The 576716-nt window shown below is 49.0% G+C and overlaps 1 protein-coding gene across 1 annotated transcript; it reads right to left on the reverse strand.

Annotated features, from left to right (window-relative positions):
- Window positions 1-8212: 8212 nt before the first annotated feature.
- On the reverse strand, window positions 8213-479722 carry LOC137377992 (zinc finger protein 40-like). The gene is made up of 7 exons (XM_068048017.1): window positions 479359-479722; window positions 244522-249583; window positions 107217-107347; window positions 106675-106844; window positions 105388-105486; window positions 24774-25501; window positions 8213-9876 (listed from the first exon to the last, which is right to left on the reverse strand). The coding sequence occupies exons 2-7, from the start codon at window positions 249256-249258 to the stop codon at window positions 8458-8460; spliced, it is 7284 nt and encodes a 2427-aa protein (XP_067904118.1). The 5' UTR covers window positions 249259-249583; window positions 479359-479722; the 3' UTR covers window positions 8213-8457.
- Window positions 479723-576716: the final 96994 nt, after the last annotated feature.

The following is a 576716-nucleotide window of genomic DNA, read 5'->3' on the forward strand; positions in this document are numbered from 1 at the left end:
GAAATGTAAACTCTTTATACTGGAATAATGTAAACTCTTTATTCTGGAGAAATGTAAACTCTTTATACTGGAGAAATGTAAACTCTTCATAATGGAGAAACGTAAACTCTTTATAATGGAGGAATGTAAACTCTTCATAATGGAGAAACGTAAACTCTTTATTCTGGAGAAATGTAAACTCTTTATACTGGAGATATGTAAACTCTTTATCCTGGATAAATGTAAACCCTTCATAATGGAGAAATGTAAACTCTTTATTCTGGAGAAACGTAAACTCTTTATACTGGAGATATGTAAACTCTTTATACTGGAGATATTTAAATTCTTTATACTGGGGAAATGTAAACTCTTCATACTGGAGAAATGTAAACTCTTGATACTGGAGAAATATGAACTCTTTATACTGGAGAAATGTAAACTCTTCATACTGAAGAAATGTGAATTCTTTATACTGGGGAAATGTAAACTCTTCATACTGGAGAAATGTAAACTCTTTATCCTGGAGAAATATGAACTCTTTATACTGGAGAAATGTAAACTCTTTATACTGGAGAAATATGAACTCTTTATACTGGAGAAATGTAAACTCTTCATACTGGAGAAATGTAAACTCTTTATCCTGGAGAAATGTAAACTCTTTATAATGGAGAAATATAAACTCTTCATAATGGAGAAACGTAAACTCTTTATTCTGGAGAAATGTAAACTCTTTAAACTGGAGATATGTAAACTCTTTATCCTGGATAAATGTAAACCCTTCATAATGGAGAAACGTAAACTCTTTATACTGGAGATATGTAAACTCTTTATACTGGAGATATTTAAATTCTTTATACTGGGGAAATGTAAACTCTTCATACTGGAGAAATGTAAACTCTTGATACTGGAGAAATATGAACTCTTTATACTGGAGAAATGTAAACTCTTCATACTGGAGAAATGTGAATTCTTTATGCTGGGGAAATGTAAACTCTTCAAACTGGAGAAATGTAAACTCTTTATCCTGGAGAAATATGAACTCTTTATACTGGAGAAATGTAAACTCTTCATACTGGAGAAATGTGAATTCTTTATACTGGGGAAATGTAAACTCTTCATACTGGAGAAATGTAAACTCTTTATCCTGGAGAAATATGAACTCTTTATACTGGAGAAATGTAAACTCTTTATACTGGAGAAATATGAACTCTTGAAACTGGAGAAATATGAACTCTTTATACTGGAGAAATGTGAATTCTTTATACTGGGGAAATGTAAACTCTTTATAATGGAGAAATGTAAACTCATTATACTGGAGAAATGTAAACACTTTATAATGGAGAAATGTAAACTCTTTATACTGGAGAAATGTAAACACTTTATAATGGAGAAATGTAAACTGTTTATACTGGAGAAATGTAAACTCTTCATACTGGAGAAATGTAAACTCTTTATACTGGAGAAATGTAAACTCTTTATACTGGAGAAATGTAAACACTTTATAATTGAGAAATGTAAACTGTTTATACTGGAGAAATGTAAACTCTTTATACTGGAGAAATGTAAACACTTTATACTGGAGAAATGTAAACTCTTTATACTGGAGAAATGTAAACTCTTCATACTGGAGAAATGTGAATTCTTTATACTGGGGAAATGTAAACTCTTCATACTGGAGAAATGTAAACTCTTTATCCTGGAGAAATATGAACTCTTTATACTGGAGAAATGTAAACTCTTTATACTGGAGAAATATGAACTCTTTATACTGGAGAAATGTAAACTCTTCATACTGGAGAAATGTAAACTCTTTATCCTGGAGAAATGTAAACTCTTTATAATGGAGAAATATAAACTCTTCATAATGGAGAAACGTAAACTCTTTATTCTGGAGAAATGTAAACTCTTTAAACTGGAGATATGTAAACTCTTTATCCTGGATAAATGTAAACCCTTCATAATGGAGAAACGTAAACTCTTTATACTGGAGATATGTAAACTCTTTATACTGGAGATATTTAAATTCTTTATACTGGGGAAATGTAAACTCTTTATACTGGAGAAATGTAAACTCTTGATACTGGAGAAATATGAACTCTTTATACTGGAGAAATGTAAACTCTTCATACTGGAGAAATGTGAATTCTTTATACTGGGGAAATGTAAACTCTTCAAACTGGAGAAATGTAAACTCTTTATCCTGGAGAAATATGAACTCTTTATACTGGAGAAATGTAAACTCTTCATACTGGAGAAATGTGAATTCTTTATACTGGGGAAATGTAAACTCTTCATACTGGAGAAATGTAAACTCTTTATCCTGGAGAAATATGAACTCTTTATACTGGAGAAATGTAAACTCTTTATACTGGAGAAATATGAACTCTTGAAACTGGAGAAATGTAAACCCTTCATAATGGAGAAATATAAACTCTTTATATTGGAGAAATGTAAACCCTTCATAATGGAGAAATGTAAACTCTTTATACTGGTGAAATGTAAACTCTTTATACTAGAGAAATGTCAACTCTTTATATTGGAGAAATGTAAACTTTTTATACTGGAGAAATGTAAACTATTTATACTGGAGAAATGTAAACTCTTTATACTGGAGAAATGTAAACTCTTTATACTGGAGAACTGTAAACTCTTTCTTCTGAAGAAATGTAAACTCTTTATAATGGAGAAATGTAAACTCTTCATACTGGAGAAATGTAAACTATTTATCCTGGAGAAATGTAAACTCTTTATACTGGAGAAATGTAAACTCTTTATACTGGAGAAATGTAAACTCTTTATACTGGAGAAATGTAAACTCTTTATAATGGTGAAATGTAAACTCTTTATACTGGAGAAATGTAAACTCTTTATAATGGTGAAATGTAAACTCTTTATACTGGAGAAATGTAAACTCTTTATAATGGAGAAATGTAAACTCTTTATACTGGAGAAATGTAAACTCTTTATAATGGTGAAATGTCAACTCTTTATACTGGAGAAATATGAACTCTTCATACTGGAGAAATGTAAACTCTTTATACTGGAGAAATGTAAACTCTTTATGCTGGAGAAATGTGAATTCTTTATACTGGGGAAATGTAAACTCTTCATACTGGAGAAATGTAAACTCTTTATGCTGGAGAAATATGAACTCTTTATACTGGAGAAATGTAAACTCTTCATACTGGAGCAATGTGAATTCTTTATACTGGGGAAATGTAAACTCTTCATACTGGAGAAATGTAAACTCTTTATCCTGGAGAAATATGAACTCTTTATACTGGGGAAATGTAAACTCTTTATGCTGGAGAAATATGAACTCTTCATACTGGAGAAATGTAAACTCTTTATAATGGAGAAATGTAAACTCTTTATAATGGAGAAATGTAAACTCTTCATAATGGAGAAATGTAAACTCTTTATACTGGAGAAATGTAAACTTTTTATACTGGAGAAATGTAAACTCTTCATGATGGAGAAATGTAAACTCTTTATACTGGAGAAATGTAAACTCTTTATACTGGAGAAATGTAAACCCTTCATAATGGAGAAATATAAACTCTTTATATTGGAGAAATGTAAACCCTTCATAATGGAGAAATGTAAACTCTTTATACTGGTGAAATGTAAACTCTTTATACTAGAGAAATGTCAACTCTTTATACTGGAGAAATGTAAACTTTTTATACTGGAGAAATGTAAACTATTTATACTGGAGAAATGTAAACTCTTTATACTGGAGAAATGTAAACTCTTTATACTGGAGAACTGTAAACTCTTTCTTCTGAAGAAATGTAAACTCTTTATAATGGAGAAATGTAAACTCTTCATACTGGAGAAATGTAAACTATTTATCCTGGAGAAATGTAAACTCTTTATACTGGAGAAATGTAAACTCTTTATAATGGTGAAATGTAAACTCTTTATACTGGAGAAATGTAAACTCTTTATAATGGTGAAATGTAAACTCTTTATACTGGAGAAATGTAAACTCTTTATAATGGAGAAATGTAAACTCTTTATACTGGAGAAATGTAAACTCTTTATAATGGTGAAATGTCAACTCTTTATACTGGAGAAATGTAAACTCTTTATACTGGAGAAATGTAAACTCTTTATAATGGAGAAATGTAAACTCTTTATAATGGTGAAATGTCAACTCTTTATAATGGAGAAATGTAAACTCTTTATACTGGAGAAATGTAAACTCTTTATACTGGAGAAATGTAAACTCTTTATGCTGGAGAAATGTGAATTCTTTATACTGGGGAAATGTAAACTCTTCATACTGGAGAAATGTAAACTCTTTATGCTGGAGAAATATGAACTCTTTATACTGGAGAAATGTAAACTCTTCATACTGGAGCAATGTGAATTCTTTATACTGGGGAAATGTAAACTCTTCATACTGGAGAAATGTAAACTCTTTATCCTGGAGAAATATGAACTCTTTATACTGGGGAAATGTGAACTCTTTATGCTGGAGAAATATGAACTCTTCATACTGGAGAAATGTAAACTCTTTATAATGGAGAAATGTAAACTCTTTATAATGGAGAAATGTAAACTCTTCATAATGGAGAAATGTAAACTCTTTATACTGGAGAAATGTAAACTTTTTATACTGGAGAAATGTAAACTCTTCATGATGGAGAAATGTAAACTCTTTATACTGGAGAAATGTAAACTCTTTATACTGGAGAAATGTAAACCCTTCATAATGGAGAAATATAAACTCTTTATATTGGAGAAATGTAAACCCTTCATAATGGAGAAATGTAAACTCTTTATACTGGTGAAATGTAAACTCTTTATACTAGAGAAATGTCAACTCTTTATACTGGAGAAATGTAAACTTTTTATACTGGAGAAATGTAAACTATTTATACTGGAGAAATGTAAACTCTTTATACTGGAGAAATGTAAACTCTTTATACTGGAGAACTGTAAACTCTTTCTTCTGAAGAAATGTAAACTCTTTATAATGGAGAAATGTAAACTCTTCATACTGGAGAAATGTAAACTATTTATCCTGGAGAAATGTAAACTCTTTATACTGGAGAAATGTAAACTCTTTATACTGGAGAAATGTAAACTCTTTATACTGGAGAAATGTAAACTCTTTATAATGGTGAAATGTAAACTCTTTATACTGGAGAAATGTAAACTCTTTATAATGGTGAAATGTAAACTCTTTATACTGGAGAAATGTAAACTCTTTATAATGGAGAAATGTAAACTCTTTATACTGGAGAAATGTAAACTCTTTATAATGGTGAAATGTCAACTCTTTATACTGGAGAAATGTAAACTCTTTACACTGGAGAAATGTAAACTCTTTATAATGGAGAAATGTAAACTCTTTATAATGGTGAAATGTAAACTCTTTATAATGGAGAAATGTAAACTCTTTATACTGGAGAAATGTAAACTCTTTATACTGGAGAAATGTAAACTCTTTATAATGGAGAAATGTAAACTCTTTATAATGGTGAAATGTCAACTCTTTATACTGGAGAAATGTAAACTCTTTACACTGGAGAAATGTAAACTCTTTATAATGGAGAAATGTAAACTCTTTATAATGGTGAAATGTAAACTCTTTATAATGGAGAAATGTAAACTCTTTATAATGGTGAAATGTCAACTCTTTATACTGGAGAAATGTAAACTCTTTACACTGGAGAAATGTAAACTCTTTATAATGGAGAAATGTAAACTCTTTATAATGGTGAAATGTAAACTCTTTATAATGGAGAAATGTAAACTCTTTATACTGGAGAAATGTAAACTCTTTATAATGGAGAAATGTAAACTCTTTATAATGGAGAAATGTAAACTCTTTATAATGGAGAAATGTAAACTCTTTATACTGAAGAAATGTAAACTCTTTATACTGGAGAAATGTAAACTCTTTATACTGGAGAAATGTAAACTCTTTATAATGGAGAAATGTAAACTCTTTATACTGGAGAAATGTAAACTCTTTATAATGGAGAAATGTAAACTCTTTATCATGGAGAAATGTAAACTCTTTATAATGGAGAAATGTAAACTCTTTATAATGGAGAAACGTAAATTCTTTATACTGGAGAAATGTAAACTCTTTATAATGGAGAAATGTAAACTCTTTATAATGGAGAAATGTAAACTCTTTATACTGAAGAAATGTAAGCTCTTTATACTGGAGAAATGTAAACTCTTTATACTGAAGAAATGTAAACTCTTTATACTGGAGAAATGTAAACTCTTTATACTGGAGAAATGTAAACTCTTTATACTGGAGAAATGTAAACTCTTTATAATGGAGAAATGTAAACTCTTTATAATGGTGAAATGTAAACTCTTTATAATGGAGAAATGTAAACTCTTTATACTGGAGAAATGTAAACTCTTTATAATGGAGAAATGTAAACTCTTTATAATGGAGAAATGTAAACTCTTTATAATGGAGAAATGTAAACTCTTTATACTGAAGAAATGTAAACTCTTTATACTGAAGAAATGTAAACTCTTTATAATGGAGAAATGTAAACTCTTTATACTGGAGAAATGTAAACTCTTTATAATGGTGAAATGTAAACTCGTTATAATGGAGAAATGTAAACTCTTTATACTGAAGAAATGTAAACTCTTTATAATGGTGAAATGTAAACTCTTTATTATGGAGAAATGTAAACTCTTTATACTGAAGAAATGTAAACTCTTTATACTGAAGAAATGTAAACTCTTTATACTGGAGAAATGTAAACTCTTTATACTGAAGAAATGTAAACTCTTTATAATGGAGAAATGTAAACTCTTTATACTGGAGAAATGTAAACTCTTTATAATGGTGAAATGTAAACTCTTTATAATGGAGAAATGTAAACTCTTTATAATGGAGAAATGTAAACTCTTTATACTGAAGAAATGTAAACTCTTTATAATGGTGAAATGTAAACTCTTTATAATGGAGAAATGTAAACTCTTTATACTGAAGAAATGTAAACTCTTTATACTGAAGAAATGTAAGCTCTTTATACTGGAGAAATGTAAACTCTTTATACTGAAGAAATGTAAACTCTTTATACTGGAGAAATGTAAACTCTTTATACTGGAGAAATGTAAACTCTTTATACTGGAGAAATGTAAACTCTTTATAATGGAGAAATGTAAACTCTTTATAATGGTGAAATGTAAACTCTTTATAATGGAGAAATGTAAACTCTTTATACTGGAGAAATGTAAACTCTTTATAATGGAGAAATGTAAACTCTTTATAATGGAGAAATGTAAACTCTTTATAATGGAGAAATGTAAACTCTTTATACTGAAGAAATGTAAACTCTTTATACTGAAGAAATGTAAACTCTTTATAATGGAGAAATGTAAACTCTTTATACTGGAGAAATGTAAACTCTTTATAATGGTGAAATGTAAACTCTTTATAATGGAGAAATGTAAACTCTTTATACTGAAGAAATGTAAACTCTTTATAATGGTGAAATGTAAACTCTTTATTATGGAGAAATGTAAACTCTTTATACTGAAGAAATGTAAACTCTTTATACTGAAGAAATGTAAACTCTTTATACTGGAGAAATGTAAACTCTTTATACTGAAGAAATGTAAACTCTTTATAATGGAGAAATGTAAACTCTTTATACTGGAGAAATGTAAACTCTTTATAATGGTGAAATGTAAACTCTTTATAATGGAGAAATGTAAACTCTTTATAATGGAGAAATGTAAACTCTTTATACTGAAGAAATGTAAACTCTTTATAATGGTGAAATGTAAACTCTTTATAATGGAGAAATGTAAACTCTTTATACTGAAGAAATGTAAACTCTTTATACTGAAGAAATGTAAACTCTTTATACTGGAGAAATGTAAACTCTTTATACTGAAGAAATGTAAACTCTTTATACTGGAGAAATGTAAACTCTTTATACTGGATAAATGTAAACTCTTTATAATGGTGAAATGTGAACTCTTTATAATGGAGAAATGTAAACTCTTTATACTGGAGAAATGTAAACTCTTTATAATGGTGAAATGTAAACTCTTTATAATGGAGAAATGTAAACTCTTTATACTGAAGAAATGTAAACTCTTTATAATGGTGAAATGTAAACTCTTTATAATGGAGAAATGTAAACTCTTTATACTGGAGAAATGTAAACTCTTTATAATGGAGAAATGTAAACTCTTTATACTGAAGAAATGTAAACTCTTTATACTGGAGAAATGTAAACTCTTTATACAGCCATAGCAAGTGTGAAAACACTGACATTGTCCATTGTCATTCCCTCTACTCCACAATTACTGGTAAAAAGTTTCAATCACAAAGTGGCTACATAGAATGATCACATGCAATAGCTTAGTTATACATCGAGTTTACACACGTTTACCATCAGTGTAGCGAAATATTCCTTCTGTTACAAGCTGTCGTCTCTCTATGGAACTAGTTTGACTACTCATTCCTCCTAGTGTCTATTCAGTCTCAATGATGAGTCTGTCTTCATCACTGCTGCTCTCCTCATTCTCCACTTGCTGCTGTCTAATTGTCATTTCCAGAGACTTGCCCCTCCTCTGCATCTGTGTCAGTGCAGCATTGGGTAGTTCCTGGGCTTCACAAGTTCCCTCATTCTTCTTCCCATCAATGCACTGGGACTCCTTGTACCAAAACCAGGCCCCAGCCTCCGAGATTGATGACCTACTGGCAGATGGATCCAGGAGACCAGACAGACTGGGGGGAGGAGTCATTGTGTTCATTTGCTGAAGGAATTTCTGCATGTCAATCGCCAAGGACTCTGAATGTTTAAATTCTGCAGCAGTTACTGTGACAGGAGGCTCAGTGCTGTCTAGGCCAGTGTTTTCCAGCTTTGTCAGACCAGGTCTGATACACTTCACACTCTGAGTATTCTGCACAGAAACCGTCTGTCTAAATGTCCAACCCTGGCCATCATCAACACCTAATCCACTTAAAGACTCCTGAAAACTAATGTTCACTGTGGGTTCAGTGGGAACTCTGGGGTCAGAGGACATTGTGGGGTCACTGGGGTCAGTGGGAGCTGTGGGGTCGCTGGGGCCAGTGGGAGCTGCAGGGTCGCTATGGCTAGTGGGAGCTGTGGGGTCGCTGAGGTCAATGGGAGCTGCGGGGTCTGTTGGGACAGTGGGAGCTGCAGGGTCTGTGGGGCCAGTGGGAGCTGCAGGGTCTGCTGGGCCAGTGGGAGTTGCAGGATCTGTGGGGCCAGTGGGAGCTACAGGGTCTGTTGGGACAGTGGGAGCTGCAGGGTCTGTGGGGCCTGTGGGAGCTGCAGGGTCTGTGGGGACAGTGGGAGCTGCAGGATTGCTGGGGCCAGTGGGAACTGCAGGGTCTGTGGGGCCAGCGGGAGCTGCAAGATCTGTGGGGCCAGTGGGAGCTGCAGGATCTGTGGGGCCAGTGGGAGCTGCAGGGTCTGTGGGGCCAGTGGGAGCTGCAGGGTCTGTGGGGCCAGTGGGAGCTGCAGGATCTGTGGGGCCAGTGGGAGCTGCAGGGTCTGTGGGGCCAGTGGGAGCTGCAGGGTCTGTGGGGCCAGTGGGAGCTGCAGGATCTGTGGGGCCAGTGGGAGCTGCAGGGTCTGTGGGGCCAGTGGGAGCTGCAGGGTCTGTGGGGACAGTGGGAATCGTGGACACTGCAAGCAGCCAGTGAAGAATTCTGGCGGGCAGCCCAGCAGGCAGGAGGAGAATGCTAGGTTGTGCAGCCTCTGAGCTTGTCATCCTTGCATCCTTTAGTGCACAGATCTGCAGATGACAGCTGCAAGCCGGAGAAGAACTCTGGGAATGACATTCCGGTGCCTGTAGTAATTGGATCGTTCCAGAGCCCACTCCTGGGTGCACCTTTCCTGAACACGTTGACAGAAGAACTGGCTGGGAATGAAAAATACAACAGAAATTCAAAGAACCTTATCACAGCTCAGAGTTACACAGTTGACAATGTATATTAATCCAATATTACACGCTGTATGTTAGAGTTTTCTAACATATATTACACATTGTGTATTTGAGGGATACTTCCCATTTTTGGGCAAGGCCTCGAGTATAAGAGCAGGAAGGTTATGCTAGAAGTATATAAAACTAGTTATACCACAGCGAGAGGACTGTGTACAGATCTCGTTACTGCATTAGAGGAAGGATGTGATTGCACGAGAGAGGAAATTTAAAAGGCTGTTGCCAGGAATGGAGAATGTTAGCTATTAGGAAAGATTCGACAGACTGGCTTTTTTTGTAACAGGGGAGATTTAATTGAGGTGCATAAAATGATGAAGGCCTGGATAGAGTGGATAGGAAGGACCAACTTCCCAGGGCAGAGATTTAAAGTAATTGGCAGAAGGATTAGAGAGGAGTTGAGGAGTATTTTAATTTCACATTGAGCATCTTGGGGGTCTGGAACTCACTGCATGAAAGCGTGGTTGAGTGAGAAGCCATCATCATATTTACAAAGCATTTGGATATCCACTCAAGGTTCCATAAGCTACGGGACACAGACCAAGAGCTGGAAAGTGGGATCAGGCTGGATGGCTCTTTTTAGGCCATCACAGACCTGTTGGGCCGAATGGCCTGCTTCTGTGCTGCAAATTTACAGATTGTGATGTCACTTAGGGTGTTGGTTGGCATCCTTCCATCTATGAAAGATAATGGACACACAGCAAACAGTCCATTTAGGTGGGGCATCTTCTCTTGCTAATGGCTGTGAAGGCCAATCCTGGACAGACAGGTTCTGCACAACTGCTGTACGTGAAGCTGCCAAGTGATGCTGTGAGTTTTTGTTTTTGACATTGGTGCCCTGTTGCCAATCTGCTGTAGCAACTGGTCTTTGTGGCAGTGTACTCCAGTCCACAGGATGTGTCGCCATTTCCCTCTTTTGCCAGCTAGTGACTCCCAAGTGTGACAGTCGACATTTAGGGCCTTCATGTCATACTTGCAAACATCCTTGAAGTGGAGTTTTTGGGCGCCCCACTGGTCGTCTGGCCCCGGCTACCTCATCATACAGAAGGTCCTTGGGTATGCGACTGTCTTCCACCCTGCGGACATGTCCAATCCACTGAATACGCCTCTGTTTGATTAACGCCAACACACTTGGGAGCTCTGCCTTTAAGAGGATGGCTACATTTGTGCCGCAGTTAGGATTTAAGGCGATTTGATGTCAACAGTGCCATTTTGAGCTGAACACTCCATTTAATGCTATCTCTTAACATCACACACTTGAACATGCATTCAGCAGCAGGAGCGACACCCTGCTCCCCCCACCCCCCAGTGCTATTTAAAGGGATCACTAACTACTTTAAGGTTAGTTGCTGATTTATTTCTCCTGGCTGGCTGTTGCTGAGTTAGTAGAAGTGTTTGGTGGTTTGTACTGTTACTTAAAGTTGCTGAAGTTACAGGGAGTGGTGTGGCATGGTCTTGGTTCTGATTGCAAACGGTTCTGCTCACACCACTTGCTACTGGACATGGGTGTAGTATTCCCTGTCCTTCTTGGCCTGCAGCACGACAGGGAGGATGAGCAGAGGTGACACAGAGGGAGGAGGCGGATGGGGAGAATGGCTCTCAGCAGGAGGTCATATTCACCCAGGATCTTCAGGGAGCAATTCTCTTATCACAGCCTCAGCAAGGAACAGTGTGTGTGATATCTCTGCTTCCCCAAGGAGATGCTCACTGAAATCTGCCACCATTTGCAGGCAGACCTGTAGGCTCAGAGTAGGGCAAGGATGAGATCAGTGTGGTTGTGAAGGTGTTGGGCTCTTTCCAGGCAGCAGCAGGGGATATTTCCAATATCTCACAGTTCACTGTCCACTCATGTATAATGGAGGTGACTGACGTGTGGAGAGGAGTGTACATGTCATTCTCTCTTGCCAGAGAGAAGCAGACAGAGTGTGTACATGACTTCGCCAGGGTAGTGGGTTTCCCCATGACGCAGGGTGGCACTGACTACACACACGTCACTTTGCAGCACTGCATGTAAAGCGGAAAGGATTCCACTCTCTCAATGTTCAGCTGGTGTGCGACCGCACTCAGCACATCAATGCTCAGTATCCTGGCAGCAGTCCTGATGCTTTCATTCTGCACCAGTTCACTGTACCATCTGCATTTGAGCCACCACAAGAAGCTAGAGGGTGGCTACTGGGCAACCAGGGCTAGCCACTGCCCACCTGGCTCATGACTCCGATGCACAGCCCACACAGACACGCAAGTGGGCACCATACATATATACATATAACAAGTGGCACGCTGCCACATGGAATGGTACCAAGCACATCACTGTGCTGCTTACGCCATTCTTCCACTGCCTGACCACTCTGGAGGAGCCCTGCAGTACACGCCAGAGTGTGGCTCACCATTTCTCATGGTCTTCTGCGGCCTCCCCGTCATGTGGGCACAGCCCTTGCCACAGTATACGGCAAGCAGCTGAGGAGAACGCGGAAGTGGTGGCAGAGGACGGAGGAGGAGAGGAGGCAATCAACACAGCTCCTTTCTGGTTGGAACATCTGTGATCGCCTCATCCAACTGCAGTATCAGTAAACGCAACCCCAAATCCCCGTTCACCTACAATCCCACACTTTAGGCTGGATTTTGTTGTGCGACGGGGCTCCCGGCACCAGGCCAAAAAGGCAGGGGAAACCATGCCTTGGCCTTTTTGAGCTCCTACCCCCCCCACCCCACCCCCCAACTCAGCACGATCCTACCTTGTTCTGGAACCTAAGTGCCTAACGCTGGGAACCCCGTCCCTTTAAAGACAGGGCTGGCAGCTCAGAAGTATCGCCAGCGCCACCAGGAGTGGTGGCCACTGCCAGTACTGCAGAGGCCTTGGACCCAGGCCCAGCGCTGGAGACCCGAGGTTCAGATAAGTGAGGCAGGGTCGCCAGGGTCAGTCCAGGAGGCCCCGATGAGGTGATTGGGAGGGAGGGCGTGAAGTCCGGGAGAGGGGGTTCCATTGAGGTGGAGATTTTGTCAGTGAAGGTCCTCTGTGGGCCAAAGATTGTCCATGGAAGAGGTACCGCCCCCATCACCCCCTCAAGCCTGCATGGAGGGCGCCTTGTAAAGTGCGTGGTGGAAAGAGGCCCAGTGGCTGTTAATAGGGTTAATAGGTTAATAAAGACCTCAGTTAGCCTTTGGGTGGGAAGGCCGTCATTGGCCGATCTCATCCTCGACAAAAGTGCTTGGCAACAGGGTGGCAAAGGCCCTCTGCCCCACCCCACCCCACCCCCACCACCTCCTGTCACAATTCGATGGCCCCCTCACCTCCAACACTACCTCAGGGGGGCCCATAAAATCCAGCCCTTTACCTTTCCTCTCTTACTGACAGTGTTCTCTTGGCCACAATGCTAAAATAAAAACTACCACAAAGTAAACATTCCAAACAAAATTTCTAAATCAAACCATGCCATATTACATACAAAAAACAACTAGTGATCTTTGTGTATTCCCGCAGTGCCTCCTCAATTGAGAGAGTGGCAACCCCCATGGAGAGCCGCATGCAGCAAACCACCGAGTGGATGAGAGGCATGGAAACCAAGTATGGGCTCATCCATGTGCTGTACTGAGTCATGGGTTGGTGAGATGGCCCCGAGAGGCCTGGACACTTGACCAAGTAAGCAGAGAAGGGCAGGTGGGCCTTGAAAGGGCGGAGCAGAAGCTGTCTGAAGCATTGTCGGCAGATCCTCGGCCCCTTTGACGGTGACACCAACGCTGAATGCAGCCCAATGACAGAGGTGGCCCCTGCACAGATACACGTGCCCCTCCACCCACCCCCCCCCCCCCCCCCCCCCCACATCATATGCCAGGCTTCTGTACAGCTCAGGCACACAGAGGCCATTTACCGTGGCCATCTCATGTAGGGAAGTAGAAAAAGCAGCAGCCTGCCTCCACATCGACGGCAGGCACAATGAAGGGACACCCGGAAGTGGTTGTGCAAATCCACCGAGTAGCAATTGGGGTCTCACTGGCTGATAGCTATTTGCTGATTGCCAAGGCATGAGATCCAAGTGTGAAATTAAAGGTCTTGTAATGCATTCAAAATGGGTCATCTGTTCATTTCTACACCAGTGGGCCAGATGGTGAGTGTTTGAGAGGGAGGGTATAAAAAGATGTGCACAGAATAAAGGCAATGGTGAATATAGCCCTTGGAATGATGTAATGACAGGGCCAGGGAGAGGGTAAGGGTGGTTAATGAAAGGCCACCAAGGCTGCTTCTGTGGGGCTTGATGAACACAGGAAGTCTCAGGAGAACCAAAACAAGAAATGCTGGAATCACTCAGCAGGTCTGGCAGCATCTGTGGAAAGAGAAGCAGAGTTAACGTTTCGGGTCAGTGACCCTTCTTCGTCATTGACCCGAAACGTTAACTCTGCTTCTCTTTCCACAGATGCTGCCAGACCTGCTGAGTGATTCCAGCATTTCTTGTTTTTGTTTCAGATTTCCAGCATCCGCAGTATTTTGCTTTTTAGTCTCAGGAGAAGACTGATTCATCTGCAGGGCATTTCATGGTTTCTCAGGAGAGATGTGTGCTTATGGGTTTATGTCTCCTGGTACGCAGATCAATGCCTGTTGACAGCGGACCCACGGGTACATTTCCATAGGCCGCCTGGTCTTGAACCTCCCCCTACTCATCCTCTTCCAACTCATTCCCCTCCTCAGAGGAGGTGGCATGCTCAATATGGCCACCATTTTTGAATGCTACTCCCTGTTGTGCAGAGTGTGGCACACCACTATGAGACCCTTGATGTGGGTGTATGGCAGGGCTCCCCCAGATTCTGCATATATCTCAACCTCGTTTGCAGAAGGTGTCCTTTTGCCACCCAGTATCCATCCACAAAGGCATTCGGCTCTGGCTCAGGATGTATGGGTCATTGCAGCTTCCTGGGAACTGTGCACACACCTGCAGGATCCTTTTGCAGTGGTCGCAGACTATCTGAATATTCAGCGAGTGGAACCCCTTCCTGTTCACAAAGACTCCTGGCTGCTCGGTAGGAGCTTTGATGGCCACATGCATGCAGTCCATGGAGCTGAACCTGAGGGAATCCAGCAATGTCCCTGAATCCTATCACCCTGTCAGCCTGACTGGCCTGGCCAGTGCGGCCACAGGGCCCGTAAAATTCCACAGCATCTGAGCTGCTGACTGAGCTTGAGAGTGAGTGACAGTGTTTCTTCATCATCACTGTCTTCCTACACTTCCATCTCGTTTTCTTCAGCCACAACCTGGCCAGGTTACAGCTCTTGTGTACGAATATCTGAAAGGAGAAAGATACAAGAGTAGGGTTGTGGTGAGGAGGGGTGGGGAGGGGAGGGGGGGGAAAGCCAGAGGTACTTGCATACCATCTGCAGTTTGTAAATCAGAAGAGATTGTGGGATGAGCGGGAAGTGGATGTGAGAAGGAGCATTAGATATGAACATACTGTCATCCTGTATGGTTTCAGCCCCACTGCTGGCCATGGGCTCAGTCATGGTTGCTCCAATGATGACTAGTATCACCTTCTCCATCAGGATAAGGACATGCAGCCCGCCTGTCCCTGCCTCTTAGCACCTGCTGCCTCTGGTTGTGAACCACCTTGAGTGTCAGTGAATGTGGTACAATGTGTTTGGGTGATATGGCTGTCATGGTTGACGAGCTGGCAGTGTGTGAGAGATGTGGGTGTGAGGGTTGCAGCAGTGCTAAGTGCCTGTGGATGAGTTGAAGCAATGGATGTGAGGTATGAGTCATGATTGGTAGAGGTTATTGGTAAGTGAGTGATGGGGGTGTGGTACATTGAGCAGTGTGTGAGACTAGTGGTGCAGTTGGTGGGTTGTGACATTTGAAGATGCATTCACTGACCTTGACCACTCATGTGAGGTCATTGAACTTCTTGCGGCACTGCATCCAGGTCCTGAGGGATAGACTGCTGAATCAATCAAGGTGGGTTACCTGCACACTTTGCACTGTGTTATAATCATCTTTCTTGGTTTTTATTAATATTTTTAGAGGTTACTTTCAGTTTTGCGGAAATTAAATTTGTAAATGTGAGGTAATTGAAACTCTGGAATTCAAAAAGTTGCCAGATCACCCAAGGTATTTACATTTCAAAATTTTCCAATGTTTATTTTCAGAGGTCAGAATTAGAAGTGTGACAACAATAAATAATGGGTGGCCATCTTGTAGCTTCTTAATAAAGTCAAAAAGCCTGTGGAGATTGCAGATGTCCCCATCAGAGGTAAAAATTATTCATATGATTTCCCAGAATAAAGAGACGATTTGGAGTGCGAATTAATTAGTTTAAATTGCTATCTGGGACATCTCACGTGTATCACATTGCTATGGAGATAGATGATGCAGTGGGTTTCAGTTTTTAAATCTGTGTGCTTGCATCCAGTCAGTTGGCTTTTAGAAAGCTGTTGGCTTTGGGAGCAGCTGGACTCAGGAGCTGAAAGACCATCAGGAATCAATGGTGTTTCAGTTTTGAGGCAGGCCCGTGCTCAAGCTGGGAAATCCAGATTCATGAGATGTTGAAGGTGAACTGGAAGATTTGCCTAGCCGAAGATAGAGGGGGAATTCCCAGCAAAACTCAGATCTTGGAACACAGCTGAGAAATTAAGGAAATCAAAGTGAATTCCTAAGAGCTGTGGTACAATTTAGATTGATCCTAGGAGAAGTGAACAAACCACCAAGGTCCTGTAATGTAGCAGGAATTTTTTGGTGGTGGAAGTAAGTCAAACAAGAGTGTTCTTTTTTCCTTTTAGAGATACAGCACTGAAACAGGCCCTTCGGCCCACCGAGTCTGTGCCAACCAACAACCACCCATTTATACTAATCCTACATTAATCCCATTACCCTCTCATATCTCCACCTTCCCTCAATTCCCCTACCACCTACATATACTAGGGGCAATTTACAATGGCCAATTTACCTATCAACCTGTAAGTCTTTGGCTGTGGGAGGAAACCGGAGCACCCAGCAAAAACCCACACGGTTACAGGGAGAACTTGCAAACTCCGCACAGGCAGTACCCAGAACCGAACGCAGGTTGCTGGAGCTGTGAGGCTGCGGTGCTAACCACTGCGCCACTGTGCTGCCCTGTTCTGTTGAGATTTAGAGTTTAAAGTATTCATCTTCATGTTCCGTTAAGATTTTAAGTTTAAAATATGAGATCCCAAATTGTAGTGTTACGTTAGTAGTGTTTTGTTTTGTTTAACTCTTGTACAGTAAAGTTTTTGTTTAAAATGTAAAAGCTTATGGCATAGTTCTTTCAGTAAGAACTGGGAATTCGATGTTTCCTTTTTAAAAGTTAACAGTCCCTAATGGGATCCTAACAAGTGTCTGTCTGGGGGGCCTCCTCTGGATAGAGGACCTCACTCCTCTCCACCTCCTGCACCAAGGCCTCCAGTGCTGCATTACAGAATTTTGGAGCCCACTCTCTGCTATTTTGTGCCATTCTGCATTTTTCCAGATCGAAATCAGTGGTCGAAGGACATCCAGCACCTGCTCCAGTCAAAATACACCTCCCTTTAAAAGGTGCAAGCTGGTTTTAAGTAGTGTAGTTTAGCTTGAACTCCTGTTAATCTCTCACAACTTTGCACACCCTGCTGAGACATGCAGCCATTCGACAGCACACTGACCATTGTCTGCACTCTACAATCACTTAAATTAGCAGGTATCCCGAAGATTGTGGGCTGCTAGCTTCAGAAGGAATGGGCATGGGTTTATCACACATTGCGAATCTTATGTCTTTTTTTGAGGGCAGAGGCTATTGAATTTTTCCCCCTTAAAGTTTTGTAGCATATATTGCAGACAGCAATTTAGAGTTTTGTCAGATACCGACCTCAATACCATAGAAAAACTAGAGGAGTATAGAAAATGCAAAGCGGAAATTAAAAAGGAAATTAGGAAAGAAGAGAGCATGGAAAAATATTGGCAAGGAAAATCAAAAAAATCCCTAAGATCTTTTATAAATACATAAAGTGAAAGAGGATAACGAAGGAAAGAGTGGGGCCAATTAGAGACTAAAAAGGTAATGTGTGTGTGGAGATGGAAGACATGGGCATGGTTCTTAATGAATATTTTGAGTCTATTTCACAAAAGAGAGGGACAAAGCAGACATTATAGTTAAGGAGGAGTGTAAAATATTGCATGTGATAAACATAGTGAGAGAGGAAATATTAAGGAGTTTATTATCTTTGAAAGTGGATAAATCCCCAGGCCCAGATGAAATGTATCCCAAGCTGCTAAGAGAAGCAAAAGAGGAAATTGCAGAGGCTCTGACCATCATTTTCTACTTCTCTCTGGCTACAGGCATACTGCCAGCAGACTGGAGGATATCTAATTTTTATTTAGAGATACAGCACTGAAACAGGCCCTTTGGCCCACCGAGTCTGTGCTGACCAAGAACCACCCATTTATACGAACCCTACAGTAATCCCATATTCCCTACCACCTACCTACACTAGGGGCAATTCACAATGGCCAATTTACCTATCACCTGCAAGTCTTTGGCGGTGGGAGGAAACCGGAGCACCCGGCAAAAACTCACGCAGTCACAGAGAGAACTTGCAAACTCCGCACAGGCAGTACCCAGAATTGAACCTGGGTCCTTGGAACTGTGAGGCTGCGGTGCTAACCACTGCGCCACTGTGCCACAGTTTAAAAGGAAGGAATGGATAGACTGAGTAATTACAGGCCAGTCAGCCCAACCCACTGGTGAGAAAAGTATTGGAACAAATTCTGAGCAACTGTGTAAATTGTCATTTAGAAAGGCACGGATTAATGAGAGACAGTCACCATGGATTTGTTAAGGCATCTAGGAACATAGGAGCAGGAGTAGGCCATTCAGCCCGTCGAGCTTGCCCTGCCATTCAATATGATCATGGCTGATCATCCATTTCAATGCCTTTTTCCCACACTATCCTCATATCCCCTTACGCCAGTTGTATATTTAGAAATCTGTCATTCTCTGCTTTAAACATGATCAATAACTAAGTTTCCACAACATCAAAAACACCACATAGGCCCAGTTTCCCCAATGTCTCTTCATAGGACATTCCTGCCACCCTGGGAGAAGTCTGGTGAACCTTTGTTATACTCCCTCTATGGCAATAATATCCTTCCTAAGGTAAGGGGACCAAAACTGCACACAGTACTCCAAGTGGTTAGACCTGTATTCTCTAGAGTTTCGAAGAATGAGAGGTGATCTCATTGAAACCTACAAAATACTTAAAGGGATACACAGGGTAGATGCAGCTAAGATGTTTCCCCTGATTGGGGAGTCTAGAACCAGGGGAGACAATTTCAAAATAAGGGGGAAGCCACTTAGGACAGAGATGAGGAGAAATTTCTGTACTCAGAGAGTTGTGGATCTTTGGAATTCTCTACCCCAGAGGGCTGTGGAAGCTCAGTCATTGAGTATGTTTAAAGCAGAGATTGATAGATTTCTAAATACAAATGACATTAGGAGATTTGAGAATTTGTGGATTTGTGTGCGAAAAAGGCATTGAAGTGGATGATCAGCCATGATCATATTGAATGGGGGGGGGGGGGCGGGCTCGATGGGCTGAATGGCCTACTCCTGTTCCTATGTTCCTATCACATATAAGAAGTACTTGGATATGTACTTGAAGTGCCATAACCTACAAGCTACAGACCAAGAGCTGGATAGTAGGATTAGGCTGGATGACTATTTTTCGGCCAGCATATACATGATGGGCTGAATGGCCTCCTTCTGTGCTGTACATTTCTATGATTCTATGATTCAACTCCTTCCCCCTTTGCACCAAATTCCCACTCTCACCAAATTCATGACTTTTGCACTCTGTTCTCGCTGCACTCTTTTCATGACAACTCTGTGCATTAGTTCTATGATCTAGCTCCACCTTTCCTCTCCAAAAGAATATGCATAGTTTGTGCCTGAACTATCTCTTCCCTCAATGTCCTCCATTGCTTTGTTGTTGCTTTACTCTCCAATCGCCATTTCCAATCTACCTCTACTGGGTCCCTTCTTAAAGCACTGAAATTAGTGTCATCAAGTCATAATGGCACAGAAGGAGGCCATTTAGCCCATCAGATCCATGCTGCCTCTCTGTAGAGCAATCCAGTCAGTCCCATTTCCCTGGCTCTATCCTCGTAGTTCTATAGGTTTATTTCCCTCAAGAGCCCATCCAATTTCCTTTTGAAATCAGTCATCGTCTCTGCTTCCACCAACCTCGTAGGCAGTGAGTTCCAGGTCATTACCACTCGCTGAGTAAAAAAAGTTCTTCCTCACATTTCCTCTGTATTTCTTGCCCAAAACATTTAATCTGTGTCCCCTAGTCCTTTTACCATCAGCTAATGGGAACAGTTTTTCTTTGTCTATCTTAGCTAAACCTGTCATAATCTTGTACTCCTCTATCAAATCTCCCCTCAATCTCCTTTGCTCCAAGGAGAACAATCTCAGCTTCTCCAACCCAACCTTGTAGCTAAAATCCCTCATCCCTGGAACCATTCTGGTAAATCTCCTTTGCATCCTCTCAAGGACCCTCACATCCTTCCTAAACTGGATGCAATCCTCTGGCTGGGGCCTAACCAGAACTTTATAAAGCCTCAGCATAACTTAAAAGCAAAATACTGCGGATGCTGGAAATCTGAAACAAAAACAAGAAATGCTGGATTCACTCAGCAGGTCTGGCAGCATCTGTGGAAAGAGAAGCAGAGTTAACGTTTCGGGTCAGTTCCGAAGAAGGGTCACTGACCCGAAACGTTAACTCTGCTTCTCTTTCCACAGATGCTGCCAGACCTGCTCAGCATAACTTCCCTGTTTTTGTACTTAATGCCTCTATTTATGAAGTCCAAGATCCCACATGCTTTGTTAACTACTCTCTCAATATGTTCTGCCACCTTTAAAGATCGATGCACATGCACCCTCAGGTCCCTGTGTCCCTGAACACTCCTTAGAACTGTGCCATTAAATCTATATTACCTTTCCTTATCCCTTTTGCCAAAAAGCATCACCTCTCATTTCTCTGTATTCAATTCCATTGGCCATTTGCCTGCGCATTCTGCCAGCCTCTCTATGTCCTGTTGCAGTTGATTGGTGTTACCCTCACAGTTTGCCACTCCTCAAAGTTTGGTATCATCGGCAAATTTTGAAATTTTGCTGCATTCCAAGTTATTTATGTATATCAAAAAAAAAGCAGTGGTCCTCGCATTGATCCTTGGGGAACACCACCGTCTACCATTCTCCAGTCTGAAAAACAACCATTTACTGTGACTCATTGTTTTCTGTCTTTAAGCCAACTTTTTATCCAATTGGACACTGACCCTCCTATTCTATGAGCCTCAATTTTGTTGAGCAACCTTTTAAGTGGTACTTTGTCAAAGGGTTTCTTAAAATCTATTTAGACAACTAGCTCTTTCCCAGTTGAGCTATTTTACCGTTGATAGTTTCTGATCTCTTTCCATAATTACTTTGAAACAAATTTTGTTGTAATTACTGTTAGCTTGATCATCTCCGACTGCAACATACTCTGCTTGCTCTCATTTATTTCCCAGAATTGTTTGCTTTCTTGTTGGATTCGAGACTTATTGGGATGGATTTTAAGAAGCCCTTGATGTCGGGATCCATGGCGGGGGGGGCCTGAAGATGGCCCTGGATGAGGCCCATCACAGACCTCGACGCCGGCAGGGCCTGAACCCGATCCTCTCAGTGGCGGCAGTGTATCGTGGTGCATGCTGCTCGGCGAAGGGGGGAAATTACCATTTGCAAATAAAAAAATAAACAGATTTGCACGTATTTACCATTAATCTTGATGGCCCACTGCGATCTTCAGCCTGGCAGGCAGCACTCCTGTGCCTTCGGATCCCTGTCCGGGCATACGAGGTGCAACACTGGTGGGGTTTGGGGAGGAGGTAATTTTCTCAGTGCGGGGGATGGGGGTGGGGAATGGGGTCAATTTATGGGTTTTGGGGATGGTGGGAAGGGTCAAAGTTTAAAGTTTGTGCAGTTTGGTGGGGGAAGCTCAGACGGTAAAGGTAAGTGTTTTGGGGGGGTGGTAAAGGGCAAATAATTAACTTAATTGTTATTGAAGAGCTGGGAGAGGGGAATATTTAAATATACCGGTAGGGCTAGCAGCATGATTGGGCGGGGGGGTGGGGAGGGGCTTATAAAATTCTGCCCATTGATTGAGAAAGTTCTCCTGTACATATATTGGAAACCCCTCTCCTTCCCTATCCTTTAACACGATATCTTTCCGAGTTTATATTAGGGTAATGAAAATCTAATAATACCACTCTATTTTTGTTATACGCCTTTGAAATTTGCCCACAAATTTGCCCATCTATCTCCTTCCCATTGTTTGGAGCTCTGTAAAATGAAACCCAACAATGTCATATCTTCCCCTCTGCTCCTCAACTCAAACCTAATCGATTCAGTTGTAGAACCATCTAGTTAGACCTTTCCATTTAGAATTGGAACATCAATACTGCCATGCCTGTTTCTCATTTTACTTCTCTATCATTCCTGAAACTTGCTAACCTGGAACAGTAAAAACCCATTTCTGGCCTTGTTGGAGCCATGTCCCTGTTAATGCAACCATGTCATAATCCCAATTTGCACCTGCAGCTTACCAACCTTACTATTTAAACGATGGGCATTGACACACATACAATTTACCACCTTCTACATCATTTTTGCTATTTTCCTCACTTTAGTCTCTGCATTTCTGTGAATATTTCTAAGTTTACCTCTCTTTATATCTCTCTGTCCTCTGATCTCATTTCTGCTCATTTCTGGTTCCCCTCCCCCCTGCCAGATTAGTTCAAACCCTTCATGACAAATTTTGCATTCAGTGATATGCAAATGAGTTTGAATGGAAAATTAGGGAAAAGAACACTTCACAAAATGGGGCAATTTGCGCCGGAATCACCAACTCAAGGTAGAAACTCCACCCCTGTATGTTGATGCGATTTGTGAGGTTAATAGAGTTACAGTCAGTAACACAGGGCATAACAGGAGGTGGGGACTGTTACTGAGGGAAATCACTGCACATTAGCCAAGATAGCCACTCTGGATGACACCCACATGATTATTAATGGTTGGTTAGGGATCTGACATAGAATCAGAGAATGATACAGCAAGAAGGAGGCCATTCAGCCCAACATGCTTGTGCTAACTCTGTGAAAGATGTTTCTGTCACACTTCATCCCCTTCCCTTCAACCATTTATTTAACCTGCTCTGAAATGTAGCCATCATCTCTGCTTCAATCACTGACTCTGGGAATACATTCCACAGCTTCATAATCTACTGGGGAAAATGTTTCTCCTGCTCTCTATCCGTAAACTCAAATTTAATCATGTCCCTCGTCCCACGCCCCTCATCGCTGAAAGCTCTCTGTTTCTATTTATTTTGTCCCATCCCTTAATCATTTTATCAAATGACCCCACAATCTTCTCTGCTCAAATGAAAACAAGCTCCACATCCTTAAGTTATCCTGATAACTCCTGTCGCTGATACCCATCTAAAGGAGCTTCACTGGTGGAGACTTCCAGTAAATGGAGAGAAATTCCAAGACTAATGAGCATAGAAGCAGAAAAACTTCCTGGGTTCGATTCAAAGTCAGCTCTCAACAGTGGCAGGACAGTTAATTCCCTGCACACAGGAACTGGTTAGTTGTCCAAGTTGTTGAATGAATGCAGATTCAAATACAGAACAGGGGGAGGTGCAAGGGAGGGACTGGGGCAGGAGCTGGTTGAGGGGCTGTGGATGCTGGGAGTGAGGCAGGGGGAGGGGCCGGGAGGGATTGGGCTGGGGCTAAGGAGGGACTGGAGCATGGCAGGGGGAGGGCTGGAGAGGACAAAAGGAGGGACTGTGCAGGGGCTGGTGGCCAGTGAGGGACTGGGGGAGGGACTGGAGAAATGGCAAAAGAGGGGTTTGGCGCAGAGCTGTTGGAGGGGCTGGGGGAGCTGGGAGTGAAGTGCTGGGAGTGAGGCTGAGGGAGGGACTGGATTTGGGCTACTGAGGAGCTGGGGGAGGGGAAGGGGCTGAGGGAGAGGCTGGGGAGGGGCTGGGCAGGGTAAGGGCTGAGGGAGGGGCTTTGTGAGGGGCTGGGAGAGGGGCTAGGCAGCAGTTGGGGGAAAGCCTGGGTGAAGGACATCCCTAAGTGCTTTACACTCAATGCATTGCCTTTGGAGTGTCATCACTGCTGCAGAATGCAGGAAACACAGCAGCCAATTTGGGCACAGCAAGCTGCCACAAATAGCAATGAGATAATGACCAGATAATCTGTTTTAATGATGTTGGTTTAAGGTAATTAGCAAAAGAAGTAGGAGGCAGATGAGGACAAACCTTTTACACAACAACCTGACACCTTGTGATCTGGAATTCACAGCCTGAACTTTCAGAAGGTGATTAGAAATACACTTGAAGGGAAATAAATGACAGGGCTATGAGAACAGAGCAGAGGAGTGGGACTAATTGGACAGCTCTTTCAAAATGCCAGCACAGGTTTGATGGGCTGAATGGCCTCTTTGTGCTGTAAGCTTCTATGATTCTATAATTCAGAAATAAATATTTACCAGGGTTACTGGCGAAAACTGCCAGGTTCATCTTCAAAGTCACGCCACGGGATCTTTTATGCTCATCTGAGAGGACAGCATGGCCTCAATTTAACATCTCATCCAAAAGATGGCACTTCTAACAGTGCAGCACTCCCTCAATACTGCACTGGAGTGTTAGCCTAGAATATGTCAAATCTCTGAGTTAAACCCACAATCTCTCACTCAGAGGTGATGTGTGATCACTGAGTCACTGGTGTTGACTTCACGTATGGACTCACCTGCTTCTCATATGAAGTCTGACTCTGAAGAGCTTCTGTTGACTGGAGGACCTGGTCTTTGATTGACTCACTGGGCCTTCTCCGTCTTTCCATAGGTAGTGACAATACTTTGCCAGCAGTTTGAAATATTCCACTACCGGATGATAGGCCGACGGTACTTGTCTTATTTACTGAGTGTGAAGTTTCGGGTGCTTTGGAGTTTGCAATATTGGAGGCAGACAAGGTTTGAAAATATGGCAAGGCCTCATTGTTTGATTGTTCTGGGATTGCAGCCCAAGAAACAACTGGCAACACAGAAACAGTGGAGTTGTGTGAGCTGGTTAGCTCGTGCACAACATTCTTGGCTGTCGAGAGGTTCTGGAGTTGAGACATGGCTGAGATTTGAGGAAGTGACCACACAGGGATCGGAGAGCAGAGTGAGACAACAGAACACTCAGAGACTGGCGATGTCCTGGCAACTGTGGAGCATTCAGGAAGCAATGGGCTTTGTAATGGAACCAGAGCTGAAACAATCATTGACATTGAACTGCTGGGAACAGCTGATGTAACCAAAGCCTCTCCTGATTGATGAAGAGAAAAATCAACATTTGACAGAGGGGTGGATTCAATGAGGACCTTGGACTGTAGCTCGGTGGGTTGTAGTACAACTGCACTTGAAGCCAACATATGTGCCTGCGAATTGGGGCTCTTTAAGACTTGCTGTTTTCCATTTAAAATCTGTGCTTGATCTAAAAAAAAATTATGAAAATCACAGGCAGTGATTAGCAGTCAGAAATGTTCCTTGAGCAAGGCAAACAAAAACTATTAAACCACAACAATTATAGTGTATTAGTATGAGCATAAACAAAAACACACATTCACAGATCACATTCTGTCCCAGTCCCTCCATCTGTCCCAGTCCCTCACCGTCTGTCCCAGTCCTTCACCGTCTGTCCCAGTCCTTCACTGTCTGTCCCAGTCCCTCACCGTCAGTCCCAGTCCTTCACAGTCTGTCCCAGTCCGTCACCATCAGTCCCAGTCCTTCACAGTCTGTCCCAGTCCTTCACCGTCAGTCCCAGTCCCTCACCGTCTGTCCCAGTCCGTCACCATCAGTCCCAGTCCTTCACAGTCTGTCCCAGTCCCTCACCGTCTGTCCCAGTCCCTCACCATCTGTCACATGCCCTCACAGTCTGTCCCATTCCTTCCGTCTGTCCCAGTCCCTCACCGTCTGTCCCAGTCCCTCCATCTGTCCCAGTCCCTCACCGTCTGTCCCAGTCCTTCACAGTCTGTCCCAGTCCTTCACCGTCAGTCCCAGTCCGTCACCGTCAGTCCCAGTCCTTCACAGTCTGTCCCAGTCCCTCACCGTCTGTCCCAGTCCCTCACCATCTGTCACATGCCCTCACAGTCTGTCCCATTCCTTCCGTCTGTCCCAGTCCCTCACCGTCTGTCCCAGGCCCTCACACTCTGTCCCAGTCCCTCACCGTCTGTCCCAGTCCCTCCGTCTGTCCCAGTCCATCACCGTCTGTCCCAGTCCTTCACAGTCTGTCCCAGTCCCTCACCGTCTGACCCAATCCCTCCGTCTGTCCCAGTCCCTCACCGTCTGTCCCAGTCCTTCACAGTCTGTCCCAGTCCCTCACCGTCTGTCCCAGTCCCTCACCGTCTGTCACATGCCCTCACAGTCTGCCCCATTCCCTCAGTCTGTCCCAGTCCTTCACAGTCCCTCACCGTCAATCCCGGGCCCTCACAGTCTGCCCCATTCCCTCAGTCTGTCCCAGGCCCTCACAGTCTGTCACAGTCCCTCAGTCTGTCCTAGGCCTTCATTGTCTGTCCCAGTCCCTCACCATCTGTCCCAGGCTCTCACAGTCTGTCACAGTCCCTCAGTCTGTCCCATTCCCTCAGAGTCTGCCCCATTCCCTGAGTCTGTCCCAGTCCCTCACCTTCTGTCCCAGGCCCTCACAGTCTGTCACAGACCGTCCCACACCCTCACAGTCTGCCCCATTCCCTCAGTATGTCTCAGTCCCTCACCGTCTGTCCCAGTCCCTCACCATCTGTCCCAGTCCCTCACATTCTGTCCCAGTCTGTCCCAGTCACTCACCGTCTGTCCCAGTCCTTCAACGTCTGTCCCAGTCCTTCACAGTCTGTCCCAGTCCCTTACCGTCTGTCCCAGGCCCTCACCGTCTGTCACAGTCCCTCAGTCTGTCCCATTCCCTCAGACTGTCCCAGTCCCTCACCTGCTGTCCCTGTCCTTCACAGTCTGTCCCAGTCCCTTGCAGTCTGTCCCAGTCCTTCACAGTCGGTCCCAGTCTGTCCCAGTTCCTCACAGTCTGTCCCAGTCCCTTGCAGTCTGTCCCAGTCCTTCACAGTCGGTCCCAGTCTGTCCCAGTCCCTCACCGTCTGTCCCAGGCCCTCACCGTCTGTCACAGTCCCTCAGTCTGTCCCATTCCCTCAGAATGTCTCAGTCCCTCACCATCTGTCCCAGTCCCTCACAGACTGTCTCAGTCCCTCACCGTCTGTCTCAGTCCCTCACCATCTGTCCCAGTCCCTCACCGTCTGTCCCAGTCCCTCACCATCTGTCCCAGTCCCTCACCGTCTGTCCCAGTCTCTCACCGTCTGCCCCAGTCTCTCACTGTCTGTCCCAGTCCTTCACAGTCCCTCACAGCCATCCCAGTCCCTCACCATCTGTCCCAGTCCATCACAGTCTGTCCCAGTCCCTCACAGTCTGTCCCAGTCCCTCATAGTCTGTCCCAGTCCCTCGCAGTCTGTCCCTGTCCTTCACAGTCTGTTCCAGTCCCTCGCAGTCTGTCCCTGTCCTTAACAGTTTGTCCCAGTCCTTCACAGTCGGTCCCAGTCTGTCCCAGTTCCTCACAGTCTGTCCCAGTTCTTTACCGTCTGTCCCAGTCCCTCACCGTCCGTCCCAGTCCCTCCGTCTGTCCCAGTCCCTCACCGTCTGTCCCAGTCCTTCACAGTCTGTCCCAGTCCCTCACCGTCTGTCCCAGTCCCTCACCATCTGTCACATGCCCTCACAGCCTGTCCCATTCCTTCCGTCTGTCCCAGTCCCTCACCGTCTGTCCCAGGCCCTCACACTCTGTCCCAGTCCCTCACCGTCTGTCCCAGTCCCTCCGTCTGTCCCAGTCCATCACCGTCTGTCCCAGTCCTTCACAGTCTGTCCCAGTCCCTCACCGTCTGACCCAGTCCCTCCGTCTGTCCCAGTCCCTCACCGTCTGTCCCAGTCCTTCACAGTCTGTCCCAGTCCCTCACCGTCTGTCCCAGTCCCTCACCGTCTGTCACATGTCCTCACAGTCTGCCCCATTCCCTCAGTCTGTCCCAGTCCTTCACAGTCCCTCACCGTCATTCCCGGGCCCTCACAGTCTGCCCCATTCCCTCAGTCTGTCCCAGGCCCTCACAGTCTGTCACAGTCCCTCAGTCTGTCCTAGGCCTTCATTGTCTGTCCCAGTCCCTCACCATCTGTCCCAGGCTCTCACAGTCTGTCACAGTCCCTCAGTCTGTCCCATTCCCTCAGAGTCTGCCCCATTCCCTGAGTCTGTCCCAGTCCCTCACCTTCTGTCCCAGGCCCTCACAGTCTGTCACAGACCGTCCCACACCCTCACAGTCTGCCCCATTCCCTCAGTATGTCTCAGTCCCTCACCGTCTGTCCCAGTCCCTCACCATCTGTCCCAGTCCCTCACATTCTGTCCCAGTCTGTCCCAGTCACTCACCGTCTGTCCCAGTCCTTCAACGTCTGTCCCAGTCCTTCACAGTCTGTCCCAGTCCCTTACCGTCTGTCCCAGGCCCTCACCGTCTGTCACAGTCCCTCAGTCTGTCCCATTCCCTCAGACTGTCCCAGTCCCTCACATGCTGTCCCTGTCCTTCACAGTCTGTCCCAGTCCCTTGCAGTCTGTCCCAGTCCTTCACAGTCGGTCCCAGTCTGTCCCAGTCCCTCACCGTCTGTCCCAGGCCCTCACCGTCTGTCACAGTCCCTCAGTCTGTCCCATTCCCTCAGAATGTCTCAGTCCCTCACCATCTGTCCCAGTCCCTCACAGACTGTCTCAGTCCCTCACCGTCTGTCTCAGTCCCTCACCATCTGTCCCAGTCCCTCACCGTCTGTCCCAGTCCCTCACCATCTGTCCCAGTCCCTCACCGTCTGTCCCAGTCTCTCACCGTCTGCCCCAGTCTCTCGCTGTCTGTCCCAGTCCTTCACAGTCCCTCACAGCCATCCCAGTCCCTCACCATCTGTCCCAGTCCTTCACAGTCTGTCCCAGTCCCTCATAGTCTGTCCCAGTCCCTCGCAGTCTGTCCCTGTCCTTCACAGTCTGTTCCAGTCCCTTGCAGTCTGTCCCAGTCCTTCACAGTCGGTCCCAGTCTGTCCCAGTTCCTCACAGTCTGTCCCAGTTCTTCACCGTCTGTCCCAGTCCCTCACCGTCTGTCCCAGTCCCTCCGTCTGTCCCAGTCCCTCACCGTCTGTCCCAGTCCTTCACAGTCTGTCCCAGTCCCTCACCGACTGTCCCAGTCCCTCACCTCTGTCCCAGGCCCTCACAGTCTGTCCCAGTCCCTCACCGTCTGTCACATGCCCTCGCAGTCTGTCCCAGTCCTTCCGTCTGTCCCAGTCCCTCATAGTCTGCCACATTCCCTAAGTCTGTCCCAGTCCCTGACAGTCTGTCCCAGTCCTTCACAGTCCCTCACCATCTGTCCCGGGCCCTCACAGTCTGGCCCATTCCCTCAGCCTGTCCCAGTCCCTCACAGTCTGTCACAGTCCCTCAGTCTGTCTCAGTCCCTCATTGTCTGTCCCAGTCCCTCACCATCTGTCCCAGTCACCCACCGTCTGTCCCAGTCCTTCAACGTCTGTCCCAGTCCTTCACAGTCTGTCCCAGTCCCTCACCGTCTGTCCCAGGCCCTCACCGTCTGTCACAGTCCCTCACCGTCTGTCCCAGGCCCTCACCGTCTGTCACAGTCCCTCAGTCTTTCCCTTTCCCTCATAGTCTGCCCCATTACCTCAGACTGTCCCAGTCCTTCACCTTCTGTCCCAGGCCCTCACAGACTGTCTCAGTCCCTCACCGTCTGTCCCAGTCCCTCACCGTCTGCCCCAGTCCCTCACCGTCTGTCCCAGTCTGTCCCAGTTCATCACAGTCTGCCCCAGTTCCTCACCGTCTGCCCCAGTTCCTCACCGTCTGTCCCAGTCCCTCACCATCTGTCCAAATCCCTCGCCGTCTGTCCAAGTCCCTCGCCGTCTGTCCCAGTCCTTCGCTGTCTGTACCAGTCCCTCATCGTCTGTCCAAGTCCTTGACTGTCTGTCCCAGTCCTTCACAGTCTGTACCAGTCCTTCACAGTCGGTCCCAGTCCCTCGCAGTCTGTCCCTGTCCTTCACAGTCTGTCCCAGTCCTTCACAGTCGGTCCCAGTCCCTCAACGTCTGTCCCAGTCCCTCACAGTCTGTCCCAGTCTGTCCCAGTTCCTCACAGACTGCCCCAGTTCCTCACCATCTGTCCCAGTCCCTCGCTGTCTGTCCCAGTTCCTCACCATCTGTCCCAGTCCCTCGCTGTCTGTCCCAGTCCCTCACCGTCTGTCCCAGTCCCTCACCTTCTGTCCCAGTCCCTCGCCTTCTGTCCCAGTCCTTCACAGTCTGTCCCAGTCCCTCACCGTCTGTCCCAGTCCTTCACAGTGGGTCCCAGTCCCTCGCAGCCTGTCGCAGTCCTTCACATTCTGTCCCTATCCTTCACAGTCTGTCCCAGTCCCTCACCTTCTGTCCCAGGCCCTCACAGTCCGTTGCAGTCCGTCCCACAAAGTCACAGTCTGCCCCATTCCCTCAGTCTGTCTCAGTCCCTCACCGTCTGTCCCAGTCCCTCAAGGTCTGTCCCAGTTCCTCACAGTCTGTCCCAGTTCCTCACCGTCTGTCCCAGTCCCTCACCAACTGTCCAAATCCCTCGCCGTCTGTGCAAGTCCCTCACCGTCTGTCGCAGTCTGTCCCAGTTCCTCACAGTCTGCCCCAGTTCCTCACCGTCTGTCCCAGTCCTTAGCTGTCTGTCCCAATCCCTCACCGTCTGTCCAAGTCCTTGACTGTCTGTCCCAGTCCTTCACAGTCTGTCCCAGTCCTTCACAGTCGGTCCCAGTCCCTCAACGTCTGTCCCAGTCTCTCACAGTCTGTCCCAGTCTGTCCCAGTTCCTCACAGTCTGCCCCAGTTCCTCACAGTCTGCCCCAGTTCCTCACCGTCTGTCCCAGTCCTTCGCAGTCTGTCGCAGTCCTTCACAGTCTGTCCCAGTCCTTCACAGTCTGTCCCTGTCCCTCGCAGTCTGTCCAAGTCCTTAACCTTCTGTCCAAGTCCTTAACAGTCTGTCCCAGTCCCTCACCTTCTGTCCCAGTCCCTGACCGTCTGTCCCAGTCCTTCACAGTCTGTCCCTGTCCCTCGCAGTCTGTCCAAGTCCTTAACCTTCTGTCCAAGTCCTTAACAGTCTGTCCCAGTCCCTCACCTTCTGTCCCAGTCCCTGACCGTCTGTCCCAGTACTTCACAGTCGGTCCCAGTCCCTCGTAGTCTGTCCCTGTCCTTAACCTTCTGTCCAAGTCCTTAACAGTCTGTCCCTGTCCTTCACAGTCTGTACCAGTACTTCACAGTCGGTCCCATTCCCTCACATTTTGTCCCAGTCCCTGACCGTCTGTCCCAGTCCCTCACCATCTGTCCCAGTCCTTCACCTTCTGTCCCTGTCCTTCACAGTACGTCCCAGTCCTTCACAGTTGGTTCCAGTCCCTCGCAGTCTGTCCCTGTCCTTCACAGTCTGTACCAGTCATTCACAGTCGGTCCCAGTCCCTCACAGTCTGTCCCTGTCCTTAACCTTCTGTCCAAGTCATTAACAGTCTGTCCCAGTTCCTCACCATCTGTCCCAGTCCCTCAAAATCTGTCCAAATCCTTCGCCGTCTGTCCCACTCCCTCACCGTCTGTCCAAGTCCCTCATTGTCTGTCCCAGTCACTCACCGTCTGTCCCAGTCCTTCACCGTCTGTCCCAGTCCTTCACAGTCTGTCCCAGTCCTTCACAGTCGGTCCCAGTCCCTCGCAGTCTGTCCCAGTCCTTCACAGTCTGTCCCAGTCCTTCACAGTCGGTCCCAGACCCTCGCAGTCTGTCCCAGTCCTTCACAGTCTGTCCCAGTCCTTCACAGTCGGTCCCAGTCCCTCACCGTCTGTCCCAGTCCTTCACCGTCTGTCCCAGTCCTTCACAGTCTGTCCCAGTCCTTCACAGTCGGTCCCAGTCCCTCGCAGTCTGTCCCAGTCCTTCACAGTCTGTCCCAGTCCTTCACAGTCGGTCCCAGTCCCTCGCAGTCTGTCCCAGTCCTTCACAGTCTGTCCCAGTCCTTCACAGTCGGTCCCAGTCCCTCACCGTCTGTCCCATGCCCTCACCGTCTGTCACAGTCCATCAATCTGTCCCATAGCCTCATAGCCTGCCCCATTCCCTCAGACTGTCTCAGTCCCTCACCGTCTGTTCCAGTCCCTCACCGTCTGTCCCAGTCCCTCACAGTCTGTCTCAGACTGTCCCAGTTCCTCACAGTCTATCCCAGTTCCTCACCGTCTGACCCAGTCCCTCACCATCTGTCCAAATCCCTCGCCGTCTGTCCCACTCCCTCACCGTCTGACCAAGTCCCTCACTGCTGTCCCAGTCCCTCACAGTCTGTCCAAGTTCCTCACAGTCTGTCCCAGTTCCTCACCGTCTGTCCCAGTCCCTCGCAGTCTGTCCCTGTCCTTCACAGTCTGTCCCAGTCCTTCACAGTCGGTCCCTGTCCTTAACCTTCTGTCCAAGTCCTTACCAGTCTGTCCCAGTCCTTCACCATCTGTCCCAGTCCCTCACCTTCTGTCCCAGTCCTTCACTGTCTGTCCCAGTCCTTCACAGTCTGTCCCAGTCCCTCACCATCTGTCCCAGTCCCTCACCTTCTGTCCCAGTCCTTCACTGTCTGTCCCAGTCCTTCACCTTCTGTCCCAGTCCCTGACTGTCTGTCCCAGTCCCTCACCTTCTGTCCCAGTCCCTGACTGTCTGTCCCAGTCCTTCACCTTCTGTCCAAGTCCTTGATCGTCTGTCCCAGTCCTTCACATTCTGTCCCAGTCCTTAACAGACTGTCCCAGTCCCTGACCGTCTGTCCCAGTCCTTCACCTTCTGTCCCAGTCCCTGACCGTCTGTCCCAGTCCTTCACCTTCTGTCCCAGTCCCTGACCGTCTGTCCCAGTCCTTCACCTTCTGTCCCAGTCCCTGACCGTCTGTCCCAGTCCTTCACCTTCTGTCCCAGTCCCTGACTGTCTGTCCCAGTCCTTCACCTTCTGTCCCAGTCCCTGACCGTCTGTCCCAGTCCTTCACCTTCTGTCCCAGTCCCTGACCGTCTGTCCCAGTCCTTCACCTTCTGTCCCAGTCCCTGACTGTCTGTCCCAGTCCTTCACCTTCTGTCCAAGTCCTTGATCGTCTGTCCCAGTCCTTCACATTCTGTCCCAGTCCTTAACAGACTGTCCCAGTCCCTCACAGTCTGTCCCTATCCTTCACAGTCGGTCCCAGTCCTCCACCACCATACACCACTCCAGCGCCCGACACCACTCTGCCTCCCTACACCACTCCACCTCCCTACACCTCTCCACCTCGCTACACCACTCCACCTCCCTACACCACAACACATCCCTGCACCTCTCCACCTCCTGACACCTCTCCACAACCCTAGATCTCTCCTCCACCCTCCACCACTGCAGCGCCCGACACCACTCCGCCTCCCTACGCCTCTCCATCTCCCTACTCCTCTCCACCTCCCGACTCCTCTCCACCACCCTACACTTCCACCATATCCCTACACCTCTCCACCACACTGCAGATCTCGACCTCCCTACACCTCTCCACCACCCTCCACCACTCCACCTCCCTACACCTCTCCACCACACTACAGCGCTCCACCACCCTACACCACTACGCCTCCCGACACCTCTCCATCCCCCTACACCTCTCCACCATTCTACAGCTCTCCTCCGCCCTACACCTCCACACCACCCTACACCACTCCGCCTCCCAACACCTCTCCACCTCCCTACACCATTCCACCACCCGACATCCCTCCACCTCCCTAAACCACACCACCTCACTGCACATCACCACCTCCCTACAACTCTCCGCCACCCTAAACCTCTCCGCCAAACTTCACCACTCCACCTCCCTACACCACTCAGCCTCAATACACCACTCCATGAGCCTACACATCTCCACCTCCCTGCACCTCACCACCTCCCTACACCTCTGCACTTCCCTACAACACACTACCTCCCCGCGCCTCTCCAACGCCCTACACCACTCCGCCTCCCTACACCTCTCCATCTCCCTACACTTCTCCACCTCCATCCACCTCTCCACCACCCTACACGTCCGCCACCTCCCTACACCACTCCGCCTCCCTACACCTCTCCACCACCCGACACCTCTCCACCTCCCTACACCACTCCACCTCCCTACACCTCTCCACCTCCCTACACCTCTCCACCTCCCTACACCACTCCACCTCCCTACACCTCTCCACCTCCCTACACCACTCCGCCTCCCTACACCACTACGCCTCCCTACACCTCTCCACCTCCCTACACCTCTCCACCACCCGACACCACTCCACCTCCCTACACCTCTCCACCTCCCTACACCTCTCCACCTCCCTACACCACTCCGCCTCCCTACACCACTCCGCCTCCCTACACCACTCCGCCTCCCTACACCTCTCCACCACCCGACAGCACTCCACCTCCCTACACCTCTCCACCTCCCTACAACTCTCCAACACCCTACATCTCTCCACCTCCCTACACCACACCACCTCCCTACACCACACCACCTCCCTACACCTCTCCACCTCCCTACACCTCTCCACCTCCCTACACCTCTCCACCACCCTACACCTCTCCACCTCCCTACACCACAACACCTCCCTACACCACACCACCTCCCTACACCTCTCCACCTCCCTACACCTCTCCACCACCCTACACGTCCGCCACCTCCCTACACCACACCACCTCCCTACACCTCTCCACCTCCCTACACCTCTCCACCTCCCTACACCACACCACCTCCCTACACCTCTCCAACTCCCTACACCTCTCCACCACCCTACACCTCTCCACCTCCCTACACCACACCACCTCCCTACACCTCTCCACCGCCCTACACCTCTCCACCACCCTACACCTCTCCACCTCCCTACACCACACCACCTCCCTACACCTCTCCACCACCCTACACCTCTCCACCTCCCTACACCACACCACCTCCCTACACCTCTCCACCTCCCTACACCTCTCCACCACCCTACACCTCTCCACCTCCCTACACCTCTCCACCTCCCTACACCTCTCCACCTCCCTACACCTCTCCACCTCCCTACACCTCTCCACCACCCTACACCTCTCCACCTCCCTACACCACACCACCTCCCTACACCTCTCCACCTCCCTACACCACACCACCTCCCTACACCTCTCCACCACCCTACACCTCTCCACCTCCCTACACCTCTCCACCACCCTACACCTCTCCACCTCCCTACACCTCTCCACCTCCCTACACCTCTCCAACTCCCTACACCTCTCCAACACCCTACACCTCTCCAACACCCTACACCACTCCACCTCCCTGCACCTCTCCACCTCCCTACACCTCTCCAACTCCCTACACCTCTCCAACACCCTACACCTCTCCACCTCCCTACACCTCTCCACCTCCCTACACCTCTCCAACACCATACACCACTCCACCTCCCTACACCTCTCCACCTCCCTACACCTCTCCACCTCCCTACACCTCTCCACCTCCCTACACCTCTCCAACTCCCTAAACCTCTCCAACTCCCTACACCTCTCCACCTCCCTACACCTCTCCAACTCCCGACACCTCTCCACCTCCCTACACCTCTCCAACACCCTACACCTCTCCAACACCCTACACCTCTCCACCTCCCTACACCTCTCCAACTCCCGACACCTCTCCACCTCCCTACGCCTCTCCACCACCCTACACCTCTCCACCACCCTGCAGAGCTCGACCTCCCTACACCTCTCCACCACCCTCCACCACTCCACCTCCCTGCACCACTCCACCTCCCTACACCTCTCCACCACCCTGCAGAGCTCGACCTCCCTACACCTCTCCACCACCCGACACCTCTCCACCTCCCTGCACCACTCCACCTCCCTACACCTCTCCACCTCCCTGCACCACTCCACCTCCCTACACCTCTCCACCTCCCTACACCTCTCCACCACCCTACACCTCTCCACCACCCTGCAGATCTCGACCTCCCTACACCTCTCCACCTCCCTGCACCTCTCCACCTCCCTACACCTCTCCACCTCCCTACACCTCTCCACCACCCTACACCTCTCCACCTCCCTACACCACTCCACCTCCCTACACCACTCCACCTCCCTACACCTCTCCACCACCCTACACCTCTCCACCTCCCTACACCTCTCCACCTCCCTACACCTCTCCAACACCCTACACCACTCCACCTCCCTACACCTCTCCACCTCCCTACACCACTCCACCTCCCTACACCTCTCCACCACCCGACACCTCTCCAACTCCCTACACCTCTCCACCTCCCTACACCTCTCCCACTCCCTACACCTCTCCAACTCCCTACACCTCTCCACCTCCCTACACCTCTCCAACTCCCGACACCTCTCCAACTCCCTACACCTCTCCACCTCCCTACACCTCTCCAACTCCCGACACCTCTCCAACTCCCTACACCTCTCCAACTCCCTACACCTCTCCACCACCCTACACCTCTCCACCACCCTGCAGATCTCGACCTCCCTACACCTCTCCACCTCCCTGCACCACTCCACCTCCCTACACCTCTCCACCTCCCTACACCTCTCCAACTCCCGACACCTCTCCAACTCCCTACACCTCTCCACCTCCCTACACCTCTCCAACTCCCGACACCTCTCCAACTCCCTACACCTCTCCACCTCCCTACACCTCTCCAACTCCCGACACCTCTCCAACTCCCGACACCTCTCCACCTCCCTACACCTCTCCAACTCCCGACACCTCTCCAACTCCCGACACCTCTCCAACTCCCTACACCTCTCCACCTCCCTACACCTCTCCACCTCCCTACACCTCTCCAACTCCCGACACCTCTCCAACTCCCTACACCTCTCCACCTCCCTACACCTCTCCACCACCCTCCACCACTCCACCTCCCTACACCTCTCCACCTCGCTACACCACTCCACCTCCCGACTCCTCTCCACCACCCTACACCTCCACCATATCCCTACACCTCTCCACCACCCTGCAGATCTCGACCTCCCTACACCTCTCCACCACCCTCCACCACTCCACCTCCCGACATCTCTCCACCACACTACAGCTCTCCACCTCCCGACACCTTTCCACCTCCCGACACCTCTCCACCACCCTCCACCTCTCCACCTCACTACACCTCTCCACCTCCCTGCACATCTCCACCTCCCGACACCACAACACCTCCCTCCACCTATCCACTACCCTACACCTCTCCACCTCCCTACACCACGCCCCCTCCCTGCACCACTCCGCCTCACTACACCTCTCCATCTCCCGACACCTCTCCACATCCCTACACCTCTCCACCACCCTACCCCACTCTGCCTCCCGACACCTCTCCACCTCCCTGCATCTCTCCACCTCCCTACACCTCTCCACCTCCCTACACCACTCCACCTCCCTACACCTCTCCATCACCCTGCAGCTCTCCACCTCCCTACAACTCTCCACCACCCCACACCACTCCGCCTCCCGACACTACTCCACCTCGCTACACATCTCCACCTCCCTACACCACACCACCACCCTACACCTCTCCACCTCCCTACACCTCTCCACCACCCTACACATCTCCACCTCCCTACACCTCTCCACCACCCTACACCTCTCCACCTCCCTACACCTCTCCACCACCCTACACCTCTCCACCTCCCTACACCTCTCCACCTCCCTACACCACTCCTCCTCCCTACACCACTCTACCTCCCTACACCACTCCACCTCCCTACACCTCTCCACCTCCCTACACCACTCCACCTCCCTACACCACTCCACCTCCCTACACCACTCCACCTCCCTACACCACACCACCACCCTACACCTCTCCACCTCCCTACACCTCTCCACCTCCCTACACCACTCCACCTCCCTACACCACTCTACCTCCCTACACCACTCCACCTCCCTACACCTCTCCACCTCCCTACACCACTCCGCCTCCCTACACCTCTCCACCTCCCTACACCTCTCCACCTCCCTACACCACACCACCTCCCGACACCTCTCCGCCTCCCTACACCTCTCCACCTCCCTACACCTCTCCACCTCCCTACACCTCTCCACCTCCCTACACCACACCACCTCCCGACACCTCTCCACCTCCCTACACCTCTCCACCTCCCTACACCTCTCCACCTCCCTACACCTCTCCGCCTCCCTACACCACACCACCTCCCTACACCACACCACCACCCTACACCACTCCACCTCCCTACACCTCTCCACCTCCCTACACCTCTCCACCTCCCTACACCACTCCGCCTCCCTACACCTCTCCACCACCCTACACGTCCGCCACCTCCCTACACCTCTCCACCTCCCTACACCACTCCGCCTCCCTACACCTCTCCACCTCCCTACACCTCTCCACCTCCCTATACCACTCCGCCTCCCTACACCTCTCCACCTCCCTACACCTCTCCACCACCCTACACGTCCGCCACCTCCCTACACCTCTCCACCACCCGACACCACTCCGCCTCCCTACACCTCTCCACCTCCCTACACCACTCCACCTCCCTACACCACTCCACCACCCTACACCACTCCACCACCCTACACGACCGCCACCTCCCTACACCTCTCCACCTCCCTACACCACACCACCACCCTACACCTCTCCACCTCCCTACACCACACCACCTCCCTACACCACTCCACCACCCTACACGTCCGCCACCTCCCTACACCTCTCCACCTCCCTACACCTCTCCACCTCCCTACACCTCTCCACCTCCCTACACCACACCACCTCCCTACACCACTCCACCTCCCTACACCTCTCCACCTCCCTACACCTCTCCACCTCCCTACACCTCTCCACCTCCCTACACCACTCCACCTCCCTACACCTCTCCACCTCCCTACACCACTCCACCACCCTACACGTCCGCCACCTCCCTACACCTCTCCAACTCCCTACACCTCTCCACCTCCCGACACCTCTCCACCTCCCTACACCTCTCCACCACCCTACACCTCTCCACCTCCCTACACCTCTCCACCACCCTACACCTCTCCACCTCCCGACACCTCTCCACCACCCTACACCTCCACCATATCCCTACACCTCTCCACCACCCTGCAGATCTCGACCTCCCTACACCTCTCCACCACCCTCCACCACTCCACCTCCCGACACCTCTCCACCTCCCTACACCTCCACCATATCCCTACACCTCTCCACCACCCTGCAGATCTCGACCTCCCTACACCTCTCCACCACCCTGCACCACTCCACCACCCTACACCTCTCCAACACCTGACACCACTACGCCTCCCGACACCTCTCCACCTCCCTGCACCACTCCACCTCCCTACACCTCTCCAACACCTGACACCACTCCGCCTCCCTACACCTCTCCATCTCCCGACACCTCTCCAACACCCTACACCTCCACCATATCCCTACACCTCTCCACCACCCTGCAGATCTCGACCTCCCTACACCTCTCCACCTCCCTACACCTCTCCACCACCCTCCACCACTCCACCTCCCTACACCTCTCCACCTCGCTACACCACTCCACCTCCCGACTCCTCTCCACCACCCTACACCTCCACCATATCCCTACACCTCTCCACCACCCTGCAGATCTCGACCTCCCTACACCTCTCCACCACCCTCCACCACTCCACCTCCCGACACCTCTCCACCACACTACAGCTCTCCACCTCCCGACACCTCTCCACCTCCCGACACCTCTCCACCACCCTCCACCTCTCCACCTCACTACACCTCTCCACCTCCCTGCACATCTCCACCTCCCGACACCTCTCCAGCACACTACAGCTCTCCACCTCCCGACACCACTCCACCTCCCGACACCTCTCCACCACGCTACAGCTCTCCACCTCCCGACACCTCTCCACCACACTACAGCTCTCCACCACGCTACACCCCTCCACCTCCCTACACCACTCCGCCTCCCTACACCTCTCCACCTCCCGACACCACTCCACCTCCCGACACCTCTCCACCACACTACAGCTCTCCACCTCGCAACACCTCTCCACCTCCCTGCACCTCTCCACCACCCTACACCACTCCACCTCCCTGCACCTCTCCAACTCCCTACACCTCTCCACCACCCTACATCTCTCCTCCTCCCTGCACCTCTCCACCACCCTACTCCACTCCACCTCCCTACAACTCTCCTCCTCCCTGCACCTCTCCACCACCCTACTCCACTCCACCTCCCTACAACTCTCCACCTCCCTGCACCTCTCTACCTCCCTGCAACTCTCCACCACCCTACACCTCTCCACCTCCCTGCACCTCTCCACCACCCTACACCTCTCCACCACCCTACACCTCTCCACCACCCTACACCTCTCCACCACCCTACACCTCTCCACCTCCCTGCACCTCTCCACCTCCCTGCAACTCTCCACCACCCTACACCTCTCCACCACCCTACACCTCTCCACCACCCTTCATCACGCCACCTCCCTACACCTCTCCACCTCCCTACACCACTCCGCCTCCCTACACCTCTCCACCTCCCTACACCTCTCCACCTCCCTATACCACTCCGCCTCCCTACACCTCTCCACCTCCCTACACCTCTCCACCACCCTACACGTCCGCCACCTCCCTACACCTCTCCACCACCCGACACCACTCCGCCTCCCTACACCTCTCCACCTCCCTACACCACTCCACCTCCCTACACCACTCCACCACCCTACACCACTCCACCACCCTACACGACCGCCACCTCCCTACACCTCTCCACCTCCCTACACCACACCACCACCCTACACCTCTCCACCTCCCTACACCACACCACCTCCCTACACCACTCCACCACCCTACACGTCCGCCACCTCCCTACACCTCTCCACCTCCCTACACCTCTCCACCTCCCTACACCTCTCCACCTCCCTACACCACACCACCTCCCTACACCACTCCACCTCCCTACACCTCTCCACCTCCCTACACCTCTCCACCTCCCTACACCTCTCCACCTCCCTACACCTCTCCACCTCCCTACACCACTCCACCTCCCTACACCTCTCCACCTCCCTACACCACTCCACCACCCTACACGTCCGCCACCTCCCTACACCTCTCCAACTCCCTACACCTCTCCACCTCCCGACACCTCTCCACCTCCCTACACCTCTCCACCACCCTACACCTCTCCACCTCCCTACACCTCTCCACCACCCTACACCTCTCCACCTCCCGACACCTCTCCACCACCCTACACCTCCACCATATCCCTACACCTCTCCACCACCCTGCAGATCTCGACCTCCCTACACCTCTCCACCACCCTCCACCACTCCACCTCCCGACACCTCTCCACCTCCCTACACCTCCACCATATCCCTACACCTCTCCACCACCCTGCAGATCTCGACCTCCCTACACCTCTCCACCACCCTGCACCACTCCACCACCCTACACCTCTCCAACACCTGACACCACTACGCCTCCCGACACCTCTCCACCTCCCTGCACCACTCCACCTCCCTACACCTCTCCAACACCTGACACCACTCCGCCTCCCTACACCTCTCCATCTCCCGACACCTCTCCAACACCCTACATCTCCACCATATCCCTACACCTCTCCACCACCCTGCAGATCTCGACCTCCCTACACCTCTCCACCTCCCTACACCTCTCCACCACCCTCCACCACTCCACCTCCCTACACCTCTCCACCTCGCTACACCACTCCACCTCCCGACTCCTCTCCACCACCCTACACCTCCACCATATCCCTACACCTCTCCACCACCCTGCAGATCTCGACCTCCCTACACCTCTCCACCACCCTCCACCACTCCACCTCCCGACACCTCTCCACCACACTACAGCTCTCCACCTCCCGACACCTCTCCACCTCCCGACACCTCTCCACCACCCTCCACCTCTCCACCTCACTACACCTCTCCACCTCCCTGCACATCTCCACCTCCCGACACCTCTCCAGCACACTACAGCTCTCCACCTCCCGACACCACTCCACCTCCCGACACCTCTCCACCACGCTACAGCTCTCCACCTCCCGACACCTCTCCACCACACTACAGCTCTCCACCACGCTACACCCCTCCACCTCCCTACACCACTCCGCCTCCCTACACCTCTCCACCTCCCGACACCACTCCACCTCCCGACACCTCTCCACCACACTACAGCTCTCCACCTCGCAACACCTCTCCACCTCCCTGCACCTCTCCACCACCCTACACCACTCCACCTCCCTGCACCTCTCCAACTCCCTACACCTCTCCACCACCCTACATCTCTCCTCCTCCCTGCACCTCTCCACCACCCTACTCCACTCCACCTCCCTACAACTCTCCTCCTCCCTGCACCTCTCCACCACCCTACTCCACTCCACCTCCCTACAACTCTCCACCTCCCTGCACCTCTCTACCTCCCTGCAACTCTCCACCACCCTACACCTCTCCACCTCCCTGCACCTCTCCACCACCCTACACCTCTCCACCACCCTACACCTCTCCACCACCCTACACCTCTCCACCACCCTACACCTCTCCACCTCCCTGCACCTCTCCACCTCCCTGCAACTCTCCACCACCCTACACCTCTCCACCACCCTACACCTCTCCACCACCCTTCCACATCTCCACCTCCCTACACCTCTCCACCTCCCTACACCGCTCCACCTCCCTACACCACTCCGCCTCCCGACACCTCTCCACCTCCCTACACCACTCCGCCTACCTGCACCTCTCCACCACCCTACAGCTCTCCACCTCCCTACACCACTCCACCTCCCTACACCTCTCCACCTCCCTACACCACTCCACCTCCCTACACCTCTCCACCTCCCTACACCTCTCCACCTCCCTACACCTCTCCACCACCCTACACCTCTCCACAACCCTGAACCTCTCCACCTCCCTTCACCTCTCCACCTCCCTAAACTACTCCACCTACCTACACCACACCACCTCCCTACACCTCTCCACCTCCGCACACCTCTCCACCAGCCTACAACCCTCCAGCTCCCTACAACACACCACCTCCCTGCACCTCTCAACCACCCTACTACTCTCCTCCACCCTGCACCTCTCCACCTCCCTGCAGCACTCCACCTCCCTGCACCTCTCCACCACCCTACACAACTCTACCTCCCTACACCTCTCCACCTCCCTGCAGCACACCACCTCCCTGCACCTCTCCACCACCCTACACAACTCTACCTCCCTACACCTCTCCACCTCCCTACACCTCTCCACCACCCGACACCACTCCGCCTCCCTACACCTCTCCATCTCCCTACAATTCTCCTCCTCCCTACACCTATCCACCACCCTAAACCCCTCCACCTCCCCACACCACTCCACCTCCCTACGCTACACCACCTCCCTACACCTCTCCACCTCCGTACACCTCTCCACCAAGCTGCACCACTCCACCTCCCTACACCTCTCCACTTACCTCCACATCTCCACCACCATACACCAATCTACCTCCCCACACCTCTCCACCTCCCTGCAGCACTCCACCTCCCTACACCTCTCCATCTCCCTACAATTCTCCTCCTCCCTACACCTATCCACCACCCTAAACCCCTCCACCTCCCCACACCACTCCACCTCCCTACGCTACACCACCTCCCTACACCTCTCCACCTCCGTACACCTCTCCACCAAGCTGCACCACTCCACCTCCCTACACCTCTCCACTTACCTCCACATCTCCACCTCCCTACACCACTCCACCTCCCTACACCACACCACCTCCCTACACCACTCCACCTCCCTACACCTCTCCACCACCCTACACCACTCCACCTCCCTACACCACACCACCTCCCTACACCACTCCACCTCCCTACACCTCTCCACCTCCCTACACCACACCACCTCCCTACACCACAACACCTCCCTCCACCTATCCACTACCCTACACCTCTCCACCTCCCTACACCACTCCACCTCCCTACACCACTCCACCTCCCTACACCTCTCCACCACCCGACACCACCCCGCCTCCCTACACCTCTCCATCTCCCTACAATTCTCCTCCTCCCTACACCTATCCACCACCCTAAACCCCTCCACCTCCCCACACCACTCCACCTCCCTACGCTACACCACCTCCCTACACCTCTCCACCTCCCTACACCACACCACCTCCCTACACCACACCACCTCCCTACACCTCTCCACCACCCTACACAACTCTACCTCCCTACACCTCACCACCTCCCTACACCTCTCCACCACCCTACACCTCTCCACCTCCATACACCTCTCCACCTCCATACACCACTCCACCTCCCTACACCACACCACCTCCCTACACCTCTCCACCACCCTACACCTCTCCACCTCCATACACCTCTCCACCTCCCTACACCTCTCCACCTCCCTACACCACTCCACCACCCTACACCTCTCCACCTCCATACACCTTTCCACCTCCCTACACCTCTCCACCACCCGACACCACTCCGCCTCCCTACACCTGTCCATCTCCCTACAATTCTCCTCCTCCCTACACCTATCCACCACCCTAAACCCCTCCACCTCCCCACACCACTCCACCTCCCTACGCTACACCACCTCCCTACACCTCTCCACCTCTCTACACCACTCCACCTCCCGACACCACACCACCTCCCTGCACCTCTCCACCTCCGTACACCTCTCCACCAACCTGCACCACTCCACCTCTCTACACCTCTCCACTTACCTCCACATCTCCACCACCCTACACCACACCACCTCCCTACACCACACCACCTCCCTACAACTCTCCACCACCCTACACCTCTCCACCACCCTACCCCACTCCACCTCCCTACACCACTCCACCACCCTACACATCTCCACCTCCCTACACCTCTCCACCTCCCTACACCTCTCCACCACCCTACACATCTCCACCACCCTACACCACACCACCTCCCTACAGCTCCCCACCACCCTACACCTCTCCACCACCCTACACCACTCCACCTCCCTACACCTTTCCACATCCCTACGCCACTCCGCCACCCTACACCACTCCACCACTCTACACCTGTCCACCTCCCTACACCTCTCCACCTCCCTACACCTTTCCACATCCCTACGCCACTCCGCCACCCTACACCACTCCACCACTCTACACCTGTCCACCTCCCTACACCTCTCCACCTACCCACACCACAACACCTCCCTACAGCTCTCCACCACCCTACACATCTCCACCACCCTACACATCTCCACCACCCTACACATCTCCACCACCCTACACCTCTCCACCTCCTTACACCGCTCCACATCCCTGCACCTCTCCACCTCCCTACACCTCTCCACCACCCTACACCTCTCCACCTCTCTACACCTCTCCACCTCCTTACACCGCTCCACATCCCTGCACCTCTCCACCTCCCTACACCTCTCCACCACCCTACACCTCTCCACCTCTCTACACCTCTCCACCTCCCTCCAGCACAACACCTCCCTGCACCTCGCCACCTCCCTACACCACTCCAGCACCCGACACCTCTCCACGTCCCGACACCACACCACCTCCCTGCACCTCTCCACCTCCCTACACCACAACACCTCCCTACAGCTCTCCACCACCCTACACATCTCCACCACCCTACACCACTCCACCTCCCTACACCTCTCCACCTCTCTACACCTCTCCACCTCCCTCCAGCACAACACCTCCCTGCACCTCGCCACCTCCCTACACCACTCCAGCACCCGACACCTCTCCACGTCCCGACACCACACCACCTCCCTACACCTCTCCACCTACCCACACCACAACACCTCCCTACAGCTCTCCACCACCCTACACATCTCCACCTCCCTACACCGCTCCGCCTCCCTCCACCTCTCCATCTCCCTACACCTCTCCACCACCCTACACCTCTCCACCTCTCGACACCACTCCACCTCCCTCCACCACACCACCTCCCTGCACCAGTCCACCACCCGACACCTCTCCACACACCCTACACCTCTGCATGTCCCTACACCACACCAGCTCCCTGCACCTCTCCACCTCCCTGCACCTCTCCACCACCCTACACCTCTCCACCTCCCTACACCACTCCACCTCCCTACACCTCTCCACCAAGCTGCACCACTCCACCTCCCTACACCTCTCCACTTACCTCCACATCTCCACCACCATACACCAATCTACCTCCCCACACCTCTCCACCTCCCTGCAGCACTCCACCTCCCTACACCTCTCCATCTCCCTACAATTCTCCTCCTCCCTACACCTATCCACCACCCTAAACCCCTCCACCTCCCCACACCACTCCACCTCCCTACGCTACACCACCTCCCTACACCTCTCCACCTCCGTACACCTCTCCACCAAGCTGCACCACTCCACCTCCCTACACCTCTCCACTTACCTCCACATCTCCACCTCCCTACACCACTCCACCTCCCTACACCACACCACCTCCCTACACCACTCCACCTCCCTACACCTCTCCACCACCCTACACCACTCCACCTCCCTACACCACACCACCTCCCTACACCACTCCACCTCCCTACACCTCTCCACCTCCCTACACCACACCACCTCCCTACACCACAACACCTCCCTCCACCTATCCACTACCCTACACCTCTCCACCTCCCTACACCACTCCACCTCCCTACACCACTCCACCTCCCTACACCTCTCCACCACCCGACACCACCCCGCCTCCCTACACCTCTCCATCTCCCTACAATTCTCCTCCTCCCTACACCTATCCACCACCCTAAACCCCTCCACCTCCCCACACCACTCCACCTCCCTACGCTACACCACCTCCCTACACCTCTCCACCTCCCTACACCACACCACCTCCCTACACCACACCACCTCCCTACACCTCTCCACCACCCTACACAACTCTACCTCCCTACACCTCACCACCTCCCTACACCTCTCCACCACCCTACACCTCTCCACCTCCATACACCTCTCCACCTCCATACACCACTCCACCTCCCTACACCACACCACCTCCCTACACCTCTCCACCACCCTACACCTCTCCACCTCCATACACCTCTCCACCTCCCTACACCTCTCCACCTCCCTACACCACTCCACCACCCTACACCTCTCCACCTCCATACACCTTTCCACCTCCCTACACCTCTCCACCACCCGACACCACTCCGCCTCCCTACACCTGTCCATCTCCCTACAATTCTCCTCCTCCCTACACCTATCCACCACCCTAAACCCCTCCACCTCCCCACACCACTCCACCTCCCTACGCTACACCACCTCCCTACACCTCTCCACCTCTCTACACCACTCCACCTCCCGACACCACACCACCTCCCTGCACCTCTCCACCTCCGTACACCTCTCCACCAACCTGCACCACTCCACCTCTCTACACCTCTCCACTTACCTCCACATCTCCACCACCCTACACCACACCACCTCCCTACACCACACCACCTCCCTACAACTCTCCACCACCCTACACCTCTCCACCACCCTACCCCACTCCACCTCCCTACACCACTCCACCACCCTACACATCTCCACCTCCCTACACCTCTCCACCTCCCTACACCTCTCCACCACCCTACACATCTCCACCACCCTACACCACACCACCTCCCTACAGCTCCCCACCACCCTACACCTCTCCACCACCCTACACCACTCCACCTCCCTACACCTTTCCACATCCCTACGCCACTCCGCCACCCTACACCACTCCACCACTCTACACCTGTCCACCTCCCTACACCTCTCCACCTCCCTACACCTTTCCACATCCCTACGCCACTCCGCCACCCTACACCACTCCACCACTCTACACCTGTCCACCTCCCTACACCTCTCCACCTACCCACACCACAACACCTCCCTACAGCTCTCCACCACCCTACACATCTCCACCACCCTACACATCTCCACCACCCTACACATCTCCACCACCCTACACCTCTCCACCTCCTTACACCGCTCCACATCCCTGCACCTCTCCACCTCCCTACACCTCTCCACCACCCTACACCTCTCCACCTCTCTACACCTCTCCACCTCCTTACACCGCTCCACATCCCTGCACCTCTCCACCTCCCTACACCTCTCCACCACCCTACACCTCTCCACCTCTCTACACCTCTCCACCTCCCTCCAGCACAACACCTCCCTGCACCTCGCCACCTCCCTACACCACTCCAGCACCCGACACCTCTCCACGTCCCGACACCACACCACCTCCCTGCACCTCTCCACCTCCCTACACCACAACACCTCCCTACAGCTCTCCACCACCCTACACATCTCCACCACCCTACACCACTCCACCTCCCTACACCTCTCCACCTCTCTACACCTCTCCACCTCCCTCCAGCACAACACCTCCCTGCACCTCGCCACCTCCCTACACCACTCCAGCACCCGACACCTCTCCACGTCCCGACACCACACCACCTCCCTACACCTCTCCACCTACCCACACCACAACACCTCCCTACAGCTCTCCACCACCCTACACATCTCCACCTCCCTACACCGCTCCGCCTCCCTCCACCTCTCCATCTCCCTACACCTCTCCACCACCCTACACCTCTCCACCTCTCGACACCACTCCACCTCCCTCCACCACACCACCTCCCTGCACCAGTCCACCACCCGACACCTCTCCACACACCCTACACCTCTGCATGTCCCTACACCACACCAGCTCCCTGCACCTCTCCACCTCCCTGCACCTCTCCACCACCCTACACCTCTCCACCTCCCTACACCACTCCACCTCCCTACACCTCTCCACCACCCTACACCTCTCCACCTCCCTGCACCTCTCCACCACCCTACACCACTCCACCTCCCTACACCTCTCCACCACCCTACACCTCTCCACCTCCCTGCACCTCTCCACCTCTCGACACCACTCCACCTCCCTCCACCACACCACCTCCCTGCACCTCTCCACCACCCTACACCTCTCCACCTCTCGACACCACTCCACCTCCCTCCACCACTCCACCTCCCTACACCTCTCCACCACCCTACACCACTCCACCACCCTACACCACTCCACCTCCCTACACCACTCCACCTCCCTACACCTCTCCACCACCCTACACCTCTCCACCTCCCTACACCACTCCACCTCCCTACACCTCTCCACCTCCCTACACCTCTCCACCACCCTACACCTCTCCACCTCCCTACACCACTCCACCTCCCTACACCTCTCCACCTCCCTACACCTCTCCACCACCCTACACCTCTCCACCTCCCTACACCACTCCACCTCCCTACACCTCTCCACCTCCCTGCACCTCTCCACCACCCTACACCTCTCCACCTCCCTACACCACTCCACCTCCCTACACCTCTCCACCTCCCTGCACCTCTCCACCACCCTACACCTCTCCACCTCCCTACACCACTCCACCTCCCTACACCTCTCCACCACCCTACACCTCTCCACCTCCCTACACCACTCCACCTCCCTACACCTCTCCACCTCCCTACACCTCTCCACCTCCCTACACCACTCCACCTCCCTACACCTCTCCACCTCCCTACACCTCTCCACCACCCTACACCTCTCCACCACCCTACACCACTCCACATCCCTGCACCACACCTCCTCCCTACACCTCTCCACCTCCCTACACCACTCCACCTCCCTACACCTCTCCTCCTCCCTACACCTCTCCACCACCCTACACCTCTCCACCTCCCTACACCACTCCACCTCCCTACACCTCTCCACCTCCCTACACCTCTCCACCTCCCTACACCACTCCACCTCCCTACACCTCTCCACCACCCTACACCTCTCCACCTCCCTGCACCTCTCCACCTCCCTACACCACTCCACCTCCCTACACCTCTCCACCACCCTACACCTCTCCACCTCCCTGCACCACTCCACCTCCCTACACCTCTCCACCACCCTACACCTCTCCACCACCCTACACCTCTCCACCACCCTACACCTCTCCACCACCCTACACCACTCCACCTCCCTACACCACACCTCCTCCCTACACCTCTCCACCTCCCTACACCACTCCACCTCCCTACACCTCTCTACCACCCTACACCTCTCCACCTCCCTGCACCACTCCACCTCCCTACACCACACCTCCTCCCTACACCTCTCCACCTCCCTACACCACTCCACCACCCTACACCACTCCACCACCCTACACCTCTCCACCACCCTACCCCACTCCACCTCCCTACACCTCTCCACCTCCCTACACCACTCCACCTCCCTACACCTCTCCACCACCCTACACCTCTCCACCTCCCTGCACCACTCCACCTCCCTACACCACACCTCCTCCCTACACCTCTCCACCTCCCTACACCACTCCACCACCCTACACCTCTCCACCACCCTACACCTCTCCACCACCCTACACCTCTCCACCTCCCTACACCACTCCACCTCCCTACACCACTCCACCTCCCTACACCACTCCACCTCCCTACACCTCTCCACCACCCTACACCTCTCCACCACCCTACACCTCTCCACCTCCCTACACCACTCCACCTCCCTACACCTCTCCTCCTCCCTACACCTCTCCACCACCCTACACCTCTCCACCACCCTACACCTCTCCACCTCCCTACACCTCTCCACCACCCTACACCTCTCCACCTCCCTACACCACTCCACCTCCCTACACCACTCCACCTCCCTACACCTCTCCATCACCCTACACCTCTCCACCTCCCTACCCCACTCCACCACCCTACACCTCTCCACCTCCCTACCCCACTCCACCTCCCTACACCTCTCCTCCTCCCTACACCACTGAACCACCCTACACTTCTCCACGTCTCTTTCCACCTTTAAGACACTCCTGAAAACCTTCTTGTTTGGCAAGCTTTTGGTCATCTGCTCCAATATCACATTAATGTGCATCAATGTCAAATTCTGTTTTATATTGCTGCTGTGAAGTGCCGTGGGATGCTTTATTACATTAATGATGCTATATAAATATAAACTGTTCTTGAGAAATCAGTTGGCAGAGACAGAGATATCGAGGGGGCAGATGAAGTGATAAAGTGCAGAGAGAATGTTGCAGGGTTTGATACAGGGATTGAGGGGTTAGATACAGGGAGATCGAAGGGCAGATACAGAGAGATGGAGCAGCAGATACAGAGAAATCAAGGGGGTCGGCAGAGATCGAGGGGCAGATACCGAGAAATGGGAGGTAGATTGAAGGGATAGGAGGAGGGATTGAGGGACAGACTGAGGGATCAAGGGGTCTTTAAAGATGCGATATGATAGAAAAGGCGATAGAAGTCCAGTTTGATGCTGCTTAATTAATATAGGTTTGCGAGTCAGTACAAGGCATTAGTTTGGCACCAGTTGTTGCACTTTGTGTAGATCTGCGCTCTTAGTACAGGAAGGGGCAGTGAGATTCACTAGAATGGGAGGGTCGAGTATCAAGAGAAGCTCAAAAATGGGGGACATTTTCCCTCTGGAGCAGAGGTTGAGGAGATCTGAGCAGAGGCAAAAGTGGTTTACACAGAGGTTATGGATGTTTGGACAGACGTTTAAGAAGGTTTGAGTGGTGGTTAAGCTGGTTTCGACAGAGATTAAGATTGTTTAGAGAGTAATAAAGAGGTGGGTTGAGCACTACCTAGAACTGTACTCCAGGGAAAATGTTGTCACTGAGACCGCCCTCAATGCAGCCCAGTCTCTGCCAGTCATGGATGAGCTGGACAAACAGCCAACAAAATCGGAACTCAGTGATGTCATTGATTCTCTAGCCAGTGGAAAAGCCCCTGGAAAGGACGGCATTACCCCTGAAATAATCAAGAGTGCCAAGCCTGCTATACTCTCAGCACTCCATGAACTGCTATGCCTGTGCTGAGACGAGGGAGCAGTACCACAGGACATGCGCGATGCCAATATTATCACCCTCTATAAGCACAAGGGTGACCGCGGTGACTGCAACAACTACCGTGGAATCTCCCTGCTCAGCTTGGTGGGGAAAGTCTTCGCTCAAGTCGCTTTAAACAGACTTCAGAAGCTGGCTGATCGTGTCTACCCTGAGGCACAATGTGGCTTTCGAGCAGAGAAATTCACCATTGACATGCTGTTCTCCCTTCACCAGCTACAGGAGAAATGCCGTGAACAACAGATGCCCCTCTACGTTGCTTTCATTGATCTCACCAAAGCCTCTGACCTCGTCAGCAGACGTGGTCTCTTCAAACTACTAGAAAAGATTGGATGTCCACCAAAGCTACTAAGTATCATCACCTCATTCCATGACAATATGAAAGGCACAATTCAGCATATCGGCACCTCATCAGACCCCTTTCCTGTCCTGAGTGGCGTGAAACAGGGCTATGTTCTCGCACCCACACTGTTTGGGATCTTCTTCTCCCTGCTGCTCTCACATGCGTTCAAGTCTTCAGAAGAAGGAATTTTCCTCCACACAAGATCAAGGGGCAGGTTGTTCAACCTTGCCCATCTCAGAGCGAAGACCAAAGTACGGAAGGTCCTCATCAGGGAACTCCTTTTTGCTGATGATGCTGCATTAACATCTCACACTGAAGAGTGTCTGCAGAGACTCATCGACAGGATTGCGACTGCCTGCAATGAATTTGGCCTAACCATCAGCCTCAAGAAAACGAACATCATGGGACAGGACATCAGAAATGTTCCATCCATCAATATCGGTGACCCCGCTCTGGAAGTGGTTCAAGAGTTCACCTACCTCGGCTCAACTATCACCAGTAACCTGTCTCGCGATGCAGAAATCAACAAGCACATGGGAAAGGCTTCCACTGCTATGTCCAGACTGGCCAAGAGAGTGTGGGAAAATGGCGCACTGACACGGAACACAAAGGTCCAGGTGTATCAAGCCTGTGTCCTCAGTACCTTGCTCAACGGCAGCGAGGCCTGGACAACGTAAGTCAGCCAAGAGCGACGTCTCAACTCATTCCATCTTCGCTGCCTCCAGAGAATCCTTGGCATCAGGTGGCAGGACCGTATCTCCAACACAGAAGTCCTCGAGGCGACCAACATCCCCAGCATATACACCCTACTGAGCCAGCGGCGCTTGAGATGGCTTGGCCATGTGAACTGCATGGAAGATGGCAGGATCTCCAAAGACACATTGTACAGCGAGCTCGCCACTGGTATCAGACCCACTAGCCGTCCATGTCTCCGCTTTAAAGACATCTGCAAACGCGACATGAAGTCCTGTGACATTGACCACAAGTCGTGGGAGTCAGTTGCCAGCGATCACCAGAGCTGGCGGGCAGCCATAAAGACGGGGCTAAAGTGTGGCGAGTCGAAGAGACTTAGTAGTTGGCAGGAAAAAGACGGAAGCGCAAGGAGAGAGCCAACTGTGTAACAGCCCCGACAACCAATTTTATCTGCAGCACCTGTGGAAGAGTCTGTCACTCTAGAATTGGGATGGCACAATGGCGCAGTGGTTAGCACCGCAGCCTCACAGCTCCAGGGACCCGGTTTCGATTCCAGGTACTGCCTGTGCGGAGTTTGCAAGTTCTCCCTGTGACCGCGTGGGTTTTCGCCGGGTGCTCCGGTTTCCTCCCACAGCCAAAGACTTGCAGGTGATAGGTAAATTGATCATTGTCAATTGCCACTAGTGTAGGTAAATGATAGGGAATATGGGATTGCTGTAGGGTTAGTATAAATGGGTGGTTGTTGGGCGGCACAGACTCGGTGGGCCGAAGGGTCTGTTTCAGTGCTGTATCTCTAAATAAAAAATAAATAAATAAATAAATAAATAAATAAAAATAAAAAAAGAATTGGCCTTTATAGCCATTCCAGGCGCTGCTTCACAAAGCACTGACCACCTCTAGGCGCTTACCCATTGTCTCTCGAAACAAGGAGGACAAAGAAGAAAGAAGAAGAAAGAGGTTTCAACAGAGGTTAAGGAAGTCTGAGCATAGGTTAAGCAGTCAAAGAAAGAATCTATTTGGTTCGAGTTAAGAAACAGTAGAGGTGCCATTACACTATATAGTCCACCAACTCGTGGGAAAGATATAGAGAAGCAAATTTGCAGGGAAATTACAAAAACAATAGTTATAATGGGGCACTTTAATTGTACTAATATAGACTGGGATAGTAACAGTGTCTCACAAGGAAGGAAACATTACTGGATCTGGATGTGGGGAATGAGGTTATCAAGTGGATCAAGTGTTTATAGGGGACTATTTAGAAGACACGATCATAGCATTATAATGCTTAGGTTCGCTATGGAAAAGGACAAAGAGAGATTCAGAGTAAAAATAATTAATTGGGGGAGGGCAGTTTCTGTGGGGTGAGAATGGATCTGTCCCAGGGATCAAATTAGGCAAAAGTGTAATGGGACAATGGGCTGCCTTTAAAAAAACGGTAGTTTGTGGACATTGGAGGTGGTTCCCATGAGGGGGAAAGGTAGGGCAACCAAAGTCAGAGTTCACTAGATGACGAAAGAGATTGAGAGTAAGATGAAGCAGGCAAAGCATGACACATGCCAGGTTGATAATACACGAAGAACCAGGCTGAATATAGAAAGTTCAGAGGGAAAGTGATAAAGGAAATAAGAGAGGCAAAAGAGAGAGTATGAGAAGAGACTGGCAGTTAACATAAAAGGGAATGCAATATGCATATAAATAGTAAAAGGGTGGTAAAAGGAGGGGTGGGGCTAATTAAGGACCAAAAAGGGGATTTAAAGGCATGGTTGAGATATTAAATGAACACTTTTCATCTCTTTACCAAGGAAGTAGATGCTGCCAAAGTTACAGTGAAAAAGTGTGTAGTTGATTCATTGGATGGACTAAAAATTGATAAGGAGATATTTGATAGGCTGATTATACTTAAAGTTGAAGTCACCAGGACTGGATCAGGTGCATCTGAGGATAGTAAGGGTAGAAATTGCAAAGGTACTGGCCATAATTTTCCAATCGTCCTTAGATACAGGGGTGATGCCAGAGGATTGGAGAATTTAAAATGTTACATCCTTGTTCAAAAAAGGGTGTAAGGATAAACTCAGTAGCTACAGGCCAGTCAGTTTAGCCTCGGTGGTAATGATGAGGGTAATGCTGTTGATATGGTGTATATGGACTTCCAAAAGACATTTGATAGAATACCACATAATAGGCTTGCCAGTAAAGTTGAAACCCATGGAATAAAAGGGACAGTGGCAGCATGGAAACGAAGTTGGCTGAGTGAAAGGAAACATGAATGTTTATTTTTGGACTGGAGGCAGGTATACAGTGGAGTTCCCCCAGGGTCAGTATTAGGACCATTGCTTTTTTAAATATATATTAATGACCTAGATTTGGGGGTGTAGGGCAGAATTTCAAAATTTGCAGATGACACAAAACTTGGAAATATTGTGAACTGTGAGGAGGATAGTGATAGACTTGAAGAGGATATAGACAGGCTGGTGGAATGGGCAAACACATAGCTGATGAAATATAGAAATGTGAAGTGATTCATTTTGGTAGGAAGAATGAGGAGATGCAATATAAATTATAGGGTACAATTCTAAAGTGGGTGCAGGAGCAGAGAGACCCAGGAGTATATTTGGACAAATCATTGAAGGCGGTAGGGCAGGTTCAGAAAGTAGTTAAAAAGGCAGATGGGAACCTAGGCTTTATAAATAGAGACATAGAGTACAAGGGCAAGGAGGTTATGGTGAACTTTTATAAAACACTGAGTCATTGGATGGACTAAAAATTGATAAGGAGATATTTGATAGGCTGATTGTACTTAAAGACACTTTTATAAAGCCCTTTCCTATCCTGAGTGGTATGAAACAGGGCTGTGTTCTCGCACCCACACTTTTTGGGATTTTCTTCTCCCTGCTGCTTTCACATGTGTTCAAGTCCTCTGAAGAAGGAATTTTCCTCCACACAAGATCAGGGGGCAGGTTGTTCAACCTTGCCCGTCTAAGAACGAAGTCCAAAGTACGGAAAGTCCTCATCAGAGAACTCCTCTTTGCTGACGATGCTGCTTTAACATCTCACACTGAAGAGTGCCTGCAGAGTCTCATCGACAGGTTTGCGACTGCCTGCAATGAATTAGGCCTAACCATCAGCCTCAAGAAAACGAACATCATGGGACAAAATGTCAGAAATGTTCCATCCATCAATATTGGCGACCATGCTCTGGAAGTGGTTCAAGAGTTCACCTACCTAGGCTCAACTATCACCAGTAACCTGTCTCTAGATGCAGAAATCAACAAACGCGTGGGAAAGGCTTCCACTAATCCAGTTAACAGCTACAAATATGCGACGCGATCACGTTAGCATGCACACGCAATAAACACACACGCAGATAGAGACAGAAAAAGTAGAAAGAATAAAAGGGAAAAGTTTGAGGCAATATCTGGGATTTATTTACAATCCTTTGAGGTCAATGTGGAGTCTTTGGTTGCCAGTAAGTCTTGCTGTTCGTTGGGGCCCAGTGCACGCTTTAACTTGTTTCAATGTAGGAGTCTTTTCTCTCTTGAGGTTTAAGCAACTTGAGTGGGTCCAGAGGTTTGTGAGAAAACGAGAGAGGGCCAGCCAGGAGAGAGGCTCTCTTGTTCCAGGTTCAGTTGCAATCTGCAGTCTGTTCCCAAACTGTCCTGTGAGCACAATTCAAAACTCCAAGTTGACCAGCAGGTTAGTCAAGTGACCAACTGTTTAAACAAACTCCTGCATTTGTGGATTTCAAAGCTCTCGGTGTGGGGGTGTAGTGCTGTCTCTTACCCTGGCAAGATGTTGATCACCGTTGCCGAGCCCAATCTCTGTTCATTGAATCAGTGAGCAATTCATTTGTCTCTCCATGCACTCTCTCTTAGTATGCAAATGTCCTCAAATGTCACAGGGGAGTGCAAATGTATGCAAATATAATTTCTTCACTCCAGCAACAGTTTAAAATTAATGTTCAAATAACAAAATTAATATGCCTCATTCTTGGCAGGTGGGGGTCTTCATGACACCTCCACACCCAGCGGATTGAAATGCAATTTTTTTTAAAGGAGCATTTTATTAAAAGGGACCAGAGAGAAGATAGGTACAGGAAAACACACATGCATCTCTCTCATTCATTCAGAAATCCTAACAATTGTTCCAGTCTGTCTTTTACAGGCTGTCTTTTCTTGGGAGCAGTGCTGCTTTAATCTGCCCTTTTTGGCATCTCAATAAACATGTGTTTTTGGGGGAAGTTTTACACATTTTGCACATTTCCATGACTGTGTAGGGTGTCTTTGTTCTTGTTGAGGTCTGCAGGGGGAGGGTTAGATTTAATTAACCCTAATGGGCGTCAGCAGTGCTCATGGGCGTCAGCAGTGGGTGGTTCTACTCTGAACTCTCTTTCAGTGCTTTGAAGAGACATGCAAGGGCTTTTCACCTTAGGGGATGGCTGGTTCCCTTTTTTCCTGACTGTGTGGGGGATAATTTGCTAATCTTCCCTTTGTCCTCTGGGAGACTCCTGCTTGCACAAATCTGCCCAGATTCTACTGCACTCCCCTGTGGCACTTCGACTAGGTGAGGCATCACCCTCACAGTTTCTCTGCCCTCTTGAAGACTTTCTTTGTCTCTGCAGTTTCCTGTTAGCCATTCTGGTGGGGTGCTTCTAGTGTCTCCATTTACATAGGAGGATATGGGGTCTAACCTTTCAAATATTTCAGGGTTGGCTGACCGGACAATAGGGGTTTTCATTTGGGATTTCTCCTGCATTTCTTTTAACCTGCCCTCTTAATCCTTTTTTCCCCTTTCTTTTCTAACCTTTTGTCAGCCTTGTGCCTGCCTGTCCCCTTTTGTTCTCAGCAGCGGTCCCTTACAGTTCACCAGCCCTCTGCTGGAAGGTCCTCCAAACACCGATACAGGACTTAGGGGTGCAGATTTGACTGTATGTTGGGGTTTCCCCTCAACCTGGCACATGCAACTCCTACAGTACTTCACCACAACTTTGTAGAGTTTTGGCCAGTCAAACTGCTGTCTTATGCGGGCTTTGCTTTTTTGTATACCGACATGTACAACCACTATAGCCTCATCGGCCATTCTTACTATTTCTCTCCGGTACCTCTGCAGCACTGCTAACTGGTGAACTACTGTCCACTCCTTGCTCTCAGGTCTGTGAGGAGAACTCCATTTTTGATCAGTACCTCATACTTTAAATAGCAGCAGTCAGGGACTCCCTCTGCTTCACTTTCAGACTGAGAAGCCTGTGCTAACTCTCGCAATACTGGATCATCTCGCTGAGCCTCAGCTGGGGAAGATCCGTTTAACTCATTCCCTGGATCTTCCAACTTTCCAAAGAAAGTCTCGGACAGACAGACCTGGCCATCTGCCTACAGTGACAATTCAGTCTCCTCTGGGGGAGCTGGTTTGATCATGGCCTGATCCACTACACATTCAGGGACTCTGCAGGGGTCCGTCTCCCACCACTGCCCTGTCTCTCTGACCTCCTGCGGTATTGCTTTCACTACTGGGGGGGTGGGGGGCTACCACCTTCACCCTTGTCAAATCATTACCGAGGAGCAGGTCAACACCGTCCATAGGTAAACTAGGGACAAATTAGATACAAAATTGGTTTGGTGATAGGAGGCAGAGGGTGGTAGTGGAGGGTTGTTTTTCACATTGGAGGCCGGTGACCTGTGGTGTGCCGTAGGGATCAGTGCTGGGCCCTTTGTTGTTTGTCATATATATTAATGACTTTGATGTAAATGTAGGGGGCATGATTAGTAAGTTTGCAGATGACACCAAAATTGGTGGTTTAGTGGACAGTGAAGAAGGTTGTCTAAGGTTACAACAGGATATAGATCAACTGGGAAAGTGGGCAAGGGAGTGGCAAATGGAATTTAATGCAGACAAGTGTGAAGTGATACATTTTGGGAAGTTAAACCAGGGCAGGACATATACAGTGAATGGCAGGGCCCTGGGGAGTGTTGTTGAGCAGAGAGACCTTGGAGTGCAGGTACATAGTTCCCTGAAAGTGGCAACACAGGTAGACAGGGTGGTGAAGAAGGTGTATGGCATGCTTGCCTTCATCGGCCGAGGCATTGAGTACAAGAGTTGGGGCGTCATGTTACAGTTGTACATAACGTTGGTTAGGCCGCATTTGGAGTACTGTGTGCAGTTCTGGTCACCGCACTACAGGAAAGATGTGATTAAGCTAGAGAGGGTGCAGAAAAGATTCACAAGCATGTTGTCTGGTTTGGAGGGCTTGAGTTATAAAGAGAGATTGGATAGGCTGGGTCTGTTTTCCCTGGAGCGAAGGAGGCTGAGAGGGGACATGATAGAGGTATATAAAATTATGAGAGGCATAGATAGGGTAGATAGCCAGAGTCTGTTTCCCATGGTAGGGGTGACTAAAACTAGAGGGCATAGATTTAAGGTGAGAGGGAGGAGGTTTAAAGGGGATCAAAGGGGTAAATTTTTCACACGAAGAATAGTGGGTATCTGGAATGAGCTGCCAGAGGAGGTGGTGGAGGCAGGAACAGTAGCGACATTTAAGAGGCATCTGGACAGGTACTTGAATGAGCAAGGCATAGAGGGATATGGAATTAATGCAGGCAGGTGGGATTAGTTATAGATAGGCATTATGGTTGGCATGGACGTGGTGGGCCGAAGGGTCTGTTTCTATGCTGTATGACTCTATGACTCTAATCCCTACAGTCACCGAGTGCTAAGTCCCAAGTGCACCCAGTGTAAAGGACTGCCTGGGCTTCTATCACCTTCCCACCCTTTGTCCTTTTTGGATTTGTGAAGTGATTAGGAAAGGTTTCCCCTGGGAAACTAAGTTATAAATGAGAGCAAGCTCATCAGCCAGAACTGTGGCTTGCTGGGCTCTAAGAGCTTCTGTTCCTCTACATGTGTCTTTATGAGTGGGAGAGAGTTTTTAAATTCCTCGAGCCAAATCATCTCTCTGAGATTTTCATAGCTGAGCTGTACTTTAAAAGCCCTCAGCCACTGTTCAAAAGCCAGCTGCTTATTTCTCTCAAACTCCAGGTAAGTTTGATCAGCTTGCTTCCTGAGAGTTCGAAACTTTTGGCGATAGGCTTCTGGCACTCACTCAAATGCCCTGAGGATAGCATTTTTTGTCAGTTCATAATTTGATGAACTCTCATCTGGCAACATGGACTAAACCTCATAGACCTTTTTGGTTAGCTTACTTTGTAACAGGAGAGGCCAAACCTCAGCTGGCCACTCTAACTGCCTTGCCAGATTCTCAAAAGACACAAAAAACACTTCCACGTCTCCCTCTTTGAATTTTGGCCATGTTGGCCATGCTTTCACTGGGGTTACTCTGCTGCCCCCTAGTTAACTCAAGTCGCTTCAGCTCTCTCTCTTCGCATTCTTGCTGGAAGGTTCTTTCTCCTTCTCTCTCCTTTCTTACTTTCTCTCTCTCTCTCCTCTCTTTTCCTTCACATTCCTTGTGGAAGACTCTTTCTTTCTCTTTCTCCTATCTCTCTCTTTCTTTTTCTGTTTCCTCAAATTCAAGTTTCCTTTGTTCCAATTGTATCCTTGCTAACAATACCCTGTCAGGGTCTACTTCTAACTCAGTTTCTGCTTCTTCAGATTCAAAGGAACACTGGTTGGCCACCAGTCTTAGGAGTTCAGACTTCCTAGCCTTGCCACGTATTGTGATTCCACACTGCTCAGCCATTTTCCTCAACTCCTCCATAGACAGTGCTTTTAACTTATCCCAAGTTACTTCACCCTGACTTGGGGAGTTACTAGCTTCAGTCACAGACATGTTAGTATTCAATCACACACAACCACAAGAAAACCTGCATTGAAATCTTTTCTCTTTTGTTTGGGATCAATTTGGTTTCCCACTTCCAATTTCCTCATTTGTCTGTGGGTCAAATCTCAGACGCTCGCCCCCAAATTTCTGTTATGACCAAATGAGAAGGGGTCTAGGGGTGCCCGCTCAGCCTCTGCCTGGTTTAACCATACCAGGGTTTAATTTTAGAAACACCATGTTTTTCGCTCCCCCCTCAGTGAATCCTTGTTCACTGTTCCAATTGTAAGGCAAAGAAATCAGACAGATTTACTTAAATTTAAAGAAGAAAGGTGGAAGTTTATGAAACTTATGCTCTAATTCAGTTAACAACCATGAATACGTGAGACGATAAACACACACGCAGATAGAGACAGAAAAAGTAGAAAGAGTAAAGGGGAAACGTTTGAGGCAATAACTGGGATTTATTTACAATCCTTTGAGGTCAATGTAGAGTCTTTGGTTGCCAGTAAATCTTGCTATTCATTGGGGCCCAGTGCACGCTTTAACTTGTTTCGATGTAGGAATCTTTTCTCTCATGAGGTTTATGTGTCTTCAGTGGGTCCAGAGGTTTGTGAGAAAACGAGAGAGGGCCAAACAGGAGAGAGGCTCTCTTGTTCCAGGTTCAGTTGCAATCTGCAGTCTGTTCCCAAACTGTCCTGTGAGCACAATTCAAAACTCCAAGTTGCCCAGCAGGTTAGTCACGTGACCAACTGTTTAAACAAACTCCTGCATTTGTGGATTCCAAAGATCTCGGTGTGGTGGGCATGGGGGGAGGTGTAGTGATGTCTCCCACCCTGACAAGATGTGGAGTTCTGGTGAAGGCTCAGTGCCCTGAAATGTTAACTCTGCTTCTCTCTCCACAAATGCTGCCAGACCTGCTGTGTATTTCCAGCATTTCTTGTTTTTATTTCAGATTTCCAGCATACGTAGTATTTTGCTTTTATGAGAGAAGATGTGCATCGCCATTGCCCAGCCCAATCTCTGTAAATTGAATCAGTGAGCAATTCTTCTGTCTCTCCAAGCACTGTCTATTAGTATGCAAATGTCCTCTGGCCAAGTGTCTGGTGATCCCTTTCTAAACAAGTCATTTCTTCACTCCAGCAACAGTTTAAAATTAATATTCAAACAACGAAATAAATATGCCTCATTCTTAACAGGTGGGGTTCTTCATGACAGCAGTTTAGAGAGTAATTAAGGAGGTTTGAGCGAAGCATCGGGAGGTTAAAACTGAGGTTAAGGAGCTGTAGACACAGTGAGAGGAGAGACCCAGGATAAAACCAGGCCCGAAGGTAGACCTGGGGGAAGTGAGAGAAGAGACTCAGGATGAAACCAGGCCTGAGAGAAGACCCAATGGAAGTGAGAGGAGAGAGCCAGGATAAAGCCAGGCCCGAGAGTGGACCGGGGTGGACTGAGAGGAGAGACTTAGAATAAAACCAGGCCTGAGAGTGGACCCGGGGGGAGTGAGAGGAGAGACTCAGGATAAAACCAAGCCTGAGAATGGACACGGGGGGCAGTGAGAGGAGAGACTCAGGACAAAACCAGGCCTGAGAGTGGACCTGGAAGGGAGTGAGAGGAGAGACTCAGGTTACAACCAGGCCCGAGAGAGGACCTGGAGGGGAGTGAGAGGAGAGACTCAGAATAAAACCAGGCTTGAGAGTGGACCTGGAAAGGAGTGAGAGGAGAGACTCAGATTACAACCAGGCCCGAGAGAGAACCTGGAGGGGAGTGAGAGGAGAGACTCAGGATAAAACCAGGCCGGAGAGTGGACCTGGAGGGGAGTGAGAGGAGAGACTCAGGTTAAAACCAGGCCCGAGAGTGGACCTGGAAGGGAGTGAGAGGAGAGACTCAGGATTAAACCAGGCCCGAGAGTGGACCCGGGGGGAAGTGGGAGGAGAGACTCAGGATAAAACCAAGCCTGAGAATGGACACGGGGGGCAGTGAGAGGAGAGACTCAGGACAAAACCAGGCCTGAGAGTGGACCCGGGGTGAGAGAGAGGAGAGATTCAGGAAAAAACTAGGCCCGAGAGTGGACCCGTGGGGAGTGAGAGGAGAGACTCAGGGTAAAACCAGGCCTGAGAGTGGATCCGGGGGATGTGAGAGGAGAGACTCAGGGTAAAACTAGGCCCGAGAGTGGACCCAGGGGAGTGAGAGGAGAGACTCAGGATAAAACCAGGCCCGAGTGTGGACCCGGGGGGAGTGAGAGGGGACACTCTGGATAAAACCAGGCTGATAGTGGACCCGGGGGGAGTGAGAGGAGAGACCCAGGAGAAAACCAGTCCTGCGACCACAGGGAGTGAGAGGAGAGACCCAGGATAAAACCAAGGCTGAGAGTGGACCCGGGGTGGTGTGAGAGGAGAGACTCAGGAATAAACCAGGCCCAAGCGTGGACCCAGGGAGGAGTGATAGGAGAGACCCAGGATAAAACCAGGCCTGAGAGTGGACCTGGGGGGGAGTGAGAGGAGAGACTCAGGATAAAACCAGGCCTGAGAGTGGACCCAGGGGGAGTGAGAGGAGGGACCCAGGTTAAAACCAGGCTCGTCACCACGGGGAGTGGGAGAAGAGACCCAGGATAAATCCAGGCCCGCGACCACGGGGAGTGAGAGGAGAGACCCAGGATAAATCCAGGACACGACCACGGGGAGTGAGAGGAGAGACCCAGGATAAATCCAGGACACGACCACGGGGAGTGAGAGGAGAGTCCCAGGATAAAACCAGGCCCGCGACCACAGGGAGTGAGAGGAGAACCCAGGATAAAACAAGGCCCGCGACCAGGGAGAACGAGAGGAGAGACCCAGGATAAAACCAGGGCTGAGAGTGGACCCGGAGGGGAGTGAGAGGAGAGACTCAGGAATAAACCAGGCCTGAGAGTGGACCCGGCGGGGTGTGAGAGGAGAGATTCAGGATAATACTAGGCCTGAGAGTGGACCCGGGGGGGGGAGTGAGAGGAGAGACACAGGAAAAAACAAAGCCCGAGAGTGGACCCGGGGGGAGTGAGAGGAGAGACCCCGGATAAAACCAGGCCTCAGAGTGCAACTGGGTGAGAGTGAAAAGAGAGACCCAGGATAAAAGAAGGCCCGAGAGTGGACCCAGGGAGATGTGAGAGGAGAGAGCCAGGATAAAACAAGGCCTGAGAGTGAACCTGGGGGAGAGTGAGAGGCGAGACTCAGGATAAAACCAGGCCTGAGAGTGGACCCGGGGGGAATTGAGAGGGGAGACTCAGGATAAAACCAGGCTCGAGTGTGGACTCGGGGGGAGTGAGAGGAGAGACTCAGGATAATACCAGGCCTGAGAGTGGACCCAGGGGGAGTGAGAGGAGGGACCCAGGTTAAAACCAGGCTCGTGACCACGGGGAGTGGGAGAAGAGACCCAGGATAAATCCAGGCCCGCGACCACGGGGAGTGAGAGGAGAGACCCAGGATAAATCCAGGCCCACGACCACGGGGAGTGAGAGGAGAGACCCAGGATAAAACCAGGCCCGCGACCACAGGGAGTGAGAGGAGAACCCAGGATAAAACAAGGCCTGCGACCAGGGAGAACGAGAGGAGAGACCTAGGATAAAACCAGGCCTGAGAGTGGACCCGGGGGGGAGTGAGAGGAGAGACTCAGGATAATACCAGGCCTGAGAGTGGACCCGGCAGGGTGTGAGAGGAGTGATTCAGGATAATACTAGGCCTGAGAGTGGACACGGGGGGGGAGTGAGAGGAGAGACACAGGAAAAAACAAAGCCCGAGAGTGGACCCGGGGGGAGTGAGAGGAGAGACCCAGGATAAAGCCAGGCCTGAGAGTGAACCTGGGTGAGAGTGAGAGGCGAGACTCAGGATAAAAGCAGGCCTGAGAGTGGACCCGGGGGGAATTGAGAGGGGAGACTCAGGATAAAACCAGGCTCGAGTGTGGACCCGGGGGGAGTGAGAGGCGAGACTCAGGATAATACCAGGCCTGAGAGTGGACCTGGAAGGGAATGAGAGGAGAGACTCAGGATAAAACCAGGCCCGAGAGTGGACCCGGGGGGGGAGTGAGAGGAGAGACTCAGGATAAAACCAAGCCTGAGAATGGACACGGGGGGCAGTGAGAGGAGAGACTCAGGACAAAACCAGGCCTGAGAGTGGACCCGGGGTGAGAGAGAGGAGAGATTCAGGATAAAACTAGGCCCGAGAGTGGACCTGGGGGAGAGTGAGAGGTGAGACTCAGGATAAAAGCAGGCCTGAGAGTGGACCCGGGGTGAGTGAGAGGAGAGACCCAGGATAAAGCCAGGCCTGAGAGTGAACCTGGGGGAGAGTGAGAGGCGAGACTCAGGATAAAAGCAGGCCTGAGAGTGGACCCGGGGGATGTGAGAGGAGAGACTCAGGGTAAAACTAGGTCCGAGTGTGGACCCGGGGGAGTGAGAGGAGAGACTCAGGATAAAACCAGGCCCGAGTGTGGACCCGGGGGGAGTGAGAGGGGACACTCTGGATAAAAACAGGCTGATAGTGGACCCGGGGGGAGTGAGAGGAGAGACCCAGGAGAAAACCAGTCCTGCGACCACAGGGAGTGAGAGGAGAGACCCAGGATAAAACCAAGGCTGAGAGTGGACCCGGGGTGGTGTGAGAGGAGAGACTCAGGAATAAACCAGGCCCAAGCGTGGACCCAGGGAGGAGTGATAGGAGGGACCCAGGTTAAAACCAGGCTCGTCACCACGGGGAGTGGGAGAAGAGACCCAGGATAAATCCAGGCCCGCGACCACGGGGAGTGAGAGGAGAGACCCAGGATAAATCCAGGCCCACGACCACGGTGAGTGAGAGGAGAGACCCAGGATAAAACCAGGCCCGCGACCACAGGGAGTGAGAGGAGAACCCAGGATAAAACAAGGCCCGCGACCAGGGAGAACGAGAGGAGAGACCCAGGATAAAACCAGGCCTGAGAGTGGACCCGGAGGGGAGTGAGAGGAGAGACTCAGGAATAAACCAGGCCCGACAGTGGAACCGCGGGGGAGTGAGAGGAGAGACTCAGGATAATACCAGGCCTGAGAGTGGACCCGGCGGGGTGTGAGAGGAGAGATTCAGGATAATACTAGGCCTGAGAGTGGACCCGGGGGGGGGAGTGAGAGGAGAGACGCAGGAAAAAACAAAGCCCGAGAGTGGACCCGGGGGGAGTGAGAGGAGAGACCCAGGATAAAACCAGGCCTGAGAGTGCAACTGGGTGAGAGTGAAAAGAGAGACCCAGGATAAAAGAAGGCCCGAGAGTGGACGCAGGGGGATGTGAGAGGAGAGACCCAGGATAAAACAAGGCCTGAGAGTGAACCTGGGGGAGAGTGAGAGGCGAGACTCAGGATAAAACCAGGCCTGAGAGTGGACCCGGGGGGAATTGAGAGGGGAGACTCAGGATAAAACCAGGCCTGAGAGTGGACCCGGGGTGAGAGAGAGGAGAGATTCAGGATAAAACTAGGCCCGAGAGTGGACCCGTGGGGAGTGAGAGGAGAGACTCAGGGTAAAACTAGGCCCGAGAGTGGACCCGGGGGAGTGAGAGGAGAGACTCAGGATAAAACCAGGCCCGCGTGTGGACCCGTGGGGAGTGATAGGGGACACTCTGGATAAAACCAGACTGAGAGTGGATCCGGGGGGAGTGAGAGGAGAGACCCAGGAGAAAACCAGTCCTGCGACCACGGGGAGTGAGAGGAGAGACCCAGGATAAAACCAAGGCTGAGAGTGGACCCGGGGTGGTGTGAGAGGAGAGACTCTGGAATAAACCAGGCCCAAGCGTGGACCCAGGGAGGAGTGATGGGAGAGACCCAGGATAAAACCAGGCCTGAGAGTGGACCTGGGGGGCAGTGAGAGGAGAGACTCAGGATAAAACCAGGCCTGAGAGTGGACCCAGGGGGAGTGAGAGGAGGGACCCAGGTTAAAACCAGGCTCGTGACCACGGGGAGTGGGAGAAGAGACCCAGGATAAATCCAGGCCCGCGACCACGGGGAGTGAGAGGAGAGACCCAGGATAAATCCAGGCCCATGACCACGGGGAGTGAGAGGAGAGACCCAGGATAAAACCAGGCCCGCGACCAGGGAGTGAGAGGAGAGACCCAGGATAAAACCAGGCCTGAGAGTGGACCCGGGAGGAAGTGAGAGGAGAGACTCAGGATAAAACCAGGCCTGAGAGTGGACCCAGGGGGGAGTGAGAGGAGAGACTCAGGATAAAACCAGGCCTGAGAGTGGACCCGGAGGGGAGAGATAAAATGACTCAGGAATAAAACAAGCCTTAGTGTGGACGGGGGGAGTGATAGGAGAGAATCAGGAATATGCCAGGCCTGAGATTAGACCCGGGGGGAGTGAGAGCAGAGACCCAGGATAAAACCAGGACCCCGACTACGGGGTGTGGGAGGAGAGACCCAGGATAAAAGCAGGCCTGAGAGTGGTCCCGGGGGGAAGTGAGAGGAGAGAATCAGGATAAAACCAGGCCTGAGAGCGGGCCCGGGGGGAGAGAGTGGAGAGACTCAGGATAAAACCAGGCCCGAGAGTGGACACGGAGGGAAGTGAGAGGAGAGACTCAGGAAAAAACCAGGCCTGATGGTGGACCCAGGTGTGAGTGAGAGGACAAACTCAGGATAAAACCAGGTTTGAGAGTGGATACGGGGGGGAGTGTAAAGAGAGACCCAGGAGAAAATCAGGATTTCAACCACGGGGCGTTAGAGGAGAGACCCAGGATAAAACCAGGACTCAGAGTGGACCCGGAGGGGAGTGAGAGGAGAGACTCAGGAATAAACCAGGCCTGAGAGTGGACCCGGGGGAATGAAAGGATAGACTCAGGAAAAAACCAGGCCTGAGAGTGGACCTGGGTGTAGTGAGACGAGAGACTCAGGAAAAAACCAGGCCCGAGTGTGGACCCAGGGGGAGTGAGAGGAGAGATTCAGGATAAAACCAGGCCTGAGAGTGGACCTGAGTGCAGTGAGACAAGAGACTCAGGAAAAAACCAGTCCAGAGTGTGGACCCAGGGGGAGTGAGACGAGAGACTCAAGAAAAAACCAGGCCTGATGGTGGACCCGGGTGTGAGTGAGAGGACAGACTCAGGATAAAACCAGGCCTGTGAGTGGACCCGGGGGGAGTGAGAGTTGAGACTCAGGATAAAACCAGGCCCGCGACAACGGGAAGTAAGCGGAGAGACTCAGGATAAAACCAGGTCTGAGAATGGACCCGGGTGGGAGTAAGAGGAGAGACTCAGGATAAAACCAGGCCTGAGAGTAGACCCGGGTGGGTGTGAGAGGAGAGACTCAGGATAAAACTAGGCCTGAGAGTGAACCGGGTGGGAGTGAGAGGAGAGAGTCAGGATAAAACCAGGCCTGAGAGTGGACTCGGGTGGGAGCGAAAGTAGAGTCTCAGGATAAAACCAGGCCCGAGAGTGGACCCAGGGGGATTTAGAGGTGAGAATCAGGATAAAACTAGGCCCGCGACCACGGGAAGTGATAGGAGAGACCGAGGATAACACTAGGCCTGAGAGTGGACCCGGGGGGAAGTGAGAGGAGAGACCCAGGATAAAACCAGGCCTGACGGTGGATCTTGGTGTGAGTGAGAGGACAGACTCAGGATAAAACCAGGCTTGAGAGAGGATACAGGGGGGAGTGTGAGGAGAGACCCAGGAGAAAATCAGTCCTTTAACCATGGGTAGTGAGAGGAGAGACCCAGGATAAAACCAGGATTTCAACCACGGGGAGTGAGAGGAGAGACCGAGGAATAAACCAGGCCCAAGCGTGGACCCAGGGAGGAGTGATAGGAGGGACCCAGGTTAAAACCAGGCTCGTCACCACGGGGAGTGGGAGAAGAGACCCAGGATAAATCCAGGCCCGCGACCACGGGGAGTGAGAGGAGAGACCCAGGATAAATCCAGGCCCACGACCACGGTGAGTGAGAGGAGAGACCCAGGATAAAACCAGGCCCGCGACCACAGGGAGTGAGAGGAGAACCCAGGATAAAACAAGGCCCGCGACCAGGGAGAACGAGAGGAGAGACCCAGAATAAAACCAGGCCTGAGAGTGGACCCGGAGGGGAGTGAGAGGAGAGACTCAGGAATAAACCAGGCCCGACAGTGGAACCGCGGGGGAGTGAGAGGAGAGACTCAGGATAATACCAGGCCTGAGAGTGGACCCGGCGGGGTGTGAGAGGAGAGATTCAGGATAATACTAGGCCTGAGAGTGGACCCGGGGGGGGGAGTGAGAGGAGAGACGCAGGAAAAAACAAAGCCCGAGAGTGGACCCGGGGGGAGTGAGAGGAGAGACCCAGGATAAAACCAGGCCTGAGAGTGCAACTGGGTGAGAGTGAAAAGAGAGACCCAGGATAAAAGAAGGCCCGAGAGTGGACGCAGGGGGATGTGAGAGGAGAGACCCAGGATAAAACAAGGCCTGAGAGTGAACCTGGGGGAGAGTGAGAGGCGAGACTCAGGATAAAACCAGGCCTGAGAGTGGACCCGGGGGGAATTGAGAGGGGAGACTCAGGATAAAACCAGGCCTGAGAGTGGACCCGGGTGGGAGTGAGAGGAGAGATTCAGGATAAAACTAGGCCCGAGAGTGGACCCGTGGGGAGTGAGAGGAGAGACTCAGGGTAAAACTAGGCCCGAGAGTGGACCCGGGGGAGTGAGAGGAGAGACTCAGGATAAAACCAGGCCCGCGTGTGGACCCGTGGGGAGTGATAGGGGACACTCTGGATAAAACCAGACTGAGAGTGGATCCGGGGGGAGTGAGAGGAGAGACCCAGGAGAAAACCAGTCCTGCGACCACGGGGAGTGAGAGGAGAGACCCAGGATAAAACCAAGGCTGAGAGTGGACCCGGGGTGGTGTGAGAGGAGAGACTCTGGAATAAACCAGGCCCAAGCGTGGACCCAGGGAGGAGTGATGGGAGAGACCCAGGATAAAACCAGGCCTGAGAGTGGACCTGGGGGGCAGTGAGAGGAGAGACTCAGGATAAAACCAGGCCTGAGAGTGGACCCAGGGGGAGTGAGAGGAGGGACCCAGGTTAAAACCAGGCTCGTGACCACGGGGAGTGGGAGAAGAGACCCAGGATAAATCCAGGCCCGCGACCACGGGGAGTGAGAGGAGAGACCCAGGATAAATCCAGGCCCATGACCACGGGGAGTGAGAGGAGAGACCCAGGATAAAACCAGGCCCGCGACCAGGGAGTGAGAGGAGAGACCCAGGATAAAACCAGGCCTGAGAGTGGACCCAGGGGGGAGTGAGAGGAGAGACTCAGGATAAAACCAGGCCTGAGAGTGGACCCAGGGGGGAGTGAGAGGAGAGACTCAGGATAAAACCAGGCCTGAGAGTGGACCCGGAGGGGAGAGATAAAATGACTCAGGAATAAAACAAGCCTTAGTGTGGACGGGGGGAGTGATAGGAGAGAATCAGGAATATGCCAGGCCTGAGATTAGACCCGGGGGGAGTGAGAGCAGAGACCCAGGATAAAACCAGGACCCCGACTACGGGGTGTGGGAGGAGAGACCCAGGATAAAAGCAGGCCTGAGAGTGGTCCCGGGGGGAAGTGAGAGGAGAGAATCAGGATAAAACCAGGCCTGAGAGCGGGCCCGGGGGGAGAGAGTGGAGAGACTCAGGATAAAACCAGGCCCGAGAGTGGACACGGAGGGAAGTGAGAGGAGAGACTCAGGAAAAAACCAGGCCTGATGGTGGACCCAGGTGTGAGTGAGAGGACAAACTCAGGATAAAACCAGGTTTGAGAGTGGATACGGGGGGGAGTGTAAAGAGAGACCCAGGAGAAAATCAGGATTTCAACCACGGGGCGTTAGAGGAGAGACCCAGGATAAAACCAGGACTCAGAGTGGACCCGGAGGGGAGTGAGAGGAGAGACTCAGGAATAAACCAGGCCTGAGAGTGGACCCGGGGGAATGAAAGGATAGACTCAGGAAAAAACCAGGCCTGAGAGTGGACCTGGGTGTAGTGAGACGAGAGACTCAGGAAAAAACCAGGCCCGAGTGTGGACCCAGGGGGAGTGAGAGGAGAGATTCAGGATAAAACCAGGCCTGAGAGTGGACCTGAGTGCAGTGAGACAAGAGACTCAGGAAAAAACCAGTCCAGAGTGTGGACCCAGGGGGAGTGAGACGAGAGACTCAAGAAAAAACCAGGCCTGATGGTGGACCCGGGTGTGAGTGAGAGGACAGACTCAGGATAAAACCAGGCCTGTGAGTGGACCCGGGGGGAGTGAGAGTTGAGACTCAGGATAAAACCAGGCCCGCGACAACGGGAAGTAAGCGGAGAGACTCAGGATAAAACCAGGTCTGAGAATGGACCCGGGTGGGAGTAAGAGGAGAGACTCAGGATAAAACCAGGCCTGAGAGTAGACCCGGGTGGGTGTGAGAGGAGAGACTCAGGATAAAACTAGGCCTGAGAGTGAACCGGGTGGGAGAGAGAGGAGAGAGTCAGGATAAAACCAGGCCTGAGAGTGGACTCGGGTGGGAGCGAAAGTAGAGTCTCAGGATAAAACCAGGCCCGAGAGTGGACCCAGGGGGATTTAGAGGTGAGAATCAGGATAAAACTAGGCCCGCGACCACGGGAAGTGATAGGAGAGACCGAGGATAACACTAGGCCTGAGAGTGGACCCGGGGGGAAGTGAGAGGAGAGACCCAGGATAAAACCAGGCCTGACGGTGGATCTTGGTGTGAGTGAGAGGACAGACTCAGGATAAAACCAGGCTTGAGAGAGGATACAGGGGGGAGTGTGAGGAGAGACCCAGGAGAAAATCAGTCCTTTAACCATGGGTAGTGAGAGGAGAGACCCAGGATAAAACCAGGATTTCAACCACGGGGAGTGAGAGGAGAGACCCAGGAATAAACCAGGCCAGAGAGTGGACCCGGGGGGAGTGAGAGTAGAGACTCAGGAAAAAACCAGGCCCTAGAGTGGACCCGGGGGTAGTGAGAGGAGAGACGAAGGATAAAACCAGGCCTGAGAGTGGATCTGGGGGGAGTGAGAGGAGAGAATCAGGATAAAACCAGGCCTGAGAGTGGACCCGGGGTGAGTGAGAGCAGAGACTCAGGATAAAACCAGGCCTGAGTGTGGACCCGGGGGTGTGAAAGGAGAGTCTCAGGATAAAACCAGGCTCGAGAGTGGACCCGGGGGAAATTGAGAGGAGAGACTCAGGATAAAACCAGGCTCGAGTGTGAACCCGGGGGGAAGTGAGAGGAGAGACTCAGGATAAAACCTGGACTGAGAGTGGACCCGGGAGGAAGTGAGAGGAGAGACTCAGGATAAAACCAGGCCTGAGAGTGGACCCAGGGGGGAGTGAGAGGAGAGACTTAGGATAAAACCATGCCTGAGAGTGGACCCGGGGGGGGAGTGAGAGGAGAGACCCAGGATGAAATCAGGCCTGGGAGTGGACCCAGGGGGGAAGTGAGCGGAGAGACTCAGGAAAAAACCAGGCCTGAGAGTGAACCCGGGGGGGAGTGAGAGGAGAGACCAGGATGAAATCAGGCCCGAGAGTGGACCTAGGCGGGAGTGAGAGGTGAGACTCAGGATAAAACCAGGCACGCGACCACGGGAAGTGATAGGAGAGACCGAGGATAACACTAGGCCTGAGAGTGGACCCGGGGGGAAGTGAGAGGAGAGACCCAGGATAAAACCAGGCCTGACGGTGGATCTTGGTGTGAGTGAGAGGACAGACTCAGGATAAAACCAGGCTTGAGAGAGGATACAGGGGGGAGTGTGAGGAGAGACCCAGGAGAAAATCAGTCCTTTAACCATGGGTAGTGAGAGGAGAGACCCAGGATAAAACCAGGATTTCAACCACGGGGAGTGAGAGGAGAGACCCAGGAATAAACCAGGCCAGAGAGTGGACCCGGGGGGAGTGAGAGTAGAGACTCAGGAAAAAACCAGGCCCTAGAGTGGACCCGGGGGTAGTGAGAGGAGAGACGAAGGATAAAACCAGGCCTGAGAGTGGATCTGGGGGGAGTGAGAGGAGAGAATCAGGATAAAACCAGGCCTGAGAGTGGACCCGGGGTGAGTGAGAGCAGAGACTCAGGATAAAACCAGGCCTGAGTGTGGACCCGGGGGTGTGAAAGGAGAGTCTCAGGATAAAACCAGGCTCGAGAGTGGACCCGGGGGAAATTGAGAGGAGAGACTCAGGATAAAACCAGGCTCGAGTGTGAACCCGGGGGGAAGTGAGAGGAGAGACTCAGGATAAAACCTGGACTGAGAGTGGACCCGGGAGGAAGTGAGAGGAGAGACTCAGGATAAAACCAGGCCTGAGAGTGGACCCAGGGGGGAGTGAGAGGAGAGACTTAGGATAAAACCATGCCTGAGAGTGGACCCGGGGGGGGAGTGAGAGGAGAGACCCAGGATGAAATCAGGCCTGGGAGTGGACCCAGGGGGGAAGTGAGCGGAGAGACTCAGGAAAAAACCAGGCCTGAGAGTGAACCCGGGGGGGAGTGAGAGGAGAGACCAGGATGAAATCAGGCCCGAGAGTGGACCTAGGCGGGAGTGAGAGGTGAGACTCAGGATAAAACCAGGCACGCGACCACGGGAAGTGAGAGGAGAGACCCAGGATAAAACCAGGCCCGCGACCACGGGAAGTGTGAGGAGAGACCCAGGATAAAACCAGGCCTGAGAGTTGACCCGGGTGGGAGTGAGAGGAGAGACCCAGGATGAAATCAGGCCCGAGAGTGGACCCAGTGCGTAGTGAGAGGAGAGACCAAGGATATAACCAGGCCTGAGAGTGGACCCGGCAGGGAGTGAGAGGAGAGACCCAGGAGAAAATCAGGCCCGAGAGTGGACCCAGGGAGAAGTGAGAGGAGAGACCAAGGATAAAACCAGGCCTGAGAGCGGACCCTGGGGCTAGTGAGAGGAGAGACCCGGGAGAAAATCAGGCCCGTGACCACAGGGAGTGAGAGGAGAGACCCAGGATAAAACTAGGCCTCAGAGTCGACCTGGGGGGTAGTGAGAAGAGAGTCCCAGGATAAAACCAGGCTTGAGAGTGGACCCGGAGGGGAGTGAGAGGAGAGACCCAGGAGAAAATCAGGCCCGAGAGTGGACCCGGTGGGGAGTGAGAGGAGAGACCCAGGAGAAAATCAGGCCCGAGAGTGGATCCAGGGGGCAGTGAGAGGAGAGACCCAGGAGAAAATCAGGTCCGTGACCACGGGGAGTGAGAGGAGAGACCCAGGATAAATACAGGCCTGAGAGTGGACCCGGGGGGCGTGTGAGAGGAGGGACTCAGGTAAAAACCAGGCCCGACAGTGGAAACAGGGGAAGTGAGAGGAGAGACTCAGGATAAAACCAGGGCCAAGAGTGGACCCGGGCGTAAGTAAGAGGAGAGACTCAGGAATAAACCAGGCCTGAGTGTGGACCCTGGGGGAGTGAGAGGAGAGATTCAGGATAAAACCGGGCCTGAGAATAGACCCGGAGGGGACTGATAAAGAGACTCAGGAATAAACCAGGCCTTAGTGTGGACGGGGGGGGGGCAGTGAGAGGAGGGACTCAGGAATATACCAGGCCTGAGATTGGATCCGGGGGCAGTGAGAGGAGAGACCCAGGATAAAACAAGGACCCCGACCACGGGGTGTGGGAGGAGAGACCCAGGATAAAACCAGGCCTGAGAGTGGACCCGGGGGGAGTGAGAGGAGAGGCCCAGGAGAAAACCAGGCTCGTGACCATGGGGAGTGAGAGGAGAGGCCCAGGATAAAACCAGACCTGATCGTGGACCTGACGGGGTGTGAGAGGAGAGACTCAGGAATAAATCAGGCCTGAGAGTGGACCCGGGGGGAGTGAGAGTAGACACTCAGGAAAAAACCAGGCCTGAGAGTGGAGCCAGGGAGAGTGAGAGGAGAGATTCAGGATAAAACCAGGCCGCGACAACGGGAAGTAAGAGGAGAGACTCAGGATAAAAGCAGGCCTGAGAGTGGACCCGGGGGGGAGTAAGAGCAGAGACTCAGGAAAAACCCAGGCCTGAGAGTGGACCCGGGGTGAGTGAGAGGAGAGCCTCAGGATAAAACCAGGCCTGAGAGTGGACCCGGGGTGGAGTGACAGCAGAGACTCAGGAAAAAACCAGGCCTGAGAGTGGACCCGGAGGGGAGTGATAAAGAGACTCAGGAAAAAACCAGGCCTGAGAGTGGACCCAGGGTGAGTGAGAGGAGAGAGTCAGGATAAAACCAGGCCTGAAAGTGGACCCGGGTGTGAATGAGAGGAGAGACTCAGGATAAAACCAGGCCCGAGAGTGGATCCGGAGAGGAGTGAGAGGAGAGACACAGAATAAAACCAAGCCAGTGAGTGGACCCGGGTGGGAGTGAGAGGAGAGACCCAGGAGAAAACCAGGTTAGCAACCGCGGGGAGTGATAGGAGAGACCCAGGAGAAAATCAGGCCCGAGAGTGGACCCGGGGGGGAGTGAGAGGTGAGACTCAGGAATAAACCAGGCCTGAGAGTGGACCCGGGGGAAGTGAGAGGAGAGACCGAGGATAAAACCAGGCCTGCGACCACGGGGAGTGAGAGGAGAGACCCAGAAGAAAATCAGGCCCGAGAGTGGATCCGGAGGGGAGTGAGAGGAGAGACACAGGATAAAACCAGGCCTGTGAGTAGACCCGGGTGGGAGTGAGAGGTGAGACTCAGGAATAAACAAGGCCTGAGAATGGACCCGGGGGGAGTGAGAGGAGAGACCCAGGATAAAACCAGGCTAGCAACCGCGTGGAGCGAGAGGAGAGACACAGGATAAAACCAGGCCTATGAGTAGACCCGGGTGGGAGTGAGAGGAGAGACTCAGGAATAAACAAGGCCTGAGAATGGACCCGGGGGAGGTGAGAGGAGAGACCCAGGATAAAACCAGGCTAGCAACCGCGTGGAGTGAGAGGAGAGACACAGGATAAAACCAGGCCTGTGAGTAGACCCAGGTGGGAGTGAGAGGAGAGACTCAGGAATAAACAAGCCTGAGAATGGACCCGGGGGGAGTGAGAGGAGAGACCCAGGATAAAACCAGGCTAGCAACCGCGGGGAGTGAGAGGAGAGACCCAGGAGAAAATCAGGCCCGAGAGTGGATCCTGAGGGGAGCGAGAGGAGAGACCCAGGAGAAAATCAGGCCCAAGAGTGGACCCGGTGGGGAGTGAGAGGTGAGACTCAGGAATAAACCAGGCCTGAGAGTGGACCCGGGGGAAGTGAGAGGAGAGACCGAGGATAAAACCAGGCCTGCAAATGGAACCGAGGGGGAGTTAGAGGAGAGACTCAGGATAAAACTAGGCCCGTGACCACGGGGAGTGAGAGGAGAGACCCAGGCTAAAACCAGGCCCGAGAGTGGACCCAGGGGGGAGTGAGAGGAGAGACTCAGGAATAAACCAGGCCCGACAGTGGAACCGGGGGAAGTGAGAGGAGAGACTCAGGAATAAACCAGGCCCGACAGTGGAACCGCGGGAAGTGAGATGAGAGACCGAGGATAAAACCAGGCCCGCGACCACGGGGAGTGAGAGGAGAGACACAGGATAAAACCAAGCCAGTGAGTGGACCCGGTTGGGAGTGAGAGGAGAAACTCAGGAATAAACCAGGTCCACGCCCAGGGGGAGTGAGAGGAGAGACCCAGGATAAAACCAGGCCCATGAGTGCACCCGGGGGGAGTGAGAGGAGAGACTCAGGAATAAACCACGCACGAGAGTGAACGCGGGGGGGAGTGAGAGGAGAGACTCAGGAAAAAACCAGGCCCAAGAGTGGACCCAGGTGGGAGTGAGAGGAGAGACTCAGGAATAAACCAGGCCCGCGCCCACGGGGAGTGAGAGGAGAGACCCAGGATAAAACCAGGCCCAAGAGTGCACCCGGGGGGAGTGAGTGGAGAGACACAGGAATAAACCAGGCACGAGAGTGGACCCGGGAGGAGTGAGAGGAGAGACTCAGGAAAAAACCAGGCCCAAAAGTGCACCCGGGGGAAGTGAGAGGAGAGACTCAGGAAAAAACAAGGCCTGAGAGAGAACCTGGAGGGAGTAAGAGGAGAGACTCAGGAATAAACCAGTCCTGAGAGTGGACCCGGGGAAAGTGAGAGGAGAGACCGAGGATAAAACCAGGCCCGCGACCACAGGGAGTGAGAGGAGAGACCCAGGATAAAACCAGGCCTGTGAGTAGACCCGGGTGGGAGTGAGAGGAGAGACTCAGGAATAAACAAGGCCTGAGAATGGACCCGGGGGCAGTGAGAGGAGAGACACAGGATAAAACCAGGCCTGTGAGTAGACCCGGGTGGGAGTGAGAGGAGAGACTCAGGAAAAAACAAGGCCTGAGAGTGGACCTGGAGGGAGTGAGAGGAGAGACTCAGGATAAAACCAGGCCCGCGACGACGGGAAGTAAGAGGAGAGACTCAGGATAAAACCAGGTCTGAGAGTTGACCCGGGTGGGAGTGAGAGGAGAGACTCAGGATAAAACCAGGCCTGAGAGTGGACACGGGGTTAGTGAGAGGAGAGCCTCAGGATAAAACGAGGCCTGAGAGTGGACCTGGAGGGGAGTGATAAAGAGACTCAGGATAAAACCAGGCCCGAGAGTGAACCCGGGGGGAAGTGAGAGGAGAGACCCAGGATAAAACCAGGCTTGAGAGTGGATTCGGCGGGGAGTGAGACGAGAGACCCCGGAGAAAATCAGGCCCGTGACCATGGGGAGTGAGAGGAGAGACCCAGTATAAAACCAAGCCTGAGAGTGGACCCGGGGGGGACTGAGAGGAGAGACCCAGGAGAAAATCATGCCCATGACAACGGGGAGTGAGCGGAGAGACCCAGGATAAAACCAGGCCTGAGAGTGGACCCGGGGAGGAGTGAGAGGAGAGACCAAGGATAAAACGAGGCCTGAGAGTGGACCCGGGGGGGAGTGAGAGGAGAGACCCAGGATGAAATCAGGCCCGAGAGTGGACCCAGGGGGGAGTGAGCGGAGAGACCAAGGATAAAACCAGGCCTGAGAGTGGACCCGGGGGGGAGTGAGAGGAGAGACCGAGGATGAAATCAGGCCCGAGAGTGGACCCAGTGGGGAGTGAGAGGAGAGACCAAGGATAAAACCAGGCCAGAGAGTGGAACCGGGGGGAAGTGAGCGGAGAGACTCAGGAAAAAACCAGGCCTGAGAGTGAACCCGGGGGGGAGTGAGAGGAGAGACCAGGATGAAATCAGGCCCGAGAGTGGACCCAGGCGGGAGTGAGAGGTGAGACTCAGGATAAAACCAGGCACGCGACCACGGGAAGTGAGAGGAGAGACCCAGGATAAAAACCAGGCCCGACAGTGGAACCAGGGGGTAGCGAGAGGAGAGACTCAGGAATAAACCAGGCCCGAGAGTGGACCCAGTGCGTAGTGAGAGGAGAGACCAAGGATATAACCAGGCCTGAGAGTGGACCCAGGGAGAAGTGAGAGGAGAGACCAAGGATAAAACCAGGCCTGACGGTGGATCTTGGTGTGAGTGAGAGGACAGACTCAGGATAAACCAGGCCTGAGTGTGGACCCGGGGGTGTGAAAGGAGAGACTCAGGATAAAACCAGGCCCGAGAGTGGATACAGGGGGGAGTGTGAGGAGAGACCCAGGAGAAAATCAGTCCTTTAACCATGGGTAGTGAGAGGAGAGACCCAGGATAAAACCAGGATTTCAACCACGGGGAGTGAGAGGAGAGACCCAGGAATAAACCAGGCCAGAGAGTGGTCTCGGCTAGGAGTGAAAGGAGAGACTCAGGATAAAACCAGGCCCGAGAGTGGACCCGGGGGGGAGTGAGGGGAGAGACTCAGGATAAAACCAGGCCCGAGAGTGGACCCAGGGGGATTTAGAGGTGAGAATCAGGATAAAACTAGGCCCGCGACCACGGGAAGTGATAGGAGAGACCGAGGATAACACTAGGCCTGAGAGTGGACCCGGGGGGAAGTGAGAGGAGAGACTCAGGAATAAACCACGCACGAGAGTGAACGCGGGGGGGAGTGAGAGGAGAGACTCAGGAAAAAACCAGGCCCAAGAGTGCACCCGGGGGGAGTGAGTGGAGAGACACAGGAATAAACCAGGCACGAGAGTGGACCCGGGAGGAGTGAGAGGAGAGACTCAGGAAAAAACCAGGCCCAAAAGTGCACCCGGGGGAAGTGAGAGGAGAGACTCAGGAAAAAACAAGGCCTGAGAGAGAACCTGGAGGGAGTGAGAGGAGAGACCCAGGAGAAAATCAGTCCTTTAACCATGGGTAGTGAGAGGAGAGACCCAGGATAAAACCAGGATTTCAACCACGGGGAGTGAAAGGAGAGACCCAGGAATAAACCAGGCCAGAGAGTGGTCTCGGCTAGGAGTGAAAGGAGAGACTCAGGATAAAACCAGGCCCGAGAGTGGACCCGGGGGGATTTAGAGGTGAGAATCAGGATAAAACTAGGCCCGCGACCACGGGAAGTGATAGGAGAGACCGAGGATAACACTAGGCCTGAGAGTGGACCCGGGCGGAAGTGAGAGGAGAGACCCAGGATAAAACCAGGCCTGACGGTGGATCTTGGTGTGAGTGAGAGGACAGACTCAGGATAAAACCAGGCTTGAGAGAGGATACAGGGGGGAGTGTGAGGAGAGACCCAGGAGAAAATCAGTCCTTTAACCATGGGTAGTGAGAGGAGAGACCCAGGATAAAACCAGGATTTCAACCACGGGGAGTGAGAGGAGAGACCCAGGAATAAACCAGGCCAGAGAGTGGACCCGGGGGGAGTGAGAGTAGAGACTCAGGAAAAAACCAGGCCCTAGAGTGGACCCGGGGGTAGTGAGAGGAGAGACTAAGGATAAAACCAGGCCTGAGAGTGGATCTGGGGGGAGTGAGAGGAGAGAATCAGGATAAAACCAGGCCTGAGAGTGGACCCGGGGTGAGTGAGAGCAGAGACTCAGGATAAAACCAGGCCTGAGTGTGGACCCGGGGGTGTGAAAGGAGAGACTCAGGATAAAACCAGGCTCGAGAGTAGACCCGGGGGAAATTGAGAGGAGAGACTCAGGATAAAACCAGGCTCGAGAGTGAACCCGGGGGGAAGTGAGAGGAGAGACTCAGGATAAAACCTGGACTGAGAGTGGACCCGGGAGGAAGTGAGAGGAGAGACTCAGGATAAAACCAGGCCTGAGAGTGGACCCAGGGGGGAGTGAGAGGAGAGACTTAGGATAAAACCATGCCTGAGAGTGGACCCGGGGGGGAGTGAGAGGAGAGACCCAGGCTGAAAACAGGCCCGGGAGTGGACCCAGGCGGGAGTGAGAGGAGAGACCAAGGATAAAACCAGGCCTGAGAGTGGACCCGGGGGGGAGTGAGAGGAGAGACCGAGGATGAAATCAGGCCCGAGAGTGGACCCAGGGGGCAGTGAGTGGAGAGACCAAGGATAAAACCAGGCCTGAGAGTGGAACCGGGGGGAAGTGAGCGGAGAGACTCAGGAAAAAACCAGGCCTGAAAGTGAACCCGGGGGGTAGTGAGAGGAGAGACCAGGATGAAATCAGGCCCGAGAGTGGACCTAGGCGGGAGTGAGAGGTGAGACTCAGGATAAAACCAGGCACGCGAACACAGGAAGTGAGAGGAGAGACCCAGGATAAAACCAGGCTTGAGAGTGGACCCGGTGGGGAGTGAGAGGAGAGACCCAAGAGAAAATCTGGCCCGTGACCACGGGGAGTGAGAGGAGAGACCCAGGATAAAACTAGGCCTCAGAGTCGACGTGGGGGGTAGTGAGAGGAGAGACCCAGGCTAAAACCAGGCTTGAGAGTAGACCCGGAGGGGAGTGAGGGGAGAGACCCAGGATAAAACCAGGCTTGAGAGTGGACCCGGTGGGGAGTGAGAGGAGAGACCCAGGAGAAAATCAGGCCCGAGAGTGGATCCAGGGGGGAGTGAGAGGAGAGACCCAGGAGAAAATCAGGTCCGTGACCACGGGGAGTGAGAGGAGAGACCCAGGATAAATACAGGCCTGAGAGTGGACCCGGGGGGCGTGTGAGAAGAGGGACTCAGGTAAAAACCAGGCCCGACAGTGGAACCAGGGGGTAGCGAGAGGAGAGACTCAGGAATAAACCAGGCTCGACAGTGGAACCGGGGGAAGTGAGAGGAGAGACTCAGGATAAAACCAGGGCCAAGAGTGGACCCGGGCGTAAGTGAGAGGAGAGACTCAGGAATAAACCAGGCTCGAGAGTGGACCCGGGACAAGTGAGAGGAGAGACTCAGGATGAAATTATGCCCGAGAGTGGACACAGCGGGGAGTGAGAGGAGAGACCAAGGATAAAATCAGGCCCGTGACCACGGGGAGTGAGAGGAGAGAGCCAGGATAAAACCAGGCCTGAGAGTGGACCCGGGCGGGAGTGAGAGGATAGACCCAGGAGAAAATCAGGCCCGTGACCACGGGGAGTGAGAGGAGAGAACCAGGAGAAAATCAGGCCCGTGACCATGGGGAGTGAGAGGAGAGACCCAGGATAAAACTAGGCCTGAGAGTGGACCCGGGGGGAAGAGAGACGAGAGACCCAGGATAAAACCAGGCCTGAGAGTGGACCCGGGGGGTGTGAGAGGAGAGACTCAGGAAAAAACCAGGCCTGAGAGTGGACCTGGGTGTAGTGAGACGAGAGACTCAGGAAAAAGCCATGCCTGAGTGTGGACCCTGGGGGAGTGAGAGGAGAGATTCAGGATAAAACCAGGCCTGAGAATAGACCCGGAGGGGACTGATAAAGAGACTCAGGAATAAACCAGGCCTTAGTGTGGACGGGGGGGGGGGGGCAGTGAGAGGAGGGACTCAGGAATATACCAGGCCTGAGATTGGATCCGGGGGCAGTGAGAGGAGAGACCCAGGATAAAACAAGGACCCCGAACACGGGGTGTGGGAGGAGAGACCCAGGATAAAACCAGGCCTGAGAGTGGACCCGGGGGGAGTGAGAGGAGAGGCCCAGGAGAAAACCAGGCCCGTGACCACGGGGTGTGAGAGGAGAGTCCCAGGCTAAAACCAGGCTTGAGAGTGGACCCGGAGGGGAGTGAGAGGAGAGGCCCAGGATAAAACCAGGCCTGATCGTGGACCTGACGGGGTGTGAGAGGAGAGACTCAGGAATAAATCAGGCCTGAGAGTGGACCCGGGGGGAGTGAGAGTAGACGCTCAGGAAAAAACCAGGCCTGAGAGTGGAGCCAGGGGGAGTGAGAGGAGAGATTCAGGATAAAACCAGGCCCGCGACAACGGGAAGTAAGAGGAGAGACTCAGGATAAAAGCAGGCCTGAGAGTGGACCAGGGGAGGAGTAAGAGCAGAGACTCAGGAAAAACCCAGGCCTGAGAGTGGACCCGGGGTGAGTGAGAGGAGAGCCTCAGGATAAAACCAGGCCTGAGAGTGGACCCGGGGTGGAGTGACAGCAGAGACTCAGGAAAAAACCAGGCCTGAGAGTGGACCCGGAGGGGAGTGATAAAGAGACTCAGGAAAAAACCAGGCCTGAGAGTGGACCCGGGGTGAGTGAGAGGAGAGTCAGGATAAAACCAGGCCTGAAAGTGGACCCGGGTGTGAATGAGAGGAGAGACTCAGGATAAAACCAGGCCCGAGAGTGGATCCGGAGAGAAGTGAGAGGAGAGACCAAGGATAAAACCAGGCCTGAGAGCGGACCCTGGGGCTAGTGAGAGGAGAGACCTGGGAGAAAATCAGGCCCGTGACCACAGGGAGTGAGAGGAGAGACCCAGGATAAAACTAGGCCTCAGAGTCGACCTGGAGGGTAGTGAGAGGAGAGACCCAGGATAAAACCAGGCTTGAGAGTGGACCCGGTGGGGAGTGAGAGGAGAGACCCAAGAGAAAATCAGGCCCGTGACCACGGGGAGTGAGAGGAGAGTCCCAGGCTAAAACCAGGCTTGAGAGTGGACCCGGAGGGGAGTGAGGGGAGAGACCCAGGATAAAACCAGGCTTGAGAGTGGACCCGGTGGGGAGTGAGAGGAGAGACCCAGGAGAAAATCAGGCTCGAGAGTGGATCCAGGGGCGAGTGAGAGGAGAGACCCAGGAGAAAATCAGGTCCGTGACCACGGGGAGTGAGAGGAGAGAACCAGGATAAATACAGGCCTGTGAGTGGACCCGGGGGGCGTGTGAGAGGAGGGACTCAGGTAAAAACCAGGCCCGACAGTGGAACCAGGGGGTAGCGAGAGGAGAGACTCAGGAATAAACCAGGCTCGACAGTGGAACCGGGGGAAGTGAGAGGAGAGACTCAGGATAAAACCAGGGCCAAGAGTGGACCCGGGCGTAAGTGAGAGGAGAGACTCAGGAATAAACCAGGCTCGAGAGTGGACCCGGGGGAAGTGAGAGGAGAGACTCAGGATGAAATTATGCCCGAGAGTGGACACAGCGGGGAGTGAGAGGAGAGACCAAGGATAAAATCAGGCCCGTGACCACGGGGAGTGAGAGGAGAGAGCCAGGATAAAACCAGGCCTGAGAGTGGACCCGGGCGGGAGTGAGAGGAGAGACACAGGAGAAAATCAGGCCCGTGACCACGGGGAGTGAGAGGAGAGAACCAGGAGAAAATCAGGCCCGTGACCATGGGGAGTGAGAGGAGAGACCCAGGATAAAACTAGGCCTGAGAGTGGACCCGGGGGGAAGAGAGACGAGAGACCCAGGATAAAACCAGGCCTGAGAGTGGACCCGGGGGGTGTGAGAGGAGAGACTCAGGAAAAAACCAGGCCTGAGAGTGGACCTGGGTGTAGTGAGACGAGAGACTCAGGAAAAAGCCATGCCTGAGTGTGGACCCTGGGGGAGTGAGAGGAGAGATTCAGGATAAAACCAGGCCTGAGAATAGACCCGGAGGGGACTGATAAAGAGACTCAGGAATAAACCAGGCCTTAGTGTGGACGGGGGGGGGGGGGCAGTGAGAGGAGGGACTCAGGAATATACCAGGCCTGAGATTGGATCCGGGGGCAGTGAGAGGAGAGACCCAGGATAAAACAAGGACCCCGAACACGGGGTGTGGGAGGAGAGACCCAGGATAAAACCAGGCCTGAGAGTGGACCCGGGGGGAGTGAGAGGAGAGGCCCAGGAGAAAACCAGGCCCGTGACCACGGGGTGTGAGAGGAGAGTCCCAGGCTAAAACCAGGCTTGAGAGTGGACCCGGAGGGGAGTGAGAGGAGAGGCCCAGGATAAAACCAGGCCTGATCGTGGACCTGACGGGGTGTGAGAGGAGAGACTCAGGAATAAATCAGGCCTGAGAGTGGACCCGGGGGGAGTGAGAGTAGATGCTCAGGAAAAAACCAGGCCTGAGAGTGGAGCCAGGGGGAGTGAGAGGAGAGATTCAGGATAAAACCAGGCCCGCGACAACGGGAAGTAAGAGGAGAGACTCAGGATAAAAGCAGGCCTGAGAGTGGACCAGGGGAGGAGTAAGAGCAGAGACTCAGGAAAAACCCAGGCCTGAGAGTGGACCCGGGGTGAGTGAGAGGAGAGCCTCAGGATAAAACCAGGCCTGAGAGTGGACCCGGGGTGGAGTGACAGCAGAGACTCAGGAAAAAACCAGGCCTGAGAGTGGACCCGGAGGGGAGTGATAAAGAGACTCAGGAAAAAACCAGGCCTGAGAGTGGACCCGGGGTGAGTGAGAGGAGAGTCAGGATAAAACCAGGCCTGAAAGTGGACCCGGGTGTGAATGAGAGGAGAGACTCAGGATAAAACCAGGCCCGAGAGTGGATCCGGAGAGAAGTGAGAGGAGAGACCAAGGATAAAACCAGGCCTGAGAGCGGACCCTGGGGCTAGTGAGAGGAGAGACCTGGGAGAAAATCAGGCCCGTGACCACAGGGAGTGAGAGGAGAGACCCAGGATAAAACTAGGCCTCAGAGTCGACCTGGAGGGTAGTGAGAGGAGAGACCCAGGATAAAACCAGGCTTGAGAGTGGACCCGGTGGGGAGTGAGAGGAGAGACCCAAGAGAAAATCAGGCCCGTGACCACGGGGAGTGAGAGGAGAGTCCCAGGCTAAAACCAGGCTTGAGAGTGGACCCGGAGGGGAGTGAGGGGAGAGACCCAGGATAAAACCAGGCTTGAGAGTGGACCCGGTGGGGAGTGAGAGGAGAGACCCAGGAGAAAATCAGGCTCGAGAGTGGATCCAGGGGCGAGTGAGAGGAGAGACCCAGGAGAAAATCAGGTCCGTGACCACGGGGAGTGAGAGGAGAGAACCAGGATAAATACAGGCCTGTGAGTGGACCCGGGGGGCGTGTGAGAGGAGGGACTCAGGTAAAAACCAGGCCCGACAGTGGAACCAGGGGGTAGCGAGAGGAGAGACTCAGGAATAAACCAGGCTCGACAGTGGAACCGGGGGAAGTGAGAGGAGAGACTCAGGATAAAACCAGGGCCAAGAGTGGACCCGGGCGTAAGTGAGAGGAGAGACTCAGGAATAAACCAGGCTCGAGAGTGGACCCGGGGGAAGTGAGAGGAGAGACTCAGGATGAAATTATGCCCGAGAGTGGACACAGCGGGGAGTGAGAGGAGAGACCAAGGATAAAATCAGGCCCGTGACCACGGGGAGTGAGAGGAGAGAGCCAGGATAAAACCAGGCCTGAGAGTGGACCCGGGCGGGAGTGAGAGGAGAGACACAGGAGAAAATCAGGCCCGTGACCACGGGGAGTGAGAGGAGAGAACCAGGAGAAAATCAGGCCCGTGACCATGGGGAGTGAGAGGAGAGACCCAGGATAAAACTAGGCCTGAGAGTGGACCCGGGGGGAAGAGAGACGAGAGACCCAGGATAAAACCAGGCCTGAGAGTGGACCCGGGGGGTGTGAGAGGAGAGACTCAGGAAAAAACCAGGCCTGAGAGTGGACCTGGGTGTAGTGAGACGAGAGACTCAGGAAAAAACCAGGCCTTAGTGTCGACGGGGGGGGAAGTGAGAGGAGAGACTCAGGATAAAACCAAGCCTGAGAATAGACCCGGAGGGGACTGATAAAGAGACTCAGGAATAAACCAGGCCTTAGTGTGGACGGGGGGGGAAGTGAGAGGAGAGACTCAGGATGAAATTATGCCCGAGAGTGGACACAGCGGGGATTGAGAGGAGAGACCAAGGATAAAATCAGGCCCGTGACCACGGGGAGTGAGAGGAGAGAGCCAGGATAAAACCAGGCCTGAGATTGGACCCGGGCGGGTGTGAGAGGAGAGACCCAGGAGAAAATCAGGCCCGTGACCACGGGGAGTGAGAGGAGAGAACCAGGAGAAAATCAGGCCCGTGACCATGGGGAGTGAGAGGAGAGACCCAGGATAAAACTAGGCCTGAGAGTGGACCCGGGGGGAAGAGAGATGAGAGACCCAGGATAAAACCAGGCCTGAGAGTGGACCCGGGGGGTGTGAGAGGAGAGACTCAGGAAAAAACCAGGCCTGAGAGTGGACCTGGGTGTAGTGAGACGAGAGACTCAGGAAAAAGCCAGGCCTGAGTGTGGACCCTGGGGGAGTGAGAGGAGAGATTCAGGATAAAACCAGGCCTGAGAATAGACCCGGAGGGGACTGATAAAGAGACTCAGGAATAAACCAGGCCTTAGTGTGGACGGCGGGGGGGGGGGGGCAGTGAGAGGAGGGACTCAGGAATATACCAGGCCTGAGATTGGATCCGGGGGCAGTGAGAGGAGAGACCCAGGATAAGACAAGGATCCCGACCACGGGGTGTGGGAGGAGAGACCCAGGATAAAACCAGGCCAGAGAGTGGACCCGGGGGGAGTGAGAGGAGAGGCCCAGGAGAAAACCAGGCCCGTGACCACGGGGAGTGAGAGGAGAGTCCCAGGCTAAAACCAGGCTTGAGAGTGGACCCGGAGGGGAGTGAGAGGAGAGGCCCAGGATAAAACCAGGCCTGATCGTGGACCTGACGGGGTGTGAAAGGAGAGACTCAGGAATAAATCAGGCCTGAGAGCGGACCCGGGGGGAGTGAGAGTAGACACTCAGGAAAAAACCAGGCCTGAGAGTGGAGCCAGGGGGAGTGAGAGGAGAGATTCAGGATAAAACCAGGCCCGCGACAACGGGAAGTAAGAGGAGAGACTCAGGATAAAAGCAGGCCTGAGAGTGGACCCGGGGGGGAGTAAGAGCAGAGACTCAGGAAAAACCCAGGCCTGAGAGTGGACCCGGGGTGAGTGAGAGGAGAGCCTCAGGATAAAACCAGGCCTGAGAGTGGACCCGGGGTGGAGTGACAGCAGAGACTCAGGAATAAACCAGGCCTGAGAGTGGACCCGGAGGGGAGTGATAAAGAGACTCAGGAAAAAACCAGGCCTGAGAGTGGACCCGGGGTGAGTGAGAGGAGAGCCTCAGGATAAAACCAGGCCTGAGAGTGGACCCGGGGTGGAGTGACAGCAGAGACTCAGGAAAAAACCAGGCCTGAGAGTGGACCCGGAGGGGAGTGATAAAGAGACTCAGGAAAAAACCAGGCCTGAGAGTGGACCCGGGGTGAGTGAGAGGAGAGAGTCAGGATAAAACCAGGCCTGAAAGTGGACCCGGGTGTGAATGAGAGGAGAGACTCAGGATAAAACCAGGCCCGAGAGTGGATCCGGAGAGAAGTGAGAGGAGAGACCAAGGATAAAACCAGGCCTGAGAGCGGACCCTGGGGCTAGTGAGAGGAGAGACCTGGGAGAAAATCAGGCCCGTGACCACAGGGAGTGAGAGGAGAGACCCAGGATAAAACTAGGCCTCAGAGTCGACCTGGGGGGTAGTGAGAGGAGAGACCCAGGATAAAACCAGGCTTGAGAGTGGACCCGGTGGGGAGTGAGAGGAGAGACCCAAGAGAAAATCAGGCCCGTGACCACGGGGTGTGAGAGGAGAGTCCCAGGCTAAAACCAGGCTTGAGAGTGGACCCGGAGGGGAGTGAGGGGAGAGACCCAGGATAAAACCAGGCTTGAGAGTGGACCCGGTGGGGAGTGAGAGGAGAGACCCAGGAGAAAATCAGGCTCGAGAGTGGATCCAGGGGGGAGTGAGAGGAGAGACCCAGGAGAAAATCAGGTCCGTGACCACGGGGAGTGAGAGGAGAGACCCAGGATAAATACAGGCCTGTGAGTGGACCCGGGGGGCGTGTGAGAGGAGGGACTCAGGTAAAAACCAGGCCCGACAGTGGAACCAGGGGGTATCGAGAGGAGAGACTCAGGAATAAACCAGGCTCGACAGTGGAACCGGGGGAAGTGAGAGGAGAGACTCAGGATAAAACCAGGGCCAAGAGTGGACCCGGGCGTAAGTGAGAGGAGAGACTCAGGAATAAACCAGGCTCGAGAGTGGACCCGGGGGAAGTGAGAGGAGAGACTCAGGATGAAATTATGCCCGAGAGTGGACACAGCGGGGAGTGAGAGGAGAGACCAAGGATAAAATCAGGCCCGTGACCACGGGGAGTGAGAGGAGAGAGCCAGGATAAAACCAGGCCTGAGAGTGGACCCGGGCGGGAGTGAGAGGAGAGACCCAGGAGAAAATCAGGCCCGTGACCAAGGGGAGTGAGAGGAGAGAACCAGGAGAAAATCAGGCCCGTGACCATGGGGAGTGAGAGGAGAGACCCAGGATAAAACTAGGCCTGAGAGTGGACCCGGGGGGAAGAGAGACGAGAGACCCAGGATAAAACCAGGCCTGAGAGTGGACCCGGGGGGTGTGAGAGGAGAGACTCAGGAAAAAACCAGGCCTGAGAGTGGACCTGGGTGTAGTGAGACGAGAGACTCAGGAAAAAGCCATGCCTGAGTGTGGACCCTGGGGGAGTGAGAGGAGAGATTCAGGATAAAACCAGGCCTGAGAATAGACCCGGAGGGGACTGATAAAGAGACTCAGGAATAAACCAGGCCTTAGTGTGGACGGGGGTGGGGGGGCAGTGAGAGGAGGGACTCAGGAATATACCAGGCCTGAGATTGGATCCGGGGGCAGTGAGAGGAGAGACCCAGGATAAAACAAGGACCCCGACCACGGGGTGTGGGAGGAGAGACCCAGGATAAAACCAGGCCTGAGAGTGGACCCGGGGGGAGTGAGAGGAGAGGCCCAGGAGAAAACCAGGCTCGTGACCATGGGGAGTGAGAGGAGAGTCCCAGGCTAAAACCAGGCTTGAGAGTGGACCCGGAGGGGAGTGAGAGGAGAGGCCCAGGATAAAACCAGGCCTGATCGTGGACCTGACGGGGTGTGAGAGGAGAGACTCAGGAATAAATCAGGCCTGAGAGTGGACCCGGGGGGAGTGAGAGTAGACACTCAGGAAAAAACCAGGCCTGAGAGTGGAGCCAGGGGGAGTGAGAGGAGAGATTCAGGATAAAACCAGGCCCGCGACAACGGGAAGTAAGAGGAGAGACTCAGGATAAAAGCAGGCCTGAGAGTGGACCCGGGGGGGAGTAAGAGCAGAGACTCAGGAAAAACCCAGGCCTGAGAGTGGACCCGGGGTGAGTGAGAAGAGAGCCTCAGGATAAAACCAGGCCTGAGAGTGGACCCGGAGGGGAGTGATAAAGAGACTCAGGAAAAAACCAGGCCTGAGAGTGGACCCGGGGTGAGTGAGAGGAGAGAGTCAGGATAAAACCAGGCCTGAAAGTGGACCCGGGTGTGAATGAGAGGAGAGACTCAGGATAAAACCAGGCCCGAGAGTGGATCCGGAGAGAAGTGAGAGGAGAGACCAAGGATAAAACCAGGCTTGAGAGTGGACCCGGTGGGGAGTGAGAGGAGAGACCCAAGAGAAAATCAGGCCCGTGACCACGGGGAGTGAGAGGAGAGTCCCAGGCTAAAACCAGGCTTGAGAGTGGACCCGGAGGGGAGTGAGGGGAGAGACCCAGGATAAAACCAGGCTTGAGAGTGGACCCGGTGGGGAGTGAGAGGAGAGACCCAGGAGAAAATCAGGCCCGAGAGTGGATCCAGGGGCGAGTGAGAGGAGAGACCCAGGAGAAAATCAGGCCCGTGACCACGGGGAGTGAGAGGAGAGACCCAGGATAAATACAGGCCTGTGAGTGGACCCGGGGGGCGTGTGAGAGGAGGGACTCAGGTAAAAACCAGGCCCGACAGTGGAACCAGGGGGTAGCGAGAGGAGAGACTCAGGAATAAACCAGGCTCGACAGTGGAACCGGGGGAAGTGAGAGGAGAGACTCAGGATAAAACCAGGGCCAAGAGTGGACCCGGGCGTAAGTGAGAGGAGAGACTCAGGAATAAACCAGGCTCGAGAGTGGACCCGGGGGAAGTGAGAGGAGAGACTCAGGATGAAATTATGCCCGAGAGTGGACACAGCGGGGAGTGAGAGGAGAGACCAAGGATAAAATCAGGCCCGTGACCACGGGGAGTGAGAGGAGAGAGCCAGGATAAAACCAGGCCTGAGAGTGGACCCGGGCGGGAGTGAGAGGAGAGACACAGGAGAAAATCAGGCCCGTGACCACGGGGAGTGAGAGGAGAGAACCAGGAGAAAATCAGGCCCGTGACCATGGGGAGTGAGAGGAGAGACCCAGGATAAAACTAGGCCTGAGAGTGGACCCGGGGGGAAGAGAGACGAGAGACCCAGGATAAAACCAAGCCTGAGAGTGGACCCGGGGGGTGTGAGAGGAGAGACTCAGGAAAAAACCAGGCCTGAGAGTGGACCTGGGTGTAGTGAGACGAGAGACTCAGGAAAAAACCAGGCCTTAGTGTGGACGGGGGGGGAAGTGAGAGGAGAGACTCAGGATAAAAGCAAGCCTGAGAGTAGACCCGGAGGGGACTGATAAAGAGACTCAGGAATAAACCAGGCCTTAGTGTGGACGGGGGGGGAAGTGAGAGGAGAGACTCAGGATGAAATTATGCCCGAGAGTGGACACAGCGGGGATTGAGAGGAGAGACCAAGGATAAAATCAGGCCCGTGACCACGGGGAGTGAGAGGAGAGAGCCAGGATAAAACCAGGCCTGAGAGTGGACCCGGGCGGGTGTGAGAGGAGAGACCCAGGAGAAAATCAGGCCCGTGACCACGGGGAGTGAGAGGAGAGAACCAGGAGAAAATCAGGCCCGTGACCATGGGGAGTGAGAGGAGAGACCCAGGATAAAACTAGGCCTGAGAGTGGACCCGGGGGGAAGAGAGACGAGAGACCCAGGATAAAACCAGGCCTGAGAGTGGACCCGGGGGGTGTGAGAGGAGAGACTCAGGAAAAAACCAGGCCTGAGAGTGGACCTGGGTGTAGTGAGACGAGAGACTCAGGAAAAAGCCAGGCCTGAGTGTGGACCCTGGGGGAGTGAGAGGAGAGATTCAGGATAAAACCAGGCCTGAGAATAGACCCGGAGGGGACTGATAAAGAGACTCAGGAATAAACCAGGCCTTAGTGTGGAGGGGGGGGGGGGGGTGGCAGTGAGAGGAGGGACTCAGGAATATACCAGGCCTGAGATTGGATCCGGGGGCAGTGAGAGGAGAGACCCAGGATAAAACAAGGACCCCGACCACGGGGTGTGGGAGGAGAGACCCAGGATAAAACCAGGCCAGAGAGTGGACCCGGGGGGAGTGAGAGGAGAGGCCCAGGAGAAAACCAGGCCCGTGACCACGGGGAGTGAGAGGAGAGTCCCAGGCTAAAACCAGGCTTGAGAGTGGACCCGGAGGGGAGTGAGAGGAGAGGCCCAGGATAAAACCAGGCCTGATCGTGGACCTGACGGGGTGTGAAAGGAGAGACTCAGGAATAAATCAGGCCTGAGAGTGGACCCGGGGGGAGTGAGAGTAGACACTCAGTAAAAAACCAGGCCTGAGAGTGGAGCCAGGGGGAGTGAGAGGAGAGATTCAGGATAAAACCAGGCCCGCGACAACGGGAAGTAAGAGGAGAGACTCAGGATAAAAGCAGGCCTGAGAGTGGACCCGGGGGGGAGTAAGAGCAGAGACTCAGGAAAAACCCAGGCCTGAGAGTGGACCCGGGGTGAGTGAGAGGAGAGCCTCAGGATAAAACCAGGCCTGAGAGTGGACCCGGGGTGGAGTGACAGCAGAGACTCAGGAATAAACCAGGCCTGAGAGTGGACCCGGAGGGGAGTGATAAAGAGACTCAGGAAAAAACCAGGCCTGAGAGTGGACCCGGGGTGAGTGAGAGGAGAGCCTCAGGATAAAACCAGGCCTGAGAGTGGACCCGGGGTGGAGTGACAGCAGAGACTCAGGAAAAAACCAGGCCTGAGAGTGGACCCGGAGGGGAGTGATAAAGAGACTCAGGAAAAAACCAGGCCTGAGAGTGGACCCGGGGTGAGTGAGAGGAGAGAGTCAGGATAAAACCAGGCCTGAAAGTGGACCCGGGTGTGAATGAGAGGAGAGACTCAGGATAAAACCAGGCCCGAGAGTGGATCCGGAGAGAAGTGAGAGGAGAGACCAAGGATAAAACCAGGCCTGAGAGCGGACCCTGGGGCTAGTGAGAGGAGAGACCTGGGAGAAAATCAGGCCCGTGACCACAGGGAGTGAGAGGAGAGACCCAGGATAAAACTAGGCCTCAGAGTCGACCTGGGGGGTAGTGAGAGGAGAGACCCAGGATAAAACCAGGCTTGAGAGTGGACCCGGTGGGGAGTGAGAGGAGAGACCCAAGAGAAAATCAGGCCCGTGACCACGGGGTGTGAGAGGAGAGTCCCAGGCTAAAACCAGGCTTGAGAGTGGACCCGGAGGGGAGTGAGGGGAGAGACCCAGGATAAAACCAGGCTTGAGAGTGGACCCGGTGGGGAGTGAGAGGAGAGACCCAGGAGAAAATCAGGCTCGAGAGTGGATCCAGGGGGGAGTGAGAGGAGAGACCCAGGATAAATACAGGCCCGTGAGTGGATCCAGGGGCGAGTGAGAGGAGAGACCCAGGAGAAAATCAGGTCCGTGACCACGGGGAGTGAGAGGAGAGACCCAGGATAAATACAGGCCTGTGAGTGGACCCGGGGGGCGTGTGAGAGGAGGGACTCAGGTAAAAACCAGGCCCGACAGTGGAACCAGGGGGTATCGAGAGGAGAGACTCAGGAATAAACCAGGCTCGACAGTGGAACCGGGGGAAGTGAGAGGAGAGACTCAGGATAAAACCAGGGCCAAGAGTGGACCCGGGCGTAAGTGAGAGGAGAGACTCAGGAATAAACCAGGCTCGAGAGTGGGCCCGGGGGAAGTGAGAGGAGAGACTCAGGATGAAATTATGCCCGAGAGTGGACACAGCGGGGAGTGAGAGGAGAGACCAAGGATAAAATCAGGCCCGTGACCACGGGGAGTGAGAGGAGAGAGCCAGGATAAAACCAGGCTTGAGAGTGGACCCGGGCGGGAGTGAGAGGAGAGACCCAGGAGAAAATCAGGCCCGTGACCAAGGGGAGTGAGAGGAGAGAACCAGGAGAAAATCAGGCCCGTGACCATGGGGAGTGAGAGGAGAGACCCAGGATAAAACTAGGCCTGAGAGTGGACCCGGGGGGAAGAGAGACGAGAGACCCAGGATAAAACCAGGCCTGAGAGTGGACCCGGGGGGTGTGAGAGGAGAGACTCAGGAAAAAACCAGGCCTGAGAGTGGACCTGGGTGTAGTGAGACGAGAGACTCAGGAAAAAGCCAGGCCTGAGTGTGGACCCTGGGGGAGTGAAAGGAGAGATTCAGGATAAAACCAGGCCTGAGAATAGACCCGGAGGGGACTGATAAAGAGACTCAGGAATAAACCAGGCCTTAGTGTGGACGGCGGGGGGGGGGCAGTGAGAGGAGGGACTCAGGAATATACCAGGCCTGAGATTGGATCCGGGGGCAGTGAGAGGAGAGACCCAGGATAAAACAAGGACCCCGACCACGGGGTGTGGGAGGAGAGACCCAGGATAAAACCAGGCCTGAGAGTGGACCCGGGGGGAGTGAGAGGAGAGGCCCAGGAGAAAACCAGGCCCGTGACCACGGGGAGTGAGAGGAGAGTCCCAGGCTAAAACCAGGCTTGAGAGTGGACCCGGAGGGGAGTGAGAGGAGAGGCCCAGGATAAAACCAGGCCTGATCGTGGACCTGACGGGGTGTGAGAGGAGAGACTCAGGAATAAATCAGGCCTGAGAGTGGACCCGGGGGGAGTGAGAGTAGACACTCAGGAAAAAACCATGCCTGAGAGTGGAGCCAGGGGGAGTGAGAGGAGAGATTCAGGATAAAACCAGGCCCGCGACAACGGGAAGTAAGAGGAGAGACTCAGGATAAAAGCAGGCCTGAGAGTGGACCCGGGGGGGAGTAAGAGCAGAGACTCAGGAAAAACCCAGGCCTGAGAGTGGACCCGGGGTGAGTGAGAGGAGAGACCCAGGATGAAAACAGGCCCGGGAGTGGACCCAGGCGGGAGTGAGAGGAGAGACCAAGGATAAAACCAGGCCTGAGAGTGGACCCGGGGGGTAGTGAGAGGAGAGACCGAGGATGAAATCAGGCCCGCGAGTGGACCCAGGGGGCAGTGAGAGGAGAGACCAAGGATAAAACCAGGCCTGAGAGTGGAACCGGGGGGAAGTGAGCGGAGAGACTCAGGAGAAAACCAGGCCTGAGAGTGAACCCGGGGGGTAGTGAGAGGAGAGACCAGGATGAAATCAGGCCCGAGAGTGGACCCAGGCGGGAGTGAGAGGTGAGACTCAGGATAAAACCAGGCACGCGACCACAGGAAGTGAGAGGAGAGACCCAGGATAAAACCAGGCCCGCGACCACGGGAAGTGTGAGGAGAGACCCAGGATAAAACCAGGCCTGAGAGTTGACCCGGGTGGGAGTGAGAGGAGAGACCCAGGATGAAATCAGGCCCGAGAGTGGACCCAGTGCGGAGTGAGAGGAGAGACCAAGGATATAACCAGGCCTGAGAGTGGACCCGGCGGGGAGTGAGAGGAGAGACCCAGGAGAAAATCAGTCCTTTAACCATGGGTAGTGAGAGGAGAGACCCAGGATAAAACCAGGATTTCAACCACGGGGAGTGAAAGGAGAGACCCAGGAATAAACCAGGCCAGAGAGTGGTCTCGGCTAGGAGTGAAAGGAGAGACTCAGGATAAAACCAGGCCCGAGAGTGGACCCGGGGGGGAGTGAGGGGAGAGACTCAGGAATAAACCAGTCCTGAGAGTGATCTCGGCTAGGAGTGAAAGGAGAGACTCAAGATAAAACCAGGCCCGAGAGTGGACCCAGAGGGATTTAGAGGTGAGAATCAGGATAAAACTAGGCCCGCGACCACGGGAAGTGATAGGAGAGACCGAGGATAACACTAGGCCTGAGAGTGGACCCGGGGGGAAGTGAGAGGAGAGACCCAGGATAAAACCAGGCCTGACGGTGGATCTTGGTGTGAGTGAGAGGACAGACTCAGGATAAAACCAGGCTTGAGAGAGGATACAGGGGGGAGTGTGAGGAGAGACCCAGGAGAAAATCAGTCCTTTAACCATGGGTAGTGAGAGGAGAGACCCAGGATAAAACCAGGATTTCAACCACGGGGAGTGAGAGGAGAGACCCAGGAATAAACCAGGCCAGAGAGTGGACCCGGGGGGAGTGAGAGTAGAGACTCAGGAAAAAAACAGGCCCTAGAGTGGACCCGGGGGTAGTGAGAGGAGAGACTAAGGATAAAACCAGGCCTGAGAGTGGATCTGGGGGGAGTGAGAGGAGAGAATCAGGATAAAACCAGGCCTGAGAGTGGACCCGGGGTGAGTGAGAGCAGAGACTCAGGATAAAACCAGGCCTGAGTGTGGACCCGGGGGTGTGAAAGGAGAGACTCAGGATAAAACCAGGCTCGAGAGTGGACCCGGGGGAAATTGAGAGGAGAGACTCAGGATAAAACCAGGCTCGAGAGTGAACCCGGGGGGAAGTGAGAGGAGAGACTCAGGATAAAACCTGGACTGAGAGTGGACCCGGGAGGAAGTGAGAGGAGAGACTCAGGATAAAACCAGGCCTGAGAGTGGACCCAGTGGGGAGTGAGAGGAGAGACTTAGGATACACCCGGCCTGAGAGTGGACCCGGTGGGGGAGTGAGAGGAGAGACCCAGGATGAAAACAGGCCCGGGAGTGGACCCAGGCGGGAGTGAGAGGAGAGACCAAGGATAAAACCAGGCCTGAGAGTGGACCCGGGGGGGAGTGAGAGGAGAGACCGAGGATGAAATCAGGCCCGAGAGTGGACCCAGGGGGCAGTGAGAGGAGAGACCAAGGATAAAACCAGGCCTGAGAGTGGAACCGGGGGGAAGTGAGCGGAGAGACTCAGGAAAAAACCAGGCCTGAGAGTGAACCCGGGGGGTAGTGAGAGGAGAGACCAGGATGAAATCAGGCCCGAGAGTGGACCCAGGCGGGAGTGAGAGGTGAGACTCAGGATAAAACCAGGCACGCGACCACAGGAAGTGAGAGGAGAGAGCCAGGATAAAACCAGGCCTGAGAGTTGACCCGGGTGGGAGTGAGAGGAGAGACCCAGGATGAAATCAGGCCCGAGAGTGGACCCAGTGCGGAGTGAGAGGAGAGACCAAGGATATAACCAGGCCTGAGAGTGGACCCGGCGGGGAGTGAGAGGAGAGACCCAGGAGAAAATCAGGCCCGAGAGTGGACCAAGGGAGAAGTGAGAGGAGAGACCAAGGATAAAACCAGGCCTGAGAGCGGACCCTGGGGCTAGTGAGAGGAGAGACCTGGGAGAAAATCAGGCCCGTGACCACAGGGAGTGAGAGGAGAGACCCAGGATAAAACTAGGCCTCAGAGTCGACCTGGAGGGTAGTGAGAGGAGAGACCCAGGATAAAACCAGGCTTGAGAGTGGACCCGGTGGGGAGTGAGAGGAGCGACCCAAGAGAAAATCAGGACCGTGACCACGGGGAGTGAGAGGAGAGTCCCAGGCTAAAACCAGGCTTGAGAGTGGACCCGGAGGGGAGTGAGGGGAGAGACCCAGGATAAAACCAGGCTTGAGAGTGGACACGGTGGGGAGTGAGAGGAGAGACCCAGGAGAAAATCAGGCCCGAGAGTGGATCCAGGGGGGAGTGAGAGGAGAGACCCAGGATAAATACAGGCCTGAGAGTGGACCCGGGGGGCGTGTGAGAGGAGGGACTCAGGTAAAAACCAGGCCCGACAGTGGAACCAGGGGGTAGCGAGAGGAGAGACTCAGGAATAAACCAGGCTCGACAGTGGAACCGGGGGAAGTGAGAGGAGAGACTCAGGATAAAACCAGGGCCAAGAGTGGACCCGGGCGTAAGTGAGAGGAGAGACTCAGGAATAAACCAGGCTCGAGAGTGGACCCGGGGGAAGTGAGAGGAGAGACTCAGGATCAAATTATGCCCGAGAGTGGACACAGCGGGGAGTGAGAGGAGAGAACAAGGATAAAATCAGGCCCGTAACCACGGGGAGTGAGAGGAGAGAGCCAGGATAAAACCAGGCCTGAGAGTGGACCCGGGCGGGAGTGAGAGGAGAGACCCAGGAGAAAATCAGGCCCGTGACCACGGGGAGTGAGAGGAGAGAACCAGGAGAAAATCAGGCCCGTGACCATGGGGAGTGAGAGGAGAGACCCAGGATAAAACTAGGCCTGAGAGTGGACCCGGGGGGAAGAGAGACGAGAGACCCAGGATAAAACCAGGCCTGAGAGTGGACCCGGGGGGTGTGAGAGGAGAGACTCAGGAAAAAACCAGGCCTGAGAGTGGACCTGGGTGTAGTGAGACAAGAGACTCAGGAAAAAACCAGGCCTGAGTGTGGACCCTGGGGGAGTGAGAGGAGAGATTCAGGATAAAACCAGGCCTGAGAGTAGCCCCGGCGGGGACTGATAAAGAGACTCAGGAATAAACCAGGCCTTAGTGTGGACGGGGGGGCGCAGTGAGAGGAGGGACTCAGGAATATACCAGGCCTGAGATTGGATCCGGGGGCAGTGAGAGGAGAGACCCAGGATGAAACAAGGACCCCGACCACGGGGTGTGGGAGGAGAGACCCAGGATAAAACCAGGCCTGAGAGTGGACCCGGGGGGAGTGAGAGGAGAGGCCCAGGAGAAAACCAGGCTCGTGACCATGGGGAGTGAGAGGAGAGGCCCAGGATAAAACCAGGCCTGATCGTGGACCTGACGGGGTGTGAGAGGTGAGACTCAGGAATAAATCAGGCCTGAGAGTGGACCCGGGGGGAGTGAGAGTAGACACTCAGGAAAAAACCAGGCCTGAGAGTGGAGCCAGGGGGAGTGAGAGGAGAGATTCAGGATAAAACCAGGCCCGCGACAACGGGAAGTAAGAGGAGAGACTCAGGATAAAAGCAGGCCTGAGAGTGGACCCGGGGTGGAGTGACAGCAGAGACTCAGGAAAAAACCAGGCCTGAGAGTGGACCCGGAGGGGAGTGATAAAGAGACTCAGGAAAAAACCAGGCCTGAGAGTGGACCCGGGGTGAGTGAGAGGAGAGCCTCAGGATAAAACCAGGCCTGAGAGTGGACCCGGGGTGGAGTGACAGCAGAGACTCAGGAAAAAACCAGGCCTGAGAGTGGACCCGGAGGGGAGTGATAAAGAGACTCAGGAAAAAACCAGGCCTGAGAGTGGACCCGGGGTGAGTGAGAGGAGAGAGTCAGGATAAAACCAGGCCTGAAAGTGGACCCGGGTGTGAATGAGAGGAGAGACTCAGGATAAAACCAGGCCCGAGAGTGGATCCGGAGGGGAGTGAGAGGAGAGAACCAGGAGACAATCCGGCCCGAGAGTGGTTCCGGAGAGGAGTGAGAGGAGAGACACAGAATAAAACCAAGACAGTGAGTGGACCCGGGTGGGTGTGAGGGGAGAGACCCAGGAGAAAATCAGGCCCGTGACCACAGGGAGTGAGAGGAGAGACCCAGGATAAAACCAGGTTAGCAACCGCGGGGAGTGATAGGAGAGACCCAGGAGAAAATCAGGCCCGAGAGTGGACCCGGGGGGGAGTGAGAGGTGAGACTCAGGAATAAACCAGGCCTGAGAGTGGACCCGGGGGAAGTGAGAGGAGAGACCCAGGATAAAACCAGGCCTGCGAGTGGAACCGAGGGGGAGTTAGAGGAGAGATCCAGGTGAAAATCAGACCCGTGACCACGGGGAGTGAGAGGAGAGACCCAGGATAAAACCAGGCCCGAAAGTGGACCCGGTGGGTAGTGAGAGGAGAGACTCAGGAATAAACCAGGCCTGAGAGTGGACCCGGGGAAAGTGAGAGGAGAGACCGAGGATAAAACCAGGCCCGCGACCACGGGGAGTGAGAGGAGAGACCAGGAGAAAATCAGGCCTGAGAGTGGATCCTGAGCGGAGCGAGAGGAGAGACCCAGAAGAAAATCAGGCCCGAGAGTGGATCCGGAGGGGAGTGAGAGGAGAGACACAGGATAAAACCAGGTCTGTGAGTAGACCCGGGTGGGAGTGAGAGGAGAGACTCAGGAATAAACAAGGCCTGAGAATGGACCCGTGGGAAGTGAGAGGAGAGACCCAGGATAAAACCAGGCTAGCAACCGCGTGGAGCGAGAGGAGAGACACAGGATAAAACCAGGCCTATGAGTAGACCCGGGTCGGAGTGAGAGGAGAGACCCAGCAATAAACAAGGCCTGAGAATGGACCCGGGGGGAGTGAGAGGAGAGACCCAGGATAAAACCAGGCCTGTGAGTAGACCCGGGTGGGAGTGAGAGGAGAGACTCAGGAATAAACAAGGCCTGAGAATGGACCCGGGGGAGGTGAGAGGAGAGACCCAGGATAAAACCAGGCTAGCAACCGCGTGGAGTGAGAGGAGAGACACAGGATAAAACCAGGCCTGTGAGTAGACCCGGGTGGGAGTGAGAGGAGAGACACAGGAATAAACAAGGCCTGAGAATGGACCCGGGGGGAGTGAGAGGAGAGACCCAGGATAAAACCAGGCTAGCAACCGCGGGGAGTGAGAGGAGAGACCCAGGAGAAAATCAGGCCCGAGAGTGGATCCTGAGGGGAGCGAGAGGAGAGACCCAGAAGAAAATCAGGCCCGAGAGTGGATCCGGAGGGGAGTGAGAGGAGAGACACAGGATAAAACCAGGTCTGTGAGTAGACCCGGGTGGGAGTGAGAGGAGAGACTCAGGAATAAACAAGGCCTGAGAATGGACCCGGGGGAAGTTAGAGGAGAGACCCAGGATACAACCAGGCTAGCAACCGCGTGGAGCGAGAGGAGAGACACAGGATAAAACCAGGCCTATGAGTAGACCCGGGTGGGAGTGAGAGGAGAGACTCAGGAATAAACAAGGCCTGAGAATGGACCCGGGGGAGGTGAGAGGAGAGACCCAGGATAAAACCAGGCTAGCAACCGCGTGGAGTGAGAGGAGAGACACAGGATAAAACCAGGCCTGTGAGTAGACCCGGGTGGGAGTGAGAGGAGAGACCCAGGAGAAAATCAGGCCCGTGACCACGGGGAGTGAGAGGAGAGACCCAGGATAAAACCAGGCTAGCAACCGCGTGGAGTGAGAGGAGAGACACAGGATAAAACCAGGCCTGTGAGTAGACCCGGGTGGGAGTGAGAGGAGAGACCCAGGAGAAAATCAGGCCCGTGACCACGGGGAGTGAGAGGAGAGACCCAGGATAAAACCAGGCTAGCAACCGCGTGGAGTGAGAGGAGAGACACAGGATAAAACTAGGCCTGTGAGTAGACCCGGGTGGGAGTGAGAGGAGAGACTCAGGAATAAACAAGGCCTGAGAATGGACCCGGGGGGAGTGAGAGGAGAGACCCAGGATAAAACCAGGCTAGCAACCGCGGGGAGTGAGAGGAGAGACCCAGGAGAAAATCAGGCCCGAGAGTGGATCCTGAGGGGAGCGAGAGGAGAGACCCAGGAGAAAATCAGGCCCAAGAGTGGACCCGGGGGCGAGTGAGAGGTGAGACTCAGGAATAAACCAGGCCTGAGAGTGGACCCGGGGGAAGTGAGAGGAGAGACCGAGGATAAAACCAGGCCTGCGAATGGAACCGTAGGGGAGTTAGAGGAGAGACTCAGGATAAAACTAGGCCCGTGACCACGGGGAGTGAGAGGAGAGACCCAGGCTAAAACCAGGCCCGAGAGTGGACCCAGGGGGTAGTGAGAGGAGAGACTCAGGAATAAACCAGGCCCGACAGTGGAACCGGGGGAAGTGAGAGGAGAGACTCAGGAATAAACCAGGCCCGACAGTGGAACCGCGGGAAGTGAGATGAGAGACCGAGGATAAAACCAGGCCCGCGACCACGGGGAGTGAGAGGAGAGACACAGGATAAAACCATGCCAGTGAGTGGACCCGGGTGGGAGTGAGAGGAGAGACTCAGGAATAAACCAGGTCCACGCCCAGGGGGAGTGAGAGGAGAGACCCAGGATAAAACCAGGCACATGAGTGCACCCGGGGGGAGTGAGAGGAGAGACTCAGGAATAAACCAGGCACGAGAGTGAACCCGGGGGGAGTGAGAGGAGAGACTCAGGAAAAAACCAGGCCCAAGAGTGGACCCGGGTGGGAGTGAGAGAAGAGACTCAGGAATAAACCATGCCCGCGCCCACGGGGAGTGAGAGGAGAGACCCAGGATAAAACCAGGCCCAAGAGTGCACCCGGGGGGAGTGAGTGGAGAGACACAGGAATAAACCAGGCACGAGAGTGGACCCGGGGGGAGTGAGAGGAGAGACTCAGGAAAAAACAAGGCCTGAGAGAGAACCTGGAGGGAGTGAGAGCAGAGATTCAGGATTAAACCAGTCCTGAGAGTGGACCCGGGGAAAGTGAGAGGAGAGACCGAGGATAAAACCAGGCCCACGACCACGGGGAGTGAGAGGAGAGACCCAGGATAAAACCAGGCCTGTGAGTAGACCCGGGTGGGAGTGAGAGGAGAGACTCAGGAATAAACAAGGCCTGAGAATGGCCCCGGGTCAGTGAGAGGAGAGACACAGGATAAAACCAGGCCTGTGAGTAGACCCGGGTGGGAGTGAGAGGAGAGACTCAGGAAAAATCCAGTCCCAAATGTGCACCCGGGGGGAGTGAGAGGAGAGACTCAGGAAAAAACAAGGCCTGAGAGTGGACCTGGAGGGAGTGAGAGGAGAGACTCAGGAAAAAACCAGGCCCGCGACGACGGGAAGTAAGAGGAGAGACTCAGGATAAAACCAGGTCTGAGAGTTGACCCGGGTGGGAGTGAGAGGAGAGACTCAGGATAAAACCAGGCCTGAGAGTGGACCCGGGTGGGAGTGAGAGGAGAGACTCAGGATAAAACCAGGCCTGAGAGTGGACCCGGGTGGGAGTGACAGCAGAGACTCAGGATAAAACCAGGCCTGAGAGTGGACCCGGAGGGGAGTGATAAAGAGACTCAGGATAAAACCAGGCCTGAGAGTGGACCCGGGTGGGAGTGAGAGGAGAGACTCAGGATAAAACCAGGCCTGAGAGTGGACCCGGGTGGGAGTGACAGCAGAGACTCAGGATAAAACCAGGCCTGAGAGTGGACCCGGAGGGGAGTGATAAAGAGACTCAGGATAAAACCAGGCCTGAGAGTGGACCCGGGGTGAGTGAGAGGAGAGCCTCAGGATAAAACGAGGCCCGAGAGTGGACCCGGGGGGAAGTGAGAGGAGAGACACAGGAATAAACCAGGCACGAGAGTGGACCCGGGGGGAGTGAGAGGAGAGACCCAGGATAAAACCAGGCTTGAGAGTGGATTCGGCGGGGAGTGAGACGAGAGTCCCCGGAGAAAATCAGGCCCGTGACCATGGGGAGTGAGAGGAGAGAACCAGTATAAAACAAAGCCTGAGAGTGGACCCGGGGGGTACTGAGAGGAGCGACCCAGGAGAAAATCAGGCCCTTGACCACGGGGAGTAGGAGGAGAGACCCAGGATAAAGCCAGGCTTGAGAGTGGACCCGGGAGTGAGTGAGAGGAGAGACTCAGGAATAAACCAGGCCTGAGAGTGGACCCGTGGGAACTGAGAGGAGAGACCCAGGATAAAACCAGGCCTGAGAGTGGACCCGGGGGGAGTGAGAGGAGAGACCAAGGATAAAACCAGGCCTGTGAGTGGACCCGGGTGGGAGAGAGAGGAGAGAGTCAGGAAATAACCAGGCCTGAGAGTGGACCCGGGGGGATTGAGAGGAGAGACTCAGGATAAAACCAGGCAGGCGACCACGGGGAGTGAGAGGCGAGACTCAGGATAAAACCAGGCCTTCGAGTGGACCCGGGGGGGAGTGAGAGGAGAGACTCAGGATAAAACCAGGCCCGAGAGTGGACCCAGGTGGGAGTGAGAGGAGAGACTCAGGAATAAACCATTCCTGAGAGCGTACCCGGGGGAAGTGAGAGGAGAGACCGAGGATAAAACCAGGCCGGCGACCACGGGGAGTGAGAGGAGAGACCCAGGATAAAACCAGGCCTGAGAGTGGACCCAGGGGGAGTGAGAGGAGAGACTCAGGATAAAACCCGGCCCGCGACCACGGGAAGTAAGAGGAGAGACCCAGGATAAAACCAGGCCTGAGAGAGGACCCAGGGGGGAGTGAGAGGTGACTCTCAGGATAAAACCAGGCCTGAGAGTGGACCCAGGGGGGAGTGAGAGGTGAGACACAGTATAAAACCAGGCCCGCGACCACAGGAAGTGAGAGGAGAGACCCAGGATAAAACCAGGCCTGAGAGTGGACCCAGGGGGGAGTGAGAGGAGAGACACAGGAATAAACCAGGCCCGAGAGAGGACCCGGGGGGAGTGAGAGGAGGGACTCAGGATAAAAGCAGGCCCGAGAGTGGACCAGGAGGGAGTAAGAGGAGAGACTTAGGATAAAACGAGACCTGAGAGTTGACCCGGCGGGAAGTCAGAGGAGAGACTCAGGATAAAACCAGGCCTGAGAGTGGTCCCATTAAGGATCTTTTGACAGTGGTTCAGGAGGTATAAACAGAGGTTAAGAAGCTTTCGATAAAAGTTAAGGAGTTTAGACACAGGTTAACGAGGTTTGAGCCGAGGTTGCGGATGTTGTCAGGAAAAACCTTACATGCCAAATGAGAATTATTTAATTTCATCGGTTGGAAACTTATAGACTTTTAATGAAGCAAAATCCCTACAGTAACTTCTCAAAATTAGCAGCCAAGATGACCACTTACATGCCATTTACATTTGAAATACCAGGAGTTTGAACTAGAGACAACAAGTCTATTAAGAATCCCAGCCAGAACAATGCTTTGGTTGACTGAGTAGGTTAGCCAGATCGCCCTTGTTTGCAGGACATTCCAAACCGTCTTGAGGTATTCAGACGTGGAGATGTACCTCCACGGGGTAAACACTGCCAACCCCACTTGACAGAGGTTTTGGGTTTTAGGCTTTGGACCTCATGAAAAATAAAGGGGATTGAGAGAACCATGTGACTGCCTATTCATCCCTGAAGAAACAACGAGTTTCGTTACACAGACAGGCAGTAACTGAATGGACAGCAGCACAGAAGGCTGCTGCTCCACTGTCTCTCTCTCTCACTTCTCTCTCTCTCTCCCCAGAAAATATCAAGTTTGAAAATCATCTGCAACTGAGGGACCCTCCAAGCCTACAGACTGCTACAGCCAGCAACTTGGGGAAGAGCACCAACTATAGATTCTGCCTTCAGAAATACCCTGAGCAAAGCAAGCCCCCCAAAATACACTTTGACTAAACAAGAACTTCAAGAATACAGCTTCAGCTGAGGACAACTGGATCATTCACTTTACAGACTGTATTTAAATTCTAATTATTCTGGACTTTAATCCAACCTCCAAATCCACTTTCCTTCCTGTAGTGTGTGTGTGTGTGTGTGTGTGTGTGTGTGTGTGTGTGTGTGTGTGTGTGTGTGTGTGTGTGTGTGTGTGTGTGTGTGTGTGTGTGTGTGTGTGTGTGTGTGTGTGTGTGTGTGTGTGTGTGTGTGTGTGTGTGTGTGTGTGTGTGTTTTTCTTGTGCAAATGTGTGCGTGAATGTGCAGTATATTTTTAGTATTTTTAAATCAGGTTAGAGTGTTAAATATAATAAACTTACCTCTTGCTTGTTTAAACTCAAGAAAACCTGTCCAATTGTTTTTTTCACAATTACAGTAAAGGAAAAAGGTAAAACATTCATGGAGGTGGTAGACACAACCACTGTTTAAAAGGAATAAACCTGTTATGGTCAAATAAGAGGAGGGGAAGAGGGTAGTCTGAGATCCCGAGATCCCCTCCTCAACTGGCCGTAACAATGTTTTGACAGATGTTAAGGAGATTGAGACAGAAGTTAAGCTGATTTAGACAGACGTATTCTGAAAACATATGAGAGTGCTAATATTGTGAGATTGTTTGCAGTGGTTGGTGAATGGGTAATGAAGGGTCAGAGACTGAGATGTACCACTGGAAGATGAATGGGTTGTTAGAAGGAATGTATTCACGTCACACGGAGGGTTATTAGAGCAGAAAATGTTTACCATAGGGTGCTATTGAGGCAGAGACTGGAAGATTGTTTACAAAGGAGTTGGACAAGGATTAGAAAGGAAGGTTATAAAAGGATATGGGGAAAGAGCAGGGAACAGGAGCAGAGTTAGGGAGCTCCAGTTGGGGATGGGCACTTAGAAAGCACTGATGGCCTGGGAATGTTTTATGAGCATGTCCCATAGTAATCTTGCTGGAAGAGGCTGGCTTTAACCTCGTGTGTATCCCCCACTTCCCTTTGCCCCACAAATGGTGACTGTGCATTCAGACACCAAGAGGTCACACTCTGGAATTCGCTACCCGAAACGATGCTGTGAGTTCTCTCATCCCAATTACTATAATCCTGGTTTGATTTCCCAGTGAACATAACTGTGTGACTCAAGCATTTCATTGCACTTACTCTCAGTTTGCACCATTTTGACAAAGTCACTATGCAGTCAGAATTGAGTCTGTAGCTCATGTTGAGGAAGGAGCTGTACTAAGGGGAAGGCAGTGCTCTGTATCTAACCCATGCCAATTCAACATGTTGACACATGGATCTCTCCACCCAAACAGCACAAACTAACCCTTGCAATCAATAATTATTTTGCACTTTGATCATCTCTTGTGGAATCTGTCAGCACACACTGTACCTTCTTCAGCAGGTTCCTGCCCCTCTGAACTTGTGAAGACCTGTGCTTTTGCAGGCTTTTTACTATGTATCTTGGACTTGACATGCTTTGTGAGGTTCCCTGAGAGAATAACATAGATATTATTAGGTTAACATTTTGCTTGGATGCAAAGACATTACTTACCCCGACACAAGTTCACTGCTCAGTTACATCACATTCATTCAGACTGCACTCAGTGCTCACACTTTCCTTAATGCTGTTCATTTTCAGAAAAAACAACAAGAGCGAAATGATCATAACAAACTTCATAAAAGTTCCTTATAACATGGTGAATTCTAGACCAGGAAGTTCCTATCAGCCCCTTCCACCCGTAATCTTGCCGGAAAGGACTGACTTTGGTCTCTAGTGTATCCACCATTGACCTTCAGACATCAGGGGCCCAGGCTCTGAAAATCACCTCTAAACCTTTCCATCTCTCCACCTCTCTCACCTCTTATCAGACTAAGTGTTCCACCCATTCTAATATCCCTGCTTTTGTTCAGTGTCGACTTCTGTCTGATTGCCATCTGTAAAGCTCTTTGCGGCTTTTTCCAGAAAAAAAGGTTCTCTATAAACATGTTCGTATTGTCCTATTAGGTGCTGGAAGATTTCGGCCACTGCTTGTCACTGAACTTCCTAGTTATTCTCATTTATTATACAATTAACTCCTGAGCAAGTAAGGAACAACAACTGAATCCTCATAGAAATAGCTGACCTCACCCAGGAGATATAAAGACAGGTAGGTCTGTCTCCCCCATGGAAACAGTATCTCTCTCACTCTGTCTTTGAGGCCAAAACATTGTATGTTTTCAAGAAGGTGTTAGATATTGCTCTTGGGTTTAAAGGGATCAAAGGATATGGGGAGAAAGCAGGAACAGGTTACTGAGTTGGATGATCAGCCATGATCATAATGAATGGCGGAGCAGGCTCGAAGGGCCGAATGGCCTACTCCTGCTTCTATTTTCTATGTTGTTATGTTCCTACGTCTCTCTCTCTCTCTTTGTTTCTGTCTTTGTCTCTATCTCTGTCTCTGTCTCTCTCTTTCTGTCTCCCTCTCTGTCTCTGTCTCTATGTCTTTTTCTCTGTCTCTGTCACTCTGTCTTGGCCTCTGCCTCTGTCTCTCTCTTTCCCATATCCGCCACCCCACGCCCGTCCCCCTCCCCCACCCCACTCAGGCTCAGAGCCTAAATCACCTCTGCCAATATGTATAATGGAGAAGTTCTCCTTTCTGTTGCTTGCTGCCATCTACCTCTCAGTGTTTGTACTCACCTTTAGTTTTGAAGGACCGATCACAGAGTTTGCAGTGATAAGGGCGTACATTGGTGTGAGTCTGTAGGTGGGTCTTCAGGGTACTGGGTTTCTTACAGCAGATTCCACATTCCTTGCACATGTGTTTCCCTCGGTCATGACCTGTCTCATACAGCTCACCCACCTTGTGTCTAGAAAGAGAATCGGAAGGGTTGAGCTTTGCAGAAATAGTGAGGAAAAAAGTTGGCAAATGAACATCATGCACTCCAATCACAGTCCAAAGTGATCTTTGATTATTGTAATGTGAATCCCTGACTGAACTCTATAGTTTAATCTAGTCAATTGGTACAGTTCCACTGACTCGCTTGGCTGTATTGCAGGAAGTCCTACCAGGTCTGGAAGGTGTTCAGTGTCTGTCTGTGTGTGGTCATAGTCCCACAGTGCAGTAAAACCCAGAACTGCAGCATGAAACAATTCAGCAGTCACTCTATACATCAGGTCCTTTCACTACAGTCAGTAAGCTCAGAGTCACAGATATCAAACACACAGATCTGTCCACTCACCCTCGACCTGAGCTGCTTGAACATTTGTACTTGCTCCCTCTGCATCTCCTTCTTCCCTGAGCGTTAACCAGTGATTGGGGGACCAGCCTCTGTCTGGAGTGAGGGTGCACTGCAGTCTGCAGCTTGTCAATCTGTTAACAAAAGGAAGGGACATTAATCTGCATGCTGAGCATGCACTGCACTGGAAAAATCTGCAAAACTGAGTGGCAATGGGAATTTGGTGAGAGTGGGAATTCAGTGTAGAGGGGAGGGAGGTGCTAAGAGGAAGTAAGCAGCGCGAAGTCCAGTACGACCAAGTCCTGCTTCAACAAAGTGCTTAAGTTGAGAATTTTGAGTGTGGGAATTCAGCGCAGTGAGGGAAGTGGTGCTGTTTTAGTCTTTTATAAAACTAGGAGTAGTCAGAGAGAGAGAGTGAGATCCAGCGAGACCTGAGAGCTGAAGTCCAGAGGCATTAATTAGGTGAGCAGGTAGGTGATTGCTTGGTGAGTCTGAATTTTTCTTTTCTTTTCTCTAAATTTGGGCAGTAGTTTGAACGAGTCATGGGAACATATAAAAATTGTATTAAATTTATAGCTTAACTAGTTAAAACTACTTAATATAACTACAAATTATCATTGAGTGATATTTCTAAACTTGAAACCCAATTAGTAAAATAAAACACAATAGAGAAGACAGCGCAGGTGATGTGTTGCAGTTGCAGTATGTGCGAGCTCACGGACACCAGTGTGATTCACAGCAACTACATCTGCAGTAAGTGTCTGCGGCTCGAAGAGCTTCGGCTCAGAGTTGATGAGCTGGTGTCTGAGATTCAGACACAACGATGCATCAGGGAGGGAGAAAGTTACCTGGCCACTTTGTTCCAGGAGGCAGTCACACCCCTTAGGCCAGGTACTTCTGATTTGATCACTGCACAGGAACAGGAGGGTGTTACTATGAGTGAGGCAGGTATGGGGATACAAAAGGTAGCAATGGAGGAGCCTCAGCACTTTCACTTGTCCAACAGGTTGGATGTTCTTGCAGCCTGTGTGGATGAGAGCAGGGACTACAGGGATGATGAGCAAACTGACCACAGCATCATGGTACAGAGGGTCATTCAAGTACTTATGAACATACGAACATATGAATTAGGAGCAGGAGTAGGCCACTCAGCCCCTCGAGCCTGCTCCGCCATTCAATACGATCATGGCTGATCTGATTGTAACCTCAACTCCACATTCCCGTCTATCCCCAGTAACCTTCCACCCCCTTGCTCATCAAGAATGTTTGCAGCATTCATAACAAGGTAGTTGAATTGATGGCACAAATAGAAATAAATGAGTATGATATGATAGTCATTACAGAGATGTGGTTGCAAGGTGACCCAGCTTGGGATAGAATATCCAAGGTGTTTGACATTTCAGAAGGTCAGGAAGAAAATAAAAGGAGGTGGGGTAGCTCTGTTAATAATGGAAAAGATCAGTGCAGTAGTGAGAAATGATCTTGGCTCAGAGGATACGATGTAAAATTAGTTTGAGTGGAGATAAGAAATAGCAAAGGAAGGAAGCCACTGGTGAGAGTAGTTTATAGGCCCCCTAACAGTAGCCACACTGTAGGACAGAGTATAATTCAAGAAATAATGGGGGCTTATAAGAAAGATACTGTAATAATCATGGGTAATTTTAATCTTCACAAAGATTGGCCAAAAACAAAATTGGCAAAGGTAGCCTTGAGGATGAGTTCATAGAGTGTATTCAGGACAGTTTCTTAGAACAATATGTTCTGGAACCAACCAGGGAACAGGTTATTTTAGACCTGGTAATTTTTTATTTATTTAGAGATACAGCACTGAAACAGGCCCTTTGGCCCACCGAGTCTGTGCCAACCATCAACCACCCATCTATACTAATCCTACACTAATCCCATATTCCTACCATTTCCCCACCTGTTCCTATATTCTCCTACCACCTACCTATACTAGGGGCAATTTATAATGGCCAATTTACCTATCAACCTGCAAGTCTTTTTGGTGGTGGGAGGAAACCGGAGTACCCGGCGAAAACCCATGCAGACACAGGGAGAACTTGCAAACTCCACACAGGCAGTACCCAGAATTGAACCTGCGGTGCTAACCACTGCGCCACTGTGCTGGTAATGTGTAATGAGACAGGATAAATTAATGATTTCATAGTAAAGGATCCTCTGGGCATGAGTGATCATAACATGATAGAATTTCGCATTCAGTTTGAGGCGAGAAACTTGCATCTGAGCCCAGTGACTTAAACTTAAAGGCAATTACAAAGGTATGAAGACAGAATTGGCTAAAGTAGACTATGATAATAGGTTAAAGGGTAAGATGGTTGATAAGCAGTAGCAGACATTTAAGGAGCTATTTCATAACTCTCAACCAAGATAGTCCATTGAGAAGGAAAGGCTCTATGGCTGCAATTTTATGCCACCTGCAGGAGTGGGCTGGAGGCTGGGGGGTGGTGGGGGGGTTTGTAAGATTGAGGGGGCGGTGGAGGGGATGTTCCCATCACCTTCCTGACCCCGCTGCCACTTTACATGGGGCAGCAGCAGCGAGAAACAGCCCACCCGCCCCTGGCCAATCAAGGCCTTTAAAGTGGGAAATTAATTGCCATTTAAGGGCCTCCTTCTGCCACTGCTGGTATTTTACCAGTGGCGGGTGGGCAGCTCAGGCCCCCCCAACAGGTCACCCAGTAAAACCTGGTTGAGGGGGACCCTCCTAATCGGGCACCCTGTGCCCCATGGAGGGCCCAAATGCCCCACTGAAATACATTCCCCCTCACACCTTAACCCCCCCACCCTTGTCTCGCCGGGGCCTGGTCGATTGTCCCCAGCAAAGCCCAACAAACTTACTTTTTTTGCTGGGCTGGTATCACTCCTGCTCCACTCCCTGGCTGCAGTCCCAGCAGTGGCCACCACTCCTGGTGGGGCTGCTGGCACTGAGAGCTGCTGGCCCGCTGATTGGCGGAATTCCTGCCCGAGACCAATTATGAGCCTGGGCCACATAAAATCATAGCGTGGTACCAGGTGTGGCGGAGGCAGACTCCCCCTGACGTTTTGCCCAGTGGGCAGGGCCTCCTGCCCAATGTAAAATTCCAGCCTATGAGAAGAATGAACCATTCATGAGTAACTAAGGAGGTTAAGGATGGTATCAAATTGAAAGAAAAGGTGTACAATCCTGTGAATTAGTGGTAGGACTGAAGATTGGAAAAATTTTAGAGGCTAGCAAAAGATGACCAAAGAAATGAAAAGGGAGAAATTAGAATATGAGAGTAAACTAGCAAGAAATACAAAAACAGATGGTAAGAGATCTTACAAGTATATAAAAAGGAAGAGAGTAGCTAAAGTAGAGGATGAGAATTAGGGAATTAATAATGGGAAACAAGGAAATGGCAGTGAATTGAACAAATATTTTGTCTGTGTCTTCACAGTAGAAGACAATAAAAGCATCTCAATAATGGGGAAATAATGTGGGGCAAAAGGGAGGGACAAACTTAAAGCAATCAGTATCACTGGAGAAAAAGTAATAGGAAAACTAATGGCACTGAAGGCTGACATGTCCTCTGGACCTGATCGCCTGCATCCTAGGGTCTTTAAAGAAGTGGCTGCAGAGATAGTGGATGCATCATTGTAAACTTCCAAATTTCCCTTAGATTCTGGAAAGGTCCCAGCAGATTGAAAAACTACAAATGTAACACTCCTATTCAAGAAAGGAGGGAGGTTGAAAGCAGGAAATGAGAAGCCAGTTAACCTAACATCTGTCATTGGGAAAATTCTGGAATCCACGATTAAGGAAGTAGTAGGAGGACATTTAGAAAATCACGATGCAATCAAGCAGAGTCAACATGGTTTTGTGAAAGGGAAATCGTGTTCGACAAATTTATTAGAGTTCTTTGAGGATGTAACAAGCAGGGTGGATAAAGGGGAACCAGTAGATGTCGTGTATTTGAATTTCCAAAAGACATTCAATAAGATGCCACATAAAAGGTTACTACACAAGATATGAGCTCATGATGTTGTGGGTAATATAGCAGCATGGATAGAGGATTGGCTAACTAACAGGAAACAGAGAGGCAGGATAAATGGGTCATTTTCAGGTTGGCAAATGTAACTAGTGGAGTGCCACAGGGATCAGTGCTGTGGCCTCAACTATTTACAATCTGTATCAATGACTTGGGTGAAGGGACTGAGTGTATTGTAGCCAAATTTGCAGGCAATACAAAGATAGGTGGGAAAGCAAGTGTAATATTATAGCTTCCAACCTCATAGTCCCGAAATCCCGCACAGCCCGCTTCTACTACCTTCCTAAAATCCACAAACAGGACTGTCCTGGTAGACCCATCCTGCCTGTTCCTGCCCCAGCTGAACCTATTTATTCCTATCTTGACTCTATCTTTTCTCTCCTGGTCCAGTCTCTTCCCACCTACATCCATGAGTCTTCTGACGCCCTATGTCATTTTGACAATTTCCAGTTTCCTGGCCCTAGCCGCCTCCTTTTCACTATGGACGTCCGATCTCTCTACACCTCCATCCCCCACCAGGATGGTTTGAGGGCTCTCCGCTTCTTCCTTGAACAGAGGCCCAACCCGTCCCCATCCACCTCAACCCTCCTCCGCCTGGCTGAACTTGTTCTCACATTGAACAACTTCTCCTTCAACTCCACTCACTTCCTTCAAGTAAAAGGTGTTGCTATGGGTACCCGCATGAGTCCTAGTTATGCTTGTCTTTTTGTGGGATATGTCGAGCATTCTTTGTTCCAGTCCTACTCAGGCCCCCTCCCCCAACTCTTTTTCCGGTACATTGATGACTGTATCGGTGCCATTTCCTGCTCCCTCCCCGAACTGGAAAACTTTATTAACTTTGCTTCCAATTTCTACCCTTTACATGTTCTATCTTCGACACTTCCCTTCCCTTCCTCGACTTCTCTGTCTCTGTCTCTGGGGATAGGTTTTCCACTAATATTTATTATAAGCCCACCGACTCCCACAGCTACCTTGACTACACTTCTTCACACCCCGCCTCCTGTAAGGACTCAATTCCATTCTCCCAGTTTCTCCGTCTCTGATGCATCTGCTCTGATGATGTAACCTTCCATGACGGTGCTTCTGATATGTCTTCCTTTTTCCTCAACCTAGGATTCCCCCCCACTGTGGTTGACAGGGCCCTCAGCCATGTCCGGCCCATTTCTCGCACCCCTACCCTCACCCTTCCTCCCAGAACCGTGACAGGGCTCCCCCTGTCCTCATTTTCCACGCCACCAGCCTCCACATCCAGGTACGATAGCAACGTTTAAGAGGCATCTTGACAAATACATGAATAGGATGGGAATAGAGGGATACGGTCCCTGGAAGTGCAGAAGGTTTTAGTTTAGACAGGCATCAAGATCGGTGCAGGCTTGGAGGGCCGAATGGCCTGTTCCTATGCTGTACTGTTCTTTGTTCCTTTTGTTCTTTGATCACCTGCCGCCATTTCCGCCACCTCCAGCGTGATGCCCCTCCCCTGTCAGCATTCCAAAGGGATCGTTCATTGATCGTGGTCTGAGGGATTGGGACAAAAGTGTAGTGCTTTTGCCCGTATCGGGAGGCAGTGGCGTAATGGTAATGTCACTGGACTAGTAATCCAGAGCCCGGGCTAATGCTCTGAGGACATGTGTTCGAATCCCATCATGGCAGATGGTTAAATTTGAATTCAATTAATAAAATTAATAAATCTGGAATTAAAAGTTAGTCTAATGGTGACCATGAAACCATTGTCGATTGTTGTAAAAACCCATCTGGTTCACTAATGTCCTTTAGGGAAGGAAATCTGCTGTCCTTACCTGGTCTGGCCAACATGTGACTCCAGACCCACAGAAATGTGGTTGACTCTTAAATGCCCTCTGAAATGGCCCAGCAAGCCACTCAGTTCAAGGGCAATTAGGGATGGGCAATAAATTCCGGCCTAGCCAGTGATGCCCACATCCCATGAATGAATTTTAAAAAAGCCCTGGTCCACTCCTCCATTACCCCTGACACCTCGGCACCTTCCCCTGTAATCGCAGGAGGTGTAATACCTGCCCATTTACCTCCTCTTTCCTCACTATCCAAGGCCCCAAACACTCCTTTCAGGTGAAGCTGTGATTTATTTGTACTTCTTTCAATGTAGTATACTGTATTCACTGATCACAATGTGGTCTCCCCTACAATGGGGAGAGCAGACGCAGACTGGGTGACTGCTTTGCGGAACATCTCCGCTCAGTCTGAAAGCATGACCCCGAGCTTCCGGTTGCTTGCCAATTCAACACTCCCCCCTGCTCTCATGCCCACAGATCTGGCCTGCTCCAGTGTTCCAGTTAACATCAACACAAGCTCGAGGAACAGCACCTGATCTTTTGATTAGGGATCCTCCAGCCTTGCAGACTGAACATGAAGTTCAATAACTTCAGAACATGACTGGACTTTTTTTAATGTTTTATTTTTTAACCATGTGCTGCTTTTCATGTAGTCAGAGCTGCTCATTATTCCGCTATTAACAGTCTCTCTGGACTAATGCTTTGTCTTTCACCACAAGCTTTAACACACACTTTGTCCCAGGACAGCTTTGTTATTTAATCTCTCCTGCCCTATCAAACACCTTCCCCTTTGTTCCCTCCCCCATCCCCCTCCCCTTCACTTGCTTAAAACCTAATTCTTTTCCAACCTTTGCCAGTTCTGATGAAAGATCACAGACCTGAAACATTAACTTTGCTTCTCTCTCCACAGATGCTGCCAGACCTGCTGAGTATTTCCAGCACTTTTTGTTTTGTGTCATATTATGTGATCCTTTTGATGTGTGATCTATTGTAAGACTCACAGGACTACGACCGGGTAACCATTCCACTATATAAGAAAGCTCATAGAGGTATAGAGTCATTACTGCACAGATTGGCCCATTTGGCCCATCAAGTTCATGTTGGCTCTCTGTAGAGCAACCCAATCAACCCCATTCCCCACTCTATTCCTACAGCCCAACAAGTTTATTTCCCTTCAGTGTCCATCCAATTTCCTTTTGAAATCATCAATCAACTTCACTTCCACCACCCTTGTAGGCAGTGAGTCATTACTACTCACTGCATCCACCCTGCATCTTTTGTCCAATACCTTAAATCTATGTACCCTAGTACCATCAGCTAATGGGAGCAGCTTTTCTTTGTTGACCTTATCTAAACCTGTTATAATCTTCAACACCTCTGTCGTCTCCCCTCAATCTCCTTTGCTCCAAGAACAACCCCAACTTCTCCAGCCTAACCTTGTAGCTAATGTTCCTCATCCCTGGAACCATTCTGGTAAATCTCCTCTGCACCCTCTCAAGGACCCTCACATCCTTTCTAAAGTGTGGTGACTAGAACAGGATGCAATACTCTAGTTGTGGCCTGAACAGAGCTTTATAAAGGTTCAGCACAACTTCCCTGCTCAATGCCTCTGACAGAGGTGACAGAGGGAAACCAGGGAATTATAGACCAGTTAGTCTAACATCTGCTGTCTGGAAATTGCTAGAGTCTGGAATTAAGGATTGGGTGCTTGAACACCTGGAAAATTTTCAGCTGATCAGAGAGAGCCAGCATGGGTTTGGAAAGGGTAGGTCATACCTGATGAAACTTATAGAATTTTTTGAGGAGGTGACTAAAGTAGTGGACACAGGCATGTCTATAGATACTATTTATATGGACTTCCAGAAAGTATTTGATAAAATCCCTCACAAGAGACTGTTAGCTAAATGAATGCCCATGGAATTGATGGGAAACTATTGACCTGGTTAGGAAACACTAGTTGATCTGAAGGACAGCAGGGGTAAAGGACAGGTACTCGAATTAGCAGGGTGTGACTAATGGATTTGTGTTGAGGCCTCATCATATTTATTAACTACTTAGATGATGGGATAGAAAGCGCATACATTTTTCTATAATTTTCTATAATTTTTCTATGGTTCTACACAAATTTACTGATGACACAAGCTTAGGCAGCATTGTAAGCAGTGTAGAGGGAAGTGTAAAATTACAAAGAGATATTGATAGAGTAAGTGAATGGGCAAAGCTGTAGCAAATGGATTTCCAAGTAAACAAATGTGAGGTCACAAGATAGAACAGGATAATTTCTAAAGGATGAAAATCGAGATACAGCAGAGGTCCAAAGAAACTTGAGGCTCCAGGTACACAGGCCATTAAAATGTCATGGACAGGAACAGAAAATAATCAAAATGGCTAATTGAACGCTGGCCTTTCTTTGTAGAAAACTAGAATACAAGAGCGTCGAAGTCATGCTTCATCTAACCAAAGGCCTATTTAGCCGACTGCTGGAGTACTGAGAGCAGTTCTGGGCAGCACACCTTAGGAAGGATATACTGACCTTGGAGGGAGTGGATTTAACAGAATGATGCCTGGACATCAAGGGTTAAATTCTGAGGAGTGGTTACACAAACTATGGTTGTAACCACTGGAATTTAGAAGGTTATGAAGTGATTTGAAGTTTTCAAGATATTAGGGATAAAAGATAGGAGAGATAGAGAGAAATTATTTCCACTGGACGAGCATACATAGTCTAAAAATTAGAGTGAGACATTTCAGCAGTGAAACTAGGAAACACTTTTACAAACAAAGGATGGTAGAAGTTTGGAACGCTCTTCCACAAATGGTAAATGATGCTGTGTCAGTTGTTAATTTTAATCAGAGATTGATAGATTTTTGTTATGCAAAAGAATGAAGGGATATGGGGCAAAGGTGGGTGCCATAATCCCATTGGATGGTGGAACAGGCTCGAGGAGTTAAGGCCTATTCATGCTCTATGTGCCTATCTTCCTATGTTGCTAAAGGGGAATGAAAGCAGATTCAGTACTAAGATTCAAAAGGGAAAAAACTACTGGACGAAGAGGAAAGGGCAGGAGGTGTGATGAATTAACTCTAAAAAGATCCAACACAAGCATGATGGATCAAAGTGGCCTCCTGCTGTGCGATGTCGAAGTACGATTTGATGAAGATTCATATCCGAACAACTGAGGGAAGGGCCAGTTATGAATCTCAAACATGATTGGAGCAGGGGGGCAGGAACTCGAATGCTCCTCACGATATCTCTGAGCTGAAAAAGATTGCAAGGACAAATGGAAGTTTCAATGACGTCAAAGTAAATTGCAATAACGCTTAAATACTGCGATACTGAAACATTGTAAGACTCACTGGGGAAGATTTCCACATACACAGACCTTCACTGGGGTACAGTTGCAAACACACTGACTCTCACTGGCATACAGTTTCACAGACACTGATTCTCACTGGGACAGAATTTCACACAAACTGACTCTCACTGGAGTACAGTTCCACACATGCTGACTCTCACTGGGTACAGTTCCACACATACTGACTCTTACTGGGGTACAGTTCCACACATACTGACTCTCACTGGGGTACAGTTCCACACATACTGACTCTCACTGGAGTACAGTTCCACACATACTGACTCTCACTGGAGTACAGTACCACACATACTGACTCTTACTGGGGTACAGTTCCACACATGCTGACTCTCACTGGGTACAGTTCCACACATACTGACTCTTACTGGGGTACAGTTCCACACATACTGACTCTCACTGGAGTACAGTTCCACACATACTGACTCTCACTGGAGTACAGTTCCACACATACTGACTCTCACTGGGGTACAGTTCCACACATGCTGACTCTCACTGGGGTGCTGTTCCACAGACACTGACTCTCACTGGGGTGCAGTTCCACACATGCTGACTCTCACTGCAGCACAGTTCCACACATGCTGACTCTCACTGGGATGCTGTTCCACAGACACTGACTCTCACTGGGGTGCAGTTCCACACATGCTGACTCTCACTGCAGTACAGTTCCACACAAGCGGATTCTCACTGGGGTACAGTTCCACACACACTGACTCGCACTGGGTACAGTTCCACACATGCTGACTCTCACTGGGTATAGTTCCACAGACACTGACTCTCACTGCGGTTCAGTTCTACAAGCTCTGACACTCACTGGGGTACAGTTCCACAGACACTGACTCTCACTGGGTACAGTTCCACAGACAATGACTCTCACTGGGGTTCAGTTCCACAAACACTGACACTCACTGGGGTACAGTTCCACACATGCTGGCTATCACTGGAGTACAGTTCTACACATGCTGACTATCATTGCGGTGATGTTCCACAAACACTGACTATCACTGGGTACAGTTCCACACACACTGACTATCACTGGAGTACAGTTCCACACATGCTGACTATCACTGCGGTGCTGTTCCACAAACACTGACTATCACTGGGTACAGTTCCAAACACACTGACTATCACTGGGTACAATTCCACACATGCTGACTCTCACTGGGGTGCAGTTCCACACACACTGACTCTCACTGGGTACAGTTCCACACATACTGACTCTCACTGGGGTGCACTTCCACACACACTGACTCTCACTGGGTACATTCCACACACACTGTCTATCACTGGGGACATTTCCACACATGCTGACTCTCACTGGTGTGCAGTTCCACACACACTGACTATCACTGGGTACAATTCCACACATGCTGAGTCTCACTGGGGTGCAGTTCCACACACACTGACTCTCACTGGGTACAGTTCCACACACACTGTCTATCACTGGGTACAGTTCCCCACATGCTGACTCTCACTGGGGTACAGTTCCACACACACTGACTCTCTCTGGCTACAGTTCCATACACACTGACTCTCACTGGGTACAGTTCCACAAAGGCTGACTCTCACTGGGTACAGTTCCACAAATGCTGACTCTCACTGGGGTACAGTTCCACATATGCTGACTCTCACTGGAGTACAGTTCCACACATGCTGACTCTCAGTGGGGTACAGTTCCACACGTACTGACTCTCACTGGGGTACAGTTCCACACATGCTGACGCTCACTGGAGTGCAGTTCCACACATGCTGACTCTCACTGGGTAAAGTTCCACACATGCTGACTCTCACTGGGGTACAGTTCCACACATGCTGACTCTCACTGGGGTGCAGTTTCACACACACTGACTCTCAGTGGGTACAGTTACACACATGCTGACCCTCACTGGGGTTCAGTTCCACAAACACTGACTCACAATATCACAAAGTTCAAGAGACACTGACTCTCACTGCGGTGCAATTGCAAACACACTGACTCTCACTGGGGTACAGTTTCACAGACACTGACTGTCACTGGGGTAAAGTTGCACAGACACTGATTCTCACAGGGGTGCAGTTCCACACATACTGACTCTCACTGGGGTACAGTTCCACACATTCTGACCACTGGGCTATAGTTCCACACACACTGACTCTCACTGGGTACAGTTCCACACATGCTGACTCTCACTGGGGTACAGTTCCACACGTGCTGACTCTCACTGGGTACAGTTCCACAGACACTGACTCTCACTGGGGTACAGTTCCACAGACACTGACTATCACTGGGTACAGTTCCACACATGCTGACTCTCACTGGGCTATAGTTCCACACACACTGACTCTCACTGGGTACAGTTCCACACATGCTGACTCTCACTGGGGTACAGTTCCACACGTGCTGACTCTCACTGGGTACAGTTCCACAGACACTGACTCTCACTGGGGTACAGTTCCACAGACACTGACTATCACTGGGTACAGTTCCACACATGCTGACTCTCACTGGGCTATAGTTCCACACACACTGACTCTCACTGGGTACAGTTCCACACATGCTGACTCTCACTGGGGTACAGTTCCACACATGCAGACTCTCACTGGGCTATAGTTCCACACACGCACTGACAATCACTGGGGCACAGTTCCACACATGCTGACTCTCATTGGGCTATAGTTCCACACATGCTGACTCTCACTGGGGTACAGTTCCACACATGCTGACTCTCACTGGGGTACAGTTCCACACATGATGACTCTCACTGGGCTATAGTTCCACACATGCTGACTCTCACTGGAGTACAGTTCCACACATGCTGACTCTCACTGGAGTACAGTTCCACACAAGCTGACTCTCACTGGGCTATAGTTCCACACAAACTGACTCTCACTGGGGTACAGTTCCACACATGCTGATTCTCACTGGGCTATAGTTCCACACATGCTGACTCTCACTGGAGTACCGTTCCACACATGCTGACTCTCACTGGAGTACAGTTCCACACATGCTGACTCTCACTGGGGTACAGTTCCACACATGCTGACTCTCACTGGGTACAGTTCCACAGACACTGACTCTCACTGGAGTACAGTTCCACACTCACTGACTCTCACTGGAGGACAGTTCCACACACACTGACTCTCACTGGGTACTGTTCCACACATGCTGACTCTCACTGGGGTACAGTTCCACACATGCTGACTCTCACTGGAGTACAGTTCCACACATGCTGACTCTCACTGGGGGACAGTTCCACACATGCTGACTCTCACTGGAGTACAGTTCCACACATGCTGACTCTCACTGGGGGACAGTTCCACACACACTGACTCTCTCTGGCTACAGTTCCATACACACTGACTCTCACTGGGTACAGTTCCACAAAGGCTGACTCTCACTGGGTACAGTTCCACAAATGCTGACTCTCACTGGGTACAGTTCCACAAAGGCTGTCTCTCACTGGAGTACAGTTCCACACATGCTGACTCTCACTGGAGTACAGTTCCACACATGCTGACTCTCACTGGGGGACAGTTCCACACACACTGACTCTCTCTGGCTACAGTTCCATACACACTGACTCTCACTGGGTACAGTTCCACAAAGGCTGACTCTCACTGGGTACAGTTCCACAAATGCTGACTCTCACTGGAGTACAGTTCCACACATGCTGACTCTCAGTGGGGTACAGTTCCACACGTACTGACTCTCACTGGGGTACAGTTCCACACATGCTGACGCTCACTGGAGTGCAGTTCCACACATGCTGACTCTCACTGGATAAAGTTCCACACATGCTGACTCTCACTGGGGTACAGTTCCACACATGCTGACTCTCACTGGGGTGCAGTTTCACACACACTGACTCTCAGTGGGTACAGTTACACACATGCTGACCCTCACTGGGGTTCAGTTCCACAAACACTGACTCGCAATATCACAAAGTTCAAGAGACACTGACTCTCACTGCGGTGCAATTGCAAACACACTGACTCTCACTGCGGTACAGTTTCACAGACACTGACTGTCACTGGGGTAAAGTTGCACAGACACTGATTCTCACAGGGGTGCAGTTCCACACACACTGACTCTCACTGGGGTACAGTTCCACACATGCTGACTCTCACTGGGCTATAGTTCCACACACACTGACTCTCACTGGGTACAGTTCCACACATGCTGACTCTCACTGGGGTACAGTTCCACACGTGCTGACTCTCACTGGGTACAGTTCCACAGACACTGACTCTCACTGGGGTACAGTTCCACAGACACTGACTATCACTGGGTACAGTACCACACATGCTGACTCTCACTGGGCTATAGTTCCACACACACTGACTCTCACTGGGTACAGTTCCACACATGCAGACTCTCACTGGGCTATAGTTCCACACACGCACTGACACTCACTGGGGCACAGTTCCACACATGCTGACTCTCATTGGGCTCATGTTCCACACATGCTGACTCTCACTGGGGTACAGTTCCACACATGCTGACTCTCACTGGGGTACAGTTCCACACATGATGACTCTCACTGGGCTATAGTTCCACACATGCTGACTCTCACTGGAGTACAGTTCCACACATGCTGACTCTCACTGGAGTACAGTTCCACACATGCTGACTCTCACTGGGCTATAGTTCCACACAAACTGACTCTCACTGGGGTACAGTTTCACACACACTGACTCTCACTGGGGTACAGTTCCACACATGCTGACCCTCACTGGGGTTCAGTTCCACAAACACTGACTCGCAATATCACAAAGTTCAAGAGACACTGACTCTCACTGCGGTGCAATTGCAAACACACTGACTCTCACTGGGGTACAGTTTCACAGACACTGACTGTCACTGGGGTAAAGTTGCACAGACACTGATTCTCACAGGGGTGCAGTTCCACACACACTGACTATCACTGGGGTTCAGTTCCACACATGCTGACTCTCACTGGGCTATAGTTCCACACACACTGACTCTCACAGGGTACAGTTCCACACATGCTGACTCTCACTGGGGTACAGTTCCACACGTGCTGACTCTCACTGGGTACAGTTCCACAGACACTGACTCTCACTGGGGTACAGTTCCACAGACACTGACTATCACTGGGTACAGGTCCACAAATGCTGACTCTCACTGGGCTATAGTTCCACACACACTGACTCTCACTGGGTACAGTTCCACACATGCTGACTCTCACTGGGGTACAGTTCCACACATGCAGACTCACACTGGGCTATAGTTCCACACACGCACTGACACTCACTGGGGTACAGTTCCACACATGCTGACTCTCATTGGGCTATAGTTCCACACATGCTGACTCTCACTGGGGTACAGTTCCACACATTCTGACTCTCACTGGGGTACAGTTCCACACATGATGACTCTCACTGGGCTATAGTTCCACACATGCTGACTCTCACTGGAGTACAGTTCCACACATGCTGACTCTCACTGGGCTATAGTTCGACACAAACTGAGTCTCACTGGGGTACAGTTCCACACATGCTGATTCTCACTGGGCTATAGTTCCACACATGCTGACTCTCACTGGAGTACGGTTCCACACATGCTGACTCTCACTGGAGTACGGTTCCACACATGCTGACTCTCACTGGGGTACAGTTCCACACATGCTGACTCTCACTGGAGTACAGTTCCACACATGCTGACTCTCACTGGAGTACGGTTCCACACTCACTGACTCTCACTGGAGTACTGTTCCACACATGCTGACTCTCACTGGGGTACAGTTCCACACATGCTGACTCTCACTGGAGTACAGTTCCACACATGCTGACTCTCACTGGAGTACGGTTCCACACTCACTGACTCTCACTGGAGGACAGTTCCAAACACACTGACTCTCACTGGGTACTGTTCCACACATGCTGACTCTCACTGGGGTACAGATCCACGCACACTGACTCTCACTGGAGTACAGTTCCACACATGCTGACTCTCACTGGGTACAGTTCCACACATGCTGACTCTCACTGGGGTACAGTTCCACACATGCTGACTCTCACTGAGGTACTGTTCCACACACACTGACTCGCACTGGGGTACAGTTCCACACATGCTGACTCTCACTGGAGTACAGTTCCACACATGCTGACTCTCACTGGAGTACAGTTCCACACATGCTGACTCTCACTGGGGTACAGATCCACGCACACTGACTCTCACTGGGGTATAGTACCACGCAGACTGACTCTCACTGGGGTACAATTCCATACATGCTGACGCTCACTGGAGTACAGTTCCACAAATGCTGACTCTCACTGGGTAAAGTTCTACACATGCTGACACTCACTGATGTGCAGTTCCACACACACTGACTCTCACTGGGTACAGTTACACACACACTGTGTATCACTGGGTGCAGTTCCACACATGCTGATTCTCACTGGCGTACAGTTCCACACATACTGACTCTCTCTGAGTGCAGTTCCACAGACACTGACTATCACTGGGTACAGTTCCACACATGCTGACTCTCACTGGGGTACAGTCCCACACACACTGACTCTCACTGGGGTATAGTTCCAGACATGCTGACTCTCACTGGGGTACAGTTACACACATGCTGACTCTCACTGGGGTACAGTTCCACACACACTGACTCTCACTGAGGTACAGTTCCACACATACCGACTCTCACTGAAGTACAGTTCCACACATGCTGACTCCCACTGGAGTACAGTTCCACACATGCTGACTCTCACTGGGTACAGTTCCACACACACTGACTCGCACTGGGGTACACTTCCACAGTTACGGACTCTCACTGGAGTGCAGTTCCACACATGCTGACTCTCACAGGGCTATAGTTCCACACACACTGACTCTCACTGGGTACAGTTCCACACATGCTGACTCTCACTGGAGTACAGTTCCACACATGCTGACTCTCACTGGGTACAGTTCCACACATGCTGACTCTCACTGGGGTACAGTTCCACACATGCTGACTCTCACTGGGCTATAGTTCCACACACACACTGACTCTCACTGGGGTACAGTTCCACACATGCTGACTCTCACTGGGGTACAGTTCCACACGTGCTGACTCTCACTGGGTACAGTTCCACAGACACTGACTCTCACTGGGGTACAGTTCCACAGACACTGACTATCACTGGGTACAGTTCCACAAATGCTGACTCTCACTGGGCTATAGTTCCACACACACTGACTCTCACTGGGTACAGTTCCACACATGCTGACTCTCACTGGAGTACAGTTCCACACATGCTGACTCTCACTGGGTACGGTTCCACACTCACTGACTCTCACTGGAGGACAGTTCCAAACACACTGACTCTCACTGGGTACTGTTCCACACATGCTGACTCTCACTGGGGTACAGTTCCACAAATGCTGACTCTCACTGGGGTACAGTTCAACACATGCTGTCTCGCACTGGAGTACAGTTCCACACGTGCTGACTCTCACTGGAGTACAGTTCCACACATGCTGACTCTCACTGAGGTACAGTTCCACACATGCTGTCTCTCACTGGAGTACAGTTCCACACATGCTGATTCTCACTGGGGTACAGTTCCACACTTGCTGACTCTCACTGGGGTACAGTTCCACACACAATGACTCGCACTGGGGTACAGTTCCACACATGCTGACTCTCACTGGGGTACAGTTCCACACTTGCTGACTCTCACTGGGGTACAGTTCCACACACAATGACTCGCACTGGGGTACAGTTCCACACATACTGACTCTCACTGGAGTACAGTTCGACACATTCTGACTCTCACTGGGGTACAGTTCCACACACAATGACTCGCACTGGGGTACAGTTCCACACATACTGACTCTCACTGGAGTACAGTTCGACACATTCTGACTCTCACTGGGGTACAGTTCGACACATACTGACTCTCACTGGGGTACAGTACCACACATACTGTCTATCACTGGGTGCAGTTCCACACACGCTGACTCTCACTGGAGTACTGTTCCACACATGCTGACTCTCACTGGAGTACAGTTCCACACATGCTGACTCTCACTGGGGTACAGATCCACGCACACTGACTCTCACTGGGGTACAGTACCACACATACTGTCTATCACTGGGTGCAGTTCCACACATGCTGACTCTCACTGGGGTAAAGTTCCACACATGCTGACTCTCACTGGGGTACAGTTCCACACATGCTGTCTCTCACTGGAGTACAGTTCCGAACATGCTGACTCTCACTGGGTACAGTTCCACACATGCTGACTCTCACTGGGTCCAGTTCCACACATGCTGACTCTCACTGAGGTACAGTTCCACACATGCTGTCTCTCACTGGAGTGCAGTTCCACACATGCTGACTCTCACTGGGGTACAGTTCCACACTTGCTGACTCTCACTGGGGTACAGTTCCACACACAATGACTCGCACTGGGGTACAGTTCCACACATGCTGACTCTCACTGGGGTACAGTTCCACACTTGCTGACTCTCACTGGGGTACAGTTCCACACACAATGACTCGCACTGGGGTACAGTTCCACACATACTGACTCTCACTGGAGTACAGTTCGACACATTCTGACTCTCACTGGGGTACAGTTCCACACACAATGACTCGCACTGGGGTACAGTTCCACACATACTGACTCTCACTGGAGTACAGTTCGACACATTCTGACTCTCACTGGGGTACAGTTCGACACATACTGACTCTCACTGGGGTACAGTACCACACATACTGTCCATCACTGGGTGCAGTTCCACACACGCTGACTCTCACTGGAGTACTGTTCCACACATGCTGATTCTCACTGGAGTACAGTTCCACACATGCTGACTCTCACTGGGGTACAGATTCACGCACACTGACTCTCACTGGGGTACAGTACCACACATACTGTCTATCACTGGGTGCAGTTCCACACATGCTGACTCTCACTGGGGTAAAGTTCCACACATGCTGACTCTCACTGGGGTACAGTTCCACACATGCTGTCTCTCACTGGAGTACAGTTCCACACATGCTGACTCTCACTGGGTACAGTTCCACACATGCTGACTCTCACTGGGTACAGTTCCACACATGCTGACTCTCACTGAGGTTCAGTTCCACACACACTGACTCGCACTGGGGTACAGTTCCACACATGCTGACTTTCACTGGAGTACAGTTCCAAACATGCTGACTCTCACTGGAGTACAGTTCCACACATGCTGACTCTCACTGGGGTACAGATCCACGCACACTGACTCTCACTGGGGTACAGTACCACGCATACTGACTCTCACTGGGGTACAATTCCATACATGCTGACGCTCACTGGAGTACAGTTCCACACCTGCTGACTCTCACTGGGTAAAGTTCTACACATGCTGACACTCACTGGTGTGCAGTTCCACACACACTGACTCTCACCGGGTACAGTTACACACACACTGTGTATCACTGGGTGCAGTTCCACACATGCTGATTCTCACTGGCGTACAGTTCCACACATACTGACTCTCTCTGAGTGCAGTTCCACAGACACTGACTATCACTGGGTACAGTTCCACACATGCTGACTCTCACTGGGGTACAGTTCCACACATGCTGAATCTCACTGGAGTACAGTTCCACACACACTGACTCTCACTGAGGTACAGTTCCACACATACCGTCTCTCACTGGAGTAAAGTTCCACACTTGCTGACTCTCACTGGAGTACAGTTCCACACATGCTGACTCTCACTGAGGTACAGTTCCACACATACCGACTCTCACTGGAGTACAGTTCCACACATGCTGACTCTCACTGGAGTACAGTTCCACACATGCTGACTCTCACAGGGTACAGTTCCACACACACTGAATCGCACTGGGGTACACTTCCACAGTTACGGACTCTCACTGGAGTGCAGTTCCACACATGCTGACTCTCACTGGGCTATAGTTCCACACACACTGACTCTCACTGGGTACAGTTCCACACATGCTGACTCTCACTGGGGTACAGTTCCACACGTGCTGACTCTCACTGGGTACAGTTCCACAGACACTGACTCTCACTGGGGTACAGTTCCACAGACACTGACTATCACTGGGTACAGTTCCACAAATGCTGACTCTCACTGGGGTACAGTTCCACACACACTGACTCTCACTGGGTACAGTTCCACACATGCTGACTCTCACTGGGGTACAGTTCCACACACACTGACTCTCACTGAGGTACAGTTCCACACATACCGACTATCACTGGAGTGCAGTTCCACACATGCTGACTCTCACTGGGGTACAGTTCGACACACACTGACGCTCACTGGAGTACAGTTCCACACATGCTGACTCTCACTGGAGTACAGTTCCACACATGCTGACTCTCACTGGGTACAGTTCCAAACACACTGACTCGCACTGGGGTACACTTCTACAGTTACGGACTCTCACTGGAGTGCAGTTCCACACATGCTGACTCTCATTGGGTAAAGTTCCACACATGCTGACTCTCACTGGAGTACAGTTCCACACATGCTGACTCTCACTGGAGTACAGTTCCACACATGCTGACTCTCACTGGGTACAGTTCCACACATGCTGACTCTCACTGGGTACAGTTCCACACATGCTGACTCTCACTGAGGTTCAGTTCCACACACACTGACTCGCACTGGGGTACAGTTCCACACATGCTGACTTTCACTGGAGTACAGTTCCAAACATGCTGAATCTCACTGGAGTACAGTTCCACACATGCTGACTCTCACTGGGGTACAGATCCACGCACACTGACTCTCACTGGGGTACAGTACCACGCATACTGACTCTCACTGGGGTACAATTCCATACATGCTGACGCTCACTGGAGTACAGTTCCACACCTGCTGACTCTCACTGGGTAAAGTTCTACACATGCTGACACTCACTGGTGTGCTGTTCCACACACACTGACTCTCACCGGGTACAGTTACACACACACTGTGTATCACTGGGTGCAGTTCCACACATGCTGATTCTCACTGGCGTACAATTCCACACATACTGACTCTCTCTGAGTGCAGTTCCACAGACACTGACTATCACTGGGTACAGTTCCACACATGCTGACTCTCACTGGGGTACAGTTCCACACATGCTGAATCTCACTGGAGTACAGTTCCACACACACTGACTCTCACTGAGGTACAGTTCCACACATACCGTCTCTCACTGGAGTAAAGTTCCACACTTGCTGACTCTCACTGGAGTACAGTTCCACACATTCTGACTCTCACTGGGTACAGTTCCACACATGCTGAATCTCACTGGAGTACAGTTCCACACACACTGACTCTCACTGAGGTACAGTTCCACACATACCGACTCTCACTGGAGTACAGTTCCACACATGCTGACTCTCACTGGAGTACAGTTCCACACATGCTGACTCTCACTGGGTACAGTTCCACACACACTGATTCGCACTGGGGTACACTTCCACAGTTACGGACTCTCACTGGAGTGCAGTTCCACACATGCTGACTCTCACTGGGCTATAGTTCCACACACACTGACTCTCACTGGGTACAGTTCCACACATGCTGACTCTCACTGGGGTACAGTTCCACACGTGCTGACTCTCACTGGGTACAGTTCCACAGACACTGACTCTCACTGGGGTACAGTTCCACAGACACTGACTATCACTGGGTACAGTTCCACAAATGCTGACTCTCACTGGGGTACAGTTCCGCACACACTGACTCTCACTGGGTACAGTTCCACACATGCTGACTCTCACTGGGGTACAGTTCCACACACACTGACTCTCACTGGGGTACAGTTCCATACATGCTGACGCTCACTGGGGTGCAGTTCCACACATGCTGACTATCACTGGGGTACAGTTGCACACATGCTGACTCTCACTGAGTAAAGTTCCACACATGCTAACTCTCACTGGGTACAGTTCCACACATGCTGACTCTCAGAGGGGTAAGGTTCCATATATGCTGACTCTCACTGGGTAAAGTTCCACACATGCTGACTCTCAGTGGGGTAAAGTTCCACACATGCTGACACTCACTGGTGTGCAGTTCCACACACACTGACTCTCACTGGGTACAGTTACACACACACTATATATCACTGGGTGCAGTTCCACACATGCTGATTCTCACTGGCGTCCAGTTCCACACATACTGACTCTCTCTGAGTGCAGTTCCACAGACACTGACTATCACTGGGTACAGTCCACACATGCCGACTCTCACTGGGGTACAGTTCCACACACACTGACTCTCACTGGGTATAGTTCCAGACATGCTGACTCTCACTGGGGTACAGTTCCACACATGCTGTCTCTTACTGGAGTACAGTTGCACACTTGCTGACTCTCACTGGAGTACAGTTCCACACATTCTGACTCTCACTGGGTACAGTTCCACACATGCTGAATCTCACTGGAGTACAGTTCCACACACACTGACTCTCACTGGGGTTCAGTTCCACAAAAACTGACTTTCACTGGAGTACAGTTCCACACATGCTGACAATCACTGCGGTGCTGTTCCACAAACACTGACTATCACTGGGTACAGTTCCACAGACACTGACTCTCACTGGGTACAGTTCCACAGACAATGACTCTCACTGGGGTTCAGTTCCACAAACACTGACTTTCACTGGAGTACAGTTCCACACATGCTGACAATCACTGCGGTGCTGTTCCACAAACACTGACTATCACTGGGTACAGTTCCACACATGCAGACTCTCACTGGGGTATAGTCCCACACATGCTGACTCTCACTGGGGTGCAGTTCCACACAAACTGACTGTCACTGGGGTACAGTTCCACACATGCTGACTCTCACTGGGGTATAGTCCCACACATGCTGACTCTCACTGGGGTGCAGTTCCACACACACTGACTGTCACTGGGGTACAGTTCCACAAATGCTGACTCTCACTGGGGTACAGTCCCACACATGCTGACTTTCACTGGAGTACAGTTCCACCCATGCTGACTCACACTGGGGTACAGTTCCACTCATACTGACTCTCACTGGAGTCCAGTTCCACACATTCTGACTCTCACTGGGGTACAGTTCGACACATACTGACTCTCACTGGAGAACAATTCCACACATGCTGACTCTCACTGGGGTACAGTTCCACACATGCTGACTCTCACTGGGGTACTGTTCCACACATGCAGACTCTCACTGGAGTACAGTTCCACACATGCTGACTCTCACTGGGGTATAGTCCCACACATGCTGACTCTCACTGGGGTGCAGTTCCACACACACTGACTGTCACTGGGGTACAGTTCCACACATGCTGACTCTCACTGGGGTATAGTCCCACACATGCTGACTCTCACTGGGGTGCAGTTCCACACACACTGACTGTCACTGGGGTACAGTTCCACAAATGCTGACTCTCACTGGGGTACAGTCCCACACATGCTGACTTTCACTGGAGTACAGTTCCACCCATGCTGACTCACACTGGGGTACAGTTCCACTCATACTGACTCTCACTGGAGTCCAGTTCCACACATTCTGACTCTCACTGGGGTACAGTTCGACACATACTGACTCTCACTGGAGAACAATTCCACACATGCTGACTCTCACTGGGGTACAGTTCCACACATGCTGACTCTCACTGGGGTACTGTTCCACACATGCAGACTCTCACTGGAGTACAGTTCCACACATGCTGACTCTCACTGGAGTACTGTTCCACACATGCTGACTCTCACTGGAGTACAGTTCCACACATGCTGACTCTCACTGGGGTACAGATCCACGCACACTAACTCTCACTGGGGTACAGTACCACACATACTGACTCTCACTGGGGTACAGTTCCATACATGCTGACGCTCACTGGAGTACAGTTCCACACATGCTGACTCTCACTAGGTAAAGATCTACACATGCTGACTCTACTGGGGTGCAGTTCCACACACACTGACTCTCACTGGGTACGGTTGCACACACACTGTATATCACTGGGTGCAGTTCCACACATGCTGATTCTCACTGGGGTACAGTTCCACACACACTGAATCTCTCTGAGTGCAGTTCCACACACACTGAGTATCACTGGGTTCAGTTCCACACATGCTGACTCTCACTGGGTACAGTTCCACACATACTGACTCGCACTGGGGTACAGTTCCACACTTACGGACTCTCACTGGAGTGCAGTTCCACACATGCTGACTCTCACTGGGTAAAGTTCCACACATGCTGACTCTCACTAGGTTACTGTTACACACATGCAGAATCTCACTGGAGTACAGTTCCACACATGCAGAAACGCACTGGAGTACAGTTCCACACATGCTGACTCTCACTGGGGTACAGATCCACGCACACTGACTCTCACTGGGGTACAGTACCACACATACTGACTCTCATGGGGTCCAGTTCCATACATGCTGACGCTCACTGGAGTACAGTTCCACACATGCTGACTCTCACTGGGTAAAGTTCTACACATGCTGACACTCACTGGTGTGCAGTTCCACACACACTGACTCTCACTGGGTACAGTTACACACACACTGTATATCACTGGGTGCAGTTCCACACATGCTGATTCTCACTGGCGTACAGTTCCACACATACTGACTCTCTCTGAGTGCACTTCCACAGACACTGACCATCACTGGGTACAGTTCCACACATGCTGACTCTCACTGGGGTACAGTTCCACACACACTGACTCTCACTGGGTACAGTTCCAGACATGCTGACTCTCACTGGGGTACAGTTCCACACATGCTGACTCTCACTGGGGTACAGTTCCACACATGCTGTCTCTCACTGGAGTACAGTTCCACACTTGCTGACTCTCACTGGAGTACAGTTCCACACATTCGGACTCTCACTGGGTACAGTTCCACACATGCTGACTCTCACTGGAGTACAGTTCCACACACACTGACTCGCACTGAGGTACAGTTCCACACATACCGACTCTCACTGGAGTGCAGTTCCACACATGCTGTCTCTCACTGGGGTACAGTTCGACACACACTGACGCTCACAGGAGTACAGTTCCACACACACTGACTCTCACTGGAGAACAGTTCCACACATGCTGACTCTCACTGGGGTACAGTTCCACACATGCTAACTCTCAGAGGGGTAAGGTTCCACACATGCTGACTCTCACTGGGTAAAGTTCCACACATGCTGACTCTCAGAGGGGTAAAGTTCCACACATGCTGACACTCACTGGTGTGCAGTTCCACACACACTGACTCTCACTGGGTACAGTTACACACACACTATATATCACTGGGTGCAGTTCCACACATGCTGATTCTCACTGGCGTACAGTTCCACACATACTGACTCTCTCTGAATGCAGTTCCACAGACACTGACTATCACTGGGTACAGTTCCACACATGCTGACTCTCACTGGGGGACAGTTCCACACACACTGACTCTCACTGGGTTAAGTTCCAGACATGCTGACTCTCACTGGGGTACAGTTCCACACACACTGACTCTCACTGGGGTACAGTTCCACACATGCTGACTCTCACTGGGTACAGTTCCACACATGCTGAATCTCACTGGTGTACAGTTCCACACACACTGACTCGCACTGAGGTACAGTTCCACACATACCGACTCTCACTGGAGTACAGTTCCACACATGCTGACTCTCACTGGGGTACAGTTCCACACATGCTGACTCTCACTGGGGTACAGTTCGGCACAAACTGACTCTCACTGGAGAACAGTTCCACACATGCTGACTCTCACTGAGTAAAGTTCCACACATGCTGACTCTCAGTGGGGTAAAGTTCCACACATGCTGACTCTCACTGGGGTACAGTTCCACACATGCTGACTCTCACTGGGGTACAGTTCGGCACATACTGACTCTCACTGGAGAACAGTTCCACACATGCTGACTCTCACTGAGTAAAGTTCCACACATGCTGACATCAGTGGGGTAAAGTTCCACACATACTGACTCTCACTGGAGAACAGTTCCACACATGCTGACTCTCAGTGGGGTAAAGTTCCACACATGCTGACTCTCAGTGGGGTAAAGTTCCACACATGCTGACTCTCACTGGAGTACAGTTCCACACATGCTAACTCTCACTGGGGTGCTATTCCACACACACTGACTCTCACTGGAGAACAGTTCCACACATGCTGACTCTCACTGAGTAAAGTTCCACAAATGCTGACTCTCACTGGGTAAAGGTCCAAACATGCTGACTCTCACTGGGTACAGTTCCACACATGCTGCATCTCACTGGAGTACAGTTCCACACACACTGACTCTCACTGAGGTACAGGTCCACACATACCGACTCTCACTGGAGTACAGTTCCACAGATGCTGACTCTCACTGGGGTACAGTTCGACACACACTGACGTTCACTGGAGTACAGTTCCACACATGCTGACTCTCACTGGAGTACAGTTCCACACATGCTGACTCTCACTGGGTACAGTTCCACACACACTGACTCGCACTGGGGTACACTTCCACAGTTACGGACTCTCACTGGAGTGCAGTTCCACACATGCTGCCTCTCACTGGGCTATAGTTCCACACACACTGACTCTCACTGGGTACAGTTCCACACATGCTGACTCTCACTGGGGTACAGTTCCACACGTGCTTACTCTCACTGGGTACAGTTCCACAGACACTGACTCTCACTGGGGTACAGTTCCACAGACACTGACTATCACTGGGTACAGTTCCACAAATGCTGACTCTCACTGGGCTATAGTTCCACACACACTGACTCTCACTGGGTACAGTTCCACACATGCTGACTCTCACTGGGGTACAGTTCCACACATGCAGACTCTCACTGGGCTATAGTTCCACACACGCACTGACACTCACTGGGGTACAGTTCCACACATGCTGACTCTCATTGGGCTACAGTTCCACACATGCTGAATCTCACTGGAGTACAGTTCCACACACACTGACTCTCACTGAGGTACAGTTTCACACATACCGACTATCACTGGAGTACAGTTCCACACATGCTGACTCTCACTGGGGTACAGTTCGACACACACTGATGCTCACTGGAGTACAGTTCCACACATGCTGACTCTCACTGGAGTACAGTTCCACACATGCTGACTCTCACTGGAGTGCAGTTCCACACATGCTGACTCTCATTGGGTAAAGTTCCACACATGCTGACTCTCACTAGGGTACTGTTCCACACATGCAGAATCTCACTGGAGTACAGTTCCACACATGCTGACTCTCACTGGGGTACAGATCCACGCACACTGACTCTCACTGGGGTACAGTACCACACATACTGACTCTCACTGGGGTACAGTTCCATACATGCTGACGCTCACTGGGGTGCAGTTCCACACACACTGACTATCATTGGGGTACAGTTGAACACATGCTGACTCTCACTGAGTAAAGTTCCACACATGCTAACTCTCACTGGGTTAAGGTTCCACACATGCTGACTCTCACTGGGTAAAGTTCCACACATGCTGACTCTCACTGGGTAAAGTTCCACACATGCTGACACTCACTGGTGTGCAGTTCCACACACACTGACTCTCACTGGGTACAGTTACAGACACACTATATATCACTGGGTGCAGTTCCACACATGCTGATTCTCACTGGCGTACAGTTCCACACATACTGACTCTCTCTGAGTGCAGTTCCACAGACACTGACTATCACTGGGTACAGTCCACACATGCCGACTCTCACTGGGGTACAGTTCCACACACACTGACTCTCACTGGGTTTAGTTCCAGACATGCTGACTCTCACTGGGGTACAGTTCCACACATGCTGTCTCTCACTGGAGTACAGTTCCACACTTGCTGACTCTCACTGGAGTACAGTTCCACACATTCTGACTCTCACTGGGTACAGTTCCACACACGCTGACTCTCACTGGGGTTCAGTTCCACAAACACTGACTTTCACTGGAGTACAGTTCCACACATGCTGACAATCACTGCGGTGCTGTTCCACAAACACTGACTATCACTGGGTACAGTTCCACAGACACTGACTCTCACTGGGTATAGTTCCACAGACAATGACTCTCACTGGGGTTCAGTTCCACAAACACTGACTATCACTGGGTACAGTTCCACACATGCAGACTCTCACTGGGGTATAGTCCCACACATGCTGACTCTCACTGGGGTGCAGTTCCACACAAACTTACTATCACTGGGTACCGTTCCAAACACTCTGACTCTCACTGGGTACAGTTCCACACATGCTGACTCTCACTGGGGTGCAGTTCCACACACACTGACTGTCACTGGGGTACAGTTCCACACATGCTGACTCTCACTGGGGTATAGTCCCACACATGCTGACTCTCACTGGGGTGCAGTTCCACACACACTGACAGTCACTGGGGTACAGTTCCACACATGCTGACTCTCACAGGGGTACAGTCCCACACATGCTGATTTTCACTGGAGTACAGTTCCACCCATGCTGACTCTCACTGGGGTACAGTTCCACACACACTGACTCACACTGGAGTACAGTTCGACACATACTGACTCTCACTGGAGAACAATTCCACACATGCTGACTCTCACTGGGGTACTGTTCCACACATGCAGACTCTCACTGGATACAGTTCCACACATGCTGACTCTCACTGGGGTACAGATCCACGCACACTAACTCTCACTGGGGTACAGTACCACACATGCTGACTCTCACTGGGGTACAGTTCCATACATGCTGACGCTCACTGGAGTACAGTTCCACACATGCTGACTCTCACTAGGTAAAGATCTACAAATGCTGACTCTACTGGGGTGCAGTTCCACACACACTGACTCTCACTGGGTACGGTTGCACACACACTGTATATCACTGGGTGCAGTTCCACACATGCTGATTCTCACTGGGGTACATTTCCACACACACTGACTCTCTCTGAGTGCAGTTCCACACACACTGAGTATCACTGGGTTCAGTTCCACACATGCTGACTCTCACTGGGTACAGTTCCACACACACTGACTCGCACTGGGGTACAGTTCCACACTTACGGACTCTCACTGGAGTGCAGTTCCACACATGCTGACTCTCACTGGGTAAAGTTCCACACATGCTGACTCTCACTAGGTTACTGTTACACACATGCAGAATCTCACTGGAGTACAGTTCCACACATGCAGAATCTCACTGGAGTACAGTTCCACACATGCTGACTCTCACTGGGGTACAGATCCACGCACACTGACTCTCACTGGGGTGCAGTACCACACAGACTGACTCTCACTGGGGTACAGTTCCATACATGCTGACGCTCACTGGAGTACAGTTCCACACATGCTGACTCTCACTGGGTAAAGTTCTACACATGCTGACACTCACTGGTGTGCAGTTCCACACACACTGACTCTCACTGGGTACAGTTACACACACACTGTATATCACTGGGTGCAGTTCCACACATGCTGATTCTCACTGGCGTACAGTTCCACACATACTGACTCTCTCTGAGTGCACTTCCACAGACACTGACCATAACTGGGTACAGTTCCACACATGCTGACTCTCACTGGGGTACAGTTCCACACACACTGACTCTCACTGGGTACAGTTCCAGACATGCTGACTCTGACTGTGGTACAGTTCCACACATGCTGACTCTCACTGGGGTACAGTTCGGCACAAACTGACTCTCACTGGAGAACAGTTCCACACATGCTGACTCTCACTGAGTAAAGTTCCACACATGCTGACTCTCAGTGGGGTAAAGTTCCACACATGCTGACTCTCACTGGGGTACAGTTCCACACATGCTGACTCTCACTGGGGTACAGTTCCACACATGCTGACTCTCACTGAGTAAAGTTCCACACATGCTGACATCAGTGGGGTAAAGTTCCACACATACTGACTCTCACTGGAGAACAGTTCCACACATGCTGACTCTCAGTGGGGTAAAGTTCCACACATGCTGACTCTCAGTGGGGTAAAGTTCCACACATGCTGACTCTCACTGGAGTACAGTTCCACACATGCTAACTCTCACTGGGGTGCTATTCCACACACACTGACTCTCACTGGAGAACAGTTCCACACATGCTGACTCTCACTGAGTAAAGTTCCACAAATGCTGACTCTCACTGGGTAAAGGTCCAAACATGCTGACTCTCACTGGGTACAGTTCCACACATGCTGCATCTCACTGGAGTACAGTTCCACACACACTGACTCTCACTGAGGTACAGGTCCACACATACCGACTCTCACTGGAGTACAGTTCCACAGATGCTGACTCTCACTGGGGTACAGTTCGACACACACTGACGTTCACTGGAGTACAGTTCCACACATGCTGACTCTCACTGGAGTACAGTTCCACACATGCTGACTCTCACTGGGTACAGTTCCACACACACTGACTCGCACTGGGGTACACTTCCACAGTTACGGACTCTCACTGGAGTGCAGTGCCACACATGCTGCCTCTCACTGGGCTATAGTTCCACACACACTGACTCTCACTGGGTACAGTTCCACACATGCTGACTCTCACTGGGGTACAGTTCCACACGTGCTGACTCTCACTGGGTACAGTTCCACAGACACTGACTCTCACTGGGGTACAGTTCCACAGACACTGACTATCACTGGGTACAGTTCCACAAATGCTGACTCTCAATGGGCTATAGTTCCACACACACTGACTATCATTGGGGTACAGTTGAACACATGCTGACTCTCACTGAGTAAAGTTCCACACATGCTAACTCTCACTGGGTTAAGGTTCCACACATGCTGACTCTCACTGGGTAAAGTTCCACACATGCTGACTCTCAGTGGGGTAAAGTTCCACACATGCTGACACTCACTGGTGTGCAGTTCCACACACACTGACTCTCACTGGGTACAGTTACACACACACTATATATCACTGGGTGCAGTTCCACACATGCTGATTCTCACTGGCGTACAGTTCCACACATACTGACTCTCTCTGAGTGCAGTTCCACAGACACTGACTATCACTGGGTACAGTCCACACATGCCGACTCTCACTGGGGTACAGTTCCACACACACTGACTCTCACTGGGTTTAGTTCCAGACATGCTGACTCTCACTGGGGTACAGTTCCACACATGCTGTCTCTCACTGGAGTACAGTTCCACACTTGCTGACTCTCACTGGAGTACAGTTCCACACATTCTGACTCTCACTGGGTACAGTTCCACACACGCTGACTCTCACTGGGGTTCAGTTCCACAAACACTGACTTTCACTGGAGTACAGTTCCACACATGCTGACAATCACTGCGGTGCTGTTCCACAAACACTGACTATCACTGGGTACAGTTCCACAGACACTGACTCTCACTGGGTATAGTTCCACAGACAATGACTCTCACTGGGGTTCAGTTCCACAAACACTAACTATCACTGGGTACAGTTCCACACATGCAGACTCTCACTGGGGTATAGTCCCACACATGCTGACTCTCACTGGGGTGCAGTTCCACACAAACGTACTATCACTGGGTACCGTTCCAAACACTCTGACTCTCACTGGGTACAGTTCCACACATGCTGACTCTCACTGGGGTGCAGTTCCACACATGCTGACTCTCACTGGGGTATAGTTCCACACATGCTGACTCTCACTGGGGTGCAGTTCCACACACACTGACAGTCACTGGGGTACAGTTCCACACATGCTGACTCTCACAGGGGTACAGTCCCACACATGCTGATTTTCACTGGAGTACAGTTCCACCCATGCTGACTCTCACTGGGGTACAGTTCCACACACACTGACTCACACTGGAGTACAGTTCGACACATACTGACTCTCACTGGAGAACAATTCCACACATGCTGACTCTCACTGGGGTACTGTTCCACACATGCAGACTCTCACTGGATACAGTTCCACACATGCTGACTCTCACTGGGGTACAGATCCACGCACACTAACTCTCACTGGGGTACAGTACCACAAATACTGACTCTCACTGGGGTACAGTTCCATACATGCTGACGCTCACTGGAGTACAGTTCCACACATGCTGACTCTCACTAGGTAAAGATCTACAAATGCTGACTCTACTGGGGTGCAGTTCCACACACACTGACTCTCACTGGGTACGGTTGCACACACACTGTATATCACTGGGTGCAGTTCCACACATGCTGATTCTCACTGGGGTACATTTCCACACACACTGACTCTCTCTGAGTGCAGTTCCACACACACTGAGTATCACTGGGTTCAGTTCCACACATGCTGACTCTCACTGGGTACAGTTCCACACACACTGACTCGCACTGGGGTACAGTTCCACACTTACGGACTCTCACTGGAGTGCAGTTCCACACATGCTGACTCTCACTGGGTAAAGTTCCACACATGCTGACTCTCACTAGGTTACTGTTACACACATGCAGAATCTCACTGGAGTACAGTTCCACACATGCAGAATCTCACTGGAGTACAGTTCCACACATGCTGACTCTCACTGGGGTACAGATCCACGCACACTGACTCTCACTGGGGTGCAGTACCACACAGACTGACTCTCACTGGGGTACAGTTCCATACATGCTGACGCTCACTGGAGTACAGTTCCACACATGCTGACTCTCACTGGGTAAAGTTCTACACATGCTGACACTCACTGGTGTGCAGTTCCACACACACTGACTCTCACTGGGTACAGTTACACACACACTGTATATCACTGGGTGCAGTTCCACACATGCTGATTCTCACTGGCGTACAGTTCAACACATACTGACTCTCTCTGAGTGCACTTCCACAGACACTGACCATAACTGGGTACAGTTCCACACATGCTGACTCTCACTGGGGTACAGTTCCACACACACTGACTCTCACTGGGTACAGTTCCAGACATGCTGACTCTGACTGTGGTACAGTTCCACACATGCTGACTCTCACTGGGGTACAGTTCCACACATGCTGTCTCTCACTGGAGTACAGTTCCACACTTGCTGACTCTCACTGGAGTACAGTTCCACACAGTCTGACTCTCACTGGGTACAGTTCCACACATGCTGACTCTCACTGGAGTACAGTTCCACACACACTGACTCGCACTGAGGTACAGTTCCACACATACCGACTCTCACTGGAGTGCAGTTCCACACATGCTGTCTCTCACTGGGGTACAGTTCGACACACACTGACGCACACAGGAGTACAGTTCCACACACTCTGACTCTCACTGGAGAACAGTTCCACACATGCTGACTCTCACTGGGGTACAGTTCGACACACACTGACGCTCACAGGAGTACAGTTCCACACATGCTGACTCTCAGAGAGTTAAGGTTCCACACATGCTGACTCTCACTGGGTAAAGTTCCACACATGCTGACTCTCAGATGGGTAAAGTTCCACACATGCTGACACTCAATGGTGTGCAGTTCCACACACACTGACTCTCACTGGGTACAGTTACACACACACTGTATATCACTGGGTGCAGTTCCACACATGCTGATTCTCACTGGCGTACAGTTCCACACATACTCACTCTCTCTGAGTGCAGTTCCACAGACACTGACTATCACTGGGTACAGTTCCACACATGCTGACTCTCACTGGGGGACAGTTCCACACACACTGACTCTCACTGGGTAGAGTTCCAGACATGCTGACTCTCACTGGGGTACAGTTCCACACATGCTGACTGTCACTGGGTACATTTCCACACATGCTGAATCTCACTGGAGTACAGTTCCACACACACTGACTCGCAATGAGGTACAGTTCCACACATACCGACTCTCACTGGAGTACAGTTCCACACATGCTGACTCTCACTGGTGTACAGTTCCACACATGCTGACTCTCACTGGGGTACAGTTCGGCACATACTGACTCTCACTGGAGAACAGTTCACACATGCTGACTCTCACTGAGCAAAGTTCCATACATGCTGACTCTCACTGGGGTACAGTTCCACACATGCTGACTCTCACTGGGGTACAGTTCGGCACATACTGACTCTCACTGGAGAACAGTTCCACACATGCTGACTCTCACTGAGTAAAGTTCCACACATGCTGACTCTCAGTGGGGTAAAGTTCCACACATACTGATTCTCACTGGAGAACAGTTCCATCACATGCTGACTCTCAGTGGGGTAAAGTTCCACACATGCTGACTCTCAGTGGGGTAAAGTTCCACACATGCTGACTCTCACTGGAGTACAGTTCCACACATGCTGACTCTCACTGGAGTACAGTTCCACACATGCTAACTCTCACTGGGGTGCTATTCCACACACACTGACTCTCACTGGAGAACAGTTCCACACATGCTGACTCTCACTGAGTAAAGTTCCACACATGCTGACTCTCACTGGGTAAAGGTCCAAACATGCTGACTCTCACTGGAGTACAGTTCCACACATGCTGACTCTCAGAGGGGTAAGGTTCCACACATGCTGACACTCACTGGTGTGCAATTCCACACACACTGACTCTCACTGGGTACAGTTACACACACACTGTATATCACTGGGTAAAGTTACACACATGCTGATTCTCACTGGCGTACAGTTCCACACAAACTGACTCTCTCTGAGTGCAGTTCCACAGACACTGACTATCACTGGGTACAGTTCCACACATGCTGACTCTCACTGGGGTACAGTTCCACACACACTGACTCTCACTGGGTATAGTTCCAGACATGCTGACTCTCACTGGGGTACAGTTCCACACATGCTGACTCTCACTGGGTTACAGTTCCACACATGCTGTCTCTCACTGGAGTACAGTTCCACACTTGCTGACTCTCACTGGAGTACAGTTCCACACATTCTGACTCTCACAGGGTACAGTTCCACACATGCTGAATCTCACTGGAGTACAGTTCCACACACACTGACACGCACTGAGGTACAGTTCCACACATACCGACTCTCACTGGAGTACAGTTCCACGCATGCTGACTCTCACTGGGGTACAGTTCCACACACACTGACGCTCACTGGAGTACAGTTCCACACATGCTGACTCTCAGTGGAGTACAGTTCCACACATGCTGACTCTCACTGGGTACAGTTCCACACACACTGACTCGCACTGGGGTACAGTTCCACACTTACGGACTCTCACTGGAGTACAGTTCCACACATTCTGACTCTCACTGGGTACAGTTCCACACATGCTGAATCTCACTGGAGTACAGTTCCACACACACTGACACGCACTGAGGTACAGTTCCACACATACCGACTCTCACTGGAGTACAGTTCCACACATGCTGACTCTCACTGGGGTACAGTTCCACACACACTGATGCTCACTGGAGTACAGTTCCACACATGCTGACTCTCAGTGGAGTACAGTTCCACACATGCTGACTCTCACTGGGTACAGTTCCACACACACTGACACGCACTGGGGTACAGTTCCACACTTACGGACTCTCACTGGAGTGCAGTTCCACACATGCTGACTCTCACTGGGTAAAGTTCCACACATGCAGAATCTCACTGGAGTACAGTTCCACACGTGCAGAATCTCACTGGAGTACAGTTCCACACATGCTGACTCTCACTGGGGTACAGATCCACACAAACTGACTCTCACTGGGGTACAGTACCACACATACTGACTCTCACTGGGGTACAGTTCCACACATGCTGACTCTCACTGGGTAAAGTTCTACACATGCTGACACTCACTGGTGTGCAGTTCCACACACACTGACTCTCACTGGGTACAGTTACACACACACTGTATATCACTGGGTGCAGTTCCACACATGCTGATTCTCACTGGTGTACAGTTCCACACATACTGACTCTCACTGGGTACAGTTCCAGACATGCTGACTCTCACTGGGGTACAGTTCCACACATGCTGACTCTCACTGGAGTACAGTTCCACACATTCTGACTCTCACTGGGTGCAGTTCCACACATGCTGATTCTCACTGGCGTACAGTTCCACGCATACTGACTCTCACTGGGGTACAGTTCCATACATGCTGACTCTCACTGGAGTACAGTTCCACACATTCTCACTCTCACTGGGTACAATTCCACACATGCTGAATCTCACTGGAGTACAGTTCCACACATGCTGACTCTCACTGGGGTACAGTTCCACACATGCTGTCTCTCACTGGGTAAAGTTCCACACATGCTGACTCTCACTAGGTTACTGTTACACACATGCAGAATCTCACTGGAGTACAGTTCCACACATGCAGAATCTCACTGGAGTACAGTTCCACACATGCTGACTCTCACTGGGGTACAGATCCACACACACTGACTCTCACTGGGGTACAGTACCACACATACTGACTCTCACTGGGGTACAGTTCCATACATGCTGAATCTCACTGGAGTACAGTTCCACACATACTGACTCTCACCTGGGTACAGTTCCATACATGCTGAATCTCACTGGAGTACAGTTCCACACATTCTCACTCTCACTGGGTTCAGTTCTACACATGCTGAATCTCACTGGAGTACAGTTCCACACACACTGACTCGCACTGAGGTACAGTTCCACACATACCGACTCTCACTGGAGTACAGTTCCACACATGCTGACTCTCACTGGGGTACAGTTCCACACATGCTGTCTCTCACTGGAGTACAGTTCCACACTTGCTGACTCTCACTGGAGTACAGTTCCACACATTCTGACTCTCACTGGGGTACAGTTCCATACATGCTGACTCTCACTGGAGTACAGTTCCACACATTCTCACTCTCACTGGGTACAGTTCCACACATGCTGAATCTCACTGGAGTACAGTTCCACACATGCTGACTCTCACTGGGGTACAGTTCCACACATGCTGTCTCTCACTGGAGTACAGTTCCACACATTCTGACTCTCACTGGGTACAGTTCCACACATGCTGACTCTCACTGGAGTACAGTTCTACACACACTGACACGCATTGAGGTACAGTTCCACACATACCGACTCTCACTGGAGTACAGTTCCACAGATGCTGACTCTCACTGGAGTACAGTTCTACACACACTGACACGCATTGAGGTACAGTTCCACACACACTGACTCTCACTGGGTATAGTTCCAGACATGCTGACTCTCACTGGGGTACAGTTCCACACATGCTGACTCTCACTGGGTTACAGTTCCACACATGCTGTCTCTCACTGGAGTACAGTTCCACACTTGCTGACTCTCACTGGAGTACAGTTCCACACATTCTGACTCTCACAGGGTACAGTTCCACACATGCTGAATCTCACTGGAGTACAGTTCCACACACACTGACACGCACTGAGGTACAGTTCCACACATACCGACTCTCACTGGAGTACAGTTCCACGCATGCTGACTCTCACTGGGGTACAGTTCCACACACACTGACGCTCACTGGAGTACAGTTCCACACATGCTGACTCTCAGTGGAGTACAGTTCCACACATGCTGACTCTCACTGGGTACAGTTCCACACACACTGACTCGCACTGGGGTACAGTTCCACACTTACGGACTCTCACTGGAGTACAGTTCCACACATTCTGACTCTCACTGGGTACAGTTCCACACATGCTGAATCTCACTGGAGTACAGTTCCACACACACTGACACGCACTGAGGTACAGTTCCACACATACCGACTCTCACTGGAGTACAGTTCCACACATGCTGACTCTCACTGGGGTACAGTTCCACACACACTGACGCTCACTGGAGTACAGTTCCACACATGCTGACTCTCAGTGGAGTACAGTTCCACACATGCTGACTCTCACTGGGTACAGTTCCACACACACTGACTCGCACTGGGGTACAGTTCCACACTTACGGACTCTCACTGGAGTGCAGTTCCACACTTGCTGACTCTCACTGGGTAAAGTTCCACACATGCAGAATCTCACTGGAGGACAGTTCCACACGTGCAGAATCTCACTGGAGTACAGTTCCACACATGCTGACTCTCACTGGGGTACAGATCCACACAAACTGACTCTCACTGGGGTACAGTACCACACATACTGACTCTCACTGGGGTACAGTTCCACACATGCTGACTCTCACTGAGTAAAGTTCTACACATGCTGACACTCACTGGTGTGCAGTTCCACACACACTGACTCTCACTGGGTACAGTTACACACACACTGTATATCACTGGGTGCAGTTCCACACATGCTGATTCTCACTGGCGTACAGTTCCACACATACTGACTCTCACTGGGTACAGTTCCAGACATGCTGACTCTCACTGGGGTACAGTTCCACACATGCTGACTCTCACTGGAGTACAGTTCCACACATTCTGACTCTCACTGGGTGCAGTTCCACACATGCTGATTCTCACTGGCGTACAGTTCCACGCATACTGACTCTCACTGGGGTACAGTTCCATACATGCTGACTCTCACTGGAGTACAGTTCCACACATTCTCACTCTCACTGGGTACAATTCCACACATGCTGAATCTCACTGGAGTACAGTTCCACACATGCTGACTCTCACTGGGGTACAGTTCCACTCATGCTGTCTCTCACTGGGTAAAGTTCCACACATGCTGACTCTCACTAGGTTACTGTTACACACATGCAGAATCTCACTGGAGTACAGTTCCACACATGCAGAATCTCACTGGAGTACAGTTCCACACATGCTGACTCTCACTGGGGTACAGATCCACACACACTGACTCTCACTGGGGTACAGTACCACACATACTGACTCTCACTGGGGTACAGTTCCATACATGCTGAATCTCACTGGAGTACAGTTCCACACATACTGACTCTCACCTGGGTACAGTTCCATACATGCTGAATCTCACTGGAGTACAGTTCCACACATTCTCACTCTCACTGGGTACAGTTCCACACATGCTGAATCTCACTGGAGTACAGTTCCACACACACTGACTCGCACTGAGGTACAGTTCCACACAGACCGACTCTCACTGGAGTACAGTTCCACACATGCTGACTCTCACTGGGGTACAGTTCCACACATGCTGTCTCTCACTGGAGTACAGTTCCACACTTGCTGACTCTCACTGGAGCACAGTTCCACACATTCTGACTCTCACTGGGGTACAGTTCCATACATGCTGACTCTCACTGGTGTACAGTTCCACACATTCTCACTCTCACTGGGTACAGTTCCACACATGCTGAATCTCACTGGAGTACAGTTCCACACATGCTGACTCTCACTGGGGTACAGTTCCACACATGCTGTCTCTCACTGGAGTACAGTTCCACACTTGCTGATTCTCACTGGAGTACAGTTCCACACATTCTGACTCTCACTGGGTACAGTTCCACACATGCTGACTCTCACTGGAGTACAGTTCTACACACACTGACACGCAATGAGGTACAGTTCCACACATACCGACTCTCACTGGAGTACAGTTCCACACATGCTGACTCTCACTGGGGTACAGTTCGACACACACTGACGCTCACTGGAGTACAGTTCCACACATGCTGACACTCACTGGTGTGCAGTTCCACACACACTGACTCTCACTGGAGTACAGTTCCACACATGCTGACTCTCACTGGGGTACAGTTCGACACACACTGACGCTCACAGGAGTACAGTTCCACACACACTGACTCTCACTGGAGAACAGTTCCACACATGCTGACACTCACTGGTGTGCAGTTCCACACACACTGACTCTCACTGAGTACAGTTACACACACACTATATATCACTGGGTGCAGTTCCACACATGCTGATTCTCACTGGCGTACAGTTCCACACATACTGACTCTCTCTGAGTGCAGTTCCACAGACACTGACTATCACTGGGTACAGTTCCACACATGCTGACTCTCACTGGGGGACAGTTCCACACACACTGACTCTCACTGGGTATAGTTCCAGACATGCTGACTCTCACTGGAGTACAGTTCCACACATGCTGACTCTCACTGGGGTACAGTTCAACACATGCTGTCTCTCACTGGAGCACAGTTCCACACTTGCTGACTCTCACTGGAGTACAGTTCCACACATTATGACTCTCACTGGGTACAGTTCCACACATGCTGAATCTCACTGGAGTACAGTTCCACACACACTGACACGCACTGAGGTACAGTTCCACACATACCGACTCTCACTGGAGTACAGTTCCACACATGCTGACTCTCACTGGGGTACAGTTCGACACACACTGACGCTCACTGGAGTACAGTTCCACACATGCTGACTCTCAGTGGAGTACAGTTCCACACATGCTGACTCTCACTGGGTACAGTTCCACACACACTGACTCGCACTGGGGTACAGTTCCACACTTACGGACTCTCACTGGAGTGCAGTTCCACACATGCTGACTCTCACTGGGTAAAGTTCCACACATGCTGACTCTCACTGGAGTACAGTTCCACACATGCTGACTCTCACTGGGGTACAGATCCACACACACTGACTCTCACTGGGGTACAGTACCACACATACTGACTCTCACTGGGGTACAGTTCCATACATGCTGTAGCTCACTGGAGTACAGTTCCACACATGCTGACTCTCACTGGGTAAAGTTCTACACATGCTGACACTCACTGGTGTGCAGTTCCACACACACTGACTCTCACTGGGTACAGTTACACACACACTGTATATCACTGGGTGCAGTTCCACACATGCTGATTCTCACTGGCGTACAGTTCCACACATACTGACTCTCACCTGGGTACAGTTCCATACATGCTGAATCTCACTGGAGTACAGTTCCACACATTCTCACTCTGACTGGGTACAGTTCCACACATGCTGAATCTCACTGGAGTACAGTTCCACACACACTGACTCGCACTGAGGTACAGTTCCACACATACCGACTCTCACTGGAGTACAGTTCCACACATGCTGACTCTCACTGGGGTACAGTTCCACACATGCTGTCTCTCACTGGAGTACAGTTCCACACTTGCTGACTCTCACTGGAGTACAGTTCCACACATTCTGACTCTCACTGGGTACAGTTCCACACATGCTGAATCTCACTGGAGTACAGTTCCACACACACTGACACGCACTGAGGTACAGTTCCACACATACCGACTCTCACTGGAGTACAGTTCCACGCATGCTGACTCTCACTGGGGTACAGTTCGACACACACTGACGCTCACTGGAGTACAGTTCCACACATGCTGACTCTCACTGGAGTACAGTTCCACACATGCTGACTCTCACTGGGTACAGTTCCACACACACTGACTCGCACTGGGGTACAGTTCCACACTTACGGACTCTCACTGGAGTGCAGTTCCACACATGCTGACTCTCACTGGGGAAAGTTCCACACATGCTGACTCTCACTAGGTTACTGTTACACACATGCAGAATCTCACTGGAGTACAGTTCCACACATGCAGAATCTCACTGGAGTACAGTTCCACACATGCTAACTCTCACTGGGGTGCTATTCCACACACACTGACTCTCACTGGAGAACAGTTCCACACATGCTGACTCTCACTGAGTAAAGTTCCACACATGCTGACTCTCACTGGGTAAAGGTCCAAACATGCTGACTCTCACTGGGGTACAGTTCCACACATGCTGACTCTCAGAGGGGTAAGGTTCCACACATGCTGACTCTCACTGGGTAAAGTTCCACACATGCTGACTCTCAGTGGGGTAAAGTTCCACACATGCTGACACTCACTGGTGTGCAGTTCCACACACACTGACTCGCACTGGGGTACAGTTCCACACTTACGGACTCTCACTGGAGTGCAGTTCCACACATGCTGACTCTCACTGGGTAAAGTTCCACACATGCAGACTCTCACTGGAGTACAGTTCCACACGTGCAGAATCTCACTGGAGTGCAGTTCCACACATGCTGACTCTCACTGGGGTACAGATCCACACACACTGACTCTCACTGGGGTACAGTACCACACATACTGACTCTCACTGGGGTACAGTTCCATACATGCTGAAGCTCACTAGAGTACAGTTCCACACATGCTGACTCTCACTGGGTAAAGTTCTACACATGCTGACACTCACTGGTGTGCAGTTCCACACACACTGACTCTCACTGGGTACAGTTACACACACACTGTATGTCATTGGGTGCAGTTCCACACATGCTGATTCTCACTGGCGTACAGTTCCACACATACTGACTCTCTCTGAGTGCACTTCCACAGACACTGACCATCACTGGGTACAGTTCCACACATGCTGACTCTCACTGGGGTGCAGTTCCACACACACTGACTCTCACTGAGTACAGTTCCAGACATGCTGACTCTCACTGGAGTACAGTTCCACACATTCTCACTCTCACTGGGTGCAGTTCCACACATGCTGATTCTCACTGGCGTACAGTTCCACACATACTGACTCTCACTGGGGTACAGTTCCATACATGCTGACTCTCACTGGAGTACAGTTCCACACATTCTCACTCTCACTGGGTACAGTTCCACACATGCTGAATCTCACTGGAGTACAGTTCCACACATGCTGACTCTCACTGTGGTACAGTTCCACACATGCTGTCTCTCACTGGAGTACAGTTCCACACTTGCTGACTCTCACTGGAGTACAGTTCCACACATTCTGACTCTCACTGGGTACAGTTCCACACATGCTGACTCTCACTGGAGAACAGTTCCACACACACTGACACGCACTGAGGTACAGTTCCACACATACCGACTCTCACTGGAGTACAGTTCCACACATGCTGACTCTCACTGGGGTACAGTTCGACACACACTGACGCTCACTGGAGTACAGTTCCACACACACTGACTCTCACTGGGTACAGTTCCACACATGCTGACACTCACTGGTGTGCAGTTCCACACATACTGACTCTCAATGGAGTACAGTTCCACACATGCTGAGTCTCACTGGGGTACAGTTCCACACTTGCTGACTCTCACTGGAGTACAGTTCCACACATTCTGACTCTCACTGGGTACAGTTCCACACATGCTGACTCTCACTGGAGTACAGTTCCACACGCACTGACTCTCACTGGAGTACAGTTCCACACATGCTGACACTCACTGGTGTGCAGTTCCACACACACTGACTCTCACTGGGTACAGTTCCACACATGCTGACACTCACTGGTGTGCAGTTCCACACACACTGACTCTCACTGGAGTACAGTTCCACACATGCTGACTCTCACTGGGGTACAGTTCCACACACACTGACTCTCACTGGAGAACAGTTCCACACATGCTGACACTCACTGGTGTGCAGTTCCACACACACTGACTCTCACTGGGTACAGTTACACACAGACTATATATCACTGGGTGCAGTTCCACACATGCTGATTCTCACTGGCGTACTGTTCCACACATACTGACTCTCTCTGAGTGCAGTTCCACAGACACTGACTATCACTGGGTACAGTTCCACACATGCTGACTCTCACTGGGGTACAGTTCCACACACACTGACTCTCACTGGGTATAGTTCCAGACATGCTGACTCTCACTGGGGTACAGTTCCACACATGCTGACTCTCACTGGGGTACAGTTCCACACATGCTGTCTCTCACTGGAGTACAGTTCCACACTTGCTGACTCTCACTGGAGTACAGTTCCACACATTCTGACTCTCACTGGGTACAGTTCCACACATTCTGACTCTCACTGGGTACAGTTCCACACATGCTGAATCTCACTGGAGTACAGTTCAACACACACTGACACGCACTGAGGTACAGTTCCACACATACCGACTCTCACTGGAGTACAGTTCCACACATGCTGACTCTCACTGGGGTACAGTTCGACACACACTGACGCTCACTGGAGTAAAGTTCCACACATGCTGACTCTCAGTGGAGTACAGTTCCACAAATGCTGACTCTCACTGGGTACAGTTCCACACACACTGACTCGCACTGGGGTACAGTTCCACACTTACGGACTCTCACTGGAGTGCAGTTCCACACATGTTGACTCTCACTGGGTAAAGTTCCACACATGCTGACTCTCACTAGGTTACTGTTACACTCATGCAGAATCTCACTGGAGTACAGTTCCACACATGCAGAATCTCACTGGAGTACAGTTCCACACATGCTGACTCTCACTGGGGTACAGATCCACACACACTGACTCTCACTGGGGTACAGTACCAATCATACTGACTCTCACTGGGGTACAGTTCCATACATGCTGAAGCTCACTGGAGTACAGTTCCACACATGCTGACTCTCACTGGGTAAAGTTCTACACATGCTGACACTCACTGGTGTGCAGTTCCACACACACTGACTCTCACTGGGTACAGTTACACACACACTGTATATCACTGGGTGCAGTTCCACACATGCTGATTCTCACTGGCGTACAGTTCCACACATACTGACTCTCACCTGGGTACAGTTCCATACATGCTGAATCTCACTGGAGTACAGTTCCACACATTCTCACTCTCACTGGGTACAGTTCCACACATGCTGAATCTCACTGGAGTACAGTTCCACACACACTGACTCGCACTGAGGTACAGTTCCACACATACCGACTCTCACTGGAGTACAGTTCCACACATGCTGACTCTCACTGGGGTACAGTTCCACACATGCTGTCTCTCGCTGGAGTACAGTTCCACACTTGCTGACTCTCACTGGAGCACAGTTCCACACATTCTGACTCTCACTGGGTACAGTTCCACACAAGCTGAATCTCACTGGAGTACAGTTCCACACACACTGACACGCACTGAGGTACAGTTCCACACATACCGACTCTCACTGGAGTACAGTTCCACACATGCTGACTCTCACTGGGGTACAGTTCGACACACACTGACGCTCACTGGAGTACAGTTCCACACATGCTGACTCTCACTGGAGTACAGTTCCACACATGCTGACTCTCACTGGGTACAGTTCCACACACACTGACTCGCACTGGGGTACAGTTCCACACTTACGGACTCTCACTGGAGTGCAGTTCCACACATGCTGACTCTCACTGGGTAAAGTTCCACACATGCTGACTCTCACTAGGTTACTGTTACACACATGCAGAATCTCACTGGAGTACAGTTCCACACATGCAGAATCTCACTGGAGTACAGTTCCACACATGCAGAATCTCACTGGAGTACAGTACCACACATACTGACTCTCACTGGGGTACAGTTCCATACATGCTGAAGCTCACTGGAGTACAGTTCCACACATGCTGACTCTCACTGGGTAAAGTTCTACACATGCTGACACTCACTGGTGCGCAGTTCCACACACACTGACTCTCACTGGGTACAGTTACACACACACTGTATATCACTGGGTGCAGTTCCACACATGCTGATTCTCACTGGCGTACAGTTCCACACATACTGACTCTCTCTGAGTGCAGTTCCACAGACACTGACCATCACTGGGTACAGTTCCACACATGCTGACTCTCACTGGGGTACAGTTCCACAAACACTGACTCTCACTGGGTACAGTTCCAGACATGCTGACTCTCACTGGGGTACAGTTCCACACATGCTGACTCTCACTGGAGTACAGTTCCACACACACTGACTCGCACTGAGGTACAGTTCCACACATACCGACTCTCACTGGAGTACAGTTCCACACATGCTGACTCTCACTGGGGTACAGTTCCACACATGCTGACTCTCAGAGGGTTAAGGTTCCACACATGCTGACTCTCACTGGGTAAAGTTCCACACATGCTGACTCTCACTGGGTAAAGTTCCACACATGCTGACACTCACTGGTGTGCAGTTCCACACACACTGACTCTCACTGGGTACAGTTACACACACACTATATATCACTGGGTGCAGTTCCACACATGCTGATTCTCACTGGCGTACAGTTCCACACATACTGACTCTCTCTGAGTGCAGTTCCACAGACACTGACTCTCACTGGGTATAGTTCCAGACATGCTGACTCACACTGGGGTACAGTTCCACACATGCTGACTCTCACTGGGGTACAGTTCCACACATGCTGTCTCTCACTGGAGTACAGTTCCACACTTGCTGACTCTCACTGGAGGACAGTTCCACACATTCTCACTCTCACTGGGTACAGTTCCACACATGCTGAATCTCACTGAAGTACAGTTCCACACACACTGACTCGCACTGAGGTACAGTTCCACACATACCGACTCTCACTGGAGTACAGTTCCACACATGCTGACTCTCACTGGGGTACATTTCCACACATGCTGACTCTCACAGGAGTACAGTTCGGCACATACTGACTCTCACTTGAGAACAGTTCCACATATGCTGACTCTCACTGAGTAAAGTTCCACACATGCTGACTCTCAGTGGGGTAAAGTACCACACATGCTGACGCTCACTGGAGTACAGTTCCACACATGCTAACTCTCACTGGGGTGCTATTCCACACACACTGACTCTCACTGGGGTACAGTTCGACACACACTGACGCTCACTGGAGTACAGTTCCACACATGCTGACTCTCACTGGAGTACAGTTCCACACATGCTGACTCTCACTGGGTACAGTTCCACACACACTGACTCGCACTGGGGTACAGTTCCACACTTACGGACTCTCACTGGAGTGCAGTTCCACACATGCTGACTCTCACTGGGTAAAGTTCCACACATGCTGACTCTCACTAGGGTACTGTTGCACACATGCAGAATCTCACTGGGTACAGTTCCACACATGCTGACTGTCACTGGGGTACAGATCCACGCACACTGACTCTCACTGGGGTACAGTACCACGCATACTGACTCTCACTGGGGTACAGTTCCATACATGCTGACGCTCACTGGAGTACAGTTCCACACATGCTGACTCTTACTGGGTAAAGTTCTACACATGCTGACACTCACTGGTGTGCAGTTCCACACACACTGATTCTCACTGGGTACAGTTACACAAACACTGTATATCACTGGGTGCAGTTCCACACATGCTGATTCTCACTGGCGTACAGTTCCACACATACTGACTCTCTCTGAGTGCACTTCCACAGACACTGACCATCACTGGGTACAGTTCCACACATGCTGACTCTCACTGGGGTACAGTTCCACACACACTGACTCTCACTGGGTGCAGTTCCAGACATGCTGACTCTCACTGGAGTACAGTTCCACAGTTGCTGACTCTCACTGGAGTACAGTTCCACACATTCTGACTCTCACTGGCGTACAGTTCCACACATACTGACTCTCTCTGAGTGCACTTCCACAGACACTGACCATCACTGGGTACAGTTCCACACATGCTGACTTTCACTGGGGTACAGTTCCACACACACTGACTCTCACTGGGGTACAGTTCCACACATGCTGTCTCTCACTGCAGTACAGTTCCACACTTGCTGACTCTCACTGGAGTACAGTTCCACACATTCTGACTCTCACTGGGTACAGTTCCACACATGCTGACTCTCACTGGAGTACAGTTCCACACACACTGACACGCACTGAGGTACAGTTCCACACATACCGACTCTCACTGGAGTACAGTTCCACACATGCTGACTCTCACTGGGGTACAGTTCGACACACACTGACGCTCACTGGAGTACAGTTCCACACATGCTGACTCTCACTGGAGTACAGTTCCACACATGCTGACTCTCACTGTGTACAGTTCCACACACACTGACTCGCACTGGGGTACAGTTCCACACTTACGGACTCTCACTGGAGTGCAGTTCCACACATGCTGACTCTCACTGGGTAAAGTTCCACACATGCAGAATCTCACTGGAGTACAGTTCCTCACATGCCGACTCTCACTGGAGTACAGTTCCACACATGCTGACCCTCACTGCGGTACAGTTCCACGCACACTGACTCTCACTGGGGTACAGTTCCACACATGCTGACTCTCACTGGGATGCATTTCCACACACACTGACTCTCACTGGGTACAGTTCACACATGCTGACCCTCACTGGGGTACAGTTCCACAAAGACTGACTCACAATATCATAAAGTTCCAGAGACAATGACTCTCACTGCGGTGCAGTTCCAAACACACTGACTTTCACTGGGATACAGTTTCACAGACACTGACTCTCACTGGGGTAAAGTTCCACAGACACTGATTCTCACTGGGGTGCAGTTCCACACACACTGACTCTCAATGGGATACAGTTTCACAGACACTGACTCTCACAGGGGTAAAGTTCCACAGACACTGATTCTCACTGGGGTACATTTCCAAAGACACTGACACTCACAGGGGTACAGTTCCACAGACACTGCCTCTCACTGGGGGACGGCTCCACAGACACTGACTCGCACTGCGGTTCAGTTCTACAAACACCGACTCTCACTGGGGTACAGTTCCACACATGCTGACTCTCACTAGAGTACAGTTCCACACATGCTGACCCTCAATGGGGTACAGTTTCACGCACACTGACTCTCACTGGGATACAGTCCCACACATACTGACTCTCACTGGAGTACAGTTCCACAAATGCTGACCCTCACTGCGGTGCAGTTCCAAACACACTGACTCTCACTGGGCTACATTTCCACAGACACTGACTCTCACTGGGGTAAAGTTCCACAGACACTGATTCTCACTGGGGTGCAGTTCCACACATAGTGACTATCACTGGGTACAGTTGGAAACACACTGACTATCACTGGGTACAGTTCCAAACAGTCTGACTCTCACTGGGTACAGTTCCACACACACTGACTATCACTGGGGTACAGTTCCACACATGCTGACTCTCACTGGGCTACAGTCCCACACATGCTGACTCTCACTGGGGTGCAGTTCCACACACACTGACTCTCACTGGGGCACAGTTCCACACATGCTGACCCTCACTGGGGTACAGTCCCGCTCATACTGACTCTCACTGGAGTGCAGTTCCACACACACTGACTCTCACTGGGCTACAGTCCCACACATGCTGACTCTCACTGGGGTACAGTCCCGCTCATACTGACTCTCACTGGAGAACAATTCCACACATGCTGACTCTCACTGGGGTACAGTTCCACACATGCTGACTCTCACTGGGGTACTGTTCCACACATGCAGACTCTCACTGGAGTACAGTTCCACACATGCTGACTCTCACTGGAGTACAGTTCCACACATGCTGACTCTCACTGGAGTACAGTTCCACACATACTGACTCTCACTGGGGTACAGTTCCATACATGCTGACGCTCACTGGAGTACAGTTCCACACATGCTGACTCTCACTGGGTAAAGTTCTACACATGCTGACTCTACTGGGGTGCAGTTCCACACACACTGACTCTCACTGGGTACGGTTACACACACACTGTATGTCACTGGCTGCAGTTCCACACATGCTGATTCTCACTGGGGTACAGTTCCACACACGCTGACTATCTCTGAGTGCAGTTCCACAAATGCTGACTCTCAATGGGTAAAGTTCCACACATGCTGACTCTCACTGGGGTACAGTTCCACACATGCTGACTCTCAGAGGGTTAAGGTTCCACACATGCTGACTCTCACTGGGTAAAGTTCCACACATGCTGACGCTCACTGGAGTACAGTTCCACATATGCTGACTCTCACTGGAGTACAGTTCCACACATGCTGACTCTCACTGGAGTACAGTTCCACACATGCTGACTCTCACTGGGGTACAGTTCCACATTTGCTGACTCTCACTGGAGTACAGTTCCACACATGCTGACTCCACTGGAGTACAGTTCCACACATGCTGACTCTCACTGGAGTACAGTTCGACACACACTGACTCTCACTGGGGTGCAGTTCCACAGACACTGACTATCCCTGGGTACAGTTCCACACATGCTGACTCTCACTGGGGTACAGTTCCACACACACTGACTCTCACTGGGTACAGTTCCACACATGCTGACTCTCACTGGGGTACAGTTCCACACATGCTGACTCTCACTGGGTACAGTTCCAGACACACTGACTCTCACTGGGGTACAGTTCCACACATGCTGACTCTCACTGGGGTACAGTCCCACACATACTGACTCTCACTGGAGTACAGTCTCACATATGCTGACTCTCACTGGGGTGCAGTTCCACACATACTGACTCTCACAGGAGCACAGTTCCACACATGCTGATTCTCACTGGGGTACAGTTCGGCACATACTGACTCTCACTGGGGTACAGTTCGGCACATACTGACTCTCACTGGAGAACAGTTCCACACATGCTGACTCTCAGAGGGGTAAGGTTCCACACATGCTGACTCACACTGGGTAAAGTTCCACACATGCTGACTCACAGTGGGGTACAGTTCCACACATGCTAACTCTCACTGGGGTGCTATTCCACACATGCTGACGCTCACTGGAGTACAGTTCCACACATGCTGACTCTCACTGGATTACAGTTCCACACATGATGACTCTCACTTTAGTACAGTTCCACTCATGCTGACTCTCACTGGAGTACAGATCCACACATGCTGACTCTCACTGGAGTACAGTTCCACACATGCTGACTCTCACTGGCGTACAGTTCCACACATGCTGACTCCACTGGAGTACAGTTCCACACATGCAGACTCTCACTGTGGTACAGTTCCACACACACTGACTCTCACTGGGTACAGTTCCACACATGCTGACTCTCACTGGGTTACAGTTCCACACATGCTGACTCTCACTGGGTACAGTTCCACAGACACTGACTCTCACTGGAGTACAGTTCCACACACACTGACTCTCACTGGGGCACAGTTCCACACATGCTGACTCTCACTGGGGTACAGTCCCACACATGCTGACTCTCACTGGGGTGCAGTTCCACACACACTGACTCTCACTGGGGTACAGTTCCACACATGCTGACTCTCACTGGGGTACAGTCCCACACACACTGACTCTCACTGGGGTGCAGTTCCACACATACTGACTCTCGCTGGAGTACAGTTCCACACATGCTGACTCTCACTGGGGTACAGTTTGGCACATACTGACTCTCACTGGAGAACAGTTCCACACATGCTGACTCTCACTGGGTAAAGTTCCACACATGCTGACTCTCACTGGGTAAAGTTCCACACATGCTGACTCTCACTGTGGTACAGTTCCACACATGCTGACTCTCAGAGGGGTAAAGTTCCACACATGCGGACTCTCACTGGGTAAAGTTCCACACATGCTGACTCTCAGTGGGGTAAAGTTCCACACATGCTGACGCTCACTGGAGTACAGTTCCACACATGCTGACTCTCACTGGGGTGCAATTCCACACACACTGACTCTCACTGGGTACAGTTCCACACATGCTGACTCTCAGTGGGGTAAAGTTCCACACATGCTGACTCTCACTGGAGTACACTTCCACAAATGCTGACTCTCACTGGAGTACAGTTCCACACATGCTGACTCTCACTGGAGTACAGTTCCACACATACTGACTCTCACTGGAGTACAGTTCCACACATGCTGACTCTCACTGGGGTACAGTTCCACATTTGCTGTCTCTCACTGGAGTACAGTTCCACACACACTGACTCTCACTGGGGTACAGTTCCACACACACTGACTCTCACTGCGGTTCAGTTCCACACACACTGACTCTCACAGCGGTGCAGTTCCAAACACACTGACTCTCACTGGGGTACAGTTCCACAGACACTGTCTCTCACTGGGGTACAGTTCCACACACACTGACTCTCACTGCGGTTCAGTTCCACACACACTGACTCTCACAGCGGTGCAGTTTCAAACACACTGACTCTCACTGGGTACAGTTCCACACATGCTGACTCTCAGTGGGGTAAAGTTCCACACATGCTGACGCTCACTGGAGTCCACTTCCACACATGCTGACTCTCACTGGAGTACAGTTCCACACATGCTGACTCTCACTGGAGTACAGTTCCACTCATGCAGACTCTCACTGGAGTACAGTTCCACACATACTGACTCTCACTGGAGTACAGTCTCACACATGCTGACTCTCACTGGGGTACAGTTCCAGATTTGCTGACTCTCACTGGAGTACAGTTCCACACATGCTGACTCCACTGGAGTACAGTTCCACACATGCTGACTCTCACTGGGGTACAGTTCCGCAGACACTGACTATCCCCGGGTACAGTTCCACACATACTGACTCTCACTGGGGTACATTTCCACACACACTGACTCTCACTGGGTACAGTTCCACACATGCTGTTTCTCACTGGGTACAGTTCCACACACACTGACCCGCACTGGGGTACATTTCCACACATGCTGACGCTCTCCGGAATACAGTTCCACACATGCTGACACTCACTGGGTAAAGTTCCACACATGCAGACTCTCACTGGGGTACAGTTCCACACATGTTGACTCTCACTGGGTAAAGTTCCACACATGCTGACTCTCACTGGAGTACTGTTCCACACATGCTGACGCTCTCTGGAGTACAGTTCCACACATGCTGACTCTCACTGTGTAAAGTTCCACACATGCTGACTCTCACTGTGGTACAGTTCCACACATGCTGACCCTCACTGGGGTACAATACCACACATACTGACTCTCACTGGAGTACAGTTCCACACATGCTGACTCTCACTGGAGAACAGTTCCACACACACTGACTCTCACTGCGGTACAGTGCCACACATACTGACTCTCACTGGAGTACAGTTCTGCACATGCTGACTCTCACTGGGAACAGTTCCACACATGCTGACCCTCACTGGGGTACAGTTCAACGCACACTGACTCTCACTGTGGTACAGTACCCCACATACTGACTCTCACTGGAGGACACTTCCACACATGCTGACTCTCACTGGAGTACAGTTCCACACATGCTGACTCTCACTGGAGTACAGTTCCACTCATGCTGACTCTCACTGGAGTACAGTACCACACATGCTGACTCTCACTGGAGTACAGTTCCACACATGCTGACTCTCACTGGGGTACAGTTCCACATTTGCTGTCTCTCACTGGAGTACAGTTCCACATATGCTGACTCCACTGGAGTACAGTTCCACACATGCTGACTCTCACTGGAGTACAGTTCCACACACACTGACTCTCACTGGGGTACAGTTCCGCAGACACTGACTATCCCCGGGTACAGTTCCACACATACTGACTCTCACTGGGGTACATTTCCACACACACTGACTCTCACTGGGTACAGTTCCACACATGCTGACTCTCACTGGGGTACATTTCCACACATGCTGACTCTCACTGGGTACAGTTCCACAGACACTGACTCGCACTGGAGTACAGTTCCACACACACTGACCCGCACTGGGGTACATTTCCACACATGCTGACGCTCTCTGGAATACAGTTCCACACATGCTGACTCTCACTGGGTAAAGTTCCACACATGCAGACTCTCACTGGAGTACAGTTCCACACATGTTGACTCTCACTGGAGTACTGTTCCACACATGCTGACGCTCTCTGGAGTACAGTTCCACACATGCTAACTCTCACTGTGTAAAGTTCCACACATGCTGACTCTCACTGGGGTACAGTTCCACACATGCTGACCCTCACTGGGGTACAATACCACACTTACTGACTCTCACTGGAGTACAGTTCCACACATGCTGACTCTCACTGGAGAACAGTTCCTCACACACTGACTCTCACTGTGGTACAGTACCCCACATACTGACTCTCACTGGAGTAGAGTTCCACACATGCTGACTCTCACTGGAGTACAGTTCCACACATGCTGACCCTCACTGGGGTACTGTTCCACGCACAGTGACTCTCATTGTGGTACAGTACCACACATACTGTATCTCACTGGTGTACAGTTCCACACATGCTGACTCTCTCTGGCGTGCAGTTCCACATACACTGACTCTCACTCGGTACAGTTCCACACATGCTGACCCTCACTGGGGTGCAGTTCCACAGACACTGACTCTCACTGGGGTACAGTTCCACACACACTGACTCTCACTGCGGTTCAGTTCCACACACACTGACTCTCACAGCGGTGCAGTTCCAAACACACTGACTCTCCCTGGGGTACAGTTCCACAGACACTGACTCTCACTGGGGTACAGTTCCACACACACTGACTCTCACTGCGGTTCAGTTCCACACACACTGACTCTCACAGCGGTGCAGTTCCAAACACACTGACTCTCACTGGGTACAGTTCCACACATGCTGACTCTCAGTGGGGTAAAGTTCCACACATGCTGACGCTCACTGGAGTACACTTCCACACATGCTGACTCTCACTGGAGTACAGTTCCACACATGCTGACTCTCACTGGAGTACAGTTCCACTCATGCTGACTCTCACTGGAGTACAGTTCCACACATGCTGACTCTCACTGGAGTACAGTTCCACACATGCTGACTCTCACTGGGGTACAGTTCCACATTTGCTGACTCTCACTGGAGTACAGATCCACATTTGCTGACTCTCACTGGAGTACAGTTCCACACATGCTGACTGAACTGGAGTACAGTTCCACACATGCTGACTCTCACTGGGGTACAGTTCCGCAGACACTGACTATCCCCGGGTACAGTTCCACACATACTGACTCTCACTGGGGTACATTTCCACACACACTGACACTCACTGGGTACAGTTCCACACATGCTGACTCTCACTGGGTACAGTTCCACAGACACTGACTCTCACTGGAGTACAGTTCCACACACACTGACCCGCACTGGGGTACATTTCCACACATGCTGACGCTCTCTGGAATACAGTTCCACACATGCTGACACTCACTGGGTAAAGTTCCACACATGCAGACTCTCACTGGAGTACAGTTCCACACATGTTGACTCTCACTGGGTAAAGTTCCACACATGCTGACTCTCACTGGAGTACTGTTCCACACATGCTGACGCTCTCTGGAGTACAGTTCCACACATGCTGACTCTCACTGTGTAAAGTTCCACACATGCTGATTCTCACTGGGGTACAGTTCCACACATGCTGACCTTCACTGGGGTACAATACCACACACACTGACTCTCACTGGGGTACAGTGCCACACAAACTGACTCTCACTGGAGTACAATTCCGCACATGCTGACTCTCACTGGGAACAGTTCCACACATGCTGACCCTCACTGGGGTACAGTTCAACGCACACTGACTCTCACTGTGGTACAGGACCCCACATACTGACTCTCACTGGAGTACAGTTCCACACATGCTGACTCTCACTGGGTACAGTTCCACACATGCTGAACCTCACTGGGGTACAGTTCCAAGCACAGTGACTCTCACTGTTGTACAGTACCACACATACTGAATCTCACTGGTGTACAGTTCCACACATGCTGACTCTCACTGTGTAAAGTTCCACACATGCTGATTCTCACTGGGGTACAGTTCCACACATGCTGACCCTCACTGGGGTACAATACCACACATACTGACTCTCACTGGAGTACAGTTCCACACATGCTGACTCTCACTGGAGATCAGTTCCACACACACTGACTCTCACTGGGGTACAGTGCCACACATACTGACTCTCACTGGAGTACAATTCCGCACATGCTGACTCTCACTGGGAACAGTTCCACACATGCTGACCCTCACTGGGGTACAGTTCAACGCACACTGACTCTCACTGTGGTACAGTACCCCACATACTGACTCTCACTGGGGTACATTTCCACACATGCTGACTCTCACTGGGTACAGTTCCACAGACACTGACTCTCACTGGAGTACAGTTCCACACACACTGACCCGCACTGGGGTACATTTCCACACATGCTGACGCTCTCTGGAATACAGTTCCACACATGCTGTCTCTCACTGGGTAAAGTTCCACACATGCAGACTCTCACTGGAGTACAGTTCCACACATGTTGACTCTCACTGGAGTACTGTTCCACACATGCTGACGCTCTCTGGAGTACAGTTCCACACATGCTGACTCTCACTGTGTAAAGTTCCACACATGCTGACTCTCACTGGGGTACAGTTCCACACATGCTGACCCTCACTGGGGTACAATACCACACTTACTGACTCTCACTGGAGTACAGTTCCACACATGCTGACTCTCACTGGAGAACAGTTCCTCACACACTGACTCTCACTGTGGTACAGTACCCCACATACTGACTCTCACTGGAGTAGAGTTCCACACATGCTGACTCTCACTGGAGTACAGTTCCACACATGCTGACCCTCACTGGGGTACTGTTCCACGCACAGTGACTCTCATTGTGGTACAGTACCACACATACTGCATCTCACTGGTGTACAGTTCCACACATGCTGACTCTCACTGGCGTGCAGTTCCACATACACTGACTCTCACTCGGTACAGTTCCACACATGCTGAGCCTCACTGGGGTGCAGTTCCACAGACACTGACTCTCACTGGGGTACAGTTCCACACACACTGACTCTCACAGCGGTTCAGTTCCACACACACTGACTCTCACAGCGGTGCAGTTCCAAACACACTGACTCTCCCTGGGGTACAGTTCCAAAGACACTGACTCTCACTGGGGTACAGTTCCACACACACTGACTCTCACTGCGGTTCAGTTCCACACACACTGACTCTCACAGCGGTGCAGTTCCAAACACACTGACTCTCACTGGGTACAGTTCCACACATGCTGACTCTCAGTGGGGTAAAGTTCCACACATGCTGACGCTCACTGGAGTACACTTCCACACATGCTGACTCTCACTGGAGTACAGTTCCACACATGCTGACTCTCACTGGAGTACAGTTCCACTCATGCTGACTCTCACTGGAGTACAGTTCCACACATGCTGACTCTCACTGGAGTACAGTTCCACACATGCTGACTCTCACTGGGGTACAGTTCCGCAGACACTGACTATCCCCGGGTACAGTTCCACACATACTGACTCTCACTGGGGTACATTTCCACACACACTGACACTCACTGGAGTACAGTTCCACACACACTGACCCGCACTGGGGTACATTTCCACACATGCTGACGCTCTCTGGAATACAGTTCCACACATGCTGACACTCACTGGGTAAAGTTCCACACATGCAGACTCTCACTGGAGTACAGTTCCACACATGTTGACTCTCACTGGGTAAAGTTCCACACATGCTGACTCTCACTGGAGTACTGTTCCACACATGCTGACGCTCTCTGGAGTACAGTTCCACACATGCTGACTCTCACTGTGTAAAGTTCCACACATGCTGATTCTCACTGGGGTACAGTTCCACACATGCTGACCTTCACTGGGGTACAATACCACACACACTGACTCTCACTGGGGTACAGTGCCACACATACTGACTCTCACTGGAGTACAATTCCGCACATGCTGACTCTCACTGGGAACAGTTCCACACATGCTGACCCTCACTGGGGTACAGTTCAACGCACACTGACTCTCACTGTGGTACAGGACCCCACATACTGACTCTCACTGGAGTACAGTTCCACACATGCTGACTCTCACTGGGTACAGTTCCACACATGCTGAACCTCACTGGGGTACAGTTCCAAGCACAGTGACTCTCACTGTTGTACAGTACCACACATACTGAATCTCACTGGTGTACAGTTCCACACATGCTGACTCTCACTGTGTAAAGTTCCACACATGCTGATTCTCACTGGGGTACAGTTCCAAACAAGCTGACCCTCACTGGGGTACAATACCACACATACTGACTCTCACTGGAGTACAGTTCCACACATGCTGACTCTCACTGCGGTTCAGTTCCACACACACTGACTCTCACAGCGGTGCAGTTCCAAACACACTGACTCTCACTGGGGTACAGTTCCACAGACACTGTCTCTCACTGGGGTACAGTTCCACACACACTGACTCTCACTGCGGTTCAGTTCCACACACACTGACTCTCACAGCGGTGCAGTTTCAAACACACTGACTCTCACTGGGTACAGTTCCACACATGCTGACTCTCAGTGGGGTAAAGTTCCACACATGCTGACGCTCACTGGAGTCCACTTCCACACATGCTGACTCTCACTGGAGTACAGTTCCACACATGCTGACTCTCACTGGAGTACAGTTCCACTCATGCAGACTCTCACTGGAGTACAGTTCCACACATACTGACTCTCACTGGAGTACAGTCTCACACATGCTGACTCTCACTGGGGTACAGTTCCAGATTTGCTGACTCTCACTGGAGTACAGTTCCACACATGCTGACTCCACTGGAGTACAGTTCCACACATGCTGACTCTCACTGGGGTACAGTTCCGCAGACACTGACTATCCCCGGGTACAGTTCCACACATACTGACTCTCACTGGGGTACATTTCCACACACACTGACTCTCACTGGGTACAGTTCCACACATGCTGACTCTCACTGGGTACAGTTCCACACACACTGACCCGCACTGGGGTACATTTCCACACATGCTGACGCTCTCCGGAATACAGTTCCACACATGCTGACACTCACTGGGTAAAGTTCCACACATGCAGACTCTCACTGGGGTACAGTTCCACACATGTTGACTCTCACTGGGTAAAGTTCCACACATGCTGACTCTCACTGGAGTACTGTTCCACACATGCTGACGCTCTCTGGAGTACAGTTCCACACATGCTGACTCTCACTGTGTAAAGTTCCACACATGCTGACTCTCACTGTGGTACAGTTCCACACATGCTGACCCTCACTGGGGTACAATACCACACATACTGACTCTCACTGGAGTACAGTTCCACACATGCTGACTCTCACTGGAGAACAGTTCCACACACACTGACTCTCACTGCGGTACAGTGCCACACATACTGACTCTCACTGGAGTACAGTTCTGCACATGCTGACTCTCACTGGGAACAGTTCCACACATGCTGACCCTCACTGGGGTACAGTTCAACGCACACTGACTCTCACTGTGGTACAGTACCCCACATACTGACTCTCACTGGAGGACACTTCCACACATGCTGACTCTCACTGGAGTACAGTTCCACACATGCTGACTCTCACTGGAGTACAGTTCCACTCATGCTGACTCTCACTGGAGTACAGTACCACACATGCTGACTCTCACTGGAGTACAGTTCCACACATGCTGACTCTCACTGGGGTACAGTTCCACATTTGCTGTCTCTCACTGGAGTACAGTTCCACATATGCTGACTCCACTGGAGTACAGTTCCACACATGCTGACTCTCACTGGAGTACAGTTCCACACACACTGACTCTCACTGGGGTACAGTTCCGCAGACACTGACTATCCCCGGGTACAGTTCCACACATACTGACTCTCACTGGGGTACATTTCCACACACACTGACTCTCACTGGGTACAGTTCCACACATGCTGACTCTCACTGGGGTACATTTCCACACATGCTGACTCTCACTGGGTACAGTTCCACAGACACTGACTCGCACTGGAGTACAGTTCCACACACACTGACCCGCACTGGGGTACATTTCCACACATGCTGACGCTCTCTGGAATACAGTTCCACACATGCTGACTCTCACTGGGTAAAGTTCCACACATGCAGACTCTCACTGGAGTACAGTTCCACACATGTTGACTCTCACTGGAGTACTGTTCCACACATGCTGACGCTCTCTGGAGTACAGTTCCACACATGCTAACTCTCACTGTGTAAAGTTCCACACATGCTGACTCTCACTGGGGTACAGTTCCACACATGCTGACCCTCACTGGGGTACAATACCACACTTACTGACTCTCACTGGAGTACAGTTCCACACATGCTGACTCTCACTGGAGAACAGTTCCTCACACACTGACTCTCACTGTGGTACAGTACCCCACATACTGACTCTCACTGGAGTAGAGTTCCACACATGCTGACCCTCACTGGGGTACTGTTCCACGCACAGTGACTCTCATTGTGGTACAGTACCACACATACTGTATCTCACTGGTGTACAGTTCCACACATGCTGACTCTCTCTGGCGTGCAGTTCCACATACACTGACTCTCACTCGGTACAGTTCCACACATGCTGACCCTCACTGGGGTGCAGTTCCACAGACACTGACTCTCACTGGGGTACAGTTCCACACACACTGACTCTCACTGCGGTTCAGTTCCACACACACTGACTCTCACAGCGGTGCAGTTCCAAACACACTGACTCTCCCTGGGGTACAGTTCCACAGACACTGACTCTCACTGGGGTACAGTTCCACACACACTGACTCTCACTGCGGTTCAGTTCCACACACACTGACTCTCACAGCGGTGCAGTTCCAAACACACTGACTCTCACTGGGTACAGTTCCACACATGCTGACTCTCAGTGGGGTAAAGTTCCACACATGCTGACGCTCACTGGAGTACACTTCCACACATGCTGACTCTCACTGGAGTACAGTTCCACACATGCTGACTCTCACTGGAGTACAGTTCCACTCATGCTGACTCTCACTGGAGTACAGTTCCACACATGCTGACTCTCACTGGAGTACAGTTCCACACATGCTGACTCTCACTGGGGTACAGTTCCACATTTGCTGACTCTCACTGGAGTACAGATCCACATTTGCTGACTCTCACTGGAGTACAGTTCCACACATGCTGACTGAACTGGAGTACAGTTCCACACATGCTGACTCTCACTGGGGTACAGTTCCGCAGACACTGACTATCCCCGGGTACAGTTCCACACATACTGACTCTCACTGGGGTACATTTCCACACACACTGACACTCACTGGGTACAGTTCCACACATGCTGACTCTCACTGGGTACAGTTCCACAGACACTGACTCTCACTGGAGTACAGTTCCACACACACTGACCCGCACTGGGGTACATTTCCACACATGCTGACGCTCTCTGGAATACAGTTCCACACATGCTGACACTCACTGGGTAAAGTTCCACACATGCAGACTCTCACTGGAGTACAGTTCCACACATGTTGACTCTCACTGGGTAAAGTTCCACACATGCTGACTCTCACTGGAGTACTGTTCCACACATGCTGACGCTCTCTGGAGTACAGTTCCACACATGCTGACTCTCACTGTGTAAAGTTCCACACATGCTGATTCTCACTGGGGTACAGTTCCACACATGCTGACCTTCACTGGGGTACAATACCACACACACTGACTCTCACTGGGGTACAGTGCCACACAAACTGACTCTCACTGGAGTACAATTCCGCACATGCTGACTCTCACTGGGAACAGTTCCACACATGCTGACCCTCACTGGGGTACAGTTCAACGCACACTGACTCTCACTGTGGTACAGGACCCCACATACTGACTCTCACTGGAGTACAGTTCCACACATGCTGACTCTCACTGGGTACAGTTCCACACATGCTGAACCTCACTGGGGTACAGTTCCAAGCACAGTGACTCTCACTGTTGTACAGTACCACACATACTGAATCTCACTGGTGTACAGTTCCACACATGCTGACTCTCACTGTGTAAAGTTCCACACATGCTGATTCTCACTGGGGTACAGTTCCACACATGCTGACCCTCACTGGGGTACAATACCACACATACTGACTCTCACTGGAGTACAGTTCCACACATGCTGACTCTCACTGGAGATCAGTTCCACACACACTGACTCTCACTGGGGTACAGTGCCACACATACTGACTCTCACTGGAGTACAATTCCGCACATGCTGACTCTCACTGGGAACAGTTCCACACATGCTGACCCTCACTGGGGTACAGTTCAACGCACACTGACTCTCACTGTGGTACAGTACCCCACATACTGACTCTCACTGGGGTACATTTCCACACATGCTGACTCTCACTGGGTACAGTTCCACAGACACTGACTCTCACTGGAGTACAGTTCCACACACACTGACCCGCACTGGGGTACATTTCCACACATGCTGACGCTCTCTGGAATACAGTTCCACACATGCTGTCTCTCACTGGGTAAAGTTCCACACATGCAGACTCTCACTGGAGTACAGTTCCACACATGTTGACTCTCACTGGAGTACTGTTCCACACATGCTGACGCTCTCTGGAGTACAGTTCCACACATGCTGACTCTCACTGTGTAAAGTTCCACACATGCTGACTCTCACTGGGGTACAGTTCCACACATGCTGACCCTCACTGGGGTACAATACCACACTTACTGACTCTCACTGGAGTACAGTTCCACACATGCTGACTCTCACTGGAGAACAGTTCCTCACACACTGACTCTCACTGTGGTACAGTACCCCACATACTGACTCTCACTGGAGTAGAGTTCCACACATGCTGACTCTCACTGGAGTACAGTTCCACACATGCTGACCCTCACTGGGGTACTGTTCCACGCACAGTGACTCTCATTGTGGTACAGTACCACACATACTGCATCTCACTGGTGTACAGTTCCACACATGCTGACTCTCACTGGCGTGCAGTTCCACATACACTGACTCTCACTGGGTACAGTTCCAGACATGCTGACTCTCACTGGGGTACAGTTCCACACATGCTGACTCTCACTGGAGTACAGTTCCACACACACTGACTCGCACTGAGGTACAGTTCCACACATACCGACTCTCACTGGAGTACAGTTCCACACATGCTGACTCTCACTGGGGTACAGTTCCACACATGCTGACTCTCAGAGGGTTAAGGTTCCACACATGCTGACTCTCACTGGGTAAAGTTCCACACATGCTGACTCTCACTGGGTAAAGTTCCACACATGCTGACACTCACTGGTGTGCAGTTCCACACACACTGACTCTCACTGGGTACAGTTACACACACACTATATATCACTGGGTGCAGTTCCACACATGCTGATTCTCACTGGCGTACAGTTCCACACATACTGACTCTCTCTGAGTGCAGTTCCACAGACACTGACTCTCACTGGGTATAGTTCCAGACATGCTGACTCACACTGGGGTACAGTTCCACACATGCTGACTCTCACTGGGGTACAGTTCCACACATGCTGTCTCTCACTGGAGTACAGTTCCACACTTGCTGACTCTCACTGGAGGACAGTTCCACACATTCTCACTCTCACTGGGTACAGTTCCACACATGCTGAATCTCACTGAAGTACAGTTCCACACACACTGACTCGCACTGAGGTACAGTTCCACACATACCGACTCTCACTGGAGTACAGTTCCACACATGCTGACTCTCACTGGGGTACATTTCCACACATGCTGACTCTCACAGGAGTACAGTTCGGCACATACTGACTCTCACTTGAGAACAGTTCCACATATGCTGACTCTCACTGAGTAAAGTTCCACACATGCTGACTCTCAGTGGGGTAAAGTACCACACATGCTGACGCTCACTGGAGTACAGTTCCACACATGCTAACTCTCACTGGGGTGCTATTCCACACACACTGACTCTCACTGGGGTACAGTTCGACACACACTGACGCTCACTGGAGTACAGTTCCACACATGCTGACTCTCACTGGAGTACAGTTCCACACATGCTGACTCTCACTGGGTACAGTTCCACACACACTGACTCGCACTGGGGTACAGTTCCACACTTACGGACTCTCACTGGAGTGCAGTTCCACACATGCTGACTCTCACTGGGTAAAGTTCCACACATGCTGACTCTCACTAGGGTACTGTTGCACACATGCAGAATCTCACTGGGTACAGTTCCACACATGCTGACTGTCACTGGGGTACAGATCCACGCACACTGACTCTCACTGGGGTACAGTACCACGCATACTGACTCTCACTGGGGTACAGTTCCATACATGCTGACGCTCACTGGAGTACAGTTCCACACATGCTGACTCTTACTGGGTAAAGTTCTACACATGCTGACACTCACTGGTGTGCAGTTCCACACACACTGATTCTCACTGGGTACAGTTACACAAACACTGTATATCACTGGGTGCAGTTCCACACATGCTGATTCTCACTGGCGTACAGTTCCACACATACTGACTCTCTCTGAGTGCACTTCCACAGACACTGACCATCACTGGGTACAGTTCCACACATGCTGACTCTCACTGGGGTACAGTTCCACACACACTGACTCTCACTGGGTGCAGTTCCAGACATGCTGACTCTCACTGGAGTACAGTTCCACAGTTGCTGACTCTCACTGGAGTACAGTTCCACACATTCTGACTCTCACTGGCGTACAGTTCCACACATACTGACTCTCTCTGAGTGCACTTCCACAGACACTGACCATCACTGGGTACAGTTCCACACATGCTGACTTTCACTGGGGTACAGTTCCACACACACTGACTCTCACTGGGGTACAGTTCCACACATGCTGTCTCTCACTGCAGTACAGTTCCACACTTGCTGACTCTCACTGGAGTACAGTTCCACACATTCTGACTCTCACTGGGTACAGTTCCACACATGCTGACTCTCACTGGAGTACAGTTCCACACACACTGACACGCACTGAGGTACAGTTCCACACATACCGACTCTCACTGGAGTACAGTTCCACACATGCTGACTCTCACTGGGGTACAGTTCGACACACACTGACGCTCACTGGAGTACAGTTCCACACATGCTGACTCTCACTGGAGTACAGTTCCACACATGCTGACTCTCACTGTGTACAGTTCCACACACACTGACTCGCACTGGGGTACAGTTCCACACTTACGGACTCTCACTGGAGTGCAGTTCCACACATGCTGACTCTCACTGGGTAAAGTTCCACACATGCAGAATCTCACTGGAGTACAGTTCCTCACATGCCGACTCTCACTGGAGTACAGTTCCACACATGCTGACCCTCACTGCGGTACAGTTCCACGCACACTGACTCTCACTGGGGTACAGTTCCACACATGCTGACTCTCACTGGGATGCATTTCCACACACACTGACTCTCACTGGGTACAGTTCACACATGCTGACCCTCACTGGGGTACAGTTCCACAAAGACTGACTCACAATATCATAAAGTTCCAGAGACAATGACTCTCACTGCGGTGCAGTTCCAAACACACTGACTTTCACTGGGATACAGTTTCACAGACACTGACTCTCACTGGGGTAAAGTTCCACAGACACTGATTCTCACTGGGGTGCAGTTCCACACACACTGACTCTCAATGGGATACAGTTTCACAGACACTGACTCTCACAGGGGTAAAGTTCCACAGACACTGATTCTCACTGGGGTACATTTCCAAAGACACTGACACTCACAGGGGTACAGTTCCACAGACACTGCCTCTCACTGGGGGACGGCTCCACAGACACTGACTCGCACTGCGGTTCAGTTCTACAAACACCGACTCTCACTGGGGTACAGTTCCACACATGCTGACTCTCACTAGAGTACAGTTCCACACATGCTGACCCTCAATGGGGTACAGTTTCACGCACACTGACTCTCACTGGGATACAGTCCCACACATACTGACTCTCACTGGAGTACAGTTCCACAAATGCTGACCCTCACTGCGGTGCAGTTCCAAACACACTGACTCTCACTGGGCTACATTTCCACAGACACTGACTCTCACTGGGGTAAAGTTCCACAGACACTGATTCTCACTGGGGTGCAGTTCCACACATAGTGACTATCACTGGGTACAGTTGGAAACACACTGACTATCACTGGGTACAGTTCCAAACAGTCTGACTCTCACTGGGTACAGTTCCACACACACTGACTATCACTGGGGTACAGTTCCACACATGCTGACTCTCACTGGGCTACAGTCCCACACATGCTGACTCTCACTGGGGTGCAGTTCCACACACACTGACTCTCACTGGGGCACAGTTCCACACATGCTGACCCTCACTGGGGTACAGTCCCGCTCATACTGACTCTCACTGGAGTGCAGTTCCACACACACTGACTCTCACTGGGCTACAGTCCCACACATGCTGACTCTCACTGGGGTACAGTCCCGCTCATACTGACTCTCACTGGAGAACAATTCCACACATGCTGACTCTCACTGGGGTACAGTTCCACACATGCTGACTCTCACTGGGGTACTGTTCCACACATGCAGACTCTCACTGGAGTACAGTTCCACACATGCTGACTCTCACTGGAGTACAGTTCCACACATGCTGACTCTCACTGGAGTACAGTTCCACACATACTGACTCTCACTGGGGTACAGTTCCATACATGCTGACGCTCACTGGAGTACAGTTCCACACATGCTGACTCTCACTGGGTAAAGTTCTACACATGCTGACTCTACTGGGGTGCAGTTCCACACACACTGACTCTCACTGGGTACGGTTACACACACACTGTATGTCACTGGCTGCAGTTCCACACATGCTGATTCTCACTGGGGTACAGTTCCACACACGCTGACTATCTCTGAGTGCAGTTCCACAAATGCTGACTCTCAATGGGTAAAGTTCCACACATGCTGACTCTCACTGGGGTACAGTTCCACACATGCTGACTCTCAGAGGGTTAAGGTTCCACACATGCTGACTCTCACTGGGTAAAGTTCCACACATGCTGACGCTCACTGGAGTACAGTTCCACATATGCTGACTCTCACTGGAGTACAGTTCCACACATGCTGACTCTCACTGGAGTACAGTTCCACACATGCTGACTCTCACTGGGGTACAGTTCCACATTTGCTGACTCTCACTGGAGTACAGTTCCACACATGCTGACTCCACTGGAGTACAGTTCCACACATGCTGACTCTCACTGGAGTACAGTTCGACACACACTGACTCTCACTGGGGTGCAGTTCCACAGACACTGACTATCCCTGGGTACAGTTCCACACATGCTGACTCTCACTGGGGTACAGTTCCACACACACTGACTCTCACTGGGTACAGTTCCACACATGCTGACTCTCACTGGGGTACAGTTCCACACATGCTGACTCTCACTGGGTACAGTTCCAGACACACTGACTCTCACTGGGGTACAGTTCCACACATGCTGACTCTCACTGGGGTACAGTCCCACACATACTGACTCTCACTGGAGTACAGTCTCACATATGCTGACTCTCACTGGGGTGCAGTTCCACACATACTGACTCTCACAGGAGCACAGTTCCACACATGCTGATTCTCACTGGGGTACAGTTCGGCACATACTGACTCTCACTGGGGTACAGTTCGGCACATACTGACTCTCACTGGAGAACAGTTCCACACATGCTGACTCTCAGTGGGGTAAGGTTCCACACATGCTGACTCACACTGGGTAAAGTTCCACACATGCTGACTCACAGTGGGGTACAGTTCCACACATGCTAACTCTCACTGGGGTGCTATTCCACACATGCTGACGCTCACTGGAGTACAGTTCCACACATGCTGACTCTCACTGGATTACAGTTCCACACATGATGACTCTCACTTTAGTACAGTTCCACTCATGCTGACTCTCACTGGAGTACAGATCCACACATGCTGACTCTCACTGGAGTACAGTTCCACACATGCTGACTCTCACTGGCGTACAGTTCCACACATGCTGACTCCACTGGAGTACAGTTCCACACATGCAGACTCTCACTGTGGTACAGTTCCACACACACTGACTCTCACTGGGTACAGTTCCACACATGCTGACTCTCACTGGGTTACAGTTCCACACATGCTGACTCTCACTGGGTACAGTTCCACAGACACTGACTCTCACTGGAGTACAGTTCCACACACACTGACTCTCACTGGGGCACAGTTCCACACATGCTGACTCTCACTGGGGTACAGTCCCACACATGCTGACTCTCACTGGGGTGCAGTTCCACACACACTGACTCTCACTGGGGTACAGTTCCACACATGCTGACTCTCACTGGGGTACAGTCCCACACACACTGACTCTCACTGGGGTGCAGTTCCACACATACTGACTCTCGCTGGAGTACAGTTCCACACATGCTGACTCTCACTGGGGTACAGTTTGGCACATACTGACTCTCACTGGAGAACAGTTCCACACATGCTGACTCTCACTGGGTAAAGTTCCACACATGCTGACTCTCACTGGGTAAAGTTCCACACATGCTGACTCTCACTGTGGTACAGTTCCACACATGCTGACTCTCAGAGGGGTAAAGTTCCACACATGCGGACTCTCACTGGGTAAAGTTCCACACATGCTGACTCTCAGTGGGGTAAAGTTCCACACATGCTGACGCTCACTGGAGTACAGTTCCACACATGCTGACTCTCACTGGGGTGCAATTCCACACACACTGACTCTCACTGGGTACAGTTCCACACATGCTGACTCTCAGTGGGGTAAAGTTCCACACATGCTGACTCTCACTGGAGTACACTTCCACAAATGCTGACTCTCACTGGAGTACAGTTCCACACATGCTGACTCTCACTGGAGTACAGTTCCACACATACTGACTCTCACTGGAGTACAGTTCCACACATGCTGACTCTCACTGGGGTACAGTTCCACATTTGCTGTCTCTCACTGGAGTACAGTTCCACACACACTGACTCTCACTGGGGTACAGTTCCACACACACTGACTCTCACTGCGGTTCAGTTCCACACACACTGACTCTCACAGCGGTGCAGTTCCAAACACACTGACTCTCACTGGGGTACAGTTCCACAGACACTGTCTCTCACTGGGGTACAGTTCCACACACACTGACTCTCACTGCGGTTCAGTTCCACACACACTGACTCTCACAGCGGTGCAGTTTCAAACACACTGACTCTCACTGGGTACAGTTCCACACATGCTGACTCTCAGTGGGGTAAAGTTCCACACATGCTGACGCTCACTGGAGTCCACTTCCACACATGCTGACTCTCACTGGAGTACAGTTCCACACATGCTGACTCTCACTGGAGTACAGTTCCACTCATGCAGACTCTCACTGGAGTACAGTTCCACACATACTGACTCTCACTGGAGTACAGTCTCACACATGCTGACTCTCACTGGGGTACAGTTCCAGATTTGCTGACTCTCACTGGAGTACAGTTCCACACATGCTGACTCCACTGGAGTACAGTTCCACACATGCTGACTCTCACTGGGGTACAGTTCCGCAGACACTGACTATCCCCGGGTACAGTTCCACACATACTGACTCTCACTGGGGTACATTTCCACACACACTGACTCTCACTGGGTACAGTTCCACACATGCTGACTCTCACTGGGTACAGTTCCACACACACTGACCCGCACTGGGGTACATTTCCACACATGCTGACGCTCTCCGGAATACAGTTCCACACATGCTGACACTCACTGGGTAAAGTTCCACACATGCAGACTCTCACTGGGGTACAGTTCCACACATGTTGACTCTCACTGGGTAAAGTTCCACACATGCTGACTCTCACTGGAGTACTGTTCCACACATGCTGACGCTCTCTGGAGTACAGTTCCACACATGCTGACTCTCACTGTGTAAAGTTCCACACATGCTGACTCTCACTGTGGTACAGTTCCACACATGCTGACCCTCACTGGGGTACAATACCACACATACTGACTCTCACTGGAGTACAGTTCCACACATGCTGACTCTCACTGGAGAACAGTTCCACACACACTGACTCTCACTGCGGTACAGTGCCACACATACTGACTCTCACTGGAGTACAGTTCTGCACATGCTGACTCTCACTGGGAACAGTTCCACACATGCTGACCCTCACTGGGGTACAGTTCAACGCACACTGACTCTCACTGTGGTACAGTACCCCACATACTGACTCTCACTGGAGGACACTTCCACACATGCTGACTCTCACTGGAGTACAGTTCCACACATGCTGACTCTCACTGGAGTACAGTTCCACTCATGCTGACTCTCACTGGAGTACAGTACCACACATGCTGACTCTCACTGGAGTACAGTTCCACACATGCTGACTCTCACTGGGGTACAGTTCCACATTTGCTGTCTCTCACTGGAGTACAGTTCCACATATGCTGACTCCACTGGAGTACAGTTCCACACATGCTGACTCTCACTGGAGTACAGTTCCACACACACTGACTCTCACTGGGGTACAGTTCCGCAGACACTGACTATCCCCGGGTACAGTTCCACACATACTGACTCTCACTGGGGTACATTTCCACACACACTGACTCTCACTGGGTACAGTTCCACACATGCTGACTCTCACTGGGGTACATTTCCACACATGCTGACTCTCACTGGGTACAGTTCCACAGACACTGACTCGCACTGGAGTACAGTTCCACACACACTGACCCGCACTGGGGTACATTTCCACACATGCTGACGCTCTCTGGAATACAGTTCCACACATGCTGACTCTCACTGGGTAAAGTTCCACACATGCAGACTCTCACTGGAGTACAGTTCCACACATGTTGACTCTCACTGGAGTACTGTTCCACACATGCTGACGCTCTCTGGAGTACAGTTCCACACATGCTAACTCTCACTGTGTAAAGTTCCACACATGCTGACTCTCACTGGGGTACAGTTCCACACATGCTGACCCTCACTGGGGTACAATACCACACTTACTGACTCTCACTGGAGTACAGTTCCACACATGCTGACTCTCACTGGAGAACAGTTCCTCACACACTGACTCTCACTGTGGTACAGTACCCCACATACTGACTCTCACTGGAGTAGAGTTCCACACATGCTGACTCTCACTGGAGTACAGTTCCACACATGCTGACCCTCACTGGGGTACTGTTCCACGCACAGTGACTCTCATTGTGGTACAGTACCACACATACTGTATCTCACTGGTGTACAGTTCCACACATGCTGACTCTCTCTGGCGTGCAGTTCCACATACACTGACTCTCACTCGGTACAGTTCCACACATGCTGACCCTCACTGGGGTGCAGTTCCACAGACACTGACTCTCACTGGGGTACAGTTCCACACACACTGACTCTCACTGCGGTTCAGTTCCACACACACTGACTCTCACAGCGGTGCAGTTCCAAACACACTGACTCTCCCTGGGGTACAGTTCCACAGACACTGACTCTCACTGGGGTACAGTTCCACACACACTGACTCTCACTGCGGTTCAGTTCCACACACACTGACTCTCACAGCGGTGCAGTTCCAAACACACTGACTCTCACTGGGTACAGTTCCACACATGCTGACTCTCAGTGGGGTAAAGTTCCACACATGCTGACGCTCACTGGAGTACACTTCCACACATGCTGACTCTCACTGGAGTACAGTTCCACACATGCTGACTCTCACTGGAGTACAGTTCCACTCATGCTGACTCTCACTGGAGTACAGTTCCACACATGCTGACTCTCACTGGAGTACAGTTCCACACATGCTGACTCTCACTGGGGTACAGTTCCACATTTGCTGACTCTCACTGGAGTACAGATCCACATTTGCTGACTCTCACTGGAGTACAGTTCCACACATGCTGACTGAACTGGAGTACAGTTCCACACATGCTGACTCTCACTGGGGTACAGTTCCGCAGACACTGACTATCCCCGGGTACAGTTCCACACATACTGACTCTCACTGGGGTACATTTCCACACACACTGACACTCACTGGGTACAGTTCCACACATGCTGACTCTCACTGGGTACAGTTCCACAGACACTGACTCTCACTGGAGTACAGTTCCACACACACTGACCCGCACTGGGGTACATTTCCACACATGCTGACGCTCTCTGGAATACAGTTCCACACATGCTGACACTCACTGGGTAAAGTTCCACACATGCAGACTCTCACTGGAGTACAGTTCCACACATGTTGACTCTCACTGGGTAAAGTTCCACACATGCTGACTCTCACTGGAGTACTGTTCCACACATGCTGACGCTCTCTGGAGTACAGTTCCACACATGCTGACTCTCACTGTGTAAAGTTCCACACATGCTGATTCTCACTGGGGTACAGTTCCACACATGCTGACCTTCACTGGGGTACAATACCACACACACTGACTCTCACTGGGGTACAGTGCCACACAAACTGACTCTCACTGGAGTACAATTCCGCACATGCTGACTCTCACTGGGAACAGTTCCACACATGCTGACCCTCACTGGGGTACAGTTCAACGCACACTGACTCTCACTGTGGTACAGGACCCCACATACTGACTCTCACTGGAGTACAGTTCCACACATGCTGACTCTCACTGGGTACAGTTCCACACATGCTGAACCTCACTGGGGTACAGTTCCAAGCACAGTGACTCTCACTGTTGTACAGTACCACACATACTGAATCTCACTGGTGTACAGTTCCACACATGCTGACTCTCACTGTGTAAAGTTCCACACATGCTGATTCTCACTGGGGTACAGTTCCACACATGCTGACCCTCACTGGGGTACAATACCACACATACTGACTCTCACTGGAGTACAGTTCCACACATGCTGACTCTCACTGGAGATCAGTTCCACACACACTGACTCTCACTGGGGTACAGTGCCACACATACTGACTCTCACTGGAGTACAATTCCGCACATGCTGACTCTCACTGGGAACAGTTCCACACATGCTGACCCTCACTGGGGTACAGTTCAACGCACACTGACTCTCACTGTGGTACAGTACCCCACATACTGACTCTCACTGGGGTACATTTCCACACATGCTGACTCTCACTGGGTACAGTTCCACAGACACTGACTCTCACTGGAGTACAGTTCCACACACACTGACCCGCACTGGGGTACATTTCCACACATGCTGACGCTCTCTGGAATACAGTTCCACACATGCTGTCTCTCACTGGGTAAAGTTCCACACATGCAGACTCTCACTGGAGTACAGTTCCACACATGTTGACTCTCACTGGAGTACTGTTCCACACATGCTGACGCTCTCTGGAGTACAGTTCCACACATGCTGACTCTCACTGTGTAAAGTTCCACACATGCTGACTCTCACTGGGGTACAGTTCCACACATGCTGACCCTCACTGGGGTACAATACCACACTTACTGACTCTCACTGGAGTACAGTTCCACACATGCTGACTCTCACTGGAGAACAGTTCCTCACACACTGACTCTCACTGTGGTACAGTACCCCACATACTGACTCTCACTGGAGTAGAGTTCCACACATGCTGACTCTCACTGGAGTACAGTTCCACACATGCTGACCCTCACTGGGGTACTGTTCCACGCACAGTGACTCTCATTGTGGTACAGTACCACACATACTGCATCTCACTGGTGTACAGTTCCACACATGCTGACTCTCACTGGCGTGCAGTTCCACATACACTGACTCTCACTCGGTACAGTTCCACACATGCTGAGCCTCACTGGGGTGCAGTTCCACAGACACTGACTCTCACTGGGGTACAGTTCCACACACACTGACTCTCACAGCGGTTCAGTTCCACACACACTGACTCTCACTGCGGTTCAGTTCCACACACACTGACTCTCACAGCGGTGCAGTTCCAAACACACTGACTCTCCCTGGGGTACAGTTCCAAAGACACTGACTCTCACTGGGGTACAGTTCCACACACACTGACTCTCACTGCGGTTCAGTTCCACACACACTGACTCTCACAGCGGTGCAGTTCCAAACACACTGACTCTCACTGGGTACAGTTCCACACATGCTGACTCTCAGTGGGGTAAAGTTCCACACATGCTGACGCTCACTGGAGTACACTTCCACACATGCTGACTCTCACTGGAGTACAGTTCCACACATGCTGACTCTCACTGGAGTACAGTTCCACTCATGCTGACTCTCACTGGAGTACAGTTCCACACATGCTGACTCTCACTGGAGTACAGTTCCACACATGCTGACTCTCACTGGGGTACAGTTCCGCAGACACTGACTATCCCCGGGTACAGTTCCACACATACTGACTCTCACTGGGGTACATTTCCACACACACTGACACTCACTGGAGTACAGTTCCACACACACTGACCCGCACTGGGGTACATTTCCACACATGCTGACGCTCTCTGGAATACAGTTCCACACATGCTGACACTCACTGGGTAAAGTTCCACACATGCAGACTCTCACTGGAGTACAGTTCCACACATGTTGACTCTCACTGGGTAAAGTTCCACACATGCTGACTCTCACTGGAGTACTGTTCCACACATGCTGACGCTCTCTGGAGTACAGTTCCACACATGCTGACTCTCACTGTGTAAAGTTCCACACATGCTGATTCTCACTGGGGTACAGTTCCACACATGCTGACCTTCACTGGGGTACAATACCACACACACTGACTCTCACTGGGGTACAGTGCCACACATACTGACTCTCACTGGAGTACAATTCCGCACATGCTGACTCTCACTGGGAACAGTTCCACACATGCTGACCCTCACTGGGGTACAGTTCAACGCACACTGACTCTCACTGTGGTACAGGACCCCACATACTGACTCTCACTGGAGTACAGTTCCACACATGCTGACTCTCACTGGGTACAGTTCCACACATGCTGAACCTCACTGGGGTACAGTTCCAAGCACAGTGACTCTCACTGTTGTACAGTACCACACATACTGAATCTCACTGGTGTACAGTTCCACACATGCTGACTCTCACTGTGTAAAGTTCCACACATGCTGATTCTCACTGGGGTACAGTTCCACACAAGCTGACCCTCACTGGGGTACAATACCACACATACTGACTCTCACTGGAGTACAGTTCCACACATGCTGACTCTCACTGCGGTTCAGTTCCACACACACTGACTCTCACAGCGGTGCAGTTCCAAACACACTGACTCTCACTGGGGTACAGTTCCACAGACACTGTCTCTCACTGGGGTACAGTTCCACACACACTGACTCTCACTGCGGTTCAGTTCCACACACACTGACTCTCACAGCGGTGCAGTTTCAAACACACTGACTCTCACTGGGTACAGTTCCACACATGCTGACTCTCAGTGGGGTAAAGTTCCACACATGCTGACGCTCACTGGAGTCCACTTCCACACATGCTGACTCTCACTGGAGTACAGTTCCACACATGCTGACTCTCACTGGAGTACAGTTCCACTCATGCAGACTCTCACTGGAGTACAGTTCCACACATACTGACTCTCACTGGAGTACAGTCTCACACATGCTGACTCTCACTGGGGTACAGTTCCAGATTTGCTGACTCTCACTGGAGTACAGTTCCACACATGCTGACTCCACTGGAGTACAGTTCCACACATGCTGACTCTCACTGGGGTACAGTTCCGCAGACACTGACTATCCCCGGGTACAGTTCCACACATACTGACTCTCACTGGGGTACATTTCCACACACACTGACTCTCACTGGGTACAGTTCCACACATGCTGACTCTCACTGGGTACAGTTCCACACACACTGACCCGCACTGGGGTACATTTCCACACATGCTGACGCTCTCCGGAATACAGTTCCACACATGCTGACACTCACTGGGTAAAGTTCCACACATGCAGACTCTCACTGGGGTACAGTTCCACACATGTTGACTCTCACTGGGTAAAGTTCCACACATGCTGACTCTCACTGGAGTACTGTTCCACACATGCTGACGCTCTCTGGAGTACAGTTCCACACATGCTGACTCTCACTGTGTAAAGTTCCACACATGCTGACTCTCACTGTGGTACAGTTCCACACATGCTGACCCTCACTGGGGTACAATACCACACATACTGACTCTCACTGGAGTACAGTTCCACACATGCTGACTCTCACTGGAGAACAGTTCCACACACACTGACTCTCACTGCGGTACAGTGCCACACATACTGACTCTCACTGGAGTACAGTTCTGCACATGCTGACTCTCACTGGGAACAGTTCCACACATGCTGACCCTCACTGGGGTACAGTTCAACGCACACTGACTCTCACTGTGGTACAGTACCCCACATACTGACTCTCACTGGAGGACACTTCCACACATGCTGACTCTCACTGGAGTACAGTTCCACACATGCTGACTCTCACTGGAGTACAGTTCCACTCATGCTGACTCTCACTGGAGTACAGTACCACACATGCTGACTCTCACTGGAGTACAGTTCCACACATGCTGACTCTCACTGGGGTACAGTTCCACATTTGCTGTCTCTCACTGGAGTACAGTTCCACATATGCTGACTCCACTGGAGTACAGTTCCACACATGCTGACTCTCACTGGAGTACAGTTCCACACACACTGACTCTCACTGGGGTACAGTTCCGCAGACACTGACTATCCCCGGGTACAGTTCCACACATACTGACTCTCACTGGGGTACATTTCCACACACACTGACTCTCACTGGGTACAGTTCCACACATGCTGACTCTCACTGGGGTACATTTCCACACATGCTGACTCTCACTGGGTACAGTTCCACAGACACTGACTCGCACTGGAGTACAGTTCCACACACACTGACCCGCACTGGGGTACATTTCCACACATGCTGACGCTCTCTGGAATACAGTTCCACACATGCTGACTCTCACTGGGTAAAGTTCCACACATGCAGACTCTCACTGGAGTACAGTTCCACACATGTTGACTCTCACTGGAGTACTGTTCCACACATGCTGACGCTCTCTGGAGTACAGTTCCACACATGCTAACTCTCACTGTGTAAAGTTCCACACATGCTGACTCTCACTGGGGTACAGTTCCACACATGCTGACCCTCACTGGGGTACAATACCACACTTACTGACTCTCACTGGAGTACAGTTCCACACATGCTGACTCTCACTGGAGAACAGTTCCTCACACACTGACTCTCACTGTGGTACAGTGCCACACACACTGACACTCACTGGAGTACAGTTCCACACACACTGACCCGCACTGGGGTACATTTCCACACATGCTGACGCTCTCTGGAATACAGTTCCACACATGCTGACACTCACTGGGTAAAGTTCCACACATGCAGACTCTCACTGGAGTACAGTTCCACACATGTTGACTCTCACTGGGTAAAGTTCCACACATGCTGACTCTCACTGGAGTACTGTTCCACACATGCTGACGCTCTCTGGAGTACAGTTCCACACATGCTGACTCTCACTGTGTAAAGTTCCACACATGCTGATTCTCACTGGGGTACAGTTCCACACATGCTGACCTTCACTGGGGTACAATACCACACACACTGACTCTCACTGGGGTACAGTGCCACACAAACTGACTCTCACTGGAGTACAATTCCGCACATGCTGACTCTCACTGGGAACAGTTCCACACATGCTGACCCTCACTGGGGTACAGTTCAACGCACACTGACTCTCACTGTGGTACAGGACCCCACATACTGACTCTCACTGGAGTACAGTTCCACACATGCTGACTCTCACTGGGTACAGTTCCACACATGCTGAACCTCACTGGGGTACAGTTCCAAGCACAGTGACTCTCACTGTTGTACAGTACCACACATACTGAATCTCACTGGTGTACAGTTCCACACATGCTGACTCTCACTGTGTAAAGTTCCACACATGCTGATTCTCACTGGGGTACAGTTCCACACATGCTGACCCTCACTGGGGTACAATACCACACATACTGACTCTCACTGGAGTACAGTTCCACACATGCTGACTCTCACTGGAGATCAGTTCCACACACACTGACTCTCACTGGGGTACAGTGCCACACATACTGACTCTCACTGGAGTACAATTCCGCACATGCTGACTCTCACTGGGAACAGTTCCACACATGCTGACCCTCACTGGGGTACAGTTCAACGCACACTGACTCTCACTGTGGTACAGTACCCCACATACTGACTCTCACTGGGGTACATTTCCACACATGCTGACTCTCACTGGGTACAGTTCCACAGACACTGACTCTCACTGGAGTACAGTTCCACACACACTGACCCGCACTGGGGTACATTTCCACACATGCTGACGCTCTCTGGAATACAGTTCCACACATGCTGTCTCTCACTGGGTAAAGTTCCACACATGCAGACTCTCACTGGAGTACAGTTCCACACATGTTGACTCTCACTGGAGTACTGTTCCACACATGCTGACGCTCTCTGGAGTACAGTTCCACACATGCTGACTCTCACTGTGTAAAGTTCCACACATGCTGACTCTCACTGGGGTACAGTTCCACACATGCTGACCCTCACTGGGGTACAATACCACACTTACTGACTCTCACTGGAGTACAGTTCCACACATGCTGACTCTCACTGGAGAACAGTTCCTCACACACTGACTCTCACTGTGGTACAGTACCCCACATACTGACTCTCACTGGAGTAGAGTTCCACACATGCTGACTCTCACTGGAGTACAGTTCCACACATGCTGACCCTCACTGGGGTACTGTTCCACGCACAGTGACTCTCATTGTGGTACAGTACCACACATACTGCATCTCACTGGTGTACAGTTCCACACATGCTGACTCTCACTGGCGTGCAGTTCCACATACACTGACTCTCACTCGGTACAGTTCCACACATGCTGAGCCTCACTGGGGTGCAGTTCCACAGACACTGACTCTCACTGGGGTACAGTTCCACACACACTGACTCTCACAGCGGTTCAGTTCCACACACACTGACTCTCACAGCGGTGCAGTTCCAAACACACTGACTCTCCCTGGGGTACAGTTCCAAAGACACTGACTCTCACTGGGGTACAGTTCCACACACACTGACTCTCACTGCGGTTCAGTTCCACACACACTGACTCTCACAGCGGTGCAGTTCCAAACACACTGACTCTCACTGGGTACAGTTCCACACATGCTGACTCTCAGTGGGGTAAAGTTCCACACATGCTGACGCTCACTGGAGTACACTTCCACACATGCTGACTCTCACTGGAGTACAGTTCCACACATGCTGACTCTCACTGGAGTACAGTTCCACTCATGCTGACTCTCACTGGAGTACAGTTCCACACATGCTGACTCTCACTGGAGTACAGTTCCACACATGCTGACTCTCACTGGGGTACAGTTCCGCAGACACTGACTATCCCCGGGTACAGTTCCACACATACTGACTCTCACTGGGGTACATTTCCACACACACTGACACTCACTGGAGTACAGTTCCACACACACTGACCCGCACTGGGGTACATTTCCACACATGCTGACGCTCTCTGGAATACAGTTCCACACATGCTGACACTCACTGGGTAAAGTTCCACACATGCAGACTCTCACTGGAGTACAGTTCCACACATGTTGACTCTCACTGGGTAAAGTTCCACACATGCTGACTCTCACTGGAGTACTGTTCCACACATGCTGACGCTCTCTGGAGTACAGTTCCACACATGCTGACTCTCACTGTGTAAAGTTCCACACATGCTGATTCTCACTGGGGTACAGTTCCACACATGCTGACCTTCACTGGGGTACAATACCACACACACTGACTCTCACTGGGGTACAGTGCCACACATACTGACTCTCACTGGAGTACAATTCCGCACATGCTGACTCTCACTGGGAACAGTTCCACACATGCTGACCCTCACTGGGGTACAGTTCAACGCACACTGACTCTCACTGTGGTACAGGACCCCACATACTGACTCTCACTGGAGTACAGTTCCACACATGCTGACTCTCACTGGGTACAGTTCCACACATGCTGAACCTCACTGGGGTACAGTTCCAAGCACAGTGACTCTCACTGTTGTACAGTACCACACATACTGAATCTCACTGGTGTACAGTTCCACACATGCTGACTCTCACTGTGTAAAGTTCCACACATGCTGATTCTCACTGGGGTACAGTTCCACACAAGCTGACCCTCACTGGGGTACAATACCACACATACTGACTCTCACTGGAGTACAGTTCCACACATGCTGACTCTCACTGGAGATCAGTTCCACACACACTGACTCTCACTGGGGTACAGTGCCACACATACTGACTCTCACTGGAGTACAATTCCGCACATGCTGACTCTCACTGGGAACAGTTCCACACATGCTGACCCTCACTGGGGTACAGTTCAACGCACACTGACTCTCACTGTGGTACAGTACCCCACATACTGACTCTCACTGGAGTACAGTTCCACACATGCTGACTCTCACTGGGTACAGTTCCACACATGCTGAACCTCGCTGGGGTACAGTTCCAAGCACAGTGACTCTCACTGTTGTACAGTACCACACATACTGAATCTCACTGGTGTACAGTTCCACACATGCTGACTCTCTCTGGAGTGCAGTTCCACACACATTGACTCTCACTCGGTACAGTTCCACACATGCTGACCCTCACTGGGGTGCAGTTCCACAGACACTGACTCTCACTGGGGTACAGTGCCACACACACTGACTCTCCCTGCGGTTCAGTTCCACACACACTGACTCTCACAGCGGTGCAGTTCCAAACACACTGCCTCTCACTGGGGTACAGTTTCACAGACACTGACTCTCACTGGGGTAAAGTTCCACAGACACTGATTCTCGCTGGGGTGCAGTTCCACACATGCTGACTCTCACTGGGGTACAGTTCAACAGACACTGGCTCTCACAGGGGTACAGTTCCACAGACACTGACTCTCACTGGGGTACAGTTCCACACACACTGACTCTCACTGCGGTTCAGTTCCACACACACTGACTCTCACTGCGGTTCAGTTCCACACACACTGACTCTCACTGGGGTTCAGTTCCACAAACACTGACTCTCACTGGGGTACAGTTCCACAGACACTGACACTCACTGGGGTACAGCTCCACAGACACTGAATCTCACTGGGGTTCAGTTCAACAAAAACTGACTCTCACTGGGGTACAGTTCCACACATGCTGACAATCACTGCGGTGCTGTTCCAAAGACACTGACTCTCACTGGGGTGCTGTTCTACAAACACTGACTATCACTGGGGACAGTTCCACACACACTGACTATCACTGGGTGCAGTTCCACACATGCTGACTCTCACTGGGGTACAGTTGCACATATGCTGAATCTCACTGGTGTACAGTTCCACACATGCTGACTTCACTGGAGTATAGTTCCACATATGCTGACTCTCACTGGAGTACAGTTCCACACATGCTGACTCTCACTGGAGTACAGTTCCACACATGCTGACTCTCACTGGAGTACAGTTCCACACACACTGACTCTCACTGGGTACAGTTCCACACATGCTGACTCTCACTGGGTTACAGTTCCACACATGCTGACTCTCACTGGGTACAGTTCCACAGACACTGACTCTCACTGGAGTACAGTTCCACACACACTGACTCTCACTGGGGTACAGTTCCACACATGCTGACTCTCACTGGGGTACAGTCCCACACATGCTGACTCTCACTGGGGTGCAGTTCCACACACACTGACTCTCACTGGGGTACAGTTCCACACATGCTGACTCTCACTGGGGTACAGTCCCACACACACTGACTCTCACTGGGGTGCATTTCCACACATACTGACTCTCGCTGGAGTACAGTTCCACACATGCTGACTCTCACTGGGGTACAGTTTAGCACATACTGACTCTCACTGGAGAACAGTTCCACAAATGCTGACTCTCACTGGGGTACAGTTCGGCACATACTGACTCTCACAGGAGCACAGTTCCACACATGCTGACTCTCACTGGGTAAAGTTCCACACATGCTGACTCTCACTGGGTAAAGTTCCACACATGCTGACTCTCACTGTGGTACAGTTCCACACATGCTGACTCTCAGTGGGGTAAAGTTCCACACATGCTGACGCTCACTGGAGTACACTTCCACACATGCTGACTCTCACTGGAGTACAGTTCCACACATGCTGACTCTCACTGGAGTACAGTTCCACTCATACTGACTCTCACTGGAGTACAGTTCCATACATGCTGACTCTCACTGGAGTACAGTTCCACACATGCTGACTCTCAATGGGTACAGTTCCACATTTGCTGTCTCTCACTGGAGTACAGTTCCACACACACTGACTCTCACTGCGGTTCAGTTCCACGCACACTGACTCTCACAGCGGTGCAGTTCCAAACACACTGACTCTCACTGGGGTACAGTTCCACAGACACTGACTCTCACTGGGGTACAGTTCCACACACACTGACTCTCACTGCGGTTCAGTTCCACACACACTGACTCTCACAGCGGTGCAGTTCCAAACACACTGACTCTCACTGGGTACAGTTCCACACATGCTGACTCTCAGTGGGGTAAAGTTCCACACATGCTGACGCTCACTGGAGTACACTTCCACACATGCTGACTCTCACTGGAGTACAGTTCCACACATGCTGACTCTCACTGGAGTACAGTTCCACTCATGCTGACTCTCACTGGAGTACAGTTCCACACATGCTGACTCTCAATGGAGTACAGTTCCACACATGCTGACTCTCACTGGGGTACAGTTCCAGATTTGCTGACTCTCACTGGAGTACAGTTCCACACATGCTGACTCCACTGGAGTACAGTTCCACACATGCTGACTCTCACTGGGGTACATTTCCGCAGACACTGACTATCCCCGGGTACAGTTCCACACATACTGACTCTCACTGGGGTACATTTCCACACACACTGACTCTCACTGGGTACATTTCCACACATGCTGACTCTCACTGGGTACAGTTCCACACACACTGACCCGCACTGGGGTACATTTCCACACATGCTGACGCTCTCTGGAATACAGTTCCACACATGCTGACACTCATTGGGTAAAGTTCCACACATGCAGACTCTCACTGGAGTACAGTTCCACACATGTTGACTCTCACTGGGTAAAGTTCCACACATGCTGACTCTCACTGGAGTACTGTTCCACACATGCTGACGCTCTCTGGAGTACAGTTCCACACATGCTGACTCTCACTGTGTAAAGTTCCACACATGCTGACTCTCACTGGGGTACAGTTCCACACATGCTGACCATCACTGGGGTACAATACCACACATACTGACTCTCACTGGAGTACAGTTCCACACATGCTGACTCTCACTGGAGAACAGTTCCACACACACTGACTCTCACTGCGGTACAGTGCCACACATACTGACTCTCACTGGAGTACAGTTCTGCACATGCTGACTCTCACTGGGAACAGTTCCACACATGCTGACCCTCACTGGGGTACAGTTCAACACACACTGACTCTCACTGTGGTACAGTACCCCACATACTGACTCTCACTGGAGTACACTTCCACACATGCTGACTCTCACTGGAGTACAGTTCCACACATGCTGACTCTCACTGGAGTACAGTTCCACTCATGCTGACTCTCACTGGAGTACAGTTCCACACATGCTGACTCTCACTGGAGTACAGTTCCACACATGCTGACTCTCACTGGGGTACAGTTCCACATTTGCTGTCTCTCACTGGAGTACAGTTCCACACATGCTGACTCCACTGGAGTACAGTTCCACACATGCTGACTCTCACTGGAGTACAGTTCCACACACACTGACTCTCACTGGGGTACAGTTCCGCAGACACTGACTATCCCCGGGTATAGTTCCACACATACTGACTCTCACTGTGGTACATTTCCACACACACTGACTCTCACTGGGTACAGTTCCACAGACACTGACTCTCACTGGAGTACAGTTCCTCACACACTGACCCGCACTGGGGTACATTTCCACACATGCTGACGCTCTCTGGAGTACAGTTCCACACATGCTGACTCTCACTGTGTAAAGTTCCACACATGCTGACTCTCACTGGGGTACAGTTCCACACATGCTGACCCTCACTGGGGTAAAATACCACACATAATGACTCTCACTGGAGTACAGTTCCACACATGCTGACTCTCACTGGAGAACAGTTCCACACACACTGACTCTCACTGCGGTACAGTGCCACACATACTGACTCTCACTGGAGTACAGTTCTGCACATGCTGACTCTCAGTGGGAACAGTTCCACACATGCTGACCCTCACTGGGGTACAGTTCAACGCTCACTGACTCTCACTGTGGTACAGTACCCCACATACTGACTCTCACTGGAGTACACTTCCACACATGCTGACTCTCACTGGAGTACAGTTCCACACATGCTGACTCTCACTGGAGTACAGTTCCACTCATGCTGACTCTCACTGGAGTACAGTTCCACACATGCTGACTCTCACTGGGGTACAGTTCCACATTTGCTGACTCTCACTGGAGTACAGTTCCACACATGCTGACTCCACTGGAGTACAGTTCCACACATGCTGACTCTCACTGGGGTACAGTTCCGCAGACACTGAGTCTCACTGGGGTACAGTTCCACAGACACTGACTATCCCCGGGTACAGTTCCACACATACTGACTCTCACTGGGGTACATTTCCACACACACTGACTCTCACTGGGTACAGTTCCACAGACACTGACTCTCACTGGAGTACAGTTCCACACACACTGACCCGCACTGGGGTACATTTCCACACATCCTGACGCTCTCTGGAATACAGTTCCACACATGCTGACTCTCTCTGGGTAAAGTTCCACACATGCAGACTCTCACTGGAGTACAGTTCCACACATGTTGACTCTCACTGGAGTACTGTTCCACACATGCTGACTCTCACTGGAGAACAGTTCCTCACACACTGACTCTCACTGTGGTACAGTACCCCACATACTGACTCTCACTGGAGTAGAGTTCCACACATGCTGACTCTCACTGGGTACAGTTCCACACTTGCTGACCCTCACTGGGGTACTGTTCCACGCACAGTGACTCTCATTGTGGTACAGTACCACACATACTGTATCTCACTGGTGTACAGTTCCACACATGCTGACTCTCTCTGGAGTGCAGTTCCACATACACTGACTCTCACTCGGTACAGTTCCACACATGCTGATCCTCACTGGGGTGCAGTTCCACAGACACTGACTCTCACTGGGGTACAGTTCCACACACACTGACTCTCACTGCGGTTCAGTTCCACACACACTGACTCTCACAGCGGTGCAGTTCCAAACACACTGACTCTCACTGGGGTACAGTTCCACAGACACTGACTCTCACTGGGGTACAGTTCCACACACACTGACTCTCACTGCGGTTCAGTTCCACACACACAGACTCTCACAGCGGTGCAGATCCAAACATACTGACTCTCACTGGGGACAGTTCCACACATGCTGACTCTCAGTGGGGTAAAGTTCCACACATGCTGACGCTCACTGGAGTACACTTCCACACATGCTGACTCTCACTGGAGTACAGTTCCACACATGCTGACTCTCACTGGAGTACAGTTCCACTCATGCTGACTCTCACTGGAGTACAGTTCCACACATGCTGACTCTCACTGGAGTACAGTTCCACACATGCTGACTCTCACTGGGGTACAGTTCCACATTTGCTGACTCTCACTGGAGTACAGTTCCACATTTGCTGACTCTCACTGGAGTACAGTTCCACACATGCTGACTCCACTGGAGTACAGTTCCACACATGCTGACTCTCACTGGGGTACAGTTCCGCAGACACTGACTATCCCCGGGTACAGTTCCACACATACTGACTCTCACTGGGGTACATTTCCACACACACTGACGCTCACTGGGTACAGTTCCACACATGCTGACTCTCACTGGGTACAGTTCCACAGACACTGACTTTCACTGGAGTACAGTTCCACACACACTGACCCGCACTGGGGTACATTTCCACACATGCAGACTCTCACTGGAGTACAGTTCCACACACACTGACCCGCACTGGGGTACATTTCCACACATCCTGACGCTCTCTGGAATACAGTTCCACACATGCTGACTCTCACTGGGTAAAGTTCCACACATGCAGACTCTCACTGGAGTACAGTTCCACACATGTTGACTCTCACTGGAGTACTGTTCCACACATGCTGACGCTCTCTGGAGTACAGTTCCACACATGCTGACTCTCACTGTGTAAAGTTCCACACATGCTGACTCTCACTGGGGTACAGTTCCACACATGCTGACCCTCACTGGGGTACAATACCACACTTACTGAATCTCACTGGAGTACAGTTCCACACATGCTGACTCTCACTGGAGAACAGTTCCTCACACACTGACTCTCTTTGTGGTACAGTACCACACATACTGTATCTCACTGGTGTACAGTTCCACACATGCTGACTCTCACTGGGGTACAGTTCCACACACACTGACTCTCACTGCGGTTCAGTTCCACACACACTGACTCTCACAGCGGTGCAGTTCCAAACATACTGACTCTCACTGGGGACAGTTCCACACATGCTGACTCTCAGTGGGGTAAAGTTCCACACATGCTGACGCTCACTGGAGTACACTTCCACACATGCTGACTCTCACTGGAGTACAGTTCCACACATGCTGACTCTCACTGGAGTACAGTTCCACTCATGCTGACTCTCACTGGAGTACAGTTCCACTCATGCTGACTCTCACTGGAGTACAGTTCCACACATGCTGACTCTCACTGGAGTACAGTTCCACTCATGCTGACTCTCACTGGAGTACAGTTCCACACATGCTGACTCTCACTGGAGTACAGTTCCACACATGCTGACTCTCACTGGGGTACAGTTCCACACAAGCTGACTCTCACTGGGGTACAGTTCCACATTTGCTGACTCTCACTGGAGTACAGTTCCACATTTGCTGACTCTCACTGGAGTACAGTTCCACACATGCTGACTCCACTGGAGTACAGTTCCACACATGCTGATTCTCACTGGGGTACAGTTCCGCAGACACTGACTATCCCCGGGTACAGTTCCACACACACTGACGCTCAATGGGTACAGTTCCACACATGCTGACCCTCACTGGGGTGCAGTTCCACAGACACTGACTTTCACTGGAGTACAGTTCCACACACACTGACCCGCACTGGGGTACATTTCCACACATGCAGACTCTCACTGGAGTACAGTTCCACACATGTTGACTCTCACTGGGTAAAGTTCCACACATGCTGACTCTCACTGGAGTACTGTTCCACACATGCTGACGCTCTCTGGAGTACAGTTCCTCACATGCTGACTCTCACTGTGTAAAGTTCCACACATGCTGACTCTCACTGGGGTACAGTTCCACACATGCTGACCCTCACTGGGGTACAATACCACACATACTGACTCTCACTGGAGTACAGTTCCACACATGCTGACTCTCACTGGAGATCAGTTCCACACACACTGACTCTCACTGGGGTACAGTGCCACACATACTGACTCTCACTGGAGTACAATTCCGCACATGCTGACTCTCACTGGGAACAGTTCCACACATGCTGACCCTCACTGGGGTACAGTTCAACGCACACTGACTCTCACTGTGGTACAGTACCGCACATACTGACTCTCACTGGAGTACAGTTCCACACATGCTGACTCTCACTGGGTACAGTTCCACACATGCTGAACCTTGCTGGGGTACAGTTCCAAGCACAGTGACTCTCACTGTTGTACAGTACCACACATACTGAATCTCACTGGTGTACAGTTCCACACATGCTGACTCTCTCTGGAGTGCAGTTCCACACACATTAACTCTCACTCGGTACAGTTCCACACATGCTGACCCTCACTGGGGTGCAGTTCCACAGACACTGACTCTCACTGGGGTACAGTGCCACACACACTGACTCTCCCTGCGGTTCAGTTCCACACACACTGACTCTCACAGCGGTGCAGTTCCAAACACACTGCCTCTCACTGGGGTACAGTTTCACAGACACTGACTCTCACTGGGGTAAAGTTCCACAGACACTGATTCTCACTGGGGTGCAGTTCCACACATGCTGACTCTCACTGGGGTACAGTTCAACAGACACTGGCTCTCACAGGGGTACAGTTCCACAGACACTGACTCTCACTGGGGTTCAGTTCCACACACACTGACTCTCACTGCGGTTCAGTTCCACACACACTGACTCTCACTGCGGTTCAGGTCCACACACACTGACTCTCACTGGGGTTCAGTTCCACAAACACTGACTCTCACTGGGGTACAGTTCCACAGACACTGACACTCACTGGGGTACAGCTCCACAGACACTGACTCTCACTGGGGTTCAGTTCAACAAAAACTGACTCTCACTGGGGTACAGTTCCACACATGCTGACAATCACTGCGGTGCTGTTCCAAAGACACTGACTCTCACTGGGGTGCTGTTCCACAAACACTGACTATCACTGGGGACAGTTCCACACACACTGACTATCACTGGGTGCAGTTCCACACATGCTGACTCTCACTGGGGTACAGTTGCACATATGCTGACTCTCACTGGTGTACAGTTCCACACATGCTGACTTCACTGGAGTATAGTTCCACATATGCTGACTCTCACTGGAGTACAGTTCCACACATGCTGACTCTCACTGGAGTACAGTTCCACACATGCTGACTCTCACTGGAGTACAGTTCCACACACACTGACTCTCACTGGGTACAGTTCCACACATGCTGACTCTCACTGGGTTACAGTTCCACACATGCTGACTCTCACTGGGTACAGTTCCACAGACACTGACTCTCACTGGAGTACAGTTCCACACACACTGACTCTCAATGGGGTACAGTTCCACACATGCTGACTCTCACTGGGGTACAGTCCCACACATGCTGACTCTCACTGGGGTGCAGTTCCACACACACTGACTCTCACTGGGGTACAGTTCCACACATGCTGACTCTCACTGGGGTACAGTCCCACACACACTGACTCTCACTGGGGTGCAGTTCCACACATACTGACTCTCGCTGGAGTACAGTTCCACACATGCTGACTCTCACTGGGGTACAGTTTGGCACATACTGACTCTCACTGGAGAACAGTTCCACAAATGCTGACTCTCACTGGGGTACAGTTCGGCACATACTGACTCTCACTGGAGCACAGTTCCACACATGCTGACTCTCACTGGGTAAAGTTCCACACATGCTGACTCTCACTGGGTAAAGTTCCACACATGCTGACTCTCACTGTGGTACAGTTCCACACATGCTGACTCTCAGAGGGGTAAAGTTCCACACATGCGGACTCTCACTGGGTAAAGTTCCACACATGCAGACTCTCAGTGGGGTAAAGTTCCACACATGCTGACGCTCACTGGAGTACAGTTCCACACATGCTGACTCTCACTGGGGTGCAATTCCACACACACTGACTCTCACAGGGTACAGTTCCACACATGCTGACTCTCAGTGGGGTAAAGTTCCACACATGCTGACGCTCACTGGAGTACACTTCCACACATGCTGACTCTCACTGGAGTACAGTTCCACACATGCTGACTCTCACTGGAGTACAGTTCCACTCATGCTGACTCTCACTGGAGTACAGTTCCACACATGCTGACTCTCACTGGAGTACAGTTCCACACATGCTGACTCTCACTGGGTACAGTTCCACATTTGCTGTCTCTCACTGGAGTACAGTTCCACACACACTGACTCTCACTGGGGTACAGTTCCACACACACTGACTCTCACTGCGGTTCAGTTCCACGCACACTGACTCTCACAGCGGTGCAGTTCCAAACACACTGACTCTCACTGGGGTACAGTTCCACAGACACTGACTCTCACTGGGGTACAGTTCCACACACACTGACTCTCACTGCGGTTCAGTTCCACACACACTGACTCTCACAGCGGTGCAGTTCCAAACACACTGACTCTCACTGGGTACAGTTCCACACATGCTGACTCTCAGTGGGGTAAAGTTCCACACACACTGACTCTCACTGCGGTTCAGTTCCACACACACTGACTCTCACAGCGGTGCAGTTCCAAACACACTGACTCTCAGTGGGGTACAGTTCCACAGACACTGACTCTCACTGGGGTACAGTTCCACACACACTGACTCTCACTGCGGTTCAGTTCCACACACACTGACTCTCACAGCGGTGCAGTTCCAAACACACTGACTCTCACTGGGTACAGTTCCACACATGCTGACTCTCAGTGGGGTAAAGTTCCACACATGCTGACGCTCACTGGAGTACACTTCCACACATGCTGACTCTCACTGGAGTACAGTTCCACACATGCTGACTCTCACTGGAGTACAGTTCCACTCATGCTGACTCTCACTGGAGTACAGTTCCACACATGCTGACTCTCAATGGAGTACAGTTCCACACATGCTGACTCTCACTGGGGTACAGTTCCAGATTTGCTGACTCTCACTGGAGTACAGTTCCACACATGCTGACTCCACTGGAGTACAGTTCCACACATGCTGACTCTCACTGGGGTACAGTTCCGCAGACACTGACTATCCCCGGGTACAGTTCCACACATACTGACTCTCACTGGGGTACATTTCCACACACACTGACTCTCACTGGGTACAGTTCCACACATGCTGACTCTCACTGGGTACAGTTCCACACACACTGACCCGCACTGGGGTACATTTCCACACATGCTGACGCTCTCTGGAATACAGTTCCACACATGCTGACACTCACTGGGTTAAGTTCCACACATGCAGGCTCTCACTGGAGTACAGTTCCACACATGTTGACTCTCACTGGGTAAAGTTCCACACATGCTGACTCTCACTGGAGTACTGTTCCACACATGCTGACGCTCTCTGGAGTACAGTTCCACACATGCTGACTCTCACTGTGTAAAGTTCCACACATGCTGACTCTCACTGGGGTACAGTTCCACACATGCTGACCATCACTGGGGTACAATACCACACATACTGACTCTCACTGGAGTACAGTTCCACACATGCTGACTCTCACTGGAGAACAGTTCCACACACACTGACTCTCACTGCGGTACAGTGCCACACATACTGACTCTCACTGGAGTACAGTTCTGCACATGCTGACTCTCACTGGGAACAGTTCCACACATGCTGACCCTCACTGGGGTACAGTTCAACGCACACTGACTCTCACTGTGGTACAGTACCCCACATACTGACTCTCACTGGAGTACACTTCCACACATGCTGACTCTCACTGGAGTACAGTTCCACACATGCTGACTCTCACTGGAGTACAGTTCCACTCATGCTGACTCTCACTGGAGTACAGTTCCCCACATGCTGACTCTCACTGGAGTACAGTTCCACACATGCTGACTCTCACTGGGGTACAGTTCCACATTTGCTGTCTCTCACTGGAGTACAGTTCCACACATGCTGACTCCACTGGAGTACAGTTCCACACATGCTGACTCTCACTGGAGTACAGTTCCACACACACTGACTCTCACTGGGGTACAGTTCCGCAGACACTGACTATCCCCGGGTACAGTTCCACACATACTGACTCTCACTGTGGTACATTTCCACACACACTGACTCTCACTGGGTACAGTTCCACAGACACTGACTCTCACTGGAGTACAGTTCCACACACACTGACCCGCACTGGGGTACATTTCCACACATGCTGACGCTCTCTGGAGTACAGTTCCACACATGCTGACTGTCACTGTGTAAAGTTCCACACATGCTGACTCTCACTGGGGTACAGTTCCACACATGCTTACCCTCACTGGGGTACAATACCACACATACTGACTCTCACTGGAGTACAGTTCCACACATGCTGACTCTCACTGGAGAACAGTTCCACACACACTGACTCTCACTGGGGTACAGTTCCACACACACTGACTCTCACTGCGGTTCAGTTCCACGCACACTGACTCTCACAGCGGTGCAGTTCCAAACACACTGACTCTCACTGGGGTACAGTTCCACAGACACTGACTCTCACTGGGGTACAGTTCCACACACACTGACTCTCACTGCGGTTCAGTTCCACACACACTGACTCTCACAGCGGTGCAGTTCCAAACACACTGACTCTCACTGGGTACAGTTCCACACATGCTGACTCTCAGTGGGGTAAAGTTCCACACACACTGACTCTCACTGCGGTTCAGTTCCACACACACTGACTCTCACAGCGGTGCAGTTCCAAACACACTGACTCTCAGTGGGGTACAGTTCCACAGACACTGACTCTCACTGGGGTACAGTTCCACACACACTGACTCTCACTGCGGTTCAGTTCCACACACACTGACTCTCACAGCGGTGCAGTTCCAAACACACTGACTCTCACTGGGTACAGTTCCACACATGCTGACTCTCAGTGGGGTAAAGTTCCACACATGCTGACGCTCACTGGAGTACACTTCCACACATGCTGACTCTCACTGGAGTACAGTTCCACACATGCTGACTCTCACTGGAGTACAGTTCCACTCATGCTGACTCTCACTGGAGTACAGTTCCACACATGCTGACTCTCAATGGAGTACAGTTCCACACATGCTGACTCTCACTGGGGTACAGTTCCAGATTTGCTGACTCTCACTGGAGTACAGTTCCACACATGCTGACTCCACTGGAGTACAGTTCCACACATGCTGACTCTCACTGGGGTACAGTTCCGCAGACACTGACTATCCCCGGGTACAGTTCCACACATACTGACTCTCACTGGGGTACATTTCCACACACACTGACTCTCACTGGGTACAGTTCCACACATGCTGACTCTCACTGGGTACAGTTCCACACACACTGACCCGCACTGGGGTACATTTCCACACATGCTGACGCTCTCTGGAATACAGTTCCACACATGCTGACACTCACTGGGTTAAGTTCCACACATGCAGACTCTCACTGGAGTACAGTTCCACACATGTTGACTCTCACTGGGTAAAGTTCCACACATGCTGACTCTCACTGGAGTACTGTTCCACACATGCTGACGCTCTCTGGAGTACAGTTCCACACATGCTGACTCTCACTGTGTAAAGTTCCACACATGCTGACTCTCACTGGGGTACAGTTCCACACATGCTGACCATCACTGGGGTACAATACCACACATACTGACTCTCACTGGAGTACAGTTCCACACATGCTGACTCTCACTGGAGAACAGTTCCACACACACTGACTCTCACTGCGGTACAGTGCCACACATACTGACTCTCACTGGAGTACAGTTCTGCACATGCTGACTCTCACTGGGAACAGTTCCACACATGCTGACCCTCACTGGGGTACAGTTCAACGCACACTGACTCTCACTGTGGTACAGTACCCCACATACTGACTCTCACTGGAGTACACTTCCACACATGCTGACTCTCACTGGAGTACAGTTCCACACATGCTGACTCTCACTGGTGTACAGTTCCACTCATGCTGACTCTCACTGGAGTACAGTTCCCCACATGCTGACTCTCACTGGAGTACAGTTCCACACATGCTGACTCTCACTGGGGTACAGTTCCACATTTGCTGTCTCTCACTGGAGTACAGTTCCACACATGCTGACTCCACTGGAGTACAGTTCCACACATGCTGACTCTCACTGGAGTACAGTTCCACACACACTGACTCTCACTGGGGTACAGTTCCGCAGACACTGACTATCCCCGGGTACAGTTCCACACATACTGACTCTCACTGTGGTACATTTCCACACACACTGACTCTCACTGGGTACAGTTCCACAGACACTGACTCTCACTGGAGTACAGTTCCACACACACTGACCCGCACTGGGGTACATTTCCACACATGCTGACGCTCTCTGGAGTACAGTTCCACACATGTTGACTGTCACTGTGTAAAGTTCCACACATGCTGACTCTCACTGGGGTACAGTTCCACACATGCTGACCCTCACTGGGGTACAATACCACACATACTGACTCTCACTGGAGTACAGTTCCACACATGCTGACTCTCACTGGAGAACAGTTCCACACACACTGACTCTCACTGCGGTACAGTGCCACACATACTGACTCTCACTGGAGTACAGTTCTGCACATGCTGACTCTCACTGGGAACAGTTCCACACATGCTGACCCTCACTGGGGTACAGTTCAACGCACACTGACTCTCACTGTGGTACAGTACCCCACATACTGACTCTCACTGGAGTACACTTCCACACATGCTGACTCTCACTGGAGTACAGTTCCACACATGCTGACTCTCACTGGAGTACAGTTCCACTCATGCTGACTCTCACTGGAGTACAGTTCCACACATGCTGACTCTCACTGGAGTACAGTTCCACACATGCTGACTCTCACTGGGGTACAGTTCCACATTTGCTGACTCTCACTGGAGTACAGTTCCACACATGCTGACTCCACTGGAGTACAGTTCCACACATGCTGACTCTCACTGGGGTACAGTTCCGCAGACACTGAGTCTCACTGGGGTACAGTTCCACAGACACTGACTATCCCCGGGTACAGTTCCACACATACTGACTCTCACTGGGGTACATTTCCACACACACTGACTCTCACTGGGTACAGTTCCACAGACACTGACTCTCACTGGAGTACAGTTCCACACACACTGACCCGCACTGGGGTACATTTCCACAAATCCTGACACTCTCTGGAATACAGTTCCACACATGCTGACTCTCACTGGGTAAAGTTCCACACATGCAGACTCTCACTGGAGTACAGTTCCACACATGTTGACTCTCACTGGAGTACTGTTCCACACATGCTGACGCTCTCTGGAGTACAGTTCCACACATGCTGACTCTCACTGTGTAAAGTTCCACACATGCTGACTCTCACTGGGGTACAGTTCCACACATGCTGACCCTCACTGGGGTACAATACCACACTTACTGAATCTCACTGGAGTACAGTTCCACACATGCTGACTCTCACTGGAGAACAGTTCCTCACACACTGACTCTCACTGTGGTACAGTACCCCACATACTGACTCTCACTGGAGTAGAGTTCCACACATGCTGACTCTCACTGGGTACAGTTCCACACTTGCTGACCCTCACTGGGGTACTGTTCCACGCACAGTGACTCTCATTGTGGTACAGTACCACACATACTGACTCTCTCTGGAGTGCAGTTCCACATACACTGACTCTCACTCGGTACAGTTCCACACATGCTGACCCTCACTGGGGTGCAGTTCCACAGACAATGACTCTCACTGCGGTACAGTTCCACACACACTGACTCTCACTGCGGTTCAGTTCCACACACACTGACTCTCACAGCGGTGCAGTTCCAAACACACTGACTCTCACTGGGGTACAGTTCCACAGACACTGACTCTCACTGGGGTACAGTTCCACACACACTGACTCTCACTGCGGTTCAGTTCCACACACACTGACTCTCACAGCGGTGCAGTTCCAAACACACTGACTCTCACTGGGGACAGTTCCACACATGCTGACTCTCAGTGGGGTAAAGTTCCACACATGCTGACGCTCACTGGAGTACACTTCCACACATGCTGACTCTCACTGGAGTACAGTTCCACACATGCTGACTCTCACTGGAGTACAGTTCCACTCATGCTGACTCTCACTGGAGTACAGTTCCACACATGCTGACTCTCACTGGAGTACAGTTCCACACATGCTGACTCTCACTGGGGTACAGTTCCACATTTGCTGACTCTCACTGGAGTACAGTTCCACATTTGCTGACTCTCACTGGAGTACAGTTCCACACATGCTGACTCCACTGGAGTACAGTTCCACACATGCTGACTCTCACTGGGGTACAGTTCCGCAGACACTGACTATCCCCGGGTACAGTTCCACACATACTGACTCTCACTGGGGTACATTTCCACACACACTACCGCTCACTGGGTACAGTTCCACACATGCTGACTCTCACTGGGTACAGTTCCACAGACACTGACTTTCACTGGAGTACAGTTCCACACACACTGACCCGCACTGGGGTACATTTCCACACATGCTGACGCTCTCTGGAATACAGTTCCACACATGCTGACACTCACTGGGTTAAGTTCCACACATGCAGACTCTCACTGGAGTACAGTTCCACACATGTTGACTCTCACTGGGTAAAGTTCCACACATGCTGACTCTCACTGGAGTACTGTTCCACACATGCTGACGCTCTCTGGAGTACAGTTCCACACATGCTGACTCTCACTGTGTAAAGTTCCACACATGCTGACTCTCACTGGGGTACAGTTCCGCACATGCTGACCCTCACTGGGGTACAATACCACACATACTGACTCTCACTGGAGTACAGTTCCACACATGCTGACTCTCACTGGAGATCAGTTCCACACACACTGACTCTCACTGGGGTACAGTGCCACACATACTGACTCTCACTGGAGTACAATTCCGCACATGCTGACTCTCACTGGGAACAGTTCCACACATGCTGACCCTCACTGGGGTACAGTTCAACGCACACTGACTCTCACTGTGGTACAGTACCGCACATACTGACTCTCACTGGAGTACAGTTCCACACATACTGACTCTCACTGGGTACAGTTCCACACATGCTGAACCTCACTGGGGTACAGTTCCAAGCACAGTGACTCTCACTGGGGTACAGTTCCACACACATTGACTCTCACTGGAGTACAGTTCCACACATGCTGACCCTCACTGGGGTGCAGTTCCACAGACACTGACTCTCACTGGGGTACAGTGCCACACACACTGACTCTCCCTGCGGTTCAGTTCCACACACACTGACTCTCACAGCGGTGCAGTTCCAAACACACTGCCTCTCACTGGGGTACAGTTTCACAGACACTGACTCTCACTGGGGTAAAGTTCCACAGACACTGATTCTCACTGGGGTGCAGTTCCACACATGCTGACTCTCACTGGGGTACAGTTCAACATACACTGGCTCTCACAGGGGTACAGTTCCACAGACACTGACTCTCACTGGGGTACAGTTCCACACACACTGACTCTCACTGCGGTTCAGTTCCACACACACTGACTCTCACTGCGGTTCAGTTCCACACACACTGACTCTCACTGGGGTTCAGTTCCACAAACAATGACTCTCACTGGGGTTCAGTTCAACAAAAACTGACTATCACTGGGGACAGTTCCACACACACTGACTATCACTGGGTGCAGTTCCACACATGCTGACTCTCACTGGGGTACAGTTCCACACATGCTGACTCTCACTGAAGTACAGTTCCACACATGCTGACTCCACTGGAGTACAGTTCCACACATGCTGTCTCTCACTGGAGTACAGTTCCACACACACTGACTCTCACTGGTGTACAGTTCCACAGACACTGACTATCCCTGTGTACAGTTCCACACATGCTGACTCTCACAGGGGTACATTTCCACACACACTGACTGTCACTGCGGTTCAGTTCCACACACACTGACTCTCAGTGCGGTTCAGTTCCACACACACTGACTCTCACTGCGTTTCAGTTCCACACACACTGACTCTCACTGGGGTACAGTTTCACAGACACTGACTCTCACTGGGGTAAAGTTCCACAGACACTGATTCTCACTGGGGTGCAGTTCCACACATGCTGACTCTCACTGGGGTACAGTTCCACACATGCTGACTCCACTGGAGTACAGTTCCACATATGCTGACTCTCACTGGAGTACAGTTCCACACATGCTGACTCTCACTGGAGTACAGTTCCACACATGCTGACTCTCACTGGAGTACAGTTCCACACACACTGACTCTCACTGGGGTACAGTTCCACAGACACTGACTATCCCTGGGTACATTTCCACACATGCTGACTCTCACTGGGTAAAGTTCCACACATGCAGACTCTCACTGGAGTACAGTTCCACACATGCTGACTCTCACTGGGTAAAGTTCCACACATGCTGACTCTCACTGGAGAACAGTTCCACACACACTGACTCTCACTGGGGTACAGTACCACACATACTGACTCTCACTGGAGTACAGTTCCACACATGCTGACTCTCACTGGAGTACAGTTCCACACAAGCTGACTCTCACTGGAGAACAGTTCCACACACACTGACTCTCACTGGTGTACATTTCCACACATGCTGACTCTCACTGGTGTACATTTCTACACATGCTGACCCTCACTGGAGTACAGTTCCACACATACTGACTCTCACTGGGGTGCAGTTCCTCACATGCTGACTCTCACTGGAGTACAGTTCCACACATGCTGACTCTCACTGGAGTACAGTTCCACACATGCTGACCCTCACTGGAGTACAGTTCCACACATGCTGACTCTCACAGGAGTACAGTTCCACACATGCTGACTCTCACTGGGGTACTTTTCCACATATGCTGACTCTCACTGGAGTAAAGTTCCACACATGCTGACTCTCACTGGAGTACAGTTCCACACATGCTGACCCTCACTGGAGTTCAGTTCCACACATGCTGACACTCACTGGAGTACAGTTCCACACATGCTGACTCTCACTGGGGTACATTTCCACATATGCTGACTCTCACTGGAGTACAATTCCACAGACACTGACTGTCAGTGGGGAACAATTCCACAGAAACTGTCTCTCACAGGGGTACAGTTCCACACATGCTGACCCTCACTGGAGTACAGTTCCACACATGCTGACTCTCACTGGAGTACAGTTCCACATATGCTGACTCTCACTGGAGTGCAGTTCCACACATGCTGACTCTCACTGGGGTACAGTTCCACATCTGCAGACTCTCACTGGAGTACAGTTCCACATATGCTGTCTCTCACTGGAGTACAGTTCCACACATGCTGACTCTCACTGGAGTACAGTTCCACACATGCTGTCTCTCACTGGAGTACAGTTCCACACACACTGACTCTCACTGGTGTACAGTTCCACAGACACTGACTATCCCTGTGTACAGTTCCACACATGCTGACTCTCACAGGGGTACATTTCCACACACACTGACTGTCACTGCGGTTCAGTTCCACACACACTGACTCTCAGTGCGGTTCAGTTCCACACACTCTGACTCTCACTGCGTTTCAGTTCCACACACACTGACTCTCACTGGGGTACAGTTTCACAGACACTGACTCTCACTGGGGTAAAGTTCCACAGACACTGATTCTCACTGGGGTGCAGTTCCACACATGCTGACTCTCACTGGGGTACAGTTCCACACATGCTGACTCTCACTGGGTAAAGTTCCACACATGCTGACTCTCACTGGAGTACAGTTCCACACTTGCTGACTCTCACTGGGTAAAGTACCACACATACCGACTCTCACTGGAGTACAGTTCCACACATGCTGACTCTCACTGGAGAACAGTTCCACACACACTGACTCTCACTGGGGTACAGTACCACACATAATGACTCTCACTGGAGTACAGTTCCACACATGCTGACTCTCACTGGAGTACAGTTCCACACATGCTGACTATCACTGCGGTGTTGTTCCAAAGACACTGACTCTCACTGGGGTGCTGTTCCACACTCACTGACTATCACTGGGTGCAGTTCCACACATGCTGACTCTCACTTGGGTGCAGTTCCACACATGCTGACTTTCACTGGGGTACAGTTCCACACACACTGACTCTCACTGGTGTACAGTTCCACACATGCTGACTCCACTGGAGTACAGTTCCACATATGCTGACTCTCACTGGAGTACAGTTCCACACATGCTGACTCTCACTGGAGTACAGTTCCACACATGCTGACTCTCACTGGAGTACAGTTCCACACACACTGACTCTCACTGGGGTACAGTTCCACAGACACTGACTATCCCTGGGTACATTTCCACACATGCTGACTCTCACTGGGTAAAGTTCCACACATGCAGACTCTCACTGGAGTACAGTTCCACACATGCTGACTCTCACTGGGTAAAGTTCCACACATGCTGACTCTCACTGGAGAACAGTTCCACACACACTGACTCTCACTGGGGTACAGTACCACACATACTGACTCTCACTGGAGTACAGTTCCACACATGCTGACTCTCACTGGAGTACAGTTCCACACAAGCTGACTCTCACTGGAGAACAGTTCCACACACACTGACTCTCACTGGTGTACATTTCCACACATGCTGACTCTCACTGGTGTACATTTCTACACATGCTGACCCTCACTGGAGTACAGTTCCACACATACTGACTCTCACTGGAGTACAGTTCCACACATGCTGACTCTCACTGGAGTACAGTTCCACACATGCTGACCCTCACTGGAGTACAGTTCCACACATGCTGACTCTCACAGGAGTACAGTTCCACACATGCTGACTCTCACTGGGGTACTTTTCCACATATGCTGACTCTCACTGGAGTAAAGTTCCACACATGCTGACTGTCACTGGAGTACAGTTCCACACATGCTGACCCTCACTGGAGTTCAGTTCCACACATGCTGACACTCACTGGAGTACAGTTCCACACATGCTGACTCTCACTGGGGTACATTTCCACATATGCTGACTCTCACTGGAGTACAATTCCACAGACACTGACTGTCAGTGGGGAACAATTCCACAGAAACTGTCTCTCACAGGGGTACAGTTCCACACATGCTGACCCTCACTGGAGTACAGTTCCACACATGCTGACTCTCACTGGAGTACAGTTCCACATATGCTGACTCTCACTGGAGTGCAGTTCCACACATGCTGACTCTCACTGGGGTACAGTTCCACATCTGCAGACTCTCACTGGAGTACAGTTCCACATATGCTGTCTCTCACTGGAGTACAGTTCCACACATGCTGACTCTCACTGGAGTACAGTTCCACACATGCTGTCTCTCACTGGAGTACAGTTCCACACACACTGACTCTCACTGGTGTACAGTTCCACAGACACTGACTATCCCTGTGTACAGTTCCACACATGCTGACTCTCACAGGGGTACATTTCCACACACACTGACTGTCACTGCGGTTCAGTTCCACACACACTGACTCTCAGTGCGGTTCAGTTCCACACACTCTGACTCTCACTGCGTTTCAGTTCCACACACACTGACTCTCACTGGGGTACAGTTTCACAGACACTGACTCTCACTGGGGTAAAGTTCCACAGACACTGATTCTCACTGGGGTGCAGTTCCACACATGCTGACTCTCACTGGGGTACAGTTCCACACATGCTGACTCTCACTGGGTAAAGTTCCACACATGCTGACTCTCACTGGAGTACAGTTCCACACTTGCTGACTCTCACTGGGTAAAGTACCACACATACCGACTCTCACTGGAGTACAGTTCCACACATGCTGACTCTCACTGGAGAACAGTTCCACACACACTGACTCTCACTGGGGTACAGTACCACACATAATGACTCTCACTGGAGTACAGTTCCACACATGCTGACTCTCACTGGAGTACAGTTCCACACATGCTGACTATCACTGCGGTGTTGTTCCAAAGACACTGACTCTCACTGGGGTGCTGTTCCACACTCACTGACTATCACTGGGTGCAGTTCCACACATGCTGACTCTCACTTGGGTGCAGTTCCACACATGCTGACTTTCACTGGGGTACAGTTCCAGACACACTGACTCTCACTGGTGTACAGTTCCACACATGCTGACTCCACTGGAGTACAGTTCCACATATGCTGACTCTCACTGGAGTACAGTTCCACACATGCTGACTCTCACTGGAGTACAGTTCCACACACACTGACTCTCACTGGGGTACAGTTCCACAGACACTGACTATCCCTGGGTACATTTCCACACATGCTGACTCTCACTGGGTAAAGTTCCACACATGCAGACTCTCACTGGAGTACAGTTCCACACATGCTGACTCTCACTGGGTAAAGTTCCACACATGCTGACTCTCACTGGAGAACAGTTCCACACACACTGACTCTCACTGGGGTACAGTACCACACATACTGACTCTCACTGGAGTACAGTTCCACACATGCTGACTCTCACTGGAGTACAGTTCCACACAAGCTGACTCTCACTGGAGAACAGTTCCACACACACTGACTCTCACTGGTGTACATTTCCACACATGCTGACTCTCACTGGTGTACATTTCTACACATGCTGACCCTCACTGGAGTACAGTTCCACACATACTGACTCTCACTGGGGTGCAGTTCCACACATGCTGACTCTCACTGGGGTACATTTCCACACATGCTGACTCTCACTGGAGTACAGTTCCACACATGCTGACTCTCACTGGAGTACAGTTCCACACATGCTGACCCTCACTGGAGTACAGTTCCACACATGCTGACTCTCACAGGAGTACAGTTCCACACATGCTGACTCTCACTGGGGTACTTTTCCAGATATGCTGACTCTCACTGGAGTAAAGTTCCACACATGCTGACTCTCACTGGAGTACATTTCCACACATGCTGACCCTCACTGGAGTACAGTTCCACACATGCTGACACTCACTGGAGTACAGTTCCACACATGATGACTCTCACTGGGGTACATTTCCACATTTGCTGACTCTCACTGGAGTACAATTCCACAGACACTGACTGTCAGTGGGGAACAATTCCACAGAAACTGTCTCTCACAGGGGTACAGTTCCACACATGCTGACCCTCACTGGAGTACAGTTCCACACATGCTGGCTCTCACTGGAGTACAGTTCCACATATGCTGACTCTCACTGGAGTGCAGTTCCACACATGCTGACTCTCACTGGGGTACAGTTCCACATCTGCAGACTCTCACTGGAGTACAGTTCCACATATGCTGTCTCTCACTGGAGTACAGTTCCACACATGCTGACTCTCACTGGTGTACAGTTCCACAGACACTGACTATCCCTGTGTACAGTTCCACACATGCTGACTCTCACAGGGGTACATTTCCACACACACTGACTGTCACTGCGGTTCAGTTCCACACACACTGACTCTCAGTGCGGTTCAGTTCCACACACACTGACTCTCACTGCGTTTCAGTTCCACACACACTGACTCTCACTGGGGTACAGTTTCACAGACACTGACTCTCACTGGGGTAAAGTTCCACAGACACTGATTCTCACTGGGGTGCAGTTCCACACATGCTGACTCTCACTGGGGTACAGTTCCACAGACACTGGCTCTCACAGGGGTACAGTTCCACAGAAACTGACTCTCACTGGGGTACAGATCCACACACACTGACTCTCACTGCGGTTCAGTTCTACAAACACTGACTCTCACTGGAGTACAGTTCCACAGACACTGACTCTCACTGGGGTTCATTTCCATAAACACTGACTCACACTGGGTACAGTTCCACAGACACTGACTCTCACTGGGTATAGTTCCACAGACACTGACTCTCACTGGGGTACAGCTCCACAGACACTGACTCTCACTGGGGTTCAGTTCCACAAACACTGACTCTCACTGGGGTACAGTTCCACACATGCTGACTCTCACTGGAGTACAGTTCCACAGACACTGACTCTCACTGGGGTACAGTTCCACACACACTGACTCTCACTGCGGTTCATTTCTACAAACACTGACTCTCACTGGAGTACAGTTCCACAGACACTGACTCTCACTGGGGTTCATTTCCATAAACACTGACTCTCACCGGGTACAGTTCCACAGACACTGACTCTCACTGGGTATAGTTCCACAGACACTGACTCTCACAGGGGTACAGTTCCACAGACACTGACTCTCACTGGGGTACAGTTCCACACACACTGACTCTCACTGCGGTTTAGTTCCACACACACTGACTCTCACTGCGGTTCAGTTCCACACACACTGACTCTCACTGGGGTACAGTTTCACAGACACTGACTCTCACTGGGGTTCAGTTCCACAAACACTGACTCTCACTGGGGTACAGTTCCACACATGCTGGCTCTCACTGGAGTACAGTTCCACAGACACTGACTCTAACTGGGGTACAGTTCCACACACACTGACTCTCACTGCGGTTCATTTCTACAAACACTGACTCTCACTGGAGTACAGTTCCACAGACACTGACTCTCACTTGGGTTCATTTCCATAAACACTGACTCTCACCGGGTACAGTTCCACAGACACTGACTCTCACTGGGTATAGTTCCACAGACACTGACTCTCACAGGGGTACAGTTCCACAGACACTGACTCTCACTGGGTATAGTTCCACAGACACTGACTCTCACAGGTGTACAGTTCCACAGACACTGACTCTCACTGGGGTACAGTTCCACACACACTGACTCTCACTGCGGTTTAGTTCCACACACACTGACTCTCACTGCGGTTCAGTTCCACACACACTGACTCTCACTGGGGTACAGTTTCACAGACACTGACTCTCACTGGGGTAAAGTTCCACAGACACGGATTCTCACTGGGGTGCAGTTCCACACATGCTGACTCTCACTGGGGTACAGTTCCACAGACACTGGCTCTCACAGGGGTACAGTTCCACAGACACTGACTCTCACTGGGGTACAGTTCCACACACACTGACTCTCACTGCGGTTCAGTTCCACACACACTGACTCTCACTGCGGTTCAGTTCCACAGACACTGACTCTCACAGGGGTACAGTTCCACAGACACTGACTCTCACAGGGGTACAGTTCCACAGACACTGATTCTGACTGGGTACAGTTCCACAGACACTGACTCTCACAGGGGTACAGTTCCACAGACACTGACTCTCACTGGGGTAAGGTTCCACAGACACGGATTCTCACTGGGGTGCAGTTCCACACATGCTGACTCTCACTGGGGTACAGTTCCACAGACACTGGCTCTCACAGGGGTACAGTTCCACAGACACTGACTCTCACTGGGGTACAGTTCCACACACACTGACTCTCACTGCGGTTCAGTTCCACACACACTGACTCTCACTGGGGTACAGTTCCACAGACACTGGCTCTCACTGGGGTACAGTTCCACACACACTGACTCTCACTGCGGTTCAGTTCCACAGACACTGACTCTCACTGGGGTAAGGTTCCACAGACACTGATTCTCACTGGGGTGCAGTTCCACACATGCTGACTCTCACAGGGGTACAGTTCCACAGACACTGACTCTCACAGGGGTACAGTTCCACAGACACTGACTCTCACTGGGGTACAGTTCCACAGACACTGACTCTCACTGGGGTAAGGTTCCACAGACACGGATTCTCACTGGGGTGCAGTTCCACACATGCTGACTCTCACAGGGGTACAGTTCCACAGACACTGACTCTCACTGGGGTACAGTTCCACACACACTGACTCTCACTGCGGTTCAGTTCTACAAACACTGACTCTCACTGGAGTGCAGTTCCACAGACACAGACTCTCACTGGGGTTCAGTTCCATAAACACTGACTCTCACTGGGGTACAGTTCCACATATGCTGTCTCTCACTGGAGTACAGTTCCACACATGCTGACTCTCACTGGAGTACAGTTCCACACATGCTGACTCCACTGGAGTACACTTCCACACATGCTGTCTCTCACTGGAGTACAGTTCCACACACACTGACTCTCACTGGTGTACAGTTCCACAGACACTGACTATCCCTGTGTACAGTTCCACACATGCTGACTCTCACAGGGGTACATTTCCACACACACTGACTGTCACTGCGGTTCAGTTCCACACACACTGACTCTCAGTGCGGTTCAGTTCCACACACACTGACTCTCACTGCGTTTCAGTTCCACACACACTGACTCTCACTGGGGTACAGTTTCACAGACACTGACTCTCACTGGGGTAAAGTTCCACAGACACTGATTCTCACTGGGGTGCAGTTCCACACATGCTGACTCTCACTGGGGTACAGTTCCACAGACACTGGCTCTCACAGGGGTACAGTTCCACAGAAACTGACTCTCACTGGGGTACAGATCCACACACACTGACTCTCACTGCGGTTCAGTTCTACAAACACTGACTCTCACTGGAGTACAGTTCCACAGACACTGACTCTCACTGGGGTTCATTTCCATAAACACTGACTCTCACTGGGTACAGTTCCACAGACACTGACTCTCACTGGGTATAGTTCCACAGACACTGACTCTCACTGGGGTACAGCTCCACAGACACTGACTCTCACTGGGGTTCAGTTCCACAAACACTGACTCTCACTGGGGTACAGTTCCACACATGCTGACTCTCACTGGAGTACAGTTCCACAGAAACTGACTCTCACTGGGGTACAGTTCCACACACACTGACTCTCACTGGAGTACAGTTCCACAGACACTGACTCTCACTGGGGTTCATTTCCATAAACACTGACTCTCACCGGGTACAGTTCCACAGACACTGACTCTCACTGGGTATAGTTCCACAGACACTGACTCTCACAGGGGTACAGTTCCACAGACACTGACTCTCACTGGGGTACAGTTCCACACACACTGACTCTCACTGCGGTTTAGTTCCACACACACTGACTCTCACTGCGGTTCAGTTCCACACACACTGACTCTCACTGGGGTACAGTTTCACAGACACTGACTCTCACTGGGGTAAAGTTCCACAGACACGGATTCTCACTGGGGTGCAGTTCCACACATGCTGACTCTCACTGGGGTACAGTTCCACAGACACTGGCTCTCACAGGGGTACAGTTCCACAGACACTGACTCTCACTGGGGTAAAGTTCCACACACACTGACTCTCACTGCGGTTCAGTTCCACACACACTGACTCTCACTGCGGTTCAGTTCCACACACACTGACTCTCACTGGGGTACAATTTCACAGACACTGACTCTCACTGGGGTAAGGTTCCACAGACACTGATTCTCACTGGGGTGCAGTTCCACACATGCTGACTCTCACAGGGGTACAGTTCCACAGACACTGACTCTCACTGGGGTACAGTTCCACACACACTGACTCTCACTGCGGTTCAGTTCTACAAACACTGACTCTCACTGGAGTGCAGTTCCACAGACACAGACTCTCACTGGGGTTCATTTCCATAAACACTGACTCTCACTGGGGTACAGTTCCACAGACACTGACTCTGACTGGGTACAGTTCCACAGACACTGACTCTCACTGGGGGACATTTCCACACATGCTGACTCTCTCTGGAGTACAGTTCCACACATGCTGACTATCACTGCGGTGCTGTTCCAAAGACACTGACTCTCACTGGGGTGCTGTTCCGCAAACACTGACTATCACTGGGGAAAGTTCCACACACACTGACTATCACTGGGTACAGTTCCACACATGCTGACTCTCACTGGGGTGCAGTTCCACACATGCTGACTCTCACTGGGGTACAGTTCCACACACACTGACTCGCACTGGGGTACAGAGCCACACATGCTGAATCTCACTGGAGTACAGTTCCACACATGCTGACTCCACTGGAGTACAGTTCCACATATGCTGACTCTCACTGGAGTACAGTTCCACACATGATGACTCTCACTGGAGTACAGTTCCACACATACTGACTCTCACTGGGGTACAGTTCCACAGACACTGACTATCCCTGGAGTACAGTTCCACACACACTGACTCTCACTGGGGTACAGATCCACACATGCTGAATCTCACTGGAGTACAGTTCCGCACATGCTGACTCCACTGGAGTACAGTTCCACAAATGCTGACTCTCACTGGAGTACAGTTCCACACATGCTGACTCTCACTGGAGTACAGTTCCACACATGCTGACTCTCACTGGAGTAAAGTTCCACACATGCTGACTCTCACTGGAGTACAGTTCCACACACATTGACCCGCACTGGGGTACAGTTCCACACATGCTGACGCTCTCTGGAATACAGTTCCACAGACACAGACTCTCACTGCGTTTCAGTTCCACACACACTGACTCTCACTGGGGTACAGTTTCACAGACACTGACTCTCACTGGGGTAAAGTTCCACAGACACTGATTCTCACTGGGGTGCAGTTCCACACATGCTGACTCTCACTGGGGTACAGTTCCACAGACACTGGCTCTCACAGGGGTACAGTTCCACAGAAACTGACTCTCACTGGGGTACAGATCCACACACACTGACTCTCACTGCGGTTCAGTTCTACAAACACTGACTCTCACTGGAGTACAGTTCCACAGACACTGACTCTCACTGGGGTTCATTTCCATAAACACTGACTCTCACTGGGTACAGTTCCACAGACACTGACTCTCACTGGGTATAGTTCCACAGACACTGACTCTCACTGGGGTACAGCTCCACAGACACTGACTCTCACTGGGGTTCAGTTCCACAAACACTGACTCTCACTGGGGTACAGTTCCACACATGCTGACTCTCACTGGAGTACAGTTCCACAGACACTGACTCTCACTGGGGTACAGTTCCACACACACTGACTCTCACTGCGGTTCAGTTCTACAAACACTGACTCTCACTGGAGTGCAGTTCCACAGACACTGACTCTCACTGGGTATAGTTCCACAGACACTGACTCTCACAGGGGTACAGTTCCACAGACACTGACTCTCACTGGGGTACAGTTCCACAGACACTGGCTCTCACTGGGGTGCAGTTCCACACATGCTGACTCTCACTGCGGTTCAGTTCCACACATGCTGACTCTCACTGGGGTTCAGTTCCACAGACACTGATTCTCACAGGGGTACAGTTCCACAGACACTGACTCTCACTGGGGTACAGTTCCACAGACACTGACTCTCACTGGGGTAAGGTTCCACAGACACGGATTCTCACTGGGGTGCAGTTCCACACACACTGACTCTCACTGCGGTTCAGTTCCACAGACACTGACTCTCACTGGGGTAAGGTTCCACAGACACTGATTCTCACTGGGGTGCAGTTCCACACATGCTGACTCTCACAGGGGTACAGTTCCACAGACACTGATTCTCACTGGGGTACAGTTCCACACACACTGACTCTCACTGCGGTTCAGTTCTACAAACACTGACTCTCACTGGAGTGCAGTTCCACAGACACAGACTCTCACTGGGGTTCAGTTCCATAAACACTGACTCTCACTGGGGTACAGTTCCACACATGCTGACTCTCACTGGAGTACAGTTCCACACATGCTGTCTCTCACTGGAGTACAGTTCCACACATGCTGACTCTCACTGGAGTACAGTTCCACACATGCTGACTCCACTGGAGTACAGTTCCACACATGCTGTCTCTCACTGGAGTACAGTTCCACACACACTGACTCTCACTGGTGTGCAGTTCCACAGACACTGACTATCCCTGTGTACAGTTCCACACATGCTGACTCTCACAGGGGTACATTTCCACGCACACTGACTGTCACTGCGGTTCAGTTCCACACACACTGACTCTCAGTGCGGTTCAGTTCCACACACACTGACTCTCACTGCGTTTCAGTTCCACACACACTGACTCTCACTGGGGTACAGTTTCACAGACACTGACTCTCACTGGGGTAAAGTTCCACAGACACTGATTCTCACTGGGGTGCAGTTCCACACATGCTGACTCTCACTGGGGTACAGTTCCACAGACACTGGCTCTCACAGGGGTACAGTTCCACAGAAACTGACTCTCACTGGGGTACAGATCCACACACACTGACTCTCACTGCGGTTCAGTTCTACAAACACTGACTCTCACTGGAGTACAGTTCCACAGACACTGACTCTCACTGGGGTTCATTTCCATAAACACTGACTCTCACTGGGGTACAGTTCCACAGACACTGACTCTCACTGGGTATAGTTCCACAGACACTGACTCTCACTGGGGTACAGCTCCACAGACACTGACTCTCACTGGGGTTCAGTTCCACAAACACTGACTCTCACTGGGGTACAGTTCCACACATGCTGACTCTCACTGGAGTACAGTTCCACAGACACTGACTCTCACTGGGGTACAGTTCCACACACACTGACTCTCACTGCGGTTCATTTCTACAAACACTGACTCTCACTGGAGTACAGTTCCACAGACACTGACTCTCACTGGGGTTCATTTCCATAAACACTGACTCTCACCGGGTACAGTTCCACAGACACTGACTCTCACTGGGTATAGTTCCACAGACACTGACTCTCACAGGGGTACAGTTCCACAGACACTGACTCTCACTGGGGTACAGTTCCACAGACACTGACTCTCACTGCGGTTTAGTTCCACACACACTGACTCTCACTGCGGTTCAGTTCCACACACACTGACTCTCACTGGGGTACAGTTTCACAGACACTGACTCTCACTGGGGTAAAGTTCCACAGACACGGATTCTCACTGGGGTGCAGTTCCACACCTGCTGACTCTCACTGGGGTACAGTTCCACAGACACTGGCTCTCACAGGGGTACAGTTCCACAGACACTGACTCTCACTGGGGTACAGTTCCACACACACTGACTCTCACTGCGGTTCAGTTCCACACACACTGACTCTCACTGCGGTTCAGTTCCACACACACTGACTCTCACTGGGGTACAATTTCACAGACACTGACTCTCACTGGGGTAAGGTTCCACAGACACTGATTCTCACTGGGGTGCAGTTCCACACATGCTGACTCTCACAGGGGTACAGTTCCACAGACACTGACTCTCACTGGGGTACAGTTCCACACACACTGACTCTCACTGCGGTTCAGTTCTACAAACACTGACTCTCACTGGAGTGCAGTTCCACAGACACAGACTCTCACTGGGGTTCAGTTCCATAAACACTGACTCTCACTGGGGTACAGTTCCACAGACACTGACTCTGACTGGGTACAGTTCCACAGACACTGACTCTCACTGGGGGACATTTCCACACATGCTGACTCTCACTGGAGTACAGTTCCACACATGCTGACTATCACTGCGGTGCTGTTCCAAAGACACTGACTCTCACTGGGGTGCTGTTCCGCAAACACTGACTATCACTGGGGAAAGTTCCACACACACTGACTATCACTGGGTACAGTTCCACACATGCTGACTCTCACTGGGGTGCAGTTCCACACATGCTGACTCTCACTGGGGTACAGTTCCACACACACTGACTCGCACTGGGGTACAGAGCCACACATGCTGAATCTCACTGGAGTACAGTTCCACACATGCTGACTCCACTGGAGTACAGTTCCACATATGCTGACTCTCACTGGAGTACAGTTCCACTCATGCTGACTCTCACTGGAGTACAGTTCCACACATGATGACTCTCACTGGAGTACAGTTCCACACATACTGACTCTCACTGGGGTACAGTTCCACAGACACTGACTATCCCTGGAGTACAGTTCCACACACACTGACTCTCACTGGGATACAGATCCACACATGCTGAATCTCACTGGAGTACAGTTCCATACATGCTGACTCCACTGGAGTACAGTTCCACAAATGCTGACTCTCACTGGAGTACAGTTCCACACATGCTGACTCTCACTGGAGTACAGTTCCACACATGCTGACTCTCACTGGAGTAAAGTTCCACACATGCTGACTCTCACTGGGGTACAGTTCCACACATGCTGACTCTCACTGGAGTACAGTTCCACAGATGCTGACTCTCAAAGGGACCAGTTCCACAGACACTAACTCTCACTGGAGTACAGTTCCACACACATTGACCCGCACTGGGGTACAGTTCCACACATGCTGACGCTCTCTGGAATACAGTTCCACAGACACAGACTCTCACTGGGGTTCAGTTCCATAAACACTGACTCTCACTGGGGTACAGTTCCACAGACACTGACTCTGACTGGGTACAGTTCCACAGACACTGACTCTCACTGGGGTACAGCTCCACAGACACTGAATCTCACTGGGGTTCAGTTTCACAAACACTGACTCTCACTGGGGGACATTTCCACACATGCTGACTATCACTGCGGTGCTGTTCCAAAGACACTGACTCTCACTGGGGTGCTGTTCCACAAACACTGACTATCACTGGGGAAAGTTCCACACACACTGACTATCACTGGGGTGCAGTTCCACACATGCTGACACTCACTGGGGTACAGTTCCACACACACTGACTCGCACTGGGGTACAGTTCCACACATGCTGACTCCACTGGAGTACAGTTCCACATATGCTGACTCTCACTGGTGTACAGTTCCACACATGCTGACTCTCACTGGAGTACAGTTCCACACATGCTGACTCTCACTGGAGTACAGTTCCACACATACTGACTCTCACTGGGGTACAGTTCCACAGACACTGACTATCCCTGGGTACAGTTCCACACACACTGACTCGCACTGGGTTACAGATCCACACATGCAGACTCTCACTGGAGTACAGTTCCACACATGCTGACTCCACTGGAGTGCAGTTCCACATATGCTGACTCTCACTGGAGTAAAGTTCCACACATGCTGACTCTCACTGGAGTACAGTTCCACACATGCTGACTCTCACTGGAGTACAGTTCCACACATGCTGACTCTCACTGGGGTACAGTTCCACACATGCTGACTCTCAAAGGGTACAGTTCCACAGACACTAACTCTCACTGGAGTACAGTTCCACACACATTGACCCGCACTGGGGTACAGTTCCACACATGCTGACGCTCTCTGGAACACAGTTCCACTCATGCTGACTCTCACTGGGTAAAGTTCCACACATGCAGACTCTCACTGGAGTACAGTTCCACATATGCTGACTCTCACTGGGTAAAGTTCCACACATGCTGACTCTCACTGGAGTAGTGTTCCACACATGCTGACGCTCTCTGGAGTACAGTTCCACACATGCTGACTCTCACTGGATTACAGTTCCACACATGCTGACAATCACTGCGGTGCTGTTCCAAAGACACTGACTCTCACAGGGGTGCTGTTAGACAAACACTGACCATCACTGGGGACAGTTCCACACACACTGACTATCACTGGGTACAGTTCCACACATGCAGACTCTCACTGGAGCACAGTTCCACATATGCTGACTCTCACTGGGTAAAGTTCCACACATGCTGACTCTCACTGGAGTAGTGTTCCACACATGCTGACGCTCTCTGGAGTACAGTTCCACACATGCTGACTCTCACTGGATTACAGTTCCACACATGCTGACAATCACTGCGGTGCTGTTCCCAAGACACTGACTCTCACTGGGGTGCTGTTCCACAAACACTGACCATCACTGGGGACAGTTCCACACATGCTGACTCTCACTGGGGTGCAGCTCCACACATGCTGACTCTCACTGGGGTACAGTTCCACACATGCTGACTCTCACTGGAGTACAGTTCCACAGATGCTGACTCTCAAAGGGACCAGTTCCACAGACACTAACTCTCACTGGAGTACAGTTCCACACACATTGACCCGCACTGGGGTACAGTTCCACACATGCTGACGCTCTCTGGAATACAGTTCCACAGACACAGACTCTCACTGGGGTTCAGTTCCATAAACACTGACTCTCACTGGGGTACAGTTCCACAGACACTGACTCTGACTGGGTACAGTTCCACAGACACTGACTCTCACTGGGGTACAGCTCCACAGACACTGACTCTCACTGGGGTTCAGTTTCACAAACAGTGACTCTCACTGGGGGACATTTCCACACATGCTGACTATCACTGCGGTGCTGTTCCAAAGACACTGACTCTCACTGGGGTGCTGTTCCACAAACACTGACTATCACTGGGGAAAGTTCCACACACACTGACTATCACTGGGGTGCAGTTCCACACATGCTGACACTCACTGGGGTACAGTTCCACACACACTGACTCGCACTGGGGTACAGTTCCACACATGCTGACTCCACTGGAGTACAGTTCCACATATGCTGACTCTCACTGGTGTACAGTTCCACACATGCTGACTCTCACTGGAGTACAGTTCCACACATGCTGACTCTCACTGGAGTACAGTTCCACACATACTGACTCTCACTGGGGTACAGTTCCACAGACACTGACTATCCCTGGGTACAGTTCCACACACACTGACTCGCACTGGGTTACAGATCCACACATGCAGACTCTCACTGGAGTACAGTTCCACACATGCTGACTCCACTGGAGTGCAGTTCCACATATGCTGACTCTCACTGGAGTAAAGTTCCACACATGCTGACTCTCACTGGAGTACAGTTCCACACATGCTGACTCTCACTGGAGTACAGTTCCACACATGCTGACTCTCACTGGGGTACAGTTCCACACATGCTGACTCTCAAAGGGTACAGTTCCACAGACACTAACTCTCACTGGAGTACAGTTCCACACACATTGACCCGCACTGGGGTACAGTTCCACACATGCTGACGCTCTCTGGAACACAGTTCCACTCATGCTGACTCTCACTGGGTAAAGTTCCACACATGCAGACTCTCACTGGAGTACAGTTCCACATATGCTGACTCTCACTGGGTAAAGTTCCACACATGCTGACTCTCACTGGAGTAGTGTTCCACACATGCTGACGCTCTCTGGAGTACAGTTCCACACATGCTGACTCTCACTGGATTACAGTTCCACACATGCTGACAATCACTGCGGTGCTGTTCCAAAGACACTGACTCTCACAGGGGTGCTGTTAGACAAACACTGACCATCACTGGGGACAGTTCCACACACACTGACTATCACTGGGTACAGTTCCACACATGCAGACTCTCACTGGAGCACAGTTCCACATATGCTGACTCTCACTGGGTAAAGTTCCACACATGCTGACTCTCACTGGAGTAGTGTTCCACACATGCTGACGCTCTCTGGAGTACAGTTCCACACATGCTGACTCTCACTGGATTACAGTTCCACACATGCTGACAATCACTGCGGTGCTGTTCCCAAGACACTGACTCTCACTGGGGTGCTGTTCCACAAACACTGACCATCACTGGGGACAGTTCCACACATGCTGACTCTCACTGGGGTGCAGCTCCACACATGCTGACACTCACTGGGGTACAGTTCCACACACACTGACTCGCACTGTGGTACAGTTCCACAGACACTGACTCGCACTGGGGTACAGTTCCACACATGCTGACTCTCACTGGGTAAGGTTCCACACATGCAGACTCTCACTGGAGTGCAGTTCCACACATGCTGACTCTCATTGGGTAAAGTTCCACACATGCTGACTCTCACTGGAATACTGTTCCACACATGCTGACGCTCTCTGGACTAAAGTTCCACACATGCTGACTCTCACTGGGTAAAGTTCCACACATGCTGACTCTCACTGGGGTACAGTTCCACATATGCTGACCCTCACTGGAGAACAGTTCCACACACACTGACTCTCACTGGGGTACAGTACCACACATACTGACTTTCACTGGAGTACAGTTCCGCACATGCTGACTCTCAAAGAGTACAGTTCCACACATGCTGACCCTCACTGGGATACAGTTCCACGCACACTGACTCTCCCTGTGGTACAGTTCCACACATGCTGACTCTCACTGGATTACAGTTCCACACATGCTGACAATCACTGCGGTGCTGTTCCAAAGACACTGACTCTCACAGGGGTGCTGTTAGACAAACACTGACCATCACTGGGGACAGTTCCACACACACTGACTATCACTGGGTACAGTTCCACACATGCAGACTCTCACTGGAGCACAGTTCCACATATGCTGACTCTCACTGGGTAAAGTTCCACACATGCTGACTCTCACTGGAGTAGTGTTCCACACATGCTGACGCTCTCTGGAGTACAGTTCCACACATGCTGACTCTCACTGGATTACAGTTCCACACATGCTGACAATCACTGCGGTGCTGTTCCCAAGACACTGACTCTCACTGGGGTGCTGTTCCACAAACACTGACCATCACTGGGGACAGTTCCACACATGCTGACTCTCACTGGGGTGCAGCTCCACACATGCTGACACTCACTGGGGTACAGTTCCACACACACTGACTCGCACTGTGGTACAGTTCCACAGACACTGACTCGCACTGGGGTACAGTTCCACACATGCTGACTCTCACTGGGTAAAGTTCCACACATGCAGACTCTCACTGGAGTGCAGTTCCACACATGCTGACTCTCATTGGGTAAAGTTCCACACATGCTGACTCTCACTGGAATACTGTTCCACACATGCTGACGCTCTCTGGACTAAAGTTCCACACATGCTGACTCTCACTGGGTAAAGTTCCACACATGCTGACTCTCACTGGGGTACAGTTCCACATATGCTGACCCTCACTGGAGAACAGTTCCACACACACTGACTCTCACTGGGGTACAGTACCACACATACTGACTTTCACTGGAGTACAGTTCCGCACATGCTGACTCTCAAAGAGTACAGTTCCACACATGCTGACCCTCACTGGGATACAGTTCCACGCACACTGACTCTCCCTGTGGTACAGTGCCACACATACTGACTCTCACTGGAGTACAGTTCCACACATGCTGAGTCTCACTGGGGTACAGTTCCACGCACAGTGACTCTCACTGTGGTACAGTACCACACATACTGAATCTCAATGCTGCACAGTTCCACACATGCTGACTCTCTCTGGAGTGCAGTTCCACACACACTGACTCTCACTGGGAACAGTTCCACACATGCTGACCCCCACTGGGGTGCAGTTTAACAAACACTTTCTCACAATATCATGAAGTTCCAGAGACATTGACTCTCACAGCGGTGCAGTTCCAAACACACTGACTCTCACAAGGGTACAGTTCCACACACACTGACTCTCACTGCGGTTCAGTTCCAGACACACTGACTCTCACTGGGGTACAGTTCCACAGACAGTGGCTCTCACAGGGGTACAGTTCCACAGACACTGAGTTTCACTGGGGTACAGGTCCACACACACTGACTCTCACTGCGGTTCAGTTCCACAAACACTGACTCTCACTGGAGTACAGTTCCACAGACACAGACTCTCACTGGGGTTCAGTTCCATAAACACTGACTCTCACTGGGGTACAGTTCCACAGACACTGACTCTCACTGGGTACAGTTCCACAGACACTGACTCTCACTGGGGTACAGCTCCACAGACACTGACTCTCACTGGGGTTCAGTTCCACAAACACTGACTCTCACTGGGGTACATTTCCACACATGCTGACTCTCACAGGAGTACAGTTCCACACATGCTGACTATCACTGCGGTGCTGTTCCAAAGACACTGACTCTCACTGGGGTGCTGTTCCACAAACACTGACTATCACTGGGGACAGTTCCCCACACACTGACTTTCACTGGGGACAGTTCCACACATGCTGACTCTCACTGGGGTGCAGTTCCACACATGCTGACACTCACTGGTGTACAGTTCCACACACACTGACTCGCACTGTGGTACAGATCCACACATGCTGAATCTCACTGGAGTACAGTTCCACACATGCTGACTCTCACTGGGGTGCAGTTCCACACATGCTGACACTCACTGGGGTACAGTTCCACACACACTGACTCGCACTGGGGTACAGATCCACACATGCTGCATCTCACTGGAGTACAGTTCCACACATGCTGACTCTCACTGGGGTACAGTTCCACATATGCAGACTCTCACTGGAGTACAGTTCCACACATGCTGACTCCGCCGGAGTACAGTTCCACATATGCTGACTCTCACTGGAGTACAGTTCCACACATGCAGACTCTCACTGGAGTACAGTTCCACACATGCCGACTCTCACTGGAGTACAGTTCCACACACACTGACTCTCACTGGGGTACAGTTCCACAGACACTGACTATCCCTGGGTACAGTTCCACACATGCTGACTCTCACTGGGGTACAGTTCCACACACACTGACTCTCACTGGGTACAGTTCCACACATGCTGTCTCTCACTGGGGTACAGTTCCACACATGCTGACTCTCACTGGGTACAGTTCCACAGACACTGACTCTCACTGGAGTACAGTTCCACACACACTGACCCGCACTGGGGTACAGTTCCACACATGCTGACGCTCTCTGGAGTACAGTTCCACACATACTGACTCTCACTGGAGTACAATTCCACACATGCTGACTCTCACTGGGTAAAGTTCCACACATGCTGACTCTCACTGGAGTACTGTTCCACACATGCTGACGCTCTCTGGAGTACAGTTCCACACATGCTGACTCTCACTGGAGTACTGTTCCACACATGCTGACGCTCTCTGGAGTACAGTTCCACACATGCTGACTCTCACTGGGTAAAGTTCCACATATGCTGACTCTCACTGGGGTACAGTTCCACACATGCTGACCCTCACTGGGGTACAGTACCACACATACTGACTCTCACTGGAGAACAGTTCCACACACACTGACTCTCACTGGGGTACAGTACGACACATACTGACTCTCACTGGAGTACAGTTCCACACATGCTGACTCTCACTGGGTAAAGTTCCACACATGCTGACCCTCACTGGGGTACAGTTCCACGCACACTGACTCTCACTGTGGTACAGTACCACACATGCTGACTCTCTCTGGAGTGCAGTTCCACACACACTGACTCTCACTGGTGTTCAGTTCCATAAACACTGACTCTCACTGCGGTGCAGTTCCACAGACTCTGACTCTCACTGGGTACAGTTCCACAGACACTGACTCTCACTGGGGTACAGCTCCAGTGACACAGACTCTCACTGGGGTTCACTTCCACAAACACTGACCATCACTGGGGTACAGTTCCACACATGCTGACTCTCACTGGAGTACAGTTCCACACATGCTGACTATCACTGCGGTGCTGTTCCAAAGACACTGACTCTCACTGGGGTGCTGTTCCACAAACACTGACTATCACTGGGTACAGTTCCACACACACTGACTATCACTGGGTACAGTTCCACACATGCTGACTCTCACTGGGGTGCAGTTCCACACACACTGACTCTCACTGGGTAACAGTTCCACAGACACTGCCTCTCACTGGGATACAGTTCCACACACACTGACTCTCACTGGGGTTCAGTTCCATAAGCACTGACTCTCACTGGGGTACAGTTCCACAGACACTGACTATCACTGGGTACAGTTCCACAGACACTGCCTCTCACTGGGGTACAGTTCCACACACACTGACTCTCACTGGTGTTCAGTTCCATAAACACTGACTCTCACTGGGGTGCAGTTCCACACACACTGACTCTCACTGGGTAACAGTTCCACAGACACTGCCTCTCACTGGGATACAGTTCCACACACACTGACTCTCACTGGGGTTCAGTTCCATAAGCACTGACTCTCACTGGGGTACAGTTCCACAGACACTGACTCTCACAGGGGTACAGTTCCACAGACACTGCCTCTCACTGGGGTACAGTTCCACACACACTGACTCTCACTGGTGTTCAGTTCCATAAACACTGACTCTCACTGCTGTACAGTTCCACACACACTGACTCTGACTGGGTACAGTTCCACAGATACTGACTCTCACAGGGGTACAGTTCCACACATGCTGACTGTCACTGGGGTGCAGTTCCACACACACTGTCTATCACTGGGTAGAATTCCACACATGCTGACCCTCACTGGAGTACAGTTCCACACATGCGGACTCTCACTGAGGTACATTTCCACACATACTGACTCTCACTGGAGTACAGTTCCACAGACACTGCCACTCACTGGGATACAGTTCCACAGACACTGAATCTCACTGGGTACAGTTCCACAGACACTGACTCTCACTGGGTGCAGCTCCACAGACACTGACTCTCACTGGGGTTCAGTTCCAAAGACACTGACTCTCACTGGGGTTCAGTTCCACACATGCTGACCCTCACTGGGGTACAATACCACACATGCTGACTCTCACTGGAGGACAGTTCCACACATGCTGACTCTCACTGGAGAACAGTTCCACACACACTGTCTCTCACTGGGGTACAGTACCACACATACTGACTCTCACTGGAGTACAGTTCCGCACATGCTGAGTCTCAAAGGGTACAGTTCCAGACATGCTGACCCTCACTGGGGTACAGTTCCACGCACAGTGACTCTCACTGTGGTGCACTACCACACATACTTAATCTCACTGGTGTACAGTTCCACACATGTTGACCCTCACTGGGGTGCAGTTCCACAAACACTTTCTCACAATATCATAAGGTTCCAGAGACATTGACTCTAACAGCGGTGCAGAAACAAACACACTGACTCTCACTGGGGTACAGTTTCACAGACACTGACTCTCACTGGGGTAAAGTTCCACAGACACTGATTCTCACTGGGGTGCAGTTTCACACATGCTGACTCTCACTGGGGTACAGTTCCACAGACACTGGCTCTCACAGGGGTACAGTTCCACAGAAACTGACTCTCACTGGGGTACAGATCCACACACACTGACTCGCACTGCGGTTCAGTTCTACAAACACTGACTCTCACTGGAGTACAGTTCCATAAACACTGACTCTCACTGGGTACAGTTCCACACATGCTGACTCTCACTGGGGTACAGTTCCACACATGCTGACCCTCAATGGATTCCATTCCACACATGCTGTCTCTCACTGGAGTACAGTTCCACACATGCTGACTCTCACTGGAGTACAGTTCCACACATGCTGACTCTCACTGGAGTACAGTTCCACACATGCTGACTCTCACTGGAGTACAGTTCCACACATGCTGACTCTCACTGGGGTACAGTTCCAAACACACTGACTCTCACTGGGTACAGTTCCACACATGCTGACCCTCAATGGATTCCATTCCACACATGCTGTCTCTCACTGGAGTACAGTTCCACACATGCTGACTCTCACTGGAGTACAGTTCCACACATACTGACTCTCACCGGGGTACAGTAACACACATGCTGACCCTCACTGGAGTACAGTTCCACACATGCTGACACTTACTGGGGTACAGTTCCACACACACTGACTCGCACTGGGGTACATTTCCACACATGCTGACATTCACTGGGGTACAGTTGCACACACACTGACTCGCACTGGGGTATAGTTCCACAGACACTGATTCTCACTGGGGTGCAGTTCCACACTTGCTGTCTCTCACTGGGGTACTGTTCCACAGACACTGGCTCTCACAGGGGTACAGTTCCACAGACACTGACTCTCACTGGGGTACAGTTCCACACACACTGACTCTCACTGCGGTTCAGTTCCACACACACTGACTCTCACTGCGGTTCAGTTCCACACACACTGACTCTCACTGGGGTACAGTTTCACAGACACTGACTCTCACTTGGGTAGAGTTCCACAGACACTGATTCTCACTGGGCTGCAGTTCCACACATGCTGACTCTCACTGGGGTACAGTTCCACAGACACTGGCTCTCACAGGGGTACAGTTCCACAGGCACTGACTCTCACTGGGGTACAGTTCCACACACACTGACTCGCACTGCGGTTCAGTTCTACAAACACTGACTCTCACTGGAGTACAGTTCCATAAACACTGACTCTCACTGGGGTACAGTTCCACAGACACTGACGCTCACTGGGTACAGTTCCAAAGACACTGACTCTCACTGGGGTACAGCTCCACAGACACTGACTCTCACTGGGGTTCAGTTCCACAAACACTGACTCTCACTGGGGTACAGTTCCACACATGCTGATTCTCACTGGAGTACAGTTCCACACATGCTGACTATCACTGCGGTGCTGTTCCAAAGACACTGACTCTCACTGGGGTTCAGTTCCAAAGACACTGACTCTCACTGGGGTACAGTTCCACACACACTGACTCGCACTGGGGTACAGTTCCACACACACTGACTCTCACTGGGTACAGCTCCACAGACACTGACTCTCACTGGGGTTCTGTTCCACACATGCTGACACTCACTGGGGCACAGTTCCACACGCACTGACTCTCACTGGGTACATTTCCAAAGACACTGACTCTCACTGGGGTTCAGTTCCACACACACTGACTCTCACTTGTGTACAGTTCCACACACACTGACTCTCACTGGGTACATTTCCAAAGACAATGACTCTCACTGGGGTTCAGTTCTACACATGCTGACACTCACTGGGCTGCAGTTCCACACACACTGACTAACACTGGGGTACAGTATACTCAGACACTGCCTCTCACTGGGGTGCAGTTACACACACACTGACTCTCACTGGGGTTCAGTTCCATCAGCACTGACTCTCACTGGGGTACAGTTCCACAGACACTGACTCTCACTGGGTACAGTTCAACAGACACTGACTCTCACTGGTGTACAGTTCCACAGACACTGACTCTCACTGCGTTCAGTTCTACAAACACTGACTCTCACTGGGTTACAGTTCCACAGACACTGACTCTCACTGGGGTACAGTTCCACACATGCTGACTATCAGTGCGGTGCTGTTCCAAAGACACTGACTCTCACTGGGGTGCTGTTCCACAAACACTGACTATCACTGCGTACAGCTCCACCCACACTGACTATCACTGGGTACAGTTTCACACATGCTGATTCTCACTGGGGTGCAGTTCCACACACACTGACTCTGTCTGGGTACAGTTCCACACATACTGACTCTCACTGGGTACAGTTCCACACACACTGACTCTCTCTGGGTACAGTCCCACACACACTGACTATCACTGGGTACAGTTCCACACATGCTGACTCTCACTGGGGTGCAGTTCCACACATGTGACTCGCACTGGGGTACAGTTCCACAGACACTGACACTCAATGGGGTACAGTTCCACACACACTGACTCTCACTGGGTACAGCTCCACACACACTGACTCTCACTGGGTACAGCTCCACAGACACTGACTCTCACTGGGGTTCAGTTCCACACATGCTGACACTCACTGGGGTACAGTTCCGCACACACTGACTCTCACTGGGTACATTTCCAAAGACACTGACTCTCACTGGGTACAGCTCCACAGACACTGACTCTCACTGGCGTTCAGTTCCACACACACTGACTCTCACTGGGGTACAGTTCCACAGACACTGACTCTCACTGGGGTACAGTTCCACACACACTGACTCTCACTGTGGTTCAGTTCCAGAAGCACTGACTCTCACTGGGGTACAGTTCCACACACACTGACTCGCACTGGGGTACAGTTCCACACACACTGACTCTCACTGGGTACATTTCCAAAGACACTGACTCTCACTGGGGTTCAGTTCCACACACACTGACACTCACTTGTGTACAGTTCCATACACACTGACTCACACTGGGTACATTTCCAAACACACTGACTCTCACTGGGGTTCTGTTCCACACATGCTGACACTCACTGCGGTACAGTTCCACACACACTGACTCTCACTGGGGTTCAGTTCCACACATGCTAACACTCACTGGGCTGCAGTTCCACACACACTGCCTCTCACTGGGGTACAGTTCCACACACCCTGACTCTCACTGGGGTTCAGTTCCATCAGCACTGACTCTCACTGGGGTACAGTTCCACAGACACTGACTCTCACTGGGTACAGTTCCACAGACACTGACTCTCACTGGTGTACAGCTCCACAGACACTGACTCTCACTGGGGTTCAGTTCCACAAACACTGACTCTCACTGGGGTACAGTTCCACACATGCTGACTATCAGTGCGGTGCTGTTCCAAAGACACTGACTCTCACTGGGGTGCTGTTCCACAAACACTGACTATCACTGGGTACAGCTCCACCCACACTGACTATCACTGGGTACAGTTCCACACACACTGACTCTCACTGGGGTGCAGTTCCACACACACTGACTCTGTCTGGGTACAGTTCCACACACACTGACTCTCACTGGGTACAGTTCCACACACACTGACTCTGTCTGGGTACAGTTCCTCACACACTGACTCTCACTGGGTACAGTTCCACACACACTGACTCTCTCTGGGTACAGTCCCAGACACACTGACTATCACTGGGTAGAGTTCCACACATGCTGACTCTCACTGGGGTACAGTTCCACACACACTGACTCTCACTGGGTACAGTTCCACACACACTGACTCGCTCTGGGTACAGTTCCACACACACTGACTCTCTCTGGGTACAGTTCCACACACACTGTCTGTCACTGGGTCCAGTTCCACACTTGCTGACTCTCACTGGCATACAGTTCCTCACACACTGACTCTCTCTGGGCACAGTTCCACACACACTGACTATCACTGGGTACAGTTCCACACATGCTGACTCTCACTGGGTACAGTTCCACACACACTTACTCTCACTGGGTACAGTTCCACACACACTGACTATCACTGGGTACAGTTCCACACATGCTGACTCTCACTTGGGTACAGTTCCACACATGCTGACTCTCACTGGAGTACAGTTCCACACATACTGACTCTCACTGGGGTACAGTAACACACATGCTGACCCTCACTGGAGTACAGTTCCACACATGCTGACACTTACTGGGGTACAGTTCCACACACACTGACTCGCACTGGGGTACATTTCCACACATGCTGACATTCACTGGGGTACAGTTGCACACACACTGACTCGCACTGGGGTATAGTTCCACACACACTGACTCTCACTGGGGTAAAGTTCCACAGACACTGATTCTCACTGGGGTGCAGTTCCACACTTGCTGTCTCTCACTGGGGTACTGTTCCACAGACACTGGCTCTCACAGGGGTACAGTTCCACAGACACTGACTCTCACTGGGGTACAGTTCCACACACACTGACTCTCACTGCGGTTCAGTTCCACACACACTGACTCTCACTGCGGTTCAGTTCCACACACACTGACTCTCACTGGGGTACAGTTTCACAGACACTGACTCTCACTTGGGTAGAGTTCCACAGACACTGATTCTCACTGGGCTGCAGTTCCACACATGCTGACTCTCACTGGGGTACAGTTCCACAGACACTGGCTCTCACAGGGGTACAGTTCCACAGGCACTGACTCTCACTGGGGTACAGTTCCACACACACTGACTCGCACTGCGGTTCAGTTCTACAAACACTGACTCTCACTGGAGTACAGTTCCATAAACACTGACTCTCACTGGGGTACAGTTCCACAGACACTGACGCTCACTGGGTACAGTTCCAAAGACACTGACTCTCACTGGGGTACAGCTCCACAGACACTGACTCTCACTGGGGTTCAGTTCCACAAACACTGACTCTCACTGGGGTACAGTTCCACACATGCTGATTCTCACTGGAGTACAGTTCCACACATGCTGACTATCACTGCGGTGCTGTTCCAAAGACACTGACTCTCACTGGGGTTCAGTTCCACACACACTGACTCTCACTGGGGTACAGTTCCACACACACTGACTCTCACTGGGTACATTTCCAAAGACACTGACTCTCACTGGGTACAGCTCCACAGACCCTGATTCTCACTGGGGTTCAGTTGGAAAGACACTGACTCTCGCTGGGGTTCAGTTCCAAAGACACTGACTCTCACTGGGGTACAGTTCCACACACACTGACTCGCACTGGGGTACAGTTCCACACACACTGACTCTCACTGGGTACAGCTCCACAGACACTGACTCTCACTGGGGTTCTGTTCCACACATGCTGACACTCACTGGGGCACAGTTCCACACGCACTGACTCTCACTGGGTACATTTCCAAAGACACTGACTCTCACTGGGGTTCAGTTCCACACACACTGACTCTCACTTGTGTACAGTTCCACACACACTGACTCTCACTGGGTACATTTCCAAAGACAATGACTCTCACTGGGGTTCAGTTCTACACATGCTGACACTCACTGGGCTGCAGTTCCACACACACTGACTAACACTGGGGTACAGTATACTCAGACACTGCCTCTCACTGGGGTGCAGTTACACACACACTGACTCTCACTGGGGTTCAGTTCCATCAGCACTGACTCTCACTGGGGTACAGTTCCACAGACACTGACTCTCACTGGGTACAGTTCAACAGACACTGACTCTCACTGGTGTACAGTTCCACAGACACTGACTCTCACTGCGTTCAGTTCTACAAACACTGACTCTCACTGGGTTACAGTTCCACAGACACTGACTCTCACTGGGGTACAGTTCCACACATGCTGACTATCAGTGCGGTGCTGTTCCAAAGACACTGACTCTCACTGGGGTGCTGTTCCACAAACACTGACTATCACTGCGTACAGCTCCACCCACACTGACTATCACTGGGTACAGTTTCACACATGCTGATTCTCACTGGGGTGCAGTTCCACACACACTGACTCTGTCTGGGTACAGTTCCACACATACTGACTCTCACTGGGTACAGTTCCACACACACTGACTCTCTCTGGGTACAGTCCCACACACACTGACTATCACTGGGTACAGTTCCACACATGCTGACTCTCACTGGGGTGCAGTTCCACACATGTGACTCGCACTGGGGTACAGTTCCACAGACACTGACACTCAATGGGGTACAGTTCCACACACACTGACTCTCACTGGGTACAGCTCCACACACACTGACTCTCACTGGGTACAGCTCCACAGACACTGACTCTCACTGGGGTTCAGTTCCACACATGCTGACACTCACTGGGGTACAGTTCCGCACACACTGACTCTCACTGGGTACATTTCCAAAGACACTGACTCTCACTGGGTACAGCTCCACAGACACTGACTCTCACTGGCGTTCAGTTCCACACACACTGACTCTCACTGGGGTACAGTTCCACAGACACTGACTCTCACTGGGGTACAGTTCCACACACACTGACTCTCACTGTGGTTCAGTTCCAGAAGCACTGACTCTCACTGGGGTACAGTTCCACACACACTGACTCGCACTGGGGTACAGTTCCACACACACTGACTCTCACTGGGTACATTTCCAAAGACACTGACTCTCACTGGGGTTCAGTTCCACACACACTGACACTCACTTGTGTACAGTTCCATACACACTGACTCACACTGGGTACATTTCCAAAGACACTGACTCTCACTGGGGTTCTGTTCCACACATGCTGACACTCACTGCGGTACAGTTCCACACACACTGACTCTCACTGGGGTTCAGTTCCACACATGCTAACACTCACTGGGCTGCAGTTCCACACACACTGCCTCTCACTGGGGTACATTTCCAAAGACACTGACTCTCACTGGGTACAGCTCCACAGACACTGACTCTCACTGGCGTTCAGTTCCACACACACTGACTCTCACTGGGGTACAGTTCCACAGACACTGACTCTCACTGGGGTACAGTTCCACACACACTGACTCTCACTGTGGTTCAGTTCCAGAAGCACTGACTCTCACTGGGGTACAGTTCCACAGACACTGACACTCACTGGGGTACAGTTCCACACACACTGACTCGCACTGGGGTACAGTTCCACACACACTGACTCTCACTGGGTACATTTCCAAAGACACTGACTCTCACTGGGGTTCAGTTCCACACACACTGACACTCACTTGTGTACAGTTCCATACACACTGACTCACACTGGGTACATTTCCAAAGACACTGACTCTCACTGGGGTTCTGTTCCACACATGCTGACACTCACTGCGGTACAGTTCCACACACACTGACTCTCACTGGGGTTCAGTTCCACACATGCTAACACTCACTGGGCTGCAGTTCCACACACACTGCCTCTCACTGGGGTACAGTTCCACACACCCTGACTCTCACTGGGGTTCAGTTCCATCAGCACTGACTCTCACTGGGTACAGTCCCACAGACACTGACTCTCACTGGGTACAGTTCCACAGACACTGACTCTCACTGGTGTACAGCTCCACAGACACTGACTCTCACTGGGGTTCAGTTCCACAAACACTGACTCTCACTGGGGTACAGTTCCACACATGCTGACTATCAGTGCGGTGCTGTTCCAAAGACACTGACTCTCACTGGGGTGCTGTTCCACAAACACTGACTATCACTGGGTACAGCTCCACCCACACTGACTATCACTGGGTACAGTTCCACACATGCTGACTCTCACTGGGGTGCAGTTCCACACACACTGACTCTGTCTGGGTACAGTTCCACACACACTGACTCTCACTGGGTACAGTTCCACACACACTGACTCTGTCTGGGTACAGTTCCTCACACACTGACTCTCACTGGGTACAGTTCCACACACACTGACTCTCTCTGGGTACAGTCCCAGACACACTGACTATCACTGGGTAGAGTTCCACACATGCTGACTCTCACTGGGGTACAGTTCCACACACACTGACTCTCACTGGGTACAGTTCCACACACACTGACTCGCTCTGGGTACAGTTCCACACACACTGACTCTCTCTGGGTACAGTTCCACACACACTGTCTGTCACTGGGTCCAGTTCCACACTTGCTGACTCTCACTGGCATACAGTTCCTCACACACTGACTCTCTCTGGGCACAGTTCCACACACACTGACTATCACTGGGTACAGTTCCACACATGCTGACTCTCACTGGGTACAGTTCCACACACACTTACTCTCACTGGGTACAGTTCCACACACACTGACTATCACTGGGTACAGTTCCACACATGCTGACTCTCACTTGGGTACAGTTCCACACATGCTGACTCTCACTGGGGTACAGTTCCACACATGCTGACCCTCACTGGAGTACAGTTCCACACATGCTGACTCTCACTGGAGTCCAATTCGACACATGCTGACTCTCACTGAGGTACAGTTCCACACACACTGACTTTCACTGGGTACATTTCCAAAGACACTGACTCTCACTGGGAACAGCCCAACAGACACTGTCTCTCACTGGGGTTCAGTTCCACAGTCACTGACTCTCACTGGGTACATTTCCAAAGACACTGACTCTCACTGGTAGCCCAACAGACACTGACTCTCACTGGGGTTCAGTTCCACAGACACTGACTCTCACTGGGGTTCAGTTCCACAGACACTGACTCTCACTGGGTACATTTCCAAAGACACTGACTCTCACTGGGTTCAGCCCAACAGACACTGACTCTCACTGGGGTTCAGTTCCACAGACACTGACTCTCACTGGGGTTCAGCTCCACAGACACTGACTCTCACTGGGGTTCTGTTCCACAGACACTGACTCTCACTGGGTACATTTCCAAAGACACTGACTTTCACTGGGGACAGCCCAACAGACACGGACTCTAACTGGGGTTCAGTTCCACAAATGCTGACACTCACTGGGGTACAGTTCCACACACACTGACTCTCACTGGGGACAGCTCCACAGACACTGACTCTCACTGGGGTTCTGTTCCACACATGCTGACACTCACTGCGGTACAGTTCCACACACACTGACTCTCGCTGGGGTTCAGTTCCACAATGCTGACAGTCACTGGGGTACAGTGCCACACACACTGACTCTCACTGGGTACAATTCCAAAGACACTGACTCTCACTGGGTGCAGCCCAACAGACACTGACTCTCACTGGGGTACAGTTCCACACATGCTGACACTCACTGGCATACAGTTTCACAGACACAGATTCTCACTGGGACAGTTTCACACAAACTGACACTCACTGGGGGACAGTTCCACAGAAAAAGTCGCTCACTGCGGCACGGCTCCACACATCCTGACTCTCACGGGTTACACTTGCCCACACACTGACTCACACTGCGGTACAGTTCCACACATGCTGACTCTCACTGGAGTACAGTTCCACACATGCTGACTCTCACTACGGTGCTGTTCCACAGACACTGACTCTCACTGGGGTGCAGTTCCACACACACTGACTCTCACTGGGTGCAGTTCTACACACACTGACTCTCACTGGGTACAGTTCCACACATGCTGACTGTCACTGGAGTACAGTTCCACACATGCTGACTCTCACTGCGGTGCTGTTCCACAGACACTGACTCTCACTGGGTACAGTTCCACACACACTGACTCTCACTGGGGTACAGTTCCACACATGCTGACTCTCACTGGGTACAGTTCCACACACACTGACTCTCACTGGGGTACAGTTACACACATGCTGACTCTCACTGGGGTACAGTTCCACACAAGCTGACTCTCACTGGAGTACAGTTCCACATATGCTAACTATCACTGCGGTGCTGTTCCAAAGAAACTGACTCTCACTGAGGTGTTGTTCCACAAACACTAACTCTCACGGGGTACAGTTCCACACACACTGACTATCACTGGGTACAATTCCACACATGCTGACCCTCACTGGGGTACAGTTCCACACACACTGACTATCTCTGGGTACAGTTCCACACACACTGACTATCACTGGGTACAATTCCACACATGCTGAGTCTCACTGGGGTGCAGTTCCACACACACTAACTCTCACGGGGTACAGTTCCACACACACTGACTATCACTGGGTACAATTCCACACATGCTGACCCTCACTGGGGTACAGTTCCACACACACTGACTATCTCTGGGTACAGTTCCACACATGCTGACCCTCACTGGGGTACAGTTCCACACACACTGACTATCACTGGGTACAGTTCCACATATGCTGACTCTCACTGGGGTACAGTTCCACACACACTGACTCTCACTGTGGTACAGATTCACAGAGACTGCCTCCACTGGAGTACAGTTCCACACACACTGGCTCTCACTGGGGTACAATTCCACACACACTGACTATCACTGGGTACAGTTCCACACATGCTGACCCTCACTGGGGTACAGTTCCACACACACTGACTCTCTCTGGGTACAGTTCCACACACACTGACTATCACTGGGGTACACTTCCACTTACACTGTCTCTCACTGGGGTACAGTTCCACAGACACTGAACTCACTGGGGTACAGTTTCACACACGGTGATTCTCACTGGGGTACAGTTCCACACACGCTGACTCTCACTGGGGTACAGTTCCACAGACACTGTCTCTCACTGGGGTACAGTTCCACAGAAACTGACTCTCACTGTGTTACAGTTCCACAGACACTGACTCTCACTGGGGTACTGTTCCACCGACACTGACTCTCACTGGGGTTCAGTTCCACACATGCTGACACTCACTGGGGTGCAGTTCCACATTCACTGACTCTCATTGGGGTACAGTTCCACAGACACTGACTCTCACAGGGGTACAGTTCCACAGGCATTGACTCTCACTGGGGTTCAGTTCCACACATGCTGACACTCACTGGGGTGCAGTTCCACACACACTGACTCTCATTGGGGTACAGTTCCACAGATACTGACTCTCACAGGGGTACATTTCCACATGCATTGACCCTCACTGGGGTACAGTTCCAGTGACACTGACTCACTGGGATAAAGTTCCTCAGGCACTGACCCTCACTGGGTTACCGTTCCACAAACACTGACTCTCACTGGGGTACAGTTCCACAGACAATGACGCTCACTGGGGTACAGTTCCATAGACAATGACTCTCACTGGGGTACAGTTCCACAGACATTAACTCTCACTGGGGTACAGTTCCACAGACACTGACTCTCACTGGGGTTCAGTTCCACACATGCTGACACTCACTGGGGTGCAGTTCCACACACACTGACTCTCATTGGGGTACAGTTCCATAGACATTAACTCTCATTGGGGTACAGTTCCACAGACATTAACTCTCACTGGGGTACAGTTCCATAGACAATGACTCTCACTGGGGTACAGTTCCACAGACATTAACTCTCACTGGGGTACAGTTCCATAGACATTAACTCTCACTGGGGTACAGTTCCATAGACAATGACTCTCACTGGGGTACAGTTCCATAGACAATGACTCTCACTGGGGTACAGTTGCATAGACATTAACTCTCACTGGGGTACAGTTCAATAGACAATGACTCTCACTGGGGTACAGTTCCATAGACAATGACTCTCACTGGGGTACAGTTCCATAGACAATGACTCTCACTGGGGTACAGTTGCATAGACATTAACTCTCACTGGGGTACAGTTCCATAGACATTTACTCTCACTGGGGTTCAGTTCCATAGACAATGACTCTCACTGGGGTACAGTTCCATAGACATTAACTCTCACTGGGGTACAGTTCCTTAGACATTAACTCTCACTGGGGTACAGTTCCATAGACATTAACTCTCACTGGGGTACAGTTCCACAGACACTGACTCTCACTGGGGTACAGTTCCATAGACATTAACTCTCACTGGGGTACAGTTCCATAGACAATGACTCTCACTGGGGTACAGTTCCATAGACATTAACTCTCACTGGGGTACAGTTCCATCGACATTAACTCTCACTGGGGTACAGTTCCACAGACACTGACTCTCACTGGGGTTCAGTTCCACACACACTGACTCTCACTGGTGATAGTTGCACAGGCATTGACTCTCACTGGGGTACAGTTCCACAGACAATGACTTTCACTCGGGTACAGTTCCACAGACACTGACTCCACTGGGGTGCTGTTCCACATGGACTGACTCTCACTGGGGTACAGTTCCACAGACTGTTTAATTTGTTTAATTCGGAAAAGAAGGCACAGTGGCGCAGTGGTTAGCACCAAAGCCTCACAGCTCCAGGGACCAGGGTTCAATTCCGGGTACTGCCTGTGTGGAGTTTGCAAGTTCTCCCTGTGTCTGCGTGGGTTTTCTCCGGGTGCTCCAGTTTCCTCCCACAAGCCAAAAGACTTGCAGGTTGATAGGTAAATTGGCCATTATAAATTGTCACTAGTGTAGGTAGGTGTTAGGGAAATATAGGGACAAGTGGGGATGTTTGGTAGGAATATGGGATTAGTGTAGGATTAGTATAAATGGGTGGTTGATGGTCGGCACAGACTCGTTGGGCCGAAGGGCCTGTTTCAGTGCTGTATCTCTAAAAAAAGAAAAAAAAAAATTCCCGAGAGAGTTCCCGTGCAGGTGGTGGCGTTGCCAGTCAGGCATTCCTGAGTGGAATGGAGGAGGATGCATTGAAAATCGCAGGGCAGGAAAGCGGACGAGCCGTTTCCGATGGCGAAGCCGGTAGACATGGCCATGTGAGTGAGTGACCCAGTATGTGGTGTCAGAGTGTATGTTGGGGGTGAGGGATATTGGGGGAGTTCTGTGGGCCAATGGTGTGGTGATTGTATAATGCACTGAATTTTGCCATCAAATGTGACATCACACAGATGTGACGATAATGGAGTCAAAAACATGTGCTTAGGTCTGGATTGCTGATCAAACTGATCAATATGATTTGCCCTACTGGTGAAACACAGCATGGGACAGGAAGCATCTCCGTTGCCCTCCCATCCACCTCTGAGGTGGAGGAGGGGACCTCAGAGGATGCACCGTCACATCCTAGTGAAGCACCGAGTACCAGCACTGATACTTACACATCGGTAGGGATTAGCGTGTACGGGGAGTTGCTTTCACATACAGGTGTGAGCACAGCACAGTTGCCAGGCCAGCCACCAAAGGCAGAATCGGCCGATGCCGCACACACTCGGAGGAGAGTGGGATGCCAGGCCAGTGCAGAGCCGCAAGCTGATGATGTGCCTCTGAGATCATCCTTTCGTCAGGCGATGTTTCAGGAGCAACAAGCGGTGCATGGAAGTCTGACAGAGTTGCCTGAGATGCTGCACGCTATGACTCATACTCTGGAGACATCCATGTGTGTATGAGTTCAGCAAACTCAGGCATTTGAACATCCGGCTTCCTCCATTGACAGACTGGCAGTTGCAGCAGAGGGGCCAGTACTGGATGCAATTCGTGACCTCAGAGCGAGTGTGGCCTCCCTGGACCAGAGCAACAGAGAGCAGAATCTGATGTGCTGGTGACAGGTTGAGGTGGCTCATCCCTCTGAGGTTACCACTGAGGACCAGCCGAGCCTCAGGAGGGCACAGGGGCAGCAGATCGCATATGGGAGCTCCTCTCAGGTTGCATCCTGCAGCTCCCTCTGCCAGGGACATGTGCACCGCTAAATCCCAGGGTGTTAGAGGGTGCTCATGATATTTATCAGGAGAGCCCTGAGATGCCGCGGCCCTCACGGCCTCGAGCATGCAGTGGACCTCCACCAAAGCCATCACAAACAGGGTGGCAACTAGATCATCCACCTGCCTATGGTGAGTCTGGTGGCGAGGGATCATCCACCCGAATGAGCACTGGCAAACGATCTAAGAAATCACTTTAACATCACTACAAGTTCACTGGGTGACATGTAAGTTATATATTTGATTTGATGCCCTACGACCCGATTTGAGGCCGTAAAATCAGACAGCATGCGTAAAATTACTGTCAATTGCTTTTTCAAGTACCTTAATCAGCTTTCAATTGATTGTAGTCGGGCGGTGAGCAGACTCGATCTCGCCTGACTTCCTACACTGGTTAAATTGCGTCTGTGCGTGATGACGCTGGGGACCCGGACCCGATTCCTAACGGTAAAATTCTGGCCACTGACTCTCACTGGGGTGCAGTTACACAGACACTGACTCTCACTGGGGCACAGCTCCACACACAGTGAATGTCACTGGGGCACAGCTCCACACACAGTGAATGTCACTGGGGCAAAGTTCCACAGACACTGGCTCTCACTGGGGTAAAGTTCCACAGACACTGACTCTCACTGGGGTAAAGTTCCACAGACACTGACTCTCACTGCGGTACAGTTCCCCCACACACAGACTCTCACTGGGGTAAAGTTCCACAGACACTGACTCTCACTGCGGTACAGTTCCCCCGGCACTGACTCTCACTGGGGTACAGTTCCACACACACAGACTCTCACTGGGGTACACTTCCATGCTGAATCTCACTTTGGTACAGTTCCCCAGGCACCGACTGTCACTGGGGTACAGTTCAACAGAGACTGACTTTCACCTGGGTATATTTCCACAGACACTGACTCTCACTGGGGTAGATTTCCATACGCACTGACTCTCACTGGGGTACAGTTCCACAGACATTGACTCTCACTGGGGTTCAGTTCCACGGACACTGACTATTAATGAGGTACAATTAATGAGGCACAGTGGCGCAGTGGTTAGCACCAAAGCCTCACAGCTCCAGCGACCCGGGTTCAATTCTGGGTACTGCCTGTGCGGAGTTTGCAATTTCTCCCTGTGACCGTGTGGGTTTTCGTCGGGTGCTCCAGTTTCCTCCCACAGCTAAGGACTTGCAGGTTGATAGGTAAATTGGCCATTATAAATTGCCCCTAGTATAGGTAGATGGTCGGAGAATTGAGGGAAGGTGGGGATGTGGTAGGAATATGGGATTGTGTAGGATTAGTATAAATGGGTGGTTGATGGTTGGCACAGACTCGGTGGGCCAAAGGCCCTGTTTCAGTGCTGTATCTCTAAATAAATTCCAGACACGCTGACTCTCATTTTGGTAACGTTCCCCAGGCACTTACTCTCACTGGGGTAAACTCCTACTGAAATTACCTCTCACTGGCACACAGTTCTACACACACTGACACTCACTGTGGTGCAGTTCATCAGGCACTGACTCTCACTGGGTACAGTTCTACACACACTGACTCTCGCTGGGCTACAGTTCCCCAGGCACTGACTCTCACTGGGGTAAACTCCCACTGAAATTACCTCTCACTGGCACACAGTTCTACACACACTGACACCCACTGTGGTGCAGTTCATCAGGCACTGACTCTCACTGGGTACAGTTCTACACACACTGACTCTCACTGGGCTACAGTTCCCCAGGCACTGACTCTTACTGGGGTAAACTCCCACTGAAATTACCTCTCACTGGCACACAGTTCTACACACACTGACACTCACTGTGGTGCAGTTCACCAGGCACTGACTCTCACTGGGCTACAGTTCAACACACACTGACTCTCACTGGGCTACAGTTCCCCAGGCACTGACTCGCACCAGGGAATAGTTCCACAGTCACTGACTCCCAGCGGGGTACAATTTCAGACAAAGTGACTCACACTGGGGTACAGTACGACACACACTGACCAGGCACTGACTCTCACTGGGGTATGGTTCCACAGACACTGACTCTCACTGGGGTACAGTTCCACATATACTGACTCTCGCTGGGATACAGTTCCACATATACTGACTCTCACTGGGATACAGTTCCACACACGCTTCTCTCACTGGCGTTCAGTTCCACACACGCTGACTCTCACTGGGGTAAAGTTCCCCAGCCACTGATTCCCACGGCTACTTTTTTATAGGATTTTATTAGAGGAAGTAACTGTTTCTAATGTTTGATGTGTTTAGAACCTGAGTTCACTGGGTTAACATGATTGACAACTGAACCGGGTGATATGAAGAAAAATGTTTAATGCAATGGACGGTTAGTTTTTCGAACATTGTGTTGTGACTGTTGATTTGATAGTCGCCTTCAAATGGTATTGGATAAATCCTGGTGAGAGAAAATATTGTCGGGATATGGAGACAGAGCCCAGAGGAATGGAAATGAGAATGTAGGTGAACCAGAGGGGATTCAAGATCAATTTTTAGAAAAACCTGGAGAATGGGAATTGGTTGTGGGAATGTTAGTCAGAAGCCCTGCTGCCTGCTGAGTGAAGTCAGAGTGGGGTCAGCACAGGTTCTGGTTCTAATTCCCCATTCTTCCCTACATATGTAAACTGTGCAATGGGGCTGCCAAGTGTCAGATTCATCCTGCGTGTACAAGGATAAACCTGATAACTATAGGCAGTCAGTCTCAGCTGGGCAAACAGCTACAATTCATGATTTGAGATCTGTTAGTGAGGATTGTGAAGTGTTACAGGTGATAAGGGCAGCTGGCGTGGATTTTTTAAAAAGGCAAGCCAGCTCTGTCAAAGTTACAGTTTTTTTTAAAGAAATGACTGATTGGATGCATAATGGAAATGCAGTTCATGTAATGCACTGGGGTTTTCCCACGGTGCTGTATAACATGTCTCATAGCAGGCTTGTTTGAGAAACTCAGGCATATAGTATAAGAGGAAATGGTGCAGCAAAGATAAAAAGTTTGCTGACAGACAGGAAATACAGAATTTGAGTAAATGGGTGTTATTCAGACTTGAGAGGGGCTGGGTAAGATGCACAGTGCTCGAACTGGCCTGATCACTTTCTGTACAAATGTACCACATCCGCTTCTACTCAATTCCCCCGTTTATAAAAACCCAAACTGCAGTTAGACTTTTCATGGCTTTAGCTACCCACATGGGCACTATCAGGGATGTTGTATATCAACCCCTCAGTCTCTCAGTTGTTCCGCAACCTTCTTTCCATTGAGTGTATTCTCCCATTCCTTGACATTCCTTCCAAAATATATTGCCTGTAGTTCTCCACTTTAAATGATATCTGCTATCTGTCTGTCCTCCCCATTAACCTGGTTTGTCTTCCGGAAGTTTTCACACTACTCCTAGCTGCTAACCAACTCTTCTATTTTTCTGTTATCAGCAGATTTTGAGCTTGTGTTCCTTATGCTTAAGTCCAAACTATTTACATATATCAAAAACAAAAATGTACCCAGCACTGACCCCAGTGTATATCATTCCAATCATTCTACAATGTTAGCAATGCCTGTTCTAGAAAAGAACATTAAAGTCATAGATTGTGAATAGTGTTGATTCATCAGGATGATTCTAGGGATGGTAAACTATAGTTATAAAGATTGAGGACTGTTTCCTCTGGTCGGAGAGTCAATGATGAAGAATCGGTGATGAAGAATAATTCATGTAAAATTATCACTGACACTGAGGAGAGATTCTCTAGAATTTCCCTGGGGTCATTGGCAGGTTTCCCCTTGCTGTTGGAGTCTTGTCGGGAGCCCAACATGAATATATAATAACCCTTGGCCCAGGAAACATGAATATATAATAACCCTTGGCCCAGGAAACATGAATATATAATAACCCTTGGCCCAGGAAACATGAATATATAATAACCCCTGGACCAGGAAACATGAATATATAATAACCCCTGGACCAGGAAACATGAATATATAATAACCCTCGGCCCAGGAAACATGAATATATAATAACCCCTGGACCAGGAAACATGAATATATAATAATCCCTGGACCAGGAAACATGAATATATAATAACCCTTGGCCCAGGAAACATGAATATATAATAACCCTTGGCCCAGGAAACATGAATATATAATAATCCCTGGACCAGGAAACATGAATATATAATAACCCTTGGCCCAGGAAACATGAATATATAATAACCCCTGGACCAGGAAACATGAATATATAATAATCCCTGGCCCAGGAAACATGAATATATAATAACCCCTGGCCCAGGAAACATGAATATATTATAACCCCTGGCCCAGGAAACATGAATATATAATAACCCTTCGCTCAGGAAACTGGGACGGGATTGTGCAGCAAATGGAAGTTCTGACATGCCCTTTTTGGGTCTGGAAGAGAAAATCTTTCACTTCTGTTTCAGCTCTGGAAGCCCTTGAGTTTTATTCATACCTCCATTTGTTTAAGGTACTGTGTGCTGGTGATCTTGGATATCTGCACTGATTGAATATGTCACTGTCTGGTGGGATTTGAGAGAGATCCCATTCTCACCATGTCAATTGCTGTAACCAGGGGAGAGAGTAAGTGAAGGTCAGTGTAGAGCAGCAATGGGAACCCTGAGAGGAGTCTACAGTCTGGATAATACATGGTGCAGAGGAACAGCAGGTAGGAGGGAATCATAACAACATGAACATACAAGAAAAGTTTGGAGGTGTACTTACTGATCGAACATATGTGTCTTGGCCTTTCTGCTGCAGTCTGTGCACGACAAAAGTATCCTTCAGTGCCAGGCTTGGCATTTCAGAGGTTTTTTCACAGATACTCCAAGTGGCATAGACTGAAGTGGCCTTGTCTTTCTGCAGGGCATGCAAGGGCACAGTCTTTCTCAGGTAACACCAGGTAAGGTTGGGTTGAGTGTTCATCTTTTGGAAGGAGGAATGTTCGGAGTCTGCCACAACTAAGCCTTGTATCTCCAACGGGATGGTGCTGCTTTGCTCCCTCACTGGCCTCCATTGGAGACCTTGCTGGGACCTCTGACTACCTGAAATACACATGAGATGCTCACATTCAGATGTAGCTACCTTGGAAGCCAGCTGTCCACTCAGTTTGACATTGCTGGCACCTTGTTGACATTGACCCACCAATGAATGTGTAACATCACAAACAGGAGTCCAGCTGCTTCTCTCCAGACTGCTAACTGCTGTCCAGTGTACATTCTGAAGTTTGCAAACAGACTGACTGCCAATCGGCTGCTGGAATCTCTTGTTCATTAAATGAATAAGATTGGTGACAACAGCTGTTTTCGGTATACCTGATGGGAACTGAACATCATCAGAGATAGTGAAGGGATATTTGGAAGTTTCACATCTATCAGTTTGCTGCACCTCATTGCTTGTTTTGTAAGAAGTGAATAATGGCTGGACTGTTTCCTTTGCTGTGTGCTGAGTATGATGGGATGTCCTGGGTGCAGCCCATTGGCAAGTATGAGCATCACTAACAGCAGTTGTCTCCTTGTCAGCAGCAGCTTGTGCAGTCAATGCAGAGTGCGGTCTGACCAGGTTCTCCTTTGCCCATTTGAGTTGATATTTTGGAAGAAAATGTTGATTTTGAAAGTGTGGATTTTTTACCTGAGGAGGCACTGGTGTAACGCATTGGGGCATGTGTGGTCCTATGTGTATAATCTTATCAGGTTGGTTTGCCTGAACTCTAGCTGTGTCTAATAGTGATGGCAAACCCCTTTGCATAACTGCTTCACTGTCCTCCCTCTGTTGAGTTTTTCCCTCTGAATGTGGAACTAGCTGTAGAGGAGGAGATGGAGAAGAAGTTGCCAGTGACTCAAGACAAGACTTTGATCTGTTGAAGAGTGCTTGCTCAAGGCCAGTGTAGCTGCTGCAAACATTTGGTGATGAGTATCCCTCACTGGTGCTTCCTTTCTCATCCTGCTTTGTGGAGTTGATAACTTGAAGGTGCCCATGACCACTGGCTGAGTCCAAGATACTATCCGACTGAGATGACTGACCAGGAACAGCAGTGACTGGTACATGAATGCCGAACTGTAGCTTCTCAGTTGCGTGACCAATATCGGCTAATTTCAGCTTTTGTTTCTTTTTGGGAGGTTTTTCTGAAGGAAACTCCGAGACACCATCATTACCCTGCTGTAAACTAAATCCTTCAGGCTCGTTCTTTTGTTGCTTTCTCGCTTTGATAGACTCTTGTACTGTTTTACTCTCCGGGAGAAGAATACTGAGTTGCCTCACCAGCTTTGGGTGTGAGTATTGTCTCTGCATCGGTCTTTTGAGACCATTTTCCTTTTGGGTGTTTGATGTAGATGATAGCTGGTGTGGTGAAAGACCCTTCACTCTGTAGCTGCTGGTTTCTCGAGCTGCATGTGGTGAAGTCATGTTGCCCAGTCCTTCACATACATTCAGTACCTCTGCTGAACTGGATGTTTTAGTATCAGTCACTTCCCAAACACAGTCCTGGCTTAGTGGAGTCTTTGTTTCTTGAACATTATGACAAGGAGTTGGATTAGCCTGTTCAAGTGAAAGCTTGTCGACATTTTTTTGTAAAAAGTCAGTCTGAAACATTTGACTGTTGAACATTGTGACCTTTACTGAGCCTAAAATCAGTGGGTCTGAAAAGTGTTTTCGAACAGGAGTTTTGTGTGTTGAAGGAGAGGCCAGTGAACTGATGTGTGGATCCTCAGAGAGGGCAGAGATGTCCCTGTGCAGTACTGTGTCAGGGTTCATTGTACCAATCTGTGTGAATTGGTTGGCACGTTGCAGGATCGGCTCTACTGGACTGATGGTTCTCTTTACCTCTTGGTATTTCTTTCTAAAGGTCTCCTCCCCATAAATGGACCACCTTTCATGAGAAAATTTTGTCAGCTTTTTCTGGCTGTTTTTCTTTTCTAAGGATTTGTGCTTGTTTTTTGATGCTTGCTCAACACAAGGGTTTCCTTCACCAACAGGGTTGGACCCATACACAATAGAACCACTTGCTGGCACAACCTCGAGAGCAGTTTGCCTGACCAGAGTTCGATGGTGTGAGGGATGGAAGTCCAGTGACCTTGACTGTGAACTCTCAGTGTGCAATGCAACAGAGGAATTCCTCTGTAAATTTTGTTTCTCAAAGTACGAAGTTGAACTGTTGGCTATTTTACTGGATGACACACTGCCCTCACCAGGTGGCATGGAATTACTCCTTATAACTGGTAAACAATCAACTGTAGAGGTAACAGGAAAAGGCGATGAGAGGAACATTTGCTGTAATTTGCCAGGGGATGGTGAAATGGACTTTGTTAAATTAGAGGAAAGATTTGTTCTCTTATTGACTTGAATGGACTTCATGTCAAAGTGAAAGGAGTCTTTAAACGTATATGGCATTGGTAAATCAATGCTCCCCTGCTTTGAAATAACTGTCTTCCTTGGCCGTACATTTTCTAGTTGTTTGTCATCAACTACAGCCTTATTATCAGAGATCAGCTTGGAGATCCGTTCCCCCAGCTCCTGCTTCCCGAGCTGCCTCCTGTCCATTCCTCGCACAGATATATCACCAACAACTGACCCTAATGCATTCTGCTCAGCACTAACCAGGTGTTGGCTGGACTGAGAGGCTTTTACTGGTTCAATGTCAGTGCTCTGTTGATGAAAACTCTGCAGTGAGCTTGAGGAGTAGAGCTGGTGGTCAGCAGTGTCTGAATGGGAAAAGTATCCGGAGTCTGTACTTTCATTCGTTTGGACACTAGAACTTGAAGACTTGTGGATCCACTGTTTCGCAAAATAAGTTGCCTGTTGTCTCTGTAAAACCATATGTCTGCTTCCAATTTGATCTTCTTGTGGTTGTACATTTTGTTTCTCTCCATCAATCATGTCATTCTCTCTTTTCTCAGCAGTAGAATTCCTGCTCCAAAACCTGCCCCAATGAACACCACCTGGGAAGCCTTGGTGTCCTGAATGGTCCATGCTAGTGGCATTGGGCACAGGTAGCTCACAGTGACAGTCTCTGCCCCGATTCTGCTCAGAGTCTTGGTGCATACTTGCACGAGGAAACCCATGATCTACATGGCTCAATGACAAGCCATCACTGCTTGGCCCTGACTCAGTGCTTCTCTCCAATTCTGCTAAAAGGCGGCAGTTATTCACATGGGTTTGAGTTCTTTTGTGTTTATACAGATTACTCTGAGTTTTAAAGGAAATCCCACAAGTTGTGCATGGGAATGGGCGTTCACCAGTGTGAGACCGAACATGTTTCTCCAAGACACTGGGCTTCGAGCAGTCTCTCCCACAATGAATACACACGTACTTACCCTGCTTTTTTACTTTGATTTGATTCATATTCACCAGAGTTGGGTACTGTGTCTGTCCTGTCCCATCGGGAGCAAGTTGGAGGCCTGGCCCATGGGGAGAGGGTTCAAGCCATGGCCCATGGGGAGAGGGTTGGAGGCCTGCATTGGTCCCATGGGGAGAGGGTTGGAGGCCTGCATTGGTTCCATGGGGAGAGGGTTGGAGGCCTGCATTGGTTCCATGGGGAGAGGGTTGGATCCCTGGCCCATGGGGAGAGGGTTGGAGGCCTGGCCCATGGGGAGAAGGTTGGAGGCCTGGCCCATGGGGAGAGGGTTGGGGCCCAGGCCCATGGGGAGAAGGTTGGAGGCCTGCATTGGGCCCATGGGGAGAAGGTTGGAGGCGTGGCCCATGGGGAGAGGGTTGGAGGCCTGCATTGGTCCCATGGGGAGAGGGTTGGAGCCCTGGCCCATGGGGAGAGGGTTGGAGGCCTGCATTGGTCCCATGGGGAGAGGGTTGGAGGCCTGCATTGGTCCCATGGGGAGAGGGTTGGAGCCCTGGCCCATGGGGAGAGGGTTGGAGGCCTGCATTGGTCCCATGGGGAGAGGGTTGGAGCCCTGGCCCATGGGGAGAGGGTTGGAGGCCTGCATTGGTCCCATGGGGAGAGGGTTGGAGGCCTGCATTGGTCCCATGGGGAGAGGGTTGGAGCCCTGGCCCATGGGGAGAGGGTTGGAGGCCTGCATTGGTCCCATGGGGAGAGGGTTGGAGGCCTGGCCCATGGGGAGAAGGCTGGAGGCCTGGCCCATGGGGAGAGGGTTGGAGCCCTGGCCCATGGGGAGAGGGTTGGAGGCATGGCCCTTGGGGAGAGGGTTGGAGGCCTGGCTCATGGGGAGAAGGCTGGAGGCCTGGCCCATGGGGAGAGGGTTGGAGGCCTGGCCCATGGGGAGAGGGTTGGAGGCCTGGCCCATGGGGAGAGAGTTGGAGCCCAGGCCCATGGGGAGAAGGTTGGAGGCCTGGCCCATGGGGAGAGGGTTGGAGCCCTGCATTGGGCCCATGGGGAGAGGGTTGAAATGGTTCGTTGCCATTCTGTATTTGAGGCCAGCAGGCTGTCGCGGAATGTGATGCATGGAGGTCCCGCATAGTACAGTCAGGAGGAATATAACAGTTCTTAGCCATTCCTTGTAGGCTTGTTGGTAAGCTCTGATGACGTTGCTGTTGGAGGACCTTGTTGAGCAGATAAAGGATAAGAATTTTCTTGCAGGGCGATCAGTTGAGAAGATGGATAGCCATCAATTAGTTTTGTAGCCTCAGACTGGGGTGCTGTGCCAAATAACCGTGGCTAGAGGACAGGACTGCAGATCTGCAGAAAGACACTCTGAGATGGAATTTCTGACCCTCGGCCTTCCTCCTCATCACACACGCCTTGTTGCCACAAGTTGTACCCATCATCTCTGCTCTCTTGTTCACTGTGCTTCTGAGCTCCAGGATGATTCTGAATTAACTGTGTAAAATACAAACATGTCTGATTACCATATGATCTGTAACTTCAGAATGGGCAGGTGATGAGATTACAAATACATTGCCTCTGGTCTGTATCTCTTGATGTCAGTAAAGTGTGTAATAATTTCACCTCAAATCAGTTGTACAATATATTTCTCAGTGAATTTGCTGCACCACAATCCTGGGTGAATTGCAGTCTCATTGAGACTGTAGCAGGACTGAAGTGAACAGCAGGATGTGCAGTTCCATCACATGTAATCCAGGAGTGTGCTTAAAAATGTCCTTTTCTTTCTCCAGCCTTAATCTTATTTTGTTTTAGAAATGCTGACCAGTTCTTTCACCTTATTCTTGTATCCACTGTGTCCTGGTCAATCTGTAGATTTATACTTGAGAAAAGTTATTTTCCTCCTGCTCCCTTCCTTGTTAGTCTGCTCCTGTCATAGTGGAATCTGCTTCCTTTATATTCTTGACCATATTCCATTTCCCCTCAGGAGTCCTCCCTACTAACAATGTGTTCCTGTACTGAATGAGTAGAAATTTCTTCCAATTAAATAGTGGGAAGATCAAAGCCATTGTTTTCAGTCCCTGCTACTAAACTCCATTCCCTCGTCACTGACTCTATCCCTCTCCCTGATAAATCTTTGAGACTAAATCAGTCGGTTCACAACCTTGGTGTCACATTTGACCGTGAGATGAGGTTCCAACCTCATATTCGCCCCAACACTTAAACTGCCTATTTCCACCTCTGTCTCATTGCCTGACTCGGCCCCTGTCTCAGCTCATCTGCTGCTGAAGCCCTCATTCATGCCTTTGTTACCTCTTGCCTTGACTATTCCAATGCACTCCAGGCCGGCCTCCCATCTTCCACCCTCCATAAATTTAAGCTCATCTAAATCTCAGCTGCTCGTGTCCTAACTAGCATCAAGTCCCATTCACCTATCATCCCTGTGCTCATTGACCTACACTGGCTCCTGCTTAAGAAACACCTTGATTTTAAAATTCTCATCCTTGGGTCTTGTCCATCCGTATCTCTGTAACCTCCTCCAGCCCCACAACCCTCTATGCTCCTGTAATTCTGATCTCTTGTGCATCCCCGATGCGTCATCAGTTGCCTCAGCCCCAAGTTCCAAAATACCCTCCCTACACATCTCCATCTCTCCATCTCTCCAACTCTCATTCCACCTTTAAGATGCCCCTTAAAACCGATCTCTTTGGCCATTTGCTCTAATGTTGCCTTATGTTTTACAGTGTCAAATTTTCTTTGTGGGATGTTTTATTATGTTAAAGGAAGTACATAAATACAAGTTGTTGTTGTTGTCTAAACCTCTCCTAGATCTGGCTTCATCATCGTGGAATCCAACCATTCAAATTACACCTTCAATATGGCCGTACAGCCCCAAAGCACTCCCCTTAGGTGGGATTTCGGAAGGGTTCTATCAGAGGCAGCTGAGGGTGAGGCCATCAAGGTGGGGGTTTTGGTTTGTGAGCTCATCAAATATTTCTCTTAACCCAAAGTAAAAGTCCATGTGATCCTGAGGGTTGCCCCTAATCTCCAGCTGTCCTTTCGGTACAAAACCCAGAGAAATGGTGCATGGATGTTTCTGCCCTTTCTCTGGAGTTTTGAGTAAAATTACAGCGGAAGATTGGGACAATCCCAGAAAAAGTGCCTTCTCTCTGGGTGAAGTAATGTGGAATTGACAAATCACAAGGCTAACAATGCGTGTTGGTACCATGGGCAGTCGGTACTGGGAAGGGCAAAGCATCACATATACCCTCATCATCTCCTCAAGTGACAAAACAAATAACACTGTGAATCTCAGGCCAAAAACTAGATTCAAACAGCATGATTAACAGAAGAAAGAAATTCTAACATGTATATAACACCTTTCATAAACCAAGGACACCGAAGTGCTTGACAGCCAATGAAGTACATTTGAAGTGTAGTCACTGCAATCATGTAAAAGGACAATTAAAAGCTACAGCAGATTTCACCAGATTATAGTACCACAAATAGTGCCCAGGGGTAAGTGTTTTACTCAGATTCAGATTGTGGAGGAGGGAGGTAAACCACTGCTGCTGGATTCACACCAATGTATTTGAAGGTGGTATCAATAACTGAGATCTAACAGCACCATGACTCAGATCTAACTGAACTGTAACTTTGCAGCAGCATTACGTGTTGTAATGCAAATTGGGTGAGACCAAAATTGCTGACATGAGTCACAGTGAAACTCCCTCACAGAGTCATAGAGAGATACAGCACTGAAACAGGCTCTTTGGCCCACTGAGTCTGTGCTGACCATCAACCACCCATTTATACTTTCTTCTTTTCTTTCTTTTGGGCCTCCTTATCTCGAGAGACAATGGATACGCGCCTGGAGGTGGTCAGTGGTTTGTGGAGCAGCGCCTGGAGTGGCTATAAAGGCCAATTCTGGAGTAACAGGCTCTTCCACAGGTGCTGCAGAGAAATTTGTTTGTTGGGGCTGTTGCACAGTTGGCTCTCCCCTTGCGCCTCTGTCTTTTTCCCATTTATACTAATCCTACATTAATCCCACATTCCCTAACCACCTACCTCCACTAGGGGCAATTTACAATGGCCAATTTACCTATCAACCTGCAAGTCTTTGTGGGAGGAAACCGGAGCACCCGGCGAAAACCCACACAGTCACAGGGAGAACTTGCAAACTCCACACAGGCAGTACCCAGAACTGAACCCGGGTCGCTGGAGCTGTGAGGCTGCGGTGCTAACCACTGCGCCACTGTGCCACCCCGCCTCAAAGAGAATCTGACTGCTTTGCTCCAGTATTCGGTGTTGACCCTGAATTTGAATTCACGGTTCTTTGATGCTATAATTAAGCTGTAACTATGTAATAACTGCGATCTAACTGCATTATAACTAAGATCTAAATACGCTATAACTGAGCTGTAACTGGGATCCAACTGGCTCAAAGATGGTGAAAATCAATAGTTTAGCAAAATGAGTCAGCGTCAGTAGATTCATAGAGTCATAGAGTTATTACAACACAGAAGGAGGCCATTCAGCCCATCAAGTCCATCCCGGCTCTCTGTAGAGCAATGCAGTCAGTCCCATTCCCCCGCTCTTTCACTGTAGACCTGCAAGTTTATTACCTTCGAGTGCCCATCCAAATTCCTTTTGAAATCATTGATGTCCTCTGCTTCCACCACCCTCGTGGGTAGCAAGTTCCAGATCATTACAACTTGATGTGTAAAAAAGATCTTCCTCACATAACCCCCTGAATATCCTGCCCAAAACCTTAAATCTGTGTCCCCTAGTCCTTGTACCATCAGCTAATGGGAACAGCTTTTCTTTGTCAGCCTCATCTAAACCTGTCATAATCTTGTACATCTCTATCAAAACTTTCCACAATCTCCTTTGCTCCAAAGAGAACAATCCCAGCTTTTCCAACCTAACTTTGTAGCTAAAATCCCTCATCCCTTGAATCATTCTGGTAAATCTCCTCTGCACCCTCTCAGGGACCCTCACATCCTTCCTAAACTGTGGATGCAATGCTCCAGTTGTGGCCTAACCAGACCTTTATAATGTTTTAGCATAAGTTCCCTGCTCTTGTATTAAATACCTGTATTTATGAAGCCCAAGATCCCATATGCTTTACCAACCACTCTCTCAATATGTCCTGCCAACTTCACAGATCAATGCACATGCACCCCCAGGTCCCTCTGTTCCTGCACACTCTTTAGAACTGTGCCATTAAGTCTATATTGCCTCATCCTATCCCTTCTGGCAAAATGCAACCTTCATGTTTCTCTGTATTGATTTCCATCTGCCATTTGTCTTCCCATTCTGTTGCAGGCGGTTCATATCATCCTCACTGTCTGCCACACCACAAGGTTTGGTAAAATTGGCAAATTTTGAAATACTACTTTGCATTCCAACATCCAAGTCACTTATATGTGTTAGAAAAGCAATGGTCCGAGCACTGACCCTTGGGAAACACCACTGTCTACCATTCTCCAGTCTGAAAAACAAGCATTTATCATGAAATCCTGTTTTATTATCTTTGAGCCAATCTTTTTATCCAAGCTGACATGAGGAGAAAAAATATGAAGAGAAAATGTGCAGAGTGAATCCCGCTTAAAGCACTGAGAGTCATTTTCAGAGCTATGAGCTGACTGGTCAGCACAGCATAACACATTTGCACCTGAGGCAAATCAGACCATGTTGCAGTTAAAACAAGTGAATCCTCGGGATAATACACACTCCTCAACAACTGAAAATAAGGTGCCAGAAGCACAGCTTCAATAGCGGGGACACAATAATCACCTCTCATCAGCAGTCAGGTCAGCATCTCTCCATAAAATACCATCGGGGGGGAGATGGAGAGGGTATTTATTCAGAGAGGGAGATGGAGAGGGTATTTATTCAGAGAGGGAGATGGAGAGGGTATTTATGCAGAGAGGGAGATGGAGAGGGTATTTATTCAGAGAGGGAGATGGAGAGGGTATTTATTCAGAGAGGGAGATGGAGAAGGTGTTTATTCAGATAGGGAGATGGAGAGGGTATTTATTCAGAGAGAGGGGGAGATAGAGAGGGTAATTATTCAGAGAGGGAGGTGGAGAGGGTATTTATTCAGAGAGGGAGATGGAGAAGGTGTTTATTCAGATAGGGAGATGGAGAGGGTATTTATTCAGAGAGAGGGGGAGATAGAGAGGGTATTTATTCAGAGAGGGAGGTGGAGAGGGTATTTATTCAGAGAGGAAGATGGAGAGGGTATTTATTCAATGAGGGAGATGGAGAGGGTATTTATTCAGAGAGGGAGATGGAGAGGGTATTTATTCAGAGAGGGAGATGGAGAGGGTATTTATGCAGAGAGGGAGATGGAGAGGGTATTTATTCAGAGAGGGAGATGGAGAGGGTATTTATTCAGAGAGGGAGATGGAGAGGGTATTTATTCAGAGAGGGGTGGAGATGGAGAGAGTATTTATTCAGAGAGGGAGATAGAGAGGGTGTTTATTCAGAGAGGGAGATGGAGAGGGATATTATTCAGAGAGAGAGGTGGAGAGGGTATTTATGCACAGAGGGAGATGGAGAGGGTATTTATTCAGAGAGGGAGGTGCAGAGGGTATTTATTCAGAGAGGGAGATGGAGAGGGTATTTATTCAGAGAGAGGGGGAGATGGAGAGGGTATTTATTCAGAGAGGGAGGTGGAGAGGGTATTTATTCAGAGAGGGAGGTGGAGAGGGTATTTCTGCAGAGAGGGAGATGGAGAGGGTATTTATTCAGAGAGGGAGATGGAGAGGGCATTTATTCAGAGAGGGAGATGGAGAGGGTATTTATGCAGAGAGGGAGATGGAGAGGGTACTTATTCAGAGAGGGAGATGGAGAGGGTATTTATTCAGAGAGGGAGATGGAGAGGGTATTTATTCAGAGAGGAAGATGGAGAGGTTATTTATGCAGAGAGGGAGATGGAGAGGGTATTTATTCAGAGAGGGAGATGGAGAGGGTATTTATTCAGAGAGGGAGATGGACGGTTATTTATGCAGAGAGGGAGATGGAGAGGGTATTTATGCAGAGAGGCAGATGGAGAGGGTATTTATTCAGAGAGGGAGATGGAGAGGGTATTTATGCAGAGAGGGAGATGGAGAGGGTATTTATTCAGAGAGGGAGATGGAGAGGGTATTTATTCAGAGAGGGAGGTGCAGAGGGTATTTATTCAGAGAGGGAGGTGGAGAGGGTATTTATTCAGAGAGGGAGATGGAGAGGGTATTTATTCAATGAGGGAGATGGAGAGGGTATTTATTCAGAGAGGGAGATGGAGAGGGTATTTATGCAGAGAGGGAGATGGAGAGGGTATTTATTCAGAGAGGGAGATGGAGAGGGTATTTATTCAGAGAGGGAGATGGAGAGGGTATTTATTCAGAGAGGGAGATGGAGAGGGTATTTATTCAGAGAGGGAGATGGAGAGGGTATTTATGCAGAGAGGGAGATGAAGAGGGTATTTATTCAGAGAGGGAGATGGAGAGGGTATTTATTCAGAGAGGGAGATGGAGAGGGTATTTATGCAGAGAGGGAGATGGAGAGTGTATTTATTCAGAGAGGGAGATGGAGAGGGTAATTATGCACAGAGGGAGATGGAGAGGGTATTTATTCAGAGAGAGGGGGAGATAGAGAGGGTATTTATTCAGAGAGGGAGGTGGAGAGGGTATTTATTCAGAGAGGGAGATGGAGAGGGTATTTATTCAATGAGGGAGATGGAGAGGGTATTTATTCAGAGAGGGAGATGGAGAGGGATATTATTCAGAGAGAGAGGTGGAGAGGGTATTTATGCACAGAGGGAGATGGAGAGGGTATTTATTCAGAGAGGGAGGTGCAGAGGGTATTTATTCAGAGAGGGAGATGGAGAGGGTATTTATTCAGAGAGAGGGGGAGATGGAGAGGGTATTTATTCAGAGAGGGAGGTGGAGAGGGTATTTATTCAGAGAGGGAGGCGGAGAGGGTATTTCTGCAGAGAGGGAGATGGAGAGGGTATTTATTCAGAGAGGGAGATGGAGAGGGTATTTATTCAGAGAGGGAGATGGAGAGGGTATTTATTCAGAGAGGGAGATGGAGAGGGTATTTATGCAGAGAGGGAGATGGAGAGGGTATTTATTCAGAGAGGGAGATGATGAGGGTATTTATTCAGAGAGGGAGATGGACAGGGTATTTATGCAGAGAGGGAGATAGAGAGGGTATTTATGCACAGAGGGAGATGGAGAGGGTATTTATGCAGAGAGGGAGGTGCAGAGGGTATTTATGCAGAGAGGGAGATGGAGAGGGTATTTATTCAGAGAGGGAGATGGAGAGGGTATTTATTCAGAGAGGGAGATGGAGAGGGTATTTATTCAGAGAGGGAGATGGAGAGGGTATTTATGCAGAGAGGGAGATGGAGAGGATATTTATGCAGAGAGGGAGATGGAGAGGGTATTTATTTAGAGAGGAAGGTGGAGAGGGTATTTATTCAGAGAGGGAGATGGGGAGGGTATTTATTCAGAGAGGGAGATGGACAGGGTATTTATGCAGAGAGGGAGATGGAGAGGGTACTTATGCACAGAGGGAGATGGAGAGGGTATTTATTCAGAGAGGGAGGTGCAGAGAGTATTTATGCAGAGAGGGAGATGGACAGGGTATTTATGCAGAGAGGGAGATGGAGAGTGTATTTATGCACAGAGGGAGATGGAGAGGGTATTTATGCAGAGAGGGAGGTGCAGAGGGTATTTATGCAGTGAGGGAGATGGAGAGGGTATTTATTCAGAGAGGGAGGTGGTGAGGGTATTTATTCAGAGAGGGAGATGGAGAGGGTATTTATTCAGAGAGGGAGATGGAGAGGGTATTTATGCAGAGAGGGAGATGGAGAGGATATTTATGCAGAGAGGGAGATGGAGAGGGTATTTATTTAGAGAGGAAGGTGGAGAGGGTATTTATTCAGAGAGGGAGATGGGGAGGGTATTTATTCAGAGAGGGAGGTGCAGAGGGTATTTATGCAGAGAGGGAGATGGAGAGGGTATTTATTTAGAGAGGGAGGTGGAGAGGGTATTTATGCAGAGAGGGAGGTGGAGAGGGTATTTATTCAGAGAGGGAGGTGCAGAGGGTATTTATGCAGAGAGGGAGATGGAGAGGGTATTTATGCACAGAGGGAGATGGAGAGGGTATTTATGCAGAGAGGGAGGTGCAGAGGGTATTTATGCAGAGAGGGAGATGGAGAGGGTATTTATTCAGAGAGGGAGGTGGTGAGGGCATTTATTCAGAGAGGGAGATGGAGAGGGCATTTATTCAGAGAGGGAGATGGAGAGGGTATTTATTCAGAGAGGGAGATGGAGAGGGTATTTATGCAGAGAGGGAGATGGAGAGGGTATTTATTCAGAGAGGGAGATGGAGAGGGTATTTATTCAGAGAGGGAGATGGAGAGGGTATTTATTCAGAGAGGGAGATGGAGAGGGTATTTATGCAGAGAGGGAGATGAAGAGGGTATTTATTCAGAGAGGGAGATGGAGAGGGTATTTATTCAGAGAGGGAGATGGAGAGGGTATTTATGCAGAGAGGGAGATGGAGAGTGTATTTATTCAGAGAGGGAGATGGAGAGGGTAATTATGCACAGAGGGAGATGGAGAGGGTATTTATTCAGAGAGAGGGGGAGATAGAGAGGGTATTTATTCAGAGAGGGAGGTGGAGAGGGTATTTATTCAGAGAGGGAGATGGAGAGGGTATTTATTCAATGAGGGAGATGGAGAGGGTATTTATTCAGAGAGGGAGATGGAGAGGGATATTATTCAGAGAGAGAGGTGGAGAGGGTATTTATGCACAGAGGGAGATGGAGAGGGTATTTATTCAGAGAGGGAGGTGCAGAGGGTATTTATTCAGAGAGGGAGATGGAGAGGGTATTTATTCAGAGAGAGGGGGAGATGGAGAGGGTATTTATTCAGAGAGGGAGGTGGAGAGGGTATTTATTCAGAGAGGGAGGCGGAGAGGGTATTTCTGCAGAGAGGGAGATGGAGAGGGTATTTATTCAGAGAGGGAGATGGAGAGGGTATTTATTCAGAGAGGGAGATGGAGAGGGTATTTATTCAGAGAGGGAGATGGAGAGGGTATTTATGCAGAGAGGGAGATGGAGAGGGTATTTATTCAGAGAGGGAGATGGAGAGGGTATTTATTCAGAGAGGGAGATGGACAGGGTATTTATGCAGAGAGGGAGATGGAGAGGGTATTTATGCACAGAGGGAGATGGAGAGGGTATTTATGCAGAGAGGGAGGTGCAGAGGGTATTTATGCAGAGAGGGAGATGGAGAGGGTATTTATTCAGAGAGGGAGATGGAGAGGGTATTTATTCAGAGAGGGAGATGGAGAGGGTATTTATTCAGAGAGGGAGATGGAGAGGGTATTTATGCAGAGAGGGAGATGGAGAGGATATTTATGCAGAGAGGGAGATGGAGAGGGTATTTATTTAGAGAGGAAGGTGGAGAGGGTATTTATTCAGAGAGGGAGATGGGGAGGGTATTTATTCAGAGAGGGAGATGGACAGGGTATTTATGCAGAGAGGGAGATGGAGAGGGTACTTATGCACAGAGGGAGATGGAGAGGGTATTTATTCAGAGAGGGAGGTGCAGAGAGTATTTATGCAGAGAGGGAGATGGAGAGTGTATTTATGCACAGAGGGAGATGGAGAGGGTATTTATGCAGAGAGGGAGGTGCAGAGGGTATTTATGCAGTGAGGGAGATGGAGAGGGTATTTATTCAGAGAGGGAGGTGGTGAGGGTATTTATTCAGAGAGGGAGATGGAGAGGGTATTTATTCAGAGAGGGAGATGGAGAGGGTATTTATGCAGAGAGGGAGATGGAGAGGATATTTATGCAGAGAGGGAGATGGAGAGGGTATTTATTTAGAGAGGAAGGTGGAGAGGGTATTTATTCAGAGAGGGAGATGGGGAGGGTATTTATTCAGAGAGGGAGGTGCAGAGGGTATTTATGCAGAGAGGGAGATGGAGAGGGTATTTATTTAGAGAGGGAGGTGGAGAGGGTATTTATGCAGAGAGGGAGGTGGAGAGGGTATTTATTCAGAGAGGGAGGTGCAGAGGGTATTTATGCAGAGAGGGAGATGGAGAGGGTATTTATGCACAGAGGGAGATGGAGAGGGTATTTATGCAGAGAGGGAGGTGCAGAGGGTATTTATGCAGAGAGGGAGATGGAGAGGGTATTTATTCAGAGAGGGAGGTGGTGAGGGCATTTATTCAGAGAGGGAGATGGAGAGGGCATTTATTCAGAGAGGGAGATGGAGAGGGTATTTATTCAGAGAGGGAGATGGAGAGGGTATTTATGCAGAGAGGGAGATGGAGAGGATATTTATGCAGAGAGGGAGATGGAGAGGGTATTTATTTATAGAGGAAGGTGGAGAGGGTATTTATTCAGAGAGGGAGATGGGGAGGGTATTTATTCAGAGAGGGAGGTGCAGAGGGTATTTATGCAGAGAGGGAGATGGAGAGGGTATTTATTTAGAGAGGGAGGTGGAGAGGGAATTTATTCAGAGAGGGAGGTGCAGAGGGTATTTATGCAGAGAGGGCGATGGAGAGGGTATTTATTCAGAGAGGGAGATGGAGAGGTTATTTATGCAGAGAGGGAGATGGAGAGGGTATTTATGCAGAGAGGGAGATGGAGAGGGTATTTATTCAGAGAGGGAGATGGAGAGGGTACTTATGCAGAGAGGGAGATGGAGAGGGTATTTATTCAGAGAGGGAGATCGAGAGGGTATTTATTCAGAGAGGCAGATGGAGAGGGTATTTATTCACAGAGAGAGGGAGATGGAGAGGGTTTTTATTCAGAGAGAAAGGTGGAGAGGGTATTTATTCAGAGAGGGAGATGGAGAGGGTATTTATTCAGAGAGAGAGGTGGAGAGGGTATTTATGCAGAGAGGGAGATGGAGAGGGTATTAATTCAGAGAGAGAGGTGGAGAGGGTATTTATGCAGAGAGGGAGATGGAGAGGATATTTATTCAGAGAGGGAGGTGGAGAGGGTATTTATTCAGAGAGGGAGGTGGAGAGGGTATGTATGCAGAGAGGGAGATGGAGAGGGTATTTATTCAGAGAGGGAGAGGGGAAGGTATTTATTCAGAGAAGGAGATGGAGAGGGTATTTATTCAGAGAGGAAAATGGAGAGGTTATTTATGCAGAGAGGGAGATGGAGAGGGTATTTATTCAGAGAGGGAGATGGAGAGGGTATTTATTCAGAGAGGGAGATGAAGAGGTTATTTATGCAGAGAGGGAGATGGAGAGGGTATTTATTCAGAGAGGGAGATGGAGAGGGTATTTATGCAGAGAGGGAGATGGAGAGGGTATTTATTCAGAGAGGGAGATGGAGAGGGTATTTATTCAGAGAGGGAGATGGACAGGGTATTTATGCAGAGAGGGAGATGGAGAGGATATTTATTCAGAGAGGGAGAAGGAGAGGGTTATTATTCAGAGAGAGAGGTGGAGAGGGTATTTAAGCACAGAGGGAGATGGAGAGGGTATTTATTCAGAGAGGGTGGTGCAGAGGGTATTTATTCAGAGAGGGAGATGGAGAGGGTATTTATTCAGAGAGAGGGGGAGATGGAGAGGGTATTTATTCAGAGAGGGAGGTGGAGAGGGTATTTATTCAGAGAGGGAGGTGGAGAGGGTATTTCTGCAGAGAGGGAGATGGAGAGGGTATTTATTCAGAGAGGGAGATGGAGAGGGTATTTATTCAGAGAGGGAGATGGAGAGGGTATTTATGCAGAGAGGGAGATGGAGAGGGTACTTATTCAGAGAGGGAGATGGAGAGGGTATTTATTCAGAGAGGGAGATGGAGAGGGTATTTATTCAGAGAGGAAGATGGAGAGGTTATTTATGCAGAGAGGGAGATGGAGAGGGTATTTATTCAGAGAGGGAGATGGAGAGGGTATTTATTCAGAGAGGGAGATGGACAGGGTATTTATGCAGAGAGGGAGATGGAGAGGGTATTTATGCACAGAGGGAGATGGAGAGGGTATTTATTCAGAGAGGGAGGTGCAGAGGGTATTTATGCAGAGAGGGAGATGGAGAGGGTATTTATTCAGAGAGGGAGGTGGAGAGGGTATTTATTCAGAGAGGGAGATGGAGAGGGTATTTATTCAGAGAGGGAGATGGAGAGGGTATTTATTCAGAGAGGGAGATGGAGAGGGTATTTATGCAGAGAGGGAGATGGAGAGGGTATTTATGCAGAGAGGGAGATGGAGAGGGTATTTATTTAGAGAGGGAGGTGGAGAGGGTATTTATTCAGAGAGGGAGATGGAGAGGGTATTTATTCAGAGAGGGAGATGGGGAGGGTATTTATTCAGAGAGGGAGGTGCAGAGGGTATTTATGCAGAAAGGGAGATGGAGAGGGTATTTATTCAGAGAGGGAGGTGGAGAGGGTATTTATTCAGAGAGGGAGATGGAGAGGGTATTTATGCAGAGAGGGAGATGGAGAGGGTATTAATTCAGAGAGAGAGATGGAGAGGGTATTTATTCAGAGAGGGAGATGGAGAGGGTATTTATTCAGAGAGGGAGATGGAGAGGGTATTTATTCAGAGTGGGAGATGGAGAGGTTATTTATGCAGAGAGGGAGATGGAGAGGGTATTTATGCAGAGAGGGAGATGGAGAGGGTATTTATTCAGAGAGGGAGATGGAGAGGGTACTTATGCAGAGAGGGAGATGGAGAGGGTATTTATTCAGAGAGGCAGATGGAGAGGGTATTTATTCACAGAGAGAGGGAGATGGAGAGGGTTTTTATTCAGAGAGAAAGGTGGAGAGGGTATTTATGCACAGAGGGAGATGGAGAGGGTACTTATTCAGTGAGGGAGGTGGAGAGGGTATTTATGCAGAGAGGGAGATGGAGAGGGTATTTATTCAGAGAGGGAGGTGGAGAGGGTATTTATTCAGAGAGGGAGATGGAGAGGGTATTTATTCAGAGAGAGAGGTGGAGAGGGTATTTATGCAGAGAGGGAGATGGAGAGGGTATTAATTCAGAGAGAGAGGTGGAGAGGGTATTTATGCAGAGAGGGAGATGGAGAGGGTATTAATTCAGAGAGAGAGGTGGAGAGGGTATTTATTCAGAGAGGGAGGTGGAGAGGGTATTTATTCAGAGAGGGAGATGGAGAGGGTATTTATTCAGAGAGAGAGGTGGAGAGGGTATTTATGCAGAGAGGGAGATGGAGAGGATATTTATTCAGAGAGGGAGGTGGAGAGGGTATTTATTCAGAGAGGGAGGTGGAGAGGGTATGTATGCAGAGAGGGAGATGGAGAGGGTATTTATTCAGAGAGGGAGATGGAGAGGGTATTTATTCAGAGAGGAAGATGGAGAGGTTATTTATGCAGAGAGGGAGATGGAGAGGGTATTTATTCAGAGAGGGAGATGGAGAGGGTATTTATTCAGAGAGGGAGATGAAGAGGTTATTTATGCAGAGAGGGAGAAGGAGAGGGTATTTATTCAGAGAGGGAGATGGAGAGGGTATTTATGCAGAGAGGGAGATGGAGAGGGTATTTATTCAGAGAGGGAGATGGAGAGGGTATTTATTCAGAGAGGGAGATGGACAGGGTATTTATGCAGAGAGGGAGATGGAGAGGGTATTTATTCAGAGAGGGAGAAGGAGAGGGTTATTATTCAGAGAGAGAGGTGGAGAGGGTATTTAAGCACAGAGGGAGATGGAGAGGGTATTTATTCAGAGAGGGTGGTGCAGAGGGTATTTATTCAGAGAGGGAGATGGAGAGGGTATTTATGCAGAGTGGGAGATGGAGAGGGTACTTATTCAGAGAGGGAGATGGAGAGGGTATTTATTCAGAGAGGGAGATGGAGAGGGTATTTATTCAGAGAGGAAGATGGAGAGGTTATTTATGCAGAGAGGGAGATGGAGAGGGTATTTATTCAGAGAGGGAGATGGAGAGGGTATTTATTCAGAGAGGGAGATGGACAGGGTATTTATGCAGAGAGGGAGATGGAGAGGGTATTTATGCACAGAGGGAGATGGAGAGGGTATTTATTCAGAGAGGGAGGTGCAGAGGGTATTTATGCAGAGAGGGAGATGGAGAGGGTATTTATTCAGAGAGGGAGGTGGAGAGGGTATTTATTCAGAGAGGGAGATGGAGAGGGTATTTATTCAGAGAGGGAGATGGAGAGGGTATTTATTCAGAGAGGGAGATGGAGAGGGTATTTATGCAGAGAGGGAGATGGAGAGGGTATTTATGCAGAGAGGGAGATGGAGAGGGTATTTATTTAGAGAGGGAGGTGGAGAGGGTATTTATTCAGAGAGGGAGATGGAGAGGGTATTTATTCAGAGAGGGAGATGGGGAGGGTATTTATTCAGAGAGGGAGGTGCAGAGGGTATTTATGCAGAAAGGGAGATGGAGAGGGTATTTATTCAGAGAGGGAGGTGGAGAGGGTATTTATTCAGAGAGGGAGATGGAGAGGGTATTTATGCAGAGAGGGAGATGGAGAGGGTATTAATTCAGAGAGAGAGATGGAGAGGGTATTTATTCAGAGAGGGAGATGGAGAGGGTATTTATTCAGAGAGGGAGATGGAGAGGGTATTTATTCAGAGTGGGAGATGGAGAGGTTATTTATGCAGAGAGGGAGATGGAGAGGGTATTTATGCAGAGAGGGAGATGGAGAGGGTATTTATTCAGAGAGGGAGATGGAGAGGGTACTTATGCAGAGAGGGAGATGGAGAGGGTATTTATTCAGAGAGGCAGATGGAGAGGGTATTTATTCACAGAGAGAGGGAGATGGAGAGGGTTTTTATTCAGAGAGAAAGGTGGAGAGGGTATTTATGCACAGAGGGAGATGGAGAGGGTACTTATTCAGTGAGGGAGGTGGAGAGGGTATTTATGCAGAGAGGGAGATGGAGAGGGTATTTATTCAGAGAGGGAGGTGGAGAGGGTATTTATTCAGAGAGGGAGATGGAGAGGGTATTTATTCAGAGAGAGAGGTGGAGAGGGTATTTATGCAGAGAGGGAGATGGAGAGGGTATTAATTCAGAGAGAGAGGTGGAGAGGGTATTTATGCAGAGAGGGAGATGGAGAGGGTATTAATTCAGAGAGAGAGGTGGAGAGGGTATTTATTCAGAGAGGGAGGTGGAGAGGGTATTTATTCAGAGAGGGAGATGGAGAGGGTATTTATTCAGAGAGAGAGGTGGAGAGGGTATTTATGCAGAGAGGGAGATGGAGAGGATATTTATTCAGAGAGGGAGGTGGAGAGGGTATTTATTCAGAGAGGGAGGTGGAGAGGGTATGTATGCAGAGAGGGAGATGGAGAGGGTATTTATTCAGAGAGGGAGAGGGGAAGGTATTTATTCAGAGAAGGAGATGGAGAGGGTATTTATTCAGAGAGGAAGATGGAGAGGTTATTTATGCAGAGAGGGAGATGGAGAGGGTATTTATTCAGAGAGGGAGATGGAGAGGGTATTTATTCAGAGAGGGAGATGAAGAGGTTATTTATGCAGAGAGGGAGATGGAGAGGGTATTTATTCAGAGAGGCAGATGGAGAGGGTATTTATTCACAGAGAGAGGGAGATGGAGAGGGTTTTTATTCAGAGGGAAAGGTGGAGAGGGTATTTATGCACAGAGGGAGATGGAGAGGGTACTTATTCAGTGAGGGAGGTGGAGAGGGTATTTATGCAGAGAGGGAGATGGAGAGGGTATTTATTCAGAGAGGGAGGTGGAGAGGGTATTTATTCAGAGAGGGAGATGGAGAGGGTATTTATTCAGAGAGAGAGGTGGAGAGGGTATTTATGCAGAGAGGGAGATGGAGAGGGTATTAATTCAGAGAGAGAGGTGGAGAGGGTATTTATGCAGAGAGGGAGATGGAGAGGGTATTAATTCAGAGAGAGAGGTGGAGAGGGTATTTATTCAGAGAGGGAGGTGGAGAGGGTATTTATTCAGAGAGGGAGATGGAGAGGGTATTTATTCAGAGAGAGAGGTGGAGAGGGTATTTATGCAGAGAGGGAGATGGAGAGGATATTTATTCAGAGAGGGAGGTGGAGAGGGTATTTATTCAGAGAGGGAGGTGGAGAGGGTATGTATGCAGAGAGGGAGATGGAGAGGGCATTTATTCAGAGAGGGAGAGGGGAAGGTATTTATTCAGAGAAGGAGATGGAGAGGGTATTTATTCAGAGAGGAAGATGGAGAGGTTATTTATGCAGAGAGGGAGATGGAGAGGGTATTTATTCAGAGAGGGAGATGGAGAGGGTATTTATTCAGAGAGGGAGATGAAGAGGTTATTTATGCAGAGAGGGAGATGGAGAGGGTATTTATTCAGAGAGGGAGATGGAGAGGGTATTTATGCAGAGAGGGAGATGGAGAGGGTATTTATTCAGAGAGGGAGATGGAGAGGGTATTTATTCAGAGAGGGAGATGGACAGGGTATTTATGCAGAGAGGGAGATGGAGAGGGTATTTATTCAGAGAGGGAGAAGGAGAGGGTTATTATTCAGAGAGAGAGGTGGAGAGGGTATTTAAGCACAGAGGGAGATGGAGAGGGTATTTATTCAGAGAGGGTGGTGCAGAGGGTATTTATTCAGAGAGGGAGATGGAGAGGGTATTTATTCAGAGAGGGAGGTGGAGAGGGTATTTATTCAGAGAGGGAGATGGAGAGGGTATTTATTCAGAGAGAGAGGTGGAGAGGGTATTTATGCAGAGAGGGAGATGGAGAGGGTATTAATTCAGAGAGAGAGGTGGAGAGGGTATTTATGCAGAGAGGGAGATGGAGAGGGTATTAATTCAGAGAGAGAGGTGGAGAGGGTATTTATTCAGAGAGGGAGGTGGAGAGGGTATTTATTCAGAGAGGGAGATGGAGAGGTTATTTATTCAGAGAGAGAGGTGGAGAGGGTATTTATGCAGAGAGGGAGATGGAGAGGATATTTATTCAGAGAGGGAGGTGGAGAGGGTATTTATTCAGAGAGGGAGGTGGAGAGGGTATGTATGCAGAGAGGGAGATGGAGAGGGTATTTATTCAGAGAGGGAGAGGGGAAGGTATTTATTCAGAGAAGGAGATGGAGAGGGTATTTATTCAGAGAGGAAGATGGAGAGGTTATTTATGCAGAGAGGGAGATGGAGAGGGTATTTATTCAGAGAGGGAGATGGAGAGGGTATTTATTCAGAGAGGGAGATGAAGAGGTTATTTATGCAGAGAGGGAGATGGAGAGGGTATTTATTCAGAGAGGCAGATGGAGAGGGTATTTATTCACAGAGAGAGGGAGATGGAGAGGGTTTTTATTCAGAGGGAAAGGTGGAGAGGGTATTTATGCACAGAGGGAGATGGAGAGGGTACTTATTCAGTGAGGGAGGTGGAGAGGGTATTTATGCAGAGAGGGAGATGGAGAGGGTATTTATTCAGAGAGGGAGGTGGAGAGGGTATTTATTCAGAGAGGGAGATGGAGAGGGTATTTATTCAGAGAGAGAGGTGGAGAGGGTATTTATGCAGAGAGGGAGATGGAGAGGGTATTAATTCAGAGAGAGAGGTGGAGAGGGTATTTATGCAGAGAGGGAGATGGAGAGGGTATTAATTCAGAGAGAGAGGTGGAGAGGGTATTTATTCAGAGAGGGAGGTGGAGAGGGTATTTATTCAGAGAGGGAGATGGAGAGGGTATTTATTCAGAGAGAGAGGTGGAGAGGGTATTTATGCAGAGAGGGAGATGGAGAGGATATTTATTCAGAGAGGGAGGTGGAGAGGGTATTTATTCAGAGAGGGAGGTGGAGAGGGTATGTATGCAGAGAGGGAGATGGAGAGGGCATTTATTCAGAGAGGGAGAGGGGAAGGTATTTATTCAGAGAAGGAGATGGAGAGGGTATTTATTCAGAGAGGAAGATGGAGAGGTTATTTATGCAGAGAGGGAGATGGAGAGGGTATTTATTCAGAGAGGGATATGGAGAGGGTATTTATTCAGAGAGGGAGATGAAGAGGTTATTTATGCAGAGAGGGAGATGGAGAGGGTATTTATTCAGAGAGGGAGATGGAGAGGGTATTTATGCAGAGAGGGAGATGGAGAGGGTATTTATTCAGAGAGGGAGATGGAGAGGGTATTTATTCAGAGAGGGAGATGGACAGGGTATTTATGCAGAGAGGGAGATGGAGAGGGTATTTATTCAGAGAGGGAGAAGGAGAGGGTTATTATTCAGAGAGAGAGGTGGAGAGGGTATTTAAGCACAGAGGGAGATGGAGAGGGTATTTATTCAGAGAGGGTGGTGCAGAGGGTATTTATTCAGAGAGGGAGATGGAGAGGGTATTTATGCAGAGTGGGAGATGGAGAGGGTACTTATTCAGAGAGGGAGATGGAGAGGGTATTTATTCAGAGAGGGAGATGGAGAGGGTATTTATTCAGAGAGGAAGATGGAGAGGTTATTTATGCAGAGAGGGAGATGGAGAGGGTATTTATTCAGAGAGGGAGATGGAGAGGGTATTTATTCAGAGAGGGAGATGGACAGGGTATTTATGCAGAGAGGGAGATGGAGAGGGTATTTATGCACAGAGGGAGATGGAGAGGGTATTTATTCAGAGAGGAAGATGGAGAGGTTATTTATGCAGAGAGGGAGATGGAGAGGGTATTTATTCAGAGAGGGAGATGGAGAGGGTATTTATTCAGAGAGGGAGATGAAGAGGTTATTTATGCAGAGAGGGAGATGGAGAGGGTATTTATTCAGAGAGGCAGATGGAGAGGGTATTTATTCACAGAGAGAGGGAGATGGAGAGGGTTTTTATTCAGAGGGAAAGGTGGAGAGGGTATTTATGCACAGAGGGAGATGGAGAGGGTACTTATTCAGTGAGGGAGGTGGAGAGGGTATTTATGCAGAGAGGGAGATGGAGAGGGTATTTATTCAGAGAGGGAGGTGGAGAGGGTATTTATTCAGAGAGGGAGATGGAGAGGGTATTTATTCAGAGAGAGAGGTGGAGAGGGTATTTATGCAGAGAGGGAGATGGAGAGGGTATTAATTCAGAGAGAGAGGTGGAGAGGGTATTTATGCAGAGAGGGAGATGGAGAGGGTATTAATTCAGAGAGAGAGGTGGAGAGGGTATTTATTCAGAGAGGGAGATGGAGAGGGTATTTATTCAGAGAGAGAGGTGGAGAGGGTATTTATGCAGAGAGGGAGATGGAGAGGATATTTATTCAGAGAGGGAGGTGGAGAGGGTATTTATTCAGAGAGGGAGGTGGAGAGGGTATGTATGCAGAGAGGGAGATGGAGAGGGCATTTATTCAGAGAGGGAGAGGGGAAGGTATTTATTCAGAGAAGGAGATGGAGAGGGTATTTATTCAGAGAGGAAGATGGAGAGGTTATTTATGCAGAGAGGGAGATGGAGAGGGTATTTATTCAGAGAGGGAGATGGAGAGGGTATTTATTCAGAGAGGGAGATGAAGAGGTTATTTATGCAGAGAGGGAGATGGAGAGGGTATTTATTCAGAGAGGGAGATGGAGAGGGTATTTATGCAGAGAGGGAGATGGAGAGGGTATTTATTCAGAGAGGGAGATGGAGATGGTATTTATTCAGAGAGGGAGATGGACAGGGTATTTATGCAGAGAGGGAGATGGAGAGGGTATTTATTCAGAGAGGGAGAAGGAGAGGGTTATTATTCAGAGAGAGAGGTGGAGAGGGTATTTAAGCACAGAGGGAGATGGAGAGGGTATTTATTCAGAGAGGGTGGTGCAGAGGGTATTTATTCAGAGAGGGAGATGGAGAGGGTATTTATGCAGAGTGGGAGATGGAGAGGGTACTTATTCAGAGAGGGAGATGGAGAGGGTATTTATTCAGAGAGGGAGATGGAGAGGGTATTTATTCAGAGAGGAAGATGGAGAGGTTATTTATGCAGAGAGGGAGATGGAGAGGGTATTTATTCAGAGAGGGAGATGGAGAGGGTATTTATTCAGAGAGGGAGATGGACAGGGTATTTATGCAGAGAGGGAGATGGAGAGGGTATTTATGCACAGAGGGAGATGGAGAGGGTATTTATTCAGAGAGGGAGGTGCAGAGGGTATTTATGCAGAGAGGGAGATGGAGAGGGTATTTATTCAGAGAGGGAGGTGGAGAGGGTATTTATTCAGAGAGGGAGATGGAGAGGGTATTTATTCAGAGAGGGAGATGGAGAGGGTATTTATTCAGAGAGGGAGATGGAGAGGGTATTTATGCAGAGAGGGAGATGGAGAGGGTATTTATGCAGAGAGGGAGATGGAGAGGGTATTTATTTAGAGAGGGAGGTGGAGAGGGTATTTATTCAGAGAGGGAGATGGAGAGGGTATTTATTCAGAGAGGGAGATGGGGAGGGTATTTATTCAGAGAGGGAGGTGCAGAGGGTATTTATGCAGAAAGGGAGATGGAGAGGGTATTTATTCAGAGAGGGATGTGGAGAGGGTATTTATTCAGAGAGGGAGATGGAGAGGGTATTTATGCAGAGAGGGAGATGGAGAGGGTATTAATTCAGAGAGAGAGAGGGAGAGGGTATTTATTCAGAGAGGGAGATGGAGAGGGTATTTATTCAGAGAGGGAGATGGAGAGGGTATTTATTCAGAGTGGGAGATGGAGAGGTTATTTATGCAGAGAGGGAGATGGAGAGGGTATTTATGCAGAGAGGGAGATGGAGAGGGTATTTATTCAGAGAGGGAGATGGAGAGGGTACTTATGCAGAGAGGGAGATGGAGAGGGTATTTATTCAGAGAGGCAGATGGAGAGGGTATTTATTCACAGAGAGAGGGAGATGGAGAGGGTTTTTATTCAGAGAGAAAGGTGGAGAGGGTATTTATGCACAGAGGGAGATGGAGAGGGTACTTATTCAGTGAGGGAGGTGGAGAGGGTATTTATGCAGAGAGGGAGATGGAGAGGGTATTTATTCAGAGAGGGAGGTGGAGAGGGTATTTATTCAGAGAGGGAGATGGAGAGGGTATTTATTCAGAGAGAGAGGTGGAGAGGGTATTTATGCAGAGAGGGAGATGGAGAGGGTATTAATTCAGAGAGAGAGGTGGAGAGGGTATTTATGCAGAGAGGGAGATGGAGAGGGTATTAATTCAGAGAGAGAGGTGGAGAGGGTATTTATTCAGAGAGGGAGGTGGAGAGGGTATTTATTCAGAGAGGGAGATGGAGAGGGTATTTATTCAGAGAGAGAGGTGGAGAGGGTATTTATGCAGAGAGGGAGATGGAGAGGATATTTATTCAGAGAGGGAGGTGGAGAGGGTATTTATTCAGAGAGGGAGGTGGAGAGGGTATGTATGCAGAGAGGGAGATGGAGAGGGTATTTATTCAGAGAGGGAGAGGGGAAGGTATTTATTCAGAGAAGGAGATGGAGAGGGTATTTATTCAGAGAGGAAGATGGAGAGGTTATTTATGCAGAGAGGGAGATGGAGAGGGTATTTATTCAGAGAGGGAGATGGAGAGGGTATTTATTCAGAGAGGGAGATGAAGAGGTTATTTATGCAGAGAGGGAGATGGAGAGGGTATTTATTCAGAGAGGGAGATGGAGAGGGTATTTATGCAGAGAGGGAGATGGAGAGGGTATTTATTCAGAGAGGGAGATGGAGAGGGTATTTATTCAGAGAGGGAGATGGACAGGGTATTTATGCAGAGAGGGAGATGGGGAGGGTATTTATTCAGAGAGGGAGAAGGAGAGGGTTATTATTCAGAGAGAGAGGTGGAGAGGGTATTTAAGCACAGAGGGAGATGGAGAGGGTATTTATTCAGAGAGGGTGGTGCAGAGGGTATTTATTCAGAGAGGGAGATGGAGAGGGTATTTATGCAGAGTGGGAGATGGAGAGGGTACTTATTCAGAGAGGGAGATGGAGAGGGTATTTATTCAGAGAGGGAGATGGAGAGGGTATTTATTCAGAGAGGAAGATGGAGAGGTTATTTATGCAGAGAGGGAGATGGAGAGGGTATTTATTCAGAGAGGGAGATGGAGAGGGTATTTATTCAGAGCGGGAGATGGACAGGGTATTTATGCAGAGAGGGAGATGGAGAGGGTATTTATGCACAGAGGGAGATGGAGAGGGTATTTATTCAGAGAGGGAGGTGCAGAGGGTATTTATGCAGAGAGGGAGGTGCAGAGGGTATTTATGCAGAGAGGGAGATGGAGAGGGTATTTATTCAGAGAGGGAGGTGGAGAGGGTATTTATTCAGAGAGGGAGATGGAGAGGGTATTTATTCAGAGAGGGAGATGGAGAGGGTATTTATTCAGAGAGGGAGATTGAGAGGGTATTTATGCAGAGAGGGAGATGGAGAGGGTATTTATGCAGAGAGGGAGATGGAGAGGGTATTTATTTAGAGAGGGAGGTGGAGAGGGTATTTATTCAGAGAGGGAGATGGAGAGGGTATTTATTCAGAGAGGGAGATGGAGAGGGTATTTATTCAGATAGGGAGGTGCAGAGGGTATTTATGCAGAGAGGGAGATGGAGAGGGTATTTATTCAGAGAGGGAGGTGGAGAGGGTATTTATTCAGAGAGGGAGATGGAGAGGGTATTTATGCAGAGAGGGAGATGGAGAGGGTATTAATTCAGAGAGAGAGGTGGAGAGGGTATTTATTCAGAAAGGGAGATGGAGAGGGTATTTATTCAGAGAGGGAGATGGAGAGGGTATTTATTCAGAGTGGGAGATGGAGAGGTTATTTATGCAGAGAGGGAGATGGAGAGGGTATTTATGCAGAGAGGGAGATGGAGAGGGTATTTATTCAGAGAGGGGGATGGAGAGGGTATTTATTCAGAGAGGCAGATGGAGAGGGTATTTATTCACAGAGAGAGGGAGATGGAGAGGGTTTTTATTCAGAGAGAAAGGTGGAGAGGGTATTTATTCAGAGAGGGAGGTGCAGAGGGTATTTATGTAGAGAGGGAGATGGAGAGGGTATTTATTCAGAGAGGGAGGTGGAGAGGGTATTTATTCAGAGAGGGAGATGGAGAGGGTATTTATGCAGAGAGGGAGATGGAGAGGGTATTAATTCAGAGAGAGAGGTGGAGAGGGTATTTATTCAGAGAGGGAGATGGAGAGGGTATTTATTCAGAGAGGGAGATGGAGAGGGTATTTATTCAGCGAGGGAGATGGAGAGGGTATTTATTCAGAGAGGGAGATGGAGAGGTTATTTATGCAGAGAGGGAGATGGAGAGGGTATTTATGCAGAGAGGGAGATGGAGAGGGTATTTATTCATAGAGGGAGATGGAGAGGGTACTTATGCAGAGAGGGAGATGGAGAGGTTATTTATGCAGAGACGGAGATGGAGAGGGTATTTATTCAGAGAGGGAGATGGAGAGGGTATTTATGCAGAGAGGGAGATGGAGAGGGTATTTATTCAGAGAGGGAGATGGAGAAGGTATTTATTCAGAGAGGGAGATGGACATGGTATTTATGCAGAGAGGGAGATGGAGAGGGTATTTATTCAGAGAGGGAGATGGAGAGGGTATATATTCAGAGAGGGAGATGGAGAGGGTATTTATTCAGAGAGGTAGATGGGGAGGTTATTTATGCAGAGAGGGAGATGAAGAGGGTATTTATTCAGAGAGGGAGATGGAGAGGTTATTTATGCAGAGAGGTAGATGGAGAGGGTATTTATTCAGAGAGGGAGATGGAGAGGGTATTTATTCAGAGAGGGAGATGGAGAGGGTATTTATGCAGCGAGGGAGATGGAGAGGGTATTTATTCAGAGAGGGAGATGGAGAGGGTATTTATGCAGAGAGGGAGATGGAGAGGGTATTAATTCAGAGAGAGAGGTGGAGAGGGTATTTATTCAGAGAGGGAGATGGAGAGGGTATTTATTCAGAGAGGGAGATGGAGAGGGTATTTATTCAGAGTGGGAGATGGAGAGGTTATTTATGCAGAGAGGGAGATGGAGAGGGTATTTATGCAGAGAGGGAGATGGAGAGGGTATTTATTCAGAGAGGGAGATGGAGAGGGTACTTATGCAGAGAGGGAGATGGAGAGGGTATTTATTCAGAGAGGGAGATGGAGCTGGTATTTATTCAGAGAGGCAGATGGAGAGGGTATTTATTCACAGAGAGAGGGAGATGGAGAAGGTTTTTATTCAGAGAGAAAGGTGGAGAGGGTATTTATGCACAGAGGGAGATGGAGAGGGTATTTATTCAGTGAGGGAGGTGGAGAGGGTATTTATGCAGAGAGGGAGATGGAGAGGGTATTTATTCAGAGAGGGAGGTGGAGAGGGTATTTATTCAGAGAGGGTGATGGAGAGGGTATTTATTCAGTGAGAGAGGTGGAGAGGGTATTTATGCAGAGAGGGAGATGGAGAGGGTATTAATTCAGAGAGAGAGGTGGAGAGGGTATTTATGCAGAGAGGGAGATGGAGAGGATATTTATTCAGAGAGGGAGGTGGAGAGGGTATTTATTCAGAGAGGGAGGTGGAGAGGGTATTAATTCAGAGAGGGAGAGGGGAAGGTATTTATTCAGAGAAGGAGATGGAGAGGGTATTTATTCAGAGAGGAAGATGGAGAGGTTATTTATGCAGAGAGGGAGATGGAGAGGGTATTTATTCAGATAGGGAGAGGGGAAGGTATTTATTCAGAGAAGGAGATGGAGAGGGTATTTATTCAGAGAGGAAGATGGAGAGGTTATTTATGCAGAGAGGGAGATGGAGAGGGTATTTATTCAGAGAGGGAGATGGAGAGGGTATTTATTCAGAGAGGGAGATGAAGAGGTTATTTATGCAGAGAGGGAGATGGAGAGGGTATTTATTCAGAGAGGGAGATGGAGAGGGTATTTATGCAGAGAGGGAGATGGAGAGGGTATTTGTTCAGAGAGGGAGATGGAGAGGGTATTTATTCAGAGAGGGAGATGGACAGGGTATTTATGCAGAGAGGGAGATGGAGAGGGTATTTATTCAGAGAGGGAGAAGGAGAGGGTTATTATTCAGAGAGAGAGGTGGAGAGGGTATTTAAGCACAGAGGGAGATGGAGAGGGTATTTATTCAGAGAGGGTGGTGCAGAGGGTATTTATTCAGAGAGGGAGATGGAGAGGGTATTTATGCAGAGAGGGAGATGGAGAGGGTACTTATTCAGAGAGGGAGATGGAGAGGGTATTTATTCAGAGAGGGAGATGGAGAGGGTATTTATTCAGAGAGGAAGATGGAGAGGTTATTTATGCAGAGAGGGAGATGGAGAGGGTATTTATTCAGAGAGGGAGATGGAGAGGGTATTTATTCAGAGAGGGAGATGGACAGGGTATTTATGCAGAGAGGGAGATGGAGAGGGTATTTATGCACAGAGGGAGATGGAGAGGGTATTTATTCAGAGAGGGAGGTGCAGAGGGTATTTATGCAGAGAGGGAGGTGCAGAGGGTATTTATGCAGAGAGGGAGATGGAGAGGGTATTTATTCAGAGAGGGAGGTGGAGAGGGTATTTATTCAGAGAGGGAGATGGAGAGGGTATTTATTCAGAGAGGGAGATGGAGAGGGTATTTATTCAGAGAGGGAGATGGAGAGGGTATTTAAGCAGAGAGGGAGATGGAGAGGGTATTTATGCAGAGAGGGAGATGGAGAGGGTATTTATTTAGAGAGGGAGGTGGAGAGGGTATTTATTCAGAGAGGGAGATGGAGAGGGTATTTATTCAGAGAGGGAGATGGAGAGGGTATTTATTCAGAGAGGGAGGTGCAGAGGGTATTTATGCAGAGAGGGAGATGGAGAGGGTATTTATTCAGAGAGGGAGGTGGAGAGGGTATTTATTCAGAGAGGGAGATGGAGAGGGTATTTATGCAGAGAGGGAGATGGAGAGGGTATTAATTCAGAGAGAGAGGTGGAGAGGGTATTTATTCAGAGAGGGAGATGGAGAGGGTATTTATTCAGAGAGGGAGATGGAGAGGGTATTTATTCAGAGTGGGAGATGGAGAGGTTATTTATGCAGAGAGGGAGATGGAGAGGGTATTTATGCAGAGAGGGAGATGGAGAGGGTATTTATTCAGAGAGGGAGATGGAGAGGTTACTTATGCAGAGAGGGAGATGGAGAGGGTATTTATTCAGAGAGGGAGATGGAGAGGGTATTTATTCAGAGAGGCAGATGGAGAGGGTATTTATTCACAGAGAGAGGGAGATGGAGAGGGTTTTTATTCAGAGAGAAAGGTGGAGAGGGTATTTATTTAGAGAGGGAGGTGGAGAGGGTAATTATTCAGAGAGGGAGATGGAGAGGGTATTTATTCAGAGAGGGAGATGGAGAGGGTATTTATTCAGAGAGGGAGGTGCAGAGGGTACTTATGCAGAGAGGGAGATGGAGAGGGTATTTATTCAGAGAGGGAGGTGGAGAGGGTATTTATTCAGAGAGGGAGATGGGGAGGGTATTTATTCAGAGTGGGAGATGGAGAGGGTATTTATTCAGAGAGGCAGATGGAGAGGGTATTTATTCACAGAGAGAGGGAGATGGAGAGGGTTTTTATTCAGAGAGAAAGGTGGAGAGGGTATTTATTTAGAGAGGGAGGTGGAGAGGGTAATTATTCAGAGAGGGAGATGGAGAGGGTATTTATTCAGAGAGGGAGATGGAGAGGGTATTTATTCAGAGAGGGAGGTGCAGAGGGTATTTATGCAGAGAGGGAGATGGAGAGGGTATTTATTCAGAGAGGGAGGTGGAGAGGGTATTTATTCAGAGAGGGAGATGGAGAGGGTATTTATGCAGAGAGGGAGATGGAGAGGGTATTAATTCAGAGAGAGAGGTGGAGAGGGTATTTATTCAGAGAGGGAGATGGAGAGGGTATTTATTCAGAGAGGGAGATGGAGAGGGTATTTATTCAGAGAGGGAGATGGAGAGGGTATTTATTCAGAGAGGGAGATGGAGAGGTTATTTATGCAGAGAGGGAGATGGAGAGGGTATTTATGCAGAGAGGGAGATGGAGAGGGTATTTATTCAGAGAGGGAGATGGAGAGGGTACTTATGCAGAGAGGGAGATGGAGAGGTTATTTATGCAGAGACGGAGATGGAGAGGCTATTTATTCAGAGAGGGAGATGGAGAGGGTATTTATGCAGAGAGGGAGATGGAGAGGGTATTTATTCAGAGAGGGAGATGGAGAACGTATTTATTCAGAGAGGGAGATGGACATGGTATTTATGCAGAGAGGGAGATGGAGAGGGTATTTATTCAGAGAGGGAGATGGAGATGGTTATTATTCAGAGAGAGAGGTGGAGAGGGTATTTATGCACAGAGGGAGATGGAGAGGGTATTTATTCAGAGAGGGAGGTGCAGATGGTATTTATTCAGAGAGGGAGGTGGAGAGGGTATTTATGCAGAGAGGGAGATGGAGAGGGTATTTATTTAGAGAGCGAGGTGGAGAGGGTATATATTCAGAGAGGGAGATGGAGAGGGTATTTATTCAGAGAGGTAGATGGGGAGGGTATTTATGCAGAGAGGGAGATGAAGAGGGTATTTATTCAGAGAGGGAGATGGAGAGGTTATTTATGCAGAGAGGGAGATGGAGAGGGTATTTATTCAGAGCGGGAGATGGAGAGGGTATTTATTCAGAGAGGGAGATGGAGAGGGTATTTATGCAGCGAGGGAGATGGAGAGGGTATTTATTCAGAGAGGGAGATGGAGAGGGTATTTATGCAGAGAGGGAGATGGAGAGGGTATTTATGCAGAGAGGGAGATGGAGAGGTTATTTATGCAGAGAGGGAGATGGAGAGGGTATTTATTCAGAGAGGGAGATGGAGAGGGTATTTATGCAGAGAGGGAGATGGAGAGGGTATTTATTCAGAGAGGGAGATGGAGAGGGTATTTATTCAGAGAGGGAGATGGACAGGGTATTTATGCAGAGAGGGAGATGGAGAGGGTATTTATTCAGAGAGGGTGGTGCAGAGGGTATTTATTCAGAGAGGGAGATGGAGAGGGTATTTATTCAGAGAGAGGGGGAGATGGAGAGGGTATTTATTCAGAGAGGGAGGTGGAGAGGGTATTTATTCAGAGAGGGAGGTAGAGAGGGTATTTCTGCAGAGAGGGAGATGGAGAGGGTATTTATTCAGAGAGGGAGATGGAGAGGCTATTTATGCAGAGAGGGAGATGGAGAGGGTATTTATTCAGAGAGGGAGATGGAGAGGGTACTTATGCAGAGAGGGAGATGGAGAGGTTATTTATGCAGAGACGGAGATGGAGAGGCTATTTATTCAGAGAGGGAGATGGAGAGGGTATTTATGCAGAGAGGGAGATGGAGAGGGTATTTATTCAGAGAGGGAGATGGAGAACGTATTTATTCAGAGAGGGAGATGGACATGGTATTTATGCAGAGAGGGAGATGGAGAGGGTATTTATTCAGAGAGGGAGATGGAGATGGTTATTATTCAGAGAGAGAGGTGGAGAGGGTATTTATGCACAGAGGGAGATGGAGAGGGTATTTATTCAGAGAGGGAGGTGCAGATGGTATTTATTCAGAGAGGGAGGTGGAGAGGGTATTTATGCAGAGAGGGAGATGGAGAGGGTATTTATTTAGAGAGCGAGGTGGAGAGGGTATATATTCAGAGAGGGAGATGGAGAGGGTATTTATTCAGAGAGGTAGATGGGGAGGGTATTTATGCAGAGAGGGAGATGAAGAGGGTATTTATTCAGAGAGGGAGATGGAGAGGTTATTTATGCAGAGAGGGAGATGGAGAGGGTATTTATTCAGAGCGGGAGATGGAGAGGGTATTTATTCAGAGAGGGAGATGGAGAGGGTATTTATGCAGCGAGGGAGATGGAGAGGGTATTTATTCAGAGAGGGAGATGGAGAGGGTATTTATGCAGAGAGGGAGATGGAGAGGGTATTTATGCAGAGAGGGAGATGGAGAGGTTATTTATGCAGAGAGGGAGATGGAGAGGGTATTTATTCAGAGAGGGAGATGGAGAGGGTATTTATGCAGAGAGGGAGATGGAGAGGGTATTTATTCAGAGAGGGAGATGGAGAGGGTATTTATTCAGAGAGGGAGATGGACAGGGTATTTATGCAGAGAGGGAGATGGAGAGGGTATTTATTCAGAGAGGGTGGTGCAGAGGGTATTTATTCAGAGAGGGAGATGAAGAGGGTATTTATTCAGAGAGAGGGGGAGATGGAGAGGGTATTTATTCAGAGAGGGAGGTGGAGAGGGTATTTATTCAGAGAGGGAGGTAGAGAGGGTATTTCTGCAGAGAGGGAGATGGAGAGGGTATTTATTCAGAGAGGGAGATGGAGAGGCTATTTATGCAGAGAGGGAGATGGAGAGGGTACTTATTCAGAGAGGGAGATGGAGAGGGTATTTATTCAGAGAGGGAGATGGAGAGGGTATTCATTCAGAGAGGAAGATGGAGAGGTTATTTATGCAGAGAGGGAGATGGAGAGGGTATTTATTCAGAGAGGGAGATGGAGAGGGCATTTATTCAGAGAGGGAGATGTACAGGGTATTTATGCAGAGAGGGAGATGGAAAGGGTATTTATGCACAGAGGGAGATGGAGAGGCTATTTATTCAGAGTGGGAGGTGCAGAGGGTATTTATGCAGAGAGGGAGGTGCAGAGGGTATTTATGCAGAGAGGGAGATGGAGAGGGTATTTATTCAGAGAGGGAGGTGGAGAGGGTATTTATTCAGAGAGGGAGATGGAGAGGGTATTTATTCAGAGAGGGAGATGGAGAGGGTATTTATTCAGCGAGGGAGATGGAGAGGGTATTTATGCAGAGAGGGAGATGGAGAGGGTATTTATGCAGAGAGGGAGATGGAGAGGGTATTTATTCAGAGAGGGAGATGGAGAGGGTATTTATTCAGAGAGGGAGGTGCAGAGGGTATTTATGCAGAGAGGGAGATGGAGAGGGTATTTATTCAGAGAGGGAGGTGGAGAGGGTATTTATTCAGAAGAGGGAGATGGAGAGGGTATTTATTCAGAGAGGGAGATGGAGAGGTTATTTATTCAGAGAGGGAGATGGGGAGGGTATTTATGCAGAGAGTGAGATGGAGAGGGTATTAATTCAGAGAGAGAGGTGGAGAGGGTATTTATGCGAAGAGGGAGATGGAGAGGGTATTTATTCAGAGAGGGAGTTTGAGAGGGTATTTATTCAGAGAGGGAGATGGAGAGGGTAGTTATGCAGAGAGGGAGGTGGAGAGGGTATTTATAAAGAGAGAGAGATGGAGAGGGTATTTATTCAGAGAGGGAGGTGAAGATGGTATTTATTCAGAGAGGGTGGTGGAGAGGGTATTTATGCAGAGAGGGAGATGAAGAGGGTATTAATTCAGAGAGAGAGGTGGAGAGGGTATTTATGCAGAGAGGGAGATGGAGACGGTATTAATTCAGAGAGAGAGGTGGAGATGGTATTTATGCAGACAGGGAGATGGAGAGGGTATTTATTCAGAGAGGGAGATGGAGAGGGTATTTATTCAGAGAGAGAGGTGGAGAGGGTATTTATTCAGAGAGAGAGGTGGAGAGGGTATTTATGCAGAGAGGGAGATGGAGAGGGTATTAATTCAGAGAGAGAGGTGGAGAGGGTATTTATGCAGAGAGGGAGATGGAGAGGATATTTATTCAGAGAGGGAGATGGAGAGGATATTTATTCAGAGAGGGAGGTGGAGAGGGTATTTATTCAGAGAGAGAGGTGGAGAGGGTATTTATGCAGAGAGGGAGATGGAGAGGGTATTAATTCAGAGAGAGAGGTGGAGAGGGTATTTATGCAGAGAGGGAGATGGAGAGGATATTTATTCAGAGAGGGAGATGGAGAGGGTATTTATACTGAGAGGGAGATGGAGAGGGTATTTATTCAGAGAGGGAGGTGCAGAGGGTATTTATGCAGAGAGGGAGATGGAGAGGGTATTTATTCAGAGAGCGAGGTGGAGAGGGTATTTATTCAGAGAGGGAGATGGAGAGGGTATTTATTCAGAGAGGGAGATGGAGAGGTTATTTATTCAGAGAGGGAGATGGGGAGGGTATTTATGCAGAGAGGGTGATGGAGAGGGTATTAATTCAGAGAGAGAGGTGGAGAGGGTATTTATGCAAAGAGGGAGATAGAGAGGGTATTTATTCAGAGAGGGAGTTGGAGAGGGTATTTATTCAGAGAGGGAGATGGAGAGGGTAGTTATGCAGAGAGGGAGGTGGAGAGGGTATTTATTCAGAGAGAGAGATGGTGAGGGTATTTATTCAGAGAGGGAGGTGAAGATGGTATTTATTCAGAGAGGGAGGTGGAGAGGGTATTTATGCAGAGAGGGAGATGGAGAGGGTATTAATTCAGAGAGAGAGGTGGAGAGGGTATTTATGCAGAGAGGGAGATGGAGAGGGTATTAATTCAGAGAGAGAGGTGGAGATGGTATTTATGCAGACAGGGAGATGGAGAGGGTATTTATTCAGAGAGGGAGATGGAGAGGGTATTTATTCAGAGAGGGAGGTGGAGAGGGTATTTATTCAGAGAGAGAGGTGGAGAGGGTATTTATGCAGAGAGGGAGATGGAGAGGGTATTTATTCAGAGAGGGAGATGGAGATGGTTATTATTCAGAGAGAGAGGTGGAGAGGGTATTTATGCACAGAGGGAGATGGAGAGGGTATTTATTCAGAGAGAGAGGTGGAGAGGGTATTTATTCAGAGAGGGAGATGGAGAAGGTATTTATTCAGAGAGGGAGATGGACATGGTATTTATGCAGAGAGGGAGATGGAGAGGGTATTTATTCAGAGAGGGAGATGGAGATGGTTATTATTCAGAGAGAGAGGTGGAGAGGGTATTTATGCACAGAGGGAGATGGAGAGGGTATTTATTCAGAGAGGGAGGTGCAGATGGTATTTATTCAGAGAGGGAGGTGGAGAGGGTATTTATGCAGAGAGGGAGATGGAGAGGGTATTTATTTAGAGAGGGAGGTGGAGAGGGTATATATTCAGAGAGGGAGATGGAGAGGGTATTTATTCAGAGAGGTAGATGGGGAGGGTATTTATGCAGAGAGGGAGATGAAGAGGGTATTTATTCAGAGAGGGAGATGGAGAGGTTATTTATGCAGAGAGGGAGATGGAGAGGGTATTTATTCAGAGAGGGAGATGGAGAGGGTATTTATTCAGAGAGGGAGATGGAGAGGGTATTTATGCAGCGAGGGAGATGGAGAGGGTATTTATTCAGAGAGGGAGATGGAGAGGCTATTTATGCAGAGAGGGAGATGGAGAGGGTATTTATTCAGAGAGGGAGATGGAGAGGGTATTTATGCAGCGAGGGAGATGGAGAGGGTATTTATTCAGAGAGGGAGATGGTGAGGGTATTTATGCAGAGAGGGAGATGGAGAGGTTATTTATGCAGAGAGGGAGATGGAGAGGGTATTTATTCAGAGAGGGAGATGGAGAGGGTATTTATGCAGAGTGGGAGATGGAGAGGGTATTTATTCAGAGAGGGAGATGGAGAGGGTATTTATTCAGAGAGGGAGATGGACAGGGTATTTATGCAGAGAGGGAGATGGAGAGGGTATTTATTCAGAGCGGGAGATGGAGAGGGTATTTATTCAGAGAGGGAGATGGAGAGGGTATTTATTCAGAGAGGGAGATGGAGAGGGTATTTATGCAGCGAGGGAGATGGAGAGGGTATTTATTCAGAGAGGGAGATGGTGAGGGTATTTATGCAGAGAGGGAGATGGAGAGGTTATTTATGCAGAGAGGGAGATGGAGAGGGTATTTATTCAGAGAGGGAGATGGAGAGGGTATTTATGCAGAGTGGGAGATGGAGAGGGTATTTATTCATAGAGGGAGATGGAGAGGGTATTTATTCAGAGAGGGAGATGGACAGGGTATTTATGCAGAGAGGGAGATGGAGAGGGTATTTATTCAGAGCGGGAGATGGAGAGGGATATTATACAGAGAGAGAGGTGGAGAGGGTATTTAAGCACAGAGGGAGATGGAGAGGGTATTTATTCAGAGAGGGTGGTGCAGAGGGTATTTATTCAGAGAGGGAGATGGAGAGGGTATTTATTCAGAGAGAGGGGGAGATGGAGAGGGTATTTATTCAGAGAGGGAGGTGGAGAGGGTATTTCTTCAGAGAGGGAGGTAGAGAGGGTATTTCTGCAGAGAGGGAGATGGAGAGGGTATTTATTCAGAGAGGGAGATGGAGAGGGTATTTATTCAGAGAGGGAGATGGAGAGGCTATTTATGCAGAGAGGGAGATGGAGAGGGTACTTATTCAGAGAGGGAGATGGAGAGGGTATTTATTCAGAGAGGGAGATGGAGAGGGTATTTATTCAGAGAGGAAGATGGAGACGTTATTTATGCAGAGAGGGAGATGGAGAGGGTATTTATTCAGAGAGGGAGATGGAGAGGGTATTTATTCAGAGAGGGAGATGGACAGGGTATTTATGCAGAGAGGGAGATGGAGAGGGTATTTATGCACAGAGGGAGATGGAGAGGGTATTTATTCAGAGTGGGAGGTGCAGAGGGCATTTATGCAGAGAGGGAGGTGCAGAGGGTATTTATGCAGAGAGGGAGATGGAGAGGGTATTTATTCAGAGAGGGAGGTGGAGAGGGTATTTATTCAGAGAGGGAGATGGAGAGGGTATTTATTCAGAGAGGGAGATGGAGAGGGTATTTATTCAGCGAGGGAGATGGAGAGGGTATTTATGCAGAGAGGGAGATGGAGAGGGTATTTATGCAGAGAGGGAGATGGAGAGGGTATTTATTTAGAGAGGGAGGTGGAGAGGGTATTTATTCAGAGAGGGAGATGGAGAGGGTATTTATTCAGAGAGGGAGATGGAGAGCGTATTTATTCAGAGAGGGAGGTGCAGAGGGTATTTATGCAGAGAGGGAGATGGAGAGGGTATTTATTCAGAGAGGGAGGTGGAGAGGGTATTTATTCAGAGAGGGAGATGGAGAGGGTATTTATTCAGAGAGGGAGATGGAGATGTTATTTATTCAGAGAGGGAGATGGGGAGGGTATTTATGCAGAGAGTGAGATGGAGAGGGTATTAATTCAGAGAGAGAGGTGGAGAGGGTATTTATGCAAAGAGGTAGATGGAGAGGGTATTTATTCAGAGAGGGAGTTTGAGAGGGTATTTATTCAGAGAGGGAGATGGAGAGGGTAGTTATGCAGAGAGGGAGGTGGAGAGGGTATTTATTCAGAGAGAGAGATGGAGAGGGTATTTATTCAGAGAGGGAGGTGAAGATGGTATTTATTCAGAGAGGGTGGTGGAGAGGGTATTTATGCAGAGAGGGAGATGGAGAGGGTATTAATTCAGAGAGAGAGGTGGAGATGGTATTTATGCAGACAGGGAGATGGAGAGGGTATTTATTCAGAGAGGGAGATGGAGAGGGTATTTATTCAGAGAGAGAGGTGGAGAGGGTATTTATTCAGAGGGAGAGGTGGAGAGGGTATTTATGCAGAGAGGGAGATGGAGAGGGTATTAATTCAGAGAGAGAGGTGGAGAGGGTATTTATTCAGAGAGGGAGATGGAGAGGATATTTATTCAGAGAGGGAGGTGGAGAGGGTATTTATTCAGAGAGAGAGGTGGAGAGGGTATTTATGCAGAGAGGGAGATGGAGAGGGTATTAATTCAGAGAGAGAGGTGGAGAGGGTATTTATGCAGAGAGGGAGATGGAGAGGATATTTATTCAGAGAGGGAGATGGAGAGGGTATTTATACAGAGAGGGAGATGGAGAGGGTATTTATTCAGAGAGGGAGGTGCAGAGGGTATTTATGCAGAGAGGGAGATGGAGAGGGTATTTATTCAGAGAGCGAGGTGGAGAGGGTATTTATTCAGAGAGGGAGATGGAGAGGTTATTTATTCAGAGAGGGAGATGGGGAGGGTATTTATGCAGAGAGGGAGATGGAGAGGGTATTAATTCAGAGAGAGAGGTGGAGAGGGTATTTATGCAAAGAGGGAGATAGAGAGGTTATTTATTCAGAGAGGGAGTTGGAGAGGGTATTTATGCAGAGAGGGAGATGGAGAGGGTAGTTATGCAGAGAGGGAGGTGGAGAGGGTATTTATTCAGAGAGAGAGATGGAGAGGGTATTTATTCAGAGAGGGAGGTGAAGATGGTATTTATTCAGAGAGGGAGGTGGAGAGGGTATTTATGCAGAGAGGGAGATGGAGAGGGTATTAATTCAGAGAGAGAGGTGGAGAGGGTATTTATGCAGAGAGGGAGATGGAGAGGGTATTAATTCAGAGAGAGAGGTGGAGATGGTATTTATGCAGACAGGGAAATGGAGAGGGTATTTATTCAGAGAGGGAGATGGAGAGGGTATTTATTCAGAGAGGGAGGTGGAGAGGGTATTTATTCAGAGAGAGAGGTGGAGAGGGTATTTATGCAGAGAGGGAGATGGAGAGGGTATTAATTCAGAGAGAGAGGTGGAGAGGGTATTTATGCAGAGAGGGAGACGGAGAGGATATTTATGCAGAGAGGCAGATGGAGAGGGTATTTATTCAGAGAGGGAGATGGAGAGGGTATTGATTCAGAGAGGGAGATGGAGAGGGTATTTATTCAGAGAGGGAGATGGAGAGGTTATTTATGCAGAGAGGGAGATGGAGAGGGTATTTATTCAGAGAGGGAGATGGAGAGGGTATTTATTCAGAGAGGGAGATGGAGAGGGTATTTATGCAGCGAGGGAGATGGAGAGGGTATTTATTCAGAGAGGTAGATGGAGAGGGTATTTATTCAGAGAGGCAGATGGAGAGGGTATTTATTAACAGAGAGAGGGAGATGGAGAGGGTATTTATGCAGAGAGGGAGATGGAGAGGGTATTTATTCAGAGAGGGAGATGGAGAGGGTTTTTATTCAGAGAGAAAGGTGGAGAGGGTATTTATGCACAGAGGGAGATGGAGAGGGTATTTATTCAGAGAGGGAGATGGAGAGGGTATTTATTCAGAGAGGGAGATGGAGAGGGTATTTATGCAGAGAGGGAGATGGAGAGGGTACTTATTCAGAGAGGGAGATGGAGAGGGTATTTATTCAGAGAGGGAGATGGAGAGGGTATTTATTCAGAGAGGAAGATGGAGAGGTTATTTAAGCAGAGAGGGAGATGGAGAGGGTATTTATTCAGAGAGGGAGATGGAGAGGGTATTTATTCTGAGAGGGAGATGGACAGGGTATTTATGCAGAGAGGGAGATGGAGAGGGTATTTATGCACAGAGGGAGATGGAGAGGGTATTTATGCAGAGAGGGAGATGGAGAGGGTATTTATTCAGAGAGAAAGGTGGAGAGGGTATTTATGCACAGAGGGAGGTGCAGAGGGTATTTATGCAGAGAGGGAGATGGAGAGGGTATTTATTCAGAGAGAAAGGTGGAGAGTGTATTTATGCACTGAGGGAGGTGCAGAGGATATTTATGCACAGAGGGAGATGGAGAGGGTATTTATTCAGTGAGGGAGGTGGAGAGGGTATTTCTGCAGAGAGGGAGATGGAGAGGGTATTAATTCAGAGAGAGAGGTGGAGAGGGTATTTATGCAGACAGGGAGATGGAGAGGGTATTTATTCAGAGAGGGAGATGGAGAGGTTAGTTATGAAGAGACGGAGGTGGAGAGGGTATTTATTCAGAGAGAGAGATGGAGAGGGTATTTATTCAGAGAGAGAGGTGGAGAGGGTATTTATGCAGAGAGGGAGATGGAGAGGATATTTATTCAGAGAGGGAGGTGGAGAGGGTATGTATGCAGAGAGGGAGATGGAGAGGGTATTTATTCAGAGAGGGAGAGGGGAAGGTATTTATTCAGAGAGGGAGATGGAGAGGGTATTTATTCAGAGACGGAGATGGAGAGGGTATTTATTCAGAGAGGAAGATGGAGAGGTTATTTATGCAGAGAGGGAGATGGAGAGGGTATTTATTCAGAGAGGGAGATGGAGAGGGTATTTATTCAGAGAGGGAGATGAAGAGGTTATTTATGCAGAGAGGGAGATGGAGAGGGTAGTTATGCAGAGAGGGAGATGGAGAGGATATTTATGCAGAGAGGGAGTTGGAGAGGGTATTTATTCAGAGAGGGAGATGGAGAGGGTATTTATGCAGAGAGGGAGATGGAGAGGGTATTTATTCAGAGAGGGAGATGGAGAGGGTATTTATTCAGAGAGGGAGATGGACAGGGTATTTATGCAGAGAGGGAGATGGAGAGGGTATTTATTCAGAGAGGGAGATGGAGAGGGTTATTATTCAGAGAGAGAGGTGGAGAGGGTATTTATGCACAGAGGGAGATGGAGAGGGTATTTATTCAGAGAGGGAGGTGCAGATGGTATTTATTCAGAGAGGGAGATGGAGAGGGTATTTATTCAGAGAGGGAGGTGGAGAGGGTATTTATTCAGAGAGGGAGATGGAGAGGGTATTTATGCAGCGAGGGAGATGGAGAGGGTATTTATTCAGAGAGGGAGATGGAGAGGGTATTTATTCAGAGAGGCAGATGGAGAGTGTATTTATTAACAGAGAGAGGGAGATGGAGAGGGTATTTATGTAGAGAGGGAGATGGAGAGGGTATTTATTCAGAGAGGGAGATGGAGAGGGTTTTTATACAGAGAGAAAGGTGGAGAGGGTATTTATGCACAGAGGGAGATGGAGAGGGTATTGATTCAGTTGGGGAGATGGAGAGGTTATTTATTCAGAGAGGGAGATGGAGATGGTATTTATGCAGAGAGGGAGATGGAGAGGGTACTTATTCAGAGAGGGAGATGGAGAGGGTATTTATTCAGAGAGGGAGATGGAGAAGGTATTTATTAAGAGAGGAAAGTGGAGAGGGTATTTATGTAGAGAGGGAGATGGAGAGGGTATTTATTCAGTTGGGGAGATGGAGAGGGTATTTATTCAGAGAGGGAGATGGAGAGGGTATTTATGCAGAGAGGGAGATGGAGAGGGTACTTATTCAGAGAGGGAGATGGAGAGGGTATTTATTCAGAGAGGGAGATGGAGAAGGTATTTATTAAGAGATGAAGATGGAGAGGTTATTTATGCAGAGAGGGAGATGGAGATGGTATTTATTCAGAGAGGGAGATTGAAAGGGTATTTATGCAGAGAAGGAGATGCAGAGGTTATTTATTCAGAGAGGGAGATGGAGAGGGTATTTATTCAGAGAGGGAGATGGAAAGGGTATTTATGCAGAGAGGGAGATGGAGAGGGTATTTATTCTGTTGGGGAGATGGAGAGGGTATTTATTCAGAGAGGGAGATGGAGAGGGTATTTATGCAGAGAGGGAGATGGAGAGGGTACTTATTCAGAGAGGGAGATGGAGAGGGTATTTATTCAGAGAGGGAGATGGAGAGGTTATTTATGCAGAGAGGGAGATGGAGAGGGTATTTATTCAGAGAGGGAGATTGAAAGGGTATTTATGCAGAGAAGGAGATGGAGAGGTTATTTATTCAGAGAGGGAGATGGAGAGGGTATTTATTCAGAGAGGGAGATGGAAAGGGTATTTATGCAGAGAGGGAGATGGAGAGGGTATTTATTCAGAGAGGGAGATGGAGAGGGTATTTATTCAGAGAGGGAGATGGACAGGGTATTTATGCAGAGAGGGAGATGGAGAGGGTATTTATGCACAGAGGGAGGTGCAGAGGGTATTTATGCAGAGAGGGAGATGGAGAGGGTATTTATTCAGAGAGAAAGGTGGAGAGGGTATTTATGCACAGAGGGAGATGGAGAGGGTATTTATTCAGTGAGGGAGGTGGAGAGGGTATTTCTGCAGAGAGGGAGATGGAGAGGGTATTAATTCAGAGAGAGAGGTGGAGAGGGTATTTATGCAGACAGGGAGATGGAGAGGGTATTTATTCAGAGAGGGAGATGGAGAGGTTAGTTATGCAGAGACGGAGGTGGAGAGGGTATTTATTCAGTGAGAGAGATGGAGAGGGTATTTATTCAGAGAGAGAGGTGGAGAGGGTATTTATGCAGAGAGGGAGATGGAGAGGGTATTAATTCAGAGAGAGAGGTGGAGAGGGTATTTATGCAGAGAGGGAGATGGAGAGGATATTTATTCAGAGAGGGAGGTGGAGAGGGTATTTATTCAGAGAGGGAGGTGGAGAGGGTATGTATGCAGAGAGGGAGATGGAGAGGGTATTTATTCAGAGAGGGAGAGGGGAAGGTATTTATTCAGAGAGGGAGATGGAGAGGGTATTTATTCAGAGAGGGAGATGGAGAGGGTATTTATTCAGAGAGGAAGATGGAGAGGTTATTTATGCAGAGAGGGAGATGGAGAGGGTATTTATTCAGAGAGGGAGATGGAGAGGGTATTTATTCAGAGAGGGAGATGAAGAGGTTATTTATGCAGAGAGGGAGATGGAGAGGGTAGTTATGCAGAGAGGGAGATGGAGAGGATATTTATGCAGAGAGGGAGTTGGAGAGGGTATTTATTCAGAGAGGGAGATGGAGAGGGTATTTATGCAGAGAGGGAGATGGAGAGGGTATTTATTCAGAGAGGGAGATGGAGAGGGTATTTATTCAGAGAGGGAGATGGACTGGGTATTTATGCAGAGAGGGAGATGGAGAGGGTATTTATTCAGAGAGGGAGATGGAGAGGGTTATTATTCAGAGAGAGAGGTGGAGAGGGTATTTATGCACAGAGGGAGATGGAGAGGGTATTTATTCAGAGAGGGAGGTGCAGATGGTATTTATTCAGAGAGGGAGATGGAGAGGGTATTTATTCAGAGAGGGAGGTGGAGAGGGTATTTATTCAGAGAGGGAGATGGAGAGGGTATTTATGCAGCGAGGGAGATGGAGAGGGTATTTATTCAGAGAGGGAGATGGAGAGGGTATTTATTCAGAGAGGCAGATGGAGAGTGTATTTATTAACAGAGAGAGGGAGATGGAGAGGGTATTTATGTAGAGAGGGAGATGGAGAGGGTATTTATTCAGAGAGGGAGATGGAGAGGGTATTTATTCACAGAGGGAGATGGAGAAGGTATTTATTAAGAGAGGAAGGTGGAGAGGGTATTTATGTAGAGAGGGAGATGGAGAGGGTATTTATTCAGAGAGGGAGATGGAGAGGGTTTTTATTCAGAGAGAAAGGTGGAGAGGGTATTTCTGCACAGAGGGAGATGAAAGAGGGTATTTATTCAGTTGGGGAGATGGAGAGGGTATTTATTCAGAGAGGGTGATGGAGAGGGTATTTATGCAGAGAGGGAGATGGAGAGGGTACTTATTCAGAGAGGGAGATGGAGAGGGTATTTATTCAGAGAGGGAGATGGAGAAGGTATTTATTAAGAGAGGAAGATGGAGAGGTTATTTATGCAGAGAGGGAGATGGAGAGGGTATTTATTCAGAGAGGGAGATGGAGAGGGTATTTATTCAGAGAGGGAGATTGAAAGGGTATTTATGCAGAGAAGGAGATGGAGAGGGTATTTATTCAGAGAGGGAGATGGAGAGGGTATTTATTCAGAGAGGGAGATGGAAAGGGTATTTATGCAGAGAGGGAGATGGAGAGGGTATTTATTCAGAGAGGGAGATGGAGAGGGTTATTATTCAGAGAGAGAGGTGGAGAGGGTATTTATGCACAGAGGGAGATGGAGAGGGTATTTATTCAGAGAGGGAGGTGCAGATGGTATTTATTCAGAGAGGGAGATGGAGAGGGTATTTAATCAGAGAGGGAGATGGAGAGGGTATTTATTTAGAGAGGGAGGTGGAGAGGGTATTTATTCAGAGAGTCAGATGGAGAGGGTATTTATTCAGAGAGGGAGATGGGGAGGGTATTTATGCAGAGAGGGAGATGGAGAGGGTATTATTTCAGAGAGAGAGGTGGAGAGGGTATTTATGCAGAGAGGGAGATGGAGAGGGTATTTATTCAGAGAGGGAGGTGGAGAGGGTATATATTCAGAGAGGGAGATGGAGAGGGTATTTATTCAGAGATGGAGATGGAGAGGTTGTTTATGCAGAGAGGGAGATGGAGAGGGTATTTATTCAGAGAGGGAGATGGAGAGGGTATTTATTCAGTGAGGGAGATGGAGAGGGTATTTATTCAGAGAGGGAGATGGAGAGGGTATTGATTCAGAGAGGGAGATGGAGAGGGTTATTATTCAGAGAGAGAGGTGGACAGGGTATTTATGCACAGAGGGAGATGGAGAGGGTATTTATTCAGAGAGGGAGGTGCAGATGTTATTTATTCAGAGAGGCAGATGGAGAGGGTATTTATTAACAGAGAGAGGGAGATGGAGAGGGTATTTATGCAGAGAGGGAGATGGAGAGGGTATTTATTCAGAGAGGGAGATGGAGAGGTTTTTTATTCAGAGAGAAAGGTGGAGAGGGTATTTATTCAGAGAGGGAGATGGAGAGGGTATTTATTCAGAGAGGGAGATGGAGAGGGTTTTTATTCAGAGAGGGAGATGGAGAGGGTATTTATGCAGAGAGGGAGATGGAGAGGGTACTTATTCAGAGAGGGAGATGGAGAGGGTATTTATTCAGAGAGGGAGATGGAGAGGGTATTTATTCAGAGAGGAAGATGGAGAGGTTATTTATGCAGAGAGGGAGATGGAGAGGGTATTTATTCAGAGAGGGAGATGGACAGGGTATTTATGCAGAGAGGGAGATGGAGAGGGTATTTATGCACAGAGGGAGGTGCAGAGGGTATTTATGCAGAGAGGGAGATGGAGAGGGTATTTATTCAGAGAGAAATGTGGAGAGGGTATTTATGCACAGAGGGAGATGGAGAGGGTATTTATTCAGTGGGGGAGGTGGAGAGGGTATTTATTCAGAGAGGGAGATGGAGAAGGTATTTATTAAGAGAGGAAGATGGAGAGGTTATTTATGCAGAGAGGGAGATGGAGAGGGTATTTATTCAGAGAGGGAGATGGAGAGGGTATTTATTCAGAGAGGGAGATTGAAAGGGTATTTATGCAGAGAAGGAGATGGAGAGGGTATTTATTCAGAGAGGGAGATGGAGAGGGTATTTATTCAGAGAGGGAGATGGAAAGGGTATTTATGCAGAGAGGGAGATGGAGAGGGTATTTATTCAGAGAGGAAGATGGAGAGGGTTATTATTCAGAGAGAGAGGTGGAGAGGGTATTTATGCACAGAGGGAGATGGAGAGGGTATTTATTCAGAGAGGGAGGTGCAGATGGTATTTATTCAGAGAGGGAGATGGAGAGGGTATTTATTCAGAGAGGGAGATGTAGAGGGTATTTATTTAGAGAGGGAGGTGGAGAGGGTATTTATTCAGAGAGGCAGATGGAGAGGGTATTTATTCAGAGAGGGAGATGGGGAGGGTATTTATGCAGAGAGGGAGATGGAGAGGGTAATATTTCAGAGAGAGAGGTGGAGAGGGTATTTATGCAGAGAGGGAGATGGAGAGGGTATTTATTCAGAGAGGGAGGTGGAGAGGGTATATATTCAGAGAGGGAGATGGAGAGGGTATTTATTCAGAGATGGAGATGGAGAGGGTATTTATTCAGTGAGGGAGATGGAGAGGGTATTTATTCAGAGAGGGAGATGGAGAGGGTATTTATTCAGTGAGGGAGATGGAGAGGGTATTTATTCAGAGAGGGAGATGGAGAGGGTATTTATTCAGAGAGGGAGATGGAGAGGGTTATTATTCAGAGAGAGAGGTGGACAGGGTATTTATGCACAGAGGGAGATGGAGAGGGTATTTATTCAGAGAGGGAGGTGCAGATGGTATTTATTCAGAGAGGCAGATGGAGAGGGTATTTATTAACAGAGAGAGGGAGATGGAGAGGGTATTTATGCAGAGAGGGAGATGGAGAGGGTATTTATTCAGAGAGGGAGATGGAGAGGTTTTTTATTCAGAGAGAAAGGTGGAGAGGGTATTTATGCACAGAGGGAGATGGAGAGGGTATTTATTCAGTGAGGGAGATGGAGAGGGTATTTATTCAGAGAGGGAGATGGAGAGGGTATTTATTCAGAGAGGGAGATGGAGAGGGTTATTATTCAGAGAGAGAGGTAGACAGGGTATTTATGCACAGAGGGAGATGGAGAGGGTATTTATTCAGAGAGGGAGGTGCAGATGGTATTTATTCAGAGAGGCAGATGGAGAGGGTATTTATTAACAGAGAGAGGGAGATGGAGAGGGTATTTATGCAGAGAGGGAGATGGAGAGGGTATTTATTCAGAGAGGGAGATGGAGAGGGTTTTTATTCAGAGAGGGAGATGGAGAGGGTATTTATGCAGAGAGGGAGATGGAGAGGGTACTTATTCAGAGAGGGAGATGGAGAGGGTATTTATTCAGAGAGGGAGATGGAGAGGGTATTTATTCAGAGAGGAAGATGGAGAGGTTATTTATGCAGAGGGGGAGATGGAGAGGGTATTTATTCAGAGAGGGAGATGGACAGGGTATTTATGCAGAGAGGGAGATGGAGAGGGTATTTATGCACAGAGGGAGGTGCAGAGGGTATTTATGCAGAGAGGGAGATGGAGAGGGTATTTATTCAGAGAGAAATGTGGAGAGGGTATTTATGCACAGAGGGAGATGGAGAGGGTATTTATTCAGTGGGGGAGGTGGAGAGGGTATTTCTGCAGAGAGGGAGATGGAGAGGGTATTAATTCAGAGAGAGAGATGGAGAGGGTATTTATGCAGACAGGGAGATGGAGAGGGTATTTATTCAGAGAGGGAGATGGAGAGGGTAGTTATGCAGAGACGGAGGTGGAGAGGGTATTTATTCAGAGAGAGAGATGGAGAGGGTATTTATTCAGAGAGAGAGGTGGAGAGGGTATTTATGCAGAGAGGGAGATGGAGAGGGTATTAATTCAGAGAGAGAGGTGGAGAGGGTATTTATGCAGAGAGGGAGATGGAGAGGATATTTATTCAGAGAGGGAGGTGGAGAGGGTATTTATTCAGAGAGGGAGGTGGAGAGGGTATGTATGCAGAGAGGGAGATGGAGAGGGTATTTATTCAGAGAGGGAGAGGGGAAGGTATTTATTCAGAGAGGGAGATGGAGAGGGTATTTATTCAGAGAGGGAGATGGAGAGGGTATTTATTCAGAGAGGAAGATGGAGAGGTTATTTATGCAGAGAGGGAGATGGAGAGGGTATTTATTCAGAGAGGGAGATGGAGAGGGTATTTATTCAGAGAGGGAGATGTAGAGGTTATTTATGCAGAGAGGGAGATGGAGAGGGTAGTTACGCAGAGAGGGAGATGGAGAGGATATTTATGCAGAGAGGGAGTTGGAGAGGGTATTTATTCAGAGAGGGAGATGGAGAGGGTATTTATGCAGAGAGGGAGATGGAGAGGGTATTTATTCAGAGAGGGAGATGGAGAGGGTATTTATTCAGAGAGGGAGATGGACTGGGTATTTATGCAGAGAGGGAGATGGAGAGGGTATTTATTCAGAGAGGGAGATGGAGAGGGTTATTATTCAGAGAGAGAGGTGGAGAGGGTATTTATGCACAGAGGGAGATGGAGAGGGTATTTATTCAGAGAGGGAGGTGCAGATGGTATTTATTCAGAGAGGGAGATGGAGAGGGTATTTATTCAGAGAGGGAGGTGGAGAGGGTATTTATTCAGAGAGGGAGATGGAGAGGGTATTTATGCAGCGAGGGAGATGGAGACGGTATTTATTCAGAGAGGGAGATGGAGAGGGTATTTATTCAGAGAGGCAGATGGAGAGTATATTTATTAACAGAGAGAGGGAGATGGAGCGGGTATTTATGTAGAGAGGGAGATGGAGAGGGTATTTATTCAGAGAGGGAGATGGAGAAGGTATTTATTCATTGGGGGAGGTGGAGAGGGTATTTCTGCAGAGAGGGAGATGGAGAGGGTATTAATTCAGAGAGAGAGGTGGAGAGGGTATTTATGCAGACAGGGAGATGGAGAGGGTATTTATTCAGAGAGGGAGATGGAGAGGGTAGTTATGCAGAGACGGAGGTGGAGAGGGTACTTATTCAGAGAGAGAGATGGAGAGGGTATTTATTCAGAGAGAGAGGTGGAGAGGGTATTTATGCAGAGAGGGAGATGGAGAGGGTATTAATTCAGAGAGAGAGGTGGAGAGGGTATTTATGCAGAGAGGGAGATGGAGAGGATATTTATTCAGAGAGGGAGGTGGAGAGGGTATTTATTCAGAGAGGGAGGTGGAGAGGGTATGCATGCAGAGAGGGAGATGGAGAGGGTATTTATTCAGAGAGGTAGAGGGGAAGGTATTTATTCAGAGAGGGAGATGGAGAGGGTATTTATTCAGAGAGGGAGATGGAGAGGGTATTTATTCAGAGAGGAAGATGGAGAGGTTATTTATGCAGAGAGGGAGATGGAGAGTGTATTTATTCAGAGAGGGAGATGGAGAGGGTATTTATTCAGAGAGGGAGATGAAGAGGTTATTTATGCAGAGAGGGAGATGGAGAGGGTAGTTATGCAGAGAGGGAGATGGAGAGGATATTTATGCAGAGAGGGAGTTGGAGAGGGTATTTATTCAGAGAGGGAGATGGAGAGGGTATTTATGCAGAGAGGGAGATGGAGAGGGTATTTATTCAGAGAGGGAGATGGAGAGGTTATTTATTCAGAGAGGGAGATGGACAGGGTATTTATGCAGAGAGGGAGATGGAGAGGGTATTTATTCAGAGAGGGAGATGGAGAGGGTTATTATTCAGAGAGAGAGGTGGAGAGGGTATTTATGCACAGAGGGAGATGGAGAGGGTATTTATTCAGAGAGGGAGGTGCAGATGGTATTTATTCAGATAGGGAGATGGAGAGGGTATTTATTCAGAGAGGGAGGTGGAGACGGTATTTATTCAGAGAGGGAGATGGAGAGGGTATTTATGCAGCGAGGGAGATGGAGACGGTATTTATTCAGAGAGGGAGATGGAGAGGGTATTTATTCAGAGAGGCAGATGGAGAGTATATTTATTAACAGAGAGAGGGAGATGGAGAGGGTATTTATGTAGAGAGGGAGATGGAGAGGGTATTTATTCAGAGAGGGAGATGGAGAGGGTTTTTATTCAGAGAGAAAGGTGGAGAGGGTATTTATGCACAGAGGGAGATGGAGAGGGTATTTATTCAGTTGGGGAGATGGAGAGGGTATTTATTCAGAGAGGGAGATGGAGAGGGTATTTATGCAGAGAGGGAGATGGAGAGGGCACTTATTCAGAGAGGGAGATGGAGAGGGTATTTATTCAGAGAGGGAGATTGAAAGGGTATTTATGCAGAGAGGGAGATGGAGTGGGTATTTATTCAGAGAAGGAGATTGAAAGGGTATTTATGCAGAGAGGGAGATGGAGTGGGTATTTATTCAGAGAGGGAGATGGAGAGGGTATTTATTCAGAGAGGGAGATGGAAAGGGTATTTATGCAGAGAGGGAGATGGAGAGGGTATTTATTCAGAGAGGGAGATGGAGAGGGTTATTATTCAGAGAGAGAGGTGGAGAGGGTATTTATGCACAGAGGGAGATGGAGAGGGTATTTATTCAGAGAGGGAGATGGAGAGGGTATTTATTTAGAGAGGGAGGTGGAGAGGGTATTTATTCAGAGAGGGAGATGGAGAGGGTATTTATTCAGAGAGGGAGATGGGGAGGGTATTTATGCAGAGAGGGAGATGGAGAGGGTATTATTTCAGAGAGAGAGGTGGAGAGGGTATTTATGCAGAGAGGGAGATGGAGAGGGTATTTATTCAGAGAGGGAGGTGGAGAGGGTATATATTCAGAGAGGGAGATGGAGAGGGTATTTATTCAGAGAGGGAGATGGAGAGGGTATTTATTCAGAGAGGGAGATGGAGAGGGTATTTATTCAGAGAGGGAGATGGAGAGGGTATTTATTCAGAGAGGGAGATGGAGAGGGTATTTATGCAGCGAGGGAGATGGAGAGGGTATTTATTCAGAGAGGGAGATGGAGAGGGTATTTATTCAGAGAGGCAGATGGAGAGGGTATTTATTAACAGAGAGAGGGAGACGGAGAGGGTATTTATGCAGAGAGGGAGATGGAGAGGGTATTTGTTCAGAGAGGGAGATGGAGAGGGTATTTATTCAGAGAGGGAGATGGAGAGGGTTTTTATTCAGAGAGGGAGATGGAGAGGGTATTTATGCAGAGAGGGAGATGGAGAGGGTACTTATTCAGAGAGGGAGATGGAGAGGGTATTTATTCAGAGAGGGAGATGGAGAGGGTATTTATTCAGAGAGGAAGATGGAGAGGTTATTTATGCAGAGAGGGAGATGGAGAGGGTATTTATTAAGAGAGGGAGATGGAGAGGGTATTTATTCAGAGAGGGAGATGGACAGGGTATTTATGCAGAGAGGGAGATGGAGAGGGTAGTTATGCAGAGAGGGAGGTGGAGAGGGTATTTATTCAGAGAGAGAGATGGAGAGGGTATTTATTCAGAGAGAGAGGTGGAGAGGGTACTTATGCAGAGAGGGAGATGGAGAGGGTATTAATGCAGAGAGAGAGGTGGAGAGGGTATTTATGCAGAGAGGGAGATGGAGAGGATGTTTATTCAGAGAGGGAGGTGGAGAGGGTATTTATACAGAGAGGGAGGTGGAGAGGTTATTTATGCAGAGAGGGAGATGGAGAGGGTATTTATTCAGAGAGGGAGATGGAGAGGTATTTATTCAGAGAGGGAGATGAAGCGGTTATTTATGCAGAGAGGGAGATGGACAGGGTGGTTATGCAGAGAGGGAGATGGAGAGGTTATTTATGCAGAGAGGGAGATGGAGAGGGTATTTATTCAGAGAGGGAGATGGAGAGGGTATTTATGCAGAGAGGGAGATGGAGAGGGTATTTATTCAGAGAGGGAGATGTAGAGGGTATTTATTCAGAGAGGGAGATGGAGAGGGTTATTATACAGAGAGAGAGGAGGAGAGGGTATTTATGCTCATAGGGAGATGGAGAGGGTATTTATTCAGAGAGGGAGGTGCAGATGGTATTTATTCAGAGAGGGAGATGGAGAGGGTATTAATGCAGAGAGAGAGGTGGAGAGGGTATTTATGCAGAGAGAAGGATGGAGAGGATGTTTATTCAGAGAGGCAGGTGGAGAGGGTATTTATACAGAGAGGGAGGTGGAGAGGGTATGTATGCAGAGAGGGAGATGGAGAGGGTATTTATTCAGAGAGGGAGAGGGGAAGGTATTTATTCAGAGAGGGAGATGGAGAGGGTATTTATTCAGAGAGGAAGATGGAGAGGTTATTTATGCAGAGAGGGAGATGGAGAGGGTATTTATTCAGAGAGGGAGATGGAGAGGTATTTATTCAGAGAGGGAGATGAAGCGGTTATTTATGCAGAGAGGGAGATGGAGAGGTTATTTATGCAGAGAGGGAGATGGAGAGGGTATTTATTCAGAGAGGGAGATGGAGAGGGTATTTATGCAGAGAGGGAGATGGAGAGGGTATTGATTCAGAGAGGGAGATGTAGAGGGTATTTATTCAGAGAGGGAGATGGACAGGGTATTTATGAAGAGAGGGAGATGGAGAGGGTATTTATTCAGAGAGGGAGATGGAGAGGGTTATTATTCAGAGAGAGAGGTGGAGAGGGTATTTATGCTCAGAGGGAGATGGAGAGGGTATTTATTCAGAGAGGGAGGTGCAGATGGTATTTATTCAGAGAGGGAGATGGAGAGGGTATTTATTCAGAGAGGGAGGTGGAGAGGGTATTTATTCAGAGAGGGAGATGGAGAGGGTATTTATGCAGCGAGGGAGATGGAGAGGGTATTTATTCCGAGAGGGAGATGGAGAGGGTATTTATTCAGAGAGGCAGATGGAGAGGGTATTTATTAACAGAGAGAGGGAGATGGAGAGGGTATTTATGTAGAGAGGGAGATGGAGAGGGTATTTATTCAGAGAGGGAGATGGAGAGGGTTTTTATTCAGAGAGAAAGGTGGAGAGGGTATTAATGCACAGAGGGAGATGGACAGGGTATTTATTCAGAGAGGGAGATGGAGAGGGTATTTATTCAGAGAGGGAGATGGAGAGAGTATTTATGCAGAGAGGGAGATGGAGAGGGTACTTATTCAGAGAGGGAGATGGAGAGGGTATTTATTCAGAGAGGGAGATGGAGAGGGTATTTATTCAGAGAGGAAGATGGAGAGGTTATTTATGCAGAGAGGGAGATGGAGAGGGTATTTATTCAGAGAGGGAGATGGAGAGGGTATTTATACAGATAGGGAGATTGAAAGGGTATTTATGCAGAGAGGGAGATGGAGAGGGTATTTATGCACAGAGGGAGATGGAGAGGGTATTTATGCAGAGAGGGAGATGGAGAGGGTATTTATTCAGAGAGAAAGGTGGAGAGGGTATTTATGCACAGAGGGAGGTGCAGAGGGTATTTATTCAGAGATCGAGGTGGAGAGGGTATGTATGCAGAGAGGGAGATGGAGAGGGTATTTATTCAGAGAGGGAGAGGGGAAGGTACTTATTCAGAGAGGGAGATGGAGAGGGTATTTATTCAGAGTGGAAGATGGAGAGGTTATTTATGCAGAGAGGGAGGTGGAGAGGGTATTTATTCAGAGAGGGAGATGGAGAGGGTATTTATTCAGAGAGGAAGATGAAGAGGTTATTTATGCAGAGAGGGAGATGGAGAGGGTATTTATTCAGAGAGGGAGATGGAGAGGGTATTTATGCAGAGAGGGAGATGGAGAGGGTATTTATGCAGAGAGGGAGATGGAGAGGGTATTAATTCAGAGATAGAGGTGGAGAGGGTATTTATGCAGAGAGGGAGATGGAGAGGGTATTTATTCAGAGAGGGAGATGGAGAGGGTATATATTCAGAGAGGGAGATGGAGAGGGTATTTATTCAGAGAGGGAGACGGAGAGGTTATTTATGCAGAGAGGGAGATGGCGAGGGTATTTATTCAGAGAGGGAGATGGAGAGGGTATTTATTCAGAGAGGGAGATGGGGAGGGTATTTATTCAGAGTGGGAGATGGAGAGGGTATTTATTCAGAGAGGGAGATGGCGAGGGTATTTATTCAGAGAGGGAGATGGAGAGGGTATTTATTCAGAGAGGGAGATGGAGAGGGTATTTATGCAGCGAGGGAGATGGAGAGGGTATTTATTCAGAGAGGGAGATGGAGAGGGTATTTATGCAGAGTGGCAGATGGAGAGGGTATTTATTAACAGAGAGAGGGAGATGGAGAGGTTATTTATGTAGAGAGGGAGATGGAGAGGGTCTTTATTCAGAGAGGGAGATGGAGAGGGTTTTTATTCAGAGAGAAAGGTGGAGAGGGTATTTATTCAGGGAGGGAGATGGAGAGGGTATTTATTCAGAGAGGGACATGGAGAGGGTATTTATGCAGAGAGGGAGATGGAGAGGGTACTTATTCAGAGAGGGAGATGGAGAGGGTATTTATTCAGAGAGGAAGATGGAGAGGTTATTTATGCAGAGAGGGAGATGGAGAGGGTATTTATTCAGAGAGGGAGGTGGAGAGGGTATTTATTCAGAGAGGGAGATGGAGAGGGTATTTATTCAGAGAGGGAGATGGACAGGGTGTTTATGCAGAGAGGGAGATGGAGAGGGTATTTCTGCACAGAGGGAGATGGAGAGGGTATTTATTCAGAGAGGGAGGTGCAGAGGGTATTTATGCAGAGAGGGAGGTGCAGAGGGTATTTATGCAGAGAGGGAGATGGAGAGGGTATTTATTCAGAGAGGGAGGTGGAGAGGGTATTTATTCAGAGAGGGAGATGGAGAGGGTATTTATTCAGAGAGGGAAATGGAGAGGGTATTTATGCAGAGAGGGAGAGGGAGAGGGTATTTATTTAGAGAGGGAGGTGGAGAGGGTATTTATTCAGAGAGGGAGATAGAGAGGGTATTTATTCCGAGAGGGAGATGGAGAGGGTATTTATTCAGAGAGGGAGGTGCAGAGGGTATTTATGCAGAGAGGGAGATGGATAGGGTATTTATTCAGAGAGGGAGGTGGAGAGGGTATTTATTCAGAGAGGGAGATGGACAGGGTATTTATGCAGAGAGGGAGATGGAGAGGGTATTTATTCAGAGAGGGAGATGGAGAGGGTTATTATTCAGAGAGAGAGGTGGAGAGGGTATTTATGCACAGAGGGAGATGGAGAGGGTATTTATTCAGAGAGGGAGGAGCAGATGGTATTTATTCAGAGAGGGTGATGGAGAGGGTATTTATTCAGAGAGGGAGGTGGAGAGGGTATTTATGCAGAGAGGGAGATGGAGAGGGTATTTATTTAGAGAGGGAGGTGGAGAGGGTATTTATTCAGAGAGGGAGATGGAGAGGGTATTTATTCAGAGAGGGAGATGGGGATGGTATTTATGCAGAGAGGGAGATGGAGAGGGTATTTATTCAGAGAGAGAGGTGGAGAGGGTATTTATGCAGAGAGGGAGATGGAGAGGGTATTTATTCAGAGAGGGAGATGGAGAGGGTATATATTCAGAGAGGGAGATGGAGAGGGTATTTATTCAGAGAGGGAGACGGAGAGGTTATTTATGCAGAGAGGGAGATGGCGAGGGTATTTATTCAGAGAGGGAGATGGAGAGGGTATTTATTCAGAGAGGGAGATGGGGAGGGTATTTATTCAGAGTGGGAGATGGAGAGGGTATTTATTCAGAGAGGGAGATGGCGAGGGTATTTATTCAGAGAGGGAGATGGAGAGGGTATTTATTCAGAGAGGGAGATGGAGAGGGTATTTATGCAGCGAGGGAGATGGAGAGGGTATTTATTCAGAGAGGGAGATGGAGAGGGTATTTATGCAGAGAGGCAGATGGAGAGGGTATTTATTAACAGAGAGAGGGAGATGGAGAGGTTATTTATGTAGAGAGGGAGATGGAGAGGGTCTTTATTCAGAGAGGGAGATGGAGAGGGTTTTTATTCAGAGAGAAAGGTGGAGAGGGTATTTATGCACAGAGGGAGATGGAGAGGGTATTTATTCAGAGAGGGAGATGGAGAGGGTATTTATTCAGAGAGGGACATGGAGAGGGTATTTATGCAGAGAGGGAGATGGAGAGGGTACTTATTCAGAGAGGGAGATGGAGAGGGTATTTATTCAGAGAGGAAGATGGAGAGGTTATTTATGCAGAGAGGGAGATGGAGAGGGTATTTATTCAGAGAGGGAGGTGGAGAGGGTATTTATTCAGAGAGGGAGATGGAGAGGGTATTTATTCAGAGAGGGAGATGGACAGGGTGTTTATGCAGAGAGGGAGATGGAGAGGGTATTTCTGCACAGAGGGAGATGGAGAGGGTATTTATTCAGAGAGGGAGGTGCAGAGGGTATTTATGCAGAGAGGGAGGTGCAGAGGGTATTTATGCAGAGGGGGAGATGGAGAGGGTATTTATTCAGAGAGGGAGGTGGAGAGGGTATTTATTCAGAGAGGGAGATGGAGAGGGTATTTATTCAGAGAGGGAAATGGAGAGGGTATTTATGCAGAGAGGGAGAGGGAGAGGGTATTTATTTAGAGAGGGAGGTGGAGAGGGTATTTATTCAGAGAGAGAGATAGTGAGGGTATTTATTCCGAGAGGGAGATGGAGAGGGTATTTATTCAGAGAGGAAGGTGCAGAGGGTATTTATGCAGAGAGGGAGATGGATAGGGTATTTATTCAGAGAGGGAGGTGGAGAGGGTATTTATTCAGAGAGGGAGATGGACAGGGTATTTATGCAGAGAGGGAGATGGAGAGGGTATTTATTCAGAGAGGGAGATGGAGAGGGTTATTATTCAGAGAGAGAGGTGGAGAGGGTATTTATGCACAGAGGGAGATGGAGAGGGTATTTATTCAGAGAGGGAGGAGCAGATGGTATTTATTCAGAGAGGGTGATGGAGAGGGTATTTATTCAGAGAGGGAGGTGGAGAGGGTATTTATGCAGAGAGGGAGATGGAGAGGGTATTTATTTAGAGAGGGAGGTGGAGAGGGTATTTATTCAGAGAGGGAGATGGAGAGGGTATTTATTCAGAGAGGGAGATGGGGATGGTATTTATGCAGAGAGGGAGATGGAGAGGGTATTTATTCAGAGAGAGAGGTGGAGAGGGTATTTATGCAGAGAGGGAGATGGAGAGGGTATTTATTCAGAGAGGGAGATGGAGAGGGTATAAATTCAGAGAGGGAGATGGAGAGGGTATTTATTCAGAGAGGGAGACGGAGAGGTTATTTATGCAGTGAGGGAGATGGCGAGGGAATTTATTCAGAGAGGGAGATGGAGAGGGTATTTATTCAGAGAGGGAGATGGAGAGGGTATTTATGCAGCGAGGGAGATGGAGAGGGTATTTATTCAGAGAGGGAGATGGAGAGGGTATTTATTCAGAGAGGGAGGTGCAGAGGGTATTTATGCAGAGAGGGAGGTGCAGAGGGTATTTATGCAGAGAGGGAGATGGAGAGGGTATTTATTCAGAGAGGGAGGTGGAGAGGGTATTTATTCAGAGAGGGAGATGGAGAGGGTATTTATTCAGAGAGGGAGATGGAGAGGGTATTTATTCAGAGAGGGAGATGGAGAGGGTATTTATGCAGAGAGGGAGATGGAGAGGGTATTTATTTAGAGAGGGATGTGGAGAGGGTATTTATTCAGAGAGGGAGATGGAGAGGGTATTTATTCAGAGAGGGAGATTGAGAGGGTATTTATTCAGAGAGGGAGGTGCTGAGGGTATTTATGCAGAGAGGGAGATGGAGAGGGTATTTATTCAGAGAGGGTGGTGGAGAGGGTATTTATTCAGAGAGGGAGATGGAGAGGGTATTTATTCAGAGAGGGAGATGGAGAGGTTATTTATTCAGAGAGGGAGATGGGGAGGGTATTTATGCAGAGAGGGAGATGTAGAGGTTATTAATTCAGAGAGAGAGGTGGAGAGGGTATTTATGCAAAGAGGGAGATGGAGAGGGTATTTATTCAGAGAGGGAGATGGAGAGGGTATTTATTCAGAGAGGGAGATGGAGAGGGTAGTTATGCAGAGAGGGAGGTGGAGAGGGTATTTATTCAGAGAGAGAGATGGAGAGGGTATTTATTCAGAGAGGGAGGTGAAGATGGTATTTATTCAGAGAGGGAGGTGGAGAGGGTATTTATGCAGAGAGGGAGATGGAGAGGATATTTATTCAGAGAGGGAGATGGAGAGGGTAGTTATGCAGAGAGGGAGGTGGAGAGGGTATTTATTCAGAGAAAGAGATGGAGAGGGTATTTATTCAGAGAGAGAGGTGGAGAGGGTATTTATGCAGAGAGGGAGATGGAGAGGGTATTAATTCAGAGAGAGAGGTGGAGAGGGTATTTATGCAGAGAGGGAGATGGAGAGGGTATGTATGCAGAGAGGGAGATGGAGAGTGTATTTATTCAGAGAGGGAGAGGGGAAGGTATTTTTTCAGAGAGGTAGATGGAGATGGAATTTATTCAGAGAGGAAGATGGAGAGGGTATTTATGCAGAGAGGGAGATGGAGAGGGTATTTATTCAGAGAGGGAGATGGAGAGGATATTTATTCAGAGAGGGAGATGAAGAGGTTATTTATGCAGAGAGGGAGATGGAGAGGGTAGTTATGCAGAGAGGGAGATGGAGAGGTTCTTTATGCAGAGAGGGAGATGGAGAGGGTATTTATTCAGAGAGGGAGATGGAGAGCGTATTTATGCAGAGAGGGAGATGGAGAGGGTATTTATTCAGAGAGGGAGCTGGAGAGGGTATTTATTCAGAGAGGGAGATGGACAGGGTATTTATGCAGAGAGGGAGATGGAGAGGGTATTTATTCAGAGAGGGAGATGGAGAGGGTTATTATTCAGAGAGAGAGGTGGAGAGGGTATTTATGCACAGAGGGAGATGGAGAGGGTATTTATTCAGAGAGGGAGGTGCAGATGGTATTTATTCAGAGAGGGAGATGGAGAGGGTATTTATTCAGAGAGGGAGGTGGAGAGGGTATTAATGCAGAGAGGGAGATGGAGAGGGTATTTATTTAGAGAGGGAGGTGGAGAGGGTATTTATTCAGAGAGGGAGATGGAGAGGGTAATTATTCAGAGAGGGAGATGGGGAGGGTATTTATGCAGAGAGGGAGATGGAGAGGGTATTAATTCAGAGAGAGAGGTGGAGAGGGTATTTATGCAGAGAGGGAGATGGAGAGGGTATTTATTCAGAGAGGGAGATGGAGAGGGTATATATTCAGAGAGGGAGATGGAGAGGGTATTTATTCAGAGAGGGAGTGGAGAGGTTATTTATGCAGAGAGGGAGATGGAGAGGGTATTTATTCAGAGAGGGAGATGGAGAGGGTATTTATGCAGCGAGGGAGATGGAGAGGGTATTTATTCAGAGAGGGAGATGGAGAGGGTATTTATTCAGAGCGGCAGATGGAGAGGGTATTTATTAACAGAGAGAGGGAGATGGAGAGGGTATTTATGTAGAGAGGGAGATGGAGAGGGTATTTATTCAGAGAGGGAGATGGAGAGGGTTTTTATTCAGAGAGAAAGGTGGAGAGGGTATTTATGCAGAGAGGGAGATGGAGAGGGTACTTATTCAGTGAGGGAGGTGGAGAGGGTATTTCTGCACAGAGGGAGAAGGAGAGGGTATTTATTCAGAGAGGGAGGTGGAGAGGGTATTTATGCAGAGAGGGAGATGGAGAGGGTATTTATTCAGAGAGGGAAGTGGAGAGGGTATTTATTCAGAGAGGGATATGGAGAGGGTATTTATTCAGAGAGGGAGATGGAGAGGTTATTTATTCAGAGAGGGAGATGGAGAGGGTATTTATGCAGCGAGGGAGATGGAGAGGGTATTTATTCAGAGAGTGAGATGGAGAGGGTATTTATTCAGAGAGGCAGATGGAGAGGGTATTTATTAACAGTGAGAGGGAGATGGAGAGGGTATTTATGTAGAGAGGGAGATGGAGAGGGTATTTATTCAGAGAGGGAGATGGAGAGGGTTTTTATTCAGAGAGGGAGATGGAGAGGTTATTTATGCAGAGAGGGAGATGGAGAGGGTATTAATTCAGAGAGAGAGGTGGAGAGGGTATTTATGCAAAGAGGGAAGTGGAGAGGGTATTTATTCAGAGAGGGAGATGGAGAGGGTAGTTATGCAGAGAGGGAGATGGACGGGGTATTTATGCAGAGAGAGAGATGGAGAGGCTATTTATTCAGAGAGGGAGATGGAGAGGGTTATTATTCAGAGAGAGAGGTGGAGAGGTTATTTATGCACAGAGGGAGATGGAGAGGGTATTTATTCAGAGAGGGAGATGGAGAGGGTATTTATTCAGAGAGGGAGGTGCAGAGGGTATTTATGCAGAGAGGGAGATGGAGAGGGTATTTATTCAGAGAGGGAGGTGGAGAGGGTATTTATTCAGAGAGGGAGATGGACAGGGTATTTATGCAGAGAGGGAGATGGAGAGGGTATTTATTCAGAGAGGGAGATGGAGAGGGTTATTATTCAGAGAGAGAGGTGGAGAGGGTATTTATGCACAGAGGGATTTGGAGAGGGTATTTATTCAGAGAGGGAGGTGCAGATGGTATTTATTCAGAGAGGGTGATGGAGAGGGTATTTATTCAGAGAGGGAGGTGGAGAGGGTATTTATGCAGAGAGGGAGATGGAGAGGGTATTTATTTAGAGAGGGAGGTGGAGAGGGTATTTATTCAGAGAGGGAGATGGAGAGGGTATTTGTTCAGAGAGGGAGATGGGGAGGGTATTTATGCAGAGAGGGAGATGGAGAGGGTATTAATTCAGAGTGATAGGTGGAGAGGGTATTTATGCAGAGAGTGAGATGGAGAGGGTATTTATTCAGAGAGGGAGATGGAGAGGGTATAAATTCAGAGAGGGAGATGGAGAGGGTATTTATTCAGAGAGGGAGACGGAAAGGTTATTTATGCAGAGAGGGAGATGGCGAGGGTATTTATTCAGAGAGGGAGATGGAGAGGGTATTTATTCAGAGAGGGAGATGGAGAGGGTATTTATGCAGCGAGGGAGATGGAGAGGGTATTTATTCAGAGAGGGAGATGGAGAGGGTATTTATTCAGAGAGGCAGATGGAGAGGGTATTTATTAACAGAGAGAGGGAGATGGAGAGGGTATTTATGTAGAGAGGGAGATGGAGAGTGTCTTTATTCAGAGAGGGAGATGGAGAGGGTTTTTATTCAGAGAGAAAGGTGGAGAGGGTATTTATGCACAGAGGGAGATGGAGAGGGTATTTATTCAGAGAGGGAGATGGAGAGGGTATTTATTCAGAGAGGGAGATGGAGAGGGTACTGATTCAGAGAGGGAGATGGAGAGGGTATTTATTCAGAGAGGGAGATGGAGAGGGTATTTATTCAGAGAGGGAGATGGACAGGGTGTTTATGCAGAGAGGGAGATGGAGAGGGTATTTATGCGCAGAGGGAGATGGAGAGGGTATTTATTCAGAGAGGGAGGTGCAGAGGGCATTTATGCAGAGAGGGAGATGGAGAGGGTATTTATTCAGAGAGGGAGGTGGAGAGGGTATTTATTCAGAAGGGAGATGGAGAGGGTATTTATTCAGAGAGGGAGATGGAGAGGTTATTTATTCAGAGAGGGAGATGGGGAGGGTATTTATGCAGAGAGGGAGATGTAGAGTTTATTAATTCAGAGAGAGAGGTGGAGAGGGTAGTTATGCACAGAGGGAGGTGGAGAGGGTATTTATTCAGAGAGAGAGATGGAGAGGGTATTTATTCAGAGAGGGAGGTGAAGATGGTATTTATTCAGAGAGGGAGGTGGAGAGGGTATTTATGCAGAGAGGGAGATGGAGAGGGTATTAATTCAGAGAGAGAGGTGGAGAGGGTATTTATGCAGACAAGGAGATGGAGAGGGTATTTATTCAGAGAGGGAGATGGAGAGGGTAGTTATGCAGAGAGGGAGGTGGAGAGGGTATTTATTCAGAGAAAGAGATGGAGAGGGTATTTATTCAGAGAGAGAGGTGGAGAGGGTATTTATGCAGAGAGGCAGATGGAGAGGGTATTAATTCAGAGAGAGTGGTGGAGAGGGTATTTATTCAGAGAGGGAGGTGGAGTGGGTATGTATGCAGAGAGGGAGATGGAGAGGGTATTTATTCAGAGAGGGAGAGGGGAAGTTATTTATTCAGAGAGGGAGATGGAGATGGTATTTATTCAGAGAGGAAGATGGAGAGGTTATTTATGCAGAGAGGGAGATGGAGAGGGTATTTATTCAGAGAGGGAGATGGAGAGGGTATTTATTCAGAGAGGGAGATGAAGAGGTTATTTATGCAGAGAGGGAGATGGAGAGGGTAGTTATGCAGAGAGGGAGATGGAGAGGTTCTTTATGCAGAGAGGGAGGTGGAGAGGGTATTTATTCAGAGAGGGAGTTGGAGAGGGTATTTATGCAGAGAGGGAGATGGAGAGGGTATTTATTCAGAGAGGGAGCTGGAGAGGGTATATATTCAGAGAGGGAGATGGACAGGGTATTTATGCAGAGAGGGAGATGGAGAGGGTATTTATTCAGAGAGGGAGATGGAGAAGGTATTTATTCAGAGAGGGAGGTGCAGATGGTATTTATTCAGAGAGGCAGATGGAGAGGGTATTTATTCAGAGAGGGAGGTGGAGAGGGTATTAATGCAGAGAGGGAGATGGAGAGGGTATTTATTTAGAGAGGGAGATGGAGAGGGTTTTTATTCAGAAAGGTGGAGAGGTTATTTATGCACAGAGGGAGATGGAGAGGGTATTTATTCCGTGAGGGAGGTGGAGAGGGTATTTCTGCAGAGAGGGAGATGGAGAGGGTATTTATTCAGAGAGGGAGGTGGAGAGGGTATTTATGCAGAGAGGGAGATGGAGAGGGTATTAATTCAGAGAGGGAGGTGGAGAGGGTATTTATGCAAAGAGGGAGATTGAGAGGGTATTTATTCAGAGAGGGAGATGGAGAGGGTAGTTATGCAGAGAGGGAGATGGACGGGGTATTTATGCAGAGAGGGAGATGGAGAGGGTATTTATTCAGAGAGGGAGATGGAGAGGGTTATTATTCAGAGACAGAGGTGGAGAGGGTATTTATGCACAGAGGGAGATGGAGAGGGTATTTATTCAGAGAGGGAGGTGCAGATGGTATTTATTCAGAGAGGGAGATGGAGAGGGTATTTATTCAGAGAGGGAGATGGAGAGGGTATTTATTCAGAGAGGGAGATGGGGAGGGTATTTATGCAGAGAGGGAGATGGAGAGGGTATTAATTCAGAGAGAGAGGTGGAGTGGGTATTTATACAGAGAGGGAGATGGAGAGGGTATTTATTCAGAGAGGGAGATGGAGAGTGTATATATTCAGAGAGGGAGATGGAGAGGGTATTTATTCAGAGAGGGAGATGGAGAGGTTATTTATGCAGAGAGGGAGATGGTGAGGGTATTTATTCAGAGAGGGAGATGGGGAGGGTATTTATGCAGAGAGGGAGATGGAAAGGGTATTTATTCAGAGAGAGAGGTGGAGAGGGTATTTATACAGAGAGGGAGATGGAGAGGGTATTTATTCAGAGAGGGAGATGGAGAGGGTATATATTAAGAGAGGGAGATGGAGAGTGTATTTATTCAGAGAGGGAGATGGAGAGGTTATTTATGCAGAGAGGGAGATGGAGAGGGTATTTATTCAGAGAGGGAGATGGAGAGGGTATTTATTCAGAGAGGGAGATGGAGAGGGTATTTATGCAGCGAGGGAGATGGAGAGGGTATTTATTCAGAGAGGGAGGTGGAGAGGGTATTTATTCAGAGAGGGAGATGGAGAGGGTATTTATTCAGAGAGGGAAGTGGAGAGGTTATTTATTCAGAGAGGGAGATGGAGAGGGTAGTTATGCAGAGTGGGAGGTGGAGAGGGTATTAATTCAGAGAGAGAGGTGGAGAGGGTATTTATGCAAAGAGGGAGGCGGGGAGGGTATTTATTCAGAGAGGGAGATGGAGAGGGTATTTATTCAGAGAGGAAGATGGAGAGGGTAGTTATGCAGAGTGGGAGGTGGAGAGGGTATTTATTCAGAGAGAGAGATGGAGAGGGTATTTATTCAGAGAGGGAGGTGAAGATGGTATTTATTCAGAGAGGGAGGTGGAGAGGGTATTTATGCAGAGAGGGCGATGGAGAGGGTATTAATTCAGAGAGAGAGGTGGAGAGGGTATTTATGCAGAGAGGGAGATGGAGAGGGTATTTATTCAGAGAGAGAGGTGGAGAGGGTATTTATGCAGACAGGGAGATGGAGAGGGTATTTATTCAGAGAGGGAGATGGAGAGGGTAGTTATGCAGAGAGGGAGGCGGAGAGGGTATTTATTCAGAGAGAGAGATGGAGAGGGTATTTATTCAGAGAGAGAGGTGGAGAGGGTACTTATGCAGAGAGGGAGATGGAGAGGGTATTAATTCAGAGAGTGAGGTGGAGAGGGTATTTATGCAGAGAGGGAGATGGAGAGGATATTTATTCAGAGTGGGAGGTGGAGAGGGTATTTATTCAGAGAGGGAGATGGAGAGGGTATTTATTCAGAGAGGGAGAGGGGAAGTTATTTATTCAGAGAGGGAGATGGAGAGGGTATTTATTCAGAGAGGAAGATGGAGAGGTTATTTATGCAGAGAGGGAGATGAAGAGGGTATTTATTCAGAGAGGGAGATGGAGAGGGTATTTATTCAGAGAGGGAGATGAAGAGGTTATTTATGCAGAGAGGGAGATGGAGAGGGTAGTTATGCAGAGAGGGAGATGGAGAGGTTATTTATGCACAGAGGGAGATGGAGAGGGTATTTATTCAGAGAGGGAGATGGAGAGGGTATTTATGCAGAGAGGGAGATGGAGAGGGTATTTATTCAGAGAGGGAGATGGAGAGGGTATTTATTCAGAGAGGGAGATGGACAGGGTATTTATGCAGAGAGGGAGATGGAGAGGGTATTTATTCAGAGAGGGAGATGGAGAGGGTTATTATTCAGAGAGAAAGGTGGAGAGGGTATTTATGCACAGAGGGAGATGGAGAGGGTATTTATTCAGAGAGGGAGGTGCAGATGGTATGTATTCAGAGAGGGAGTTGGAGAGGGTATTTAATCAGAGAGGCAGATGGAGAGGGTATTTATTAACAGAGAGAGGGAGATGGAGAGGGTATTTATGTAGAGAGGGAGATGGAGAGGGTATTTATTCAGAGAGGGAGGTGGAGAGGGTATTTTTGCAGAGAGGGAGATGGAGAGGGTATTTATTTAGAGAGGGAGGTGGAGAGGGCATTTATTCAGAGAGGGAGATTGAGAGGGTATTTATTCAGAGAGGGAGATGGGGAGGGTATTTATGCTGAGAGGGAGATGGAGAGGGTATTAATTCAGAGAGAGTGGTGGAGAGGGTATTTATGCAGAGAGGGAGATGGAGAGGGTATTTATTCAGAGAGGGAGATAGAGAGGGTATTTATTCAGAGAGGGAGATGGAGAGGGTATTTATTCAGAGAGGGAGATGGAGAGGTTATTTATGCAGAGAGGGAGATGGAGAGGGTATTTATGTAGAGAGGGAGATGGAGAGGGTATTTATTCAGAGAGGGAGATGGAGAGGGTATTTATGCAGCGAGGGAGATGGAGAGGGTATTTATTCAGAGAGGGAGATGGAGAGGGTATTTATTCAGAGAGGCAGATGGAGAGGGTATTTATTAACAGAGAGAGGGAGATGTAGAGGGTATTTATGTAGAGAGGGAGATGGAGAGGGTATTTATTCAGAGAGGGAGATGGAGAGGGTTTTTATTCAGAGAGAAAGGTGGAGAGGGTATTTATGCAGAGAGGGAGATGGAGAGGGTATTTATTCAGTGAGGGAGGTGGAGAGGGTATTTCTGCAGAGAGGGAGATGGAGAGGGTATTTATTCAGAGAGGGAGGTGGAGAGGGTATTTATGCAGAGAGGGAGATGGAGAGGTTATTTATTCAGAGAGGGAGGTGGAGAGGGTATTTATTCAGAGAGGGAGATGGAGAGGGTATTTATTCAGAGAGGGAGATGGAGAGGTTATTTATTCAGAGAGGCAGATGGAGAGGGTATTTATGCAGAGAGGGAGATGGAGAGGTTATTTATGCACAGAGGGAGATGGAGAGGGTATTTATTCAGAGAGGGAGATGGAGAGGGTATTTATGCAGAGAGGGAGATGGAGAGGGTATTTATTCAGAGAGGGAGATGGAGAGGGTATTTATTCAGAGAGGGAGATGGACAGGGTATTTATGCAGAGAGGGAGATGGAGAGGGTATTTATTCAGAGAGGGAGATGGAGAGGGTTATTATTCAGAGAGAAAGGTGGAGAGGGTATTTATGCACAGAGGGAGATGGAGAGGGTATTTATTCAGAGAGGGAGGTGCAGATGGTATGTATTCAGAGAGGGAGTTGGAGAGGGTATTTAATCAGAGAGGCAGATGGAGAGGGTATTTATTAACAGAGAGAGGGAGATGGAGAGGGTATTTATGTAGAGAGGGAGATGGAGAGGGTATTTATTCAGAGAGGGAGGTGGAGAGGGTATTTTTGCAGAGAGGGAGATGGAGAGGGTATTTATTTAGAGAGGGAGGTGGAGAGGGCATTTATTCAGAGAGGGAGATTGAGAGGGTATTTATTCAGAGAGGGAGATGGGGAGGGTATTTATGCTGAGAGGGAGATGGAGAGGGTATTAATTCAGAGAGAGTGGTGGAGAGGGTATTTATGCAGAGAGGGAGATGGAGAGGGTATTTATTCAGAGAGGGAGATAGAGAGGGTATTTATTCAGAGAGGGAGATGGAGAGGGTATTTATTCAGAGAGGGAGATGGAGAGGTTATTTATGCAGAGAGGGAGATGGAGAGGGTATTTATGTAGAGAGGGAGATGGAGAGGGTATTTATTCAGAGAGGGAGATGGAGAGGGTATTTATGCAGCGAGGGAGATGGAGAGGGTATTTATTCAGAGAGGGAGATGGAGAGGGTATTTATTCAGAGAGGCAGATGGAGAGGGTATTTATTAACAGAGAGAGGGAGATGTAGAGGGTATTTATGTAGAGAGGGAGATGGAGAGGGTATTTATTCAGAGAGGGAGATGGAGAGGGTTTTTATTCAGAGAGAAAGGTGGAGAGGGTATTTATGCAGAGAGGGAGATGGAGAGGGTATTTATTCAGTGAGGGAGGTGGAGAGGGTATTTCTGCAGAGAGGGAGATGGAGAGGGTATTTATTCAGAGAGGGAGGTGGAGAGGGTATTTATGCAGAGAGGGAGATGGAGAGGTTATTTATTCAGAGAGGGAGGTGGAGAGGGTATTTATTCAGAGAGGGAGATGGAGAGGGTATTTATTCAGAGAGGGAGATGGAGAGGTTATTTATTCAGAGAGGGAGATGGGGAGGGTATTTATGCAGAGAGGGAGATGGAGAGGGTATTAATTCAGAGAGAGAGGTGGAGAGGGTATTTATGCAAAGAGGGAGATGGAGAGGGTATTTATTCAGAGAGGGAGATGGAGAGGGTAGTTATGCAGAGAGGGAGATGGACAGGGTATTTATGCAGAGAGGGAGATGGAGAGGGTATTTATTCAGAGAGGGAGATGGAGAGGGTTATTATTCAGAGAGAGAGGTGGAGAGGGTATTTATGCACAGATGGAGATGGAGAGGGTATTTATTCAGAGAGGGATGTGCAGATGGTATTTATTCAGGGAGTGAGATGGAGAGGGTATTTATTCAGAGAGGGAGGTGGAGAGGGTATTTATGCAGAGAGGGAGATGGAGAGGGTATTTATTTAGAGACGGAGGTGGAGAGGGTACTTATTCAGAGAGGGAGATGGAGAGGGTATTTATTCAGAGAGGGAGATGGAGAGGGTATTTATTCTGATAGGGAGATGGGGAGGGTATTTATGCAGAGAGGGAGATTGAGAGGGTATTAATTCAGAGAGAGAGGAGGAGAGGGTATTTATACAGAGAGGGAGATGGAGAGGGTATTTATTCAGAGAGGGAGATGTAGAGGGTATATATTCAGAGAGGGACATGGAGAGGGTCTATATTCAGAGAGGGAGATGGAGAGGTTATTTATGCAGAGAGGGAGATGGAGAGGGTATTTATTCAGAGAGGGAGATGGAGAGGGTATTTATTCAGAGAGGGAGATGGAGAGGGTATTTATGCAGCGAGGGAGATGGAGAGGGTATTTATTCAGAGAGGGAGATGGAGAGGGTATTTATTCAGAGAGGCAGATGGAGAGGGTATTTATTAACAGAGAGAGGGATTTGGAGAGGGTATTTATGTGGAGACGGAGATGGAGAGGGTATTTATTCAGAGAGGGAGATGGAGAGGGTTTTTATTCAGAGAGAAAGGTGGAGAGTGTATTTATGCACAGAGGGAGATGGAGAGGATATTTATTCAGAGAGGGAGGAGGAGAGGGTATTTATTCAGAGAGGGAGATGGAGAGGGTATTTATTCAGAGAGGGAGATGGAGAGGGTATTTATTCAGAGAGGGAGATGGAGAGGGTAGTTATGCAGAGAGGGAGGTGGAGAGGGGATTTATTCAGAGAGGGAGGTGGAGAGGGCATTTATGCGGAGAGGGAGATGGAGAGGGTATTTATGCAGAGAGGGAGATGGAGAGGGTATTTATTCAGAGAGCGAGGTGGAGAGGGTATTTATGCAGAGAGGGAGATGGAGAGGGTATTTATTCAGAGAGGGAGATGGAGAGGGTATTTATTCAGAGAGAGAGGTGGAGAGGGTATTTATGCAGAGAGGGCGATGGAGAGGGTATATATTCAGAGAGGAATGTGGAGAGGGTATTTATGCAGAGAGGGAGGTGGAGAGTGTATTTATTCAGAGAGGGAAATGGAGAGGGTATATATTCAGAGAGACAGGTGGGGAGGGTATTTATTCAGAGAGGCAGATGAAGAGGGTATTTATTCAGAGTGGGACTTGGATAGGGTATTTATTCGGTGAGGCAGATGGAGAGGGTATTTATTCAAGGAGAGAGGTGGAGAGGGTATTTATTCAGAGGGGGAGATGGAGAGGGTATTTATTCAGAGAGAGAGATGGAGAGGGTATTTATTCAGTGAGGGAGGTGGAGAGGGTATTTCTGCAGAGCGGGAGATGGAGAGGGTATTTATTCAGAGAGGGAGGTGGAGAGGGTATTTATGCAGAGAGTGAGATGGAGAGGGTATTTATTCAGAGAGGGAGGTGGAGAGGGTATTTATTCAGAGAGGGAGATGGAGAGGGTATTTATTCAGAGAGGGAGATGGAGAGGTTATTTATTCAGACTGGGAGATGGGGAGGGTATTTATGCAGAGAGGGAGATGGAGAGGGTATTAATTCAGAGAAAGAGGTGGAGAGGGTATTTATGCAAAGAGGGAGATGCAGAGGGTATTTATTCAGAGAGGGAGATGGAGAGGGTAGTTATGCAGAGAGGGAGATGGACAGGGTATTTATGCAGAGAGGGAGATGGAGAGGGTATTTATTCAGAGAGGGAGATGGAGAGGGTTATTATTCAGAGAGAGAGGTGGAGAGGGTATTTATGCACAGAGGGAGATGGAGAGGGTATTTATTCAGAGAGGGATGTGCAGATGGTATTTATTCAGGGAGTGAGATGGAGAGGGTATTTATTCAGAGAGGGAGGTGGAGAGGATATTTATGCAGAGAGGGAGATGGAGAGGGTATTTATTTAGAGAGGGAGATGGAGAGGGTATTTATTCAGATAGGGAGATGGGGAGGGTATTTATGCAGAGAGGGAGATTGAGAGGGTATTAATTCAGAGAGAGAGGTGGAGAGGGCATTTATACAGAGAGGGAGATGGAGAGGGTATTTATTCAGAGAGGGAGATGGAGAGGGTATATATTCAGAGAGGGAGATGGAGAGGGTATATATTCAGAGAGGGAGATGGAGAGGTTATTTATGCAGAGAGGGAGATGGAGAGGGTATTTATTCAGAGAGGGAGATGGAGAGGGTATTTATTCAGAGAGGGAGATGGAGAGGGTATTTATGCAGCGAGGGAGATGGAGAGGGTATTTATTCAGAGAGAGAGATGGAGAGGGTATTTATTCAGAGAGGCAGATGGAGAGGGTATTTATTAACAGAGAGAGGGATTTGGAGAGGGTATTTATGTGGAGAGGGAGATGGAGAGGGTATTTATTCAGAGAGGGAGATGGAGAGGGTTTTTATTCAGAGAGAAAGGTGGAGAGTGTATTTATGCACAGAGGGAGATGGAGAGGGTATTTATTCAGAGAGGGAGGTGGAGAGGGTATTTATTCAGAGAGGGAGATGGAGAGGGTATTTATTCAGAGAGGGAGATGGAGAGGGTATATATTCAGAGAGGGAGATCGGGATGGTATTTATGCAGAGAGGAAGATGGAGAGGTTATTATTTCAGAGAGAGAGGTGGAGAGGGTATTTATGCAAAGAGGGAGATGGAGAGGGTATTTATTCAGAGAGGGAGATGGAGAGGGTAGTTATGCAGAGAGGGAGGTGGAGAGGGGATTTATTCAGAGAGGGAGGTGGAGAGGGCATTTATGCGGAGAGGGAGATGGAGAGGGTATTTATGCAGAGAGGGAGATGGAGAGGGTATTTATTCAGAGAGCGAGGTGGAGAGGGTATTTATGCAGAGAGGGAGATGGAGAGGGTATTTATTCAGAGAGGGAGATGGAGAGGGTATTTATTCAGAGAGAGAGGTGGAGAGGGTATTTATGCAGAGAGGGCGATGGAGAGGGTATATATTCAGAGAGGAATGTGGAGAGGGTATTTATGCAGAGAGGGAGGTGGAGAGTGTATTTATTCAGAGAGGGAAATGGAGAGGGTATATATTCAGAGAGACAGGTGGGGAGGGTATTTATTCAGAGAGGCAGATGAAGAGGGTATTTATTCAGAGTGGGACTTGGATAGGGTATTTATTCGGTGAGGCAGATGGAGAGGGTATTTATTCAAGGAGAGAGGTGGAGAGGGTATTTATTCAGAGGGGGAGATGGAGAGGGTATTTATTCAGAGAGAGAGATGGAGAGGGTATTTATTCAGTGAGGGAGGTGGAGAGGGTATTTCTGCAGAGCGGGAGATGGAGAGGGTATTTATTCAGAGAGGGAGGTGGAGAGGGTATTTAAGCAGAGAGTGAGATGGAGAGGGTATTTATTCAGAGAGGGAGGTGGAGAGGGTATTTATTCAGAGAGGGAGATGGAGAGGGTATTTATTCAGAGAGGGAGATGGAGAGGTTATTTATTCAGACTGGGAGATGGGGAGGGTATTTATGCAGAGAGGGAGATGGAGAGGGTATTAATTCAGAGAAAGAGGTGGAGAGGGTATTTATGCAAAGAGGGAGATGCAGAGGGTATTTATTCAGAGAGGGAGATGGAGAGGGTAGTTATTCAGAGAGGGAGATGGACAGGGTATTTATGCAGAGAGGGAGATGGAGAGGGTATTTATTCAGAGAGGGAGATGGAGAGGGTTATTATTCAGAGAGAGAGGTGGAGAGGGTATTTATGCACAGAGGGAGATGGAGAGGGTATTTATTCAGAGGGGGATGTGCAGATGGTATTTATTCAGGGAGTGAGATGGAGAGGGTATTTATTCAGAGAGAGAGGTGGAGAGGGTATTTATGCAGAGAGGGCGATGGAGAGGGTATATATTCAGAGAGGAATGTGGAGAGGTTATTTATGCAGAGAGGGAGGTGGAGAGTGTATTTATTCAGAGAGGGAAATGGAGAGGGTATATATTCAGAGAGACAGGTGGGGAGGGTATTTATTCAGAGAGGCAGATGAAGAGGGTATTTATTCAGAGTGGGACTTGGATAGGGTATTTATTTGGTGAGGCAGATGGAGAGGGTATTTATTCAAGGAGAGAGGTGGAGAGGGTATTTATTCAGAGGGGGAGATGGAGAGGGTATTTATTCAGAGAGAGAGATGGAGAGGGTATTTATTCAGTGAGGGAGGTGGAGAGGGTATTTCTGCAGAGCGGGAGATGGAGAGGGTATTTATTCAGAGAGGGAGGTGGAGAGGGTATTTATGCAGAGAGGGAGATGGAGAGGGTATGTATTCAGAGAGGAATGTGGAGAGGTTATTTATGCAGAGAGGGAGGTGGAGAGTGTATTTATTCAGAGAGGGAAATGGAGAGGGTATATATTCAGCGAGACAGGTGGGGAGGGTATTTATTCAGAGAGGCAGTTGAAGAGGGTATTTATTCAGAGTGGGACTTGGATAGGGTATTTATTCGGTGAGGCAGATGGAGAGGGTATTTATTCAAGGAGAGAGGTGGAGAGGGTATTTATTCAGAGGGGGAGATGGAGAGGGTATTTATTCAGAGAGAGAGATGGAGAGGGTATTTATTCAGTGAGGGAGGTGGAGAGGGTATTTCTGCAGAGCGGGAGATGGAGAGGGTATTTATTCAGAGAGGGAGGTGGAGAGGGTATTTATGCAGAGAGGGAGATGGAGAGGGTATTTATTCAGAGAGGGAGGTGGAGAGGGTATTTATTCAGAGAGAGAGATGGAGAGGGTATTTATTCAGAGAGGGAGATGGAGAGGTTATTTATTCAGACTGGGAGATGGGGAGGGTATTTATGCAGAGAGGGAGATGGAGAGGGTATTAATTCAGAGAAAGAGGTGGAGAGGGTATTTATGCAAAGAGGGAGATGCAGAGGGTATTTATTCAGAGAGGGAGATGGAGAGGGTAGTTATGCAGAGAGGGAGATGGACAGGGTATTTATGCAGAGAGGGAGATGGAGAGGGTATTTATTCAGAGAGGGAGATGGAGAGGGTTATTATTCAGAGAGAGAGGTGGAGAGGGTATTTATGCACAGAGGGAGATGGAGAGGGTATTTATTCAGAGAGGGAGGTGCAGATGGTATTTATTCAGAGAGGGAGATGGAGAGGGTATTTATTCAGAGAGGGAGGTGGAGAGGGTATTTATACAGAGAGGGAGATGGAGAGGGTATTTATTCAGAGAGGGAGATGGAGAGGGTATTTATGCAGAGAGGGAGATGGAGAGGGTATTTATTCAGAGAGGGAGATGGAGAGGGTATTTATTCAGAGAGGGAGATGGAGAGGGTATTTATTCAGAGAGGCAGATGGAGAGGGTATTTATTAACAGAGAGAGGGATTTGGAGAGGGTATTTATGTGGAGAGGGAGATGGAGAGGGTATTTATTCAGAGAGGGAGATGGAGAGGGTTTTTATTCAGAGAGAAAGGTGGAGAGTGTATTTATGCACAGAGGGAGATGGAGAGGGTATTTATTCAGAGAGGGAGGTGGAGAGGGTATTTATTCAGAGAGGGAGATGGAGAGGGTATTTAATCAGAGAGGGAGATGGAGAGGTTATTTATTCAGAGAGGGAGATGGGGATGGTATTTATGCAGAGAGGGAGATGGAGAGGTTATTATTTCAGAGAGAGAGGTGGAGAGGGTATTTATGCAAAGAGGGAGATGGAGAGGGTATTTATTCAGAGAGGGAGATGGAGAGGGTAGTTATGCAGAGAGGGAGGTGGAGAGGGGATTTATTCAGAGAGGGAGGTGGAGAGGGCATTTATGCGGAGAGGGAGATGGAGAGGGTATTTATGCAGAGAGGGAGATGGAGAGGGTATTTATTCAGAGAGCGAGGTGGAGAGGGTAATTATGCAGAGAGGGAGATGGAGAGGGTATTTATTCAGAGAGGGAGATGGAGAGGGTATTTATTCAGAGAGAGAGGTGGAGAGGGTATTTATGCAGAGAGGGCGATGGAGAGGGTATATATTCAGAGAGGAATGTGGAGAGGTTATTTATGCAGAGAGGGAGGTGGAGAGTGTATTTATTCAGAGAGGGAAATGGAGAGGGTATATATTCAGAGAGACAGGTGGGGAGGGTATTTATTCAGAGAGGCAGATGAAGAGGGTATTTATTCAGAGTGGGACTTGGATAGGGTATTTATTCGGTGAGGCAGATGGAGAGGGTATTTATTCAAGGAGAGAGGTGGAGAGGGTATTTATTCAGAGGGGGAGATGGAGAGGGTATTTATTCAGAGAGAGAGATGGAGAGGGTATTTATTCAGTGAGGGAGGTGGAGAGGGTAATTCTGCAGAGCGGGAGATGGAGAGGGTATTTATTCAGAGAGGGAGGTGGAGAGGGTATTTATGCAGAGAGGGAGATGGAGAGGGTATTTATTCAGAGAGGGAGGTGGAGAGGGTATTTATTCAGAGAGGGAGATGGAGAAGGTATTTATTCAGAGAGGGAGATGGAGAGGTTATTTATTCAGACTGGGAGATGGGGAGGGTATTTATGCAGAGAGGGAGATGGAGAGGGTATTAATTCAGAGAAAGAGGTGGAGAGGGTATTTATGCAAAGAGGGAGATGCAGAGGGTATTTATTCAGAGAGGGAGATGGAGAGGGTAGTTATGCTGAGAGGGAGATGGACAGGGTATTTATGCAGAGAGGGAGATGGAGAGGGTATTTATTCAGAGAGGGAGATGGAGAGGGTTATTATTCAGAGAGAGAGGTGGAGAGGGTATTTATGCACAGAGGGAGATGGAGAGGGTATTTATTCAGAGAGGGAGGTGCAGATGGTATTTATTCAGAGAGGGAGATGGAGAGGGTATTTATTCAGAGAGGGAGGTGGAGAGGGTATTTATGCAGAGAGGGAGATGGAGAGTGTATTTATTTAGAGAGGGAGGTGGAGAGGGTATTTATTCAGAGAGGGAGATGGAGAGGTTATTTATTCAGAGAGGGAGATGGAGAGGGTATTTATTCAGATAGGGAGATGGGGAGGGTATTTATGCAGAGAGGGAGATGGAGAGGGTATTAATTCAGAGAGAGAGGTGGAGAGGGTATTTATACAGAGAGGGAGATGGAGAGGGTATTTATTCAGAGAGGGAGATGGAGAGGGTATATATTCAGAGAGGGAGATGGAGAGGGTATTTATTCAGAGAGGGAGATGGAGAGTGTATTTATTCAGAGAGGGAGATGGAGAGGGTATTTATGCAGCGAGGGAGATGGAGAGGGTATTTATTCAGAGAGGGAGATGGAGAGGGTATTTATTAACAGAGAGAGGGATTTGGAGATGGTATTTATGTAGAGAGGGAGATGGAGAGGGTATTTATTCAGAGAGGGAGATGGAGAGGTTATTTATTCAGAGTGGGAGATGGGGAGGGTATTTGTGCAGAGAGGGAGATGGAGAGGGTATTAATTCAGAGAGAGAGGTGGAGAGGGTATTTATGCAAAGAGGGAAATGGAGAGGGTATTTATTCAGAGAGGGAGATGGAGAGGGTAGATATGCAGAGAGGGAGATGGACAGGGTATTTATGCAGAGAGGGAGATGGAGAGGGTATTTATTCAGAGAGGGAGATGGAGAGGGTTATTATTCAGAGAGAGAGGTGGAGCGGGTATTTATGCACAGAGGGAGATGGAGAGGGTATTTATTCAGAGAGGGAGGTGCAGATGGTATTTATTCAGAGAGGGAGATGGAGGGGGTATTTATTCAGAGAGGGAGCTGGAGAGGGTATTTATGCAGCGAGGTAGATGGAGAGGGTATTTATTCAGAGAGGGAGATGGAGAGGGTATTTATTCAGAGAGGCAGATGGAGAGGGTATTTATTAACAGAGAGAGGGATTTGGAGAGGGTATTTATGTAGAGAGGGAGATGGAGAGGGTATTTATTCAGAGAGGGAGATGGAGAGGGTTTTTATTCAGAGAGAAAGGTGGAGAGTGTATTTATGCACAGAGGGAGATGGAGAGGGTATTTATTCAGTGAGGGAGGTGGAGAGGTTATTTCTGCAGAGAGGGAGATGGAGAGGGTATTTATTCAGAGAGGGAGGTGGAGAGGGTATTTATGCAGAGAGGGAGATGGAGAGGGTATTTATTCAGAGAGGGAGGTGGAGAGGGTATTTATTCAGAGAGGGAGATGGAGAGGGTATTTATTCAGAGAGGGAGATGGAGAGGTTATTTATTCAGAGAGGGAGATGGGGATGGTATTTATGCAGAGAGGGAGATGGAGAGGGTATTAATTCAGAGAGAGAGGTGGAGAGGGTATTTATGCAAAGAGGGAGATGGAGAGGGTATTTATTCAGAGAGGGAGATGGAGTGGGTAGTTATGCAGAGAGGGAGGTGGAGAGGGCATTTATGCGGAGAGGGAGATGGAGAGGGTATTTATGCAGAGAGGGAGATGGAGAGGATATTTATTCAGAGAGGGAGGTGGAGAGGGTATTTATTCAGAGAGCGAGGTGGAGAGGGTATTTATGCAGAGAGGGAGATGGAGAGGGTATTTATGCAGAGAGGGAGATGGAGAGGATATTTATTCAGAGAGGGAGGTGGAGAGGGCATTTATGCGGAGAGGGAGATGGAGAGGGTATTTATGCAGAGAGAGAGGTGGAGAGGGTATTTATTCAGAGAGCGAGGTGGAGAGGGTATTTATGCAGAGAGGGAGATGGAGAGGGTATTTATTCAGAGAGGGAGGTGGAGAGGGTATTTATTCAGAGAGCGAGGTGGAGAGGGTATTTATGCAGAGAGGGAGATGGAGAGGGTATTTATTCAGAGAGGGAGATGGAGAGGGTATTTATTCAGAGAGAGAGGTGGAGAGGGTATTTATGCAGAGAGGGCGATGGAGAGGGTTTATATTCAGAGAGGAATGTGGAGAGGCTATTTATGCAGAGAGGGAGGTGGAGAGGGTATTTATTCAGAGAGGGAAATGGAGAGGGTATATATTCAGAGAGAAAGGTGGAGAGTGTATTTATGCACAGAGGGAGATGGAGAGGGTATTTATTCAGAGAGGGAGGTGGAGAGGGTATTTATTCAGAGAGGGAGATGGAGAGGGTATTTAATCAGAGAGGGAGATGGAGAGGTTATTTATTCAGAGAGGGAGATGGGGATGGTATTTATGCAGAGAGGGAGATGGAGAGGTTATTATTTCAGAGAGAGAGGTGGAGAGGGTATTTATGCAAAGAGGGAGATGGAGAGGGTATTTATTCAGAGAGGGAGATGGAGAGGGTAGTTATGCAGAGAGGGAGGTGGAGAGGGGATTTATTCAGAGAGGGAGGTGGAGAGGGCATTTATGCGGAGAGGGAGATGGAGAGGGTATTTATGCAGAGAGGGAGATGGAGAGGGTATTTATTCAGAGAGCGAGGTGGAGAGGGTAATTATGCAGAGAGGGAGATGGAGAGGGTATTTATTCAGAGAGGGAGATGGAGAGGGTATTTATTCAGAGAGAGAGGTGGAGAGGGTATTTATGCAGAGAGGGCGATGGAGAGGGTATATATTCAGAGAGGAATGTGGAGAGGTTATTTATGCAGAGAGGGAGGTGGAGAGTGTATTTATTCAGAGAGGGAAATGGAGAGGGTATATATTCAGAGAGACAGGTGGGGAGGGTATTTATTCAGAGAGGCAGATGAAGAGGGTATTTATTCAGAGTGGGACTTGGATAGGGTATTTATTCGGTGAGGCAGATGGAGAGGGTATTTATTCAAGGAGAGAGGTGGAGAGGGTATTTATTCAGAGGGGGAGATGGAGAGGGTATTTATTCAGAGAGAGAGATGGAGAGGGTATTTATTCAGTGAGGGAGGTGGAGAGGGTAATTCTGCAGAGCGGGAGATGGAGAGGGTATTTATTCAGAGAGGGAGGTGGAGAGGGTATTTATGCAGAGAGGGAGATGGAGAGGGTATTTATTCAGAGAGGGAGGTGGAGAGGGTATTTATTCAGAGAGGGAGATGGAGAGGGTATTTATTCAGAGAGGGAGATGGAGAGGTTATTTATTCAGACTGGGAGATGGGGAGGGTATTTATGCAGAGAGGGAGATGGAGAGGGTATTAATTCAGAGAAAGAGGTGGAGAGGGTATTTATGCAAAGAGGGAGATGCAGAGGGTATTTATTCAGAGAGGGAGATGGAGAGGGTAGTTATGCTGAGAGGGAGATGGACAGGGTATTTATGCAGAGAGGGAGATGGAGAGGGTATTTATTCAGAGAGGGAGATGGAGAGGGTTATTATTCAGAGAGAGAGGTGGAGAGGGTATTTATGCACAGAGGGAGATGGAGAGGGTATTTATTCAGAGAGGGAGGTGCAGATGGTATTTATTCAGAGAGGGAGATGGAGAGGGTATTTATTCAGAGAGGGAGGTGGAGAGGGTATTTATGCAGAGAGGGAGATGGAGAGGGTATTTATTCAGATAGGGAGATGGGGAGGGTATTTATGCAGAGAGGGAGATGGAGAGGGTATTAATTCAGAGAGAGAGGTGGAGAGGGTATTTATACAGAGAGGGAGATGGAGAGGGTATTTATTCAGAGAGGGAGATGGAGAGGGTATATATTCAGAGAGGGAGATGGAGAGGGTATTTATTCAGAGAGGGAGATGGAGAGTGTATTTATTCAGAGAGGGAGATGGAGAGGGTATTTATGCAGCGAGGGAGATGGAGAGGGTATTTATTCAGAGAGGGAGATGGAGAGGGTATTTATTAACAGAGAGAGGGATTTGGAGATGGTATTTATGTAGAGAGGGAGATGGAGAGGGTATTTATTCAGAGAGGGAGATGGAGAGGTTATTTATTCAGAGTGGGAGATGGGGAGGGTATTTGTGCAGAGAGGGAGATGGAGAGGGTATTAATTCAGAGAGAGAGGTGGAGAGGGTATTTATGCAAAGAGGGAAATGGAGAGGGTATTTATTCAGAGAGGGAGATGGAGAGGGTAGATATGCAGAGAGGGAGATGGACAGGGTATTTATGCAGAGAGGGAGATGGAGAGGGTATTTATTCAGAGAGGGAGATGGAGAGGGTTATTATTCAGAGAGAGAGGTGGAGCGGGTATTTATGCACAGAGGGAGATGGAGAGGGTATTTATTCAGAGAGGGAGGTGCAGATGGTATTTATTCAGAGAGGGAGATGGAGGGGGTATTTATTCAGAGAGGGAGCTGGAGAGGGTATTTATGCAGCGAGGTAGATGGAGAGGGTATTTATTCAGAGAGGGAGATGGAGAGGGTATTTATTCAGAGAGGCAGATGGAGAGGGTATTTATTAACAGAGAGAGGGATTTGGAGAGGGTATTTATGTAGAGAGGGAGATGGAGAGGGTATTTATTCAGAGAGGGAGATGGAGAGGGTTTTTATTCAGAGAGAAAGGTGGAGAGTGTATTTATGCACAGAGGGAGATGGAGAGGGTATTTATTCAGTGAGGGAGGTGGAGAGGTTATTTCTGCAGAGAGGGAGATGGAGAGGGTATTTATTCAGAGAGGGAGGTGGAGAGGGTATTTATGCAGAGAGGGAGATGGAGAGGGTATTTATTCAGAGAGGGAGGTGGAGAGGGTATTTATTCAGAGAGGGAGATGGAGAGGGTATTTATTCAGAGAGGGAGATGGAGAGGTTATTTATTCAGAGAGGGAGATGGGGATGGTATTTATGCAGAGAGGGAGATGGAGAGGGTATTAATTCAGAGAGAGAGGTGGAGAGGGTATTTATGCAAAGAGGGAGATGGAGAGGGTATTTATTCAGAGAGGGAGATGGAGTGGGTAGTTATGCAGAGAGGGAGGTGGAGAGGGCATTTATGCGGAGAGGGAGATGGAGAGGGTATTTATGCAGAGAGGGAGATGGAGAGGATATTTATTCAGAGAGGGAGGTGGAGAGGGTATTTATTCAGAGAGCGAGGTGGAGAGGGTATTTATGCAGAGAGGGAGATGGAGAGGGTATTTATGCAGAGAGGGAGATGGAGAGGATATTTATTCAGAGAGGGAGGTGGAGAGGGCATTTATGCGGAGAGGGAGATGGAGAGGGTATTTATGCAGAGAGAGAGGTGGAGAGGGTATTTATTCAGAGAGCGAGGTGGAGAGGGTATTTATGCAGAGAGGGAGATGGAGAGGGTATTTATTCAGAGAGGGAGGTGGAGAGGGTATTTATTCAGAGAGCGAGGTGGAGAGGGTATTTATGCAGAGAGGGAGATGGAGAGGGTATTTATTCAGAGAGGGAGATGGAGAGGGTATTTATTCAGAGAGAGAGGTGGAGAGGGTATTTATGCAGAGAGGGCGATGGAGAGGGTTTATATTCAGAGAGGAATGTGGAGAGGCTATTTATGCAGAGAGGGAGGTGGAGAGGGTATTTATTCAGAGAGGGAAATGGAGAGGGTATATATTCAGAGAGACAGGTGGGGAGGGTATTTATTCAGAGAGGCAGATGAAGATAGTATTTATTCAGAGTGGGACTTGGATAGGGTATTTATTCGGTGAGGCAGATGGAGAGGGTATTTATTCAGGGAGAGAGGTGGAGAGGGTATTTATTCAGAGGGGGAGATGGAGAGGGTATTTAATCAGAGAGAGAGATGGAGAGGGTATTTATTCAGTGAGGGAGGTGGAGAGGGTATTTCTGCAGAGCGGGAGATGGAGAGGGTATTTATTCAGAGAGGGAGGTGGAGAGGGTATTTATTCAGAGAGGGAGATGGAGAGGGTATTTATTCAGAGAGGGAGATGGAGAGGTTATTTATTCAGACTGGGAGATGGGGAGGGTATTTATGCAGAGAGGGAGATGGAGAGGGTATTAATTCAGAGAAAGAGGTGGAGAGGGTATTTATGCAGAGAGGGAGATGGAGAGGGTATTTATTCAGAGAGGGAGATGGAGAGGGTTATTATTCGAGAGAGAGGTGGAGAGGGTATTTATGCACAGAGGGAGATGGAGAGGGTATTTATTCAGAGAGGGAGGTGCAGATGGTATTTATTCAGAGAGGGAGATGGAGAGGGTATTTATTCAGAGAGTGAGGTGGAGAGGGTATTTATGCAGAGAGGGAGATGGAGAGGGTATTTATTTAGAGAGGGAGGTGGAGAGGGTATTTATTCAGAGAGGGAGATGGAGAGGGTATTTATTCAGAGAGGGTGATGGAGAGGGTATTTATTCAGATAGGGAGATGGGGAGGGTATTTATGCAGAGAGGGAGATGGAGAGGGTATTAATTCAGAGAGAGAGGTGGAGAGGGTATTTATACAGAGAGGGAGATGGAGAGGGTATTTATTCAGAGAGGGAGATGGAGAGAGTATATATTCAGAGAGGGAGATGGAGAGGGTATTTATTCAGAGAGGGAAATGGAGAGGTTATTTATGCAGAGAGGGAGATGGAGATGGTATTTATTCAGAGAGGGAGATGGAGATTGTATTTATTCAGAGAGGGACATGGAGAGGGTATTTATTCAGAGAGGCAGATGGAGAGGGTATTTATGCAGCGAGGGAGATGGAGAGGGTATTTATTCAGAGAGGGAGATGGAGAGGGTATTTATTCAGAGAGGCAGATGGAGAGGGTATTTATTAACAGAGAGAGGGATTTGGAGAGGGTATTTATGTAGAGAGGGAGATGGAGAGGGTATATATTCAGAGAGACAGGTGGGGAGGGTATTTATTCAGAGAGGCAGATGGAGAGGGTATTTATTCAGAGAGGGACTTGGATAGGGTATTTATTAGGTGAGGCAGATGGAGAGGGTATTTATTCAGGGAGAGAGGTGGAGAGGGTATTTATTCAGAGGGGGAGATGGGGAGGGTATTTATTCAGAGAGAGAGGTGGAGAGGGTATTTATGCAGAGAGGGCGATGGAGAGGGTATATATTCAGAGAGACAGGTGGGGAGGGTATTTATTCAGAGAGGCAGATGGAGAGGGTATTTATTCAGAGAGGGACTTGGATAGGATATTTATTAGGTGAGGCAGATGGAGAGGGTATTTATTCAGGGAGAGAGGTGGAGAGGGTATTTATTCTGAGGGGGAGATGGGGAGGGTATTTATTCAGAGAGAGAGATGGAGAGGGCATTTATTCAGTGAGGGAGGTGGAGAGGGTATTTCTGCGGAGAGGGAGATGGAGAGGGTATTTATTCAGAGAGGGAGGTGGAGAGGGTATTTATGCAGAGAGGGAGATGGAGAGGGTATTTATTCAGAGAGGGAGGTGGAGAGGGTATTTATTCAGAGAGGGAGATGGAGAGGGTATTTATTCAGAGAGGGAGATGGAGAGGTTATTTATTCAGAGTGGGAGATGGGGAGGGTATTTATGCAGAGAGGGAGATGGAGAGGGTATTAATTCAGAGAGAGAGGTGGAGAGGGTATTTATGCAAAGAGGGAAATGGAGAGGGTATTTATTCAGAGAGGGAGATGGAGAGGGTAGATATGCAGAGAGGGAGATGGACAGGGTATTTATGCAGAGAGGGAGATGGAGAGGGTATTTATTCAGAGAGGGAGATGGAGAGGGTTATTATTCAGAGAGAGAGGTGGAGAGGGTATTTATGCACAGAGGGAGATGGAGAGGGTATTTATTCAGAGAGGGAGTTGCAGATGGTATTTATTCAGAGAGGGAGATGGAGAGGTTATTTATTCAGAGAGGGAGGTGGAGAGGGTATATATGCAGAGAGGGAGATGGAGAGGGTATTTATTTAGAGAGGGAGATGGAGAGGGTATTTATTCAGAGAGGGAGATGGAGAGGGTATTTCTGCGGAGAGGGAGATGGAGAGGGTATTTATTCAGAGAGGGAGGTGGAGAGGGTATTTATGCAGAGAGGGAGATGGAGAGGGTATTTATTCAGAGAGGGAGGTGGAGAGGGTATTTATTCAGAGAGGGAGATGGAGAGGGTATTTATTCAGAGAGGGAGATGGAGAGGTTATTTATTCAGACTGGGAGATGGGGAGGGTATTTATGCAGAGAGGGAGATGGAGAGGGTATTAATTCAGAGAAAGAGGTGGAGAGGGTATTTATGCAAAGAGGGAGATGCAGAGGGTATTTATTCAGAGAGGGAGATGGAGAGGGTAGTTATGCAGAGAGGGAGATGGACAGGGTATTTATGCAGAGAGGGAGATGGAGAGGGTATTTATTCAGAGAGGGAGATGGAGAGGGTTATTATTCAGAGAGAGAGGTGGAGAGGGTATTTATGCACAGAGGGAGATGGAGAGGGTATTTATTCAGAGAGGGAGGTGCAGATGGTATTTATTCAGAGAGGGAGATGGAGAGGGTATTTATTCAGAGAGTGAGGTGGAGAGGGTATTTATGCAGAGAGGGAGATGGAGAGGGTATTTATTTAGAGAGGGAGGTGGAGAGGGTATTTATTCAGAGAGGGAGATGGAGAGGGTATTTATTCAGAGAGGGAGATGGAGAGGGTATTTATTCAGATAGGGAGATGAGGAGGGTATTTATGCAGAGAGGGAGATGGAGAGGGTATTAATTCAGAGAGAGAGGTGGAGAGGGTATTTATACAGAGAGGGAGATGGAGAGGGTATTTATTCAGAGAGGGAGATGGAGAGAGTATATATTCAGAGAGGGAGATGGAGAGGGTATTTATTCAGAGAGGGAGATGGAGAGGTTATTTATGCAGAGAGGGAGATGGAGATGGTATTTATTCAGAGAGGGAGATGGAGATTGTATTTATTCAGAGAGGGACATGGAGAGGGTATTTATTCAGAGAGGCAGATGGAGAGGGTATTTATGCAGCGAGGGAGATGGAGAGGGTATTTATTCAGAGAGGGAGATGGAGAGGGTATTTATTCAGAGAGGCAGATGGAGAGGGTATTTATTAACAGAGAGAGGGATCTGGAGAGGGTATTTATGTAGAGAGGGAGATGGAGAGGGTATATATTCAGAGAGACAGGTGGGGAGGGTATTTATTCAGAGAGGCAGATGGAGAGGGTATTTATTCAGAGAGGGACTTGGATAGGGTATTTATTAGGTGAGGCAGATGGAGAGGGTATTTATTCAGGGAGAGAGGTGGAGAGGGTATTTATTCAGAGGGGGAGATGGGGAGGGTATTTATTCAGAGAGAGAGGTGGAGAGGGTATTTATGCAGAGAGGGCGATGGAGAGGGTATATATTCAGAGAGACAGGTGGGGAGGGTATTTATTCAGAGAGGCAGATGGAGAGGGTATTTATTCAGAGAGGGACTTGGATAGGATATTTATTAGGTGAGGCAGATGGAGAGGGTATTTATTCAGGGAGAGAGGTGGAGAGGGTATTTATTCTGAGGGGGAGATGGGGAGGGTATTTATTCAGAGAGAGAGATGGAGAGGGCATTTATTCAGTGAGGGAGGTGGAGAGGGTATTTCTGCGGAGAGGGAGATGGAGAGGGTATTTATTCAGAGAGGGAGGTGGAGAGGGTATTTATGCAGAGAGGGAGATGGAGAGGGTATTTATTCAGAGAGGGAGGTGGAGAGGGTATTTATTCAGAGAGGGAGATGGAGAGGGTATTTATTCAGAGAGGGAGATGGAGAGGTTATTTATTCAGAGTGGGAGATGGGGAGGGTATTTATGCAGAGAGGGAGATGGAGAGGGTATTAATTCAGAGAGAGAGGTGGAGAGGGTATTTATGCAAAGAGGGAAATGAAGAGGGTATTTATTCAGAGAGGGAGATGGAGAGGGTAGATATGCAGAGAGGGAGATGGACAGGGTATTTATGCAGAGAGGGAGATGGAGAGGGTATTTATTCAGAGAGGGAGATGGAGAGGTTATTTATGCAGAGAGGGAGATGGAGATGGTATTTATTCAGAGAGGGAGATGGAGATTGTATTTATTCAGAGAGGGACATGGAGAGGGTATTTATTCAGAGAGGCAGATGGAGAGGGTATTTATGCAGCGAGGGAGATGGAGAGGGTATTTATTCAGAGAGGGAGATGGAGAGGGTATTTATTCAGAGAGGCAGATGGAGAGGGTATTTATTAACAGAGAGAGGGATTTGGAGAGGGTATTTATGTAGAGAGGGAGATGGAGAGGGTATATATTCAGAGAGACAGGTGGGGAGGGTATTTATTCAGAGAGGCAGATGGAGAGGGTATTTATTCAGAGAGGGACTTGGATAGGGTATTTATTAGGTGAGGCAGATGGAGAGGGTATTTATTCAGGGAGAGAGGTGGAGAGGGTATTTATTCAGAGGGGGAGATGGGGAGGGTATTTATTCAGAGAGAGAGGTGGAGAGGGTATTTATGCAGAGAGGGCGATGGAGAGGGTATATATTCAGAGAGACAGGTGGGGAGGGTATTTATTCAGAGAGGCAGATGGAGAGGGTATTTATTCAGAGAGGGACTTGGATAGGATATTTATTAGGTGAGGCAGATGGAGAGGGTATTTATTCAGGGAGAGAGGTGGAGAGGGTATTTATTCTGAGGGGGAGATGGGGAGGGTATTTATTCAGAGAGAGAGATGGAGAGGGCATTTATTCAGTGAGGGAGGTGGAGAGGGTATTTCTGCGGAGAGGGAGATGGAGAGGGTATTTATTCAGAGAGGGAGGTGGAGAGGGTATTTATGCAGAGAGGGAGATGGAGAGGGTATTTATTCAGAGAGGGAGGTGGAGAGGGTATTTATTCAGAGAGGGAGATGGAGAGGGTATTTATTCAGAGAGGGAGATGGAGAGGTTATTTATTCAGAGTGGGAGATGGGGAGGGTATTTATGCAGAGAGGGAGATGGAGAGGGTATTAATTCAGAGAGAGAGGTGGAGAGGGTATTTATGCAAAGAGGGAAATGGAGAGGGTATTTATTCAGAGAGGGAGATGGAGAGGGTAGATATGCAGAGAGGGAGATGGACAGGGTATTTATGCAGAGAGGGAGATGGAGAGGGTATTTATTCAGAGAGGGAGATGGAGAGGGTTATTATTCAGAGAGAGAGGTGGAGAGGGTATTTATGCACAGAGGGAGATGGAGAGGGTATTTATTCAGAGAGGGAGTTGCAGATGGTATTTATTCAGAGAGGGAGATGGAGAGGTTATTTATTCAGAGAGGGAGGTGGAGAGGGTATATATGCAGAGAGGGAGATGGAGAGGGTATTTATTTAGAGAGGGAGATGGAGAGGGTATTTATTCAGAGAGGGAGATGGAGAGGGTATTTCTGCGGAGAGGGAGATGGAGAGGGTATTTATTCAGAGAGGGAGGTGGAGAGGGTATTTATGCAGAGAGGGAGATGGAGAGGGTATTTATTCAGAGAGGGAGGTGGAGAGGGTATTTATTCAGAGAGGGAGATGGAGAGGGTATTTATTCAGAGAGGGAGATGGAGAGGTTATTTATTCAGACTGGGAGATGGGGAGGGTATTTATGCAGAGAGGGAGATGGAGAGGGTATTAATTCAGAGAAAGAGGTGGAGAGGGTATTTATGCAAAGAGGGAGATGCAGAGGGTATTTATTCAGAGAGGGAGATGGAGAGGGTAGTTATGCAGAGAGGGAGATGGACAGGGTATTTATGCAGAGAGGGAGATGGAGAGGGTATTTATTCAGAGAGGGAGATGGAGAGGGTTATTATTCAGAGAGAGAGGTGGAGAGGGTATTTATGCACAGAGGGAGATGGAGAGGGTATTTATTCAGAGAGGGAGGTGCAGATGGTATTTATTCAGAGAGGGAGATGGAGAGGGTATTTATTCAGAGAGTGAGGTGGAGAGGGTATTTATGCAGAGAGGGAGATGGAGAGGGTATTTATTTAGAGAGGGAGGTGGAGAGGGTATTTATTCAGAGAGGGAGATGGAGAGGGTATTTATTCAGAGAGGGAGATGGAGAGGGTATTTATTCAGATAGGGAGATGAGGAGGGTATTTATGCAGAGAGGGAGATGGAGAGGGTATTAATTCAGAGAGAGAGGTGGAGAGGGTATTTATACAGAGAGGGAGATGGAGAGGGTATTTATTCAGAGAGGGAGATGGAGAGAGTATATATTCAGAGAGGGAGATGGAGAGGGTATTTATTCAGAGAGGGAGATGGAGAGGTTATTTATGCAGAGAGGGAGATGGAGATGGTATTTATTCAGAGAGGGAGATGGAGATTGTATTTATTCAGAGAGGGACATGGAGAGGGTATTTATTCAGAGAGGCAGATGGAGAGGGTATTTATGCAGCGAGGGAGATGGAGAGGGTATTTATTCAGAGAGGGAGATGGAGAGGGTATTTATTCAGAGAGGCAGATGGAGAGGGTATTTATTAACAGAGAGAGGGATCTGGAGAGGGTATTTATGTAGAGAGGGAGATGGAGAGGGTATATATTCAGAGAGACAGGTGGGGAGGGTATTTATTCAGAGAGGCAGATGGAGAGGGTATTTATTCAGAGAGGGACTTGGATAGGGTATTTATTAGGTGAGGCAGATGGAGAGGGTATTTATTCAGGGAGAGAGGTGGAGAGGGTATTTATTCAGAGGGGGAGATGGGGAGGGTATTTATTCAGAGAGAGAGGTGGAGAGGGTATTTATGCAGAGAGGGCGATGGAGAGGGTATATATTCAGAGAGACAGGTGGGGAGGGTATTTATTCAGAGAGGCAGATGGAGAGGGTATTTATTCAGAGAGGGACTTGGATAGGATATTTATTAGGTGAGGCAGATGGAGAGGGTATTTATTCAGGGAGAGAGGTGGAGAGGGTATTTATTCTGAGGGGGAGATGGGGAGGGTATTTATTCAGAGAGAGAGATGGAGAGGGCATTTATTCAGTGAGGGAGGTGGAGAGGGTATTTCTGCGGAGAGGGAGATGGAGAGGGTATTTATTCAGAGAGGGAGGTGGAGAGGGTATTTATGCAGAGAGGGAGATGGAGAGGGTATTTATTCAGAGAGGGAGGTGGAGAGGGTATTTATTCAGAGAGGGAGATGGAGAGGGTATTTATTCAGAGAGGGAGATGGAGAGGTTATTTATTCAGAGTGGGAGATGGGGAGGGTATTTATGCAGAGAGGGAGATGGAGAGGGTATTAATTCAGAGAGAGAGGTGGAGAGGGTATTTATGCAAAGAGGGAAATGAAGAGGGTATTTATTCAGAGAGGGAGATGGAGAGGGTAGATATGCAGAGAGGGAGATGGACAGGGTATTTATGCAGAGAGGGAGATGGAGAGGGTATTTATTCAGAGAGGGAGATGGAGAGGGTTATTATTCAGAGAGAGAGGTGGAGAGGGTATTTATGCACAGAGGGAGATGGAGAGGGTATTTATTCAGAGAGGGAGTTGCAGATGGTATTTATTCAGAGAGGGAGATGGAGAGGGTATTTATTCAGAGAGGGAGGTGGAGAGGGTATATATGCAGAGAGGGAGATGGAGAGGGTATTTATTTAGAGAGGGAGATGGAGAGGGTATTTATTCAGAGAGCGAGGTGGAGAGGGTATTTATGCAGAGAGGGAGATGGAGAGGGTATTTATGCAGAGAGGGAGATGGAGAGGATATTTATTCAGAGAGGGAGGTGGAGAGGGCATTTATGCGGAGAGGGAGATGGAGAGGGTATTTATGCAGAGAGAGAGGTGGAGAGGGTATTTATTCAGAGAGCGAGGTGGAGAGGGTATTTATGCAGAGAGGGAGATGGAGAGGGTATTTATTCAGAGAGGGAGGTGGAGAGGGTATTTATTCAGAGAGCGAGGTGGAGAGGGTATTTATGCAGAGAGGGAGATGGAGAGGGTATTTATTCAGAGAGGGAGATGGAGAGGGTATTTATTCAGAGAGAGAGGTGGAGAGGGTATTTATGCAGAGAGGGCGATGGAGAGGGTTTATATTCAGAGAGGAATGTGGAGAGGCTATTTATGCAGAGAGGGAGGTGGAGAGGGTATTTATTCAGAGAGGGAAATGGAGAGGGTATATATTCAGAGAGACAGGTGGGGAGGGTATTTATTCAGAGAGGCAGATGAAGATAGTATTTATTCAGAGTGGGACTTGGATAGGGTATTTATTCGGTGAGGCAGATGGAGAGGGTATTTATTCAGGGAGAGAGGTGGAGAGGGTATTTATTCAGAGGGGGAGATGGAGAGGGTATTTAATCAGAGAGAGAGATGGAGAGGGTATTTATTCAGTGAGGGAGGTGGAGAGGGTATTTCTGCAGAGCGGGAGATGGAGAGGGTATTTATTCAGAGAGGGAGGTGGAGAGGGTATTTATTCAGAGAGGGAGATGGAGAGGGTATTTATTCAGAGAGGGAGATGGAGAGGTTATTTATTCAGACTGGGAGATGGGGAGGGTATTTATGCAGAGAGGGAGATGGAGAGGGTATTAATTCAGAGAAAGAGGTGGAGAGGGTATTTATGCAGAGAGGGAGATGGAGAGGGTATTTATTCAGAGAGGGAGATGGAGAGGGTTATTATTCGAGAGAGAGGTGGAGAGGGTATTTATGCACAGAGGGAGATGGAGAGGGTATTTATTCAGAGAGGGAGGTGCAGATGGTATTTATTCAGAGAGGGAGATGGAGAGGGTATTTATTCAGAGAGTGAGGTGGAGAGGGTATTTATGCAGAGAGGGAGATGGAGAGGGTATTTATTTAGAGAGGGAGGTGGAGAGGGTATTTATTCAGAGAGGGAGATGGAGAGGGTATTTATTCAGAGAGGGTGATGGAGAGGGTATTTATTCAGATAGGGAGATGGGGAGGGTATTTATGCAGAGAGGGAGATGGAGAGGGTATTAATTCAGAGAGAGAGGTGGAGAGGGTATTTATACAGAGAGGGAGATGGAGAGGGTATTTATTCAGAGAGGGAGGTGGAGAGGGTATTTATTCAGAGAGGGAGATGGAGAGGGTATTTATTCAGAGAGGGAGATGGAGAGGTTATTTATTCAGAGTGGGAGATGGGGAGGGTATTTATGCAGAGAGGGAGATGGAGAGGGTATTAATTCAGAGAGAGAGGTGGAGAGGGTATTTATGCAAAGAGGGAAATGGAGAGGGTATTTATTCAGAGAGGGAGATGGAGAGGGTAGATATGCAGAGAGGGAGATGGACAGGGTATTTATGCAGAGAGGGAGATGGAGAGGGTATTTATTCAGAGAGGGAGATGGAGAGGGTTATTATTCAGAGAGAGAGGTGGAGAGGGTATTTATGCACAGAGGGAGATGGAGAGGGTATTTATTCAGAGAGGGAGTTGCAGATGGTATTTATTCAGAGAGGGAGATGGAGAGGTTATTTATTCAGAGAGGGAGGTGGAGAGGGTATATATGCAGAGAGGGAGATGGAGAGGGTATTTATTTAGAGAGGGAGATGGAGAGGGTATTTATTCAGAGAGGGAGATGGAGAGGGTATTTCTGCGGAGAGGGAGATGGAGAGGGTATTTATTCAGAGAGGGAGGTGGAGAGGGTATTTATGCAGAGAGGGAGATGGAGAGGGTATTTATTCAGAGAGGGAGGTGGAGAGGGTATTTATTCAGAGAGGGAGATGGAGAGGGTATTTATTCAGAGAGGGAGATGGAGAGGTTATTTATTCAGACTGGGAGATGGGGAGGGTATTTATGCAGAGAGGGAGATGGAGAGGGTATTAATTCAGAGAAAGAGGTGGAGAGGGTATTTATGCAAAGAGGGAGATGCAGAGGGTATTTATTCAGAGAGGGAGATGGAGAGGGTAGTTATGCAGAGAGGGAGATGGACAGGGTATTTATGCAGAGAGGGAGATGGAGAGGGTATTTATTCAGAGAGGGAGATGGAGAGGGTTATTATTCAGAGAGAGAGGTGGAGAGGGTATTTATGCACAGAGGGAGATGGAGAGGGTATTTATTCAGAGAGGGAGGTGCAGATGGTATTTATTCAGAGAGGGAGATGGAGAGGGTATTTATTCAGAGAGTGAGGTGGAGAGGGTATTTATGCAGAGAGGGAGATGGAGAGGGTATTTATTTAGAGAGGGAGGTGGAGAGGGTATTTATTCAGAGAGGGAGATGGAGAGGGTATTTATTCAGAGAGGGAGATGGAGAGGGTATTTATTCAGATAGGGAGATGAGGAGGGTATTTATGCAGAGAGGGAGATGGAGAGGGTATTAATTCAGAGAGAGAGGTGGAGAGGGTATTTATACAGAGAGGGAGATGGAGAGGGTATTTATTCAGAGAGGGAGATGGAGAGAGTATATATTCAGAGAGGGAGATGGAGAGGGTATTTATTCAGAGAGGGAGATGGAGAGGTTATTTATGCAGAGAGGGAGATGGAGATGGTATTTATTCAGAGAGGGAGATGGAGATTGTATTTATTCAGAGAGGGACATGGAGAGGGTATTTATTCAGAGAGGCAGATGGAGAGGGTATTTATGCAGCGAGGGAGATGGAGAGGGTATTTATTCAGAGAGGGAGATGGAGAGGGTATTTATTCAGAGAGGCAGATGGAGAGGGTATTTATTAACAGAGAGAGGGATCTGGAGAGGGTATTTATGTAGAGAGGGAGATGGAGAGGGTATATATTCAGAGAGACAGGTGGGGAGGGTATTTATTCAGAGAGGCAGATGGAGAGGGTATTTATTCAGAGAGGGACTTGGATAGGGTATTTATTAGGTGAGGCAGATGGAGAGGGTATTTATTCAGGGAGAGAGGTGGAGAGGGTATTTATTCAGAGGGGGAGATGGGGAGGGTATTTATTCAGAGAGAGAGGTGGAGAGGGTATTTATGCAGAGAGGGCGATGGAGAGGGTATATATTCAGAGAGACAGGTGGGGAGGGTATTTATTCAGAGAGGCAGATGGAGAGGGTATTTATTCAGAGAGGGACTTGGATAGGATATTTATTAGGTGAGGCAGATGGAGAGGGTATTTATTCAGGGAGAGAGGTGGAGAGGGTATTTATTCTGAGGGGGAGATGGGGAGGGTATTTATTCAGAGAGAGAGATGGAGAGGGCATTTATTCAGTGAGGGAGGTGGAGAGGGTATTTCTGCGGAGAGGGAGATGGAGAGGGTATTTATTCAGAGAGGGAGGTGGAGAGGGTATTTATGCAGAGAGGGAGATGGAGAGGGTATTTATTCAGAGAGGGAGGTGGAGAGGGTATTTATTCAGAGAGGGAGATGGAGAGGGTATTTATTCAGAGAGGGAGATGGAGAGGTTATTTATTCAGAGTGGGAGATGGGGAGGGTATTTATGCAGAGAGGGAGATGGAGAGGGTATTAATTCAGAGAGAGAGGTGGAGAGGGTATTTATGCAAAGAGGGAAATGAAGAGGGTATTTATTCAGAGAGGGAGATGGAGAGGGTAGATATGCAGAGAGGGAGATGGACAGGGTATTTATGCAGAGAGGGAGATGGAGAGGGTATTTATTCAGAGAGGGAGATGGAGAGGGTTATTATTCAGAGAGAGAGGTGGAGAGGGTATTTATGCACAGAGGGAGATGGAGAGGGTATTTATTCAGAGAGGGAGTTGCAGATGGTATTTATTCAGAGAGGGAGATGGAGAGGGTATTTATTCAGAGAGGGAGGTGGAGAGGGTATATATGCAGAGAGGGAGATGGAGAGGGTATTTATTTAGAGAGGGAGATGGAGAGGGTATTTATTCAGAGAGCGAGGTGGAGAGGGTATTTATGCAGAGAGGGAGATGGAGAGGGTATTTATGCAGAGAGGGAGATGGAGAGGATATTTATTCAGAGAGGGAGGTGGAGAGGGCATTTATGCGGAGAGGGAGATGGAGAGGGTATTTATGCAGAGAGAGAGGTGGAGAGGGTATTTATTCAGAGAGCGAGGTGGAGAGGGTATTTATGCAGAGAGGGAGATGGAGAGGGTATTTATTCAGAGAGGGAGGTGGAGAGGGTATTTATTCAGAGAGCGAGGTGGAGAGGGTATTTATGCAGAGAGGGAGATGGAGAGGGTATTTATTCAGAGAGGGAGATGGAGAGGGTATTTATTCAGAGAGAGAGGTGGAGAGGGTATTTATGCAGAGAGGGCGATGGAGAGGGTTTATATTCAGAGAGGAATGTGGAGAGGCTATTTATGCAGAGAGGGAGGTGGAGAGGGTATTTATTCAGAGAGGGAAATGGAGAGGGTATATATTCAGAGAGACAGGTGGGGAGGGTATTTATTCAGAGAGGCAGATGAAGATAGTATTTATTCAGAGTGGGACTTGGATAGGGTATTTATTCGGTGAGGCAGATGGAGAGGGTATTTATTCAGGGAGAGAGGTGGAGAGGGTATTTATTCAGAGGGGGAGATGGAGAGGGTATTTAATCAGAGAGAGAGATGGAGAGGGTATTTATTCAGTGAGGGAGGTGGAGAGGGTATTTCTGCAGAGCGGGAGATGGAGAGGGTATTTATTCAGAGAGGGAGGTGGAGAGGGTATTTATTCAGAGAGGGAGATGGAGAGGGTATTTATTCAGAGAGGGAGATGGAGAGGTTATTTATTCAGACTGGGAGATGGGGAGGGTATTTATGCAGAGAGGGAGATGGAGAGGGTATTAATTCAGAGAAAGAGGTGGAGAGGGTATTTATGCAGAGAGGGAGATGGAGAGGGTATTTATTCAGAGAGGGAGATGGAGAGGGTTATTATTCGAGAGAGAGGTGGAGAGGGTATTTATGCACAGAGGGAGATGGAGAGGGTATTTATTCAGAGAGGGAGGTGCAGATGGTATTTATTCAGAGAGGGAGATGGAGAGGGTATTTATTCAGAGAGTGAGGTGGAGAGGGTATTTATGCAGAGAGGGAGATGGAGAGGGTATTTATTTAGAGAGGGAGGTGGAGAGGGTATTTATTCAGAGAGGGAGATGGAGAGGGTATTTATTCAGAGAGGGTGATGGAGAGGGTATTTATTCAGATAGGGAGATGGGGAGGGTATTTATGCAGAGAGGGAGATGGAGAGGGTATTAATTCAGAGAGAGAGGTGGAGAGGGTATTTATACAGAGAGGGAGATGGAGAGGGTATTTATTCAGAGAGGGAGATGGAGAGAGTATATATTCAGAGAGGGAGATGGAGAGGGTATTTATTCAGAGAGGGAGATGGAGAGGTTATTTATGCAGAGAGGGAGATGGAGATGGTATTTATTCAGAGAGGGAGATGGAGATTGTATTTATTCAGAGAGGGACATGGAGAGGGTATTTATTCAGAGAGGCAGATGGAGAGGGTATTTATGCAGCGAGGGAGATGGAGAGGGTATTTATTCAGAGAGGGAGATGGAGAGGGTATTTATTCAGAGAGGCAGATGGAGAGGGTATTTATTAACAGAGAGAGGGATTTGGAGAGGGTATTTATGTAGAGAGGGAGATGGAGAGGGTATATATTCAGAGAGACAGGTGGGGAGGGTATTTATTCAGAGAGGCAGATGGAGAGGGTATTTATTCAGAGAGGGACTTGGATAGGGTATTTATTAGGTGAGGCAGATGGAGAGGGTATTTATTCAGGGAGAGAGGTGGAGAGGGTATTTATTCAGAGGGGGAGATGGGGAGGGTATTTATTCAGAGAGAGAGGTGGAGAGGGTATTTATGCAGAGAGGGCGATGGAGAGGGTATATATTCAGAGAGACAGGTGGGGAGGGTATTTATTCAGAGAGGCAGATGGAGAGGGTATTTATTCAGAGAGGGACTTGGATAGGATATTTATTAGGTGAGGCAGATGGAGAGGGTATTTATTCAGGGAGAGAGGTGGAGAGGGTATTTATTCTGAGGGGGAGATGGGGAGGGTATTTATTCAGAGAGAGAGATGGAGAGGGCATTTATTCAGTGAGGGAGGTGGAGAGGGTATTTCTGCGGAGAGGGAGATGGAGAGGGTATTTATTCAGAGAGGGAGGTGGAGAGGGTATTTATGCAGAGAGGGAGATGGAGAGGGTATTTATTCAGAGAGGGAGGTGGAGAGGGTATTTATTCAGAGAGGGAGATGGAGAGGGTATTTATTCAGAGAGGGAGATGGAGAGGTTATTTATTCAGAGTGGGAGATGGGGAGGGTATTTATGCAGAGAGGGAGATGGAGAGGGTATTAATTCAGAGAGAGAGGTGGAGAGGGTATTTATGCAAAGAGGGAAATGGAGAGGGTATTTATTCAGAGAGGGAGATGGAGAGGGTAGATATGCAGAGAGGGAGATGGACAGGGTATTTATGCAGAGAGGGAGATGGAGAGGGTATTTATTCAGAGAGGGAGATGGAGAGGGTTATTATTCAGAGAGAGAGGTGGAGAGGGTATTTATGCACAGAGGGAGATGGAGAGGGTATTTATTCAGAGAGGGAGTTGCAGATGGTATTTATTCAGAGAGGGAGATGGAGAGGGTATTTATTCAGAGAGGGAGGTGGAGAGGGTATATATGCAGAGAGGGAGATGGAGAGGGTATTTATTTAGAGAGGGAGATGGAGAGGGTATTTATTCAGAGAGGGAGATGGAGAGGGTATTTCTGCGGAGAGGGAGATGGAGAGGGTATTTATTCAGAGAGGGAGGTGGAGAGGGTATTTATGCAGAGAGGGAGATGGAGAGGGTATTTATTCAGAGAGGGAGGTGGAGAGGGTATTTATTCAGAGAGGGAGATGGAGAGGGTATTTATTCAGAGAGGGAGATGGAGAGGTTATTTATTCAGACTGGGAGATGGGGAGGGTATTTATGCAGAGAGGGAGATGGAGAGGGTATTAATTCAGAGAAAGAGGTGGAGAGGGTATTTATGCAAAGAGGGAGATGCAGAGGGTATTTATTCAGAGAGGGAGATGGAGAGGGTAGTTATGCAGAGAGGGAGATGGACAGGGTATTTATGCAGAGAGGGAGATGGAGAGGGTATTTATTCAGAGAGGGAGATGGAGAGGGTTATTATTCAGAGAGAGAGGTGGAGAGGGTATTTATGCACAGAGGGAGATGGAGAGGGTATTTATTCAGAGAGGGAGGTGCAGATGGTATTTATTCAGAGAGGGAGATGGAGAGGGTATTTATTCAGAGAGTGAGGTGGAGAGGGTATTTATGCAGAGAGGGAGATGGAGAGGGTATTTATTTAGAGAGGGAGGTGGAGAGGGTATTTATTCAGAGAGGGAGATGGAGAGGGTATTTATTCAGAGAGGGAGATGGAGAGGGTATTTATTCAGATAGGGAGATGAGGAGGGTATTTATGCAGAGAGGGAGATGGAGAGGGTATTAATTCAGAGAGAGAGGTGGAGAGGGTATTTATACAGAGAGGGAGATGGAGAGGGTATTTATTCAGAGAGGGAGATGGAGAGAGTATATATTCAGAGAGGGAGATGGAGAGGGTATTTATTCAGAGAGGGAGATGGAGAGGTTATTTATGCAGAGAGGGAGATGGAGATGGTATTTATTCAGAGAGGGAGATGGAGATTGTATTTATTCAGAGAGGGACATGGAGAGGGTATTTATTCAGAGAGGCAGATGGAGAGGGTATTTATGCAGCGAGGGAGATGGAGAGGGTATTTATTCAGAGAGGGAGATGGAGAGGGTATTTATTCAGAGAGGCAGATGGAGAGGGTATTTATTAACAGAGAGAGGGATCTGGAGAGGGTATTTATGTAGAGAGGGAGATGGAGAGGGTATATATTCAGAGAGACAGGTGGGGAGGGTATTTATTCAGAGAGGCAGATGGAGAGGGTATTTATTCAGAGAGGGACTTGGATAGGGTATTTATTAGGTGAGGCAGATGGAGAGGGTATTTATTCAGGGAGAGAGGTGGAGAGGGTATTTATTCAGAGGGGGAGATGGGGAGGGTATTTATTCAGAGAGAGAGGTGGAGAGGGTATTTATGCAGAGAGGGCGATGGAGAGGGTATATATTCAGAGAGACAGGTGGGGAGGGTATTTATTCAGAGAGGCAGATGGAGAGGGTATTTATTCAGAGAGGGACTTGGATAGGATATTTATTAGGTGAGGCAGATGGAGAGGGTATTTATTCAGGGAGAGAGGTGGAGAGGGTATTTATTCTGAGGGGGAGATGGGGAGGGTATTTATTCAGAGAGAGAGATGGAGAGGGCATTTATTCAGTGAGGGAGGTGGAGAGGGTATTTCTGCGGAGAGGGAGATGGAGAGGGTATTTATTCAGAGAGGGAGGTGGAGAGGGTATTTATGCAGAGAGGGAGATGGAGAGGGTATTTATTCAGAGAGGGAGGTGGAGAGGGTATTTATTCAGAGAGGGAGATGGAGAGGGTATTTATTCAGAGAGGGAGATGGAGAGGTTATTTATTCAGAGTGGGAGATGGGGAGGGTATTTATGCAGAGAGGGAGATGGAGAGGGTATTAATTCAGAGAGAGAGGTGGAGAGGGTATTTATGCAAAGAGGGAAATGAAGAGGGTATTTATTCAGAGAGGGAGATGGAGAGGGTAGATATGCAGAGAGGGAGATGGACAGGGTATTTATGCAGAGAGGGAGATGGAGAGGGTATTTATTCAGAGAGGGAGATGGAGAGGGTTATTATTCAGAGAGAGAGGTGGAGAGGGTATTTATGCACAGAGGGAGATGGAGAGGGTATTTATTCAGAGAGGGAGTTGCAGATGGTATTTATTCAGAGAGGGAGATGGAGAGGGTATTTATTCAGAGAGGGAGGTGGAGAGGGTATATATGCAGAGAGGGAGATGGAGAGGGTATTTATTTAGAGAGGGAGATGGAGAGGGTATTTATTCAGAGAGGGAGATGGAGAGGGTATTTATTCAGATAGGGCGATGGGGAGGGTATTTATGCAGAGAGGGAGATGGAGAGGGTAGTTATGCAGAGAGGGAGGTGGAGAGGGTATTTATTCAGAGAGAGAGATGGAGAGGGTATTTATTCAGAGAGGGAGGTGAAGATGGTATTTATTCAGAGAGGGAGGTGAAGATGGTATTTATGCAGACAGGGAGATGGAGAGGGTATTTATGCAGAGAGGGAGATGGAGAGGATATTTATTCAGAGAGTGAGGTGGAGAGGGTATTTATTCAGAGAGGGAGGTGGAGAGGGTATTTATGCAGAGAGGGAGATGGAGAGGGCATTTATGCGGAGAGGGAGATGGAGAGGGTATTTATGCAGAGAGGGAGATGGAGAGGGTATTTATTCAGAGAGAGAGGTGGAGAGGGTATTTATGCAGAGAGGGCGATGGAGAGGGTATATATTCAGAGAGGAATGTGGAGAGGGTATTTATGCAGAGAGGGAGGTGGAGAGGGTATTTATTCAGAGAGGGTGGTGGAGAGGGTATTTATTCAGAGAGCGAGGTGGAGAGGGTATTTATGCAGAGAGGGAGATGGAGAGGGTATTTATTCAGAGAGGAAGATGGAGAGGGTATTTATTCAGAGAGAGAGGTGGAGAGGGTACTTATGCAGAGAGGGCGATGGAGAGGGTATATATTCAGAGAGGAATGTGGAGAGGGTATTTATGCAGAGAGGGAGGTGGAGAGGGTACTTATTCAGAGAGGGAAATGGAGAGGGTATATATTCAGAGAGACAGTTGGGGAGGGTATTTATTCAGAGAGGCAGACGGAGAGGGTATTTATTCAGAGAGGGACTTGGATAGGGTATTTATTCGGTGAGGCAGATGGAGAGGGTATTTATTCAGGGAGAGAGGTGGGGAGGGTATTTATTCAGAGGGGGAGATGGAGACGGTATTTATTCAGAGAGAGAGATGGAGAGAGTATTAATTCAGAGAGAGAGGTGGAGAGGGTATTTATGCAAAGAGGGAGATGGAGAGGGTATTTATTCAGAGAGGGACATGGAGAGGGTAGTTATGCAGAGAGGGAGATGGACAGGGTATTTATGCAGAGAGGGAGATGGAGAGGGTATTTATTCAGAGAGGGAGATGGAGAGGGTTATTATTCAGAGAGAGAGGTGGAGAGGGTATTTATGCACAGAGGGAGATGGAGAGGGTATTTATTCAGAGAGGGAGATGGAGAGGGTATTAATTCAGAGAGAGAGGTGGAGAGGGTATTTATGCAGAGAGGGAGATGGAGAGGGTATTTATTCAGAGAGGGAGATGGAGAGGGTAGTTATGCAGAGAGGGAGGTGGAGAGGGTATTTATTCAGAGAGAGAGATGGAGAGGGTATTTATTCAGAGAGAGAGGTGGAGAGGGTATTTATGCAGAGAGGGAGATGGAGAGGGTATTTATTTAGAGAGGGAGATGGAGAGGGTATTTATTCAGAGAGGGAGATGGAGAGGGTATTTATTCAGATAGGGCGATGGGGAGGGTATTTATGCAGAGAGGGAGATGGAGAGGGTAGTTATGCAGAGAGGGAGGTGGAGAGGGTATTTATTCAGAGAGAGAGATGGAGAGGGTATTTATTCAGAGAGGGAGGTGAAGATGGTATTTATTCAGAGAGGGAGGTGAAGATGGTATTTATGCAGACAGGGAGATGGAGAGGGTATTTATGCAGAGAGGGAGATGGAGAGGATATTTATTCAGAGAGTGAGGTGGAGAGGGTATTTATTCAGAGAGGGAGGTGGAGAGGGTATTTATGCAGAGAGGGAGATGGAGAGGGCATTTATGCGGAGAGGGAGATGGAGAGGGTATTTATGCAGAGAGGGAGATGGAGAGGGTATTTATTCAGAGAGAGAGGTGGAGAGGGTATTTATGCAGAGAGGGCGATGGAGAGGGTATATATTCAGAGAGGAATGTGGAGAGGGTATTTATGCAGAGAGGGAGGTGGAGAGGGTATTTATTCAGAGAGGGTGGTGGAGAGGGTATTTATTCAGAGAGCGAGGTGGAGAGGGTATTTATGCAGAGAGGGAGATGGAGAGGGTATTTATTCAGAGAGGAAGATGGAGAGGGTATTTATTCAGAGAGAGAGGTGGAGAGGGTACTTATGCAGAGAGGGCGATGGAGAGGGTATATATTCAGAGAGGAATGTGGAGAGGGTATTTATGCAGAGAGGGAGGTGGAGAGGGTACTTATTCAGAGAGGGAAATGGAGAGGGTATATATTCAGAGAGACAGTTGGGGAGGGTATTTATTCAGAGAGGCAGACGGAGAGGGTATTTATTCAGAGAGGGACTTGGATAGGGTATTTATTCGGTGAGGCAGATGGAGAGGGTATTTATTCAGGGAGAGAGGTGGGGAGGGTATTTATTCAGAGGGGGAGATGGAGACGGTATTTATTCAGAGAGAGAGATGGAGAGAGTATTAATTCAGAGAGAGAGGTGGAGAGGGTATTTATGCAAAGAGGGAGATGGAGAGGGTATTTATTCAGAGAGGGACATGGAGAGGGTAGTTATGCAGAGAGGGAGATGGACAGGGTATTTATGCAGAGAGGGAGATGGAGAGGGTATTTATTCAGAGAGGGAGATGGAGAGGGTTATTATTCAGAGAGAGAGGTGGAGAGGGTATTTATGCACAGAGGGAGATGGAGAGGGTATTTATTCAGAGAGGGAGATGGAGAGGGTATTAATTCAGAGAGAGAGGTGGAGAGGGTATTTATGCAGAGAGGGAGATGGAGAGGGTATTTATTCAGAGAGGGAGATGGAGAGGGTAGTTATGCAGAGAGGGAGGTGGAGAGGGTATTTATTCAGAGAGAGAGATGGAGAGGGTATTTATTCAGAGAGAGAGGTGGAGAGGGTATTTATGCAGAGAGGGAGATGGAGAGGGTATTAATTCAGAGAGAGAGGTGGAGAGGGTATTTATGCAGAGAGGGAGATGGAGAGGATATTTATTCAGAGAGGGAGGTGGAGAGGGTATTTATTCAGAGAGGGAGATGGAGAGGGTATTTATTCAGAGAGGGAGAGGGGAAGTTATTTATTCAGAGAGGGAGATGGAGAGGGTATTTATTCAGAGAGGAAGATGGAGAGGTTATTTATGCAGAGAGGGAGATGAAGAGGGTATTTATTCAGAGAGGGAGATGGAGAGGGTATTTATTCAGAGAGGGAGATGGGGAGGGTATTTATGCAAAAAGGGAGATGGAGAGGGTATTAATTCAGAGAGAGAGGTGGAGAGGGTATTTATGCAGAGAGGGAGATGGAGAGGGTGTTTATTCAGAGAGGGAGATAGAGAGGGTATATATTCAGAGAGGGAGATGGAGAGGGTATTTATTCAGAGAGGGAGATGGAGAGGTTATTTATGCAGAGAGGGAGATGGAGAGGGTATTTATTCAGAGAGGGAAATGGAGAGGGTATTTATTCAGAGAGGGAGATGGAGAGGGTATTTATGCAGCGAGGGAGATGGAGAGGGTATTTATTCAGAGAGGGAGATGGAGAGGGTATTTATTCAGAGAGGCAGATGGAGAGGGTATTTATTAACAGAGAGAGGGAGATGGAGAAGGTATTTATGTAGAGAGGGAGATGGAGAGGGTATTTATTCAGAGAGGGAGATGGAGAGGGTTTTTATTCAGAGAGAAAGGTGGAGAGGGTATTTATGCAGAGAGGGAGATGGAGAGGGTATTTATTCAGTGAGGGAGGTGGAGAGGATATTTCTGCAGAGAGGGAGATGGTGAGGGTATTTATTCAGAGAGGGAGGTGGAGAGGGTATTTATGCAGAGAGGGAGATGGAGAGGGTATTTATTCAGAGAGGGAGATGGAGAGGTTATTTATTCAGAGAGGGAGATGGGGAGGGTATTTATGCAGAGAGGGAGATGGAGAGGGTATTTATTCAGAGAGGGAGATGGAGAGGGTATTTATTCAGAGAGGGAGATGGAGAGGTTATTTATTCAGAGAGGGAGATGGGGAGGGTATTTATGCAGAGAGGGAGATGGAGAGGGTATTAATTCAGAGAGAGAGAGGTGGAGAGGGTATTTATGCAAAGAGGGAGATGGAGAGGGTATTTATTCAGAGAGGGAGATGGAGAGGGTAGTTATGCAGAGAGGGAGATGGACAGGGTATTTATGCAGAGAGGGAGATGGAGAGGGTATTTATTCAGAGAGGGAGATGGAGAGGGTTTTTATTCAGAGAGAAAGGTGGAGAGGGTATTTATGCAGAGAGGGAGATGGAGAGGGTATTTATTCAGTGAGGGAGGTGGAGAGGGTATTTCTGCAGAGAGGGAGATGGAGAGGGTATTTATTCAGAGAGGGAGGTGGAGAGGGTATTTATGCAGAGAGGGAGATGGAGAGGTTATTTATTCAGAGAGGGAGGTGGAGAGGGTATTTATTCAGAGAGGGAGATGGAGAGGGTATTTATTCAGAGAGGGAGATGGAGAGGTTATTTATTCAGAGAGGGAGATGGGGAGGGTATTTATGCAGAGAGGGAGATGGAGAGGGTATTAATTCAGAGAGAGAGAGGTGGAAAGGGTATTTATGCAAAGAGGGAGATGGAGAGGGTATTTATTCAGAGAGGGAGATGGAGAGGGTAGTTATGCAGAGAGGGAGATGGACAGGGTATTTATGCAGAGAGGGAGATGGAGAGGGTATTTATTCAGAGAGGGAGATGGAGAGGGTTATTATTCAGAGAGAGAGGTGGAGAGGGTATTTATGCACAGAGGGAGATGGAGAGGGTATTTATTCAGAGAGGGATGTGCAGATGGTATTTATTCAGGGAGTGAGATGGAGAGGGTATTTATTCAGAGAGGGAGGTGGAGAGGGTATTTATGCAGAGAGGGAGATGGAGAGGGTATTTATTTAGAGACGGAGGTGGAGAGGGGACTTATTCAGAGAGGGAGATGGAGAGGGTATTTATTCAGAGAGGGAGATGGAGAGGGTATTTATTCAGATAGGGAGATGGGGAGGGTATTTATGCAGAGAGGGAGATTGAGAGGGTATTAATTCAGAGAGAGAGGTGGAGAGGGTATTTATACAGAGAGGGAGATGGAGAGGGTATTTATTCAGAGAGGGAGATGGAGAGGGTATATATTCAGAGAGGGAGATGGAGAGGGTATTTATTCAGAGAGGGAGATGGAGAGGTTATTTATGCAGAGAGGGAGATGGAGAGGGTACTTATTCAGAGAGGGAGATGGAGAGGGTATGTATTCAGAGAGGGAGATGGAGAGGGTATTTATTCAGAGAGGGAGGTGCAGATGGTATGTATTCAGAGAGGGAGATGGAGAGGATATTTATTCAGAGAGGGAGGTGGAGAGGGTATTTATGCCGAGAGGGAGATGGAGAGGGTATTTATTCTGTGAGGGAGGTGGAGAGGGTATTTCTGCAGAGAGGGAGATGGAGAGGGTATTTATTCAGAGAGGGAGGTGGAGAGGGTATTTATGCAGAGAGGGAGATGGAGAGGTTATTTATTCAGAGAGGGAGGTGGAGAGGGTATTTATTCAGAGAGGGAGATGGAGAGGTTATTTATTCAGAGAGGGAGATGGGGAGGGTATTTATGCAGAGAGGGAGATGGAGAGGGTATTTATTCAGAGAGGGAGATGGAGAGGGTATTTATTCAGAGAGGGAGATGGAGAGGTTATTTATTCAGAGAGGGAGATGGGGAGGGTATTTATGCAGAGAGGGAGATGGAGAGGGTATTAATTCAGAGAGAGAGAGGTGGAGAGGGTATTTATGCAAAGAGGGAGATGGAGAGGGTATTTATTCAGAGAGGGAGATGGAGAGGGTAGTTATGCAGAGAGGGAGATGGACAGGGTATTTATGCAGAGAGGGAGATGGAGAGGGTATTTATTCAGAGAGGGAGATGGAGAGGGTTTTTATTCAGAGAGAAAGGTGGAGAGGGTATTTATGCAGAGAGGGAGATGGAGAGGGTATTTATTCAGTGAGGGAGGTGGAGAGGGTATTTCTGCAGAGAGGGAGATGGAGAGGGTATTTATTCAGAGAGGGAGGTGGAGAGGGTATTTATGCAGAGAGGGAGATGGAGAGGTTATTTATTCAGAGAGGGAGGTGGAGAGGGTATTTATTCAGAGAGGGAGATGGAGAGGGTATTTATTCAGAGAGGGAGATGGAGAGGTTATTTATTCAGAGAGGGAGATGGGGAGGGTATTTATGCAGAGAGGGAGATGGAGAGGGTATTAATTCAGAGAGAGAGAGGTGGAAAGGGTATTTATGCAAAGAGGGAGATGGAGAGGGTATTTATTCAGAGAGGGAGATGGAGAGGGTAGTTATGCAGAGAGGGAGATGGACAGGGTATTTATGCAGAGAGGGAGATGGAGAGGGTATTTATTCAGAGAGGGAGATGGAGAGGGTTATTATTCAGAGAGAGAGGTGGAGAGGGTATTTATTTAGAGAGGGATGTGCAGATGGTATTTATTCAGGGAGTGAGATGGAGAGGGTATTTATTCAGAGAGGGAGGTGGAGAGGGTATTTATGCAGAGAGGGAGATGGAGAGGGTATTTATTTAGAGACGGAGGTGGAGAGGGGACTTATTCAGAGAGGGAGATGGAGAAGGTATTTATTCAGAGAGGGAGATGGAGAGGGTATTTATTCAGATAGGGAGATGGGGAGGGTATTTATGCAGAGAGGGAGATTGAGAGGGTATTAATTCAGAGAGAGAGGTGGAGAGGGTATTTATACAGAGAGGGAGATGGAGAGGGTATTTATTCAGAGAGGGAGATGGAGAGGGTATATATTCAGAGAGGGAGATGGAGAGGGTATTTATTCAGAGAGGGAGATGGAGAGGTTATTTATGCAGAGAGGGAGATGGAGAGGGTACTTATTCAGAGAGGGAGATGGAGAGGGTATGTATTCAGAGTGGGAGATGGAGAGGGTATTTATTCAGAGAGGGAGGTGCAGATGGTATGTATTCAGAGAGGGAGATGGAGAGGATATTTATTCAGAGAGGGAGGTGGAGAGGGTATTTATGCCGAGAGGGAGATGGAGAGGGTATTTATTCTGTGAGGGAGGTGGAGAGGGTATTTCTGCAGAGAGGGAGATGGGGAGGGTATTTATTCAGAGAGGGAGGTGGAGAGGGTATTTATGCAGAGAGGGAGATGGAGAGGTTATTTATTCAGAGAGGGAGGTGGAGAGGGTATTTATTCAGAGAGGGAGATGGGGATGGTATTTATTAACAGAGAGAGGGAGATGGAGAGGGTATTTATGTAGAGAGGGAGATGGAGAGGGTATTTATTCAGAGAGGGAGATGGAGAGGGTTTTTATTCAGAGAGAAAGGTGGAGAGGGTATTTATGCAGAGAGGGAGATGGAGAGGGTATTTGTTCAGTGAGGGAGGTGGAGAGGGTATTTCTGCAGAGAGGGAGATGGAGATGGTATTTATTCAGAGAGGAAGATGGAGAGGTTATTTATGCAGAGAGGGAGATGAAGAGGGTATTTATTCAGAGAGGGAGATGGAGAGGGTTTTTATTCAGAGAGAAAGGTGGAGAGGGTATTTATGCAGAGAGGGAGATGGAGAGGGTATTTGTTCAGTGAGGGAGGTGGAGAGGGTATTTCTGCAGAGAGGGAGATGGAGATGGTATTTATTCAGAGAGGAAGATGGAGAGGTTATTTATGCAGAGAGGGAGATGAAGAGGGTATTTATTCAGAGAGGGAGATGGAGAGGGTATTTATTCAGAGAGGGAGATGGGGAGGGTATTTATGCAAAAAGGGAGATGGAGAGGGTATTAATTCAGAGAGAGAGGTGGAGAGGGTATTTATGCAGAGAGGGAGATGGAGAGGGCATTTATTCAGAGACGGAGATAGAGAGGGTATATATTCAGAGAGGGAGATGGAGAGGGTATTTATTCAGAGAGGGAGATGGAGAGGGTTTTTATTCAGAGAGGGAGATGGAGAGGGTTTTTATTCAGAGAGAAAGGTGGAGAGGGTATTTATGCAGAGAAGGAGATGGAGAGGGTATTTATTCAGTGAGGGAGGTGGCGAGGGTATTTCTGCAGAGAGGGAGATGGAGAGGGTATTTATTCAGAGAGGAAGATGGAGAGGTTATTTATGCAGAGAGGGAGATGAAGAGGGTATTTATTCAGAGAGGGAGATGGAGAGGGTATTTATTCAGAGAGGGAGATGGGGAGGGTATTTATGCAAAAAGGGAGATGGAGAGGGTATTAATTCAGAGAGAGAGGTGGAGAGGGTATTTATGCAGAGAGGGAGATGGAGAGGGTATTTATTCAGAGAGGGAGATGGAGAGGTTATTTATGCAGAGAGGGAGATGGAGAGGGTATTTATTCAGAGAGGGAGATGGAGAGGGTATTTATTCAGAGAGGGAGATGGAGAGGGTATTTATGCAGCGAGGGAGATGGAGAGGGTATTTATTCAGAGAGGGAGATGGAGAGGGTATTTATTCAGAGAGGCAGATGGAGAGCGTATTTATTAACAGAGTGAGGGAGATGGAGAGGGTATTTATGTAGAGAGGGAGATGGAGTGGGTATTTATTCAGAGAGGGAGATGGAGAGGGTATTTATTCAGAGAGGGAGATGGAGAGGGTATTTATTCAGAGAGGGAGATGGGGAGGGTATTTATGCAAAAAGGGAGATGGAGAGGGTATTAATTTAGAGAGAGAGGTGGAGAGGGTATTTATGCAGAGAGGGAGATGGAGAGGGTATTTATTCAGAGAGGGAGATAGAGAGGGTATATATTCAGAGAGGGAGATGGAGAGGGTATTTATTCAGAGAGGGAGATGGAGAGGGTTTTTATTCAGAGAGGGAGATGGAGAGGGTTTTTATTCAGAGAGAAAGGTGGAGAGGGTATTTATGCAGAGAGGGAGATGGAGAGGGTATTTATTCAGTGAGGGAGGTGGAGAGGGTATTTCTGCAGAGAGGGAGATGGAGAGGGTATTTATTCAGAGAGGAAGATGGAGAGGTTATTTATGCAGAGAGGGAGATGAAGAGGGTATTTATTCAGAGAGGGAGATGGAGAGGGTATTTATTCAGAGAGGGAGATGGGGAGGGTATTTATGCAAAAAGGGAGATGGAGAGGGTATTAATTCAGAGAGAGAGGTAGAGAGGGTATTTATGCAGAGAGGGAGATGGAGAGGGTATTTATTCAGAGAGGGAGATAGAGAGGGTATATATTCAGAGAGGGAGATGGAGAGGGTATTTATTCAGAGAGGGAGATGGAGAGGTTATTTATGCAGAGAGGGAGATGGAGAGGGTATTTATTCAGAGAGGGAGATGGAGAGGGTATTTATTCAGAGAGGGAGATGGAGAGGGTATTTATGCAGCGAGGGAGATGGAGAGGGTATTTATTCAGAGAGGGAGATGGAGAGGGTATTTATTCCGAGAGGCAGATGGAGAGGGTATTTATTAACAGAGAGAGGGAGATGGAGAGGGTATTTATGTAGAGAGGGAGATGGAGAGGGTATTTATTCAGAGAGGGAGATGGAGAGGGTTTTTATTCAGAGAGAAAGGTGGAGAGGGTATTTATGCAGAGAGGGAGATGGAGAGGGTATTTATTCAGTGAGGGAGGTGGAGAGGATATTTCTGCAGAGAGGGAGATGGAGAGGGTATTTATTCAGAGAGGGAGGTGGAGAGGGTATTTATGCAGAGAGGGAGATGGAGAGGTTATTTATTCAGAGAGGGAGGTGGAGAGGGTATTTATTCAGAGAGGGAGATGGAGAGGGTATTTATTCAGAGAGGGAGATGGAGAGGTTATTTATTCAGAGAGGGAGATGGGGTGGGTATTTATGCAGAGAGGGAGATGGAGAGGGTATTAATTCAGAGAGAGAGAGGTGGAGAGGGTATTTATGCAAAGAGGGAGATGGAGAGGGTATTTATTCAGAGAGGGAGATGGAGAGGGTAGTTATGCAGAGAGGGAGATGGACAGGGTATTTATGCAGAGAGGGAGATGGAGAGGGTATTTATTCAGAGAGGGAATGGAGAGGGTTTTTATTCAGAGAGAAAGGTGGAGAGGGTATTTATGCAGAGAGGGAGATGGAGAGGGTATTTATTCAGTGAGGGAGGTGGAGAGGGTATATCTGCAGAGAGGGAGATGGAGAGGGTATTTATTCAGAGAGGGAGGTGGAGAGGGTATTTATGCAGAGAGGGAAATGGAGAGGTTATTTATTCAGAGAGGGAGGTGGAGAGCGTATTTATTCAGAGAGGGAGATGGAGAGGGTATTTATTCAGAGAGGGAGATGGAGAGGTTATTTATTCAGAGAGGGAGATGGGGAGGGTATTTATGCAGAGAGGGAGATGGAGAGGGTATTAATTCAGAGAGAGAGAGGTGGAGAGGGTATTTATGCAAAGAGGGAGATGGAGAGGGTATTTATTCAGAGAGGGAGATGGAGAGGGTAGTTATGCAGAGAGGGAGATGGACAGGGTATTTATGCAGAGAGGGAGATGGAGAGGGTATTTATTCAGAGAGGGAGATGGAGAGGGTTATTATTCAGAGAGAGAGGTGGAGAGGGTATTTATGCACAGAGGGAGATGGAGAGGGTATTTATTCAGAGAGGGATGTGCAGATGGTATTTATTCAGGGAGTGAGATGGAGAGGGTATTTATTCAGAGAGGGAGGTGGAGAGGGTATTTATGCAGAGAGGGAGATGGAGAGGGTATTTATTTAGAGACGGAGGTGGAGAGGGTACTTATTCAGAGAGGGAGATGGAGAGGGTATTTATTCAGAGAGGGAGATGGAGAGGGTATTTATTCAGATAGGGAGATGGGGAGGGTATTTATGCAGAGAGGGAGATTGAGAGGGTATTAATTCAGAGAGAGAGGTGGAGAGGGTATTTATACAGAGAGGGAGATGGAGAGGGTATTTATTCAGAGAGGGAGATGGAGAGGGTATATATTCAGAGTGGGAGATGGAGAGGGTATTTATTCAGAGAGGGAGATGGAGAGGTTATTTATGCAGAGAGGGAGATGGAGAGGGTATTTATTCAGAGGAGATGGAGAGGGTATGTATTCAGAGAGGGAGAATGAGAGGGTATTTATTCAGAGAGGGAGGTGCAGAGGCTATTTATTCAGTGAGGGAGATGGAGAGGGTTTTTATTCAGAGAGAAAGGTGGAGAGGGTATTTATGCCGAGAGGGAGATGGAGAGGGTATTTATTCTTTGAGGGAGGTGGAGAGGGTATTTCTGCAGAGAGGGAGATGGAGAGGGTATTTATTCAGAGAGGGAGGTGGAGAGGGTATTTATGCAGAGAGGGAGATGGAGAAGTTATTTATTCAGAGAGGGAGGTGGAGAGGGTATTTATTCAGAGAGGGAGATGGGGATGGTATTTATTAACCAAGAGAGGGAGATGGAGAGGGTATTTATTCAGAGAGGGAGATGGAGAAGTTATTTATTCAGAGAGGGAGGTGGAGAGGGTATTTATGCAGAGAGGGAGATGGAGAAGTTATTTATTCAGAGAGGGAGGTGGAGAGGGTATTTCTGCAGAGAGGGAGATGGAGAGGGTATTTATTCAGAGAGGGAGGTGGAGAGGGTATTTATGTAGAGAGGGAGATGGAGAGGGTATTTATTCAGAGAGGGAGATGGAGAGGGTTTTTATTCAGAGAGAAAGGTGGAGAGGGTATTTATGCAGAGAGGGAGATGGAGAGGGTATTTATTCAGTGAGGGAGGTGGAGAGGGTATTTCTGCAGAGAGGGAGATGGAGAGGGTATTTATTCAGAGAGGGAGGTGGAGAGGGTATTTATGCAGAGAGGGAGATGGAGAGGTTATTTATTCAGAGAGGGAGGTGGAGAGGGTATTTATTCAGAGAGGGAGATGGAGAGGGTATTTATTCAGAGAGGGAGATGGAGAGGTTATTTATTCAGAGAGGGAGATGGGGAGGGTATTTATGCAGAGAGGGAGATGGAGAGGGTATTAATTCAGAGAGAGAGGTGGAGAGGGTATTTATGCAAAGGGGGAGATGGAGAGGGTATTTATTCAGAGAGGGAGATGGAGAGGGTAGTTATGCAGAGAGGGAGATGGACAGGGTATTTATGCAGAGAGGGAGATGGAGAGGGTATTTATTCAGAGAGGGAGATGGAGAGGGTTATTATTCAGAGAGAGAGGTGGAGAGGGTATTTATGCACAGAGGGAGATGGAGAGGGTATTTATTCAGAGAGGGATGTGCAGATGGTATTTATTCAGGGAGTGAGATGGAGAGGGTATTTATTCAGAGAGGGAGGTGGAGAGGGTATTTATGCAGAGAGGGAGATGGAGAGGGTATTTATTTAGAGACGGAGGTGGAGAGGGTACTTATTCAGAGAGGGAGATGGAGAGGGTATTTATTCAGAGAGGGAGATGGAGAGGGTATTTATTCAGATAGGGAGATGGGGAGGATATTTATGCAGAGAGGGAGATTGAGAGGGTATTAATTCAGAGAGAGAGGTGGAGAGGGTATTTATACAGATAGGGAGATGGAGAGGGTATTTATTCAGAGAGGGAGATGGAGAGGGTATATATTCAGAGAGGGAGATGGAGAGGGTATTTATTCAGAGAGGGAGATGGAGAGGTTATTTATGCAGAGAGGGAGATGGAGAGGGTATTTATTCAGAGATGGAGATGGAGAGGGTATTTATTCAGAGAGGGAGATGGAGAGGGTATTTATGCAGCGAGGGAGATGGAGAGGGTATTTATTCAGAGAGGGAGATGGAGAGGGTATTTATTCAGAGAGGCAGATGGAGAGGGTATTTATTAACAGAGAGAGGGATTTGGAGAGGGTATTTATGTGGAGAGGGAGATGGAGAGGGTATTTATTCAGAGAGGGAGATGGAGAGGGTTTTTATTCAGAGAGAAAGGTGGAGAGTGTATTTATGCACAGAGGGAGATGGAGAGGGTATTTATTCAGAGCGGGTGGTGGAGAGGGTATTTATTCAGAGAGGGAGATGGAGAGGGTATTTATTCAGAGAGGGAGATGGAGAGGTTATTTATTCAGAGAGGGAGATGGGGATGGTATTTATGCAGAGAGGGAGATGGAGAGGTTATTATTTCAGAGAGAGAGGTGGAGAGGGTATTTATGCAAAGAGGGAGATGGAGAGGGTATTTATTCAGAGAGGGAGATGGAGAGGGTAGTTATGCAGAGAGGGAGGTGGAGAGGGGATTTATTCAGAGAGGGAGGTGGAGAGGGCATTTATGCGGAGAGGGAGATGGAGAGGGTATTTCTGCAGAGAGGGAGATTAAGAGGGTATTTATTCAGAGAGCGAGGTGGAGAGGGTATTTATGCAGAGAGGGAGATGGAGAGGGTATTTATTCAGAGAGGGAGATGGAGAGGGTATTTATTCAGAGAGAGAGGTGGAGAGGGTATTTATGCAGAGAGGGCGATGGAGAGGGTATATATTCAGAGAGGAATGTGGAGAGGGTATTTATGCAGAGAGGGAGGTGGAGAGTGTATTTATTCAGAGAGGGAAATGGAGAGGGTATATATTCAGAGAGACAGGTGGGGAGGGTATTTATTCAGAGAGGCAGATGAAGAGGGTATTTATTCAAGGAGAGAGGTGGAGAGGGTATATATTCTGAGGGGGAGATGGAGAGGGTATTTATTCAGAGAGAGAGATGGAGAGGGTATTTATTCAGTGAGGGAGATGGAGAGGGTATTTCTGCAGAGCGGGAGATTTAGAGGGTATTTATTCAGAGAGGGAGGTGGAGAGGGTATTTATGCAGAGAGGGAGATGGAGAGGGTATTTATTCAGAGAGCGAGGTGGAGAGGGTATTTATTCAGAGAGGGAGATGGAGAGGGTATTTATTCAGAGAGGGAGATGGAGAGGTTATTTATTCAGACTGGGTGATGGGGAGGCTATTTATGCAGAGAGGGAGATGGAGAGGGTATTAATTCAGAGAAAGAGGTGGAGAGGGTATTTATGCAAAGAGGGAGATGCAGAGGGTATTTATTCAGAGAGGGAGATGGAGAGGGTAGTTATGCAGAGAGGGAGATGGGCAGGGTATTTATGCAGAGAGGGAGATGGAGAGGGTATTTATTCAGAGAGGGAGATGGAGAGGGTTATTATTCAGAGAGAGAGGTGGAGAGGGTATTTATGCACAGAGGGAGATGGAGAGGGTATTTATTCAGAGAGGGAGGTGCAGATGATATTTATTCAGAGAGGGAGATGGAGAGGGTATTTATTCAGAGAGGGAGGTGGAGAGGGTATTTATGCAGAGAGGGAGATGGAGAGGGTATTTATTTAGAGAGGGAGGTGGAGAGGGTATTTATTCAGAGAGGGAGATGGAGAGGGTATTTATTCAGAGAGGGAGATGGAGAGGGTATTTATTCAGATAGGGAGATGGGGAGGGTATTTATGCAGAGAGGGAGATGGAGAGGCTATTAATTCAGAGAGAGAAGTGGAGAGGGTATTTATACAGAGAGGGAGATGGAGAGGGTATTTATTCAGAGAGGGAGATGGAGAGGGTGTATATTCAGAGAGTGAGATGGAGAGGGTATTTATTCAGAGAGGGAGATGGAGAGTATTTATTCAGAGAGGGAGATGGAGAGGGTATTTATGCAGCGAGGGAGATGGAGAGGGTATTTATTCAGAGAGGGAGATGGAGAGGGTATTTATTAACAGAGAGAGGGATTTGGAGATGGTATTTATGTAGAGAGGGAGATGGAGAGGGTATTTATTCAGAGAGGGAGATGGAGAGGTTATTTATTCAGAGTGGGAGATGGGGAGGGTATTTATGCAGAGAGGGAGATGGAGAGGGTATTAATTCAGAGAGAGAGGTGGAGAGGGTATTTATGCAAAGAGGGAAATGGAGAGGGTATTTATTCAGAGAGGGAGATGGAGAGGGTAGATATGCAGAGAGGGAGATGGACAGGGTATTTATGCAGAGAGGGAGATGGAGAGGGTATTTATTCAGAGAGGGAGATGGAGAGGGTTATTATTCAGAGAGAGAGGTGGAGAGGGTATTTATGCACAGAGGGAGATGGAGAGGGTATTTATTCAGAGAGGGAGGTGCAGATGGTATTTATTCAGAGAGGGAGATGGAGGGGGTATTTATTCAGAGAGGGAGATGGAGAGGGTATTTATGCAGCGAGGGAGATGGAGAGGGTATTTATTCAGAGAGGGAGATGGAGAGGGTATTTATTCAGAGAGGCAGATGGAGAGGGTATTTATTAACAGAGAGAGGGATTTGGAGAGTGTATTTATGTAGAGAGGGAGATGGAGAGGGTATTTATTCAGAGAGGGAGATGGAGAGGGTTTTTATTCCGAGAGAAAGGTGGAGAGTGTATTTATGCACAGAGGGAGATGGAGAGGGTATTTATTCAGTGAGGGAGGTGGAGAGGTTATTTCTGCAGAGAGGGAGATGGAGAGGGTATTTATTCAGAGAGGGAGGTGGAGAGGGTATTTATGCAGAGAGGGAGATGGAGAGGGTATTTATTCAGAGAGGGAGGTGGAGAGGGTATTTATTCAGAGAGGGAGATGGAGAGGGTATTTATTCAGAGAGGGAGATGGAGAGGGTATTAATTCAGAGAGAGAGGTGGAGAGGGTATTTATGCAAAGAGGGAGATGGAGAGGGTATTTATTCAGAGAGGGAGATGGAGAGGATAGTTATGCAGAGAGTGAGGTGGAGAGGGCATTTATGCGGAGAGGGAGATGGAGAGGGTATTTATGCAGAGAGGGAGATGGAGAGGATATTTATTCAGAGAGGGAGGTGGAGAGGGTATTTATTCAGAGAGCGAGGTGGAGAGGGTATTTATGCAGAGAGGGAGATGGAGAGGGTATTTATGCAGAGAGGGAGATGGAGAGGATATTTATTCAGAGAGGGAGGTGGAGAGGGCATTTATGCGGAGAGGGAGATGGAGAGGGTATTTATGCAGAGAGAGAGGTGGAGAGGGTATTTATTCAGAGAGCGAGGTGGAGAGGGTATTTATGCAGAGAGGGAGATGGAGAGGGTATTAATTCAGAGAAAGAGGTGGAGAGGGTATTTATGCAAAGAGGGAGATGCAGAGGGTATTTATTCAGAGAGGGAGATGGAGAGGGTAGTTATGCAGAGAGGGAGATGGGCAGGGTATTTATGCAGAGAGGGAGATGGAGAGGGTATTTATTCAGAGTGGGAGATGGAGAGGGTTATTATTCAGAGGGAGAGGTGGAGAGGGTATTTATGCACAGAGGGAGATGGAGAGGGTATTTATTCAGAGAGGGAGGTGCAGATGGTATTTATTCAGAGAGGGAGATGGAGAGGGTATTTATTCAGAGAGGGAGGTGGAGAGGGTATTTATGCAGAGAGGGAGATGGAGAGGGTATTTATTTAGAGAGGGAGGTGGAGAGGGTATTTATTCAGAGAGGGAGATGGAGAGGGTATTTATTCAGAGAGGGAGATGGAGAGGGTATTTATTCAGATAGGGAGATGGGGAGGGTATTTATGCAGAGAGGGAGATGGAGAGGGTATTAATTCAGAGAGAGAGGTGGAGAGGGTATTTATACAGAGAGGGAGATGGAGAGGGTATTTATTCAGAGAGGGAGATGGAGAGGGTATATATTCAGAGAGTGAGATGGAGAGGGTATTTATTCAGAGAGGGAGATGGAGAGTGTATTTATTCAGAGAGGGAGATGGAGAGGGTATTTATGCAGCGAGGGAGATGGAGAGGGTATTTATTCAGAGAGGGAGATGGAGAGGGTATTTATTAACAGAGAGAGGGATTTGGAGATGGTATTTATGTAGAGAGGGAGATGGAGAGGGTATTTATTCAGAGAGGGAGATGGAGAGGTTATTTATTCAGAGTGGGAGATGGGGAGGGTATTTATGCAGAGAGGGAGATGGAGAGGGTATTTATTCAGAGAGAGAGGTGGAGAGGGTATTTATGCAAAGAGGGAAATGGAGAGGGTATTTATTCAGAGAGGGAGATGGAGAGGGTAGATATGCAGAGAGGGAGATGGACAGGGTATTTATGCAGAGAGGGAGATGGAGAGGGTATTTATTCAGAGAGGGAGATGGAGAGGTTTCTTATTCAGAGAGAGAGGTGGAGAGGGTATTTATGCACAGAGGGAGATGGAGAGGGTATTTATTCAGAGAGGGAGGTGCAGATGGTATTTATTCAGAGAGGGAGATGGAGGGGGTATTTATTCAGAGAGGGAGATGGAGAGGGTATTTATGCAGCGAGGGAGATGGAGAGGGTATTTATTCAGAGAGGGAGATGGAGAGGGTATTTATACAGAGAGGCAGATGGAGAGGGTATTTATTAACAGAGAGAGGGATTTGGAGAGTGTATTTATGTAGAGAGGGAGATGGAGAGGGTATTTATTCAGAGAGGGAGATGCAGAGGGTTTTTATTCAGAGAGAAAGGTGGAGAGTGTATTTATGCACAGAGGGAGATGGAGAGGGTATTTATTCAGTGAGGGAGGTGGAGAGGTTATTTCTGCAGAGAGGGAGATGGAGAGGGTATTTATTCAGAGAGGGAGGTGGAGAGGGTATTTATGCAGAGAGGGAGATGGAGAGGGTATTTATTCAGAGAGGGAGGTGGAGAGGGTATTTATTCAGAGAGGGAGATGGAGAGGGTATTTATTCAGAGAGGGAGATGGAGAGGTTATTTATTCAGAGAGGGAGATGGGGATGGTATTTATGCAGAGAGGGAGATGGAGAGGGTATTAATTCAGAGAGAGAGGTGGAGAGGGTATTTATGCAAAGAGGGAGATGGAGAGGGTATTTATTCAGAGAGGGAGATGGAGAGGGTAGTTATGCAGAGAGGGAGGTGGAGAGGGCATTTATGCGGAGAGGGAGATGGAGAGGGTATTTATGCAGAGAGGGAGATGGAGAGGATATTTATTCAGAGAGGGAGGTGGAGAGGGTATTTATTCAGAGAGCGAGGTGGAGAGGGTATTTATGCAGAGAGGGAGATGGAGAGGGTATTTATGCAGAGAGGGAGATGGAGAGGATATTTATTCAGAGAGGGAGGTGGAGAGGGCATTTATGCGGAGAGGGAGATGGAGAGGGTATTTATGCAGAGAGAGAGGTGGAGAGGGTATTTATTCAGAGAGCGAGGTGGAGAGGGTATTTATGCAGAGAGGGAGATGGAGTGGGTATTTATTCAGAGAGGGAGATGGAGAGGGTATTTATTCAGAGAGAGAGGTGGAGAGGGTATTTATGCAGAGAGGGCGATGGAGAGGGTTTATATTCAGAGAGGAATGTGGAGAGGGTATTTATGCAGAGAGGGAGGTGGAGAGGGTATTTATTCAGAGAGGGAAATGGAGAGGGTATATATTCAGAGAGACAGGTGGGGAGGGTATTTATTCAGAGAGGCAGATGAAGAGGGCATTTATTCAGAGTGGGACTTGGATAGGGTATTTATTCGGTGAGGCAGATGGAGAGGGTATTTATTCAGGGAGAGAGGTGGAGAGGGTATTTATTCAGAGGGGGAGATGGTGAGGGTATTTAATCAGAGAGAGAGATGGAGAGGGTATTTATTCAGTGAGGGAGGTGGAGAGGGTATTTCTGCAGAGCGGGAGATGGAGAGGGTATTTATTCAGAGAGGGAGGTGGAGAGGGTATTTATTCAGAGAGGGAGATGGAGAGGGTATTTATTCAGAGAGGGAGATGGAGAGGGTATTTATTCAGAGAGGGAGGTGCAGATGGTATTTATTCAGAGAGGGAGATGGAGAGGGTATTTATTCAGAGAGTGAGGTGGAGAGGTTATTTATGCAGAGAGGGAGATGGAGAGGGTATTTATTTAGAGAGGGAGGTGGAGAGGGTATATATTCAGAGAGGGAGATGGAGAGGGTATGTATTCAGAGAGGGAGATGGAGAGGGTATTTATTCAGAGTGGGAGATGGGGAGGGTATTTATGCAGAGAGGGAGATGGAGAGGGTATTAATTCAGAGAAAGAGGTGGAGAGGGTATTTATGCACAGAGGGAGATGGAGAGGGTATTTATTCAGAGAGGGAGGTGCAGATGGTATTTATTCAGAGAGGGAGATGGAGAGGGTATTTATTCAGAGAGTGAGGTGGAGAGGTTATTTATGCAGAGAGGGAGATGGAGAGGGTATTTATTTAGAGAGGGAGGTGGAGAGGGTATATATTCAGAGAGGGAGATGGAGAGGGTATGTATTCAGAGAGGGAGATGGAGAGGGTATTTATTCAGATAGGGAGATGGGGAGGGTATTTATGCAGAGAGGGAGATGGAGAGGGTATTAATTCAGAGAGAGAGGTGGAGAGGGTATTTATACAGAGAGGGAGATGGAGAGGGTATTTATTCAGAGAGGGAGATGGAGAGGGTATTTATTCAGAGAGGGAGATGGAGAGGTTATTTATGCAGAGAGGGAGATGGAGATGGTATTTATTCAGAGAGGGAGATGGAGAGTGTATTTATTCAGAGAGGGACATGGAGAGGGTATTTATTCAGAGAGGCAGATGGAGAGGGTATTTATGCAGCGAGGGAGATGGAGAGGGTATTTATTCAGAGAGGGAGATGGAGAGGGTATTTATTCAGAGAGGCAGATGGAGAGGGTATTTATTAACAGAGAGAGGGATTTGGAGAGGGTATTTATGTAGAGAGGGAGATGGATAGGGTATTTATTCAGAGAGAGAGGTGGAGAGGGTATTTATGCAGAGAGGGCGATGGAGAGGGTATATATTCAGAGAGGAATGTGGAGAGGGTATTTATGCAGAGAGGGAGGTGGAGAGGGTATTTATTCAGAGAGGGAAATGGAGAGGGTATATATTCAGAGAGACAGGTGTGGAGGGTATTTATTCAGAGAGGCAGATGGAGAGGGTATTTATTCAGAGAGGGACTTGGATAGGGTATTTATTCGGTGAGGCAGATGGAGAGGGTATTTATTCAGGGAGAGAGGTGGAGAGGGTATTTATTCAGAGGGGCAGATGGAGAGGGTATTTATTCAGAGAGAGAGATGGAGAGGGCATTTATTCAGTGAGGGAGGTGGAGAGGGTATTTCTGCAGAGAGGGAGATGGAGAGGGTATTTATTCAGAGAGGGAGGTGGAGAGGGTATTTATGCAGAGAGGGAGATGGAGATGGTATTTATTCAGAGAGGGGGGTGGAGAGGGTATTTATTCAGAGAGGGAGATGGAGAGGGTATTTATTCAGAGAGGGAGATGGAGAGGTTATTTATTCAGAATGGGAGATGGGGAGGGTATTTATGCAGAGAGGGAGATGGAGAGGGTATTAATTCAGAGAGAGAGGTGGAGAGGGTATTTATGCAAAGAGGGAAATGGACAGGGTATTTATTCAGAGAGGGAGATGGAGAGGGTAGATATGCAGAGAGGGAGATGGAGAGGGTATTTATGCAGAGAGGGAGATGGAGAGGGTATTTATTCAGAGAGGGAGATGGAGAGGGTTATTATTCAGAGAGAGAGGTGGAGAGGGTATTTATGCACAGAGGGAGATGGAGAGGGTATTTATTCAGAGAGGGAGGTGCAGATGGTATTTATTCAGAGAGGGAGATGGAGAGGGTATTTATTCAGAGAGGGAGGTGGAGAGGGTATATATGCAGAGAGGGAGATGGAGAGGGTATTTATTTAGAGAGGGAGATGGAGAGGGTATTTATTCAGCGAGGGAGATGGAGAGGGTATTTATTCAGATAGGGAGATGGGGAGGGTATTTATGCAGAGAGGGAGATGGAGAGGGTAGTTATGCAGAGAGGAGGTGGAGAGGGTATTTATTCAGAGAGAGAGATGGAGAGGGTATTTATTCAGAGAGGGAGGTGAAGATGGTATTTATTCAGAGAGGGAGGTGAAGATGGTATTTATGCAGACAGGGAGATGGAGAGGGTATTTATGCAGAGAGGGAGATGGAGAGGATATTTATTCAGAGAGGGAGGTGGAGAGGGTATTTATTCAGAGAGCGAGGTGGAGAGGGTATTTATGCAGAGAGGGAGATGGAGAGGGCATTTATGCGGAGAGGGAGATGGAGAGGGTATTTATGCAGATAGGGAGATGGAGAGGGTATTTATTCAGAGAGAGAGGTGGAGAGGGTATTTATGCAGAGAAGGCGATGGAGAGGGTATATATTCAGAGAGGAATGTGGAGAGGGTATTTATGCAGAGAGGGAGGTGGAGAGGGTATTTATTCAGAGAGGGAGGTGGAGAGGGTATATATTCAGAGAGTGAGGTGGAGAGGGTATTTATGCAGAGAGGGAGATGGAGAGGGTATTTATTCAGAGAGGAAGATGGAGAGGGTATTTATTCAGAGAGAGAGGTGGAGAGGCTACTTATGCAGAGAGGGCGATGGAGAGGGTATATATTCAGAGAGGAATGTGGAGAGGGTATTTATGCAGAGAGGGAGGTGGAGAGGGTATTTATTCAGAGAGGGAAATGGAGAGGGTATCTATTCAGAGAGACAGGTGGGGAGGGTATTTATTCAGAGAGGCAGACGGAGAGGGTATTTATTCAGAGAGGGACTTGGATAGGGTATTTATTCGGTGAGGCAGATGGAGAGGGTATTTATTCAGGGAGAGAGGTGGGGAGGGTATTTATTCAGAGGGGGAGATGGAGACGGTATTTATTCAGAGAGAGAGATGGAGAGGGTATTTATTAACAGAGAGAGGGAGATGGAGAGGGTATTTATTCAGAGAGGGAGATGGAGAGGGTATTTATTAACAGAGAGAGGGAGATGGAGAGGGTATTTATTCAGAGAGAGGTGGAGAGCGTATTTATGCAGAGAGGGAGATGGAGAGGGTATTTATTCAGAGAGGGAGTTGGAGAGGGTATTTATTCAGAGAGGGAGATGGAGAGGGTATTTATGCAGAGAGGGAGATGGAGAGGGTAGTAATTCAGAAAGAGAGGTGGAGAGGGTATTTATGCAGAGCGGGAGATGGAGAGGGTATTTATTCAGACAGGGAGATGGAGAGGGTATTTATTCAGAGAGGGAGATGGAGAGGGTATTTATTCAGAGAGGGAGATGGAGAGGGTATTTATTCAGAGAGGGAGATGGAGAGGTTATTTATGCAGAGAGGAAGATTGAGAGGGTATTTATTCAGAGAGGGAGATGGAGTGTGTATTTATTCAGAGAGGGAGATGGAGAGGGTATTTATGCAGAGAGGGAGATGGAGAGGATATTTATTCAGAGAGGGAGATGGAGAGGGTATTTATTCAGAGAGGCAGATGGAGAGGGTATTTATTAACAGAGAGAGGGAGATGGAGAGGGTATTTATTCAGAGAGCGGTGGAGAGGGTATTTATGCAGAGAGGGAGATGGAGAAGGTATTTATTCAGAGAGGGAGTTGGAGAGGGTATTTATTCAGAGAGGGAGATGGAGAGGGTATTTATGCAGAGAGGGAGATGGAGAGGGTATTTATTCAGAGAGAGAGGTGGAGAGGGTATTTATGCAGAGAGGGAGATGGAGAGGGTATTTATTCAGACAGGGAGATGGAGAGGGTATTTATTCAGAGAGGGAGATGGAGAGGGTATTTATTCAGAGAGGGAGATGGAGAGGGTATTTATTCAGAGAGGGAGATGGAGAGGTTATTTATGCAGAGAGGAAGATTGAGAGGGTATTTATTCAGAGAGGGAGGTGGAGAGGGTATTTATGCAGAGAGGGAGATGGAGAGGGTATTTATTCAGAGAGGGAGGTGGAGAGGGTATTTATTCAGAGAGGGAGATGGAGAGGGTATTTATTCAGAGAGGGAGATGGAGAGGTTATTTATTCAGAGTGGGAGATGGGGAGGGTATTTATGCAGAGAGGGATATGGAGAGGGTATTAATTCAGAGAGAGAGGTGGAGAGGGTATTTATGCAAAGAGGGAAATGGAGAGGGTATTTATTCAGAGAGGGAGATGGAGAGGGTAGATATGCATAGAGGGAGATGGACAGGGTATTTATGCAGAGAGGGAGATGGAGAGGGTATTTATTCAGAGAGGGAGATGGAGAGGGTTATGATTCAGAGAGAGAGGTGGAGAGGGTATTTATGCACAGAGGGAGATGGAGAGGGTATTTATTCAGAGAGGGAGGTGCAGTTGGTATTTATTCAGAGAGGGAGATGGAGAGGGTATTTATTCAGAGAGGGAGGTGGAGAGGGTATATATGCAGAGAGGGAGATGGAGAGGGTATTTATTTAGAGAGGGAGATGGAGAGGGTATTTATTCAGAGAGGGAGATGGAGAGGGTATTTATTCAGATAGGGAGATGGGGAGGGTATTTATGCAGAGAGGGAGATGGAGAGGGTAGTTATGCAGAGAGGGAGGTGGAGAGGGTATTTATTCAGAGAGAGAGATGGAGAGGGTATTTATTCAGAGAGGGAGGTGAAGATGGTATTTATTCAGAGAGGGAGGTGAAGATGGTATTTATGCAGACAGGGAGATGGAGAGGGTATTTATGCAGAGAGGGAGATGGAGAGGATATTTATTCTGAGAGGGAGGTGGAGAGGGTATTTATTCAGAGAGCGAGGTGGAGAGGGTATTTATGCAGAGAGGGAGATGGAGAGGGCATTTATGCGGAGAGGGAGATGGAGAGGGTATTTATGCAGAGAGGGAGATGGAGAGGGCATTTATTCAGAGAGAGAGGTGGAGAGGGTATTTATTCAGAGAGGGAGGTGGAGAGGGTATTTATTCAGAGAGCGAGGTGGAGAGGGTATTTATGCAGAGAGGGAGATGGAGAGGGTATTTATTCAGAGAGGGAGATGGAGAGGGTATTTATTCAGAGAGGAATGTGGAGAGGGTATTTATGCAGAGAGGGAGGTGGAGAGGGTATTTATTCAGAGAGGGAGGTGGAGAGGGTATTTATTCAGAGAGCGAGGTGGAGAGGGTATTTATGCAGAGAGGGAGATGGAGAGGGTATTTATTCAGAGAGGGAGATGGAGAGGGTATTTATTCAGAGAGAGAGGTGGAGAGGGTACTTATGCAGAGAGGGCGATGGAGAGGGTATATATTCAGAGAGGAATGTGGAGAGGGTATTTATGCAGAGAGGGAGGTGGAGAGGGTATTTATTCAGAGAGGGAAATGGAGAGGGTATATATTCAGTGAGACAGGTGTGGAGGGTATTTATTCAGAGAGGCAGATGGAGAGGGTATTTATTTAGAGAGGGAGATGGAGAGGGTATTTATTCAGCGAGGGAGATGGAGAGGGTATTTATTCAGATAGGGAGATGGGGAGGGTATTTATGCAGAGAGGGAGATGGAGAGGGTAGTTATGCAGAGAGGAGGTGGAGAGGGTATTTATTCAGAGAGAGAGATGGAGAGGGTATTTATTCAGAGAGGGAGGTGAAGATGGTATTTATTCAGAGAGGGAGGTGAAGATGGTATTTATGCAGACAGGGAGATGGAGAGGGTATTTATGCAGAGAGGGAGATGGAGAGGATATTTATTCAGAGAGGGAGGTGGAGAGGGTATTTATTCAGAGAGCGAGGTGGAGAGGGTATTTATGCAGAGAGGGAGATGGAGAGGGCATTTATGCGGAGAGGGAGATGGAGAGGGTATTTATGCAGATAGGGAGATGGAGAGGGTATTTATTCAGAGAGAGAGGTGGAGAGGGTATTTATGCAGAGAAGGCGATGGAGAGGGTATATATTCAGAGAGGAATGTGCAGAGGGTATTTATGCAGAGAGGGAGGTGGAGAGGGTATTTATTCAGAGAGGGAGGTGGAGAGGGTATATATTCAGAGAGTGAGGTGGAGAGGGTATTTATGCAGAGAGGGAGATGGAGAGGGTATTTATTCAGAGAGGAAGATGGAGAGGGTATTTATTCAGAGAGAGAGGTGGAGAGGGTACTTATGCAGAGAGGGCGATGGAGAGGGTATATATTCAGAGAGGAATGTGGAGAGGGTATTTATGCAGAGAGGGAGGTGGAGAGGGTATTTATTCAGAGAGGGAAATGGAGAGGGTATCTATTCAGAGAGACAGGTGGGGAGGGTATTTATTCAGAGAGGCAGACGGAGAGGGTATTTATTCAGAGAGGGACTTGGATAGGGTATTTATTCGGTGAGGCAGATGGAGAGGGTATTTATTCAGGGAGAGAGGTGGGGAGGGTATTTATTCAGAGGGGGAGATGGAGACGGTATTTATTCAGAGAGAGAGATGGAGAGGGTATTTATTAACAGAGAGAGGGAGATGGAGAGGGTATTTATTCAGAGAGGGAGATGGAGAGGGTATTTATTAACAGAGAGAGGGAGATGGAGAGGGTATTTATTCAGAGAGAGGTGGAGAGCGTATTTATGCAGAGAGGGAGATGGAGAGGGTATTTATTCAGAGAGGGAGTTGGAGAGGGTATTTATTCAGAGAGGGAGATGGAGAGGGTATTTATGCAGAGAGGGAGATGGAGAGGGTAGTAATTCAGAAAGAGAGGTGGAGAGGGTATTTATGCAGAGCGGGAGATGGAGAGGGTATTTATTCAGACAGGGAGATGGAGAGGGTATTTATTCAGAGAGGGAGATGGAGAGGGTATTTATTCAGAGAGGGAGATGGAGAGGGTATTTATTCAGAGAGGGAGATGGAGAGGTTATTTATGCAGAGAGGAAGATTGAGATGGTATTTATTCAGAGAGGGAGATGGAGTGTGTATTTATTCAGAGAGGGAGATGGAGAGGGTATTTATGCAGAGAGGGAGATGGAGAGGATATTTATTCAGAGAGGGAGATGGAGAGGGTATTTATTCAGAGAGGCAGATGGAGAGGGTATTTATTAACAGAGAGAGGGAGATGGAGAGGGTATTTATTCAGAGAGCGGTGGAGAGGGTATTTATGCAGAGAGGGAGATGGAGAAGGTATTTATTCAGAGAGGGAGTTGGAGAGGGTATTTATTCAGAGAGGGAGATGGAGAGGGTATTTATGCAGAGAGGGAGATGGAGAGGGTATTTATTCAGAGAGAGAGGTGGAGAGGGTATTTATGCAGAGAGGGAGATGGAGAGGGTATTTATTCAGACAGGGAGATGGAGAGGGTATTTATTCAGAGAGGGAGATGGAGAGGGTATTTATTCAGAGAGGGAGATGGAGAGGGTATTTATTCAGAGAGGGAGATGGAGAGGTTATTTATGCAGAGAGGAAGATTGAGAGGGTATTTATTCAGAGAGGGAGGTGGAGAGGGTATTTATGCAGAGAGGGAGATGGAGAGGGTATTTATTCAGAGAGGGAGGTGGAGAGGGTATTTATTCAGAGAGGGAGATGGAGAGGGTATTTATTCAGAGAGGGAGATGGAGAGGTTATTTATTCAGAGTGGGAGATGGGGAGGGTATTTATGCAGAGAGGGATATGGAGAGGGTATTAATTCAGAGAGAGAGGTGGAGAGGGTATTTATGCAAAGAGGGAAATGGAGAGGGTATTTATTCAGAGAGGGAGATGGAGAGGGTAGATATGCATAGAGGGAGATGGACAGGGTATTTATGCAGAGAGGGAGATGGAGAGGGTATTTATTCAGAGAGGGAGATGGAGAGGGTTATGATTCAGAGAGAGAGGTGGAGAGGGTATTTATGCACAGAGGGAGATGGAGAGGGTATTTATTCAGAGAGGGAGGTGCAGTTGGTATTTATTCAGAGAGGGAGATGGAGAGGGTATTTATTCAGAGAGGGAGGTGGAGAGGGTATATATGCAGAGAGGGAGATGGAGAGGGTATTTATTTAGAGAGGGAGATGGAGAGGGTATTTATTCAGAGAGGGAGATGGAGAGGGTATTTATTCAGATAGGGAGATGGGGAGGGTATTTATGCAGAGAGGGAGATGGAGAGGGTAGTTATGCAGAGAGGGAGGTGGAGAGGGTATTTATTCAGAGAGAGAGATGGAGAGGGTATTTATTCAGAGAGGGAGGTGAAGATGGTATTTATTCAGAGAGGGAGGTGAAGATGGTATTTATGCAGACAGGGAGATGGAGAGGGTATTTATGCAGAGAGGGAGATGGAGAGGATATTTATTCTGAGAGGGAGGTGGAGAGGGTATTTATTCAGAGAGCGAGGTGGAGAGGGTATTTATGCAGAGAGGGAGATGGAGAGGGCATTTATGCGGAGAGGGAGATGGAGAGGGTATTTATGCAGAGAGGGAGATGGAGAGGGCATTTATTCAGAGAGAGAGGTGGAGAGGGTATTTATTCAGAGAGGGAGGTGGAGAGGGTATTTATTCAGAGAGCGAGGTGGAGAGGGTATTTATGCAGAGAGGGAGATGGAGAGGGTATTTATTCAGAGAGGGAGATGGAGAGGGTATTTATTCAGAGAGGAATGTGGAGAGGGTATTTATGCAGAGAGGGAGGTGGAGAGGGTATTTATTCAGAGAGGGAGGTGGAGAGGGTATTTATTCAGAGAGCGAGGTGGAGAGGGTATTTATGCAGAGAGGGAGATGGAGAGGGTATTTATTCAGAGAGGGAGATGGAGAGGGTATTTATTCAGAGAGAGAGGTGGAGAGGGTACTTATGCAGAGAGGGCGATGGAGAGGGTATATATTCAGAGAGGAATGTGGAGAGGGTATTTATGCAGAGAGGGAGGTGGAGAGGGTATTTATTCAGAGAGGGAAATGGAGAGGGTATATATTCAGTGAGACAGGTGTGGAGGGTATTTATTCAGAGAGGCAGATGGAGAGGGTATTTATTCAGAGAGGGACTTGGATAGGGTATTTATTCAGTGAGGCAGATGGAGAGGGTATTTATTCAGGGAGAGAGGTGGAGAGGGTATTTATTCAGAGGGCGAGATGGAGAGGGTATTTATTCAGAGAGAGAGATGGAGAGGGTATTTATTAACAGAGAGAGGGAGATGGAGAGGGTATTTATTCAGAGAGTTAGATGGAGAGGGTATTTATTAACAGAGAGAGGGAGATGGAGAGGGTATTTATTCAGAGAGAGGTGGAGAGGGTATTTATGCAGAGAGGGAGATGGAGAGGGTATTTATTCAGAGAGGGAGTTGGAGAGGGTATTTATTCAGAGAGGGAGATGGAGAGGGTATTTATGCAGAGAGGGAGATGGAGAGGGTAGTAATTCAGAGAGAGAGGTGGAGAGGGTATTTATGCAGAGAGGGAGATGGAGAGGGTATTTATTCAGACAGGGAGATGGAGAGGGTATTTATTCAGAGAGGGAGATGGAGAGGGTATTTATTCAGAGAGGGAGATGGAGAGGGTATTTATTCAGAGAGGGAGATGGAGAGTGTATTTATTCAGAGATAGAGATGGAGAGGGTATTTATGCAGAGAGGGAGATGGAGAGGATATTTATTCAGAGAGGAAGATGGAGAGGGTATTTATTCAGAGAGGCAGATGGAGAGGGTATTTATTAACAGAGAGAGGGAGTTGGAGAGTGTATTTATGTAGAGAGGGAGATGGAGAGAGTATTTATTCAGAGAGGGAGATGGAGAGGGGTTTTATTCAGAGAGAAAGGTGGAGAGGGTATTTATGCACAGAGGGAGATGGAGAGGGTATTTATTCAGTGAGGGAGATGGAGAGGGTATATATTCAGAGAGGCAGATGGAGAGGGTATTTATTAACAGAGAGAGGGAGTTGGTGAGTGTATTTATGTAGAGACGGAGATGGAGAGGGTATTTATTCAGAGAGGGAGATGGAGAGGGTATATATTCAGAGAGGCAGATGGAGAGGGTATTTATTAACAGAGAGAGGGAGTTGGTGAGTGTATTTATGCACAGAGGGAGATGGAGAGGGTATTTATGCAGAGAGGGAGATGGAGAGGGTATTTATTCAGAGAGGGAGGTGGAGAGGGTATTTATGCAGATAGGGAGATGGAGAGGGTATTTATTCTGAGAGGGAGGTGGAGAGGTTATTTATTCAGAGAGGGAGATGGAGAGGTTATTTATTCAGAGAGGGAGATGGGGTGGGTATTTATGCAGAGAAGGAGATGGAGAGGGTATTAATTCAGAGAGAGGTGGAGAGGGTATTTATGCAAAGAGGGAGATGGAGAGGGTATTTATTCAGAGAGGGAGATGGAGAGGGTAGTTATGCAGAGAGGGAGGTGCAGAGGGTATTTATGCAGAGAGGGAGATGGAGAGGGTATTTATTCAGAGAGGGAGATGGAGAGGGTATTTATTCAGAGAGGCAGATGGAGAGGGAATTTATTAACAGAGAGAGGGAGATGGAGAGGGTATTTATGTAGAGAGGGAGATGGAGATTGTATTTGTTCAGAGAGAGGGAGATGAAGCGGGTTTTTATTCAGAGAGAAAGGTGGAGAGGGTATTTATGCACAGAGGGAGATGGAGAGGGTATTTATTCAGTGAGGGAGGTGGTGAGGGTATTTATGCAGAGAGGGAGATGGAGAGGGTATTTATTCAGAGAGGGAGGTGGAGAGGGTATTTATGCAGAGAGGGAGATGGAGAGGGTATTTATTCAGAGAGGGAGGTGGAGAGGGTATTTATTCAGAGAGGGAGATGGAGAGGGTATTTATTCAGAGAGGGAGATGGAGAGGTTATTTATTCAGAGAGGGACATGGGCAGGGTATTTATGCAGAGAGGGAGATGGAGAGGGTATTAATTCAGAGAGAGAGGTGGAGAGGGTATTTATGCAAAGAGGGAGATGGAGAGGGTATTTATTCAGAGAGGGAGATGGAGAGGGTAGTTATGCAGGGAGGGAGGTGGAGAGGGTATTTATGCAGAGAGGGAGATGGAGAGGGTATTAATTGAGAGAGAGAGGTGGAGAGGGTATTTATGCAGACAGGGAGATGGAGAGGGTATTTATTCAGAGAGGGAGGTGGAGAGGGGATTTATTCAGAGAGGGAGATGGAGAGGGTATTTATGCAGACAGGGAGGTGGAGAGGGTATTTATTCAGAGAGGGAGTTGGAGAGGGTATTTATGCAGAGAGGGAGATGGAGAGGGTATTTATTCAGAGAGGAAGGTGGAGAGGGTATTTATGCAGAGAGGGAGGTGGAGAGGGTATTTTATTCAGAGAGGGAAATGGAGAGGCTATATATTCAGAGAGACAGGTGGGGAGGGTATTTATTCAGAGAGGCAGATTGAGAGGGTATTTATTCAGAGAGGGAGGTGGAGAGGGTATTTATGCAGATAGGGAGATGGAGAGGGTATTTATTCAGAGAGGGAGGTGGAGAGGGTATTTATTCAGAGAGGGAGATGGAGAGGGTATTTATTCAGAGAGGGAGATGGAGAGGTTATTTATTCAGAGAGGGAGATGGGGAGGGTATTTATTCAGAGAGGGAGATGGAGAGGGTAGTTATGCAGAGAGGGAGGTGCAGAGGGTATTTATGCAGAGAGGGAGATGGAGAGGGTATTTATTCAGAGATGGAGATGGAGAGGGTATTTATGCAGAGAGGGAGGTGGAGAGGGTATTTTTTCAGAGTGGCAGGTGGAGAGGGTATTTATTCAGAGAGCGAGGTGGAGAGGGTATTTATGCAGAGAGGGAGATGGAGAGGGTATTTATTCAGAGAGGGAGATGGAGAGGGTATTTATTCAGAGAGAGAGGTGGAGAGGGTATTTATGCATAGAGGGCGATGGAGAGGGTATATATTCAGAGAGGAATGTGGAGAGGGTATTTATGCAGAGAGGGAGGTGGAGAGGGTATTTATTCAGAGAGGGAAATGGAGAGGGTATATATTCAGAGAGACAGGTGGGGAGGGTATTTATTCAGAGAGGCAGATGGAGAGGGTATTTATTCAGAGAGGGACTTGGATAGGGTATTTATTCGGGGCGGCAGATGGAGAGGGTATTTATTCAGGGAGAGAGGTGGAGAGGGTATTTATTCAGAGGGGGAGATGGAGAGGGTATTTATTCAGAGAGAGAGATGGAGAGGGTATTTATTAACAGAGAGAGGGAGATGGAGAGGGTATTTATTCAGAGTGGGAGATGGGGAGGGTATTTATGCAGAGAGGGAGATGGAGAGGGTATTAATTCAGAGAGAGAGGTGGAGAGGGTCTTTATGCAAAGAGGGAAATGGAGAGGGTATTTATTCAGAGAGGGAGATGGAGAGGGTAGATATGCAGAGAGGGAGATGGACAGGGTATTTATGCAGAGAGGGAGATGGAGAGGGTATTTATTCAGAGAGGGAGATGGAGAGGGTTATTATTCAGAGAGAGAGGTGGAGAGGGTATTTATGTACAGATGGAGATGGAGAGGGTATTTATTCAGAGAGGGAGGTGCAGATGGTATTTATTCAGAGAGGGAGATGGAGAGGGTATTTATTCAGAGAGGGAGGTGGAGATGGTATTTATTTAGAGAGGGAGATGGAGAGGGTATTTATTCAGAGAGGGAGATGGAGAGGGTATTTATTCAGAGAGGGAGGTGGAGAGGGTATTTATTTAGAGAGGGAGATGGAGAGGGTATTTATGCAGAGAGGGAGATGGAGAGGGTATTTATTTAGAGAGGGAGATGGAGAGGGTATTTATTCAGAGAGGGAGATGGAGAGGGTATTTATTCAGATAGGGAGATGGGGAGGGTATTTATGCAGAGAGGGAGATGGAGAGGGTATTTATTCAGAGAGGGAGGTGGAGAGGGTATTTATTTAGAGAGGGAGATGGAGAGGGTATTTATTCAGAGAGGGAGGTGGAGAGGGTATTTATTTAGAGAGGGAGATGGAGAGGGTATTTATGCAGAGAGGGAGATGGAGAGGGTATTTATTCAGAGAGGGAGGTGGAGAGGGTATTTATTTAGAGAGGGAGATGGAGAGGGTATTTATGCAGAGAGGGAGATGGAGAGGGTATTTATTTAGAGAGTGAGATGGAGAGGGTATTTATTCAGAGAGGGAGATGGAGAGGGTATTTATTCAGATAGGGAGATGGGGAGGGTATTTATTCAGAGAGGGTGGTGAAGATGGTATTTATGCAGACAGGGAGATGGAGAGGGTATTTATGCAGAGAGGGAGATGGAGAGGGTAGTTATGCAGAGAGGGAGGTGGAGAGGGTATTTATTCAGAGAGAGAGATGGAGAGGGTATTTATTCAGAGAGGGAGGTGAAGATGGTATTTATTCAGAGAGGGTGGTGAAGATGGTATTTATGCAGAGAGGGAGATGGAGGGGGTATTTATTCAGAGAGGGAGATGGAGAGGGTATTTATTCAGAGAGAGACTTGGATAGGGTATTTATTCGGTGAGCGAGATGGAGAGGGTATTTATTCAGAGAGAGAGGTGGAGAGGGTATTTATTAACAGAGTGAGGGAAATGGAGAGGGTATTTATTCAGAGGGGGAGATTGAGAGGGTATTTATTAACAGAGAGGCGGAGATGGAGAGGGTATTTATTCAGAGAGAGAGATGGAGAGGGTATTTATTAACAGAGAGAGGGAAATGGAGAGGGTATTTATTCAGAGAGGGAGATGGAGAGGGTACTTATGCAGAGAGGGAGATGGAGAGGGTATTTATGAAGAGAGGGGGATGGAGAGGTTATTTGTTCAGAGAGGGAGGTGGAGAGGGTATTTATGCAGAGAGGGAGATGGAGAGGGTATATATTCAGAGAGAGGAAGATGGAGAGGGTATTTAATCAGAGAGGGATGTGGAGAGGGTATTTGTTCAGAGAGGGAGGTGGAGAGGGTATTTATGCAGAGAGGGAGATGGAGAGGGTATTTATTCAGAGAGAGGAAGATGGAGAGGGTATTTATTCAGAGAGAGGGGGATGGAGAGGGTTTTTATTCAGAGAGCGGGAGATGGAGAGGGTTTTTATTCAGAGAGAGGGAGATGGAGAGGGTATTTATTCAGAGAGGTAGATGGAGAGGACATTTATTCAGAGAGAGAGGTGGAGAAGGTATATATTCACAGAGACAGGTGGGGAGGGTATTTATTCAGAGAGGGGCTTGGAGAGGGTATTTATTCAGAGAGACAGGTGGGGAGTGTATTTATTCAGAGAGGCAGATGGAGAGGGTATTTATTCAGAGAGAGACTTGGATAGGGTATTTATTCGGTGAGCGAGATGGAGAGGGTATTTATTCAGAGAGAGAGGTGGAGAGGGTATTTATTAACAGAGAGGCTGAGTTGGAGAGGGTATTTATTCACAGAGAGAGGGAAATGGAGAGTGTATTTATTCAGAGAGTGAGATGGAGAGGGTATTTATTCAGAGAGAGAGGTGGAGAGGGTACTTATGCAGAGAGGGAGATGGAGAGGGTATTTATGCAGAGAGGGAGATGGAGAGGGTATTTATTCAGAGAGAGGAAGATGGAGAGGGTATTTATTCAGAGAGAGGGAGATGGAGAGGGTATTAATTTAGAGAGAGGGAGATGGAGAGGGTATTTATGAAGAGAGGGAGATGGAGAGGGTATTTGTTCAGAGAGGGAGGTGGAGAGGGTATTTATGCAGAGAGGGAGGTGGAGAGGATATTTGTTCAGAGAGGGAGGTGGAGAGGGTATTTATGCAGAGAGGGAGATGGAGAGGGTATTTATTCAGAGAGAGGAAGATGGAGAGGGTATTTATTCAGAGAGAGGGAGATGGAGAGGGTATTAATTTAGAGAGAGGGAGATGGAGAGGGTATTTATTCCGAGAGAGGGAGATGGAGAAGGTATTTATTCAGAGAGGGAGATGGAGAGGGTATTTATTCAGAGAGAGAGGTGGGGAGGGTATTTACTCAGAAAGAGGGCGGTAGAGAGGGTATTTCTTCAGAAAGAGGGAGATGGCAAGATTATTTAATGAGAGAGGGGGAAATAGAGAGGCTATTTTTCAGAGATAGGCACGAGACAAGACTCCCAATTCGGAAAGGCCGAGCTGGAGAGGGTATTTATTCAGGGACGGGGAGAAGGAGATGGTATTTACACAGAGGGGACTATTGAGAGGGTAATTATTTTGAGAGGGGCAGGTGGAGACAGCGTTTGATCTGAGCAACTCGAATGGACAAGACATAAATATCCTCTCCATCGCCCCCCCCGAATAAATAGCCTCCGCGTCTTCCTCGCTGAATACATACCCTCTCCAACTCCCCTGCTCTGAATAAATAACCTCTCCATCGCCCTCCCGAAAAAATACCCTCCCCATCTACCTCTCTGAATAAATACCGTCTCCAACTCCCCCGCTCTTAATAAATACCCTCTCCATCGCCCTCCCGAATAAATAGCCTCCGCGTCTCCCTCGCTGAATACATACCCTCTCCAACTCCCCTGCTCTGAATAAATACCCTCTCCATCGCCCTCCCGAAAAAATACCCTCCCCATCTATCTCTCTGAATAAATACCCTCTCCAACTCCCCTGCTCTGAATAAATACCCTCTCCATCGGCCTCCCGAAAAAATACTCTCCCCATCTACCTCTCTGAATAAATACCCTCTCCAACTCCCCCGCTCTTAATAAATACCCTCTCCATCAGCCTCCCGAATAAATATCCTCCCAATCTACCTCTCTGAATAAATACCCTCTCCAACTCCCCTGCTCTGAATAAATACCCTCTACATCGGCCTCCCGAAAAAATACCCTACCCATCTACCTCTCTGAATAAATATCCTCTCCAACTCCCCCGCTCTTAATAAATACCCTCTCCATCGGCCTCCCGAATAAATACCCACCCCATCTACCTCTCTGAATAAATACCCTCTCCATCACCCTCTCTGAATAAATACCCTCTCCATCTCCCTCTCTGAATAAACACGCTCTACATCTCCCCCTCTCTCTGAAAAAATACCATCTCCATCTCCCTCTCTGAATAAATACCCTCTCCATCTCCCTCTCTGAATAAATACACTCTTCATCTCCATCTCTGAATAAATACCCTCACCATCTCCCTCTCTGAATAAATACCCTCTCCATTTCCATCTCTGAATAAATACCCTCTCCATCTCCCTCTCTCAGAATAAATACCCTCTCCATCACCCTCTCTGAATAAACACGCTCTACATCTCCCCCTCTCTCTGAAAAAATACCCTCTCCATCTCCCTCTCTGAATAAATACCCTCTCCATCTCCCTCTATGAATAAATACCCTCGAAAACTCCCTCTTTGAATAAATACTCTCTCCATCTTCCTCTCTGAATAAATGGGCTCTCCATCTCCCCCTCTCTCTGAATAAATACCCTCTCCATCTACCACTCTGAATAAATACCCTCTCCATCTCCTTTATAAATAAATACCCTCTCCATCTCCCTCTCTGAATAAATACCCTCTCCATCTCCCTCTATTAATAAATACCCTCTCCATCTCCCTCTATTAATAAATACCCACTGCAACTCCCTCTTTGAATAAATACCCTCTCCATTTTCCTCTCTGAATAAATGCGCTCTTCATCTCCCCCCTCTCTCTGAATAAATACCCTCTCCATCTCCCACTCTGAATAAATACCCTCTCCATCTCCCACTCTGAATAAATACCCTCTCCATCTCCTTTCTAAATAAATACCCTCTCCATCACCCTCTCTGAACAAATACCCTCTCCATCTCCCTCTCTGAATAAATACCCTCTCCAACTCCCTCTCTGAATGAATACCCTCTCCAACTCCCTCATGCATAAATACCCTATCCAAATCCCCCTCTGTCTGAATAAATACCCTCTCTATCTCCGTCTCTGAATAAATACCCTCTCCATCTCCCTCTCTCTGAATAAATACCCTCTCCATCTCCCTCTCTCCGAATAAATACCCTCTCCATCTCCCTCTCTGAATAAACACGCTCTACATCTCCCCCTCTCTCTGAAAAAATAACATCTCCATCTCCCTCTCTGAATAAATACCCTCTCCATCTCCCTCTCTGACTAAATATCCTCTGCAACACCCTCTTTGAATAAATACCCTCTCCATCTCCCTCTCTGAATAAATGTTCTCTACATCTCCCCGTCTCTCAGAATAAATACCCTCTCCATCTCCCTTTCTAAATAAATACCCTCTCAATCTCTCTCTCTGAATAAATACCCTCTCCATCTCCCTCTCTGAATAAATACCCTCTCCATCTCCCTCTCTCTGAATAAATACCCTCTCCATCTCCCTCTCTCTCTGAATAAGTACCCTCTCCATCTCCCTCTCTGAATAAAGAACCTCTCCATCTCCCTCTCTCTCTGAATAAGTACCCTCTCCAACTCCCTCTCTGAATAAATACCCTCTCCATCTCCCTCTCTCTGAATAAATACCCTCTCCATCTCCATCTCTCTCTGAATAAGAACCCTCTCCAACTCCCTCTCTGAATGAATACCGTCTCCATCTCCCTCTCTGAAAATATACCCTCTCCATCGCACTCTCTGAATAAATACCTTCTCCATCTCCCCCTCTCTGTGAATAAATACCTTCTCCATCTCCCCCTCTCTGAATAAATACCCTCTCCATCTCACTCTCAGAATAAATACCCTCTCCATCTCCCTCTCTGAATAAATACCCTCTCCATCTCCCCCTCTCTCTGAATAAATACCCTCTCCATCTCCCTCTCTGAATAAATACCCTCCGCATCTCCATCTCTGAATAAATAAATCGCCCCCTCTCTCTGAATAAATACCCTCTCCATCTCCCCCTCTCTGAATAAATACCCTCTCCATCTCCCTCTCTGAATAAATGACCTCTCCAACTCCCTCTCTAAATAAATACCATCTCCAACTCCCTCTCTGAATAAATACCCTCTCCATCTCCCCCTCTGAATAAATACACTCTCCATCTACATCTCTGAATAAATACCCTCTCCATCTCCCTCTCTGAATAAATACCCTCTCCATTTCCATCTCTGAATAAATAACCTCTCCATCTCCCTCTCTCAGAATAAATACCCTCTCCATCTCCCTCTCTGAATAAACACGCTCTACATCTCCCCCTCTCTCTGAAAAAATACCCTCTCCATCTCCCTCTCTGAATAAATACCCTCTCCATCTCCCTCTATGAATAAATACCCTCTAAAACTCCCTCTCTGTATAAATACCCTCTCCATCTCCCTCTATTAATAAATACCCTCTCCATCTCCCTCTATTAATAAATACCCACTGCAACTCCCTCTTTGAATAAATACCCTCTCCATCTTCCTCTCTGAATAAATGCGCTCTCCATCTCCCCCTCTCTCTGAATAAATACCCTCTCCATCTCCCACTCTGAATAAATACCCTCTCCATCTCCTTTATAAATAAATACCCTCTCCATCTCCCTCTCTGAATAAATACCCTCTCCATCTCCCTCTATTAATAAATACCCACTGCAACTCCCTCTTTGAATAAATACCCTCTCCATCTTCCTCTCTGAATAAATGCGCTCTTCATCTCCCCCCTCTCTCTGAATAAATACCCTCTCCATCTCCCACTCTGAATAAATACCCTCTCCATCTCCCACTCTGAATAAATACCCTCTCCATCTCCTTTCTAAATAAATACCCTCTCCATCACCCTCTCTGAATAAATACCCTCTCCATCTCCCTCTCTGAATAAATACCCTCTCCAACTCCCTCTCTGATTGAATACCCTCTCCAACTCCCTCATGCATAAATACCATCTCCATCACCCCCTCTGTCTAAATAAATACCCGATCCAAATCCCCCTCTGTCTGAATAAATACCCTCTCTATCTCCGTCTCTGAATAAATACCCTCTCCATCTCCCTCTCTCTGAATAAATAGACACTCCATATCCCTCTCTCTGAATAAGTACCCTCTCCATCTGCCTCTCTGAATAAATACCCTCTCCATCTCCCTCTCTGAATAAACACGCTCTACATCTCCCCCTCTCCCTGAAAAAATACCATCTCCATCTCCATCTCTGAATAAATACCCTCTCCATCTCCCTCTCTGAATAAATGTGCTCTCCATCCCCCTCTCTCTGAATAAATACCCTCTCCATCTCCACCCCTCTCTGAATAAATACCCTCTCAATCTCTCTCTCTGAATAAATACCCTCTCCATCTCCCTCTCTGAGTAAATACTCTCTCCAACTCCCTCTCTGAATAAATACCCTCTCCATCTCCCTCTCTCTGAATAAATAACCTCTCCATCTCCCTCTCTCTCTGAATAAGTACCCTCTCCATCTCCCTCTCTGAATAAAGACCATCTCCATCTCCCTCTCTCTCTGAATAAGTACCCTCTCCAACTCCCTCTCTGAATAAATAACCTCTCCATCTCCCTCTCTTTGAATAAATACCCTCTCCATCTCCCTCTCTCTCTGAATAAGTACCCTCTCCAACTCCCTCTCTGAATAAATACCTTCTCCATTTCCCCTCTCTGAATAAATACCCTCTCCATCTCCCTCTCTGAATAAATACCATCTCCAACTCCCTCTCTGAATAAATACCCTCTCCATGTCCTTCTCTCAGAATAAATACCCTCTCCATCTCCCTCTCTGAATAAATACCCTCTCCATCTCCCCTTCGCTCTGAAGAAATACCCTCTCCATCTCCATCTCTGAATAAATACCATCCGCATCTCCATCTCTGAATAAATAAATCGCCGCCTCTATCTGAATAAATACCCTCTCCATCTCCCCCTCTCTGAATAAATACCCTCTCCATCTCCCCCTCTCTCTGAATAAATACCCTCTCCATCTCCCTCTCTGAATAAATACCCTCCGCATCTCCATCTCTGAATAAATAAATCGCCCCCTCTCTCTGAATAAATACCCGCTCCATCTCCCCCTCTCTGAATAAATACCCTCTCCATCTCCCTCTCTGAATAAATAACCGCTCCAACTCCCTCTCTAAATAAATACCATCTCCAACTCCCTCTCTGAATAAATACCCTCTCCATCTCCCCCTCTGAATAAATACACTCTCCATCTCCATCTCTGAATAAATACCATCTCCATCTCCCTCTCTGAATAAATACCCTCTCCATTTCCATCTCTGAATAAATACCCTCTCCATCTCCCTCTCTCAGAATAAATACCCTCTCCATCTCCCTCTCTGAATAAACACGCTCTACATCTCCCCCTCTCTCTGAAAAAATACCCTCTCCATCTCCCTCTCTGAATAAATACCCTCTCCATCTCCCTCTATGAATAAATACCCTCTAAAACTCCCTCTCTGAATAAATACCCTCTCCATCTCCGTCTATTAATAAATACCCTCTCCATCTCCCTCTATTAATAAATACCCACTGCAACTCCCTCTTTGAATAAATACCCTCTCCATCTTCCTCTCTGAATAAATGCGCTCTCCATCTCCCCCTCTCTCTGAATAAATACCCTCTCCATCTCCCACTCTGAATAAATACCCTCTCCATCTCCTTTATAAATAAATACCCTCTCCATCTCCCTCTCTGAATAAATACCCTCTCCATCTCCCTCTATTAATAAATACCCACTGCAACTCCCTCTTTGAATAAATACCCTCTCCATCTTCCTCTCTGAATAAATGCGCTCTTCATCTCCCCCCTCTCTCTGAATAAATACCCTCTCCATCTCCCACTCTGAATAAATACCCTCTCCATCTCCTTTCTAAATAAATACCCTCTCCATCACCCTCTCTGAATAAATACCCTCTCCATCTCCCTCTCTGAATAAATACCCTCTCCAACTCCCTCTCTGAATGAATACCCTCTCCAACTCCCTCATGCATAAATACCATCTCCATCACCCCCTCTGTCTAAATAAATACCCTATCCAAATCCCCCTCTGTCTGAATAAATACCCTCTCTATCTCCGTCTCTGAATAAATACCCTCTCAATCTCCCTCTCTCTGAATAAATACACACACCATATCCCTCTCTCTGAATAAGTACCCTCTCCATCTCCCTCTCTGAATAAATACCCTCTCCATCTCCCTCTCTCAGAATAAATACCCTCTCCATCTCCCTCTCTGAATAAACACGCTCTACATCTCCCCCTCTCTCTGAAAAAATACCATCTCCATCTCCATCTCTGAATAAATACCCTCTCCATCTCCCTCTCTGAATAAATGTGCTCTCCATCTCCCCCTCTCTCTGAATAAATACCCTCTCCATCTCCGTTTCTAAATAAATACCCTCTCAATCTCTCTCTCTGAATAAATACCCTCTCCATCTCCCTCTCTGAGTAAATACTCTCTCCAACTCCCTCTCTGAATAAATACCCTCTCCATCTCCCTCTCTCTGAATAAATAACCTCTCCATCTCCCTCTCTCTCTGAATAAGTACCCTCTCCATCTCCCTCTCTGAATAAAGACCCTCTCCATCTCCCTCTCTCTCTGAATAAGTACCCTCTCCAACTCCCTCTCTGAATAAATACCCTCTCCATCTCCCTCTCTTTGAATAAATACCCTCTCCATCTCCCTCTCTCTCTGAATAAGTACCCTCTCCAACTCCCTCTCTGAATGAATACCGTCTCCATCTCCCTCTCTGAAAATATACCCTCTCCATCGCACTCTCTGAATAAATACCCTCTCCATCTCCCTCTCTGAATAAATACCCTCTCCATCACCCCCTCTCACTGAATAAATACCCTCTCCATCTCCCTCTCTCTGAATAAATAACCTCTCCATCTCCCTCTCTCTCTGAATAAGTACCCTCTCCATCTCCCTCTCTGAATAAAGACCCTCTCCATCTCCCTCTCTCTCTGAATAAGTACCCTCTCCAACTCCCTCTCTGAATAAATACCCTCTCCATCTCCCTCTCTTTGAATAAATACCCTCTCCATCTCCCTCTCTCTCTGAATAAGTACCCTCTCCAACTCCCTCTCTGAATGAATACCGTCTCCATCTCCCTCTCTGAAAATATACCCTCTCCATCGCACTCTCTGAATAAATACCCTCTCCATCGCACTCTCTGAATAAATACCCTCTCCATCTCCCTCTCTCAGAATAATTACCCTCTCCATCTCCCTCTCTGAATAAACACGCTCTACATCTCCCCCTCTCCCTGAAGAAATACCATCTCCATCTCCATCTCTGAATAAATACCCTCTCCATCTCCCTCTCTGAATAAATGTGCTCTCCATCTCCCCCTCTCTCTGAATAAATACCCTCTCCATCTCCCTCTCTGAGTAAATACTCTCTCCAACTCCCTCTCTGAATAAATACCCTCTCCATCTCCCTCTCTCTGAATAAATAACCTCTCCATCTCCCTCTCTCTCTGAATAAGTACCCTCTCCATCTCCCTCTCTGAATAAAGACCATCTCCATCTCCCTCTCTCTCTGAATAAGTACCCTCTCCAACTCCCTCTCTGAATAAATAACCTCTCCATCTCCCTCTCTTTGAATAAATACCCTCTCCATCTCCCTCTCTGAATAAATACCATCTCCAACTCCCTCTCTGAATAAATAACCTCTCCATGTCCCTCTCTCAGAATAAATACCCTCTCCATCTCCCTCTCTGAATAAATACCCTCTCCATCTCCCCTTCTCTCTGAAGAAATACCCTCTCCATCTCCATCTCTGAATAAATACCATCCGCATCTCCATCTCTGAATAAATAAATCGCCGCCTCTATCTGAATAAATACCCTCTCCATCTCCCCCTCTCTGAATAAATACCCTCTCCATCTCCCCCTCTCTCTGAATAAATACCCTCTCCATCTCCCTCTCTGAATAAATACCCTCCGCATCTCCATCTCTGAATAAAAAAATCGCCCCCTCTCTCTGAATAAATACCCTCTCCATCTCCCCCTCTCTGAATAAATACCCTCTCCATCTCCCTCTCTGAATAAATAACCTCTCCAACTCCCTCTCTAAATAAATACCATCTCCAACACCCTCTCTGAATAAATACCCTCTCCATCTCCCCCTCTGAATAAATACACTCTCCATCTCCATCTCTGAATAAATACCCTCTCCATCTCCCTCTCTGAATAAATACCCTCTCCATTTCCATCTCTGAATAAATACCCTCTCCATCTCCCTCTCTCAGAATAAATACCCTCTCCATCTCCCTCTCTGAATAAACACGCTCTACATCTCCCCCTCTCTCTGAAAAAATACCCTCTCCATCTCCCTCTCTGAATAAATACCCTCTCCATCTCCCTCTATGAATAAATACCCTCTAAAACTCCCTCTCTGAATAAATACCCTCTCCATCTCCCTCTATTAATAAATACCCTCTCCATCTCCCTCTATTAATAAATACCCACTGCAACTCCCTCTTTGAATAAATACCCTCTCCATCTTCCTCTCTGAATAAATGCGCTCTCCATCTCCCCCTCTCTCTGAATAAATACCCTCTCCATCTCCCACTCTGAATAAATACCCACTCCATCTCCTTTCTAAATAAATACCCTCTCCATCACCCTCTCTGAATAAATACCCTCTCCATCTCCCTCTCTGAATAAATACCCTCTCCAACTCCCTCTCTGAATGAATACCCTCTCCAACTCCCTCATGCATAAATACCATCTCCATCACCCCCTCTGTCTAAATAAATACCCTATCCAAATCCCCCTCTGTCTGAATAAATACCCTCTCTATCTCCGTCTCTGAATAAATACCCTCTCAATCTCCCTCTCTCTGAATAAATACACACACCATATCCCTCTCTCTGAATAAGTACCCTCTCCATCTCCCTCTCTGAATAAATACCCTCTCCATCTCCCTCTCTGAATAAACACGCTCTACATCTCCCCCTCTCTCTGAAAAAATACCATCTCCATCTCCATCTCTGAATAAATACCCTCTCCATCTCCCTCTCTGAATAAATGTGCTCTCCATCTCCCCCTCTCTCTGAATAAATACCCTCTCCATCTCTGTTTCTAAATAAATACCCTCTCAATCTCTCTCTCTGAATAAATACCCTCTCCATCTCCCTCTCTGAGTAAATACTCTCTCCAACTCCCTCTCTGAATAAATACCCTCTCCATCTCCCTCTCTCTGAATAAATAACCTCTCCATCTCCCTCTCTCTCTGAATAAGTACCCTCTCCATCTCCCTCTCTGAATAAAGACCCTCTCCATCTCCCTCTCTCTCTGAATAAGTACCCTCTCCAACTCCCTCTCTGAATAAATACCCTCTCCATCTCCCTCTCTTTGAATAAATACCCTCTCCATCTCCCTCTCTCTCTGAATAAGTACCCTCTCCAACTCCCTCTCTGAATGAATACCGTCTCCATCTCGCTCTCTGAAAATATACCCTCTCCATCGCACTCTCTGAATAAATACCCTCTCCATCTCCCTCTCTGAATAAATACCCTCTCCATCACCCCCTCTCACTGAATAAATACCCTCTCCATCTCCATCTCTGAATAAATACCCTCTCCATCTCCCTCTCTGAGTAAATACTCTCTCCAACTCCCTCTCTGAATAAATACCCTCTCCATCTCCCTCTCTCTGAATAAATAACCTCTCCATCTCCCTCTCTCTCTGAATAAGTACCCTCTCCATCTCCCTCTCTGAATAAAGACCCTCTCCATCTCCCTCTCTCTCTGAATAAGTACCCTCTCCAACTCCCTCTCTGAATAAATACCCTCTCCATCTCCCTCTCTTTGAATAAATACCCTCTCCATCTCCCTCTCTCTCTGAATAAGTACCCTCTCCAACTCCCTCTCTGAATGAATACCGTCTCCATCTCCCTCTCTGAAAATATACCCTCTCCATCGCACTCTCTGAATAAATACCCTCTCCATCGCACTCTCTGAATAAATACCCTCTCCATCTCCCTCTCTCAGAATAATTACCCTCTCCATCTCCCTCTCTGAATAAACACGCTCTACATCTCCCCCTCTCCCTGAAGAAATACCATCTCCATCTCCATCTCTGAATAAATACCCTCTCCATCTCCCTCTCTGAATAAATGTGCTCTCCATCTCCCCCTCTCTCTGAATAAATACCCTCTCCATCTCCCTCTCTGAGTAAATACTCTCTCCAACTCCCTCTCTGAATAAATACCCTCTCCATCTCCCTCTCTCTGAATAAATAACATCTCCATCTCCCTCTCTCTCTGAATAAGTACCCTCTCCATCTCCCTCTCTGAATAAAGACCATCTCCATCTCCCTCTCTCTCTGAATAAGTACCCTCTCCAACTCCCTCTCTGAATAAATAACCTCTCCATCTCCCTCTCTTTGAATAAATACCCTCTCCATCTCCCTCTCTGAATAAATACCATCTCCAACTCCCTCTCTGAATAAATACCCTCTCCATGTCCCTCTCTCAGAATAAATACCCTCTCCATCTCCCTCTCTGAATAAATACCCTCTCCATCTCCCCTTCTCTCTGAAGAAATACCCTCTCCATCTCCATCTCTGAATAAATACCATCCGCATCTCCATCTCTGAATAAATAAATCGCCGCCTCTATCTGAATAAATACCCTCTCCATCTCCCCCTCTCTGAATAAATACCCTCTCCATCTCCCCCTCTCTCTGAATAAATACCCTCTCCATCTCCCTCTCTGAATAAATACCCTCCGCATCTCCATCTCTGAATAAAAAAATCGCCCCCTCTCTCTGAATAAATACCCTCTCCATCTCCCCCTCTCTGAATAAATACCCTCTCCATCTCCCTCTCTGAATAAATAACCTCTCCAACTCCCTCTCTAAATAAATACCATCTCCAACTCCCTCTCTGAATAAATACCCTCTCCATCTCCCCCTCTGAATAAATACACTCTCCATCTCCATCTCTGAATAAATACCCTCTCCATCTCCCTCTCTGAATAAATACCCTCTCCATTTCCATCTCTGAATAAATACCCTCTCCATCTCCCTCTCTCAGAATAAATACCCTCTCCATCTCCCTCTCTGAATAAACACGCTCTACATCTCCCCCTCTCTCTGAAAAAATACCCTCTCCATCTCCCTCTCTGAATAAATACCCTCTCCATCTCCCTCTATGAATAAATACCCTCTAAAACTCCCTCTCTGAATAAATACCCTCTCCATCTCCCTCTATTAATAAATACCCTCTCCATCTCCCTCTATTAATAAATACCCACTGCAACTCCCTCTTTGAATAAATACCCTCTCCATCTTCCTCTCTGAATAAATGCGCTCTCCATCTCCCCCTCTCTCTGAATAAATACCCTCTCCATCTCCCACTCTGAATAAATACCCTCTCCATCTCCTTTATAAATAAATACCCTCTCCATCTCCCTCTCTGAATAAATACCCTCTCCATCTCCCTCTATTAATAAATACCCACTGCAACTCCCTCTTTGAATAAATACCCTCTCCATCTTCCTCTCTGAATAAATGCGCTCTTCATCTCCCCCCTCTCTCTGAATAAATACCCTCTCCATCTCCCACTCTGAATAAATACCCTCTCCATCTCCTTTCTAAATAAATACCCTCTCCATCACCCTCTCTGAATAAATACCCTCTCCATCTCCCTCTCTGAATAAATACCCTCTCCAACTCCCTCTCTGAATGAATACCCTCTCCAACTCCCTCATGCATAAATACCATCTCCATCACCCCCTCTGTCTAAATAAATACCCTATCCAAATCCCCCTCTGTCTGAATAAATACCCTCTCTATCTCCGTCTCTGAATAAATACCCTCTCAATCTCCCTCTCTCTGAATAAATACACACTCCATATCCCTCTCTCTGAATAAGTACCCTCTCCATCTCCCTCTCTGAATAAATACCCTCTCCATCTCCCTCTCTCAGAATAAATACCCTCTCCATCTCCCTCTCTGAATAAACACGCTCTACATCTCCCCCTCTCTCTGAAAAAATACCATCTCCATCTCCATCTCTGAATAAATACCCTCTCCATCTCCCTCTCTGAATATATACGCTCTGCAACACCCTCTTTGAATAAATACCCTCTCCATCTCCCTCTCTGAATAAATGTGCTCTCCATCTCCCCCTCTCTCTGAATAAATACCCTCTCCATCTCCGTTTCTAAATAAATACCCTCTCAATCTCTCTCTCTGAATAAATACCCTCTCCATCTCCCTCTCTGAGTAAATACTCTCTCCAACTCCCTCTCTGAATAAATACCCTCTCCATCTCCCTCTCTCTGAATAAATAACCTCTCCATCTCCCTCTCTCTCTGAATAAGTACCCTCTCCATCTCCCTCTCTGAATAAAGACCCTCTCCATCTCCCTCTCTCTCTGAATAAGTACCCTCTCCAACTCCCTCTCTGAATAAATACCCTCTCCATCTCCCTCTCTTTGAATAAATACCCTCTCCATCTCCCTCTCTCTCTGAATAAGTACCCTCTCCAACTCCCTCTCTGAATGAATACCGTCTCCATCTCCCTCTCTGAAAATATACCCTCTCCATCGCACTCTCTGAATAAATACCCTCTCCATCTCCCTCTCTGAATAAATACCCTCTCCATCTCCCCCTCTCTCTGAATAAATACCCTCTCCATCTCCATCTCTGAATAAATACCCTCCGCATCTCCATCTCTGAATAAATAAATCGCCGCCTCTATCTGAATAAATACCCTCTCCATCTCCCCCTCTCTGAATAAATACCCTCTCCATCTCCCTCTCTGAATAAATAACCTCTCCAACTCCCTCTCTAAATAAATACCATCTCCAACTCCCTCTCTGAATAAATACCCTCTCCATCTCCCCCTCTCTCTGAATAAATACCCTCTCCATATCCGTCTCTGAATAAATGCCCTCTCCATCTCCATCTCTGAATAAATAAATCGCCCCCACTCTCTGAATAAATGCCCTCTCCATCTCCCCCCCTCTCTGAATAAATCACCTATCCATCTCCCTCTCTGAATAAATACCCTCTCCATCTCCCTCTCTCAGAATAAATACCCTCTCCATCTCCCTCTCTGAATAAATACCCTCTCCATCTCCCCCTCTCTCTGAATAAACACCCACTCCATCTCCCTCTCTGAATTAATACCCTCTCCATCTCCCTCTCTGAATAAATACCCTCTCCATCTCCACCTCTCTCTGAATAAATACCCTCTCCATCTCCCTCCCTGAATAAATACCCTCTCCATCTCCACCCCTCTCTGAATAAATACCCTCTCCATTTCCCCCTCTCTCTGAATAAATATCATCTACATCTCCCTCTCTGTAGAAATACCTTCTCCATCTCCCTCTCTGAATAAGTGCCCTCTCCATCTCCCTCTCCCAGAATAAATACTCTCCCCATCTCCCTATCAGAATAAACACCCTCTCCATCTCCCTCTCTGTAAAAATAAGCTCTCCAGCTCCCCGTCTCTCTGAATAAATACCCTCTCCAACTCCCTCTCTCAATAAATACCCTCTCCAACTCCCTCTCTGAATAAATACCCTCTCCATCTACACCTCTCTGTGAATAAATACCCTCTCCATCTCCCTCCCTGAATAAATACCCTCTTCAACTCCCTCTCTGAATAAATACCCTCTCCATCTCCACCCCTCTCTGAATAAATACCCTCTCCATTTCCCCCTCTCTCTGAATAAATATCATCTCCATCTCCCTCTCTGTAGAAATACCATCTCCATCTCCCTCTCTGAATAAGTGCCCTCTCCATCTCCCTCTCCCAGAATAAATACTCTCTCCATCTCCCTATCAGAATAAACACCCTCTCCATCTCCCTCTCTGTAAAAATAAGCTCTCCAGCTCCCCCTCTCTCTGAATAAATACCCTCTCCATCTCCCTCTCTCTCTGAATAAGTACCCTCTCCAACTCCCTCTCTGAATGAATACCGTCTCCATCTCCCTCTCTGAAAATATACCCTCTCCATCGCACTCTCTGAATAAATACCTTCTCCATTTCCCCTCTCTGAATAAATACCCTCTCCATCTCCCTCTCTGAATAAATACCATCTCCAACTCCCTCTCTGAATAAATACCCTCTCCATGTCCCTCTCTCAGAATAAATACCCTCTCCATCTCCCTCTCTGAATAAATACCCTCTCCATCTCCCCCTCTCTCTGAATAAATACCCTCTCCATCTCCCCCTCTGAATAAATACACTCTCCATCTCCATCTCTGAATAAATACCCTCTCCATCTCCCTCTCTGAATAAATACCCTCTCCATTTCCATCTCTGAATAAATAGCCTCTCCATCTCCCTCTCTCAGAATAAATACCCTCTCCATCTCCCTCTCTGAATAAACACGCTCTACATCTCCCCCTCTCTCTGAAAAAATACCCTCTCCATCTCCCTCTCTGAATAAATACCCTCTCCATCTCCCTCTATGAATAAATACCCTCTAAAACTCCCTCTCTGAATAAATACCCTCTCCATCTCCCTCTATTAATAAATACCCTCTCCATCTCCCTCTATTAATAAATACCCACTGCAACTCCCTCTTTGAATAAATACCCTCTCCATCTTCCTCTCTGAATAAATGCGCTCTCCATCTCCCCCTCTCTCTGAATAAATACCCTCTCCATCTCCCACTCTGAATAAATACCCTCTCCATCTCCTTTATAAATAAATACCCTCTCCATCTCCCTCTCTGAATAAATACCCTCTCCATCTCCCTCTATTAATAAATACCCACTGCAACTCCCTCTTTGAATAAATACCCTCTCCATCTTCCTCTCTGAATAAATGCGCTCTTCATCTCCCCCCTCTCTCTGAATAAATACCCTCTCCATCTCCCACTCTGAATAAATACCCTCTCCATCTCCTTTCTAAATAAATACCCTCTCCATCACCCTCTCTGAATAAATACCCTCTCCATCTCCCTCTCTGAATAAATACCCTCTCCAACTCCCTCTCTGAATGAATACCCTCTCCAACTCCCTCATGCATAAATACCATCTCCATCACCCCCTCTGTCTAAATAAATACCCTATCCAAATCCCCCTCTGTCTGAATAAATACCCTCTCTATCTCCGTCTCTGAATAAATACCCTCTCAATCTCCCTCTCTCTGAATAAATACACACTCCATATCCCTCTCTCTGAATAAGTACCCTCTCCATCTCCCTCTCTGAATAAATACCCTCTCCATCTCCCTCTCTCAGAATAAATACCCTCTCCATCTCCCTCTCTGAATAAACACGCTCTACATCTCCCCCTCTCTCTGAAAAAATACCATCTCCATCTCCATCTCTGAATAAATACCCTCTCCATCTCCCTCTCTGAATATATACGCTCTGCAACACCCTCTTTGAATAAATACCCTCTCCATCTCCCTCTCTGAATAAATGTGCTCTCCATCTCCCCCTCTCTCTGAATAAATACCCTCTCCATCTCCGTTTCTAAATAAATACCCTCTCAATCTCTCTCTCTGAATAAATACCCTCTCCATCTCCCTCTCTGAGTAAATACTCTCTCCAACTCCCTCTCTGAATAAATACCCTCTCCATCTCCCTCTCTCTGAATAAATAACCTCTCCATCTCCCTCTCTCTCTGAATAAGTACCCTCTCCATCTCCCTCTCTGAATAAAGACCCTCTCCATCTCCCTCTCTCTCTGAATAAGTACCCTCTCCAACTCCCTCTCTGAATAAATACCCTCTCCATCTCCCTCTCTTTGAATAAATACCCTCTCCATCTCCCTCTCTCTCTGAATAAGTACCCTCTCCAACTCCCTCTCTGAATGAATACCGTCTCCATCTCCCTCTCTGAAAATATACCCTCTCCATCGCACTCTCTGAATAAATACCCTCTCCATCTCCCTCTCTGAATAAATACCCTCTCCATCTCCCCCTCTCTCTGAATAAATACCCTCTCCATCTCCATCTCTGAATAAATACCCTCCGCATCTCCATCTCTGAATAAATAAATCGCCGCCTCTATCTGAATAAATACCCTCTCCATCTCCCCCTCTCTGAATAAATACCCTCTCCATCTCCCTCTCTGAATAAATAACCTCTCCAACTCCCTCTCTAAATAAATACCATCTCCAACTCCCTCTCTGAATAAATACCCTCTCCATCTCCCCCTCTCTCTGAATAAATACCCTCTCCATATCCGTCTCTGAATAAATGCCCTCTCCATCTCCATCTCTGAATAAATAAATCGCCCCCACTCTCTGAATAAATGCCCTCTCCATCTCCCCCCCTCTCTGAATAAATAACCTATCCATCTCCCTCTCTGAATAAATACCCTCTCCATCTCCCTCTCTCAGAATAAATACCCTCTCCATCTCCCTCTCTGAATAAATACCCTCTCCATCTCCCCCTCTCTCTGAATAAACACCCACTCCATCTCCCTCTCTGAATTAATACCCTCTCCATCTCCCTCTCTGAATAAATACCCTCTCCATCTCCACCTCTCTCTGAATAAATACCCTCTCCATCTCCCTCCCTGAATAAATACCCTCTCCATCTCCACCCCTCTCTGAATAAATACCCTCTCCATTTCCCCCTCTCTCTGAATAAATATCATCTACATCTCCCTCTCTGTAGAAATACCTTGGCCATCTCCCTCTCTGAATAAGTGCCCTCTCCATCTCCCTCTCCCAGAATAAATACTCTCCCCATCTCCCTATCAGAATAAACACCCTCTCCATCTCCCTCTCTGTAAAAATAAGCTCTCCAGCTCCCCGTCTCTCTGAATAAATACCCTCTCCAACTCCCTCTCTCAATAAATACCCTCTCCAACTCCCTCTCTGAATAAATACCCTCTCCATCTACACCTCTCTGTGAATAAATACCCTCTCCATCTCCCTCCCTGAATAAATACCCTCTTCAACTCCCTCTCTGAATAAATACCCTCTCCATCTCCACCCCTCTCTGAATAAATACCCTCTCCATTTCCCCCTCTCTCTGAATAAATATCATCTCCATCTCCCTCTCTGTAGAAATACCATCTCCATCTCCCTCTCTGAATAAGTGCCCTCTCCATCTCCCTCTCCCAGAATAAATACTCTCTCCATCTCCCTATCAGAATAAACACCCTCTCCATCTCCCTCTCTGTAAAAATAAGCTCTCCAGCTCCCCCTCTCTCTGAATAAATACCCTCTCCATCTCCCTCTCTCTCTGAATAAGTACCCTCTCCAACTCCCTCTCTGAATGAATACCGTCTCCATCTCCCTCTCTGAAAATATACCCTCTCCATCGCACTCTCTGAATAAATACCTTCTCCATTTCCCCTCTCTGAATAAATACCCTCTCCATCTCCCTCTCTGAATAAATACCATCTCCAACTCCCTCTCTGAATAAATACCCTCTCCATGTCCCTCTCTCAGAATAAATACCCTCTCCATCTCCCTCTCTGAATAAATACCCTCTCCATCTCCCCCTCTCTCTGAATAAATACCCTCTCCATCTCCATCTCTGAATAAATACCCTCCGCATCTCCATCTCTGAATAAAAAAATCGCCGCCTCTATCTGAATAAATACCCTCTCCATCTCCCCCTCTCTGAATAAATACCCTCTCCATCTCCCCCTCTCTCTGAATAAATACACTCTCCATCTCCCTCTCTGAATAAATACCCTCCGCATCTCCATCTCTGAATAAATAAATCACCCCCTCTCTCTGAATAAATACCCTCTCCAACTCCCTCTCTAAATAAATACCATCTCCAACTCCCTCTCTGAATAAATACCCTCTCCATCTCTCCCTCTGAATAAATACACTCTCCATCTCCATCTCTGAATAAATACCCTCTCCATCTCCCTCTCTGAATAAATACCCTCTCCATTTCCATCTCTGAATAAATACCCTCTCCATCTCTCTCTATCAGAATAAATACCCTCTCCATCTCCCTCTCTGAATAAACACGCTCTACATCTCCCTCTATGAATAAATACCCTCTAAAACTCCCTCTCTGAATAAATACCCTCTCCATCTCCCTCTATTAATAAATACCCTCTCCATCTCCCTCTATTAATAAATACCCACTGCAACTCCCTCTTTGAATAAATACCCTCTCCATCTTCCTCTCTGAATAAATGCGCTCTCCATCTCCCCCTCTCTCTGAATAAATACCCTCTCCATCTCCCACTCTGAATAAATACCCTCTCCATCTCCTTTATAAATAAATACCCTCTCCATCTCCCTCTCTGAATAAATACCCTCTCCATCTCCCTCTATTAATAAATACCCACTGCAACTCCCTCTTTGAATAAATACCCTCTCCATCTTCCTCTCTGAATAAATGCGCTCTTCTTCCCCTCTCTGAATCAATAACTTCTCCATCTCCATCTCTGAATAAATACCCTCTCCATCTCCCCCTCTCTCTGAATAAATACCATCTCCAACGCCTTCTCTGAATAAATACCCTCTCCAACTCCCTCTCTGAATAAATAACCTCTCCATCTCCCTCTCTCTCTGAATAAGTACCCTCTCCATCTCCCTCTCTGAATAAAGACCCTCTCCATCTCCCTCTCTCTCTGAATAAGTACCCTCTCCAACTCCCTCTCTGAATAAATACCCTCTCCATCTCCCTCTCTTTGAATAAATACCCTCTCCATCTCCCTCTCTCTCTGAATAAGTACCCTCTCCAACTCCCTCTCTGAATGAATACCGTCTCCATCTCCCTCTCTGAAAATATACCCTCTCCATCGCACTCTCTGAATAAATACCTTCTCCATTTCCCCTCTCTGAATAAATACCCTCTCCATCTCCCTCTCTGAATAAATACCATCTCCAACTCCCTCTCTGAATAAATACCCTCTCCATCTCCCTCTCTGAATAAATACCCTCTCCATCTCCACCTCTCTCTGAATAAATACCCTCTCCATCTCCCTCCCTGAATAAATACCCTCTTCAACTCCCTCTCTGAATAAATACCCTCTCCATCTCCCCCTCTCTGAATAAATATCCTCTCCATCTCCCTCTCTGAATAAATAACCTCTCCAACTCCCTCTCTAAATAAATACCATCTCCAACTCCCTCTCTGAATAAATACCCTCTCCATCTCCCCCTCTCTCTGAATAAATACCCTCTCCATATCCGTCTCTGAATAAATGCCCTCTCCATCTCCATCTCTGAATAAATAAATCGCCCCCACTCTCTGAATAAATGCCCTCTCCATCTCCCCCCCCTCTCTGAATAAATAACCTATCCATCTCCCTCTCTGAATAAATACCCTCTCCATCTCCCTCTCTCAGAATAAATACCCTCTCCATCTCACTCTCTGAATAAATACCCTCTCCATCTCCCCCTCTCTCTGAATAAACACCCACTCCATCTCCCTCTCTGAATTAATACCCTCTCCATCTCCCTCTCTGAATAAATACCCTCTCCATCTCCACCTCTCTCTGAATAAATACCCTCTCCATCTCCCTCCCTGAATAAATACCCTCTCCATCTCCACCCCTCTCTGAATAAATACCCTCTCCATTTCCCCCTCTCTCTGAATAAATATCATCTACATCTCCCTCTCTGTAGAAATACCTTCTCCATCTCCCTCTCTGAATAAGTGCCCTCTCCATCTCCCTCTCCCAGAATAAATACTCTCCCCATCTCCCTATCAGAATAAACACCCTCTCCATCTCCCTCTCTGTAAAAATAAGCTCTCCAGCTCCCCGTCTCTCTGAATAAATACCCTCTCCAACTCCCTCTCTCAATAAATACCCTCTCCAACTCCCTCTCTGAATAAATACCCTCTCCATCTACACCTCTCTGTGAATAAATACCCTCTCCATCTCCCTCCCTGAATAAATACCCTCTTCAACTCCCTCTCTGAATAAATACCCTCTCCATCTCCACCCCTCTCTGAATAAATACCCTCTCCATTTCCCCCTCTCTCTGAATAAATATCATCTCCATCTCCCTCTCTGTAGAAATACCATCTCCATCTCCCTCTCTGAATAAGTGCCCTCTCCATCTCCCTCTCCCAGAATAAATACTCTCTCCATCTCCCTATCAGAATAAACACCCTCTCCATCTCCCTCTCTGTAAAAATAAGCTCTCCAGCTCCCCCTCTCTCTGAATAAATACCCTCTCCATCTCCCTCTCTCTCTGAATAAGTACCCTCTCCAACTCCCTCTCTGAATGAATACCGTCTCCATCTCCCTCTCTGAAAATATACCCTCTCCATCGCACTCTCTGAATAAATACCTTCTCCATTTCCCCTCTCTGAATAAATACCCTCTCCATCTCCCTCTCTGAATAAATACCATCTCCAACTCCCTCTCTGAATAAATACCCTCTCCATGTCCCTCTCTCAGAATAAATACCCTCTCCATCTCCCTCTCTGAATAAATACCCTCTCCATCTCCCCCTCTCTCTGAATAAATACCCTCTCCATCTCCATCTCTGAATAAATACCCTCCGCATCTCCATCTCTGAATAAAAAAATCGCCGCCTCTATCTGAATAAATACCCTCTCCATCTCCCCCTCTCTGAATAAATACCCTCTCCATCTCCCCCTCTCTCTGAATAAATACCCTCTCCATCTCCCTCTCTGAATAAATACCCTCCGCATCTCCATCTCTGAATAAATAAATCACCCCCTCTCTCTGAATAAATACCCTCTCCAACTCCCTCTCTAAATAAATACCATCTCCAACTCCCTCTCTGAATAAATACCCTCTCCATCTCTCCCTCTGAATAAATACACTCTCCATCTCCATCTCTGAATAAATACCCTCTCCATCTCCCTCTCTGAATAAATACCCTCTCCATTTCCATCTCTGAATAAATACCCTCTCCATCTCTCTCTATCAGAATAAATACCCTCTCCATCTCCCTCTCTGAATAAACACGCTCTACATCTCCCTCTATGAATAAATACCCTCTAAAACTCCCTCTCTGAATAAATACCCTCTCCATCTCCCTCTATTAATAAATACCCTCTCCATCTCCCTCTATTAATAAATACCCACTGCAACTCCCTCTTTGAATAAATACCCTCTCCATCTTCCTCTCTGAATAAATGCGCTCTCCATCTCCCCCTCTCTCTGAATAAATACCCTCTCCATCTCCCACTCTGAATAAATACCCTCTCCATCTCCTTTATAAATAAATACCCTCTCCATCTCCCTCTCTGAATAAATACCCTCTCCATCTCCCTCTATTAATAAATACCCACTGCAACTCCCTCTTTGAATAAATACCCTCTCCATCTTCCTCTCTGAATAAATGCGCTCTTCTTCCCCTCTCTGAATCAATAACTTCTCCATCTCCATCTCTGAATAAATACCCTCTCCATCTCCCCCTCTCTCTGAATAAATACCATCTCCAACGCCTTCTCTGAATAAATACCCTCTCCAACTCCCTCTCTGAATAAATAACCTCTCCATCTCCCTCTCTCTCTGAATAAGTACCCTCTCCATCTCCCTCTCTGAATAAAGACCCTCTCCATCTCCCTCTCTCTCTGAATAAGTACCCTCTCCAACTCCCTCTCTGAATAAATACCCTCTCCATCTCCCTCTCTTTGAATAAATACCCTCTCCATCTCCCTCTCTCTCTGAATAAGTACCCTCTCCAACTCCCTCTCTGAATGAATACCGTCTCCATCTCCCTCTCTGAAAATATACCCTCTCCATCGCACTCTCTGAATAAATACCTTCTCCATTTCCCCTCTCTGAATAAATACCCTCTCCATCTCCCTCTCTGAATAAATACCATCTCCAACTCCCTCTCTGAATAAATACCCTCTCCATCTCCCTCTCTGAATAAATACCCTCTCCATCTCCACCTCTCTCTGAATAAATACCCTCTCCATCTCCCTCCCTGAATAAATACCCTCTTCAACTCCCTCTCTGAATAAATACCCTCTCCATCTCCACCCCTCTCTGAATAAATACCCTCTCCATTTCCCCCTCTCTCTGAATAAATATCATCTCCATCTCCCTCTCTGTAGAAATACCATCTCCATCTCCCTCTCTGAATAAGTGCCCTCTCCATCTCCCTCTCCCAGAATAAATACTCTCGGCATCTCCCTATCAGAATAAACACCCTCTCCATCTCCCTCTCTGTAAAAATAAGCTCTCCAGCTCCCCGTCTCTCTGAATAAATACCCTCTCCAACTCCCTCTCTCAATAAATACCCTCTCCAACTCCCTCTCTGAATAAATACCCTCTCCATCTACACCTCTCTGTGAATAAATACCCTCTCCATCTCCCTCCCTGAATAAATACCCTCTTCAACTCCCTCTCTGAATAAATACCCTCTCCATCTCCACCCCTCTCTGAATAAATACCCTCTCCATTTCCCCCTCTCTCTGAATAAATATCATCTCCATCTCCCTCTCTGTAGAAATACCATCTCCATCTCCCTCTCTGAATAAGTGCCCTCTCCATCTCCCTCTCCCAGAATAAATACTCTCTCCATCTCCCTATCAGAATAAACACCCTCTCCATCTCCCTCTCTGTAAAAATAAGCTCTCCAGGTCCCCCTCTCTCTGAATAAATACCCTCTCCATCTCCCTCTCTCTCTGAATAAGTACCCTCTCCAACTCCCTCTCTGAATGAATACCGTCTCCATCTCCCTCTCTGAAAATATACCCTCTCCATCGCACTCTCTGAATAAATACCTTCTCCATTTCCCCTCTCTGAATAAATACCCTCTCCATCTCCCTCTCTGAATAAATACCATCTCCAACTCCCTCTCTGAATAAATACCCTCTCCATGTCCCTCTCTCAGAATAAATACCCTCTCCATCTCCCTCTCTGAATAAATACCCTCTCCATCTCCATCTCTGAATAAATACCCTCCGCATCTCCATCTCTGAATAAAAAAATCGCCGCCTCTATCTGAATAAATACCCTCTCCATCTCCCCCTCTCTGAATAAATACCCTCTCCATCTCCCCCTCTCTCTGAATAAATACCCTCTCCATCTCCCTCTCTGAATAAATACCCTCCGCATCTCCATCTCTGAATAAATAAATCACCCCCTCTCTCTGAATAAATACCCTCTCCATCTCCCTCTCTGAATAAATAACCTCTCCAACTCCCTCTCTAAATAAATACCATCTCCAACTCACTCTCTGAATAAATACCCTCTCCATCTCTCCCTCTGAATAAATACCCTCTCCATTTCCATCTCTGAATAAATACCCTCTCCATCTCTCTCTATCAGAATAAATACCCTCTCCATCTCCCTCTCTGAAGAAACACGCTCTACATCTCCCTCTATGAATAAATACCCTCTAAAACTCCCTCTCTGAATAAATACCCTCTCCATCTCCCTCTATTAATAAATACCCACTGCAACTCCCTCTTTGAATAAATACCCTCTCCATCTTCCTCTCTGAATAAATGCGCTCTTCTTCCCCTCTCTGAATCAATAACTTCTCCATCTCCATCTCTGAATAAATACCCTCTCCATCTCCCCCTCTCTCTGAATAAATACCATCTCCAACGCCTTCTCTGAATAAATACCCTCTCCAACTCCCTCTCTGAATAAATAACCTCTCCATCTCCCTCTCTCTCTGAATAAGTACCCTCTCCATCTCCCTCTCTGAATAAAGACCCTCTCCATCTCCCTCTCTCTCTGAATAAGTACCCTCTCCAACTCCCTCTCTGAATAAATACCCTCTCCATCTCCCTCTCTTTGAATAAATACCCTCTCCATCTCCCTCTCTCTCTGAATAAGTACCCTCTCCAACTCCCTCTCTGAATGAATACCGTCTCCATCTCCCTCTCTGAAAATATACCCTCTCCATCGCACTCTCTGAATAAATACCTTCTCCATTTCCCCTCTCTGAATAAATACCCTCTCCATCTCCCTCTCTGAATAAATACCATCTCCAACTCCCTCTCTGAATAAATACCCTCTCCATGTCCCACTCTCAGAATAAATACCCTCTCCATCTCCCTCTCTGAATAAATACCCTCTCCATCTCCCCCTCTCTCTGAATAAATACCCTCTCCATCTCCATCTCTGAATAAATAAATCGCCGCCTCTATCTGAATAAATACCCTCTCCATCTCCCCCTCTCTGAATAAATACCCTCTCCATCTCCCCCTCTCTCTGAATAAATACCCTCTCCATCTCCGTCTCTGAATAAATACCCTCTCCATCTCCATCTCTGAATAAATAAATCGCCCCCCTCTCTCTTAATAAATACGCTCTCAATCTCCATCTCTGAATAAATGCCCTCTCCATCTCCCTCTCTCAGAATAAATACCCTCTCCATCTCCCTCTCTGAATAAATACCCTCTCCATCTCCCCCTCTCTCTGAATAAATACCCTCTCCATCTCCGTCTCTGAATAAATAACCACTCCATTTCCCTCTCTGAATAAATACCCTCTCCATCTCCCTCTCTGAATAAATACCCTCTCCATCTCCCCCTCTCTCTGAATAAACACCCACTCCATCTCCCTCTCTGAATTAATACCCTCTCCATCTCCCTCTCTGAATAAATACCCTCTCCATCTCCACCTCTCTCTGAATAAATACCCTCTCCATCTCCCTCCCTGAATAAATACCCTCATCAACTCCCTCTCTGAATAAATACCCTCTCCATCTCCACCCCTCTCTGAATAAATACCCTCTCCATTTCCCCCTCTCTCTGAATAAATATCATCTCCATCTCCCTCTCTGTAGAAATACCATCTCCATCTCCCTCTCTGAATAAGTGCCCTCTCCATCTCCCTCTCCCAGAATAAATACTCTCTCCATCTCCCTATCAGAATAAACACCCTCTCCATCTCCCTCTCTGTAAAAATAAGCTCTCCAGCTCCCCCTCTCTCTGAATAAATACCCTCTCCATCTCCCTCTCTGAATAAATACCCTCTCCAACTCCCTCTCTCAATAAATACCCTCTCCAACTCCCTCTCTGAATAAATACCCTCTCCATCTCTCTCATGAATAAATACCCTCTCCAGCTACCTCTCTCAGAATAAATACCCTCTCCATCTCCCTCTCTGAATAAATATCCTCTCCATCTCCCTCTCTGAATAAATAACTTCTCCATCTCCATCTCTGAATAAATACCCTCTCCATCTCCCCCTGTCTCTGAATAAATACCCTCTCCAACGCCTTCTCTGAATAAATACCCTCTCCAACTCCCTCTCTGAATAAATAACCTATCCATCTCCCTCTCTGAATAAATACCCTCTCCATCTCCCTCTCTCAGAATAAATACCCTCTCCATCTCCCTCTCTGAATAAATATCCTCTCCATCTCCCTCTCTGAATAAATACCCTTTCCAACTACCTCTCTGAATAAATACCCTCTCCATTTCCCTCTCTGAATAAATACACTCGACATCTCCCCCTCTCTCTGAATAAATACCCTCTCCATCACACTCTCTGAATAAATACCCTCTACATCTGCCTCTCTCTGAATAAATAGCCTCTCCATCGCCACCTCTCTCTGAATAAATACCCTCTCCATCTCCCTCTCTGAATTAAAAGCCTCTCCATCACCCCCTCTCTCTGAATAAATACCCTCTCCATCTCCCCCTCTCTTTGAATAAATACCCTCTCATTCGCCCTCTCTGAATAAATGCCCTCTCCATCTCCGTCTCTGAATAAATACCCACTCCATCTCCCTCTCTGAATAAATACCCTCTCCATTTCCCTCTCTGAATAAATACCGTCTCCATCTCCCCCTCTCTCTGAATAAACACACACTCCATCTCCCTCTCTGAATAAATACCCTCTCCATCTCCCTCTCTGAATAAAAACCCTCTACATCTCCCCCTCTCTCTGAATAAATATCCTCTCAAAATCCCTCCCTGAATAAATACCCTCTTCAACTCCCTCTCTGAATAAATACCCTCTCCATCTCCACCACTCTCTGAATAAATACCCTCTCCATCTCCCTCTCTACATAAATACCCTCTCCATCTCCCCTTCTCTCTCAATAAATATCATCTCCATCTCCCTCTCTGAAGAAATACCCTCTCCATCTCCCTCTCTGAATAAATACCCTCTCCATCTCCCTCTCTCAGAATAAATACCCTCTCCATCTCCCTCTCTGAATTAACACCCTCTCCATCTCCCTCTCTGAATAAATACCCTCTCCATCTCCCTCTCTGAATAAGTACCCTCTCCATCTCCCCCTATCTCTGAATAAACACCCACTCCATCTCCCTCTCTGAATAAATAAACTCTCCATCTCAAACTCTGAATAAATACCCTCTCCATCTCCCCCTCTCTCTGAATAAATACCCTCTCCATCTCCCTCCCTGAATAAATAACCTCTTGAACTCAATCTCTGAATAAATACCCTCTCCATCTCCACCACTCTCTGAATAAATACCCTCTCCATCTCCCTCTCTGAATAAATACCCTCCGCATCTCCATCTCTGAATAAATAAATCACCCCCTCTATCTGAATAAATACCCTCTCCATCTCCCCCTCTCTGAATAAATACCCTCTCCATCACCCCTCTCTCTGAATAAATATCCTCTCCATCTCCCTCTCTGAATAAATACCCTCCGCATCTCCATCTCTGAATAAATAAATCACCCCCTCTCTCTGAATAAATACCCTCTACATCTCCCTCTCTGAATAAATAACCTCTCCAACTCCCTCTCTAAATAAATACCATCTCCAACTCCCTCTCTGAATAAATACCCTCTCCATCTCTCCCTCTGAATAAATACACTCTCCATCTCCCCCTCTCTGAATAAATACCCTCTCCATCTCCCCCTCTCTGAATAAATACCCTCTCCAACTCCCTCTCTGAATAAATACCCTCTCCATCTCTCCCTCTGAATAAATACACTCTCCATCTCCATCTCTGAATAAATACCCTCTCCATCTCTCTCTATCAGAATAAATACCCTCTCCATCTCCCTCTCTGAATAAACACGCTCTACATCTCCCTCTATGAATAAATACCCTCTAAAACTCCCTCTCTGAATAAATACCCTCTCCATCTCCCTCTATTAATAAATACCCTCTCCATCTCCCTCTATTAATAAATACCCACTGCAACTCCCTCTTTGAATAAATACCCTCTCCATCTTCCTCTCTGAATAAATGCGCTCTTCTTCCCCTCTCTGAATCAATAACTTCTCCATCTCCATCTCTGAATAAATACCCTCTCCATCTCCCCCTCTCTCTGAATAAATACCATCTCCAACGCCTTCTCTGAATAAATACCCTCTCCAACTCCCTCTCTGAATAAATAACCTCTCCATCTCCCTCTCTCTCTGAATAAGTACCCTCTCCATCTCCCTCTCTGAATAAAGACCCTCTCCAACTCCCTCACTCTCTGAATAAGTACCCTCTCCAACTCCCTCTCTGAATAAATACCCTCTCCATCTCCCTCTCTTTGAATAAATACCCTCTCCATCTCCCTCTCTCTCTGAATAAGTACCCTCTCCAACTCCCTCTCTGAATGAATACCGTCTCCATCTCCCTCTCTGAAAATATACCCTCTCCATCGCACTCTCTGAATAAATACCTTCTCCATTTCCCCTCTCTGAATAAATACCCTCTCCATCTCCCTCTCTGAATAAATACCATCTCCAACTCCCTCTCTGAATAAATACCCTCTCCATGTCCCACTCTCAGAATAAATACCCTCTCCATCTCCCTCTCTGAATAAATACCCTCTCCATCTCCCCCTCACTCTGAATAAATACCCTCTCCATCTCCATCTCTGAATAAATAAATCGCCGCCTCTATCTGAATAAATACCCTCTCCATCTCCCCCTCTCTCTGAATAAATACCCTCTCCATCTCCGTCTCTGAATAAATACCCTCTCCATCTCCATCTCTGAATAAATAAATCGCCCCCCTCTCTCTTAATAAATACGCTCTCAATCTCCATCTCTGAATAAATGCCCTCTCCATCTCCCTCTCTCAGAATAAATACCCTCTCCATCTCCCTCTCTGAATAAATACCCTCTCCATCTCCCCCTCTCTCTGAATAAATACCCTCTCCATCTCCGTCTCTGAATAAATAACCACTCCATTTCCCTCTCTGAATAAATACCCTCTCCATCTCCCTCTCTGAATAAATACCCTCTCCATCTCCCCCTCTCTCTGAATAAACACCCACTCCATCTCCCTCTCTGAATTAATACCCTCTCCATCTCCCTCTCTGAATAAATACCCTCTCCATCTCCACCTCTCTCTGAATAAATACCCTCTCCATCTCCCTCCCTGAATAAATACCCTCATCAACTCCCTCTCTGAATAAATACCCTCTCCATCTCCACCCCTCTCTGAATAAATACCCTCTCCATTTCCCCCTCTCTCTGAATAAATATCATCTCCATCTCCCTCTCTGTAGAAATACCATCTCCATCTCCCTCTCTGAATAAGTGCCCTCTCCATCTCCCTCTCCCAGAATAAATACTCTCTCCATCTCCCTATCAGAATAAACACCCTCTCCATCTCCCTCTCTGTAAAAATAAGCTCTCCAGCTCCCCCTCTCTCTGAATAAATACCCTCTCCATCTCCCTCTCTGAATAAATACCCTCTCCAACTCCCTCTCTCAATAAATACCCTCTCCAACTCCCTCTCTGAATAAATACCCTCTCCATCTCTCTCATGAATAAATACCCTCTCCAGCTACCTCTCTCAGAATAAATACCCTCTCCATCTCCCTCTCTGAATAAATATCCTCTCCATCTCCCTCTCTGAATAAATAACTTCTCCATCTCCATCTCTGAATAAATACCCTCTCCATCTCCCCCTGTCTCTGAATAAATACCCTCTCCGACGCCTTCTCTGAATAAATACCCTCTCCAACTCCCTCTCTGAATAAATAACCTATCCATCTCCCTCTCTGAATAAATACCCTCTCCATCTCCCTCTCTCAGAATAAATACCCTCTCCATCTCCCTCTCTGAATAAATATCCTCTCCATCTCCCTCTCTGAATAAATACCCTTTCCAACTACCTCTCTGAATAAATACCCTCTCCATTTCCCTCTCTGAATAAATACACTCGACATCTCCCCCTCTCTCTGAATAAATACCCTCTCCATCACACTCTCTGAATAAATACCCACTACATCTGCCTCTCTCTGAATAAATAGCCTCTCCATCGCCACCTCTCTCTGAATAAATACCCTCTCCATCTCCTTCTCTGAATTAAAAGCCTCTCCATCACCCCCTCTCTCTGAATAAATACCCTCTCCATCTCCCCCTCTCTTTGAATAAATACCCTCTCATTCGCCCTCTCTGAATAAATGCCCTCTCCATCTCCGTCTCTGAATAAATACCCACTCCATCTCCCTCTCTGAATAAATACCCTCTCCATTTCCCTCTCTGAATAAATACCGTCTCCATCTCCCCCTCTCTCTGAATAAACACACACTCCATCTCCCTCTCTGAATAAATACCCTCTCCATCTCCTTCTCTGAATAAAAACCCTCTACATCTCCCCCTGTCTCTGAATAAACACCCACTCCATCTCCCTCTCTGAATAAATACCCTCTCCATCTCAAACTCTGAATAAATACCCTCTCCATCTCCCCCTCTCTCTGAATAAATACCCTCTCCATCTCCCTCCCTGAATAAATAACCTCTTGAACTCAATCTCTGAATAAATACCCTCTCCATCTCCACCACTCTCTGAATAAATACCCTCTACATCTCCCTCTCTGAATAAATACCCTCTCCATCTCCCCCTCTCTCTGAATAAATATTATCTCCATCTCCCTCTCTGAAGAAATACTCTCTCCATCTCCGTCTCTGAATAAATAACCACTCCATCTCCCTCTCTGAATAAATACCCACTCCATCTCCCTCTCTGAATAAATACCCTCTCCATCTCCCCCTCTGTCTGAATAAACACCCTCTCCATCTCCCTCTCTGAATAAATAACCTCTCCATCTCCCCCTCTGTCTGAATAAACACCCACTCCATCTCCCTCTCTGAATTAATACCCTCTCCATCTCCCTCTCTGAATAAATACCCTCTCCATCTCCCCCTCTCTCTGAATAAATAACCTCTCCATCTCCCTCCCTGAATAAATACCCTCTTCAACTCCCTCTCTGAATAAATACCCTCTCCATCTCCACCCCTCTCTGAATAAATACCCTCTCCATCTCCCCCTCTCTCTGAATAAATATCATCTCCATCTCCCTCTCTGAAGAAATACCCTCTCCATCTCCCTCTCTGAATTAATAGCCTCTCCATCACCCCCTCTCTCTGAATAAATACCCTCTCCATCTCCCCCTCTCTTTGAATAAATACCCTCTCATTCGCCCTCTCTGAATAAATGCCCTCTCCATCTCCGTCTCTGAATAAATACCCACTCCATCTCCCTCTCTGAATAAATACCCTCTCCATTTCCCTCTCTGAATAAATACCGTCTCCATCTCCCCCTCTCTCTGAATAAACACACACTCCATCTCCCTCTCTGAATAAATACCCTCTCCATCTCCCTCTCTGAATAAAAACCCTCTACATCTCCCCCTCTCTCTGAATAAATATCCTCTCAAAATCCCTCCCTGAATAAATACCCTCTTCAACTCCCTCTCTGAATAAATACCCTCTCCATCTCCACCACTCTCTGAATAAATACCCTCTCCATCTCCCTCTCTACATAAATACCCTCTCCATCTCCCCTTCTCTCTCAATAAATATCAACTCCATCTCCCTCTCTGAAGAAATACCCTCTCCATCTCCCTCTCTGAATAAATACCCTCTCCATCTCCTTCTCTCAGAATAAATACCCTCTCCATCTCCCTCACTGAATAAACACCCTCTCCATCTCCCTCTCTGAATAAATACCCTCTCCATCTCCCTCTCTGAATAAGTACCCTCTCCATCTCCCCCTATCTCTGAATAAACACCCACTCCATCTCCCTCTCTGAATAAATACCCTCTCCATCTCAAACTCTGAATAAATAGCCTCTCCATCTCCCCCTCTCTCTGAATAAATACCCTCTCCATCTCCCTCCCTGAATAAATAACCTCTTGAACTCAATCTCTGAATAAATACCCTCTCCATCTCCACCACTCTCTGAATAAATACCCTCTACATCTCCCTCTCTGAATAAATACCCTCTCCATCTCCCCCTCTCTCTGAATAAATATTATCTCCATCTCCCTCTCTGAAGAAATCCCCTCTCCATCTCCGTCTCTGAATAAATAACCACTCCATCTCCCTCTCTGAATAAATACCCTCTCCATCTCCCCCTCTGTCTGAATAAACACCCACTCCATCTCCCTCTCTGAATTAATACCCTCTCCATCTCCCTCTCTGAATAAATACCCTCTCCATCTCCCCCTCTCTCTGAATAAATAACCTCTCCATCTCCCTCCCTGAATAAATACCCTCTTCAACTCCCTCTCTGAATAAATACCCTCTCCATCTCCACCCCTCTCTGAATAAATACCCTCTCCATCTCCCCCTCTCTCTGAATAAATATCATCTCCATCTCCCTCTCTGAAGAAATACCCTCTCCATCTCCCTCTCTGAATTAATAGCCTCTCCATCACCCCCTCTCTCTGAATAAATAACCTCTCCATCTCCCCCTCTCTTTGAATAAATACCCTCTCATTCGCCCTCTCTGAATAAATGCCCTCTCCATCTCCGTCTCTGAATAAATACCCACTCCATCTCCCTCTCTGAATAAATACCCTCTCCATTTCCCTCTCTGAATAAATACCGTCTCCATCTCCCCCTCTCTCGGAATAAACACACACTCCATCTCCCTCTCTGAATAAATACCCTCTCCATCTCCCTCTCTGAATAAAAACCCTCTACATCTCCCCCTCTCTCTGAATAAATATCCTCTCAAACTCCCTCCCTGAATAAATACCCTCTTCAACTCCCTCTCTGAATAAATACCCTCTCCATCTCCACCACTCTCTGAATAGATACCCTCTCCATCTCCCTCTCTACATAAATACCCTCTCCATCTCCCCTTCTCTCTCAATAAATATCATCTCCATCTCCCTCTCTGAATAAATACCCTCTCCATCTCCCTCTCTCAGAATAAATACCCTCTCCATCTCCCTCACTGAATAAACACCCTCTCCATCTCCCTCTCTGAATAAATACCCTCTCCATCTCCCTCTCTGAATAAGTACCCTCTCCATCTCTCCCTATCTCTGAATAAACACCCACTCCATCTCCCTCTCTGAATAAATACCCTCTCCATCTCAAACTCTGAATAAATACCCTCTCCATCTCCCCCTCTCTCTGAATAAATACCCTCTCCATCTCCCTCCCTGAATAAATAACCTCTTGAACTCAATCTCTGAATAAATACCCTCTCCATCTCCACCACTCTCTGAATAAATATTATCTCCATCTCCCTCTCTGAAGAAATACCCTCTCCATCTCCCTCTCTGAATAAACAACCTCTCCATCTCCCTCTCAGAATAAATACCCTCTCAATCTCCGTCTCTGAATAAATAACCACTCCATTTCCCTTTCTGAATAAAGACCCTCTCCATCTCCCTCTCTGAATAAATACCCTCTCCATCTCCCCCTCTCTCTGAATAAACACCCACTCCATCTCCCTCTCTGAATTAATACCCTCTCCATCTCCCTCTCTGAATAAATACCCTCTCCATCTCCCCCACTCTCTGAAAAAATACCCTCTCCATCTCCCTCCCTGAATAAATACCCTCTTCAACTCCCTCTCTGAATAAATACCCTCTCCATCTCCACCCATCTCTGAATAAATACGCTCTCCATCTCCCCCTCTCTCTGAATAAATATCATCTCCATCTCCCTCTCTGAAGAAATACCCTCTCCATCTCCCTCTCTGAATAAGTACCCTCTCCATCTCCCTCTCTCAGAATAAATACTCTCTCCATCTCCCTATCAGAATAAACACCCTCTCCATCTCCCTCTCTGAATAAATATCCTCTCCATCTCCCCCTCTCTGAATAAATACCCTCTCCATCTCCCTCTCTGAATGAATAACCTTTCCAACTCCCTCTCTAAATAAATACCATCTCCAACTCCCTCTCTGAATAAATACCCTCCCCATCTCCCCCTCTGAATAAATACACTCTCCATCTCCATCTCTGAATAAATACCGTCTCCATCTCCCCCTCTCTCTGAATAAATACCATCTCCAACGCCTTCTCTGAATAAATACCCTCTCCAACTCCCTCTCTGAATAAATAACCTCTCCATCTCCCTCTCTCTCTGAATAAGTACCCTCTCCATCTCCCTCTTTGAATAAAGAACCTCTCCATCTCCCTCTCTCTCTGAATAAGTACCCTCTCCAACTCCCTCTCTGAATAAATACCCTCTCCATCTCCCTCTCTTTGAATAAATACCCTCTCCATCTCCCTCTCTCTCTGAATAAGTACCCTCTCCAACTCCCTCTCTGAATGAATACCGTCTCCATCTCCCTCTCTGAAAATATACCCTGTCCATCGCACTCTCTGAATAAATACCTTCTCCATTTCCCCTCTCTGAATAAATACCCTCTCCATCTCCCTCTCTGAATAAATACCATCTCCAACTCCCTCTCTGAATAAATACCCTCTCCATGTCCCACTCTCAGAATAAATACCCTCTCCATCTCCCTCTCTGAATAAATACCCTCTCCATCTCCCCCTCTCTCTGAATAAATACCCTCTCCATCTCCATCTCTGAATAAATAAATCGCCGCCTCTATCTGAATAAATACCCTCTCCATCTCCCCCTCTATGAATAAATACCCTCTCCATCTCCCTCTCTGAATAAATAACCTCTCCAACTCCCTCTCTAAATAAATACCATCTCCAACTCCCTCTCTGAATAAATACCCTCTCCATCTCCCCCTCTCTCTGAATAAATACCCTCTCCATCTCCGTCTCTGAATAAATACCCTCTCCATCTACATCTCTGAATAAGTAAATCGCCCCCCTCTCTCTGAATAAATACGCTCTCAATCTCCATCTCTGAATAAATGCCCTCTCCATCTCCCTCTCTCAGAATAAATACCCTCTCCATCTCCCTCTCTGAATAAATACCCTCTCCATGTCCCCCTCTCTCTGAATAAATACCCTCTCCATCTCCGTCTCTGAATAAATAACCACTCCATTTCCCTCTCTGAATAAATACCCTCTCCATCTCCCTCTCTGAATAAATACCCTCTCCATCTCCCCCTCTCTCTGAATAAACACCCACTCCATCTCCCTCTCTGAATTAATACCCTCTCCATCTCCCTCTCTGAATAAATACCCTCTCCATCTCCACCTCTCTCTGAATAAATACCCTCTCCATCTCCCTCCCTGAATAAATACCCTCTTCAACTCCCTCTCTGAATAAATACCCTCTCCATCTCCACCCCTCTCTGAATAAATACCCTCTCCATTTCCCCCTCTCTCTGAATAAATATCATCTCCATCTCCCTCTCTGTAGAAATACCATCTCCATCTCCTCTCTGAATAAGTGCCCTCTCCATCTCCCTCTCCCAGAATAAATACTCTCTCCATCTCCCTATCAGAATAAACACCCTCTCCATCTCCCTCTCTGTAAAAATAAGCTCTCCAGCTCCCCCTCTCTCTGAATAAATACCCTCTCCATCTCCCTCTCTGAAGAAATACCCTCTCCAACTCCCTCTCTCAATAAATACCCTCTCCAACTCCCTCTCTGAATAAATACCCTCTCCATCTCTCTCATGAATAAATACCCTCTCCAGCTACCTCTCTCAGAATAAATACCCTCTCCATCTCCCTCTCTGAATAAATATCCTCTCCATCTCCCTCTCTGAATAAATAACTTCTCCATCTCCATCTCTGAATAAATACCCTCTCCATCTCCCCCTGTCTCTGAATAAATACCCTCTCCAACGCCTTCTCTGAATAAATACCGTCTCCAACTCCCTCTCTGAATAAATAACCTATCCATCTCCCTCTCTGAATAAATACCCTCTCCATCTCCCTCTCTCAGAATAAATACCCTCTCCATCTCCCTCTCTGAATAAATATCCTCTCCATCTCCCTCTCTGAATAAATACCCTTTCCAACTACCTCTCTGAATAAATACCCTCTCCATTTCCCTCTCTGAATAAATACACTCGACATCTCCCCCTCTCTCTGAATAAATACCCTCTCCATCACACTCTCTGAATAAATACCCTCTACATCTGCCTCTCTCTGAATAAATAGCCTCTCCATCGCCACCTCTCTCTGAATAAATACCCTCTCCATCTCCCTCTCTGAATTAAAAGCCTCTCCATCACCCCCACTCTCTGAATAAATGCCCTCTCCATCTCCCCCTCTCTTTGAATAAATACCCTCTCATTCGCCCTCTCTGAATAAATGCCCTCTCCATCTCCGTCTCTGAATAAATACCCACTCCATCTCCCTCTCTGAATAAATACCCTCTCCATTTCCCTCTCTGAATAAATACCGTCTCCATCTCCCCCTCTCTCTGAATAAACACACACTCCATCTCCCTCTCTGAATAAATACCCTCTCCATCTCCCCCTCTCTCTGAATAAATATCCTCTCAAAATCCCTCCCTGAATAAATACCCTCTTCAACTCCCTCTCTGAATAAATACCCTCTCCATCTCCACCACTCTCTGAATAAATACCCTCTCCATCTCCCTCTCTACATAAATGCCCTCTCCATCTCCCCTTCTCTCTCAATAAATATCATCTCCATCTCCCTCTCTGAAGAAATACCCTCTCCATCTCCCTCTCTGAATAAATACCCTCTCCATCTCCCTCTCTCAGAATAAATACCCTCTCCATCTCCCTCTCTGAATTAACACCCTCTCCATCTCCCTCTCTGAATAAATACCCTCTCCATCTCCCTCTCTGAATAAGTACCCTCTCCATCTCCCCCTATCTCTGAATAAACACCCACTCCATCTCCCTCTCTGAATAAATACCCTCTCCATCTCCCCCTCTCTCTGAATAAATATTATCTCCATCTCCCTCTCTGAAGAAATACCCTCTCCATCTCCGTCTCTGAATAAATAACCACTCCATCTCCCTCTCTGAATAAATACCCTCTCCATCTCCCTCTCTGAATAAATACCCTCTCCATCTCCCCCTCTGTCTGAATAAACACCCTCTCCATCTCCCTCTCTGAATAAATAACCTCTCCATCTCCCCCTCTGTCTGAATAAACACCCACTCCATCTCCCTCTCTGAATTAATACCCTCTCCATCTCCCTCTCTGAATAAATACCCTCTCCATCTCCCCCTCTCTCTGAATAAATACCCTCTCCATCTCCACCCCTCTCTGAATAAATACCCTCTCCATCTCCCCCTCTCTCTGAATAAATATCATCTCCATCTCCCTCTCTGAAGAAATACCCTCTCCATCTCCCTCTCTGAATTAATAGCCTCTCCATCACCCCCTCTCTCTGAATAAATACCCTCTCCATCTCCCCCTCTCTTTGAATAAATACCCTCTCATTCGCCCTCTCTGAATAAATGCCCTCTCCATCTCCGTTTCTGAATAAATACCCACTCCATCTCCCTCTCTGAATAAATACCCTCTCCATTTCCCTCTCTGAATAAATACCGTCTCCATCTCCCCCTCTCTCTGAATAAACACACACTCCCTCTCCCTCTCTGAATAAATACCCTCTCCATCTCCCTCTATTAATAAATACCCTCTCCATCTCCACCATTCTCTGAATAAATACCCTCTCCATCTCCCTCTCTACATAAATGCCCTCTCCATCTCCCCTTCTCTCTCAATAAATATCATCTCCATCTCCCTCTCTGAAGAAATACCCTCTCCATCTCCCTCTCTGAATAAATACCCTCTCCATCTCCCTCTCTCAGAATAAATACCCTCTCCATCTCCCTCTCTGAATTAACACCCTCTCCATCTCCCTCTCTGAATAAATACCCTCTCCATCTCCCTCTCTGAATAAGTACCCTCTCCATCTCCCCCTATCTCTGAATAAACACCCACTCCATCTCCCTCTCTGAATAAATACCCTCTCCATCTCCCCCTCTCTCTGAATAAATATTATCTCCATCCTCTCTCTGAAGAAATACCCTCTCCATCTCCGTCTCTGAATAAATAACCACTCCATCTCCCTCTCTGAATAAATACCCTCTCCATCTCCCTCTCTGAATAAATACCCTCTCCATCTCCCCCTCTGTCTGAATAAACACCCTCTCCATCTCCCTCTCTGAATAAATAACCTCTCCATCTCCCCCTCTGTCTGAATAAACACCCACTCCATCTCCCTCTCTGAATTAATACCCTCTCCATCTCCCTCTCTGAATAAATACCCTCTCCATCTCCCCCTCTCTCTGAATAAATAACCTCTCCATCTCCCTCCCTGAATAAATACCCTCTTCAACTCCCTCTCTGAATAAATACCCTCTCCATCTCCACCCCTCTCTGAATAAATACCCTCTCCATCTCCCCCTCTCTCTGAATAAATATCATCTCCATCTCCCTCTCTGAAGAAATACCCTCTCCATCTCCCTCTCTGAATTAATAGCCTCTCCATCACCCCCTCTCTCTGAATAAATACCCTCTCCATCTCCCCCTCTCTTTGAATAAATACCCTCTCATTCGCCCTCTCTGAATAAATGCCCTCTCCATCTCCGTCTCTGAATAAATACCCACTCCATCTCCCTCTCTGAATAAATACCCTCTCCATTTCCCTCTCTGAATAAATACCGTCTCCATCTCCCCCTCTCTCTGAATAAACACACACTCCATCTCCCTCTCTGAATAAATACCCTCTCCATCTCCCTCTCTGAATAAAAACCCTCTACATCTCCCCCTCTCTCTGAATAAATATCCTCTCAAAATCCCTCCCTGAATAAATACCCTCTTCAACTCCCTCTCTGAATAAATACCCTCTCCATCTCCACCACTCTCTGAATAGATACCCTCTCCATCTCCCTCTCTACATAAATACCCTCTCCATCTCCCCTTCTCTCTCAATAAATATCATCTCCATCTCCCTCTCTGAAGAAATACCCTCTCCATCTCCCTCTCTGAATAAATACCCTCTCCATCTCCCTCTCTCAGAATAAATACCCTCTCCATCTCCCTCACTGAATAAACACCCTCTCCATCTCCCTCTCTGAATAAATACCCTCTCCATTTCCCTCTCTGAATAAGTACCCTCTCCATCCGCCCTATCTCTGAATAAACACCCACTCCATCTCCCTCTCTGAATAAATACCCTCTCCATCTCAAACTCTGAATAAATACCCTCTCCATCTCCCCCTCTCTCTGAATAAATAGCCTCTCCATCTCCCTCCCTGAATAAATAACCTCTTGAACTCAATCTCTGAATAAATACCCTCTCCATCTCCACCACTCTCTGAATAAATATTATCTCCATCTCCCTCTCTGAAGAAATACCCTCTCCATCTCCCTCTCTGAATAAACAACCTCTCCATCTCCCTCTCAGAATAAATACCCTCTCAATCTCCGTCTCTGAATAAATAACCACTCCATTTCCCTTTCTGAATAAATACCCTCTCCATCTCCCTCTCTGAATAAATACCCTCTCCATCTCCCCCTCTCTCTGAATAAACACCCACTCCATCTCCCTCTCTGAATTAATACCCTCTCCATCTCACTCTCTGAATAAATACCCTCTCCATCTCCCCCTCTCTCTGAATAAATACCCTCTCCATCTCCCTCCCTGAATAAATACCCTCTTCAACTCCCTCTCTGAATAAATACCCTCTCCATCTCCACCCCTCTCTGAATAAATACCCTCTCCATCTCCCCCTCTCTCTGAATAAATATCATCTCCATCTCCCTCTCTGAAGAAATACCCTCTCCAACTCCCTCTCTGAATAAGTACCCTCTCCATCTCCCTCTCTCAGAATAAATACTCTCTCCATCTCCCTATCAGAATAAACACCCTCTCCATCTCCCTCTCTGAATAAATATCCTCTCCATCTCCCCCTCTCTGAATAAATACCCTCCCCATCTCCCTCTCTAAATAAATACTCTCTCCATCTCCCTCTCTGAATAAATACCCTCCCCATCTCCCTCTCTAAATAAATACCCTCTTCAACTCCCTCTCTGAATAAATACCGTCTCCACCTCTCTCATGAATAAATACCCTCTCCAGCTCCCTCTCTCAGAATAAATACTCCCTCCATCTCCCTTTCTGAATAAATACCCTCTCCATCTCCCTCTCTGAATAAATACCCTCACCATCTCCCTCTCTGTAAAAATACCCTCTCCAGCTCCCCCTCTCTCTGATTAAATACCCTCTCCATCTCCCTCTCTGAATAAATAGCCTCTCCAACTCCCTCTCTGAATAAATACCCTCTCCAACTCCCTCTCTGAATAAATACCCTCTCCATCTCCCTCTCTGTAAAAATACCCTCTCCAGCTCCCCCTCTCTCTGAATAAATATCAACTCCATCTCCCTCTCTGAAGAAATAGCCTCTCCATCTCCCTCTCTGAATAAGTACCCTCTCCATCTCCCTCTCTCAGAATAAATACTCTCTCCATCTCCCTATCAGAATAAACACCCTCTCCATCTCCCTCTCTGAATAAATACCCTCTCCATCTCCCTCTCTGTAAAAATACCCTCTCCAGCTCCCCCTCTCTCTGATTAAATACCCTCTCCAACTCCCTCTCTGAATAAATACCCTCTCCAACTCCCTCTCTGAATAAATACCATCTCCATATCTCTCATGAATAAATACCCTCTCCAGCTCCCTCTCTCAGAATAAATACCCTCTCCATCTCCCTCTCTGAATAAATATCGTCTCCATCTCCCTCTCTGAATAAATACCCTCTCCATCTCCCTCTCTGAATAAATATCCTCTCCATCTCCCTCTCTGAATAAATACCCTCTCCATCTCCATCTCTGAATAAATAACTTCTCCATCTCCATCTCTGTTTCAATACCCTCTCCATCTCCCCCTCTCACTGAATAAATACCCTCTCTAACGCCTTCGCTGAATAAATACCCTCTCCAGCTCCCTCTCAGAATAAATACCCTCTCCATCTCCCTCTCTGAATAAATACCCTCTCCATCTCCATCTCTGAATAAATACCCTCTCCATCTCCCCCTCTCTCTGAATAAATACCCTCTCCAACGCCATCTCTGAATAAATACCCTCTCCAACTCCCTCTGGGAATAAATAACCTATCCATCTTCCTCTCTGAATAAATACCCTCTCCATCTCCCTCTCTGAATAAATAACTTCTCCATCTCCATCTCTGAATAAATACCCTCTCCATCTCCCCCTCTCTCTGAATAAATACCCTCTCCATCTCCCTCTCTGAATAAATATCCTCTCCATCTCCCTCTCTGAATAAATACCCTCTCCAACACCTTCTCTGAATAAATACCCTCTCCAACTCCCTCTCTGAATAAATAACCTATCCATCTCTCTCTCTGAATAAATACCCTCTCTATTTCCCTCTCTCAGAATAAATACCCTCTCCATCTCCCTCTCTGAATAAATACCCTCTCCATCTCCCTCCCTGAATAAATACCCTCTTCAACTCCATCTCTGAATAAATACCCTCTACATCTCCACCCCTCTCTGAATAAATACCCTCTCCATCTCCCCCTCTCTCTGAATAAATATCATCTCCATCTCCCTCTCTGAAGAAATAGCCTCTCCATCTGCCTCTCTGAATAAGTACCCTCTCCATCCCCCTCTCTCAGAATAAATACTCTCTCCATCTCCCTATCAGAATAAACACCCTCTCCATCTCCCTCTCTGAATAAATGCCCTCTCCATCTCCCTCTCTGTAAAAATACCCTCTCCAGCTCCCCCTCTCTCTGATTAAATACCCTCTCCATCTCCCTCTCTGAATAAATAGCCTCTCCAACTCTCTCTCATGAATAAATACCCTCTCCAGCTCACTCTCTCAGAATAAATACCCTCTCCATCTCCCTCTCTGAATAAATATCGTCTCCATCTCCCTCTCTGAATAAATACCCTCTCCATCTCCCTCTCTGAATAAATATCGTCTCCATCTCCCTCTCTGAATAAATACCCTCTCCATCTCCCTCTCTGAATAAATATCCTCTCCATCTCCCTCTCTGAATAAATACCCTCTCCATCTCCGTCTCTGAATAAATAACTTCTCCATTTCCATCTCTGAATAAATACCCTCTCCATCTCCCCCTCTGACTGAATAAATACCCTCTCCAACGCCTTCTCTGAATAAATACCCTCTCCAACTCCCTCTCTGAATAAATAACCTATCCATCTCCCTCTCTGAATAAATACCCTCTCCATCTCCGTCTCTTCATAAATAACTTCTCCATCTCCATCTCTGAATAAATACCCTCTCCATCCCCCCCTCTCTCTGAATAAATACCCTCTCCAACGTCTTCTATGAATAAATACCCTCTCCAGCTCCCTCTCTGAATAAATAACCTCTCCATCTCCCTCTCTGAATAAATACCCTCTCCATCTCCCTCTCTGAATAAATATCGTCTCCATCTCCCTCTCTGAATAAATACCCTCTCCATCTCCCCCTCTCTCTGAATAAATACCCTCTCCATCTCCCTCTCTGAATAAATAACCTCTCCATCTCCCTTCTGAATAAATACCCTCTCCGTCTCCCTCTCTGAATAAGTACCCTCTCCATCTCCCTCTCTCAGAATAAATACCCTCTCCATCTCCCTCTCTGAATAAATAGCCTCTCCATCTCCCTCTCTGAATAAATATCCTCTCCATCTCCCTCTCTGAATAAATACCCTCTCCATCTCCCTCTCTGAATAAATATCCTCTTCATCTCCCTCTCTGAATAAATACACTCTCCATCTCCCTCTCTCAGAATAAATACTCTCTCCATCTCCCGATCAGAATAAACACCCTCTCCATCTCCCTCTCTGAATAAAAACCCTTTCCATCTCCCTCTCTGTAAAAATATCCTCTCCAGCTACCCCTCTCTCTGAATAAATACCCTCACCATCTCCCTCACTGAATAAATACCCTCCCCATCTCCCTCTCTAAATAAATACCCTCTCCATCTCCCTCTCTGAATAAATACCCTCTCCAACTCCCACTCTGAATAAATACCCTCTCCACCTCTCTCATGAATAAATACCCTCTCCAGCTCCCTCTCTCAGAATAAATACCCTCTCCATCTCCCTCTCTGAATAAATACCCTCTCCATCTCCTTCTCTGAATAAATACCCTCTCCATCTCCCCCTCTCTTTGAATAAATACCCTCTCCAACGCCTTCTCTGAATAAATACCCTCTCCAACTCCCTCTGGGAATAAATGACCTATCCATCTCCCTCTCTGAATAAATATCCTCTCCATCTCCCTCTCTGAATAAATGCCCTGTCCATCTCCGTCTCTGAATAAATAACCTCTCCATCTCCCTCTCTGAATAAATATCCTCTCCATCTCCCTCTCTGAATAAATACCCTCTACATCTCCGTCTCTGAATAAATAACTTCTCCATCTCCATCTCTGAATAAATACCCTCTCCATCTCCCCCTCTCTCTGAATAAATACCCTCTCCATCTCCCTCTCTGAATAAATAACCTCTCCATCTCCCTTCTGAATAAATACCCTCTCCGTCCCCCTCTCTGAATAAGTACCCTCTCCATCTCCCTCTCTCAGAATAAATACCCTCTCCATCTCCCTCTCTGAATAAATAGCCTCTCCATCTCCCTCTCTGAATAAATATCCTCTCCATCTCCCTCTCTGAATAAATACCCTCTCCATCTCCCTCTCTGAATAAATATCCTCTTCATCTCCCTCTCTGAATAAATACACTCTCCATCTCCCTCTCTCAGAATAAATACTCTCTCCATCTCCCGATCAGAATAAACACCCTCTCCATCTCCCTCTCTGAATAAAAACCCTTTCCATCTCCCTCTCTGTAAAAATATCCTCTCCAGCTACCCCTCTCTCTGAATAAATACCCTCACCATCTCCCTCACTGAATAAATACCCTCCCCATCTCCCTCTCTAAATAAATACCCTCTCCATCTCCCTCTCTGAATAAATACCCTCTCCAACTCCCACTCTGAATAAATACCCTCTCCACCTCTCTCATGAATAAATACCCTCTCCAGCTCCCTCTCTCAGAATAAATACCCTCTCCATCTCCCTCTCTGAATAAATACCCTCTCCATCTCCTTCTCTGAATAAATACCCTCTCCATCTCCCCCTCTCTCTGAATAAATACCCTCTCCAACGCCTTCTCTGAATAAATACCCTCTCCAACTCCCTCTGGGAATAAATGACCTATCCATCTCCCTCTCTGAATAAATATCCTCTCCATCTCCCTCTCTGAATAAATGCCCTGTCCATCTCCGTCTCTGAATAAATAACCTCTCCATCTCCCTCTCTGAATAAATATCCTCTCCATCTCCCTCTCTGAATAAATACCCTCTACATCTCCGTCTCTGAATAAATAACTTCTCCATCTCCATCTCTGAATAAATACCCTCTCCATCTCCCCCTCTCTCTGAATAAATACCCTCTCCAACGCCTTCTCTGAATAAATACCCTATCCAACTCCCTCTCTGAATAAATAACCTCTCCATCTCCCTCTCTGAATAAATACCCTCTCCATCTCCCTCTCTCAGAATAAATACCCTCTCCATCTCCCTCTCTGAATAAATATCGTCTCCATCTCCCTCTCTGAATAAAAACCCTCTCCATCTCCCCCTCTCTCTGAATAAATACCCTCTCCTTCTCCCTCTCTGAATAAATAGCCTCTCCATCTCCCTCTCTGAATAAATACCCTCTCCGTCTCCCTCTCTGATTAAGTACCCTCTCTATCTCCCTCTCTCAGAATAAATACCCTCTCCATCTCCCTCTCTGAAGAAATATCCTCTCCATCTCCCTCTCTGAATAAATACCCTCTCCATCTCCCTCTCTGAATAAATATCCTCTCCATCTCCCTCTCTGAATAAATACCCTCTGCATCTCCCTCTCTGAATAAATATCCTCTCCATCTCCCTCTCTGAATAAATACACTCTCCATCTCCCTCTCTCAGAATAAATACTCTCTCCATCTCCCGATCAGAATAAACACCCTCTCCATCTCCCTCTCTGATTAAATACCCTTTCCATCTCCCTCTCTGGAAAAATATCCTCTCCAGCTACCCCTCTCTCTGAATAAATACCCTCCCCATCTCCCTCTCTAAATAAATAGCCTCTCCATCTCCCTCTCTGAATAAATACCCTCTCCGTCTCCCTCTCTGATTAAGTACCCTCTCTATCTCCCTCTCTCAGAATAAATACCCTCTCCATCTCCCTCTCTGAAGAAATATCCTCTCCATCTCCCTCTCTGAATAAATACCCTCTCCATCTCCCTCTCTGAATAAATACCCTCTCCATCTCCCTCTCTGAATAAATATCGTCTCCATCTCCCTCTCTGAATAAATACCCTCTCCATCTCCCCCTCTCTCTGAATAAGTACCCTCTCCATCTCCCTCTCTGAATAAATAACCTCTCCATCTCCGTCTCTGAATAAATAACCTCTCCATCTCCCTCTCTGAATAAATACCCTCTCCGTCTCCCTCTCTGAATAAGTACCCTCTCCATCTCCCTCTCTCAGAATAAATACCCTCTCCATCTCCCTCTCTGAATAAATAGCCTCTCCATCTCCCTCTCTGAATAAATATCCTCTCCATCTCCCTCTCTGAATAAATACCCTCTCCATCTCCCTCTCTGAATAAATATCCTCTTCATCTCCCTCTCTGAATAAATACACTCTCCATCTCCCTCTCTCAGAATAAATACTCTCTCCATCTCCCGATCAGAATAAACACCCTCTCCATCTCCCTCTCTGAATAAAAACCCTTTCCATCTCCCTCTCTGTAAAAATATCCTCTCCAGCTACCCCTCTCTCTGAATAAATACCCTCACCATCTCCCTCACTGAATAAATACCCTCCCCATCTCCCTCTCTAAATAAATACCCTCTCCATCTCCCTCTCTGAATAAATACCCTCTCCAACTCCCACTCTGAATAAATACCCTCTCCACCTCTCTCATGAATAAATACCCTCTCCAGCTCCCTCTCTCAGAATAAATACCCTCCCCATCTCCCTCTCTGAATAAATACCCTCTCCATCTCCTTCTCTGAATAAATACCCTCTCCATCTCCCCCTCTCTCTGAATAAATACCCTCTCCAACGCCTTCTCTGAATAAATACCCTCTCCAACTCCCTCTGGGAATAAATGACCTATCCATCTCCCTCTCTGAATAAATATCCTCTCCATCTCCCTCTCTGAATAAATGCCCTGTCCATCTCCGTCTCTGAATAAATAACCTCTCCATCTCCCTCTCTGAATAAATACACTCTCCATCTCCCTCTCTCAGAATAAATACTCTCTCCATCTCCCGATCAGAATAAACACCCTCTCCATCTCCCTCTCTGATTAAATACCCTTTCCATCTCCCTCTCTGGAAAAATATCCTCTCCAGCTACCCCTCTCTCTGAATAAATACCCTCCCCATCTCCCTCTCTAAATAAATACCCTCTCCATCTCCCTCTCTGAATAAATACCCTCTCCAACTCCCTCTCTGAATAAATACCCTCTCCAACTCCCTCTCTGAATAAATACCGTCTCCACCTCTCTCATGAATAAATACCCTCTCCAGCACCCTCTCTCAGAATAAATACCCTCTCCATCTCCCTCTCTGAATAAATACCCTCTCCATCTCCATCTCTGAATAAATAACCTCTCCATCTCCCTCTCTCTCTGAATAAATACCCTCTCCAACGCCTTCTCTGAATAAATACCCTCTCCAACTCCCTCTGGGAATAAATAACCTATCCATCTCCCTCTCTGAATAAATACCCTCTCCATCTCCCTCTCTGAATAAATATCCTCTCCATCTCCCTCTCTGAATAAATACCCTCTCCAACTCCCTCTCTGAATAAATACCCTCTCCAACTCCCTCTCTGAATAAATACCGTCTCCACCTCTCTCATGAATAAATACCCTCTCCAGCTCCCTCTCTCAGAATAAATACCCTCTCCATCTCCCTCTCTGAATAAATACCCTCTCCATCTCCATCTCTGAATAAATAACCTCTCCATCTCCCTCTCTCTCTGAATAAATACCCTCTCCAACGCCTTCTCTGAATAAATACCCTCTCCAACTCCCTCTGGGAATAAATAACCTATCCATCTCCCTCTCTGAATAAATACCCTCTCCATCTCCCTCTCTGAATAAATATCCTCTCCATCTCCCTCTCTGAATAAATGCCCTGTCCATCTCCGTCTCTGAATAAATAACTTCTCCATCTCCATCTCTGAATAAATACCCTCTCCATCTCCCCCTCTCTCTGAATAAATACCCTCTCCATCTCCCTCTCTGAATAAATATCCTCTCCAACGCCTTCTCTGAATAAATACCCTCTCCAATTCCCTCTCTGAATAAATAACCTATCCATCTCTCTCTCTGAATAAATACCCTCTCCATCTCCCTCTCTCAGAATAAATATCCTCTCCATCTCCCTCTCTGAATAAATATCCTCTCCATCTCCCTCTCTGAATAAATACCCTCTCCATCTCCCCCTCTCTCTGAATAAATACCCTCTCCAGCTCCCTCTCTGAATAAATAACCTCTCCATCTCCCTCTCTGAATAAATACCCTCTCCATCTCCATCTCTGAATAAATACCCTCTCCATCTCCCCCTCTCTCTGAATAAATACCCTCTCCAACGTCTTCTCTGAATAAATACCCTCTCCAACTCCCTCTCTGAATAAATATCCTCTCCATCTCCCTCTCTGAATAAATGCCCTGTCCATCTCCGTCTCTGAATAAATACCCTCTCCATCTCCCTCTCTGAATAAATATCCTCTCCATCTCCCTCTCTGAATAAATGCCCTGTCCATCTCCGTCTCTGAATAAATAACTTCTCCATCTCCCTCTCTGAATAAATATCCTCTCCATCTCCCTCTCTGAATAAATACCCTCTACATCTCCGTCTCTGAATAAATAACTTCTCCATCTCCATCTCTGAATAAATACCCTCTCCATCTCCCCCTCTCTCTGAATAAATACCCTCTCCAACGCCTTCTCTGAATAAATACCCTCTCCAACTCCCTCTCTGAATAAATAACCTCTCCATCTCCCTCTCTGAATAAATACCCTCTCCATCTCCCTCTCTCAGAATAAATACCCTCTCCATCTCCCTCTCTGAATAAATATCGTCTCCATCTCCCTCTCTGAATAAATACCCTCTCCATCTCCCCCTCTCTCTGAATAAATACCCTCTCCATCTCCCTCTCTGAATAAATAACCTCTCCATCTCCCTCTCTGAATAAATACCCTCTCAGTCTCCCTCTCTGAATAAGTACCCTCTCCATCTCCCTCTATCAGAATAAATAGCCTCTCCATCTCCCTCTCTGAAGAAATACCCTCTCCATCTCCCTCTCTGAATATATATCCTCTCCATCTCCCTCTCTGAATAAATACCCTCTACATCTCCGTCTCTGAATAAATAACTTCTCCATCTCCATCTCTGAATAAATACCCTCTCCATCTCCCCCTCTCTCTGAATAAATACCCTCTCCAACGCCTTCTCTGAATAAATACCCTCTCCAACTCCCTCTCTGAATAAATAACCTCTCCATCTCCCTCTCTGAATAAATACCCTCTCCATCTCCCTCTCTCAGAATAAATACCCTCTCCATCTCCCTCTCTGAATAAATATCGTCTCCATCTCCCTCTCTGAATAAATACACTCTCCATCTCCCCCTCTCTCTGAATAAATACCCTCTCCATCTCCCTCTCTGAATAAATAACCTCTCCATCTCCCTCTCTGAATAAATACCCTCTCCGTCTCCCTCTCTGAATAAGTACCCTCTCCATCTCCCTCTCTCAGAATAAATACCCTCTCCATCTCCCTCTCTGAAGAAATATCCTCTCCATCTCCCTCTCTGAATAAATACCCTCTGCATCTCCCTCTCTGAATAAATATCCTCTCCATCTCCCTCTCTGAATAAATACACTCTCCATCTCCCTCTCTCAGAATAAATACTCTCTCCATCTCCCGATCAGAATAAACACCCTCTCCATCTCCCTCTCTGAATAAATACCCTTTCCATCTCCCTCTCTGTAAAAATATCCTCTCCAGCTACCCCTCTCTCTGAATAAATACCCTCTCCATCTCCCTCTCTGAATAAATACCCTCCCCATCTCCCTCTCTAAATAAATACCCTCTCCATCTCCCTCTCTGAATAAATACCCTCTCCAACTCCCTCTCTGAATAAATACCCTCTCCAACTCCCTCTCTGAATAAATACCGTCTCCACCTCTCTCATGAATAAATACCCTCTCCAGCTCCCTCTCTCAGAATAAATACCCTCTCCATCTCCCTCTCTGAATAAATACCCTCTCCATCTCCATCTCTGAATAAATAACCTCTCCATCTCCCCCTCTCTCTGAATAAATACCCTCTCCAACGCCTTCTCTGAATAAATACCCTCTCCAACTCCCTCTGGGAATAAATAACCTATCCATCTCCCTCTCTGAATAAATACCCTCTCCATCTCCCTCTCTGAATAAATATACTCTCCATCTCCCTCTCTGAATAAATGCCCTGTCCATCTCCGTCTCTGAATAAATAACTTCTCCATCTCCATCTCTGAATAAATACCCTCTCCATCTCCCCCTCTCTCTGAATAAATAGCCTCTCCATCTCCCTCTCTGAATAAATATCCTCTCCATCTCCCTCTCTGAATAAATACCCTCTCCAACGCCTTCTCTGAATAAATACCCTCTCCAACTCCCTCTCTGAATAAATAACCTCTCCATCTCTCTCTCTCTGAATAAATACCCTCTCCATCTCCCTCTATCAGAATAAATACCCTCTCCATCTCCCTCTCTGAATAAATATCCTCTCCATCTCCCTCTCTGAATAAATACCCTCTCCATCTCCCCCTCTCTCTGAATAAATACCCTCTCCATCTCCCTCTCTGAATAAATAACTTCTCCATCTCCCTCTCTGAATAAATACCCTCTACGTCTCCCTCTCTGAATAAGTACCCTCTCCATCTCCCTCTCTCAGAATAAATACCCTCTCCATCTCCCTCTCCGAAGAAATATCCTCTCCATCTCCCTCTCTGAATAAATACCCTCTCCATCTCCCTCTCGGAATAAATATCCTCTCCATCTCCCTCTCTGAATAAATACCCTCTGCATCTCCCTCTCTGAATAAATATCCTCTCCATCTCCCTCTCTGAATAAATACACTCTCCATCTCCCTCTCTCAGAATAAATACTCTCTCCATCTCCCGATCAGAATAAACACCCTCTCCATCTCCCTCTCTGAATAAATATCCTCTCCATCTCCCTCTCTGAATAAATACCCTCTCCATCTCCCCCTCTCTCTGAATAAATACCCTCTCCATCTCCCTCTCTGAATAAATAACCTCTCCATCTCCCTCTCTGAATAAATACCCTCTACGTCTCCCTCTCTGAATAAGTACCCTCTCCATCTCCCTCTCTCAGAATAAATACCCTCTCCATCTCCCGATCAGAAGAAATATCCTCTCCATCTCCCTCTCTGAATAAATACCCTCTCCATCTCCCTCTCTGAATAAATATCCTCTCCATCTCCCTCTCTGAATAAATATCCTCTCCATCTCCCTCTCTGAATAAATATCCTCTGCATCTCCCTCTCTGAATAAATATCCTCTCCATCTCCCTCTCTGAATAAATACACTCTCCATCTCCCTCTCTGAATAAATACCCTCTCCAACTCCCTCTCTGAATAAATACCCTCTACGTCTCCCTCTCTGAATAAGTACCCTCTCCATCTCCCTCTCTCAGAATAAATACTCTCTCCATCTCCCGATCAGAATAAACACCCTCTCCATCTCCCTCTCTGAATAAATACCCTTTCCATCTCCCTCTCTGTAAAAATATCCTCTCCAGCTACCCCTCTCTCTGAATAAATACCCTCTCCATCTCCCTCTCTGAATAAATACCCTCCCCATCTCCCTCTCTAAATAAATACCCTCTCCATCTCCCTCTCTGAATAAATACCCTCTCCAACTCCCTCTCTGAATAAATACCCTCTCCAACTCCCTCTCTGAATAAATACCGTCTCCACCTCTCTCATGAATAAATACCCTCTCCAGCTCCCTCTCTCAGAATAAATACCCTCTCCAACTCCCTCTCTGAATAAATACCCTCTCCAACGCCTTCTCTGAATAAATACCCTCTCCATCTCCCTCTCTGAATAAATACCCTCTCCATCTCCCTCTCTGAATAAATATCCTCTCCATCTCCCTCTCTGAATAAATGCCCTGTCCATCTCCGTCTCTGAATAAATAACTTCTCCATCTCCATCTCTGAATAAATACCCTCTCCATCTCCCCCTCTCTCTGAATAAATACCCTCTCCATCTCCCTCTCTGAATAAATATCCTCTCCATCTCCCTCTCTGAATAAATACCTTCTCCAACTCCCTCTCTGAATAAATAACCTATCCATCTCTCTCTCTGAATAAATACCCTCTCCATCTCCCTCTCTCAGAATAAATACCCTCTCCATCTCCCTCTCTGAATAAATATCCTCTCCATCTCCCTCTCTCTGAATAAATACCCTCTCCATCTCCCTCTCTGAATAAATAACCTATCCATCTCTCTCTCTGAATAAATACCCTCTCCATCTCCCTCTCTCAGAATAAATACCCTCTCCATCTCCCTCTCTGAATAAATAACCTCTCCAACTCCCTCTCTGAATAAATACCCTCTCCGTCTCCCTCTCTGAATAAGTACCCTCTCCATCTCCTTCTCTGAATAAATACCCTTTCCATCTCCCTCTCTGAATAGGTACCCTCTCCATCTCCCTCTCTGAATAAATTCGCTCTCCATCTCCCCTCTCTCTCAATAAATACCATCTCCATCTCCCTCTCTGAATAAATACCCTCTCCATCTCCCTCTCTAAATTAATACCGTAACTATCTCCCTCTCTGAATAAATAACGTCTCCATCTCCCTCTCTGAATAAATACCCTCTCCAACTCTCTTTCTGAATAAATACCCTCTCCATCTCCCTCATGAATAAATACCCTCTCCAGCTCCCTCTCTCAGAATAAATACCCTCTCCATCTCCCTCTCTGAATAAATACCCTCTCCATCTCCCTCTCTGAATAAATACCCTCTCCATCTCCCTCTCTGAATAAATACCCTCTCCAACTCCCTCTCTGAATAAATACCCTCTCCATCTCCGTCTCTGAATAAATGACTTCTCCATCTCCATCTCTGAATAAATACCCTCTCCATCTCCCCCTCTCTCTGAATAAATACCCTCTCCATCTCCCTCTCTGAATAAATATCCTCTCCAACGCCTTCTCTGAATAAATACCCTCTCCAATTCCCTCTCTGAATAAATAACCTATCCATCTCTCTCTCTGAATAAATACCCTCTCCATCTCCCTCTCTCAGAATAAATACCCTCTCCATCTCCCTCTCTGAATAAATATCCTCTCCATCTCCCTCTCTGAATAAATACCCTCTCCATCTCCTCCTCTCTCTGAATAAATACCCTCTCCAGCTCCCTCTCTGAATAAATAACCTCTCCATCTCCCTCTCTGAATAAATACCCTCTCCGTCTCCCTCTCTGAATAAATACCCTCTCCATCTCCATCTCTGAATAAATACCCTCTCCATCTCCTCCTCTCTCTGAATAAATACCCTCTCCAGCTCCCTCTCTGAATAAATAACCTCTCCATCTCCCTCTCTGAATAAATACCCTCTCCGTCTCCCTCTCTGAATAAATACCCTCTCCATCTCCATCTCTGAATAAATATCCTCTCCATCTCCCTCTCTGAATAAATGCCCTGTCCATCTCCGTCTCTGAATAAATAACTTCTCCATCTCCCTCTCTGAATAAATATCCTCTCCATCTCCCTCTCTGAATAAATACCCTCTACATCTCCGTCTCTGAATAAATAACTTCTCCATCTCCATCTCTGAATAAATACCCTCTCCATCTCCCCCTCTCTCTGAATAAATACCCTCTCCAACGCCTTCTCTGAATAAATACCCTCTCCAACTCCCTCTCTGAATAAATAACCTCTCCATCTCCCTCTCTGAATAAATACCCTCTCCATCTCCCTCTCTCAGAATAAATACCCTCTCCATCTCCCTCTCTGAATAAATATCGTCTCCATCTCCCTCTCTGAATAAATACCCTCTCCATCTCCCCCTCTCTCTGAATAAATACCCTCTCCATCTCCCTCTCTGAATAAATAACCTCTCCATCTCCCTCTCTGAATAAATACCCTCTCAGTCTCCCTCTCTGAATAAGTACCCTCTCCATCTCCCTCTATCAGAATAAATAGCCTCTCCATCTCCCTCTCTGAAGAAATACCCTCTCCATCTCCCTCTCTGAATAAATATCCTCTCCATCTCCCTCTCTGAATAAATGCCCTGTCCATCTCCGTCTCTGAATAAATAACTTCTCCATCTCCCTCTCTGAATAAATATCCTCTCCATCTCCCTCTCTGAATAAATACCCTCTACATCTCCGTCTCCGAATAAATAACTTCTCCATCTCCATCTCTGAATAAATACCCTCTCCATCTCCCCATCTCTCTGAATAAATACCCTCTCCAACGCCTTCTCTGAATAAATACCCTCTCCAACTCCCTCTCTGAATAAATAACCTCTCCATCTCCCTCTCTGAATAAATACCCTCTCCATCTCCCTCTCTCAGAATAAATACCCTCTCCATCTCCCTCTCTGAATAAATATCGTCTCCATCTCCCTCTCTGAATAAATACACTCTCCATCTCCCCCTCTCTCTGAATAAATACCCTCTCCATCTCCCTCTCTGAATAAATAACCTCTCCATCTCCCTCTCTGAATAAATACCCTCTCCGTCTCCCTCTCTGAATAAGTACCCTCTCCATCTCCCTCTCTCAGAATAAATACCCTCTCCATCTCCCTCTCTGAAGAAATATCCTCTCCATCTCCCTCTCTGAATAAATACACTCTCCATCTCCCTCTCTCAGAATAAATACTCTCTCCATCTCCCGATCAGAATAAACACCCTCTCCATCTCCCTCTCTGAATAAATACCCTTTCCATCTCCCTCTCTGTAAAAATATCCTCTCCAGCTACCCCTCTCTCTGAACAAATACCCTCTCCATCTCCCTCTCTGAATAAATACCCTCCCCATCTCCCTCTCTAAATAAATACCCTCTCCATCTCCCTCTCTGAATAAATACCCTCTCCAACTCCCTCTCTGAATAAATACCCTCTCCAACTCCCTCTCTGAATAAATACCGTCTCCACCTCTCTCATGAATAAATACCCTCTCCAGCTCCCTCTCTCAGAATAAATACCCTCTCCATCTCCCTCTCTGAATAAATACCCTCTCCATCTCCATCTCTGAATAAATAACCTCTCCATCTCCCCCTCTCTCTGAATAAATACCCTCTCCAACGCCTTCTCTGAATAAATACCCTCTCCAACTCCCTCTGGGAATAAATAACCTATCCATCTCCCTCTCTGAATAAATACCCTCTCCATCTCCCTCTCTGAATAAATATCCTCTCCATCTCCCTCTCTGAATAAATGCCCTGTCCATCTCCGTCTCTGAATAAATAACTTCTCCATCTCCATCTCTGAATAAATACCCTCTCCATCTCCCCCTCTCTCTGAATAAATAGCCTCTCCATCTCCCTCTCTGAATAAATATCCTCTCCATCTCCCTCTCTGAATAAATACCCTCTCCAACGCCTTCTCTGAATAAATACCCTCTCCAACTCCCTCTCTGAATAAATAACCTCTCCATCACTCTCTCTCTGAATAAATACCCTCTCCATCTCCCTCTATCAGAATAAATACCCTCTCCATCTCCCTCTCTGAATAAATATCCTCTCCATCTCCCTCTCTGAATAAATACCCTCTCCATCTCCCCCTCTCTCTGAATAAATACCCTCTCCATCTCCCTCTCTGAATAAATAACTTCTCCATCTCCCTCTCTGAATAAATACCCTCTACGTCTCCCTCTCTGAATAAGTACCCTCTCCATCTCCCTCTCTCAGAATAAATACCCTCTCCATCTCCCTCTCCGAAGAAATATCCTCTCCATCTCCCTCTCTGAATAAATACCCTCTCCATCTCCCTCTCGGAATAAATATCCTCTCCATCTCCCTCTCTGAATAAATACCCTCTGCATCTCCCTCTCTGAATAAATATCCTCTCCATCTCCCTCTCTGAATAAATACACTCTCCATCTCCCTCTCTCAGAATAAATACTCTCTCCATCTCCCGATCAGAATAAACACCCTCTCCATCTCCCTCTCTGAATAAATATCCTCTCCATCTCCCTCTCTGAATAAATACCCTCTCCATCTCCCCCTCTCTCTGAATAAATACCCTCTCCATCTCCCTCTCTGAATAAATAACCTCTCCATCTCCCTCTCTGAATAAATACCCTCTACGTCTCCCTCTCTGAATAAGTACCCTCTCCATCTCCCTCTCTCAGAATAAATACCCTCTCAATCTCCCGATCAGAAGAAATATCCTCTCCATCTCCCTCTCTGAATAAATACCCTCTCCATCTCCCTCTCTGAATAAATATCCTCTCCATCTCCCTCTCTGAATAAATATCCTCTCCATCTCCCTCTCTGAATAAATATCCTCTGCATCTCCCTCTCTGAATAAATATCCTCTCCATCTCCCTCTCTGAATAAATACACTCTCCATCTCCCTCTCTGAATAAATACCCTCTCCAACTCCCTCTCTGAATAAATACCCTCTACGTCTCCCTCTCTGAATAAGTACCCTCTCCATCTCCCTCTCTCAGAATAAATACTCTCTCCATCTCCCGATCAGAATAAACACCCTCTCCATCTCCCTCTCTGAATAAATACCCTTTCCATCTCCCTCTCTGTAAAAATATCCTCTCCAGCTACCCCTCTCTCTGAATAAATACCCTCTCCATCTCCCTCTCTGAATAAATACCCTCCCCATCTCCCTCTCTAAATAAATACCCTCTCCATCTCCCTCTCTGAATAAATACCCTCTCCAACTCCCTCTCTGAATAAATACCCTCTCCAACTCCCTCTCTGAATAAATACCGTCTCCACCTCTCTCATGAATAAATACCCTCTCCAGCTCCCTCTCTCAGAATAAATACCCTCTCCAACGCCTTCTCTGAATAAATACCCTCTCCAACTCCCTCTGGGAATAAATAACCTATCCATCTCCCTCTCTGAATAAATACCCTCTCCATCTCCCTCTCTGAATAAATATCCTCTCCATCTCCCTCTCTGAATAAATGCCCTGTCCATCTCCGTCTCTGAATAAATAACTTCTCCATCTCCATCTCTGAATAAATACCCTCTCCATCTCCCCCTCTCTCTGAATAAATAGCCTCTCCATCTCCCTCTCTGAATAAATAACCTATCCATCTCTCTCTCTGAATAAATACCCTCTCCATCTCCCTCTCTCAGAATAAATACCCTCTCCATCTCCCTCTCTGAATAAATAACCTCTCCAACTCCCTCTCTGAATAAATACCCTCTCCGTCTCCCTCTCTGAATAAGTACCCTCTCCATCTCCTTCTCTGAATAAATACCCTTTCCATCTCCCTCTCTGAATAGGTACCCTCTCCATCTCCCTCTCTGAATAAATTCGCTCTCCATCTCCCCTCTCTCTCAATAAATACCATCTCCATCTCCCTCTCTGAATAAATACCCTCTCCATCTCCCTCTCTAAATTAATACCGTAACTATCTCCCTCTCTGAATAAATAACGTCTCCATCTCCCTCTCTGAATAAATACCCTCTCCAACTCTCTTTCTGAATAAATACCCTCTCCATCTCCCTCATGAATAAATACCCTCTCCAGCTCCCTCTCTCAGAATAAATACCCTCTCCATCTCCCTCTCTGAATAAATACCCTCTCCATCTCCCTCTCTGAATAAATACCCTCTCCATCTCCCTCTCTGAATAAATACCCTCTCCAACTCCCTCTCTGAATAAATACCCTCTCCATCTCCGTCTCTGAATAAATGACTTCTCCATCTCCATCTCTGAATAAATACCCTCTCCATCTCCCCCTCTCTCTGAATAAATACCCTCTCCATCTCCCTCTCTGAATAAATATCCTCTCCAACGCCTTCTCTGAATAAATACCCTCTCCAATTCCCTCTCTGAATAAATAACCTATCCATCTCTCTCTCTGAATAAATACCCTCTCCATCTCCCTCTCTCAGAATAAATACCCTCTCCATCTCCCTCTCTGAATAAATATCCTCTCCATCTCCCTCTCTGAATAAATACCCTCTCCATCTCCTCCTCTCTCTGAATAAATACCCTCTCCAGCTCCCTCTCTGAATAAATAACCTCTCCATCTCCCTCTCTGAATAAATACCCTCTCCGTCTCCCTCTCTGAATAAATACCCTCTCCATCTCCATCTCTGAATAAATACCCTCTCCATCTCCTCCTCTCTCTGAATAAATACCCTCTCCAGCTCCCTCTCTGAATAAATAACCTCTCCATCTCCCTCTCTGAATAAATACCCTCTCCGTCTCCCTCTCTGAATAAATACCCTCTCCATCTCCATCTCTGAATAAATATCCTCTCCATCTCCCTCTCTGAATAAATGCCCTGTCCATCTCCGTCTCTGAATAAATAACTTCTCCATCTCCCTCTCTGAATAAATATCCTCTCCATCTCCCTCTCTGAATAAATACCCTCTACATCTCCGTCTCTGAATAAATAACTTCTCCATCTCCATCTCTGAATAAATACCCTCTCCATCTCCCCCTCTCTCTGAATAAATACCCTCTCCAACGCCTTCTCTGAATAAATACCCTCTCCAACTCCCTCTCTGAATAAATAACCTCTCCATCTCCCTCTCTGAATAAATACCCTCTCCATCTCCCTCTCTCAGAATAAATACCCTCTCCATCTCCCTCTCTGAATAAATATCGTCTCCATCTCCCTCTCTGAATAAATACCCTCTCCATCTCCCCCTCTCTCTGAATAAATACCCTCTCCATCTCCCTCTCTGAATAAATAACCTCTCCATCTCCCTCTCTGAATAAATACCCTCTCAGTCTCCCTCTCTGAATAAGTACCCTCTCCATCTCCCTCTATCAGAATAAATAGCCTCTCCATCTCCCTCTCTGAAGAAATACCCTCTCCATCTCCCTCTCTGAATAAATATCCTCTCCATCTCCCTCTCTGAATAAATGCCCTGTCCATCTCCGTCTCTGAATAAATAACTTCTCCATCTCCCTCTCTGAATAAATATCCTCTCCATCTCCCTCTCTGAATAAATACCCTCTACATCTCCGTCTCCGAATAAATAACTTCTCCATCTCCATCTCTGAATAAATACCCTCTCCATCTCCCCATCTCTCTGAATAAATACCCTCTCCAACGCCTTCTCTGAATAAATACCCTCTCCAACTCCCTCTCTGAATAAATAACCTCTCCATCTCCCTCTCTGAATAAATACCCTCTCCATCTCCCTCTCTCAGAATAAATACCCTCTCCATCTCCCTCTCTGAATAAATATCGTCTCCATCTCCCTCTCTGAATAAATACACTCTCCATCTCCCCCTCTCTCTGAATAAATACCCTCTCCATCTCCCTCTCTGAATAAATAACCTCTCCATCTCCCTCTCTGAATAAATACCCTCTCCGTCTCCCTCTCTGAATAAGTACCCTCTCCATCTCCCTCTCTCAGAATAAATACCCTCTCCATCTCCCTCTCTGAAGAAATATCCTCTCCATCTCCCTCTCTGAATAAATACACTCTCCATCTCCCTCTCTCAGAATAAATACTCTCTCCATCTCCCGATCAGAATAAACACCCTCTCCATCTCCCTCTCTGAATAAATACCCTTTCCATCTCCCTCTCTGTAAAAATATCCTCTCCAGCTACCCCTCTCTCTGAACAAATACCCTCTCCATCTCCCTCTCTGAATAAATACCCTCCCCATCTCCCTCTCTAAATAAATACCCTCTCCATCTCCCTCTCTGAATAAATACCCTCTCCAACTCCCTCTCTGAATAAATACCCTCTCCAACTCCCTCTCTGAATAAATACCGTCTCCACCTCTCTCATGAATAAATACCCTCTCCAGCTCCCTCTCTCAGAATAAATACCCTCTCCATCTCCCTCTCTGAATAAATACCCTCTCCATCTCCATCTCTGAATAAATAACCTCTCCATCTCCCCCTCTCTCTGAATAAATACCCTCTCCAACGCCTTCTCTGAATAAATACCCTCTCCAACTCCCTCTGGGAATAAATAACCTATCCATCTCCCTCTCTGAATAAATACCCTCTCCATCTCCCTCTCTGAATAAATATCCTCTCCATCTCCCTCTCTGAATAAATGCCCTGTCCATCTCCGTCTCTGAATAAATAACTTCTCCATCTCCATCTCTGAATAAATACCCTCTCCATCTCCCCCTCTCTCTGAATAAATAGCCTCTCCATCTCCCTCTCTGAATAAATATCCTCTCCATCTCCCTCTCTGAATAAATACCCTCTCCAACGCCTTCTCTGAATAAATACCCTCTCCAACTCCCTCTCTGAATAAATAACCTCTCCATCACTCTCTCTCTGAATAAATACCCTCTCCATCTCCCTCTATCAGAATAAATACCCTCTCCATCTCCCTCTCTGAATAAATATCCTCTCCATCTCCCTCTCTGAATAAATACCCTCTCCATCTCCCCCTCTCTCTGAATAAATACCCTCTCCATCTCCCTCTCTGAATAAATAACTTCTCCATCTCCCTCTCTGAATAAATACCCTCTACGTCTCCCTCTCTGAATAAGTACCCTCTCCATCTCCCTCTCTCAGAATAAATACCCTCTCCATCTCCCTCTCCGAAGAAATATCCTCTCCATCTCCCTCTCTGAATAAATACCCTCTCCATCTCCCTCTCGGAATAAATATCCTCTCCATCTCCCTCTCTGAATAAATACCCTCTGCATCTCCCTCTCTGAATAAATATCCTCTCCATCTCCCTCTCTGAATAAATACACTCTCCATCTCCCTCTCTCAGAATAAATACTCTCTCCATCTCCCGATCAGAATAAACACCCTCTCCATCTCCCTCTCTGAATAAATATCCTCTCCATCTCCCTCTCTGAATAAATACCCTCTCCATCTCCCCCTCTCTCTGAATAAATACCCTCTCCATCTCCCTCTCTGAATAAATAACCTCTCCATCTCCCTCTCTGAATAAATACCCTCTACGTCTCCCTCTCTGAATAAGTACCCTCTCCATCTCCCTCTCTCAGAATAAATACCCTCTCAATCTCCCGATCAGAAGAAATATCCTCTCCATCTCCCTCTCTGAATAAATACCCTCTCCATCTCCCTCTCTGAATAAATATCCTCTCCATCTCCCTCTCTGAATAAATATCCTCTCCATCTCCCTCTCTGAATAAATATCCTCTGCATCTCCCTCTCTGAATAAATATCCTCTCCATCTCCCTCTCTGAATAAATATCCTCTCCATCTCCCTCTCTGAATAAATATCCTCTCCATCTCCCTCTCTGAATAAATATCCTCTGCATCTCCCTCTCTGAATAAATATCCTCTCCATCTCCCTCTCTGAATAAATACACTCTCCATCTCCCTCTCTGAATAAATACCCTCTCCAACTCCCTCTCTGAATAAATACCCTCTACGTCTCCCTCTCTGAATAAGTACCCTCTCCATCTCCCTCTCTCAGAATAAATACTCTCTCCATCTCCCGATCAGAATAAACACCCTCTCCATCTCCCTCTCTGAATAAATACCCTTTCCATCTCCCTCTCTGTAAAAATATCCTCTCCAGCTACCCCTCTCTCTGAATAAATACCCTCTCCATCTCCCTCTCTGAATAAATACCCTCCCCATCTCCCTCTCTAAATAAATACCCTCTCCATCTCCCTCTCTGAATAAATACCCTCTCCAACTCCCTCTCTGAATAAATACCCTCTCCAACTCCCTCTCTGAATAAATACCGTCTCCACCTCTCTCATGAATAAATACCCTCTCCAGCTCCCTCTCTCAGAATAAATACCCTCTCCAACGCCTTCTCTGAATAAATACCCTCTCCAACTCCCTCTGGGAATAAATAACCTATCCATCTCCCTCTCTGAATAAATACCCTCTCCATCTCCCTCTCTGAATAAATATCCTCTCCATCTCCCTCTCTGAATAAATGCCCTGTCCATCTCCGTCTCTGAATAAATAACTTCTCCATCTCCATCTCTGAATAAATACCCTCTCCATCTCCCCCTCTCTCTGAATAAATAGCCTCTCCATCTCCCTCTCTGAATAAATATCCTCTCCATCTCCCTCTCTGAATAAATACCCTCTCCAACGCCTTCTCTGAATAAATACCCTCTCCAACTCCCTCTCTGAATAAATAACCTCTCCATCTCTCTCTCTCTGAATAAATACCCTCTCCATCTCCCTCTATCAGAATAAATACCCTCTCCATCTCCCTCTCTGAATAAATATCCTCTCCATCTCCCTCTCTGAATAAATACCCTCTCCATCTCCCCCTCTCTCTGAATAAATACCCTCTCCATCTCCCTCTCTGAATAAATAACTTCTCCATCTCCCTCTCTGAATAAATACCCTCTACGTCTCCCTCTCTGAATAAGTACCCTCTCCATCTCCCTCTCTCAGAATAAATACCCTCTCCATCTCCCTCTCCGAAGAAATATCCTCTCCATCTCCCTCTCTGAATAAATACCCTCTCCATCTCCCTCTCAGAATAAATATCCTCTCCATCTCCCTCTCTGAATAAATACCCTCTGCATCTCCCTCTCTGAATAAATATCCTCTCCATCTCCCTCTCTGAATAAATACACTCTCCATCTCCCTCTCTCAGAATAAATACTCTCTCCATCTCCCGATCAGAATAAACACCCTCTCCATCTCCCTCTCTGAATAAATATCCTCTCCATCTCCCTCTCTGAATAAATACCCTCTCCATCTCCCCCTCTCTCTGAATAAATACCCTCTCCATCTCCCTCTCTGAATAAATAACCTCTCCATCTCCCTCTCTGAATAAATACCCTCTACGTCTCCCTCTCTGAATAAGTACCCTCTCCATCTCCCTCTCTCAGAATAAATACCCTCTCAATCTCCCGATCAGAAGAAATATCCTCTCCATCTCCCTCTCTGAATAAATACCCTCTCCATCTCCCTCTCTGAATAAATATCCTCTCCATCTCCCTCTCTGAATAAATATCCTCTCCATCTCCCTCTCTGAATAAATATCCTCTGCATCTCCCTCTCTGAATAAATATCCTCTCCATCTCCCTCTCTGAATAAATACACTCTCCATCTCCCTCTCTGAATAAATACCCTCTCCAACTCCCTCTCTGAATAAATACCCTCTACGTCTCCCTCTCTGAATAAGTACCCTCTCCATCTCCCTCTCTCAGAATAAATACTCTCTCCATCTCCCGATCAGAATAAACACCCTCTCCATCTCCCTCTCTGAATAAATACCCTTTCCATCTCCCTCTCTGTAAAAATATCCTCTCCAGCTACCCCTCTCTCTGAATAAATACCCTCTCCATCTCCCTCTCTGAATAAATACCCTCCCCATCTCCCTCTCTAAATAAATACCCTCTCCATCTCCCTCTCTGAATAAATACCCTCTCCAACTCCCTCTCTGAATAAATACCCTCTCCAACTCCCTCTCTGAATAAATACCGTCTCCACCTCTCTCATGAATAAATACCCTCTCCAGCTCCCTCTCTCAGAATAAATACCCTCTCCAACGCCTTCTCTGAATAAATACCCTCTCCAACTCCCTCTGGGAATAAATAACCTATCCATCTCCCTCTCTGAATAAATACCCTCTCCATCTCCCTCTCTGAATAAATATCCTCTCCATCTCCCTCTCTGAATAAATGCCCTGTCCATCTCCGTCTCTGAATAAATAACTTCTCCATCTCCATCTCTGAATAAATACCCTCTCCATCTCCCCCTCTCTCTGAATAAATATCCTCTCCATCTCCCTCTCTGAATAAATACCCTCCCCATCTCCCTCTCTAAATAAATACCCTCTCCATCTCCCTCTCTGAATAAATACCCTCTCCAACTCCCTCTCTGAATAAATACCCTCTCCAACTCCCTCTCTGAATAAATACCGTCTCCACCTCTCTCATGAATAAATACCCTCTCCAGCTCCCTCTCTCAGAATAAATACCCTCTCCAACTCCCTCTCTGAATAAATACCCTCTCCAACGCCTTCTCTGAATAAATAACCTCTCCATCTCCCTCTCTGAATAAATACCCTCTCCATCTCCCTCTCTGAATAAATATCCTCTCCATCTCCCTCTCAGAATAAATACCCTCTCCAACTCCCTCTCTGAATAAATACCCTCTCCAACGCCTTCTCTGAATAAATAACCTCTCCGTCTCCCTCTCTGAATAAATACCCTCTCCATCTCCCTCTCTGAATAAATATCCTCTCCATCTCCCTCTCTGAATAAATATCCTCTCCATCTCCGTCTCTGAATAAATAACTTCTCCATCTCCATCTCTGAATAAATACCCTCTCCATCTCCCCCTCTCTCTGAATAAATACCCTCTCCATCTCCCTCTCTGAATAAATATCCTCTCCATCTCCCTCTCTGAATAAATACCTTCTCCAACTCCCTCTCTGAATAAATAACCTATCCATCTCTCTCTCTGAATAAATACCCTCTCCATCTCCCTCTCTCAGAATAAATACCCTCTCCATCTCCCTCTCTGAATAAATATCCTCTCCATCTCCCTCTCTCTGAATAAATACCCTCTCCATCTCCCTCTCTGAATAAATAACCTATCCATCTCTCTCTCTGAATAAATACCCTCTCCATCTCCCTCTCTCAGAATAAATACCCTCTCCATCTCCCTCTCTGAATAAATAACCTCTCCAACTCCCTCTCTGAATAAATACCCTCTCCGTCTCCCTCTCTGAATAAGTACCCTCTCCATCTCCTTCTCTGAATAAATACCCTTTCCATCTCCCCTCTCTCTCAATAAATACCATCTCCATCTCCCTCTCTGAATAAATACCCTCTCCATCTCCCTCTCTAAATTAATACCGTAACTATCTCCCTCTCTGAATAAATAACGTCTCCATCTCCCTCTCTGAATAAATACCCTCTCCAACTCTCTTTCTGAATAAATACCCTCTCCATCTCCCTCATGAATAAATACCCTCTCCAGCTCCCACTCTCAGAATAAATACCCTCTCCATCTCCGTCTCTGAATAAATAACTTCTCCATCTCCCTCTCAGAATAAATACGCTCTCCATCTCCCTCTCTGAATAAATATCCTCTCCATCTCCCTCTCTGAATAAATACACTCTCCATCTCCCCCTCTCTCTGAATAAATACCCTCTCCATCTCCCTCACTCTGAATAAATACCCTCTCCATCTCCCTCTCTAAATTAATACCGTAACCATCTCCACCTCTCTCTGAATAAACACCCACTCCATCTCCCTCTCTGAATAAATACCCTCTCCATCTCCCTCTCTGAATAAATACCCTCTCCATCTCCCTCTCTAAATTAATACCCTAACCATCTCCCTCTCTGAATAAATAACCTCTCCATCTCCCTCTCTGAATAAATACCCTCTCCAACTCCCTCTCTGAATAAACACCCTCTCCATCTCCCTCATGAATAAATACCCTCTCCAGCTCCCACTCTCAGAATAAATACCCTCTCCATCACCCTCTCTGAATAAGTACCCTCTCCATTTCCCGCTCTGAATAAATACCCTTTCCAACTACCTCTCTGAATAAATACCCTCTGCATTTCCCTCTCTGAATAAATACCCTCGACATCTGCTCCTCTCTCTGAATAAATACCCTCTCCATCACACTCTCTCAATAAATACCTTCTACATCTGCCTCTCTCTGAATAAATACCCTCTCCATCGCCCCCTCTCTCTGAATAAATACCCTCTCCATCTCCCTCTCTGAATTAATTCCCTCTCCTTCACCCCCTCTCTTTGAATAAATACCCTCTCATTCGCCCTCTCTGAATAAATACCCTCTCCATCTCCATCTCTGAATTAATACCCTTTCCAACTCCCTCTCTGAATAAATACCCTCTCCATCTCCCTCTCTAAATAAATACCCTTTTCAACTACCTCTCTGAATAAATACCCTCTGCATTTCCCTCTCTGAATAAATACCCTCGACATCATCGCCTCTCTCTGAATAAATACCCTCTCCATCACACTCTCTGAATAAATACCCTCTACATTTGCCTCTCTCTGAATAAATACCCTCTCCATCGCCCCCTCTCTCTGAATAAATACCCTCTCCATCTCCCTCTCTACATTAATACCCCAACCATCTCCCTCTCTGAATAAATAACCTCTCCATCTCCCTCTCTGAATAAATACCCTCTCCAAATCCCTCTCTGAATAAATACCCTCTCCATCTCCCTCATGAATAAATACCCTCCCCAGCTCCCACTTTCAGAATAAATGCCCTCTCCATCTCCCTCTCTGAATAAGTACCCTATCCATCTCCCTCTCTGAATAAATACCCTTTCCAACTACCTTTCTGAATAAATACCCTCTGCATTTCCCTCTCTGAATAAATACCCTCGACATCTCCCACTCTCTCTGAATAAATACCCTCTCCATCGCCCCCTCTCTCTGAATAAATACCCTCTCCATCTCCCTCTCTGAATTAATACCCTCTCCTTCACCCCCTCTCTCTGAATAAATACCCGCTCCAACGCCCCCTCTCTTTGAATAAATACCCTCTCCTTCGCCCTCTCTGAATAAATACCCTCTCCATCTCCCCCTCTCTCTGAATAAACACTCACTCCATCTCCCTCTCTGAATAAATACCTTCTCCATCTCCCTCACTGAATAAATACCCTCTCCAACTCCCTCCCTGAATAAATACCCTCTTCAACTCCCTCTCTGAATAAATACCCTCTCCATCTCAACCACTCTCTGAAGAAATACCCTCTCCATCTCCCTCTCTGAATAAGTACCCTCTCCATCTCCCGCTCTGAATAAATACCCTCTCCAACTCCCTCTCTGAATAAATACCCACGACATCACCCCCTCTCTCTGAATAAGTACCCTCTCCATCTCCCTCTCTGAATAAATACCCTCTCCATCTCCCGCTCTCTCTGAATAAATATCCACTCCATCTCCCTCTCTGAATAAATACCCTCTCCATCTGACTCTCTCTCTGAATAAAAACCCTCTCCATCTCCCTCTCTGAATAAATACCCTCTCCATCTCCCCCTCTCTCTGAATAAATACCCTCTCCATCTCCCTCTCTGAATAAATACCCTCTCCATCTGACTCTCTCTCTGAATAAAAAGGCTCTCCATCTCCCTCTTTGCATAAATACCCTTTCCATCTCTCCCTCTCTCTGAATAAATACCATCGCCATCCCCCACTCTGAATAAATAACGTTTCCATCTCCCACTCTGAATAAATACCCTCTCCATCTGCCTCTCTCTCTGAATAAAAACCCTCTCCATCTCCCTCTCCGAATAAATACCCTCTCCATCTCCCCCTCTCTCTGAATAAATACCCTCTCCATCTCCCTCTCTGAATAAATACCCTCTCCATCTCCCGCTCTCTCTGAATAAATACCCTCTCCATCTCCCTCTCTGAATAAATACCCTCTCCATCTCCCGCTCTCTCTGAATAAATATCCTATCCATCTCCCTATCTGCATAAATACCCTTTCCATCTCCCCCTCTCTCTGAATAAATACCATCTCCATCCCCCACTTTGAATAAATACCGTTTCCATCTCCCACTCTCAATAAATACCCTCTCCATCTCCCTCTCTGAATAAATACCCTCTCCGTCTCCCTCGCTGAATAAATACCCTCTCCATCTCCACCTCTCTCGGAATAAACACCCACTCCATCTCCCTCTCTGAATAAATACCCTCTCCATCTCCCTCTCTGAATAAATACCCTCTCCATCTCCCTCTCTAAATAAATACCCTCTCCACCTCCCTCTCTGAATAAATACCCTCTTCAACTCCCTCTCTGAATAAATACCCTCTCCATCTCCTCCACTCTCTGAATAAAAACCCTCTCCATCTCCCTCTCTGAATAAACACCCTCTCCAGCTCCCTCTCTGAATAAATACCCTCTCCATCTCCCTCTCTGAAAAAATACCCTCTCCATCTCCCCCTCTCTCTGAATAAATACCCTCTCCATCTCCCTCTCTGAATAAATACCCTCTCCATCTCCCTCTCTAAATAAATATCCTCTCCACCTCCCTCTCTGAATAAATACCCTCTCCAACTCCCTCTCTGAATAAATACCCTCTCCATCTCCCTCATGAATAAATACCCTCTCCAGCTCCCTCTCTGAATAAGTACCCTCTCCATCTCCCTCTCTGAATAAATATCCTCTCCAACTCCCTCTCTGAATAAATACCCACGACATCTCCCCCTCTCTCTGAATAAATACCCTCTCCATCTGTCTCTCTCTGAATAAATACCCTCTCCATCTCCCCCTCTCTCTGAATAAATACCCTCACCATCTCCCTCTCTGAATTAATAACCTCTCCATCAACCCCTCTCTCTGAATAAATACCCTCTCCATCTCCCCCTCTGTCTGAATAAATACGCTCTCCATCACCCCCTCTGTCTGAATAAATACCCTCTCCATCGTCCTCTCTGAATAAATACCCTCTCCATCACCCTCTCTCAGAATAAATACCCTCTCCATCTCCCCCACTCTGTGAATACGTACCCTATCCATTTCCCTCTCTGAATAAATACCCTCTCCAACTCCCTCTATCTGAATAAATACCCACTCCATCTCCCTCTCTGAATTAATACCCTCTCCATCGTCCTCTCTGAATAAATACCTTCCCCATCTCCCCCTCTCTGAGAACAAATACCCTCTCCATCTCACCCTCTCTGAATAAATACCCTCTCCATCTCCCTCTCTGAATAAATAACCTCTCCATCTCCCTCTCTGAATAAATACCCACTCCATCTCCCTCTCTGTGTAAATACCCTCTCCATCTCCCCCTCTCTCTGAATAAATACCCTCTCCATCTCCCTCTCTGAATAACTAACCTCTCCATCTCCCTCTCTGAATAAATACCCACGACATCTCCCCCTCTCTCTGAATAAATACCCTCTCCATCTGACTCTCTCTGAATAAATACCCTCTCCATCTCGCCCTCTCTCTGAATAAATACCCTCACCATCTCCCTGTCTGAATTAATAACCTCTCCATCACCCCCTCTGTCTGAATAAATACCAGCTCCATCTCCCCCACTCTGTGAATACGTACCCTATCCATTTCCCTCTCTGAATAAATACCCTCTCCAACTCCCTCGATCTGAAAAAATACCCACTCCATTTCCCACTCTGAATAAATACCCTCTCCATCGTCCTCTCTGAATAAATACCTTCCCCATCTCCCCCTCTCTGAGAAAAAATAACCTCTCCATCTCACCCTCTCAGAATAAATACCCTCGCCTTCTCCCGCTCTGAATAAATACCCTCTCCAACTCCCTCTCTGAATAAATACCCTCTCCATCTCCCTCTCTGAATAAATAACCTCTCCATCTCCCTCTCTGAATAAATACCCTCTCCATCTCCCTCTCTGAATAAATTCCCACTCCATCTCCCTCTCTGTATAAATACCCTCTCCATCTCCCCCTCTCTCTGAATAAATACCCTCTCCATCTCCCTCTCTGAATAAGTAACCTCTCCATCTCCCTCTCTGAATAAATACCCTCTCCAACGCCCTCTCTCTGAATAAATACCCTCTCCATCTCCCCCTCTCTCTGAATGGGTACCCTCTCCATCTCCCTCTCTGAATAAGTACCCTCCCCAACTCCATCTCTGAATAAATACCGTCTCCATCTCCCTCTCTGAATAAATACCCTCTCCAACTCCCTCTCTGAATAAATACCCACGACATCTCCCCCACTCTCTGAATAAATACCCTCTCCATCTGACTCTCGCTGAATAAATGCCCTCTCCATCTCCCCCTCTCTCTGAATAAATACCCTCACCATCTCCCTCTCTGAATTAATAACCTCTCCATCAACCCCTCTCTCTGAATGAATATCCTCTCCATCTCCCCCTCTCTTTGAATAAATACCCTCTCTATCGCTGTCTCTGAATAAATACCCACTCCATCTCCCACTCTGAATAAATACCCTCTCCATCTGCCTCTCTCTCTGAATAAAAACGCTCTCCATCTCCTTCTCTGAATAAATACCCTCTCCATCTACCCCTCTCTCTGAATAAATATCCTCTCTATCGCTGTCTCTGAATAAATACCCTCTCCATCTCCCTCGCTGAATAAATACCCTCTCCATCTGCCTCTCTCTATGAATAAAAACCCTCTCCAGCTCCCTCTCTGATTAAATACCCTTTCCATCTCCCCCACTCTCTGAATAAATACCCACTCCATCTCCCTCTCTGAATAAATACCCTCTCCATCTGCCTCTCTCTCTGAATAAAAACGCTCTCCATCTCCCTCTCTGAATAAACACCCTCTCCATCTACCCCTCTCTCTGAATAAATATCCTCTCCATCTCCCCCTCTCTTTGAATAAATACCCTCTCTATCGCTGTCTCTGAATAAATACCCTCTCCATCTCCCTCGCTGAATAAATACCCTCTCCATCTGCCTCTCTCGGTGAATAAAAACCCTCTCCATCTCCCTCTCTGAATAAATACCCTCTCCATCTCCCCCTCTCTCTGAATAAATACCCTCTCCATCTCCCTCTCTGAATAAATACCCTCTCCATCTCCCTCTCTAAATAAATACCCTCTCCACCTCCCTCTCTGAATAAATACCCTCTCCATCTCCCTCATGGATAAATACCCTCTCCAGCTCCCTCTCTCAGAATAAATACCCTCTCCATCTCCCTCTCTGAATAAATACTCTCTCCATCTCCCTCGCTGAATAAATACCCTATCCATCTGCCTCTCTCTGTGAATAAAAACCCTCTCCATCTCCCTCTCTGAATAAATACCCTCTCCATCTCCCTCTCTGAATAAATACCCTCTCCACCTCCATCTCTGAATAAATACCCTCTCCATCTCCCTCTCTGAATAAATACCCTCTCCATCTCCCTCTCTAAATAAATACCCTCTCCACCTCCATCTCTGAATAAATACCCTCTCCAACTCCCTCTCTGAATAAATACCCTCTCCATCTCCCTCATGAATAAATACCCACTCCATCTCCCTCTCTGAATAAATACCCTCTCCAACTCCCTCTCTGAATAAATACCCACGACATCTCCCCCTCACTCTGAATAAATACCCTCTCCATCTCCCCCTCTCTCTGAATAAATACCCTCACCATCTCCCTCTCTGAATTAATATCCTCTCCATCTACCCCACTCTTTGAATAAATACCCTCTCTATCGCTGTCTCTGAATAAATACCCTCTCCATCTCCCTCGCTGAATAAATACCCTCTCCATCTGCCTCTCTCTGTGAATAAAAACCCTCTCCATCTCCCTCTCTGAATAAATACCCTCTCCATCTCCCCCTCTCTCTGCATAAATACCCACTCCATCTCCCTCTCTGAATAAATACCCTCTCCATCTGCCTCTCTCTCTGAATAAAAAACCTCTCCATCTCCCTCTCTGAATAAATACCCTCTCCATCTCCCCCTCTCTCTGAATAAATACCCACTCCATCTCCCTCGCTGAATAAATACCCTCTCCATCTGCCTCTCTCTCTGAATAAAAACCCTCTCCATCTCCCTCTCTGAATAAATACCCTCTCCATCTCCCTCTCTAAATAAATACCCTCTCCACCTCCCTCTCTGAATAAATACCCTCTCCATCTCCCTCATGAATAAATACCCTCTCCAGCTCCCTCTCTCAGAATAAATACCCTCTCGATCTCCCTCTCTGAATAAATACCCTCTCCATCTCCCTCGCTGAATAAATACCCTCTCCATCTGCCTCTCTCTGTGAATAATAACACTCTCCATCTCCCTCTCTGAATAAATACCCTCTCCATCTCCCTCTCTGAATAAATACCCTCTCCACCTCCATCTCTGAATAAATACCCTCTCAATCTCCCTCTCTAAATAATAACCCTCTCCACCTCCATCTCTGAATAAATACTCTCTCCAACTCCCTCTCTGAATAAATAACCTCTCCATCTCCCTCATGAATAAATACCCTCTCCATCTCCCTCTCTGAATAAATACCCTCTCCAACTCCCTCTCTGAATAAATACCCACGACATCTCCCCCTCACTCTGAATAAATACCCTCTCCATCTGACTCTCTCTGAATAAATACCCTCTCCATCTCCCCCTCTCTCTGAATAAATACCCTCACCATCTCCCTCTCTGAATTAATATCCTCTCCATCTCCCCCACTCTTTGAATAAATACCCTCTCTATCGCTGTCTCTGAATAAATACCCTCTCCATCTCCCTCGCTGAATAAATACCCTCTCCATCTGCCTCTCTCTGTGAATAAAAACCCTCTCCATCTCCCTCTCTGAATAAATACCCTCTCCATCTCCCCCTCTCTCTGCATAAATACCCACTCCATCTCACTCTCTGAATAAATACCCTCTCCATCTGCCTCTCTCTCTGAATAAAAACCCTCTCCATCTCCCTCTCTGAATAAATACCCTCTCCATCTCCCCCTCTCTCTGAATAAATACCCACTCCATCTCCCTCGCTGAATAAATACCCTCTCCATCTGCCTCTCTCTCTGAATAAAAACCCTCTCCATCTCCGTCACTGCAAAAATACCCTTTCCATCTCCCCCTCTCTCTGAATAAATACCATCTCCATCCCCCACTCTGAATAAATACCGTTTCCATCAGCCACTCTGAATAAATACCCTCTCCATCTCCCTCTCCGTATAAATACCCTCTCCATCTCCCTCTCTGAATAAATACCCTCTCCATCTCCCCCTCTCTCTGAATAAAAACCCACTCCATCTCCATCTCTGAATAAATACCCTCTCCATCTCCCTCTCTGAATAAATACCCTCTCCATCTCCCCCTCTCTCTGAATAAATACCCTCTCCAACTCCCTCCATGAATAAATACCCTCTTCAACTCCCTCTCTGAATAAGTACCCTCTCCATCTCCCTCTCTCAGAATAAATACCCTCTCCATTTCCCTCTCTGATTAAACACCCTCTCCATCTCCCTCTCTGAATAAATACCCTCTCCATCTCCCTCTCTGAAAAAATACCCTCTCCATCTCCCCCTCTCTCTGAATAAATACGCTCTCCATCTCCCTCTCCAAATAAATACCCTCACCATCTTCCTCTCTAAATAAATACCCTCTCCATCTCCCTCTCTGAATAAATGCCCTATCCAACTCCCTCTCTGAATAAATACCCTCTCCATCTCCCTCATGAATAAATACCCTCTCCAGCACCCTCTCTCAGATGAAATACCCTCTCCATCTCCCTCTCTGAATAAATACCCTCTCCATCTGACTCTCTCTGAATAAATACCCTCTCCATCTCCCCCTCGCTCTGAATAAATACCCTCCCCATCTCCCTCTCTGAATTAATAACCTCTCCATCACCCACTCTCTCTGAATAAATACCCTCTCCATCTCCCTCTCTGAATAAATACCCTCTCAATCTGCCTCTCCCTCTGAATAAAAACCCTCTCCATCTCCCTCTCTGAATAAATACCCTCTCCATCTCCCCCCTCTCTGAATAAATACCCTCTCCATCTCCCTCTCTGAATAAATACCATCTCCATCTCCCCCTCTCACTGTATAAATACCCTCTCCATCTCCCACTCTGAATAAATACCCTCTCCATCACCCCCTCTCTCTGAATAAATATCCTCTCCAACTCCCTCTATCTGAATAAATACCCACTCCATCTCCCTCTCTGAATAAATACCCTCTCCATCGTCCTCTCTGAATAAATACCTTCCCCATCTCCCCCTCTCTGAGAAAAAATATCCTCTCCATCTCACCCTCTCAGAATAAATACCCTCGCCTTCTCCCGCTCTGAATAAATACCCTCTCCAACTCCCTCTCTGAATAAATACCCTCTCCATCTCCCTCACTGAATAAATACCCTCTCCATCTCCCTCTCTGAATAAATAACCTCTCCATCTCCCTCTCTGAATAAATACCCACTCCATCTCCCTCTCTGCATAAATACCATCTCCATCTCCCTCTCTGAATAAATACTCTCTCCAACGCCCTCTCTCTGAATAAATACCCTCTCCATCTCCCCCTCTCTCTGAATAGGTACCCTCTCCATCTCCCTCTCTGAATAAGTACCCTCCCCAACTCCATCTGTGAATAAATACCATCTCCATCTCCCCCTCTCTGAATAAATACCCTCTCCTTCTCCCTCTCTGAATAAATACCCTCTCCAACTTTCTCCCTGAATAAATACCCTCTCCATCTCCCTCTCTGAATAAATATCATCTCCATCTCCCCCTCTCTCTGAATAAATACCCTCTCCTTCTCCCTCTCTGAATAAATACCCTCTCCAACTTTCTCCCGTATAAATACCCTCTCCATCGCCCTCTCTGAATAAATACCCTCTCCATCTCCCCCTCTCTCTGAATAAATACACTCTCCATCTCCCTCTCTGAATAAATAACCTCTCCATCTCCCTCTCTGAATAAATACCCTCGCCAACACCCTCTCTGAATAAATACCGTCTCCATCTCCCCCTCTCTGTGAATAAATACCCTCTCCATCTTCCCCTCTCTGAATAAATACCCTCTCCTTCCCCCTCTCTGAATAAATACCCTCTCCAACTCCCTCTCTGAATAAATACCCTCTCCATCTCCCTCTCTGAATAAATAACCTCTCCATGTCCCCCTCTCTCTGAATAAACACACTCTCCATCGCCCTCTCTGAATAAATGCCTTCCCCATCTCCCCCTCTCTGAATAAATACCCTCTCCAACGCCCTCTCTGAATAAATACCCTCTCCATCTCCCCCTCTCTCTGAATAAATACACTCTCCATCTCCCTCTCTTAGAATAAATACCCTCTCCATCTCCCTCTCTAAATAAATACCCTCTCTACCTCCCTCTCTGAATAAATACCCTCTCCAACTCCCTCTCTGAATAAATACCCTCTCCATCTCCCTCATGAATAAATACCCTCTCCAGTTCCCTCTCTCAGAATAAATACCCTCTCCATCTCCCTCTCTGAATAAGTACCCTCTCCATCTCCCTCTCTGAATAAATACCCTCTCCAACTCCCTCTCTGAATAAATACCCACGACATCTCCCCCTCGCTCTGAATAAATACCCTCTCCATCTGACTCTCTCTGAATAAATACCCTCTCCATCTCCCCCTCTCTCTGAATAAATACCCTCACCATCTCCCTCTCTGAATTAATATCCTCTCCATCTCCCCCTCTCTTTGAATAAATACCCTCTCTATCGCTGTCTCTGAATAAATACCCTCTCCAACTCCCTCTCTGAATAAATACCCTCCCCATCACCCTCTCTGAATAAATAACCTCTCCATCTCCCCCTCTCTCTGAATAAACACACTCTCCATCGCCCTCTCTGAATAAATACCTTCCCCATCTCCCCCTCTCTGTGAATAAATACCCTCTCCATCTCCCCCTCTCGGAATAAACACCCTCTCCTTCTCCCCCACTTTATAAATAGCCTCTCCAACGCCCTCTCTGAATAAATACCCTCTCCATCTCCCTCTCTGAATAAATACCCTCTCCATCTCCCCCTCTCTCTGAATAAATACACTCTCTATCTCCCTCTCTGAATAAATAACCTCTCCATCTCCCTCTCTGAAAAAATATCCTCTCCATCTCCCTCTCTCAGAATAAATACCCTCTCCATCTCCCTCTCTCTGAATAAACACCCTCTCCTTCTCCCTCTATTTATAAATACCCTCTCCAACGCCCTCTCTGAATAAATACCCTCTCCATCTCCCTCTCTGAATAAATACCCTCTCCATCTCCCCCTCTCTCTGAATAAATACCCTCACCATCTCCCTCTCTGAATTAATATCCTCTCCATCTCCCCCTCTCTCTGAATAAACACACTCTCCATCGCCCTCTCTGAATAAATACCTTCCCCATCTCCCCCTCTCTGTGAATAAATACCCACTCCATCTCCCCCTCTCTGAATAAACACCCTCTCCTTCTCCCTCTCTTTATAAATACCCTCTCCAACGCCCTCTCTGAATAAATACCCTCTCCATCTCCCTCTCTGAATAAATACCTTCTCCATCTCCCCCTCTCTCTGAATAAATACACTCTCCATCTCCCTCTCTGAATAAATAACCTCTCCATCTCCCTCTCTGAAAAAATATCCTCTCCATCTCCCTCTCTTAGAATAAATACCCTCTCCATCTCCCTCTCTAAATAAATACCCTCTCCACCTCCCTCTCTGAATAAATACCCTCTCCAACTCCCTCTCTGAATAAATACCCTCTCCATCTCCCTCATGAATAAATACCCTCTCCAGCTCCCTCTCTCAGAATATATACCCTCTCCATCTCCCTCTCTGAATAAGTACCCTCTCCATCTCCCTCTCTGAATAAATACCCTCTCCAACTCCCTCTCTAAATAAATACCCACGACATCTCCCCCTCTCTCTGAATAAATACCCTCTCCATCAGACTCTCTCTGAATAAATACCCTCTCCATCTCCCCCTCTCTCTGAATAAATACCCTCACCATCTCCCTCTCTGGATTAATATCCTCTCCATCTCCCCTTCTCTTTGAATAAATACCCTCTCTATCGCTGTCTCTGAATAAATACCCTCTCCATCTCCCTCTCTGAATAAATACCCTCTCCATCTGCCTCTCTCTGTGAATAAAAACCCTCTCCATCTCCCTCTCTGAATAAATACCCTCTCCATCTCCCCCTCTCTCTGAATAAATACCCACTCCATCTCCCTCTCTGAATAAATACCCTCTCCATCTGCCTCTCTCTCTGAATAAAAACGCTCTCCATCTCCTTCTCTGAATAAATACCCTCTCCATCTGCCTCTCTCTCTGAATAAAAACGCTCTCCATCTCCTTCTCTGAATAAATACCCTCTCCATCTGCCTCTCTCTCTGAATAAAAACGCTCCCCATCTCCTTCTCTGAATAAATACCCTCTCCATCTACCCCTCTCTCTGAATAAAAACCCTCTCCATCCCCCACTCTGAATAAATACCGTTTCCAACTCCCACTCTGAATAAATACCCTCTCCATCTCCCTCTCCGCATAAATACCATCTCCATCTCCCTCTCTGAATAAATACCTTCTCCATCTCCCCCTCTCTCTGAATAAACACCCACTCCATCTCCATCTCTGAATAAATACCCTCTCCATCTCCCTCTCTGAATAAATACCCTCTCCATCTCCCCCTCTCTGAATAAATACCCTCTCCATCTCCCTCCCTGAATAAATACCCTCTTCAACTCCCTCTCTGAATAAATACCCACTCCATCTCCACCACTCTCTGAATAAATACCCTCTCCATCTCCCTCTCTGAATAAATAACATCTCCATCTCCCTCTCTGAATAAATACCCTCGCCAACACCATCTCTGAATAAATACCGTCTCCATCTCACCCTCTCTGTGAATAAATACCCTCTCCATCTTCCCCTCTCTGAATAAATACTCTCTCCTTCCCCCTCTCTTTATAAATACCCTCTCCAACGCCCTCTCTGAATAAAAAACCTCTCCATCTCCCCCTCTCTCTGAATAAACACACTCTCCATCGCCCTCTCTGAATAAATACCTTCCCCATCTCCCCCTCTCTGTGAATAAATACCCTCTCCATCTCCCCCTCTCTGAATAAACACCCTCTCCTTCTCCCTCTCTTTATAAATACCCTCTCCAACGCCCTCTCTGAATAAATACCCTCTCCATCTCCCTCTCTGAATAAATACCCTCTCCATCTCCCCCTCTCTCTGAATAAATACACTCTCCATCTCCCTCTCTGAATAAATAACCTCTCCATCTCCCTCTCTGAAAAATATCCTCTCCATCTCCCTCTCTCAGAATAAATACCCTCTCCATCTCCCTCTCTAAATAAATACCCTCTCCACCTCCCTCTCTGAATAAATACCCTCTCCAACTCCCTCTCTGAATAAATACCCTCTCCATCTCCCTCATGAATATATACCCTCTCCAGCTCCCTCTCTCAGAATAAATACCCTCTCCATCTCCCTCTCTGAATAAGTACCCTCTCCATCTCCCTCTCTGAATAAATAACCTCTCCATCTCCCTCTCTGAATAAGTACCCTCTCCCACTCCCTCTCTTTATAAATACCCACGACATCTCCCCCTCTCTCTGAATAAATACCCTCTCCATCTGACTCTCTCTGAATAAATACCCTCTCCATCTCCCCCTCTCTCTGAATAAATACCCTCACCATCTCCCTCTCTGATTTAATATCCTCTCCATCTCCCCCTCTCTTTGAATAAATACCCTCTCTATCGCTGTCTCTGAATAAATACCCTCTCCATCTCCCTCGCTGAATAAATACCCTCTCCATCTCCCCCTCTCTCTGAATAAATAACCACTCCATCTCCCTCTCTGAATAAATACCCTCTCCATCTGCCTCTCTCTCTGAATAAAAACGCTGTCCATCTCCTTCTCTGAATAAATACCCTCTCCATCTCCCCCTCTCTCTGAATAAAAACCCTCTCCATCTCCGTCTCAGCAAAAATACCCTTTCCATCTCCCCCTCTCTCCGTATAAATACCCTCTCCATCTCCCTCTCTGAATAAACACCCACTCCATCTCCATCTCTGAATAAATACCCTCTCCATCTCCCTCTCTGAATAAATACCCTCTCCATCTCCCCCTCTCTCTGAATAAATACCCTCTCCATCTCCCTCCCTGAATAAATACCCTCTTCAACTCCCTCTCTGAATAAATACCCACTCCATCTCCACCACTCTCAGAATAAATACCCTCTCCATCTCCCTCTCTGAATAAATGCTCTCTCCATCTCCCCCTCTCTCTGAATAAATATCATCTCCATCTCCCTCTCTGAAGAAATATCCTCTCCATCTCCCTCTCTGAATAGTTACCCTCTCCATTTCCCTCTCTGATTAAACACCCTCTCCATCTCCCTCTCTGAATAAATACCCTCTCCATCTCCCTCTCTGAAAAAATACCCTCTCCATCTCCCCCTCTCTCTGAATAAATACCCTCTCCATCTCCCTCTCCGAATAAATACCCTCTCCATCTCCCTCTCTAAATAAATACCCTTTCCATCTCCCTCTCTGAATAAATGCCCTATCCAACTCCCTCTCTGAATAAATACCCACGACATTTCCCCCTCTCTCTGAATAAATACCGTCACCATCTCCCTCTCTGAATTAATAACCTCTCCATCACCCCCTCTCTCTGAATAAATATCCTCTCCATCTCCCCCTCTCTTTGAATAATTACCCTCTCTATCGCTGTCTCTGAATAAATACCCTCTCCATCCCCCTCTCTTTGAATAAATACCGTCTCCATCTCCCCCTCTCTCTGAATAAATACCCTCTCCATCCCCCTCTCTGCATAAATACCCTCTCCATCTCCCCCTCTCTCTGAATACATACCCTCTCCATCTCCCTCTCTGCATAAGTACCCTCTCCATCTCCCTCTCTGCATAAATACCCTCTCCATCTCCCCCTCTCTCTGAATAAATACCCTCTCCATCTGCCTCTCTCTGAATAAATACCATCTCCATCTCTCTCTCTGAATAAATACCAACTCCATCTGCCTCTCTCTGAATAAATACCATCTCCATCTCCCTCTCTTAATAAATACCCTCTTCAACTCCCTCTCTCAATAAATACCCTCTCCATCGCCCCCTCTCTGAATAAATCCCCTCTCCATCTCCCTCTCTGAATAAATACCCTCTCCATCCCCCTCTCTGAATAAATACCGTCTCCATCTCCCTCTCTGCATAAATACCCTCTCCATCTCCCCCTCTCTCTGAATAAATACCCTCTCCATCTGCCTCTCTCTGAATAACTACCATCTCCATCTCCCTCTCTTAATAAATACCCTCTTCAACTCCCTCTCTGAATAAATACCCTCTCCATCTGCCTCTCTCTGAATAACTACCATCTCCATCTCCCTCTCTTAATAAATACCCTCTTCAACTCCCTCTCTGAATAAATACCCTCTCCATCCCCCTCTCTTTGAATAAATACCGTCTCCATCTCCCCCTCTCTCTGAATAAATACCCTCTCCATCCCCCTCTCTGAATAAATACCCTCTCCATCTCCCTCTCTGAATAAATACCCTCTCCATCTCCCCCTCTCTCTGAATAAATACCCTCTCCATCTGCCTCTCTCTGAATAACTACCATCTCCATCTCCCTCTCTGAATAAACACCCACTCCATCTCCATCTCTGAATAAATACCCTCTCCATCTCCCTCTCTGAATAAATACCCTCTCCATCTCCCCCTCTCTCTGAATAAATACCCTCTCCATCTCCCTCTCTGAATAAATACCCTCTTCAACTCCCTCTCTGAATAAATACCCACTCCATCTCCACCACTCTCAGAATAAATACCCTCTCCATCTCCCTCTCTGAATAAATGCTCTCTCCATCTCCCCCTCTCTCTGAATAAATATCATCTCCATCTCCCTCTCTGAAGAAATATCCTCTCCATCTCCCTCTCTGAATAGTTACCCTCTCCATTTCCCTCTCTGATTAAACACCCTCTCCATCTCCCTCTCTGAATAAATACCCTCTCCATCTCCCTCTCTGAAAAAATACCCTCTCCATCTCCCCCTCTCTCTGAATAAATACCCTCTCCATCTCCCTCTCCGAATAAATACCCTCTCCATCTCCCTCTCTAAATAAATACCCTCTCCATCTCCCTCTCTGAATAAATGCCCTATCCAACTCCCTCTCTGAATAAATACCCACGACATTTCCCCCTCTCTCTGAATAAATACCGTCACCATCTCCCTCTCTGAATTAATAACCTCTCCATCACCCCCTCTCTCTGAATAAATATCCTCTCCATCTCCCCCTCTCTTTGAATAATTACCCTCTCTATCGCTGTCTCTGAATAAATACCCTCTCCATCCCCCTCTCTTTGAATAAATACCGTCTCCATCTCCCCCTCTCTCTGAATAAATACCCTCTCCATCCCCCTCTCTGCATAAATACCCTCTCCATCTCCCCCTCTCTCTGAATACATACCCTCTCCATCTCCCTCTCTGCATAAGTACCCTCTCCATCTCCCTCTCTGCATAAATACCCTCTCCATCTCCCCCTCTCTCTGAATAAATACCCTCTCCATCTGCCTCTCTCTGAATAAATACCATCTCCATCTCTCTCTCTGAATAAATACCAACTTCATCTGCCTCTCTCTGAATAAATACCATCTCCATCTCCCTCTCTTAATAAATACCCTCTTCAACTCCCTCTCTCAATAAATACCCTCTCCATCGCCCCCTCTCTGAATAAATCCCCTCTCCATCTCCCTCTCTGAATAAATACCCTCTCCATCCCCCTCTCTGAATAAATACCGTCTCCATCTCCCTCTCTGCATAAATACCCTCTCCATCTCCCCCTCTCTCTGAATAAATACCCTCTCCATCTGCCTCTCTCTGAATAACTACCATCTCCATCTCCCTCTCTTAATAAATACCCTCTTCAACTCCCTCTCTGAATAAATACCCTCTCCATCTGCCTCTCTCTGAATAACTACCATCTCCATCTCCCTCTCTTAATAAATACCCTCTTCAACTCCCTCTCTGAATAAATACCCTCTCCATCCCCCTCTCTTTGAATAAATACCGTCTCCATCTCCCCCTCTCTCTGAATAAATACCCTCTCCATCCCCCTCTCTGAATAAATACCCTCTCCATCTCCCTCTCTGAATAAATACCCTCTCCATCTCCCCCTCTCTCTGAATAAATACCCTCTCCATCTGCCTCTCTCTGAATAACTACCATCTCCATCTCCCTCTCTGAATAAATACCCTCTTCAACTCCCTCTCTGAATAAATACCCTCTCCCTCTCCCTCTCTTTGAATAAATACCCTCTCCATCTCTCTCTCTGAATAAATACCCTCTCCATCCCCCTCTCTCTGAATAACTACCATCTCCATCTCCTTCTCTTAATAAATACCCTCTTCAACTCCCTCTCTGAATAAATACCCTCTCCATCTCCCCCTCTCTGGATAAATCCCCTCTCCATCTCCCTCTCTGAATAAATACCCTCTTCAACTCCCTCTCTGAATAAATACCCTCTCCATCTCCACCTCTCTCTGAATAAATAACCTCTCCATCTCCCTCTCTGAATAAATACCCTCTCCATCCCCCCTCTTTGAATAAATACCGTCTCCATCTCCCTCTCTGAATAAATACCCTCTCCATCCCCCTCTCTTTGAATAAATACTGTCTCCATCTCCCCCTCTCTCTGAATAAATACCCTCTCCATCCCCCTCTCTGAATAAATACCGTCTCCATCTCCCTCTCTGAATAAATACCCTCTCCATCTCCCCCTCTCTCTGAATAAATACCCTCTCCAGCTCCCCCTCTCTCTGATGAAATACCCTCTCCATCTCCGTCTCTGAATAAATACCCTCTCCTTCTCCCGCTCTCTCTGAATAAATACCCTCTCCAACTCCCTCTCTCTGAATAAATACCCTCTCCAACTCCTTCTCTCTGAATAAGTACCCTCCCCATCTCACAATATGAATAAATACCCTCCCCATCTCCCTCACTCAATAAGTACCCTCTCCATCTCCCTCTCTCTGAATAAGTACCCTCCCCATCTCACAGTCTGAATAAATAGCCTCCCCATCTCCCTCTCTGAATAGATACCCCCTGCATATCCCTCTTTGAATAAATACCCTCTCCATCTCCCTCACTCTGAGTAAATACTCTCCGCAACTCCCTCTCTCTGAATAAATACGCTCTCCAACTCCCTCTCTCTGAATAAATAGCCTCCCCATCTCGCTGTCTGAATAAATACCTTCCCCATCTCCCTCTCTGAATAAATACCCTCCCCATATCACTCTCTGAATAAATACCCTCTCCATCTCCCTTTCTCTTAATAAATACCCTCTCCATCTCCCACTCTTTATAAATACCCTCTCCATCTCCCTTTCTGAATACATACCACCTCCATCTCCCCCTCACTCTGAATAAATACCCTCTCCAGCTCCCTCTCTCTGAATAAATACCCTCCCCATCTCTCTCTCTTAATAAATACCCTCTCCATCTCCCACTCTTTATAAATACCCTCTCCATCTCCCTTTCTGAATACATACCCCCTCCATCTCCCCCTCTCTCTGAATTAATACCCTCTCCATTTCCCCGTCTCTCTCTGAATAATTTCTCTCGCCATTTCCCACTCTGAATAAATATATCCTCCGTCTCCCCTTTCTGTATACATGCTCTGTCCATTTCCCCTTCGCTGATTAACTTTTGTATACTTAATTGGGTTTACTGGGCTGTGTGTATATCATGGGTTAGTTTTCATGTGTGCACTATCAGGATTACTTTGTGCCTCTATCGTCGGGTTTACTTGGTTTGTGTATAATCGGTTGCACTGGGGCCATGAATAGTGGGATTCACTTGTTCTGTTTAAAATGGGGATCCAACTGTTATGTATGCCTTGGGTTCAGGGAGTTATGAACAATAGTGTTCACCGCGATTGTGCATTATAGAGGTTTCCCTGTGGTTTTGTACATCGGGAATCACTATAGTTGTGTATAATGTTGGTTTGCTAGGGTTGTGTGTAATGGTATTCACTGGGATTTTGTATAATGTTAGTTTCCTCAGGTACCTGGACACCTGGAGATGCTACATCAGGAGGGCTACAGACACCTTTGAGAATGAGCAGAGAACCAGCATGAGAGAGAAAAGGAGAAGGTACACCCTCACTTGTACCCGCTGTGGGAGAATCTGCCGGTCATGGATAGGCCTGACTAGCCACCAGCGGGCCTGCAACCGATGACTACAACCTTCCCAAAATCTTCGTCCACGAAGAAATGCCAAGAAGAAGAAGCAGATTGGCTCTGATGGAGTGGGAAACGTTACTTAAAGGGATGATGGTGGATAGGCAGTGGCAAACATTTAAAGAGCACATGGATGAACTGCAACAATTGTTTATTCCTGTCTGGTGCAAAATTAAAACGGGGAAGGTAGCCAAACCATGGCTTACAAGGGAAATTAGAGATAGCATTAGATCCAAGGAAGAGGCATAAAAATTCACCAGAAAAAAATAACAGACCTGAAGATTGGGAGCAAAGGAGCACCAAGGGATTGATTAAGAAAGGGAAAATATAGTACGAGAGTAAGCTTGTGGGGAACATAAAAACTGACTGTAAAAGTTTCTATAGATTTGTGAAGAGAAAAAGATTAGTGAAGACAAATGTAGGTCCCTTACAGTCAGAAACAGAGGAATTTATTATGGGGAACAAAGAAATGGCCGACCAACTAAATGCATACTTTGGTTCTGTCTTCACAAAGGAGGACACAAATATCATACCAGAAATGTTGGGGAGCACAGGGCTTAGTGACAGAGAGGAACTGAAGGAAATCAGTATTAGTAGAGAAATGATGTTGGGGAAATTGATGGGATTGAAGGACGATAAATCCCTAGGGCCTGATAATCTACATCCCAGAGTACTTAAAGAAGTGGCCCGAGAAATAGTGGATGCATTGGTGGTCATCTTCCAAGATTCTGTAGACTCTGGAACAGTTCCTACAGATTGGAGGGTAGCTAATGTAACCCCACAAGTTAAAAAGGGAGGTCGAGAGAAAGCAGGGAATTATAGACCAGTCAGCTTGACGTCGGTAGTGGGGAAAATTCTAGCGTCCATTGTCAAAGATTTTATAGCAGAGCACTTAGAGAACAGTGGTAGAATCGGACAGAGTCAGCATGGATTTACGAAAGGGAAATCATGCTTGACAAATCTACTAGAATTCTCTGAGGATGTAACTAGTAGAGTTGATGAGGGGGAGCCAGTGGATGTGGTTTATTTGGACTTTCAGAAGGCTTTCGACAAAGTCCCACATAAGAGATTAGCATGTAAAAAAAAAGCGCATGGGATTGGGGGTAGTGTATTGCGATGGTTAGAAAATTGGTTGGCAGACAGGAGACAAAGAGTAGGGATAAATGAGTCTTTTTCCGAATGGCAGGCAGTGACTAGTGGAGTACCGCAGGGATCGGTGCTCGGACCCCAGCTATTCACAATATCTGTTAATGATTTAGATGACGGAACTAAATGTAATATCTCCAAATTTGCAGACGACACAAAACTGGGTGGGAGGCCGAGTTGTGAGGCGGATGCAGAGAGGCTTCAAGGTGATTTGGACAAGTTGAGTGAGTGGGCTAATGCATGGCAGATGCAGTATAATGTGGATAAATGTGAGGTTATCCACTTTGGTAGCAAAAACAGGAAGGCAGATTATTATCTGAACGGCTATAACTGAGAGAGGGGAATATGCAACAAGACCTGGGTGTTCTCGTACACCAGTCGCTGAAGGTAAGCATGCAGTTGCAACAGGTGGTAAAAAGGGCAAATGGTATGTTGGCCTTCATAGTGAGAGGATTCGAGTACAGGAGCAGGGATGGCTTGCTGCAATTATACAGGGCCTTGGTGAGGCCACACCTGGGTTACTGTGTGCAGTTTTCGTCTCCTTATCTGCGGAAGGATGTTCTTGCTGTAGAGGGAGTGCAGCGAAGGTTTACCAGACTGATTCCTGGGATGGTGGGACTGATGTATGAGGAGAAATTGAGTCGGTTAGGATTATATTCGCTGGAGTTCAGAAGAGTGAGGGGGATCTCATAGAAACCTATAAAGTTCTAACAGGACTTGACAGGGTAGATGCAGGAAGGATGTTCCCGATGGTGGGGGAGTCCAGAACCAGGGGTCATATTCTAAGGATACGGGGTAAACCTTTCAGGACTGAGATGAGGAGAAATTTCTTGACCCAGCGAGTGGTGAACCTGTGAAATTCGCTACCACAGAAAGCAGTTGAGGCCAAAACATTGTATGTTTTCAAGAAGGAGTTAGATATAGCTCTTGGGTTTAAAAGGATCAAAGGGTATGAGGGGAAAGTAGGAACAGGTTACTGAGTTGGATGATCAGCCAGGATCATAATGAATGGTGGAGCAGGCTCGAAGGGCCGAATGGCCTACTCCTGCTCCTATTTTCTATGTTTCTATGTTTAAGAGGGTTGTGTATATTGGGAAACAAAAGCAAAATATCATGAGTGCTAGAATACTGAAATAAGAACAGAACATGCTGGAAATACTCAACATCCATGCAGGGAGAAGCAGAGTTAACATTTCGGGTCAATTGTGTATAATGGGGTTCACTGAAGTTGTGTAAAATGGAGATCACTGAATTATGTATAATGCCGTGCAATGGTTTGTATACAATGGGGATTTCACGGGTCTATGTGTAATGGGGTTCACTGGGGCTGTGTGTAATGGGTTTCACTGGGCTGTGTGTAATGGGCTTCACTGGGGCTGTGTGTAATGGGTTTTACTGGGCTGTGTGTAATGGGCTTCACTGGGGCTGAGTGTAATGGGTTTTACTGGGCTGTCTGTAATGGGTTTCACTGGGGCTGTGTGTAATGGGTTTCACTGGGCTGTGTGTAATGGGTCCACGGGGGCTGTGTGTAATGGGTTTCACTGGGCTGTGTGTAATGGGTCCACGGGGGCTGTGTGTAATGGGTTTCACTGCGGTTCTATATAATTGGTTTCACTGGCCTGTGTGAAATGCATTTCACTGGGGCTTTGTGTAATGGGTTTCACTGGGGCTGTGTGTAATGAGTTTCACTGTGGTTGTATATAATTGGTTTAACTGGGGCTGTGTGAAATGGGTTTCACTGCAGTTGTGTGTAATGGGTTTCACTGGGGCTGAGTGTAATGGGTTTCACTGGGCTGTGCGTAATGGGTTTCACTGCGACTGTGTGTAATGGGTTTCACTGGGCTGTGTGAAATGGGTTTCACTGGGGCTGTGTTTAATGGGTTTCACTGGGCTGTGTGTAATGGGTTTCACTGTGGTTGTATATAATTGGTTTCACTAGGCTGTGTGCAATGGGTTTCACTAGAGCTGTGTGTAATGGGTTTCACTGCGGTTGTATATAATTGGTTTCACTGGGCTGTGTGTAATGGGTTTCACTGGGGCTGTGTGTAATGGGTTTCACTGGGGCTGTGTGTAATGGATTTCACTGGGCTGTGTGTAATGGGTTTCACTGCGGTTATGTGTAATGGGCTTCACTGGGGCTGTGTTTAATGGGTTTCACTGGACTGTGTGTAATGGGTTTCACTGCAGTTGTAAATAATTGGTTTCATTGGACTGTGTGTAATGGGTTTCACTGGGGCTGTGTGTAATGGGTTTCACTGGGGCTGTGTGTAATGGGTTTCACTGGGCTGTGTGTAATGGGTTTCACTGTGGTTGTATATGATTGGTTTCACTGGGGCTGTGTGTAATGGGTTTCACTGGGGCTGTGTGTAATGGGTTTCACTGGGCTGTGTGTAATGGGTTTCACTGTGGTTGTATATGATTGGTTTCACTGGGGCTGTGTGTAAATGGTTTCACTGGGAATGTGTGTAATGGGTTTCACTGTGGTTGTATATGATTGGTTTCACTGGGGCTGTGTGTAAATGGTTTCACTGGGGCTTTGTGTAATGTGTTTCACTGTGGTTATATATAATTGGTTTCACTGGGGCTGTGTATAATGGGTTTCACTGGGGCTGTGTTTAATGAGTTTCACTGTGGTTGTATATAATTGTTGGTAGGTAAATTGGCCATTATAAATTGTCACTAGTATAGGTAGGTGGTAGGGAAATATAGGGACAGGTGGGGATGTTTGGTAGGAATATGGGATTAGCGTAGGATTAGTGTAAATGGGTGGTTGATGTTCGGCACAGACTCGGTGGGCCGAAGGGCCTGTTTCAGTGCTGTATCTCTAATCTAATCTAATAATCTAATTGGTTTCACTGGGGCTGTGTGTAATGGGTTTCACTGGGGCTGTGTGTAATGGGTTTCACTGCAGTTGTGTATAATGGGTTTCACCGGGGCTGTGTTTAATGGGTTTCACTGGGGCTGTGTGTAATGGGTTTCACTGGGGCATTATGTAATGTGTTTCACTGTGGTTATATATAATTGGTTTCACTGGGGCTGTGTGTATGAGTTTCACTGGGGCTGTGTGTAATGGGTTTCACTGCGGTTGTATATAATTGGTTTCACTGGGGCTGTGTGCAATGGGTTTCACTGGGGCTGTGTGGAATGGGTTTCACTGGGGCTGTGTGGAATGGGTTTCACTGGGGCTGTGTGGAATGGGTTTCACTGGGACTGTGTGTAATGGGTTTCACTGCGGTTGGGTGTAATTGGTTTCACTGGGCTGTGTGTAATGGGTTTCACTGGGGCTGTGTGTAATGGATTTCAATGGGGCTGTGTGTAATGGGTTTCACTGGGGCTGTGTGTAATGGGTTTCACTGGGGCTGTGTGTAATGGATTTCACTGGGCTGTGTGTAATGGGTTTTACTGCGGTTGGGTGTAATGTGTTTCACTGGGGCTGTGTGTAATGGATTTCACTGGGCTGTGTGTAATGGGTTTCACTGCGGTTGGGTGTAATGGCTTTCACTGGGGCTGTGTGTAATGGATTTCACTGGGCTGTGTGTAATGGGTTTCACTGTGGTTGGGTGTAATGGCTTTCACTGGGCTGTGTGTATTGGGTTTCACTGCGGTTGGGTGTAATGGCTTTCACTGGGGCTGTGTGTAATGGGTTTCACTGGGGTTTTGTGTAATGGGTTTCACTGTGGTTATATATAATGGGTTTCACTGGGGCTTTGTGTAATGGATTTCACTGGGGCTGTGTTTAATGGGTTTCACTGGGCTGTGCGTAATGGGTTTCACTGCAGTTGTATATAATTGGTTTCACTGGGCTGTGTGTAATGGGTTTCACTGGGGCTGTGTGTAATGGGTTTCACTGGGGCATTATGTAATGTGTTTCACTGTGGTTATATATAATTGGTTTCACTGGGGCTGTGTGTATGAGTTTCACTGGGGCTGTGTGTAATGGGTTTCACTGCAGTTGTGTGTAATGGGTTTCACTGGGGCTGTGTGCAATGGGTTTCACTGGGACTGTGTTTAATGGGTTTTATTGGGCTGTGTGTAATGGGTTTCACTGGGGCTGTGTCTAATGGGTTTCACTGGGGCTGTGTCTAATGGGTTTCACTGTGGTTGTATATAATTGGTTTCACTGGGCTGTGTGTAATGGGTTTCACTGGGGCTGTGTGTAATGGATTTCACTGGGGCTGTGTGTAATGGGTTTCACTGGGGCTGTGTGTAATGGCTTTCACTGGGGCTGTGTGTAATGGGTTTCACTGGGGCTGTGTGTAATGGGTTTCACTGGGGCATTATGTAATGTGTTTCACTGCGGTTATATATAATTGGTTTCACTGGGGCTGTGTGTATGAGTTTCACTGGGGCTGTGTGTAATGGGTTTCACTGCAGTTGTGTGTAATGGGTTTCACTGGGGCTGTGTGCAATGGGTTTCACTGGGGCTGTGTTTAATGGGTTTTATTGGGCTGTGTGTAATGGGTTTCACTGCGGTTGTATATAATTTGTTTCACTGGGCTGTGTGTAATGGGTTTCACTGGGCTGTGTGAAATGGGTTTCACTGGGGCTGTGTTTAATGGGTTTCACTGGGCTGTGTGTAATGGGTTTCACTGTGGTTGTATATAATTGGTTTCACTAGGCTGTGTGTAATGGGTTTCACTAGAGCTGAGTGTAATGGGTTTCACTGCGGTTGTATATAATTGGTTTCACTGGGCTGTGTGTAATGGGTTTCACTGGGGCTGTGTGTAATGGGTTTCACTGGGGCTGTGTGTAATGGATTTCACTGGGCTGTGTGTAATGGGTTTCACTGCGGTTATGTGTAATGGGCTTCACTGGGGCTGTGTTTAATGGGTTTCACTGGACTGTGTGTAATGGGTTTCACTGCAGTTGTAAATAATTGGTTTCATTGGGCTGTGTGTAATGGGTTTCACAGGGGCTGTGTGTAATGGGTTTCACTGGGGCTGTGTGTAATGGGTTTCACTGGGGCTGTGTGTAATGGGTTTCACTGGGGCTGTGTGTAATGGGTTTCACTGGGACTGTGTGTAATGGATTTAACTGGGCTGTGTGTAATGGGTTTCACTGCGGTTATGTGTAATGGGCTTCACTGGGGCTGTGTTTAATGGGTTTCACTGGACTGTGTGTAATGGGTTTCACTGCAGTTGTAAATAATTGGTTTCATTGGGCTGTGTGTAATGGGTTTCACTGGGGCTGTGTGTAATGGGTTTCACTGGGGCTGTGTGTAATGGGTTTCACTGGGCTGTGTGTAATGGGTTTCACTGTGGTTGTATATGATTGGTTTCACTGGGGCTGTGTGTAAATGGTTTCACTGGGAATGTGTGTAATGTGTTTCACTGGGCTGTGTGTAATGGGTTTCACTGTGGTTGTATATGATTGGTTTCACTGGGGCTGTGTGTAAATGGTTTCACTGGGGCTTTGTGTAATGTGTTTCACTGTGGTTATATATAATTGGTTTCACTGGGGCTGTGTATAATGGGTTTCACTGGGGCTGTGTTTAATGAGTTTCACTGTGGTTGTATATAATTGTTGGTAGGTAAATTGGCCATTATAAATTGTCACTAGTATAGGTAGGTGGTAGGGAAATATAGGGACAGGTGGGGATGTTTGGTAGGAATATGGGATTAGTGTAGGATTAGTGTAAATGGGTGGTTGATGTTCGGCACAGACTCGGTGGGCCGAAGGGCCTGTTTCAGTGCTGTATCTCTAATCTAATCTAATAATCTAATTGGTTTCACTGGGGCTGTGTGTAATGGGTTTCACTGGGGCTGTGTGTAATGGGTTTCACTGCAGTTGTGTATAATGGGTTTCACCGGGGCTGTGTTTAATGGGTTTCACTGGGGCTGTGTGTAATGGGTTTCACTGGGGCATTATGTAATGTGTTTCACTGTGGTTATATATAATTGGTTTCACTGGGGCTGTGTGTATGAGTTTCACTGGGGCTGTGTGTAATGGGTTTCACTGCGGTTGTATATAATTGGTTTCACTGGGGCTGTGTGCAATGGGTTTCACTGGGGCTGTGTGGAATGGGTTTCACTGGGGCTGTGTGGAATGGGTTTCACTGGGGCTGTGTGGAATGGGTTTCACTGGGACTGTGTGTAATGGGTTTCACTGCGGTTGGGTGTAATTGGTTTCACTGGGCTGTGTGTAATGGGTTTCACTGGGGCTGTGTGTAATGGATTTCAATGGGGCTGTGTGTAATGGGTTTCACTGGGGCTGTGTGTAATGGGTTTCACTGGGGCTGTGTGTAATGGATTTCACTGGGCTGTGTGTAATGGGTTTTACTGCGGTTGGGTGTAATGTGTTTCACTGGGGCTGTGTGTAATGGATTTCACTGGGCTGTGTGTAATGGGTTTCACTGCGGTTGGGTGTAATGGCTTTCACTGGGGCTGTGTGTAATGGATTTCACTGGGCTGTGTGTAATGGGTTTCACTGTGGTTGGGTGTAATGGCTTTCACTGGGCTGTGTGTATTGGGTTTCACTGCGGTTGGGTGTAATGGCTTTCACTGGGGCTGTGTGTAATGGGTTTCACTGGGGTTTTGTGTAATGGGTTTCACTGTGGTTATATATAATGGGTTTCACTGGGGCTTTGTGTAATGGATTTCACTGGGGCTGTGTTTAATGGGTTTCACTGGGCTGTGCGTAATGGGTTTCACTGCAGTTGTATATAATTGGTTTCACTGGGCTGTGTGTAATGGGTTTCACTGGGGCTGTGTGTAATGGGTTTCACTGGGGCATTATGTAATGTGTTTCACTGTGGTTATATATAATTGGTTTCACTGGGGCTGTGTGTATGAGTTTCACTGGGGCTGTGTGTAATGGGTTTCACTGCAGTTGTGTGTAATGGGTTTCACTGGGGCTGTGTGCAATGGGTTTCACTGGGGCTGTGTTTAATGGGTTTTATTGGGCTGTGTGTAATGGGTTTCACTGGGGCTGTGTCTAATGGGTTTCACTGGGGCTGTGTCTAATGGGTTTCACTGTGGTTGTATATAATTGGTTTCACTGGGCTGTGTGTAATGGGTTTCACTGGGGCTGTGTGTAATGGATTTCACTGGGGCTGTGTGTAATGGGTTTCACTGGGGCTGTGTGTAATGGCTTTCACTGGGGCTGTGTGTAATGGGTTTCACTGGGGCTGTGTGTAATGGGTTTCACTGGGGCATTATGTAATGTGTTTCACTGCGGTTATATATAATTGGTTTCACTGGGGCTGTGTGTATGAGTTTCACTGGGGCTGTGTGTAATGGGTTTCACTGCAGTTGTGTGTAATGGGTTTCACTGGGGCTGTGTGCAATGGGTTTCACTGGGGCTGTGTTTAATGGGTTTTATTGGGCTGTGTGTAATGGGTTTCACTGCGGTTGTATATAATTTGTTTCACTGGGCTGTGTGTAATGGGTTTCACTCGGGCTGTGTGTAATGGGTTTCATTCGGGCTGTGTGTAATGGGTTTCACTGTGGTTGTATATAATTGGTTTCACTGGGCTGTGTGTAATGGGTTTCACTGGGGCTGTGTCTAATGGGTTTCACTGGGGCTGTGTGTAATGGGTTTCACTGTGGTTGTATATAATTGGTTTCACTGAGGTTGGGTGTAATTGGTTTCACTGGGCTGTGTGTAATGGGTTTCACTGGGGCTGTGTGCAATGGATTTCACTGGGGCTGTGTGTAATGGGTTTCACTGGGGCTGTGTATAATGGGTTTCACTGGGGCTGTGTGTAATGGATTTCACTGGGGCTGTGTGTAATGGGTTTTACTGCGGTTGGGTGTAATGGGTTTCACTGGGGCTTTGTGTAATGGGTTTCACTGGGGCTGTGTTTAATGGGTTTCACTGGGCTGTGTGTAATGGGTTTCACTGCAGTTGTATATAATTGGTTTCACTGGGCTGCGTGCAATGGGTTTCACTGGGCTGCGTGCAATGGCTTTCACTGGGGCTGTGTGTAATGGGTTTCACTGGGGCTGTGTGTATATGGTTTCACTGTGCTGTGTGTAATGGGTTTCACTGTGGTTGTATATAATTGGTTTCACTGGGGCTGTGTGTAATGGGTTTCACTGGGGCTGTGTGTATTGGGTTTCACTGGGGCTGTATGTAATGGGTTTCACTGGGGCTGTGTGTAATGGGTTTCACTGGGGCTGTATGTAATGGGTTTCACTGGGGCTGTATGTAATGGGTTTCTCTGGGCTGTGTGAAATGTGCTTCACTGTGGTTGTATATAATTGGTTTCACTGGGGCTGTGTGTAATGGGTTTCACTGGGCTGTGTGTAATGGGTTTCACTGGGGTTTTGTGTAATGTGTTTCACTGTGGTTATATATAATGGGTTTCACTGGGGCTGTGTGTAATGGGTTTCACTGGGGCTGTATGTAATGGGTTTCACTGGGGCTGTGTGTAATGGGTTTCTCTGGGCTGTGTGAAATGTGCTTCACTGTGGTTGTATATAATTGGTTTCACTGGGGCTGTGTGTAATGGGTTTCACTGGTGCTGTGTGTAATAGGTTTCACTGGGTTGTGTATAATGGGTTTCACTGAGGCTGTGTTTAATGAGTATCACTGTGGTTGTATATAATTGGTTTCACTATCGCTGTGTGTCATGGGTTTCACTGGGGCTGTGTGTAATGGTTTCACTGGGGCTGTGTGTAATGGTTTCACTGGGGCTGTGTGTAATGCTTTCATTGGGGCTGTGTGTAATTGGTTTCACTGGGGCTATGTGAAATGGATTTCACTGTGGTTGTATATAATTGGTTTCACTGGGTTGTGTGTAATGGTTTCACTGCAGTTGTGTGTAATGGGTTTCACTGCAGTTGTGTGTAATGGGTTTCACTGGGGCTGTGTGTAATGGGTTTCACTCGGGCTGTGTGTAATGGGTTTCACTGTGGTTGTATATAATTGGTTTCACTGGGGTTGTGTTTAATGGGTTTCACTGGGCTGTGTGTAATGGGTTTCACTGCAGTTGTATATAATTGGTTTCACTGGGCTGCGTGCAATGGGTTTCACTGGGGCTGTGTGTAATGGGTTTCACTGGGGCTGTGTGTAATGGGTTTCACTGGGCTGTGTGTAATGGGTTTCACTGTGGTTGTATATAATTGGTTTCACTGGGGCTGTGTGTAATGGGTTTCACTGGGGCTGTATGTAATGGGTTTCACTGGGGCTGTGTGTAATGGGTTTCACTGGGCTGTGTGTAATGGGTTTCACTGGGGTTTTGTGTAAAGTGTTTCACTGTGGTTATATATAATGGGTTTCACTGGGGCTGTGTGTAATGGGTTTCACTGGGTTGTGTGTTTAATGAGTTTCACTGGGGCTGTGTTTAATGAGTTTCACTGTGGTTGTATATAATTGGTTTCACTATCGCTGTGTGTCATGGGTTTCACTGGGGCTGTGTGTAACGGTTTCACTGGGGCTGTGTGTAATGCTTTCATTGGGGCTGTGTGTAATGGGTTTCACTGGGGCTATGTGTAATGGATTTCACTGTGGTTGTATATAATTGGTTTCACTGGGCTGTGTGTAATGGTTTCACTGCAGTTGTGTGTAATGGGTTTCACTGCAGTTGTGTGTAATGGGTTTCACTGGGGCTGTGTGCAATGGGTTTCACTGGGGCTGTGTGGAATGGGTTTCACTGTGGTTGTATATAATTGGTTTCACTGGGGCTGTGTTTAATGGGTTTCACTGGGGCTGTGTCTAATGGGTTTCACTGCGGCTGTGTGTAATGTGTTTCACTGGGGCTTTGTGTAATGGGTTTCACTGGGGCTGTGTGTAATGGGGTTCACTGCAGTTGTGTGCAATGGGTTTCACTGGGGCTGTGTGTAATGGGTTTCACTGGGGCTGTGTGTAATGCGTTTTACTGGGGCTGTGTGTAATGCGTTTCACTGGGGCTGTGTGTAATGGGTTTCACTGCAGTTGTGTGCAATGGGTTTCACTGGGGCTGTGTGTAATGGGTTTCACTGCGGCTGTGTGTAATGGGTTTCAATGGGGCTGTGTGTAATGGGTTTCACTGGGGCTGTGTGTTATGGCTTTCACTGCCGTTGTCTGCAATGGGTTTCACTCGGGCTGTGTGTAATGGGTTTCACTGGGGCTGTGTGTAATTGGTTTCACTGCAGTTGTGTGCAATGGGTTTCACTGGGGCTGTGTGTAATGGGTTTCACTGGGCTGTGTGCAATGGGTTTCACTGGGGCTGTGTGTAATGGGTTTCACTGGGGCTGTGTGTAATGTCATCCACTGGGGCTGTGTGTAATGGGTTTCACTGGGACTGTGTGTAATGGTTTCACTGGGGCTATGTGTAATGGGTTTCACTGTGGTTGTATATAATTGGTTTCACTGGGCTGTGTGTAATGGGTTTCACTGGGCTGTGTGCAATGGGTTTCACTGGGGCTGTGTGTAATGGGTTTCACTGGGACTGTGTGTAATGGTTTCACTGGGGCTATGTGTAATGGGTTTCACTGTGGTTGTATATAATTGGTTTCACTGGGCTGTGTGTAATGGGTTTCACTGGGCTGTGTGTAATGGGTTTCACTGGGGCTGTGTTTAATGGGTTTCACTGGGGCTGTGTCTAATGGGTTTCACTGCGGCTGTGTGTAATGTGTTTCACTGGGGCTTTGTGTAATGGGTTTCACTGGGGCTGTGTGTAATGGGTTTCACTGCAGTTGTGTGCAATGGGTTTCACTGGGGCTGTGTGTAATGGGTTTCACTGGGGCTGTGTGTAATGGGTTTCACTGGGGCTGTGTGTAATGCGTTTCACTGGGGCTGTGTGTAATGCGTTTCACTGGGGCTGTGTGTAATGGGTTTCACTGCAGTTGTGTGCAATGGGTTTCACTGGGGCTGTGTGTAATTGGTTTCACTGGGCTGTGTGTAATGGGTTTCACTGGGGCTGTGTGTAATGGGTTTCACTGGGGCTGTGTGTAATGGGTTTCACTGGGGCTGTGTGTAATGGATTTCACTGGGGCTGTGTGTAATGTCATCCACTGGGGCTGTGTGTAATGGGTTTCACTGGGACTGTGTGTAATGGTTTCACTGGGGCTATGTGTAATGGGTTTCACTGTGGTTGTATATAATTGGTTTCACTGGGCTGTGTGTAATGGGTTTCACTGGGCTGTGTGCAATGGGTTTCACTGGGGCTGTGTGTAATGGGTTTCACTGGGACTGTGTGTAATGGTTTCACTGGGGCTATGTGTAATGGGTTTCACTGTGGTTGTATATAATTGGTTTCACTGGGCTGTGTGTAATGGGTTTCACTGGGCTGTGTGTAATGGGTTTCACTGGGGCTGTGTTTAATGGGTTTCACTGGGGCTGTGTCTAATGGGTTTCACTGCGGCTGTGTGTAATGTGTTTCACTGGGGCTTTGTGTAATGGGTTTCACTGGGGCTGTGTGTAATGGGTTTCACTGCAGTTGTGTGCAATGGGTTTCACTGGGGCTGTGTGTAATGGGTTTCACTGGGGCTGTGTGTAATGGGTTTCACTGGGGCTGTGTGTAATGCGTTTCACTGGGGCTGTGTGTAATGCGTTTCACTGGGGCTGTGTGTAATGGGTTTCACTGCAGTTGTGTGCAATGGGTTTCACTGGGGCTGTGTGTAATTGGTTTCACTGGGCTGTGTGTAATGGGTTTCACTGGGGCTGTGTGTAATGGGTTTCACTGGGGCTGTGTGTAATGGGTTTCACTGGGGCTGTGTGTAATGGATTACACTGGGGCTGTGTGTTATGGGTTTCACTGCAGTTGTGTGCAATGTGTTTCACTCGGGCTGTGTGTCATGGGTTTTACTGGGGCTGTGTGTAATTGGTTTCACTGCAGTTGTGTGCAATGGGTTTCACTGGGGCTGTGTGTAATGGGTATCACTGGGGCTGAGTGTAATGGGTTTCACTGGGGCTGTGTGTAATGCGTTTCACTGGGGCTGTGTGTAATGGGTTTCACTGGGACTGTGTGTAATTGGTTTCACTGCAGTTGTGTGCAATGGGTTTCACTGGGGCTGTGTGTAATGGGTTTCACTGGGGCTGTGTGTAATGGGTTTCACTGGGGCTGTGAGTAATGGGTTTCACTGGGGCTGTGTGTAATGCGTTTCACTGGGGCTGTGTGTAATGGGTTTCACTGGGACTGTGTGTAATGGGTTTCACTCGGGCTGTGTGTAATTGGTTTCACTGCAGTTGTGTGCAATGGGTATCACTGGGGCTGTGTGTAATGGGTTTCACTGGGCTGTGTGTAATGGGTTTCACTGGGGCTGTGTGTAATGGGTTTCACTGGGGCTGTGTGTAATGCGTTTCACTGGGGCTGTGTGTAATGGGTTTCACTGGGACTGTTTGTAATGGGTTTCACTGCAGTTGTGTGCAATGGGTTTCACTGGGCTGTGTGTAATGGTTTCACTGGGGCTATGTGTAATGGGTTTCACTGTGGTTGTATATAATTGGTTTCACTGGGCTGTGTGTAATGGGTTTCACTGGGCTGTGTGTAATGGGTTTCACGGTGGCTGTGTTTAATGGGTTTCACTGGGGCTGTGTCTAATGGGTTTCACTGCGGCTGTGTGCAATGGGTTTCACTGGGGCTTTGTGTAATGGCTTTCACTGGGGCTGTGTGTAATGGGTTTCACTGCAGTTGTGTGCAATGGGTTTCACTGGGGCTGTGTGTAATGGGTTTCACTGGGGCTGTGTGTAATGGGTTTCACTGGGGCTGTGTGTAATGCGTTTCACTGGGGCTGTGTGTAATGCGTTTCACTGGGCTGTGTGTAATGGGTTTCACTGGGGCTGTGTGTAATGGGTTTCACTGGGGCTGTGTGTAATGGGTTTCACTGGGGCTGTGTGTTATGGGTTTCACTGGGGCTGTGTGTAATGGGTTTCACTGGGGCTGTGTGTTGTGGGTTTCACTGCAGTTGTGTGCAATGGGTTTCACTCGTGCTGTGTGTAATGGGTTTCACTGGGGCTGTGTGTAATTGGTTTCACTGCAGTTGTGTGCAATGGGTTTCACTGGGGCTGTGTGTAATGGGTTTCACTGGGCTGTGTGTAATGGGTTTCACTGTGGCTGTGTGTAATGGGTTTCACTGGGGCTGTGTGTAATGCGTTTCACTGGGGCTGTGTGTAATGGGTTTCACTGGGACTGTGTGTAATGGGTTTCACTGCAGTTGTGTGCAATGGGTTTCACTGGGACTGTGTGTAATGGGTTTCACTGCAGTTGTGTGTAATGGGTTTTACTGGGGCTATGTGTAATTGGTTTCACTGCAGTTGTGTGCAATGGGTTTCACTGGGGCTGTGTGTAATGGGTTTCACTGGGGCTGTGTGTAATGGGTTTCACTGGGGCTGTGTGTAATGGGTTTCACTGGGGCTGTGTGTAATGTGTTTCACTGGGACTGTGTGTAATGGGTTTCACTGCAGTTGTGTCTAATGGGTTTTACTGGGGCTGTGTGTAATTGGTTTCACTGCAGTTGTGTGCAATGGGTTTCACTGGGGCTGTGTGTAATGGGTTTCACTGGGGCTGTGTGTAATGGGTTTCACTGGGGCTGTGTGTAATGGGTTTCACTGGGGCTGTGTGTTATAGGTTTCACTGCAGTTGTGTGCAATGGGTTTCACTGGGGCTGTGTGTAATGGGTTTCACAGGGGCTGTGTGTAATGGATTTCACTGGGGCTGTGTGTGATGGGTTTCACTGGGGCTGTGTGTAATGGGTTTCACTGGGGCTGTGTGTAATGGGTTTCACTGGGGCTGTGTGTAATGGGTTTCACTGGGGCTGTGTGTAATGGGTTTCACTGGGGCTGTGTGTAATGGGTTTCACTGGGGCTGTGTGTAATGGGTTTCACTGGGGCTGTGTGTTATGGGTTTCACTGCAGTTGTGTGCAATGTGCTTCACTCGGGCTGTGTGTGATGGGTTTTACTGGGGCTGTGTGTAATTGGTTTCACTGCAGTTGTGTGCAATGGGTTTCACTGGGGCTGTGTGTAATGGGTTTCACTGGGGCTGTGTGTAATGGGTTTCACTGGGGCTGTGTGTAATGGGTTTCACTGGGGCTGTGTGTAATGCGTTTCACTGGGGCTGTGTGTAATGGGTTTCACTGGGACTGTGTGTAATGGGTTTCACTGCAGTTGTGTGCAATGGGTTTCACTGGGGCTGTGTGTAATGGGTTTCACTGGGCTGTGTGTAATGGGTTTCACTGGGGCTGTGTGTAATGGGTTTCACTGGGGCTGTGTGTAATGCGTTTCACTGGGGCTGTGTGTAATGGGTTTCACTGGGACTGTGTGTAATGGGTTTCACTGCAGTTGTGTGCAATGGGTTTCACTGGGCTGTGTGTAATGGTTTCACTGGGGCTATGTGTAATGGGTTTCACTGTGGTTGTATATAATTGGTTTCACGGGGCTGTGTGTAATGGGTTTCACTGGGCTGTGTGTAATGGGTTTCACTGGGGCTGTGTTTAATGGGTTTCACTGGGGCTGTGTCTAATGGGTTTCACTCCAGCTGTGTGTAATGTGTTTCACTGGGGCTTTGTGTAATGGGTTTCACTGGGGCTGTGTGTAATGGGTTTCACTGCAGTTGTGTGCAATGGGTTTCACTGGGGCTGTGTGTAATGGGTTTCACTGGGGCTGTGTGTAATGGGTTTCACTGGGGCTGTGAGTAATGGGTTTCACTGGGGCTGTGTGTAATGCGTTTCACTGGGGCTGTGTGTAATGGGTTTCACTGGGACTGTGTGTAATGGGTTTCACTCGGGCTGTGTGTAATTGGTTTCACTGCAGTTGTGTGCAATGGGTATCACTGGGGCTGTGTGTAATGGGTTTCACTGGGCTGTGTGTAATGGGTTTCACTGGGGCTGTGTGTAATGGGTTTCACTGGGGCTGTGTGTAATGCGTTTCACTGGGGCTGTGTGTAATGGGTTTCACTGGGACTGTGTGTAATGGGTTTCACTGCAGTTGTGTGCAATGGGTTTCACTGGGCTGTGTGTAATGGTTTCACTGGGGCTATGTGTAATGGGTTTCACTGTGGTTGTATATAATTGGTTTCACTGGGCTGTGTGTAATGGGTTTCACTGGGCTGTGTGTAATGGGTTTCACGGTGGCTGTGTTTAATGCGTTTCACTGGGGCTGTGTCTAATGGGTTTCACTGCGGCTGTGTGCAATGGGTTTCACTGGGGCTTTGTGTAATGGCTTTCACTGGGGCTGTGTGTAATGGGTTTCACTGCAGTTGTGTGCAATGGGTTTCACTGGGGCTGTGTGTAATGGGTTTCACTGGGGCTGTGTGTAATGGGTTTCACTGGGGCTGTGTGTAATGCGTTTCACTGGGGCTGTGTGTAATGCGTTTCACTGGGCTGTGTGTAATGGGTTTCACTGGGGCTGTGTGTAATGGGTTTCACTGGGGCTGTGTGTAATGGGTTTCACTGGGGCTGTGTGTTATGGGTTTCACTGGGGCTGTGTGTAATGGGTTTCACTGGGGCTGTGTGTTGTGGGTTTCACTGCAGTTGTGTGCAATGGGTTTCACTCGTGCTGTGTGTAATGGGTTTCACTGGGGCTGTGTGTAATTGGTTTCACTGCAGTTGTGTGCAATGGGTTTCACTGGGGCTGTGTGTAATGGGTTTCACTGGGCTGTGTGTAATGGGTTTCACTGTGGCTGTGTGTAATGGGTTTCACTGGGGCTGTGTGTAATGCGTTTCACTGGGGCTGTGTGTAATGGGTTTCACTGGGACTGTGTGTAATGGGTTTCACTGCAGTTGTGTGCAATGGGTTTCACTGGGACTGTGTGTAATGGGTTTCACTGCAGTTGTGTGTAATGGGTTTTACTGGGGCTGTGTGTAATTGGTTTCACTGCAGTTGTGTGCAATGGGTTTCACTGGGGCTGTGTGTAATGGGTTTCACTGGGGCTGTGTGTAATGGGTTTCACTGGGGCTGTGTGTAATGGGTTTCACTGGGGCTGTGTGTAATGTGTTTCACTGGGACTGTGTGTAATGGGTTTCACTGCAGTTGTGTCTAATGGGTTTTACTGGGGCTGTGTGTAATTGGTTTCACTGCAGTTGTGTGCAATGGGTTTCACTGGGGCTGTGTGTAATGGGTTTCACTGGGGCTGTGTGTAATGGGTTTCACTGGGGCTGTGTGTAATGGGTTTCACTGGGGCTGTGTGTTATAGGTTTCACTGCAGTTGTGTGCAATGGGTTTCACTGGGGCTGTGTGTAATGGGTTTCACAGGGGCTGTGTGTAATGGATTTCACTGGGGCTGTGTGTGATGGGTTTCACTGGGGCTGTGTGTAATGGGTTTCACTGGGGCTGTGTGTAATGGGTTTCACTGGGGCTGTGTGTAATGGGTTTCACTGGGGCTGTGTGTAATGGGTTTCACTGGGGCTGTGTGTAATGGGTTTCACTGGGGCTGTGTGTAATGGGTTTCACTGGGGCTGTGTGTTATGGGTTTCACTGCAGTTGTGTGCAATGTGCTTCACTCGGGCTGTGTGTGATGGGTTTTACTGGGGCTGTGTGTAATTGGTTTCACTGCAGTTGTGTGCAATGGGTTTCACTGGGGCTGTGTGTAATGGGTTTCACTGGGGCTGTGTGTAATGGGTTTCACTGGGGCTGTGTGTAATGGGTTTCACTGGGGCTGTGTGTAATGCGTTTCACTGGGGCTGTGTGTAATGGGTTTCACTGGGACTGTGTGTAATGGGTTTCACTGCAGTTGTGTGCAATGGGTTTCACTGGGGCTGTGTGTAATGGGTTTCACTGGGCTGTGTGTAATGGGTTTCACTGGGGCTGTGTGTAATGGGTTTCACTGGGGCTGTGTGTAATGCGTTTCACTGGGGCTGTGTGTAATGGGTTTCACTGGGACTGTGTGTAATGGGTTTCACTGCAGTTGTGTGCAATGGGTTTCACTGGGCTGTGTGTAATGGTTTCACTGGGGCTATGTGTAATGGGTTTCACTGTGGTTGTATATAATTGGTTTCACGGGGCTGTGTGTAATGGGTTTCACTGGGCTGTGTGTAATGGGTTTCACTGGGGCTGTGTTTAATGGGTTTCACTGGGGCTGTGTCTAATGGGTTTCACTCCAGCTGTGTGTAATGTGTTTCACTGGGGCTTTGTGTAATGGGTTTCACTGGGGCTGTGTGTAATGGGTTTCACTGCAGTTGTGTGTAATGGGTTTCACTGGGGCTGTGTGTAATGCGTTTCACTGGGCTGTGTGTAATGGGTTTCACTGGGGCTGTGTGTAATGGGTTTCACTGGGGCTGTGTGTAATGGGTTTCACTGGGGCTGTGTGTAATGGATTTCACTGGGGCTGTGTCTAATGGGTTTCGCTGGGGCTGTGTGTAATGGGTTTCACTCGGGCTGTGTGTAATTGGTTTCACTGCAGTTGTGTGCAATGGGTATCACTGGGGCTGTGTGTAATGGGTTTCACTGGGCTGTGTGTAATGGGTTTCACTGGGGCTGTGTGTAATGGGTTTCACTGGGGCTGTGTGTAATGCGTTTTACTGGGGCTGTGTGTAATGGGTTTCACTGGGACTGTGTGTAATGGGTTTCACTGCAGTTGTGTGCAATGGGTTTCACTGGGCTGTGTGTAATGGTTTCACTGGGGCTATGTGTAATGGGTTTCACTGTGGTTGTATATAATTGGTTTCACTGGGCTTTGTGTAATGGGTTTCACTGGGCTGTGTGTAATGGGTTTCACTGGGGCTGTGTTTAATGGGTTTCACTGGGGCTGTGTCTAATGGGTTTCACTGCGGCTGTGTGCAATGGGTTTCACTGGGGCTTTGTGTAATGGGTTTCACTGGGGCTGTGTGTAATGGGTTTCACTGCAGTTGTGTGCAATGGGTTTCACTGGGGCTGTGTGTAATGGGTTTCACTGGGGCTGTGTGTAATGGGTTTCACTGGGGCTGTGTGTAATGCGTTTCACTGTGGCTGTGTGTAATGCGTTTCACTGGGCTGTGTGTAATGGGTTTCACTGGGGCTGTGTGTAATGGGTTTCACTCGGGCTGTGTGTAATGGGTTTCACTGGGGCTGTGTGTTATGGGTTTCACTGGGGCTGTGTGTAATGGGTTTCACTGGGGCTGTGTGTTATGGGTTTCACTGCAGTTGTGTGCAATGGGTTTCACTCGTGCTGTGTGTAATGGGTTTCACTGGGGCTGTGTGTAATTGGTTTCACTGCAGTTGTGTGCAATGGGTTTCACTGGGGCTGTGTGTAATGGGTTTCACTGGGCTGTGTGTAATGGGTTTCACTGGGGCTGTGTGTAATGGGTTTCACTGGGGCTGTGTGTAATGCGTTTCACTGGGGCTGTGTGTAATGGGTTTCACTGGGACTGTGTGTAATGGGTTTCACTGCAGTTGTGTGCAATGGGTTTCACTGGGACTGTGTGTAATGGGTTTCACTGCAGTTGTGTGTAATGGGTTTTACTGGGGCTGTGTGTAATGGGTTTCACTGCAGTTGTGTGCAATGGGTTTCACTGGGGCTGTGTGTAATGGATTTCACTGGGGCTGTGTGTAATGGGTTTCACTGGGGCTGTGTGTAATGGGTTTCACTGGGGCTGTGTGTAATGGGTTTCACTGGGACTGTGTGTAATGGGTTTCACTGCAGTTGTGTCTAATGGGTTTTACTGGGGCTGCGTGTAATTGGTTTCACTGCAGTTGTGTGCAATGGGTTTCACTGGGGCTGTGTGTAATGGGTTTCACTGGGGCTGTGTGTAATGGGTTTCACTGGGGCTGTGTGTAATGGGTTTCACTGGGGCTGTGTGTTATAGGTTTCACTGCAGTTGTGTGCAATGGGTTTCACTGGGGCTGTGTGTAATGGGTTTCACTGGGGCTGTGTGTAATGGGTTTCACTGGGGCTGTGTGTAATGGGTTTCACTGGGGCTGTGTGTAATGGGTTTCACTGGGGCTGTGTGTAATGGGTTTCACTGGGGCTGTGTGTAATGGGTTTCACTGGGGCTGTGTGTAATGGGTTTCACTGGGGCTGTGTGTAATGGGTTTCACTGGGGCTGTGTGTTATGGGTTTCACTGCAGTTGTGTGCAATGTGCTTCACTCGGGCTGTGTGTGATGGGTTTTACTGGGGCTGTGTGTAATTGGTTTCACTGCAGTTGTGTGCAATGGGTTTCACTGGGGCTGTGTGTAATGGGTTTCACTGGGGCTGTGTGTAATGGGTTTCACTGGGGCTGTGTGTAATGGGTTTCACTGGGGCTGTGTGTAATGCATTTCACTGGGGCTGTGTGTAATGGGTTTCACTGGGACTGTGTGTAATGGGTTTCACTGCAGTTGTGTGCAATGGGTTTCACTGGGGCTGTGTGTAATGGGTTTCACTGGGCTGTGTGTAATGGGTTTCACTGGGGCTGTGTGTAATGGGTTTCACTGGGGCTGTGTGTAATGCGTTTCACTGGGGCTGTGTGTAATGGGTTTCACTGGGACTGTGTGTAATGGGTTTCACTGCAGTTGTGTGCAATGGGTTTCACTGGGCTGTGTGTAATGGTTTCACTGGGGCTATGTGTAATGGGTTTCACTGTGGTTGTATATAATTGGTTTCACGGGGCTGTGTGTAATGGGTTTCACTGGGCTGTGTGTAATGGGTTTCACTGGGGCTGTGTTTAATGGGTTTCACTGGGGCTGTGTCTAATGGGTTTCACTCCAGCTGTGTGTAATGTGTTTCACTGGGGCTTTGTGTAATGGGTTTCACTGGGGCTGTGTGTAATGGGTTTCACTGCAGTTGTGTGTAATGGGTTTCACTGGGGCTGTGTGTAATGCGTTTCACTGGGCTGTGTGTAATGGGTTTCACTGGGGCTGTGTGTAATGGGTTTCACTGGGGCTGTGTGTAATGGGTTTCACTGGGGCTGTGTGTAATGGATTTCACTGGGGCTGTGTCTAATGGGTTTCACTGGGGCTGTGTGTAATGGGTTTCACTGGGGCTGTGTGTTATGGGTTTCACTGCAGTTGTGTGCAATGGGTTTCACTCGGGCTGTGTGTAATGGGTTTCACTGGGGCTGTGTGTAATTGGTTTCACTGCAGTTGTGTGCAATGGGTTTCACTGGGGCTGTGTGTAATGGGTTTCACTGGGCTGTGTGTAATGGGTTTCACTGGGGCTGTGTGTAATGGGTTTCACTGGGGCTGTGTGTAATGCGTTTCACTGGGGCTGTGTGTAATGGGTTTCACTGGGACTGTGTGTAATGGGCTTCACTGCAGTTGTGTGCAATTGGTTTCACTGGGGCTGTGTGTAATGGGTTTCACTGGGGCTGTGTGTAATGGGTTTCACTGGGACTGTGTGTAATGGGTTTCACTGCAGTTGTGTGTAATGGGTTTTACTGGGGCTGTGTGTAATTGGTTTCACTGCAGTTGTGTGCAATGGGTTTCACTGGGGCTGTGTGTAATGGGTTTCACTGGGGCTGTGTGTAATGGGTTTCACTGGGGCTGTGTGTAATGGGTTTCACTGGGGCTGTGTGTAATGTGTTTCACTGGGGCTGTGTGTAATTGGTTTCACTGCAGTTGTGTGCAATGGGTTTCACTGGGGCTGTGTGTAATGGGTTTCACTGGGGCTGTTTGTAATGGGTTTCACTGGGGCTGTGTGTAATGGGTTTCACTGGGGCTGTGTGTAATGTGTTTCACTGGGCTGTGTGTAATGGGTTTCACTGGGGCTGTGTGTAATGGGTTTCACTGGGCTGTTTGTAATGGGTTGCACTGGGGCTGTGTGTAATGGGTTTCACTGGGGCTGTGTGTAATGGGTTTCACTGGGGCTGTGTCTAATGGGTTTCACTGGGGCTGTGTGTAATTGGTTTCACTGGGCTGTGTGTAATGGGTTTCACTGGGCTGTGTGTAATGGGTTTCACTGGGCTGTGTGTAATGGGTTTCACTGGGGCTGTGTGTAATGGGTTTCACTGGGGCTGTGTGTAATGGGTTTCACTGGGCTGTGTGTAATGGGTTTCACTGGGGCTGTGTGTAATGGGTTTCACTGGGCTGTGTGTAATGGGTTTCACTGGGGCTGTGTGTAATGGGTTTCACTGTGGTTGTGTGCAATGGGTTTCACTGGGGCTGTGTGTAATGGGTTTCACTGTGGTTGTGTGCAATGGGTTTCACTGGGGCTGTGTGTAATGGGTTTCACTGGGCTGTGTGTAATGGGTTTCACTGGGGCTGTGTGTAATGGGTTTCACTGGGCTGTGTGTAATGGGTTTCACTGGGGCTGTGTGTAATGGGTTTCACTGGGCTGTGTGTAATGGGTTTCACTGGGGCTGTGTGTAATGGGTTTCACTGGGGCTGTGTGTAATGGGTTTCACTGGGGCTGTGTGTAATGGTTTTCACTGTGGTTGTGTGCAATGGGTTTCACTGGGGCTGTGTGTAATGGGTTTCACTGTGGTTGTGTCGACTGGGGACGTATTCATTTGCTTTCCTTTCCATGTTCTGAAATGATATCATATCACTCAGTTTCGATCACGCATGTTTCCTGCAGTTTGTGTATTAATGTTTTCAAATGCCAGGTAGATCTGAGATCTAATAAGTTACAGGCCGAAACTCCTAAATCATCTCATGAGTTCTACTGGAGCTTATAACCCTGTTCCCAAAGGATGACATGAAATGATCTGCAACTTACTAACTGTCTTTCAGTGTTAAATATCCACTTGCAGCCTAATCATAATAAATATCTATAAACCCACTATTGCCACGTCACACAATCACTCACAGATTGTTCCTTAGGGTCACCCTTATCCACAGTGGGTTGTGTGACAGGTCTTTGCCCAGACTTGTTGTATTTAATAATTTACTTACCTTATATCAGGAAGTTATGTTACAGAGTGTGACACACCAAGTTCATTTCTCTTGTACAGATCGGGTCAGCAAGGAAGTGTGTTTAACCATCAGCATCACTGCAGCTCTGTAACATCAGACCATCACAAACCTTCGCTTACTGCTCCTGAAACAGTAAGAGCCCAACAGTGACACCAGCCGCAGGAATACAAGGCACTGAAACGTCAACCAGGCTTTATCCTGTGCCCGCACTGAAACGCAAACACGGTGATAGGTGAGGAATGAGAGACCATCAGAACTGTTGGTGAGAGTCTCCAAAGGGCTTTATGCAAATCCAGACAGCAAATATCATTTCTGAAAAGTGGTTACTGCGTATTACTGTGAAATGATAATGTGTAGGCGGTGAGCAGAAGTGACATGAGATATGAAGGAAGTGAGCTAACCTCAGTCTCATTAAATGGGAAACTGTTACAGAAACTGCAGTTTGAATTACAAGGCAGGCTTCTCAACTCAAATTTTACATTTAGTGATTGTGGATATCCAACCTGAACCATCCAAACACCTCCTTCCCACCATCTGTAAAAAAAGACAGAGCTTTAATAGTAATTAGTTAAAGTTTCTCCAAACAAGGTATGGTTCACAGTGAAGGGTTAATCTCTGGGCACCTCTTATAGAAATCTACTTCAACACCTTTAGGTGCCAGTCCGGTACATGTGGCAGGCTACACCACACCGGCTAGCTTACCATAGACTGCAACTCAAACCTGGTATCTGCTGGGACCAGACTTAATCCCAGCTGGACCTGATCCCTGCTGGTGTAGGACTCAGTTCCAGCTGGGCCTGATCCCTGTTGGTGTAGGACTCAGACCCAGCTGGACCTGATCCCTGCTGGTGTAGGACTCAGACCCAGCTGGACCTGATCCCTGCTGGTGTAAGATACAGACCCAGCGGGGCCTGATCCCTGCTGGTGTAGGACTCAGTCCAGCTGGACATGATCCCTGTTGGTGTAGGACTCAGACCCAGCTGGACCTGACCGCTGCTGGTGTAGGACTCAGTCCCAGCTGGACATGATCCCTGCTGGTGTAGGACTCAGACCCAGCTGGGCCTGATTCCTGCTGGTGTAGGACTCAGTCCCAGCTGGACATGATCCCTTTTGGTGTAGGACTCAGTCCCAGCTGGACCTGATCCCTGTTGGTGTAGGACTCAGTCCCAGCTGGACATGATCCCTGTTGGTGTCGGACTCAGTCCCAGCTGGACCTGATTCCTGCTGGTGTAGGACTCAGTCCCAGCTGGACCTGATCCCTGCTGGTGTAGGACTCAGTCCCAGCTGGACATGATCCCTGCTGGTGTGGGAGGTAATGCCAACTGGACCTCATCCCTGCTGGTGTAGGACTAAGTCTCAACTGGAACTGATTCCTGCTGGTGTAGGACTCAGACCCAGCTGGACCTGATCCCTGCTTGTGTAAGACTCAGACCCAGCTGGGCATGATCCCTGCTGGTGTAGGACTCAGTCCCAGCTGAAATGATCCCTGTTGGTGTGGGACTCAGTCCCAGCTGGACCTGATCCCTGTTGGTGTAGGACTCAGTCCCAGCTGGACATGATCCCTGTTGGTGTCGGACTCAGACCCAGCTGGACCTGATCCCTGCTGGTGTAGTACTCAGTCCCAGCTGGGCCTGATCCCTGTTGGTGTAGGACTCAGTCCCAGCTGGACCTGATCCCTGTTGGTGTAGGACTCAGTCCCAGCTGGACCTGATCCCTGCTGGTGTAGGACTCAGTCCCAGCTGGACCTGATCCCTGCTGGTGTAGGACTCAGTCCCAGCTGGACATGATTCCTGCTGGTGTGGGAGGTAATGCCAACTGGACCTCATCCCTGCTGGTCCCAACTGGGCCTGATCCCTGTTGGTGTAGGACTTAGTCCCAACTGGAACTAATTCCTGCTGGTGTAGGACTCAGTCCCAGCTGGACATGATCCCTGTTGGTGTAGGATGTAATCCCAGCTGGACCTGTCCCTGCTGGTGTTTGGCATCAGGTCAAACATGGGCAAGGAAACTTCTTGCTGATTACCACCTACCGCCCTCCCTCAGCTGATGAATCAGTGCTTCTCCATGTTGAACACCAATTGGAAGAAGCACTGAGGGTGGCGAGGGCACAGAATGTACTTTGGGTGGGGGACTTCAATGTCCATCACCAAGAGTGGCTCAGTAGCACCACTACTGATTAAGTTGGCCGAGTCCTGAAGGACATAGCTGCTGGACTGGGTCTGCGGCAGGTGGTGAAGGAACCAAACAGGAGGGAAAAATATACTTGACTTCATCCTCACTAATCTGCTTGCTGCAGATGCACCTGTCCATGACAGTATTGGTAGGAGTGACCACCGCACAGTCCTTGTAGAGACAAAGTCCTGTCTTCACACTGAGGATACCCTCCATCATGTTGTGGCACTACCTCCGTGCTAAATGGGATAGATTTCTAACAGATCTAATAATGCAAAACTGGGCAACCATGAAGCGCTGTGGGCCATCAGCAGCAGCAGAATTGTGTACCACATTTGTAAACTCCTGGTCAAACATATCACTCACTCTACCTGGTTCAATGAAGAGTGTAGGATAGCATGCCAGGAGCAGCACAAGGTGTATCTAAAAATGAGGTGTCAATGTTTCGATTCTGGGTACTGCCTGTGTGGAGTTTGCAAGTTCTCCCTGTGTTTGCGTGGGTTTTCGCCGGGTGCTCCGGTTTCCTCCCACATCCAAAAGACTTGCAGGTGATAGGTAAATTGGTCATTGTAAATTGCCCCTAGTGTAGGTTAGTGGTAGGGAATATGGGATAACTGTAGGGTTAGTATAAATGGGTGGTTGTTGGTCGGCACAGACTCGGTGGGCCGAAGGGCCTGTTTCAGTGCTGTATCTCTAAATAAAAAAAATAAATATTACAGCACAGGGCTTGTTCATGAGTCACTGAAAGCTAATATGCAGGTACATCAAACAATTAAGAAGGCAAATGGTATGTTAGCCTTTATTGCAAGAGGATTTGGGTATAGGAGTAAAGATGTCGAACTGCAATTATATAGAGCCTTGGTGAGACCACACCTGGAGTATTGTGTACAGTTTTGGTCTCCTTACCTAAGGAAAGATATACTTGCCATAGAGGAAGTGTTAAACTCCAGAAAGCTTGTTATGGAAGGATAATGCTGGAGCCTATCTTGAAACAGTTTCTCATTTATTGTTCAAAGTACAAGGATTACAAACATGTAGCTCCTCACTCAAACCCTCTGCTAGTCTCAAGTAAGACCCCAATTAACACCCTGCATCTGCATATAATCAAAGAATTACTACATAATTAACAGATTAACAGGGAGTGCAATGAAGGTTCACCAAACTAATTCCTGGGAAGGGCTGAATGGCCTACTCCTGCTCCTATTATGTCCAGCGTAGGCAGCATGTGATAGACAGAGCAAAGCGATCCCACAACTAAGAAATCAGTCCCGAGCTCTGCAGTCCTGCCACATCCAGTCATGAATGGTGGTGGACAATTAAACAACTAACAGGAGGACGTGACTCCACAAATATCCCCATCCTCAGTGATGGGGGAGCCCAATGCAAAAGACAAGGCTGGAGCATTTGTGACCATCTTCAGCTAGAAACACTGATAGGATGATCAATCTCGGCCTCCTGCTCAGGACAGATGACAGTAATCAGCCAAACCGATTCACTCCATGTGATAGCAAAAAATGGCTGAAAGCACTGGACACTGCAAAGACTACGGGCCCTGACAATATTCCAGCAATAGTGCTGAAGACCTGTGCTCCAGAACTTGCTGCGCTCCTAGCCAAGCTGTTCCAGTACAGCTACAACACTGACATCTACCCTGCAATGTGGAAAATTGCCCAAGTATGTCCTCTACACAAAAAGCAGGACAAATCAAATCCGGCCATTTACTGCCTCTTTAACCTACTCGCAATCATCAGCAAAGTGATGGAAGGTATCATTGACAGTGCTATCAAGCGGCACTTACTCAGCAATAACCTGTTCACTGGCACTCAGTTTGGGTTCTGCCAGAGTTTCTCAGCTCCTGACCTCATTACAGCCTCTGTCAAACTCTGCACAGAAGAGCTGAACCCAAGAGGTGAGGTGAGAGTGACTGCCCTTGACATCAAGGCAGCATTTGACCAAATATGGCATCAAGGAGCCCGAGCAAAACTGGAGTCAATGGAAATCAGGTGCAAATTCTTCAATGGCTAGGGTCAGACCCAACACAAAGGAAGATGGTTGTGGTTGTTGGAGGTCAATCATCTCAGTCCCAGGACATCACTACAGGAGTTCCTCAGGGTAGTGTCCCAGGTCCAATCATTTTCAGCTGCTTCATCAATGACCATCACTCCATAATAAGGTCAGAAGAGGGGATGTTCGCTGATGATTGCACAATGTTCAGCACCATTCGCGACTACTCAGATACTGAAGCAGTCTGTGCCTGCATGTGCCAAGTCCTGGCCAACTTAGGCAGACAAGATGCAAGAAAAATTTGCAGCGTGCAACTGCGGAACAATAACCACCTCCAACAAGAGAGAATAGAACAACCTCCTGTTGACATTCAAAGGAACTAACATCATCAAATCCCTGCCATCAAAATTCTGGGGGTCATCACTGACCAGAAGCTGGACTGGAGGAGCCACACAAATAAAGTGGCCGCAAGAGGCAGAGAGTTCTGCTGCAACTGATCACTTCCCAACTCCCCAAAACCAATCACCATGTAGAAGGAACAAGTAGCAGTGGAAATGAGAGGGCCTGAGAGAGAGCAGAGTGAGACTGGTGCCAGTCTGAATAAGTGGAGCTAAAGGACAGTACAGTGAGACCGGTATAAGTATAAAGGAGCAGGTCGAGGGGGGGAGCACAGAGAGACCGGTATTAGTATAAAGGAGCAGGTCGAGGGGGGAGCACAGTGAGACCGGTATTAGTATAAAGGAGCAGGTCGAGGGGGGAGCACAGTGAGACTGGTATCAGTATAAAGGAGCAGGTGGAGGGGGGGAGCACAGTGAGACCGGTATCAGTATAAAGGAGCAGGTCGAGGGGGGGAGCACAGAGAGACCGGTATTAGTATAAAGGAGGAGGTAGAGGGGGAGCACAGTGAGACCGGTATCAGTATAAAGGAGCAGGTCGAGGGGGGGAGCACAGAGAGACCGGTATTAGTATAAAGGAGCAGGTAGAGGGGGAGCACAGTGAGACCGGTATCAGTATAAAGGAGCAGGTCGAAGGGCAGCACAGTGACACCGGTATCAGTATAAAGGAGCAGGTCGAGGGGGGGAGCACAGAGAGACCGGTATTAGTATAAAGGAGCAGGTCGAGGGGGGAGCACAGTGAGACCGGTATCAGCATAAAGAAGCAGGTCGAGAGGGGGAGCACAGTGAGACCGGTATCAGTATAAAGGAGCAGGTAGAGGGGGAGCACAGTGAGACCGGTATCAGTATAAAGGAGCAGGTCGAGGGGGAGCACAGTGAGACCGGTATCAGTATAAAGGAGCAGGTAGAGGGGGAGCACAGTGAGACCGGTATCAGTATAAAGGAGCAGGTCGAGGGGGGGACACAGTGAGACCGGTATCAGTATAAAGGAGCAGGTGGAGGGGGGGACACAGTGAGACCGGTAACAGTATAAAGGAGCAGGTCGAGGGGGGGAGCACAGTGAGACCGGTATCAGTATAAAGGAGCAGGTCGAGGGGGGGACACAGTGAGACCGGTATCAGTATAAGGGAGCAGGTCAAGGGGGGGAGCACAGTGAGACCGGTATCAGTATAAAGGAGCAGGTCGAGGGGGGAGCACAGTGAGACCTGTATCATGATAAAGGAGCAGGTAGAGCGGGAGCACAGTGAGACCGGTATCAGTAAAAAGGAGCAGGTCGAGGGGGGGACACAGTGAGACCGGTATCAGTATAAAGGAGCAGGTCGAGGGGGGAGCACAGTGAGAACGGTATCAGTATAAAGGAGCAGGTCGAGGGGGGAGCACAGTGAGACCTGTATCATGATAAAGGAGCAGGTAGAGCGGGAGCACAGTGAGACCGGTATCAGTAAAAAGGAGCAGGTCGAGGGGGGGACACAGTGAGACCGGTATCAGTATAAAGGAGCAGGTCGAGGGGGGAGCACAGTGAGACCGGTATCAGTATAAAGGAGCAGGTCGAGAGGGGGAGCACAGTGAGACCGGTATCAGTATAAAGGAGCAGGTCGAGGGGGAGCACAGTGAGACCGGTATCAGTATAAAGGAGCAGGTAGAGGGGGAGCACAGTGAGACCGGTATCAGTATAAAGGAGCAGGTCGAGGGGGGGACACAGTGAGACCGGTATCAGTATAAAGGAGCAGGTGGAGGGGGGGACACAGTGAGACCGGTAACAGTATAAAGGAGCAGGTCGAGGGGGGGAGCACAGTGAGACCGGTATCAGTATAAAGGAGCAGGTCGAGGGGGGGACACAGTGAGACCGGTATCAGTATAAGGGAGCAGGTCAAGGGGGGGAGCACAGTGAGACCGGTATCAGTATAAAGGAGCAGGTCGAGGGGGGAGCACAGTGAGACCTGTATCATGATAAAGGAGCAGGTAGAGCGGGAGCACAGTGAGACCGGTATCAGTAAAAAGGAGCAGGTCGAGGGGGGGACACAGTGAGACCGGTATCAGTATAAAGGAGCAGGTCGAGGGGGGAGCACAGTGAGAACGGTATCAGTATAAAGGAGCAGGTCGAGGGGGGAGCACAGTGAGACCGGTATCAGTATAAAGGAGCAGGTCGAGGGGGGGAGCACAGTGAGACCGGTATCAGTAAAAAGGAGCAGGTCGAGGGGGGGACACAGTGAGACCGGTATCAGTATAAAGGAGCAGGTCGAGGGGGGAGCACAGTGAGAACGGTATCAGTATAAAGGAGCAGGTAGAGGGGGAGCACAGTGAGGCTGGTATCAGTAGAAAGGAGCAGGTCGAGGGGGGAGCACAGTGAGACCGGCATCAGTATAAAGGAGCAGGTCGAGGGGGGAGCACAGTGAGACCGGTATCAGTATAAAGGAGCAGGTCGAGGGGGGGAGCAGTGTGAGACCGGTATCAGTCTTAAGGAGCAGGTCGAGGGGGGGAGCACAGTGAGACCGGTATCAGTCTTAAGGAGCAGGTCGAGGGGGGGAGCACAGTGAGACCGGTATCAGTAGAAAGGAGCAGGTAGAGGGGGAGCACAGTGAGAACAGTATCAGTATAAAGGAGCAGGTCGAGGGGGGAGCACAGTGAGAACAGTATCAGTATAAAGGAGCAGGTCGAGGGGGGAGCACAGTGAGAACAGTATCAGTATAAAGGAGCAGGTCGAGGGGGGGAGCACAGTGAGACCGGTATCAGTATAAAGGAGCAGGTCGAGGGGGGAGCACAGTGAGAACAGTATCAGAATAAAGGAGCAGGTCGAGGGGGGAGCACAGTGAGACCGGTATCAGTATAAAGGAGCAGGTCGAGGGGGGGAGCACAGTGAGACCGGTATCAGTCTTAAGGAGCAGGTCGAGGGGGGGAGCACAGTGAGACCGGTATTAGTATAAAGGAGCAGGTCGAGGGGGGGAGCACAGTGAGACCGGTATCATTATAAAGGAGCAGGTCGAGGGGGGGAGCACAGTGAGACCGGTATCAGTATAAAGGAGCAGGTCGAGGGGGGGAGCACAGTGAGACCGGTATCAGTATAAAGGAGCAGGTCGAGGCGGGGAGCACAGTGAGACCGGTATCAGTATAAAGGAGCAGGTCGAGGGGGGGAGCACAGTGAGACCGGTATCAGTATAAAGGAGCAGGTCGAGGCGGGGAGCACAGTGAGACCGGTATCAGTATAAAGGAGCACGTCGAGGGATGAGCACAGTGAGACCGATATTAGTGTAAAGGAGCAGGTCGAGGGGGGAGCACAGTGAGACCGGTATCAGCATAAAGGAGCAGGTCGAGAGGGGGAGCACAGTGAGACAGGTATCAGTATAAAGGAGCAGGTCGAGGGGGGGAGACAGTGAGACCGGTATCAGTATAAAGGAGCAGGTCGAGGGGGGAGCACAGTGAGACCAGTATCAGCATAAAGGAGCAGGTCGAGGGATGAGCACAGTGAGACCGGTATTAGTATAAAGGAGCAGGTAGAGGGGGAGCACAGTGAGACCGGTATCAGTATAAAGGAGCAGGTCGAGGGGGGGAGCACAGAGAGACCGGTATTAGTATAAAGGAGCAGGTAGAGGGGGAGCACAGTGAGACCGGTATCAGTATAAAGGAGCAGGTCGAAGGGCAGCACAGTGACACCGGTATCAGTATAAAGGAGCAGGTCGAGGGGGGGAGCACAGAGAGACCGGTATTAGTATAAAGGAGCAGGTCGAGGGGGGAGCACAGTGAGACCGGTATCAGCATAAAGAAGCAGGTCGAGAGGGGGAGCACAGTGAGACCGGTATTAGTATAAAGGAGCAGGTAGAGGGGGAGCACAGTGAGACCGGTATCAGTATAAAGGAGCAGGTCGAGGGGGAGCACAGTGAGACCGGTATCAGTATAAAGGAGCAGGTAGAGGGGGAGCACAGTGAGACCGGTATCAGTATAAAGGAGCAGGTCGAGGGGGGGACACAGTGAGACCGGTATCAGTATAAAGGAGCAGGTGGAGGGGGGGACACAGTGAGACCGGTAACAGTATAAAGGAGCAGGTCGAGGGGGGGAGCACAGTGAGACCGGTATCAGTATAAAGGAGCAGGTCGAGGGGGGGACACAGTGAGACCGGTATCAGTATAAGGGAGCAGGTCAAGGGGGGGAGCACAGTGAGACCGGTATCAGTATAAAGGAGCAGGTCGAGGGGGGAGCACAGTGAGACCTGTATCATGATAAAGGAGCAGGTAGAGCGGGAGCACAGTGAGACCGGTATCAGTAAAAAGGAGCAGGTCGAGGGGGGGACACAGTGAGACCGGTATCAGTATAAAGGAGCAGGTCGAGGGGGGAGCACAGTGAGAACGGTATCAGTATAAAGGAGCAGGTCGAGGGGGGAGCACAGTGAGACCTGTATCATGATAAAAGAGCAGGTAGAGCGGGAGCACAGTGAGACCGGTATCAGTAAAAAGGAGCAGGTCGAGGGGGGGACACAGTGAGACCGGTATCAGTATAAAGGAGCAGGTCGAGGGGGGAGCACAGTGAGACCGGTATCAGTATAAAGGAGCAGGTCGAGAGGGGGAGCACAGTGAGACCGGTATCAGTATAAAGGAGCAGGTCGAGGCGGAGCACAGTGAGACCGGTATCAGTATAAAGGAGCAGGTAGAGGGGGGAGCACAGTGAGAACAGTATCAGTATAAAGGAGCAGGTCGAGGAGGGAGCACAGTGAGACCGGCATCAGTATAAAGGAGCAGGTCGAGGGGGGAGCACAGTGAGACCGGTATCAGTATAAAGGAGCAGGTCGAGGGGGGGAGCAGTGTGAGACCGGTATCAGTCTTAAGGAGCAGGTCGAGGGGGGGAGCACAGTGAGACCGGTATCAGTCTTAAGGAGCAGGTCGAGGGGGGGAGCACAGTGAGACCGGTATCAGTAGAAAGGAGCAGGTAGAGGGGGAGCACAGTGAGAACAGTATCAGTATAAAGGAGCAGGTCGAGGGGGGAGCACAGTGAGAACAGTATCAGTATAAAGGAGCAGGTCGAGGGGGGAGCACAGTGAGAACAGTATCAGTATAAAGGAGCAGGTCGAGGGGGGGAGCACAGTGAGACCGGTATCAGTATAAAGGAGCAGGTCGAGGGGGGAGCACAGTGAGAACAGTATCAGAATAAAGGACCAGGTCGAGGGGGGAGCACAGTGAGACCGGTATCAGTATAAAGGAGCAGGTCGAGGGGGGGAGCACAGTGAGACCGGTATCAGTCTTAAGGAGCAGGTCGAGGGGGGGAGCACAGTGAGACCGGTATTAGTATAAAGGAGCAGGTCGAGGGGGGGAGCACAGTGAGACCGGTATCATTATAAAGGAGCAGGTCGAGGGGGGGAGCACAGTGAGACCGGTATCAGTATAAAGGAGCAGGTCGAGGGGGGGAGCACAGTGAGACCGGTATCAGTATAAAGGAGCAGGTCGAGGCGGGGAGCACAGTGAGACCGGTATCAGTATAAAGGAGCAGGTCGAGGGGGGGAGCACAGTGAGACCGGTATCAGTATAAAGGAGCAGGTCGAGGCGGGGAGCACAGTGAGACCGGTATCAGTATAAAGGAGCACGTCGAGGGATGAGCACAGTGAGACCGATATTAGTGTAAAGGAGCAGGTCGAGGGGGGAGCACAGTGAGACCGGTATCAGCATAAAGGAGCAGGTCGAGAGGGGGAGCACAGTGAGACAGGTATCAGTATAAAGGAGCAGGTCGAGGGGGGGAGACAGTGAGACCGGTATCAGTATAAAGGAGCAGGTCGAGGGGGGAGCACAGTGAGACCAGTATCAGCATAAAGGAGCAGGTCGAGGGATGAGCACAGTGAGACCGGTATTAGTATAAAGGAGCAGGTAGAGGGGGAGCACAGTGAGACCGGTATCAGTATAAAGGAGCAGGTCGAGGGGGGGAGCACAGAGAGACCGGTATTAGTATAAAGGAGCAGGTAGAGGGGGAGCACAGTGAGACCGGTATCAGTATAAAGGAGCAGGTCGAAGGGCAGCACAGTGACACCGGTATCAGTATAAAGGAGCAGGTCGAGGGGGGGAGCACAGAGAGACCGGTATTAGTATAAAGGAGCAGGTCGAGGGGGGAGCACAGTGAGACCGGTATCAGCATAAAGAAGCAGGTCGAGAGGGGGAGCACAGTGAGACCGGTATTAGTATAAAGGAGCAGGTAGAGGGGGAGCACAGTGAGACCGGTATCAGTATAAAGGAGCAGGTCGAGGGGGAGCACAGTGAGACCGGTATCAGTATAAAGGAGCAGGTAGAGGGGGAGCACAGTGAGACCGGTATCAGTATAAAGGAGCAGGTCGAGGGGGGGACACAGTGAGACCGGTATCAGTATAAAGGAGCAGGTGGAGGGGGGGACACAGTGAGACCGGTAACAGTATAAAGGAGCAGGTCGAGGGGGGGAGCACAGTGAGACCGGTATCAGTATAAAGGAGCAGGTCGAGGGGGGGACACAGTGAGACCGGTATCAGTATAAGGGAGCAGGTCAAGGGGGGGAGCACAGTGAGACCGGTATCAGTATAAAGGAGCAGGTCGAGGGGGGAGCACAGTGAGACCTGTATCATGATAAAGGAGCAGGTAGAGCGGGAGCACAGTGAGACCGGTATCAGTAAAAAGGAGCAGGTCGAGGGGGGGACACAGTGAGACCGGTATCAGTATAAAGGAGCAGGTCGAGGGGGGAGCACAGTGAGAACGGTATCAGTATAAAGGAGCAGGTCGAGGGGGGAGCACAGTGAGACCTGTATCATGATAAAGGAGCAGGTAGAGCGGGAGCACAGTGAGACCGGTATCAGTAAAAAGGAGCAGGTCGAGGGGGGGACACAGTGAGACCGGTATCAGTATAAAGGAGCAGGTCGAGGGGGGAGCACAGTGAGACCGGTATCAGTATAAAGGAGCAGGTCGAGAGGGGGAGCACAGTGAGACCGGTATCAGTATAAAGGAGCAGGTCGAGGCGGAGCACAGTGAGACCGGTATCAGTATAAAGGAGCAGGTAGAGGGGGAGCACAGTGAGACCGGTATCAGTATAAAGGAGCAGGTCGAGGGGGGGACACAGTGAGACCGGTATCAGTATAAAGGAGCAGGTCGAGGGGGGGACACAGTGAGACCGGTAACAGTATAAAGGAGCAGGTCGAGGGGGGGAGCACAGTGAGACCGGTATCAGTATAAAGGAGCAGGTCGAGGGGGGAGCACAGTGAGACCTGTATCATGATAAAGGAGCAGGTAGAGCGGGAGCACAGTGAGACCGGTATCAGTAAAAAGGAGCAGGTCGAGGGGGGGACACAGTGAGACCGGTATCAGTATAAAGGAGCAGGTCGAGGGGGGAGCACAGTGAGAACGGTATCAGTATAAAGGAGCAGGTCGAGGGGGGAGCACAGTGAGACCGGTATCAGTATAAAGGAGCAGGTCGAGGGGGGGAGCACAGTGAGACCGGTATCAGTAAAAAGGAGCAGGTCGAGGGGGGGACACAGTGAGACCGGTATCAGTATAAAGGAGCAGGTCGAGGGGGGAGCACAGTGAGAACGGTATCAGTATAAAGGAGCAGGTAGAGGGGGAGCACAGTGAGGCTGGTATCAGTAGAAAGGAGCAGGTCGAGGGGGGAGCACAGTGAGACCGGCATCAGTATAAAGGAGCAGGTCGAGGGGGGAGCACAGTGAGACCGGTATCAGTATAAAGGAGCAGGTCGAGGGGGGGAGCAGTGTGAGACCGGTATCAGTCTTAAGGAGCAGGTCGAGGGGGGGAGCACAGTGAGACCGGTATCAGTCTTAAGGAGCAGGTCGAGGGGGGGAGCACAGTGAGACCGGTATCAGTAGAAAGGAGCAGGTAGAGGGGGAGCACAGTGAGAACAGTATCAGTATAAAGGAGCAGGTCGAGGGGGGAGCACAGTGAGAACAGTATCAGTATAAAGGAGCAGGTCGAGGGGGGAGCACAGTGAGAACAGTATCAGTATAAAGGAGCAGGTCGAGGGGGGGAGCACAGTGAGACCGGTATCAGTATAAAGGAGCAGGTCGAGGGGGGAGCACAGTGAGAACAGTATCAGAATAAAGGAGCAGGTCGAGGGGGGAGCACAGTGAGACCGGTATCAGTATAAAGGAGCAGGTCGAGGGGGGGAGCACAGTGAGACCGGTATCAGTCTTAAGGAGCAGGTCGAGGGGGGGAGCACAGTGAGACCGGTATTAGTATAAAGGAGCAGGTCGAGGGGGGGAGCACAGTGAGACCGGTATCATTATAAAGGAGCAGGTCGAGGGGGGGAGCACAGTGAGACCGGTATCAGTATAAAGGAGCAGGTCGAGGGGGGGAGCACAGTGAGACCGGTATCAGTATAAAGGAGCAGGTCGAGGCGGGGAGCACAGTGAGACCGGTATCAGTATAAAGGAGCAGGTCGAGGGGGGGAGCACAGTGAGACCGGTATCAGTATAAAGGAGCAGGTCGAGGCGGGGAGCACAGTGAGACCGGTATCAGTATAAAGGAGCACGTCGAGGGATGAGCACAGTGAGACCGATATTAGTGTAAAGGAGCAGGTCGAGGGGTGAGCACAGTGAGACCGGTATCAGTATAAAGGAGCAGGTCGAGAGGGGGAGCACAGTGAGACCGGTATCAGTATAAAGGAGCAGGTCGAGGGGGGGAGACAGTGAGACCGGTATCAGTATAAAGGAGCAGGTCGAGGGGGGAGCACAGTGAGACCAGTATCAGCATAAAGGAGCAGGTCGAGGGATGAGCACAGTGAGACCGGTGTCAGTATAAAGGAGCAGGTCGAGGGGGAGCACAGTGAGACCGGTGTCACTATAAAGGAGCAGGTCGAGGCGGGGAGCACAGTGAGACCGGTATCAGTATAAAGGAGCAGGTAGAGGGGGAGCACAGTGAGACCGGTGTCACTATAAAGGAGCAGGTCGAGGCGGGGAGCACAGTGAGACCGGTATCAGTATAAAGGAGCAGGTAGAGGGGGATCACAGTGAGACCGGTGTCACTATAAAGGAGCAGGTCGAGGCGGGGAGCACAGTGAGACCGGTATCAGTATAAAGGAGCAGGTAGAGGGGGAGCACAGTGAGACCGGTGTCACTATAAAGGAGCAGGTCGAGGCGGGGAGCACAGTGAGACCGGTATCAGTATAAAGGAGCAGGTAGAGGGGGAGCACAGTGAGACCGGTATCAGTATAAAGGAGCAGGTAGAGGGGGAGCACAGTGAGACCGGTGTCACTTTAAAGGAGCAGGTAGAGGAGGGGGAGCACAGTGAGACCGGTATCAGTATAAAGGAGCAGGTCGAGAGGGGGAGCACAGTGAGACCGGTATCAGTATAAAGGAGCAGGTGGAGGGGGGGAGACAGTGAGACCGGTATCAGTATAAAGGAGCAGGTAGAGGGGGAGCACAGTGAGAACAGTATCAGTATAAAGGAGCAGGTCGAGGGGGGGAGCACAGTGAGACCGTTAACAGTATAAAGGAGCAGGTCGAGGCGGAGCACAGTGAGACCGGTATCAGTATAAAGGAGCAGGTAGAGGGGGAGCACAGTGAGACCGGTAACAGTATAAAGGAGCAGGTCGAGGGGGGGAGCACAGTGAGACCGGTATCAGTATAAAGGAGCAGGTCGAGGGGGGGACACAGTGAGACCGGTATCAGTATAAGGGAGCAGGTCAAGGGGGGGAGCACAGTGAGACCGGTATCAGTATAAAGGAGCAGGTAGAGGGGGAGCACAGTGAGACCGGTATCAGTATAAAGGAGCAGGTGGAGGGGGAGCACAGTGAGACCGGTATCAGTATAAAGGAGCAGCTCGAGGGGGGAGCACAGTGAGACCGGTATCAGTATAAAGGAGCAGGTGGAGGGGGAGCACAGTGAGAACAGTATCAGTATAAAGGAGCAGGTCGAGGGGGGGACACAGTGAGACCGGTATCAGTATAAAGGAGCAGGTGGAGGCGGAGCACAGTGAGACCGTTATCAGTATAAAGGAGCAGGTCGAGGCGGAGCACAGTGAGACCGGTATCAGTATAAAGGAGCAGGTCGAGGGGGGAGCACAGTGAGACCTGTATCATTATAAAGGAGCAGGTAGAGCGGGAGCACAGTGAGAACAGTATCAGTATAAAGGAGCAGGTCGAGGGGGGAGCACAGTGAGAACAGTATCAGTATAAAGGAGCAGGTCGAGGAGGGGAGCACAGTGAGAACGGTATCAGTATAAAGGAGCAGGTCGAGGGGGGAGCACAGTGAGAACAGTATCAGAATAAAGGAGCAGGTCGAGGGGGGGAGCACAGTGAGACCGGTATCAGTATAAAGGAGCAGGTCGAGGGGGGGAGCACAGTGAGACCGGTATCAGTATAAAGGAGCAGGTCGAGGGGGGGAGCACAGTGAGACCGGTATCAGAATAAAGGAGCAGGTCGAGGGGGGGAGCACAGTGAGACCGGTGTCAGTATAAAGGAGCAGGTCGAGGGGGGGAGCACGGTGAGACCGGTATCAGTAAAAAGGAGCAGGTCGATGGGGGGAGCACAGTGATACTGATATCAGTAGAAAGGAGCAGGTCGAGGGGGGGAGCACAGTGAGACCGGTATCAGTATAAAGGAGCAGGTAGAGGGGGAGCACAGTGAGATTGCTATCAGTATAAAGGAGCAGGTCGAGGGGGACACAGTGAGACTGATATCAGTAGAAAGGAGCAGGTCGATGGGGGGAGCACAGTGATACTGATATCAGTAGAAAGGAGCAGGTCGAGGGGGGGAGCACAGTGAGACCGGTATCAGTATAAAGGAGCAGGTGGAGGGGGGGAGACAGTGAGACCGGTATCAGTATAAAGGAGCAGGTCGAGAGGGGGAGCACAGTGAGACCGGTATCAGTATAAAGGAGCAGGTGGAGGGGGGGAGCACAGTGAGACCGGTATCAGTATAAAGGAGCAGGTAGAGGGGGAGCACAGTGAGAACAGTATCAGTATAAAGGAGCAGGTCGAGGGGGGGAGCACAGTGAGACCGGTATCAGTATAAAGGAGCAGGTCGAGAGGGGGAGCACAGTGAGACCGTTAACAGTATAAAGGAGCAGGTCGAGGCGGAGCACAGTGAGACCGGTATCAGTATAAAGGAGCAGGTAGAGGGGGAGCACAGTGAGACCGGTAACAGTATAAAGGAGCAGGTCGAGGGGGGGAGCACAGTGAGACCGGTATCAGTATAAAGGAGCAGGTAGAGGGGAAGCACAGTGAGACCGGTATCAATATAAAGGAGCAGGTCGAGGGGGGGAGCACAGTGTGACCGGTATCAGTATAAAGGAGCAGGTCGAGGGGGGGAGCACAGTGAGACCGGTGTCAGTATAAGGGAGCAGGTCAAGGGGGGGAGCACAGTGAGACCGGTATCAGTATAAAGGAGCAGGTAGAGGGGGAGCACAGTGAGACCGGTATCAGTATAAAGGAGCAGGTGGAGGGGGAGCACAGTGAGACCGGTATCAGTCAAGGAGCAGGTCGAGGGGGGAGCACAGTGAGACCGGTATCAGTATAAAGGAGCAGGTGGAGGGGGAGCACAGTGAGACCGGTATCAGTATAAAGGAGCAGGTCGAGGGGGAGCACAGTGAGACCGGTGTCACTATAAAGGAGCAGGTCGAGGGGGAGCACAGTGAGACCGGTGTCACTATAAAGGAGCAGGTCGAGGCGGGGAGCACAGTGAGACCGGTATCAGTATAAAGGAGCAGGTAGAGGGGGAGCACAGTGAGACCGGTGTCACTATAAAGGAGCAGGTCGAGGCGGGGAGCACAGTGAGACCGGTATCAGTATAAAGGAGCAGGTAGAGGGGGATCACAGTGAGACCGGTGTCACTATAAAGGAGCAGGTCGAGGCGGGGAGCACAGTGAGACCGGTATCAGTATAAAGGAGCAGGTAGAGGGGGAGCACAGTGAGACCGGTGTCACTATAAAGGAGCAGGTCGAGGCGGGGAGCACAGTGAGACCGGTATCAGTATAAAGGAGCAGGTAGAGGGGGAGCACAGTGAGACCGGTATCAGTATAAAGGAGCAGGTAGAGGGGGAGCACAGTGAGACCGGTGTCACTTTAAAGGAGCAGGTAGAGGAGGGGGAGCACAGTGAGACCGGTATCAGTATAAAGGAGCAGGTCGAGAGGGGGAGCACAGTGAGACCGGTATCAGTATAAAGGAGCAGGTGGAGGGGGGGAGACAGTGAGACCGGTATCAGTATAAAGGAGCAGGTAGAGGGGGAGCACAGTGAGAACAGTATCAGTATAAAGGAGCAGGTCGAGGGGGGGAGCACAGTGAGACCGTTAACAGTATAAAGGAGCAGGTCGAGGCGGAGCACAGTGAGACCGGTATCAGTATAAAGGAGCAGGTAGAGGGGGAGCACAGTGAGACCGGTAACAGTATAAAGGAGCAGGTCGAGGGGGGGAGCACAGTGAGACCGGTATCAGTATAAAGGAGCAGGTCGAGGGGGGGACACAGTGAGACCGGTATCAGTATAAGGGAGCAGGTCAAGGGGGGGAGCACAGTGAGACCGGTATCAGTATAAAGGAGCAGGTAGAGGGGGAGCACAGTGAGACCGGTATCAGTATAAAGGAGCAGGTGGAGGGGGAGCACAGTGAGACCGGTATCAGTATAAAGGAGCAGCTCGAGGGGGGAGCACAGTGAGACCGGTATCAGTATAAAGGAGCAGGTGGAGGGGGAGCACAGTGAGAACAGTATCAGTATAAAGGAGCAGGTCGAGGGGGGGACACAGTGAGACCGGTATCAGTATAAAGGAGCAGGTGGAGGCGGAGCACAGTGAGACCGTTATCAGTATAAAGGAGCAGGTCGAGGCGGAGCACAGTGAGACCGGTATCAGTATAAAGGAGCAGGTCGAGGGGGGAGCACAGTGAGACCTGTATCATTATAAAGGAGCAGGTAGAGCGGGAGCACAGTGAGAACAGTATCAGTATAAAGGAGCAGGTCGAGGGGGGAGCACAGTGAGAACAGTATCAGTATAAAGGAGCAGGTCGAGGAGGGGAGCACAGTGAGAACGGTATCAGTATAAAGGAGCAGGTCGAGGGGGGAGCACAGTGAGAACAGTATCAGAATAAAGGAGCAGGTCGAGGGGGGGAGCACAGTGAGACCGGTATCAGTATAAAGGAGCAGGTCGAGGGGGGGAGCACAGTGAGACCGGTATCAGTATAAAGGAGCAGGTCGAGGGGGGGAGCACAGTGAGACCGGTATCAGAATAAAGGAGCAGGTCGAGGGGGGGAGCACAGTGAGACCGGTGTCAGTATAAAGGAGCAGGTCGAGGGGGGGAGCACGGTGAGACCGGTATCAGTAAAAAGGAGCAGGTCGATGGGGGGAGCACAGTGATACTGATATCAGTAGAAAGGAGCAGGTCGAGGGGGGGAGCACAGTGAGACCGGTATCAGTATAAAGGAGCAGGTAGAGGGGGAGCACAGTGAGATTGCTATCAGTATAAAGGAGCAGGTCGAGGGGGACACAGTGAGACTGATATCAGTAGAAAGGAGCAGGTCGATGGGGGGAGCACAGTGATACTGATATCAGTAGAAAGGAGCAGGTCGAGGGGGGGAGCACAGTGAGACCGGTATCAGTATAAAGGAGCAGGTGGAGGGGGGGAGACAGTGAGACCGGTATCAGTATAAAGGAGCAGGTCGAGAGGGGGAGCACAGTGAGACCGGTATCAGTATAAAGGAGCAGGTGGAGGGGGGGAGCACAGTGAGACCGGTATCAGTATAAAGGAGCAGGTAGAGGGGGAGCACAGTGAGAACAGTATCAGTATAAAGGAGCAGGTCGAGGGGGGGAGCACAGTGAGACCGGTATCAGTATAAAGGAGCAGGTCGAGAGGGGGAGCACAGTGAGACCGTTAACAGTATAAAGGAGCAGGTCGAGGCGGAGCACAGTGAGACCGGTATCAGTATAAAGGAGCAGGTAGAGGGGGAGCACAGTGAGACCGGTAACAGTATAAAGGAGCAGGTCGAGGGGGGGAGCACAGTGAGACCGGTATCAGTATAAAGGAGCAGGTAGAGGGGAAGCACAGTGAGACCGGTATCAATATAAAGGAGCAGGTCGAGGGGGGGAGCACAGTGTGACCGGTATCAGTATAAAGGAGCAGGTCGAGGGGGGGAGCACAGTGAGACCGGTGTCAGTATAAGGGAGCAGGTCAAGGGGGGGAGCACAGTGAGACCGGTATCAGTATAAAGGAGCAGGTAGAGGGGGAGCACAGTGAGACCGGTATCAGTATAAAGGAGCAGGTGGAGGGGGAGCACAGTGAGACCGGTATCAGTCAAGGAGCAGGTCGAGGGGGGAGCACAGTGAGACCGGTATCAGTATAAAGGAGCAGGTGGAGGGGGAGCACAGTGAGACCGGTATCAGTATAAAGGAGCAGGTCGAGGGGGGAGCACAGTGAGACCGGTATCAGTATAAAGGAGCAGGTGGAGGGGGAGCACAGTGAGAACAGTATCAGTATAAAGGAGCAGGTTGAGGGGGGCACAGTGAGACCGGTATCAGTATAAAGGAGCAGGTCGAGGCGGGAGCACAGTGAGACCGGTATCAGTATAAAGGAGCAGGTAGAGGGGGAGCACAGTGAGGCCGGTATCAGTATAAAGGAGCAGGTCGAGGGGGGAGCACAGTGAGACTGGTATCAGTATAAAGGAGCAGGTCGAGGGGGGGAGCACAGTGAGACCGGTATCAGTATAAAGGAGCAGGTCGAGGGGGGAGCACAGTGAGACCGGTATCAGTATAAAGGAGCAGGTCGAGGCGGGAGCACAGTGAGACCGGTATCAGTCTCAAGGAGCAGGTAGAGGGGGAGCACAGTGAGACCGGTATCAGTATAAAGGAGCAGGTCGAGGGGGGAGCACAGTGAGACCGGTATCAGTATAAAGGAGCAGGTGGAGGGGGGGACACAGTGAGACCTGTATCATTATAAAGGAGCAGGTAGAGCGGGAGCACAGTGAGAACAGTATCAGTATAAAGGAGCAGGTCGAGGGGGGAGCACAGTGAGAACAGTATCAGTATAAAGGAGCAGGTCGAGGTGGGGAGCACAGTGAGACCGGTATCAGTATAAAGGAGCAGGTCGAGGGGGGGAGCACAATGAGACCAGTATCAGTATAAAGGAGCAGGTCGAGGGGGGGAGCACAGTGAGACCGGTATCAGTATAAAGGAGCAGGTCGAGGGGGGGGAGCACAGTGAGACCGGTATCAGTATAAAGGAGCAGGTCGAGGGGGGGAGCACAGTGAGACCGGTATCAGAATAAAGGAGCAGGTCGAGGGGGGGAGCACAGTGAGACCGGTGTCAGTATAAAGGAGCAGGTCGAGGGGGGGAGCACAGTGAGACCGGTATCAGTAAAAAGGAGCAGGTCGATGGGGGGAGCACAGTGATACTGATATCAGTAGAAAGGAGCAGGTCGAGGGGGGGAGCACAGTGAGACCGGTATCAGTAGAAAGGAGCAGTTCGAGGGGGGAGCACAGTGAGACCGGTATCAGTATAAAGGAGCAGGTAGAGGGGGAGCACAGTGAGATTGCTATCAGTATAAAGGAGCAGGTCGAGGGGGACACAGTGAGACTGGTATCAGTATAAAGGAGCAGGTCGAGGGGGGGAGCACAGTGAGACCGGTATCAGTATAAAGGAGCAGGTCGAGGGGGGGGAGCACAGTGAGACCGGTATCAGTATAAAGGAGCAGGTCGAGGGGGGAGCACAGTGAGACCGGTATCAGTATAAAGGAGCAGGTCGAGGGGGCGACACAGTGAGACCGGTATCAGTATAAGGGAGCAGGTCGAGGGGGGGCTCACAGAAAGACCGGTATCAGTATAAAGGAGCAGGTAGAGGGGGGGAGCACAGTGAGACTGGTATCAGTATAAAGGAGCAGGTAGAGCGGGAGCACAGTGAGACTGGTATCAGTAGAAAGGAGCAGGTCGAGGGGGGGAGCACAGTGAGACTGGTATCAGTAGAAAGGAGCAGGTAGAGGGGGGGAGCACAGTGAGACCGGTATCAGTAGAAAGGAGCAGGTCGAGGGGGGAGCACAGTGAGACCGGTATCAGTATAAAGGACAGGTCGAGGGGGGAGCACAGTGAGACCGGTATCAGTCTTAAGGAGCAGGTCGAGGGGGGGACACAGTGAGACCGGTATCAGTATAAAGGAGCAGGTGGAGGGGGGGAGACAGTGAGACCGGTATCAGTATAAAGGAGCAGGTCGAGGGGGGGAGCACAGTGAGACCGGTATTAGTATAAAGGAGCAGGTCGAGGCGGGGAGCACAGTGAGAACGGTATCAGAATAAAGGAGCAGGTCGAGGGGGGGAGCACAGTGAGACCGGTATCAGTATAAAGGAGCAGGTCGAGGGGGGGAGCACAGTGAGACCGGTATCAGTCTTAAGGAGCAGGTCGAGGTGGGGAGCACAGTGAGACTGGTATCAGTATAAAGGAGCAGGTCGACGGGGAGCACAGTGAGGCTGGTATCAGTATAAAGGAGCAGGTCGAGGGGGGGACACAGTGAGACCGGTATCAGTATAAAGGAGCAGGTCGAGGGGGGGAGCAGTGTGAGACCGGTATCAGTATAAAGGAGCAGGTAGAGGGGGAGCACAGTGAGACTGGTATCAGTATAAAGGAGCAGGTCGAGGGGGGGAGCACAGTGAGACCGATATCAGTATAAAGGAGCAGGTCGAGGGGGGGAGCACAGTGAGACCGGTATTAGTATAAAGGAGCAGGTCGAGGCGGGGAGCACAGTGTGACCGGTATCAGTATAAAGGAGCAGGTCGAGGGGGCAACACAGTGAGACCGGTATCAGCAGAAAGGAGCAGGTCGAGGGATGAGCACAGTGAGACCGGTATCAGTATAAAGGAGCAGGTCGAGGGGGGGAGCACAGTGAGACTGGTATCAGTATAAAGGAGCAGGTCGAGGGGGACACAGTGAGAACGGTATCACTTTAAAGGAGCAGGTCGAGTGGGGCAGCACAGTGAGACCGGTGTCACTATAAAGGAGCAGGTCGAGGCGGGGAGCACAGTGAGACCGGTATCTGTATAAAGGAGCAGGTAGAGGGGGAGCACAGTGAGAACAGTATCAGTATAAAGGAGCAGGTCGAGGGGGTGGAGCACAGTGAGACCGGTATCAGTATAAAGGAGCAGGTGGAGGGGGGGAGACAGTGAGACCGGTATCAGTATAAAGGAGCAGGTAGAGGGGGAGCACAGTGAGAACACTATCAGTATAAAGGAGCAGGTCGAGGGGGGGAGCACAGTGAGACCGGTATCAGTATAAAGGAGCAGGTCGAGAGCAGGAGCACAGTGAGACCGTTATCAGTATAAAGGAGCAGGTCGAGGCGGAGCAGAGTGAGACCGTTATCAGTATAAAGGAGCAGGTAGAGGGGGGAGCACAGTGAGAACAGTATCAGTATAAAGGACAGGTCGAGGGGGGAGCACAGTGAGAACAGTATCAGTATAAAGGAGCAGGTCGAGGGGGGGGAGCACAGTGAGACCGGTATCAGTATAAAGGAGCAGGTCGAGAGGGGGAGCACAGTGAGACCATTATCAGAATAAAGGAGCAGGTCGAGGCGGAGCACAGTGAGACCGGTATCAGTATAAAGGAGCAGGTCGAGGGGGGGAGCACAGTGAGACCGGTATCAGTATAAAGGAGCAGGTCGAGGGGGGGAGCACAGTGAGACCGGTATCAGTATAAAGGAGCAGGTCGAGGGGGGAGCACAGTGAGAACAGTATCAGTATAAAGGACAGGTCGAGGGGGGAGCACAGTGAGAACAGTATCAGTATAAAGGAGCAGGTCGAGGGGGAGCACAGTGAGACCATTATCAGAATAAAGGAGCAGGTCGAGGCGGAGCACAGTGAGACCGGTATCAGTAAAAAGGAGCAGGTCGAGGGGGGGAGCACAGTGAGACCGGTATCAGTATAAAGGAGCAGGTGGAGGGGGGGAGACAGTGAGACCGGTATCAGTATAAAGGAGCAGGTCGAGGGGGGGAGCACAGTGAGACCGGTATTAGTATAAAGGAGCAGGTCGAGGCGGGGAGCACAGTGAGAACGGTATCAGTATAAAGGAGCAGGTCGAGGGGGGGAGCACAGTGAGACCGGTATTAGTATAAAGGAGCAGGTCGAGGCGGGGAGCACAGTGAGACCGGTATTAGTATAAAGGAGCAGGTCGAGGCGGGGAGCACAGTGAGACCGGTATTAGTATAAAGGAGCAGGTCGAGGCGGGGAGCACAGTGAGAACGGTATCAGAATAAAGGAGCAGGTCGAGGGGGGGAGCACAGTGAGACCGGTATCAGTATAAAGGAGCAGGTCGAGGGGGGGATCACAGTGAGACCGGTATTAGTGTAAAGGAGCAGGTCGAGGCGGGGAGCACAGTGAGAACGGTATCAGAATAAAGGAGCAGGTCGAGATGGGGAGCACAGTGAGACCGGTATTAGTATAAAGGAGCAGGTCGAGGCGGGGAGCACAGTGAGAACGGTATCAGAATAAAGGAGCAGGTCGAGGGGGGGAGCACAGTGAGACCGGTATCAGTCTTAAGGAGCAGGTCGAGGTGGGGAGCACAGTGAGACTGGTATCAGTATAAAGGAGCAGGTCGAGGGGGGGACACAGTGAGACCGGTATCAGTATAAAGGAGCAGGTCGAGGGGGGGACACAGTGAGACCAGTATCAGTATAAAGGAGCAGGTCGAGGGGGGGACACAGTGAGACCGGTATCAGTATAAAGGAGCAGGTCGAGGGGGGGACACAGTGAGACCAGTATCAGTATAAAGGAGCAGGTCGAGGGGGGGAGCAGTGTGAGACCGGTATCAGTATAAAGGAGCAGGTCGAGGGGGGAGCACAGTGAGACCGGTATCAGTATAAAGGAGCAGGTCGAGGGGGGGAGCACAGTGAGACCGGTATTAGTATAAAGGAGCAGGTCGAGGGGGGAGCACAGTGAGACCGGTATCAGTATAAAGGAGCAGGTCGAGGGGGGGAGCACAGTGAGACCGGTATCAGTATAAAGGAGCAGGTCGAGGGGGGGAGCACAGTGAGACCGGTATTAGTATAAAGGAGCAGGTCGAGGGGGGAGCACAGTGAGACCGGTATCAGTATAAAGGAGCAGGTCGAGTTGGGGAGCACAGTGAGACCGGTATTAGTATAAAGGAGCAGGTCGAGGTGGGGAGCACAGTGAGACCGGTATTAGTATAAAGGAGCAGGTCGAGGCGGGGAGCACAGTGTGACCGGTATCAGTATAAAGGAGCAGGTCGAGGCGGGGATTACAGTGTGACCGGTATCAGTATAAAGGAGCAGGTCGAGGGGGCAACACAGTGAGACCGGTATCAGCAGAAAGGAGCAGGTCGAGGGATGAGCACAGTGAGACCGGTATCAGTATAAAGGAGCAGGTCGAGGGGGGAGCACAGTGAGAACAGTATCAGTATAAAGGAGCAGGTCGAGGGGGGAGCACAGTGAGAACAGTATCAGTATAAAGGAGCAGGTCGAGTGGGGCAGCACAGTGAGACCGGTGTCACTATAAAGGAGCAGGTCGAGGCGGGGAGCACAGTGAGACCGGTATCTGTATAAAGGAGCAGGTAGAGGGGGAGCACAGTGAGAACAGTATCAGTATAAAGGAGCAGGTCGAGGGGGGGAGCACAGTGAGACCGGTATCAGTATAAAGGAGCAGGTCGAGAGGGGGAGCACAGTGAGACCGGTATCAGTATAAAGGAGCAGGTCGAGGGGGGGAGCACAGTGAGACCGGTATCAGTATAAAGGAGCAGGTCGAGAGGGGGAGCACAGTGAGACCGGTATCAGTATAAAGGAGCAGGTGGAGGGGGGGAGACAGTGAGACCGGTATCAGTATAAAGGAGCAGGTAGAGGGGGAGCACAGTGAGAACAGTATCAGTATAAAGGAGCAGGTCGAGGGGGGGAGCACAGTGAGACCGGTATCAGTATAAAGGAGCAGGTCGAGAGCAGGAGCACAGTGAGACCGTTATCAGTATAAAGGAGCAGGTCGAGGCGGAGCACAGTGAGACCGGTATCAGTATAAAGGAGCAGGTCGAGAGGGGGAGCACAGTGAGACCGTTATCAGTATAAAGGAGCAGGTAGAGGGGGGGAGCACAGTGAGGCCGGTATCAGTATAAAGGAGCAGGTCGAGGGGGGAGCACAGTGAGAACAGTATCAGTATAAAGGACAGGTCGAGGGGGGAGCACAGTGAGAACAGTATCAGTATAAAGGAGCAGGTCGAGGGGGGAGCACAGTGAGACCGGTATCAGTATAAAGGACAGGTCGAGGGGTGAGCACAGTGAGACCGGTATCAGTCTTAAGGAGCAGGTCGAGGGGGGGACACAGTGAGACTGGTATCAGTATAAAGGAGCAGGTAGAGGGGGAGCACAGTGAGATTGCTATCAGTATAAAGGAGCAGGTCGAGGGGGACACAGTGAGACTGGTATCAGTATAAAGGAGCAGGTCGAGGGGGGGGAGCACAGTGAGACCGGTATCAGTATAAAGGAGCAGGTCGAGCGGGGGGAGCACAGTGAGACCGATATCAGTATAAAGGAGCAGGTCGAGAGGGGGAGCACAGTGAGACCATTATCAGAATAAAGGAGCAGGTCGAGGCGGAGCACAGTGAGACCGGTATCAGTAAAAAGGAGCAGGTCGAGGGGGGGAGCACAGTGAGACCGGTATCATTATAAAGGAGCAGGTCGAGGGGGCGACACAGTGAGACCGGTATCAGTATAAGGGAGCAGGTCGAGGGGGGGCTCACAGAAAGACCGGTATCAGTATAAAGGAGCAGGTGGAGGGGGAGCACAGTGAGACCGGTATCAGTATAAAGGAGCAGGTAGAGCGGGAGCACAGTGAGACTGGTATCAGTAGAAAGGAGCAGGTAGAGGGGGGGAGCACAGTGAGACCGGTATCATTAGAAAGGAGCAGGTCGAGGGGGGAGCACAGTGAGAACAGTATCAGTATAAAGGAGCAGGTCGAGGGGGGAGCACAGTGAGAACAGTATCAGTATAAAGGACAGGTCGAGGGGGGAGCACAGTGAGAACAGTATCAGTATAAAGGAGCAGGTCGAGGGGGGAGCACAGTGAGACCGGTATCAGTATAAAGGACAGGTCGAGGGGGGAGCACAGTGAGACCGGTATCAGTCTTAAGGAGCAGGTCGAGGGGGGGACACAGTGAGACTGGTATCAGTATAAAGGAGCAGGTCGAGTGGGGGAGCACAGTGAGACCGGTATCAGTATAAAGGAGCAGGTCGAGGGGGGGAGCACAGTGAGACCGGTATCAGTATAAAGGAGCAGGTCGAGGGGGGGAGCACAGTGAGACCGGTATCAGTATAAAGGAGCAGGTCGAGGGGGGGAGCACAGTGAGACCGGTATCAGAATAAAGGAGCAGGTCGAGGGGGGGAGCACAGTGAGACCGGTGTCAGTATAAAGGAGCAGGTCGAGGGGGGGAGCACAGTGAGACCGGTATCAGTATAAAGGAGCAGGTCGAGGGGGGGAGCACAGTGAGACCGGTATCAGAATAAAGGAGCAGGTCGAGGGGGGGAGCACAGTGAGACCGGTGTCAGTATAAAGGAGCAGGTCGAGGGGGGGAGCACAGTGAGACCGGTATCAGTATAAAGGAGCAGGTGGAGGGGGGGAGACAGTGAGACCGGTATTAGTATAAAGGAGCAGGTCGAGGCGGGGAGCACAGTGAGAACGGTATCAGAATAAAGGAGCAGGTCGAGGGGGGGAGCACAGTGAGACCGGTATCAGTCTTAAGGAGCAGGTCGAGGTGGGGAGCACAGTGAGACTGGTATCAGTATAAAGGAGCAGGTCGAGGGGGAGCACAGTGAGACCGGTATCAGTATAAAGGAACAGGTCGAGGGGGGGACACAGTGTGACCGGTATCAGTATAAAGGAGCAGGTCGAGGGGGGGACACAGTGAGACCGGTATCAGTATAAAGGAGCAGGTCGAGGGGGGGAGCTCAGTGAGACCGGTATCAGTATAAAGGAACAGGTCGAGGGGGGGACACAGTGAGACCGGTATCAGTATAAAGGAGCAGGTCGAGGGGGGGACACAGTGAGACCGGTATCAGTATAAAGGAGCAGGTCGAGGGGGGGAGCAGAGTGAGACCGGTATCAGTATAAAGGAGCAGGTCGAGGGGGGGACACAGTGAGACCGGTATCAGTATAAAGGAGCAGGTGGAGGGGGGGACACAGTGAGACCGGTATCATTATAAAGGAGCAGGTCGAGGGGGGGACACAGTGAGACCGGTATCAGTATAAAGGAGCAGGTCGAGGCGGGGAGCACAGTGAGACTGGTATCAGTATAAAGGAGCAGGTAGAGCGGGAGCACAGTGAGACTGGTATCAGTAGAAAGGAGCAGGTCGAGGGGGGGAGCACAGTGAGACTGGTATCAGTAGAAAGGAGCAGGTAGAGGGGGGGAGCACAGTGAGACCGGTATCAGTATAAAGGAGCAGGTCGAGGGGGGAGCACAGTGAGACCGGTATTAGTATAAAGGAGCAGGTCGAGGGGGGGAGCACAGTGAGACCGGTGTCAGTATAAAGGAGCAGGTCGAGGGGGGGAGCACAGTGAGACCGATATCAGTATAAAGGAGCAGGTCGAGGGGGGGAGCACAGTGAGACCGGTATTAGTATAAAGGAGCAGGTCGAGGCGGGGAGCACAGTGTGACCGGTATCAGTATAAAGGAGCAGGTCGAGGGGGGGAGCACAGTGTGACCGGTATCAGTATAAAGGAGCAGGTCGAGGTGGGGAGCACAGTGAGACTGGTATCTGTATAAAGGAGCAGGTCGAGGGGGACACAGTGAGAACGGTATCAGCAGAAAGGAGCAGGTCGAGGGATGAGCACAGTCAGACCGGTATCAGTATAAAGGAGCAGGTCGAGGGGGGGAGCACAGTGAGACCGGTATCAGTATAAAGGAGCAGGTCGAGGGGGACACAGTGAGAACGGTATCACTTTAAAGGAGCAGGTCGAGTGGGGCAGCACAGTGAGACCGCTGTCACTATAAAGGAGCAGGTCGAGGCGGGGAGCACAGTGAGACCGGTATCTGTATAAAGGAGCAGGTAGAGGGGGAGCACAGTGAGACCGATATCAGTATAAAGGAGCAGGTCGAGGGGGTGGAGCACAGTGAGACCGGTATCAGTATAAAGGAGCAGGTCGAGAGGGGGAGCACAGTGAGACCGGTATCAGTATAAAGGAGCAGGTGGAGGGGGGGAGACAGTGAGACCGGTATCAGTATAAAGGAGCAGGTAGAGGGGGAGCACAGTGAGACCGGTATCAGTATAAAGGAGCAGGTCGAGAGGGGGAGCACAGTGAGACCGGTATCAGTATAAAGGAGCAGGTGGAGGGGGGGAGACAGTGAGACCGGTATCAGTATAAAGGAGCAGGTAGAGGGGGAGCACAGTGAGACCATTATCAGTATAAAGGAGCAGGTCGAGGCGGAGCACAGTGAGACCGGTATCAGTATAAAGGAGCAGGTCGAGAGGGGGAGCACAGTGAGACCGGTATCAGTATAAAGGAGCAGGTCGAGAGGGGGAGCACAGTGAGACCGGTATCTGTATAAAGGAGCAGGTAGAGGGGGAGCACAGTGAGAACAGTATCAGTATAAAGGAGCAGGTCGAGGGGGTGGAGCACAGTGAGACCGGTATCAGTATAAAGGAGCAGGTCGAGAGGGGGAGCACAGTGAGACCGGTATCAGTATAAAGGAGCAGGTGGAGGGGGGGAGACAGTGAGAACGGTATCAGTATAAAGGAGCAGGTAGAGGGGGAGCACAGTGAGACCGGTATCAGTATAAAGGAGCAGGTCGAGGGGGGGAGCACAGTGAGACCGTTATCAGTATAAAGGAGCAGGTCGAGGCGGAGCACAGTGAGACCGGTATCAGTATAAAGGAGCAGGTCGAGAGGGGGAGCACAGTGAGACCTGTATCAGTATAAAGGAGCAGGTCGAGAGGGGGAGCACAGTGAGACCGGTATCTGTATAAAGGAGCAGGTAGAGGGGGAGCACAGTGAGAACAGTATCAGTATAAAGGAGCAGGTCGAGGGGGTGGAGCACAGTGAGACCGGTATCAGTATAAAGGAGCAGGTCGAGGCGGAGCACAGTGAGAACAGTATCAGTATAAAGGAGCAGGTAGAGGGGGGAGCACAGTGAGAACTGTATCAGTATAAAGGAGCAGGTCGAGGCGGAGCACAGTGAGACCGGTATCAGTATAAAGGAGCAGGTCGAGGCGGAGCACAGTGAGAACAGTATCAGTAGAAAGGAGCAGGTCGAGGGGGTGGAGCACAGTGAGGCCGGTATCAGTATAAAGGAGCAGGTCGAGAGGGGAGCACAGTGAGACCTGTATCATTATAAAGGAGCAGGTAGAGCGGGAGCACAGTGAGACTGGTATCAGTATAAAGGAGCAGGTCGAGGCGGGAGCACAGTGAGACCGGTATCATTATAAAGGAGCAGGTAGAGCGGGAGCACAGTGAGAACAGTATCAGTATAAAGGAGCAGGTCGAGGGGGAGCACAGTGAGACCGGTATCATTATAAAGGAGCAGGTAGAGCGGGAGCACAGTGAGGCCGGTATCAGTATAAAGGAGCAGGTCGAGGGGGGAGCACAGTGAGAACAGTATCAGTATAAAGGAGCAGGTCGAGGGGGAGCACAGTGAGACTGGTATCAGTAGAAAGGAGCAGGTCGAGCGGGGAGCACAGTGAGAACAGTATCAGTATAAAGGACAGGTCGAGGGGGGAGCACAGTGAGAACAGTATCAGTATAAAGGAGCAGGTCGACGGGGGGGAGCACAGTGAGGCCGGTATCAGTATAAAGGAGCAGGTCGAGGGGGGAGCACAGTGAGAACAGTATCAGTATAAAGGACAGGTCGAGGGGGGAGCACAGTGAGAACAGTATCAGTATAAAGGAGCAGGTCGAGGGGGGGAGCACAGTGAGGCCGGTATCAGTATAAAGGAGCAGGTCGAGGGGGGAGCACAGTGAGAACAGTATCAGTATAAAGGACAGGTCGAGGGGGGAGCACAGTGAGAACAGTATCAGTATAAAGGAGCAGGTCGAGAGGGGAGCACAGTGAGACCTGTATCATTATAAAGGAGCAGGTAGAGCGGGAGCACAGTGAGACTGGTATCAGTATAAAGGACAGGTCGAGGGGGGAGCACAGTGAGACCGGTATCAGTCTTAAGGAGCAGGTCGAGGGGGGGACACAGTGAGACTGGTATCAGTATAAAGGAGCAGGTCGAGGGGGGGAGCACAGTGAGACCGGTATCAGTATAAAGGAGCAGGTCGAGGGGGGGAGCACAGTGAGACCGGTATCAGAATAAAGGAGCAGGTCGAGGGGGGGAGCACAGTGAGACCGGTGTCAGTATAAAGGAGCAGGTCGAGGGGGGGAGCACAGTGAGACCGGTATCAGTATAAAGGAGCAGGTGGAGGGGGGGAGACAGTGAGACCGGTATCAGTATAAAGGAGCAGGTCGAGGGGGGGAGCACAGTGAGACCGGTATTAGTATAAAGGAGCAGGTCGAGGCGGGGAGCACAGTGAGAACGGTATCAGAATAAAGGAGCAGGTCGAGGGGGGGAGCACAGTGAGACCGGTATCAGTATAAAGGAGCAGGTAGAGGGAGGGAGCACAGTGAGACCGGTATCAGTCTTAAGGAGCAGGTCGAGGTGGGGAGCACAGTGAGACTGGTATCAGTATAAAGGAGCAGGTCGAGGGGGGGACACATTGAGACCGGTATCAGTATAAAGGAGCAGGTCGAGGGGGGGACACAGTGAGACCGGTATCAGTATAAAGGAGCAGGTCGAGGGGGGGAGCACAGTGAGACCGGTATCAGTATAAAGGAGCAGGTCGAGGGGGAGCACAGTGAGACCGGTATCAGTATAAAGGAGCAGGTCGAGGGGGGGAGCAGAGTGAGACCGGTATCAGTATAAAGGAGCAGGTCGAGGGGGGGAGCACAGTGAGACCGGTGTCAGTATAAAGGAGCAGGTCGAGGGGGGGAGCACAGTGAGACCGGTATTAGTATAAAGGAGCAGGTCGAGGGGGGGAGCACAGTGAGACCGGTGTCAGTATAAAGGAGCAGGTCGAGGGGGGGAGCACAGTGAGACCGATATCAGTATAAAGGAGCAGGTCGAGGGGGGGAGCACAGTGAGACCGGTATTAGTATAAAGGAGCAGGTCGAGGGGGGGAGCACAGTGAGACCGGTGTCAGTATAAAGGAGCAGGTCGAGGGGGGGAGCACAGTGAGACCGATATCAGTATAAAGGAGCAGGTCGAGTGGGGGAGCACAGTGAGACCGATATCAGTATAAAGGAGCAGGTCGAGGGGGAGCACAGTGAGAACGGTGACAGTATAAAGGAGCAGGTCGAGGGGGGGAGCACAGTGAGACCGGTATCAGTATAAAGGAGCAGGTCGAGAGGGGGAGCACAGTGAGACCGGTATCAGTATAAAGGAGCAGGTCGAGGGGGAGCACAGTGAGAACGGTGACAGTATAAAGGAGCAGGTCGAGGGGGGGAGCACAGTGAGACCGGTATCAGTATAAAGGAGCAGGTGGAGGGGGGGAGCACAGTGAGACCGGTATCAGTATAAAGGAGCAGGTCGAGGGGGGGAGCACAGTGAGACCGGTATTAGTATAAAGGAGCAGGTCGAGGCGGGGAGCACAGTGAGAACGGTATCAGAATAAAGGAGCAGGTCGAGGGGGGGAGCACAGTGAGACCGGTATCAGTCTTAAGGAGCAGGTCGAGGTGGGGAGCACAGTGAGACTGGTATCAGTATAAAGGAGCAGGTCGAGGGGGGGACTCAGTGAGACCGGTATCAGTATAAAGGAGCAGGTCGAGGGGGGGACACAGTGAGACCGGTATCAGTATAAAGGAGCAGGTCGAGGGGGGGAGCAGTGTGAGACCGGTATCAGTATAAAGGAGCAGGTCGAGGGGGGAGCACAGTGAGACCGGTATCAGTATAAAGGAGCAGGTCGAGGGGGGGAGCACAGTGAGACCGGTATCAGTATAAAGGAGCAGGTCGAGGGGGAGCACAGTGAGAACGGTGACAGTATAAAGGAGCAGGTCGAGGGTGAGCACAGTGAGAACGGTGACAGTATAAAGGAGCAGGTCGAGGGGGGGAGCACAGTGAGACCGGTATCAGGATAAAGGAGCAGGTGGAGGGGGGGAGACAGTGAGACCGGTATCAGTATAAAGGAGCAGGTCGAGGGGGGGAGCACAGTGAGACCGGTATTAGTATAAAGGAGCAGGTCGAGGCGGGGAGCACAGTGAGAACGGTATCAGAATAAAGGAGCAGGTCGAGGGGGGGAGCACAGTGAGACCGGTATCAGTCTTAAGGAGCAGGTCGAGGTGGGGAGCACAGTGAGACTGGTATCAGTATAAAGGAGCAGGTCGAGGGGGGGACACAGTGAGACCGGTATCAGTATAAAGGAGCAGGTCGAGGGGGGGACACAGTGAGACCGGTATCAGTATAAAGGAGCAGGTCGAGGGGGGGAGCAGTGTGAGACCGGTATCAGTATAAAGGAGCAGGTCGAGGGGGGAGCACAGTGAGACCGGTATCAGTATAAAGGAGCAGGTCGAGGGGGAGCACAGTGAGACTGGTATCAGTATAAAGGAGCAGGTCGAGGGATGAGCACAGTGAGACCGGTATCAGTATAAAGGAGCAGGTCGAGGGGGGGAGCACAGTGAGACCGGTATCAGTATAAAGGAGCAGGTCGAGGGGGACACAGTGAGAACGGTATCACTTTAAAGGAGCAGGTCGAGAGGGGGAGCACAGTGAGACCGGTATCAGTATAAAGGAGCAGGTGGAGGGGGGGAGCACAGTGAGACCGGTATCAGTATAAAGGAGCAGGTGGAGGGGGGAGCACAGTGAGATCGGTATCAGTATAAAGGAGCAGGTCGAGGGGGGGAGCACAGTGAGACCGGTATCAGTATAAAGGAGCAGGTGGAGGGGGGGAGACAGTGAGACCGGTATCAGTATAAAGGAGCAGGTCGAGGGGGGGAGCACAGTGAGACCGGTATTAGTATAAAGGAGCAGGTCGAGGGGGGGAGCACAGTGAGACCGGTATCAGTCTTAAGGAGCAGGTCGAGGTGGGGAGCACAGTGAGACTGGTATCAGTATAAAGGAGCAGGTCGAGGGGGGGACACAGTGAGACCGGTATCAGTATAAAGGAGCAGGTCGAGGGGGGGAGCAGTGTGAGACCGGTATCAGTATAAAGGAGCAGGTCGAGGGGGGAGCACAGTGAGACCGGTATCAGTATAAAGGAGCAGGTCGAGGGGGGGAGCACAGTGAGAACGGTGACAGTATAAAGGAGCAGGTCGAGGGGGGAACACAGTGAGACCGGTATCAGCAGAAAGGAGCAGGTCGCGGGATGAGCACAGTGAGACCGGTATCAGTATAAAGGAGCAGGTCGAGGGGGGGAGCACAGTGAGACTGGTATCAGTATAAAGGAGCAGGTCGAGGGGGACACAGTGAGAACGGTATCACTTTAAAGGAGCAGGTCGAGAGGGGGAGCACAGTGAGACCGGTATCAGTATAAAGGAGCAGGTGGAGGGGGGGAGACAGTGAGACCGGTATCAGTATAAAGGAGCAGGTAGAGGGGGAGCACAGTGAGAACAGTATCAGTATAAAGGAGCAGGTCGAGGGGGGGAGCACAGTGAGACCGGTATCAGTATAAAGGAGCAGGTAGAGCGGGAGCACAGTGAGACCGGTATCAGTAGAAAGGAGCAGGTAGAGCGGGAGCACAGTGAGACTGGTATCAGTAGAAAGGAGCAGGTCGAGGGGGGGAGCACAGTGAGACTGGTATCAGTAGAAAGGAGCAGGTAGAGGGGGGGAGCACAGTGAGAACGGTATCAGTAGAAAGGAGCAGGTCGAGGGGGGAGCACAGTGAGAACAGTATCAGTATAAAGGAGCAGGTCGAGGGGGGAGCACAGTGAGAACAGTATCAGTATAAAGGAGCAGGTCGAGGAGGGGACACAGTGAGACCGGTATCAGTATAAAGGAGCAGGTAGAGCGGGAGCACAGTGAGACTGGTATCAGTAGAAAGGAGCAGGTCGAGGGGGGGAGCACAGTGAGACTGGTATCAGTAGAAAGGAGCAGGTAGAGGGGGGGAGCACAGTGAGACCGGTATCAGTATAAAGGAGCAGGTCGAGGGGGGAGCACAGTGAGACCGGTATTAGTATAAAGGAGCAGGTCGAGGGGGGGAGCACAGTGAGACCGGTGTCAGTATAAAGGAGCAGGTCGAGGGGGGGAGCACAGTGAGACCGATATCAGTATAAAGGAGCAGGTCGAGGGGGGGAGCACAGTGAGACCGGTATTAGTATAAAGGAGCAGGTCGAGGCGGGGAGCACAGTGTGACCGGTATCAGTATAAAGGAGCAGGTAGAGGCGGGGAGCACAGTGTGACCGGTATCAGTATAAAGGAGCAGGTCGAGGTGGGGAGCACAGTGAGACTGGTATCAGTATAAAGGAGCAGGTCGAGGGGGACACAGTGAGAACGGTATCAGCAGAAAGGAGCAGGTCGAGGGATGAGCACAGTCAGACCGGTATCAGTATAAAGGAGCAGGTCGAGGGGGGGAGCACAGTGAGACCGGTATCAGTATAAAGGAGCAGGTCGAGGGGGACACAGTGAGAACGGTATCACTTTAAAGGAGCAGGTCGAGTGGGGCAGCACAGTGAGACCGCTGTCACTATAAAGGAGCAGGTCGAGGCGGGGAGCACAGTGAGACCGGTATCTGTATAAAGGAGCAGGTAGAGGGGGAGCACAGTGAGACCGATATCAGTATAAAGGAGCAGGTCGAGGGGGTGGAGCACAGTGAGACCGGTATCAGTATAAAGGAGCAGGTCGAGAGGGGGAGCACAGTGAGACCGGTATCAGTATAAAGGAGCAGGTGGAGGGGGGGAGACAGTGAGACCGGTATCAGTATAAAGGAGCAGGTAGAGGGGGAGCACAGTGAGACCGGTATCAGTATAAAGGAGCAGGTCGAGAGGGGAGCACAGTGAGACCGGTATCAGTATAAAGGAGCAGGTGGAGGGGGGGAGACAGTGAGACCGGTATCAGTATAAAGGAGCAGGTAGAGGGGGAGCACAGTGAGACCATTATCAGTATAAAGGAGCAGGTCGAGGCGGAGCACAGTGAGACCGGTATCAGTATAAAGGAGCAGGTCGAGAGGGGGAGCACAGTGAGACCGGTATCAGTATAAAGGAGCAGGTCGAGAGGGGGAGCACAGTGAGACCGGTATCTGTATAAAGGAGCAGGTAGAGGGGGAGCACAGTGAGAACAGTATCAGTATAAAGGAGCAGGTCGAGGGGGTGGAGCACAGTGAGACCGGTATCAGTATAAAGGAGCAGGTCGAGAGGGGGAGCACAGTGAGACCGGTATCAGTATAAAGGAGCAGGTGGAGGGGGGGAGACAGTGAGAACGGTATCAGTATAAAGGAGCAGGTAGAGGGGGAGCACAGTGAGACCGGTATCAGTATAAAGGAGCAGGTCGAGGGGGGGAGCACAGTGAGACCGTTATCAGTATAAAGGAGCAGGTCGAGGCGGAGCACAGTGAGACCGGTATCAGTATAAAGGAGCAGGTCGAGAGGGGGAGCACAGTGAGACCTGTATCAGTATAAAGGAGCAGGTCGAGAGGGGGAGCACAGTGAGACCGGTATCTGTATAAAGGAGCAGGTAGAGGGGGAGCACAGTGAGAACAGTATCAGTATAAAGGAGCAGGTCGAGGGGGTGGAGCACAGTGAGACCGGTATCAGTATAAAGGAGCAGGTCGAGGCGGAGCACAGTGAGAACAGTATCAGTATAAAGGAGCAGGTAGAGGGGGGAGCACAGTGAGAACTGTATCAGTATAAAGGAGCAGGTCGAGGCGGAGCACAGTGAGACCGGTATCAGTATAAAGGAGCAGGTCGAGGCGGAGCACAGTGAGAACAGTATCAGTATAAAGGAGCAGGTCGAGGGGGTGGAGCACAGTGAGGCCGGTATCAGTATAAAGGAGCAGGTCGAGAGGGGAGCACAGTGAGACCTGTATCATTATAAAGGAGCAGGTAGAGCGGGAGCACAGTGAGACTGGTATCAGTATAAAGGAGCAGGTCGAGGCGGGAGCACAGTGAGACCGGTATCATTATAAAGGAGCAGGTAGAGCGGGAGCACAGTGAGAACAGTATCAGTATAAAGGAGCAGGTCGAGGGGGAGCACAGTGAGACCGGTATCATTATAAAGGAGCAGGTAGAGCGGGAGCACAGTGAGGCCGGTATCAGTATAAAGGAGCAGGTCGAGGGGGGAGCACAGTGAGAACAGTATCAGTATAAAGGAGCAGGTCGAGGGGGAGCACAGTGAGACTGGTATCAGTAGAAAGGAGCAGGTCGAGGGGGGAGCACAGTGAGAACAGTATCAGTATAAAGGACAGGTCGAGGGGGGAGCACAGTGAGAACAGTATCAGTATAAAGGAGCAGGTCGACGGGGGGGAGCACAGTGAGGCCGGTATCAGTATAAAGGAGCAGGTCGAGGGGGGAGCACAGTGAGAACAGTATCAGTATAAAGGACAGGTCGAGGGGGGAGCACAGTGAGAACAGTATCAGTATAAAGGAGCAGGTCGAGGGGGGGAGCACAGTGAGGCCGGTATCAGTATAAAGGAGCAGGTCGAGGGGGGAGCACAGTGAGAACAGTATCAGTATAAAGGACAGGTCGAGGGGGGAGCACAGTGAGAACAGTATCAGTATAAAGGAGCAGGTCGAGAGGGGAGCACAGTGAGACCTGTATCATTATAAAGGAGCAGGTAGAGCGGGAGCACAGTGAGACTGGTATCAGTATAAAGGACAGGTCGAGGGGGGAGCACAGTGAGACCGGTATCAGTCTTAAGGAGCAGGTCGAGGGGGGGACACAGTGAGACTGGTATCAGTATAAAGGAGCAGGTCGAGGGGGGGAGCACAGTGAGACCGGTATCAGTATAAAGGAGCAGGTCGAGGGGGGGAGCACAGTGAGACCGGTATCAGAATAAAGGAGCAGGTCGATGGGGGGAGCACAGTGAGACCGGTGTCAGTATAAAGGAGCAGGTCGAGGGGGGGAGCACAGTGAGACCGGTATCAGTATAAAGGAGCAGGTGGAGGGGGGGAGACAGTGAGACCGGTATCAGTATAAAGGAGCAGGTCGAGGGGGGGAGCACAGTGAGACCGGTATTAGTATAAAGGAGCAGGTCGAGGCGGGGAGCACAGTGAGAACGGTATCAGAATAAAGGAGCAGGTCGAGGGGGGGAGCACAGTGAGACCGGTATCAGTATAAAGGAGCAGGTAGAGGGAGGGAGCACAGTGAGACCGGTATCAGTCTTAAGGAGCAGGTCGAGGTGGGGAGCACAGTGAGACTGGTATCAGTATAAAGGAGCAGGTCGAGGGGGGGACACATTGAGACCGGTATCAGTATAAAGGAGCAGGTCGAGGGGGGGACACAGTGAGACCGGTATCAGTATAAAGGAGCAGGTCGAGGGGGGGAGCACAGTGAGACCGGTATCAGTATAAAGGAGCAGGTCGAGGGGGAGCACAGTGAGACCGGTATCAGTATAAAGGAGCAGGTCGAGGGGGGGAGCAGAGTGAGACCGGTATCAGTATAAAGGAGCAGGTCGAGGGGGGGAGCACAGTGAGACCGGTGTCAGTATAAAGGAGCAGGTCGAGGGGGGGAGCACAGTGAGACCGGTATTAGTATAAAGGAGCAGGTCGAGGGGGGGAGCACAGTGAGACCGGTGTCAGTATAAAGGAGCAGGTCGAGGGGGGGAGCACAGTGAGACCGATATCAGTATAAAGGAGCAGGTCGAGGGGGGGAGCACAGTGAGACCGGTATTAGTATAAAGGAGCAGGTCGAGGGGGGGAGCACAGTGAGACCGGTGTCAGTATAAAGGAGCAGGTCGAGGGGGGGAGCACAGTGAGACCGATATCAGTATAAAGGAGCAGGTCGAGGGGGGGAGCACAGTGAGACCGATATCAGTATAAAGGAGCAGGTCGAGGGGGAGCACAGTGAGAACGGTGACAGTATAAAGGAGCAGGTCGAGGGGGGGAGCACAGTGAGACCGGTATCAGTATAAAGGAGCAGGTCGAGAGGGGGAGCACAGTGAGACCGGTATCAGTATAAAGGAGCAGGTCGAGGGGGAGCACAGTGAGAACGGTGACAGTATAAAGGAGCAGGTCGAGGGGGGGAGCACAGTGAGACCGGTATCAGTATAAAGGAGCAGGTGGAGGGGGGGAGCACAGTGAGACCGGTATCAGTATAAAGGAGCAGGTCGAGGGGGGGAGCACAGTGAGACCGGTATTAGTATAAAGGAGCAGGTCGAGGCGGGGAGCACAGTGAGAACGGTATCAGTATAAAGGAGCAGGTCGAGGGGGGGACTCAGTGAGACCGGTATCAGTATAAAGGAGCAGGTCGAGGGGGGGACACAGTGAGACCGGTATCAGTATAAAGGAGCAGGTCGAGGGGGGGAGCAGTGTGAGACCGGTATCAGTATAAAGGAGCAGGTCGAGGGGGGAGCACAGTGAGACCGGTATCAGTATAAAGGAGCAGGTCGAGGGGGGGAGCACAGTGAGACCGGTATCAGTATAAAGGAGCAGGTCGAGGGGGAGCACAGTGAGAACGGTGACAGTATAAAGGAGCAGGTCGAGGGGGAGCACAGTGAGAACGGTGACAGTATAAAGGAGCAGGTCGAGGGGGGGAGCACAGTGAGACCGGTATCAGGATAAAGGAGCAGGTGGAGGGGGGGAGACAGTGAGACCGGTATCAGTATAAAGGAGCAGGTCGAGGGGGGGAGCACAGTGAGACCGGTATTAGTATAAAGGAGCAGGTCGAGGCGGGGAGCACAGTGAGAACGGTATCAGAATAAAGGAGCAGGTCGAGGGGGGGAGCACAGTGAGACCGGTATCAGTCTTAAGGAGCAGGTCGAGGTGGGGAGCACAGTGAGACTGGTATCAGTATAAAGGAGCAGGTCGAGGGGGGGACACAGTGAGACCGGTATCAGTATAAAGGAGCAGGTCGAGGGGGGGACACAGTGAGACCGGTATCAGTATAAAGGAGCAGGTCGAGGGGGGGAGCAGTGTGAGACCGGTATCAGTATAAAGGAGCAGGTCGAGGGGGGAGCACAGTGAGACCGGTATCAGTATAAAGGAGCAGGTCGAGGGGGGGAGCACAGTGAGAACGGTGACAGTATAAAGGAGCAGGTCGAGGGGGGAACACAGTGAGACCGGTATCAGCAGAAAGGAGCAGGTCGAGGGATGAGCACAGTGAGACCGGTATCAGTATAAAGGAGCAGGTCGAGGGGGGGAGCACAGTGAGACCGGTATCAGTATAAAGGAGCAGGTCGAGGGGGACACAGTGAGAACGGTATCACTTTAAAGGAGCAGGTCGAGAGGGGGAGCACAGTGAGACCGGTATCAGTATAAAGGAGCAGGTGGAGGGGGGGAGCACAGTGAGACCGGTATCAGTATAAAGGAGCAGGTCGAGGGGGGGAGCAGTGTGAGACCGGTATCAGTATAAAGGAGCAGGTCGAGGGGGGGAGCAGTGTGAGACCGGTATCAGTATAAAGGAGCAGGTCGAGGGGGGAGCAGTGTGAGACCGGTATCAGTATAAAGGAGCAGGTCGAGGGGGGAGCACAGTGAGACCGGTATCAGTATAAAGGAGCAGGTCGAGGGGGGGAGCACAGTGAGAACGGTGACAGTATAAAGGAGCAGGTCGAGGGGGGAACACAGTGAGACCGGTATCAGCAGAAAGGAGCAGGTCGAGGGATGAGCACAGTGAGACCGGTATCAGTATAAAGGAGCAGGTCGAGGGGGGGAGCACAGTGAGACCGGTATCAGTATAAAGGAGCAGGTCGAGGGGGACACAGTGAGAACGGTATCACTTTAAAGGAGCAGGTCGAGAGGGGGAGCACAGTGAGACCGGTATCAGTATAAAGGAGCAGGTGGAGGGGGGGAGCACAGTGAGACCGGTATCAGTATAAAGGAGCAGGTGGAGGGGGGAGCACAGTGAGACCGGTATCAGTATAAAGGAGCAGGTCGAGGGGGGGAGCACAGTGAGACCGGTATCAGTCTTAAGGAGCAGGTCGAGGTGGGGAGCACAGTGAGACTGGTATCAGTATAAAGGAGCAGGTCGAGGGGGGGACACAGTGAGACCGGTATCAGTATAAAGGAGCAGGTCGAGGGGGGGAGCAGTGTGAGACCGGTATCAGTATAAAGGAGCAGGTCGAGGGGGGAGCACAGTGAGACCGGTATCAGTATAAAGGAGCAGGTCGAGGGGGGGAGCACAGTGAGAACGGTGACAGTATAAAGGAGCAGGTCGAGGGGGGAACACAGTGAGACCGGTATCAGCAGAAAGGAGCAGGTCGAGGGATGAGCACAGTGAGACCGGTATCAGTATAAAGGAGCAGGTCGAGGGGGGGAGCACAGTGAGACTGGTATCAGTATAAAGGAGCAGGTCGAGGGGGACACAGTGAGAACGGTATCACTTTAAAGGAGCAGGTCGAGAGGGGGAGCACAGTGAGACCGGTATCAGTATAAAGGAGCAGGTGGAGGGGGGGAGACAGTGAGACCGGTATCAGTATAAAGGAGCAGGTAGAGGGGGAGCACAGTGAGAACAGTATCAGTATAAAGGAGCAGGTCGAGGGGGGGAGCACAGTGAGACCGGTATCAGTATAAAGGAGCAGGTAGAGCGGGAGCACAGTGAGACCGGTATCAGTAGAAAGGAGCAGGTAGAGCGGGAGCACAGTGAGACTGGTATCAGTAGAAAGGAGCAGGTCGAGGGGGGGAGCACAGTGAGACTGGTATCAGTAGAAAGGAGCAGGTAGAGGGGGGGAGCACAGTGAGAACGGTATCAGTAGAAAGGAGCAGGTCGAGGGGGGAGCACAGTGAGAACAGTATCAGTATAAAGGAGCAGGTCGAGGGGGGAGCACAGTGAGAACAGTATCAGTATAAAGGAGCAGGTCGAGGAGGGGACACAGTGAGACCGGTATCAGTATAAAGGAGCAGGTCGAGGGGGAGCACAGTGAGACCGGTATCAGTATAAAGGAGCAGGTAGAGCGGGAGCACAGTGAGACTGGTATCAGTAGAAAGGAGCAGGTCGAGGGGGGGAGCACAGTGAGACTGGTATCAGTAGAAAGGAGCAGGTAGAGGGGGGGAGCACAGTGAGACCGGTATCAGTAGAAAGGAGCAGCTCGAGGGGGGAGCACAGTGAGAACAGTATCAGTATAAAGGAGCAGGTCGAGGGGGGAGCACAGTGAGAACAGTATCAGTATAAAGGAGCAGGTCGAGGGGGGAGCACAGTGAGACCGGTATCAGTATAAAGGAGCAGGTAGAGGGGGAGCACAGTGAGAACAGTATCAGTATAAAGGAGCAGGTCGAGGGGGGGAGCACAGTGAGACCGGTATCAGTATAAAGGAGCAGGTAGAGCGGGAGCACAGTGAGACCGGTATCAGTAGAAAGGAGCAGGTAGAGCGGGAGAACAGTGAGACTGGTATCAGTAGAAAAGAGCAGGTCGAGGGGGGGAGCACAGTGAGACTGGTATCAGTAGAAAGGAGCAGGTAGAGGGGGGGAGCACAGTGAGAACGGTATCAGTAGAAAGGAGCAGGTCGAGGGGGGAGCACAGTGAGAACAGTATCAGTATAAAGGAGCAGGTCGAGGGGGGAGCACAGTGAGAACAGTATCAGTATAAAGGAGCAGGTCGAGGAGGGGACACAGTGAGACCGGTATCAGTATAAAGGAGCAGGTCGAGGGGGAGCACAGTGAGACCGGTATCAGTATAAAGGAGCAGGTAGAGCGGGAGCACAGTGAGACTGGTATCAGTAGAAAGGAGCAGGTCGAGGGGGGGAGCACAGTGAGACTGGTATCAGTAGAAAGGAGCAGGTAGAGGGGGGGAGCACAGTGAGACCGGTATCAGTAGAAAGGAGCAGGTCGAGGGGGGAGCACAGTGAGAACAGTATCAGTATAAAGGACAGGTCGAGGGGGGAGCACAGTGAGACCGGTATCAGTCTTAAGGAGCAGGTCGAGGGGGGGACACAGTGAGACTGGTATCAGTAGAAAGGAGCAGGTAGAGGGGGGGAGCACAGTGAGACCGGTATCAGTAGAAAGGAGCAGGTCGAGGGGGGGAGCACAGTGAGACCGGTATCAGTCTTAAGGAGCAGGTCGAGGGGGGGACACAGTGAGACTGGTATCAGTAGAAAGGAGCAGGTAGAGGGGGGGAGCACAGTGAGACCGGTATCAGTATAAAGGAGCAGGTCGAGGGGGGGAGCACAGTGAGACCGGTATCAGTATAAAGGAGCAGGTCGAGGGGGGGAGCACAGTGAGACCGGTATCAGAATAAAGGAGCAGGTCGAGGGGGGGAGCACAGTGAGACCGGTGTCAGTATAAAGGAGCAGGTCGAGGGGGGGAGCACAGTGAGACCGGTATCAGTATAAAGGAGCAGGTGGAGGGGGGGAGACAGTGAGACCGGTATCAGTATAAAGGAGCAGGTCGAGGGGGGGAGCACAGTGAGACCGGTATTAGTATAAAGGAGCAGGTCGAGGCGGGGAGCACAGTGAGAACGGTATCAGTCTTAAGGAGCAGGTCGAGGCGGGGAGCACAGTGAGAACGGTATCAGTATAAAGGAGCAGGTCGAGGGGGGGACACATTGAGACCGGTATCAGTATAAAGGAGCAGGTCGAGGGGGGGAGCACAGTGAGACCGGTATCAGTATAAAGGAGCAGGTCGAGGGGGGGAGCACAGTGAGAACAGTATCAGTATAAAGGAGCAGGTCGAGGGGGGGAGCACAGTGAGACCGGTGTCAGTATAAAGGAGCAGGTCGAGGGGGGGACACATTGAGACCGGTATTAGTATAAAGGAGCAGGTCGAGGGGGGGAGCACAGTGAGACCGGTGTCAGTATAAAGGAGCAGGTCGAGGGGGGGAGCACAGTGAGACCGATATCAGTATAAAGGAGCAGGTCGAGGGGGGGAGCACAGTGAGACCGATATCAGTATAAAGGAGCAGGTCGAGGGGGGGAGCACAGTGAGACCGGTGTCAGTATAAAGGAGCAGGTCGAGGGGGGGACATAGTGAGACTGGTATCAGTATAAAGGAGCAGGTCGAGGGGGGGAGCACAGTGAGACTGGTATCAGTATAAAGGAGCAGGTCGAGGGGGACACAGTGAGAACGGTATCACTTTAAAGGAGCAGGTCGAGTGGGGGAGCACAGTGAGACCGGTATCTGTATAAAGGAGCAGGTAGAGGGGGAGCACAGTGAGAACAGTATCAGTATAAAGGAGCAGGTCGAGGGGGTGGAGCACAGTGAGACCGGTATCAGTATAAAGGAGCAGGTCGAGGGGGGAGCACAGTGAGACCGGTATCTGTATAAAGGAGCAGGTAGAGGGGGAGCACAGTGAGAACAGTATCAGTATAAAGGAGCAGGTCGAGGGGGTGGAGCACAGTGAGACCGGTATCAGTATAAAGGAGCAGGTCGAGAGGGGGAGCACAGTGAGACCGGTATCAGTATAAAGGAGCAGGTGGAGGGGGAGCACAGTGAGAACAGTATCAGTATAAAGGAGCAGGTCGAGGGGGGGAGCACAGTGAGACCGGTATCAGTATAAAGGAGCAGGTCGAGAGGGGGAGCACAGTGAGACCGTTATCAGTATAAAGGAGCAGGTCGAGGCGGAGCACAGTGAGACCGGTATCAGTATAAAGGAGCAGGTCGAGAGGGGGAGCACAGTGAGACCGTTATCAGTATAAAGGAGCAGGTAGAGGGGGAGCACAGTGAGGCCGGTATCAGTATAAAGGAGCAGGTCGAGAGGGGAGCACAGTGAGACCTGTATCATTATAAAGGAACAGGTAGAGCGGGAGCACAGTGAGACCGGTATCAGTAGAAAGGAGCAGGTAGAGGGGGGAGCACAGTGAGAACAGTATCAGTATAAAGGAGCAGGTCGAGGAGGGGACACAGTGAGACCGGTATCAGTAGAAAGGAGCAGGTCGAGGGGGGAGCACAGTGAGAACAGTATCAGTATAAAGGAGCAGGTCGAGGGGGGAGCACAGTGAGAACAGTATCAGTATAAAGGACAGGGGGGAGCACAGTGAGAACAGTATCAGTATAAAGGAGCAGGTCGAGGGGGGAGCACAGTGAGAACAGTATCAGTATAAAGGAGCAGGTCGAGGCGGGGAGCACAGTGAGAACAGTATCAGTATAAAGGAGCAGGTCGAGGCGGGGAGCACAGTGAGACCGGTATCAGTATAAAGGACAGGTCGAGGGGTGAGCACAGTGAGACCGGTATCAGTATAAAGGAGCAGGTGGAGGGGGGGAGCATAGTGAGACCGGTATCAGTATAAAGGACAGGTCGAGGGGTGAGCACAGTGAGACCGGTATCAGTATAAAGGAGCAGGTCGAGGGGGGGAGCATAGTGAGACCGGTATCAGTATAAAGGACAGGTCGAGGGGTGAGCACAGTGAGACCGGTATCAGTATAAAGGAGCAGGTCGAGGGGGGGAGCACAGTGAGACCGGTATCTGTAGAAAGGAGCAGGTCGAGGGGGGGAGCACAGTGAGACCGGTATCAGTATAAAGGAGCAGGTCGAGGGGGGGAGCACAGTGAGACCGGTATCAGTATAAAGGAGCAGGTCGAGGAGGGGAGCACAGTGAGACCGGTATCAGAATAAAGGAGCAGGTCGAGGGGGGGAGCACAGTGAGACCGGTGTCAGTATAAAGGAGCAGGTCGAGGGGGGGAGCACAGTGAGACCGGTATCAGTATAAAGGAGCAGGTGGAGGGGGGGAGACAGTGAGACCGGTATCAGTATAAAGGAGCAGGTCGAGGGGGGGAGCACAGTGAGACCGGTATTAGTATAAAGGAGCAGGTGGAGGGGGGGAGACAGTGAGACCGGTATCAGTATAAAGGAGCAGGTCGAGGGGGGGAGCACAGTGAGACCGGTATCAGTATAAAGGAGCAGGTCGAGGCGGGGAGCACAGTGAGAACGGTATCAGAATAAAGGAGCAGGTCGAGGCGGGGAGCACAGTGAGAACGGTATCAGTCTTAAGGAGCAGGTCGAGGCGGGGAGCACAGTGAGAACGGTATCAGTATAAAGGAGCAGGTCGAGGGGGGGAGCACAGTGAGAACAGTATCAGTATAAAGGAGCAGGTCGAGGAGGGAGCACAGTGAGACCGGTATCAGTATAAAGGAGCAGGTCGAGGGGGGGAGCACAGTGAGACCGGTATCAGTATAAAGGAGCAGGTCGAGGGGGGGAGCACAGTGAGAACAGTATCAGTATAAAGGAGCAGGTCGAGGAGGGAGCACAGTGAGACCGGTGTCAGTATAAAGGAGCAGGTCGGGGGGGGGACACATTGAGACCGGTATCAGTATAAAGGAGCAGGTCGAGGGGGGAGCACAGTGAGACCGGTATTAGTATAAAGGAGCAGGTCGAGGGGGGGAGCACAGTGAGACCGGTGTCAGTATAAAGGAGCAGTTCGAGGGGGGGAGCACAGTGAGACCGATATCAGTATAAAGGAGCAGGTCGAGGGGGGGAGCACAGTGAGACCGATATCAGTATAAAGGAGCAGGTCGAGGGGGGGAGCACAGTGAGACCGGTGTCAGTATAAAGGAGCAGGTCGAGGGGGGGACATAGTGAGACTGGTATCAGTATAAAGGAGCAGGTCGAGGGGGGGAGCACAGTGAGACTGGTATCAGTATAAAGGAGCAGGTCGAGGGGGGGAGCACAGTGAGACTGGTATCAGTATAAAGGAGCAGGTCGAGGGGGACACAGTGAGAACGGTATCACTTTAAAGGAGCAGGTCGAGTGGGGGAGCACAGTGAGACCGGTATCTGTATAAAGGAGCAGGTAGAGGGGGAGCACAGTGAGAACAGTATCAGTATAAAGGAGCAGGTCGAGGGGGTGGAGCACAGTGAGACCGGTATCAGTATAAAGGAGCAGGTCGAGAGGGGGAGCACAGTGAGACCGGTATCTGTATAAAGGAGCAGGTAGAGGGGGAGCACAGTGAGAACAGTATCAGTATAAAGGAGCAGGTCGAGGGGGTGGAGCACAGTGAGACCGGTATCAGTATAAAGGAGCAGGTCGAGAGGGGGAGCACAGTGAGACCGGTATCAGTATAAAGGAGCAGGTGGAGGGGGGAGCACAGTGAGAACAGTATCAGTATAAAGGAGCAGGTCGAGGGGGGGAGCACAGTGAGACCGGTATCAGTATAAAGGAGCAGGTCGAGAGGGGGAGCACAGTGAGACCGTTATCAGTATAAAGGAGCAGGTCGAGGCGGAGCACAGTGAGACCGGTATCAGTATAAAGGAGCAGGTCGAGAGGGGGAGCACAGTGAGACCGTTATCAGTATAAAGGAGCAGGTAGAGGGGGAGCACAGTGAGGCCGGGTATCAGTATAAAGGAGCAGGTCGAGAGGGGAGCACAGTGAGACCTGTATCATTATAAAGGAACAGGTAGAGCGGGAGCACAGTGAGACCGGTATCAGTAGAAAGGAGCAGGTAGAGGGGGAGCACAGTGAGAACAGTATCAGTATAAAGGAGCAGGTCGAGGAGGGGACACAGTGAGACCGGTATCAGTAGAAAGGAGCAGGTCGAGGGGGGAGCACAGTGAGAACAGTATCAGTATAAAGGAGCAGGTCGAGGGGGGGGAGCACAGTGAGAACAGTATCAGTATAAAGGACAGGTCGAGGGGGGAGCACAGTGAGAACAGTATCAGTATAAAGGAGCAGGTCGAGGGGGGAGCACAGTGAGAACAGTATCAGTATAAAGGAGCAGGTCGAGGCGGGGGAGCACAGTGAGAACAGTATCAGTATAAAGGAGCAGGTCGAGGCGGGGAGCACAGTGAGACCGGTATCAGTATAAAGGACAGGTCGAGGGGTGAGCACAGTGAGACCGGTATCAGTATAAAGGAGCAGGTGGAGGGGGGGAGCATAGTGAGACCGGTATCAGTATAAAGGACAGGTCGAGGGGTGAGCACAGTGAGACCGGTATCAGTATAAAGGAGCAGGTCGAGGGGGGGGAGCATAGTGAGACCGGTATCAGTATAAAGGACAGGTCGAGGGGTGAGCACAGTGAGACCGGTATCAGTATAAAGGAGCAGGTGGAGGGGGGGAGACAGTGAGACCGGTATCAATATAAAGGAGCAGGTGGAGGGGGGGGAGACAGTGTGACCGGTATCAGTATAAAGGAGCAGGTAGAGGGGAGCACAGTGAGAACAGTATCAGTATAAAGGAGCAGGTCGAGGGGGGGAGCACAGTGAGACCGTTATCAGTATAAAGGAGCAGGTCGAGGCGGAGCACAGTGAGACCGGTATCAGTATAAAGGAGCAGGTCGAGGGGGGGAGCACAGTGAGAACGTTATCAGTATAAAGGAGCAGGTGGAGGGGGGGACACAGTGAGACCGGTATCAGTATAAAGGAGCAGGTCGAGAGGGGGGAGCACAGTGAGACCTGTATCATTATAAAGGAGCAGGTCGAGAGGGGGAGCACAGTGAGACCGGTATCAGTATAAAGGAGCAGGTCGAGAGGGGGAGCACAGTGAGACCGGTATCAGTATAAAGGAGCAGGTCGAGGGGGGGAGCACAGTGAGAACGGTATCAGTATAAAGGAGCAGGTCGAGAGGGGGAGCACAGTGAGACGGTATCAGTATTAAGGAGCAGGTCGAGGGGGGGGAGCACAGTGAGAACGGTATCAGTATAAAGGAGCAGGTCGAGAGGGGGAGCACAGTGAGAACGGTATCAGTATAAAGGAGCAGGTCGAGGGGGGAGCACAGTGAGGCCGGTATCAGTATAAAGGAGCAGGTCTAGGGGGGAGCACAGTGAGACCTGTATCATTATAAAGGAGCAGGTAGAGCGGGAGAACAGTGAGAACAGTATCAGTATAAAGGAGCAGGTCGAGGCGGAGCACAGTGAGACCGGGTATCAGTATAAAGGAGCAGGTCGAGAGGGGGAGCACAGTGAGACCGTTATCAGTATAAAGGAGCAGGTCGAGGGGGGGAGACAGTGAGACTGGTATCAGTATAAAGGAGCAGGTGGAGGGGGGGACACAGTGAGACCGGTATCAGTATAAAGGAGCAGGTCGAGGGGGGAGCACAGTGAGACCTGTATCATTATAAAGGAGCAGGTAGAGCGGGGAGCACAGTGAGAACAGTATCAGAATAAAGGAGCAGGTCGAGGGGGGGAGCACAGTGAGACCGGTATCAGTAGAAAGGAGCAGGTCGAGGGGGGGAGCACAGTGAGACCGGTATCAGTATAAAGGAGCAGGTCGAGGGGGAGCACAGTGAGAACAGTATCAGAATAAAGGAGCAGGTCGAGGGGGGGAGCACAGTGAGACCGGTATCAGTATAAAGGAGCAGGTCGAGGGGGGGAGCACAGTGAGACCGGTATCAGTATAAAGGAGCAGGTCGAGGGGGAGCACAGTGAGAACGGTATCAGAATAAAGGAGCAGGTCGAGGGGGGGAGCACAGTGAGACCGGTATCAGTATAAAGGAGCAGGTCGAGGGGGGGAGCACAGTGAGACCGGTGTCAGTATAAAGGAGCAGGTCGAGGGGGAGCACAGTGAGATTGCTATCAGTATAAAGGAGCAGGTCGAGGGGGACACAGTGAGACTGGTATCAGTAGAAAGGAGCAGGTAGAGGGGGGAGCACAGTGAGATTGCTATCAGTATAAAGGAGCAGGTCGAGGGGGACACAGTGAGACTGGTATCAGTATAAAGGAGCAGGTCGAGGGGGGGGACACAGTGAGACTGGTATCAGTATAAAAGGAGCAGGTCGAGGGGGGTGAGCACAGTGAGACTGGTATCAGTATAAAGGAGCAGGTCGAGGGGGGGAGCACAATGAGACCGGTATCAGTATAAAGGAGCAGGTCGAGGAGGGGATACAGTGAGACCGGTATCAGTATAAGGGAGCAGGTCGAGGGGGGGGCTCACAGTGAGACCGGTATCAGTATAAAGGAGCAGGTAGAGGGGGAGCACAGTGAGGCCGGTATCAGTATAAAGGAGCAGGTAGAGGGGGGGAGCACAGTGAGGCCGGTATCAGTATAAAGGAGCAGGTAGAGGGGGGGAGCACAGTGAGACCGGTATCAGTAGAAAGGAGCAGGTAGAGGGGGGGAGCACAGTGAGACCGGTATCAGTAGAAAGGAGCAGGTCGAGGGGGGAGCACAGTGAGAACAATATCAGTATAAAGGAGCAGGTCGAGGGGGGAGCACAGTGAGAACAGTATCAGTATAAAGGACAGGACGAGGGGGGAGCACAGTGAGAACGGTATCAGTATAAAGGAGCAGGTCGAGGAGGGGACACAGTGAGACCGGTATCAGTACAAAGGACAGGACGAGGGGGGAGCACAGTGAGAACGGTATCAGTATAAAGGAGCAGGTCGAGGGGGGGAGCACAGTGAGACCGGTATCAGTATAAAGGAGCAGGTAGAGGGGGGGCACAGTGAGACCGGTATCAGTATAAAGGACAGGACGAGGGGGGGAGCACAGTGAGAACGGTATCAGTATAAAGGACAGGTCGAGGGGGGAGCACATTGAGAACGGTATCAGTATAAAGGAGCAGGTCGAGGAGGGGACACAGTGAGACCGGTATCAGTATAAAGGAGCAGGTAGAGGGGGAGCAGAGTGAGACCGGTATCAGTATAAAGGAGCAGGTAGAGCGGGAGCACAGTGAGACCGGTATCAGTATAAAGGAGCAGGTCGAGGGGGGGAGCACAGTGAGACCGGTATCAGTATAAAGGAGCAGGTAGAGGGGGGGCACAGTGAGACCGGTATCAGTATAAAGGACAGGACGAGGGGGAGCACAGTGAGAACGGTATCAGTATAAAGGACAGGTCGAGGGGGGAGCACAGTGAGAACGGTATCAGTATAAAGGAGCAGGTCGAGGAGGGGACACAGTGAGACCGGTATCAGTATAAAGGAGCAGGTAGAGGGGGAGCAGAGTGAGACCGGTATCAGTATAAAGGAGCAGGTAGAGCGGGAGCACAGTGAGACCGGTATCAGTATAAAGGAGCAGGTGGAGGGGGGGAGCATAGTGAGACCGGTATCAGTATAAAGGACAGGTCGAGGGGTGAGCACAGTGAGACCGGTATCAGTATAAAGGAGCAGGTCGAGGGGGGGAGCATAGTGAGACCGGTATCAGTATAAAGGACAGGTCGAGGGGTGAGCACAGTGAGACCGGTATCAGTATAAAGGAGCAGGTCGAGGGGGGGAGCATAGTGAGACCGGTATCAGTATAAAGGACAGGTCGAGGGGGGGAGCACAGTGAGACCGGTATCAGTATAAAGGAGCAGGTGGAGGGGGGGGAGACAGTGAGACCGGTATCAATATAAAGGAGCAGGTGGAGGGGGGGAGACAGTGAGACCGGTATCAGTATAAAGGAGCAGGTAGAGGGGGAGCACAGTGAGAACAGTATCAGTATAAAGGAGCAGGTCGAGGGGGGGAGCACAGTGAGACCGTTATCAGTATAAAGGAGCAGGTCGAGGCGGAGCACAGTGAGACCGGTATCAGTATAAAGGAGCAGGTCGAGGTGGGGAGCACAGTGAGACCGTTATCAGTATAAAGGAGCAGGTGGAGGGGGGGACACAGTGAGACCGGTATCAGTATAAAGGAGCAGGTCGAGAGGGGGATCACAGTGAGACCGTTATCCGTATAAAGGAGCAGGTCGAGAGGGGGAGCACAGTGAGACCTGTATCATTATAAAGGAGCAGGTCGAGAGGGGGAGCACAGTGAGACCGGTATCAGTATAAAGGAGCAGGTCGAGAGGGGGGAGCACAGTGAGACCGGTATCAGTATAAAGGAGCAGGTCGAGGGGGGAGCACAGTGAGAACAGTATCAGTATAAAGGAGCAGGTCGAGGGGGGGAGCACAGTGAGAACGGTATCAGTATAAAGGAGCAGGTCGAGAGGGGGAGCACAGTGAGACCGGTATCAGTATAAAGGAGCAGGTCGAGGGGGGGAGCACAGTGAGAACGGTATCAGTATAAAGGAGCAGGTCGAGAGGGGGAGCACAGTGAGAACGGTATCAGTATAAAGGAGCAGGTCGAGGGGGGGAGCACAGTGAGGCCGGTATCAGTATAAAGGAGCAGGTCTAGGGGGGAGCACAGTGAGACCTGTATCATTATAAAGGAGCAGGTAGAGCGGGAGAACAGTGAGAACAGTATCAGTATAAAGGAGCAGGTCGAGGCGGAGCACAGTGAGACCGGTATCAGTATAAAGGAGCAGGTCGAGAGGGGGAGCACAGTGAGACCGTTATCAGTATAAAGGAGCAGGTCGAGGGGGGAAGACAGTGAGACTGGTATCAGTATAAAGGAGCAGGTGGAGGGGGGGGACACAGTGAGACCGGTATCAGTATAAAGGAGCAGGTCGAGGGGGGAGCACAGTGAGACCTGTATCATTATAAAGGAGCAGGTAGAGCGGGAGCACAGTGAGAACAGTATCAGAATAAAGGAGCAGGTCGAGGGGGGGGAGCACAGTGAGACCGGTATCAGTAGAAAGGAGCAGGTCGAGGGGGGGAGCACAGTGAGACCGGTATCAGTATAAAGGAGCAGGTCGAGGGGGGGAGCACAGTGAGACCGGTATCAGTATAAAGGAGCAGGTCGAGGGGGAGCACAGTGAGAACAGTATCAGAATAAAGGAGCAGGTCGAGGGGGGGAGCACAGTGAGACCGGTATCAGTATAAAGGAGCAGGTCGAGGGGGGGAGCACAGTGAGACCGGTATCAGTATAAAGGAGCAGGTCGAGGGGGAGCACAGTGAGAACGGTATCAGAATAAAGGAGCAGGTCGAGGGGGGGAGCACAGTGAGACCGGTATCAGTATAAAGGAGCAGGTCGAGGGGGGGAGCACAGTGAGACCGGTGTCAGTATAAAGGAGCAGGTCGAGGGGGGGAGCACAGTGAGACCGGTATCAGTATAAAGGAGCAGGTCGAGGGGGGGAGCACAGTGAGACCGGTGTCAGTATAAAGGAGCAGGTCGAGGGGGGGAGCACAGTGAGACCGGTATCAGTATAAAGGAGCAGGTAGAGGGGGAGCAGAGTGAGGCCGGTATCAGGATAAAGGAGCAGTTAGAGGGGGAGCACAGTGAGACCGGTATCAGTATAAAGGAGCAGGTAGAGGGGGAGCAGAGTGAGGCCGGTATCAGGATAAAGGAGCAGGTAGAGGGGGAGCACAGTGAGACCTGTATCAGTATAAAGGAGCAGGTAGAGGGGGAGCAGAGTGAGGCCTGTATCAGTATAAAGGAGCAGGTCGAGGGGGGGAGCACAGTGAGACCGGTATCAGTATAAAGGAGCAGGTCGAGGGGGGAGCACAGTGAGACCGGTATCAGTAGAAAGGAGCAGGTCGAGGGGGGAGCACAGTGAGACCGGTATCATTATAAAGGAGCAGGTAGAGGGGGGAGCACAGTGAGACCGGTATCAGTATAAAGGAGCAGGTCGAGGGGGGAGCACAGTGAGACCGGTATCAGTAGAAAGGAGCAGGTCGAGGGGGGAGCACAGTGAGACCGGTATCATTATAAAGGAGCAGGTAGAGGGGGGAGCACAGTGAGAACAGTATCAGAATAAAGGAGCAGGTCGAGGGGGGGAGCACAGTGAGACCGGTATCAGTAGAAAGGAGCAGGTCGAGGGGGGAGCACAGTGAGACCGGTATCATTATAAAGGAGCAGGTAGAGGGGGGAGCACAGTGAGAACAGTATCAGAATAAAGGAGCAGGTCGAGGGGGGGAGCACAGTGAGACCGGTATCAGTAGAAAGGAGCAGGTCGAGGGGGGAGCACAGTGAGACCGGTATCATTATAAAGGAGCAGGTAGAGGGGGAGCACAGTGAGACTGGTATCAGTAGAAAGGAGCAGGTAGAGGGGGAGCACAGTGAGATTGCTATCAGTATAAAGGAGCAGGTCGAGGGGGACACAGTGAGACTGGTATCAGTATAAAGGAGCAGGTCGAGGGGGGGGACACAGTGAGACTGGTATCAGTATAAAGGAGCAGGTCGAGGGGGGTGAGCACAGTGAGACTGGTATCAGTATAAAGGAGCAGGTCGAGGGGGGGAGCACAATGAGACCGGTATCAGTATAAAGGAGCAGGTCGAGGAGGGGATACAGTGAGACCGGTATCAGTATAAGGGAGCAGGTCGAGGGGGGGGCTCACAGTGAGACCGGTATCAGTATAAAGGAGCAGGTAGAGGGGGAGCACAGTGAGGCCGGTATCAGTATAAAGGAGCAGGTAGAGGGGGGGAGCACAGTGAGGCCGGTATCAGTATAAAGGAGCAGGTAGAGGGGGGGAGCACAGTGAGACCGGTATCAGTAGAAAGGAGCAGGTAGAGGGGGGGAGCACAGTGAGACCGGTATCAGTAGAAAGGAGCAGGTCGAGGGGGGAGCACAGTGAGAACAATATCAGTATAAAGGAGCAGGTCGAGGGGGGAGCACAGTGAGAACAGTATCAGTATAAAGGACAGGACGAGGGGGGGAGCACAGTGAGAACGGTATCAGTATAAAGGAGCAGGTCGAGGAGGGGACACAGTGAGACCGGTATCAGTACAAAGGACAGGACGAGGGGGGAGCACAGTGAGAACGATATCAGTATAAAGGAGCAGGTCGAGGGGGGGAGCACAGTGAGACCGGTATCAGTATAAAGGAGCAGGTAGAGGGGGGGCACAGTGAGACCGGTATCAGTATAAAGGACAGGACGAGGGGGGAGCACAGTGAGAACGGTATCAGTATAAAGGACAGGTCGAGGGGGGAGCACAGTGAGAACGGTATCAGTATAAAGGAGCAGGTCGAGGAGGGGACACAGTGAGACCGGTATCAGTATAAAGGAGCAGGTAGAGGGGGAGCAGAGTGAGACCGGTATCAGTATAAAGGAGCAGGTAGAGCGGGAGCACAGTGAGACCGGTATCAGTATAAAGGAGCAGGTCGAGGGGGGGAGCACAGTGAGAACAGTATCAGTATAAAGGAGCAGGTCGAGGGAGGGAGCACAGTGAGAACAGTATCAGTATAAAGGAGCAGGTCGAGGATGGGAGCACAGTGAGAACAGTATCAGTATAAAGGAGCAGGTCGAGGGGGGAGCACAGTGAGAACAGTATCAGTATAAAGGAGCAGGTCGAGGGGGGAGCACAGTGAGAACAGTATCAGTATAAAGGAGCAGGTCGAGGGGGGGAGCACAGTGAGACCGGTATCAGTATAAAGGACAGGTCGAGGGGGGAGCACAGTGAGAACAGTATCAGTATAAAGGAGCAGGTCGAGGGGGGAGCACAGAAAGAACAGTATCAGTATAAAGGAGCAGGTCGAGGGGGGGAGCACAGTGAGACCGGTATCAGTATAAAGGAGCAGGTCGAGGGGGAGCACAGTGAGACCGGTATCAGTATAAAGGAGCAGGTCGAGAGGGGGAGCACAGTGAGACCGGTATCAGTATAAAGGAGCAGGTGGAGGGGGGGAGACAGTGAGACCGGTATCAGTCTTAAGGAGCAGGTCGTGGGGGGAACACAGTGAGAACAGTATCAGTATAAAGGAGCAGGTAGAGGGGGAGCACAGTGAGAACAGTATCAGTATAAAGGAGCAGGTCGAGGGGGGGAGCACAGTGAGACCGGTATCAGTATAAAGGACAGGTCGAGGCGGAGCACAGTGAGACCGGTATCAGTATAAAGGACAGGTCGAGGGGGGAGCACAGTGAGAACGGTATCAGTATAAAGGAGCAGGTCGAGGAGGGGAGCACAGTGAGACCGGTATCAGTATAAAGGACAGGTCGAGGGGGGGAGCACAGTGAGAACAGTATCAGTATAAAGGAGCAGGTCGAGGGGGGAGCACAGTGAGAACAGTATCAGTATAAAGGAGCAGGTCGAGGGGGGGAGCACAGTGAGACCGGTATCAGTATAAAGGAGCAGGTCGAGGGGGGGAGCACAGTGAGACCGGTATCAGTATAAAGGACAGGTCGAGGGGGGAGCACAGTGAGAACAGTATCAGTATAAAGGAGCAGGTCGAGGGGGGAGCACAGTGAGAACAGTATCAGTATAAAGGAGCAGGTCGAGGGGGGGAGCACAGTGAGACCGGTATCAGTATAAAGGAGCAGGTCGAGAGGGGGAGCACAGTGAGACCGGTATCAGTATAAAGGAGCAGGTGGAGGGGGGGAGACAGTGAGACCGGTATCAGTATAAAGGAGCAGGTCGAGGGGGGAACACAGTGAGAACAGTATCAGTATAAAGGAGCAGGTAGAGGGGGAGCACAGTGAGAACAGTATCAGTATAAAGGAGCAGGTCGAGGCGGAGCACAGTGAGACCGGTATCAGTATAAAGGAGCAGGTCGAGGGGGGGAGCACAGTGAGACCGGTATCAGTATAAAGGAGCAGGTAGAGGGGGAGCACAGTGAGACCGGTATCAGTATAAAGGAGCAGGTCGAGGGGGGGGACACAGTGAGACTGGTATCAGTATAAAGGAGCAGGTAGAGGGGGAGCACAGTGAGGCCGGTATCAGTATAAAGGAGCAGGTCGAGGGGGGAGCACAGTGAGACCGGTATCAGTATAAAGGAGCAGGTCGAGGGGGGAGCACAGTGAGAATAGTATCAGTATAAAGGAGCAGGTCGAGGGGGGGGAGCATAGTGAGACCGGTATCAGTATAAAGGACAGGTCGAGTGGGGAGCACAGTGAGACCGGTATCAGTATAAAGGAGCAGGTCGAGGGGGGGAGCATAGTGAGACCGGTATCAGTATAAAGGACAGGTCGAGTGGGGAGCACAGTGAGACCGGTATCAGTATAAAGGAGCAGGTGGAGGGGGGGAGACAGTGAGACAGGTATCAGTATAAAGGAGCAGGTAGAGGGGGAGCACAGTGAGAACAGTATCAGTATAAAGGAGCAGGTCGAGTGGGGGAGCACAGTGAGACCGGTATCAGTGTAAAGGAGCAGGTCGAGAGGGGGATCACAGTGAGAACAGTATCAGTATAAAGGAGCAGGTGGAGGGGGGGAGACAGTGAGACCGGTATCAGTATAAAGGAGCAGGTAGAGGGGGAGCACAGTGAGAACAGTATCAGTATAAAGGAGCAGGTGGAGGGGGGGAGACAGTGAGACCAGTATCAGTATAAAGGAGCAGGTAGAGGGGGAGCACAGTGAGAACAGTATCATTATAAAGGAGCAGGTTGAGGCGGAGCACAGTGAGACCGGTATCAGTATAAAGGAGCAGGTAGAGGGGGAGCACAGTGAGACCGGTATCAGTATAAAGGAGCAGGTAGAGGGGAAGCACAGTGAGACCGGTATCAGTATAAAGGAGCAGGTAGAGGGGGACCACAGTGAGGCCGGTATCAGTATAAAGGAGCAGGTCGAGGGGGGAGCACAGTGAGACCGGTATCAGTATAAAGGAGCAGGTAGAGGGGGACCACAGTGAGAACAGTATCAGTATAAAGGAGCAGGTCGAGGAGGGGAGCACAGTGAGACCGGTATCAGTATAAAGGAGCAGGTAGAGGGGGAGCACAGTGAGGCCGGTATCAGTATAAAGGAGCAGGTCGAGGGGGGAGCACAGTGAGAACAGTATCAGTATAAAGGAGCAGGTCGAGGAGGGGAGCACAGTGAGAACGGTATCAGTATAAAGGAGCAGGTCGAGGGGGGAGCACAGTGAGACTGGTATCAGTATAAAGGAGCAGGTCGAAGGGGGGGAGCACAGTGTGACCGGTATCAGTATAAATGAGCAGGTCGAGAGGGGGAGCACAGTGAGACCATTATCAGTATAAAGGAGCAGGTCGAGGCGGAGCACAGTGAGACCGGTATCAGTATAAAGGAGCAGGTCGAGGCGGAGCACAGTGAGACCGGTATCAGTATAAAGGAGCAGGTCGAGGGGGGGACACAGTGAGACCGGTATCAGTATAAAGGAGCAGGTGGAGGGGGGGACACAGTGAGACCGGTATCAGTATAAAGGAGCAGGTCGAGGGGGGAGCACAGTGAGACCTGTATCATTATAAAGGAGCAGGTAGAGCGGGAGCACAGTGAGACTGGTATCAGTAGAAAGGAGCAGGTAGAGGGGGGGAGCACAGTGAGACCGGTATCAGTAGAAAGGAGCAGGTCGAGGGGGAAGCACAGTGAGAACAGTATCAGTATAAAGGAGCAGGTCGAGGGGGGAGCACAGTGAGAACAGTATCAGTATAAAGGACAGGTCGAGGGGGGAGCACAGTGAGACCGGTATCAGTCTTCAGGAGCAGGTCGAGGTGGGGAGCACAGTGAGACCGGTATCAGTATAAAGGAGCAGGTCGAGGGGGGGAGCACAGTGAGACCGGTATCAGTATAAAGGAGCAGGTAGAGGGGGGGAGCACAGTGAGACCGGTATCAGAATAAAGGAGCAGGTCGAGGGGGGGAGCACAGTGAGACCGGTGTCAGTATAAAGGAGCAGGTCAAGGGGGGGACACAGTGAGACCGGTATCAGTCTTAAGGAGCAGGTTGAGGTGGGGAGCACAGTGAGACCGGTATCAGTCATAAGGAGCAGGTCGAGGTGGGGAGCACAGTGAGAACAGTATCAGTATAAAGGACAGGTCGAGGGGGGAGCACAGTGAGAACAGTATCAGTATAAAGGAGCAGGTCGAGGCGGAGCACAGTGAGACCGGTATCAGTATAAAGTAGCAGGTCGAGGGGGGGAGCACAGTGAGACCGGTATCAGTATAAAGGACAGGTCGAGGGGGGAGCACAGTGAGAACAGTATCAGTATAAAGGACAGGTCGAGGGGGGAGCACAGTGAGAACAGTATCAGTATAAAGGAGCAGGTCGAGGCGGAGCACAGTGAGACCGGTATCAGTATAAAGTAGCAGGTCGAGGGGGGGAGCACAGTGAGACCGTTATCAGTAAAAAGGAGCATGTGGAGGGGGGGACACAGTGAGACCGGTAACAGTATAAAGGAGCAGGTCGAGGGGGGGAGCACAGTGAGACCGGTATCAGTATAAAGTAGCAGGTCGAGGGGGGGAGCACAGTGAGACCGTTATCAGTATAAAGGACAGGTCGAGGGGGGAGCACAGTGAGAACAGTATCAGTATAAAGGACAGGTCGAGGGGGGAGCACAGTGAGAACAGTATCAGTATAAAGGAGCAGGTCGAGGCGGAGCACAGTGAGACCGGTATCAGTATAAAGTAGCAGGTCGAGGGGGGGAGCACAGTGAGACCGGTATCAGTATAAAGGAGCATGTGGAGGGGGGGACACAGTGAGACCAGTAACATTATAAAGGAGCAGGTCGAGGGGGGGAGCACAGTGAGACCGGTATCAGTATAAAGGAGCAGGTCGAGGGGGGGACACAGTGAGACCGGTATCAGTATAAGGGAGCAGGTCAAGGGGGGAAGCACAGTGAGACCGGTATCAGTATAAAGGAGCAGGTGGAGGGGGGGCTCACAGTGAGACCTGTATCAGTATAAAGGAGCAGGTGGAGGGGGGGACACAGTGAGGCCGGTATCAGTATAAAGGAGCAGGTCGAGGGGGGAGCACAGTGAGAACAGTATCAGTATAAAGGAGCAGGTCGAGGGGGGAGCACAGTGAGAACAGTATCAGAAGAAAGGAGCAGGTCGAGGGGGGGAGCATAGTGAGACCGGTATCAGTATAAAGGACAGGTCGAGGGGGAGCACAGTGTGACCGGTATCATTATAAAGGAGCAGGTAGAGCGGGAGCACAGTGAGACTGGTATCAGTATAAAGGAGCAGGTCGAGGAGGGGAGCACAGTGAGACCGGTATCAGTATAAAGGAGCAGGTCGAGGAGGGGAGCACAGTGAGACCGGTATCAGTATAAAGGAGCAGGTCGAGGGGGAGCACAGTGTGACCGGTATCAGTATAAAGGAGCAGGTCGAGGAGGGGAGCACAGTGAGACCGGTATCAGTATAAAGGAGCAGGTCGAGGAGGGGAGCACAGTGAGACCGGTATCAGTATAAAGGAGCAGGTCGAGAGGGGGAGCACAGTGAGACCGGTATCAGTATAAAGGAGCAGGTGGAGGGGGGGAGACAGTGAGACCGGTATCAGTATAAAGGAGCAGGTAGAGGGGGAGCACAGTGAGAACAGTATCAGTATAAAGGAGCAGGTCGAGGGGGGGAGCACAGTGAGACCGGTATCAGTATAAAGGAGCAGGTCGAGAGGGGGATCACAGTGAGACCGTTATCAGTATAAAGGAGCAGGTCGAGGCGGAGCACAGTGAGACCGGTATCAGTATAAAGGAGCAGGTCGAGGGAGGGAGCACAGTGAGACCGGTATCAGTATAAAGGAGCAGGTAGAGGGGGAGCACAGTGAGACCTGTATCATTATAAAGGAGCAGGTAGAGCGGGAGCACAGTGAGAACAGTATCAGTATAAAGGAGCAGGTCGAGGAGGGGAGCACAGTGAGACCGGTATCAGTATAAAGGAGCAGGTCGAGGGGGGAGCACAGTGAGACTGGTATCAGTATAAAGGAGCAGGTCGAGGGGGGGAGCACAGTGAGAACGGTATCAGTATAAAGGAGCAGGTCGAGGGGGGGAGCACAGTGAGAACAGTATCAGTATAAAGGAGCAGGTCGAGGGGGGGACACAGTGAGACTGGTATCAGTATAAAGGAGCAGGTCGAGGGGGGGAGCACAGTGAGAACGGTATCAGTATAAAGGAGCAGGTCGAGGGGGGGACACAGTGAGACTGGTATCAGTATAAAGGAGCAGGTCGAGGCGGGGAGCACAGTGAGAACAGTATCAGTATAAAGGAGCAGGTCGAGGGGGGGACACAGTGAGACTGGTATCAGTATAAAGGAGCAGGTCGAGGGGGGGAGCACAGTGAGAACAGTATCAGTATAAAGGAGCAGGTCGAGGGGGGGACACAGTGAGACCGCTATCAGTATAAAGGAGCAGGTCGAGGGGGGGAGCACAGTGAGAACGGTATCAGTATAAAGGAGCAGGTCGAGGGGGGGAGCACAGTGAGACCGGTATCAGTATAAAGGAGCAGGTCGAGGCGGGGAGCACAGTGAGACCGGTATCAGAATAAAGGAGCAGGTCGAGGGGGGGAGCACAGTGAGACCGGTGTCAGTATAAAGGAGCAGGTCGAGGGGGGAGCACAGTGAGACCGGTATCAGTAAAAAGGAGCAGGTCGAGGGGGGGAGCACAGTGAGACCGGTATCAGTATAAAGGAGCAGGTAGAGGGGGAGCAGAGTGAGGCCGGTATCAGGATAAAGGAGCAGGTAGAGGGGGAGGACAGTGAGACTGGTATCAGTAGAAAGGAGCAGGTAGAGGGGGAGCACAGTGAGGCTGGTATCAGTAGAAAGGAGCAGGTCGAGGGGGGAGCACAGTGAGAACAGTATCAGAATAAAGGAGCAGGTCGAGGTGGGGAGCACAGTGAGATCGGTATCTGTATAAAGGAGCAGGTAGACGGGGAGCACAGTGAGACCAGTATCAGTAGAAAGGAGCAGGTCGAGGGGGGTGCACAGTGAGACCGGTATCAGTATAAAGGAGCAGGTAGAGGGGGAGCACAGTGAGATTGCTATCAGTTTAAAGGAGCAGGTTGAGGGGGACACAGTGAGACTGGTATCAGTATAAAGGAGCAGGTCGAGGGGGGGAGCACAGTGAGACCGGTATCAGTATAAAGGAGCAGGTCGAGGGGGGGGAGCACAGTGAGACCGGTATCAGTATAAATGAGCAGGTCGAGAGGGGGAGCACAGTGAGACCGGTATCAGTATAAAGGAGCAGGTCGAGGGGGGGACACAGTGAGACCTGTATCATTATAAAGGAGCAGGTAGAGCGGGAGCACAGTGAGACTGGTATCAGTAGAAAGGAGCAGGTAGAGGGGGGGAGCACAGTGAGACCGGTATCAGTAGAAAGGAGCAGGTCGAGGGGGGAGCACAGTGAGAACAGTATCAGTATAAAGGAGCAGGTCGAGGGGGGAGCACAGTGAGAACAGTATCAGTATAAAGGAGCAGGTCGAGGGGGGAGCACAGTGAGAACAGTATCAGTATAAAGGAGCAGGTCGAGGGGGGAGCACAGTGAGACCGGTATCAGTATAAAGGACAGGTCGAGGGGGGAGCACAGTGAGACCGGTATCAGTCTTCAGGAGCAGGTCGAGGTGGGGAGCACAGTGAGACCGGTATCAGTATAAAGGAGCAGGTAGAGGGGGGGAGCACAGTGAGACCGGTATCAGAATAAAGGAGCAGGTCGAGTGGGGGAGCACAGTGAGACCGGTGTCAGTATAAAGGAGCAGGTCAAGGGGGGGACACAGTGAGACCGGTGTCAGTCATAAGGAGCAGGTCGAGGTGGGGAGCACAGTGAGACCGGTATCAGTATAAAGGACAGGTCGAGGGGGGAGCACAGTGAGAACAGTATCAGTATAAAGGACAGGTCGAGGGGGGAGCACAGTGAGAACAGTATCAGTATAAAGGACAGGTCGAGGGGGGAGCACAGTGAGAACAGTATCAGTATAAAGGAGCAGGTCGAGGCGGAGCACAGAGAGACCGGTATCAGTATAAAGGACAGGTCGAGGGGGGGAGCACAGTGAGACCGGTATCAGTATAAAGGAGCATGTGGAGGGGGGGACACAGTGAGAACGGTATCAGTATAAAGGAGCAGGTCGAGGGGGGGACACAGTGAGACCGGTATCAGTATAAGGGAGCAGGTCAAGGGGGGAATCACAGTGACACCGGTATCAGATAAAGGAGCAGGTGGAGGGGGGGCTCACAGTGAGACCGGTATCAGTATAAAGGAGCAGGTGGACGGGGGGACACAGTGAGGCCGGTATCAGTATAAAGGAGCAGGTCGAGGGGGGAGCACAGTGAGAACAGTATCAGTATAAAGGAGCAGGTCGAGGGGGGAGCACAGTGAGAACAGTATCAGTATAAAGGAGCAGGTCGAGGGGGGGAGCATAGTGAGACCGGTATCAGTATAAAGGACAGGTCGAGGCGGAGCACAGTGAGACCGGTATCAGTATAAAGGAGCAGGTCGAGAGGGGGAGACAGTGAGACCGGTATCAGTATAAAGGAGCAGGTCGAGAGGGGGAGCACAGTGAGACCGGTATCAGTATAAAGGAGCAGGTCGAGGGGGGGAGACAGTGAGACCGGTATCAGTATAAAGGAGCAGGGAGAGGGGGAGCACAGTGTGACCGGTGTCAGTATAAAGGAGCAGGTAGAGGGGGGGAGCACAGTGAGACCGGTGTCAGTATAAAGGAGCAGGTAGAGGGGGGGAGACAGTGAGACCGGTATCAGTATAAAGGAGCAGGTAGAGGGGGGGAGACAGTGAGACCGGTATCAGTATAAAGGAGCAGGTCGAGAGGGGGAGCACAGTGAGACCGGTATCAGTATAAAGGAGCAGGTAGAGGGGGGGAGACAGTGAGACCGGTATCAGTATAAAGGAGCAGGTCGAGGGAGGGAGCACAGTGAGACCGGTATCAGAATAAAGGAGCAGGTCGAGAGGGAGCACAGTGAGACCGGTATCAGTATAAAGGAGCAGGTCGAGGGGGGGAGCACAGTGAGACCGGTATCAGTATAAAGGAGCAGGTCGAGGGGGGGAGCACAGTGAGACCGGTATCAGAATAAAGGAGCAGGTCGAGAGGGAGCACAGTGAGACCGGTATCAGTATAAAGGAGCAGGTCGAGGTGGGGAGCACAGTGAGACCGGTATCAGTATAAAGGAGCAGGTCGAGGGGGGGAGCACAGTGAGACTGGTATCAGTATAAAGGAGCAGGTCGAGGGGGACACAGTGAGACCGATATCAGTATAAAGGAGCAGGTCGAGGGGGGGAGCACAGTGAGACCGGTATCAGTATAAAGGAGCAGGTCGAGGGGGGGAGCACAGTGAGACCGGTATCAGTATAAAGGAGCAGGTCGAGGGGGGTCACAGTGAGACCGGTATCAGTATAAAGGAGCAGGTCGAGGGGGGGAGCACAGTGAGACCGGTATCAGCATAAAGGAGCAGGTCGAGGGGGGGACAGAGTGAGACCGGTATCAGTATAAAGGAGCAGGTCGAGGGGGGTCACAGTGAGACCGGTATCAGTATAAAGGAGCAGGTCGAGGGGGGGAGCACAGTGAGACCGGTATCAGTATAAAGGAGCAGGTCGAGGGTGGGGAGCACAGTGAGAACGGTATCAGTATAAAGGAGCAGGTCGAAGGGGAGCACAGTGAGGCCGGTATCAGTATAAAGGAGCAGGTCGAAGGGGAGCACAGTGAGGCCGGTATCAGTATAAAGGAGCAGGTCGAAGGGGAGCACAGTGAGGCTGGTATCAGTATAAAGAAGCACGTCGAGGGGGGGAGCACAGTGAGAACGGTATCAGTAAAAAGGAGCAGGTCGAGGGGGGGAGCACAGTGAGACCGGTATCAGTATAAAGGAGCAGGTCGAGGGGGAGCACAGTGAGACCGGTATCAGTATAAAGGAGCAGGTCGAGGGGGGGAGCACAGTGAGACTGGTATCAGTATAAAGGAGCAGGTCGAGGGGGGGACACAATGAGACTGGTATCGGTATAAAGGAGCAGGTCGAGGGGGGAGCACAGTGAGACCAGTATCAGAATAAATGAGCAGGTCGAGGGGAAAGCACAGTGAGACCAGTATCAGAATAAAGGAGCAGGTCGAGGGGGGAGCACAGTGAGACCGGTATCAGTATAAAGGAGCAGGTCGAGGGGGGAGCACAGTGAGACCAGTATCAGAATAAAGGAGCAGGTCGAGGGGGGAGCACAGTGAGACCGGTATCAGTATAAAGGAGCAGGTCGAGGGGGAGCACAGTGATACTGATATCAGTATAAAGGAGCAGGTCGAGTAGGAGCACATGAGACCGGTATCAGTATAAAGGAGCAGGTCGAGGGGGGGAGCACAGTGAGACCGGTATCAGTATAAAGGAGCAGGTCGAGGGGGGGACAGAGTGAGAACAGTATCAGAATAAAGGAGCAGGTCGAGGGGGGAGCACAGTGAGACCGGTATCAGTATAAAGGAGCAGGTCGACGGGGAGCACAGTGAGGCCGGTATCAGTATAAAGGAGCAGGTCGAGGGGGGGAGCACAGTGAGACCGGTATCAGTATAAAGGAGCAGGTCGAGGGGGAGCACAGTGAGACCGGTATCAGTATAAAGGAGCAGGTCGAGGGGGGGAGCACAGTGAGACCGGTATCAGTATAAAGGAGCAGGTCGAGGGGGGGAGCACAGTGAGACCGGTATCAGTATAAAGGAGCAGGTCGAGGGGGGGAGCACAGTGAGACCGGTATCAGTATAAAGGAGCAGGTCGAGGGGGGGAGCAAAGTGAGACCGGTATCAGTATAAAGGAACAGGTCGAGGGGGGGACAGAGTGAGACCGGTATCAGTATAAAGGAGCAGGTCGAGGGGGGGACACAGTGAGACCGGTATCAGTATAAAGGAGCAGGTCGAGGGGGGGAGCACAGTGAGACTGGTATCAGTATAAAGGAGCAGGTCGACGGGGGGAGCACAGTGTGACCGGCATCAGTATAAAGGAGCAGGTCGAGGGGGAGCACAGTGTGACCGGTATCAGTATAAAGGAGCAGGTCGAGGGGGGGAGCACAGTGAGACTGGTATCAGTATAAAGGAGCAGGTCGAGGGGGGGACACAGTGAGACCGGTATCAGTATAAAGGAGCAGGTCGACGGGGGGAGCACAGTGTGACCGGCATCAGTATAAAGGAGCAGGTCGAGGGGGAGCACAGTGTGACCGGTATCAGTATAAAGGAGCAGGTCGAGCGAGAGCACAGTGAGACCGGTATCAGTATAAAGGAGCAGGTCGAGGGGGGGACAGAGTGAGACCGGCATCAGTATAAAGGAGCAGGTCGAGGGGGGGACACAGTGAGACTGTTATCAGTATTAAGGAGCAGGTCGAGGGGGGAGCACAGTGAGACCGGTATCTGTATAAAGGAGCAGGTCGAAGGGGGGACACAATGAGACTGGTGTCAGTATAAAGGAGCAGGTCGAGGGGGGGACACAATGAGACTGGTATCAGTATAAAGGAGCAGGTCGAGGGGGGGACACAATGAGACTGGTATCAGTATAAAGGAGCAGGTCGAGGGGGGAGCACAGTGAGACCGGTTTCTGTATAAAGGAGCAGGTCGAGGGGGGGAGCACAGTGAGACCGGTATCATTATAAAGGAGCAGGTCGAGGATAAAGCACAGTGAGACCGGTATCAGTATAAATGAGCAGGTCGAGGGGAAAGCACAGTGAGACCGGTATCAATATAAAGGAGCAGGTCGAGGGGGAGCACAGTGAGACCGGTGTCAGTATTAAGGAGCAGGTCGAGGGGAAAGCACAGTGAGACCGGCATCAGTATAAAGGAGCAGGTCGAGGGGGGGAGCACAGTGAGACCGGTATCAGTATAAAGGAGCAGGTCGAGGGGGGAACACAGTGAGACCGGTATCAGTATAAAGGAGCAGGTCGAGGGGGAGCACAGTGTGAACGGTATCAGTATAAAGGAGCAGGTCGAGCGAGAGCACAGTGAGACCGGTATCAGTATAAAGGAGCAGGTCGAGGCGGGGAGCACAGTGAGACCGGTATCAATATAAAGGAGCAGGTCGAGGGGGAGCACAGTGAGACCGGTATCAGTATAAAGGAGCAGGTCGAGGGGGGAGCACAGTGAGACCGGTATCAGTATTAAGGAGCAGGTCGAGGGGGAGCACAGTGAGACCGGTATCAGAATAAAGGAGCAGGTCGAGGGGGGAGCACAGTGAGACCGGTATCAGTATAAAGGAGCAGGTCGAGGGGGGAGCACAGTGAGACCGGTATCAGTATAAAGGAGCAGGACGAGGAGGGGACACAGTAAGACCGGTAACAGTATAAAGGAGCAGGTCGAGGGGAGGACAGTGAGACCGTTATCTGTGTAATGGAGCAGGTCGAGGGGGAGCACAGTGAGACCGATATCAGTATAAAGGAGCAGGTCGAGGGGGAGCACAGTGATACTGATATCAGTATAAAGGAGCAGGTCGAGTGGGAGCACAGTGAGACCGGTATCAGTATAAAGGAGCAGGTCGAGGGGGAGCACAGTGAGGGTGGTATCAGTATAAAGGAGCAGGTCGAGGGGGGGAGCACAGTGAGACCGGTATCAGTATAAAGGAGCAGGTCGAGGGGGGGAGCACAGTGAGACCGGTATCAGTATAAAGGAGCAGGTCGAGGGGAGGAGCACAGTGAGACCGGTATCAGTATAAAGGAGCAGGTCGAGGGGGAGCACAGTGAGACCGGTATCAGTATAAAGGAGCAGGTCGAGGGGGGGAGCACAGTGAGACCGATATCAGTATAAAGGAGCAGGTAGAGGGGGGGACACAGTGAGACCGGTATCAGTATAAAGGAGCAGGTCGAGGGGGGGAGCACAGTGAGACCGGTATCAGTATAAAGGAGCAGGTCGAGGGGGGGAGCACAGTGAGAACGGTATCAGTATAAAGAAGCAGGTCGAAGGGGAGCACAGTGAGGCTGGTATCAGTATAAAGGAGCAGGTCGACGGGGAGCACAGTGAGGCTGGTATCCGTATAAAGAAGCAGGTCGAGGGGGGGAGCACAGTGAGACCGGTATCAGTATAAAGGAGCAGGTCGAGGGGGAGCACAGTGAGACCGGTATCAGTATAAAGGAGCAGGTCGAGGGGGGGAGCACAGTGAGACCGGTATCAGTATAAAGGAACAGGTCGAGGGGGGGACAGAGTGAGACCGGTATCAGTATAAAGGAGCAGGTCGAGGGGGGGACACAGTGAGACCGGTATCAGTATAAAGGAGCAGGTCGAGGGGGGGAGCACAGTGAGACTGGTATCAGTATAAAGGAGCAGGTCGAGGGGGGAACACAGTGAGACTGGTATCAGTATAAAGGAGCAGGTCGACGGGGGGAGCACAGTGTGACCGGTATCAGTATAAAGGAGCAGGTCGAGGGGGAGCACAGTGTGACCGGTATCAGTATAAAGGAGCAGGTCGAGGGGGGGACACAGTGAGACTGATATCAGTATTAAGGAGCAGGTCGAGGGGGGAGCACAGTGAGACCGGTATCTGTATAAAGGAGCAGGTCGAAGGGGGGACACAATGAGACTGGTATCAGTATAAAGGAGCAGGTCGAGGGGGGGACACAATGAGACTGGTATCAGTATAAAGGAGCAGGTCGAGGGGGGGACACAATGAGACTGGTATCAGTATAAATGAGCAGGTCGAGGGGGGAGCACAGTGAGACCGGTATCTGTATAAAGGAGCAGGTCGAGGGGGGGAGCACAGTGAGACCGGTATCTTTATAAAGGAGCAGGTCGAGGATAAAGCACAGTGAGACCGGCATCAGTATAAAGGAGCAGGTCGAGGAGGGGACACAGTGAGACCGGTATCAGTATATATGAGCAGGTCGAGGGGAAAGCACAGTGAGACCGGTATCAATATAAAGGAGCAGGTCGAGGGGGAGCACAGTGAGACCGGTGTCAGTATTAAGGAGCAGGTCGAGGGGAAAGCACAGTGAGACCGGCATCAGTATAAAGGAGCAGGTCGAGGGGGGGAGCACAGTGAGACCGGTATCAGTATAAATGAGCAGGTCGAGGGGAAAGCACAGTGAGACCGGCATCAGTATAAAGGAGCAGGTCGAGGAGGGGACACAGTGAGACCGGTATCAGTATAAAGGAGCAGGTCGAGGGGAAAGCACAGTGAGACCGGTTTCAGTATAAAGTAGCAGGTCGAGGGGGAGCACAGTGAGACCGGTATCAGTATAAAGGAGCAGGTCAAGGGGGGGAGCACAGTGAGACCGGTATCAGTATCAAGGAGCAGGTCGAGGGGGAGCACAGTGAGGGTGGTATCAGTATAAAGGAGCAGGTCGATGGGGAGCACAGTGAGACCGGTATCAGTACAAAGGAGCAGGTCGATGGGGAGCACAGTGAGACCGGTATCAGTATAAAGGAGCAGGTCGAGGGGGGGAGCACAGTGAGACCGGTATCAGTATAAAGGAGCAGGTCGAGGGGGAGCACAGTGAGACCGGTATCAGTATAAAGGAGCAGGTCGAGGGGGAGCACAGTGAGACCGGTATCAGTATAAAGGAGCAGGTCGAGGGAGAGCACAGTGAGACCGATATCAGTATAAAGGAGCAGGTCGAGGTGGGGACACAGTGAGACCGGTATCAGTATAATGAAGCAGGTCGAGGGAGAGCACAGTGTGACCGGTATCAGTATAAAGGAGCAGGTCGAGGGGGGGAGCACAGTGAGACTGGTATCAGTATAAAGGAGCAGGTCGAGGGGGGGACACAATGAGACTGGTATCGGTATAAAGGAGCAGGTCGAGGGGGGAGCACAGTGAGACCAGTATCAGAATAAATGAGCAGGTCGAGGGGAAAGCACAGTGAGACCGGCATCAGTATAAAGGAGCAGGTCGAGGGGGAGCACAGTGATAATGATATCAGTATAAAGGAGCAGGTCGAGTAGGAGCACAGTGAGACCGGTATCAGTATAAAGGAGCAGGTCGAGGGGGAGCACAGTGATACTGATATCAGTATAAAGGAGCAGGTCGAGTAGGAGCACAGTGAGACCGGTATCAGTATAAAGGAGCAGGTCGAGGGGGAGCACAGTGAGACCGGTATCAGTATAAAGGAGCAGGTCGAGGGGGAGCACAGTGATACTGATATCAGTATAAAGGAGCAGGTCGAGTAGGAGCACAGTGAGACCGGTATCAGTATAAAGGAGCAGGTCGACGGGGAGCACAGTGAGGCTGGTATCAGTATAAAGAAGCACGTCGAGGGGGGGAGCACAGTGAGACCGGTATCAGTATAAAGGAGCAGGTCGACGGGGAGCACAGTGAGACCGGTATCAGTATAAAGAAGCAGGTCGAGGGGGAGCACAGTGAGACCGGTATCAGTATAAAGGAGCAGGTCGAGGTGGGGAGCACAGTGAGACCGGTATCAGTATAAAGGAGCAGGTCGAGGGGGAGCACAGTGAGACTGGTATCAGTATAAAGGAGCAGGTCGACGGGGAGCACAGTGAGGCTGGTATCAGTATAAAGAAGCAGGTCGAGGGGGGGAGCACAGTGAGACCGGTATCAGTATAAAGGAGCAGGTCGACGGGGAGCACAGTGAGGCTGGTATCAGTATAAAGAAGCAGGTCGAGGGGGGGAGCACAGTGAGACTGGTATCAGTATAAAGGAGCAGGTCGACGGGGAGCACAGTGAGGCTGGTATCAGTATAAAGAAGCACGTCGAGGGGGGGAGCACAGTGAGACCGGTATCAGTATAAAGAAGCAGGTCGAGGGGGGGAGCACAGTGAGACTGGTATCAGTATAAAGGAGCAGGTCGACGGGGAGCACAGTGAGGCTGGTATCAGTATAAAGAAGCACGTCGAGGGGGGGAGCACAGTGAGACCGGTATCAGTATAAAGGAGCAGGTCGACGGGGACACAGTGAGACCGGTATCAGTATAAAGAAGCAGGTCGAGGGGGAGCACAGTGAGACCGGTATCAGTATAAAGGAGCAGGTCGAGGGGGGGAGCACAGTGAGACCGGTATCAGTATAAAGGAGCAGGTCGAGGGGGAGCACAGTGAGACTGGTATCAGTATAAAGGAGCAGGTCGACGGGGAGCACAGTGAGGCTGGTATCAGTATAAAGAAGCAGGTCGAGGGGGGGAGCACAGTGAGACCGGTATCAGTATAAAGGAGCAGGTCGAGGGGGGGAGCACAGTGAGACCGGTATCAGTATAAAGGAACAGGTCGAGGGGGGGACAGAGTGAGACCGGTATCAGTATAAAGGAGCAGGTCGAGGGGGGGACACAGTGAGACCGGTATCAGTATAAAGGAGCAGGTCGAGGTGGGGAGCACAGTGAGACTGGTATCAGTATAAAGGAGCAGGTCGAGGGGGGAACACAGTGAGACCGGCATCAGTATAAAGGAGCAGGTCGAGGGGGAGCACAGTGTGACCGGTATCAGTATAAAGGAGCAGGTCGAGCGAGAGCACAGTGAGACCGGTATCAGTATAAAGGAGCAGGTCGAGGGGGGGACAGAGTGAGACCGGCATCAGTATAAAGGAGCAGGTCGAGGGGGGGACACAGTGAGACTGTTATCAGTATTAAGGAGCAGGTCGAGGGGGGAGCACAGTGAGACCGGTATCAGTATAAAGGAGCAGGTCGAAGGGGGGACACAATGAGACTGGTGTCAGTATAAAGGAGCAGGTCGAGGGGGGGACACAATGAGACTGGTATCAGTATAAAGGAGCAGGTCGAGGGGGGGACACAATGAGACTGGTATCAGTATAAAGGAGCAGGTCGAGGGGGGAGCACAGTGAGACCGGTATCTGTATAAAGGAGCAGGTCGAGGGGGGGAGCACAGTGAGACTGGTATCAGTATAAAGGAGCAGGTCGAGGTGGGGAGCACAGTGAGACTGGTATCAGTATAAAGGAGCAGGTCGAGGGGGGGAGCACAGTGAGACCGGTATCTTTATAAAGGAGCAGGTCGAGGATAAAGCACAGTGAGACCGGTATCAGTATAAATGAGCAGGTCGAGGGGAAAGCACAGTGAGACCGGCATCAGTATAAAGGAGCAGGTCGAGGAGGGGACACAGTGAGACCGGTATCAGTATAAATGAGCAGGTCGAGGGGAAAGCACAGTGAGACCGGTATCAATATAAAGGAGCAGGTCGAGGGGGAGCACAGTGAGACCTGTGTCAGTATTAAGGAGCAGGTCGAGGGGAAAGCACAGTGAGACCGGCATCAGTATAAAGGAGCAGGTCGAGGGGGGGAGCACAGTGAGACCGGTATCAGTATAAATGAGCAGGTCGAGGGGAAAGCACAGTGAGACCGGCATCAGTATAAAGGAGCAGGTCGAGGGGAAAGCACAGTGAGACCGGTTTCAGTATAAAGTAGCAGGTCGAGGGGGAGCACAGTGAGACCGGTATCAGTCTAAAGGAGCAGGTCGAGGGGGAGCACAGTGAGGGTGGTATCAGTATAAAGGAGCAGGTCGATGGGGTGCACAGTGAGACCGGTATCAGTATAAAGGAGCAGGTCGAGAGGGGGAGCACAGTGAGACCGGTATCAGTAACAAGGAGCAGGTCGAGGGGGAGCACAGTGAGGGTGGTATCAGCATAAAGGAGCAGGTCGATGGGGAGCACAGTGAGACCGGTATCAGTATAAAGGAGCAGGTCGAGGGGGAGCACAGTGAGACCGGTATCAGTATAAAGGAGCAGGTCGATGGGGAGCACAGTGAGACCGGTATCAGTATAAAGGAGCAGGTCGAGGGGGGGAGCACAGTGAGACCGTTATCAGTATAAAGGAGCAGGTCGAGGGGGAGCACAGTGAGACCGGTATCAGTATAAAGGAGCAGGTCGAGGAGGGGAGCACAGTGAGACCGGTATCAGTATAAAGGAGCAGGTCGAGGGGGGTCACAGTGAGACTGGTATCAGTATAAAGGAGCAGGTCGATGGGGAGCACAGTGAGACCGGTATCAGTATAAAGGAGCAGGTCGAGGGGGGAACACAGTGAGACCGGTATCAGTATAAAGGAGCAGGTCGACGGGGGGAGCACAGTGTGACCGGTATCAGTATAAAGGAGCAGGTCGAGGGGGGGAGCACAGTGAGACTGGTATCAGTATAAAGGAGCAGGTCGAGGGGGGAACACAGTGAGACCGGTATCAGTATAAAGGAGCAGGTCGAGGGGGGGACAGAGTGAGACCGGCATCAGTATAAAGGAGCAGGTCGAGGGGGGGACACAGTGAGACCGGTATCAGTATAAAGGAGCAGGTCGAGGCGGGGACAGAGTGAGACCGGCATCAGTATAAAGGAGCAGGTCGAGGGGGGGACACAGTGAGACCGGTATCAGTATTAAGGAGCAGGTCGAGGGGGGGACACAATGAGACTGGTATCAGTATAAAGGAGCAGGTCGAGGGGGGGACACAATGAGACTGGTAACGGTATAAAGGAGCAGGTCGCGGGGGGAGCACAGTGAGACCGGCATCAGAATAAATGAGCAGGTCGAGGGGAAAGCACAGTGAGACCGGCATCAGTATAAAGGAGCAGGTCGAGGGGGGAGCACAGTGAGACCGGTATCAGTATAAAGGAGCAGGTAGAGGGGGAGCACAGTGAGACCGGTATCAGTATAAAGGAGCAGGTCGAGGGGGAGCACAGTGAGACCGGTATCAGTATAAAGGAGCAGGTCGAGGGGGGGAGCACAGTGAGACCGGTATCAGTATAAAGGAGCAGGTCGAAGGGGAGCACAGTGAGGCCGGTATCAGTATAAAGGAGCAGGTCGAGGGGGGGACAGAGTGAGACCGGTATCAGTATAAAGGAGCAGGTCGAGGGGGGAACACAGTGAGACCGGTATCAGTATAAAGGAGCAGGTCGACGGGGGGAGCACAGTGTGACCGGTATCAGTATAAAGGAGCAGGTCGAGGGGGGGAGCACAGTGAGACTGGTATCAGTATAAAGGAGCAGGTCGACGGGGGGAGACAGTGAGACTGGTATCAGTATAAAGGAGCAGGTCGAGGGGGGGACAGAGTGAGACCGGTATCAGTATAAAGGAGCAGGTCGAGTGGGGTCACAGTGAGACCGGTATCAGTATAAAGGAGCAGGTCGAGGGGGGGAGCACAGTGAGACCGGTATCAGTATAAAGGAGCAGGTCGAGGGGGGAACACAGTGAGACCGGTATCAGTATAAAGGAGCAGGTCGACGGGGGGAGCACAGTGTGACCGGTATCAGTATAAAGAGCAGGTCGAGGGGGGGAGCACAGTGAGACTGGTATCAGTATAAAGGAGCAGGTCGAGGGGGGAACACAGTGAGTCCGGTATCAGTATAAAGGAGCAGGTCGACGGGGGGAGCACAGTGAGACTGGTATCAGTATAAAGGAGCAGGTCGAGGGGGGAACACAGTGAGACCGGTATCAGTATAAAGGAGCAGGTCGAGGGGGGGACAGAGTGAGACCGGCATCAGTATAAAGGAGCAGCTCGAGGGGGGGACACAGTGAGACCGGTATCAGTATTAAGGAGCAGGTCGAGGGGGGACACAATGAGACTGGTATCAGTATAAAGGAGCAGGTCGAGGGGGGGACACAATGAGACTGGTATCAGTATAAAGGAGCAGGTCGAGGGGGGGACACAATGAGACTGGTATCAGTATAAAGGAGCAGGTCGAGGGGGGGACACAATGAGACTGGTATCGGTATAAAGGAGCAGGTCGAGGGGAAAGCACAGTGAGACCGGCATCAGTATAAAGGAGCAGGTCGAGGGGGGAGCACAGTGAGACCGGTATCAGTATAAATGAGCAGGTCGAGGGGAAAGCACAGTGAGACCGGCATCAGCATAAATGAGCAGGTCGAGGGGAAAGCACAGTGAGACCGGTATCAGTATAATGGAGCAGGTCGAGGGGTAAGCACAGTGAGACCGGTATCAATATAAAGGAGCAGGTCGAGGGGGAGCACAGTGAGACCGGTATCAGTATAAATGAGCAGGTCGAGGGGAAAGCACAGTGAGACCGGCATCAGTATAAAGGAGCAGGTCGAGGGGGAGCACAGTGAGACCGGTATCAGTATAAATGAGCAGGTCGAGGGGAAAGCACAGTGAGACCGGTATCAGTATAAAGGAGCAGGTCGAGGGGAAAGCACAGTGAGACCGGTATCAGTATAAAGGAGCAGGTCGAGGGGGGGACACAGTGAGAACGGTATCAGTATAAAGGAGCAGGTCGAGGGGGGGACACAGTGAGACCGGTATCAGTATAAAGGAGCAGGTCGAGGGGGAGCACAGTGAGACCGGTATCAGTACAAAGGAGCAGGTCGAGGGGGAGCACAGTGAGACCGGTATCAGTATAAAGGAGCAGGTCGAGGAGGGGACACAGTGAGACCGGTATCAGTATAAAGGAGCAGGTCGAGGAGGGGACACAGTGAGACCGGTATCAGTATAAATGAGCAGGTCGAGGGGAAAGCACAGTGAGACCGGTATCTGCATAAAGGAGCAGGTCAAGGGGGAGCACAGTGAGACCGATATCTGTATAATGGAGCAGGTCGAGGGGAAAACACAGTGAGACCGGTATCAGTATAAAGGAGCAGGTCGAGGGGAAAGCACAGTGAGACCGGTATCAGTATAAAGGAGCAGGTCGAGGGGGGGACACAGTGAGACCGGTATCTGCATAAAGGAGCAGGTCGAGGGGGAGCATGGTGAGACTGATATCAGTATAAAGGAGCAGGTCGAGGGGAAAGCACAGTGAGACCGGTATCAGTATAAAGGAGCAGGTCGAGGGGAAAGCACAGTGAGACCGGTATCAGTATAAAGGAGCAGTTCGAGGAGGGGACACAGTGAGACCGGTATCTGCATAAAGGAGCAGGTCGAGGGGAAAGCACAGTGAGACCGGTATCAGTATAAAGGAGCAGGTCGAGGGGAAAACACAGTGAGACCGGTATCAGTATAAAGGAGCAGGTTGAGGGGAAAGCACAGTGAGATCGGTATCAGTATAAAGGAGCAGGTCGAGGGGAAAGCACAGTGAGACCGGTATCAGTATAAAGGAGCAGGTCGAGGGGGGGACACAGTGAGAACGGTATCAGTATAAAGGAGCAGGTCGAGGGGGGGACACAGTGAGACCGGTATCTGCATAAAGTAGCAGGTCGAGGGGGAGCACAGTGAGACCGATATCATTATAATGGAGCAGTTCGAGGGGGAGCACAGTGAGACCGATATCAGTATAAAGGAGCAGGTCGAGGGGAAAGCACAGTGAGACCGGTATCAGTATAAAGGAGCAGGTCGAGGGGGGGAGCACAGTGAGACCGATATCAGTATAAAGGAGCAGGTCGAGGGGAAAGCACAGTGAGACCGGTATCAGTATAAAGGAGCAGGTCGAGGGGGGGACACAGTGAGACCGGTATCAGTATAAAGGAGCAGGTCGACGGGGGGACACAGTGAGACCGGTATCAGTATAAAGGAGCAGGTCGAGGGGAAAACACAGTGAGACCGGTATCAGTATAAAGGAGCAGGTCGAGGAGGGGACACAGTGAGACCGGTATCAGTATAAATTAGCAGGTCGAGGGGAAAGCACAGTGAGACCGGTATCAGTATAAAGGAGCAGGTCGAGGGGAAAACACAGTGAGACCGGCATCAGTATAAAGGAGCAGGTCGAGGGGAAAGCACAGTGAGACCGGCATCAGTATAAAGGAGCAGGTCGAGGGGGGGAGCACAGTGAGACCGGTATCAGTATAAATGAGCAGGTCGAGGGGAAAGCACAGTGAGACCGGCATCAGTATAAAGGAGCAGGTCGAGGGGGGGAGCACAGTGAGACCGGTATCAGTATAAATTAGCAGGTCGAGGGGAAAGCACAGTGAGACCGGTATCAGTATAAAGGAGCAGGTCGAGGGGAAAACACAGTGAGACCGGTATCAGTATAAAGGAGCAGGTCGAGGGGGAGCTCAGTGAGTCCGGTATCAGTATAAATTAGCAGGTCGAGGGGAAAGCACAGTGAGACCGGCATCAGTATAAAGGAGCAGGTCGAGGGGAAAACACAGTGAGACCGGTATCAGTATAAAGGAGCAGGTCGAGGGGGGGAGCACAGTGAGACCGGTATCAGTATAAATTAGCAGGTCGAGGGGAAAGCACAGTGAGACTGGTATCAGTATAAAGGAGCAGGTCGAGGGGAAAACACAGTGAGACCGGTATCAGTATAAAGGAGCAGGTCGAGGGGGAGCTCAGTGAGACCGGTATCAGTATAAATGAGCAGGTCGAGGGGAAAGCACAGTGAGACCGGCATCAGTATAAAGGAGCAGGTCGAGGAGGGGACACAGTGACACCGCTATCAGTATAAAGGAGCAGGTCCAGGGGAGGACACAGTGAGAACGGTATCAGTATAAAGGAGCAGGTCGAGGGGAAAGCACAGTGAGACCGGTATCAGTATAAAGGAGCAGGTCGAGGGGAGGACACAGTGAGAACGGTATCAGTATAAAGGAGCAGGTCGAGGGGAAAGCACAGTGAGAACGGTATCAGTATAAAGGAGCAGGTCGAGGAGGGGACACAGTGAGACCGGTATCAGTATAAAGGAGCAGGTCGAGGGGAAAGCACAGTGAGACCGGTATCAGTATAAAGGAGCAGGTCGAGGGGGGGACACAGTGAGACCGGTATCAGTATAAAGGAGCAGGTCGAGGGGAAAGCACAGTGAGACCGGTATCAGTATAAAGGAGCAGGTCGAGGGGAAAGCACAGTGAGACCGGTATCAGTATAAAGGAGCAGGTCGAGGAGGGGACACAGTGAGAACGGTATCAGTATAAAGGAGCAGGTCGAGGGGAGGACACAGTGAGACCGGCATCAGTATAAAGGAGCAGGTCGAGGAGGGGACACAGTGAGAACGGTATCAGTATAAAGGAGCAGGTCGAGGGGAAAGCACAGTGAGACCGGTATCAGTATAAAGGAGCAGGTCGAGGGGAGGACACAGTGAGAACGGTATCAGTATAAAGGAGCAGGTCGAGGGGAAAGCACAGTGAGACCGGCATCAGTATAAAGGAGCAGGTCGAGGAGGGGACACAGTGAGACCGGTATCAGTATAAAGGAGCAGGTCGAGGGGAAAGCACAGTGAGACCGGCATCAGTATAAAGGAGCAGGTCGAGGGGAGGACACAGTGAGAACGGTATCAGTATAAAGGAGCAGGTCGAGGGGAAAGCACAGTGAGACCCGTATCAGTATAAAGGAGCAGGTCGAGGGGAGGACACAGTGAGACCGGTATCAGTATAAAGGAGCAGTTCGAGGGGAAAGCACACTGAGACCGGCATCAGTATAAAGGAGCAGGTCGAGGAGGGGACACAGTGAGACCGGTATCAGTATAAAGGAGCAGGTCGAGGGGAAAGCACAGTGAGACCGGTATCAGTATAAAGGAGCAGGTCGAGGGGGGGACACAGTGAGACCGGTATCAGTATAAAGGAGCAGGTCGAGGGGAAAGCACAGTGAGACCGGTATCAGTATAAAGGAGCAGGTCGAGGGGAAAGCACAGTGAGACCGGTATCAGTATAAAGGAGCAGGTCGAGGGGAAAGCACAGTGAGACCGGTATCAGTATAAAGGAGCAGGTCGAGGGGGGGACACAGTGAGAACGGTATCAGTATAAAGGAGCAGGTCGAGGGGGGGACACAGTGAGACCGGTATCTGCATAAAGGAGCAGGTCGAGGGGGAGCACAGTGAGACCGATATCAGTATAATGGAGCAGGTCGAGGGGAAAACACAGTGAGACCGGTATCAGTATAAAGGAGCAGGTCGAGGGGAGGACACAGTGAGAACGGTATCAGTATAAAGGAGCAGGTCGAGGGGGGGACACAGTGAGAACTGTATCAGTATAAAGGAGCAGGTCGAGGGGGGTAGTACAGTGAGACCGGTATCAGTATAAAGGAGCAGGTCGACGGGGGGACACAGTGAGACCGGAATCAGTCTAAAGGAGCAGGTAGAGGGGGAGCACAGTGAGACCGGTATCAGTATAAAGGAGCAGGTCGACGGGGGGACACAGTGAGACCGGTATCAGTATAAAGGAGCAGGTCGAGGGGGAGCACAGTGAGACCGATATCAGTATAATGGAGCAGGTCGAGGGGGAGCACAGTGAGACCGATATCAGTATAAAGGAGCAGGTCGAGGGGAAAGCACAGTGAGACCGATATCAGTATAAAGGAGCAGGTCGAGGGGGAGCACAGTGAGACCGATATCAGTATAAAGGAGCAGGTCGAGGGGAGGTGCCGACCGACTGCATTCTAAAGTAAATCACAGTGTGACGTCACAGCGAAGATGGTAAGTGATTGTAATTATTTTTCTCTTCTCTCTAAGCTGGGGTTTAGGTTCAAATTAGGAACTGTGGAATTAAAAATATTCAATTGGGGTTCGTATAACTGTTCTGATGAAAGGTCACTGACCTGAAACATTAATTCTGTTTCTCTCTCCGCAGATGTTGCCTGACCTGCTGAGTATTTCCAGCACTTTTTGTTTCTGTTTCAGATTTTCAGCATCGGCCGTATTTTGTTTTTATTTTTGTCTGACAGTAACGGTTGCATTATGTGAATAAACAGTGATGAACTGGAGATATTAAATAAAATTGATAGTTTCAATAGGATAATATTTAGATTGTTAAAATGGGGTATAGAAGGTTTTTTAGATCAGGAATGAGCAGCTGTGACCTGTTATTTTCACTTCCTACACCACATGGTATCCTCAGAATACTTCATGTATCTTCTGCAACCACATATATAGAAAATGTTTCCAGCTGCTCGAGCTCGAGCTCAAGGTCTCCAAGCGTGAGGGCCAGCTGGAATCACTGTGGAACATCAGGAAGCAGGAGGCTTTCCTGGATCCTACTTTCTGTGCTCACCCCACATGCAGGGATAGTTCGGGATACTCGGTGGGTGGCCGTCTGGAAGTGTAGGAAGGGGCAGGAGATGCAGGAGTCTTTGGGGTATGTGCCGCTCAGCATTGGAGACTGCTGGGAGTGACAACACCTTGAAGGAGTGCAGTCCAGACCATGGTAACAATGGGCAAGGGACTGTACAGGTGAAAGTGCAGAAATGCAGTTGTTTTAGGTGATTCCATAGTCAGCGGGAGAAATGGGCATGTCAGTAACCATTATCATGAGTTCCGCATGGTGCGTTGCCTCCCTGGTGCCAGGGTAAAGGACATCATGAAGTGGGTGCAGGATATTCTGCAGTGGGAAGGGTTTGAGTCAGAAACTGTGGTGCATGTAGGGTCCAATGACATACAGAGGGCAGGTATTGAGGTCCTATGGTCAGATTTTCAGGAGCTAGGGAGGAAGTTAAAGAGTAGGACCTCGAAGTCAGTAATCTCTAGATTACTCCCAGTGCCACGCGCCAGGGAGAGTAGAAATAGGAAGATAGGGAGGATCAATGTGTGGATTGAAGCATGGTGCAGGAGGGAGGGCTTCAGATTCTTGTTGCATTGGCATTAGTTGTGGAGCAGAAGGTGCCTATTCAAAAGGGATAGGTTGCAGCTCAACAGGAGTGGGACCAATGTCGTCATGAGGAAGCTCATGAGTGTGGTTGAGGTGGGTTTAAACTAAATTGTTAGGGGGATAGGCCCCAGCATATAGAAGTAAAGAGGAATAAGGTGCATAATGTGAGTGTTAGACAGTAGTAGAGAAGGACATAGTTCTGTATTAGTGCAAAGACAGAATTACAATGCTTGTATGTAAACACAACAAGTGAGGTGAATAAGGTTGGTGAACTACAAGCACAAATAGTTGTGTGGGAATATGATGTAGTGACAATAATGGAAATGTGGCTTAAATGTGGGAGGTGGGGTGGCAGTCCTGATTAGGGAAGACAATTGTACTGTTGGGGCAAGAATAGAATCAATTTGGTTAGAGTTGAGAAGCAAAAAGGGGGTATTCTATCGGCCTGCAAAATAGTGTGTGTGAGAGAGATAGAGGAGCAAATCCACACAGCAATCAGGGTGATGTGCAAGATCTATAGAGTGGTGATACTGGGGGACTTTAATTACCCAAATATCGATTGGGATAATTTTACAGTGAAGGGTAAGGAAGGGGAAGAAGTTCTGAAATGTGGTCAGGAGAATGTCCTTGTTCAGTGTCTTCTCAGCCCAACTAGAAAGGAAGCATTGCTGGATCTGGTGTTGGGGAATGAGGTGGTCCAAGTGGACCTAGTGTGTGGGTAACTTGGGTAACAGTGATCATCGTATCATGATGTTTAGACTAGTAATACAGAAAAGCAAGGAACAAAATAAAGAAGAATGTTTAGATTGGAAGAGGACTAATTTCAATGCAATGAGAAGGGATTTATCCAAGGTAGGATAAAACCAAAGACTAGTCGGAAGAGCTGTATCAGAACAATGGGTTATCTATAAGGAAGAGATGCTTCAGGTACAGCCTAGGAACATTCCAAGAAGGGCGAAAGGTAAGGGAACCAATAACAGAGCTACTTGGTTGACGAGGGAGATAGAGATGATGATGAAACAAAAAAAGAGGGTGTATGATGCATGTCAAATGAACTCATCGGGTGAGAACCAGGCCTTATACAATAGGTTGAGAGGGGAGGTGAAGAGGAAAATAAGACTGGAGAAGAGAGAAGATGAGAATAGAAGGACAGTCAACATAAAAGGGAACCCAAAAATCTTCTACCAGCATGTTAATAGTAAGTGGATAGTAAGAGGTGGAGTGGGGTCTATTAGGGACAGAAAGGGTAATATATGCCTCGAGGCACATGGCAAGGCTAATATACTTAATGGGTACTTTGATCAGTGTTCATGAAGCAAGTGGAATCTGACAAAATATTGGTGGAAGCGGAGAGAGTAGAGGCAATCGATAGGATAAAAATTGAGAGTGGGAGGTACTGAAAAGGTTGGCTTTGCTTAGAGTAGATAAGTCACCTGGTCCAGATGGCTTATATCCCAGGTTGCTAAAGGAAGTGGGGATGGGGATAGTGGAAGGGCTAACCAGAATCTTCCAATTTTCCCTGGATACGGGAGAGGTGTCAGAGGTTTGAAGAGTGGCAAATGTGACACCCTTATGCAAGAAAGGGTGTAAGGACAGTCCTAGCAACTACAGGCCAGTTAGTTTAACATCAGTGGTGGCTAAGGTTTTAGAAACAATAATCAGGGAAATTATCAATGGACACTTAGAAAGGTTTGAGTTAATTAAAGATAGCCAGCACGGATTTGTAAAAGGCAGATCATACTTGACTAATCTAATTGAATTTTTGATGACATAACAGAGAAGGTTGAGGAAGGGAATGTGGTGGATGTTATTTATATGGATTTTAAGAAAGCATTTGATAAGGTACCACATAAAAAGGCTGGTTAAGGAAATTGAGGCTCGTGGAATAGGAGGGTCAGTGTCCAATTGGATTTTAAAAATTGGCTTAAAGACAGTCATAGTAACTGGTTGTTTTTCAGACTGGAGGGTAGTAGACAGTGGTCTACTACCAAGGGTCAGTGCTGGGACCACTGCTTTTTTTGCTATATTTAAATGACTTGGATTTTGGCAGAAGGAATCTCAAAATTTGCTGATGACACCAAACGAGGAAGTCTGGCAAACAGTGAGGATGATATGAACCTCCTGCAACACGACATAGATAGGCTAGCAGAATGGACAGAGAGGTGGCAAATGGAATTCAATACTGACAAGTGTGAGGTGATGCATTTTGGCAGAAGGAATAGAGAGAGGCAATATAGACTTAATGGCACAGTTCTAAAGAGTGTGCATGAACAGAGGGACCTGGGGGTGCATGTGCATCGATCTTTGTAGGTGGCAGGACATATTGAGAGTGTGCTTAGTAAAGCAGATGGGATCTTGAGATTCATAAATAGGTGTATTGAGTACAAAAGCAGGTAAGTTATGCTGAACCTTTATAAAGCTCTGGTTTGGCCCCAACTGGAGTATTGCATCCAGTTCTGGTCACAACACTTCAGGAAGGATGTGAGGGACCTTGAGAGGGTGCAGAGGAGATTTACCAGAATGATGCCAGGGATGGGGGATTTTAGTTACACAGTTAGGTTGGAAAAGCTGGGTTGGTTCTCCTTAGAACAAGGGAGATTGAGGGCAGATTTAATAGAAGTGTACAAGATTATGACAGGCTTAGAGAAGGTAGACAAGGAAGAACTGCTCCCATTAACAAATGGTATAAGGACCAGGCCACACAGATTGAAGGTTTTGGGCAAAAGATGCAAGGGGAATGTGAGGAAGAACTTTTTTTACGTAGCGGGTGGCAATGACCTGGAACTCGCTGCCCACAAGGTGTTCAATAAAGTGCCACACAAAATGTTAATGGGCAAGATAAGAGCTCATGGAGTTGGGGGTCATATATTAGCATGGATAGAGGATAGGTTAACAGACAGGAAGCAAAGAGTGGGTATAAATGGGGCATTTTCAAGTTGGCAGGCAGTGAATAGTGGAGTGCTGCAAGGATCAGTGCTGGGAACTCAGTTATTTACACTATATTAATGACTTAGATGAAGATACAGAGAGTAATGTATCTAAGTTTTCTGATGATACGAAGCTCGGTGGAAAGGGAAGCTGCGGTGAGGATGTAGAGAGGCTGCAAAGAGATTTAGACAAGTTAAGTGAGTGGGCAACACGATGGCAAATGGAGTATAATATAGGGAAGTGTGAAGTTATTCACTTTGGTCATAAGAATAGAAAAGAATATTTTTTAAATGGTGTGCAACTTGTAAGTGTTGATGTTCAAAGAAACTTGGGGGTACTCATATGAGGAATGCAGCAAGCAATTAGGAAGGCAAATGGCACATTGGCCTTTATTGCAAGGGGATTGGCGTACAGGAAGAAAAACGTCTTGCTACAATTGTGCAGAGTTTTGGTGAGACCGCACCTGGAATACTGCATCCGGTTTTGGTCTCCACACTTAAAAAAGGATATACTTGCATTGGAGGCAGCACTGAGATGAGGAGAAATTACTTCACTCAAAAGGTTATAAATCTTTGAAATTCTCTACCCCCGAGGGTTGTGGATGCTCCAGTGTTGAATACATTTAAGGTTGGGATAGATAGATTTTTGGTCTCTCAGAAAATCAAGAGATATGGCAAGTGGGCTGGAACGTAGAGTTGAAGCTTAAGATCAGCCATAATCGTATTGAATGGTGGAGCACGCTCGATGGGCGATATGGTCTACTCCTGCTCCTATTTCTGTGTTCTTGTGAAAGCAGAGATGATCAATGTCTTCAAAAGGAGAAAAATAGACTTGCAGGGCTCCGGAGATCAAGACAGAGAGTGGGATTGACTGCAAAGCTCCGTGGAGAGCCAGCATGGACTCGAGGGGCTGAATTGGCTCTTTCTGTGCCTTAAGTGACTCGATGACTTCTCTACATTTGCAGATGACACCAAATTTGTCAGGGCCGGTGGGGGCTAGATAATCAATACTGAGGAGGACTGGAACAGGAGAGCATTAACAAACTTGCAAAATGGGCAAACAATTGGAAAATGAAGCTTAATAGCGATAAATGTGGAGTAGTACATTTTGGTAGGAAGAATAGAGAGGTCACTAATTACTTAGAAGGTGTGGGTTCAGGTGGGGTCAAGGAGAGGAAGAACAGACCTCTTTTCTCTTCAAAGAAAGAAGGCTAAGGGTGACCTCATAGAGGTTTAAAATGATGAAAGGTTTTGATAGAGTGGATACAGAGAGAATGTTTCCTCTTGTGGGGAAGAGCATCACTAGAGGCCATTGCTATAAGATAGTCACCAAGAAAACCAACAGGAATGGATAGAATGTGGAACTCGCTACCACAGGGAGTGGATTTAATGGGAAGCTAGTCAAGGGAATAGAGAGTGATGAGGAAAGATAGGAGGAGGCTCAAATGGAGCATAAATGCAGGCAGGGACTGGTTGGGTCGAATGGCCTGTTTCTGTGTCATATATCCTATGCAATCCTACGATAATTACTCAAAGATAGCCCAGATAATCACACACCAATATACCCGATAATCACTGATCGATATACCCGATAATCACTGATCAATATACCCGATAATCACTGATCAAATCCCCAATAATCACACACCAATATACCCGATAATCACTGATCAATATACCTGATAATCACTGATCAATATACCCGATAATCACACACCAATATCCCTGATAATCACTGATCAATATACCCGATAATCACTGATCAATATACCCGATAATCACTGATCAATATACCCGATAATCACTGATCAATTTACCCGATAATCACTGATCAGTATACCCGATAATCACTGATCAATTTACCCGATAATCACTGATCAATATACCCGATAATCACTGATCAATTTACCCGATAATCACTGATCAATATACCCGATAATCACTGATCAATATACCCGATAATCACTGATCAATTTACCCGATAATCACTGATCAATTTACCCGATAATCACTGATCAGTATACCCGATAATCACTGATCAATTTACCCGATAATCACTGATCAATATACCCGATAATCACTGATCAATTTACCCGATAATCACTGATCAATATACCCGATAATCACTGATCAATTTACCCGATAATCACTGATCAATATACCCGATAATCACTGATCAATATACCCGATAATCACTGATCAATTTACCCGATAATCACTGATCAATATACCCGATAATCACTGATCAATATACCCGATAAACACTGATCAAATCCCCAATAATCACACACCGATATCCCCGATAATCACTGATCAATATACCCGATAATCACTGATCAATATACCCGATAATCACTCACCAATATCCCAGATAATCACTCACTGATATCCCAGATAATCACTCACCGATATCCCCGATAATCACTGATCAATATACCCTATAATCACTGATCAATATACCCGATAATCACTCACCAATATCCCAGATAATCACTCACTGATATCCCCGATAATCACTCACCAATATCCCAGATAATCACTCACTGATATCCCCGATAATCACTCACCAATATCCCAGATAATCACTCACTGATATCCCAGATAATCACACACCAATATCCCAGATAATCACTCACCGATATCCCTGATAATCAATTACCGATATCTCCAATAATCACTCACCAATATCCCAGATAATCACTCACCCATATCCCAGATAATCACTTACCGATATCCCAGATAATCACTAACCGATATCTCCGATAATCACTCACCAATATCCCAGATAATCACTCACCAATATCCCAGATAATCACTCACTGATATCCCAGATAATCACTTACCGATATCTCCGATAATCACTCACCCACATCCCAGATAATCACTCACCAATATCCCAGATAATCACTCACTGATATCCCAGATAATCACTTACCGATATCTCCGATAATCACTCACCAATATCCCAGATAATCACTCACTGATATCCCAGATAATCACTTACCGATATCTCCAATAATCACTCACCAATATCCCAGATAATCACTCACCCACATCCCAGATAATCACTTACCGATATCCCAGATAATCACTCACTGATATCCCAGATAATCACTCACCAATATCCCAGATAATCACTCACCCACATCCCAGATAATCACTTACCGATATCTCCGATAATCACTCACCAATATCCCAGATAATCACTCACCAATATCCCAGATAATCACTCACTGATATCCCAGATAATCACTTACCGATATCTCCGATAATCACTCACCCACATCCCAGATAATCACTCACCAATATCCCAGATAATCACTCACTGATATCCCAGATAATCACTTACCGATATCTCCAATAATCACTCACCAATATCCCAGATAATCACTCACCCACATCCCAGATAATCACTTACCGATATCCCAGATAATCACTCACTGATATCCCAGATAATCACTCACCCACATCCCAGATAATCACTTACCGATATCTCCGATAATCACTCACCAATATCCCAGATAATCACTCACTGATATCCCAGATAATCACTCACCAATATCCCAGATAATCACTCACCCACATCCCAGATAATCACTTACCGATATCTCCGATAATCACTCACCAATATCCCAGATAATCACTCACTGATATCCCAGATAATCACTCACCAATATCCCAGATAATCACTTACCGATATCTCCAATAATCACTCACTGATATCCCAGATAATCACTCACCAATATCCCAGATAATCACTCACCAATATCCCAGATAATCACACACCAATATCCCAGATAATCACTCACCAATATCCCAGATAATCACTCACTGATATCCCAGATAATCACTCACTGATATCCCAGATAATCACTCACCAATATCCCAGATAATCACTCACCAATATCCCAGATAATCACTCACTGATATCCCAGATAATCACTCACTGATATCCCAGATAATCACTCACCAATATCCCAGATAATCACTCACTGATATCCCAGATAATCACTCACCAATATCCCAGATAATCACTTATAAATATCCCAGATAATCACTCACTGATATCCCAGATAATCACTCACCAATATCCCAGATAATCACTCACTGATATCCCAGATAATCACTTACCGATATCTCCGATAATCACTCACCAATATCACAGATAATCACTCACTGATATCCCAGATAATCACTTACCGATATCTCCAATAATCACTCACCAATATCCCAGATAATCACTCACCCACATCCCAGATAATCACTTACCGATATCTCCGATAATCACTCACCAATATCCCAGATAATCACTCACCCACATCCCAGATAATCACTTACCGATATCTCCGATAATCACTCACCAATATCCCAGATAATCACTTACCGATATCTCCGATAATCACTCACCAATATCCCAGATAATCACTCACTGATATCCCAGATAATCACTCACCAATATCCCAGATAATCACTTACCGATATCTCCAATAATCACTCACTGATATCCCAGATAATCACTCACCAATATCCCAGATAATCACTCACTGATATCCCAGATAATCACTCACCAATATCCCAGATAATCACTCACTGATATCCCAGATAATCACTCACTGATATCCCAGATAATCACTCACCAATATCCCAGATAATCACTCACCAATATCCCAGATAATCACTCACTGATATCCCAGATAATCACTCACCAATATCCCAGATAATCACTCACTGATATCCCAGATAATCACTCACCAATATCCCAGATAATCACTCACTGATATCCCAGATAATCACTCACTGATATCCCAGATAATCACTCACCAATATCCCAGATAATCACTCACCAATATCCCAGATAATCACTCACCAATATCCCAGATAATCACTCACTGATATCCCAGATAATCACTCACCAATATCCCAGATAATCACTCACTGATATCCCAGATAATCACTCACCAATATCCCAGATAATCACTCACTGATATCCCAGATAATCACTCACCAATATCCCAGATAATCACTCACCAATATCCCAGATAATCACTCACCAATATCCCAGATAATCACTCACCAATATCCCAGATAATCACTCACTGATATCCCAGATAATCACTCACCAATATCCCAGATAATCACTTATAAATATCCCAGATAATCACTCACTGATATCCCAGATAATCACTCACCAATATCCCAGATAATCATTCACTGATATCCCAGATAATCACTCACCAATATCCCAGATAATCACTCACTGATATCCCAGATAATCACTCACCAATATCCCAGATAATCACTCACTGATATCCCAGATAATCACTCACCAATATCCCAGATAATCACTCACTGATATCCCAGATAATCACTCACCGATATCCCAGATAATCACACACCGATATCCCTGATAATCACTCACCAATATCCCAGATAATCACTCACTGATATCCCAGATAATCACTCACCAATATCCCAGATAATCACTCACCAATATCCCAGATAATCACTCACCCACATCCCAGATAATCACTCACTGATATCCCAGATAATCACTTACCGATATCTCCGATAATCACTCACCAATATCCCAGATAATCACTCACCAATATCCCAGATAATCACTCACCAATATCCCAGATAATCACTCACTGATATCCCAGATAATCACTCACCAATATCCCAGATAATCACTTACCGATATCTCCGATAATCACTCACCAATATCCCAGATAATCACTCACCAATATCCCAGATAATCACTCACTGATATCCCAGATAATCACTCACTGATATCCCAGATAATCACTCACCAATATCCCAGATAATCACTCACTGATATCCCAGATAATCACTCACTCATATCCCAGATAATCACTCACTGATATCCCAGATAATCACTCACCAATATCCCAGATAATCACTCACTGATATCCCAGATAATCACTCACTGATATCCCCAGATAATCACTCACTGATATCCCAGATAATCACTCACTGATATCCCAGATAATCACTCACTGATATCCCAGATAATCACTCACCAATATCCCAGATAATCACTCACTGATATCCCAGATAATCACTCACTCATATCCCAGATAATCACTCACTGATATCCCAGATAATCACTCACCAATATCCCAGATAATCACTCACTGATATCCCAGATAATCACTCACTGATATCCCCAGATAATCACTCACTGATATCCCAGATAATCCCTCACTGATATCCCAGATAATCACTCACCAATATCCCAGATAATCACTCACTGATATCCCAGATAATCACTCACCAATATCCCAGATAATCACTTATAAATATCCCAGATAATCACTCACTGATATCCCAGATAATCACTCACTGATATCCCAGATAATCACTCACCAATATCCCAGATAATCACTCACTGATATCCCAGATAATCACTCACCCATATCCCAGATAATCACACACCGATATCCCTGATAATCACTCACCAATATCCCAGATAATCACTCACTGATATCCCAGATAATCACTCACCAATATCCCAGATAATCACTCACCCACATCCCAGATAATCACTCACTGATATCCCAGATAATCACTTACCGATATCTCCGATAATCACTCACCAATATCCCAGATAATCACTCACCAATATCCCAGATAATCACTCACTGATATCCCAGATAATCACTCACCAATATCCCAGATAATCACTCACTGATATCCCAGATAATCACTCACCAATATCCCAGATAATCACTCACCAATATCCCAGATAATCACTCACTGATATCCCAGATAATCACTCACCAATATCCCAGATAATCACTCACTGATATCCCAGATAATCACTCACTGATATCCCAGATAATCACTCACTGATATCCCAGATAATCACTCACCAATATCCCAGATAATCACTCACCAATATCCAAGATAATCACTCACCAATATCCCAGATAATCACTCACTGATATCCCAGATAATCACTCACCAATATCCCAGATAATCACTCACTGATATCCCAGATAATCACTCACCAATATCCCAGATAATCACTCACTGATATCCCAGATAATCACTCACTGATATCCCAGATAATCACTCACCAATATCCCAGATAATCACTCACTGATATCCCAGATAATCACTCACCAATATCCCAGATAATCACTCACTGATATCCCAGATAATCACTCACTGATATCCCAGATAATCACTCACCAATATCCCAGATAATCACTTATCAATATCCCAGATAATCACTCACTGATATCTCCGATAATCACTCACCAATATCCCAGATAATCACTCACCAATATCCCAGATAATCACTCACCAATATCCCCAATAATCACTCACCAATATCCCAGATAATCACTCACTGATATCCCAGATAATCACTCACCAATATCCCAGATAATCACTCACTGATATCCCAGATAATCACTCACTGATATCCCAGATAATCACTCACCAATATCCCAGATAATCACTTATCAATATCCCAGATATTCACTTATCAATATCCCAGATAATCACTCATTGATATCCCAGATAATCACTCACTGATATCCCAGATAATCACTCACCAATATCCCAGATAATCACTCACCAATATCCCAGATAATCACTCACTGATATCCCAGATAATCACTCACCAATATCCCAGATAATCACTTATCAATATCCCAGATAATCACTCACTGATATCCCAGATAATCACTCACCAATATCCCAGATAATCAATTATCAATATCCCAGATGATCACTTACCGTTATCTCCGATAATCACTCACTGATATCCCAGATAATCACTCACCAATATCCCAGATAATCACTCACTGATATCCCAGATAATCACTCACCAATATCCCAGATAATCACTCACCCATATCCCAGATAATCACTCACTGATATCCCAGATAATCACTCGCCCACATCCCAGATAATCACTCACTGATATCCCAGATAATCACTCACCAATATCCCAGATAATCACTCACCAATATCCCAGATAATCACTCACTGATATCCCAGATAATCACTCACTGATATCCCAGATAATCACTCACCAATATCCCAGATAATCACTCACCCACATCCCAGATAATCACTCACCAATATCCCAGATAATCACTCACTGATATCCCAGATAATCACTCACCAATATCCCAGATAATCACTCACTGATATCCCAGATAATCACTCACTGATATCCCAGATAATCACTCACCAATATAACAGATAATCACTCACTGATATCCCAGATAATCACTCACTGATATCCCAGATAATCACTCACCGATATCCCAGATAATCACTCACTGATATCCCAGATAATCACTCACTGATATCCCAGATAATCACTCACCGATATCCCAGATAATCACTCACTGACATCCCAGATAATCACTCACTGATATCCCAGATAATCACTCACCGATATCTCCAATAATCACTCACCAATATCCCAGATAATCACTCACTGATATCCCAGATAATCACTCACCAATATCCCAGATAATCACTCACTGATATCCCAGATAATCACTCACTGATATCCCAGATAATCACTGACCAATATCCCAGATAATCACTCACTGATATCCCAGATAATCACTCACCAATATCCCAGATAATCACTCACTGATATCCCAGATAATCACTCACCGATATCCCAGATAATCACTCACTGATATCCCAGATAATCACTCTCTGATATCCCAGATAATCACTGACCAATATCCCAGATAATCACTCACTGATATCCCAGATAATCACTTACAGATATCTCCGATAATCACTCATCAATATCCCAGATAATCACTCACTGATATCCCAGATAGTCACTCACCAATATCCCAGATAATCACTCACCAATATCCCAGATAATCACTCACTGATATCCCAGATAATCACTTACCGATATCTCCGATAATCACTCATCAATATCCCAGATAATCACTCACTGATATCCCAGATAATCACTCACCAATATCCCAGATAATCACTCACTGATATCCCAGATAATCACTTACCGATATCTCCGATAATCACTCACCAATATCCCAGATAATCACTCACTGATATCCCAGATAATCACTCACTGATATCCCAGATAATCACTCACTGATATCCCAGATAATCACTCACCAATATCCCAGATAATCACTCACTGATATCCCAGATAATCACTCACCAATATCCCAGATAATCACTCACTGATATCCCAGATAATCACTCACCAATATCCCAGATAATCACTCACTGATATCCCAGATAATCACTCACCAATATCCCAGATAATCACTCACTGATATCCCAGATAATCACTCACTGATATCCCAGATAATCACTCACCAATATCCCAGATAATCACTTATCAATATCCCAGATAATCACTCACTGATATCTCCGATAATCACTCACCAATATCCCAGATAATCACTCACCAATATCCCAGATAATCACTCACCAATATCCCCAATAATCACTCACCAATATCCCAGATATTCACTCACTGATATCCCAGATAATCACTCACCAATATCCCAGATAATCACTCACTGATATCCCAGATAATCACTCACTGATATCCCAGATAATCACTCACCAATATCCCAGATAATCACTTATCAATATCCCAGATAATCACTTATCAATATCCCAGATAATCACTCATTGATATCCCAGATAATCACTCACTGATATCCCAGATAATCACTCACCAATATCCCAGATAATCACTCACCAATATCCCAGATAATCACTCACCAATATCCCAGATAATCACTAACCGATATCCCAGATAATCACTCACCAATATCCCAGATAATCACTCACTGATATCCCAGATAATCACTCACCAATATCCCAGATAATCACTTATCAATATCCCAGATAATCACTCACTGATATCCCAGATAATCACTCACCAATATCCCAGATAATCAATTATCAATATCCCAGATAATCACTTACCGATATCTCCGATAATCACTCACTGATATCCCAGATAATCACTCACCAATATCCCAGATAATCACTCACTGATATCCCAGATAATCACTCACCAATATCCCAGATAATCACTAACTGATATCCCAGATAATCACTCACTGATATCCCAGATAATCACTCGCCCACATCCCAGATAATCACTCACTGATATCCCAGATAATCACTCACCAATATCCCAGATAATCACTCACCAATATCCCAGATAATCACTCACTGATATCCCAGATAATCACTCACTGATATCCCAGATGATCACTCACCAATATCCCAGATAATCACTCACCCACATCCCAGATAATCACTCACTGATATCCCAGATAATCACTCACCAATATCCCAGATAATCACTCACTGATATCCCAGATAATCACTCACCAATATACCAGATAATCAGTCACTGATATCCCAGATAATCACTCAGCGATATCCCAGATAATCACTCACTGATATCCCAGATAATCACTCACCAATATCCCAGATAATCACTCACTGATATCCCAGATAATCACTTCCCGATATCTCCAATAATCACTCACCAATATCCCAGAAAATCACTCACTGATATCCCAGATAATCACTCACCAATATCCCAGATAATCACTCACTGATATCCCAGATAATCACTCACCAATATCCCAGATAATCACTCACTGATATCCCAGATAATCACTCACCGATATCCCAGATAATCACTCACTGATATCCCAGATAATCACTCACTGATATCCCAGATAATCACTGACCAATATCCCAGATAATCACTCACTGATATCCCAGATAGTCACTCACCAATATCCCAGATAATCACTCACTGATATCCCAGATAATCACTTACCGATATCTCCGATAATCACTCATCAATATCCCAGATAATCACTCACTGATATCCCAGATAGTCACTCACCAATATCCCAGATAATCACTCACCAATATCCCAGATAATCACTCACTGATATCCCAGATAATCACTCACCAATATCCCAGATAATCACTCACTGATATCCCAGATAATCACTTACCGATATCTCCGATAATCACTCACCAATATCCCAGATAATCACTCACTGATATCCCAGATAATCACTCACTGATATCCCAGATAATCACTCACTGATATCCCAGATAATCACTCACCAATATCCCAGATAATCACTCACTGATATCCCAGATAATCACTCACCAATATCCCAGATAATCACTCACTGATATCCCAGATAATCACTCACCAATATCCCAGATAATCACTCACTGATATCCCAGATAATCACTCACCAATATCCCAGATAATCACTCACTGATATCCCAGATAATCACTCACTGATATCCCAGATAATCACTCACCAATATCCCAGATAATCACTTATCAATATGCCAGATAATCACTCACTGATATCTCCGATAATCACTCACCAATATCCCAGATAATCACTCACCAATATCCCAGATAATCACTCACCAATATCCCAGATAATCTCTCACCAATATCCCAGATAATCACTCACCAATATCCCAGATAATCACTCACTGATATCCCAGATAATCACTCACCAATATCCCAGATAATCACTTATCAATATCCCAGATAATCACTCACTGATATCCCAGATAATCACTCACCAATATCCCAGATAATCAATTATCAATATCCCAGATAATCACTTACCGATATCTCCGATAATCACTCACCAATATCCCAGATAATCACTCACCCACATCCCAGATAATCACTCACTGATATCCCAGATAATCACTCACCAATATCCCAGATAATCAATTATCAATATCCCAGAGAATCACTTACCGATATCTCCGATAATCACTCACCAATATCCCAGATAATCACTCACCCACATCCCAGATAATCACTCACTGATATCCCAGATAATCACTCACCAATTTCCCAGATAATCACTCACTGATATCCCAGATAATCACTCACCAATATCCCAGATAATCACTCACTGATATCCCAGATAATCACTCACTGATATCCCAGATAATCACTCACCGATATCCCAGATAATCACTCACTGATATCCCCAATAATCACTTACCGATATCCCAGATAATCACTCACTGATATCCCAGATAATCACTCACTGATATCCCAGATAATCACTCACTGATATCCCCAATAATCACTCACCAATATCCCAGATAATCACTCACTGATATCCCAGATAATCACTTACCGATATCTCCAATAATCACTCACCAATATCCCAGATAATCACTCACCAATATCCCAGATAATCACTCACCAATATCCCAGATAATCACTTACCCATATCCCAGATAATCACTCACTGATATACCAGATAATCACTCACTGATATCCCAGATAATCACTCACTGATATCCCAGATAATCACTTACCTATATCCCAGATAATCACTCACTGATATCCCAGATAATCACTCACTGATATCCCAGATAATCACTCACCAATATCCCAGATAATCACTCACTGATATCCCAGATAATCACTCACTGATATCCCCAATAATCACTTACCGATATCCCAGATAATCACTCACTGATATCCCAGATAATCACTCACTGATATCCCAGATAATCACTCACTGATATCCCCAATAATCACTCACCAATATCCCAGATAATCACTCACTGATATCCCAGATAATCACTCACTGATATCCCCAATAATCACTCACCAATATCCCAGATAATCACTCACCAATATCCCAGATAATCACTTACCCATATCCCAGATAATCACTCACTGATATCCCAGATAATCACTCACTGATATCCCAGATAATCACTTACCTATATCCCAGATAATCACTCACTGATATCCCAGATAATCACTCACTGATATCCCAGATAATCACTCACCAATATCCCAGATAATCACTCACTGATATCCCAGATAATCACTCACTGATATCCCCAATAATCACTCACCAATATCCCAGATAATCACTCACCAATATCCCAGATAATCACTCACCAATATCCCAGATAATCACTCACTGATATCCCAGATAATCACTTACCCATATCCCAGATAATCACTCACTGATATCCCAGATAATCACTCACTGATATCCCAGATAATCACTCACTGATATCCCAGATAATCACTTACCTGTATCCCAGATAATCACTCACTGATATCCCAGATAATCACTCACTGATATCCCAGATAATCACTTACCGATATCCCAGATAATCACTCACTGATATCCCAGATAATCACTCACTGATATCCCAGATAATCACTCACTGATATCCCCAATAATCACTCACCAATATCCCAGATAATCACTCACCGATATCCCAGATAATCACTCACTGATATCCCCAATAATCACTCACCAATATCCCAGATAATCACTTACCGATATCCCAGATAATCACTCACTGATATCCCAGATAATCACTCACTGATATCCCAGATAATCACTCACTGATATCCCCAATAATCACTCACCAATATCCCAGATAATCACTTACCGATATCCCAGATAATCACTCACTGATATCCCTGATAATCACTCACTGATATCCCAGATAATCACTTACCAATATCCCAGATAATCACTTACCAATATCCCAGATAATCACTCACCAATATCCCAGATAATCACTTACCAATATCCCAGATAATCACTCACCAATATCCCAGATAATCACTCACCAATATCCCAGATAATCACTCACTGATATCCCAGATAATCACTCACCAATATCCCAGATAATCACTCACTGATTTCCCAGATAATCCCTCACTGATATCCCAGATAATCACTCACTGATATCCCAGATAATCACTCACCAATATCCCAGATAATCACTCACCAATATCCCAGATAATCCCTCACTGATATCCCAGATAATCACTCACTGATATCCCAGATAATCACTCACTGATATCCCAGATAATCGCTCACTGATATCCCAGATAATCACTCACCAATATCCCAGATAATCACTCACCAATATCCCAGATAATCCCTCACTGATATCCCAGATAATCACTCACTGATATCCCAGATAATCACTCACCAATATCCCAGATAATCGCTCACTGATATCCCAGATAATCCCTCACTGATATCCCAGATAATCACTCACTGATATCCCAGATAATCACTCACCAATATTCCAGATAATCACTCACCAATATCCCAGATAATCCCTCACTGATATCCCAGATAATCCCTCACTGATATCCCAGATAATCACTCACTGATATCCCAGATAATCACTCAGAAATATCCCAGATAATCACTCACCAATATCCCAGATAATCCCTCACTGATATCCCAGATAATCCCTCACTGATATCCCAGATAATCACTCACTGATATCCCAGATAATCACTCACCAATATCCCAGATAATCACTCACCAATATCCCAGATAATCCCTCACTGATATCCCAGATAATCACTCACTGATATCCCAGATAATCACTCACTGATATCCCAGATAATCACTCACTGATATCCCAGATAATCACTCACCAATATCCCAGATAATCACTTACCAATATCCCAGATAATCACTCACCAATATCCCAGATAATCACTCACTGATATCCCAGATAATCCCTCACTGATATCCCAGATAATCACTCACCAATATCCCAGATAATCACTCACTGATATCCCAGATAATCACTCACTGATATCCCAGATAATCACTCACCATTATCCCAGATAATCACTCACTGATATCCCAGATAATCACTCACTGATATCCCAGATAATCACTCACCAATATCCCAGATAATCAATCACTGATATCCCAGATAATCACTCACTGATATCCCAGATAATCACTCACTGATATCCCAGATACTCACTCACCGATATCCCCAATAATAACTCACCAATATCCCAGATAATCACTCACCAATATCCCAGATAATCACTCACTGATATCCCAGATAATCACTCACTGATATCCCAGATAATCACTCACTGATATCCCAGATAATCACTTACCGATATCCCAGATAATCACTCACTGATATCCCAGATAATCACTCACTGATATCCCAGATAATCACTCACTGATATCCCAGATAATCACTCACCAATATCCCAGATAATCACTCACTGATATCCCAGATAATCACTCACTGATATCCCAGATAATCACTCACCAATATCCCAGATAATCACTCACTGATATCCCAGATAATCACTCACTGATATCCCAGATAATCACTCACCAATATCCCAGATAATCACTCACCAATATCCCAGATAATCACTCACTGATATCCCAGATAATCACTCACCGATATCCCAGATAATCATTCACCAATATCCCAGATAATCACTCACCAATATCCCAGATAATCACTCACTGATATCTCCAATAATCACTCACCAATATCCCAGATAATCACTCACCAATATCCCAGATAATCATTCACCAATATCCCAGATAATCACTCACTGATATCTCCAATAATCACTCACTGATATCCCAGATAATCACTCACCCATACCCCAGATACTCACTCACCAATATCCCAGATAATCACTCACTGATATCCCAGATAATCACTCACTGATATCCCAGATAATCACTCACCAATATCCCAGATAATCACTCACCAATATCCCAGATAATCACTCACTGATATCCCAGATAATCACTCACCAATATCCCAGATAATCACTCACCAATATCCCAGATAATCACTCACCAATATCCCAGATAATCAATTCCCGATATCTCCAATAATCACTCACTGATATCCCAGATAATCACTCACCCATACCCCAGATACTCACTCACCAATATCCCAGATAATCACTCACTGATATCCCAGATAATCACTCACTGATATCCCAGATAATCACTCACCCATACCCCAGATACTCACTCACCAATATCCCAGATAATCACTCACTGATATCCCAGATAATCACTCACCCATACCCCAGATACTCACTCACTGATATCCCAGATACTCACTCACCAATATCCCAGATAATCACTCACTGATATCCCAGATAATCACTCACTGATATCCCAGATAATCACTCACCAATATCCCAGATAATCACTCACCAATATCCCAGATAATCACTCACCAATATCCCAGATAATCACTCACCAATATCCCAGATAATCACTCACTGATACCCCAGATACTCACTCACCAATATCCCAGATAATCACTCACCAATATCCCAGATAATCACTCACCAATATCCCAGATAATCACTCACCAATATCCCAGATAATCACTCACCAATATCCCAGATAATCACTCACCAATATCCCAGATAATCACTCACCAATATCCCAGATAATCA

The sequence above is a fragment of the Heterodontus francisci genome, chromosome 16, assembly GCF_036365525.1.
Source record: "Heterodontus francisci isolate sHetFra1 chromosome 16, sHetFra1.hap1, whole genome shotgun sequence".
Taxonomy (NCBI): Eukaryota; Metazoa; Chordata; class Chondrichthyes; order Heterodontiformes; family Heterodontidae; genus Heterodontus; species Heterodontus francisci.

Coding starts and splice junctions, on each gene's coding strand:
- LOC137377992 (XM_068048017.1), bottom strand. CDS start 249,258: ATGGCTAAGAACTGTTATATTCCTCCTGACTGTACTATGCGGGACCTC. Junction 106,845..107,216: donor TCAAGCAGCTCAGGTCGAGG/GTGAGTGGACAG, acceptor TTCTCTTTCTAG/ACACAAGGTGGGTGAGCTGT. Junction 25,502..105,387: donor GCAGGAACCTGCTGAAGAAG/GTACAGTGTGTG, acceptor ATTTTTTTTTAG/ATCAAGCACAGATTTTAAAT.